At 38.2% G+C, this 487,587-nt stretch overlaps 1 protein-coding gene and 1 pseudogene across 1 annotated transcript; one reads left to right on the plus strand and one right to left on the minus strand.

Annotated features, from left to right (window-relative positions):
• The first annotated feature begins 54,534 nt into the window (after positions 1–54,534).
• LOC138440675 (PR domain zinc finger protein 14 pseudogene) lies at positions 54,535–55,701 on the plus strand (annotated as a pseudogene).
• A 127,878-nt stretch (positions 55,702–183,579) lies between these two features.
• Positions 183,580–482,154, minus strand: CHSY3 (chondroitin sulfate synthase 3). Its single transcript, XM_069591623.1, has 3 exons — positions 480,769–482,154; positions 477,957–478,240; positions 183,580–185,884 (listed from the first exon to the last, which is right to left on the minus strand). Exons 1-3 carry the CDS (start codon positions 481,568–481,570, stop codon positions 184,322–184,324), a joined length of 2,649 nt encoding a protein of 882 aa, XP_069447724.1. The 5' UTR covers positions 481,571–482,154; the 3' UTR covers positions 183,580–184,321.
• Between the last annotated feature and the right edge of the window lie 5,433 nt (positions 482,155–487,587).

Raw genomic sequence — 487,587 nt, forward strand, 5'->3', positions numbered from 1 at the left:
TTTGATAAGCAGATTCTTTACCAAGAGTACCACCTGGACAGAATAGCTTAAAAAAATCCTGGAAGAGCCATCATGAAACATGTTTTGGGAAAAAACCAAAAACTCAACTGCAACAAATATGATGATGATATTTTCACTATTTACTCTTACTTCATATATCACAACTGTTTTGATCACAATGTTTCAAGATAAAAGTTGCATATCAGTTAAATTTTATGGCCCATTTTTTCCCTTAAATGTTAAACAGTTTAAAGAAAATATCTTTACTCATATGGAAGTTATTCCCTGAAAAAAATAAATATAGCTGTACTTTGAAATATCTTACAAGGCTTACTTGAGAATTATATTATTAAAAGGTAGTTGTTGTTTAGTCACTAAGTCATGTCCGACTCTGTGAACTCATGAACTGTAGCCCACCAGGCTCCTCTGTCCATGGAATTTCCCAGTCAAGAATATTGGAGTGGGTTTCCATTCCCTCTTCCAGGGGATCTTCCTGACCCAGGGATTGAAACCATGTCTCCTGCATTGGAAGGTAGATTCTTTACCACTGAGACACCAGGAAAGCCCATTATTAAAAGGATAACACTTTTAATACGAATTTGGAGATATATAATAAATCTCTACTATGTCCAATATATTGTCAGGTTTCTGGAACATAGCTGGTAAAGAACAAACCATAATCAAGTAAAAAGTTAAATACTCTAAAAGAAATAGCTATATGGTCACTAAAAATAAAAGAAACATTTCCCTAGATTGTAACTTAATAGGCTTCCTTCAAGCATATGAATCCAATCTCCTGACTTTTTTCTTTTTCTTTAGGTAAAGTTGATGCTGTGCAATGGTTTAAACCTTTTGGAATTATACTTTAAAACTGGGTACAGGGAGCATTTCTCTGAGCAGTGGATTATTTTTGTAGACTCTTTTATATTATGATTATTGACCACACCTGCTGAAGAAACCATATGCTTACTGGGCAAGTTGGGGAGGGTCCAGAAAATTAACCAGTAGTATTGAGACAAGATAAATTATTTTATGCAAGTGATTAGAATTTGCATTATTTTCCTATTCACAAGAAGTATTTCAGATTATTTAATTTTAAAATAAAGATTATATGTTGGGGGAATAGGTAAAAATAGGTAGAATCCGGCTGCCATCAGGAGACCCGGGTTTGATTCCTGGGTCAGAAAGATTTGCTGGAAAAGGGATAGCTACCCACTCCAGTATTCTTGGGCTTCCCTTGTAGATCAACTGGTAAAGAATCCACCTGCAATGTGGGAGACCTGGGTTCAGTCCCTGGGTTGGGAAGATTCCCTGGAGAAAGGAAAGGCTACCCACTCCAGTATGCTGGCCTGGAGAACTTCATGGAGTGTATAATCCATGGAGTCACAAAGAGTTGGATGCAACCGAGCGACTTTCTGCTTCCATCATAAGAAGTTATACCAGAACCTGCAGTTAAAATAAAATCTATAGAAATTTCCAGTATGTCAATGTTCTTACATCTGTTACCAGTTGTCTATCCCTAGGCACACTTATAACTAGAAGATTTCCACCCATCTTCAGTGCAAAACACTATCTCATCACATCCTTTACTTAAAATTTAAAAATCATCTTGTTTGTACACAGTACACTGGGCTATGCTCAGGAGAATGACATGAGCAACTATAAGAGAGCTTACTATATGAGAACAAATTTAGTTTTCAATAGGTTTCCTACAGTGAATTTTCTTCAAAGAGAATAAAAGCAAAAAGTCCGCTCCTTCTGTATAAAAGAAAGGAGGGCATACTAAAAGGCCAAGACTTTGCTCTAATTAAAACACTAACAATAATGGCACCTAAACCCTCATTTTCTTACAAAGTATGTGAAGAATACATGCACATGGTTTTCCAAGCACTGGTCTTGTCACCACTGTCAGTAAACGGTTCATCTCTTTCACAACTCAATGCTTTGAGCTTCCACATGATCTGTTGCTATTAAGTGGAGATGTAACATTGAGAAATAGTCTGTATGTTCTATTTATATAAATTTCAGTATATGATGAGTAGCAGAGTCCTGATTTGGGGGACAGATTAAGAAGTATCACAATAAATCCAGGCTTAAAAATGAGAGAAACACAAAGCCATATGCACTGCATTATTTTTTTTAATCTTGCTTGCATCAGGCTTTAAAGAAGCCAAAACGGGGCTTCCCTGGTGGTCCAGTGGTTAAGACTCTGCCTTGCAATGCAGGGGACACAGCTTTGACCCCTGGTCTGGAAAGATCCCACACGCCACAGGGCAACTAAGCCAGCGTGCTGCAACTACGGAGCCCACACTCTACAGCCTGAAAGCCACAGCTACTGAAGCCCATACGCCCTGGAGCCTGTGCTCCACTACGAGAGAAGCCGTGCACTGCAACCAGAGAAGCCCCCACTCAGCACAACCAGAGAAAGCCCGCACACAGCACCGAAGATCCAGCACCGCCAAAAGTACATCAAAAAAATTAAAAAGAAAAAACCCCAGGTGGCACTAGTGTTTTATGCCACTGTGATAAATTAACAGGGGAAAAAAGGAGCAATAAATACTGATAAGATTACAGTTTTCAATATGGTTGTCCGAGTCAAATTCTAGGAAGCTTACTACGTTGTTAGTTTAGAAATTCTATGAACACACGTATTTTCTAAAGAACACATATCATTCATCATATAGAGGTTCCCTCATTTCATCCCCATATGATAGAGTTTCTTTTTTTCACTGGTATAAACATTTAGGTTAGATGAAATAATGACAAAAATCAGTAATGAGTAACAAACAGTGGCTAGCACTATTTATGGTGCACATAAAAAACTAAGAGATAGTGTGAGCAAAATTATGTCCTAAAACACATAGCAATCTAATATAAACCCCCCTTGGAAAATCCCATAGCTCTACTGGTCATACAAGAATCAATGCCATTTGGTGAGTGCACTGTTTGACTCAGGACAAACTGGAGCCAGGATTGACCTCCTTTCACATAAAATCAGGATACCTGAGGAAATCTGTCCTGTTTAGCTTTGCTTAGATACTTATTTTTCATATTTTTATTCAGAATACTGTTCAAATGCAAGCAATCTGCATTCTATTTTGTCCATATATCCTCAATCCAATGTCTACTCATCACAAATCCAAGACTTTGTCTGCTGTAGCTCCTCAGGTAACAGACTGAGGATTTATTATTTTTTTTAATGAGGAATTTCTCTCAAAATCTTTTCTTTTCAATACTCTGTTATCCAAATTATTGAATGCAAAATGGCAGATCTTAATTCTCTGTCTTCCTTCCTCATCCGATACACTGACAGAATAAGAGATGACTCTTGTTATTGAAAAACTTGGGGTACTTTGCTTTGAAGGTTAGTGACTTTTTTTTCTCCTAAGAATCTCTGGGCTCAGACATGTGCAGACTGAATGAATTCACAGATTCCTCCTTCCCCCTCCACCTTTCAGATCACAGGCATCAATAATGACCAAGTGAGATGGTATGGCCCTTAACCTTATCAAATAATCATTTAATTTCTAGAAATTTGAGTGAGGCTTATAATGGGAGCCAATAAATAGTTTGGTATCTAAGGTCTAGCTTATGCTTTAGAATAATGCTTTTCTCACTGTTATAAATTAAGACAAAAGTATCAGAACTAAAGTGTGAATTATAATACATCATTAGAATCAAATTGTAGGAAGCGTTTGGCATTGAGGGCATGGGAAAAACTCTGATACCCATCTTTATTTTTAAAACACTGATACACTAAGGAGTTTATAGAGATCACTGATGTCTACAATTCTAAGTACATTCCACACCAAAAAATACGATTTAGCCAGACACACATTTTTCTTATTTTTCAGGATGTTTACTATATTAATACTACTCTAAGAAAAGTGGAAATTGCTTAGTCGTGTCCGACTCTTTCCAACTCCATGGACTGTACCTGCCAGGCTCCTCCGTCCATGGAATTCTCCAGACAAGAATACTGGAGGGAGTAGCTGATCCCTTCTCCATGGGATCTTCCCAACCCAGGGATTGAACCTAGGTCTTCCACATTGCAGAGGGATTCTTTACTGTCTGAGCCACAAGGGAAGCCCACTGTAAATAAGCAAACAAATCATAAAACATTTGAATCAGAGCTAGATCCTACTCAAAAATATAAAATTAATTAGATATGGTGTTAAATTAGATAAGGTTTGTATGTCAGTAAAGTTTTGCTAAATAACTTCATCATGCAGACTGAAAAAGAAACAAAGAGCAGTTGTCTATTTACAGTATAACGTTTTAAAAAGTATATAACATCTAGTAAAATTCATGTAAAAATTAGAATTTTCTGTTAAAAATGTGAAGTCCTATAATAGAGTCAGTGTTAAAAAAAATGATGAAACTAATTCATTCAAAGAGTTAATTTTCTCAGACTTAAAGGTAGTCTCTTGACTGTGCACTCTCTCTTATCTCATTTGAGGCCCTTAGTTATTCTATATTTGTGGCTTATCACTCCACTTAAATATCTTTAAAAAGTCACTCAAATTTCCAAATTCATAAACAAAGAGGAAAATCTTCCATCCCTCTTCTTGAACCAGTCAATGGCATTTCACACCAGTCACCACGCCTTCCTTCACATAAACCTCTCCTCCCTCAGTCTTGGTGCCCTCTTAGAGCTTTCTTTTCAGCGTGTCCTTTACATGGTGTTAATCCTTGGGTTTTCTGTCTTCTGTTTCTCTTTGCCTTCTCTGAGAAATGTTAAACGTTCCTTCTGCTTTAGCTTTCACAATCATGCCAAATGTGATGCAGAAGCTTAGAATTTATTGCCACTTTATCCCCCGCTACATGCCCATGATTTAAAACAGAATCTGTTTATAAATCCTTCCAGATTTGTTCATTCTCCAAATCCATCACACTGTGAACTGAAAATAGAGTTCATTTCCCCAGATAAAGTTTGATAATCATGGGCAGATCTCCATCAAGGATATGGGAACAACTCCAAAGAAATATAAACTAGGTGTTCCTCACAGTGTGTTTTGCCAGGATACAGCTCATAGATGGTTCAACAACTTTATATTAAATAACAGCCAACTACTCAGAGAATATTATTACCAGCAGCTCTGGGCCTTTCACATGAATAGCTGAAATCAAAAGAATGCAACAAAATATTCTTAAGAATCAATCAAATCCAGGTTACTTTCTGGTTTGGACAGCCTGTCCTCTGCATGTTTGGGGTTCATGTGTGTCTCTTTCCTGTGCTTGCTGTTTATATTAAAAGGTATCAGCACAGTTTTTCAAGATATGTATATAATTTCCATCATACTATAAGCGGTCAAAGGTAAAAATCAGTGGGTGTATCTAAAAATTCTATTTCACACAGAAATAAATTTTATAAATAACGATTTGGACAGTAAACATTAGTTAATATCAATTAATTGCTATTTTTAGTTAACTATCAATGTGTAACAATGCTCAGAGACTTAAAACCAATAATAAAAGATGCCATTATCTGAAAACTAAATGTTAGCTCAAGGGTGACTTCCCTGGTGGCTCAGACAGTAAATTGTCTGCCTGCAATGCAGGAGACTCATGTTTGATCCCTGGGTCGGGAAGATCCGTGGAGAAGGAAATGGCAACCCACTCCAGTATCCTTGCCTGGAGAATCCCATGGACAGAGGAGCCTGGTAGGCTACAGTCCATAGGGGTCGCAAAGAGTCAGACATGACTGAGCTATTTCACTTTCACGAAATATGCTGAGCCTCTCCAGTAATTCATATTAAAGCAAAGATAAAATATTTTATTACACAGCTACGGAACTTAATTATTGGGGACATGCTAGAATTTTCATGAAGCAAATTGTAAAAAATTATCATTTATAGAGAAGGCTATTGTGTATAGGGAATGTCTCTCCCATAAGCTTTCATTTTTCTCAGTAAAATCTCTTATTAACATGTTTATCCACCAAAGTTATACAAGAATTACATTTCTACAATAGGTAACAAAGTTACAGGAGCAAGAGTATTTTAATTGGATTATTCCTATCTCTGTTAAGCTTTCCTCAAAATAATTTAAAAATAAAGCATTCACCCAAAGGATAAAATGTTCAAGCAGGAATGGCAAGATAAATATATGAGAGGAAAGAGGACGAACTTCTGTTTGGTTCAATAAATTGTCTGGTGTATTTATTTGTTTTCCATTATGTGTAAAGTGTTACAAAGAATTATGAAAATGGGATGGAATCAAGATGAGTACTATCTTTTCATAGCAAATGACTTTTTAATACAGCAGTTAATTGAATTGTTTTCCTGCAATGAAGGTCACAGACAGTGTGATTAACTATCAGAACTTTTAGAGAAAAGTGTCACACTCTCACTATTTGGAAATCTGGGAAAGCATCTTATTATATTTAGTCCTATTAAGTTACAAGAGAAAACTAAACATAATCTACAAAATGAAGATAAACTACTGGCAGGGCTACATTTTCTTCACTTACTTCAAGTAACTTTATTCATTATTCACTGTCTCACTAAGATATCCATTACTGACCATACTGTTATGGAGAATACAATAATACCAATGACAGAACCTGGGAAAATGTCTTCAGGAGTGATGATTTGCCTTCACACAGACACTTCCCATAAGCAGAGAATACATAGTTGATTGCGGCCAGTACAATCCTTGAACCAGTGCAAGAGGGGTCCCAGGCCTGGGTACAGTACTTGAGAAGGCCCTTCCCTTGTCTTCCTTTCATTTTGCCATAAGGGCAAAGAGTGAGGAGGCCAAGGGACAAGTTCACTGCGAAACTGTATTTCCCCCCACTTCTTCACCACGTTTTTGGTGCCTGAGATGCTGGAATTCCCTGTCCAAATGGTGCCAAGCCTATATCCAAGGCCTGCCAACCGTTCCCCAGGCCCACCTTCCAGAATGTAGACCACATCTCCAGGGTGATCATCCCTAGGTTATAGGAATGACTAAGGAAGAGACACTGTATGAAAGAATGGAGCTGGATAAGGTTGTATAGGTGCGGGAGGGAAAAGAAGGAAAGTGGGCCCAGGAACAGCTTTTCTTATGTGGGCATATCTACATGTTTGTTCATGTTGCTCCCCATCTGCAGTTCTCCTTACTCTCCTGGTGAATTCTGACTTACTGTTCAAGGCTATCTTCCTGGGCATACTACTTATTTCTTAAACAATTTATACATGTTTCTATTATTACACTTATATGACACTACAGTTGTTTGCTTATCTGTTTTCCCTTTGAGCTCTTGAGTGCTGATAAAATATTTTATTCCATTTTTGCATCTCTAGCGCCTTTCCCTGTGCATATACTAAATTATCATGTGACAGATGTTAAAGATTTCTTTTGATCTAAATAATGATCATATATTATCTATTTAAACAAAATTTAAGACTCTTATTTCAGCTGATCAGTGAGTGACCCAAATAAGTTTATTGTGTAGTATCCTTGTTATAGAAAGCTGCTATTCTAAATATGCCTTACAGAATAATTGAGAGTTTTGTTGGTATGATACTCTATTTGTTCAACTGGCATATGAGTACAAGGGAAAAGAAAAATATGGCTAGATTAAGATAAAATTAATAATTCTAAAAACTCTGATTAATTATTGAACTCAACAAGTCATCAGAATCAAGAGGATATTTGATAACAGAAACAAAAGCAATGGTGTAATGGAAGTTTATCTTTTAGGCTATTCTATTGGAGAAGGCAGTGGCACCCCACTCCAGTACTCTTGCCTAGAAAATCCCACGGACGGAGGAGCCTGGTGGACTACAGTCCATGGGGTCGCTAAGAGTCAGATACAACTGAGCGACTTCACTTTCACTTTTCACTTTCATGCACTGGAGAAGGAAATGGCAACCCACGCCAGTGTTCTTGCCTGGAGAATCCCAGGGACGGGGGAGCCTGGTGGGCTGCCGTCTATGGGGTCGCACAGAGTCGGACACGACTGAAGCGACTTAGCAGCAGCAGCATAGAGACTTTATTTGGAGAAGCCAATGGCACTTCACTTCAGTACTCTTGCCTGGAAAATCCCATGGATGAAGGAGCCTGGTGGGCTGCCATCTATGGGGTCGCACAGAGTCAGACATGACTGAAGCGACTTAGCAGCAGCAGCATAGAGACTTTATACTGGGTAACATAATTTCATTATCTACCATTTAAAAAAAAAAAAAGGAAAAACTCCATTTTTGCGTGTCTTGTACTGTTTTGTGTCAAACAGTGCCTTGCATTATTCTGTATAATTCTGTGTAAAACTGTCCTTGTGAAAATGCTAAGTAACCACAAACAGTTTTAATGAAAAAGTGTCAAGAAGCCTATCAACTGCTAAATATTTATTTCTACCAACTACAATAATGTGAAATTTCTGCCTAAATATCACGCCATTTAATATTTGTAATAAGCATCTGTTAAAGTTCTGTTCAGTTACTCTTTGTTGAACATCTTTCTAAACTCAGTACTGTGCTTGTTATGTAGGTTCCAAGAGAAATAGTGAGTTGGAAGTCATTATCCAAATCAAAAAGATTTCCTAGAAAATTAAATCAAACACATTTAGGAAATCAAAAAGGAGCAATAATTAAATAAGTACTCAGCAAGGGCCTTGGAAAATTTAGGAAGAAGGACATCAGTACAATTTGGTTTCAATTTAGTTTCAGGAAGGGTAAATGCTTGTGTGGGCTTTGAAAGTTGGATTTAAATAAGTAAAAGGTGGAGAGGAATTTGGAGGACTCAGGGCTTGAGGCGGATCAAGGTTGCTTATAAGAGGTAACACAACTGGAGACATACAGATCAGAACAAGCAAACACCTGCTTTCTGATGACGTTTTAATTCATGAGAACCAAATATTAGCCAAGTATCAGATTAAATCAGTCGACAGTGGGACACAGGAGATAATAATATTGTTTGGAAATAAAAAGGTAATTCTGAATAAACACTAATTCTTACTATTATACTAAACAATGTTTTTGTAGCCCAAATCATTCCTGAGTTCAAAACTGTCATTTCTACATGAATTCTTAGCATTTATAATTTAATGCCTCAAATTCGTCAACTCAGTATGTATAAGAGAACCCTTCATTTTCATTCAAATATCCACGTATCAATAACTGTTCCTCCATATACCTACTTCTTTAAGGCAAAAGTCTACTTCTGCCCAGTTGGTTGCCAACCCCTGCTTACTGTTACATCCAATTTGCCATCAAGTTTTAATCTACCTTGAAAATATGAGTACCTCTACCTTCCTATGTCCATATCTATGGCATCTATCAATCATATCTGTAATCTGAATTTTTGCAGCCACCCCTCAAGTGTTCCCTTTGTGACCAGTAATCTTTCCCTATATATTATCTTAAAATGTAAAGACGATCCTGTTCATCTGTTACTCGGAACCCCTCAAAGGCTTCCGTCACACTTGGAATAAAGATTCCAATGACCTCCTGCACCTCCTGATCCTTCCTGCACTCACCCTGACTTACTTCTCTATCCTTATCATTTAATACGCTTCACTGATCACTATGCTCCTGCTACACTTTTCTTTCCTGAGTTCTTCTGTTGTCATCCACTCCAGTTTTCACACGGCTATCACCTTCCAATTATTCAATTCTCAACTTAAACATCCACCTCTCAAATACGTTTTTGTCTCATATAAGTAACCGTTTCACCCCATACCCATTTTTTCATTGTTTTCATAGTATTTACCACAATTTATAGTCTCTTTCATTTGCTAGCTATTATGCTTTTTTTTTTTTTCATTCTGTGAGAACAGAGAGCAGACACACTGAAACCATACTCACAGAAAACTAGTCAGTCTAATCACACTAGGACCACAGCCTTGTCTAACTCAATGAAACCAAGCCATGCCTGCGGGGCAACCCAAGACGGGCGGGTCATGGTGGAGAGGTCTGACAGAATGTGGTCCACTGGAGAAGGGAATGGCAAACCACTTCAGTATTCTTGCCTTGAGAACCCCATGAACAGTATGAAAAGGCAAAATGATAGGATACGGAAAGAGGAACTCCCCAGGTCGGTAGGTGCTCAATATGCTACTGGAGATCAGTGGAGAAAAAACTCCAGAAAGAATGAAGGGATGGAGCCAAAGCAAAAACAATACCCAGTTGTGGATGTGACTGGTGATAGAAGCAAGATCCGATGCTATAAAGAGCAATAGTGCATAGGAACCTGGAATGTCAGGTCCATGAATCAAGGCAAATTGGAAGTGGTCAAAAAAGAGATGGCAAGGGTGAATGTCGACATTCCAGGAATCAGCGAACTAAAATGGACTGGAATGGGTGAATTTACCTCTGATGACCATTATATCTACTACTGTGGGCAGGAATCCCTCAGAAGAAATGGAGTATCCATCATGGTCAACAAAAGAGTCTGAAATGCAGTACTTGGATGCAATCTCAAAAACGACAGAAGGATCTCTGTTCATCTCCAAGGCAAACCATTCAATATCACAGTTATCCAAGTTTATGCCCCAAACAGTAACGCTGAAGAAACTCAAGTTGAACGGTTTTATGAAGACCTACAAGACCTTGTAGAATTAACGCCTCAAAACGATGTCCTTTTCATTATAGGAGACTGGAATGCAAAAGTAAGAAGTCAAGAAACACCTGGAGTAACAGGCAAATTTGGCTTGGAATGTGGAATGAAGCAGGGCAAAGACTGATAGAGAGTTTTGCCAAGAAAACGCACTGGTCATAGCAAACACCCTCTTCCAACAACACAAGAGAAGACTCTACACATGGATATCACCAGATGGTCAACACTGAAATCAGATTGATTATATTGTTTGCAGCCAAAGATGGAGGAGCTCTATACAGTCAACAAAAACAAGACCAGGAGCTGACTGTGGCTCAGATCATGAACTCCTTATTACCAAATTCAGACTCAAATTGAAGAAAATGGGGAAAACTGCTAGACCATTCAGGTATGACCTAAATCAAATCCCTTATGATTATACAGTGGAAGTGAGAAATAGATTTAAGGGCCTAGATCTGATAGATAAGAGTGTGTGATGAACTATGGAATGAGGTTCGTGACATTGTACAGGAGACAGGGATCAAGACCATCCCCATGGAAAAGAAATGCAAAAAAGCAAAATGGCTGTCTGGGGAGGCCTTACAGATAGCTGTGAAACAAGAGAGGTGAAAAGCAAAGGAGAAAAGGAAAGATATAAGCATCTGAACGCAAAGAAATAGAGGAAAAGAACAGAATGGGAAAGACTAGAGATCTCTTCAAGAAAATTAGAGATACCAAGGGAACATTTCATGCAAAGATGGGCTTGATAAAGGACAGAAATGGTATGGACCTAACAGAAGCAGAAGATATTAAGAAGAGGTGGCAAGAATACACAAAAGAACTGTACAAAAAAGATCTTCACGACCCAGATAAGCATGATGATGTGATCACTAATCTAGAGCCAGACATCTTGGAATGTGAAGTCAAGTGGGCCTTAGAAAGCATCACTACAAACAAAGCTAGTGGAGGTGATGGAATTCCAGTTGAGCTGTTTCAAATCCTGAAAGATGATGCTGTGAAAGTGCTGCACTCAATATACCAGCAAATTTGGAAAACTCAGCAGTGGCCACAGGACTGGAAGTGGCAGTTTTCATTCCAATCCCAAAGAAAGGCAATGCCAAAGAATGCTCAAACTACTGCACAACTGCACTCAGCTCACATGCTAGTAAAGTAATGCTCAAAATTCTCCAAGCCAGGCTTCAGCAATACGTGAACCGTGAACTCCCTGATGTTCAAGCTGGTTTTAGAAAAGGCAGAGGAACCAGAGATCAAATTGACAACATCCACTGGATCATTAAAAAACATGAGAGTTCCAGAAAAACATCTATTTCTGCTTTATTGACTATGCCAAAGCCTTTGACTGTGTGGATCACAATAAACAGTGGAAAATTCTGAAAGAGATGGGAATACCAGACCACCTAACCTGCCTCTTGAGAAATCTGTATGCAGGTCAGGAAGCAACAGTTAGAACTGGACATGGAACAACAGACTGGTTCCAAATAGGAAAAGGAGTACATCAAGGCTGTATATTGTCACCCTGCTTATTTAACTTATATGCAGAGTACATCACGAGAAACGCTGGACTGGAAGAAACACAAGCTGGAATCAAGATTGCCAGGAGAAATATCAATAACCTGAGATATGCAGATGACACCACCCTTATGACAGAAAGTGAAGAGGAACTAAAAAGCCTCTTGATGAAAGTGAAAGAGGAGAGTGAAAAAGTTGGCTTAAAGCTCAACATTCAGAAAACGAAGATCATGGCAGCTGGTCCCATCACTTCATGGCAAATAGACGGGGAAACAGTAGAAACAGTGTCAGACTTTATTTTTTTGGGCTCCAAAATCACTGCAGATGATGACTGCAGCCATGAAATTAAAAGACGCTTCCTCCTTGGAAGAAAAGTTATGAACAACCTAGATAGCATATTCAAAAGCAGAGACATTACTTTGCCAACAAAGGTCCATCTAGTCAAGGCTATGGTTTTTCCTGTGGTCATGTATGGATGTAAGAGTTGGACTGTGAAGAAGGCTGAGTGCTGAAGAATTGATGCTTTTGAACTGCGGTGTTGGAGAAGCCTCTTGAGAGTCCCTTGGACTGCAAGGAGATCCAACCAGTCCATTCTGAAGGAGATCAGCCCTGGGATTTCTTTGGAAGGAATGATGCTGAAGCTGAAACTCCAGTACTTTGGCCACCTCATGCGAAGAGTTGACTCATTGGAAAAGACTCTGATGCTGGGAGGGATTGGGGGCAGGAGGAGAAGGGGACGACAGAGGATGAGATGGCTAGATGGCATCACTGACTCAATGGACGTGAGTCTGAGTGAACTCCGGGAGTTGGTGATGGACAGGGAGGCCTGGTGTGCTGCGATTCATGGGGTCGCAAAGAGTCAGACACGACTGAGCGACTGAACTGAACTGAACTGAACTGAGAACAGGAACCACACCTTCTGGATTCACTACTACATTTACTTCAACTAGCATGGTTCCTGGCACATAACAGTTACTCAAGTAATATTTGCTATCAAATAAGCATATTTGGGGTACATTTACCAATATATAGCCCTCTGAAGTACTTTGAAAAAATACTTTAATATAAATTAAATCATACTGATATTAATGTTTCCTCTTAAAATTTTATTGAGAGAATTTGGAATATAAGCATTAGTATTTAAACAAAGAAACAATCAATACAGTTTTAAGTTCAATGGTGATGGTAAATTGGAACGACCATAACAAAAAACAGTATGAGTATTTCTCAAAAACTTGAAAACAAAACCACCATATGATCTAGCAATCCTACTTCTGGGTATGTAATCAAAGAAAATGAAATGAGTATCTCAAAAAATATTTACACAACCATGTTCAGTTCAACATCATTTGCAATAGCCAAGGTGTGCAAACATCAGTGTCCCTGGAAAGATGAATGAAAAATAGGGACAGGAAAATCCGGCACATGCCTGCACATGTGTGTGCGTGAGCACACGCGTGTGCATGCACACACACACACACGGGAATATTATTCAGACAGAGAAATATCTTGCCATTTGTGACAACACAGATGACCCTGGCAGACATTATGTTAAGTGAAATAGGACAACCATAGAAAGACAAACATTGTATCATCTCATTTATATGTGGAATCTTAAAAAGTTGAATTTACAGGATCAAAGAATAGAATTGTGATTGTCAGGGGTTGCAGGGTACTGGGAAATGGGGAGATACTGGTCAAAAGCTACAAACTTTTAGATATAAGATGAGCAAATTCTGGGGAGCTAAGATGAGCAAATTCTGTAGCATGGTGACTACAGTGAATATTAATAATACTGTATTGTATACTTGAAATTTGCTAAGAAAATCTGTGCTGTGCTAAGTCATTTCAGTCGTGTCTGACTCTTTGCCATCCTATGGACTGTAGCTTGCCAGGTTCCTCTGTCCACAGGATTCTCCAGGCAAGAACACTTGAGTGGGTTGCCATTTCCTTCTCCAGAGGATCTTCCTGACCCAGGGACTGAACCTGCATCTCTTATGTCTCCTGCACTGGCAGGCAGGTTCTTTACCACTAGCACCACCTGCTAAGAAAATTAATTGTAAGTATTCTCACCACCAAAAATAGTAACTATTTGATGTGATGGATATACTAATTAACTTGATTATAGGAATTATTTCACAATGTTTACATATACCAAAACATCAAGTTGTATAATTCAAATATATATTTTTACTTGTCAATTATATCTCAATAATGCTGGAAAATGGTGACTGTAATATATAATTCAATATAACACTACTCTGCAGAACTTAGTAATCACTGATATACCAGATAAGAACAAAGGTTTCCAAAATGTCAGTCCTTAGGACGGTAAAACACATTTGCTACTTTCAAATTAGGTAGATCTTTACAATTTCAGAAAAATGAACTTCTTAAAATTTCAAATTTCATCTATGAATTTCACATTTAACCTCATAATTTAAAAGTGACTTCTATTTGCCAGTGGATTATTGATCAAAAATATGTTTGTAAATAGCATTTGCTCATTTTTGAAACGAGATGTGAAAGAGTATTTCAAATTTTTCCAATCTCATGAAAGAATAGTCAAGATTTCTAAGAAAAGTAAAAGCTACTCTAGACATGCTTATTTTTCATAGTTCGGTTTTTTGTTAAATTAAACAACACAATAGATAAAATATAACTCAGGTCTCAATAAGATTTTTCTTCTGGCTAAACATTTCAGGTGATAGAAACAGAAAAAAATTTAAGTCTAAATCCATTTTTTTCCTTTATTTTTGGTGTAGACTCAGTGCATACTGGGCAGTTATTAATTATAAGATCGAGGAATCTGTCCTTAAGTTAAAATGGAAATTCATTCCAATCAGTGTTACCTCTACAATTCAATCTCCTGGGGAAAGAGTGCCAGCAAAAACACTATGTTAGTAATTTGAGAACAAATCATTCTAGACAAGGTATGAAATGGGATAAATCTTAACATTTACACATTTATTTTTTTCTCTTCTATAGAACCTAGCAAACAATTGTATTATTATGAAGCAAAGTAGTGTTTATAACAAAAAATTACATTCAGTTCAGTTGCTCAGTCATGTCCAACTCTTTGCGACCCCATGGACCGCAGCACTCCAGGCCTCCCTGTCCATCACCAACTCCCAGAGCTTGCTCAAACTCATGTCCATTGAGTTGGTGATGCCATCCAACCATCTCATCCTCTGTTGTCCCCTTCTCCTCCAGCCTTCAATCTTTCCTAGCATCAGGATCTTATCAAATGAGTCAGCTCTTCGCATTAGGTGGCCAAAGTATTGGAGTTTCAACTTCAACATCACTCCTTCCAATGAACATTCAGGACTGATTTCCTTTAGGATGGACTGGTTGGATCTCCTTGCAGTCCAGGGGACTTTCAAGAGTCTTCTCTTGAGAAGACTGGCAAAGTAATGTCTCTGCTTTTTAATATACTAAGTTGGTCATAACTTTTCTTCCAAGGAAAAAGCATCTTTTAATTTCATGGCTACAGTCACTATCTGCAGTGATTTTAGAGCCCCAAAAGATAAAAGTCTGCCACTGTTTCCACTGTTTCTCCATCTACTTGCCATGAAGCGATGGGACCGGATGTCATGATGTTTGTTTTTGAATGCTGAGCTTTAAGCCAACTTTTTCACTCTCCTCTTTCCCTTTCATCAAGAGGCTCTTTAGTTCTTCGCTTTCTGCCATAAGGGTGGTGTCATCTGCATATCTGAGGTTATTGATATTTCTCCCAGCAATTTTGACTCCAGCCTGTGCTTCCTCCAGCCCAGCGTTTCTCATGATGAACTCTGCATATAAGTTAAATAAGCAGGGTGACAATATACAGCCTTGATGTACTCCTTTTCCTGTTTGGAACCAGTCTGTTGTTCCATGTACAGTTCTCACTGTTGCTTCCCAACCTGTGCGCCACTGGAGCGGCGAGTGGCTGAGAGGAGATACCCCATGTCCAAGATCAGGAGCAGCGGCCATCAGGAGATACCCCACATCCAAGGTTAGGAGCAGTGCCTGCGCTTCACTGGAGCAGCCGTGAATAGATATCCCTCGCCTAAGGTCAGGAGCGGGCAGCTGCACTTTGCTGAACCAGCCTTGTGGAGATACCCCATGTCCAAGGTTAGAGAAACTCCAGTAAGATGGTAGGTGCTGGAGTGGCTGTGAGGAGATACTCCAAGTCCAAGGGCAATGGAGAAGCGCCAACAAGATGGCAGGAGGGGCAAATTCGCATTTAGAATCAAACCCCTTTCTTGCCAGAGATGCTCAGAGGGCTCAAACAAATCTTGTGTGCACCAGGACCCAGGGACCCCACAGAGACTGACACAGAACTGTGTTTGATCATCTCCTGTGGAGGTACGGGTCGGCAGTGGTCTGCCTCAGGGACAGGGGCTCTGGGTGTGGGTGTGGCATAAGTCCTCTTGGAGGAGGTCACCATTTACCCCACCACAGAGCTGCCAGAACTTACACAGGACTGGGAATAGACTCATGGAGAGCACAAAAGAACCTTGTGCACTAGGACCCAGGAGAAAGGAACAACAACCCCACAGGAGACTGTCCTAGACTTGCGTGTGGGTGTCCGGGAGTCTCTGGCAGAGGCGTGCGTCTGTGGTGGCCTGCTGCAGGGCTGGGGGCATGGACTCTAGCAGTTCATGCATGGGATCTTTTGAGGGTGGTCACCATTATCTTCATTACCTCCACCATAGTTTGGTCCCAGGTAAACAGCAGGGAGGGAACACAGCTCCACCCATCAACAGAAAATTGGATTAAAGATTTACTGAGCATGGCCCTACCCATCAGAACAAGACCCAGTATCCCCCTCAGTCAGTCTATCCCATCAGGAAGCTTTCATGAGCCTCTTATCCTTCTCCATCAGAGCAGACAGACTGAAAACCACTATCACAGAAAACCAGCCAATCAAATCACATGGACCACAGCCTTGTCTAATGAAACTATGAGCCATTCCATGTAGGGTCACCCAAGACGGATGGGTCATGGTGGAGAGTTCTGACAAAATGTAGTCCACTGAAGAAGGGAATGGCAAATCACTTCAGTATTCCTGCCTTGAGAACCCCATGAACAGTATGAAAAGGCAAAAAGATAGGACAATGAAAGATAAACTCCCCAATTCAGTAGGCGCCCAATATGCTACTGGAGAACAGTGGAGAAATAACTCCAGAAAGAATGAAGGTGGTGGTGATGGTTTAGTTGCTAAGTCGTGTCTGACTCTTGTGACCCCATGGACTGTAGCCCGCCAGGCTCCTCTGTCCATGGGATTTTCCAGGCAAGAATACTGGAATGAGTTGCCATTTCCTTCTGCAGGGGCTCTTCCCAACCCAGGAATTGAACCCAGGTCTCCTGTGTTGCAGGCAGATCCTTTACCGACTTAAGCCATGAAGGAAGCCCTAGAAAGAATGAAGAGATGGAGCCAAAGCAAAAACATCCAGTTGTGGATGTGACTGGTGATGGAAGCAAGGTTTGATGCTATAAAGAGCAATATTGCATAGGAACCTGGAATGTTAGGTCCATGAATCAAGGGAAATTAGAAGTGGTCAAACAGGAGATGGCAAGAGTAAACGTAGATATTTTAGGAATCAGAGAACTAAAATGGACTGCAATGGGTAAATTTAACTGAGATGACCATTATATCTACTACTGTGGGCAAGAATCCCTTAGAAGACATGGAGTAGCCATCACAATAAACAAAAGTGTCCAAAATACAGTACTTGGATGCAGTCTCAAAAATGACAGAATGATCTCTGTTCATTTCCATTCAATATCACAGTAATCCAAGTCTATGCCCCGACCAGTAATGCTGAAGAAGCTGAAGTTGAATGGTTCTATGAAGACTTTCAAGAACTTCTAGAACTAACACCCCAAAAAGATGTCCTTTTCATTACAGGGGACTGGAATGCAAAAGTAGGAAGTCAAGAAACACCTGGAGTAACAGGCAAATTTGGCTTTGGAGTACAGAATGAAGAAGGGCAAAGGCTAACAGATTTCTGCCACAAGAATGCACTGGTCATAGCAAACACCTTCTTCCAACAACACAAGAGAAGACTCTACACATGGAAATCACCAGATGGTCAACACCAAAATCAGATTGATTATATCCTTTGTAGCCAAAGATGGAGAAGCTCTATACAGTCAGCAAAAAGAAGACTGGGAGCTGACTGTGGCTCAGATCATGAACTTCTTATTGCCAAATTCAGACTGAAATTGAAGAAAGTAGGGAAAACTACTAGACCATTCAGGTATGACCTAAATCAAATCCCTTATGAGTACACAGTGGAAGTGAGAAATAGATTTAAGGGACCAGATCTGATAGACAGAGTGCCTGATGAACTATGGTCGCAGGTTTGTGTTACTGTACAAGAGACAGGGATCAAGACCATCTCCAAGAAAAAGAAATGCAAAAAAGCAAAATGGCTGTCTGCAGAGGTGTTACTAATAGCTGTGAAAAGAAGAGAAGAGAAAAGCAAAGGAGGAAAGGAAAGCTTTGCCCACTTGAATCCAGAGTTCCAAAGAATAGCAAGGAGAGATAAGAAAGCCTTCCTCAGTGATCAGTGCAAAGAAATAGAGGAAAACAGTAAAATGGGAAAGACTAGAGATCTTTTCAAGAAAATCAGAGATACCAAGGGAACATTTCATGCAAAGTTGGGCTCAATAAAGGTCAGAAATGGTATGGACTTGAAAGAAGCAGAAGATATTAAGAAGAAGTGGCAAGAATACACAGAAGAACTGTACAAAAAAGATCTTCATGACCCAGATAATCACGATGGTGTGATCACCCACCTAAAGCTAGACATCCCGGAACATGAAGTCAAGTGGGCCTTAGGAAGCATCACTGTGAACAAAGCTATTGGAGGTGATGGAATTCCAGTTGAGCTATTTCAAATCCTAAAAAATGACGCTGTGAAAGAATTACATTATAGAAAGATATTTTGGATTTTAATCTTTCTGTTTCAAAACTGCTCCTCATTCTGGGACAAAACTCATTGTGATTTTTCTACTTGATATGAATCAAAAATTTCAGGACACAAAATAATATATTTCTTATTACTCTATATTAAAAAACATGTAAACCATGCTCAGTTACTATTCATGACACTTCAGAGCATCTCTGCTTAGCAGTAGCAAATTCAATGACCCATGCAGTGTTGGCCACCAAGCTCTTGGGGTGTGTGTGTGTACGTATGCTCAGTCATTTAGTAATATCTGACTCTTTGAGACCCCATGGACTGTAGCCTGCCAGGCTCCTCTGTCCACGGGATTCTCTAGGCAAGAATATTAAAGTGGCTTGCCATTTCCTCCTCCAGGGACTCCTCCCTGAATCAGGGACTGAACCTGCATCTTCTTTATCTCCTACGCTGGCAGGCAGATTCTTTACTACTGCACCACCTGGTCACTATTTCAACATGGTAGGGGCAGACAAAATGAGGAGAGATGGATCATAACTTGTATCTGCCTAAACAATGAGCTCACTGTTCCAGTGTACATTTACAACTATGATCTAAGAGAACAGAAGTAAGGTAAGTGGTAAAGTTACTATACTGCCATAATGTCATTTAGTGTAAAGTCCTAAGTAATTTCTTAAATGGAGATTTCAGTATTTTTCCCAAATGGGTTTAGATAGAGTAATCATGGGATTCTGGAACTGAAAATCTTAAAGCCAGGAGATACATATGTAATAACCAACATTCCGTGTGAAAACTAACATATATTTTATAGAAAAAAGAGAAACTCCTTCTTAGGGCAATGTTTGTAATACAAAATAATATATTTTGTCACAATAAGGGAAACATTATATGGCAGAATAAGAAAGTAAAGTTTTTTCTGTCTCCCTTAAAAGTCCCAAACTATAAAATTAAAACTCAGACATGGTATCTATTAACCCTGCAATGAATTTTATCATATTTTATAATCAAATATAAAAATCACACGGAAGCTATCATATAGAAACCATCATAATGGTTAAAATCATACAGAAGTTTCTAACTTATTTTGTAGATTGTGAGATACTGTAGACAGAGACATAAGAAGTACTGCTCAAGACCAAACATTTTTAATGATTTATCAAGATTCAAGTGGATTTATAGTTCACAGGTTTCGTAACAGAAAATACAGTTCACAAAAAAGTTAATTTACAAAACTAGATGCAGTTTACCAAATGGAATTAGCAATAGCATATAGTAATCCAAAGTAAGAAAAGGAGAATGAGGTTTAAATGAATTGGAGAACACTTTGAATTAAATCAGCTCACCTCTCTTGTGAACCAAATGAGCTTACATTGTAAGTATTCTTTGATTCACTTCATCAATCCAAAATTGCCTAAGTATTCAGCTAAGCAGTAACTTTATTTGAAATTACTTAGACATAATAAGTGCTGAATGGTCATGGCGTGTGTTTTTATTTGTTGTGAATTAACAAAGATGACCTTCCAAGATATACTAGAGTCATTTGTCCCATCACTAGAATATATTGATTTGGCACTACAAAAAAGAGAAGTAAAACAAATGGGCCATATGTGTAACTCTTTTTAAGAAACATTTATATAATTTGACCTAGGGAAAAATGGTGACATTTCAGAGGATTCTTTTGGGGAAAAGATGAGAAGGACACTGAGATCTCTCTTCGCGGAAGACTTTTAAAGTAAAATATACCTCAAATCTACAGAAAATTATAATGGCATTCATAATGAAAAATTCACTCATCTCTCTCTGAGAAAGATATCTTATTCTGCACTTCCTCAACAAATTGCCAAACTGGATGCATTTGAATTTCTACAAGACAAAATTCTCTTTAATAGTGAAGGAAATTGTAGAGTATCTTTCACTTTTAAGTCACTAGATATTGGCGAAGATTCCCTTGAACTTCCAGTGTCCTCAGTATAACACTCATTGAGAGGTATATTATAGCATATGGATTATAGTAAAAGTTTGGAGCCATGCAGATCTGGGTTCAAATTCTGGCTCCAATACTGGAATAAGTGACAGAAAATACAGTTTAAACTAGTCTAAGCAATTTTTAAAAATCTCTTTGTGCAAATAATTTTAAAAGATTTAGCATAGCTGAAACTTTATTCCCGTTGGTCAACATTTATTTCACCCCGACCCCCTCCCCTAGGTCCTGGCATGCACGTTCTACTTTCCGCTTCTATGAATTTGATATTTTTAAGGTTCTACATATAAATGAAGTCATACAGTATTTGTCTTCCTCAGTCTTACCTTAATGTCCTTAAGGCATAATGTCCTTTAGGTTCACCGATATCTTTACAAATGGTAGGATTTCCTTCCTTTTTAAAGTTGAATAATATTCCACTGCATATTTGCCATATTTTCAGTTTTGGTTGCAAAATGAATAAATTTAGGAGATCTAATGTACAGCATGGTGACCATAGTTAACTGTACTGTATTATATACTTGAAATTTCCTAAGACATTTTAAATGCTCAAACGCAAACAACAAAAAAGGTACCTATATGAGGTAATGGATATGTATATCAAAACATCATGTTTACACATGTTAAATATAAACAATTTTCATTTGTCAATTATATTCAAAAAGCTAAAAACAAGTCCAGGCAGGGAGTTAGGCTCAGCTGAATTCAGGGATCAAATAGGGTTAACAGGACTGAATTTTTTTCACCATTTGGCATGTTTCTCTCTCTTTCCCACTATGACTTTATTTGGTGGAAAATGGTTAAAAGCTCCATATTCTCTCAAGAGTAAAATCCAGCCATGAAGATGGGCAGGCTTACAGAGCTTAAAAATTACATGATCTAAAAATTAAATTCGATTACTAGAGAGAGGTAAATGGATTTTCGGTGACAAAAATGCCATTTCCCTTAAAATCTTCTATTAACTGTGTGATCTCAGCAACTCACTTAACTCATCCAAGTATAAAATGGAGATCACAACACAGACTATGTTCTATGGTGTCCTGGGAGTTAAATAAATTTTTGAAAATAGTTTCTAAAAATCTTGGCAGAATGCAGACAAATAATAAGTGAGGAATAAAACTGCTGAAAATGCTCCAGAAAGAGCTGGAATAGAAAAATGGGGTCCCGACCTCAGCTCCTGATCACTAGGATGGATGGTCTCTCTAAAGCGAAACCACACTTCTGTGACAAAAATACATCTGAAAGTGTGCGATTAAGTGCAAACAAGAGCTTAAACTTGCCAAAGAAAATTACACTAGCATATAGGAAAGATGTTAATGTTTGGCAAATAGAAAGAAAAAGGAAACAAACAAACAAAACTTGTACCCTTTTTATATGAAAAATATATCATTTGTTTTAATCCTTCTAGTTATAGACGAAGAGGAGAGAATAAAGGACAAAGCCATAGCTTCATGCATGTACAATAGCTGGATATGGGGGGAAAAAAAAACTGGTGAGATTTCCCTGTGTCTGGCAGGGATCTTCAGACTGGTAGCTCACTGTACTAGAATGATGCGACACAGAGAAGAAAGAGCGAGCGAGAGAGAGCAGAGAGAGAAAAGGAAAGAAGGCAAAGAAGGGGTAAAGAGGGGAGACATGGAGGAAGGAAGCAAGGATAAAGCAGAGATATGTGCATTACTCCACAATGGCAAATGGAGAAGGGGCACTTGATCTCCTTCAATTCAGTTCAGTCGCTCAGTCGTGTCCAACTCTTTGCGACCCCATGAATCGCAGCACGCCAGGCCTCCCTGTCCATCACCAACTCCTGGAGTTCACTCAAACTCACATCCATCGAGTCGGTGGTACCATCCAGCCATCTCATCCTCTGTCGTCCCCTTTTCCTCCTGCCCCCAATCCCTCCCAGCATGAGTCTTTTCCAATGAGTCAACTCTTCGCGTGAGCTGGCCAAAGTACTGGAGTTTCAGCTTTAGCATCATTCTTTCCAAAGAACGCCCAGGGCTGATCTAGAAACATGCTAATGATTTTATTCCAAGTTCCTTGTGTAAGAAATATGATTTTCCAGATAAGAACAACAGATAACTGCCTTAACTGGGAAAATGCCTAAAAGTGGAATACTGATTCCAAAAACTCTCTAACAGTCCTGTATTGTCAGAACTCAAGGCACCTTTTGGAGACAGGAAGTAGACTACAGGGATGAATCATAGTGGTTCCTGTTAACTCAGTTGTAGTCACATAATAAAGACTACAAAAGAAGTACAACAGGGCAAGTAGGTAGATATACTATGGCAGGTTTGACAATTATCTTTCTTTTCCATTTCTATCTCAGAGTCCCTCCAAACATAATATGGATTTTTATTAATTGGTGTTCAATATATGTGTATGTTTTGGTCACCAGGTTATTTGACTTTATCAGTATGTTATCATAATCAAGTATGCAACAATTTGCAATTGATAATTATCCAAAACAATTCAACACACTATACTGAAGATGTCTTAATAAAAAAATTTTCAGGAGAAGAAGTGCTACAAAGAGTAGTTAAGCCTGTAATTATTCATATGACAAATAAAGATTCGTTGATAAACCTACCCACTACTATATATAAAACAGGTAACTGATAAGAACTGATAGAGCACAGGAAACTGTACCTGACACTCTGTAATGAGTTTTATGGGAACAGAATCAAAAGAGTGGATATAAGTATATGTGTAACTGACTCACTTGCTGTACACCTGAAACTAACGCAACACTGTAAATCAACTGAAATCCAATAAAAATTTAAAAATTCAAGGCCTCACTTAGGATTTGAAATCTGGGGCAATTACATGGGATAGAGGAACCAGCAAACATATTAATAATCTTGCTACTAAACAAAACACCCATTCACTGGTATTACATAACCCTCACATACATTGTTCTCTTTAAACCTTTAAATTGTCCATTATCTTTCAGAGTAATCAGAAGAAAAATGTCTTATATTTACCTTGATTTTATCTTTCCCAGTGCTTTGTTGATGAATCTGCTAAAGTTTCATCTGTTTTGTTTATCTTTTCAATGAACTAGATTTATTTTCATTTGATCTTTTTCTACTGTTTTGTCTCTTATTTCATTTATTTCTGCTTGCTCTGATCTTTATGATTTCTTTCCTTCTGTTAACTGTGTATTTTGTTTGGTCTTTCTTCTGCAGTTGCTTTAGGTGTAAAGTTAGTTTGTTTATTCGGAATTTTTTCTTATTTCCTGAGGGCTTCCCTGGTGGCTCAGAGGTTAAAGCGTCTGCCCGCAATGCAGGGGACCTGGGTTCGATCCCTGGGTTGGGAAGATCCCCTGGAGAAGGAAATGGCAACCCATTCCAGTACTCTTGCCTGGAGAATCCCATGGACAGAGGAGCTTGGTGGGCTACAGTTCACAGGGTTGCAAAGAGTCGGACACGACTGAGCGACTTCACTCACTCACTTAAGATCACATTGTTATAAACTCCCTTCTTAGGGCTGCTTTTGCTGCAGCCCATAGATCTTGAACATCATATTTTCATTTTCATTTGTCTCTAGGTTATTTTTTTATTTCTTCAGTGATCCATTTGTTGTTTTAGTAGCATACTGTTTAGCCTCCAAATGTTTCTGTTTTTTGTTTTTACAGCACAGTTGTAATTTCTGATCTCATAGCATTGTGGTCAGTAAAGATACTTGATGTGACTTCAGTTTTCTTAAATTTACCTAGGCTTGCTTTATGGCTGAGCATGTGATCTATCTTAGAGAATCTTTCACATGCACTTGATAAGAATATGTATTCTGCTGCTTTTGGATGGAATGTTCTGTAAATGTCAATTAAACTCATCTGCTCTAATGAGTCATTAAGGCCTGTGTTTCAACAGTTCTATATAGAGTTCTGCCAAGAGGATGCACTGGTCATAGCAAACACCCTCTTCCAATAACACAAGAGAAGACTCTACACATGGACATCACCAGATGGTCGACACTGAAATCAGATTGATTGTATTCTTTGCAGCCAAAGATGGAGAAGCTCTATACAGTCAGCAAAAACAAGACTGGGAGCTGACTGTGGCTCGGATCATGTACTCCTTATTGCCAAATTCAGACTGAAATTGAAGAAAGCGGAGAAAACCACTAGACCATTCAGGTATGACCTAAATCAAATCCCTTATGATTAAACAGTGGAAGTGAGAAATAGATTTAAGGGACTAGATCTGATAGACAGAGTGCCTGCCTGATGGACTATGGATGGAGGTTCACGACATTGCACAGGAGACAGGAATCAAGATCATCCCCAAGAAAAAGAAATGCAAAAAAGTAAAATGGCTGTCTGTGGAGGTGTTACAAATAGCTGTGAAAAGAAGGGAAGCAAAAAGCAAAGGAGAAAAGGAAAGATATGCCCATTTGAATGCAGAGTTCCAAAGAATAGCAAGGAGAGATAAGAAAGTCTTCCTCAGCGATCAATGCAAAGAAATAGAGGAAAACAACAGAATGGGAAAGACTAGAGATCTCTTCAAGAAAACTAGAGATACCAAGGGAACATTTCATGCAAAGATGGGCACAATAAAGAACAGAAATGGTAGGGACCTAACAGAAGCAAAAGACGTTAAGAAGAGGTGGCAAGAATACACAGAAGAACTGTGCAAAAAAGATCTTCATGACCAAGATAATCACGATGCTGTGATCACTCACCTAGAGCCAGACATGTGAAGCCAGAATGTGAAGTCAAGTGGGCCTTAGAGAGCATCACTATGAACAAAGCTATTGGAGGTGATGGCATTCCAGTTGAGCTGTTTCAAATCCTGAAAGATGATGCTGTGAAAGTGCTGCGCTCAATATGCCAGCAAATTTGGAAAACTCAGCAGTGGCCACAGGACTGGAAAAGGTCAATTTTCATTCCAATTCCAAAGAAAGGCAATTCAAAGAATGCTCAAACTACCGCACAATTGCACTCATCTCAAATGCTAGTGAAGTAATGCTCAAAATTCTCCAAGCCAGGCTTCAACAGCATGTGAACCATGAACTTCCAGATATTCAAGCTGGTTTTAGAAAAGGCAGAGGAACCAGAGATCAAACTGTCAACCTCCGCTGGATCATAGAAAAAGCAAGAGAGTTCCAGAAAAACATCTATTTCTGCTTTATTGACTATGCCAAGGCCTTTGACTGTGTGGATCACAATAAACTGTGGAAAATTCTGAAAGAGCTGGAAATACCAGACCACTTGACCTGCCTCTTGAGAAACATGTACACAGGTCAAGAAGCAACAGTTAGAACTGGAGATGGAACAACAGACTGGTTCCAAATAGGAAAAGGAGTACGTCAAGGCTGTATATTGTCACCCTGCTTATTTAACTTATATACAGAGTACATCATGAAAAAAGCTGGGCTGGAGGAAGCACAAGCTGGAATCAAGATTGCCAGAAGTATCAATAACCTCAGATATGCAGATGACACCACACTTACGGCAGAAAGTGAAGAAGTAAAGGTCCTCTTGATGAAAGTGAAAGAGGAGAATGAAATAGTTGGCTTAATGCTCATCATTCAGAAAACTAAGATCATGGCATCCGGTCCCATCCCTTCATGGCAAATAGACGGGGAAACAGTGGAAACAGTGGCTGACTTTATTTTGGGGGGCTCCAAAATCACTGCAGATGGTGATTGCAGCCATGAAATTAAAAGACGCTTACCCCTGGAAGGGAAGTTATGACCCACCTAGACAGTATATTAAAAAGCAGAGACATTACTTTGCCAACAAAGGTCCATCTAGCCAAGGCTATGGTTTTTCCAGTGGTCATGTATGGATGTGAGAGTTGGACTATAAAGAAAGCTGAGCACTGAGGAATTGATGCCTTTGAACCATGGTGTTGGAGAAGACTCTTGAGAGTCCCTTGGACTCAAGGAGATCCAAATAGTCCATCCTAAAGGAGATCAGTCCTGGGTGTTCATTGGAAGGACTGATGTTGAAGCTGAAACTCCAATACTTTGGCCACCTGATGTGAAGAGCTGACTCATTTGAAAAGACCCTGATGCTGGGAAAGATTGAGGGCAGGAGAAGGGGATGACAGAGGCATCACTGGATGCCATCATTGGATGGCATCACTGACTTGACAGACGTGGGTTTGGGTGAACTCTGGGAGTTGACAGTGGACAGGGAGGCCTGGCGTGCTGTGGTTCATGGAGTTGCAAAGAGTCAGATATGACTGAGAACTGCACTGAACTGAACTTCCTTACTGAGTTTCTGTCTCAATGATCTGACCATTGACATAAGTGGTGTGTTAAGATCCTTCACTATTACTGTTTTTCTGTCCATAAATTTTCAGTCCCTAGCAGCATAAATCCTATTTTAGAAAATAATGTTGAGTGGGATCCCAAAAATCAAGAGAAAAAAGCACAATTTTATTAACATTATTTAACAATGTAGGATATATTGATAATATTTACTTATTTAGAAAGTAAATGAAATGACAAGGTGAGTTTTTGATGATCATAGGCATTTAAAATTTGGACTTACTCACATGGGCAAATGGGTGGTTATGGTAGAATGTCTTTAATTATCTATCTTGAAATCTCAGGATATTCTTCAGTTAAGAAGAATTGGCAAGAAAAGATTTTTCTCCTTGAAAATTGCATAAATATGAATAAATCCAACATAAAATTAGCATACTGATCATCTTTAATATTCTAAACCATGCTACATAGCACATTTATGTTTTAAATTATATTTTAATATATAAATGTATTTATAAAATTCAAATTGATTTGGTGACATCCTGAACCCCCTCTAGAGACCTGCCATCCATCTGAATCATAAATTAATAAGAAAGTTACCCATAAAAATACTGAAATAAATAAAATATAGTTTCTAATTAGTCTGGTGAGGGTAAATATACTAAAGTTCCCATTCTCCGCTAGCTATTTTGAATGTGGCTCAACACCTGGTTTGCTCTATTTCCCCCTAAACAAATGTATTAGCTACTATGTTAGGATAGTCAAAGAGACTTTCTAAGAAATTTAGCTTCATAATACCAACTAAAATAGTTATCTCTTGAGAGAATGAGCCATAAAATCACTTGCATAAAAGCATACAAGTTATTTTTTGTACAATAAAATTTATCTAGAACCTACAGGGCAGGGGTAACTCAATTTTTTTTTTTTTAATTTTTTTTTGGCATCAAAACCAACACAAGAGGTGACAAGTCAAGGCCTTAAAATAATCACGTTGATATTTCAATGACAGCCTTATCCCTTATCCATAGGAGAATATTTTATTTTCCAAATCCACTAATGTAAATTCAGCCTTTACCAAATTAAGAACATTTTAATCTCTTCACAATACACTGTGACTGAAGATTTAGGCACCTTCCAAATATAAGTGATTAGTATTCAAACATTCTTGCCTTTCAGAAAAAGCTTTTGAACAAATTGATGTGTAAATTGAACAAACTATCAGCTCCATCTCATTATTAAAGAACAGCATTTTGGCACTTCCTCTGCCAGGTCCTTTGTTTTAGTAAAAAATGTCTTACAATTTGTGATAGACTCCACTAGTCCACCCGTTTGTTTACAAGGCTTTCATCAAGCCCCCTGTGTCTCTTGAAAACCAGCTGAATCTCATTTCCCTTCCATTTTGGACTACACTTTTGGAGCACCATGTAATGGTTTTGGCTATATAAGCAGTAGCAGAATGATTCCAGAACCATCCCAACCATTGCTTTCAGCTTTAATTCACTTTTATTAGTCTTTGATTGTGTTGACAAGACCCAGCTGTGAGTCTAATTATCAATACTTCTATAAAGTCTTGGTGCTTATGACACCATCAGAGCAGCAGAAATCAGGACTAGTATCTTAACTAAAGAGATTATAATTTAATGTGATTTTAAATTATCTGATAATAATGTGATGACACTTTTAGATAAGTCAAAAGATGGCTCTTCTACCACAGCAAATAAAAAGCAGAAAAATTGTGTATGCTAACAACCTGGTCTTGCTCAAGGTTTTGAACCAATAGAAGCTGTATGATTCAAAAGTTACTGATACAAAAAAGGATTCAACAAAAAAGATTCCCATTGATGAATATTTCAAAAGCCAGAATTAAACAAATCCATACAAAATTTTGGCATTAACTATTCTGCTAGACATGTGGAGAAATCATATTAATGGCCTTTTGCTAAGTTCTTAGTTCTTTTTTCTACCTGTGGTGGATAAAATTTCAGGATAAATTATTTATCATTTGGGGGAAACTTTGATGGCTATGTAATGGGTCACTTGGCTAAGCTGAAAACTATATTACTCAGAATTCCCCTTTTTTTAAGTTTCCAATTAGGGCAAACCAGGAGAAGCCTCTTTCAAGATTGGAAAGAACTAGGAACATAGGGCAGCTATTTTGTCACTGACTCATATATCTGATTGGCTGATTCAGCAGGAATTTAACCTGCAATTCTCTACTTTTTCTGGATTCACCTTCAGTTTTTTCTGGTTTTTGGCCAGGTGTGTATTTAGCTCTATAATCCCTTCTGCAGGATACAATTTTCACCAACATCAGAGACAACAAGAATGGACATGAGTTTCAGTTCATCTTCCAGGGGTTTCAGCACTTTCTCTCCGGGTTCCACCTCACACTTGCAATTTTCCCTTCTTAACTGCCTAACTATGAACTTCAAGCTCCAGTAACAGACATGGAGACAGATACAGTTTTAAAAACACTACTTAACCAGTCTGATTATGTAAGCCAATTACCTGTGATAAATATGTATATGTGTATATAGGTATGTACGTGTATATAAATGTATCTAATTTACATTGTCTCTCTTCTCCAGCAGCTCTGAGGGAAAAGAATTTTGTATCTAGAATTGTCTCTCTTCTCCAGCAGCTCTGAGGGAAAAGAATTTTGTATCTAGAATTTTATAAAAAGACAAATTTTTAATCAAGTTAAAGGGAAAAATGAAATGATTTCAAGACATATTAAGAATTCACAAAGTTTCCCTCCCATGCACTCTTTGAGGAAATTTATTGAGTGCATTCTATAAAAACAGATATCCAAGATAGAAGGTATATAAAAATCAAAAAAACAGGACAGGACAGAAAGAAACAGGACAGAAATAGGACCACAAGAGCAAATTGAAGAAATGTTAGGAAAGATAGCTGGGCAATAAGCCTGAAAAATAATTGGTCCAAAATGGATGGTCTTAAAATTTTAAGAATACTTTAAAAAAATAGTAGACTTACTGCAACAAATAATAAGATGTATATGGTGAACAATCTTAGGGATAAATTCTTATCCTCTTCTTCTCATCAAGGGAAAAAAGAGGATAACTCTCATCTTCCTCTTCTCATCATCTACAAACTACAGGGGTGCAGAATGTGGAGAGCTGTACAAGAAAGTCATGATGAAGAATAATACTCTGAGTACTTAATTTTATGTTTGAAAACGGTACATACAGGAGACATATATTATGCTTTTCAACTGCTTTCAACCTTTTGTACATCCCTTTTACGCTTGGAGAGTTTTTTGTTTCTGAATCTGTATCCCCAAAGCAGAAATCCCCAACTCATTCCCTTTCAGCCATGTATGTGATGCAGGCTCTGCCATACAGATACAGCCTAGTAATACCTGAAAATAGATAACGTGCAGAAGCAGTCAAAACCTTCTAATAGGTTGGCAGAGATGACCTCCTCACCAGTCTTCAGTGAGAGAAAAGGCAGAAGTTTAAACATCAAGAGCTGAGAATACAAAGACACACTCTGGTGACTATTCTTATGTGATAGCAGGAAGGCTTCAACTGATATCACATTGTGTTCAATGGAATAGCAGGATTTCCTCCATGAAATAATTTGTCCATGCTGCTCCTTACAATGCCTCCAAATCTGACTGTTCAGTCCTGACATAGTCTGATCTGAAAATGTCATTATTTTCTGTTTGAACTACCTAGAACAGGTTGTGCCATTTAAAATTAAGAAAATTCACCAATGTAGTAATTGGTACCAACAGTTTCAGAAGAAGGCAGAACTTGAAGGAAATGAGAATTAACACTTGGTCATGCAACTCCGAAAACCCACAGTAAGACTTTTAGACTTTGTAATTGCTACCTATGAACAGTAAAAAAGGAACAAGGCTCTTCCTCTCTATACTGGAGAGATTAAAGAAACACACTGACAAATAGACCGATAAGATACAAACTTCCAAATTTCTTTCTTTCACAGTGCTTAAGTAAATAAAAACAAAAACAAAAACCATATTTTTTGGTAAACTGCTAAATTATATCAATTTAATTTGAAATATCACCTGGGATCTTATGGGAGAATCAGAACAATGGTTGGAAGAGTGCATCCTCGGTATTAAAATGGAGACATGCGGATGTATTGGGATTACTCAGAGAACCCCAAACTTCACACTCTTTCTGCCATTCTGAAAACTAGCAATGCCTTTCCTGCTTGACACAATTGTTCATTGCTTCTTGGCTTCTTTCTCCTTTTTTTTTCTGGAACCTTGCTACTGCTAAGTCGCTTCAGTCATGTCTGACTCTGTGCAACTCCATAGATGGCAGCCCACCAGGCTCCCCTGTCCCCGGGATTCTCCAGGCAAGAACACTGGAGTGGGTTGCCAGTTCCTTCTCCAATGCATGAAAGTGGAAAGTGAAAGTGAAGTTGCTTGGTCGTGTCTGACTCTTCGCAATCCCATGGACTGCAGCCTACCAGGCTCCTCCATCCGTGGGATTTTCCAGGCAAAAGTACTGGAGTGGGGTGCCATTGAACCTTAGGCTGTGGTTAACAAAACCACCTTATCAGGAATTCACTCTATTAATCAAGTCTTTACAAAAAGTCCCCAAATCTGAGGATTTCAAATATGATACAGGCTCTGATTTCTCATGTAATGAGTTTGGAAGTTGCCACTCCATTAAAAGAAGTAAAAAGTGAACACTGAAAATTCAAAAATTCTTCTTAGAGCCATAAGAGAAGTAAGTCACCAGGCAAACTGCTGCTCTCTGCCTGGAGCCAGCGTGAGGAACTCCGCCCATGGCAAAGGTCATGAAGAAGAAGGCTTCAGCATACGCAAAGGCGGGATCGAGCCTCAGGAAACCCCCTGTTCCCGAGCATCCACCCCCAAATCCAGAGTCTGCATACTTTACTGCTTTATGCTCTCACCTACACCTCTGACTTTACGGGGGGCTGTCCCCCACCTCTCTCGGAGAAGGAGTTAACCTACAGTTCCAGTTAATAAAAATTCCTGGGCGTGACAAGGGTGTCTCAGGTCAAACCTCTCTTCTGGCAGACTAGCTTGTGTGACAGGATTATCCATACCCTTGCTACTATTGTTTACAACCTCTCAACCATAAACAGCACAGAGAGTTTAGAGTATTTTTAAAGTCTTAGTTAGCATTGGGTTTTTCTAAAGATAAAAATCATGTTGGTGAAGGGTTTTTCATTTATTGGGCCAATGTTTGCTGCTAAATCCCCTGCTCTTATACATGTTAATGAATATATAACTAGCATATAGGAGAAATAAATATTAACCTTTAAGATTAATCATGTTAACCTTAGGCTAAATAAATTCCTTTCTTAATTGTAACCCACCCTCACCCGGTGGTGCCTGGTTTAAGAAAAATCACCCCTGGAAAATAAGTTTCTGGTTGACTGACTGTTATCAGAAAAGAAAGGATCATAAAATGTCAGCAGGCCTCATGGACAGAAGATGATGTAAAACCCCTAAGATCTTTTTGTATACATTTATATGAAGCACCTGATTTTGATAAAGGTCAGGACTGCTGACCCCCACATGACTTTAAAATTTCCATTTTGTCTCTATGTGTAACAAAAGGTATATAAGCAAACCTGAAAATAAAGAAAACGGATCAGTTTCTGGAAAGACTGATTCCCCCGTGTCTTTCTTTCTTGTTCTCCGTTTTTCTGGCTGAATTCTCATCTGGAGCGTGGGTACTAGCCAAGCCTGCTAATTTTGCCCTGGCTTTTAAGATCCACGTAAGAGGGAGCCCAAGGAGGGGCACTCTCCGCTATTCAAGTGGGCGCCGGTGGCCTACGTAGGTGGTGCAAGCTTCTTGACTCGAAGCTTTATTGGTATCCCATGTAAACCAAGTTATTCAGCCTCTTTTTCTCCACTAATTTTCCTACTACACTATTTCTTTCTAATCTCCCTCTATATCTTTAATTAAGCAATTAATTCCTAGGACGCTGACTCTGTCCCCGCTTTGAATTACCCTGGATCCATCAGGGCTGGACCCTGGCAGCTCTCAAAACTGGAGAGACTAACAAGAACATAGAGAATCACAACTCACGTGAGTAGAACTCATGAGCTAAAACCTCTCTGGGAATCAGTTTCTGATAGGAAAATAACTGTAGCTGACAAACTGCAAGAAGCTCAGAGTGGACAAGTCTTATAGTTTAGAAGTCCAGGAGGGCTCAGTACTGGGGGGTTGGAGGGGGGTCCACATTTTTGTAAGTTTTACAGGTCCTTAATCAAAATCTCATAACATGTATCAGAGAAAACTCTCCTCATGCTGTTCATGGGAATATAAATTGGTATAGCCACTGTGGAGAACAGTATGGAGGTTCCTTAAAAACTAAACTTAGAGCTACCCTGTGATCCTTCATGCATGAATCTGGAGGAAACTGTAATTTGAAAAGATACATGCACCTTAATGTTCACTACAGCACTATTTACAATAGCTAAGATGTGGAAATAACCTAAATGACCATCAGGAGGTAAATAAAGGAGATGTGGTACATTTCAGTTCAGTCCAGTCCAGTTGCTCAGTCGTGTCCACTCTTTGTGACCCCATGAATCACAGCACACAAGGCCTCCCTGTCCATCACCAACTCCCGGAGTTCACTCAGACTCACGTCCATCGAGTCCGTGATGCCATCCAGCCATCTCATCCTCTGTTTTCCCCTTCTCCTCCTGCCCCCAATCCCTCCCAGCATCAGAGTTTTTTCCAATGAATCAACTCTTCTCATGAGGTGGCCAAAGTACTGGAGTTTCAGCTTTAGCATCATTCCTTCCAAAGAAATCCCAGGGTTGATCTCCTTCACAATGGACTGGTTGGATCTCCTTGCAGTCCAAGGGACTCTCAAGAGTCTTCTCCAACACCACAGTTCAAAAGCATCAATTCTTCAGCGCTCAGCCTTCTTCACAGTCCAACTCTCACATCCATACCTGGCCACAGGAAAAACCATAGCCTTGACTAGACGGACCTTAGTCGGCAAAGTAATGTCTCTGCTTTTGAATGTGCTGTCTAGGTTGCTCATAACAATGGAATATTACTCAGCCATTAAACTGAGTGAAAGAATGCCATTTGCAGCATGGATGAACCTAGAGATGATCATATTAAGTGAAGTAAACCAAAGACAAACACCATGATATCTTTTGCATGTGGAATATTAAAAAACATGATGAAAATGAACTTATATACAAACAGAAATAGACCCACAAATAGAGAAAACAAACTTATGATTACAAAAGAAAAACGAGAGGATGCATAAACTAGGAGTTTGGGATTAATATATACATACTACTATATAAAAAATAGATAACAAACAAGGGCCTACTACACAGCATAGGGAACCATACTTTATATTCCAAAATAAACAATAAGGGAAAATAACATGAAAACTGAATCACTTTGCTATACACCTGAAACTAACACAACACTTTAAATCAACTAAATCAACTATACTTCAATTTAAAAATTGATTTAAAAAAACCCAAAAAGTAAAAAAAAAAAAAAAAGATAATAATGAATACAGTGAACTCTTTATGTTCTCTGCTTTTCTGATTCACGTTAAAAAAGGTAGGTTAATCAAATGTTTCACAGGTCATAAGTGGTATAAAAATCAAGCTAGTAGTCATATCATTTTAGTTAGTACTTTTTAAAAATTGTTTTAGGATTTAATAACATTTTTCCCTTTGAGAAACATCTGACATCCTAAAACTGATATTTGACTGTTATTTTTTGCTTTGAAAAGTATGTTAATAGAAACTTTAGTATGCAACATAAATGATAACCTCACCAATCTTACCAACATTTGTACATGAATGAGAAGACAGGATTAAAAAAAATAGAAGAAGACAGGATAACTGGTTGTTGTTGAGTAGTTAAGTCATGTGTGACTGTGACTCCAGGAACTGCAGCATGCCAGGCTTCCCTGTCCTTCACCATCTCCTGCAGTTTGTTCAAACTCATGTCCACTGAGTAAGTGATGCCATCCAACCATCTCATCCTCTGCCATCCCCTTCTCTTGCACTCAATCTTTCCTAGCATTAGGATCTTTTCCAATGAGTCAGCTCTTCATATCAGGTAGCCACAGTATTGGAGCTTCAGCTTCAACATCAGTCCTTCCAATGAATACTCAGGGTTGATCTCCTTTAGGATTGACTGGTTTGATCTTGCAGTCCAAGGGACTCTCAAGAGTCTTCTCCAACACCACAGTTCAAAAGGATCAATTCTTTGGTGCTCAGCCTTCTTTATGGTCTAACTCTCACATCCATGCATGGCTACTGGAAAAACCATAGCTTTGACTGTATGGACCTTTGTTGGCAAAGTAATGTCTCTGCTTTTTGATACACTGTCTAGGTTTGTCATAGCTGTTCTTCCAAGGAGCAAGCATCATTTAATTTTGTGGCTACAGTCACCATCCGCATTGATTTCGCATCCCAAGAAAATGAAATCTGACAGTTTTCACATTTTAAGGATAAACATATGTGTAAGTGATAGTCGCTCAGTCATGTCTGATTCTTTGGGACCCCGTGGACTGTAGCCTGTCAGGCTTCTCTGTCCATGGAATTCTCTAGGCAAGAATCGTGACGTGTACGTTGCCATTCCCTTCTCCAGGCGATCTTCCTGACCTAGAGATTGAACTCGGTTATCCTGCATTGCAGGCAGGTTCTTTACTATCTGAGCTACAAGGGAAGCCTGTATTAAATCTACTAGATATCTTATAAAAACTCCTGAATCATGGTAGGGAAAGCTCCTGAGCACAATGTGATCCAACTTTATAGCTTTAAATTATCTGGTCTGTAAAGTGTTTTAACTAAATAAAATACAGCTTGGGATTTCTAACCTTTCATTCTATATTTTTCTCTTAGTATAAAGTGAAAGATTTGAAATTATCCTATATAGCCAAACAGCTGTTTCATCTTCAAGTAAGTTCAGCTTTCCTAAGCTTATTTATACGATCAAGTGTCTTCAATTTACAGCACCCAGTCTTTTCCTAAACATCAAAGAGTATAAACATTCCTTGTATTCACAGGACATATGAGAACAGTTGCCACACGATTAAATTCTTCCAACGTAGGTCCATTTAAAAACATTTAAATGAATTTTACCACTGGTTTGATATGATATAATACTGTCTGCATCTTGAAATAAGTTTCTTCACGTCACATGTTCCAGGCAATACTTAACATATATGCATGAAATTTCCCATTGTCTTAAGTGACATAATCCAAATTCCTACAAGTCAACATCTTCTCAATATTACAGATTAATCTAATATCACTCATGAATTACAACACAACAGTGCCATCATTTATCATTTAGAATTCACTGCAGGGACTAGATATCACTCAAGCTATTTAAAAAGGAAGGGGTTTAATGAAAATAATCAAACTAACATTCAAAGAACTGAATGAGTTGGGTCTAAGACCACCAAGAATGACTCCCAGAATAATAAAAATAACAATTAAGGAAATGATTCTGTTTACAACAGCATCAGAAATAATAAAAGACATAGGAATAAATTTAACAGAAGAAGGACAGAATTTAAATTTGGCCAAGAAATCTTTGAAATGAACTGAATTTCCTGAAAACATCTAGAAGGAGTTGCCTGCAGTAAGGCAATCTAGAGCTTTATTATAAAACATGTTAAAACTCCATTTTTAGACACGATCTTATAGGCCAATGGGACTGTATCTTTACATTAGTCTATATATTTTGAATTTCTGCAGACACAAAAATGTGTGCCTTCATACTCAGAATGTGCGCCTTCATACTCAGAATGGGATTCCCTGGTGGCTCAGATGGTAGAGTCTGCCTCCAATGCTGGAGACCTGGGTTTGATCCCTTGATTGGGAAGATCCCCTGAAGAAGGAAATGGCAACCCATTCCAGTATTCTTGCCTGGAAAATCCCATGGACGGAGGAGCCTGCAAGGCTACAGTCCATGGGGTCTCAAAGAGTTGGACATGACTGAGTAACTTCACTTTCATTTTCTTTCTTTTTTCATACTCAGAACATACTAACTTAACTGAATTCAAACTATTAACTTTAAAAAAAAAAGTACTATTAAAAAAACATAGACAGTGAATAGTCAACTTGACTCAGGATTTTACTTCCAAATGAGTGGGGTATTTTTCCTGCAGCATATAGGGCAGATACTCTTAACAAAATATAGATGTTGGCAAGTTTCTATTTTAAAAGATAGGTCTTACCCATTGTTTCTAGCTCATTTACTTCTGTCCTTGTTTAATTGCTTATAAGCCCTTAGGGTATTATAAGATAGATAATAGTCCCACAAAAATGTTTTTGTTGTGTAAATTATAGTATACATGCAATAAAAAGTTTTATATTAGATTCTAGCACCAAATTCCTCTAACTTCATGAGTCAACTACACTGGCTTTTGGCATCTAAAAAGATTTGTACCACATTCAAATCTCTCTCTCACATTATTCAGAAAATAAATTATAGGAAAAGCCACTAAAATGGTATCCTTTTAACCTAATTATGAAAAGTGACTTACTATGGTACACTTAGTACACTTAGTTGTATGTTAAAATGAGCACAGAAAAGAAGTGAACAAGAAGGAGAGAATAGCTGTAATAGCTGGTATTACAACGTATCAAGGGAAATCACTTGAAAATGATTCATAAAGCTTTCAAAGCAGACAAATGGTCCCATATATGCCATTACGCATAAGAGCAACTATTTCCACTTCTGACGGCTCGGAGGTACAGGAAGCTGCTCATTGAGGACATCGGCAATTTATTTGATTCTGTTGTACCTGCATCACTAAACCAATCAAAGAGAAACCCAAGGTAGTTGCAGTTAGAAATCAATTATTTTGCTGCTTCATTTTAAATGTGTTATTGGCTGAGGTGTTGGTACTGAATTACGCTGTAGCTAGACGTTTCACTGCATTCAGATTCTTGAATTAAAATTCTGCTTCTAAGTCACTACAATTTTATACCTCAGTTTACTTGCATATTCTGAAATGTTATGACTTGTTAGGAATCTGTCCCCCTATCCTGGGGATTTCCTCAGACCTCACATTTTGTAATTGGGAAAGTGACTTCTCTGATAATTTAACGAATTGGTAGTAATGAAAGCTAAACAGAGAAGTGGAGTTTATAGGTGATTTACATCCAGGACATAATTAATTGTCCATGAGAGAATTATTTTCTATAATGTTTACTTAACATGTACCATACTCTCCTGTCTGTTTAAATATTCTTTTTGTGATTGTATTATATCTTTCCAGTCTGTGCTTAGGGACCATTGGTACTATTTTCCAGTGTTCCACCATAGCAACTAACATTACATGGAGTCATAAACTACTGGGGCTGACAGCATCCTCTCATCACACCTTCACATCAAAGATGAAGAAACAGATCTACAAGTCTGAATGACTTTCTAGAGGTCACAGTTGATTTCAAACTTAGAGTGAAACACAGATTTCCAGTATTCTCTCTACTATGCTGTACAGTCTCTGAAGCCAGGATGTCATTCTCGTGTATTCAGTGACAATGGTCCTTGTATGGAGGAGATTCTCCCTGACGGAGGACAAGTGATCATGATGATTCCGACATTGTGCTGCTGGCTTCTTTTGTGAAGACACTGCTAATAACTCCCTGCAAGAAGAGCTTTCAACTCTGCCACATTTTTGGTAGGGGCAATTGATTATCAATAAGCCAAACATATTCTTAACTGACTCCTTGGGTTTATGGTCAAGGACTAAAGTAGAAGAAACTTGCCTACTTTAGCATTATTTTTCTCAATAAAACACTTGGCAGAATCAACCACAAAAATCTAGGAAGAGAAGTCAATTTCAGCAAGAATTTTAGAACAAGGAAGGAAAGATCTGTTTTGGCTGCAATTTGCAAACCTCTTAGCAGCCAATATACCAAGACTGAAAGAAAGCACATACGTGTCAGTTCCATTAAGGTAATGAGGCAGAAATTCAAATATGAACCACCCCAGACTTATGCTAAGTGACTGAAAACAAATTCAATCTGAGGGCCAAGCAACATTTGTTCAGACAACTCCTATAGAATTATAGCCATAAACATTGAACACCATAGTTAAAGGGCTTAAAACTTTGGAGATTATTGGACATTGACTGTCTACATGTCAACTAAGAAGCTCTGCTGACCCGTTCCCCATTGAATATAGTGAAAACTATATTGAACAAAAACATTTTTTAAAAAAACGAAACTATGGAAATAGACCTAAAGACAAACAGTAAATGAAGAAACATCAGCTAAAGAAAAATTTGAAATTTTCGTTTAAATAAAAGGACAAGAGTTTGTGGTATTCAAAGAAGAGTATTCACTCACTACACCTCCCAAATGAGCAAGGTGGGGACTCCATTCCAAACTGCTGCAGCTTCGAACACAGGGCTCCTTGTCCCCAACTCCCTGTCACAAAGCAATTTCCCCTCAGGGTAGAGTAAGACGTTTCACCCCGCCCCCTAGCTACCTGTTGTTGAGGCTATATCCTGGATGAATGTCATTGAGGGGCTGCTGACCAGCCCTCACTCATGGTACAGAGACTTTACTACATGATACTATCAGCCTGAGAGTGGAGGCTCTTTTTGTCTTTGCCCTGGTCCATGAAGCAGTAGTCCCATATTAGGTGAGGTAAGCACCTGAGGACTGCTGGCTCCTCTACCCTGACTTCTTAGGATTCCAATCCTAGAGGGAGAAGGGTCACTCAAAGAGAAGCACACCACTGTCCCAGTTTAACTCTTGAGCCCCAGGTTAGGGATTTTGCCTCAGGTGGACAAACTGTAAAACAGCTCCGAATCACTTCCTGAACTGATTTCGCTGGAGAAAGTCAATCTTAAGGGCATTCTCAAAAACAGTGGAAGTTGCAGTGAAAGGCAACTGGGAGGAAATTTAAACTCAGTTGGTAAAGAATCCGGCTGGAATGCAGAAGACCTGGGTGTGATTTCTGGGTCAGGAAGATCCACTGGAGAAAGTATAAGCTACCCACTCCAGTATCCTTGGGCTTCCTTTGCAGCTCAGTTGGTGAAGAATCTGTCTGCAATGCGGGAGACTTGGGTTTGATCCCTGGGTTGGAAAGATCCATTGGAGAAGGGAAAGGCTACCCACTCCAGTATTCTGGCCTGGAGAATTCCATGGACTGAATATTCCATAGCGTCTCAAAGAGTGGGACACGACTAAGCCACTTTCACTTTCACTTTCAAACCAGTAGACTGGGTGATTTATGAGAGAGAATAACTACACACAACTAGACCAAAACAACTAGACAGAAGAGCCCACAAGAAAATAAAAGACTTCAGCAACTCTAAGCCAGCTAGATCTAACAGATATCTACTGAGCACTCCACACAACAGCAAGAGGATATATGCAGATTTAATATTCTCCAAGATAATCTACATGCTAGGCCATAAACCAAGACTCAATAAACTTAAAAGGCTAGAAACAACACAAAGTGTGTTCTCCTACCACAATGGAATGGAATTAGAAATCAGTAGTAAGAGGAAATTTGGAAAACTCATTAATATGTTTAAACAACACACTCCTAAATAACCAATGGGTTAAAAAAGAACTCAGAAGGGAAATCAGAAAAATACACTGAGATAAAACAAGACACAACAAATACACAAATACATTGTGTACACAACAAATACTGCTACTGCTAAGTCACTTCAGTTGTGTTCAACTCTGTGTGACCCCATAGACGGCAGCCCACCAGGCTCCCCTGTACCTGGGATTCTCCAGGCAAGAACACTGGAGTGGGTTGCCATTTCCTTCTCCAATGCATGAAAGTGAAAAGTCAAAGTGAAGTTGCTCAGTTGTGTCCGACCCTCAGTGACCCCATGGACTACAGCCTACCAGGCTCCTCTGTTCATGGGATTTTCCAGGCAGGAGTACTGGAGTGGGGTGCCATTGCCTTCTCCTACAATAAATACAATGCTTAGAAAGAAATATAGAGCTATATGCCTATGTTAAGGAAGATCCAAATCAATAACCTAAACTTTTACATAAGACACTAAGAAACCAGAGAGACTAAAGTAAGCAGAAGTAAAGAAATAATAAAGGGTGTGTGTGTGTGTGTGTGTGTGTGTGTATGTGTGTGTGCATGCTCTGCCGTGTCTGACTTTGCGATCCCACGGACTGTAGCCCACCTCTGTCCATGGAATTTTCAGGCAAGAATACTGGAGAGGGTTGCCACTTCCTCCTCTGGGTATCTTCCCAACCCATGGATCAAACCCGCGTTTCTTGTGTCTTCTGCATTGGAAGGTGGATTCTGTGCCACTTGAGAAGCCCCAACAAAGGTTAGAGGAGAAATTAATTAATAGAAACGGTAAGTTAACATCTCCAAAGGAACAGTAGCCTTCTTTCTCCAGGAATGACACAAGCACTATAGGAGGGTGGCAACTGATGAATTCAGTAGCTTATAATACTTTGCTTTTGTTACTTAGTGTCACATTGGACTAGGTTTCCCCAGTGGCTCAGAGGGTAAAGAATCTCCCTGCAATGCAGGAGAACAGAGTTTGATCCCTGGGTCAGGAAGATCCCCTGCAGAAGGGAATGGCAACCCACTCCAGTATTCTTGCCTGGAGAATTTCATGGACAGAGGAGCCTGGTGGGCTCCAGTCCACGGGGTCACTAAGAGGCATACATGACTGAGCCATTGACACTTTCACCCCACTGGACCACAAGTTGTCATTCAGTTATACTTTAGACAGAATTTCATTTCTGAATAAATGGAACCACTATGTGTGCAAATGAGAGAATATTCCCAACCCTCATCAAAATTGCATGTACACATGGATATTTAATAGGTATCTTAAAAAAACAAACAAAATTTTGGATGATCAAAAATTCTTTTCTCTCCCTTCTATCCTTGGAAAATCTATTCCTCCCCAGGTCTATTCCTTTCATCTAAGAACATGACCTACGCAGTTGTTCAACCAAAAACAGAGAGGGATCTCTTTCTTGATAATCAATATATAATCCAACAGTAAATCCCTCCTTGTTTACCTCAAAAACAACCTGAAAAGTATATTTGTTTTCTCCATCCTCATCAGTGACATACTAGTCACCACCATCATCTTCCATCTGCAAATGGAATCTAATCACCGTGCTTTTCAAAACAATTTTATGCCTTTTCCTAGGCACTGTATAAAATGTAAGCTGTTGAACTTGGTACACCAGGTCTGACACAATTTAGCCATGCCTGCCTCTCCAAATTCATTTCTTCTATTACTCTTTTGTTCACCAGTTTCCAGACAAAGCGGCCTTTATTTACTTGATGATATTAGGTTTTTTCTTTTTTTTTTGTCAATTAGAGCATCTTCACTGGCTTTTTTATTGTGATCTGGAATACTCCAACTCTGTGACTGGGTCATTTTTGTAATTAATATTTCACCTTAACTCTTACCTACTCCCTAGACATTTCTAAGTGAAAATATTTCTTCAGCCACTATTATCATTACATTTTATTTTCCTCAAAATAAATATCATTTTCATATATTTTATTCATTTCTTGTTTATCTATTTGTCTCTTCCATTGGACTGTAAGCTTCACAAGAGCAGAGACCTTGTCAATCCTGTTCACTGGTATATCCTCAGCTACTGAAGAATGCCCAGCAAATGGTAATGACTCCATAAATAAATGACATATTCTTGAAATTTCCTACTATTCCAATCCTGTATTCAACCTTTTACTGTTGAATACTGTTGTTTACTGTCTAAATGTTGAATAATCCTGTTGGCATTAATTTATAAATATCTTTTGAATATATCTACTTCTTTCCATGTCCTCTATTACTTTACCAGATAACATTAATCTCTTAATTGAGATTAAGAGTCTTTGATTCTGAGACAGCCTCCTACCTGAATTTCTGGTATCATCTTTTGTCCCTCTCTCATTTTCTTACCACCCTGAAGATATGAATAATCCATTCAAAACTATAATAGAATCATGTCGCTCTGCTATTTGGTACTGTTCAGTGGCTTCCCACTGTTCTTAGAAAAATAACAAAATTATTAAGGGCTGCAAGGCCATAGGTGGTCTTACTCCTATATACCTCTTCAGTCTCATCTCACTATTTTCTCCTTCGTGCTCCCATTTCTGGTCACCCTGGCTTTCACTGAATTACTTATCCTATTCTGCTCTTTGCATCACAAAGCTTTAGTGCCTGCTACTCCAGCAGCCTGGAACAGTCATCTTACTCCTCTTTCATACTTTTGTTTCAGATCTCAATCAAGAGTGTTAGGTGCTTAGGAAAGTCCTGTTTGATCCATAATAAATGACCATATTCTTGAAATAGTCAAGATCAAATACTCAAGCCTGGGTTATCAGCAGGAACACTGTTGAAAAAAGAAGAAAAGTGAGAAAATAAAAAAAAAGAAAATCCAGATGAGATGCCTGGGTTCCAGGAGAGGGTTCTAGCTATTCATATTTTCTCAACAACCTCCCCTTCTGTTTGTTATCTCTGATTATGAAACTGACTCTACAGGATCTCAAGCTATTGCTGAAAATTCTCCAAAGATTGAGGCTAAGCTATTTCTCCAGGCTGAGCATCCCCCTTTGGTTAGCTCCAACTGATTGTTTGAAAGATCAATTTTAGTGACTGAGCAAAAATTGGTTTTCCCTCAACCTCTTTCAACTGATGCTCATTCTGTACCTCTAACATATATAACAAATTCGAATTTGGTGAAACACAGGGCTGCTTTGTTTTACTGACAATTCATCTGGCACTTTGACTCATAAGCTTTCTTTTCATCTAGTATCTAAGCCTCTAACACTGATGCTAACTAATGCTTCCCCACCTAATGCACATGGACAGTGTTCTGTGTGTCTTTTTCACTTGAGCACACTGTTCTTCAATCTACCTATTGTATTTGATTTCATTCTATTTAGCCTATTCTAGAATAACAAAATCTTTGGGATCCTGATTTGCTACCTTTCTCTTTTACGTCATCTAGTAGTGAACAGATGTGCCTTCAGAAAATCATTAATGAAAATGTTTAATAAAAAAAATCTAGATCACAGACATTTTCTATGTCACTGAAAACATTTCTTTACACTAAATTCTTCTGATATCAACTCAGTTACAAGTTCACCATTTAATCAGTTTAGACAATATTGAGAACTTTCCAAAATGTTATAGTTTGGGCAACTATAACAAAATACCATAAACTGTGTAATTTACAAACAACTTATAAACAATAAGAAATTTATTTCTTACAGTTGCGGAGGTTGGAAAGTCCAAGATCAGGGAGCTGGCACGTTCTGTACCTGGTGAAAGCCCCCTTCCAGTTTGCAGACTATCAACTTTTCCCTCTGTCTTCACTTGGCAGAAGAGGCAAGGGAACTCATTTTTTAAGTGCATTAATTTCATTCATGAGAGATCTGCCCCCATGATTTAATCACCTCTCAAAGGCGCCGACCCCTAATACTAACTATAACATTGGGCATTAGGATTTCAATGTTTGAACTTCAGGGGCACAAAAATATTTAGCCTATAGCATCCTGTGTATATGTGCTCAGTTGCTCAGTCATGTCCGACTCTTTGCAATCCCATGTACTGTAGCCACCCAAGCTCCTCTGCTCGTGCAATTTTTCCAGGCAAGAATACTGGAGCGGGTTGTCATTTTCCACTCCAGGGGATCTTCCCGGCCTAGGAATCAAATCCGAGTCTCTTACATCTCCTACAATGGCAGATGGATTCTTTTGCCACTGTGCCACCTGGGAAACACCCAGTATATTTTATCTAAAGCTTCTTTTAAAACAATGCAACAGTCCTAAAATAGCTTATTTTATTCCAGGTGTTATTATGTATTAGGCAGCATTTTTCCCAAGCTTAAATCTATTAATTTATGCGATAAGAATGCAAAGAAAAGTGAACATTGCAATTTTTGTTGTTTTCCTTTCAATTATTATTGTCTTTGTGTGTGTGTGTATATGTGTGTGTGTTAGTTGCTCAGTCGTGCCCGACTCTTTGTGACCCCATGGACTGCAATCCACCAGGTTCCTCTGTCCATGAGATTTTCCAGGCAAGGATACTGGAGTGGGTTGCCATTTCCTTCTCCAGGGGATCTTCCCAACCCAGGGATCAAACCCAGGTCTCCTGCATTGCAGGCAAATTCTTTACCAACTGAGCTACAAGGGAAGCCAAGCAGTTCTATAACCAATTGTAACCTTGTCAGGAAAAAAAAAGAAAAAACTGTAGTTACTCTGACATAACTTGTTTTAATGAGGCCATGCTGGCTTTAATGATCCTGTTTCCTTTCCCAATTGCTCACATATCAACCTTATAATAATATATTTTAAATTTTAGCCTGGAAAAAAGGCCAAGTTTTCTGGTTTGCAGAGTGTATATATCAGAACTGCTTTTGTTGTTGTTGTTTCTGCATAGTTCCTTAGAGTTACTCAGTATTAACTGTAGGAGAAATGCACATTTTAGGAAGTTTGGGATCAGATCATTAAATAAAGTCTATTTGAAAGGCAGAAATGATAAATACTTCAATGCTTATACAGACCACCAAACTGCTGATTAATGCATCTCAATAGTTCATTTTTTATATTCTAAGGATGATTACATTACTTTCTATATAGGCACAAGCGCTTATCACAGATTTTTGGCCACTAAGTTAAAACTATCTTGATTATAGCATACAGCAACAGTTAGATATGTACTTGGTCTCTACAGAGGTTTCCTGTAATGACTAATATGGTTAGGAAGGAACCTTCATTCCTCTGGTTTTGTTTTCCCATAAAGAATCACAATAACTCTATAATACCCAATCTTCTTTCTTCATCCCTGTAATACCCAATCCTCTTTGCTCATCCCTTCTTTATTTCACCTCATATAGAAGAAGTGTTTGTGGTTGACTGGGCCAGGGTATGACAAGCATTGATTCATGTATTTTAATTAGCAGAGCTCATCTATTAAACATCTATGGGCTCTGGGGATTAATTTTCTTTTTTTTCCCACTCAGGACAGTTATCCCAGGTCAGTATATCTGGTTAACTCAAAGTTTCCCTTGGTAAGTTTTAGCAAATCTTTTAGTCAGCAAATGAAAGTCACAGTCTCTAATTAGCTTTATTAATACTAAAGCCAGTATTTGATCTCTGTCACTCTCTTTTCCATGTCTTATTTCTCAATTGCTTCTAAATTCAAGATGGAGCAAAAAAAAAAAAAAAAAAAAAAAGGTGTGATTTGTTGGTTTTCCCACACCACACAATGAGAACTCTCCAGCTCATTCTTTGAGATCTCATAGGATCTAGATGTTTTTCTTGAGGACTGTGAGACTTTCTTTAACATAGCTGGAGGTATTTACCCAGATTAATGCGTCTCAATAGTTAATTTTTTATATTCTAAGGATGATTACATCACTTTCTATATAGGCATAAGTGATTATCACAGATTTTTGGCCAACACATCTCATTCAAGATGGCTCAAGTCTCTCCTTGTTTAGGAATCAGGAGATCTATCTCTTATTTTAGAGGACGACCCCCTGCCAAGTTGCGTTGGCTCTTTAGAGCTATCCTGAGAAATCCTATCCCCAGAAACTTAATTTTGGGGGTGTTCATTAGAATGGCACTCATTTTCGGTTCTGAAGAGGTATCTGAGATCTCCCAGGGGCTCACAGGTGTAGAGGGTCCTCTTCTCTTTTCTTCCATGGCTTGACTCATGAGTAGTGAATCCAGGAGTTGTGTCCTGGTACCCTGACTGCTGTGGGGGTAGAAAGTATTGCAGGGTAGGGGCCCTTCCACATGAGCTGGAGTTGAGCCTTTGGGGACCCATCTTTCCAGACTTTAATTAGGACTTGAGTCCCTGGAGCATATAGTGATGGCTCTTTAGAATCTTTTGAGTCCTGATTGACATTCCACAAGCATATATCCTGTTGGAACTGCCCAATGGTCATGGTTTAAGACCAGAGGGTCTAAGCCTTTGGATCTGGGAAGAGGTCATTGACATAAACCAAAGGTCTCCCATATGGCGTCTCATGAGGACTAAGACCAGCCTGCTCCTTAGGGGCAATACGGGTGCGGAAGAGAGCTGTTGGTGGTTCAGTTCAGTTCAGTCACTCAGTCGTGTCCGACTCTTTGCGACCCCATGAATCGCAGAGCCTCCTTCTATCCCAGGGAGGTCTCCTGGGTTATCTGTTTTAGCGCTGATTTTAAGAATTGGTTGGCTCTTTCTACTTCTCCTGAAGACTGAGGCCTCCAGCCAGTTGGAGATAGTAAGTAACGCCCAATGCTTTAGAGACCCCTTGGGTAACCTTAGAAGTAAATGATGTCTCATTGTCAATATGTAATGATCTGGGCAGACCAAATCTTGGAAAGATTTTATGGAGCAGTTTTTTTTACCACTTTCTCAGCCTTTTCAGTCTGAGTGGGAAAGCCTTCAGTCCATCCTGTGAATGTATCTATCATGACTGGTATGCATCTATACCCTTGAGAAACTGGCATCTGGGTGAAGTCCATCTGCCAGTCCTTTCCTGGGTAGGTCCCACGCCATTGGATGGGCTGGGCTAGCTGGGGTCTTCGAGCTCTTTGGAGGTTGTTTAACTGGCAAGTGGAATAAGAGGAGACCATTTGCATTATAGTCATTTGGAGGCCTGTTCCTCTGAAGGAACTTCCTAGTAATTTTTGGAGTGGCAGCATGTAAGGAGTTAACCAACTTCCATTGGAGGTTCCCAGGCAGAAAAGGGAGTCCTCCTGTTGGAACACCCCATATGATCTTGAAAGCCCTCACTCATAGCTTTAAGAGTCTCACCTTCAGGATATGAAGCAGTTTCTGGCAAATTAGTCTGTGGAACTAAGGTGGCAAATCCTATTAGGTCATGGTTCTGTAATGCTGCTCTCCTAGCTGCCTGATCAGCTGCTTGGTTCCCTCGTGCCACTTCTGTGCTCCCTTTTTGGTGTCCTTTACAGTGGGAGACTGAAACCTCGGCTGGCGGATGGGCTGCCTCCAAGAGCCTAAGGCTTTGATCACCATATTTGATTGGGGACCCTCACATGGTCAAGTGGCCTCTTTCTTTCCAAATAGCAGCATGTGCCTGTAGCACCAGAAAGGCATACTTGGAGTCAGTGTAAATGGCTACTCTTTTTCCTTTTCCCAGCTCTAGAGCTCAAGTTAGGGCTATGAGCTCAGCCAACTGGGCTGAAGTACCTGGTGGCAAAGGTTTAGCTTCTATGGTCTCAAAGTTGGAGACTACTGCATACCCAGCTCTTCTTTTTCCATCCAAAACAAAGCTGCTTCTATCAGTGTACCAGATTTCCTCAGGATTGGTCAGAGGATCTTCTGACAATCCCTCTCGGGGTTTTTCACAGTGGCCCAAAGTTTCTGGGCAAGAGTAAAAGGGGAGAGAGCCCTCAGGGGTAGGCAGGAACATAGCTGGGTTAAGAACCTCACAAGGGTACAGCGGATTCATGTTGATGTATGGCAAAACCAATACAATATTGTAAAGTAATTAATCTCCAATTAAAATAAATAAATTTATATTAAAAAAAAAAGAACCTCACAAGGGGATACAGTCAGGCCTGGATTTTCCATCAGCACTACTTGATATCTGAGGATCCTTTTATCAGACATCCATAAATGGCCTCTCTGATTCAGGAGCTGTTTTACTTGGTGGCTGGCAAAAATAGTTTGCCCCCGAGAGAGTTTTAAAGCATCTTCTATCAGGACTGCAGTAGCTTCAAGATTTCAAAGGCAGGAAAGATCTCTTTCCAATAAAGGAGTAGGACACTCAGGGACCACCAGAAGCTGGTGGGAAAATATTTGTCCATCCCAACAACAAAGTGCTTTGGTGCATCTTTTTGTAACTGTCTTTCCTGTAGCACCCAAAACGGTACAGGTTTGGGAGGAGAAGGCTCTGGAGAAGGAGGTCAGGACACAGTAGGTAGCCCCTGTGTCAAACAAGAAATTCTCGGATCGACCTGCCACATGAAGTTGTACCCTTGGCTCCCGCCCTGTGATGGTTATCTGTGACAGGCGGGCTGGCTGGAGTGGGCCACTTCAGTCCTGTTGAACCACTGTGAGGGAAGGCTTGGCGCTTGACCTTGAGGCTTTGGGGTCCCAAGGGCAGAGTGCCGCCCAATGTGCCAGTTGATGGCATTTGTAGCAAGCCGTTTAAGGAGACTTGCCATGGTTTGGACACTCTTTGGCCTGTATACAGATTAGGCATTTGCCTTGTGCCTGTCCTTCAAGGACTTGAGGTTTGCCATAGGACTTCCCTGGAAGGCGGCCAGCATCTGGGTAGGCCTTGTCTCTCTCCTTCTCTCCCTTTCCTGGGCCTTGGCCTCCCTCTCCTGTTCTCTGTTATAAAAGGTATTGGTGGCTGTCATCTAAAGAGGCAGCAAGGCCCTGCTGCTGTTGCTGCTGTAACTTTATCCTGATGTTTGATGCACACTGGGACAGGAATTTGTCCTTTAAAATCAGCTTTCCCTCGTAAGAGTCTAAGTCCAGATTGGTAAACTTTTGAAGGGCCTTTTTTAGACATTCCAGAAAGGCAATGGGATTCTTGTTGGGCTTCTGAGTTACTGCTGAGACCAGGCACAGTCCCACAACTAATAGGCATCCTTCTATTTCCATGGGTGGACCTCCTTAGGGGTGAGTCTTTCTGAAGCTTATCCTATCCAGTACTGTTGCAACCTGAGAGCTGAGCGTCCCTGAGTCAGGGTGCAGATCCCCAGACAGGTTGAGGCATGACAATTTCCTGGAGATCAAATCCCTAGGCAGGTTGAGGCATGTCAGCCTCCCAAGAATTGGGTCCCTAGGCAGATCAAGGCATGTCGACCTCCTGGGACCTCTGGACAGGTGGATCCCCAAACAGGTTGAGGCACGACAACCTCCTGAGGACCAGATCCCTAGACAGGTCAAGGCAGGTCAACCTCCTGGGACCCCCACACCAGAGCTGGGCATCCCCAAGGTCTCCAGTGTGACTAGTGCTGGACAGAATTAAGGGGTTGTAATCTTACTCGTTGCTAGTTTGTCCACCATGGATGGAAATAGATACCATGATGTAAAGCAATCCAAGCCTGTGTCCTGAGACTGGGAACCTGGTGCAACAGCCATAAGCCTTATCCTCTTATTGCTCTGAAGTAATGTAGGTAACTGACTTCTCTAGTCCTCCGCAAGAGCAGGTTAGCGTGTTTCCAAAGGTAAACATTTTATTGTCATAGACCCACTTTAGGTAATAACAGAAGTAATGACAAAGGGGTGGGTTATCTGGTCCTGTTAGGGGCATTATCCCTGGAAGCCCAATTGCCCTTGAAGGGATACCACCAACAGGTGGACTTCTAGCAGGCACTGTGTGCCTGGCACCTGCGCTAGAGGGTTCACCGAGAGATGCTGTTGTTGCACATGTAGGAAATATGGAAGATGAAGGCCTGAATATCTAGAGGGGTTGGATATTATATAGTATGTCCCTCCCGAGGGCCAGCTATTTTACAGTTGTCCCCCCAGAAGACTGCAGAGGAAACACTGTGGGCCTGGAAGGGGCTCAGGAAAACAGGATGAAATAGGAGGGAAGAGGGCAGGGCACAACTTTTAAAAGAATGACATGGCCCAAGGGCATAACAGAAACCGATTAAAATCAAATGGGTCCAAGATGACCAGGCAAATTCAACTAAACCTTGATCCTCAATCTGCAAGCTAAACGACACAACCAGAGGTGCCAGGACAGTTCCAAGACATGGTCAAAAGGAGTTGGAATGAACCTTCCACACATTAGCATATGAAATCACCCAGCCCATAAAAAACTAACCACACCACATTCCATGGCCATCGCACTCTCCCTCTGTGATGGCCCACACTCTTGGAGTGTGCTTCTCTCTGAATCCGAACAAATCCACCTCTTACCTATCGCTGTGTTTCTGAATTTTTTTGCAACGAGACATCAGGAACTTGAGCTTCATTAGGTCCTAAAATCAGGCACCGAGGGTTCTGGCTGGGCTCAAGACCCAGTAGAATACGACTAAGTGACTAAGCATAGCATAGTGTCCCTGCCACATGGGTTTGGGTCCTAATCGTAGGTAAACAGTTTCAAACACAACTTTTCCCCTTCAGGAAAGATGATGACCTGCCCAATATTTTGTAAGCAGTGGCACAGAGAGAGAGAGGAGCTGAAGGACGGGAGGAAAAAGCAGTGAGAAAAACATGCCGAGGAATCGCCTTCATAATCTGCCAGAAAATCTGCTAAGTACCTGACCTGTGCTCACAATTTTCATTGGCCTGATCCTTGGCACAAAGAAGATTAAGGAAAGAGGAACCCTCACCTGCTTGGGCAACAGCTACTAAGGAGCAGCAGATAGTAGAGTCTTTGGGACACATTGGGGAGTAACCCCTGCCAGAGTCCCTCACTGCACCCACTGCCACCTACCTGTTTGCAGGGGGTTTGAGAAACAAGAATCAAGAGATTGTAAAGGAATTAGGATTTTGCTAGCCGTATGTCCTTCCAGCCATATGAGCAAGGACCTCCTACCTTAACCAGAGGTCTACTGGAATCTGAGACTGAGCTGTGTGAGCTTGATGCCAAATTTGTTATTGCAGTCCTGGTTTCCGGCATGCTGGGCTTCTTGTCACTTTCTCTACACTGGGTTTTCTTTGTGTTCAGCTTCCACCGCGGGAGCCTTCACAAAGTTGGGCTTCTGCTGTGCTTGGCCTCTGCCTTGTGGGGGGCCAAACTGAGGTTGTTTCAGCCAGGTTAAATCTGAGTCATGGCACCAGATATGTTGGGGGAGTGTGTAATTTCCTTGGTTCAGTCTCACTGCAGCAAAAGCTTGAAGCAGCAGACCAGTGTTACAGCTCGGTTTTATTTGGCAAGCAAAGGAAAATACAACCTCAGGCATGAGGGCGGACTGACCCAAAAGAGGCCTCGACCCATCCTGGCTTCCTTCTTTTTCTGTGTTTATCTCCTCCCCACCACCCCTTGAGCCTGCCCTATGCAAATTGGGCTGGCCACGAAGGGGGTGTGTTTGTTTCACCTGAAGTTCTCACTCTGGTCCTCGGACCTTCCTTTGTTTCATTTTTGCAGGCTTCTCCCTTCTTTGTCTTTTAGTCACCACCATTTTGGACTCCTTTTTCCTATTCTAACTACCTAACACCTTTAAATTTATTGGTATATCATTTTAATTCCATATAGCTCAGATCTGTAGCCTCACCCACATAATATAGAAACAAAATCTTCTTATTTAATCATGAATACATTTCTAAAAGCAAATTTCCCAAGCACTATTCCTTTCCCAATCTATCCTCTAATTCCATGATATTAAAATTATGCCCCATACATGGTTAGTGACTCATTTCTTGAAGAGAAGCAGGAGTTTATACAGTAACATGCTGTTTTTATGTACTTTTTAAAACAAAATGAACAACAGAACAAAAAAATGCCCTTGTGAGAAAATTAAGAATTTGTTCAGTTGCAAGTGATACAAACTCAATTTCAACTAGTTTAAGCAAAACAAAACAAAATAAAACAAAAAAGGAACTAAAAGACTCTATAAACTGGAAAAAGAAGAAGGGATACTGTGCTACAGGAACAGCAGGTACCCACTGCATTCCACTGACCGGCCCCCTTGCATGCACACACAAACTGCTATATACACACTTCCTTCCAAATATACAGTTCATTTAAGCGTTTGTTCAGCATTATTTACACAATTATTACAAGGAATGAAGAATGCACTCTCAGTGTTAGGAGGTGAAACAGATCCAAGTAAAAACCTACCTCAACTACCACAAGCAATCCCTGCTTGATTCCAGTGTATCAGATTATATCTACAGGCTTTTTTTTTTTTCTTTAAATACACATACACACTTAAGTTTTTAGAGAAACATACAATGTTGATGTACACATGCATATCTTTGTGTTTTTCACAGAAAAGTCACACTTCATGTGCTATAAAAATTGCTTCCATCCCTCTCCCTCTCACCCACCACAATAAGTCCCTTGGAGAGTTTGCCATGTCATTTTCAAACCTGATATATAGTATGTCAGGGCTGTATATACCATAATCTATTTGCAGTTTATTTTCCCACTAATGGAAATATAGGCTGCTTCCAATTTTACAGTAATAATACTGCAAAGAAAATACTCGTTTATTCCTTCTTCTGAAGCATAATATTAAAACTGGGTATATAACAAGAAATTGTATAAACTGTGTTTATATTTTCTTCCCTGTTTTCCATTAGCCTGTGATTTTCATTATTTGGCTATCTATGTACATGTTTTACTATTAATCTAGTGTTCGCTGTTTGTATATTCTTTTTCGTCTGTCACTTGCTCTCTAACACTGCTTATAGTGAAGTGTATTGGTTGTAGAGACTTAAAAAATGTTATACAGTCAAATTTACCAATTTAGCTTTATGGCTTCTAATGTTGGTTTACAGAGAGCTTCCATAACTCAGAGTCCCCAGATTATTTTGATTTATTTTCTTTAAAAGTAATAATTTTATGTTTCAGAACTTTAATCCAACTAGAATTTATTTTTATGACTCAAGTGAAGAAGATCTTTAACTGTGGTTTTGCCAAATATTTATCAGAATTTCCAGCACTACCTTTAGGTAGCTTAAAGGTTCTCTTTCAATTCAAAAGAGTTAAAATTATTTTTATAATTAACTTTCCATATAGATGGGTCACTTTCTGTCAAAGTGATCAGTTTTTTACATCTGTACCAAATAGCCAGTGCTTTAATTATTTTATATTAGAGCAAATTCTCTCAAACATTTTGCTCTAAAACACGTCAGTTGCTTTCTACTTTAAACTGAGCTAGAACAGGGACGGGGGAGCCTGGTGGGCTGCCGTCTATGGGGTCGTACAGAGTCGAACATGACTGAAGCGACTTAGCAGCAGCAGCAGAACAGAGACTGGATTTACTCTCCCAGAAGAAACACTGGACAAAATACACAAACAATAGTCTTCAAGACATTGAAAAAGGAAAATGATCACCGAGAGAAAGGAAATGAATTTAGGCTTACAACTGTCACAGCTTTATGACCTTGAATGTTCCAGGCAACAGAACAGGGAGGGAAAACCCAGGCAGAGCCTGGACGATTTCCTGACCTGAGATGATGGAAATGGGAACTGAGTGGCTATAGTTAGCCCAAACGCTACTCTGCTACTAACAAGTCTCAAAAGTAGGAACTATTCCAAATAACTTAATTTCGTCTCAGAACAAAGGTCAATCATACACGTTATCAATGCAAAAATGTCCAGCATTTAAGGCAAAATTCACAATGTTTGACATTGGGAAAATCCAGGAAAAGACAACCCCAAATTAGGGGGGGAAATAATACCAATCAAAAGCAAACAAGAAGGTCTGAAAAGCCCAGCACACCTGAGGTGGCGAGCCTTCCAGGTGGGGACTCGCCATGCTGGGGTGGCTTGGGATGGCCCTGTGGCCACCAGGGGAGGCTGGACCCTAGGACAAGGGGTGCTTCCTGCCTGACTGGCTCCAGAGCAGCTCCCAACACCTACCTGCCTACTATGCACCTTTACCCTCCACCCCCAACTATGGCCACTACAGGAACACCCTGACCCCCAAAGAGGAGGGTTTCCAACCCTTCCAGCAGTTGCAGGCCCTGTCCACATAGGCGTCTGGACAGCACCTCCCTTGCTGTGTGCACTGGCCCAGCCTTGCCAAGGGAACCACTCTATGACATGCCCTGGTACAGCAAGTTGCCAACTTGGTACCCAATTCCCCGCCTCCCCAAGCAGGTGGCATACTTCCAGAATGGCAGTCACCACCAGCGAAGACTTGGGACACACCTGAGTCCCCCAGTGAGCTCTGGAAAGTCAAAGTGTTAGCTGCTCAGTCCTTGTGTCTAGCTTCGTGATTGCATGGACTGTAGCCCACCAGGCTCCTCTGTTCATGGAATTCTCCAGCCCCAAACTCGTGAACCAAGGGGAAAGCATCTCACCGCTACCACCTCACCCAGGAAGACCTGCACTTAGTTCTATAATGGATCATCCCCAGCCTGCAGCTTTCGGCCCACTTGCACCATGCAATTTCCAGCCTCCTGATCCCCACCGACAGCTCCGGGTCTGATTTTCTTCCTCAGAATAATGACTCCCTTCAGCTACCAGAAGGTCTTCACCTCCAGCAGATGGAAGTTAGGTGAAGTCACAGATTTGGGGGTATTCTATAGTAGCTTTGGGGCCAAAGGAATCAGGTTTGGAACCTTTCAGCATAAAGTGGTCAACAACAGCGAAGTCAAGATGCACAATTCCTTAATACATGGGAGATCTTTGAAGACCGTCATTTGAGCCACTTTACTTATGGAAAAGGAGGTACAGGGAACTGGACATCCTATGTCAGCTGTGCCCATTTCCCGCTGGAGCAGAACCTTGTGGCCACACTATGTCAAGGGCAGATCTTTTATGAAAGCTGTAAGGAGACCTTCCAGAACCAAGAGCTCCTCCTGTGGTATGGAGATTGCTAGGAGAAGTCTTTGGATATTCCGGCGAGCCTACAGGTTGTAAAGCAGGGAAAGCAGGCATCCGGGTCCTCTAAGGGTGATGACATATCTTTGCCGTACCCAGTGAGGCCCTCTTAGTGGAAGGACTGGGCTCTTTCCCCAACACAGCACCTTCCTGCTGCTTCTCCACTTGCCTATGGAACTTCTCCCTCCCAACTCTAACGCAGAACACAAAACTGAGGGCGTGTCTAACCAGATGGCCATTGCCCAGATGGAGGAAGATGTCCTCATCTTCCCAAAGCTGCTGAACCTACTTCTGTTCACCAGGATACTTTTTCTTGTATCCCTTCACCCGCTCACAGAGAACAAAAGTGAAACACATGGATGCAACCTCTGCCTTAAAAAAAAAAAAAAAGCAAATAAAAACACAGATATTAAAATTAACAGTGATATTACGTTGGTTGTCAATAACTATATTCCACATGGTTAATAAGTTAAATAAAAACCTGAGCATGTTGAATAGAGACATGGAAAATATAAAAAAAGATCCAAAAAACTTCAAACCAAAATCCTAGAGCTTAAAATTATTATGTCAGAAATGAAAAATCCTCTGGATGGGATTGATGGCTGACTGGATATTTCAGCACAAATAATTGATGAACTTCAAGACACAGCAACAGAGATTACAGAATATGAAAAAGAGAGCAGAAAAGTCTAAAATAATGATGAGAATTAGCAAGCTATGTGACAACTTCCAGCAACCTAATATATGTGTGATTAAAATCCCAGAAGTAGAGAAGAAACAGGGGGTACAGAAAAAACATATGAAGAATAATGGCTCAATTTTTTACTAATTTGGTGAAAAGTACAGTGCACAGCGTGAAGTTTTACAAAGGCAAAAGAAACATTTTAAAAACTGCACCAAAGCATATCATGATCAAACTGCTCAAAACCAGTGATAAAGGCAAAAATATTAAAAGCAGCCAAAGGAAAAAGACACATTACATACAAACGAATAGAGATAAGGATGACAAAATATTTCTTAACAGAAGCAATATGAACCTGGTCATAGTGGAGCAACATCTTTAAAGTACTAAAAAATAATCAACTTATTAATAGAAATCTATACTTACCAAGGGGTACGGAGGTTTGGGAGGGAGACAAAACCTTAGAAAGGAAGAAACCTTTGTGGATGATGAATATGTTCATCGTCTTGATGGTGGTTAATTCACAGGTATGTACCTATGTCAGAATGTATCAAAATATGCACTTAAAATTTGCAATTTCTCATATGTCAATATTTAAATAAAGCTATTAACTATTTTAATGGAGAAAAATTTGGCATTCTTACACAGTTTACTATTTTCTTTTTTAAAATCAGTTGGATGAAACTGGAGCCGATTATACAGAGTGAAGTAAGCCAGAAAGAAAAACACCAATACAGTATACTAACACATATATATGGAATTTAGAAAGATGGTAACAATAACCCTGTATGCGAGACAGCAAAAGAGACACAGATGTATAGAAGAGTCTTTTGGACTCTGTGGGAAAGGGAGAGGGTGGGATGATTTGGGAGAATGGCATTGAAACATGTATACTATCATGTAAGAAATGAATCACCAGTCTAGGTTTGATACAGGATACAGGATGCTTGGGGCTGGTGCACTGGGATGACCCAGAGAGATGATATGGGGAGAGAGGTGGGAGGGGGGGTTCAAGATTGGGAACTCATGTACACCCGTGGCAGATTCATGTCAATGTACGGCTAAATCAATACAGTATTGTAAAGTAAAATAAAAATAAATAAATTTTAAAAATGAAAAAAAAAGAACCTAAAAAAATAATAAAATAAAATCAGTTGGTCAAGTTTCATTGTAATCCCTAATGGAACTTAAATTTGAATTCCACTGATGTATGATATGAGAAAGAACTGATATACTTATGATTTTGATTATATTTTCTTAATTTGTGTGTGGGTTCTGATTGTTTCTGAAAATGTTGAACTGTGTAAATTGTGTCTTTTCAATTTCTCTTTCCTCCTTGAACCTTACAGGCACACCTGTAATTTAAAGAATGTCCCAACTAACTTCAATGTTTAAATGAAAGTACAGTTATTCCCTCATCAAAGGGTAACAACCAGTTTCTCTATCCAGTAGTATCTAGTTAGCATCCAACAACATATGTTCCTCTGCTAAGTCACTTCAGTCGTGTCCGACTCTGTGTGACCCCAGAGATGGCAGCCCACCAGGCTCCCCTGTCCCTGGGATTCTCCAGGCAAGAACACTGGAGTGGGTTGCCATTTCCTTCTCCAGTGCATGAAAGTGAAAGGTGAAAGTGAAGTCGCTCAGTCGTGTCCGACTCCTAGCGACCCCATGGACTGCAGCCTACCAGGCTCCTCCGTCCATGGGATTTTCCAGGCAAGAGTACTGGAGTGAGGTGCCATTGCCTTCTCCTCCACATGTTCCTCTACCCAGTTCAAAATTCAGGATCTCTAATTGAACACATTCAGAAACGGTTTCTTGGGATCCCATTAATTCAAACCACAATGGGAGGAAAGACTGAGAATTTTCACTTAGAAATGGAGGAATAGGTCCTGGTAGTAGTGATTTGGATCCAGGATCTACATCATATCCAGATGGGACCGAGAAGCAGCGGTTTCCTACTCTGGATGTAGTGCAAGTTACTTATTCTGCCTAACTGGCTGTCTCTCGCTCTGCTTACTGTAAATATCTCTTTCTGACACTAGAGAGGTATACTATAAAGACTACCACTGCTGCTGACCATGCCAGTTCAGCAGTCCAGATGTTGTTGCGGCCAGGTTTATGGCCTAAAAAACAGCAGAGGTATTGAGCAATCAGAGGGCCTTGGATGCCTGCCTCAGATTTCTCTGACAATTCAACTCCTGAAACTCTATTGGTTCTCTATTAATTTTGCTCTTACAAACTCTGCTACCTAACAACCAAGACAAGAATTTTTATTAGTCAGAACTTTGAATCCAGGCATCATCTGAGTATGTTTTGTTCCTTAGAAATTGGCATACAGATTTTATCCTTGTCTCCAATTACCAACCTAAAAGGTCGTGTTGGCTTCTGTGTAATGGCAATATAAAATTACAAACTGTGATGGTGAAAGCGAGCTAATCTGCACCAAACTTCATCCCAGTGAAAAGCATAGTTAATATAGAAAATTATTCCTTGTGTAACACAGCACAGAGGACTGTAGAGCATCAGGTGGTTGTGAATAAGAATACCGCAATGAGTATGGAGTGCAGGTATTTGCTTGATATCCTGTTTTCAAATCTTTTGACATATACCCACAAGGGGAACTGCCATTTAGTTATTTAGTTCTATTTTTAGTTTTTGAGGATATTCTATATTACTATCCATAGTCTGCACCAATCTGCATTCCCACCAAGAGGACACAAGAGTTAGTCCATTTTCATCCACATACTCCGAGCACTTATTTCTTGCCTTTGTGATAATAAATGTGCCAGTCTAACAAGTGGGAGGTGATAGCTCACTGTGGATTTGATTTGCATTTCCTTGATGATTAGTAATGTTGAGAACCTTTTAATGTATCTGTTGGCCTACTGTATTTCTTCTTTAGAGAAAAGTCTATTCACTTCTGCCCTTTTAAAAATCAGATTGGGGGTTTTTGTGTTCTTGCGTTAGTTTGTTGTTGAACTATAGGCCATACTGCAGACAGCCTCAGGTTTACCTGATGCCAGCTTCTGATCTCAGAGTAAAATACACCTTTATCATTCATTATTTATATATTAACTCCCACATAAAAGATCACTTCAGTTCAGGTCAGTCGCTCAGTCGTGTTTGACTCTATGTGACCCCATGAATCGCAGCACGCCAGGCCTCCCTGTCCATCACCAACTCCCGGAGTCTACCCAAACTCATGTCCATCAAGTCGGTGATGCCATCCAGCCATCTCATCCTCTGTCATCCCCTTCTCCTCCTGCCCCAATCCCTCCCAGCATCAGGGTCTCTTCCAATGAGTCAACTCTTCACATGAGGTGGCCAAAGTATTGGAGTTTCAGCTTTAGCATCAGTCCTTCCAATGAACACCCAGGACTGATCTCCTTTAGAATGGACTGGTTGGATCTCTTTGCAGTCCAAGGGACTCTCAAGAGTCTTCTCCAACACCACAATTCAAAAGCATCAATTCTTTGGTGCTCAGCTTTCTTCGCAGTCCAACTCTCACATCCGTACATGACCACTGGAAAAACCATAGCCTTGACTAGACGGACCTTTGTTGGCAAAGTAATGTCTCTGCTCTTTAACATGCTATCACTTAGCCTTTATTAATTTATTTTTTTAACATTCAGCTAATACACTGGCTGCCTCGCCAGTCATAGGTCACATTACCCTTGTCAAGTTTGGTGGACGATGATTGGTCACTTTGTCAGGGAGGGATGGTTTCAAAGGATCTAACTTACAAGAAGGTAGAAATTATCTTTGTCAGATAAAGCAGTAAATTTTCTTGATGGGACAAAAAACAAACAAAAAAAAGCCTTGAAACTGATGGCATCAAGGATTGACATCACCTGATAAAAACCAGTTATTTTCTGTAAGCCGAAATTTTGTAAGTTAAAAAGCAGAAGATTTACCTAATCTCTCAATTCCTGAATCTCTTACATTTGAAGGAAATTCCAGTGGATAAACTCAAGTATGTACCTGCTTACAAATCAAAGACTCTTTGCTTTGCTCTTACATTCTTGAATTGTGGAAAATTTGTGAATAACAAAATACTAATAATAGTTAACATTTATTCAGTGCTTGTCACATGCCAGATTCTAAGTACTTTCCATACACTGATTTATGAACCCTCATAACAACCATTATGAGGCAACTATTATTAGCATTTCTATTTAAGAGGTTAGTAAATGGAAGGCCTGGAGTTTAGACTCAGGGCTATCTGCTGCTGAGTGGGCATAGTCACCTCTCTACAAACTGCCTTTCTTTTAGTACATAGAAGGTTCTCAATATGACTTTTCAGAATGAAAAGAATGAAAAGTACACCAAGGACTGCAGGAATGATAAAAGAAGGACCTTGTATATTTTCTTAATCTTGAAATACTAGAAGGTTGGGCTTCTCTGGTGGCTCAGCTAGTAAAGAATCTGCCTGCAATGCAGGAGACCTGGGTTTGATCCCTGAGTTGGAAAGATCTCCTGGAGAATGCAAAGGCTACCCTTTCCAGTATGCTAGCCTGAAGAATTCCATGGACTGTATTGTCCATGGAGTTGCAAAGAGTCTGACATGACTGAGAAACTTTCACTTTCATATCTTTTGGAGGGTAAATTTGAAGAAAATTTTAATACTCTTAAAAAAATGTTTCCAGTAGCACATTTGGTTTCATAAAAGCTGTGCTTCTTATCTTCTAGGTATTCTTAGAATATTGCTTGTAACCCTTTTTAAATTCTACAGGCTATAAGCTACTCTGACATAATGGATCTTTTCAAAGTACATAAATTGCCACTTAAGAAGTGCCTAAACACCAGAAGAATCTAAGTTCTGTATCCATTCACTCGAGATGACTTTTTGTGGAGGTAAACTTCCTTGCTGCTGTTTTATAGGAATGAGAGTTTGGCTGCCTATTCTGCGTCAGGTGCTGAGGTAAATACTTTCTGACCTCTCAACTCCTTCAGTCAAATTCAGTTCTTCATAAGCAACAACTGCTCTGTGTGTCCAGCTAGTCATCAAAGGGATTCTCAGGTCTTCCTTCACCAACATCACAAGTTTAATTCTTTTAATTGTGCTCAAGTCATCTACATGGGTCTCTGAAACAGGCAGAACAATTTTCTGCTGAATTAAGCAAGGTTGTAAATTCAAAGAGTATAGCTTAACTACAAAGGCTTATTGGATTGCAAATCAATGTAAACAATTTACTTCAAAGGTCTCTGCCTGGATCAACACTTAAGGTTGAAATGTGCTTCAGTAGTGCCTGAAAGCTTAAACAAAACTGTCATTTAGCTATTCCACATTTTCATGTTATAGTTTGACAGATTTTTCCTCATTCTGTTTTCTTACTAAAAAAGATTAGTCATTTGTATTTTAGAATCTTCTAAGAGTTATTCTATTGATCTACTATGACTTTTGATTACACTGAGAAGAATGTTCACACTCCAAGTTTCATGAAATTTTACTCTCAAGTAGACTGGAATAACAGACAAATTCTCAATATGTTTCTGAAACTTCTTTTAAAAATTGTTCATACAATTTTAATAACATATTTTCTTTAAACATTGGACTTCTGTACACAAGGTTGTATCTTAAGCAAAATGTAAGAAAACTTCTATTTTAATTGTTTAATTGTTTTCCCCTGTACGTCATTCCAACCAAAGCCACCCAACCAAGCAAGCATTCTATACCATGAGTGTTGTGTTTTTCTTGTTCAGTTCAGTCACTCAGTCGTGTCCAACTTTTTGCAACCCCATGAATCCCAACATGCCAGGCCTCCCTGTCCATTGCCAACTCCTAGAATTTACTCAAACTCATGTCCATTGAATTGGTGATGCCATCCAACCATCTCATCCTCTGTCATACCCTTCTTCTCCTGCCCTTTGTCATTCCCAGCATCAAGGTCTTTTTCAATGAGTCAGTTCTTCGCATCAGGTGGCCTAAGTATTGGAGTTTCAGCTTTAACATCACTCCTTCCAATGAACACTCAGGACTGATCTCCTTTAGGATGGACTGGTTGGCTCTCCTTGCAGACCAAGGGACTCTCAAGAGTCTTCTCCAGCACCACCATTCAAAAGCATCAATTATTTGGCACTCAGCTTTCTTTATAGTCCAGCTCTCACATCCATACATGACTACTGGAAAATCCATAGCCTTGACTAGACGGATCTTTACTGGCAAAGTAATGTCCCTTCTTTTGAGTATGCTATCTGGGTTGGTCATAGCTTTTCTTCCAAGGAGCAAGCATCTTTTAATTTCATGGCTGCAGTCACCATCTGCAGTGATTTTGGTGCCCAAAAAACTAAAGTCTGACACTGTTTCCACTGTTTCCCCATCTATTTGCCATGAAGTGATGGGACCAGATGCCATGATCTTAGTTTCTCAATGTTGATCTTTAAGCCAACATTTTCACTCTCCTCTTTCACTTTCATCAAGAGGCTCTTTAGTTCTTCACTTTCTGCCATAAGGGTGGTGTCATCTGCATATCTGAGGTTACTGATATTTCTCCCAGCAATCTTGATTCCAGCTTGTGCTTCCTCCAGCCCAGCATTTCTCATGATGTACTCTGCATATAAGTTAAATAAGCAGGATGACAATATACAGCCTCGACATACTCCTTTTCCTATTTGGAATCAGTCTGTTGTTCCATGTCCAGTATGTGTTTATAAAACATGTATTCTTATTTTAAGGTGATGTATTTTTAATCTCTACAAGATATATTCAGTTCAGTTGCTCAGTCGTGTCTGACTCTTTGCGACCCCATGAATTGCAGCACGCCAGGCCTCCCTGTCCATCACCAACTCCCGGAGTTCACTCAGATTCACGTCCATTGAGTCAGTGATGCCGTCCAGCCATCTCATCCTCTGTCGTCCCCTTCTCCTCCTGCCCCCAATCCCTCCCAGCATCAGAGTCTTTTCCAATGAGTCAACTCTTCGTATGAGGTGGCCAAAGTACTGGAGTTTCAGCTTCAGCATCATTCCTTCCAAAGAAATCCCAGGGCTCATCTCTTTCAGATATATTAAGCTATATAAATTATTCTTGTGTTTTCTAAACTTTTCTCATATGAGCATAGTTTGGAGTGGTTTTGGTTGAATTTTTTATCATGGTAAAATTTATATGTAGAAAAATACACAGATCTTAAGTGTCCACTGATGAGTTTTGATAAAAGGATTCATTTCTATAATGATTATTCCAATGAGATACAAACTACAGAAAATTTTCTGTTCACTCCTTTACTTAACACTCAGCCATTATTTTGATTCCTATCAACACTTATTGACAAATTTGCACATCAGAAAATAAAAATTATTTATACAGGAATAAGTGAGGAAGTGAAAAGACTGATGAAAGATCATGTAGTTTATAAGATTTAATTCTGAAATTCTTATAGCTGTGTTTTGTGTGATATCTTGACTTGTTGGAAAAGTCTTTTAACAGAATTTCTATTTTTAATTGGAAAAATTTACATGAAAAGGCCTATGATTTACATATGCATTAGGTAAAATTTCAGAAGGATTATAAATAGAATTTATGAGAGTAGTCTTGAAAAACATTTTTTTATTGAAAAACGATATTCTAAAGGAAGCAAAAATGCAGTACTGTGAGAAATTCATGGGTTAAAATATATGTAAATTTTAATATGGAAATAATAAAAATTGAGAATATCAGCCGTTTAGAAACAAATATTGCTTGGATGTTAAACAAAAAACCATATACAGAGAGAATAATTTGTCCATTAAAAGTAGTATGGTATTCAAAGAAGAGCTCATTAAAAATGTCAAATATCTTCAAAACTGCTAACAATAAAATTAAACTTTTAAAGTATTTGAATTATCTGGAAAAATAAGACCTGCTGAATAACAGTGACATACTACTGGAGACTAATAATTTTTCAAACTAATTAAAGTCGATGAATATGTGTCAAGAATAAGAATATGTGTCAAGAATAAGTATTTAAATTATGCTGTTTTTAATGTTGGATAATTACTGATTTAAAAAAATGGTTTCATGGACATAAATGCATGTTAGTTTCATTTTAAGAAAATTATATTTAAAAATAATTGTTGAAAAAAAGTATCTTATAGATCCACACATATAATAAAACTAATTTTGTAGTCAATAAATAAATATTTAAAAATTAAATTTTTCCTTTTCTCAAGCAATTCCAAAAAACTGAAGAGGATGGAACACCCACAAATTTATTTTATGAAGCCAACATTACCCTGATACTAAAACCAGACAATGAAATTACAAAAAAGGAAAATTACTTGCCAATATTTCTATTAAATATTGATGTCAAAATCCTCATCAAAATGTCAGCAAGCCAATTGACAATATACAAAAAGGGTCATATACCATGATCTAGTGAGCTGTATTCCAGGTATGCAAGGATGGTTCAATCCCTACAGATCAACCAGTGTGATACATGACACCAACAAAAGAAAGGATAAGATCACAGGATTATCTCAACAGATGCAGAAAAGGCATCCAATAAATTCAACATCCATTCATGATTAAAACTCTTATCAAATTTGAAAGAAAGCAAACATATCTCAATATAATAAAGGTATTTTATGGCCACAGATAATATAGTCAATGGAGAAAGTTGAAGTTTCTTCTTCTCAAATCATGAAGAAGGATGCACACTGTCACCACTTCTATCTTACATAACATTGGAAGTCTCAGTCACAGCAATCAGACATGAGAAAGAAAAGGTATTCAAACTAGAAAAAAAAAAGTAGTAAAACTGTCATTGCTGACATGATACTAGAAAGAGAAAACCATAAAATATCCACCAAAAAATTATTAGAATAAATTGAGTTCAGTAAAGGTGGAGGATACAAGTCTAATATTCAGAAATATGTTATGTTGCTTTTCATAGCACTAACAATGAAAGAGAAAGCAAGAAAACCACCCCGTTTAAAATCACATAAAAAATTATAAAATACTTAATAAACTTAAACAATAAGAGAAAGACCTATACTCCAAAGACTTTATAACACTGATGAAGGAAGCTGAAGATGATACAAAAAAGTGGAAAGCTAACTCATATTCATGAATTGGAAGTATTAATACTGCTAAAATTGCCATACTACCAAAATAAATCTATAGATTTAATGTAATCTGTATCAAAATACTCATGACAGTTTTCACAGAACTAAAACAAATATTCTTACAGTTTATATGGAACCACAAAAGACCCATAATAACCAAAGAATAAAGCTGGAAGTATCATGCTACCTGACTTTAGACCATGCTACAAATCTACAGTAAACAGAACAATATTGTGCTGGCACAAAAACAGGCATATAGATCAATGGAAAAATCCATAAGTAAACCCACACACTTAGGTAAATTATAATAAAAAGGTAAGGATACACAGTAGAGGAAAAATAGTCTCTTCAATGAATGTTGCTCTGAAAACTGAACAACTACATGTAAAAGGATGAATAAGACCATTTTCTCACATTATATTAAAAAATTAACTCAGAATGGATTAAAGACTTAAATATAAGACCAGAAACAATAAAACTCCTAGAAGAAAACTTAGGCAGAGCACTCTTTGACATAAATTGCAGCAATAATTTCTAGATCTACCTTCCAAGGCAAAGGAAACATAAGCAAAAGCTAACTAATGAGAACTAATTAAACTTATAAGCATTTGCACAGCAAAGAAAGCCACTCCGCATACCAAAAAAATATACTGAAGGAAAAATATTTGCGAATGACATGACCAATAAGGGGTTAATATCCAAAATATAGAAATCAAGTCAAAATTTAAAAAAAAATCCAGTTAAAGAATGGGCAGAAGACCTGAATAAATGTTTTTCCAAAGACATGCAGATGGCCAACAGGCACATGAAAACATGCTCAACATCGCTAATCATCAGAGAAATGCAAATCAAAAGAAAAATGAGGCAACACCTCATACCTGTCAGAACGGCTATCATCAAAATGTCTGCAAATAACAAATACTGGCAAGGATGTGGAGAAAAGGGAAACCAAGTACACTGTTGCCGCTGCTGCTGCTAAGTCGCTTCAGTCGTGTCCGACTCTGTACGACCCCATAGATGGCAGCCCACCAGGCTCCCCTGTCCCTGGGATTCTCCAGGCAAGAACACTGGAGTGGGTTGCCATTTCCTTCTTCAATGCATGAAAGTGAAAAGTGAAAGTGAAGTTGTTCAGTCGTGTCCAACTCCTGGCGACCCCATGGACTGCAGCCTACCAGGCTCCTCTGTCCATGGGATTTTCCAGGCAAGAGTACTGGAGTGGGGTGCCATTGCCTTCTCCAAGTACACTGTTGGTGGGGTGTAAATTGGTGCAGCCAATATAGAAAACTTTATGGAGATTCCTCAAAAAAACTAAAAGTAGAACTCCCATATAATCCAACAATTCCACTCCTTAGTATTTATCTGAAGAAAATGAAAACATTTTGAAAAGTTACATGCACTCTATGGTTCACAGTAGCATTATTTACTATAGTCAAGATATGGAAGCCACCAATGTGCCATGAACAGATGAATGGATAAAGATGTGGTATAAATATATACACACACTGTAGAATATTGGCCATAAAGAGAATGAAATTTTTCCATTTGAAACAACACAAATGGACTCAGTGGGTATTATGCTTAGAGAAATAAGTCAGACAGATAAAGACAAATACTGTATGTTATCACTTATATGTGGAATCAAAAAAAATAAAATGAATGAATAAAACAAATCAGAAATAGGCTCACAGATATAAAGAACAAACTAGTGGCTACCAGTGAGGAGAGGAACTGGGGAGGGCAAGATAGGGGTAAGGAATTAAGATGTATAAACCACTAAGAATAAAATAAATAAGCTATCAGGCTATAGTTTACAGCATAGGGGATATAGCAAATGTTTTACAGTAATTAAATGGAGCAAAATCTATAAAACTGTTGAATCACCATGTTGTACACCAGAAACAATATCATAAATCAGCTATATTTCATTAAATTTTAATTACATAAATTATTTTAGCATTTTTTAAATTCTCTAAAGTGCCCTGGTTTAGAAAATAAATTACATAATCACTATTATAAACAATGTCCTTGAAATTTTTTATATGTGACATCACTCTCTAAGAAAGTAATAGTACAATCCCTAACAATGAGTTATCTTTTTTTGTTTCTTTTTTGGATACTTCTTTTTCCCTGTAATGTGAGCTCTCTATGAAAGCACATTCTCTTTCCTGCTCACTGCTTTATGCTGAGCAGTTAGAATAGGGCCAAAATATAGTAGAGGCTGACTAATAAAATCTTACAAAACACTCTTTTGTTATGGGACAGATGTGTTTCAACATACCTAATGGCAATTTATATTCCCAACACATTTATATGAAATTATTTACATGAAATTTATTTGAAATTATTAATGAAATGTGTTTGGCCATGGCAGTAAAATGATTTTCACCATATATTGTTATAACATTTTAGAAAGCTATTTCATACATATATATATATATCATAAAAGAAATATTCAAACTCAATAATGTATCAAAAAATTATATTTAAATACTCTATAGACAGAATCTCCCTTGAACAAAAGTAGTACAATTTTATGTTTTCAGAATTTGTTATGGGTAGGTACATTTTCATCATGACTAATGGGAACTAGAGAGGTGATGGAATTCCAGTTGAGCTACTTCAACTCCTAAAAGATGATGCTCTGAAAGTGCTGCACTCAATAGGCCAGCAAATCTGGAAAACTCAGCAGTGGCCACAGGACTGGAAAAGGTCAGTTTTCGTTCCAATCCCAAAGAAAGGCAATGCCAAAGAATGCTCAAACTACCACAGAATTGCACTCATCTCACACGCTAGCAAAGTAATGCTCAAAATTCTCCAAGCCAGGCTTCAATAGTACGTGAACCGTGAATGTCAGACGTTCAAGCTGATTTTAGAAAACGCAGTGGAACCAGAGATCAAATTGCCAACCTCCGCTGGATCACTGAAAAAGCAAGAGAGTTCCAGAAAAACATCTATTCCTGCTTTATTGACTATGCCAAAGCCTTTGACTGTGTGGATCACTATTAACTGTGGAAAATTCTGAAAGAGATGGGAATACCAGACCACCTGACCTGCCTCTTGAGAAATCTGTATGCAGGTCAGGAAGCAACAGTTAGAACTGGACATGGAACAACAGACTGGTTCCAAATAGGAAAAGGAGTATGTCAAGGCTGTACATTGTCATCCTGCTTATTTAACTTATATGCAGAGTACATCATGAGAAATGCTGGGCTGGATGAAACACAAGCTAGAATCAAGATTGCTGGGAGAAATATCAATAACCTCAGATATGCAGATGACACCACCCTTATGGCATTAAGTGAAGAAGAACTAAAGAGCCTCTTGATAAAAGTGAAAGAGGAGAGTGAAAAAGCTGGCTTAAAGCTCAACATTCAGAAAACTAAGATCATGGCATCTAGTCCCATCACTTCAGGACATTAGATGGAGAAACAGTGGAAACAGTGTCAGACTTTAGTTTTTTGGGCTCCAAAATCACTGCAGATGGTGATTGCAGCCATGAAATTAAAAGACGCTTGCTCCTTGGAAGAAAAGCTATGACCAACCTAGACAGCATACTAAAAAGCAGAGACATTACTTTGACAAAAAAGGTCCGTCTAGTCAAGGCTATGGATTTTCCAGTAGTCATGTATGGATGTGAGAGTTGGACTATAAAGAAAGCTGAGTGCCAAATAATTGATGGTTTTGAACTGTGGTGTTGGAGAAGACTCTTGAGAGTCCCTAGGTCTGCAAGGAGATTCAACCAGTCCATCCTAAACGAGATCAGTCCTGAGTGTTCATTGGAAAGAGAGATGTTAAAGCCAATACTTAGGCCACCTGATGTAAAGAATGACTTATTGGAAAAGACCCTGGTGCTGGGAAAGATTGAGGGCCAGAGAAGAAGGGTATGACAGAGGATGAGATGGTTGGATGGCATCACCAATTCAATGAACATGAGTCTGGATAAACTCCAGGAGTTGGTGATGGACAGGGAGCCTGACATGCTGCAGTCCATGGGGTCGCAAAGAGTTGGACATGACTGAGCGACTGAGCTGAGCTGAAATGAATGGGAACTTGCTTTCCTACTAAACCGATAATATTTTCTTCTTGTCTCTACCTTGAACTAGAACTTACCGTGGTTTTCTATTTCTGGGTCAAGTAAAATTTACTTATTTCTGAAAGTATTTAACTATAAATTTATTTTTATGAAACGGTCACATGTACTTATAAAAGGTAGAATGACAATGGAACTTTCTTTTCCAACAATTACAAGCAAGGCAGATTAGGCATTCAGTTAGATCTTGATTCCCCAAGGTGTGAAGACACAGCTGTTGAGTCCAGGGAATCCTAGACAACTGCATATATAGGGCAGTATCCCAGAAACAAGAAGATGGCACTAACAAGAGACTCTGAAGACCTGCAGAGGTTCCCCTCAAGTCTTTTTTTTTTTTTTCAACTTTACAATATTGTATTGGTTTTGCCATACTTCAACATGAATCTGCCACGGATGTACACGTGTTCCCAATCCTGAAGCCCCCTCTCACCTCCTTCCCCATACCATCCCTCTGGGTCATCCCAGTGCACCAGCCCCAAGCATCCTGTATCCTGCATCGAACCTAGACTGGCGATTCGTTTCTTATATGATATTATACATGTTTCAATGCCATTCTCCCAAATCATCCCACCCTCGCCTTCTCCCACAGAGTCCAAAAGACTGTTCTATACATCTGTGTCTCTTTTGCTGTCTCACATACAGGGTTATCATTACCATCTTTCTAAATTCCATATATACACGTTAGTATACTATATTGGTGTTTTTCTTTCTGGCTTACTTCACTCTGTATAATAGACTCCAGTTTCATCTACCTCATCAGAACTGATTCAAATGTATTCTTTTTAATGGCTGAGTAATACTCCATTGTGTATAGGTACCACAGCTTTCTTATCCATTCATCTGCTGATGGACATCTAGGTTGCTTCCATGTCCTGGCTATTATAAACAGTGCTGCAGTGAACACTGGGGTACACGTGTCTCCTTCATTCTGGTTTCCTCCATGTGTATGCCCTGCAGTGGGATTGCTTGGTCATAAGGCAGTTCTATTTGCAGTTTTTTAAGGAATCTCCACACTGTTCTCCATAGTGGCTATACTAGTTTGCATTCCCACCAACAGTGTAAGAGGGTTCCCTTTTCTCCACACCCTCTCCAGCATTTATTGCTTGTAGACTTTTGGATTACAGCCATTCTGACTGGAGTGAAATGGTACCTCATTGTGGTCTTGATTTGCATTTCTCTGATAATGAGTGATATTGAGCATCTTTTCATGTGTTTGTTAGCCATCTGTATGTCTTCTTTGGAGAAATGTCTATTTTACTTCTTTGGCCCATTTAGCTGAGGACTGATCAGCATATTTGTGCAAAGAAACTGTCTGAAGACAGAGAAAAGAATCACCAGAAAAAAAGTAGGAGTAGTAAGTACTGAGCTTATTCCAGACAAAGTGATAAACTTAACAAATAAGCAAAATACAAAAATATGCAGCACTAAATAAGATAAAATTTATATCTTGCATCCAGTAAGAAGGGGCTTCCCTTGTGGCTCAGCTGGTAAAGAATCTGCCTGCAATGTGGGAGACCTGGGTTTGATTCCTGGGTTGGGAAGATCCCCTGGAGAAGGGAAAGGCTACCCACTCCAGTATTCTGGTCTGGAGAATTCCAGGGACTGTATAGTCCATAGGGTTGCAAAGAGTCAGACAGGACTGAGTGACTTTCACTTTCACTTTCCAGTAAGAAATTACCAGAGAGGCAAAGAAGAAAGAAAATGAGGCCCACAATAAGGAGAAAAATCAATCAAAAGAAAATGACAGAATAATAAAGATGACAGAACTAGTAAACAAGGACATTAAAATAGTTTTATAACTGTAATTCACATTTTAAAAAAAACTAGGGGAAAAAAGGATATAGAAAAATAGACCCAAACAGTTCTTTTAGAATGAAAATAATGTCAAAAATAAACACACTGTGATTAAAGGCAGATCAGATATTGAAGCCAAATAAGATTCCTGAACTTGAAAACCAAGAGAAACGACAAAATGAAACACATGAAGAAAATGACCTAAAAAAATTTTAACAGTGCATGAGTGAGTTGATAAACAACTTCAAGTTGCTTAATATACATGGTTCATGGAGAAAAGATGAGAAATAACATGTAGTTGAAGAGGAGAAAAGACCTATAGTTGAAGAAAGAATGGCTGAAAAATTTTCCAATTTGATGAAAATTACAACCCCCACAGACCCATAGAGCTCAAATAACTGCAATCACAAAAGACAAAACTACATCAAGGCACATATTAATCAAATTACTTAAAACTAGTGGTATAGAAATAACCTTAAAATCAACCAGAGAAAAAACATACAAAATGTACACATGAAAATAAATACAGATGACAGCGTATTTCTCACTGGACACAATGCAAATAAGAGCAACATCTTCAAGTACTGGGGTGGTTGAGGTGAAGGGTTGGGAGGAAGATTTCAATCTAGACTTTTATTTCTAGCAAATATTTTTTAAAACTAAGGAAGACTAAAGCTTTTTCATTATACAAAATCTGAAAGAAATATTACCAACAGAGCTGCGCTTCAAGAAATGTTTAAAGATGCTCTTCAGACAGAAAGAAAATGGTATCAGATGGAAATACAAATCTATACAAAGTAAGGATGACACTGAAATGGTACCTTCAAGATTTAAGTAAAATTTATTTTTATTTAAATATTTTTGAAAGATAATTGAGAATTTAAAGGAAAAGGAATAACAATGCACTAATACATGAAGAAATAAAATATATAGCAATGACAGTGCAAAATCAGGCAAGGAGAAATGAACGTATCTAACTGTAAGGCCCTTATATTATCTGTGAAGTGGCATAATACCAATTAAAGGTTGATTGTGATACATTAACTATGCGTATCATATAACCTCAAAAGAACCACTAGCATAATCTCAAAAAGTTGCAGTAAGATAAGAGATAAATAGAATAAAAAGTAAGTAATTCAAAGAAGAAAATGAAGAACAAAAAGGAACAAGAACAGAAGGAATAGGAAATTTATAGCATGATGATAGATTTAAATCGAAACATACCAGTAATCATATTAAATGGGAATAGTCTAATCACTCCAATAACCATGGACTGTAGCCCACCAGGCTCCTCTGTCCATGAGATTTCCGAGGCAAGAATACTGGAGTAGGTTGCCATTTCCTCCTCCACGGGATCTTCCTGACCCAGGGATCAAACCTGCATCTCCTGGGTCTTCAGCATTGCAGGTGGATTCTTTACCGCTTGAACCATCAGGGAAGCCCTTTGTAATTATAAAGCAAGGACAGTCAGTTTGGATAGAAAGGTGACACAACTACATGCTGCCCAACAAACACTCTTTAATTAAAAAGCTACAAAGAAGTTAACTGAAAATTGATGGGAAAATACATGTAATGGTCACGTATGGATGTGCAAGTTGGACTGTGAAGAAAGCTGAGCACTGAAGAATTGATGCTTTTGAACTGTGGTGTTGGAGAAGACTTGAGAGTCCCTTGGACTGCAAGGAGACCCAACCAGTCCATTCTAAAGGAGATCAGTCCTGGGTGTTCACTGGAAGGACTGATGCTAAAGCTGAAGCTCCAATACTTTGGCCACCTCTGGCGAAGAGGTGACTCATTAGAAAAGACCCTGATGCTGGGAGGGATTGGGGGCAGGAGGAGAAGGGGACAGCAGAGAATGAGATGGCTGGATAGCATCACCGACTTGATGGACGTGAGTTTGGGTGAACTCTGGGAGTTGGTGATGGACAGGGAGGCCTGGCGTGCTGTGATTCATCGGGTCACAAAGAGTCGGACATGACTGAGTGACTGAACTGAACTGAACTGAAAGGAAAGAGTCTTTTAAAGTATGGTACCAAGTTTCCAAACTTAGACTAAGTGAGACTGATATTTCCCTACATTTATACTGACTCTTAAAGAACAGAAGCCATAACTTATTTGTTTCTCTAGTCCTAATGCATGCACAGTGCCAAGATCTTTCTACATATTCAGAGAATATTTGTAGAATGACTGAAAATAAAGCTTAACATTTCTAACATTTGCAATGAATTTTTAAGCAGCTCTAACACAACTGTGTTTACTTTTTTGCATTGATTCCATATTTCTATCAGTTTGGCGTTCCTACCAATTAATGTGTATTTTCAAAATGTCCAAGTATAGTTCTACAGAACTTACCATTTTTTAAGTCACATTCATTTACCTTGTACTTCCTTGATAATTATAAATGTCTGTTAAAATGCGAATGAGCATGGACACCAGGAAATTACTCTTCCTGCTTTAAGTACAAGTCTATCATCATGTACCAATTTTTAAAAATAAAAGCATGATTTTATTGGGTAAATATATAAGGATCCAAAAAAATCTGAAAAACATTGCTATGCTGACTAATGGTCAGAATGTTTTTGTAGAAATTTCCAAAACAAGTTTGTGAGAAAGCATTACCCTTCTGTCCCCTTTTTTGGCTTGTCTTTGATTTTTGTTATTTTAATCAGTGTTTTCTCCAAGCTGAATGATGTTGTTTGCTAATCTCCCTATGTTACATGAAATGAATCTGAAAACCCTCCGAGATGTCTAAATAGCAAATGCAGTGAATATTCATCATGTGGAATTCGTATAGTATCTTGAGATGTTCATTTTTTTTTTTTAATGGCCTCTCTTTACCACAAAGAACCATCACCCAATGTGGTACTAAAAACAAAGGATGGCCATTGTTGGATTTTATATTATACTGACAGTAGAAAAGGAACAACTGTGAGATCACCCAAGTGACAAGCTCTGAATAACCCACTTTCAAGGTTTAATGTCTTATCAAGTATTTTGGGAAAAATTAGTAAAATTTGTTTACCCAGATAATATTTCTAACAAGAAATGAACTAAATAATTATGAACTGGTTGAATAAACTAATATCCATTCACTGCTAATTTCTGATACAATAAACTTGTAAACAATAGTTTTTTATTGATTGCAAGAAATTATCAGACTTGTAAAAATTAGAACTTTCCAGTGAGATGTTGGACTTCCCTGGTGGCTCAGCTGGTAAAGAATCTGCCCTCAATGCAAGAGACCTGGGTTTGATCCCTGGGTTGGGAAGATCCCCTGGACAAGGGAATGGATACCCACTCCAAAATTCTTGCCTGCAAACTTTTATAGACAGAGGAGCCTGATGGGTTACAGTCCACGGGGCCGCAGAGTTGGACATGACTGAGCAACTAACACACACAAGGAGATGTTAATTATATAGAGCCAGTGAAGGAGCTCTGCAGAATGTAATGTGATTTCTGATTTATAGAAAAACTATCTTGAGTCACATTCGATTTGTGTATCTTAGTTATTTGTATTATCAACTGTAATAGAAAAAGGAGCAAAGTCTAACAAAATCAAGTAACAGAAGACTTGAGGTCACTGTGATTTTTTTCAAACATGCTTCATTAGTTGGGTGGTACTTATTTGAACTATATTTTTGCCTTTCCTATTTAAAATAAACTTTAAAAGCTAGAAAAATAACTAGATCTGCCAATTGTTGCAGTTACTTTTATTCCTGCCACTCTTCTCATTAACATTTACTTGGAAAAAGAAAAAGACTCCAAGAGTTGGTGACAGTAATTTTAATTTCATGTGTTAAATTTATTTTATTGAACTGTTTCAAAATTTCAAAATTTAAGGCTAGCTTGATACCAAAATTAGTATATTTAAATTTTGTCTTCAGTAACTACTAGGAGATTTTTTGAAATGTATAATTTCCAAGTTACTAAAGAGAAAAGAACAAAGAAGACTCGATGAGTTAGACAATGGAGGAAAAATAAATAAAACAAACCAAAAAAAACCCCAAAGTTCAAAGAAAACCCATAAATAGATCTTGACAAATCCAGAGTATCTGTTAGAGTAACGTTACAAACTATTTGGGACACAATTCATGTATTATATCCCTTATAGCCTTTTCTTAAAACCTCTGTTAGATATGGAGATTAGAAGGACCATTAGTCATTTTCTTGGCAAATAGAAGAGTTTCCATTCTGTCAAATATCCGGAAATCAAATGTTGGTATTTTTCATACAATTATTGTCAAGAAACATTTCCCTAGGGATATGAAACTAGCTGCCAGTAGAAGGAACTAAAAAACACATTGGTCCATTTGTTCTGCCTCCAGAGATGATTTCCCTTTGCCACCTGTGTACCAATTGGTAATGAAAACACATTTGAATATATTCAAACTAACAATCTGTGCAACAGACACTCACTGCCCTTCAGAACAGGCCAAGAAATGTCACGGGTGCCACTGATACAATTTAAATTTAGATGCAATTAGACTTTGACCCCTGCTTTATCTCCCCAAATTTGAGCTGTTTGCTGCCATTTGCTGAAGATCCTTCTATGTCACAAGAATGTACATTTCAAAAGCACCATAAACACTATCCTTGCAAAAACGTATGACTTTTCAGAGACTCTTCACAAGCAGAGAGATACTGCTTTTCCTCCTTGTTTCCCAATGATGTGTATGAATTAATAGTTTCCAAAGTTGACTATGAAAAAATTAAAATTTTAAAAAGAAATTTAAGCAGAGTATTTTTTTTTAACTAGTAATTGTAGGTGGATGTTTTCCAAAGAGGGCTCAATGAAACAGCACAAACCTAAAGTGAGATGATTATCAAAACAGATAGTTTCCCTTTTTTTTCTGTCTTAATGCAAGAAAATAGGAAAATCTGACTACATACATCAGAACGTATAGAAGTTCTGGTTCATGTCAATTAAGAATTATCTAGATGGATTTTCTAAGCCTCTGGCAGAACTGGAAGCTCAGTAAGCACCAAGTATTGTTATAATCCTGAAAAGACACTTCAAATCAAAACTCGTCAAATTTGATAAATTCAAGTTTTCCAAAGAAAAGTTTCAGAATACAAGCGAGTGGGAAATATAAAGGTGCAAGTAAAGCGTGCTTCTCCGTAGATGGATAGAGAAAACACAAAACAGACTAATAGATAAATAATAAAATAGAGCAAGATAAGAAATATATAAGGGCAGAAAATGCCCCCGGCAATCTAATGATGAAATTAATCACTGTACAAATGAGCAAGAATAAAAGTCATACTATTAAATGGTATATCACTAAAAGTACTTTCACTTACTAGTGATTATAGTGCACAGCTTATAATAGTGTCAAGAACAAGAATATGAAGAAAATTTTCACTATTTCCCCCAATAGATTCAACTGGTATATCTGTATATCCTTATTTATCTTTGTGAAAAGAGAAAAAAAATCTAAATAATAAGGGAATTACTAAATTACCTTTGTGGATATCCTCAAAGAAATATGGTATAGGAATTCAAGATGCTTATTAAACTTAGAGTAATTTGAAAATCTTAAACTATTCTAATGATAAACCAAGAAAAATTAGCTCAAAAAATTTTACACGTAAAGTTTGATCACAACTATGTAAACCATAATCTAGGCACAGAAACACATCAAAACAGTTACTAAAGTCTTCTTTAGGAGCTGACACCAATGATATAGTTCTTTTCTTTATATTTTCTTATATATTAAAAATTATTTATAATTTATCTTACAGCATACTTTTTTGTGTAAAATGTAAGGTTTCCTTTAGGCTCACGTAGGCTACATAAAAGTGTCCCTTTAATTTCCTTTCCAGATACTATGTAACATTCCTGCATTTACTTATATCTTCTGGAGACAGATTATTTTATAGTCTCCTTAGCTTTTATCTCACTTGCTTCCTCTTTAGCCTGGATTTAAATGAACTGAATACATTCAGTTGATCAATAATGAATAACAAATAATCATTTTGCTATTTTTCCAAGTCACAGATCAGATCTTTTTCTTTAATTATTTGACATTTCATTGCTTCCCCCAATAGTTGTACTCCGCATTCTTTGTACACTCGTAAATCAAGATAAAGTTAAGTATACTGCCATCAAATACAAGAGAGGCAAAAGAGTGTTGCACATGTGTCAGCTTACAAAAAGCTCCACAACACTCAAATGCAGGTTTTTAGGCTACCAACAACTGAAGCAATACCAAAACAAGCTATCCCTGGAAATGAGCTTGCTCCCTTCTTCACAAACTTTGTCAGATATCACCATCTCACTTGGAAGGTTTGGTTAGCTCTCCTCGGTTTTTACATAATTATTTTAATTTAGAGTCTTTCCTTATGTAAGTAACAAAATAAAGGTAATCACAATATAATAATATTATCTATACCTACTATTTTTTATGCATACAAATCGTAAGGAGTCTAGTATAGTTAACACAGCTGGAGTGTACAGATCTACTGAATTCCTTACATTTTGTACTAAGAGTCATGAATTTTATTTTTCTTACTTATGCAAATTAAGATTATGAGGCTCACAGTTTTAATGCATACCTAAATATTAATGATTTTAAAGTTTGTCTAAATTTTCTTAGTCCTTCTATACTTAGATTCAATAAAACTTCAGAAAACAATGTTTGCCTCTTCTTGGTCTGTACTTAAGCTGAGGTGAAAACATTTCAAAGCTCATTAAAATTTATTTTAAAAATGAGGAAATTTTCTTTTCATACAAGTTCTATTTACATATCATTAAATACCAAAGCTAAAATAGTCCAACAGGAGAATGAAAAAAATGTGACTGATTGACATACCTGTTCTTAGTTGCTTAATGACAATCCTAGTCTTGCTTATATATAATCAATATTTCAACATTTAAAAGTCTGCAGTCATCGTGGAAGTCAAAAATTATAAAGTCAAAGGGAAACCAGAAGTTCAAAAAATAAAGCGTAATTTGTTTCATATGCCATCATACATTTTCTCGTGATTAGGATGTTGCACTGATGGCCTCTGATCTCTAGATCAGCCATCTATAGTTTTTGAGCAAATTATGAGATGAGAAGGGAAGAGGAAAGGTACTGCCCTCATTAAAAAGCCTATGAACAGAACCAAAGGACGTATCTGTTCTGTATACACTGTGAAGGTAGTGTGGCTCACAGTTTTAATGATTACAATTTTATACAAAAAATCACCCTTTCCCTGTTTTTCATTGTTTTCTCTGTTTCTTTCTATTACTTTCTTGTTGTAGTTGTCTTCCAAGAATGAAGAAACACACAATGGGGCTAAGAAGCCCTGGACATGGAGCCAACTGGTCAGCTCTGCTTAGTTCTTAAATAACACAGACCAGTTGTTATTTTTCTGAACCTCAGAGGCTTAATCTAAAAGAGGGGTAATATTATCTGTATACTTCTTCTAATTTTGAGTCTCCATAAAATTAGGTTTAGTACAATTATACTGAAAAAGTATAGCAATATTATCATATCTTCTTTGCTTACAGTTTCAGCATGAAGAAGCTTATTAATAATTACTCCAGTATTTCAACAGTGCCTATATATATAGTGGCTATATAAATTTTTGCCCAAAATATATAATAATTACTCCAGACAGCAGGCATATGATTAACCAACTTAATACTACTGAGCTGGACAAGTTTTCAGCACATCATTAGACACAAGTGAATTCCAACAAGTAATTTAACACTTTGAAATTGCCTACTTGCTGAATGCCATGCTGTGTAAAAGCACTGAAATGGAAGAGTACTATCATTATTTGAACGACTGAAACCAAAACACTACTTTTGTCTCTTTCATAAGCAAATGGCTTTTGAACTCAATTTCACCTTTATAAAAAAGAAGACTTGGTCTGTCTTTCACTAATTTTATTTCCTAAAAACTCTGCTTATTGCTGTGCATTAATTCCCTATCAAAGACAGTAGGTGTTTATCATCTCCGTTTTTCAGATAAAGAAACTGAGTTACAAAGGATTACACAGGCTTCACCTGAAACATGAATATGCTACACTCTTAAAACTATGTTCTGTGATAAAGACTTGCTTCTTAAAGCTGCTATGAAAAACAGCATTTTTATGACTTAAAACCAATATACTTAAATGCTGCTCCGTATCAATTACTAAACATAGTATCTATCACATAGCAATTCCTCAAAAATGGTCACTATCATTGTCACTAATAACATTCAAAAAAATTACAGACAAATCATAAGAAATACTGATGGTAAGAGTCAAGAAAGATTTTTTCATTTTAAAATATTATCAGGAATGTTCAAATGAATTTTTGGACAGAATAATAAAAAGCCAATCAAACTGGCAAATTAGAGTGTTTTTCTTTTTATAATTTTACAGGTCACTTACACAAGCACTGTAAATTAATCAAATTTCCTGGGTTCTAGGAGCATATCAGAATAAAACTGCCTAAAGTGTTCTTTCTAGAGAGACCATTACATTGCAGCACCATTAGATTAACAACTTCATTGTGAGAGAGGAAAGGGGAAAGTCACTTAATTTATAAAAGTGATAAATTACTTCAATTCAAAACTGAATTACTCAGTAAGTACACATTTCAGAAAGAATGAAGTTCAAATCCTCAATAGACTTACAGCCCTTTTTAAAGGCAAGAATATCCATTATTTTCAATTTAGTGGAACATCAAATATTACCAAAAGCAGAATATTTCTGTTAAAATCATATTCATTTTTAAAGTATAGTGCAGGAGACACCCTGGTTGGAAAGATCCCCTGGAGGAGGGCATGGCAATCCACTCCAGTACTCTTGCCTGGAGAATCCCATGGACAGAGAAGCCTAGCAGGCTATAGTCCATAGGGTCGCAAAGAGTTGAACACGACTGAAGCAACTGAGCAAGCAGGCATGCATTTAAAAAGCCATTAGATATTTAAACATTTAGTACACTACTAATAATAACTGCAGCAAAAGACTGATCTGTTTGACTCTATACAGACAATTTGGACAGGTAAACATAACGATCAGAAATTTCCAAAAACACATCAGACAAAAAAGTTTTCCTCTTTAACAAAGTAAAAGATAGAACACTTTAATTGGAACTATGCCAACATTCCATAAATGTTTACTACTTCAAGTTGATACTAAGAGTTTCTGGTTGGTTATCCCAAACACAAATTTTGTCATACTTGGATTTGGAGCAGTTACTGAGGAACCTGGTCCTCAGCTGCACTCCATGGTCTCTCCCACAACTTGTCCAGTGACACTGAGACAACAAGCTGATGTGAACAGCTGCACTGCAGAACTCAAGATTTAGAGACTAGAAAGGGAGACAAGGCATCAGCAAATCTTTCTGGAGGCACCATCAAGTTCTTGAACTTGCACAGCTTGTTGCTTGGACCATAGACCCAGTCAGAAACAATTAACACCCATCTTTTGGCGGGTTTTTTCATAGTGCCGCTAGTGGCTCCTGAGATGAAGTGACTACATATAACAAGAACCTCATGAGAGGCCCTTCCTCAATAGCAGGAATCAGGAAAGGAAGAACGTTTCCCAAATGAGCCATCTTTTTTTTAATGCCACAGCCCTGGGCCAAATCTTGTTACGGCATCTTCCCAGGTGCCCAACTTGCTAGCACTCCTCCCTTGTCTATGAGTGTCGTACTTCCTCAGACTCCCCCTCCTCACCTACTTAGTTGGCTGCCTCTGCCTATTATTACTTTGTGCTGACTATCAATAAATTTTTCCTAAGGTGTTTATTACAGTGGACACAGTGAGGCAATAACCTGTACAGGAAGTCATCTGATTTTTTCCATCCACTAAAAAAAGCCTTTTGTTCAGGGTTGCCTGGTAGACTTCCACTACCTCTCCTACCGGGTTAGCTCAGGCCACTTGTCTTTTTGAGAAGTGATTTTATTATAATTGCTACCTTTCCCTTGATCACAAAAGATAAATTCTCCTTTCTCCTGCTTACATGGAACAAAATAAATGAAGAATTGTATTACCAATGAGTTTGTATGATCCCACTAACAGCCTCAGTCTTGTGTAAGGGTAAAATGTGCCACCTACTTTGGCAATCTACTGCACTAAACCACAGCATTCCTGAGAATGCTAGTCACTTCTCTCAACAATCACTAAAGCTAAATTTGGAAATTCATTCATTTGCCTGGTTCTCCTTGGACTGTTTTAACAACTCTGGAGCAGTAAAGATAGTGAATTGGGACTTCAACATAATTGTCCTCTAGGGAATGACATGGGTGACCTGGACTATGTCAGACTTACAGGTTTGGCTCCCACTGGGATACAAAAAGTCTGCACACATACACACACACACACACATATGTGCATACCTCCCAGTTATGGAGTTATGAAATTCAGTTGTCTCAAGAAACCAGCACATTTTAAAATTTTAAACTTTTAAGATGTTTTTCAAGATCAAGCTCTGTTTAAGAGAAAACATTTTAGCTCACATCTTGCTCTATGGATATTAAGAGTATAAATTATAAAACATCAATTCAAGGTAAGAAAAAGAATTAGATAAGATATAAGGAACTGGAAGTTGTAAATATTTTTAGTCGTTGAGGCAATTATGATAACTAAATGTTATGTAGTTTTTAAACAGGCCAGGTACTATGCTAAGTACCACAGATAAAATATTTCATTTGTTGCTTTCAGCAACATTGTAAGTTAGATTCTAATATTGTCTCTATTTGTAAAATAAAGAAACAAGTTCAGAGGATTTAAGTACCTAGCCCAAAGCACACAGCCAAAAAATGACAAAATGGAACCAGAACACAGGTCTGCCTTTGGGACAGCAAAGAAGGCTTAGAGGATCTAAAAATCTTCTCTCTCTAGCAATACTGTGTATCATTTGTCCCCTAGTTCTTCATGTTCCAATCATGCTGGCCTTTAATTTTTCATATTCTTTATGTTTCTACAGTTCCTACTCCTGGACTTATCCCATTATAATATTTCATAATAATATATTTACTGTGATTGTTTGATTAATTTCTTTCTCCATCACTAGTGAAGGCCAAGTACCATGTCCACTTTGCTTACTGTTACTTGAGAAGAACAGGATGGAGTGGTACTCAAAAGCATGGGTTTTGGGGCCAAACTACCTGACTTCCCTACTTTATGTTACTATGCAAAAGTTATTTAACTTCTGTCTCAATGTTTTCATCTATAAAATGGGGACAGCAATAACATTTACTTCATGAGAAGTATTAAGGAGTAAATGGATTTTTAAAACACAAACACTCGAACCATATGTACTAGCAGGGTTAAATAAGAATCAGTTTATTATTATTCCTGTTTATTTCTAACAACTGTCCAGTGCTTCTTAGATAGCAATGGAAAGCACTTCATATATATTTTAAAAATAAATGCATGTTGTACATGCGCAAATGAATGACTAAATCTTCTAGAGTTATCCCAATATCATCTTTGGTTTCATCACATCACAGATAATTCAAGGTTTGACACTGCCTGCCAAAAATTTAGCCAAGTATCAGTGCTGCTTAATCCTGCATCAAGGTATAGACATCATGTCTGTATCCTCTTGAAGAGTTCTGACTTTGGAGTTTTGAGGTCATAGATATGATCCTTCCGCTCTTAAATGAATAACTTAATGTCATGGCTTGGTACTGGCAGCTTCAAAATATTTCTTTTCTCTTCTAAGAAAGTAAGAAAGAATACAGAAAATTTATTGACAAGATCTGAGCTCAGAAAACCTTTGAGTATATTCAAAATTGCCTTACAGTTGTAAAACAATAGCATGCCCTTCTGATAACCAAACTGCACATGAACATTTCATATCAATAATGATACATTTTTGGACACTTACCATGTTTCAAGAATTTAACATACACAATCCCCAAACATCATAACAACCCTACATAGGAACTGCCATTATTTCCATTTTATCAGGGAGAAACTTAATAGAAGTTAAGGAACTTGAGCAAAGTCGTACAACACGAAAAGGAAGGCATGTGATTGGAATAATATAGTGCCTCATTTTATTCTTGTATAGGTTACTCTGAATTCAGTAATTAGCACAAATACCTTCTAAAGGAAAGATAATTGCTAACAGTCAGATTTTTAGCACACTGAAGGCAATTAGTAAAGATGTTAAAACATCAGTAAATGTGGTTTGCTTTCAAATGTCAAAGATAAAAATAACACTGAAATATTTTTGGCATCTTTACTAGACTTCCCATCTTTGGGAATGAGCTAAAGGCAATGGTTTTATTCATGTTTCCTAGGAACACAGCTAGGATTTAGTGGGTAGGTTAAATTTAGTGTGGAGCTACTGTTTGCAGCTGTCTGTTATAAAGCAGATGTTAGATTCTGTCAATATCATATTTGCAGAAAAATACAGTTCCTTTGGCTTTAATTTGTGAAAAAGTAAGATTTTCCTAATAGAAGAACCCTAGAGGCCATCTGTCCAAGGGAAAGAGCCTATTCCCAAGCTGACAAAAACAGCATGAAAAGTATTTATTTATGCTGCATCTTAAAGTCTTATGCGCGTGCTCAGTCACATCTGATTCTTTGTGACCCCATGGACTATAGCCCACCAGGCTTCTCTGCCCATGGAAATTTCAAGGCAAGAATACTGGAGCAGGCTGCCATTTTCTCCTCCAGAGGATCTCCCAACCCAGGGATCAAAGAGCATCTGTCTCCTGCACTGGCAGCCAGATTCTTTACCACTATGCCACAAAGTCCTATGACTAGGCTTTAAAGGGCCAAACAGGATTTTAACCTGGCAGACAAGAATAAACTGCTCCAGCTAAGAAAACCAATGAAGAGAGAACCCAGATGAGTGAGTTTTCCTTATGTTTAAGTTGCAGTCAGTTATACAGTGATGCTTACAGATCCACTGAATGGGAGACTTAATATTCCCCTCGAACCAAACTTTAAGTTTCTTCCTGCCTATATAAGACCCTGAACTCCCTTTTCCTACAGAATTTACTGTAGATAATTTATAATTCTAAATTCTTTCTCTGTTCCTTGAGATGGAAATCTTCTCCCACCTTCCTGTTTCACAACCCAGGGAAGTCTTTCTAAAAGTCCCAGGGAGCCAATTCTCCCACTGAAATGTAATCATCAAAGTCAGAGCCCCAGCCTCTAACTCTCAGGCTCTGTGGGAAGATAGGAGCCAAATTCTCATAAAAGCCAGGTAGCAAACAAAAGTTGTCTAATCACACTGATCAATCTCCCATTCTCCAACATCCTCTAGTACTTTTCGACCAGTTTACCTCTGTCAACTATACACTGGAACTTGCCATCTACTTCTATAGGGATTTAAATCATATGCTACTGAAGCTGCTGATTTTCAGTTCAGTTCAGTTGCTCAGTCATGTCTGACTCTTTGCGACCCCATGGACTGCTGGACGCCAGGCTTCCCTGTCCATCACCAACTCCTGGAACTTGCTTAAACTCACGTCCATCGAATCAGTGATGCCATCCAACCATCTCATCCTTCGTCGTCTCCTTATCCTCCTGTCTTCAATCTTTCCCAGCATCAGGGTCTTTTCAAATGAGTCAGTTCTTCACATCATGTGGCCAAAGCATTGGAGATTCAGCTTCAGCATCTGTCCTTCCAATGAATATTCAGGACTGATTTCCCTTAAGATTGACTGGTTTGATCTTCTGCTGTCCAAGGGACTCTCAAGAGTCTTCTCCAACACCACAGTTCAAAAGCATCAATTGTTCCATGCTTGGCTTTGTTTATAGTCCAACTCTCACATCCATACATGACTACTGGAAAAACCATAACTTCAACTAGATGGACCTTTGTTGGCAAGGTGATTTTCAACACCTCCTAAAAAGAGTTCAGGATGCAAAGCAGAAATGAGGCACTCTGTCCTACTGGAAAAAGTGGCAGAACAGGTCTTCAGATAGATATTTCCAGAAGCCAATTTTATTAGCCCAATTCTTGTATCTCCTCATATCTAGACAAGCTCTAAAACCCTTCGTGGTGATGTCTGCTCTTTGTGACTAGTGGTAATCGTCACAAGACTAGCAGAAACCTTCTGCAAAAATATGTGCTTGGATGAGAACAAGATGGCGGAGGAGTAGGTGGATGTGAAGTACATCTCCCTCCATGGAAACATCAGGAATATACCTACAGAATAGGACCCCAGACTGTGGGGGGCCCTCTATGTGCCTGAGACCCTGAACAACAGAGAAGGACCCCAGGCAAGGAAGCCCTCTAAGTGCCTGAACAGGAGAAGCTGCGGAGAAAGACTGGCCAAAGAGGCCTTCTGATCTCCACCTATAAGAGGCTCGTAAAAAAGACACTGATAGGGCCATAACTCCTGTGGCAGAGGCAGTCTGTGTCTCTGCACATTGGTGCTGCTAGGGTTCCCACAAGCCAAGCAGCAGCACCACCTTCAAGTTCAGCTCTCACTGGGGCAGAGCTGCCACAGGCAAAAAAGTCTCGTGTCTATACACACAGGGTTGCTTTGGTAGTGTCCAACTCTTTGAAACCCTGTAGACTCTGGCCTGCCAGGGGTCTCTATCAGGGAGGGGGTTCTCCAGGCAAGAATACTGGAGTGCATTGGCCAACACTGGTTGCCATACTTCTAGAGCACTGTCTTTTCTGCTGCCCTAGCCACCAACCCCCCTGAGTACCTAGTGTTTCCAGAAGCCCTGCGACCCAAGCAGCTGCACCACCTCTACACCTGGCCCTCACAGGGGCAAACCCAAGCCCTCCAAGGGCAGCCTCAGGAGCTAAACCCCACATGTAGAGGGATGACCCACATGTAGAGGTGGAAACAAAACCACAATTGAAACCCAGGGGCAGCGTCTCTAAGGAAGAAGACCCAAAATCTTCCTACCAGCTACACAAGCTGAAGATTAAATCCACATGGTCAACCAGGTAGACTCTGTGTCTATGGAATATATGAAAGGCTACTGAGAGCTCCCACAAAAGAAAACGCACTAGTTCTGATTGCTGTGGACATTGGAGGCAAGAACACAGAGAAGTAGGACCAGATGAGAATCTGAGCTGCCCCCACAGCAGCTCCAGAGATCAGCACAGTGTTGAAGGGCATCCTAGGGAGGTGAGGTGGACTGTGACTCCCAGCGAGGGAAAGGACTCTGACAGCAGGGACTCAAGAAAAAACATTTATTCTTCTTATTTTTTGACTTGTTCTGTAGTTTCTTTTGGATTTCTTTTTTCTTTTTCTTTTCCTCCCCCCGCTCCATCCCCCCGTCCCCCTCCCCTGCCCCACTCTGTTGTAGTTGTTGATTTTATTGGCACTAAGAAATCCAATTAAGTTTTGAGTTTGTTTTTTTTTTTTTTCCTCAGTCACATTTTTTATTGTTGTCATAAACCTCTGCCTCTACACTGGGCTTTTGCAGTTCTGTGGAGTTTTCCTCTTTTTCTTTTTTCTTTTTTTACTTTTCTTTTTTAATTTTTAAACCTATTATTTTTTCTACATTTATTCCTTTGTTTGCTTTTTACTGTTCTTTTCCCATTGCAGTTAATTTTTAATGTATATAAATCTTCTTTATCTACCTCTATTTAACACTGCATATCTAGTTTTCCTTTCTTTTATCTCCTTTCCTCTCAACATATTTTTTAGCTTTATTTTCATTGCTTTATTTCCCAATTGGCACCTTGCTTTAGTTTTGTTTTCCAGTTTGTACTTTAATTAGTTTTGTTCTGGTAGATATAATTTTTGGTTTTCTTTGTTCGTCAGATCAATCTGTTGTACTCTATTTTCATTGGACTGTTTTGATTTTGCTTATGGGTGATATGTATATGTGCATAATCAGTCACAATTCCTATTGTTTTATAAACCTCTGGCTCTACGTTGGGCTTTTGCAGTTCTGTAGAGTTTTCCTTTTTTCCCCCTTTTTTTCTTTCTTCTCCTGTTTTTTTCTCTTTTTTATAATATTAATTTTTAAAATCTATTATATTTTCTCTACATTTATTCCTTTGTTTGCCTTTTCTACTGTTCTTCTCCCATTGCAGTTAATCCTTAATGTATATAACTCTTCTTCATCCACCTCTATTTAACTTTGTATATCTATTCTTTGTTTCCTTTCTTTCCTTTCCTCTCAGCATATTTGTTACTTTTGATTTCATTGCTTTATTCTCCACTTGGCACCTTGCTTTAGTTTTGTTTTCCAGTTTGTGCTTAAGTTAGTTTTGCCCTTAACTGGGAAATACAATTCTTGATTTCCTTTGTTCACCAGGTCAGTCTACTGTACTTTATTTTTGTTGGACTGTTTGCACTTTGCTCATGGGTTTATACATATAGCTATGTATTCCATTATTTTAATTATTATTTGCCTGATTTTGTAACTGCCATCTGTCTGGGGTTCATCTTTGCTTTCTTGTTTTTGGATATTTGTTTTAATCTCACTTAATGCCATAACAAACCACTTTGTGACCTGACTCCAACACCCTAGATTACCAGAGAACTAACCGTAGGGAGTATCAAATAGTGAGAACTCACACAAATGAAACCACTTGAATATAAGACCTGGCATCACCCAACCACCAGTAGCACCCTTTTCAGGACACCTCATCTAAACAACAAACAAAACAAAAATACAAACCCAATTATCAGCAGACAGGATTACCACCTCACTCAGCTTTGCCCATCAAAGGAAAAACAAACAAACAAAAACTCAGCATAAATTTCACCCTATAGAAGCTCACACAAACCACTAGACCAACCTTAAGTGAAAGTGAAAGTGAAGTCACTCAGTTGTGTTCGACTCTTTGGACCCATGGACTGTAGCCCACCAAGCTCCTAGGTCCATGGGATTCTCCAGGCAAGAATACTGGAGTGGGTTGCCATTTCCTTCTCCAGGGGATCTTCCCGACCCAGGGATTGAACCCAGCTCTCCCACATTGCAGGCAAATGCTTTAACCTCTGCACCACCAGGGAAGACCTTAAACACAAGAATACAGTCTCTCAGAAAACCTCCTATAGAGACACAGAACTTCAGATAAAGGAAGCCAGGTTGAAAGAAGAAGGGGGAGGAGGCAGGAGAGTGGGGGTAAAAGGGGTGGCCTTACAGACGTCTTCTGCCACCTACAGATGCCCAGGCATTATGGGACTTTCCCCTGGGCCTCCAGAGAAGGGAGGACTGGAACTCGGCCCTAGCAGAAATCAGACCAGACCAGAACCAGAATTCAAGTTCTCTGCCAAGAGGAGGTGATCAGTCTCCAATCCTCAGCTCAGGCTGAGGGCCCTTCGACCAGATTCCTGCATCCAGGACCGGGGGACTAGAAAAACAGGGAAGAATAGGAAGGATTAAGGAGAGGAAAGAGAGAGGGAAGGGGGGAGGGCAGAAACTAAAAGGAAGAGAATATTCAACATTCTTCAAGCAAAGAATTCAACTCTCCCTGAAGCCTGGGAAAAGGAAACCTCAAACACAATAACTTAAAAAAAAAATAACAAACAGAGAAATACTGCACAAATGAAGGAACAAACTAGAAACACAGAAGTCCAAATAAATGAGGAGGAAATAGGCAAACTACCTAAAAAGGAATTCAGAATAATGACAGCAAAGATGATCAAAAACCTTGAAAACAAAATGGAGAAAACGTAAGAATCAATTAACAAAGACCTAGAAGAATTAAAAAATAAACATGGAGAGACAAACATCATAATTACTGAAATTAAAAATACTCCAGAAGGAGGACTCAACCTGCCTGACTTCAGGTTATACTACAAAGCTACAGTCATCAAGACAGTATGGTACTGGCACAAAGACAGAAATAAAGATCAATGGAACAAAATAGAAAGCCCAGAAATACATTCACACACCTATGGACACCTTATCTTAGACAAAGGAGGCAAGAATATACAATGGAGAAAAGATAATCTCTTTAACAAGTGGTGCGGGGAAAACTGGTCAACCACCTGTAAAAGAATGAAACTAGAACACTTTCTAACACCATACACGAAAATAAACTCAAAATGGATTAAAGATCTAAATGTAAGACCAGAAACTATAAAACTCCTAGAGGAAAACATAGGCAAAACACTCTCTGACATAAATCACAGCAGGATCCTCTATGACCCACCTCCCAGAGTAATGGAAATAAAAGCAAAAAATAAACAAATGGGACCTAATTGAACGTAAAAGTTTTGCACAATGAAGGAAACTATAAGCAAGGTGAAAAGACAGCCTTCAGAATGGGAGAAAATAAAGCAAATGAAGCAACTGACAAAAAATTAATCTCAAAAATATACAAGCTAAGAGTCTGACACGAGCGAGCGACTTCACTTTCACTTTTCACTTTCATGCACTGGAGAAGGAAATGGCAACCCACTCCAGCGTTCTTGCCTGGAGAATCCCAGGGACGGGGAAGCCTGATGGGCTCTGACCTATGGGGTCGCACAGAGTCGGACACGACTGAAGTGACTTAGCAGCAGCAGCAGCATGCATCTCAATACTAGAAAAATAAACGATCCAATCAAAAAATGGGCCAAAGGACTAAATAGACATTTCTCCAAAGAAGACATATAGATGGGTAACAAACATATGAAAAGATGCTCAACATCACTCATTATGAGAGAAATGCAAATCAAAACCACCAAAAGGTATCATCTCACGCTGGTCTGAATGGCTGCTATCCAAAAGTCTACAAACAGTAAATGCTGGAGAGGTGTAGAGAAAAGGGAACACTCTTGCACTGTTGGTGGGAATGCAAGCTAGCACAGCCACTATGGAGAACAGTGTGGAGATTCCTTAAAAAACTGCAAATAAAACTGCCTTATGACCCAGCAATCCCACTGCTAGGCATACACATCAAGGAGACCAGAATTGAAAGAGACACATGTACCCCAATATTCATCGCAGCACTGTTTACAGTAGCTAGGACATGGAAGCAACCTAGATGTCCATCAGCAGACGAATGGATAAGAAATCTGTGGTACATATACACAATAGAATATTACTCAGCTATTAAAAAAAAGAATGCATTTGAATCAGTTCTAATAAGGTGGATGAAACTGGAGCCTATTATACAGAGTGAAGTAAGTCAGAAAGAAAAACACCAATACAGTATATTAATGCATATATATGGAATTTAGAGAGATGGTAATGATGACCCTATATGCAAGATAGCAAAAGAGACACAGATATAAAGAACAGACTTTTGGACTCTGTGGGAGAAGGCGAGGGTGAAATGATTTGAGAGAATAGCATTGAAACATGTATATTACCATATGTGAAACAAATTGTCAGTCCAAGTTCAATGCATGAAACTTGGCACTCAAAGCCAGTGCACTCAGACGACCCTGAAGGATGGGATGGGGAGGGAGGTGGGAGGTGGGTTCAGGATGGGGGACTCATGTACACCCATGGCTGTTTCATGTCAATGTATGGCAAAAACCACTACAATACTGTATAGTAATTAGCCTCCAATTAAAATAAATAAATTAATTAAAATACTCTAGAAGGAATTAATAGCAGAATATCTGAAGCAGAAGAATGAATTAGGGAGCTGGAAGAAAAAATAGTTAAAATAACTCTTGAAGAGCAGAATGCAGTAAAAAGAATGGAAAGAGCTAACGACAGTCTCAGAGACCTCTGGGACCATAACAAATGTACCAACATTCGAATTGTATGGGTCCCAGAAGAAGAGAAAAAGAAAGGGTAGGAGAAAAATTTTGAAGAGATTATAGTTGAACATTTCCCCAACATGGTAAAGGAAACAGTCAATCAAGTCCTAGAAGCACAAAGAGTCCCATACAGGATAAACCCAAGGAGAAACACGCCAAGACACATACTAATCAAACTAACAAAGACTATTAAACACTAAGAAAGACTATTAAAAGCAGCAAGAGGGAAGCAGCAAGTAACATACAAGGGAAACCCCATATGCTTAACAGTTGATCTTTCAGCAGAAACTTTGAAGGCCAGAAGGGAATGACAGGATATATTTAAAGTACTGAAAGGGAAAAATCTACAACCAAGATTACTATACCTGGTAAGGATCTCATTCAAAATTGATGGAGAAAAAAATGCTTTTCAGACAAAGAAAAGGTAAGATAACTCAGTACCACCAAAGCTTTACAACATATGTTAAAGGGACTTATATAGTCAAGAAATATAACAGAAGAAAAAAGATCTACAAAATCAACCCCAAACAATTAAGAAAATGGCAATAGTAATGTATATATCAATAATTACTTTAAATGTAAATGGATTAAATGCTCTAACCAAAAGACACAGACTGGCTGAATGGATACAAAAACAGGACCCATATATATGCTGTCCCCAAGAAACCCACATCAGACCTAAAGACACACATAGACTGAAAGTGAGATGATGGAAAAATATATCCCATGCAAATAGGAAGCAAAAGAAAGCTGGAGTAACATCCTCCCTCAGAATGGGAGAAAATAATAGCAAATGCAATAACTGACAAAGGATTAATTTCCAAAATATATAAGCAGCTCATACAACTCAATGACAGAAAGACAAACAACCCAATAAAAAAAGTGGGAAAAAGACTTAGACATTTCTCCAAAGACGATATACATGGCTAACAAACACATGAAAAGATGCTCAATTATTAGAGAAATGCAAATCAAAACTATAATGAGACATCACCTCACACCAGTCAGAATAGCCACCACCAAAAAGTCTACAAAGAATAAATGGTGGAAAAGGTATGGAGAAAAGGGAAGGTTCTTGCAGTGTTGGTTGGAATGTAAATTGATACAGCCATGATGGAAGATGGTATGGGGATTCCTTAAAAAACGAGGAATAAAACCACCATATGACTCAGCAATCCCATTCCTGGGCATATACCCTGAGGAAACCAAAATTGAAAGAGACATGTATCCCATTGTTCATTGCAGCACTATTTACAATAGTTAGAACGTGGAAGCAATCTAGATGTCCATCAACAGATGAAGATAAAGAAGTTGTGGTACACATACACAATGGAATATTACTCAGCCATAAAAAGGACCATATTTGAGTCAGTTCTGATGAGGTCGATGAACCTAGAACTTGTTATACAGAGTGAAGTGAGTCAGAAGCAGAAAGATAAATATTGCATTCGAATGCACATATATGGAATCGAGAAAAAAGGTACTGAAGAATTTATTTACAGGGCAGCAATGGAGAAACAGACAGAGAATAGACTTACGAACATGGGGAGAGGGGAGGAGAGGGGGAGATGTATGAAAGAGTAACATGGAAACTTACACTACCATATGCAAAATACATAGCCAACAGGAATTTGCTGTATGTCTCAGGAAACTCATATAGGGGCACTGTATCAACCTAGATGGGTGGGATGGGGAGGTAGGTGGAAGGAAGTTTCAAAGGGGAGAGGATATATGTATACCTATGGCTGATTAATGCTGAAGTTTGGCAGAAAACAGCAAAATTCTGTAAAGCAATTATCCTTCAATAAAAAAATTAATTTTTAAAAAATCTCAAAAAAAAAAAGTGCTTGATCACATATACTCCTCCTTCACCAAAATCACATATACACTGATGGTCCCCCCTACCTCTTTGGAACAGTTTCTCAGAGCTATCTGAGATACTGTCTCCTGAGCTATAGTCCTCATTTTGCCCCAAATAAAACTCAACTCACAACTCTCACAGTGTGCATTTTTTTTAAAGTCAGCACCTCAGTGTTTAAAAACATTCCCATCTTTTTTTTAACAGGAGTTGAATTCAAGCTCTCTCCCCTCTTGCAATACTCTTAATAAGTTTACCTTGCCTATTTAACTCCATCAGGTGCAATTTTCTTTGACATCTCAGAGGAACTTCTTTTAGAAATACACTGCTGTAAGGTCAAGTTTCTAGCAGCTCTACCTTCTACTCTACAATCAAATTGTCAAAAACCCCTGTAATACCCACTCCAGCCATTATACCCCCGATTCTGTCTCATCAGCTCCAAAATAAAACCAGTTACCACTAACTTATGATTTTTTTGTGTGTGTTTCACTGGAGTGTGAGCTCCTGGAAGGAAGGGAAAATTTTTATTCACTTTTCTATTCCCAGTGGCTACGCCAATACCAGCAGGACACATTTGTATCACTCTGGGGGAACACTCAGGCAAACTTCTTGTATCTTATATATGGGGTGACTATATAGTTCTCATTTACATCAGGACAGTTTTTAGAGTGAAAACAATTTTATATAATTTCTGAAATATTTTGTTGCCACATGAATTAGTCTTTTTAAAATAATGATTAAGGGAAAAAAACTCCCTAAAATTTATTTAACAAGTTTAGATGCTGAGGAATCATAGGCTTTCTGAATTTCAACCCATTCCAGAACAGAATATCAAGTTATACAGCTATAAACAGAAATTCAACCAAATGTTCTTCTCACAAGATATTCCAAAACACAGTTATAGAATTTCAAAATTTATCCTATACCTCAGCTGAATTCCCATCATCTAATTTCTTTAGTTCCTCCCTTGCTGTCGCAGGGATGTATTTCAATCACTCTGTTTGCAAGCTTTGTCTTCAAAAATTCAACTTGATAAATTTAAATTTTTGGTGCTCCATCTTTTGAGTACTTTTATTGAAGACCTTTAACTTGTTTTTAAAACGTAACCAAAATTTATTTTGTAGTAATGGTCTACACTATTGTAGAACATTTAGATTGAAATTTTAATATTTTCCAAAGATTCAGTATTTCTAAAATTTGCCTGATGATGGATAACAGAGAGAAACAAAGTCATGCTGAAGTATTTTTATACAATATGGCTTTCTTAGGAAACAATTTGAAGTCCAGTTACTGTATATAACATGACTTGCAGATTTTAACATTTTGCTTATATGAAGATTGGTAGTGCATTTCCACTTACTTGGATGCATTACACACCTCAAACAATTTCAAGCTGATTTCTATTCCATAAACACTTTAACTTATTAATAACCCTTTTTTCACTATAATGTTCTGAGCTACTAAAATCTCTATTCATAATATCAACACACAAGAAACTCTTTTAACACCATTTTAACTACTAAATAAAGTCACATCTCTTTTTAATAATGTCACTTTTGACAGATTTAACTTCTGAAAGCTTCACTTTCTTCCATGAATTGGATTTTTAAAAATGGAACTATTGTTAGAATCTACTGGTTTCTATTTCAAGCAAACTGATGACACTGACATAAAATCTATATAACTGAGCAATTCCCCTTTTGGTAATGCATTAATAGCCATTGACTCAGTCTATGTATACACACAAGAAAATCTAAAGTCATAATGAGCAAAATTAATACTGATGAAAAACAATTATATAACTGAAATGAAAAGTCATATTTCTGGAGTGATAAGCAAATTGAACTTTGTAGCTATATGTATTAAATCATTGTCTTTGATCACAGTCCTAAAATAACTATTAAGTTTTAAGATGGGGAGTCTTCTTAAGCAGACATGTTCTCTAGTTTTGAGAGTCAACGTGATCACTATAATGACCCTGGTGGATAGTAAATGTTCACAAACATTTTAAGTCAAACCTACAATATTAAAATTGACTAACAAACATGATGCATTCATTTTTTTCATTAAATATATGCTTTTGTTTTTTAAACCATATTGCTATAAAATGATTTAAACTTGAAAACATTATAAAACAATAAAATAGAAAGCTGTAGAATTACAGCATGGAATAAGCCAAAGCACTGACGATGCAGCAGAACCATTAAAAATTTCACATACTCCTGCCTCTAATTCCCGTTTACCCCGACCACCCTGAGGCTTCCTACCTCTAGTAGGTTGAGACAACAAGTGGGGAGCAGGAAAAGCAATGTCAGGTACTTTTCTCACCAATTCTTGGGGACTTCTTTGGGGAAAAAAAATACATATATACATATCAAAAATTATGCACAATTCCTTGAAGGAAGCCGGTGCACGTGTGGAGCCCTAGGTCTCAGGCATTAGCTTCACGGTCCATGGGCCTCTGGGAGCTGGTCCAGGAGAGGAAAGGGCTGCCAGTCCCCAGCACAGGACACAGGAAGTACAGGCCAGGCGCTGAGATGCCCGACAAGGGGAGGAAGGGACAAGGCAGAAGGTTGCTGAGGAGAGCTGTAACCAGACCATGTAAAAATTTATAATCCATAGCAAGGAATCTGAAGAGTATAAACAAATAAGTGAATAAAGTACTGAATTACTAGGAAACTTTTTTTTTTCCTTTTGGAGAGGATGGGCTGAGAGGAACGGAGCCTCAGAACTGGCTCATAGAACCGTGGAACCAAGCCGGAAAGGCCCAGCAGCTGAAACCCAATCTCGCGGAATCTCGGGAGATCTTGGCGGGGAGTGGGGGTGGGGCTAAGCTTCAGGCGCGGAATTCTGGGGTACCAATCTGATACCTGCATCTTCCAAAGCCAGGGCGCCCCTAACGTGCTGTTCCATACGCACACCCTTGGCGCAGTTCCTGCCTGCTGCTGAAATGATGTAAAGTTTGTCCCAGGAGACCATCTCTGCCCGTTCCTAAGCAAATGACTTGAAGAGCAGTCTAAGGGCATTGCTGTCTGCTTCTGAACTTGTCAGCGCATGGGTGCTGGATGGATGTGCTGGCTTCTCCGCCTACCATAAGGAATACCATGGTCCAGGGCCTGGTCAGATGGGTGGAGTGTGGGGTTTCCCAAAAAGGACTCGGGTGTAAGCAAAAGGAGAAAGATTTCTTCCGTCATCCAAAGGCAGTCATCTAATGGCGCCCATATACAGAAATTTAAGCTCTTGGATGGATGAGGCTCCTGCACTGACATGACTCTCCACTTCCCATCTGCAGAGTGTGAAAATTAGACTAAGATTGCTTGTGCCTTAAAAATTTAGTTCCAAAATTCTTTGAGAATATTCTCCTTTTTTTACATTGACTTTGAGATTCCTCGGAAAAAAAGTTTTCTATAGATTCCTAATACAAGGTGAATTTGAGCTTGTTTTACTGTGATTATCTTTTCTAGTACTAGGATGCGGTATTATTCAATCATTTGTTCTTGTGACGAATTTTGTGACATTTTTATCTTGACTTCCTCCTTCAACTATGACATCCATAAGGGTAGTGAAAAGGTAGTGACAAGTACTTGTCTCTAAACCCCTCAAAGTGACAAGCAAAGTGTCTAGCTGTGTCCGAAAGCCTTTGCTGCATGACACACCATCCCAAAACTTATTGACTAAAACAACAAACGTATTATTTCTCACAATTCAGTGAGTTGACATAGTATGTTTGCTAATATTGACCACAACCAGTCACATGACCATGTCAGATTCAGAGGGTGGTGAAAGACTCTGCCTCCTGTTGAGTTGAGATTCTTTAAATCTATCCTATCCACCCAGCAACTGGTGATTTCTGAATTCATGTCACCCTGTAGGTGCCCCTGAAACAGGAATGCAAGGGTTTTCCACTCTATCTCTCTGTCCCTGACATGGTTGGAACTACAGGTGTAGGGGGAAATGTGTAGGGGGAAATGGAAGTGAAAAAACAGAATGCGATTCTGTTTGAAGGTTAACTAGAGAATAGGAAAGAAATATTTCCTCCTTGTGAATATCTCCATTATTATAAAAGTACTAGAATGAAATAGAAGCTGAGCAAGAAACCCTGTGATATTTTACCTAATTGATGTTTAATAAACACTAATTTTAAAATGTTACATTTTATACAGCCAAGGTTTGTTCATATGGAATGGTGAAAAGAATAGATACATTTTGGCATTTTTCAGATCATGATTTGCATTCTATCTAGGCCAGTGACTAGCATGAGACCTTGAAACAATAAATTTTTTCCCTCAGTTTTCTAATTTGATAAATGAGATAATCATATTTCAGAATACTACTCTAAAAGTTAAACTATGTAACATAACATATATGCTTCACACATGTTATGCACTCAAAAGTTGGTTTCTTTCCTTCCTTATGTTTACACTTACTTTCTTTCATTTATACATTATTACATGTTTTTTGAAAAGATCTGAGTTCTTAAATCATAAACCTTAAAAGCATTTTCTATGTTAATAGCTCACATACACAAATATGTATATATATAGCATATACAGTAACCCTGTTATAGCTCTTTGCTAGGTTCTAAGTGTTGTTATAAACATTCTTTTAAAAGTAATTTATTTAAACCTCACAATATCTATGCAGTTGGTAATACTACCATGATTTAGTACAGAAGAAAACCATATATAGGGATGTTTCTTACACCTGGCAAGAAATGAACCTGAAATTATAACCCACACAAGTGTGTCTCCTGATATATTCTCCTAATCACTGTACTAAGCTGCCACTCTAAGGCAAAGATTCACTGCAACTATAGTTAGTAAAATGACTTTTAAAAATTAATTATATCCCAGGCAATGAGACCCTGGCATCACAGCAAGACTCCACTGCAGATCACATGGACTCCATGCTGCTGTTACAAACTTTGCAAGATGAACTGAAGCTTTTTAACGAAACAGCCAAAAAGCAGATGGAGGAGTTACAGGCCTTAAAGGTAAAGTTGAAGATGAAAGAAGAAGAGAGAGCCCAGTTCCTTGAACAACAGACCTTATGTAGCAGTCAAGTAAATGATTTCACAACAGCCCTTGAGGAAATGGAGCAGCTATTAGAAATATGATAAAAAGCAGGTGGCCACATGGCTCTCTCTTGGGGATAGACTCTCAGAGGCAGCTACTTAGGACATCTGCTTCTTGGCCGTGATCTTCTAGGACTCACCATCCCCAGAATGAAAACAGTTTCTGCAGTAGGATTAAAGACAGTTGATGTTGGAATGGCAATTCCTCCCTTAAGCAAGCATTCGTTCCCAGCCTTCAGATTGTCCAGCTCTCCTGAACCTCACAGTTCATAATTAGGGCCTACAGGAGAGGAGGCCTGAAAGGTTGGATCAGCCTCCTAGGATCAAAAAGCAGCACATCATTAGCATCAGGAGACTCTAAACCAGCCACAACCAGAGACGCCAAAAGACGTGCAGGAAGAAACAGTGAAGCATACATGCTCCATGGGAGACATCACTGAAGAGTCATGTGGTCCTTTCCTAACTTGGAACACATTCTGTCCCATCCTGGCTGGGCTCTGTGACCTCACTGTAATGGCTTAATAATGGGGTGAAGGTATAGATTGCAATAACAGGTATGAAACAATACACCTTGGAGCTTTTAATCTAAAAAAAATAAATAATTATATCAATTAAACTGAAATGCGATTCTGTTTAAATTAAAATTGGCAGATGCTTTCCCCATTCACTTGTCCCCCCAGCTGTGTTTTAAAACAAAAAAGTCTAGAAAAGGAAACACCACCCACATTGCACTTCTTGTTTTTCTGAAAGTGTTTGGGGAGATGGCCTAAATCTGGGAAAAAATTTCACAGTATTATAATTTTAACTGGCTACTATAGTGCCTTGAACTTTAGAACATAACCTTAACAAGAATGGGTTGGATATATAAGAATATAGCTTAACCCTAGCAAACTTTTGGAACTAAAAATGCGTAGTCATTTTGAAAAGGACAAGGACTAGGTATAATATTCAAAAGGTCAAAGGCAACTTTGTTATATCTAAAATAGTCATGCCTCATCATGCAGTTCCAAATATCACCTAGTACACAGAATTGTACAATTGCTTTAATTGTATTTGCATTTGGGAGATGCTAAGAATATATTGGACAGGCATTTTGATAGAAATGCACAGCACATTTTCTTATTCAGCAGTAACTAAAAAACAAAAAACACTGAGTCAACTAGATGCAGTCATATAGTTCAATACTGAAAATATACGACAGTTGAAATCCAGCACCTCTTACTTTATAGAAGATAGAACACATTGCTTTTCTCTTCTGCTGCCTTTTACCTTCCTAAGATTTCCTTTTCTGCCATCTTTATTCACATCACTGAATGTTTTGTGCCCTTTGCTGGCTTAAATGAATATTACTTACTCTGCGTTTTCTGCTGAAATGGCCCCTCAGCCTTCTATACTCTATTTACATTGAGGGTCAGGTTGGGACAAGACGGGTAGTCTTCTCATGTAACACTGTCGTTTCTTGCCAGATCACTGCCCATGCCTCATGGTAAAATACTATCTGCACTTCTGAGCCTCTATTACAGGTCCAAATGGCATAAAGCCCTCCTATGTTTCTGTCCTGGACATACCCTGTATTTTGAGCCGCTCCCCCTCTTAATTCTGTTATTGCTCTATGCATGAGATGATTCATGCAACATCGACCTCAAATTTATTCACTTCTTCAGCTCCAGAAATCTTCAGCTCCACTCTACTGTAGCCTCATACACATGCCCTTACTTTGAACCTAGTTATTATCCAGAACACCGTCCAGAGCAAGCTGCTTAAGGACAGGGGCAGTTATTCTAGGGTTGATAACAGCATCATCGTCCGTTAGCACAGCATCTAGTACATATTAGGTACTTAACTAAATAGTTATTCATAAATGAATACATTAATCACATCCCATCAGGAAATGTTAAACGCCAATTCATTCTTTCATCTCTTCCTAACTTTCCTTGGGTCCTAGTTTTCTTAGGACCTAAATTCCAATATTTATTTTTTATCACAATGACTCATTATCCCCATCCTTTGCCTATTTCCTCCTCATCTCTCAGCCATCCTCTATGTTTCACAAGTTTTACTGATCAATACCAAGACAACAAACTTCTGACCAAACACTCCTCTGTATTACTTGCCCATTCCAACACCATTCATAGTCATACTGCAGTACTCTGAACCATCTTTGTGTTTAACGACATTGCCTTTTCCACTACTGCTGTATAAGAACAAGAACATTTTAAGACATTGCCCAGGAGTTAGAGAGTTGTGACAAAATGTTAAAGTCCACAGAAATGTGCACTTTTGATCATGTTCATCCATGAGATGAAATGGCAGTAGTAATGATTCACTGTCTATTTATTCATAACACCCTTAACGAGAACCTATTTGGGGTTAGAAACAAGGTCAGGTTCCGAGGAGATAAAAAAGAAAACGTGTCCTACTTTCAAGAGTTTGCTCATAATCTATTAAGGTGATAGATATTCAGATGTGGTTCTCTCACTCATACTGTCTATAAACCAACATAAGTGAAGATGGAAATTCTGACAGGAGTATAAATATGGTATAAATTATAGGATATCAAATCAAGATAATGAAATTAATTTTATGTAAATAAACATGTGTTAAGAAGACTGAGAATAGATGACACTAAATTGGCAATATGATTTCTGTTATGAAGAAGAGATAACTATAAATATTTAAAAATAAATAACATAAAGCATTCATATAAATCTTTAAAGTTAATCAAATATATTCACTATCAAATCCTGTTTCTTCACTTTCAGATCCTAAGAACTGGAGCCTAACAAAGGTCATCCTAAAATTCTGTGCCTAGAACTAAATAAATACTTGCTCCTGTCACATTTCCTGTTTGTTACCCAGTGCTGTTACAAGGTGCCTAAAGCAATGAAATTTAGGTAAGAAAGAAAAACAAGTATCAGAGTTTGAAATTCACAAAAATTTTGAATAGTGAAAAGTTCAAAAGTTCAAATTATGAGTTGGGAGCTCACCAGGATCCGAGGAGTTCTTGGGTTAATAGGTGATTATTTATAAGAGGCATTATACTACTTTCATTCCCCCTTCTCACCAGGAGAATTAGGTGATTATATTATTTAAATGAAACCTGATATCAGTATGCAGCATGCTCATAGCAATGCCCTATTATTCTGTGGCTTTCTGATTAAGGAAGTCACTGATACTCTCTAATCCTTTCGTAGTACCCCAATTTTTTTTCAGAAAATTGAATTCTTCTACTGATATATATATATAAAGATTATTGATATATAAGTAGAGATTTATATATATATATATATCAGTAGAGATTATTAACCTAGTCACATCACATCTGTCACAGCTTAGTGTAAATATCCCTGAAAGTAAAGTTGTATAACATTTCATCAGAAAGTTGGAGGAAATAGGGTTAATACCATTAGCAAGGAACTTAACCAAAATAGTGACCCTGCTTCAACAGAATGTAATCCAAGACTGGTTCTCAGTTGCCTGAGGACAAAAGTCAGCATGTCCAAAGGAAATACTCTTGGAAATGCCTTCTTTATTGTAATTAAGCTCTTCCTATACCCCACTGGCTTAAAATTTTGATTTAACACAAAACTTTTTTTCATAGTTTTCTGAAGTTTTTTATACCAGACAGAACCAAAGTCCCACAAGGATACTCTTTACATGACTAGGCCTACTCTTGGAAATCACAGATAGTATCTAACAGATAGGTAAGGTCCAGCCAATGCAGACAGCTATCTGTGATATTATAATTTACAATAAGAAATTGTAAAAAAAAAAAAATTAATGAACAGAAGCCTCTAACAGACTCAGGAGACCTGAGGAGGGAACTCTCATGCCCTGCAACATTAGCCAAGACTAACAGGAAGAAGAAAGACTCCCCTTCTTTCCCAGCAAATGACTCAGCCAATGAAGAGCCATGGACTCTCTGTTTACTCTAGCCTTCCCAGCTTCCTCTCCCCCTCTGTAAAATGTTCTGGTTTCCCTGCTGTGTGGAGAACTTGCGTATGGAGTTCTTACATATGACTCACGGTGGTTGCAGACCCTAAACCGTGATTCTCTGCTGATCCCAAATAAATCTTTGCTGGAATGAAATAATAAACAAAATGAAAGGCAATCCACAGTTTGGGAGAAAATATTTGCAAATGATGTGACCGAAAAGGGATCAATTTCCCAAATTTATAAACAGCTTGAGATACTTCACAGCAGTAAAACAAACAACCCCAAAGAAAAATGGGCAGAAGACCTAAATAGGCATTTCTCCAAAGAAGACATACAGATGGCCAAGAGGCACATGAAAAGATGTTCAATATCACTAATTATTAGAGAAATGCAAACCAAAACTACAATGAGATATTACCTCACACCAGCCAGAATGGCTAGCATCAAAAAATCCACACAAAACAATACATTGTTGGTGGGAATGTATTTGGTATAGCCACTATGGAGAATAGCATGAAGGTTCTTTAAAAAACTGAAAACAGAGCTAACCATCTGACCCTACAATCCCATTCCTGGGCATATATCTGGAGAAAATTATAGCATGAAAGGATACATGCACCCCAATGTTCACTGCAGCACTGTTTACAACAGCTGAGTTGTGGAAGTAACCTTAATGTCCATGGACAGAGGAATGGATAAAGGTGATGTGGTCCATACATACAATAGACTATTACTCGGCTGTTAAAAAGAATGAAATAATGCCATTTGCAGCAACGCGGATGGACCCAAAATGGTAATACTGAGTCAAGTAAGTCAGACAGAGAGGGAGAAATATTATATGACATCCCTTATGTGGAATCTAAAGAAAATGATTCAAATGAACTTACTTACGAAACAGAAAGAGACTCACAGATTTAGAGAACGAACTTATGGTTGCCAGGACTGAGGAAAAAACGAGAGGAAAGGATAATTAGGGAGTTTGGGATGGACATGTACACACTGTTACATTTAAAATGGATCATCAACAAGGACCTACTGAATAGCACAGGGAACTCTGTTGAATGTTATGTGGCAGCCTAGATGGGAGGGGAGTTTGGGGAATACATGTATATATATGGCTGAGTCCCTTTGGTGTTCACCTGAAACTATCACAACATTTTTGTTAACTGGCTCTACCCCAATACAAAATAAAAAGTTAGAAAAAACACAAATATTCACTGGAGAAACATCTGGCAGTCTATCTATGTGCTTTAGGTTAATATAATATATATTTGGCTTTTGTCTTCATTTCTGATTCAGAGCTGCTTAAACCATCAGAATTTCTGAAAGGAAGAGAGTCATAAACGTGTCTTCTGTTTTGTTAATGAGGTGATTTGGGGAAAGCACGTAGGTAACCTAAGGATGGCGGTCAGTTGCATGCCCCATCTCCCTCTCCCACCTCTAGAGAGGGGAGGGAGTAGAACTTAAATTGTTTGCCAATGGTTTAATCAATATTGACTGCAATGAAGTACTCCACAAACCTGAAAAGGATGGGGCTTGGAGCGCTCAGGTTGATGAACACATGGGCATATTGGGAGAGTGACGCACTTTGAGAGAGCATGGAATCTTCATACCCTCTTCCTATGTATCACTTCCATCTGCTGTTCCTTTAGTAATAAACCAGTAACTAGTAAGTCAAATGTTTCTCTAAGTTTTGTGAGCTGTTCTTCCAAATAAATCAAACACAAGGCGCTATCTTTGGAACCTTCAATCTATAGCTGGTTGGCAGGAAGCACAGGTGATAACCTGGATTTGCAACTTGTGTTTGCAGGGGAGAGCAGGCAGTTTTGTAGGATGAAACCCTTAATACTGGATCTGAAACTGTCTACAGGTAGATAGTGTCAGAATTGAGTTGAATTGTAGAACATCCAGCTGGTGTTGGAGAATTGCCTGATGGTATGGGAACCCACTACCCTTGTGTGCACGCGTGTATGCGGGCACATGCGCACACACACAGGCACAAAAAGAAACTGGTGATCAATCATTAGTATTTAAAACAAAATTTAAAACAATGACGGATTGATTTAGGACTGTGTGAAGGCTTAATTGTTGCTAGACAGACTAACCCCATTTTATGTAAGAAGAGTTACATACATTTTATCAGTACATACTAATGAATTCAAGTTACAAACAATACCCACTAACAACATCTAGGCATTCAGCACCCAGGCATCAGTGACAATGCTTAATTGAAATGGCTAGGTGAAGAGTCTCTGGATTCTTAACTGGGGAGGTATGGGGGGTTCCACAATGCCCTTGATTTATACAGATCCTGGACTTTACTGAATAGATACTTCACTCTTATTATTTTTATTACTACATCACCTAATTCTTAGGATTTGTTTGGTAACAGGTTTATAGAACTGAAGTTCACTCTGGAAATGATGACACTTCAGATCTGGCTCCCTGAGCTTGGTGTTTGATAATGAGCAACCTTTGCTGCAATGGATATATTTTCTCTGTACAGTTACAATGGAAGGTATGCTTTTAAAAGGAGGGAAAGATCTCTTCTTACTTGTAAGAAAATAGATTCCTTATTTTTAGAGTATCATGACATTTCATATGCAACATCATTAAGCATCCCCCAATAATGGCCAATGCAGCCTGGTGTGCTGTGATCCATGGGGCAGCAAAGAGTCAGACACAACTGAGTGACTGAACTGAACTGAACTGAATAATGGCCAAAACAGAGTAATCATTTCATTAACACTTAACATCACAGCACACATGGAAGGTACTTCTCACTCAATACAAAACATTCCAGGATGGATATATGAGGTCCCTTCTGGAAGAGCCCTGATGAGGAAAATTTTGGAGAGCATAAGGAAGCCTTTCTCATTTTTTAATTAGTAAATTTTTCAAAAAATCTTTTGTTTATTTTTATATCATATTAAGTCTGAGTTCTTCTCTTTCTCTAATTGGACTTCTATCCTTTGTTATTTATTTTTTTGAAAATGTGGGCCTTTTAACCATTTGAGAACAGTTATCACACTCTCTTCCCTCTTCCTGAACTGTGATTTATTCACTTTCCATTGTTTGGGGAATAAATGCATTGGTCTATATTTCTGTAGGCAGTGATTTCTTTAGTAGCACAGATTAGGACAAAATCTATTTAGTTTAAACAAAAAAAATGACACTTTTAAAGAGAGTTACAGGGATATATCAGAGACTTCAAGGGAAGGGCAAATAAGTTCCTCAACAGATTGTAACAGGGAGTGAAAGTCACTAGGAATACAGGCATCTGTGCTCTGTGTGTGTGTGCGGTTGTCACTACTGGGAGTTTTTTCACCTGTTTCTCCGAGTGGATTGGCTTCAGCTTCCTTTCTAAAGAGTTCATTTCTCTGGCCCAGCACGGTTAACTCAGATGCCATTTTATGTGACTTTCTTGTTGAACTGATAAATAAACTAGCCTTTGTGTCTTAATACCAAATTCCCAGAGAACACATATAATTAGCTTGGACTGTAGAATGGCATGTATTGACTCAGGCAGTTTGGCTTGATAGCAGGAGTTCATCTACGGTTTGAAGGGGAGAGTGAGTTTTTTCAGAAAAAGAATAGTTGCAAAGTGAACAGAAGTTTTCTTCTTCTCATAATCATCTAAAGATGTTATATCTTTAGATGGTATTTTAGATGTGATCTGAATAAAGCAGAGTGTCTTGACAGGCTATGACTTCTTTCCAGCATATATTATAGTTCATTAATGAAGCACTAGATTGAGTTACAGTGATATTTAAAGTAATATCTTAATTATCAAAGAGACTAGTGATCACAAAGCTTCTGGAAGCTTTTTCTTTAATATTTCTTTTATCACTTAATTAAGGAATGATATTGATATATAGATTTGAAAAGTAGCAATTTAATGCTATGAACAAGTGTTATTTGTAGAACTATAGAAACTATGGGCTTCCCTGGTGGCTCAGTGGTAAAGAATCTGCCTGCCAACGCTGAAAACCTCAATTTGATCCCTGGATTGGGAAGATCCCCTGGAGAAGGAAATGGCAACCCATTCCAGTATCCTTGCCTGGAAATCCTGTGGACAGAGGAGCCTGGTAGGCTACAGTCCATCTGGTCACAAAAGAGCTGGACATGACCAAGCAACTAAACAACAAGAGAGAAACTATAGAATAAGATCTATTATTGGTCACATGTATTCTTATTGAGACCATTTGAGTCTTAGCATTTCTTTTCTGATGTTACTAGAATACTAAGTCAAGAAATCTTATAGATCATTAATACATCTTACCTAATTCTATTAACCAATTATTTTCACCACAGATTTAATGTAAATTGGCAAAGTTTTCATAAAAAGATAATGAACATGGGATATGATATCAAACAAACTAATGAATTATCATTAGCTCATGCCATCTAATAAATCATTAGATGATTTATGACTGAAATATATATATATGATAATTTCTATGAAGTTTTAGTAATTTTTACCATATTTTCAGAAATTGGCTAAAATACTGAGGAAGCATACTTAACCATAAGAGCTATGCATAGGACATTCAAATTTATCAGTGGAATACTTTTTATTTTTGAGACATCTGGTCTAATAAAAAATATATGTATCCTTTTATAGTACAGAATGCCCTTCTGGTTTTTTTTCTATTTCCTCCCCAGACAGATTAATTTACTGCACTATTTACTTCAAAGGCCTAGTAGTGCCCAGAGAGAAACAGTGAATGATAAAATTACTCATTTTTTAGTTTACTCTGTGACAGACACTCTGTCATATGGGGATCCTGAGTGTCCAGTCCTAAAACTCTTATTAGAGTTTCTGGCAAACTCATTAGAAGTATGGCTAAAACCTGGGGAGGGAGGTGGGAGGAGGGTTCAGGATGGGGAACACATGTACACCCGTGGCGGATTCATGTTGATCTATAGCAAAACCAATACAATATTGTAAAGTAATTAGCCTCCAATTAAAATAAATAAATTTATATTTAAAAAAGTAACCGTGACAAAGAGAAGTCATACAATAAAATTCTAGTCCTTCCTTGCTTTTGTAAAATACCATGACTTTCAAGGATCAGGAGCCTGTCTTTGCTTTCCTTTTCCATTTGAAGATGGCAGTGAATATACTGGAGCTGTTCAACATTAGTGAAGTTTTTAAAATATTCAAGATGCTCATATTTAAAATATGTTTCATAGGTTAGAATTAGTGACTTGCTTCCAAAAACCAGAGTATGAAAAGGGAAAATAGTAACTTCATAGTAAACTAGCAGACACTACCTTGATCAAGTGGCCAAGTATAAGATCACCAGTGACGTCATCTAATATGATGTAGGAAGAATATTTCCTTTATGTGGTATTCTTCCCCAAGACTCATAGGCCCAGTTAAATGGTAGGAAGACACCACATTGAAAGGCACAGTCTGCGAACTTGACTTTTCAGTCTGTCAACCTCATAAAAACAAGGAAGCTTGCTTGATGCTTTAAAGCAGTTAAGGGCATGAAAAACAAGACAGTCTGAGAAACTCACTCATCAGAGGATACAAGGGAGACATGACAGCTGAGTGCAGTGTGGTACCCTGGACTGGATCCTGGAACAGAGAAGGGACGTTGGTGGAAAAACTGTTGAAATCCAAATAATGTCCTCAGCTTAGGTATTCATTTCTTCATCTAAACAAATGCATCATGGTTGTATAAGACAGTAACATGAAGAGAAACTACCTGAAGGACCTCTCTGTGAAACTCTTCTGTAAATCTAAAATTATTCTAAAATAGTTTACTTTAAAATATATGTTTTGAATAATGATCTTGCATGTGAGCTACTACTAAACTCTCCATTTTTCAATTTTGCCATTTTACACTTCTTTCTCATTTCTCCATTTTGTTTTACTCGAGATAAATAAATGCATAGATGTTTGATAAAGCATAAAAATCTTTTCAGCCCTCAATTTGTTTATGGATAGCAGGATAAAAGAACACATAGCTATGTAAGGGTTTGCTTTGCAATCCTTTACAAGCTTGCAGCAATAACTAATTGCTAATGATATTTTAGGTTAGTTTTACGTGTATTTGATAATATACATTATAAAAAAGCTTGTAATTGTTCAGTGTTTTCAAAACCTTTTAGACACATATTATAAAGCCTTTCTGGACACCCAGTCATTATTTTTCCTTACTAAATTTATTTCCAATGTCACACTTGAGATGTCACTGAAGGCAGAATACTGACAGTTCCCATTCTTGGAGGGCTTGCCCCTGCCAGTGCACTGACAGTCTGTTTCCCCCACAGAATGCATTTCAATGTTATTTCAAATATAAACATTTTGGAGGTAATATTCCAATTGTTTTCTTTGTATAAAAGGTTAAGTGGCTAAATCTTCCTGCACTGAACTATGAGAGAAGGGTACATTTGGCATACAAATGTTTTCCTGAGCACAGAGTCAATCAGTGGTTTTCTTTAGGCCCTCCAAGAGTTCCATTACTAAAGAAGATAAATACATAGTTAAAAAGGATTTTGTATAAAATGTATTTTGAAATCACTTCCTAATGCTAAATAATGGTTTGAAAATAATTTTTCTGATCCCAAATAATGTATGTTTATATATCAATTTTTCATATTTCTAAAAACTGTAAGAGATTCTTAACATAGCTTATAGTAAAATTGTAAGCAATTCCAATTAAGTATTTTACCATTTTCACTAAAATACTCACTATTAATAAGTATATACTATATTAAAGAAATTACTCTTCCATGTACAAATTTTCATTCAGAATTTCACAGGAATGTTTTTACTCAAAATCTTAGTTCATATTCTGCTACTAAATTTACAGTGTAAAGTAAAATTTGGTAGCAGATAGTCAGATACTTGGAAACCTGAACTCATTTTAAAAGATATTCGTATTATCTAAAGTAATTGTTTTAAACATTGCTGCTAACTCGCTTCAGTCGTGTCTGACTCTTTGCGACCCCATAGACGGCAGCCCACCAGGCTCCGCTGTCCCTGGGATTCTCCAGGCAAGAACACTGGAGTGGGTTGCCATTTCCTTCTCCAGTGCATAAAAGTGAAAAGTGAAAGTGAAGTCACTCAGTTATGTCTGACTCCTAGTGACACCATGGACTGCAGCCTACCAGGCTCCTCCGTCCATGGGATTTGCCAGGCAAAAGTACGTTTTTTTTTGTTTTTTTTTTTTTTAAAGATATTGTCACAGTTTTCCAATTAGCATGTATAAATGAAATCAAAGACTTAAAAAAACTCTATAAAAATTTAGTTTAATAGTAAAAATATACTGTTTGAAGCCATTCCAAGAGACAACATATAATATTTTTGCCTTATGTCACTATTTAACATTTATTATGACAACTTAGTATATATAAAAATTTTCAACTTATTTTTGTCCAATGTGGAGAGAATTCCATATAAGAGCAATTTCACCTTTTTTCTCTTCTTATATTTTAATTATGAATTTACAAATACCGTGATCTGTAGCTCTTGGTTTGTAGTGGGAACAAGCTTTTGCACCTTTGCCTAAGGCCTCATTAAAGAAGATAGTTAGATTAACAATTTATAAGACATTATAATACAGCAGTAGGAGGGAGATCCACCAGAAAACATAAAGTATCAATAAATGGAATAGGTGGGTGATGACAGAGCATGGGAAATAATAACCTGGAATATGTGAGGAGAGGGTAGCAGGTGAAGAGGCTGTCTGGAAAAATTCACAGCAATACTCTAGTCAGACAGCAGGTATGACTGTGGCTCACAGTGAGTCACGAGCTGCAAGCAGAACGAACATTTGCAAGCCTCTACATGAAACAGTGCACAGTTCTTTCCCTACACCATGCACAGCGTGTAACAGCCATTCACACAGAATCCAAGCAAAAGGAAAAATGTCATATTCTTTTAAGGAGATATAATTTATTATCTAGCAAAATCTGGGGCAGAGAGAGTAATGTTGGAGCTCAAAAGCGAAATTCTCCATACCCTGGTGCAGAAGAGTTCCATGTAAAATGGCCAGTTCTGCCTACCCACACTGAGCACCTTGTCAGAGTTCCTCTTGGTAGTCTCATATATGAAGGAACAATAAAGAATAAAGGAAAGTTAGTTGAATAAATGAAAAAGCCCAAGACAAACTGAAAAAAGCCGCCAAAGAAAACATAAATTAAAAAGAGAATATAAAGAAAAAAGTCATTAAAAATTTCCTAAAGATTAAATATAGGATTGTTAAAGTAAAAATGTGGAAAGTGTAGAATATAAATACTGAAAAAATATATAAATATTAAAGTGAAACAAAAAGAAAACAATAAAAGGTGGGATATAAGTGAAAAATAAAGAAATTTAAAGAATCATGCCAAGGAGACTAACATCTGGATTTAACAGATAATACAAAAAAAGTCCAGAAGTAAAATGGAAGAAACTATGAAAGAAATCATACAGGATTGGGATGCTAAAGGTACTCCAAGTTAGATTATAACAAAATGTTCTGATAATTTCTTGCTATATATTGACATTTCAGTACTAACCTTGTACCCTGCCCATGCTCATCATGCCTATTCAACATTTTATTGGAGAGCCTAGTCAATGCAAGGAGGCACAAAGAAAGAAATAAAAGGAGAAATATGACCGCCTCTTTTGACAGACAATATGATTGCCTATGTAAATAATTCCAACAAAACTACAAAAAAGTTTTTAGAATTAACAGTTTTAAAGAGGTAATAAAATACAGTCAATATACAAAATTGACTGTATTTTTATATGCCAGCAATGAACTGGAAATTAAAAATTGAAAAAATTATTTTTATAAAACATAGAAAAAAAAGAAATACTTAGGTGTTAATATAACAAATCCTTTATAAAATATATATGCTGTTCACTGCAATACACTGATGTAAGAAAACAAAGGAGATCTAAACATGTGACATACTGCGTTCATGAATAGAAGACTCAATATTGTAATTTGTCCCCAAAGTGATCTACAGAAGCAATGTAATCCCAACAAAAAATTCCAGTAATTTTCCAGGGTTTTTTTTCCCATAAACTGAGAAGTGGCTACTACGATTTATACGAAAATAAAAAACAAATTATCCAGAAAACCAAAAATAAATTTGAAGAAGAACAGGGCAGAGAATGACATCAACAGCTATTATTACTTACTCTAAAGCAAGAGTAATCAAGAGTGCAATACTGGCAAAGGGATGAACATACAGATAAATGTAACAGAATAAAGAATCCAAAATAAGCCTCACATGATTGAATTTTGAGAAAGGCTAATTTTTGACATGGGCAATTCAATGGACAGAAATAATTTTTAACAGATAGTGCTGGACACTGAACATTTCATATGCAAAATAAACCTCTATCCACAGATCAAAGACCTAAATTTAACATGAACTATATAACCTCTAGAGAAAATGAAGAAAAAGTTTGTTTCTTAGTTATGACACCAAAAGAACAATCCATAAAAGAAAAAACATGATAAATTTATAAAATAGACTACATGGAAACTAGAAAACCTCTCCTCTTTGAAAGACAGCATTCAAAGAATGAATAAACAAGTCACAGAATTTGAGAAAATACTTACAAAACACATATTTGAAAAAACAAATATGTATCCAGAATATAAATGGATGAGATGCGGAAAGATACACGAATGGAAAATAAACACTAGAAAAGATTCTACTCAGAGTTAAATCCCAAGAAAATATAAATTAAAATCAGTGAGATACCACTATCCACAATTTAAAATGACTATAATAAAGTTAGTAAAATAAAAACCTGATGATATAAAATGCTAATGAGGTTGCTATGTAGCTAGAATCTTCCAATTGAACAAGGAAAATTCTTAAGCATTGCTGATGAGAAAACAGAATGGAAAACTGCTCAGCATTTCTTGTAAAATTAAATATGCACTTACATAACCCATTATTCCTACTACTAGGAATGTACTCGTGAAAAAAAAAAAAACTTATGTTACAAAAACAGCTATGTGTGGATATTTATAACAACTTGATTCATAATTACCAAAAATTAGAAATCATTCAAATTTTTTTGCTGGTAAATTAATAAACTAACCATTGTATAGTGATACAACAAAAAGCTTTTCAACAATAGAAAGATACAGGCTGATACAGGAAACAAGATGGATGAATTTCAAATCTACTCAGCTAAAAAAGAAGCTAGACTCAAAAGCCAAATTCTATTTAATTCCAACTATGCACCATTCTGGAATAAGTAAAACTACAAGAAGAGAAAACTGATCAGTAATTACCAGAGCTTGTGGATGAGAGGAGGGTTTGGTTCTAAAAATGCACCTACATTTTAATTTAAAGGCCATCATAACAGGCATGGATAATAAAGTTAAGATGTGTTAGTATTTTAAGCAGTAAGTAACATTAGTTTAGTATCTGTCATTTGGCCATATAACAGAATGACTAAACCAAAATTATGGAGACTGTGTAGCCACCATGCTAATTTAGGCTGATGACTTCATATCTAAAATAATATTTTCAATCCCTCTGTCATATTTCAAAAAGAGTATGTGAAAAAGGACACAATAGCAATTGTCCAGAATTGTTTGATAAACATGACATAGTTAGAATATGTGAAATAAGTAAGGAAGATTGAACTTAACTGTGTTTTGAAAAGGGTAAAAGAAAAGACAAATCCCATGAAAAAGCACTGGTCTGTATCCTTTATTTCTACAGATAGCAGAACTCAGACATATTGTTAAAGTTAGACTGATACACACCTGAATCCTAAATAATGACAGTACCAACTGAAAGAAGTAGTAACAGTAACAGTATCTATAGTATCTATCGTTGGGCAAAAATTGGATACTATATGTGAGAATGCTTTGAAAGAGATTATTTTTATTGATGAGCAATTAACATTACTCTAGAGGCTATGCTAGAAGCCACAACCACTCAGGCCACCAATATTAAGTACTGAATATCAATATTAAGATAGGCATGGTACAAAATGTTGGGCCTAGGAACATGTGTTATTCAGTCTTTCTCAGAAAATTTCTGAATCAAATGGAGGAGAGAGATCGTGGTTTGTGATTTCTAGTAAGAAACAGATGTATTTGGTCTTCCTCCACAGTTCCTGGCTCAGAGCTCCCAAACCATTGGCATCTAAGTGACGGGAGCCATAAAGATGTCTTTTGTTACATTTGGATAGGGCTGGCTGCTTCAGGAGCCAGTGCTGTGATTAGAGGTTTGTCACTTTCACTCCCATCCCCCAACCTTGGGGAGGCCAGAGGGGCAGGAGGATTAATCTACTGCCAATGGCAAATGATTTAGTAATGTCTATATAATGAAGCTTAAAAAAATTAAAGAAAAAAAAAAAACCCTAAAAGGACTAGGTTCAGAGCTTCTGGACTGGTGAACACATGGAAATATCAAGTTTGGTGAGCTTAGAGAGGGCATGAAAGTTCTGTACCCTCTCCACATATCTTGCCCTACACATGTCTTCTATCTGGATGTTCCTGGTTTATTCTCTTTAGTAATAAACCAGTAATCTAGTGAGTAGGCTCTAGGAGTTGATGATGGACAGGGAAGCCTGGCATGCTGCAGTCCATGGGGTCACAAAGAATCAGACACGACTGAGCAACTGAACTGACAAGTAAATTTTTTCTCTGAATTCTGTAACCTCTTCTAGCAAATTAATCAGACCCAAGGAGGGAGTCTTTGGAAATTCAAATATATAGCCAGTTAATCAGAAGCACAGGTGATAATCGGACTTGCAGTTGGCTTCTGAAGTGGGAGTGACCCATCAGCCTGTGGAATCTGATGCTATCTCCAAGTAGACACTGTTAGAATTGAGATGAATTATAGGACACCCAGCTACCATCCAGAGAATTGCTTGGTGGTATATGGGGGAACCACTTCCTTCCACTGCAACTCAGTCTAGAACCGAATTTAGAGTCATACACACAAAATGATTATTAGCATAGTAATGATACTATTGGGACCCAGGGCAAGTTGCCGCTAAGTATGCCTCAATGGCATATTGATTATTCTGAACTAAAGTTACTCAAGAAATAGCTGATTCCAGAGAAGCACTTAGACCTTCCTCTCTGTCTCCCTAACAGCAGGAAATAAAACTCCCATTGAAAGGTGCCCTCCCTGTACCAGCAGATAGAAAGATGTCCTCATCATCAGAGATGGGAATTTAGGGCCAAGAAGCCTGTATAAACAAATCATGTTACTTCTTTAGAAATTTACCATCCAAGCCCAAACTTTGCTTGAATTCTTTATTAATTAAGCACTCCCATCTAATTTCTTTGTTCTTTTGATTCCTTTCAACTTTATTGTATCTTTATCTAAAAAGCGTAAAAGCTGTCTACTTTGCGCACCTCTTAGTTTCTACTTCCATGAGACCACCATACACACATGAATCTCTTTCTTTTTCTCCCGTTAATCTGTCTTGTGTCAATTTTATTATTAGTCCAGCCATAAGAACTCAAGAGGGATAGAGGAAGAAATCCCCCCAACAGTAAACACATAAAAATTTATGTGCAAAGAACATTGAGAACAGTGAATAAGATGAAATTAACCAACACCCCTGCTCCTCTTGCTCCAGGGTTGGGTTTCCACACAAAGAAGAAATGTGAGCTGAAAGGGTGAAGAGATTGTTTTTAAAAGCAAAGAACAGCTTGTGCTTTTATATAACCAGCCATGGGAAAGAGATGGCCATGTTCATAAACCACAAGTAGTGTGCTATAGCTAGAACTGTGGTCTGCAAACCTGATGTGGGTATCACTGGCTGAGTATTTAGACTTTGAAAGCATATGAACACATGGTAAATATTAAGGGATTTAATATCCTCAATCCTCTAAAGATGTTTTCAGAAAACAGATGTGCCTGAGAAAGCACCATTTTTTTAAGGCCCCATAACGGATGGAGACTTGGGGACATTATGGCCTGTACTGGGATCCTCTAAAGTTCAAGGTTTTGTAATAGTGGGGCAGAGGGAATAATGACAATTTTCATACAAAGATCTTGCTGCTTTTCTTATTAGACTTTCTAAAAATATGTCATTACTGAGGGAGAGAATTAGTAAGAAATATGGAATGGAGCAGGACTTTAACGTCTCCTTATGACACATCCATGGCAAGGTTCTGTGCCTTGTCCATCTGTCTCAGAATGAGATTTTCCTAGTCTCCTATAAAATGAGGAGTAAATAATCTCAATACTGAACTCTCACAATTATTAATTTTTAAGTCAGATACTTACTATCAAACTGTCCATATATATTGTTTTGTTTGACTGCTTACTACTAGTAGCTATGTTGCTAGTTTAGTTCAGAATAAATATTTTCACTCTTAAAATCTTTGGTCACAGGAAACTGAAAAATCAACTTCAATGTTTAAACATATTTTTTTGTTGGAGAGCCACAAAAATGGATAAAGCCATCTAGCCATGTAGAAAAGGAGAGAAAAAGAAAGTTTTAAGAATATCAGTACTGAGAGAAGGCCAGGAAGGAAAAAAGCCATGGCAGATTCATGTCAATGTATGGCAAAACCAATACAGTATTGCAAAGCAAAATAAAAATAAATAAAATAAATAATTAAAAAAACCTTAATGGTGACAGAAGATAGAGAGGTAGTAGGCAAATTAAATATGAGAACTCAGGTTTTGAGTATCTTAAGAAGGAAAAATATATAATCAAATACTGCTGTGAGCAAAGTAAGGCAAGAACTGACCTGTATCAATTAGATTTAGTTACAAGGAGGTCATGGGCTTTTTTTTTTTTCAGGACTTTGTAAGGCTATCTTAAACTACTAAGAAATTTTAAAGATATTATCTTGAGATGCTCCCAAACACAAAGAATCTTATCCAATGCAAGCATTAAAAAAGGATTTATTTTTTCACAAGACTTGTATCATTATTTCTATGTATCCCCTGAAGCTCCTATAATAGGAAATACTGTTTTATCACAAAGGAATCTAGCCAATGAATTTTCTTTTTTGGAATATTTTGGTAGTATTAAGCCATGGTTGGGAATCTTAATTCACTAGCCTTTTATAATATCGATTTATATTTAGCTTGTATATTCTCCCTAACTGATTTTAGTAACTGCACTTGTATTAGAGAAAAATAATTGCTGCATATTAGGCATTAATTCATCATTTTAGGAATTTATTATTTTTAAGACTTTCTGGTAAAAGACCGTCAGTGTATTATTTGAGGAAATAGGCCCAAGGGAGCACTAAACTAAGAAACAAAATTATTAAAAAAGCAAAACAAAACAGAAAAGCCACTGACTTTCCAATAATATGAAGCTCAAAATATGCTAAATTTTGCTAATGAATTTTTAAGAATATATGCCTTAGAGACAGACTTTAACAAAGATAGGGCAAAGTGGCTTTTTTTCCAGTTGGTATAAAAATGCATATTATTTATCAACACACTGAACAAACTATATTTAAAATGGAGAAATTCACCAGTATGTAGTAAAATTTCTCAGGATCTACATTTTCATATGGACTATGAACAAAATAAATCATAATTTCACTCAAGGCTGTTAAAGGAATTCCTTTGGAATTTAACTGACAATTTAAAGCAGAGGTTCCTATAAATAACAAATGTTGGTGAGGCTATGGAGAAAGGGGAATCCTTGTATACTATTGGTGGGAATGTTAAATTGGTACAGCCATTATGGAAACTAGTATGGAGGCTTCTCAAAAAACAAACAAACAGAAAACAAAAATAGAGCTATCATATGACCCAGCAATTCTACTCTTGAGTGTATATATATATCTATATATCTATATATCTATATATATATATATCTAGAACAAAACAAAAATAGTAATTCAAAAAAATACATGCACCCAATGTTCAGAGCAACATTATTTACAATTGTCAGTATGGAAGAAACTTGTAATTTACATATTAAATTAAATTAAACTTTTAATTTACAAGTATGGAAGAAAGCTAAGAAGTGTTCGTCAACAAATGAAAGGATAAAGAAGCTGTGATACACATGCACACACACGCACACACACACACATATACACACAATGGAATACTACTCATCCATAAAAATAAAATTTTGCCATTTGCAACAACATGAAAAACTTGGAAAGCATTATACTAAGTGAAATAAGTCAGACAAATACTGTATGACATCACTTATATGGAGAATCTAAAACAATAAAACTAGTGAATAAAACAGAAAGGAGACTCAAGGGATACAGAGAAAAAACTAATGTCTACCAACAGGCAGAGGGAAGAGGGGAGGAACAATATGGAGGTAGAGGGGTAAAAAAGGGTTATTAAATGAAATCATGTGTGAGAAATTTTTCAAAATCATAAAGCATTTAAGAATCTTTAAAATCTTTCATTTAATTAAAACAACAGCAACAACAGAGGCTCCTGCCAAAATAGAGACAAATTGTGCTCACTCTAAAAGGCATGTATACATCTGACTTGAACAGTCAGAGTTGAGATATGCTCTCTAGTGCGATGGACAGCTCTACCAGGCCCTGTTGTCTTTCACCCTGGTGAAAGTGAACGTGAAAGTGAAGGTCGCTCAGTCGTGTCTGACTCTTTGCGACCGCACGGACTATACAGTCCATTGAATTCTCCAGGCCAGAATACTGGAGTGGGTAGCCTTTCCCTTCTCCAGGGGAATCTTCCCGACCCAGGGATCGAACCCAGGTCTCCCGTATTGTAGGCAGATTCTTTACCAGCTGAGCCACAAGAGAAGCCTTTCACGCTGGTAATCAACCCTTTTACCAGCCTAACCCTGAAGGTTCGGCATCTGTACCCCAACTTTAGAAGCTTAATCTGGCTACAGTGAGTAAAATACAGGTCAAAGGCAGGGAATTTTAACCTATACGTTCACATACATGTATTAAAATTAATCTATTTCTGTTTGCCATCCTGGGTTTCTCTATTCCAGACCAATAGTGATTTGACAAGAATTAAATTATGTGGTGTGGATGTGTAATTTGTTTGATGGAAATAATTAACAATTAGTGCCTGATTTACAAAGTTTACTTTCTGTCCTCTCAGCGTGACATACTTGAGGGATAAGCCAGGGGTCTATTAGCAAAATGGTTTGATGTCTGTCCAGAGTTATTGAGCTCTGGGCATCACATAAAACTTCAGTAGGTGATACCTAGGACAGAACCTTGAATAATAACCTAGATAGATCACTTATATGAGTAAATGTTTCTATTTTTAAATGAACAACTTAGAATAGTTTTCAGTTTACAGAAAAATTGTGAAGATAACACAAAGTTCTTATAGACTCCATACTCAATTTTTCCTACTAATAGCCATCTTACATCAGTATGGTATGTGTGTTGGAATGAATGAATAAATACTGATACATTATTATTAACTAAAATTCACACTTCACCTGAATCTTCTTAGTTTTTACCTAATGTGCTTGTCCTGCTCCAAGATCTTTTCCAGGACACTATTTCATCTTTAGTCACTGTGTCTCATAAGCTTCCTCTCCGTTGTGACAATTTCTCAGACTTTCCTTGTTTTGATGACCTTGAAGGTTAGGAGGAATACTGGTCAGCTTTTTTGTGAAATGTCCTTCAACTGAGATTTGTCTGATGTTTTCTCATGATCAGGGAGGGGTTATTGGATTTGAGAAGAAGACCAAAAGAGGTATAGGACCATTTTCACCACCTCAATAAAGGACACACACTGTCAACATGACTTATCATTGTTGATGTTGACCTTGATCACCTGGCTGAAGTAGTGTGTCAGTTTTGTCTAAAGTTACTGTTTTTTTCCCCCTTTTAAAATTGTACTCTTTGGAAGAAAATCAGCATGTATAGCCCACAGTTAAGTAGCAGGAAACTCTCTTGCATCTCCTTGAGATTGGAGTATCTATATAAGTTATTTGGAATTCTTTTGCAGGTAAGATTTGTCTATTCTCTCCCTGTGATTTATTTATTCAATCACCTGTTTATATCAGGTGATTACATCAGTATGGACTCATGAATATTTATTTTATACTTGGTGTTATAACACAATACTACTTAATTTTGTTGCTCAATTTGTTCCAGCTTTGGCTGCTGAGAGCTCTTTCAGTTGGGGTCTGTGTCACTCTGATATACCTCCATCACTGTGGGATGGATGGATGGGTAGAATTTGGAACTATAAGATGTTCCAGGAGTATTCATTATATTTCCTGCCCCAGGTAAAAATTTTAAATGGCTCTCTAGTGGTGCAAAAAGCCTCAATTTGTGGCATTTGCTGTTTGCTGTTGTTGCTTAGTCAGTAAGTCATGTCCAACTCATTTGAGACCCCATGAACTGTAATTCGCCAGACTCCTCTATCCATGGGATTTCCCAGGCAAGGATACTGGAGTGCGTTGCCATTTCCTGTGCTATAAATACTTCACTATTGCCAGTTTCAAGCTACCAAAATGCAGTCACTGTACGGAGAGTTGGGTAAGGACAGGTAGGAGCACAGTTATAGTATATTTCTACCACATAGTTGCAATGGACCTCAGTAACCTCAAGAGCACAAATAATATAAAATGTAATAAAAATAACTAGAAAGAGAAATATTTTTATTACTTAATACATTTGTATAATTTAGTCGTAAGTTTTAATACATTTGTATAATTGTAAGTTTACAAAGTTTAACTTTTAATAATGGCTATTTTAATAGCAGGTTCACAAAATCCCTGCAAATTTGATCTTGCAAGTCAGCTATGGTGGTACACCATAGTACACCATTGAAATGGGTGTTAAGCAGAATTCATTATAATTATGATGACAACTATGAAGAAAAAGCAGACAAGGGGGAGAAGAAAGAAGAGAAATCAGCTTTAGACATGCTTATATTATCAGTAATGTGTAAGAACTTCATATGCATTGCGTTGTTTAATTTCACAAATCAGCCCATGGGACAGATCAGAATTAAGGAAAATTTGAGGAATTTCGCAGCCAGAGAATGACCGTCATAAAATATAATCTTCATAAATTAGATGCATGTTTCTTTTCTAAAAAATATGTTTTCATATTCTCTCCTTACAGCATATATTTAGCATACACGAAAAGCAAAATGTCACTTTAACATTTGGACAGTTCATTAGCTCCACTTACATATTTTTCTTTTACTGATGTCAGAAAGGGACAAATAACTGATTGCTGACTTTTACAGATTAAGGGGACAGTGAGGGATATAGAAAACATACAAGCTGTTACAGAAAATAAACACGATGTCGTAATTATATTCAGTATAACTCAGTTTTCATTAATAACAGTCAAAAATAGCACATAATAATAAAAGCCATTTTGGACATTTTATAAATTAAGGTGATCTTTAATTATTTAAAAATATTAAATTTCATGCAGCATTTCACTAAAAGCTTTGGTGAAGCTTACTGGAGCTTGCACATTGGATGCAGTTAAGAAGTGCCACAAAAAAGGATAAACTAAAGATGGTGAAGTCATCTGAAGTTTCTTTACTTTAAAACTGCATGAGATACTGCTGCAATAACTAGCAAATGAATTATCAGACTACTGCTCTCCGTACAAATTATCTGAAAATAAACTCTCTCCTATTAACACTTTTATTGCACCAATAACTGCTAAAAGCAAAAAAGGTCATTTCTGAAGATAATCAAACAAGAAACCCTTAAGTTGTAAATGCTGAAACGCCTGCAGTGTCCTGAGTATAACCCCCAAAGACAATGATACCCCATATCATTATTTGGGCTCCCAGGAAAGGTAACCTGAAGATGCTTCAGAACATGGTGAGCTTTCATAGTTCTTCCCTCCAAAATGCTGTCCTGATTTTCAGCCTCTGTGATCAGCATCTATTTCTTGGATGATAGATGATTTTCTATCTTCATTAATGGATTTTATAATAAAATGCTCATTGAAAGATTTTTACAAAGAATAACAATCTGTTACTAAATAGACCTGTGATTTTTATTTTTTATTTTTTTTTTGCTTCAAGTTAACTTTATTTATTTATTTTTTTAGTTTTTTAGTTTTTTATTTTTTAAATTTTAAAATCTTTAATTCTTACATGCATGTGATTTTTAAATGTGATCATTTCAACTCCTTAATCTGCAATAAGGCAATTTATATTACACCAACAGTTCCTTGGATAGTCTAATTTGAAGAAGACTACCTTCCAAGATGGTTACCCACCACAGGGGCTACTGGATAGATGAAATATAGCTAGTGACACATGCTGAAATAATAATATTTTGAATATATTAGGTAAGTTAAAATATAATAATAAAATTTATTTTGTGTGTTTCTTTTAATATGGCTATTTATATTTCTACCATAAAGCAAGCCATGCCCATTCAAATCAAAAGCCAGAAAGAATAGAAGCTTTTGGTATTTAGAGCAAACAGGTAGCAAATCTTACCACTTGGATGTGGGCATCCTGAGAGAAGAATGCTTTCTCCACAGAGGAAACTATTTTGGGTGATGGTTTAAAGAAGGGAATGTAGGCTTCCCTGATGGCTTAGTGGTAAGAATCTGCCTGCCAATGCAGGAGACACAGGTTTGATCTCTGATCCGGGAAGATTCCACATGCTGCAGAGCAACTAAGCCCATGCCCCGCAACTACTGAACCTGCGCTCTGGAGCCCAGGAGCCACACCTACGGAGTCCATGTGCCTAGAGCTCGGCAACAGAGAAACCACTGCAATGAGAAGCCCGTGCGCTACAACTAGAGTGTAGTCCCACCTCGCTGCAGCTAGAGAAGAGCCCACACAGCAACAGAGACCCAGCACAGCCATGAATAAATAAGTAAATAAACAACTTAAAAAAAATTAGGGAATGCAGTGTTAAGGGCTTGGGTGAAGTGAAGTGAAGTCGCTCAGTTGTGTCTGACTCTTGGCGACCCCATGGACTGTAACCTATCAGGCTCCTCCGTCCATGGGATTTTCCAGGCAGGAGTGCTGGAGTGGATTGCCATTTCCTTCGCCAGGGGATCTTCCTGACCCAGGAATCGAACCCGGGTCTCCCACATTGCAGGCAGACACTTTACCATCTGAGCTGAATGTCAATTTCCACTTATGAATTATGTGACCCTGGACAAGTTATTTAATCTAATTCCTCACCCTTCTGTTTTGGAAAAAGATTACGGTATTTTTATCCTAGGAATGTTCTGAGGAATAAATGAAGTAGCAGCTATGCAAAACACTTCAGCTGTTGCCTTGGTACACAGTGAGCACAAAATAAATGCTGGCTATGTTGCATGTATCCTATTATGATGATTGCTGATATATAAGAACTAGACTTCTACAGGGTTTAGATGAATGATGGTAACACTTAAGATGAAAAATATAAAATGTATAGCAAAAGAATTCTATTCTGATATAGAATATAGCAAACATATTCTTTGAACACCAGCCATGTTCCAGGCACTGTGATGGGAATTACAAATTTTGGAGCTTTGAAAAATTACAGATTTTGAAGTTTTAAAAAATGAACAAACAAACAAAAAACAGCAAATATGATCCCAGAGATAATTTCGGTATAGAAAAAAGTATAAGAACGTTTACTTATTAAGATATGAGAAAGACATTTGTCTTCTTTAAAAGTATGTAGTCTATAAAACTTTAAATCACATAGACTACAACCAATAAGAAAGTAAAGATTCCTTCACTAAACTTTGTTATAAGTTTCCTTTTACTTTAATCAACTATTTGAAGTTAGTAAACATTTAAGAAGTCAAATGTTACGCATTTTTCTAATTTCAATGAGTAAAATGACTAGATAGACAGCTTTTAATAACAAGTATAAATAATTTATTAAAGGAATCTCTATATAATTTAATCAATTAGGAAGAAATATAGCTTTCTACTTATTCAGTGGGAGCTCCTGTAAAATTAGTACTTTAAAACTCCTGTAAAATTAGTACATTAGTAATTATTTATACTAACAACTATTTCTAACAAACTAAAATTATAATTAAAAGCTAATAGGACAGGTGGAAGTCTGCTGATTACTTTGCTAACAGAATAAAGAGTAAAATCTTATCACTATTTTGATTAACTAAAAAATATCAAACCCCCTTCAACAGTCAAGGAGGTTTGTCCTTTGAGAAAGGAATATACTTATTTTTTTAATTAATTTATTTTTTTAAATTTTAAAATCTTTAATTCTTACATGTGTTCCCAAACATGAATCAGAGCAATCAAGAATATACTTATTAATAGAGAAATGTCATTTCAGATTTTCTTGCAGACCACTATCCTTACATTATTGGACAATTCTGCTTCCAGTGTGGCTAAAAAGTGAAAAGAGAAAAACAGATCTTGGAAATACCAAGAGGATCATTCTAGTTTCTAAAGTTGCAAGCATGTAGTATAATCAGTTCTCTCAAGATGGAATGGACATTAAAGGCTTTTAATAAAACTATTTTGTTGTTGTTGTTGTTATAACAGTATCAACACAGTTAAAGACATCAAGAAGATACAAGTGTTCCAAAATTTAAAGACAATTTATTTAAATCAAGATGAACTACAATGGAGGGAGATGATTTTCTCTTGGCTCCCCTGATCAGTGAGTCTTAAGATTAAACATTACTGGAGCATGTGTTAGTGTTTCTTTAAAGGATGCAACTGTCACAATCTTTTCAAATAAATCAATTTAAGATTTTAAACATCTATAGCCCCTTCTCTTTCAAAGAACTTTTAAAATTCATGCATCTTGAAGATTAACATAAGCCCTTACAATGAGGCAGACACTGCTAGGTCAGTACGACCGTAGGAAGTTGGTGCTACTGTTCCATGCAATTTTACAGTGAGGAAGTTGGGACCTAAGAAAGTGCAGTAACAAATCTGAATCCAGGGACTTGGGCTGGCAGATATAGTCTGTAACCGAAACAGACTAACTCCAGAGCCCAGCCTGAACAATAAGAAATCTTACTGTAAATTAGCTTATGAGTCACAGAGTCCTGCCTTAGAAAGTCAATTCAGGAGGTCTGGAGAGGGGCTCAGTAACAAGTTTTTTTTAAAAACAACAACAACAACAAGTATACTACAGTGTTGCTCTGTTTCATTTCTCATTGCTATACTGACCCAGTTTTGAGGTTCTGATTACAGGCCTGTCAATTCCTTTTTCTGAGCAACTGATTAAGTCTACATTCCAATTACTCTCCTTATTAAAGCTCACACTCTGGGCAACTAAACACCACCCCAATCATTTCAGGACCAGGTTACAGACAACTATGCAGAGCACCAAAACCCTGGAACCCTCCAAGTTCTTCAAGTCGGCCAATCCCCGGGGTCCTCGCAAACCTAAGCTTGTCCCACCTGCCGTAGGAGAGCCGGCCTCAAGTGCTGCTGCTTGCTGCTACGCGGTCCCAGCCTGGAACCCACTGTGGGTCCTTCTGGGCCGTTCTCTCTCCCCTGGAGCTGTAAGTGGCAAGAGTTCTTTCATCTATCCAACTGGCAATGTGCTACATCTCAACATCAAAATAATCTGTAAGTAATATGAGAGGATCAACACTGTGAGCAGGATGGCTTGGCCAAGACCGCTCACCCTTTAATAACTTTCTGGGGTTCTGCTCTTGGTTCACTCATTGGTTCTCAAGCACCCTGAGAGTACTAGCTTGGACTTGAAGTCAAGCTTTCACTTGGATAGCCTTGCTTTCTACTGCTGTGTCTGCCAGAGAAGACTGCCGGTGTCTCTGTGGGATATTCAAAATGAGCTGTGCTAACCAGTTAGCACACCAACTCCAGGGACTAAGACCAGTCCAAGCGGGGGCACATCTCGGGGCAATAGAAGGATACGCCTCTCGAGCCTCACTTTCCTGGGTTAGGACATTTAAATAGGACCTAATTAACTAGCAGGTCCTTAATCCCACTCCTTGTGCATTTGAAAGCTGATTTTACTTGCTCTAAAATGTGAAAAAATAAATGGTGCCTCTTGGTGGATCACTGCCACCTTAATGCTGTGGTCCCACCTGTTACGGCCCCAAACCCAACACCCAGTATTATTAAAATTATTAATCTCATCTAATTAATAACTGAAAAATACATTGGTATTACAGATTTGGCTCAGATGTTCTTCTTCAATGCCTGTTTCAACAATTTGTTAGTCAACATTCACCCTCAGGTCTGAAGGCACCTTTGTGCCTTCACAGAGGTGCCTTCAGGTACAAGGCAAAATGTACCTCTACTAGGCCGTCATGGAGGACCTCAGCAGCTTTGTCCCCACACAGACTTCATAGACAAGATCTTAAACTGCATGTGTCTTTCAGAGCACGGGTCTAACATTATACTGATCAACCTTTTCTCCAAGGGGTTTTTATACACACACTCATCAAGCACATGAAACGGCAACAACTTTTAGTTCCTTTTGGGTTATAGAGACAATCAATTCCTCATTTGCAGATTTTACTGAATCTCACAGATACAGCTACTAATGAATCAGCTGCTCTAAAAGGGAGCCCACTTTAGCAAAAGGCTCTAGAATTCACCTAGGTTAAAATGAACAGGCTCTTCCATTAGTGTCCTCAAAGACTCCTTCACCACAGAGGCTTTAGCAACCCCTTCTCATGCCTGCTGGATTCTCTGAAACTAAGATCAAATGTTTGATTAGCCATGGACTCTAGGACCCTTAGAGACAGAAATGCAACAGATCACTGGCCCATGTTTATACAGATGAGATCAAAGGAAAGTCTTAAGGAACCATCTGAAGCTTGAAGTATGGGGTGAAAGATAGAGAACAGTCCGATTTACTCTGTTAATAATACAATACAGGTGATAACATTAGACTCCAACTTTCATTTATTTATTTCTTTTTTCAAGTTTTATTTTTAAAGTATAACTGTGTGTGAAGAAAGAATAAAGGTCAGAGAAAATAGGTACAATTATATTATTGTAAGGACTTTGAACCAACGGAAATTGGGAAAGGAATACATCAAGGCTGTATGTTGTATATTTATACAAGCAGTTGTATAAATACTGCTTATTTAATTTATATGCAGAATACATCATACAAAATGCCAGGCTGGAATCAAGATTTCTGGGAGAAATATCAATAACCTCAGATATGCAGATGACACCACCCTTATGGCAGAAAGTGAAGAGGGACTAAAGAGCTTCTTGATGAAAGTGAAAGAGGAGAGTGAAAAAGTTGGCTTAAAATCAAACATTCAAAAAAATGAAATGACATCTGGTCCCATCACTTCATGGCAAATAGATGGGGAAGCAATGGAAACAATGACAGACTTTACTTTCTTGGGCTCCAAAATTGCTGCAGATGGTGACTGCAGCCATGAAATTAAAAGACACTTGCTCATTGGAACAAAAGCTATGACCAACCTAGGCAGCTTATTAAAAAGCAGAGACATTACTTTGCCAACAAAGTTCCATCTATTCAAAGCTATGGTTTTTCCAGCAGTCATGTATGGATATAAGAATTGAACCATAAAGAAGGCTGAGCATCAAAGAATTGATGCTTTTGAACTGTGGTGTTGGAGAAGACTCTTGGGAGTCCCTTGGACTGCAAGGAGATCCAACCAGTCCATCCTAAAGGAAATCAGTCCTGAATATTCATTGGATGGACTGAAGCTGAAATTCCAATACTTTGGCCACCTGATGTGAAGAACTGACTCACTAGAAAAGACCCTGATGCTGGGTAAGATTGAAGGCAGGAGGAGAAGGGGACAACAGAGGATGAGATGGTTGGATGGCATCACCGACTCAATGGACATGAGTTTGAGCAAGCTCAGGGGCATGGTGGAGGACAGGGAGGGCTGGTGTGTTGCAGTCCATGGGATTGCAAAGAGTTGGACACGACTGGGAGACTGACAACAACCAACAACAAGGACTTTGAAATGGTAAGAATTGCTAAGAGCCTAAATTAAGAAAATGACAGTGTGGCTAGAAAGTCAACAGTTTCAAGACAGACTCTAATCAACTGAATACGAGAACTGAAGAAGAAATATCTGTGAAACGCTAGATATCTAGCATGAGAAATGGGTAGATTGTGACAAGTTTCAATCACAGTGAAAGAGCCAAGGCCCTTTGTAAGTTTTTTGAATAATTCAGGCTCCAGGATTCTGTCCTGCCCAAAAACAGGGGGATAGTTCCTTAAATAATTCTTAAGATGGGCTATTCTGTTAAATGTGACCATCTAGGGCCAAATATTTAATACATTTATAAAAGAAAAAAAGGTGATGATTCACATAACTCATTTTATTACTTATCTGAGAGGAACTTATGTTAAGCCAGTAGATTTATAAAATATGAGGTCTCTGCTAATACAGTAAAGTTAGTTTCAACATAATGAACTTCTTTGGTGGCAAGTTGAGGGGGGGAGGTTCATGCTAGGCATTTATAATGAGTAGACTGCCTTCTAATAAAAGTGGACAGTGCAGCGAAATTGAGGGTAAAGTTTGCAATAACAAAAATGTCATTTCTGCTTGCTTGCTTAGGACTTATTCTAAAATGGAGAAGAAGAAGCCATAGAGAGGTAAGCATATTAAACACAGAGAAAAATCGGTATAAACCAGGAGAAGCATCTGCTGCAGATGATTCTGAATTCATTTATCGAATTTTAACCTTCAGCACAGAATCCTATTGTAACCACATGAAGTAATTTTAGAGAAACGGCCAGATAGTTTTGTCATGCTCATAAGTTTTAAAAAATTATAGCTCAGATAGTATCATACATAAAAGCAGACAGAAATATTCTGATGAATAATCATTTTGATTGCTCTGAGGTAATTCAGATTACCAATAAACGACTGCTCTGATGTATATAAGAATCACTAGTAAAAAAAAATCACTGAGTACTTTTTAAAAAGCAAGCTTATTGGTAGACACTAAGTCATTGGCCTGAATTATTAACTAAAGAAACAGATTTACTGAAGTTGGTGAAGCAAAATGAATTTTTAAATATATTAATTCATTGCTGATGGTGAAAGAACCTCATACATAAAGTAAGGGCCATAACATTTTTATGAAATCAGGGCTACTATTTAATCAGAAGAAAAGAAAACTTTCCAAGATGGGACAGGAACCATCTGAACCAACTTTGCAATGAACATAGTCTATTAATAGAAATGCAAAGAGACTAACCAGTGAGAAATTGAGTTAACAAATAGGACAGGGTTAGGTCAGTGGCTCTCAACAAGGAATGATTTTGCCTCTCCTCCCCTCTCAACCCCGCACCCCTGCCATACTGCCAGGGACATCTGGCAATATTTGGAGACATTCTGGGAGTTCAGTGGGTAGAGGCCAGGTTTGCTGCTAAACATCTTGCAATACACAAGAGAGCCTTCCACAAACAAGAATTTCCAGACCAAAATGTCATAATGCCAAGGTTGAGAAGCCCCAGCCTAGTTAAATCGGAGGAATTCAGTTTATTTTAGATGGAAGCAAGGAGCTGTTGCTGCTGCTGCTGCTAAGTAGATTCAGTCATGTTTGACTCAGTGCGGCCCCACAGACAGCAGCCTACGAGGCTCCCCCATCCCTAGGATTCTCCGGGCAAGAACACTGGAGTAGGTTCTCCAATGCATGACAGTGAAAAGTGAAAGTGAAGATGCTCAGTAGTGTCTGACTCTTAGCGACCCCATGGACTGCAGCCCACCAAGCTCCTCCGTCCATGGGATTTTCCAGGCAAGAGTATTGGAGTGCGGTGCTACTGCCTTCTCCGAAAGAACTGTTAGAGATGTTAAATCAGCTGGTGACACCATGAAATCATCCTGACAATGACTGGACTAGATGTGAGATGTAGCTAATAGATGAGGACATGGAAGAAGAAACTAGGGAATACAGGTATGACGAAGCAGGTGATCAGTGAAGTGGTCCTCTGGGAGATAGAGAGGAAGAGCTCAAAGAGCGCGATCCTATGAAGAAAAAGCCACCTCATAGGCACTGAACTATTCTGAAACTGAATCCATAAATGGTTGATTTACCTCTGATGTTATCCTTTATCAACTGTTAAGACTCTAAACTTCCTCAATAGTCTTAATCTAGGTCCTTTATTGTTAAGTCATTTAAGAGCTTGGACAACAAAAGTATTTTTGTAAGCTTTTAAATTACTTGGCTTTTTTTCTTTTTAATTTTTAAATATGTAACATTTTCACATGGTTCTTAATATAAAAATACACAGAAAAGTATATGGCAAAAAAAAAAAGTTTCTCTCAGCCTTGTTCTCCATGTGATAGTTCCCACCTACTTACCTGCATACCTTCTCTTAATTTTCTTATATATCCTTGAAGCATTTTTATGTCATTACTGACTCAACTGAGAGACTCTTGTGTTTTAAAATCAGTAATAGTATATCAATTGTGAGATTGTGTTTATAAAAATAAATAAGGTATTTATAAGAGAAAGAGCACGATTCAACTGTTTCAGTGTGAGTAAAGAAAACAGAACTATGAAATGAGGAGGCTTACTTAAACATTATTCTCACCCCTGTTCCTAAGTGCAAAGAAATGGAGGTAAAGGGGAACTCAGTGCTGGATCTGCAGAGTGAAATTGTAGCTTCTTTTGATAAGAATTCTAAATCAACAAAAATACTTGCAGTACAACTGAACTGCTGAACAACTGGCTTTAAAAAGTTGTTAGAAAAGATGTGACAAGACAAGCAGCCAAAATAAATATTTGAGCTAGAAGTCAAACTGACAATCCTCAGAGAATTTTGACCAAGACTCCACAGAGCAGGGTCTGAGGCCGGACTGAAGCTAACTGAGGAAAATCTATGACATGTTCAGCAATCAAATAGGTGTTATTAAGAATTCATTTGGGGGTTACTAATATCTTTTAGGGTTATTTACTATAATTAATAAAGTCAAAATATGGTCTTAAATAAGAAAAGTTTCACATGGAAGGATTATGTATGGAACTTACGAGAAACAGCAGTACAAGGTTTCAAGATTTCTCAGGAAATTTTATTGTAAAATTTCTCTAATACAATAAAAATTTCTAAAGCATAACCAAAATGCTACTAAAAGAGTTTCATTCCTTCACTATTCTTTGAGCTTCTACTGGTGTCTGGATTGACGCAGGTGCTCAAGCTGCAGCAAGGGATGAAGAAAAGTTCCTGTACACACGATGCTTATACTGAGAGGAGAATGGAGGGAGGAGGTGAGCAAAGGAGACTATAAACAAGAGGTGGGAAAGACCATTTGCTACATTAGAACAGGGAGTACTACTCTGTTCCTATTTCGTTTCCTTCTTTTGCCAACAAAGAGTCATATTCAAATTGGAAAGCATAGAGAACACATTATAAAGAGCCAATTATAGGTCAGAAGACATGAAATTGGAGATTAGAAGTCACCTTCCCCACAAAATCATATTTAAGAAAAATGGAGCGATTTGCAGATGTAATTATAAGTCATTAGCTACTATAAATGAAGTTTGGGAAACTGGTCAAAAGTTTCTAAATTGGGGTGAAAAGTGGTTTCCTGAAGCTTTACACCAATGTATTAATTGTTGATCCTGATTAGCACTCTAAAAATGAATATCAAATAGAACGGCTCTATCAAGGACTCAATGGACATGAAGTTGAGCAAACTCCAAGAAATAGTAAAAGACAGGGAAGCCTGGTGTGCTGCAGTCCATGGGGCTGCAAAGGGTTGGACACAACTTAGCAACAATAACAACAGCTCAGTTCGTCGCTCAGTCGTGTCCGACTCTTTGCGACCCCGTGAACCACAATACGCCAGGCTTCCCTGTCCATCACCAACTCCTGAAGTTCACCCAAACCCATGTCCATCAGGTCAGTGGTGCCATCCAACCATCTCATCCTCTGTCGTCTCCTTCTCCTCCTGCCCTCAATCTTTCCCAGCATCAGGGTCTTTTCCAATGAGTCAGCTCTTCACATCAGGTGGCCAACTGATACTCCAAAGTATCGGAGTTTCAGCTTCAACATCAGTCCTTCCAATGAACACCCAGGACTGATCTCCTTTAGGATGGATTGGCTGGATCTCCTTTCAGTCCAAGACTGAAGACTCTTAAGAGTCTTCTCCAACACCACAGTTCAAAAGCATCAATTCTTCAGCACTCAGCTTTCTTTATAGTCCAACTCTCACATCCATACATGACCACTGGAAAAACCATCGCCTTGACTGGACGGACCTTTGTTGGCAAAGTAATGTCTCTGCTTTTAAATATGCTGTCTAGGTTGGTCATATCTTTCCTTCCAAGGAGTAAGCATCCTTTTTTTTTTAATTTTTATTTTTACTTTATTTTACTTTACAATACTGTATTGGTTTTGCCATTCATTGACATGAATCCACCACGGGTGTACATGCGATCCCAAACATGAACCCCCCTCCCACCTCCCTCCCCACAACATCCCTCTGGGTCATCCCCATGCACCAGCCCCAAGCATGCTGTATCCTGCATTGGACATAGACTGGTGATTCGATTCTTACATGATAGTATACATGTTTCAATGCCATTCTCCCAAATCATCCCACCCTCTCCCTCTCCCTCTGAGTCCAAAAGTCCGCTATACACATCTGTGTCTTTTAACTATGAAAAGGATGCACTGATTACTGAACAACAGCAGAGATTAACTGGCTAGAATATCTAAAGCAGAGGAATTTTTTTTTTAAATACTCCATCTTGATTTACCAAAGCATTTTCTCCAGAGTCTTCTGGATAAAAGAGAGCAATGTGACTTACTGATGTATACAAAGTTTCAATGAACTATAGTGACAAACCACAACCAAAAAATGTAGTCTGCATCCACTGAAAATTTGACATGGCATTAAGATAACATGATACTCTACACAGAAAATCCTTAAGAGGTCACCAAAAAACCAGAGTTCATCAATTAATTTGGTAAATTTGCAGGATACAAAACGAATATACATAAATCTCTTGCAGTTCTATATACTAACAATGAACTATCAGAAAGAGAAATTAAGGGAACAATTCCATTTACAATTGCATCAAAAAGAATAATATAACCAGAAATAAACCCAGCTAAGGAGGTAAAAGACCTGTGCTCAAAAAGCTTCAACACACTTATGAAAGAAATTGAAGACAACACTAACAGATGGAAAGATATTCCATGTTCCCTGATTATAAGAATGAATATTGTTAAAATGACCATACTACCCAAGGCAATCTACAAATTCAATGTAATCCCTATCAAACCAGCATGAACATTTTTCACAGAACTAGAATAACTGATTTTCTAATTTGTATGGAAATACAAAAGCCCCCAAATAGCCAAAAAATATCTTGAGAAAGAATAGAGCTGGAGGTATCACACTCTCTGACTTTAGAACTACAGTAATCAAACCAATATGGTACTGGCACATAAATAGACACATAGATCAATAAAATAGAATAGAGAGTTGAAATAAACCCTTGCGTTTATGGTCAATTAATCTATGACAAAGGATGCAAGAATATACAGTGGAAAAAAGACAGTCTGTTCAATAAGTGTGTTGGGAAAACTGAACAGCTACATGTAAAAGAATGAAATTGGAATATCCTTTAATACAATACACAAATTCAAAATGGATTAAAGAGTTAAATGTGAGATCTGAAACTCCTAGAAGAAAATATAGGCAGAACACAATTTGATATAAATCAGAGCAATATTTTTTTGATCTGTCTCCTAAAACAAAGGAAATAAAAGCAAAAATAAAACAAATGGGACCTAATTAAACTTAAAATCTTTTGCACAGCAAAGGAAACCAATGGTGAAATGAAAAGACAGCCTTCTAAAGGGGAGAAAGTATTTGCAAATTATATGACAATTAAGGGGTTAATATCCAAAAATATGTAATCAGCTCACAAAATTCAACAAAGAAGAAAAGACTTCATTAAAGAAATGAGCAGAAGATATTTTTCTAAAGACATACAGATGGCCAAGAGGTACATAAAAAGATGCTCAATATCACTAGTAATCAGATAAATGCAAGTCAAAACAACAATGAGGTGTCACCTCACACCTTTAAGAATGGGTATAATAAAAAATCCCCACAGTAACAAATGTTGGCAAGCATATGGAGAAAGGGGAACCCTCATACACTGTTGGTAGGAACGCAAATTGGTGCAGCTACTGTGGAAAACAGGATGAAGGTTTCTCAAAAAGTAAAAACAGAACTACCATGTGACCCAGCAATTTCACTCCGGGGTATAAATTCTGAAAAAAAAAAAAAAAAGACACTAATTAAAATAGGATGGGCTTCCTTGGTGGCTCAGTGGTAAAGAACCCACCAGCCAATGCAGGAGACCTGGGTTCAATCTGTGGGTCGGGAAGATCCCCTAGAGGAGGAAATGGCAGCCCACTTCAGTATTCTTGCCCAGGAAATCTCATGAACAGAGAAGTCTAGCAGGCTACCGTCCATGGGTTGCGAAAGAGTCGGCCATGACTCAGCGACTAAATAACAGCAACTATTCAAAAAGATACATGCACCCCAATGTTCACAGCAGCATTACTTATAATTGCCAATATATGGAAGCAATCTAAGTGTCCATCAACTGATGAATGGATAATGAAGCTGTGGTGTGTGTGTATTCACACAAAGGAACACTACTCAACCATAAATAAAAAAGAATGAAATTTTGCCTGAAGCAACAACATGGATGGACTTGAAGGGTATTATACTGAGTGAAAAAAAAATATTGTATGATATTGCACTTATATGTATAATCTAAAAAATACGACAAACTAATGAATATAACAAAACATAAGCAGACTCAAAGATATGGAGAATAAACTAGTGGTACTAGTCTGGAGAGGGAAAGGAAGAGAAGCAGAGGAGGGGTACAGGATTAAGAGATACAAACTAGTATAGAAAATAAATAACCTACAAGGATTTATAATACAACACACAGAATATGGCCAATATCTTATAATAAGTATAAGTGGAATATAACCTTTTAAAAGCGTGAATTACTGTGTTGTACACCTGAAACTTACAAAATATTGTACATCAACTACACCTCAATTTTAAAAATTGTAAAATAAAGTTAGGCATTAAAATAAAACTACTGGATACCTCCAAATCATGGAAATAAAATATGACAACTCAAAAATAACAGTTTGCTGCTGCAACATTAGGAAGAAAGAAATAACCAAATAATATATACCTCCTGAAGAAAGTGTAATTCACAACACTACCTATGAAGTAATCGTGGCAAAGAAGGGGGGCGGAATCTGAAATGAACCTAATTTTCTGGTTTTTATGAAAATTTATATAAGGTATCTTTGGAACATGTTGTGTCTCATCTAGTTTTTATGAAAACTAATATTTATAACTAGTCAGCAGAGAACAGATAAGGCGGCTGAGCAGACAACCATTTAGGAAATTGCTCCTGGGTACATGCCCATCAGCCATCTGGAAAGCTTCAAGAACAGCTGGTAGACAATCTGAAAGGAGTTAACTTGTGGAAATGAAACTCATGGGTATGTGTTTCGACAATAATTTGGATTGCAGTTGTGATTGTAATAATGGTTGTCTTCATTCACAATTTTACCTCAGCTCACACTTCCTCTTCAAATAATTCCATAGAGACTGTTCATGCCACCTCACCAATGACCTCCAACGGTCATTTCTTTGTCCTTATGCTACCTGACCTAACAGGAGCACGTATCCAGTTGAAAACATCCTCCTTTTGAATACATCCTCCTTATTTGCCTTTTGCTATTTGCCTCACTCTTAGACTCATTTTGCTTCATAGGCCACTTCTTCTCAATATCCTCCAAAGAGGCCTCTTTTTCTTTGAAACCTCTAAGTACTAGAGGGCTATTTAATAGTCATCTTTAGCCTCATTTTGGAGAAGGAAATGGCAACCCACTCCAGTACTCTTGCGTGGAAAATCCCATGGACGGAGGAGCCTTGTATACTACAGTTCATGGAGTCGCAAAGAGTCGGACACGACTGACCGACTTCACTCTCCTTTCCTTTCACTTTCTTTTTTCCCTCAATTATGCTTGAATCCATCAGCAAAGCCTGAAGGCCTATGTCTTCAAACCACATCCCAGATCTGACCTCTTTATCACCACTATGGCTATCACATTAGTCCATGTGACCGTTATCTCTCAACTGCACTGTTGTAAATGGCTTCAAAATAGATGTGTCTGCTTTCTCTTCAGAGTTCTACAAGAGCCTATTCTAATACAGCAGCTGGAATCATCTTTTAAAATGTTGTACCATGTGACTCAGATGCTTTAAACCCTTTAACTAAATTCACGTCTAGGACAAAAGTCCACAATCCTGCTGTGATGAGCTCTCCTTCCTTCTTTCCTGGCATTCCTTTGTGGACTCCAGCCAGCCTGGCCTCCCTGCTGTACCTTCAATTCCCCATATACACCACACTCCCACCTGAGAGTCTCTTTGCTTGCTTTCTCAAAGACATTCTCAAATAACCCTCCCATCACTGCTTTTCAATTACCCTGCTCACAGCACTTGGAGATAATTGGAATTCTAGCATAAGTCTGGGTGCTGACTGTCCACCATCCCTAATTAGAATGTACACTCCACGAAGACAGGAGCTCTATCTCTTTTCCACTCTAGAGCATCCTCAACACAAGCAAAACATGAAATGTGGAATAGAAGCTCAATGAATATTCATTGCATAAGTGAAATAATGAAGGGAATATGAGAATAGAATAATAATTCCACTATTTTCTGCTCTGATCAAAACTTACTTAGCACCACATTTTAAGGATGCTGCAAGACAGGGCCAAGGAGGCTGACAATGATGCTATTAGGTACCTAATAGGAAGAAATGGTTAGAAGGTAGGTACGTACACACACACACAGTCAGCCATGTGAGGATGAACTTGAGAGATTGGAGCTTTAAGCCAAAGAACACCAATGACTGCTGGCAAGCCACCAGGAGTACCAAGAGGCAAGGAAGGATTCCTTTGGTTTCAGAGGAAGGGTGGGCCTGCCAACACCTTGATTTTGGACTTGTTGCCTCCAGAACTATGAGACAATTTCTCTTGTTTTAAGCCACCCTGTTTTGCAGCACTTTGTTATGCAACCCAAGGAAGTTAATACAGATGGTAAGTCTAGAAAATCATATTTTTTTTTTGAGGAACAGATCTTCCACCTACAAAAGAAATATGCCGGTGAGAAGTACGATTACAGACAAATATTAAAAACCAACTTTCAACCCCTTGGTAGGGCAATACATAGGAGAGAGTATCTACTTATCTGAGTAGTTTTAAAGGACATATCTTAGGTTATTTATTAATTGGGGTTGCATTTCAAAGAGTTGTGAAATATTAGGTAGTCAGCTTGACAAAAAGAAAGCCAGATATGCCTGGTCACATCTGTTGAACAGTCAGAAAGAATCTGCCAGATGCTTATGTAAATGAGAGCTAAAAATTCTGCTGGCAAAGAACTCAAGCAATATAAGCTGCCGAAGTTCAAAGACGTCAGTACATATCTGGCAAGCTATCAGGGTGGAACCAAAAAATTCAGTGTTCAGGAAGTACAGAGGAATGTTTAAAGGAAAAATAAAGAAAAATCACCAGGCACTCTGAGGGTGCATTAGTTAGGCCTGAAGCAGAGAAGCAGGGCTGTTATGAGCAATACGGAATAAAGGGTTTAGTACAGAGGTTAGATCTTACACAACTGCAGGATCTGGTGAAGAAATCTACGAAAAGCTGTTACTTCTATGTCTGGTGGTGGGCCTGAATTTACTGTCAGTCAGCAGGACCAGAATTTGGCTTGAAAAGCACAACATGAAGCAGGGGAGAATGCGGAGAAATAGAATCTGAAACACCAACAAACTGAAATCACATGGTCAAAATTTAACGATTGTCTCTCTCTCTCACCACCTCCAATCTCAACCATGCAGGAGAGCTCCAGAAGAAATTGGGAGTTTATTACAGAATTGCACATGTGTTTGGCCCAGAAGCAGAAAAGCTGGAAGAGATCTGGAAAGAGCCAGATACAAGGCTGGGAACTGACTGAGACACTAGTTCTTGGTACAAAACTTCATGGAGAGCCAAGAAATTTCCCAGGTGGCGCAGTTGGTAAAGGATCCGCCTGCCAATGCAGGAGATGCAAGAGACCCAGGTTCAATTCCCTGAGCCAGGAAGATTCCCTGGAGTAGGAAATGGCAACCCACTCCAGTATTTGTGCCTGGAAAGTTCCATGGACAGAGGAGCCTTGCAGGCTATAGTCCATGGTGTCACAGAGTCAGACATGACTCTGCCATAGAGCATGCGCGCACACGCACACACACACACAGACACAGACACACAAATGCTTAGTCATCAAGATAAACATTTTAATAAACTACTTTAAAAATCAAATTACTGCAAAACTCTGATGAATAAAATACCAAAATTTTATATAAAGATAGCATACAACAGTACTCTTGCCTGGAAAATCCCATGGACGGAGGAGCCTTGTAGGCTACAGTCCATGGGGTCGCTAAGAGTCAGACATGACTAAGTGACTTCACTTTCACTTTTTACTGTCATGCATTGGAGAAGGAAATGGCAACCCACTCGTGTTCTTGCCTGGAGAATCCCAGGGACGGGGGAACCTGGTGGGCTGTCGTCTATGGGGTCGCAGAGAGTCGTACACGACTGAAGCGCCTTAGCAGCAGCAGCAGCAGACAACAGGGATTAATGTCGAGCCTGAGTAGTACAAGGGCAAAGTAAGATCCTGTCTTTATCAGTATAATTGTTAATGGTGCAGGGTAATATAACAGGGTCCTCTCTTCCATTCAATGGTCAGATATAGTTGAATTGGCCTAAGGTTGGGGATGGCTGAAGGAATTAAATTCAGGCTTGTTTACCGAACTAGAAAGTGTCTGGTTGTTCAAATCAGATAACACTTTATAGATTTCTTCACATAGTTCAGATCTGGAACAGCTGAATCAATTAGCCAATACCAGCAATCTCTAAGGATTAAACCACTATACTTACTCACTCTCTGCTGCCTGTGACTACATCCAACTTCTTTCTGGCAACTTTGTGCTACCACTTGACCTCAAGCACTGTGGGGTCCTATTATCTCCACTGAAATTGAGCCTAGAGTTTGACTGACAGCAGTTTCTAATGTCATGTATCACCTACCAACAACAGCTGCAACAGAGACCTTCAAGGATGTTGATGCTTATTTCTCACAACCTTGATGAAGGGATGGTTCTTCAGACCATTCTGGAAGAAAAGGTTAGGAGCTAGGTATGGGAGTTATTAACATATGATAAATCCACTTTAGAGTTCTGATAGCCTTACACCTTTAGATACTGATCTCTATCTTTCACCAAAAGTTTGGCAACTCAACTTTTTCTTTAATGTGGGTCAACTTCGGGTCCAAGTTTCAGACAACCAACAGAAGACACTGAGAGTTACTCCGAGTGGTCCAGGTTAACACAATGAACCCACAACTTCTTTGACTTCCCTGGTGGCTCAGATGGTAAAGCGTCTGTCTACAACGCAAAAGACCTCGGTTTGATCCCTGGGTCGGGAAGATCCCCTGGAGAAGGAAACGGCAATCCACTCCAGTACTATTGCCTGGAAAATCCCATGGACAGAGCCTGTTTAGGCTACAGGCCATGGGGTCGCAAAGAGCCGGACACGACTGAGCGACTTCACTAGCACTCACTTCACTACTAGCAAATTCAGCCGAGTCCAGCTTTATATTCCTTCTGTTCTGCTGCAATGTTCCTTGGTGACCACCCTCATATATGTCCCTTAGACATGTTATCAATATAAATTAGCAAAATCTTGGAATTTTTGGTGTTTGAGACTCCTCACAAATTACACCTTATCTTTTGGGATACCTGAGTTATAGCTCTAAAATAATGAGAAGTCCTTGGAAACATCCACAGTCCCTTCTAAGGAAACCACCACCAGGGAAGGAGGTAAAGGAAGACCAAACTCCTCTCACAGGAGGGAAAGAAGGTGTCTATTGGCAAAGGAAGTGGGGTCAAATACAGTGGTCAAGGTTAGCAGCTTCACTGGTGGCTGCCTCATCCCAAAGAGATGGGCTAAAGACCAACAGCAGCATGGGCTAGGTACATGCAGTACCCTACACCAACCACAGGAGCTAAGGGCAGCTGATCCATTTCTGCCCTCTAAATCTCACCATATCTCCTGTGGCCAACCCTCATTCAAAACTACAGGTAAAAAGGAATTCCTGAAAAAGTGGCTTTAGCTTGTCTAACTGATGTTTTGTTTCTCTCTGTAATTTTGTACATCAACTCAGTATACTACATCCATATTTATGTTCATTGCTTTCTTGTGACATAGAAACATGTTTTTACAAATATGTTCATGTGAGGGGTGTATGTGGTTAAAATGAAATAAAATATTTACGATATTTATTTTTATATTAAGACTCAAAATGTTGGGTCATTTTCACATTAACCTAAACCTTGGAGATACTTTAATTTTGACTCTGTATAACTGACTCACTTTAAATTTCGTTAATCATTGAATAGTAGAAATTGGTAGTGTTTCTATCCTTACCATTTCCTGGAAACCACATAATAAAGGAATAAGAAAAGAAAATTACAGAGGCAATTCAATTTCACATGCGCCACTCTAGGCTATTGTTAAAGCCATTTCCTAATATATCAATCACTGTTTCCTGAGACAAGACAATACCTGCCAAGAACAGCTGGATGCCGTGTGAAAACTGAGGAGAGGACTATCACTTGCTTTTAGAAAAATGTATCAATTCAACCTGTTTAAATAAAATAGTTAGCATTTCCCCAAAACTACACAGTTCTTCAGGCTGCAAAGTCTAAATGAAACTCATTCTTAGAACTGCCACAGGACAAGGCATGTAACTAAATACTTAAGCTTAAATTAAGAAAGAAGCTCTTGGTAAATCATTATGGATTAGAAAGGACAAGATAAGACATCTGGCAAAGTTATGGGGGACAGTCACCATCAATATTTACAAGCGTGTTTTTCCTGTGAGAAGCCAGGAAGATCCGCCAGCTCTTTCTGATGGAAGATCTGCACTGATTGTCCCCACTTTCCAATATGTTTCCTTTGACACAGGAAGTCATATCAAATTTTGGGTCAAAGGCGTTACTGTTATTCAGCAAACATATACCAGTAGAAGATACCTGCTCTTATTTGTTCTGATTTGTTAGATCTGTTTTCTGATGGTCAGAGTTGATTCTGATTGTTTAGTATCTGCATCACATGATTCATTAAACTATGTCATATGTCATCCCAGCCTGAACCAACAGATATCTTATTATAATCTGTATTGTGATAACAATACAAATACTTTTCCATAGGGAAAGTTGTCACATAATCTTCTTTCTTCAGGAGGTCTTTGCCAATCTTTGACTATGTCCATATAAACTGCAGAAGAGATTTTTAAGTTCCATATACAATCTGCTGTAATTCTGATAGAATTGCTTTGAATTTAAACATTTTGGAGGAGAATTTATTTATGATTTTGTGTTTTTTCCATAAATACAGATAGGATATATATCTATTTACAGTTTCTTCGATATTTTTCAAAAATATTTGTTTCTTATTTATCTGGACACTAATGGTTTTATTATCATGATTACTGGTCAACATAAAGAAAACTGCCCAACATTAGAGTTGTGAGTTTAACTTGTATTCAGGGCCTTGCTGAGGATTATAGCCTAGGTGAGAAACTGTTCCAAAGAGGTAGAGGAAAGCCAGTTTATAAATGATTTTTAGCTAGGAAATACGTGCAGTCAAGGGCTTCCCTGGTGGCTGCGACAGTAAAGAATCTGCCTGCAATGCAGAAAACCCTGGTTCTGTTCCTGGGTCAGGAAGATCCCCTGGAGAAGGGAATGGCTACTTGGCTACCCACTCCAGTATTCTTGCCTGAACAATTCCATGGACAAAGGAGCCTGGTGGGTTACAGTCTGTAGGATTGCAAAGAGTCAGACACAACTGAGTGACTTTCACTTTTTTCACTTTTCATGCATACATCTTGGTAAAAGATTACTGCTATTCACAAAGAACAGCTATCTCAAGATCTCATGCTTTTGTATGTACTGGAAGATGCGAGAAACTGGGTTTATTAAAATTCTTCCTGAGAAACACATATAACCAAAGGCCTGCTTGTCCAAAGCACCTGTTCCTGTCTTAGTATCTTCTCTGAGTGTACTGTCAGTCAGCGATGGCCGTGGGATACAACTTAACCATCACAGAACTGTGGGGTGAGCAACACTCTATGTTATTCATTGTTCACAGGCCTACTGGTGCTCTTCCAAATTATATATCTAAACTCTAATTTCTACTCTTCCCTTTTGCAGATTTCTGTATAATTAATTCATTTTTACTGAGGTTGTTATCTATTCAAACATACTTGTGATCTTAACTTTTTCTGTTTGTCCTATTTTTCTACACTATTGCTTTTGTCTTTTCTTCTTACTGTTTTAGAAACATGTATCCTTCATTTCTTTTACCTTTTATCTTTGAACTTTACACCCAAATTCTAATATTGGACAATTTATTAATTCTTCTTCAGAATAAGACACAACTCATAAACCACTATAAATATAATCATCTCTACCTAATGTACAAGCTGTTGCTATTCTATATTTTCATTCTCTTGTCTATATATTATACACAATATTTGTTAAGGTTTACATATATTTTCCATTTCATTTCTCACTAGTTCCTTCACATTTCAGGTTTTCCTCTTCCTTAAAATGTATTGTTCTGTTGCAAGAATTTCCTCGACAAACAAGTCTGCTATTCTGGAAAAGTATCATGTGATTAATTTATAAAATATCTTGGTAGAATAAAGATAATTTATTTTTTTCTACCCTGCATGAACACTAAATTCAAATAGTAGAGTTTTTCTCAAGTTAGAAGTATTCATTTTTTAAGCAAATTTCAAAGTTGGCAGAAATATTCTCCCAGGTAGAATACATGGCAGAACCATCAGCATGTCTAATTTCATATACTTTATAGAAGTTCATGTCTCTACTTCAGAGCTTTTCCCATAAGTTCTGATTTGTCCCTAAAAATAGTGCTCCATTCTATAATCAGGTAATAGATACTTGTCTATCTCACTGCATTACACCATTTATTTTTGTTTAATCTCAGAGACCTCTTGTGGACTGTATTCAGTCTGAAATATTCAGTTCAGTTCAGTTGCTCAGTCGTATTCGACTCTTTGCGACCCCATGAATCGCAGCACACCAGGCCTCCCTGTCCATCACCAACTCCCGGAGTTCACTCAAACTCATGTCCATCGAGTCAGTGATGCCATCCAGCTATCTCATCCTCTGTCGTCCCCTTCTCCTCCTGCCCCCAATCCCTCCCAGCATCAGAGTCTTTTCCAATGAGTCAACTCTTCACATGAGTTGGCCAAAGTACTGGAGTTTCAACTTTATCATCAGTCCTTCCAAAGAACACCCAGGGCTGATCTCCTTTAGAATGGACTGGTTGGATCTCCTTGCAGTCCAAGGGACTCTCAAGAGTATTCTCTAACACCACAAATAATTTTATATGTAGAGTAATTTATAAAAATAATTTTATATGTAGTTCTAAAGCATCAATTCTTCAGTCAGCTTTCTTCACAGTCCAACTCTCACATCCATACATGACCACAGGAAAAACCATAGCCTTGACTAGATGGACCTTTGTTGGCAAAGTAATGTCTCTGCTTTTCAACATGCTATCTAGGTTGGTCATAACTTTCCTTCCAAGGAGTAAGCATCTTTTAATTTCATGGCTGCAGTCACCATCTGCAGTGATTTTGGAGCCCCCCAAAATAAAGTCTGACACTGTTTCCACTGTTTCCCCAACTATTTCCCATGAAGTGATCTGAAATATGACAGAAGCACAATAAAAATCTAACACTGAAATCTTAGCTTTCTGCTGAAATCACAAACAAATGTGCTTGTAAAATTGTGAGACCAGCTCATTAAGAACTCATGGAGTATACAAAAATTATACTCAGAGGTCTTAGAGATATTAAAATGGCATAGGCTTAAAACATATTAAATGCATTATCAACTTGGTCCTTTCTGTCACTCAGTTTGGTCGTTTAGTCATCAAAGGAAACCTCAAAGTCAGCATCTGCACTCCTCACTCCCTACACCGAGGTGCAAAACTTTTACAAAGTATTTACCCAGAAAATAACTAGTTCCATTTCTAAAAGAACTTTCAGCATTCTTTAAGTATTTAAAATTATTTTCATTTGCCATATAATGCTAACCAAAAGAGCATTTTCATGCTTGTCTGCAGACACACAATTTATGTAAAATTATCCCAGAAATCTTATAGATAACACTATCAAAGAATTTTGGCAATAGAAATATTTCTCAACAGATGGATAAAAAATGACATTATGATTATTAAAAAGCCTGAGTTTAACTAAAACTCCAGATATGTTACTAAACTGCTATACACATTACTGTGTGAAACAGTCTGTAATACCTGGATATCCTGAGGTGGAGTTCTCAGTAGGTTTCTAGCAACTGTCTCTTTCTTTCTCTGTCTTGGTCAGTGTCCCACCTGTACCAGGTATTCCTGCTACATATTTTCAAACTTGGATTAAACACCACTGTAGATTACAGAACCGCATTATTTGAGTGGCTGCTGAAAGGCCGGATGATGCAATCCAGGAATCTTAGTCCCCATGGAACTAATAGTGACCACTAGGAAAGGGGAAACAGGAAGGAGCTAAATTAGTTCCTTCTGAACGGAATTAGTTTTTCACCTCTTTTTTCTCTCTCCTATAGATTATTCCAAGTTCAGTTCCTTTTGTAGTCATTCCTCAGAAGTACTGTACTTGCCCAAGTAAACAAGTCTGCCTAGTGACTTGCTGTATATATTACATTATATTCCTTGCTTCATTTTCATTTTTCTTCACTCTCAATGCCTAAGGCTTGTACTTTCCTCCCAAATTACTGCCAACCCAATTCTTGCCTCCAGCTCTACTTTAGAAGACCCAGGCAAAGGCAGCAGTGCATTGTCATAGCACAATTTTTTACACACACACACACACTCTCTGGTAGCAGAGGGAGAAAACACACTATATCATTGCAAAAATGTGTCTATTTCCTTAATTTCTTTTCCTCAAGAATTAAAATCTTTCTTTATATTATTAAACTTCAAGAGAGATTACCACTGAGTTAAATAATATCAATTAAGCTAAGGAGTAATATTGAAATAGATTTTATGGTTTGACTCAGGGCACCATGATAAGCCAGGTTTCTTCAGAATTTATAGGCAAATAATGAAAATTATGAAATGTTATAATTACAATCAGATTAAGAGAGAATAGGAGTTTCAGAACAAATCATAAATAGCAAAAATCTCTGGTAAAAAAAAATCTCTGGAAGAACCTTACTTCTTCCTCTATGTTCCCTTCATATGGAAATAGATAGATGGTTACAGTTGAGTATTATTTGAGGGGGGTGAAATAATAAAAGAATTAAAAGAATTTATCTGTAGTGAAAAAAATCAGCCTTAAGACTCTTTCTCCAAGTCAGATTTGGTCTTAGACACTCTCTTGCTTCCTTGAATTTGACAATACCAAATGAATAAATGAAAACATCCAAAGTTTTCTACAATCTATGGCTTCTGCTATGCAGCCCTTATATTTTTAGTAAGGGTTCCAAATAAAATAGGAGTTACGTGGAGTATGTTTCACTTGACAGATAGTAAGTTGGAATCCACAGAAGTTAGTTCCTAAGCCACGTCTAACTCTGCAGCCTCTGTTTATTTCATTACTCCACAGATGGGGAATGATGAGTGTAAAGTGAGAGAAACAAAAGAAATATTTCAAAGATCTCATTTAATTCTATTGGAGAAGTCACAAAGTTTCTGGAAACTTTGTGGAAAATCAATTTTGATAATTTCCTCTAAAGATATTTATCTTTCTATAAAGATACAGTTATTCTAGATGTATGGTATGACTTTCTAACAAGACTTCACCCTCACTGTTTTTCTAAGCTGTCATTAGGTGGCAACAGATGGTTCTAAAAAACATGGTCTCATTTAAGGTACTTCTGTGTTGAAACGCCAAGATGCAAATCTGTAGACAAAGGCTACAAATAAAGTGAGCCTTAATATATGGCCAAAGTTTAGGGGTAGCAAATGTTTGTAAAAATACAATCCTCAAACACCTTATTATTCAAACAATGGATGGCATCTCACTCCAGTACTCTTGCCTGGAAAAATCCCATGGACAGAGGAGCCTGGTAGGCTGCGGTCCATGGGGTTGCGAAGAGTTGGACACGACTGAGCAACTTCCCTTTCACTTTTCACTTTTATGCATTGGAGAAGGAAATGGCAACCCACTCCAGTGTTCTTGCCTGGAGAATCCCAGGGACGGGGGAGCCTGGTGGGCTGCCGTCTATGGGGTCACACACATGACTGAAGTGACTTAGCAGCAGCAGCAGCCTGGGGTCAGCAGCACTGGTATCAGCTGAAAGCTTCCTAGAGATGCAGAAACGAATGCCTTACTCCAGACTTACAATATCAGAACTGCATCTTAACAAGATCCCCAACTTTGAAAAGTAATACTCTGATAGACTACACAGATGTTAGATCTAGTGAAAGTTAGAGAAGAAGCACAAAATCAATCCTTACCTAAGGTAATTTTGGCTGGAAGCAAGAGGACAAGAAAAAAAAAATGACTTCCAATGTATCAGCCAGGGTTCTCTAGAGAAACAGAACTGATAGACCTATCTATCTGTCTATCTTCAAACTGAAACACTGGCTTTTCCTGGGTCTTGAACCTGCTGGCTTTCAGGCTGGACTATGACACTGGCTCTCTCTCATTGTCAGCCTCCTTAACTGCCTAAGCCAAGACCTCCTAATAAATGTCTGTCTCTCTCAAAATATATGTTTTAACAGACAGATATCCTTAAAGAATTGGCTCATGCAGTCACAGAGGTTACAAGTCTCAAAATCTGCATTTGGCAAGCTGGGGACCCAAGGAAGTCAATAAGCTCAGTTTATGTCCAAGTATGAAGGTCTGAGAACCAGGGAAACCAAAGGTATAGTCCAGTCTGAAAGCCAGCAGGATCAAGACCTAGGAAGAACTGATGTTTCGATTCAGGCTTGAAGGCAGGGAAAAAACTCAAAGTTCCTGCTCAAGGCAGTTAGGTAGGAGAAATACCCTCTTACTCAGCCTTTCTGTTCCATTAAAGGTCTTCAACAGATTGAATGAGGCACACTCATTTTACGGAGAACAATTAGTTTTACTCAGTCTAGCAATTCAACGTTAATTTCACCGAGAAACATCTTCACAGGCACACCCAGAATAATGTTTGAAGCTCAACATTCAGAAAACTAAGATCATGGCATCTAGTCCCATCACTTCATGGGAAATAGATGGGGAAACAGTGGAAACAGTGGCTGACTTTATTTTGGGGGGCTCCAAAATCACTGCAGATGGTGATTGCAGCCATGAAATTAAAAGACGCTTACTCCTTGGAAGGAAAGTTATGATCAACCTAGATAGCATATTCAAAAGCAGAGATATTACTTTGCCAACAAAGGTCTGTCTAGTCAAGGCTATGGTTTTTCCAGTGGTCATGTATGGATGTGAGAGTTGGACTGTGAAGAAGGCTGAGCGCCGAAGAATTGATGCTTTTGAACTATGGTGTTGGAGAAGACTCTTGAGAGTCCCTTGGACTGCAAGGAGATCCAACCAGTCCATTCTAAAAGAGATCAGTCCTGGGTGTTCTTTGGAAGGAATGATGCTAAAGCTGAAACTCCAGTACTTTGGCCACCTCACGTGAAGAGTTGACTCATCGGAAAAGACTGATGCTGGGAGGTATTGGGGGCAGGAGAAGGGAACAACAGAGGACGAGATGGCTGGATGGCATCACGGACTCGATGGACATGAGTTTGAGTGAACTCCGGGAGTTGGTGATGGACCGGGAGGCCTGGCGTGCTGCGATTCATGGGGTCGCAAAGAGTCGGACACAACTGAATGACTGAACTGAGCTGAACTGAAGTTCCTGGGAACTCATGGCCAGACAAAACTGCCACATCAAAGTCTCCATTATACCAATAAGATCTAGAATTAAATCAAGGTAGCATCATCAGAAAATATAACTAAATCACTAAAGAGACAGTCTCACTACCACCCTGAGAGTAAGAAAGAAATCTTCATAGGGTCAAGGCAGAACTTTTACCCAGTCCTACATAAAACATTCAGCATATATTTTTTAAAGTCCTCATTCAGACCCAAAATAGATAGCAAATTAAATGTCCACAAGTAGTAATTGAAACACAAAAAGCAGAACATGTGCTAAAAAAAAAACAAACACCAACTACTAGAGAAATATCTCAGTGTAAGCAATCAGCAAAATAAAACCTGAATAATACCCAATATTAAAATTTTAATTATAAAAATATTAAACTCTTAAAACTTTTATTTAATGTGTTACTATTTTGATTTCCAATCTGAAACCTCACATATTTCTGTGGTGCATGCATGCTTACTTACATAGTCATGTTTGACTCTTTGCGACCCCATGGACTGTAGACCGCCAGGTTCCTCTGTCCATGGAATTTTCCAGGCAAGCATACTGAAGTGGGTTGCCATTTCCAAGGATCTTCCCAACCCAGGGGTTGATCCCTTGTTTCCTGAGTCTCCTGCATTGGCAGGTGGATTATTTACCACTGTGCCACCTGAGAAGCCCTATTTCTGTGGCACCATAATATAAAAATCAAGTATCATTTTAGTTTTGATCATTTGGAGTAGTTCTTATTTCTAAGCAATTTCTTGATTGAAAAGAATGGTACACAAATGTGGCTACCCATGAACATGGATAAAATCTTGCAACATGATTTATATTTAGGGAATCAATTCCTAGGATATTTATAGAATTTTGGTTTCTAATATTATTCTACTTAGTTTTAGTACTATGTGATGCTATAATTCAGTAACATCCATTAGTACTTTTCATTCACATTTTCAAACTTAGGAAAGTGAATTGGAAAATAATAGCTTATTTTCATAAAGTTTGAAATTAAAGAATTTTATTTTTGAAAATTGTTTTCTAACTTCCAAATATTTAGACGGCAACTCAAGCCATTACTTCCTTTTGAAAACCAGTCTCTGCTTAGGAAAGCAGACCAATGGGGCCCTGCCTAATGAAGTTCCCAAAGTCATAATTTCCCTAGAAAAGAGCAAATTAAAACATACACTGGTGTAATGATATAAATTCTTTTGAAGACCTTGCTGAGAACAGTCAAAGGAATTTCAGTAGGTTAAAATGTTCATCAGAAAATGTTTGATCTAGTCTTCACCGGTTAGCTGATTTTCACTGCTTTAAAATTTCCATAAAATGATTCAGTACCACTTCATAAGAAAACCACCTAACCTCAGTTTAACAGAGCCAGCCACCACATTGTACTTGCAGTTCATCAATCAAGACAGAACTGTCTTCAGTTCAAGCCAGGAGAACACAACTAGGATAATAGTATTTGTTCTTACCAAATATCTCTATCCCTTTTCTTTAATCCCAATAGAATCCCATTTTTTTCCCCCTAGAAAATCAACCTCTTCTAACTGTTCATGTATTTCAGGGAAAGTGACTCAACTTCCAGCTTCCAGGGCAAGCTTTACTGGTATTAATATAATTCCTTTTACCAGTGAGTGGTTTCAGGAAAGATTTCACATATTCCACTGGATAGTAAAGTTTTTGAAAAATGTGTCCAGCATCTCATCAGCCTGAATGTAAAACTGACGTGGAGGAAGCATATGGTCTTTAATGACACATCAAAGATACTGAATCCATCAACCTTAAACCTTCCCTTGGTCTGAACTTTCTACATATAAAATTATTAATTTTCATATTCTAAGCCAACTTGAGTTGGAATTTTCGATTTTGTGCAGTTGATAGGATGCTATATGATATGGGTGAAGTTTCACTTTGAACTTGTGAACACAATTCTGTTCTGTTGAATGATACAATGACTTTATGTTCATTCAGCACTGCAAAATGTTTTTTCCTCAAATTTATGTCCTATAAGAGATCCAATGTTTGAAGAACCATTCCTTACCTGAACCATATGTAGGCACTCTTAACAATTTTGACCAGTCTATACTAAAATTCATAAGGTGTTTTGTTAAACAAAGTTTAAATTGGTTCCTAATGCTGTGTTTGTCATGGGTACTATGTTCAAAATTTTTTGATCATATAATAATCTGTCATAATAAATACTGTTGTTTAGGTGAAATTATTTATATCTACATTCTCAAAACCTGCAGTAGAAACATGCCACTAACAATTTGACTTTTTCATGCAATTGTTCAGGAAATTCTCAGCTAACTCTTCAACATGCTGATGAGTACTAATTCTGTAAGAATCAAATTAGAAATTATTTGTGGTCTCAATTCACTATCACTGTTTCATTCAATAGACATACTCATCTGCCAGAGGCTTTGAATACATGGAGAACAATTTTACTTAAGATAACTCTATTCCACAGTAGTACTATTCTTTTTCACACAGAAAAAGAATGTTTTAAATAAGTCTTTGCTATCTTGGCCATTAAGATTTTTTATTCATAAAGTTTCAAATATGTATCATAATTCTGTCCAAAATAATTGTGTTTCATAATAATGACTTACTCTGCAGTTTTCTGACACAGCCACATTTGGTTTGCACACTGAACAAGCAGCATCCTCTTCAATCAGAATAAGAAATACGTGTTCTCCTATTTTTCTTTAAAAAATATATTGCCCTCTTACTTTTATATTTCAATTTTGAGAGAGAAATATTTTGCTGAACTCCACTGTAAGAAAGTAAGAGCAAAAGTAAGTAAATAAATGGCAAATGACACTTTGTTTCACTGTCAAACAAACAGCAAGAACGGGGGCGGGGGGGGGGGGGCGTGCAGACTGGAGCACTGCGCAAGAGTCCCGGCCCAGGCACAGTGGGCGTGGTTCTTCACTTTCAGCTCACATCCGCCCCCATAGAGGGTGTTGCCAGCCTGAATTTTCAGCAGAAACTGGAAGGCATATTTTTCTGTGAAACTCCCAATTTTACATTCTCACAACCAATTAAAATGTTTAAAACCAACACTATACAAATCATAAAAAACGAGTACGCATTCCTATCCCTTGGGAATGCACTTTGTTTCTAGAGTGGAAGCTTCTGTAGTTTCATGTCTTCCTTGTCCTCCAATTACATCCTTATTTTGTTGAGCACCTCTTTTAGCAGCTTGTTAAGGAGTCAGAGATTGGGATCTTATATCAAAATGTCTTAAGAATATCCTTCCCCTGGCTGATAACGTGTCTGAGCATGGAAACTTTTGAATAAAGTTAATTTTTCCTCAGGGAGGATATTGCTTCATTTCGTTATCTTTTAGGATTCAGAATTCTGAAGTCATTTGATTTCTTTGCCCTTTGTAACATTTGTTTTTCTTCTGTCTGGAAGCTTATAGAATCATCTCATTTCCTTTATTTTCCCCCCTTTATCATTATTTTCCAGCCCTTCTATTGAGTTATTTTAGCTCTATGATGTTTTAAATTTCGAAGAGCTTGTTTTAATTTCCAAATGTTCCTTTTCATGGTAACTTGTACTTCATTCATTCTGGGGATTTTGGTCTTGTTGGTACAGCTTTCTTCTTGTATTTTCTGTTTCCTCCAAGTCTCTTCTTCCCTGGTTATTTTTTCTGCCTTTTTCTCTCTTTCAGGTTAGAAACTTTCCTTGGATGTTTGGTAGCCCTTGTTTACCCGCTTGTATGTATGTGCACTAGTACAAAATTAGATTGGAAGCTCTGAGGACATGAATGCAGCTGAACAAAGTGATCTGACCGAACTGGTTAATTTTAGAAAACCTTAGCTGCATTTTAAAAAATTTCTTCTGGATTTCCCAGAGGAAATTCTTCTAAACTGCCTAAAAGGTAAAGCCCTGCATTCCAGCTGAAGAAGGTAAGAGGTTTTATGGTCTTTGTATGTGGAACGAACACATCAAGTTAATCCCCCTGTTTGCAGCACAGCAACCTCAACCTCAAAGGTGCCTGGTGGCATCTCTCAAGTAAATTATCCCCACAAGTAAAAAATCTCCAACATCTTGTGGTGAGGAGTGGGGAGAGGTGAAGGAGCTGGGGCAGAGAATTTATAAATCTGGCTTCTTAACTTCTTTTAACCAAGTTTCTTTACCTCAATCCCATACTCCATACATACCCTCTTCTGGAAGTTCCTAGCCCAACGATTCCCAAATCACTGGGGAATTTTCTATTCTGCTTAATTGTCTGACTTATTCAAGTAATTTCCAGCTTCCAAAGTTTTGACACTGTCTCCTCTCCTATTCTCCATGTCCTTGTGAATTTACACCTATTAAAGTTGGGTAGGTTTAATCTCCACCTTTAACTCGATGCAGATTAACTCTCTTAAATACATTAGAAATTACCATGGTTTTGGTTGGGTCTTTAAACTTGCAACCTCAGGGAATAAATGGTGATGATGATGATATAGGAATTAAGTATTTCTTCTTTGTAAATGCTTTACAGGGAAAAATATCAAGTATATTTAAAAACAGTGTAAAGTTGATATTAATATCCATATTTTCATATTTTGCCTTTGGGGGAAATGTGGCATAGATATTAAAACCCCTTCAGCAGTGAAATATTTTCTTACCAATATTTTTACCTCATCATTTTCTCTCCCCACAGTGGCTACAGTGAAGTAGCATGTTATACAGTAGAAATCATTGCTTATACCTAGCTTTGAGAGGAATGTTTCTAATGTTTTACCTTTAATTTCCTCTAATTACAAAATCTGTTGTATATTTCTGATTAGAACACAGTTTGGAAAGGGTCTTTCCCTCTACTTTTAGATTGCTAAGTGTTTTGTTTACTTATTCTCCAGGCAAGAATACTGGAGTGGGTTGCCATTCCCTTCTCCAGGGGATCTTCCCAACCGAGGGATTGAACTCAGGTCTCCCTCACTGCAAGCAGACTCTTTACCATCTGAGCCACCAGGGAAGCCCTTATCAAATTTGGATTTATTGTATTTATCAGCTTTTATTAACCTATCCGTATAATCAAATTGGATATTGATAATGTACAATGTAAAAATGTAATTTTACATTGAAAATACAGTCAATTACAGTAGCAAATTTCAGAATGCTGAGCCATCTTAGGCTTCTGTTAAAAAAACTTTTTCTAACATGTAATGATTTTAATTTGCTTGAATTTAGGATATTTATACTTGAAATTTAAGGACAGTTTTTAGTTTGTGCTGTATCCTTGCCTGATTTTGGTTAGTCTCATAAAATAAGTCGGAAATATTTCAGTTTTGTTTATCAGAAATGTTGAATCAAGGATTATCTATTACTTAGAGACTAAGTAAAACTCACTCCTCTGACTCTAATTAAAAGCTGGGAAGTAGATCTTTCCCTAGTTTTCCAAATTCTCATACCATATTTATCCAAAAATGGATATATTAATGTTGATTTTCATAGAAAATAATCTACTTCTATATTTCCAAATTTACTGACACACAAAGTTGAAAATAGTGTTAAGTGATTTAAGTAATAAAAAGTACATAAAGAACTTAGAATAATTCTGTTATAAAGTACTCAATAAAAATTATTATTAATTTGATGTGTTACAGGTATATTTTTATAATTGTCATCTATGCTATATAATTACACACACATGTGTGTGTATTCAGGCAGGTTCTTTTAAAATTATACAGACCTAGAATGCCTTTTTGGCCCTTTAAAGTAATTTTATTTTTTTCCTCATTTGAAAGCTTAACTCTTAGTGCAAAAACTTAAGTTGTCTCATTCAAAATTTTTAGGGAAAGAAATCCTACAAACCCTCTATAATGATGGCAGTGTAGACATTTTAACCAATTAAGGGTGGATAACTAGTTTTAGGGGCTTCCTCAGAAGCTCAGAAGTAAAGAATCTGCCTGCCAGTACAGGAGATGCAATAGACATTGGTTTGATCCCTAGCTCTGGAAGATTCCCTAAAGAAAGATTCAATGGCAGCCCATTACAGTATTCTTGCCTGAGAAATCCCATGAACAGAAAAGCCTGGTGGGCTATAGTCCATGGTATCACAAAAGAGTCAGACATGACTTAGCGACTAAAAAACAAGGTGTTTTTTTGTTTTTTTGTTTTTTTAAGTAGAGCCTGCAGGAAAAAGTTACATTTATTTGTTTCTTTGTTCCTAGAAATACATAACTATTTATTTAGTAGTAAATCCTACATGCCATAAGCTGCACTAGTGAGATACAAAGATAGTAAGGCATAGTTTTGAGTATCTAACTTGCTCAAATTTTAGTGCAGAAGACTGACATATCAATAAATATCTGTAGTGCAACATGTCAACATACACAGAATACCCTAAAAGAGATATGTTGAAATGCTGTCAAGCTCCAAGAATGGAACAAAATCATTTCACAAGTTTTGTATGGTGTGAGGATCTTGGAGAAAGTTACAGAGAAGAAATGTCCCCAGCCTGTCATTGGCTGCCAATTTCAAGAGGATGACTCATTTATTTTCCTGGATCTCATCAGCCACAGGTAACCATCTCACCATATCTGGCCCCAAGTCCTACCCAGTTTTGTTTCTGAAACAGTCTTCCATCTGCTCAGGCATGTTGGTGAGTGACTTTCTCTTTCTTGGAAGAGTTAGGAAAGAGAACCACCTGATTACCCACTCAGGATTGAATGCTGAAGCTGCCTATAATACAACAGTCACCACATGCTCCGAATCCACAGGTCTAATTTTTAGCCTTACAACCAGGACTTTGGGTGCTGCCCAATCTTTCATTCTTTCTCACTGGTTCCATTCAAAAGTTACTGACCTCACAGTATTTCCACTAAAGCCAATACTTCATTTGTCCATTGTAGATGCCATTATACAGTGTGACAGCATTCAGGCAAATTTGATAAATCTGTCCATCCTCTCACATATTTGAGCTTTCCTGAAGTCTTTTGCAAGCTAAGTCAGATCATATCACTTCTCTCCTTACACTCTCCAAAAGGCTTCCCATCTCTCTGAGTTAAAGCCAAAGTCATTACATCTTGCAATGCCCTCTATGACCTGGCCTTAACTACCACTGAAGTCTCATTTCTCATACACTCCATCCCAACTACTGTTTTGTAACCATATGCGTCTCTTTGCTGTTCCTCCAACCTCAAGTACAGTCCCGCCTCAAGACGGCACGTGCTTTCCCGTTGCCAAGGAAATCCTTATCTCACATATCAGTCTATTCTTAATTCAAATCTCTGCTCTACAGTCACCTTCTTAGAGAGGCCTTCTCAGGCTAGCATGTATAGAATAGCAAGCTCCTCTCTCTCTGGCACTATCCTCCCTAGCTTGTTTCACAGAATAAACTCTGACCTTTGTGCCTGCTTTGTTTTCTGTTTCCTCTAGTGGAATGTGGGCACAGTACTGTTGTGGCCACTGTTTTATCTCCAGTACCTGGAATAATGCATGGCACTTACTAGGTCTTCATTAAATATTGTTGAAAGATTGAATTCCTAAGGCATTTGATACTTTCCTGTGCTGCTCATTACACTCAGATTTGCAGAGCAATTCACATTCACACCTCGTTTGTTTTGTATATTACATTGCCACATTTGAGTAATGAGATTATGCAGAATCCCAATATGAGAATGAAAAATTAAATGGATAAACAAATACGCATTGTTACATAAAAATATAGTGCATTCTCAGGTAACAGAATACTGAGAGGAATAAAGAATATACATTTTTGTGCAAAACCAGACATATACAGTGCTATCTTCTGTCCACTTAATTCATCCAGAATGTTGAGAGTGGTCAATAACTTTCTAAGTCTATTGAAATTTGGGGGACCCAAGCAGACTCTTCTTTATTTGATTCATCTTAGTAGCTGGGATGCTCCGTATTTATAATTGAAGCCTGTTTAATTTAGTCTAGGATATTATGAGACTTGGTTTATAATGAATAAAATAATTAAGAGCAAAATAGGATTAAGTTAATAATTTTTCCAAATATTTTCCCCCAGGGAAAGTTCTGCTTTTTAATACTAGCCTGAATTGATTTGAAGTCTTATTAAAAGAAAATGAAAGATTTGTAAAAAGTTCTGTTTGTTTTAAGTAAGAGGAGGAATGCATTATTTTTATTCCCTAGGGGGAAAATATGCAACTAGTTGATTCTGCTCTTTCCACTGCAGAAACCAGAAGCAGTTTCCTCATAAGCATTTCCACTATTTTTCTCCAAGTCCTCTATTAAGTATTTTAACAGCAAAATGTTTGCTAAAAGGAACAGAGGAATTAGATGAATATGAAACAAAAGAGAATATTTAGATTATTTGTTATCAGTATGATCTACATGATTTCTATCTTTCTGAATTTACTGAAGTTTCCTTGGTGGTCTAATATGTAATTAGTTGTTTTAAGAGTTCCATGGGAATACACAAAGAAACAGTATTCTGTATTGTTAGGGTATTGTGTTTGGGATACACTGATTAGGTCAACCATATGATTTATTATATTACAAGAACTCTTACATATTTTGGTCTGCTTCATCAATCATGATCTGGCAGTTTATTTAAATTCACCTACAACTACTGTGAATTTCTACAAGCACTTTTGCTTTATGTATATTTATGGTGTGACAGTTGGTATATAAAGATGTTTTAAAGTTATATCCTTCTTCTAGACTGCATGCACTTCATCACTTTTAAAAGGGTACTCTTTTTCTTATTTATCATTATGCCTTGAATAAAACTTATCCACCAAGTCCACAACTTTGTTAAATCTCCAAATATTTCCTTCATTCCATTATTAACCATTTCCATGTCTGGGTATTTTTTTATTCTTCTTCCATACTGTATTATAGTGCTACTCTATTATACTGTATGGAAGAAGAATTTAAAAAAAAAAAAACCACCAGACTGGTTCCAAATAGGAAAAGGAGTACGTCAAGGCTGTATATTGTCACCCTGCTTATTTAACTTCTATGCAGAGTACATCATGAGAAACGCTGGACTGGAAGAAACACAAGCTGAATCAAGATTGCTGGGAGAAATATCAATAACCTCAGATATGCAGATGACACCACCCTTATGGCAGAAAGTGAAGAGGAACTAAAAAGCCTCTTGATGAAAGTGAAAGAGGAGAGTGAAAAAGTTGGCTTAAAGCTCAACATTCAGAAAACGAAGATCATGGCATCTGGTCCCATCACTTCATGGGAAATAGATGGGGAAACAGTGGAAACAGTGTCAGACTTTATTTTGGGGGGCTCAAAAATCACTGCAGATGGTGACTGCAGCCATGAAATTAAAAGACACTTACTCCTTGGAAGAAAAGTTATGACCAACCTAGACAGTATATTCAAAAGCAGAGACATTACTTTGCTGACTAAGGTCCGTCTAGTCAAGGCTATGGTTTTCCCTGTGGTCATGTATGGATGTGAGAGTTGGCCTGTGAAGCCTGAGAGCTGAAGAATTGATGCTTTTGAACTGTGGTGTTGGAGAAGACTCTTGAGAGTCCCTTGGACTGCAAGGAGATCCAACCAGTCCATTCTGAAGGAGATCAGCCCTGGGATTTCTTTGGAAGGAATGATGCTGAAGCTGAAGCTCCAGTACTTTGGCCACCTCATGCGAAGAGTTAACTCATTGGAAAAGACTGTGATGGGAGGGATTGGGGGCAGAAGGAGAAGGGGACGACCCAGGATGAGATGGCTGGATGGCATCACTGACTCAATGTATGTGAGTCTGAGTGAACTCCGGGAGATGGTGATGAACAGGCAGGCCTGGCATGCTGCAATTCATGAGGTTGCAAAGAGTTGGACATGACTGATTGACTGAATTAAGAACTAAGAACTATGATACTGAAAACTCAGGTTAAGTTCTAATTTTAACCATTACCAATATATTTTGGATGAAATAGTAAGAGAAAGGAAGCAAAAGTGGGAAATTTATTAAATACATAAATAGAGAATTAGCAACATCAAAAACAAAGAGGCAAACAAAAATACCATTGGTGGTTGTTATAAGTTTCTTCAACTAGTCTTGAAGTGATAGCTGGTATTTATAACTTCTGTGTTCTTCAGCTGGTAGGGTTGAGTGATACAGTGATACAAACCTTTCTCACTGTGGGGGATGAGACTTAGTAGTTTTCATTATTATTGCTTATTTTTAAACTCCATGAATCTTTTCAAGTGAAGCAGAAGTGCTAACAAGCATCCTAGAGAAAACTGTGGGCTTCATATATACTTCCCCCTTCTATTGTGTAATATCAATCATATTCACTCTCTCGTTGGTCACTACAGGGAATCTATCCACTCCATTCTTTCCTCATTGCTTCAAGGGCAGAAAGAGCCCCAACAGTCAGCTGGCAACCTCTGCATCAAGGTCAAGTGAATCCTTATTCTATGCCCTTGTGAATGATTTCCTGCCTTGGAAACCAAAAATCTAAAACTGCCAAAAGTATAGCTAGAGAGAATAAAACCCAATCTTGACAAAAGGTTCATTAAGAGAAATAATGAGAAGTACCATGCCCTTGGTGGCTATATTCTGGCTATGGAAAGCCAGAAAAATTAGATACTGATTATTGGTTTAGAGAGCATCCCATAGGATAGCACCTCAGATTTACAAGTCGTTGTCACCAGCTGGTATCATACTGAATAATTTACTGACCACTGAACCATTTTATAATAAATCCCTTAAGTATCAAGCTGTCTTGTCATTTTCACCATAAAAGAATTTCTTTGTTAAAAACAATGTATAAGGGATACAATTGTGGGAAATATGGGATTCAGGATGTCTAACAAAGACAATCTATATTCAGGAAAAGAAATGTTTATTCTGGCAGGGGTAGTGGAATTCTGCCCCATCCATGCTGATATGGCTGACTATTCAATCCTCCAATCCCTAACTGGAGGGAAAAGGGTCTGTTTTGGTCTGCGCTGTTAGTATATGAGGCACTTAGCAGTGGGGTTAGCCAGATGAACTTCTGTGAGGGAAAGCCAAGGTTGTTTACAATGCATATAACCTGCTATCTTTGCCACTGTGGCCACTTTGCTCAACCCATTGAGCAAACAAGCATTGAGGTAAGATTAAAGAGTCACAAAGACATCCCTAGAATGCATCTTACAGTCTATCTGATAACTGAAAGCCTGGTCTGCAATATGTCTTTCATGAATATTCATACAAGACACATATATTCTATACTCCAGGCACATTTTGAGGAAACCATATTTCAAATTGGCTTAAATATTGTTGCTGGTCCTTCTAATCATCTGACCATTCCATCCAAAATTGAGCCACTATTTATCAATCAGTATACCGTCATACTTCTTGCCAACCCTTTTCCACACCCTCCAGATATATCACCTGAAGACGCAGCTAACAGGACATTATTGCTTCTTCACTGTAGTCCAAGGATAGGAGGCTGCAACAGTTCTTTTCCGGTTACTACCATCAAACTGTGCGTACTTACCTGCAAACCAGGCTCAGCTATGTTTGAGCCTGGTCAAACTTCCTCGGTCAACTGTGTCCTGGTAATCTTGACATGCGGCCATAGACCAATGTTGAGGAAGGGGTGGTATTGCCAGCATCTCCGAGTAAATGATTAAGACCAGACGCATTAACGACCTAACAGCAGGCACATGAGCAGTGAGCTACAGTTCAGCTAGCCCTGGACTGTCAGGCCCTCAAGATCAGTGTGGTCATGGCCTTTCCAAAACCATCTGGATACTGTCATGGGGGAGAAGGGTCCCCGTTTGCAATACTGGGGTTGAAAATGTGACGCCAGTTAGTCCCCATTAGACCGTGCTGCTGATGGGGTCCTTGGGCCTCACCATCCAAGATTCCCAGATGATTCTCATTCTACGATGGCTCCATCTCCCCTATCAACAAGGCCTCGGTGCTCCTGAAAACGTGCAGCTTCAGAGTGAATGAGAGGCTCAGTACAAGTGTGAGCTTGGACAGTGGCAGATGCTTGGTTTTTTTCCCATAAGAGTCCCGGAGAGTAACCCGCCCTCCTCCGAATTGCTTCCGGCCAGGACTGACTCCTCTGAGTGTTTCCCTTCGCTCGGGAGAATTGCCCAAGCCACGCAGGCGCATTTGCTCTCTCCCTGGCCTCCCTGAGCCAAGATGATCTCAGCAACGTGTCTCTTATTTCCCAGGTGATGTCTCTTATTCAAAGATCCCTCAGCCAGCCGCTCCCCTCACCCTCATCCCCCGCCCCAGCAAGACTTCTGAGTTCCCCCAGCACCTCCTCCACTCCCCTTCATGGGGAATAGGCAATGTTCGGTGGGATTGGGATTGGAATTAGGTAGCCATACTGGGTCCCCCATGAACCAGCTCCAGTTATCCGGGCCCTCACGACCCTTGAGTTCTTTAAGACCTCTGGTTTCTCTGAACCTCAAGGACTCACACGCGCAGTACACATCCTTTTAGTAAGTCTTGGTTGGATCCGAACTCCCCCGACAGTGCCGTCCATGTGGAAGGATTCCCTCCGCCTCCGTACACGATACGTTAGAATTTAGAACATTCCAACAGAGTTTGTAATATCTTAAGACTCCATTCACCTCGAGGTGAGGACTGAGGAAGGCGCATTCTCAAGCACATTAAACTTAGAGAACTTGAGGATCTTGAAATAAAACCCTTAGTATTTGCCATGATCTCTTAGAGTCTTTTGAGGTCTGAATATGATGCCAACAGTTCTCAAATCCAGTTTAAGACTGATCTTTAGCTATAGTAAACTCCTTGCAGTTTACAAACATGCTCATTTCTTGACTGCAACTGTATGAAAGAGCACAGCGGCTCTCTCTTAAAAAACCACTGGCTTCACTGAGAGGTGATAATTTCTCCTTTCATCATCTCAGGTGGGAGTCCCTCAACCATGCTCATACATAGGGAATACATCCTCTTTTAAACTTAATTAATTTTTGCATTTTGAGCATTCCATCTCTTTCCTGACAGAAACCTGACCAATAGAGGTAATATATTGAATTTTTATAAACTGTTTTCGTGTTTCTTTGCACCATTAACTAACCTACTCCACTGCTCCGTTAGCAGAGTAGCTTTGTATTAATCATTAATGTGAATGGCAAATATAGGTAGACAAAAGTTAAGCTCTTAACAGAAATAATAATATTAAAAACAACTGAATTTCCAAAGCTAGAGAAAAGAGTTTCTTGAATTCCAACAGGTTGACTCCTCATATCAAGAGCTAGAGCAAATTAAATATGGATTAGTAACATAAACCATAAAACAGGAAAATATTCCAGATTATAATTTGAGAACAGATTTTCTGGAAGGGGGAAGATGAGGTGGTATTTGGAGAGAAAGATATATAAGTAGAAAAGAGCATAGATGCGAATAGAAATCATGTCTTCCACTCCTTTGGGTTGAGATCCCCAGGGTCAAGTTGAAAGAAATTCCACATAGGCTTGGGTGAACAGACAGACTTGTTCTTCACTTTATGTAGTCTAAAAAGGTCCTTGTGCCTTAGAGGAATGTGCGTCTAAACAGTACTCAGGAGTGACTGACTAAATACTGTAGACAGACAGTCCAGAGAACAGATTCCTATAGCAGTGAAGAAAGCAATAGCTTAGAGCTCCAAGAGGGAATGCGAGATGAGTGAGAGAGAATACGCAGGGTAAGATACAGATTACAAGGATCTGACACCTGTAAATCATTAGCATTATCTTGTAGCTTAGAATGACAGGGATCAGATAAGATGCTTCTCCATAACAGAAGCCAGAACCAAGACCAGAGTGATGTGATGATATACTTATCTCTCAGTGCCAGAATGATAACCAGCACATTAGATACTGGCTTCGTAACCAATGAGATGAAAATGAGAAAGAGGGGGTGGGACCTGAATTGACTTGGGTATTTACCCAATGTGACTGAATTCTAAAGCAGGCATGACCAAGTCACTTGAATTGACATATCTAAGTTTTCTATCATTAGCAGACATAGTATTGCACTCAATTCCAGACTAAAGCAAGCTTTCTATAGGTAAGCAGAGCTGTATCAGCATTCATACTTCAAGAAAGGTGACTGCTATGGATACAGGTGGGAATGCAAAGGACTTTGGAGAAATCTGCATGCAGAAAGTGAAATCATCTGGGCTTTCGACAACACTGGCTGGGAAGATAGATTGCACTTGGAAGAGAGTCAAACATAAGGACAAACAAGCGGTCATTAATTCTCCTCCATCATCCTTTAGTTTTGCTCAGAATACAATGTTAGGGAAGGGGCTGATGAGCAGAAAAAGGTTATTGGATTCTGTAACACATCTAGAGTTGAATCTAAAGGTGAGCTAAAAATAACCAAAATTTCTGCCAATCCTGTCCCTACACAAATATCGAATATATCAAAGAGGTGGCACCTCAGGAAATTGGGGCTTGAGTTAATCACAAGTGAAAATCAATTTACATATTCAGCCTATTGGACATATCCTCCTGGAAGGAATATGAATGATCAGCCCTCAAACAAGCTGGGAGACACAAAGCCTTGCACTCTCTGAGAAATTAAAAAATAAACATTCACTCTCCAATATTCCTTTATACACAATTCTCAGAATATAATAAAATACATTACAAACATGAAGGAGGAAAATGTGATTCAGAACCAAGAGAAACAATTGATAGAAGCAGACTTGCAGATAGGCAAGTTACTGAAATTAGCAGGCAAGAGCCTTAAGACAATTATTAACAATGTTAAATAGTTTAAGGGAAAATATGGATATAATCTGTGAAGAGATGGGACACTTCAAGAAAAATATAGAAACTCTAAAAAAGAACTAAGAAGAAATTTTAGATCTTAAAAATGCAATAACTGAAATTAAAATTCCAGTGGATTGGTTTTTTTTCTTGTAATACCCAATCTGCTCTTTTATCATGATTCAGTGATGGCCTGGTGAAATGAAAAGTTAAAACCAAAATGAAATATCAGAAAAGCTAAAATTAGAAAGCTATGTACTGGAGACATTGTAAAGAAAAATAACTTGCATACATTGCTGGTAGGTGTGTAAATAAAATAAATCACTCTGAACAACACTTTGCACAAGATTAAACATACATCTCTTCTACAATCTAGCAGTTCTGCTCCTTAGCAAAGGACAAGAACATGTACACACACACACACACACACACACAATGTGAAGATTTATTACCATGGTTCCAAACTGAAAACATTTCAAACATCTACCCATAGTATAATTTACTTTAAAATTTTGATACGATACTATATAGCAGAGAATAGCACATGTCATAGCAGAGAAAAAGAAAAAAATGCTGGTACATATAACTACACGGAAATCATAAAAAAACATTATGCTGAAAGAAATAGGATTAAAAATGTACCTACTGCATGATTCTGTTTGTATGAAATTCAGGAATAGAACGAAACTAATTTATGGTAATAGAGTTTAGGATGATGGTTACCTCTGGGTACATAGATAAATATTTACTAGAAGGCTTCAGAGGGAAACCACTGGGGAAAAGGAATATGTCTTGATCTGTACATACACAAAAATTCATCAGGCAGTACACTAAAGTTTGTGTACTTTACTGAATTCAAATTATATTGCCATAAATAAAATGATATATTTAACATAGGCTACTACAGCAAGATAAGATGTTTTAGACTTTTCAGGATAATACAGCTAAATAAAAATAAGAAAATAGTAAATATGATTTGTTTAGCAGTTACCAGAATATAGGATAACATCTATTAAGTGGCTCTTGAAATGGTCATGAGAAACACTGTACTGGAAGAGACACAAGCTGGAATCAAGATTGCCAGGAGAAATATCAATCACCTCAGATATGCAGATGACACCACCCTTATGGCAGAAAGTGAAGAGGAACTAAAAAGCCTCTTGATGAAAGTGAAAGAGGAGAGTGAAAAAGTTGGCTTAAAGCTCAACATTCAGAAAACGAAGATCATGGCATCTGGTCCCATCACTTCATGGGAAATAGATGGGGAAACAGTGTCAGACTTTATTTTGGGGGGCTCCAAGATCACTGCAGATGGTGACTGCAGCCATGAAATTAAAAGACACTTACTCCTTGGAAGAAAAGTTATGACCAACCTAGATAGCATATTCAAAAGCAGAGACATTACTTTGCTGACTAAAGTCTGTCTAGTCAAGGCTATGGTTTTTCCTGTGGTCATGTATGGATGTGAGAGTTGGACTGTGAAGAAGGCTGAGTGCCGAAGAATTGATGCTTTTGAACTGTGGTGTTGGAGAAGACTGTTGAGAGTCCCTTGGACTGCAAGGAGATCCAACCAGTCCGTTCTGAAGGAGATCAACCCTAGGATTTCTTTGGAAGGAATGATGCTGAAGCTGAAGCTCCAGTACTTTGGCCACCTCATGCGAAGAATTGACTCATTGGAAAAGACTCTGATGCTGGGAGGGGTTGGGGGCAGGAGGAGAAGGGGACAACTGAGGATGAGATGGCTGGATGGCATCACTGACTCGATGGATGTGAGTCTGAGTGAACTCTGGGAGATGGTGATGGACAGGGAGGCCTGGCGTGCTGTGATTCATGGGGTCGCAAAGAGTCAGACATGACTGAGCGACTGAACTAAACTGAACTGAAATGGTTTATACATTCTAGAATCATGTCTATGTTATAATCATTGATGCTCCACCACCTAGCTGTGGGATCTGGGCACAATAACTTAATCTTTGTGTTTCTGTGTTCTCATGTGTAAAAGAGAGATGGCAATAGTATTTACCTGATAGTATTATTGTAGGACAAATGAGAAAATATCTATAATTATTAGAGTGCCTGGAAAATGAGTAGATATCAACAAATGTTTATTATCATTATTATTTGTAGCATTATCCAAACCTGTATCTTTTTCAGATATAAATATTTGTTAAAAATAGCCCATGTGTCTGTTGTAAGGAAGGCCATAAATAACAAATAGTGATTTCTTAGTAAAATATTTCTGAAGGTTTATTCTAAAAATTAAGAAAAGATATTTAGGGAGCAAACTCATTTAGATTTGTCATCTGGAAAGATGTAAGGAAGGGAGAGCACTTTATACACATATATACCTGCGTGGAGACAATTTTATAAACAATATGCTGAAATTATCACAAAATTGAAGATAAAGGTCATGGACTTTAACATTTGATTATGAAAGAATCTTAAATGCATATTTGTCTTTGTCATTCGCCATTTAGCCTTCATTTACAGAATAAATTCCAAAGTCCTTAGTATGACAGGAAAAGTCTTTATTAGGGCTTTTTTTTTTTTTTTAAAGAAGATGAAACCTACCTGCTCTCTGGTCCACAAAAAATTTACCCTGACTCCTCTGAACTTCTAATATATTCCAGTGGAATGGACCATGGCATTTCATGTGTTTTTCAGTAGTTTTTTGCTCTTCTTCCTTTTTTCATAGAGTATGTGTTCCTTAAGAGCACCAGCCTTATCTGCTTTGACCAGAAATCAGTACCATGATGAGAGGAATACAATAGGTACATAAAAACCATTTACTGAATGAATAACTACTTAGAAGCCTAAAATTAACAGAAGCAGGGGGCAGGGGAAAGTCAGAGAACATACACAGCTGTCTAAAATTATCAGAAACAGTCAGTCTATAAATTAATGTATAATAAGAGCAGGAGAGTGAGCATCTGCTTAAGGATACTGAGAAATAAAGATACAGCAACAGCTTTCCAATTATCATTTTCAGAGCAACAAGCAGCTATTTAGAGCTACTCATCAAAGACTACTTAAGAAAAAGAAAGATGATGATAATGAAGTGTGATGAGCTTAAGGTTTAAAAAAGATTGTTGCCATTATTATTATTATGTACTACAACGCAAGAAGAAAAATAATTTTAAAATTGCATCCTTGAAAATTAAAACTGTGGGAAACCAGGAATATTGAAATGCATATAAATCAGAACTGTTCTAAATTATTAAAAAAAAAAACCAACCCCAAAACAGGGAAGAGAAGATGGTGACACAAGTAGGGAAACAATGACAAGGAGAAAAATTGCTAGATTTTCTTAAGTGTATATTTTCCATTGGAGTACCAATAATCTTGTTTGGTTGTAGGAAAATTTAAAATACATATTATATCCATCATTCTCTTACATAAAAAGATTTTTAAAAAATTTTTTAGGGTATTTAATGAACCAATGGTCAACAAAAATGCTGGGTTTGCCTCTGTGAACGTGCTAAGCTCTTCACAGCATTTGAAAATCACTGGAGAGGTAAAGGAACCAATTAAACATACTCTTTCGAGATTTCAGTTTCCTGTGTCAACTTAACACTTCGGTCTAATCAAAATTCTTGATTGACACGTCCTCCTATTGTGGCATTTCCAACCCACTAGAAATTCTTTGTCTCTGAGAGATTGACAGTGTTCTGTGAAGTGCCTTTTAAACCCACTTTCCACGCATACACCTGTCTTCTGCTTGAGAAAAATAACAGCAGTTAACTCTTGACCCTTTCATAAGTGCATCACTTTGGTTGTTTCAGCTTCTCTTGTATTGAGATTAGAACTTGCAAGCTTTGAAGAGAGTCAGTATTTCTTTCCCTAGTTTTAATTCCCAGTTTTCAGGAGAGAAAGAGTTCAGCAATTTTCTAAGTATCTTGAATATGTGATAGGTTTAAAAGGGTCACAAATTCTTTGTAATTATTCCCATTGGGAGGTAAAGTGGAATTCCCTCTCCTTCATGACTTGATTAATGAATAGAAAGTGGCACACTTCCGAAGCTAGCTTGTAATAAGCCTTCCATACTCTGCCTTGGGAAGTTAGAATTTTGCTGGAGCTCTCAGCTGTCTTGCAAGAAGCTCAACTACCCTGGAGCAATCGTGCTTTGAGAATCCCTAGCCACATGAAGCGGAGAAGGCAATGGCACCCCACTCCAGTACTCTTGCCTGGAGAGTCCCAGGGACAGAGGAGCCTGGTGGGCTGCAGTCCATGGGGTCGCTGAGAGTCGGACACGACTGAGCACCTTCACTTTTCACTTTCATGCATTGGAGAAGGAAATGGCAACCCACTCCATTGTTCTTGCCTGGAGAATCCCAGGGACGGGGGAGCCTGGTGGGCTGCCGTTTATGGGGTTGCACAGAGTCGGACACGACTGAAGTGACTTAGCAGCAGCAGCAGCAGCCACACGAAGAGGGTTCTGGAGGATGATACGTCATGTACTGAAGAGAGGGAAAGCAGGGAGAGGGAGACATACAACCAAGAGCACCACAGCTCCAGACATGTGAGTGAAGGCACCGTCTTGGAAACATATCCTCCGTCCAGCCATCCCAGTAGATGCCATGGGAATCAGCTGAGCGTTTCCTGTATTTCTGGCCCACACAATCATGAAGAATAAAAAATGTCTGCTTTAAGCCACAAAATTTGGGGAATAGTTGGTTATGTAGCAATAGTTAACCAGAACAATTGGGAATCTACCAAAAGTTTCTTAAGATGTTTTTGTAAAATTAATCTTGCTTTCTACTTCCGCTTCAGTAGACCATCTGGATAAATAACAAAACAGTTATTAAATTAAGAGTTATCTAATTTGCATATAATAGGTCATTCAGAGAGTGTTCAACTAAAATATGACTTTTAATTATGGAAATAATAGCAATAACAAAAATTGATATTCTTCAGACCCTTCCTTAATTTTTCCCCAAGGAATGATAAAGTGTTAGCAGTTCTAACTATCTGAAATTTTTTGTAGAACAGTTTGTGCTTTTTTGACATGGTTGGAAATTGATGAGTGAAGAGGATGTCAAGTTCATAAAAATGACAAATGCTTCTGTCATTAACAGATGCATTAATCTCTGTCAGGAGAAAATCTTTCATTTGAGGAATAAGTTAAATAAAATTCTCATGCTGAAATTCCATTCCCATTGAAAATAAGCCTTTAATGCTAAACTTTCATTTGGGATAAAGTTTTTTTTTTTTTTTTTAAGTGAGGACATTTAACACACAAAAAAACATGTCACATTTCTGCCTGATCAATAAATTCCAATGAATGGTAGAGGACTGTAAAATGAAACAAGAAAGAATACCCACTGGATACCAGTGAGCACTATTTCTTTCAGGAGGAAGTTCTTAGGAATTTTTGAGGCAAAAGTATTGAGTCAGCCTTGATTTTTACCCCCCTTTAAAAAAAGGCATTATGTTGCTTTCTTTTAGTTTTCTTAATCAATATAAAAGTGGGACTTCAAAAACCCTATTTCTTGAGTCATTGGCAGGTAAGATAATTAAGAGAAAAAGAGAAGCCCAGATACACTGATAACCAGAAATTAAAATAAAACATTTTGAAACAGGGACTAAGAGAAAGTATGGTTAATTCCCAACCTTGATAGAAAACCAGTTTCATGCTCCAGACACTGCCAAGCATGTCATATATGATCAAATCACTCAGTGATTTTTAAGAGAGAGTACATTGGCGTTCAGGAGTCAATGTTCCATGAATATTTTTTTATATCTCTTCATGGTCAGAGCTTACTGAGCCAACAGTGCTAGTAACCTGGGTTAAAAGTGCATGAATGGTAAGCACACTTTGGAAATTCAAGTCAGATACCTCAGAGAATGCTTTACATTTTATCTCCCCTGGCCTCGTTTATTTAATAGATTACAAGGATAATGGTTCTAGAGTCCCTCTGTCCTTATTTGCTCAGACAGAGATGATTATTTCAGAGAAAGATAAGGTTTCTCCTTGTCCTGAGGATGGGCAGGATGGGTAGCTCTACCAGGCATCCTATGAAAGCTCTGAGATTCATAATTTTGGAATTCTTGTCCTGTGATACTGAGCCCCACTCTGCATCTGTCAGGTTTTTCTGCTTGTAGAATCTGAGTGAACTCCGGGAGTTGGTGATGGACAGGGAGACCTGGCGTACTGCGATTCATGGGGTTGCAAAGAGTCGGACACGACTTAGGGACTGAACTGAACTGAACTGCCTCAATTTGTAGGAGGTTGGGGTATGGGAAATCAGTGAAGAGGCTGTGTAAATAAATAATCTGTTATTTAAGTGAGAAAACTCATGTCTTTTGTCAGGACAAAGCAAAATAGCTATAAAAACATAACAGAACTGGGGTCTATAGGATAAAATCTCCCATATTTGTGGTGAAAACTATGTTTAGGGTTTGGAAATCCCTGAGTTCTCTTAATCAAATTTCTATCCTATTTTTTCTCTATGTGTGTGTGTGTGTTCAGTTGCTTCAGTTGTGTCTGACTCTTTGCAACCCTATGGACTGTAGTCTGCCAGACTCCCCTGTCCATGGAATTCTCCAGGCAAGAATACTGGAGTAGGTTGCCATGCCTTTCTTCAGGGGATCTTCCTGACCCAGCGATCAAACCTGCATCTCCTGCATTGCAGGCTGATTCTTTACCCACTGAGCCACCTGGGAAGTCCAGTTTTTCCTCTATAATCCTGGAAAAATAAAATATTTTAATAAAGGCTAATTATGTATTAGGAATATTACTAAAGTGAAATTAATAATTTATTTTAATAGAACTTTAGCTAGACCCCAAATTCTTTGCATCACTAAAATTTGAGTACAAATGCAGAAATGTGGTCACTAGTAAAGCAGAAAATTATTTCTCTTACCCCAAATTGGTGGGATTATTGGGAGTGGGGTGCAGGTTTTGCCAAGTTTTCAGTCTTGGCACAGTGCCTTGTATTAGCTGGTAATTAGTACACATTAATGGAGGTAAATCAAACAGGTAATTTGTCCTGTGATAGTTTATATGTGACTAGAGACCCATCCCAAATCACAAAGATTCAATGTAATGATGAAAATATTATGAAATAACATAAAATAACTTGTAATCTAGCCAATAAAGCAGAAGTAGATGTTTTTCTGGAACTTTCTTGCTTTTTCGATGATCCAGTGTATGTTGGCAATTTGATCTCTGGTTCCTCTGCCTTTTCTAAATCCAGCTTGAACATCTAGAAGTTCACGGTTCACGTATTGTTGAACCCTGGCTTGGAGAAACTGTGGAAAATTCTGAAAGAGATGGGAATACCAGACCACCTGACCTGCCTCCTGAGAAATCTGTATGCAGGTCAAGAAGCAACAGTTAGAACCAGACATGAAACTATAGACTGGTTCCAAATTGGGAAAGGAGTAGTCAAGGCTGTATATTGTCACTCTGCTTATTTAACTTAGATGTAGAGTACATCATGATAAACGCTGGGCTGGAAGAAGCATAAGCTGGAATCAAGATTGCTGGGAGAAATTTCAGTAACCTCAGATATGCAGATGACACCACACTTAAGGCAGAAAGCAAAGAACTAAAGAGCCTCTTGATGAAAGTGAAAGAGGAGAGTGAAAAAGTTGGCTTAAAACTCAACATTCAGAAAACTAAGATCATGGTATCTTGGTCCCATCACTTCATGGCAGGTAGATAGGGAAACAGTGGAAACAGTGACAGACTTTATTTTTGGGGGGGCTCCAAAAATCACTGCAGATAGTGACTGCAGCAATGAAGTTAAAAGATGCTTGCTCCTTGGAAGAAAAGCTATGACCAACCTAGACAGCATATTAAAAAGCAGAGACATAACAAAGGTCTGTATAGTCAAAGCAATGCTTTTTCTAGTAGTCATATGAGAGTTGGACTATAAAGAAAGCTGAGTGCCCAAGAACTGATGCTTTTGAATTGTGGTGTTGAAGACTCTTGAGAGTCCCTTGGACTGCAAGGAGATCCAACCAGTCCATCCTAAAGGAAATCAGTCCTGAATATTCATTGGAAGGACTGATGCTGAAGCTGAAACTCCAATAATTTGGCCACCTGATGTGAAGAACTGACTCATTGGTAAAGACCCTGATGCTGGGAAAGATTGAGGGTGAGAGGAGAAGGGGATGATAGAGGATGAGATGCTTGGATGGTATCACTGAATCAATGGACATGGGTTTGAGTAAACTCCAGGAGTTGGTGATAGACAGGGAGGCGTAGCATCCTGCAGCCCATGAGATTGCAGGGAGTCGGACACGACTGAGTGACTGGATTGAACTGAACTGAACTGAACTGAATCAAGCCATGGGTTTCCCAGGTGGTGCTAGTGGTAAAGAATCTGCCTGCCAATGCAGGATGTACGAGTCACAGGTTTGATCCCTGGGTGGAGAAGATCCTCTGGAGGAGGGCATGGCAACCCACTCCAGTATTCTTGCCTGGAGAATCCCCATGGACAGAGGAGCCTGGTGGATTATAGTCCATGGGGTCACAAAGAGTCAGACATGACTGAAGTGACTTAGCATGCACACATATATGCACACATGCAATCTATCCATATTTAATATGTCCATTCTGAAAATATGATGTCATGAAAGAATAAGAATGGTCTGCATGGAGGCTTAAAAGAGTAAGAAGAAGAATTTCTTCCAGTACCTCCATCACTTTTGGGAGACTGGCAGACTAGAATTTTCTGGGCTGCTTGGTAATTAAAATGCTCACAGTGAAGAAAATAGAGCTGGAGTTAGGAAATGCTAAGTGGAAAGACATATATCAAACAATTAGTTTTTTTTTCATAATTCAATTTTCTTTCATTTATTCATACTTGTGTGATGGATATAACATATCAATTAACTGTTAGTCATAAGCTGTGGCTAGACACTTTTTCAACTGACTACCCAAAAGTTACAACCTTCATGTACTACTTTTTGCAAAGTATATATATAATTGTAAAGTTTGAACAATTAACTTAAAATAACTATCTCAAATATCGTATGATATCACTTAAATGTGGAATCTAAAAAATGATATAAATGAACTTATTTACAAAACAGAAATAGACTCATAGACAAAGAAGACAAATTTATGGTACCAAAAGAAGGGGGTGGGTGAGGGATAAATTAGGAGTTTGGGATTAACAAACACACACTACTATATACAAAATAGATAAGCAAGAAGGACCAATCGTATAACACGAGGAACTGTATTCAGCATCTTGTAATAACCTATAATGGAAAAGAATCTGAAAAGGAATAGATATATAATTGAATCACTTTGCTCTATACTTGAAACTAACACAACATTGTAAATTAACTATACTTCAATTAAAAAAAAGAAAAAAGAATAACTGCCTACATAACAGGAGATCAAGACATTGCAGATTTCTGATTATGTTTATTCTCTTTCTTTTCCCCCCAGCCTGACCATTAGTCACTGATGTTCATTCATAAAAATGTAGTTTTTTAATAATTTCTTATGCATATAAGGCAAGTTTTCAACTTGCCCAAGTTGATAGTTCACAAAATATAGTTTAATAAATTCCAAAAGTGAAATAGGCTAAAACATTTCATCCTCTAAATAAAACGGTGGATACATACACACTAAGACTAGACGGTTCATCTCAATAGCATTTATGAATGAAGCAGAAATATATTAACCTGTATTGAGTGAAGAGCCTGAAACTTACTGCAGCCATGTAAGGGTGAATACTGTTACCTAGGATAAAGGCTCATGGTCTAGGGAGATCTGTGCCTTGGGAAATAGTGCCTTGGGAAATAGCATTTTCCTGCTAGGTAAAGGCTCCTTGGACTTTCAGGCTCTCAAAATCTGATGGCAGCGTGGCTTAAAACCATTATCTATTCCCATTATCTCCAAACTTGTGCTTACCAGACAAACTTTCACCCTGAATTTTGCTTCTAAGAAGGTTTTGAATATTGGAAAGATAACAATACAAGGCCAACTAATATGCCCTTGTGAATTAATTGGCAGCTGTTATCTCTAAATTGGCAAGCCAGTTGGAATAATGTGCCCTGTAAAATTTGCTAATACAGATCAATCCTCTCAAAATCTGCTCAAAACCCCTTAATAAGATGAAGCTCTGAACCCACAATGGTCTCTTGATGTAAACCCAGTGCTATTCAGATTCCATAAAAGTGTAGACCCTCTTAAGTCACAATCTTTGATCTGAAGCTTCAAACCTAGGAGAGATTTGAGAGAGCATGGATCGGGAGATCGTACAACGACAGCCAGAGACAAGGATTATTTTCACATTCTAGAAGCCAAAAAGGAACCCCTACCACAGCCATGCAGAGCAGAAGATCGAAATGAGCCATAATATCCCTGCTGATATCCTGAAGGACGCTTTTAATACTCAGGATATTCTAAAAGATGGACAACCTGCTGATGAATGGGTGGAGGGGTAAAAAGTAAAGAAGTAAAATGTTGCATGACAGTAAATCATGCTGAAGCTACAAATCCACAAAGTTAAAAAAAGTGAAAAGGGTGAATTAAAAAAGAGAAAAGAGTAAAGATGCCGGGGGATAAAGAAGACAAAAAAGGGAAAAAAGGAGAACAGAGCTGAGCCTGAGCAGGAGACAGCAGTGATCTATGAACTAGTGATCTACTGAACCCTAGATTAGGTTCAGGCTTCTGGTACTGAGATCCCTGAGCCAGTGCATGAATTCAGTTCCATGCTTTTCCAGAGCTTAAGCGCCCGGCACTGAGCAAGGCAGTTACTGTCCTTGTTTTCATGGAGTGGATTATCTCAGAGAAGACAAGATTGGTATATGAAAAAGTAAACAATGAGAATACCAGGTTCACTGTGAAGGAATATGCTAGATAAAGGTATATGAGCTGCTCTATCAGGGGGATGAAAATTATCTACTGGTGATAAGCAGGTCAAGAAACATAACTTGGAGGGGGAGGGTCAGAGGAAGAGATTTAAGACTATGTGGATACGAAAGCCTCACTCACCAAGCGATCTTGTAGTGAGACCTGAGTTACAAAAAGGAATCAGCTAGGAGAAGATCTCTAGGACCCTCTTTCCAAGTTCAGGGAACAAGAACAGCAGAGGCCTAAAGGTGGGAGCGAGCTTGGCATGCTTCAAAGTTCAAGTAGAGGCCCCAGTAATGGGAACAGAATGAAGCTGGGTGTAAGGGAGGGGACCAGGGAGTGGGGCAGGGGAGGATAACACCAGGCAGGTGCCTGGTGACAGCGTAAGGAGTTTAGGTTTTTTTCTAAGTATATTTGGAAAACTTTAGAAACCTTTGAAAAGAGAAGCAACAATCAAACTATACATAATCAAAATTCTGCTTATTTTTGGAGTTGTAACATGCTAATTCAAACAACAACTTGGGTCTTCTAAAGTCAGTGAAGATTCTTATGGAAATACAGACTGTCCTTAGGCATTATTTTAAAACAAAAAATGAATCTAGAATATCACTTATATGTGAAAACAAATGATACAAATGAACTTATTTACAAACAGAAACAGATGAACAGATTTTGAAAACAAAAGGGAAAGTGGTGGGGGACGGATAAATCAGGAGTTTGGGATTAACAGGTATATACTACTTTATATAGAATAGATAAAAAATAAGTTCCTACTATATAGCACAGGAAACTATATATTCAATATTTTGTAATACTCTATAATGAAAAATAATCTGAAATATATATATATATATTCTTTCTCTATTCACACAAATATAACTGAATCACTATGCTGTACACCAGAAACTTATACCAACATTGTAAATCAACTGTACTTCAATAAAAACAAAAACAAACAAACAAAAACACCAAAGATGAATTTTGTAATTTCTAAAGTCAGGTGTTCAAACTACTTTTAAAAAAACTACATTTGGCTTCAGTGGAAAGGAAAAAGGTTAGTACTATGCATCTTTGATCAATTTTGAGATTAAAATATATTTTTTCAAAAAGTACCCTAGTGTTTAATAAAACATTTTATTAAATATCCATTGCAGGAATTTTACAATGTGTAATACAATATTCAAGCTTCTGAATATACCAAAGAAATCAATTAGAATGAGAAATGAATTCAGCGGTTCTGCCCGTGTGACAGAGAGACTGCTATGAAGAACAGCAGAAATAATGAGCCGCAGGTTAGAGTTCCTGGTTCAGGAACAAGTTCCCATCTAAAGAGAAAAGTGCTAGAAACAAAAAGGTCAAAGAAGAAAGGAAATACAAAAGTACATACAAATGCATGGGAGAAAGAGACTCATTACCATGCAAATTTCTTTAAATGGCCTTCCATTTCCTTGCAGCTAATTTTTGAAAAGAATTTCCTAAACTCATATTTCTTTTCTGAGAATGCCCAGCAAAATTATACCTGCAACTGACTCATAACAGGATTTTTTTAACCAAAAATGTTATGAATTCTCCCAGAATATCTATTGTTTCATAAGTGACTTTGACATTTTCCCATATGATTCAGAGACTAAAAGTTATTTCATGAAATAATACCAATAAAATTAAAAGAATATCCAGGAGCTATGAGAAGGAAACAACGAAGCATGTCTTAGAAGCAAAAACTAGTATGTTTGATATATTCATTTATTTAAGGAGTAAGAACAGTTAATTATGCAGTTTAAAAGCATATATAAAAGTTTTTTTCATTCCAAAAAACTATTCATTCTGTGCAGCTTTAAAGTCTTTCTTTTAGATATTTGTCCCACTATTTGTGAGTCTCGTTTTCATATTAACTCTCTCCTTTAAGATGTTTTGAAAACATGAATTTTAGTATTATGGACAACCCAGTCATTTGGTGGAGACTGATGCTATCAAGGCAGTGGTTTGAAGATAATGAGATGTTATCTTGATATATTGTCTCCAATATGTCACTAGTGTATGTTTGTTAAGTGAGGAACTATCAAAGGAAAGAGCAAGGGAAATTCACTTTGCTCACCTGTAAGATGAGGATATGGTACCTACTTAAGAACTGATGAAGCTCAAAGGAGATGCTGTTTCCCCAAACAACACTGCAGAGTAAGTAAGCATTTAATGAATGGTAGCTGTTTTGCTGTTATAATGGTAAGTCAAATAACATAAACAAATCATGTTGCCTTTTCCTCTTCTTTATTAAAATGGCTTCCTGTATGAAGCGACAAATGGGAGAAATGTTTGGGGACAGAGGGAACTTTCCCTAAATAAACTGCACGTTGTCTAAGGGGCAAGTGTAAGAGAAAAGGTGAATGAGAACAATAATGTGTCCTTTTCCTTCTGAGCGCTTTCTGAACTCTGAGCCTTTTAAAAAGAATTCTGTTTGTCTTAGGTAGAATATGAAAACATAAACATTACTGATATTAGGAAAGCATAGTGGTAACTGTATAAATCATACAATTCTTTGATATTCTTAATCTTCATATAATAATCTTACCAGAAAAATAATATAAAATATATGCTAAAGCAAAATGATTTCTAAAAATACACAGTAAGGTTTATTCATAAAGCTTCCTTTCCTGTAAATGACTGAAAATTAATTCAATAAATATTTTGATGCAATGCTTTTCCTATTAAAGTACAAACCTGAATTTAATGTCAAACAGACTAATTGAGCACTTGGAAGCACTCCTAAGGGATAGTAGAATTTCAGACTTCTCTGCCTCCAGTCTAAATACTCAAGAGGAAGCATAAGATCCATACCCTTGGGATTCTGGCTGGCTAACAAGGAGGATAAATAATTCCAGCATACTTTAAGTAGACCAGGGTTGCTAATAAAAGGGTTGAAAAACATGTTCACTTCAGCCTTCAAACTCATGATTTATACGGTAGTAATTTCTGAAAACCAACCCTAGAAACTTGTAGTCTAAACATTACATCGCTTGTATCGAGCAGTTCCTAAGTGTGGGAGACAGGGAAGAATCTACCAGCAGTAAAAAGGAAGGAAGCTATTAAAAAGAAAAGCGGGGCATCAGTATGTTGGAATGGCAGGAACCCCAGAAGGCGAGTGACAAAGAATGATGCAAACGTATACAGTGCACCATCTCCCCTCACCTCCCTTCCTGTTTTCTTAGTATTATGCACTGTTTTTATTGGCTGTGCTGGGTTTTCATCGCTGCATGTGGGCTTTCTCTAATTGCGGCAAGCAGGGTCTACTCTGTGGATGAAGTGCACCGGCTTCTCATTGAGGTGGTTTCTCTCACAGAGTACAGACTGTAGAGTTTGGGCTCAACAGTTGTGGCACATGGGTTTAGCTGCTCTCTGGTGTATGGAATATTCCTGGATGAAGGATCAAACCTATGACCTGCACTGCAGGGTGACTTCTTAACCACTTGACCAACAGGGAAGTCCAAGTATTATGATTTTAGTTAAAATGTTATTTATCACCTATAAAAGATTTTCCTTTTATAAGTATAAAAGAAGGAAATGGCAAACCACTTCAGCATTCTTGCCTTGAGAACCCGTGAACAGTAAGAAAAGGCAAAACGATACGACACTGAAAGATGAACTCCCCAGGTCGGTAGGTGCCCAATATCACTACTGGAGAACAGAGGAGAAATAACTCCAGAAAGAACGAAGAGACGGAGCCAAAGCCAAAACAGTACCTAGTTGTGGATGTGACTGGTGATGGAAGTAAAATATGATGCTGTAAAGAACAATATTGCATAGGAACCTGGACTGTTAGGTCCTGAATAAATGTAAATTGGAAGTGGTCAAACAGGAGATGGCAAGAGTGAGCATCAACATTTTAGGAATCAGTGAACTAAAATGGACTAGAATGGGTGAATTTAACTCAGATGACCATTATATCTACTACTGTGGGCAAGAATCCCTTAGAAGAAATGGAGTAGCCCTCACAGTCAACAAGAGTCCAAAATGCAGTACTTGGATGCAATTTCAAAAACGACAGAATGATCTCTATTCATTTCCAAGGCAAAACATTCAATATCCCAGTAATCCAAGTCTATGCCCCAACCAGTAATGCTGAAGAAGGTGAAGTTGAATGGTTCTATGAAGACATACAAGACCTTCTAGAATGAACACCCAAGAGATGTCCTTTTCATTACAGGGGACTGGAATGAAAAAGTAGGAAGTCAAGAGCTATCTAGAGTAATAGGCAAATTTGGCCGTAGAGTACAAAACAAAGCAGGTCAAAGGCTAACAGAGTTTTACCAAGAGAAAGCACTGGTCATAGCAAACCCCCTGTTCCAACAACACAAGATAAGACTCTACACATGGACTTCACCAGAAGTCCAAATACCAAAATCAGATTATCTTCTTTGCAGCCAAAGATGGATAAGCTCTATACAGTCAGCGAAGACAAGACCAGGAGCTGACTGTGTCTCAGATTATAAACTCCTTATTGCCATTTTCAGACTGAAATTGAAGAAAGTAGGGAAAACCACAAGACAATTCAGGTATGACCTAAATCAAATCCCTTATGATTATACAAAGGAAGTGACAAATAGATTCAAGGGATTAGATCTGATAGAGAGAGTACCTGAAGAACTATGGATGGAAATTCGTGACATTGTACAGGAGGCAGTGATCAAGAACATCCCCAAGAAAAAGAAATGCAAAAAGGCAAAATGGTTGTCTGAGGAGGCCTTACAAATAGCTGAGAAAAGAAGAGAAGCTAAAGGCAAAGGAGAAAAGGAAAGATATGCCCATTTGAATGCAGAGTTCCAAAGAATAGCAAGGAGAGATAAGAAAGTGTTCCTCAGTGATCAGTCCAAAGAAATAGAGGAAAACAATAGAATAGGAAGGACTAGAGATCTATTCAAGGAAATTAGAGATACCAAGGGAACATTTCATGCACAGATGGGCACAATAAAGGACAGAAATGGTATGGACCTAACAGAAGCAGAAGGTATTAAGAAGAGGTGGAAAGAATACACAGAAGAACTATACAAAAAAGATCTTCATGACCCAGATAACCATGATGGTGTGATCACTCACCTAGAGCCAGACATCCTGGAATGCAAAGTCAAGTGGTCCTTAGGAAAGACCACTACAAACAAAGCTAGTGGAGGTGATGGAATTCCGGCTGAGCTATTTCACATTCTAAAAGATGATGCTGTGAAAGTGCTACACTCAATATGCCAGCAAATTTGGAAAACTCAGCAGTGGCCACAGGACTGGAAAAGGTCAGTTTTTATTCCAATCCCAAAGAAAGGCAATGCCAAAGAATGCTCAAACTACCACACAATTGTACTCAACTCTCACACTGGTAAAGTAATGCTCAAAATTTTCTAAGCAAACCAAGAACTTCCAGATTCAAGCTGGATTTAGAAAAGGCAGAGGAACCAGAGGTCAAATTGCCAACATCCGCTGGATCATGGAAAAAGCAAGAGAGTTCCAGAAGAACATCTACTTCTGTGTTATTGACTATGCCAAAGCCTTTGATTGTGTGGATCACAACAAACTGTGGACAATTCTTCAAGAGATGGGAATATCAAACTACCTTACCTCCCTCCTGAAAACTCTGTATGCAGGTCAAGAAGAAACAGTTAGAGTCGGACCTGGAAAAATGGACTGGTTCCAAATTGGGAAAGGAATACATCAGGACTGTACATTGTCACTGTGCTTATTTAACTTATATGCAGAGAATATCATGCGAAATGCTGGGCTGGATGAAGCACAAGCTGGAATCAAGATTGCTCGGAGAAATATCAATAACCTCAGATATGCAGATGACACCACCCTTATGGCTGAAAGCGAAGAACTAAAGAGCCTCTTGATGAAGTGAAAGAGGAGAGTGAAAAAGTTGGCTTAAAACTCAACACTCAGAAAACTAAGATCGTGGCATCTGGTTCCATTACTTCAAGACAAATAGATGGGGAAACAAAAGAAACAGTGAGAGACTTTATATTTTGGGGGCTCCAAAATCACTGCAGACAGTGACTGCCACTATGATATTAAAACGCTTGCTCCTTGGAAGAAAACCTATGACCAACCCAGAGAGCATATTAAATAGCAGAGACATTACTTTGCTGACAAAGGTCTGTCTAGACAAAGCTATGGTTTTTCCAGTGGTCATGTATGGATATGAGAGTTGGACTATAAAGAAGGCTGAGTGCCGAAGAATTGATGCTTTTGAACTGTGGTGTTGGAGAAGACTCGTGAGAGTCCTCGGACTGCAAGGACATTCAACCAGTCAATCCTGAAGGAAATTAGAACTGAATATTCACTGGAAGGACTGATGCTGAAGCTCGAATACATTGGCCACTTGATGGGCGGTACTGACTCATTGGAAAAGACCCTAATGCTGGGAAAGATTGAAGGCAGGAGGAGAAGGGGACAACAGAGGATGAGATAATTGGATTGCATTACTGTCTTGATGGACATGAGTTTGAACAACTCCAGGGGTTGGTGATGGACAGGGAAGCCTGGTGTGCTGCAGTCCATGGGGTCACAAAGAGTTCGACACAACAGAGCAACTGAAGTGATAACTGATTAATCCTTAAGTTGTTGTATTTGTTTTCATTTTCATATGAACTTTTGGACTGAATTAATTTTGACTCTCATCAAGTTGAACACTTGATGCCAAGATCCAGTAACAAGAATCAAGGCAGCTTTGTATGTCTGTACTTGAAATTCACCTAGGCATACTCCTACTTCTACCCATTAAGAGAGACTGAGAAAATGTGATGCTTGTGGGAGTTTAGGAGATAGAATTTGAGGAAGAACTGAGAATGAGATGGAGACCAGCCCCACAGAAGCAACCTTAATACTAGGGAGAAGTTTGCTTTCAGGCAATGCATATTTTCACAGTCTTAAATTTTTTATTGGAGAACATTATTCCTAAGCAAGGTCTCAATAAATGTTTGCTAATCAATTAACATACAGATAAGAGCAATTATTCTAGGAGTTAAAAAAAAACCCTTTCCTGTTGAAGTCTTTACATATATATATATAGTAGATCCAACTTAAGTAAAAAATTATCCTTCTAATCTTGGACATACTGATTCCTTCAGAACTGATTCTATAAATAAAGACTGAGGTTGGGTGCTCATAGAATAGCAAGAACACTTACCAATGCATGATGGATAATCAAAACTTGGCACTCTCAGCTTTGATACCAACCTATGGACTAATAAACAGTGGTTGAATTTGACTGAAAGAAAATCCTGCGTGGGGGAGAATTCCAAATATGGCACAGAGGTTGGCAGCTTCTGGCGAGAGAAAGGAAAAGGGAGACTGACAACTCGCTGTCAAGCTGCAGGCAATACTGGCATATCCTGGCTTCCCTGCGCCAGCACCAGGCGGTTTGCTGCCTGCTGCAGATGTGGCTGTGCCATCACTTGGGGGCATGAATTACTGCTGAGGACTCATTATCCCGCCATCTGCTGGGTCAGCCCCTGCAGCACGTCTGGTGCCTGAGTGAGGCTGCGGGCTACAGAGGCAGAGCCCGCCGGTATATTCTGGGGCTCCATCCGGCTTCTACTGTTGTTGCTGCTCTAAATAGAAGGCCTAGGAGGCTTCTGGCTACAGCACAAACTGTCGGTACTACATGCCTGAAAATGATCAGGATGCTAATAAAAGTACAGATGGGGAAGGTAGGCAAGTCAGCAGCACTAAAAACTGAGAACAGGTCCATTTATTATCCTTCAGGACACTACTTTGCCCCGTAATATCCATAATTACAGACTACTGCTGAAGAGATATGCCATCAATATTTAAGAACAAATGGGAGTTTAAGTGGCCAATTCCTCGGATTACCTATAATCCCCTCTTAGATATTCACACTACGTTCCTATGGGGTGCAGAACCACGGATGCAGATACTCAGAAAGCACGAGGAGTTAGGGAAGGAAAGGCAGATGGCCACATAATGAAAAGCATGGTGATACCTTCATTCCCCCATGCACATCACATCACTGTGGCCCAGATGAAGCTACAAATACTTTATTGGTTATTTGAGACTCATCTTGATGTATTTCACCTGACTAAACATTTTTGTTTTTACCTGATTAAACATGCGTTCTTTTGGGTAAAAAGAGGAGATGAAGGAAGATACTAAATCTCTTTCTAGGTCCAAGTCTGCCTTAGGCTACTCCCTCCAAGACAAGGCAGTCTTAGGTGAGGGCTCAATAGGCCTGGCAGCACTACCACCTCTCTCTGAGCAATATTAACATTTATGTATGCAATCTAGAAAAATGGTGCTGATGAGCCTATTTGCAGGGAGGAATAGAGGCACAGACGCAGAGAACAGACTTGTGCATGCAGTGGGGGAAGGAGAAGATGGGACAAATTGAGAGAGTAGCACCGACATATATATACTGCCATGTGTAAAATAGACAGCTAGTAGGAAGCTGCTGTATAACACAGGGAGCTTGGCTCAGGGCTCGGTGATAACCTAGAGGGGTGGGAGGGAGGCTCAAGAGGAAGGGGATACATGTACGCTAATAGCTGATTCATGTTGTACAGCAGGAACTAACACAATATTGTACAGTAATTATACTCCAATTAAAAAATAAATTAAAAACCAGGAAAAAAGAAAAGAAAAGGGGCCTCATCTTCTGAGTCCTCCTCCCAGAAGAAGAAACTGCCCAGGGATAATCTGAAAATGCAACCATGAAAAGTCAGAGTGGCCCAGTTATGGGGCTGCTGACTAGAGGTGAACTTCAGCTTTCTCATATGAAAAACAAGGGGACGCTGTTAACTTACCTTTCCAGTGTGAGCATTTAGTCTCTTGGTTGGACTATCAGTTCACACACTTGGATCTTTCATTCCAGTAGTTCCCATTTATTAACTACGCACAAAAGGCTCAACTCTTAGATTCAGAAATATATCAGCTGCATCACGCTAAGTCTGTAAGGGCAAAGTGACATACGCAGTCAAGCAATCATGCAGTGGCATTCATTATGGACAGCTTCTGTTCTTAGCTGACTGAACCACGTAAAAGGGCTGCTGCTGGTATTGGGAATTCTGAAAATATTTTTTCCTGCTGGCTGAGGTCCAATGACTTGCAAGCAAGTAGATAGAAGAAATCCTGCTCCAACACAGTGCTACTCAGAGAGAGCTGGCAAAGAGGGCAAAGACTAGGATCAAAGCCTGCTGCTGCTGCCGCTGCTGCTGCTAAGTCGCTTCCGTCGTGTCCGACTCTGTGTGACCCCATAGTCGGCAGCCCACCAGGCTCCCCCATCCCTGGGATTCTCCAGGCAAAGCCTAAAGAGGCTCTAACTGAGCAAAAGATCAGCAAACTTCTCTCTGTCGAGAACAAGCAAAGAGCAAATCAAGCTGAATAACAGAGCAAATGTGGCTATGGCGTCGGCTGGATCTTTGCTCCCCCGTTGTCCCCTGCATTCTCCCCACCAACTGAAAAGCCATGGGTTACAGTAGAAAGACAGGTGCTTTCGATTCAGACAGTAATGAGCATAAATTTCTTAATTCTAAAACAAGCCAACTGTGTGAATTCAGGATAGGTTACTTCATGACTCATGGCCTCAGTTTCCATATCTGTTGAATGAAGAAAGAGAATCAATATTCTGAGAGCTATCGAGAGGATTACATATAAAAGGATAATGTAAGTAAAATGTACAGTGTTATATTGAGCGAACAGAAGGTGGTCAATAAGATGCTGCTGAAGGTTAATGAAATGGGTGTTGAGTTGATATTTGAATAGAACATCCAAAGCTGTCCAAATAAAGTAATGCCAATAACACACACATACTGTGCTTTAGGCTGCGTTCACATTGTGTTACCCTTCAACCATGGGGTTTTAACTAGTAGATAGCCCATGGACAGAAAAACACTCTTAGTTTTGCTAGTATCATTTTAATAAATTTTCAGTCATATTGCAGTACCTGAAAAAAACCATAGGAAAGCTAATGCAGAATTATAAAATAGAATTTAAGTACATTTATTTTAGCTTCAGTACAGCACGCACGTGTGTAATTAAGTCCCAATGAGATCTCTGCATTCCCTTGTGTCATCAGAAGCATTTCATCAGAGAAATGACGAAAGTGGAGAATGCCACCTCATCCCTGGGCAGGTGCCTCACGACTTCCTAACACTTGGAGGGGTTTTAAATGCGGCCCTGTGCATTTATTCCTCAGTAAAACTCTGCTATTTCAGTTGCTCTAATTAAAGAGGAGATCCTGATTTCTTTTCTCCATTAATAACATCGTTAATAATTATATTTCAGTAATAAATCTTCCCAAGTAACTATCTTTACTGAATATAAGTATGCTTATTACAAGGAAAATAAAATCCGCAAAAGAGCTAAGAGCACAATGCAGGAAAAGAGCTATTAGAAGAGGTTTGTGAAGGGCAGAGACAAACAAGAGAGCAGAGATCAACTCTGAAAAGTCAGCCTTGTCAAGACTTTTAACATCCAAAAGTGCCATTAATTCCTCTCTAATGAATCTTACATTATGAAGATTATATGTTTTAGTCAAGGAAAGTGCCATATTTGTCACAATATTAAGCAATGTTATTTTTTTGAAACCCCTAAAAGGTCTTTGCTAAAAGAGACGGTTGGCACATAAGAAAGTCATTACTAAGGCGAATGCTACATGACCTCAGGACAATCAGTTCCAAATAACGGCAATAACTTACAATGCTTTCAAATCAATTTTGATGCAAATTTTAGTGTTCTAGTTTGAAAAAAGAAAATCAAAGTATAAAACAGCATGTATAATATGCTACATTTTGTGTATCAAGGGAGAAGAAAATACACATATGTCTTTTCTGCTTATGAAACTGTAGAAAAACATGCCCACAAACATACATACACCTAAAATGGGGGTTATGTGCAGTAAAGGGCAGATTTGGGTGAATAGAGAGTGAGACTGACAGCGGTAGATATTGGAAATTTTTGTTTGATTTTGGAACTATGCAAATATATTACTTATTTACAAGATGAAATTTAAAAAATATGCTTTCACAAGAGCTTCTTATACAGATTTTCATTTTTTCTTACATTTATTGAATAAGATTATATTTTTCTACAAACTGGGCACTACTGATTCAGATTTGAGAAAGAATGGTATAGAAATAAAACATTTTCCTATGTGTTTTATAAATAGCAATATAATTATAAAATTAATTTTATATTTATAATTTCTGCATTTATTTTCATATCTTTGTGCCATCAGCCAACCTGTATTAAAATCTTTTTGACCTATTCTTGGTTCAGTTTGATCACAAAGCTAATGAGATCGAAGAGGAATAATACTTCCTCCGGATTGTAAATTATTGACTAAACAATTGCTCATTTTAATCGCTTATGAAAGCCAGAACTCAAAGCATATTGATATAAATATCATGCCCATAATCCCTTATTAATGTTTCCAGCCTTTGTAGCAAGCATGCTTTGGTGACTACAACCATTATGAAATACATCAAATTTGACCAAAAGGAAACAACACAAATTTTTCAGTGTTTTTGAAAAAGAATACTGTCATACCTGTTTTATTATAAATAACCAGGTTCTGTCATATTTTATCTTCTTGCCAGCAAATGAAGGACATTGTTTCATAAAGCTTCTAAAATGTACATGAATATTTAATTAAATCATATTTCCTTGAGAAAATAAAGTTCATTCGCATTTATAGCAGACAATTGTGAGGAGTAAGATAATTGTCGTAAGACCAGGGTAGCCAGTACCGGTTGCTTGTGGAACAAAACTCCTCAAATTTTTAAAACTTTTTTTAAAAAATAAACTTACAATCATAAGTGTTCATTTACTTTAAAAATCCTAAAGATGAAGAAAATTATTGTCTATATATTTAAGTCCTTGTATAAATTACAAAACTCAAGTTTATGTTACAGAGTCCCTTCCCCATAGGAAGCATAAAGCACTTTTGTGGTACCTTTCACCAGTAAATATTTGTATCACATTGAATTTGACAAACAAAAGAAAAGTCGATATTGCATCTTAAAGCCCCAAGAGAACATTCTTCTAAGCTGTCTCTCATGTTGAATGAGCTTCAAAAGTCATTTGACTGCCACGATTTAACTCAATCTCAAATAAAGATATATAAAAGTAATATGCCTATTGACTTCAGTAGAAATCTGAAATATCAGTGAACTGCAGACTCTTCTTGTTTGAGGTCAACAAACACTCTTTGGAAGACAACCAAGAGTAGTTTAAGACCTGGACAACAAAATAAAATTATAACAAAAATAATTATAATAATAAAAATAACAATAATAAAATTAAACAACAACAACCAACAATGAGGTAAACTCCCCTTTAAAAAGGCAATATGTGTTGCCTGGATTGTCAGGAGAGAGTTCGATTGTACCTGACACCCAAATGTTTTTCCAACCATAGTTCAGCCAGTTGCACGGTTGAGGCAAAAGTACTTGCCTTGGATCCTAAGCACATCTTATACTGCTTAGGGTCCAAGTTAGGGTCACAATGAACTGGATGGAAAATGTGGACCACTCCTACTTCTTGACTTCTGAAGGGCCTCAAGCCAGATAGAATGACTTTATTGTAGAGATCTACATCTTCCAGTCCCCAGCCTTGTATTGAGGTATCAAATCCACCTGCACCCAGAAGATCACTTTTATAAATACAGGTAATTCCATATCCATAATCTCTCCAGAATCCGGTCTTCTTTGAGAAGACGAAGTCGTCATCGGTTGGAGGGTTTCCCCCATTGGTTACCTTTGGGTCATACTGGCTAAAGATGATGGGGTAGTACACCTGTTGTCCCTGAATTGTATTGTCTCTACATCGTTGGAGAAAATCTCCTCTGAAGATCAAGTCAACATCACAAAATAGCAGCAAAGTATCATTGTCAAACTGGGAAGATCCCATTTCAAGACCAAGACCTCTGGAAAACTCCCCCTTCATGGGGATCAGGGTGATTTCTGCTTTGGGGTACTTGTTCTGATATTCTTGTATAAGCGCAATATGCTTGTTGGAATCTTGGCCAGAATCCTTACTGAAAAGGATGATGATCAGTTTTACATTCTGCTTTGGGATAAGACAAGTGTTTTCAAAGTTCTCCATGAATCTCAAGAAAGTCTCATACCTTCCAATGAGAGGAACAAGAATGTGTATTTTCTTTTCACTGTGCCCTCCCACTTCTTTGGCACCTTGAAAAGAAGATAGTATCTTTAAAGAATTAGATATGAAGGAGAATGACTGAGTGTCACTATTAATACTCTCTACAAGGCTGTTGACATCTAGCTCTTCAGTTTCTCTGAAGAAAGGCTTGCTGAACAACTGCTGAAGATAGGCATGGCGTCTTACTGGCACAGTCAGTTTCCTCCCCTTGTGTCTTTTGTATAAGAGAAGTAAATCCAAGATGTACTCCACTCCGCGCATGGGATCAACCCTGCGGTAGCCATACTGGATTTCTTTGAAGTCAATGAGCCGTCCTCTAGTCTTGGCATTCTCATTGATCATCTCCATCACCTGCAGGACGGTATCATCCAGCGCTGTTTTCAGGATGCTATTGATGCTCTGTCGAGGAGGCTGGTTCTCAGATGCTGAGTAAAGGAGTTTCCCTGTCAGGAACTCCCATTCTATCACTTCATCTCTCTCCCGAGGCTGGAAGTGGTTGAAAGAAGGCATTACTCCCAGCTGCTGGTCCTCTTTGCTCACTTCGCTATTACTAAGCTTGCTCATCAGCGCACTCTCCCGGTGGAGCTGGATGGTGCGGTAGCGCAGTTCAGAAATTTTGCGGCTGAGCATGTAATTATGAAGCCTGTACTGGTAGGCGGGCCTTTTGTTTGGATGAAGTGTTATGGCTGCATGGATTTTGCTGTTGTGAAGGTCTTGGATATAACCCTTGCGATTGTGTTCATAATTTTCATGGAACAGTTGTTGCATCTGAAAAGTAGAAGGAAATCAAGATGTTAAAATAAATTTTAAAAGAAACTAAGCAATAAAACAGTTAAACTAAAATACTTAATAAGAATTACTTATACCATATTTCATAACAAAAATGACGTAACTTATGAAAAATGGGAAAAAATCTTTAATGGGCTCTTCACAAAAGAGAATATGTAAATGCCTGATAAACATACAAAACATTTATCTTGCTCATTCATCACCAGTGTAATGCAATTTAAAGTCACAATGTGATATTTAACCTACAAAAATGGCTAATGATACATAATGCACTGTCAAAGTATTAATAGCAGATTTGGAACTCTCATACACGGCTTGGTTCAACCACTGTGGAAAACCGTATTGACTAAAGTGATCAGATGCATTCCCTGTTACTCAGTAATTCTACTCTTAGAAATATGCCCGATACAAATACATGCATACATTTACCTAAAATATATGTATATATATATTTTCAAAGCAGTATTATTCATAATACACCCAAACTGAAAGCAACGTGAATGTACATCAAGAATTGATAAATAAATCTAATAGAAAATAATACATCAATTAAAATAAATGAAATACTACTACTCAACAACACAAACTCACAAACAAGTAAAAGAAGCCATGTACAAATGAATACATTTTATATGATTCTATTCATATGAAATCAAGAAACAGGTATAGCTAACCGATGCAGTTAGCTGTAAGAATACTGATCAAAAATCCAGAAAGGGGGCAGGAAGCTCTGCAGTGTTAACAGTATTGTATTTGCTGATTTAAGTCATGGTGACACATATGTATTTAGTTTGTGAACATTCACTCAACTATTACTTAAGATGTATCTGCTATCCCCCAATTAATAAATAACTTTCTTTTAAAAATAGGCATATACATGCATGTAAAAGCAGGTAGGCTTTTTGATATGTATGTACATAAATGTGTGTGGATATGCGAGAAGAGAGAGAAAGAATATGAATATCAGAATTTTCCTAGCAAAGGTGACCTAAAAAATGTAAGACCAATACCATGGCAGATTCATTATCTCCAGTATTTCTCCTGGTTCTTATTCTATACTCTAAGATTTTCAAATCAGCATCATCTGACCTTGAAGAATGTAACAGCAGATATTCTGATATGGACTTTAATGGCAACCCACTCCAGTGTTCTTGCCTAGAGAATCCCAAGGACGGAGGAGCCTGGTGGGCTTCCGTCTACCGGGTCGCGCAGAGTCGGACACGACTGAAGTGACTTAGCAGCAGCAGCAGCAGCAGCAGCAAGAGAGTTTAGTTACATCCAATATTTTTTCCTAAAAACATATACCAATTTTTATTTAAAACTTTGATGTTCAGTCAAATTAAATCCATACAAATGGGCTATTATATCTCTAATTTTGTATTATTATCCTTCACCTGAAATTGCCTCAACATCTTACTTTAGGTAGGTTTCCATGGGGTTTTTTGGTACGCAACAAGGTAAAAAATTCTAATGGCATACAGAATACTAGTGTTACCACCTCTACAAAGTATTGGCTCTCTGAAACTATTCTTTCTTAAGGCCTGCTTTACATTACTAACAAAACAGGAACATGCTAAATTAAATAGGAGACATTGCTCAGAGGTGGACTGTTAAATTGCAGACTTATCTAGCTCCTTTAGTGATACTGAAGTGATTAATACTGCACAACTTGATAAAGGTGACATTTGTTATAGAACAAAAATTATCAGTATTAAAATGGTTAAGTAAATTGCATCACTCAGATCATCACAAGTTCCCTATATAGTGCTTATTTTTCTAGTGTATTCCTTTGCAGAAATATTATAAGCAAAGTCAGTGAGGGGGGCAATTTTTAAAAAGAGCACACTCATACATACTCTAGGTAGTTAAGATCATCTTGAATTCATGTTATATTTTCCATTAAGAAACATAGAGTATATCCAAATTTTCTGCTTATATGTAGGGAGGATCAAGCTCTGTAGCATAGACAGGAGAATGTTTAAGAGCCTGGCTGTGAAATTAGCCAGATCTAGACTTGAGTACTGGCTCCACCATTTCTAAGCCATTTCCTAGCCAATCTATCTAAATCTCAGTCTCCTAATCTATAATAGAGAAAATGCCAACCATCTTAATGTATATTAAAATGTTGCTCAATAAGAAAAAAATATATATATATACATTGCTTAGTACTATATCTGGTATCAATCAAGACAATCAAGACAAGGATTTGCCAGCCTCCTCCTGAGATTCCTCTTTTTAACTAGGAATTTTCAGAGAATGAAAGCAGCTGTCTTTAGGCTTGCCTCGTCTTTGTTCATTTCTGGAAATGCTTGGGAACAGTTATAATTTGGCCATATACACTCAGTGCTTCAATGTATCAAACATATCATTGAGGAACCTTCTGCTAATAAAAATCCTCAACATTTTACTACAAGAGAGAGAAAGTATTGTGGGGATTTTTGGGAAACCAAGGTTCAAGAAGGTTAAGTGATTTAACCAAGGGTCTACTGAGAGTAATGAGATTATGACCAAAACTAGAATAAGCAGTCACTTTTGCTACTTGTCACACAAAATTTTGAATACAGCAAAATTGTTTTAAGAAAAAAGCATAAAATACACATTTAAAATTATATTAGCTTGTTTGAAATAATTCAGAATTTCCTTTCCCTTATAGAATTTTCAGTTGATTTCATGGTATCTCCACAACCTCATACTGAAAGTAAAAATCATTTCACACTAACAAAATCACAGAAGCAACTGACATCAATGGGTCCTGACTGATTTCAGTGTTTCTGCGTTTCAAAGTCTCTGCAAGAGAAAAAGACTAGATGAAAAATAGCCTCACTCCACCAAGAAAAGAATTCATGAACCTGAGGAAAATATTAAGGGACAGTTCTAAAAGTCATAAGAAGAATTTTCCTCTCTCTTGGAAAACAACAAATTAGAAATATAAGATCTAGGGATGTCATGGTAGAGATGAAATGTCAGTTCACAGAACTAAGAAATAAAGATAAACTGTCTTTATTATATATCTTTTTTATATATATAATATCTTTGTATATTATACGAAATAAACTCAGATGTGAAAATTAAATCATAAGAAAAATAAAGAATAAACACTGCTGGAAGGCTCAGTAAAGGGGAAAAAGAAATTAAGAAAGCTAAAAAATAAAATATAAATAAAGTTATGATGGTTTAAGAGAAATAATTCAGGACTTAGAAAAGTACTTTGTTTAGAGTAACTGCTATTAATAAGAGTTATAATAAGTGCAAGCTATTATTATTACTATAGTTGTTACTTCTCTTTTTATTTTTTATTTTTTATTTTTTTTTTATTTATTTTTTTTTTAATTTATTTATTTTTTTTTAATTTTAAAATCTTTAATTCTTACATGCGTTCCCAAACATGACCCCCCCTCCCACCTCCCTCCCCACAACATCTCTCTGGGTCATCCCCATGTACCAGCCCCAAGCATGCTGCACCCTACGTCAGACATGGACTGGCGATTCAATTCTTACATGATAGTATACATGTTAGAATTCCCATTCTCCCAAATCATCCCACCCTCTCCCTCTCCCTCTGAGACCAAAAGTCCGTTATACCCATCTGTGTCTTTTTTCCTGACTTGCATACAGGGTCGTCATTGCCATCTTCCTAAATTCCATATATATGTGTTAGTATACTGTATTGGTGTTTTTCTTTCTGGCTTACTTCACTCTGTATAATTGGCTCCAGTTTCATCCATCTCATCAGAACTGATTCAAATGAATTCTTTTTAACGGCTGAGTAATACTCCATTGTGTATATGTACCACAGCTTTCTTATCCATTCATCTGCTGATGGACATCTAGGTTGTTTCCATGTCCTGGCTATTATAAACAGTGCTGCGATGAACATTGGGGTACATGTGTCTCTTTCAATTCTGGTTTCCTCGGTGTGTATGCCCAGAAGTGGGATTGCTGGGTCATAAGGGAGTTCTATTTGCAATTTTTTAAGGAATCTCCACACTGTTCTCCATAGTGGCTGTACTAGTTTGCATTCCCACCAACAGTGTAGGAGGGTTCCCTTTTCTCCACACCCTCTCCAGCATTTATTGCTTGCAGATTTTTGGATCGCAGCCATTCTGACTGGTGTGAAGTGGTACCTCATTGTGGTTTTGATTTGCATTTCTCTAATAATGAGTGATGTTGAGCATCTTTTCATGTGTTTGTTAGCCATCCGTATGTCTTCTTTGGAGAAATGTCTATTTAGTTCTTTGGCCCATTTTTTGATTGGGTCGTTTATTTTTCTGGAGTTGAGCTGCATAAGTTGCTTGTATATTTTTGAGATTAGTTGTTTGTCAGTTGCTTCATTTGCTATTATTTTCTCCCATTCCGAAGGCTGTCTTTTCACCTTGCTTATATTTTCCTTTGTTGTGCAGAAGCTTTTAATTTTAATTAGATCCCATTTGTTTATTTTTGCTTTTATTTCCAGGATTCTGGGAGGTGGATCATAGAGGATCCTGCTGTGATTTATTTCTGAGAGTGTTTTGCCTATATTCTCCTCTAGGAGTTTTATAGTTTCTGATCTTACATTTAGATCTTTAATCCATTTTGAGTTTATTTTTGTGTACGGTGTTAGAAAGTGATCTAGTTTCATTCTTTTACAAGTGGTTGACCAGTTTTCCCAGCACCACTTGTTAAAGAGATTGTCTTTACTCCATTGTATATTCTTGCCTCCTTTGTCAAAGATAAGGTGTCCATATGTGTGTGGATTTATCTCTGGGCTTTCTATTTTGTTCCATTGATCTATATGTCTGTCTTTGTGCCAGTACCATACTGTCTTGATGACTGTGGCTTTGTAGTAGAGCCTGAAGTCAGGCAAGTTGATTCCTCCCGTTCCATTCTTCTTTCTCAAGATTGCTTTGGCTATTCGAGGCTTTTTGTATTTCCATACAAATCTTGAAATGATTTGTTCTAGTTCTGTGAAAAATGTGGCTGGTAGCTTGACAGGGATTGCATTGAATTTGTAAATTGCTTTGGGTAGTATACTCATTTTCACTATATTGATTCTTCCGATCCATGAACATGGTATATTTCTCCATCTATTAGTGTCCTCTTTGATTTCTTTCATCAGTGTTTTATAGTTTTCTATATATAGGTCTTTAGTTTCTTTAGGTAGATATATTCCTAAGTATTTTATTCTTTTCGTTGCAATGGTAAATGGAATTGTTTCCTTAATTTCTTTTTCTACTTTCTCATTATTCGTGTATAGGAATGCAAGGGATTTCTGTGTGTTGATTTTATATCCTGCAACTTTACTATATTCATTGATGATCTCTAGTAATTTTCTGGTGGAGTCTTTAGGGTTTTCCATGTAGAGGATCATGTCATCTGCAAACAGTGATAGTTTTACTTCTTCTTTTCCAATTTGGATTCCTTTTATTTCTTTTTCTGCTCTGATTGCTGTGGCCAAAACTTCCAGAACTATGTTGAATAGTAGCGGTGAAAGTGGACACCCTTGTCTTGTTCCTGACTTTAAGGGAAATGCTTTCAATTTTTCACCATTGAGGATAATGTTTGCTGTGGGTTTGTCATATATAGCTTTTATTATGTTGAGGTATGTTCCTTCTATTCCTGCTTTCTGGAGAGTTTTTATCATAAATGGATGTTGAATTTTGTCAAAGGCCTTCTCTGCATCTATTGAGATAATCATATGGTTTTTATTTTTCAATTTGTTAATGTGGTGAATTACATTGATTGATTTGCGGATATTGAAGAATCCTTGCATCCCTGGGATAAAGCCCACTTGGTCATGGTGTATGATCTTTTTAATGTGTTGTTGGATTCTGATTGCTAGAATTTTGTTGAGGATTTTTGCATCTATGTTCATCAGTGATATTGGCCTGTAGTTTTCTTTTTTTGTGACATCTTTGTCAGGTTTTGGTATTAGGGTGATGGTGGCCTCATAGAATGAGTTTGGAAGTTTACCTTCCTCTGCAATTTTCTGGAAGAGTTTGAGGAGGATAGGTGTTAGCTCTTCTCGAAATTTTTGGTAGAATTCAGCTGTGAAGCCGTCTGGACCTGGGCTTTTGTTTGCTGGAAGATTTCTGATTACAGTTTCAATTTCCGTGCTTGTGATGGGTCTGTTAAGGTTTTCTATTTCTTCCTGGTTCAGTTTTGGAAAATTGTACTTTTCTAAGAATTGGTCCATTTCTTCCACGTTGTCCATTTTATTGGCATACAACTGCTGATAGTAGTCTCTTATGATCCTTTGTATTTCTGTGTTGTCAGTTGTGATCTCTCCATTTTCATTTCTAATTTTATTGATTTGATTTTTCTCTCTTTGCTTCTTGATGAGTCTGGCTAATGGTTTGTCAATTTTATTTATCCTTTCAAAGAACCAGCTTTTGGCTTTGTTAATTTTTGCTATGGTCTCTTTTGTTTCTTTTGCATTTATTTCTGCCCTAATTTGTAAGATTTCTTTCCTTCTACTCACTCTGGGGTTCTCCAACTCTTCCTTTTCTAGTTGCTTTAGTTGTAGAGTTAGGTTGTTTATTTGACTTTTTTCTTGTTTCTTGAGGTATGCCTGTATTGCTATGAACTTTCCTCTTAGCACTGCTTTTATAGTGTCCCACAGGTTTTGGGTTGTTGTGTTTTCATTTTCATTAGTTTCTATGCATATTTTGATTTCTTTTTTGATTTCTTCTGTGATTTGTTGGTTATTCAGAAGTGTGTTGTTCAACCTCCATATGTTGGAATTTTTAATAGTTTTTCTCCTGTAATTGAGATCTAACCTTAATGCATTATGGTCAGAAAAGATGCTTGGAATGATTTCGATTTTTTTGAATTTATCAAGTTTAGATTTATGGCCCAGGATGTGATCTATCCTGGAGAAGGTTCCATGAGCACTTGAAAAAAAGGTGAAATTCATTGTTTTGGGGTGAAATGTCCTGTAGATATCAATTAGATCTAACTGATCTAATGTATCATTTAAAGTTTGCGTTTCTTTGTTAATTTTCTGTTTAGTTGATCTGTCCATAGGTGTGAGTGGGGTATTAAAGTCTCCCACTATTATTGTGTTATTGTTGATTTCCCCTTTCATACTTGTTAGCATTTGTCTTACATATTGCGGTGCTCCTATATTAGGTGCATATATATTTATAATTGTTATATCTTCTTCTTGGATTGTTCCTTTGATTATTATGTAGTGGCCTTCTTTGTCTCTTTTCACAGCCTTTGTTTTAAAGTCTATTTTATCGGATATGAGTATTGCCACTCCTGCTTTCTTTTGGTCTCTATTTGCGTGGTATATCTTTTTCCAGCCCTTCACTTTCAGTCTGTATGTGTCCCTTGTTTTGAGGTGGGTCTCTTGTAAGCAGCAAATAGAGGGGTCTTGTTTTTGTATCCATTCGGTCAGTCTTTGTCTTTTGGTTGGGACGTTCAACCCATTTACGTTTAAGGTGATTATTGATAAGTATGATCCCGTTACCATTTACTTTGTTGTTTTGGGTTCGGGTTTATACACCCTTTTTGTGTTTCCTTTCTAGAGAATATCCTTTAGAATTTGTTGGAGAGCTGGTTTGGTGGTGCTGAATTCTCTCAGCTTTTGCTTGTCTGTAAAGCTTTTGATTTCTCCTTCGTATTTGAATGAGATCCTTGCTGGGTACAGTAATCTGGGCTGTAGGTTATTGTCTTTCATCACTTTAAGTATGTCTTGCCATTCTCTCCTGGCCTGAAGAGTTTCTATTGAAAGATCAGCTGTTATCCTTATGGGAATCCCCTTGTGTGTTATTTGTTGTTTTTCCCTTGCTGCTTTTAATATTTGTTCTTTGTGTTTGATCTTTGTTAATTTGATTAATATGTGTCTTGGGGTGTTTCGCCTTGGGTTAATCCTATTTGGAACTCTCTGTGTTTCTTGGACTTGAGTGATTATTTCCTTCCCCATTTTAGGGAAGTTTTCAACTATTATCTCCTCAAGGATTTTCTCATGATCTTTCTTTCTGTCTTCTTCTTCTGGGACTCCTATAATTCGAATGTTGGAGCGTTTCATATTGTCCAGGAGGTCTCTGAGATTGTCCTCATTTCTTTTAATTCGTTTTTCTTGTTTCCTCTCTGATTCATTTATTTCTACCATTCTATCTTCTATTTCACTAATCCTATCTTCTGCCTCCGTTATTCTACTATTTGTTGCCTCCAGAGTGTTTCTGATCTCATTTATTGCGTTATTCATTATATTTTGACTCTTTTTTATTTCTTCTAGGTCCTTGTTAAACCTTTCTTGCATCTTCTCAATCTTTGTCTCTAGCCTATTTATCTGTGATTCCATTTTGATTTCAAGATTTTGGATCATTTTCACTATCAATATTCGGAATTCCTTCTCCGGTAGATTCCCTACTTCTTCCTCTTTTGTTTGGTTTGGTGGGCAGCTCTCCTGTTCCTTTACCTGCTGAGTATTCCTCTGTCTCTTCATCTTGGTTATATTGCTGCGTTTGGGGTGGCCTTTTTATATTCTGGTAATTTGTGGAGTTCTCTTTATTATGGAGCTTCCTCACTTTGGGTGGGGTTCTATCAGTGGCTTGTCAAGGTTTCCTGGTTAGGGAGGCTTGTGTTGGAGTTTTGGCGGGTGGAGCTGGGTTTCTTCTCTCTCGAGTGCAGTGGAGTAACCCGTAATGGGTTACAAGACATCAAAGGTTTGGGGATAATATTGAGCTGCCTGTATATTGAGGCTCAGGGGATTGTTTCTGTGTTGCTGGAGAATTTGCGTGGTATGTCTTGTTTTGGAACTTGTTGGCCCTTGGGTGGAGCTTGGTTTTGGTGTAGGTATGAAGGCATTAGATGGGCTCCTATTGCTTAATGTTCCCTGAATTCATGAGTTCTCTAATGTTTTCAGGCTTTGGATTTAAGCCTCCTGCTTCTGGCTTTCAGTTTTATTTTTACAGTAGCCTCTAGACTTCTCCATCTATACAGCACCGATGATAAAACATCTAGGTTAAAGATGAAAAGTTTCTCCACATTGAGGGACACTCAGAGAGGTTCACTGGGTTATAAGGAGAAGAGAAGATGGAGGAGGTAGTTAGAGGTAACTGGAATGAGATGCGGTGAGATCAAAAGAGAAGAGAGCAAACTAGCCAGTAGTCACTTCCTTATGTGCGCTCTATAGTTTGGCCCGCTCAGGGGTATTTACAGAGTTATACGGGGAAGAGGAGAGGGAGGAAGTGGTCAGAGGTGACCAGGAGGATCAGAGAGAGGAATGAGTGGGAGAGAGACAAATCCTGCCAGTAACCTGTTCCTTAGGTGTTCCCCACCGTCTGGAACACACAGAGATTCACAGAGTTGGATAGAGGAGAGATGGGGGGGAAAAGAGACAGAGGCCACCTGGTGGAGAAAAAGGAGAGTCCAGAGGAGGAGAGAGTGGTCAAGCCAGTAATCTCGCTCTCAGGTAAACTGGGGTAGTGAAGTTTGGGTTTTTAAATGTACAAAATTGGCAATAAACACCTAAGAGCAAAGATTAAAAATCTAGAGTAGAGTTTGGATTTTCAAAGATACAATATTAAAGAGAAGCAGAAGGAAAAAGGAAGAAAGAAAAAAAAGAATTATTAAAAAACAAACAAACAGACAATCAAAAAAAAAAAAAACCATCAACAACCATCCAAAGACTATATATGGTGTTTGCCTTAAAAAAAAAAAAAAAAAAAGGTCTTTAAAAAAAATTAGTAATAATAGGTTATAGAAATAAAAATTTGAGGAGAAATAGAAGACAACAATTAAAAAAAAAGTTAGAAAAAAAAGCAAAAAAAAAAAAAGGAGTGCTTTTAAAAATATTAAAAAATATATATATATATCTTGCCCTTTCTGGTGTTATGGGCCGTGTGGGATCACTTCCAAGGTGGTTCCCTCTGATTAACTTCTTCTGTTTGCTGGTTTTTTAGGATCACTAGTTCAGTCGCGCTGTGGGGAGGGGGGATGCTGCAAACAAATAGCACTGTCGTGTGCACACAGTATCTCTGCTCCGCTTGACCTGTCCTTTCTCGCGGCGCACAAACCGCTCCGGTTCTACGATGCTCAGCTGGGAACCGTCTGGGGCCGGCCCTAGGCTGCGTGCACTTCCCCGGTCCAAGCCGCTCAGGTTCGGCGCTCAGGCAGCCCTCAGAGGCACAGATTCGGCTGGAACTGCGCTTTGTGCCCTTCCCAGGTCCGAGTAGCTCAGGAGTTTGGCGAGCGCGGTCGCCGCGGCTTGTCACCTTTTCTGCCGCTGCTGCTCAGCTTTCTGGGCGGACTGCTGGCGCACCCCGTGAGGCAAATTGTGACTGTCCAGCTCCCCCAGAAGTCTTAGCAAAGGAGCCTGCTTGCAGTTAGGTAAGCAAAGTCTCTCCGGGTCTGCAGTTGCCCCTTTCCAGACCTTAGGGCTCTGGCTGCCTGTCCCCGGCGGGGGATGGTCTGCAGCCGGCTTTTTCCGTTCCGTCCTTTGTTCTGTGCTCGGTCCTGGCGGGGTCTTATGTTCGAGCTTTTCGCGTGGTAGCTATCCCACAGTCTGATTTGCTAGCCCAGGTTAGGTCGTTCTGGTTGCGCGTGGGGCGTTCCTGCCCGATTCTTACAAAGCTCTGCAGCCCGCGCCTCCCGCGCGTCCCTGCCCTGCCCCCACTTCCCAATGGCGGATGCAGGCGTCTGTGCTGCTTTTCCGCTGGGGGAGTTACTGTTGGGCTTGTAATCTGTTGGTTTTAATTATTTATCTATTTTTCCTTCCTGTTATGTTGCCCTCTGTGTTTCCAAGGCTCGCCACAGACTCGGCAGGGAGAGTGTTTCCTGGTGTTTGGAAACCTCTCTTCTTAAAATTCCCTTCCCAGGACGGGCTTCCCTTCCCGGGACGGAGCTCCCTCCCCACCTCCTTTGTCTCCTTTTTCGTCTTTTATATTTTATCCTACCTGTTTTTGAAGACAAAGGTCTGCTTTTCTGGTTGCCTGATGTCCTCTGCCAGCCTACATAATTTGTTTTGTGAAATTTGCTCAGCGTTGAAATGTTCTTTTGAGGAATTTGTGAAGGAGAAAGTGATCTTCCCGTCCTATTCCTCCGCCATCTTTCCCTCCCCTCTTCTCTTTTTTTTTAAAACTACTATTATCATCAGTGTAAGCATTGAATAAATGAGTAAAGGAGAATGGCCTCATTTTCCTTAGAAAAGAACTCAAATATGCTCAGTACAGCCATCATTTAATTTCAGATCATCATCTAAAAACTAAAAGACTGAATTGTCTTTAAGAGATCTTTGTTGAAGTGGAAATAAAAGGCCATGCCATTATCAGAAAGCTTTGTGTTCTTTATTAAGAAAATAATTTAATTATTTTTTCTCTATGAAAGAGAAAATGTCTTTATTTATATAAAGAACCTATTTCAATTTATTATAAGTTCTTTTGTCCCCATTAGGCTACTTCTTTTTTCATGAAAAGGATTCTCTAATTTAGAAAATTCTCTTTAAATCTCGTCCTACATATCAGACTAAGGAAAACTTGGGAAAAGAAGGTATTCTTGTCCGAGGAAGTACAGACTCAGAATAATTCATGAAGGTGAACAAGGAAATAATAAATCATTAAAGATGTGTAAAGTATAATGGTGACTAGGTACCTAAGGGCTGGGCAATTTGCCTTGCAAATATTTTAATTTATTTTACTATGATTTAGTTATGCAGTTGCACATAACTAAAGGGAGAGTCTTAGTGCCCTTGATGCAAATACCTAGTGATTTTTCTTCTATTGCATAAGACCAGTAGATATAAAGGTTTAGAGCAAAATAGTGAATTTTTTTAAAATTTTTATTTTTACTTTATTTTACTTTAGAGTACTGTATTGGTTTTGCCATACATTGACATGAATCCACCACGGGTGTACATGCGTTCCCAAACATGAACCCTCCTCCCACCTCCCTCCCTATAACATCTCTCTGCGTCATCCCCATGCACCAGCCCCAAGCATCCTGTATCCTGCATCGGACATAGACTGGCGATTCGTTTCTTACGGATGGCTAACAAACACATGAAAAGATGCTCAACATCACTCATTATCAGAGAAATGCAAATCAAAACCACAATGAGGTACCACTTCACACCAGTCAAAATAGTGAATTTTTGAATTAACACTATTACTTTTCCTCAGTTATTATCTTCACATATTAACAGTAAAGTTCTTAAACTATGTCTTGCCTTTCTGGTAATAATGACACAATGAAACAGTACCTAATTCTAAATATTAAGGAGAAGAAATAAGTTTGGGAAAAATGAACACCCATATATCATTCTATAATTATAAATAAAATGAAGAAATGTTAAAGGTATACAGTTTGAAAAAGTTTTGGATTTGACAGCAAAGAACTAAATATGATAAGATATACCCGTCTTCATGCTTGTCACATAAAATTGAGCGCATTACATATTTTGCCACTGAAGATTTATAAAATAATAGTACCTTGGCAATAGCCACATCTAATCCACAAATTCTAGTTAAAAAAATTCAATGTACACAAGTAATTAAATTGTGTGAAACTGCATGCGTAAACATAAGTAAAACTTGGGAAATCTAAATAAGATCAGTGGAATATATTAATGCCAATATCCTGGCTGGGATATGTCACTATAGTTTTGCAAGATTTTGCCACTGGGAGAAACTGCTTTAACGAATCCATGGGATTTCCTTGCATTATTTTTTAGCTGCTATCAATAATTATCTGAAAATAAAAGATTTAAGAAATATATGTGCAAAAATTAAAAATCATATCATTTAAAAAAGTCATCCCAAAGTCTACTTAGAAGGTGCTAAAACTTGTAGTTCAAAGGTTGTGGATCCAAAACTGTGACTTTGCCTTTGTTTACTTGGTAAACCCAGTGTTTTGAATACACTTGAAAAATGTTATGTGAGCAGTGCATTTTCCAGTAATTTTCAGTTCCATAAAGTTTCTTTATGTTTGTTTTATGAATTTAAAGTTGCCTGAGGGCATTTGTGTTCTTGACTATCTTTTTAAAGTACCAAAAAAATATCATAAAATGTCTTCTCCTTTTGAAATTTTGTGACGTGCCACAACACAGACGAACCTTGAAGACATTACACTAAGTGAAATCAGCTAGTTACAAAAAGACAAATACTATGATTCTACTTTTATGAGATCTATAAAGTAGTCACACTCATAGAGAGAGAAACTAGAATGGTAGCTTCCAGTGGCTGGGGGAGAGGGAAATGAATTGTTCTGTGGGTACTGAGTTTCAGTTTTGAAAGATGAAAAAGTTCTGTTGTTGCACAACAATGTGAATATAGCTGACATCACTAAACTGTACCCTTGAAAATGATAAAGACGGTAAAAAAATCTTTTCCTTTTATTCCACATGAGCCCCACCTTTCCTAAACAGGAAATGTGGTCAATTACAAATCACAGTCTGGCCAATTAGCATGTAGTAAGAGAAAAGTGTGAACGGCTCAGTCATGTCTGACTCTTTGAGACACCATGGGGATTGTAGCCTGCCAGGCTCCTCTGTCCATGGAGTTCTCCAGGCAAGAATACTGGAGCGCACTGGCATTCATTCCCTTCTCCAGGGGATCTTCCTGACCCAGGGATGAAACCTGGGTCTCCTGCATTTCAGGCAGACTCTTTACTTTGCAGGCAGATTAGTTTCATTCCTGGGTATGAGCAAAAAAAATCTTTCCCTTTGGCTATAGGCTCAGACCTTGCACCCAGACAAGGGCAGAGAAGCAATACAAGAAAAACAGCACTGTAGAGAGCACTGAACACATGCTGAGCTGTACCTAAGATTACCCCCAGACTTCCTAGTGTCCTAGGACAGTAGTTTCATCTCTCATTCAGGTAGTTTAGCTGTGGTTCTGTCACTTGCAACCAAAGGAATCCTGTCAACAACAATCTGGTAAGTGGATGTGTTTTGATTTTAGCTCTGTATTAATGCTCTGTATGATTTGCCTGTTTAATTAGCTAGTTTAATTTTGGCTGAAATCCTAAACAATCTCATATGGGCAATCTGTACCATTAAAACTGGTACTATTTTTTCTGTTACATTTAATTTTGTTAGCTATTTTAGTTTAAGAAAAAACAACCTGTCAGACAACACAGAAAATAGCTTCCAGATACTCCTAGTTGTGATGAAGTTTTCTCAGCAGTATATATTTGCAACAGTTTAAAAATACTTTCAGACAACATAGAACATCCTCAAGTGACAGATTTCCCAGCAGGGTATATTCTAGACACATGCCATTATAGGCAAACTTCAAAGGGATTAAAAAAAAAAACCAAAAAAAACAATCACCAAGTTCATAAGATTTCAGTTTATAATATTATGGCACATAATCAATTGTTAGTTTAAATAAATCCATATACCTTAATTAAAATTAACCTGTTAGAAATAAAGTAATACTATGATTAAATATGGGCTTCCCTGGTGGCTCAGAGGGTAAGCGTCTGCCTACAATGTGGGAGACCTGGGTTTGATCCCTGGGTGGGGAAGATCCCCTGGAGAAGGAAATAAAACTAATGATAACTGAACTTGATTGCATATCAGTTTGCTAGATTTAGCCTGACATACACACATTCAGGCAGTGATCATACAAATGCTTCCTGATATTATAGTTAAGATAATAGCAGATGATTGTTGAAATCTATACACTTTACTTCCCCTGTAGATATTTTTAAATCTGGTAAATAGTCAAGTAAATTGTTTGCATTCAATATTACCTTAAAGCTTTTATTCTATTCACAATTTATTACAGTGACGAGCAAAGAATTTTGAAGAAATTTTCAAGCTACCTCTTTGCAAACCTACACACATTCTTTCTTGATCTCATACCAATATAACTTAACTATGCCCTTCACTGGTGATTTAATTACCACACAATAACTTATATGAGACAATGGGAAAGAAGGAGGTTATCACTTCCAAACTAGACGTTCAAGACCTCTGAAAAACAAATGGAAAGATAGTCGTTGCATGCAATTTTGAAAGACATGAACACAATTAATGAATCTTATCCTCTGAAGGAAATATATTAACTATATGCTGGAACTGATCATGCATAAAATTATACCTTGCTTTCCAAATAAAAAAAAGAAAGTAGTCTATTTTCTAGCTCATGAATTTTATTCCAGTTATGAAAGCTGTGAAAGCCCAAGTTGTTTCCTCTTTAACTATAAAGATGCTAAAGCTTCAGTTAAAGACTTTTGTTGTTGCTGTTGATTTGTTATCTCCATTCTCCTACAATTCAAGCTACCGGTCATTTACCCTCATGAAAGACTGAATATGAAAGTGTTAGTTGCTCAGTCCTATCTGACTGTGACACCATGGACTGCAGCCCTCCAGGTAGGAGTGATTGCCTCTGTCCATGGGATTTTCCAGGCAAGACTACTGGAGTGGGTTGCCATTTCCTTCTCTAGCGGATCTTCCCAACCCAGGGATCAAACCCGGGTCTCCTGCATTGGACGCGGATTTTTTTTACCATCTGAACCACGAGGGAAGCCCAAAAGACTGATCATAAGCTTATTAATTTGAATGAACATCATATTATCCAATAAGGTAAAAGGTACAAGAATGGAGCAGACATGATATTTTACTTAGAGAATGACATGCACTTCTATAATTATGAACTTAGGCTACAAGACCATTTTTAGTGATCATTATTAATATTCCTCAAATAAAGAAAGTGAAAGTGAAGTCGCTCAGTCATGCCTGACTCTTTGCGACCCCATGGACTGTAGCCTACCATGCTCCCCTGTCCATGGGATTTTCCAGGCAAGAGTACTGGCCTGGGTTGCTATTTCCTTCTCCAGAGGATCTTCCCAACCCAGGGATCGAACCTGGGTCCCCTGCATTGTAGGAAGATGCTTTACCATCTGAGCTCCAGGAAAGTAACTTCAGGGTAATTTGGAGCACCATTTGTAAGAAGCTATAAGTTGATGAAAATGAAAGTGAAAGTGAAAGTGAAGTCGCTCAGTCGTGTCCAACTCTTTGCGACCCATGGGCTGTAGCCCACCAGGCTCCTCTGTCCATGGGATTCTCCAGGCAAGAATACTGGAGTGGGGTGCCATTTCCTTCTCCAGGATCTTCCAACAAATAAAAGGAAGGCATCATGCAATTTAACATTAACTGGTTTCTGTGAGTAGGTCTATGTTTAATGTCAGTGGGTCTATGTTTAAATATACTCTGAAATGAAAATACGATATTATTTCTCGAGATTAAAGAATGAATATTTAATATTCATTATGTAGAAAGCTGACTTAGGCTGTCCGTACATTATAGAGAACAGTCTTCTTGGATAAATCAGGTAGAAGAATATAGGACAATGTCATGTGCAGAGCAGATGTTCGGGAAACCTAGTGGAATCCAATTAATAAAACTTTTGAAAACACGAGAAAGATAACAGATTTATGAAAGTACGACAATTTCAGTAACTTTCCCTGACCAAACCATTCCTGATGTAATCCCTTCCGTCATTTTGTCTGCCTCTCATAATTGTAGGATGAGTGACACATTCATTCATTTAAAAATATTCATTGTGTTTCTACAACATGTCAGTTGCTATGGTAGAGCAACAAAGAAGCCTAGTCCCGGCCCTCATGGAGCTGACTGCCTACTGGGGGAGACAAGCACTAAATATATAAACTCATAAACAGCTGTCTAAGTTTGACCAGTTATTAATTATGCCATTTGGTACCTGTTATTTTACTTGACTTTATATGCTTTTCTAGATAACCTGCTCCCAGGGGTCTCCTGGGTAGAGTACTTCATAAAATATTTATAATTAATTTTTAATAAATTCACATATTCACTCCTAAACTAGTTGGTAACCAAAACAGGAATCAAAACATTTACTCTAAGAACTCTGATTCTCTAAAGGAAAATTTTCAGCATTCTGCATTATTTCTCAGGCTTTTGAATGTTTTTTTAAGTTTAAAAATGCAATGTAACAGAAGTCTTCACACATCTTTGTTGTACAAGATTTGGGATGACAGAGGATGAGATGGCTGGATGGCATCACCGACTAGATGGATGTGAGTTTGAGTGAACTCCGGGAGATGGTGATGGACAGGGAGGCCTGGCGTGCTGCGATTCATGGGGCCACAAAGAGTCAGACACGATTGAGCGACTGAACTGAACTGAGCTGAACTTAAAGCTTTTATATCTCACTTTGCCGACTAAGGTCCATCTAGTCAAGGTTATGGTTTTTCCAGTAGTCATGTATGGATGTGAGAGATGGACTGTGAAGAAAGCTGAGCGCCGAAGAATTGATGCTTTTGAACTGTGGTATTGGAGAAGGCTCTTGAGAGTCCCTTGGACTGCAAGGAGATCCAACCAGTCCATTCTGAAGGAGATCAGCCCTGGGATTTCTTTGGAAGGACTGATGCTAAAGCTGAAGCTCCAGTACTTTGGCCACCTGATGCGAAGAGTTGACTCATTGGAAAAGACTCTGATGCTGGGAGGGATTGGGGGCAGGAGGAGAAGGGGACGACCGAGGATGAGATGGCTGGATGGCATCACCGACTCGATGGACATGAGTCTGAGTGAACTCCGGGAGTTGGTGATGGACAGGGAGGCCTGGCGCGCTGCGATTCATGGGGTCGCAAAGAGTCAGACACGACTGAGCGACTGAACTGAACTGGACTAACTACTCACTTGCACTCCAATATTTAGACCATAACTGATGGTGGTCATACATCTTTTTACTATTTTTATAATTGATGTAGTCATCCAAGCAGGGTGAAAGGTGGAGGATACCCATCATCTTTCCTGCTTTGTGCCACTGGAATGTGAAATGATCGTAAGAGTCCAAACCGAGTCTAAGTCACGCTGGCCTCTGTCACATTAATAATTCCTGCACAAGTAAATGAAGTGCTGCTGAGAGACCACGGAAAATGGGAATGAAAGCAGAGCTGGAAGAAGGTCTTTGACACCTGCATGGAGACACAGCAGTCTTCCTTTCAAGAAACAGGACACAACTAAGGTTAAAGTGGGTGGCGTTAGAACTGGATTGGGGGTACATTTCAGTTACTTACAGGAAAGAGAAATGAAACTCTCCTGCTCATTTCTCTTTCATTCTTTCAGCTTGTGCTCACGCATGTCTATTTTGAGCCCAGATCCTGTCTCTGGAGTCATGGCCCTGGCTTTGAGATCTGCTCCTCCATTCCCCATCTGACCCCGGACAAATGACAACTTCTGGGAAAAGAAGAGCTCCTGGACTGTTGTGTACATTATATAAAACGTGCTTAAAATAGTGTCTGGCATCAATGGGTATCTTTATTATTATTATTCTGTAAACTCTAGACACTGAAATTTCTGGCACTTTAAAGCAGACTCAAAGATTTTCCTGCTATACGCTAACATTTAATTTGATAGGTTACTCATGAGTAGCCTTTCATATACATAAAGTGTAAAGGTTTTAAAATTGTATATACTTTGCCTATAAGAAAAGACCTGTACGTTTAGATCAGTTTCCAGATCATCAGCTACAATCTAGTAGATCATCAGTGGGTGACCAAACTCTGGACATGTTTCTACCTGGTTTAAAGGTCCCTTACCTCTCTTCTCTTGGAACATTCACTTTAGAAAACTTGTGATTGTAAATGCTGCCTCTGCTCCTTTGAGTAATAAATCTTTCAGCCTCTTGGCAGTTTTATAACCCAGGACTCTTTATCAAGTAGCTGATATCCCTTTGAAATCAAGTAGCCCTTTGAAAGCAATGGCACCCCACTCCAGCACTCTAGCCTGGAAAGTCTCATGGAGGGAGGAGCCTGGTAGGCTGCAGTCCATGGGGTCTCGAAGACTCAGACACGACTGAGCGACTTCACTTTCACTTTTCACTTTCATGCATTGGAGAAGGAAACGGCAACCCACTCCAGTGTTCTTGCCTGGAGAATCCCAGGGACAGGGGAGCCTGGTGGGCTGCCATCTATGGGGTCATACAGAGTCGGACACAACTGAAGCGACTTAGCAGCAGCCCTTTGAAATATAATCATCCAGAAAGACAAATCCTATGTCCCTATCTTAAGGGGAAGGTAGGAAGCTTACTTCCATAAGCACCAATTAGCAAACACAGATGTTCTGATATCACTGACCAGTGTCCATGCTAAAGTCCTCCAGAACTTTTTCATGACCTCATCCCAGCACTTACAAACTCTCCTGCCTTGTGTTTCAGAGATAGTTTAATTCAGTCTCTCTCCTCTATTGCAACAGTTTTGAATAAGGTCTTCCTGCCCTGCTTAACTCTGTCATGTGTAATTTTTCTTTCACATGGGTCATAAGCAGTACTTGGTGATGCATTATGTTGATTCACTTAAAACTCTTTGCTTTCATTAGCTTAAAAAAGAAAAGAAAAGAAAAGAAAGGCTCAAATTAAGATTCTACTCCTTATGGTGTAATCAAGGAGATAAGTAGTGCTTCCTTCCAGCTGATTTTATTAACATTAAAGTTTTATGAAAAATTATGAAGATCCCTAGAGCTAAACATCCAATTAAAATAAAATAAGCATGGCAGGATGTCTATTATAATGTTTTTCTTGGAAGAAAATTCCTAATTATAGTGCTGTAGACTTCTGCATGGGCTCAGCACTGTTGCCGAATGGAAGGGAATCACAGCTCTAATTAACAGGTAGGTGTTTCCAAGATGGTGCTAAACTAAAAATAAGTAAAGCATCATCTTTTAAAAGTCAAGTTTTCTGGAAATGAAAAGACAATGATTCAAGTCATTTTGGCCTTTTTAATTACACTGATATTTCCTTACTGGAGACTGGGTATATGGCTTTTTTGTATCACAAATGTCAAATTGACACAACAGAAAAATGTAATTTGCTTTAGGGATTGATAAAATTATTTCATGAGATCCAGTTAGTGTCATAGTACACTCATTAGCTTTAGTAAAACAGAAAGGATAATTTGGGTTTCAAGTTGCAGAGTTATCTTTCAAGCTAGGTTAAAAGGAGTTTTTTTAAAAAGTCATCTTGTCTGAACAGATAAATGACTTTTTAGTCCTGAGAAGCAAAGGTAGAATTCCAAGAAGAAAACAGATGAGAGCTGAGCAATACAACTATGCTTAGTACAAGCAATGCCTTAAAAAGATGTATTTTATAAATAAGCAAAATTATACACTCCAAATCCCACTAGCTTTGAGGTTTGTTTTCACGACTATTCAATGCTATTCCTCCCAATACTGAAGGGCATTTAAAATATTTTCTACATAATTTTTATAGGGTTATTTAAGAAGATGGATCACTTATGTAATGAATATTATGTCTATTTTTTTTAGTATTTTGTAGGGCTAATCTCAGTGGCACATTCATTATAAAAAAAAAACTTCATAAAAAGGTAAATGACTTGGAATCACAATTTAATATATGAGTTATAGAACAATTAGCTATTTACAAGGAAAAATAAATTTAGATCCTCACGTACCTCGCGTCTTATACTGAATACATTATATACATGTATATGTGTACATATGTCTGTATTTCAGATGTATTAAAGATCTAAATCCTACTAGTGTTATCCCTTAAAACAAGAAAAAATACTGTAAGAGAATCAGAAAAATGTAGGTAAGCGTTTACATTTTCTAAGCACATGGATAAATCCTTAAGCAAAAACAAAACCATAAGCAAAAACACAAATAAAAATTATATGCAGTATTATATTAACTGTAAAACATCACCATATCAAAACTCCATAAATAAAACTTAAAACCAAATATTAAATTGTATAAGTGATTCTTGCAATAATGATGCCACGTCAAGAGTTATTATCCTTACTATATCATTAATCTATCATTGCTCTCCTTTAACCCTCATCACCAGTTTCAGTCTCTTCCATCTCCCAACTATCACCTGAATCTTTATTTTCTTCTTTCTATCTTCAGGATGGCCACTCTGGTCCAAGATACCAAGAACTTTCTCTGTATTTCTGTACTAATCACCTTTCTGACTCTGTATTTCTGACTAATCACCTTTCTCTCCTCTGCCCACTCTCCAAATGGTTCTCTATGATGCAACATGAGTCGGCTTTCCAAGATGCATATATGATCATGCGACCCTCCTTTTCCCCATCGATGACAGCCAGTGCTCTTGGAATGATCATGCATTCCTCTCCAGCCTTCTCTCTTACCTCCTACCCTCTATGCTCTAGTCCTGTTGGCTTCCTCTCTCTCTTTATTGCCTTTGCACATGCTTTCCCGCTATCAGTTTAAATATCACTGCCTCATGGATACCTTCTCTGAAAAGATTAGGCCTGGTATATATTCCCCTGGTACCAGGCACCATTCTTCCCCACGATTTGACTCAGTTTTAATTTTACATTAGTTTATTCATCTAAATATATGTCTCTATCACAAATTTGGGAGTTTTCCTTTTTAAAAATTTTTTTATTTTTACTTTATTTTACTTTACAATACTGTATTGGTTTTGCCACACATTGACATGAATCCACCACGGGTGTATACAAGCTCCCAATCCTGAATCCCTCTCCCACCTCACACCCCATATCATCTCTCTGGATCATCCACATGCACCAGCCCCAAGCATCCTGTATCCTGTATCGAACATAGACTGGCACTTCGTTTCTCACATGATAGCATACATGTTTCAATGCCATTCTCCCAAATCATCCCACCCTCTCCCTCTCCCTCAGAGTCCAAAAGTCCGTTCTATACATCTGTGTCTCTTTTGCTGTCTTGCATACAGGGTCATCATTACCATCTTTCTAAATTCCGTATATATGCGTCTTTGGTGTTTTTCTTTCTGGCTTACTTCTTTCTCTATAATCGGCTCCAGTTTCATCCATCTCATTAGAACTGATTCAAATGTATTCTTTTTAATGGCTGAGTAATACTCCATTGTGTATATGTGTACCACAGCTTTCTTATCCATTCATCTGCTGATGGACATCTAGGTTGTTTCCATGTCCTGGCTATTATAAACAGTGCTGCGATGAACATTGGGGTACATGTGTCTCTTTCAATTCTGGTTTCCTCGGTGTGTATGCCCAGCAGTGGGATTGCTGGGTCATAAGGCATATCACTGATGAACATAGGTGCAAAATTTGGGAGTTTTCTGAAGTCTAAGAGTATGTCATAGTTTTACTCTATCTTCAGTCCCTGGTACGGTGTAAATGGCTTCCCTGGTGGCACAGATGGTAAAGAATCTGCCAGCAATGCAGGGGACCCAGTTTCGATCTCTAGGTCTGGAAGATCCCCTGGAGAAGGTCCCCACTCCAGTACTGTTGCCTGGAGAATTCCATGGATAGAGGAGTCTGGCGGGGTTCGTGGGTTGCAAAGAGTCAGACACGCCTGAGCGACTAACACTTTCACACTATGCTGTAAGAAATGCAGGACCAGGGCTGTCTGTAATCACACGCCTCTGAGTAGATTCCAGATTTTCAGAAAAGACAGAGACTTAAAGATCCTACTAGAATAAATCTGGTCTTTAAGTCTCTGCTTTAAAGCCTATCTCAGCACAGTGATAAAGTGAAAGGGAAAAAATGAATAAAACATACATACTAAAAGAAACATAGTTTCTTCTCCTGACTTTCTAGTTCTCTGCCTCGTACCACTGATTTTCTTCTTGATATATACACTCATTACTTCAGCAATGTTGCAGATTCCTCTCTTTCTCTTCCCAGCAATCCCTTTCAACATGTTGTATTTATTTCTTTTACAACCACTTCCTAATTATCCTTCTGTTTCCTCCCTTTTACTGCTTGGACCCTGGTTCAAGTTTGGATTACTGCAAACATCTCCATTATGGACACAGGCAGTAATACTCAAAGATGCCACAGAATATACAGAAAAGATGAAATATAAGTGTATAATTTTGAACACGCCTAAATCAGAACTCCAGGAGAAACCAAGAGGACAAATTTCACAGGACTCTGGAGCCAATTTCTCTCCTTACTTCAATCAGAGCAGCTCTGCTTTGTATTATTATATATTCAGTTTTAAAGGAACAGCTTATTTGAAAAAAATTTCTGCAAACAGGAAAAACACCAATTTGAAAAATCACTATTCTCTATCACCTGAAGTTGCCCTTTCTGCACACCCTTGCCAATTCAAACACTATACATCCTTTTAAATCTAGCTAAATGTCTACCACACAAATGTATCTTCTGTTAATTCCAGGACAGCCTGACTCTTTTTGCAAGGTATGACAGAGCTCACTGTATCACACAGTTTGGTGTTTACTATAATACTTGGTTTTCTAATTTATTCTTTTGTCAATTAGAGAGTCATTCATTTAGCTAATTAGCTATTTACTTATTTTCACTTCCTTTCCTATCCAAAGTTAGACTGTAAATTTATTTTGGCAAAGAAACTACCTAGCAGATTTTGAATTTAACTCACTATGACTAGTGTTGGGTAATTAAGGATGACAAAATCTGATTAAATGATAATGTTTTTAATGAAGAAAAAAATAAATATTTTATATTAGAAAAAATAAATAGATTTTTTTCCTACCACAGAATTTAGAATAAATGGGAGTAGCTCTTTGGTACCATAAGTTGAGGAAGTTTCATAAATTGAAGAGAAAATTGCTTTGACAAGTTTGGAGTGAGTCCCATGGGACTGACTCTGTCCTTTGTGTAAGGACATGAAATGTGAGGCATGCTGTTTTGCTTAAATATCTTCTTTGTCAAACAAATAGTTTCTATGAATGTTTATGTAAGTTATCTGAAAGAAAAAAAAAACCAAGCATAAAATATACTTTATGTGCATTTTGACAAATCCTTTCTCTATATAACAATATCATGTATGACACTAAAAGATTTATTCTACTCTTCTCAAATTTAACCTTTTTTTTTTGAGAATGAGAACCACTGTGATATTATGTGATATTATGTGATAAAATGTGATATTAAGTTTTTCCTCCAAATGTTTGCTTTCCATGTAATCCTTCCTCAAACTTCTTGATCCTTTTATTTTTTTGGAAGGGTGGGGCTAAGCATTAAGTAGTGCCTGATAAATGAATTCAATAATTCATATACCAGACTGCTGATCTGCAGAAGCTGCACTGATTGAAAAATTGCTTGTTTGATGACAAAATAAACTTGAAAGTAATTGCAATTACATAGAGAAGGTACAATATTGCTATATTCACAGCACCTGAATTTAGATCTAACTTGATTGCAGCTTTGTAATTTATTCCTTCTGTATTATTGTGAGATCCACACTATAATTGCTATGTGGCTTTTCTATCACCCCTCAAGATTCCCTTCTTACAGTGTCCTCACAGCTCTGCTCCAAAACTGGCACTTGTAGAAAATGTAATGAGAAATAACATACAAACTAAAAACAAACAAAACAAAGACAGGAATCTTGAGAGGTAGTTTCATGGCTTTTTAAAAAGGAATATTGGGAAGGAGTTGATTTTACAAGAAAGACCATCGGATTGGTAATCTTTTAGTAAGCAATGTGATAGTGAGAAGCAATTTTATTTGCGTCAATCTTGTTACCCATTAAATGGTGAGAATAAACCATTGCCTTTCAAATATACAATATTGGTGTGAAGGTCAAAGAAGAACAATTGTGTCAAAACATTAAATATATTCTTATACATGATATATTGTTTAAATAAGCAGCTTGAAAGAAAAGATATAGAAAAATTTATCTCTGATTAAATGTTAATTTTTAATAAAAGTCTCAGCAAGGCAAGGAATGATATAAAGACAGAACTATCAACAGATAAGAGAGGAGGAACTAAAGAGCCTCTTGATGAAAGTGAAAGAGCAGAGTAAAAGAGTTGGCTTAAAACTCAACATTCAGAAAACGAAGATCATAGCATACAGTCCCATCACTTCATGGAAAACAGACGGGGAAACAATGGAAACAGTGACAGACTATTTTTTGGGGCTTCAAAATCACTGCAGATGGTGATTGCAGCCATGAAATTAAAAGACGCCTACTCCTTGGAAGAAAAGTTATGACCAACCTAGACAGCATATTCAAAAGCAGAGACATTACTTTGCCGACTAAGGTCCATCTAGTCAAGGCTATGGTTTTTCCCGTGGTCATGTATGGATGTGAGAGTTGGACTGTGAAGAAGGCTGAGCACCGAAGAATTGATGCTTTGGAACTGTGGTGGTGGAGAAGACCCCTGAGAGTCCCTTGGACTGCAAGGAGATCCAACCAGTCCATTCTGAAGGAGATCAACCCTGGGATTTCTTTGGAAGGAATGATGCTGAAGCTGAAACTCCAGTACTTTGGCCACCTCATGCGAAGAGCTGACTCATTGGAAAAGACTCTGATGCTGGGAGGGATTGGAGGCAGGAGGAGAAGGGGACGACCGAGGATGAGATGGCTGGATGGCATCACGATGGACGTGAGTCTGAGTGAACTCCGGGAATTGGTGATGGACAGGGTGGCCTGGCATGCTGCGATTCATGGGGTCGCAAAGAGTTGCACACGACTGAGTGACTGAACTGAACTGAGACAGCATATTAAAAAGCAGAGATTACTTTGCCGAAAAAGATCCGTCTGTCAAAGCTATGGTCTTTCCAGCAGCCATGTATAGATGTGAGAGTTGGATCATAAAGAAAGCGGAGCACTGAAGAATTGATGCTTTTGAACTGCAGTGTTGGAGAAGACTCTTGAGAGTCCCTTGGACTGCAAGCAGATCAAACTAGTCAATCCTAAAGGAAATCAGTCCTGAATATTCATTGGAAGGACTGATGCTGAAGCTGAAACTCCAATACTTTGGCCACCTGATGTGAAGAACTGACTCATTGGAAAAGACCCTGAAGCTGGGAAAGATTGACGGCAGGAGGAGAAGGGAACAACAGAGGACGAGTTAGTTGGATGGCATCACCAACTCAATGGACAAGAGTTTGAGCAAGCTCTGGGAGTTGTTGACAGACAGGGACGCCTGACATGCAGCAGTCCATGGGGTCGCGAAGAGCTAGACACAACTGAGCAACTGAACTGAACAGATCTGTAGATAAAAGATCTATCGGGGAGTAAAACAAGTCCTTTTTGGTATAAATCTTAAATATTATTCAAGGATACTTTTACATTTTCAGCTAGTATTTTTCAAGTAAAATAAAATTGAATGTTCAATTGAAATCAGTAATCCTCAATGGAATAACGGTATACTAGAATTTGGGGTAAAGTATACAGATACTATGGTTTGAATGAAACATAATCTAAAAGTATCACTCCTTTCATTATTTTTACCACATTTTTTCCATCTAAAGTTTTTAATAACAGCAAAGAAGGACATCAGATTAGTAAATTAGTTTAAAAAGAAAAACAGGAAACTTGGATTTCAGTAATTTGCTTTAGAACTCTGGGTTTCTGAAAACTCCATCAGGAAAAGTAAGAGTGGTTTAAAATTAGGTGTTTTGTTCTTTCTGAATCCCTGAAATAATTTGTTTGCCTTTTTTTGTAAGGCAAAATAATCAAACTACATTTTAGGGAAATAAAATCACTCAGTCCAAAGTGGTGAGAAAATGCAATAAGCCTTCTTTTACTGCAATGAGTTTGTAATAACTGTATAATTGACTGATATCCTTTCCAAAATAACCATGCCAACTTTGTGATAAATATTATGATGTACCTTTAAAATCCTAACAAAAATCTATACAACTATTAAAGAGAATTTAAGAACGTAAGAGCAAACTCTGAATAAATTGCCCAACCTATCATAATCCTGAATAAGCAATTCTTTAAAAAATAATTTCTAAGTTAGTTAAAAACTGATTAATTAATTAAACTTATTATAATTTATTTTAAAATACAATGCAATTTCAGAAAACTTATCAGTCTAAAAACAATGGAACTTGATAGGCTTACCCTAAAATATCTATGGTGGTTGAATAAAACTAGCTAACAAAAGCTTGAAAAGGAAGACATCAAATTTCCTTGAGTAACTTAAATCGTGTGGTAAAAGTATAAGAAGAGACAAATAGATTAACAGTAGAATAAACAATCCACAGAGTCCTATATATATTCAGAATTTGGGTAAACTAAAGGTAGTAATTTAGTAATTTTAATAGGTAGGTAAAGGATACACCATTCAACAACTGTTATTAGGACAAGTGTCCATCATTTAGGAAAAATTAATTTGATTCCTAATATAGACCACACCCAGAAATATACGTTTTAGATGATTAATAATCTATATGCAGAAATACAAAACTATAGATGTATTAGAATAAATTACTTTTTCCCTCCCTATCTTTAAAAAAAAATTAAACTTCAGAGCCTACTTTGAATAAAGAGAGAAAAGATTTTCAAAGAGGAAAAGACTACATATGTTAAGGGTATATACAGGAAAAAGCTCCAAATAGAATGCAAGAATTCTTTGTTTCTGCCACTTTGGGACTTTATTTTCATAAGACTCAGATGAATAAATTTCACTCTTTGTTCTGTTAAGTAAGTTGTATCAAAGTCATTGAATATACTTGCCTGAGGGAAGGCAGGAAACTATTTGTTCAGACTGTTTGGTATTGTCTTCCTAAATGGATTATGGAGAATCTTGCCACAGGGGTGAGAGGGCTGGCTATGGGATCTGGTGACTCCTGTTTAGCTGTTAAGTTGTGTTGGACTCTTTGTGACCTCATGAACTGCAGCACGCCAAGTTCCTCTGTCCTTCACTCTCTGGGTTTGAATCCTGCTCTACCTATTGTGATCTAGCATAAATCATTCAGTATTCCTTTATCCCAATTTTCCTACCAGTAAAAGGTAGAAAATATTGTAGTGGTCATGAAAATTAATTAGCATACACAACACATCTGGGAGCATGTCTGGCACACAGTAATCACTCAATAAATATTTCACCATGAATACTAGGATTGATTGAATATCACAGACAGCCCATAGACTATGCTCCCTGGAAAGTAATAATAAAAACAAGCTGGACTTCATTCCACTTTCTGGAGGTGCTCCTGGTATTCCCTCCAAAGGTTGCACTGTAGCTGTTGTGAGTTCTGCTGGCGACGCCTCTCATCCTCTACTCCTACCTTCATTTGCCAAGTGAGCAACACAATCTAGATGACAACCTTCCTTTAGGAACTGAGGATTCCTTTTTTGGAAGCACAGAACTGAAACCAGTGTAGTTTTTTTTTCTGCTACTAAGGGAAGCGTTTAATGCCAGAAACAGAAAGGAGATTTCCATGATTCCTCCCCTCTGTGAGAATAAAAGAATTAAAACTCTCTAGCTCAAAGAAGCATCTCCAAATGCAGAAGACACCAGGACAGCACATAGCAGGTGCTCCCCAAACTGCTTAATGGATTTTGAGAGAAAGAAGCAAGAGGCAAAGGGAGGAAATTAGAAGGGGAAGGAGACAGTCATCTGAGAAGAAATGAGGCCCAAAACACCAGCGATGGATGGGCCTTTACTAGGATAAAAGGCATTTCCTGTGTTACAGTAAGGGAATGAGGAGAAAAGGGTGCAGAATCAGGCAGGACTGAGGGTCAGGTGGTGGGAAAGGGAAGGCCCATGGCATGTTTTACAAGTAACTACTTCTAAGTAGCAGAGTACTGGGAATAAGATGGTCAGAGAACTTGCTTGTTCACAATTTAACTCTTCTTGGTTGAAATGAGTAAAGCTGTAGTTCTGACTTTCATAATCTTCCCTTGAACAAAAATAGGATGCAAAAATTCAATCTGTTCCAGATTTAGATCCAAAATGGTATGAAAGACTTGACAGAAATCATCTTCTAAGATGAAGTTGTCTTTAAATGGTGCTAATGAATCTCAAAATAGAGTATATATCCAAAACATATGCCTCTCTTTTTTTTTTTTTCCTGAAAGCAGGGTGACACCTTCAAACTCTTTTCAAACCACTGTGCTGCCTATGATTTAGAGGGAAAAAAACCCAAGCCTACTAATATGGAGTTTTAGTTGGAAATGTCCCATGTCACATTAGATGGGCACTTCTACCAAGAAGTTGTCCCATGGCAATGTCCCCAGGAAAAGATTATGTTGGATGCATTTCTTGGCTGCCTCACAGCAATTAATGGTGCCCATCCCTGTTCTTACTTGGCCTTTCAATCACTACCAATATCCTAAGTCTCACCACTCACAAATCTAGTCATGTGTGCAAAACTGCTATAATAAGTATAACTGACATATGCTAATTCAGTTGTGTAAAGTTATTAGATTTAATTTGCCATCTCACAGAGAAAATTCATAATTAAGATACTGCATTCAAGCATTTATTTCATTTACTTATTATGCCTCAACTGAAAGGGTTGATAAAGGAGGGGAAATATACGTAAAACAAAAGTGCTTATAATGTAGTCATCTTTTTTTACGATTCTTTTTTTTTCAATTAACTGATTTATTTTAATTGGAGGATAATTACTTGACAATATTGTGATGGGTTTTGCCATACATCAACATGAATCGGCCACAGGTATACATGTGTCCCCCGCATTCTGAACCTGCCTCCCACCTCCCTCCCCACCCCATCTCTCTGGGTTGTCCCAGAGCACCGGCTTCGGGTGCTCTGCTTTATGCATTGAACTTGCACTGGCCATCTGTTTTACATATGGTAATGTACATGTTTCAATGCTATTCTTTCAAATCATCCCACCCTCGCCTTCTCCCACTCAGTCCAAAAGTCTAGTATTTACATCTGTCTTCTTTGTTGCCCTGCATGTAGGATCGTCAGTACCATCTTTCTAAATCCCATATATATGCACTAATATACAGTACTTGTCTTTCTCTTTCTGTCTTACTTCACTCTATATAATAGGCTCCAGGTACATCCACCTCATTAAAACTGACTCAAATGTGTTTCTTTTTATGGCTGAATAATATTCTCCATGTGTATATCATCATAATATATAAATACGTATAAAGTCATCTTAATAACTTTTGTGTGAAACCTTCTTTAGAACATCTTAATACAGGATTAAGGAATAAATGCTTTTTAATACACTGAAAATCTCTGACTTCAATTTTCTCTTTCTTCCTTTACACTTCAGTAATACTTTCCAGGTTACGTTGCAAAAGCTTCGGAACAAACTTTCAACTCATTTGTACTTTCCTTTATGAAATATCACTATTTACAAAATTCATTCCCCTGATTAATGGCTGCCCCGATTTAGAAATCAAGGTCATCTAGCTCTTTAGAACATACCTCCTCTAAGTCTCAATCCATGTAAACTGAGATACTGACATTAAATGTTTTCTAGGTGCTCTTGTTGGCCATGAAGAACTCCAGTAAATTTAACATAGAATAGACCCTATTGTTATTTGATTCTTTAGGAACAAGACAGCATCAGAGAAGATGGTAGAGTTGAGATTCAAACTCTGGCAAGTCAGACTCTAAAGGCATGCTCCTCCCACTCAACCAGTCTAATGAAACTTTAATGATTAGGATTAGGTAGCTTCCTGGCTAACTGATTTATTTCTTGAACAGATCTGAGTCAGAAAAATTTTCTCTGCTAGTCTTTGGCCCTTTAACTCTTAACTGCTGGTGTTTTGTTCTAATATCTTGTGTTCTAGTGCCAAATACAGATGAGATTCCTTATTCCAGACAACATCCTTTCACATGAATGATGACTATGACTAAGTCTGCTGCAGTGCAGCCTAAATAGATCCTACTGGCACACCAGTTCTTCACCTCTAAACATTATTCTGCTGGATTTTAGTCCTCTTCAAATATAACAACCAACTGCACTCCAAGCATGGTCTGATCAGAACAGCATTCCATTTGGCTCCTTATCTTGGCCTTTTGAAAATGTACTGAATACTTATTCTCTTAGCTAACATTTACGCTCTTAATCTTCACAAGGTTCCTAAACATGATGTGCTTCCTGTCTATACCTCCACCTGAGCCTCTCATAAGAACAAGAGAGAGAGAAGTCAACACTGGGGAGCATGCCTACAAAGCTCGCTCTCTCCATCAACAATGTCATCATCGGCATGTCTGGGTACCACAAGTAAGCAACCACTCACAAATTCAGGTTTGAATCTAAGCCTCACTTGCAATCAGACAAGTGATCTGGACAAAGAAATTTAACCCATTAAGCCTAGTTTTTTAAATTCTCAAGTTGGGAATGATAGTACCTTCTCATAGACATCTTAGCAATGATATTTGTAGATTCTAAGATCATCTACACACAGAGTAGAAGCTTAAGAAAAAGTACTTGCTGTTTAAAAAAAAAAAAGCTTGCCAGGATATTGTCACAAGAGATGAGTGTCAAAAAGTCCATGGTTCCACTTTCAGTCAGGAGTTCCCCCTGCAATGCAGCATGCTTGCATGTGGCACACCCAGCTCACGTAGTAATCAACTAAACTCTCTAATAATTTGTCTCTTCACTACTTAAACAAAACTATCCTTGCATTTGATAACATCATGTGTCCTCTGAGCACTGGGTGCAGGGGCACTGATACTCAGAGTGCGATATGTGGTGTGATCTCCCAGGCTGGTGCTAGGAATCCATTCCTGGTTGACTTTGACATGTTATATTCCCTCATTCAAATCACTCAGCTTCTGCCATCCGACTTTTCTGATTTTTAAATGAGTGATAATAATATTGACCCGTCTCACAGGCAGGCTGTGAAGAAATGCTAATTAATGTTCATGAAACCCTTTGAAAACACAAATTGTTATTGAAAGGCTAAATATGTGTAGTCAACAGAGGACAAGTGTAACTCGGGAGTAAGATGTCCTAGATGCTGAAACGGCCTTGTCTTGCTCAAACCGGAAAACCTTATAAACAATCTGACACCCACTCAAAATCCATACCCTCACTCTATTTTTAAGCAACACAATTTTTAAGGATTTTGTGACTGAAAGCTAGAAATAAGCAGTAACTTGAATGTCTCTCTTTCTAAAAGGTGCAGGATGCACTTTCAAGGATTGTCAGAAAGAGAAGTTACTAAATTGCACAGGCGAAAATAAAATGACTCTGGGTAGAATATGATATGCTAAGAAATTTAGCAGTTCAAGACTCTTTTCTGTAAAAACTCAGTATTACCAATACAGGTTTAACAGTACTCTACTCATGCAATAAGGTCTATTGATTTGGATCAACAGATACAACTTGCTCTCAAATTCTAAACTGTCAGGGTAAGAAAACATTTTGGGGATTGCCAAATAGATTAGGAGTGTAAAATGGCTTAAAAACCAGAGATAACTTGAGTTATCCCAGCCTTCTGCTAAGGCAGATCTTACCGGAGCTGAACAGCTGTTTAGCAGAATCTCACTGATGCACTGGTACCCTAGGAACTAGGCGGAGGGTTGCAGAGGCTTCAGAAAAGGAAGCTGCTAAATATGCCTCCAAATGACTTTTCACCAACTCATCCAGTGTAGGATCCCCCACCCCTTGCTCCCAGGACATATAGAACATAATGCCTAAACCATCTGGAAACGTTTTGAGTTGTCTTTTTACCCCACCAGGGGACTATGGCAGGATTTGTATTTTCCAAGCTTTTCAATTTTAAACAGTTAATCATCTTAGAGAATAGGGATATGCAAAGCTGGCAGTGTTTCTTAGGAGACTTGATACAAACTCAGTAGAGGAAAAGCAATGTTTTTAGTTTGAAGTGGAAGGTTGCATTAAACATGAAGTAAATATGCCTTCCTGAGCTGCCAGAATCTAAAAATAGGCCCTTGAACAGATTTTAAAGTGCCATTCTATGCTTTCTCCAATGAAGCCACTGGCACTATTAGCCTGATTACTATGTAAGAACAGGGCCAGATGGCTTGCCCTTGAACTGAAATCAAAGGGCCTTCTTTTATGTGAGCATTTTTTCACAGTGATGGCTTCCTAAATATGTAAAGGTTCTGTGTTTAGTACACAAAGGGAAACCGTTGCTCCATCACGAACTTCCTCTTCGGAGTTCAGTACTAGGTTTTCTCAGCACACTGAATAATTACAAGCGAAATAAACTCGTGGAAACGCCTCCTACAGCTTTTAATTCAGATAGCAATGTGTCCTGGAGAGGGAGTCTCCCACTTATTCAACATTTAAATTCTGTATTAAAGGATCAAATGTGTCAGACTTGCACTCAAGGTTTTGCCTAGGAGATTGCTAGAAATACAGACTTTTGGGTCCCAGGCTGGACCTACAGAATCAGAAGCCACAGTTTCTCAAGATTCCCAAGTGGCTTGGATGCAAGTCCAAGTTTTAGGTGCACAGAGTTAGTCACTTTCAGTCCAACTCTCTGTCTCCCTAGTAAGACCTCTAATTCCCTTAGTAGTTCAACTGTATTATGTCGCAGTCCTAACAGCAGTTTTATTTTATTTTTTTTTCATTTTTTTTGAGGTCCTTAATAACACTTTTTTTTTTACTGGTTTTTTTTTTTTAATTTTTTAAATTTTACAATCTTTAATTCTTACGTGTGTTCCCAAACATGAACCCCCCCTTCCACCTCCCTCCCCACAACATCTCTCTGGGTCATCCCCATGCACCAGCCCCAAGCATGCTGCACCCTGTGTCAGACATAGACTGGCGATTCAATTCTTACATGATAGTATACATGTTAGAATGCCATTCTCCCAAATCATCCCACCCTCTCCCTCTCCCTCTGAGTCCAAAAGTCCGTTATACACATCTTAAATTCTCCTGCTACAAAACAGGGCTTCCCCGGTGGCTCAGCTGGTAAAGAATCCGCCTGCAATGCGGGAGACCTGGGTTCAGTCCCTGGATTTGGAAGATACCCTGGAGAAGGGAACGGCTCCAATATACTATTAAATAAGAAAGAATTTAAGCTGAGAGTTACAAAGCCATACCACACTGACACCTCATGTCAAAGTTAATAAACCTGTTGCTATTTATTGAACAGCTTACTATGCGCATTTCATTAAAAAATGAAACAGATATGCTCTCAATCCAAAGAACTCACAATAAGAAAAGGCAGATGTAGGGAAAGCTTTGAAAACCAAGTAAGAAGTTACTCTTTTGTAAGAGACATTAACATTTATAAGGGAAAGCTCCATTTGCTAGAGTGTCTCCCTCTCTTGACCTCTGAAGAGGAGGATGACTAATTCTCTGGAAACCTGTATCAATGGAAAAAGCATAACTTTTTTGTATGCCAATCTGCCCTTGTTTTCTGCACTTTTCCTGATATCCTCCTATAACTGACCACCGCCCCCACCACTACCCCTGGTGATGGTATTTAAGGTGGTGGCTTGGGCCGACTGTGTCTTCCTTGGTAGCTCAGTGGTAAAGAATCTGCCTGCAATGCAGGAGACTCGGGAGCTGTGGGTTTGACCCCTGGGTCGGGAAGATCACCTGGAGGGCATAGCAACCCACTCCAGTATTTTTCCCTGGAGAATCCCATGGACAGAGAAGCCTGGTGGGCTACACAGTCCATAGAGTCGCAAAGAGTCAGAGTGAACTGAGCACACTCACTTGGGTCAGTTAGCTTTCTTGGGTCTCTTCTATGTATACAGGAGGTGGCGTGTTATTAAACTTCTACTTAATTTTCTCCTGTTAATCTGTCTTTTGTCATGAGGGGTGAGGGTGAGTATGGGAGCAGGTCTCAGCCAAGAACATAGCAGAGTTGAAGGAAATTATTTTGCCTCCCCCACATTATCAAAAAATGAAAGAAAGGCTTTTAACAGATGTTCAAGGGACATGAAATATTATCAATCAAGTTGATTTCATATTTCTTCTTAAACAGCTTTTAAAAACAGCTGTGATTCTTTTATTTGCTGCTTTTTAAGAGAAACTTTTATGTCTTGCTGTATCTGTAATTTTAATTGTAAGTATTCCATCTGTGATTTTAAATTATTTATTTAACCTCCAATATTAGCGAGAAAGCACTGATTAGGAACTTAAATAGCTTTCTCCCTCTTACTTACTATCATAGAAAAAAAAATTAAATGCCCTTTGGTGAAGAAAAAAGCTCAACATAAAAATATCTACAAAAATTTCAGAAAGAAGAGAAATGATGAAGTTTATTAGAGTATTAAAACATCTTGTTAAGCATATTTTATTTAATATTTCAGTGTGTGCTCTGGAAATCATTAATGTAGTCAGTCTGCAGCTGCTTCTTTTTGAATACAGAGGGTAAGAATCGGAAGACCACAGCTTTCATGGCTAGTCGACGATTTCGGTTACGGTCACAAGGTTCGCAAATTTCTCTGGCCTTCAAATATTTTGCTATTATTTCTTCATAGTAAATATTAGAAATAAATGCCTAGAACAAAGGCTTTTAATTTGAGTTTTCAAATTTAAAAGGTTTTAAAATTTTGAATCACTCAACTGAGGTGTGATTAACATGTAAGAAGCTGCACGTATTTGATGTATACTATTTGTGAGTTTGTGGACTGGTGTGCACCCATGGATTCTTTACCAGTTGAGCTACCAGGGAAGCCCAGGACAGGGAAGCCTGGCATGCTGCAGCCCATGGGGTCGTAAAGAGTCGGACACGACTGAGTGACTGAACTGACGGATGCATCCATGGAACCAACGCCACCATCAAGGCCACAGACAGGGTCATCATCTGCTAAAGGTTCCCCCCATCCCTGTTGTTGCTGTTATATTATTATAGTCTGTGTGTGCACAGTGTGTAATGTATATTAAGGGCACTTAAGAACTATCCTCTAGGAAGTTGCTGTTTAACACAAGGAGTTCAACCTGCTGCTCTGTGACAACCTAGATGATGGGATGGAATGGGAGGTGGGAGGGAGGCTGAAGAAGGAATATATGTGTACTTATGGCTGATTCATGTTGATGTATGGCAGAAACCAATACAACATTGTAGCACAATCATCCTCCAATTAAAAATTAAGAGAAAAAAACAAAGAACTACCCTCTTGATCAGTAGTTTTAAACTTCAGTGTGAAGATGCTGCTGGGGGGACAGGCACTTGTTTAAAAAAATGCAGATTTCCAGGTCTTATCTAAATACAATAGAATTCTGATTTTTCAAAAGAGCCCTAAGTGATTTTGATGCAAATGGCCCCAGAATTACATTTTTAATGATGCTGGGCTGATGATGCACTGAGAGTCTGGAATCTTCAAGGAAATTAAAAACTTCTGAGATATATCCGCAGTGATCATGCCAGTGAATGCGAGTTCCATGAGGGAACAGACTTGTCTGACCTGTTCACAATCACGTACCCAGTGCTGAGGTCAGCACCTGGCACAGAGTGGGGACTCCATAGCCATTTGTTGAGTGAATTCATGAAACAATGAATTGACCATGTCAGCAGCTGCTTCTAGATTCCACACCCTTTACTTGGTCCTCTGTCTCAAATTAAACATCAGTCGGGTAATGGAGTCATGTCACAACTGCTCATCCAAAGGCACACTGGCAGGCTCAGAATGGTGACATTCTGCAAAGTCATCAGCAGTCTTGACATTTACACTGATTAGTTTTCTTCTCTGACCACTCACAAAATGAGAATATATCTGACAAACTTGCAGCACCTGGGTGGATTATGATGCATCAGCATTCGTTTTTCAAACACTTTCTCTAACACATCATACAAGGTATGGCACCCATAGTCCTAGTTCAATGCTGTGTACATCTGAATGATATTGAACCACAGAGGTTCTTTTTTTCCAGATCTTGTGAGCTTGTGAAATGTTTCTGCATTAGTTCAGTCATGCTCTGAAACCAATTTGGTGTGATGTTGCAACTGCAACTAGAGGTGAAGGGGGTAGGCCCACATAAACACATGATTTCTTTTACAAAATCTTTTATTATTTCTCTAGGGCACATGGAAATATTTTTATGAAACCTTCAAGTTACATAAAACACAGAGGAAGAAACCAATACAGTTGCAAGTTTTATTTCTCCTTGGAGATTCAGAAGAGATGGAAAACCCATGCCATTAACCACTGGAGCTGACCCAGTGCTACTTCAAATGTGCTTTTCATTTGTAAGGACATAAGCACTAATACAGTTTAGACTTCTGAGGTCCTACTCTACCCTGCAAGTTAGCACACTTAGCATGAAAGTTCACAGTGCTCTTAACACCAGGCTAAAAAAATCCTGAGACTGCTTTAGCCTAAATATTGTGTAATCATTAGAATTCTATTGATAGTATATATTCAAGCATTGTTATTTATCAATACTGGTTCACTGCATACTTTTCTGTTTATTGACAGTATTTTCAATGGTTTCTCTAGCACATTACTTCCAGTTTTCGTTTTGACATAATGAATGTTTGTTTTACAAAATGTGGGAAATAAAAAAGTAGTCAAAATATCTATTTTTCCAAAATCACATGAGCATCACCATTAATATTTTTATATACATACTTCCAATCTTTTTTTATTTATTTGCATACAGTTGTATACAAGGCATATGCAATTTCACAATCTACTTTTAAAGATAGCTAGTTCAAATAGTTCATAAACATCTTAATGGTTACATTAAAATTTCAATCATAATTTATATTTAAAAATTACTGTAACTTGCCACTTCCTTAAAGAAACTTAGGCACAGATACTGATGTATTTAGCAATAAATGCAAAGCAGCAACTCTGTGTAACTCCAATCCTGGGAAACAGATCTGACCCTTATATACCAGGCTGTTTGTCCATGATGCAGTCCTCATTCTCCAAATAAATCAGTTCTATTTAACATGATAATCTATCATAATGAGAAGCCATTACACATGCAGCTAAAATGTTGGGTGTTGTAGAAGTTAAAGACATTTTAACTGAAACTTCAAAAATAGAACATCACCTACTAGTAACATTAAGCAAAGCACTTCATCTTTCTATGACTTGATTTATTCTCTTTAAATAAAATGTCAAAAATATTTTCATTTAATTCTATTGCTTCAAAACATATGAAATTTAAAACTGAAAGAATTACAAGACCCATTTAGCAATCGACACTTATGGTAGGAGAGTTTAATGCAGATTTTTCAGTAAATGGTAGATCAGTAACTGTAAGGAGTGAATGTTTGGGTGCACTCAGTCATGTCTGACTCTCTGTAGTGCCATGGACTGTAGCCCACCAGGCTCCTCTGCCCACGGGATTTTCTAGGCAAGAATACTGGAGCGGGTTGCCATTTCCTTCTCCATATGACTTGATTTCTAATTTCTTTTAAAAAGGGAAAATGATGTATAAATGAAGATAAAGCTGTCATGCAAGTGAGCAGTGGTACTGACTGCCTGAAATAAAGTTCAACTAAAACAATCACAATTCACATATACTTCTAAGACTGGCTCACAGAACTATGTCTGTATCTGAGAAAAACAGGATCTCAGGCTATACTACAAAAATCTCAATCATCGGCCCAGATTTGATGTGATGATACTCTGCAAACAAAGATTTTCACCTTTTCACTTCTCTGGATCTCAGCTGCATTATGTGAAAATGGGGCCAAGAGTATTATCATTAGATAGCAATATGTGAAAAACTTTGGAGGTTTTGGGAAGATTTTTCTGTGTTCTGAAGTACTATTACTTATATAAAAAGTCATTAAAACTGCCATTAGCAAATATGAAAGTGCTTCTGAATATTTTTCAGCTTGGAAAAAATATCTTTATAGAAGAAACACTTTTAGAATCTTTTAAGCAATAGTGACCTATGGTCACCTACAAGTCATTTTCACTAGTATCTAGTTATGCTTAGATTGACTTGAACAAAAGAAGATAGAGCAATGTAAAAGTGCCATTCTGATGTTTACTTTGTGATATTATTTTTCCCTGAATATAAAGGTCATACTTAATTTCCTACACTACTGGTAGGACTGCAAAACTGGCTCAGTCTCTTTGGATAACTGTTTGGTAGCATACAGTACTGCTAAGTATATGCATATCCCATGACCACTGATCCTACTCCTTAATCTATATAAAAAATATGTATATCTTTTCACCAAAAGCCAGGTATAAAATGTTCATAAGAGCAATAGTACATAATAGCTGCCAAGAGTAGCAATAGCCCCCAATTGAAAATAGTCCAAGTATCTACTGACCATTAGAATGAGTGACTGTATCATCCAAATGAATAAACTATACCTCTATGCAACAATACAGGTGACTGTCACAAATGCAATGCTGAATGACAGAAGCCAGATGCAAAAAAGCATAACTACATGAATTCATAGATTTAAAGTTCAAATAGCTGAGATTAATTTGGCCTGCTTAGAACTCTGGTACCTTAGAGGGTCTTTTAAGGTGTTTTTTTTTTTTTTTTCTGTTTGGCTTATTTTCATTAGTAAATTCAGTATTATTTTATATCTTGCTACTACAACCATTCTCACACTTAACTAACTCTGGAGGAGTAGTCCCTTTCTGTTTCAGCTGATGAATTCAAGCCAGTGTCATCAGACCAGTTCTGACAATGATCAAAGGAAAGAAACAGTCTGAAGAAGACCTAGCTATTTTTTATGCTTAGCTATCACTGTACTTCTATCTACAAAAACATTCTCTCTTGTCATTATAGATTTTTTTTTAGTACACACAGAATTCATAGCAATGCGTATTAGTAAGAAAACAGTATTAGCAAGTGATAGATTGTGTGTTGAGGTGTCACACATTTCCAAACATTTACAGAAGACAGAATGCAGGGTCAGTTTCACATACACTATTCCTGTTTCTTTCACAGTCGCTGCCTTTCCTCTTTCTGTCTACTCCACTTCCTGCTATCTCCTGTTTTCTGGCTGATAAGAAGCTCCACCCACACAGGATCACTTGATTCTGCCCTGTTTCCTGGGGCATGGCCTCTCTGAAAACTTACCAAAGCAGCTATTTCCACCCTTGGAAAGTAGAGATTTGAGACTTTCAACCAGATGGTCTAAAAGATCCCTACACATTTAATAGCAGCAGCAACTGCCAGGATAATTTCCCCTCAGAAACAGCTTTAAAAGTAAGAGTTTGATGATCTTGAGTTTATGCTTTCATTGTCTCTTGACATTATGTAATTGATTCCCACAAAAACAACCAAAGCCTTTAAAACAAGATGGATTATGATACCTTACTTCGAAATATTTTCTTCAAATTTAATCACATTGAAATATTTTATTTCTTATTTAGCTAAGAGTAACATTTCAGAAAAGAAAGGTTTCAACTTTCCAATTGGAAAATAAAAAATATAAGCAAAAAGCCAAGATTCTCACATCAGAGAATACATTTTTGAGAGCCAGCAAATAAAATCATTGCTACCAAATGAAGTCATGATTTACTTTAAATAAATGAAATCATTATGTATGTGTGTGTGTGTGTGTGTGTGTGTGTGTGTGTTGCAAAGTACACTAAGATTCCTATTTCCTCAGTTTGTGGCTTGGCCATATAAGCCAGTAGAAAGTGAACAGGAACTAAAAAACCCCTTGATGAAAGTGAAAGCAGAGAGTGAAAAAGTTGGCTTAAAGCTCAACATTCAGAAAACGAAGATCATGGCATCCGGTCCCATCACTTCATGGGAAATAGATGGGGAAACAGTGGAAACAGTATCAGACTTTATTTTTTGGGGCTCCAAAATCACTGCAGATGGTGACTGCAGCCATGAAATTAAAAGCTGCTTACTCCTTGGAAGGAAAGCTATGATCAACCTAGATAGCATATTCAAAAGCAGAGACACAACGTTGCTGACTAAGGTCCGTCTAGTCAAGGCTATGGTTTTTCCTGTGGTCATGTATGGATGTGAGAGTTGGACTGTGAAGAAGGCTGAGCACCGAAGAATTGATGCTTTTGAACTGTGGTATTGGAGAAGACTCTTGAGAGTCCCTTGGACTGCAAGGAGATCCAACCAGTCCATTCTGAAGGAGATCAGCCCTGGGATTTCTTTGGAAGGAATGATGCTAAAGCTGAAGCTCCAGTACTTTGGCCACCTCATGCGAAGAGTTGACTCATTGGAAAAGACTCTGATGCTGGGAGGGATTGGGGGCAGGAGGAGAAGGGGACGACAGAGGATGAGATGGCTGGATGGCATCACGGACTCGATGGACATGAGTCTGAGTGAACTCCGGGAGTTGGTGATGGACAGGGAGGCCTGGCGTGCTGCGATTCATGGGGTCGCAAAGAGTCGGACACGACTGAGTGAATGAACTAAACTGAAATAAGATTCAGGAAATATTGATTGGGAGTCTAGTGATGTGAAAACCATATTACTTTGGAATGTTTTTAAAAAAGGTTTCAACCCTGTCACTGCACCTGACTTCACAACTAAATTTTGTGAGATGCAGTTACATTTTTGAGGTGAGGTCTATTATAAACACAATCATTGGCTAAAAATTGTTTTAAAATCATACTTAAAATGTATCCAAGACCTAAACGTAAGGCTGGACACTACAAAATTCTTAGAGGAAAACATAGGCTGAACACTCTTTGGCATAAATCGTAGCAAGATCTTTTTTGATCTACCTCCTAGAATAATGAAAATAAAACAAAAAAAAAATGAATGGGATCTAATTAAACTTAAAAGACTTTGCACAGCAAAGGAAACCATAAACAAAATGAAAAGACAACCCACAGAATGGGAGAAACTATTTGCAAATGAAGTGACTCACAAGGGATTAATCTCCAAAATACACAAATATCTCATGCAACTCTATGTCAAAAAAACAACCTAGTCATAAAATGGGCAAAAGATCTAAACAGACATTTCTCCAAAGGAGACATTCAGGTGGCCAAAAAGCACATGAAAAACTGATCAAAATCATTATCAGAGAAATGTAAATCAAAACTACAATGAGGTATCACCTCACAGCGATCAGAATGGCTACAAACAATAAATAAATGCTGAAGATGGTGTGGAGAAAAGGGAACCCTTCTACATTGTTGGTGGGAATGTAAATTGGTATAACCACTATAGAAAACAGCATGGATTTCCTTAAAAAACCAAAAATACAACCACCACATGATCTAGCAGTCCCACTCCTAGGCATGTATCTGGAGAAAACCATAATTCGAAAAGACACATGTACCCCAGCGCTCACTGCAGCACTACTTACGACAGCCACGGCATGGAAGCAACCTGAACGTCCACCAGCAGAGTAACTGATAAAGAAGGCGCGGCACACGTATAAGATGCAATATCACTCAGCCGTAAAAAAGAACAAGATAATGCCATTTGCAGCAACGTGAATAGACTTAGAGATTATCATACTAAGTAAAGTACGTCAGAGAAAGACAAATGTCATGTATCACTCATATGTGGAATCTAACTTTTAAAATGATATTAATACAAATGAATTTATTTACAAAATAGACTCACAGGCTTTGAAAACAAACCTATTGTTACCAAAGGGGAAACGTGGGAGAGGGGGAGCAATAAATGAGGAATTTGGGGTTAAAAAACACACACTACTATATGTAAATTAGATAACCACCAGAACCTACTACATAACACAGGGAAGTCTATCCAATATTCTCTAATAGCCTATATGAGTAAAGAATCTGAAAAAGAATGGATGTATGTATATGTATAACTGAATCACTTTGCTATACACCTGAAACTAACACAGCATTGCACATCAACTATATTCCAATAAATTAAAAAATAGTCATACTATTAAGCATTCCAGTAATACAGTACCTTCAAAATACTGCATTCTGCTTCCAGTTGCTTCACAATAGTCAGCATCTATTCTAATGACACTTCTTATGATAACTGTATTCTTTGCCACATTTCAAATATATAATACTCAAGTAGAACTGCATGGTTTTGATATTCTATTGTGAAAACTCAGAAGTCAGCCACATGTCCCAAAGCCAGGAGAGAAGAAAACCTCAAAGTCAAAATGAAGAGGATCCTATTCCAAAAAGTTGTTTTTGTGCAGAGTTTCTAACAAAGCGTTGCTTCAATTATTATGGTTGACAGCTTTTTGCCTGACTAGTGTCAAGATGTAACTTTATCACATTCATTCGGACCTGTAGCTCACACGAAGACTTCAGTGTCCTGCCAAAGTATGACGGAGCCCACACAGCTTGCTCTCAGCTTCTGAACTTACAAAGTAGGAAAAATCATCACCTGCTGTTATCACTACTTCTGTCTTCAAGGTTGGTTTCCATGTGTCTTGCCTGAGGGATCTCCTTGAGCCAACTGATGACTAGCCTTGGCTGACTTACTGTTTGGATAGATTTCTTTGAGAATCTCATCACTGCTCTATTTTAACAAAAGTGATTTGGTTCCAACAGGAACTGTATGTGCTCTTGAGTTAATATATCCTTATCTCATAATTCAGGACTATTCTAGCAATATCTTGCTGATTGTTAAAGCAGATTGAGGGTTTATTCTTTATGTGGCCTCTATTATCTCTATTACATTATTTTTGCCAATGATTATGAAATGGAGTCAAATTGGAACATATCTGTTACATATGATTACTCCCCAATAGATCATTTTTCAAAAGGGTGCTGATTTAGGACTATGATTTTATAGTTTACATTTTAATATGGATTAGCCTAACCACTTTGGATCTGCAAGGAAAAATAACATAAATGCTAACCTTGGAAAGTCTTTTGCCATAAAACAAAATCATCTCAACCTGTTATTTATCATCATTCTCAACAATAAAAATATATCTTTCACAAGCACAAATTAAGAGGAAGCTTTCTTTTATCTTTCCCTTAGAAGACCATAAACCACTTGTCACACTGTGAAAATTCATTCATTTGACAAATATTAATTAAGCACCAATATACACCATGTACCATACCAGACTAGGTACATAGAAGCAAACTCAGTGACATGATACTGCCCTTCAGACTTTTCACTAGGCTATTTCCCTTTTCATATAGTTGGATTCAGAATCTTAGTGGGATTATCAATGTTGAAATTATAAAATCAGTTACTTCTTTCAGTTACCTATATTCACTTTCTGCCATGTAAATGGGTTCCCATTTCAGATTCTCTGCCTGGCTGACTGCCTCTGAATCCCCTACCTCTAAGCTATACACACTACCAGTACCCTGTATGCACAGGGTCCTCCCTTGCTTGCTCTACCAGCTTTAGAGGGAACGTTTGCCTACCCTTAGGTGGGTATGAGATTTCCTGGCTGTTGCTGATAGCCTGTGTCTATCTCTGGCTGCAGCCTGCCTCTAGACTCCTAAGGAGATGCTGCCCTTGGCTCATCTACATGTGCCCTGGCACCTGGGGCTGGCTCGGCCCTCACACAGCCTCCTCAGCCCAGCTGTGCCTCTTTGGCTCCACAATTCGGCCAAATGAGCCTCAATTCTGAAAAACAACATCTGCAGCAGAGATTGGTAAGCAGGAGTAACGAACCTGCCATGTCTGGCATACAGATGTATTTATGTATTTTGTTTGGCCAGCACAGTGTTGATACAGAGATTTTTCTCCCTTAAAAAAAAAACAAAAAAACAAAAAAAAAACACCTCACTACTAACATCTGAGAATTAGAAATTTTCACGTAAAAACCCCAAACAAACAAAAATCAAAAACTGGGCTTCCAGGCTGGTTAGAAGGTGGAGGGTGGAAGCTATAACATATGCTGGGTCCACAGTGGCACATAACAATCTTCTACCAGAAATGAGCAGTCTTTGATTCTTCAGGTTGTGTTATTTCTCTCTCCAGATGTTACCACTGATGTGCAGTCCACGGTCTCTCTCAACTGCAGTCAAATGTCAATGTCTGTGGTCATGTTTGTACTGCTGCTTTTTTTCATATGGAAGATTTGAGTAGAAACTTCATATATTCTTCTACCTCTGTCTCTTCTACAAGCGGGAAGACAAATGATTGATTTAAAAAGGGCTTCCCAGGTGGTGCTAGTGGTAAAGAACCAGCCTGCCAATGCAGGAGATGTTAGAGACTTCGGTTCCATCCCTGGGCTGGGAAGACCCCTTGGAGAAGGAAATGGCAACCCACTCCAGTATTCTTGCCGAGAGAATCCCATGGAAAGAGGAGCCTGGCAGGCTACAGTCCATGGGATCACAAAGAGTTGGATATGACTGAAGTGACTTAGCACACAGCACAAAGGTGAGAAGAAAGGGAGAGAGACAGACAGAGAGAGAGGATACATACCTATCAAGGGAAGAGAAGACTGTTCCATTCCTAAATGTTTAATGTGCAACATTTCTGATAGACTTCCAGTCAAATTCACACATTCACCTTAACTGCCTGATTCCTTTCACATTCAAGTTTTTAACCCTTATAACAGAGTGCTCTAAGGAAAAGGCTCAGAGTGTGAAAGGATTCAAAATCAAGCTGAAGTACTGAGAATACCTGGTAGGATATTTAGCTGGAAAAGAGAAAACTTAGAAAGTAGAAACTTAGAATCTTTTCATGTCTGAATAGCTATTAGAAGAACCACTAACTTTGTCTTTGTGGTTCCAGAGGGCCAATAATGAGGAAGGGTTTGTAGGGAGATGTATTGGGGGTGTTTTAAATAGCATGAAAAACAGCAGGATACAACAAGATTCTACATCCCTGGATGTGTGCCACCAGGGTCTGTAGGGACATCTAGACTCCAGTTTTCTTTCAGCCCCAAATGGCTATGATTTTTAAATGGCAGGAGACACTGTATTAAGAACAATGATGCTTCCCTCAATTTTCTCTGAAGAGTGGAGGCTGGATAAAAGATGTGTATAAGGAAAACTGAAGAAAGAATGAGAGGTAACAGTTTTAAATACAGAGTATTGTTGGGAGCCAGTGAAATATTAAAAATCCCAAGAATTGTGAAGGCATACTCAGCCTCCTGAGGCTTATAAGGCTTTGGTCACTGAAATAAAGTCTTTAATTCAGAGACAATACACTTTTACCTTCCTATTATAAGGTACAAGTTCTGTAGGAGGAAAAAAATTACTGGAACAAACTCTAAGGTGATTAATCATAAAGATACCTACCACTTATGTACTTGTTAAGTGTCAAAGCAAGGCTATTTCACACTTCCTTTAGGCATATGCTAGGATCATCAAAAATAATATATCTCTTTTTAATTATAGTCATTTAAAATACAAACATATTCTTGTCTTTGAAAATAATCCCTATGAAAATACTCTGCACATATCAATTAAATCTTTTACTTTGGAATACTTTTTGTTCAGTGAAAGAAATGGAAAATTCAAAATGTAATAATTTCCATTTTATTTTTTCTCTTTATATGTAAGTTAAGTTTTATGGGCTAAGGTGTACGTCTCCTCTGGGTCTGTAGCAGACACCCCAAAGTCATGTAGAAAGGGTAGTTTAATAAGCATTGCTGAAAGATCAACCAGATTTATTAAAGAAATTTATATAACTACCCTGATAACATTTTCACATGTGGCTCCAGGTAATTCCGGAGAAGGCAATGGCACCCCACTCCAGTACTCTTGCCTGGAAAATCCCATGGACGGAGGAGCCTGGTAGGCTGCAGTCCATGGGGTCTCTAGGAGTTGGACACGACTGAGCGACTTCACTTTCATTTTTCACTTTTCACTTTCAAGCACTGGAAAAGGAAATGGCAACCCACTCCAGTGTTCTTGCCTGGAGAATCCCAGGGACGGGGGAGCCTGGTGGGCTGCCGTCTCTGAGGTCGCACAGAGTAGGACACGACTGAAGCGACTTAGCAGGAGCAGCCAGGTAATTTCAGTTGTTCGGCTTTGTTTTGCCTCAAAATCCCCATATACTTATGGGTTACTTTAACATCTCAAAGCTTATTTCTCTCACGCAGAATATTATATATTACATAGATCATCAGTTATTAGGATGAAACTTGATTGTAAGCATTTAATATATTTTCTAAATCGGAAAAAGAATCGTAAGAAAAACAAATTTACCTTCACAAAATATATAGCTATACAAATCGAATTCCCTCCAACATGATATGAAAATGCTTTACTGAGTCTGGAATGCATCTGATCTTCAAGGTTGGTGCTTTGTCACAGCCTATAACATGGGGCCCCTCTCCCAGGAGAAGGTCAGCCTATGCCCAGGGTGATGAGTGAGACTCTTCAAAAGGATATACACAGTAACAGAGTTTCTAATAGACAATTTTAATAACATTCTATTCTTGCTATCTTTCAGAGACCATTCACATTATACACAGTTTTATTGTTTGTTTTTCTGTTCTAACTTCTTGTCTCTGAAGGAAGGAATGTCAGGAAAATATAGAAATAGAAAAAACAAATATTGTCAAAGACAAAAGGGAAAAACTCATTTTATTACCTTCACTCTCATATCTAAGTCTTGAGGACTGATGTCTCCATGGGAATTCCAAGACTTTGTTTTCAGGTTATACAATGTATTAGCTTGCCCTTTTCTGCAGTGTATCTGTACACTGTACCTGAGAGAGTGGGATTATCCATTTACCTATCTATCTATCTCAAGAACCAGTTGAGCTCTATCTTCTTTCTGTCTCTGAGCCCACACTTCCTCATTTGTTAAAAAGAAAAAAATACTATTTTATCTGAATATTTTAAAAAATATGTGTAAAATGTCCATCTGTTGGGCACCATACATATAGCTATAATATTGATATGCTTTCTCACAGAAAGGGAGAATTTACTGGAAGTATGAGAATAAATATCTTTTGACGCAATAAAACTTGCCCTCTGGGCTTCCCTGGTGGCTCAGTGGTAAAGAATCCGTCTGCCCATGCGGGAGACATAGGTTCAATCCTTGGTCCAGGAAGATACCACTTGCAGCAGTTCAACTAAGCCCATGCGTCACAACTACGAAGCCTGTTCTCCAGACCCCAGGAGCTGCAACTACTGAGCACATGCACTGCAGCTACCAAAGCGTGCATGTCCTAGAGCTCATACTCTGCAACAAGAGAAGCCACCACAACGAGAAGTTCTCGCACCACCACGCAGAGAACCCCCAACTCGCCACAGCTAGAGAAGACCCTACGCAGCAATGAAGACCCAGCACAGCCAAAAATAAATAAACAATCTTAAAATTTTTGCCTTTTACAGTGAAAAGGCAAGTCACAAACTGGGAGAAGATATCTGCAATGCATATAGTGACACATTTATCATACATGTAGACACAAAAAGTATAAGCCAAACAGAGTAATAAACAAAAGACTGTTTACAATAGCCAAGACGGAAGCAACCCAAATGTCCATCAACAGGAGAGTGAATAAAGATGTACATACATACCAATGGAATAAAATGAAAAAGAGTGAAATAACGCCACTTGCAGCAACACGGATGGACCTAGAGATTGCCATAATGAGTTAGGTAAGTCAGAGAAAGAGAGATATCATATGATATTGTTCATATGCAGTATCTTAAAAAATGTGAACTTGCAAAACAGAACCAGATTCAGAGAATGAACTTATGGTTACCAAGGTGGGGCAGGGGAAAGACAGAGAGGGAGCTTGGTATTGACATGTTTTAATAACAAGTTGACAGAGTAAATTTACTTGTGATAAACCTAATTAAAATTCAGGCTTAGGGATTTTCCTGGTGGTCTATTGATTAGGATTTTGCCTTCCAATGCAAGAGGAGTGGATTTAACCCCTGGTCAGGGAGTTAAGATCCCATATGCCTTATGATCAAGACAGCAAAAACAAAAAACAGAAGAAATATTGCAACAAGTTCAATAAAGACTTTAAAAAAACAGGGCGGATTTAATATCTTTTTCATTGTCTTAAAAATTAATTTTATCTCTTTTACAAAAGAATATTTTTAATCTTTGCAGTACTAAAAATAAAACAACCAAAGAAAAATGAAACTGATCGTTCAACAAAGATACTTTGACCGTAGACAGCTTTTGCACTAGGGAGGCTATCAAGAACAACCATGTCAATATTGCTGTGATAGCAAGACAGTAACAGTAAAAACCTTAAAACTGAAACCAACAAACTAAAAAAAAAAACCATTAGCAGAAGTCTAGGTAAGTAAATTATGGTATACTAACACAATGGAATATTAAACAATAGTAAAAATTAATGGACTATAATAATGCAAAATAATATGAGGGAATCTTAGAAAAGCAATGTTGAGCAATAAAACCATGCTGCAGAGAGTTCTATACAGTGTGGCATCATTTTTAAAAAGCTCAATACATATAATTGACTCATTCATTAACAAGTTAATGAATGAATGAATTAAAATAGTTTTAAGGCATACATACTAACATGAAAGAATTTTGTGTTTAAAGCTGGAAAATGATGTGCTCTAACCCAATATAACATAATAGATACTATGCTGAGGCAATGGTTGTAGGTTAGGGGAGAAATACAAAGAACCATTTATTGATGATGATCTGGTTTAAGTTGGATGATAAGTCCAAAAATGTTTGTTATTATTATACCTATTTTAAATAAGTGCTTTTTTAAAATTTTTGATGCACAAAATAATTCAAAAATAGAAAGCATACGCCAAGTAAAATTTAATCAATTTTGGAAAAGAACTGTCAAAAGTTTTGTGGTTCATGTGTGGCAAATAATGAGATTCTGACTCAAGTCTGAAGATAATCAACATCTCCATTAGATGATAAAATCTAACTATAAAACATTTGAAGTCAGGTACTGTAGTAAAATATGTTGTTAAGACAAAAAATCATATATAAGATGCAAGAACTTAAAACAATTGTCATGGTCTCTCTGTAAGTGGCCATATAGTCAAAATAGGAATAAAGTCAACAGTTACATATCTTGCTGCTGCTGCTGCTAAGTCGCTTCAGTCGTGTCCGACTCTGTGCGACCCCATAGACGGCAGCCCATGAGGCTCCCCTGTCCCTGGGATTCTCCAGGCAAGAACACTGGAGTGGGTTGCCATTTCCTTCTCCAATGCATGAAAGTGAAAAGTGAAAGTGAAGTCGCTCAGTTGTGTCCGACTCTTAGCTCACATATATAAAAATAAAGCCACATCTGGTGTAAGGAATCTGGCATTCTAACATAGTTCAAATATTTCTCAAGCTGTCATCTCAGGAAAAAATCTGTGGCTGGAAGTACATGGCAAAATCGACAGGCAGGATCCTATTTCAGGGTGATTTAAGATGGAGAGAATTAGGAGAGGCAATAGGATACTAAGTAAGTGATAAATCAAAATCATGAAGATAATACATTAGGGGAAGGTGACAGAAGATAATAAACTAGGGGGAAGATGACAGGGATGTGAAAGGGGCAAGTGATACATGGAGGTCAGAGATGCCGTCTCTGAGGAAGTAGCCATTAAGCATAACATTTTCTGGAGGGAAAAAAATCTGTTAGTTCAGTGGCCCTGAATGGGACCAAGGCTGGCGTATCTGAAAAACTGAACCAGATCTATCTGGCTGAAGCCATGAAGTTGAAGGCGTGTTTAGGCGGAGGTCACGTGGCCTTGCCCACCATGGGGAAGTTTCTCAGAAGTTTATTGAGCAACTTCTTTTGGCCTTACTCTACAGTCTACACATTTTCCTTGCACACTGTGATAACACCTCCATAGATACAACTGCCAACTACACACCATAATTCTCATATCTTTTTGTATCTTTCACCAGATGACACTGCTGACAGTCACCTAAATTCAGCCTGCCAGCTTTTCCAGTTGGTGTTCGCACAGGTTCCTAAAATTCAACAGAACCAAAACCTCACACATTCCCCAGTAGCACGGCCCCTTCTGTGGGGTCCCTGCCCCTGCTCACCCAGTTGATCACTGCAGAATTTGGGAGTCAGCCTCAGTTGTGTTGTTCCACTCACTCCTTGAGTTCACGACTGAGTATTACTGGTGCTAAATCATAACATGTCTTATCTGTGTCCTGACCTCCATTCCTGCCATTTCTTTAGTAATTGTCACCCCACCTATAATTATTAAACTGCTCTATTTTGCTGTTCTTCCTGCCTCAGGTCTTGCCCACCTCTAATTTGTCTTGCACTAGATTCTTACGGGAAACTTTTTAAAGGGCATGTCTGCCTTAAAACTCGTCAATTGCTTGCCTTGCCTAGAGGATAAAGTCCAAACTCTTAATGAGGCATGTAAAGCCTCTGGGCTCTGTTCCCTGACTCCTTTCCATGCTGTTCACATGCAAGGCTCCAGCCGAGCTGAGACTGGCAGTTCCCCAGAGAGAATCATTACTCTCTCTGTCCTCATTGCACTAGTATAAACTTCCAATGCAGCATGGAAAATAGTTGCTCTTATTTGATAATTTGCCTCTTTTCTTCATACCTTCCATCGATCCTCCATATTTAGGACAGAATCTACTAGCCCGTAGGTCGTGGCTACCTTCTTACTGAATGACTCAGAAGTGCATTAAAATCTGTCTGTTTAATTTCTAGATAAATCTCAAGCTTTCTTTCCCTTCATCATCCCTGCCAAAGCTCAGATGTGTGTCTCATCAGATCTGGCCTGGACTATTTCAGTAGCTTCTGAAATGGCCCACTCTCATCGTTCTCAAGTCCATCTGCCATACAGCTGCCGGAGTTAAAATCTGCTCTCATTGCTCCCAGCCTTAAAACGTAAGCTGCTCAAAGCTCCTTGGCATGAAGATCCATGACCCTCCCTGGATTTCTTTGTAGCCATCACACACGTAGTATGCTTCAGTTATACAAACTTGGAGTTTCCCAAATTTATTTCTTGCTTTGGACTGAACTAATTCCTCTGCTTCAATCTTTCGTTTCTTCTCTACCTCTTATATCACTCCTTCCCCAATCCTTTCTCTGTCTGACTTAAAGGACTCAGCCATTAAGATTCAAATCAAGCATTACCTAATTAGTAAGCCTTCCTCTGACCCCTACATGGCTACACACCTCTTCAGATTCCCACAGTATTCAGTGCGTACCTGGATTATACAAAACCATGTGCTATTATTTTTCACTGACTTGCTTGTCTCCTTCATGGAAGGCGGGAGTCGGGAATTTTTCTTAAAATGAATCCTTGCCACATGGCATTATGCCTAGGAAATGGAGGGCCTTCCATAAACATTTCTAAGAACAGGAGAAAAATTAATGTTCTTAATTTTAATCTATTGATAACATATGGCCTCTAAACAATTATATAAGCAAAATAACAATGGCTGTTTCTGATTTTTTTTTTTTTGAGTCTGAAGATTGATGAGGGCGGCAACATAATCTTCTGTCTTTTTACTTTTGCTAGGAAATATATAATCAAGACATAGTCACTTGCATGAAACACTATTTCCAGAGAAATGAGTAATGAGTTTAACACTACTTGCAAATCCTGAGAGCTTTCTAAACAGCATTTAAGTGACAGTTTTGACATTTAGGGAAACCAATTCATTGTGATATGAGGAGATGGAGAAAAATGATGGTAACAAACAACAAATAAAATCAAATTTTGGAGTGTGGAGAGTCATGAAAGAACATGACTGGCATGAGCTACAAACTGAAACAAATGAAAATATATGTAAAAGGAATTAAAAGTTGATTCTAAACAGCTACAGTGCTTCTTGGTCTGGTTTTCCAAAGAAAAATCTCAATGTCTATTCAGCAATTCATCCTGCAGTCCTCAAAAGGAATGAGATAACTCTGTATCTGTCAGTACGCAGTGTTTTAAGAGATGTTACCAAGTGAAAGAAACTAAAGTACAAGAGTGTTTATATAATATACTCACATTCATAGCCAAAAAGAAGAGAACATACATACACCAATATGTGTATATGTGTACATATATTTGTAAAGGTGTGTATATCTATGACTATATCTATGCCCATCTATATACAAAAAATATTTCTGGAAAGATTAGATTCACAAATGGGTAACTCCAGGGACTGTTCTTTAGGGTCTGGTTATGGAGAGAAACACACTTTTCAGTTTACCCTTTTGCAGTAGCTTGTGAATATTTAGGCACATGTCACAAAATCATCAGAGGGGAAAAAAAACACAAAATGTGGAAGAACATTTAAGTAAATAAACTGTGCAATTTAATTGTTCACTTTGTTTTAACGAAACTCTATACTACAGTTGTCCTTACCATTAAAATGCTGAACTATGACATTTCAAGTGTGTGCACACTAATGGTGCAAGCAATATATAAAATTATATATATGTATTTAAGGTAAAACCTTCAATCATAAGATCTTAAATAAATTAGTATAGGAGTAGTAATAGTAGTTAGTAATTTCAAGAGGATTCGTAAGTTTGTCCTCCAAGGAGGTAAAGGTTCTTTTCAAGAGTAAATGTCTTCAACACATGTATGTAACTGGGGTGTCACATGCACACATAATTGAAGATTATAATTAGTGACTGTCAACAGGATTCAGGAAAATGTTACATGTTCTTGATGGCTATCTGCCGATGTTAAATTAATGATCCTAGTCCTTATTGTGCCTTTACCAAAATACGTAACTGGAATATAATATTTTGATTTCTAAGCCTCCCCTTCTAAAGCACAAAACTTATGACCTGCCTGATAGAAACAAAAAATAATAAAACATAAAGACTGTTGGAATGTTCAAATAAATCACCACGAACTCTAGTATAGTAATCACTTAGAGATAAGGACCACTGCCTATGTACAGAATCAGACAAACCTAAGCTTGAATGAAAATGTGACACTTACAAGCTCTGTAACCCTGTAAAGCGAAACAGCTTACAAAAGCTTCACTGTCCCCTTCAGGGGCTTCCCTGGTGGCTCATATGGTAAAAAGTCTGCCTGCAATGCAGGAGACCCAGATTCAATCCCTGGGTCACGAAGATCCCCTGGAGAAGGAAGTGGCAACCCACTCCAGTATTCTTGCCTGGGGAATCTCACGGGCAGAGGAGGCTGGCTGGTTATAGTCCATGGGGTCACAAAGAGTCAGGCATGACTGAGCATGCACACATCAGCACTGTCTCCTTCAATAACAAAGGGAACATGTCTCTCTGGGTTGTTTAAAACATTTCTCTTTGGGAAAATATAAATAAAACATTAAATGGCCTTCAGTAGATGCTCAAATGTTATTAAATGGTAACACCAATACTTATAATAGTTATTAATCCTAATACTATATCAATAGTATTGTTCATGTGGTCTTCCCAGGTGGTATAGTGGTAAAGAATCTGCCTGCCAATGCAGGAGATGAAGAGATGTGTGTTCGATCCATGCATTGGTAAGATCCCCTGGAATAGGAAAAGGCAACTCACTCCAATATTCTTGCTTAGAAAATGCCATGGACAGAGGAGCCTGGTGAGCTACAGTCTATGGGGTTGCAAAGAGTCAGACACAACTGAGCAACTGAGTACATCCCCCCACCCCCCACACACACAGCACTGTTCATATGAAACAACTGGAAATCAAGAACTAGAATCAAGCACTGGAGGAGAGTAAGTAATCTAAGTAAAGGGAGCATGGTCTGGGAACAATTTAAACAAGTTATCTCTACCGCTGCTCTCCATCAGGGTGGCAGCTCATTAGGAGACCCTTCCACTCTTTCTATACCTTACAGTTTTATCTCTATGCTTAACCTCTTCTGAAACTTACTTTCTGAGATATGGTAGAAGGCATAACATTCCATTAATTCCAAGTTCCTGACAGCTAAAAGTATAAATTATGTGTCCCAGATGGCACCCAAAGCTACCCAATAATCATGCATGTCTATACACAGCAAGGGGTCAATTTCAAGAATGACTGGATGAGAAAAAATATATTGCAAGTAATCTGCACAATTATCTCACCGATGACTGAGAATTTAATGGGAGCAAAATTATTAAAACCTTCTGACTCTGGCCCTTGTCACAGCGTTGAGACTGAGTCCTTCTTGTGTCTACCAAGAGGAACTTTTGGTAAATGGGTAAGTGGTTATATAATCTTTTACAAAAAAATCCCAGGACTCAGCACTAACAACATCTCTCCAACATGTCCAATTATATTGCAGAAGAAGTCGAGAAGGGACATATCTTACACGCCCATAAGAATTTCTAATAAAGGTTTTCTGAATGAATTATGCCCTGTAAGGGGGCTTAGAAAATATTAACTGTAATTTTTATGATGCCTTTAGGGAAAGACTACAGAGTCAGATTCTGAGGACTGTATTGGGCTCTCTCGGGTTTCCCAACCTCGGTGTTATTGACATTTGGGGCTGGAAAATTATTTGGTGTGTGTGTGTGTGTCCGTGTGTGTGTTTCTGTAGATATGTGAAGGGGGTCAACTTACACACGTAGGATGTTTGGTTGCATGTTGGCTTTTACTAATTAGATGTAACTGCTATGTGTGACAATCATGAATGTTTTCAGACATTGCCGAATGCCTCCTGGAGTGGAAGGTAAAAATATCCCAGCTGAGAAATGCTGCACTACCTGTATTAATCAAATCAATTCTTGCTTCTGTAAGCCTATTCACTTTCTAAAGGAGTGCATATATAACACGTCTAATTCCTTCAAGGGAGTGAGGAAAGGTCTGATCTTTTAAAACTGTTTGGTAACTAACATCATTACTCCTTCCCTGATAGCTCAGTTGGTAAAGAATCTGCCTGCAATGCAGGAGACCTGGGTTCGATCCCTGGGTTGGGAAGATCCCCTGGAGAAGGGAAAGGCTACCCACTCCAGTATTCTGGCCTGGAGAATTCCATGGACTGTATAGTCCATGGGGTTGTAAACAGTTGGACACACTTTAACTTTATCCATTTATTCATTCTTTCTCTAAAGAAATGATCAGCAGCTAGAAATATATTTTGGAAGTACTTTATTCATGAGCCCGCACTGCCACCTGTTATGCTAGGAGGATGAAAACTTTGAATAACAAAGTTTTTGTTTGCTTATTTGATTTTGTTTTGCTTTAATTTCTTGATTGGCATAAATAACTAGAACAATGCTTTCATCACCATTGTAATAATTATTCTCTTTCTTGTTTATTTTCTCACTGTTAACTTCAGTCCACTCTAAGTCTTACCTACTGTATTGGCTATTTTGATATTTTCGTAGGGAGATACACCTGTGGTCTATATACCCCCTCCACACATACACACACCTGTATGAAAGCCTGTGGTGCAGAGTGGAGGGAGATTGGACATGGCATCAGTCCCTGTGAAGGATCTTGTATGACTGACATCTGCTGTGATCCCTCAACAGATATTTGGTGCTTAATTTTTAAAATCAATTATTGATCACCCAAAGACAATAAAGATAAGAAAAGTTAGTTATAGTGGAAGCATGATATCCTGAAGAGGGTGAAACCAGACCTTTGTAGAACTAGGGGCCAATGCTATATGAACAAAATAAAATTAAACACAGAGATACAAGAAATCATGACGCAAGAGTTACAAGACACATTGGGAACAGGCTGGAGAACAGCATAAATGGGAGAAAGGGTGCCTTCTTGAAAAGTTCAACTGTGAGGTTATTTTTGCTGAGGCAGAAGCCAGCATTTGAGGAAAAGCCCCCAACAGGAAGAATCACTAAGCAATACAGTGAGCCAAGCAAGTTGCTACTTATTCTATGAGGAAGGTCAAAATCAAGCCAAAGGACATCTTCCTATTGAAAGACATAGGGAAGACTACAATTTAACCCCAACAAAGTCAGTTAACAGAACATGTGCCTTATATATCCATATATCCCACTGGAAAATAGCCTACTTATATCAACTTGAATTTTGGTACTGTAGCTTAAATCCTATGCATAGTGGGTTTTTCTACAATAACATCATGTCATGTTACATTATAATTATGTATTATTATACATAATACATTGGAGCAGGAAATGGCAACTCACTCCAATATTCTTGCCTGGGAAATTCCATGGACAGAGGAGCCTGCTGGGCTACAGTCCATGAGGTCACAGAGTCAGACACGACTGAGTGACAAACACACACACACATTTACATAATACACAAGCACTCACAACCAGTAAGACGCAGGGAGAGCTCCAGAGTTAGAGCTTCTAACAGACCATACATGCTCTTTCTACTGCAATACACTTTCAGGACAAAATTTAAAACTAACTTAAATACTCACTTTTCTAAACTTCTATGTATATTTACTTCATTGCATCTCTAAAGAAGGTAAAGGCCTAAGCATTTTATTAGTGTTGTAAACAGTACCTGTATAACCATGGAAGGGAAGGTTATCATTCTCTTTTGAAACTTAGATAAACAGAGCAATGAAATTCTTGTATATTGCAAATTAATTTGGGCCATGTAAACAAGGCAGTATTCCTAACAAAGACAGCAATTCGACTGCTCACCTAAAAGCTCTGGACCCTTAACTATGTGCAGCTAGCAGCACATGGTGTATACAGAGCCTGGAAGCCCTGTTTAACCAACTCTTCAGAGCAAGTCCACCTTTCAGGGTGGTCAAACCTTGATTTAACCACCTTACACGGCCATTTAGTCAAGGGAAGATTCAAAACGATGGCATCTTTTATAGGTGTTATATTTTAGATATTCATTAGCGGAGAGCAGATTCTGCGAAGAGAACACACTGGTCAAGGCAAACATCCTCTTCCAATAACACAAGTGAAGACTCTATGCATGGATAGCACAGACAGTAAATACCGAAATCAGACTGATTATATTCTTTGCAGCCAAAGATGGAGAAGCTCTACAGAGTCAGCAAAAAAAAAAAAAAAAAAAAGACCATGAGCTGACTGTGGCTCAGATAATGAACTCTCTATTGCCGAGAAAAGGAAAGGAAAGTCGCTCAGTCATGTCCAACTCTTTGCAACTCCATGGACTGTAGCCCACAGGTTCTTCTGTCTACGGGAATCCCCAGGCAAGAATACTGGAATGGGTTGGCATTTTCTTCTCTAGGGAATCTTCCTGACCCAGGGATTGAATCTGGGTCTCCTGCATTGCAGGCAGACTATTGTCTGAACCATTAAATTCAGACTTACATTGAAGAAAGTAGGGAAAACCACTAGACCATTCAGGTATGACCTAAATCAAATCCCTTATGATTACACAGTGGAAGTGACAAATAGATTCAAGGGATTAGATCTGATAGTCAGAGTGCCTTAAGATCTAAGGACAGAGGTTCATAACTTTGTATAGGAGGCAGTGATCAAAACCATCCCCAAGAAAAATAAATGCAAAATGGCAAAATGGCTGTCTGAGGAGGCCTTACAAATAGCTGAGAAAAGAAGAGAAGCTAAAGGCAAAGGAGAAAGGGAATGATATATCCATTAGAATGCAGAGTTCCAAAGAATAGCAAGGAGGGATAAGAAAGTCTTTCTCAGTGATCAGTGCAAGGAAATAGAGGAAAATATTAAAATGGGAAAGACTAGACATCTTTTCAAGAAAATCAGAGATACCAAGGGAACATCTCATGCAAAGATGGACACAATAAAGGACAGAAATGGTATGAACCTAACAGAAGCAGAAGATATTAAGAAGAGGTGACAAGAATACACAGAAGAACTGTAAAAAAAACAATCTTAATGACATGGATGAACCACAATGCTGTGATCACTTATCAAGAGCCAGACATCTTGGAATGTGAAGTCAAGTGGGCCTTTTAGGAAGCATCACTATGAACAAAGCTACAGCTATTTCAAATCCTAAAAGATGATGCTATGAAAGTGCTGCACTCAATATGCCAGCAAATTTGGAAAACCCAGCAGTGGCCACAGGACTGGAAAAGATCAGTTTTCATTCCAATCCCAAAGAAAGGCAATGCCAAAGAATGTTCAAACTACCACAGAATCACACTCATCTCACACACTAGTAAAGTAATGTGCAAAATTCTCCATGCTAGGCTCCAACAGTAAATGAACTGAGAACTTCCAAATGTTCAAGCTGGATTTAGAAAAGGCAGAGGAACAAGAGATCAAATGGCCAACATCCATTGGATCATAGGAAAAGCAAGAGAGTTCCAGAAAAACATCTATTTCTGCTTCATTGACTAGGGAAAGTCTTTGACTGTGTGGATCACAACAAACTGCAAAATTCTTAAGGGATGGGAATACCAGTCCACTTTGCCTGCCTCCTGAAAAATCCGTATGCAGATCAAGAAGCAACAGTTAGAAATGGACATTGAACTGGTTCCAAATTGGGAAAGGAGTATGTCAAGGCTGTATATTGTCACCCTGCTTATTTAACTCATATGCAGAGTGCATCACATGAGATGCTGGGCTGGATGAAGCACAAGTTTGAGTCAAGATTGCTGGGAGAAATATCAATAACCTCAGATATGCAGATGACACCACCCTTATGGCAGAAAGTGAAGAACTAAAGAGCCTCTTGATGAAAGTGAAAGAGGAGAGTGAAAAAGTTGGCTTAAAACTGAACATTCAAAAAACTAAGATCACAGCATCTGGTCCCACCACTTAATGGCACATAGGTGGGGAAACAATGGAGACACCGACAGACTTTATTTTCTTGGGCTCCAAAATCACTGCAGATGATGACTGCAGCCATAAAATTAAAAGAAGCTTGCTCCTTGGGAAAAGAGGTATGACAAGCTTAGGCAGCATATTAAAAAGCAGACACATTACTTTGCCAACAAAGGTCCGTCTAGTCAAGGCTATGGTTTTTCTAGTCAAAGCTGTGATTTTTTCAGTAGTTATGTACGGATGTGAGAGTTGGACCATAGAGAGCTGAGCACTGAAGAACTGATGCTTTTGAACTGTGGTGTTGGAGAAGATTCTTGACAGTCTTTTGGACTGCAAGGAGATCAAACCGGTCAATCCTAAAGTAAATTGGTCCTGAATATTCATTAGAAGGACTGATGCTGAAGCTTCAATACTTTGGCCACCTGATGTGGTGAGCTGACTCATTGGAAAAGACCTTGATGCTGGGAAAGATTGAAGGCAGGAGGAGAAGGGGATGACAGAGGATGAGATGGTTGGATGGCATCACCAACTCTATGGACATGAGTTTGAGCAAGCTCCGGGAGTTGGTGATGGACAGGGAAGCTTGGCAGGCTCAGTCCATGGGGTCTCAAAGAGTCAGACACGATTGAGCAACTGAACTGAACTGAGTGGAGAGCAATACAACAAAGAATTGAGGACCCTCAACATAATTGGCCCTGATAAACTTTAAGATTTTTTTTTAATGTGGACCATTTTTAAAGTCTTTATCGAATTTGTTACAACATTGCTTCTTTTTACGTGTTGGTTTTTTGGCCCTGAGGGATGTGGGATCTTCTCTCTCCAGCCAGGGATCGAACCCAGACCACCTGCACTGGAGGCAAAGTCTTAACCCCTGGACCACCAGAAAAGTCCTGGCCTTGATTATCTTAAGGAAACTTAATAGAGAGGACTTTCCAGTGTCCACTGCAGTTGAGATGTGTATCACTAGTATCGAGTGGATGAGTGTTTGCCTGTATGCATTTCCCTAGAGAACTGACCAACTGGAATAGTCATAACTTTGCTTGAGCATTCTCATCAGAGGTGTTGAAAAAGGTTTTGGCGGGGAGACCTCATCGTTTCTTTAATATACACGTGCGTGTGCCCCTCCTTTAATAAGAAATAAAGGCTGTTGGGGAAATATATTTTAATCCTGCTCACTTCTGAGAGCAGAAATGTTGAAAGAGACTTGTATTTTTTTCTTTTTTTTCACTCTGGGATTTTGCTATTTTCATTCTTCAGTATGTGTTCAGTATTAGAAATGGAAACATTTTCTTGCAATAAGATAAAAACATTACTTTTCATATTAAATTTTCCATAAAGTAGGGATCAACTTATTTCAAACTTTTTGAATAATTTAAAGTTGCAAATTGTCAGTGTGGTGATGGTAATTTAGGTACATACTTCCTTTCTTTGTTGATAAGGTGCTGAAAGTCTACCTCACGGCTATATTTCAAAGCATATATTTATAGAATTGAGAACACTAATAGTGTATGATCATAATAAAGCATCCTACGCTCTGAAATAATCTTTTTTAGAAGAGAACAAAACCTTGTTAGTTCATCTTCATGGAGAAAAAGCACGGGAAACAGGTTAACCCTTATGTAGCTGCTGCTGCGTTGACAATTTCAGGATCAATGATTTTTCAATTATCTACCCAAACTTGAGAACTTACTAATTTTGTGACTGTTGGGTTTTCCTAATTTATGACTTGGTAATGGTCATAAGTTATGTGAAAATAAACAAAACAGCTTATTCATGAAAGTGAAAGTGTTAGTCATGCTTAACTGTGTGATCCCATGGACCATAGCCCAACAGGCTCCTCTGTCCATGGGATTCTCCAGGTAAGAATACTGGAATGAGTTGCCATTCTCTTCTCCAGAGGATCTTCCCAACCCAAGGATTGAACCCAGGTCTCCTGCATTGCAGGTAGATTTTTACCGTTTGATCCACCATGGTTTATTCATTGATTTACAGAATATGACTTCTCTGAGGTAACAACTAAAAGTGAGACATTACTATATTATTATTACAAGCTGTTGGTACTTGTTAATTAAAGAGATATCAGGGTTTAGCAGAAAGAATATGGATTTAGAGGCTGACGGCTCTATAATAATATGGAAACCAGAACCTACATTTTACTGATGAGGCAATTTTCATAATCTCTCTGCTCTTCTTTTACTTCAGATTTCACGTGCGGAAATGACACTCAGCTTACAGATTTTAGAAAAATTATTAAATATAATGTAAGAAAGCAGCAGAATGTATGGCATAAAATAGGGGCTGACTTTGGAAATATTAGTATAGTTACCCACAAGTTGAGATTTTTTTAGAAAGTCTAAGTCTATGAGGACTGGCTTGAGAGAAGCACGTGGCATGAAGTCACACCGACTGATGCCACAGCATTTGTATCATCACAGTATGGTGACAACTTAAACTTGGAGAACAAAGTTGCTGCTTGACTCAGATTAGCTTCCATGAGAGTGTCTGCATACATATCACAGAAAAACAGATAGAGCCTTTGCTGGGAGATGACAGCATCGTTCTTGTCTCTTGGAGCGATGCTCCACTGATACAAAGCCAGAAAACATTCAGCAGAGCCACACAGGCCACGAGCAACAGAACCACGGCAAAGCCCTTATTGCCTCTGTTGGAAGTCAGACAGGGTGGCTCACAAGCGAAGTAAGAAGTTAAAGAGGAAAAGACAGTAATGACAAGGTGACCCTACAGCTTCCAATGGTAATTTTCATTTCTAGATAATTACAGATGTGCCCCTTTTATGCTCAAAACATCTTGGTTCATATGCTCTATCATAAGGTCATGCTACTATTAAATCATATGACAAAAAAAAAAAAGCTAATAAATGAAATGTGAACAATCTGACCATTCAAGTTCTGGCTAACCGGAACAAAGGACAAAGACATAAGATCATAATTTCATAAGATCAACAGGCACTCAGTTTACAGACAGAGTTTCTCTCTCTCTCCCTGGCTCCCTCATTCTCCGACTCTCTCCTTCATGATAAAATTACAGGCCAATCTTATTACTACAGGAAAAAATTTAAAAGGTGGGCACCATTCTTACTAGGAAATTCTACTTAATACCACAAGCACAGTTATGTCTTCACTGATTCAGAGTTGGTAACTTAAGGACTATAAACACAAGCCCAACATGTCACAACAGGATTTGGAAGCAGAGCAGTGGACTCTCTAATGTTACAGCGTAAGACTTGGCATTTGTTACTAAACCTATATAACCAGTAACCATTGGTCTTTCTTCCTCAGGCAAGGTTAAAGAACCCAGCAGAGACCACTCAGCAGGAAGTCAATACTAGCATATTTATCAACTAACTGTAATGTATTAGAGACTCTGTATTGTGAAGAAAACTATACGGGGAGAAGACATGAAATCAGTTCTCGAGCCACCTCAAAATGTGAGTATTAATTAGAATAGCGTTTGCCAAAGAACAATGAAAAAACAAGAATATAAACAGGCATTTGCAAGAGATAAATCCAAGGTATTATCATGATAATCAGTATGAAGTAAATCAGAAAATTCTGTAAGGAAGACACCTTGAGAGCTGGGAAGATACAGTCAGCTTAAATGTTCCAATTAACTGTACTCACTTTATCGGCTATAGAGTAAGAGGGATGACATTTCTGGGGCCAGTCTCCACAATCAGGAGAAAGAGAGTCATAAAATGTAAAATTCATGCTGGTTACCCAAGAAAACCTAAGACAGCACCATCCTTACAAGAGCAATTCTTAGGATCACTTCTCTCTTCTACTTTTTGTTTTGCCACCATCGATTCGACAGATTCAAAGGCAAACAAACCTGTTCTCCAGTGACCTTCACAGCAGTGCATAGATTTGTGATCAAAATGGGAATCAAGAGGCTAAATTTTGATTCCATTACTCTTTTCTTATATTAGATATTTGTTGGAGTTCATCACTGTCTCTATGCTGAAATTTTGTTATTTACAGCTCAGCATTTCATTGCTAACCTTTTTCCCCTTTGTGCTCTAGGGATGAAGTGAAAAAGAAGAAAAATGCACCATGGCTAATACTCAGTCCATTTATTTTATTTTAACAATCATTTTCTCTGCCAGGATTTTTACTGATGTTGAGAGGAAGATGTGAGAGGTGACTTAAGAACTATGCTATGCCAGAGATGCTGAAGGGTACTTCAGCTTATTTCTGGACTGCCTCTTTATTATCTCTCCCCAACTTGTGTCTTCAGCCATACCTCACGCTATGCTCCCTCTCATTCTCAGCACTGCAGCCACAAGAGAGTTTTTCCAGTGTTTCTAATGGACCGTGGTTCTTTGCACTGCACGACATTGGTACATGCCATACCCTCTGCCTTATGTGGATAGGAACAGCTTTGAGTAATTATCTCCTACTGATCATAATTCATACATCTTATCAGTAGCCATTTTCCTGTAGGATGTGTTCTGTAAGTTAGGTCTTTATAAATGTACATTCATTCATCTTTTTATCAGTTTTAAGCTCCAGGGGGTAATGAATCACAGAAGAAATGGAGGAGCCATCAGAGTCAGCAAGAGTCCAGAATGCGGTACTTGGATGTGAGCTCAAAAATGACAGAATGATCTCTGTTTGTTTCCAAGGCAATCCATTCAATATCATGGTAAACCAAGTCTATGCCTTGACCAGTAACGCTGAGGAAGCTGAAGCTGAACAGTTCTATGAAGACCTACAAGATCTTTTAGAACTAGCACCCAAAAAAGATGTCCTTTCATTATAGGGGACTAGAATTCTTGCCTGGAGAATCCCAGGGATCGGGGAGCCTGCTAGGCTGCCGTCTATGGGGTGGCACAGAGTCGGACACGACTGAAGCAACTTAGTAGTAGGAATGCAAAATTAGGAAGTCAAGAACCACCTGGAGTAACAGGCAAATTTGGCCTTGGAATGTGGAATGAAGCAGGGCAAAGACTAATAGAGTTTTGCCAAGAAAATGCACTGGTCATAGCAAACACTCTCTTCCAACAACACAAGAGAAGACTCTACACATGGACATCACCATAAGGCCAACACCAAAATCAGATTGATTATATTCTTTGATGCCAAAGACGGAGAAGCTCTATACAGTCAGCAAAAACAAGACCAGAAGCAGACTGTGGCTCAGATCATGAACTCCTTATTGCCAAATTCAGACTCAAATTGAAGAAAGTAGGGAAAACCACTTAACCATTCAGGTATGACCTAAATCAAATCCCTTATGATTATAAGTGGAAGTGAGAAATAGATTTAAGGGACTAGATCTGATAGACAGAGTGCCTGATGTACTATGGACAGAGGTTCATGACACTGTATAGGAGACAGGGATCAAGACCATCCCAAGAAAAAGAAATGTGAAAAAGCAAAATGGATGTCTGAGGAGGCCTTACAAATAGCTGAGAAAAAGAAGAGAAGCAAAAAGCAAAGGAGAAAAGGAAACATATACCCATTTGAATGCAGAGTTCCAAAGAATAGCAAGGAGAGATAAGAAAGCCTTCCTCAGTAATCAGTACAAAGAAATAGAGGAAAACAATAGAATGGGAAAGACTAGAGATCTCTTCAAGAAAATTACAGATAACAAGGGAACATTTCATGCAAAGATGGGCTCGATAAAGGACAGAAATGGTATGGACCTGATAGAAGCAGAAGATATTAAGAAGAGGTGGCAAGAATACACAGAAGAACTATACAAAAAAGATCTTCATGACCCAGATAATCACGATGGTGTGATCACTCAACTAGAGCCAGACATCCTGGAATGTGAAGTCAAGTGGGCCTTAGAAAGCATCACAACGAACAAACCTAGTGGAGGTGATGGAATTCCAGTTGAGCTATTTCAAATCCTGAAAGATGATGCTGTGAAAGTGCTGCACTCAAGATGCCAGCAAATTTGGAAACTCAGCAGTGGCCACAGGACTGGAAAAGGTCAGTTTTCATTCCAATCCCAAAGAAAGGCAATGCCAAAGAATGCTCAAACCACCACACAATTGCACTCATCTCACACACTAGTGAAGTAATGCTCAAAATTCTCCAAGCCAGGCTTCAGCAATACATGAACCATGAACTTCCACATGTTCAAGTTGGTTTTAGAAAAGGCAGAGGAACCAGAGATCAAATTGCCAACATCTGCTGGATCACTGAAAAAGCAAGAGAGTTCCAGGAAAACATCTATTTCTGCTTCATTGACTATGCCACAGCCTTTGATTGTGTGGATCACCATAGACTGTGGAAAATTCTGAAAGAGAATATCAGATCACTTGACCTGCCTCTTGAGAAACCTGTATGCAGGTCAGGAAGCAACAATTAGAACTGGACATGGAACAACAGACTGGTTCCACATAGGGAAAGGAGTACGTCAAGGCTGTATATTGTCATCCTGCTTATTTAACCTCTATGCAGAGTACCTCATGAGAAACGCTGGGCTGAAGGAAGCACAAGCTGGAATCAAGATTGCTGGGAGAAATATCAATAACCTCAGATATGCAGATGACACCACCCTTATGGCAGAAAGTGAAGAAGAACTAAAGAGCCTCTTTAGTTGAAAGTGAAATAGGAGAGTGGAAAAGTTGGCTTAAAGCTCAACATTCAGAAAACGAAGATCATGGCATCCGGTCCCATCACTTCATGACAAATAGATGGAGAAACAGTGGAAACAGTGTCAGACTTTATTTTTTGGGGCTCCAAAATCACTGCAGATAGTGACTGCAGCCATGAAATTAAAAGACGCTTACTCCTTGGGAGGAAAGTTATGACCAACCTAGATAGCATATTGAAAAGCAGAGATATTACTTTGCCAACAAAGGTCCATCTAGTCAAGGCTATGGTTTTTCCAGTGGTCATGTATGGATGTGAGAGTTGGACTGTGAAGAAGGCTGAGTGCCGAAGAATTGATGCTTTTGAACTGTGGTGTTGGAGAAGACTCTTGAGAGTCCCTTGGACTTCAAGGAGATCTAACCAGTCCATTGTAAAGGAGATCAGTCCTGGGTGTTCATTGGAAGGGCTGATGTTGAAGCTGAAACTCCAATACTTTGGCCCCTGAAGCGAAGAGCTGACTCATTTGAAAAGACCCTGATGCTGGGAAGGATTGAGGGCAGGAGAAGAGGATGACAGAGGATGAGATGGCTGGATGCATCACCGACTCAATGGACATGAGTTTGGGTAGGCTCTGGGAGTTGGTGATGGACAGGGAAGCATGGCGTGCTAAAGTTCAGGGGGTCGCAGAGTCAGACACAACTGAGCAATTGAACTGAAGTTCAACATGCATTTTTAAAAAATATATTTTCACAGAAATAACTTTCTAGCTAATTGAAGCATTTACATGCTTGCAAGACCCATTTTTATAGACACGATTACAAAGATGACTACTGCTTATTCAGTCTTGGTAGGATATTCCCAGGTAGAGGTTTCAGGGGCCAGGAATATGTAAGAAAGATATGAAATGTAAGTTGATGCAGGATGAGTTTGGCTTAGAGCAGCTATTTCTGCCCTTTGACATACTCTTTTGCCACCAGGGCACACATCCTGTTGACATCACTTATAAGCTATCAGGAAATTCTGTCATATTTCATCTTGTGACTTTGTTGTCGAGTCGTTAAGTCATGCCTGACTCTTTTATAACCCCATAGACTTTAGCCTGCCAGGCTCCTTTGTCTATGGTTTTTTTTTCCAGGCAAGAATACTGGAACGGGTTTCCATTCCCTTCTTCAGGGGACCTTCCTGACCCAGTGATCGAACTGGGGTCTCCTTGAACGCAGACAGATTTTTTTTTTACCACTGAGCCACCTAGGAAGCCCAGCAAATTACTTTACTGAATCTTTATTGCTTAATTCGTTCTATGATTTTCTTCCAGTGCTCTTAGAACTGTTTATTTCTTTATATTAACTTTTGTCATCACTGTAACACACTGTTTTTGAGCACTGATTATGTCTGTGTACAAATTTGTGTGTATGGATATGTGTGTATCGGCACTTAAAAACTTGATAAAAATCAATAAAGAGCAGTAAAGTTACATGCCCTAAAACATTTATTTGAAAAACAAATCAGCACATTCATCAGACTGAAAATGGTGAATTTAAAACCTACACTTTTTCTGAAATGCTCTCCCCCTTTGGGCTCAACAGAAATACTTTCAAATCATTGTAATTTTATTTTTAACACAGTAGCCACTCTATAAAATTAATCTTTTATTTGTATAAGTATCTGATGGAAATGTTTTTAGTTACTGGCTCTCTTTGCTACTGAGCCTTTAACAAATCTTTTCATTCTGCATGTTATGGGGGTGAAGGGGGGTCACACCTATCAATTCAAGAGAAGGTCAGTAGGCTGGATCCAGAATATTTATTTGCTCCAGGTATCTGAAATCTAAAGGTAGGATAGCATCAAATACCACAGAAATACTGCCATGGGGTGAGTCAACATCACTTTTCCTGACCAGTGACCTGAGAGCAGACAGACATCAGAAATGACTCCCTATGTGGTAATTTGCCCATGTTCTCTGCTGCTTCTAATACGTGTTGGTATGAAAGCACATTTGTAAAGACATAAAGGAAAAGCACAGAGCAGTTTGAAAACTTACAGCTGGCTGGCTGATAATCTCTTTCCCTTGTATTTTTAAATCTGTAGGTAAGCCTACATATTTAGGCTGAGTTTCCTGAGAAAATACTCAAAACTTCAGAAGCAGCATAAACAGCACCACCTTCAACCCACCAGCAAACACCAGCTGTCACGTATTCACGATCACGCAACTGTCTGCACGCCTCCCTTTGAAAACTGCCACAAACACATCTTTCAAGACAATGCTGTCAGAAAGCTGAGTGCTGCCTTTGTGCTCCTGCCCACTGGCTGCTAAGAGAACAAAAATGTGTTCTCCTATTTCTTCTGCTTTTCCTTTGGCAGAAAGGCTTCAAGAAAAAGTCCAAGTATGGAACAACATTCACCATTAAGACCTGAACAGCAATACAAAGCAAGAATTCTCCTCAGATTAAACAAAGATCCTCCATCTTTTGTTTTGTACAAATCTTATCTTAAAATCTGAAAAAAAAAAGTCTATTTCAACTTCAAGAAAAAATATGGTCTACTAATTATAGAGAAAGGGGGGAAAAACAAAAATAGCGACAAACTGAAGGAGCTTGGGGTCACCGAATTCAACACACATCCTCCTGTGCAGAGAGTCTTAAGACACGGTAAGCACACAGCAAACGCACAGTGGATCTATGGAACGTGCAGCCAAGAGCACTGAGGCCTGGACAGACTTATCCAGGGTCACGTAGCCATGAAGCACCCGTCAGTCTCTCAGCCCATTGCTGGCTCCATTATGTAAGCCAAGACTCTTCCTTCTCGGCAGCCTGACTTTCCCCAGTTCTGAAATGTGATAAGCAATTTGAAGATTTATATGGCCCAACAAAACACAGTGGGTTTACTCTTACTGCTTGCCTCTCACCAATGACGAAGACTATACTTGTTATTTCTTAGAAGAAAACAAATAAATATTGGAATGAATGACTTCAAGCCTAGTTAACAAGATCACTACCCTAAATTCCGCATAAATCACGTATAGATCACAGCAGACAAACATTCTACTGCAGTTATCTAACATGGGCTGCACCCCCTTTATCTATATATGTCTATGTGCAAGCTTTATGACTGGAGCTACAGTGAAGCTTGCAGAGAAATTACAGAGAACCCCTCTAATAAATTCATAGCCTGGCCTTCAATTGTGAAAAACTACCGAAGGAAAAGAAATTCACCAGTCTCCTCTATCAATTTACCTTGACTTGACATCTTCTCTCTAAATACATTAGAAAAATGGATCTTTCAGCTTCCCCGTGAAATATGGTTTCACCCCTCCATCCTTCCTTCTCTCCTCGTTCCTTCCATTTACCTATCTACTCAGTGTTTAGTTACAGAGCCCCTACTCCATGCCATGAACACTATTAGATTTTAGGACCCTGTATGGAAAATCCCATGGACACAGGAACCTGGCTGGCTACAGTCCTTAAGGTTGCAAAGAGTAGGACATGACTGAAGCAGTTCAGCATAGCATTCAAAGTGTGGATTAGCAGCAGCAGCATCAGAACCAAATAGAACTTGCCTTTTAACAAGACCCCCAGTGATCCATGCTCAAATTAAAGTTGAGGAAGTACCAGGAAGACATGGTCTCCATCCTCGAGATTTACAAAACCTGTCAGGAAACAGACAGGGCCACAGCCTGCCTGAACAGAGCAGCTGGACACAATTGTTTTTATATGAAGCTGATAGCTCAATACACTGTTTAAAAAAATTATTGAATTAGTTACTATATTGTTTCTGTTTTATCATTTGGATTTTTGGTGGTGAGGCATATGGGACCATGGATTGAACCTGCATGCCCTTAACTTGAAGGTGAAGTCCTGACCACTGGCCTGCCAGGCAAGGCCCTAGACACTTTTTAAAGGTACTGATCCCCATATGGCTGAAGAGTGGTGGGCACGTGATGTCGCAAATAGAGGCATTTTCATGCAAACTAGAAAAAGGAGCCTCTTCCTCCAGGCAGTCTCATCCACATGCCTGGACTCAGGGCTGCAGGAAGCAGCATGCAGGCCAGATTCAACTAACTGAGTGACTTGTGCAACTAGAAGTATTATACAGTGTGTCCCTGAGGTAGTCATTTTTTTTTTGTCTTTCTTCCTCCCTCCCTCTCTTCTCTTTCTCTCCTGTCTTATTCTCTTTCTGTCTTTCAAGAGAGACTGACAGCCCCCATTCCCAGCACACCCAAAGGAAAAGATTGTATATTATTCTGGGAAGAATGAACATTAACTATAGACAAAAGAAGACACTATAGGAACTGCCCAACTTACACAATGATCAGGTTTTCAGGTTTGTTTACCGGAAGATGATATAAGAAGCAATGGAAGAAATGTAAGAAGTTAAAAAAAAAAAAAACAAAACAGAGCAGAGATATTTAAGGGAAACCCCTCAGAGTGTCTAAGCAAGAGGTAATGAAGCCCTGGAAGACTGTGAAGGTCACCAAAGAGCAAGACGGGAAGGCTCTCTGGACAAATGAGTGGGGGTGGGAAGTGGAAGAGTGAATATTTCTAATCCAGGAAACCACATGGACAATGAGTCAAGAATACAAGCCATGAACTTCCACCAGGGCAGATAATCCCTTCTGCTGGGAGTATCAGGTTGAATGTATCAAGCAGAAGCCTGCAATAAAGATGGAAATTCAGGAGCCTGTGCTGCTCTGCGTGGGAGAGAGCATATGAGTGTCTAAGAGGGAGCCCCTCCCTGAGGTCGGAGGTCTTGCAGAGGCATTCCAACACACTGAACACCCACACAATGAATCAGGGGCACAAAGCAATAGCTAGAGCTCCATTTTCCTCATACATTCAACCCTTATTCCTGCAATCATGGCCACAAAATGGCCTGTTTCTGTAAATAATCTGGGAACTGCTGAATGGCAGGAAAAGAGAGCGGAGAGCAAACAGCAAATGGCCAGTCAGTCTGGGTTTGGAATTCTGGATGTTCCACTTCCTAAATATGACCTTGGGCAAAGTGTTTTTCTCTAAAACTGTCTTCCTAGCTGTGCAATGGAGGTAGGGGTCTGATATTCCTGTCTGGTTGTCAAAAATAGCATGACCACATTTCCCCGTGTTTCCAGGACAGTCTTTTTTTTTTTTTAACAGCTCTTGCTCCTGATCAATTAGTAAGTGTTCCCTTTCATTCTCAGATGTGTGAGTCTGAAAGAAAACGGTATGCTATCTCCTAATCATGGGGACATGAAATGAAAAGATGCGTGGAAAGCCAGACCCAGACTTCTAGCCAGCACTTTCCCCTGTCCTATCTGTGCATGAAAGGAAATTGGCCAGCTCTTCATTAATGGGGCCCCACCTAACGACACACCTGAACACAGAAGCATCACAGCACCCCTACTTCATGGACACTTAACTAAAGAATCACTTTAGCAAAGTGCTTTGCCCGTGGTAATCTAGGGAATAAAATTTCACTTCCATGAAAAGAAAAGGCACAATTCTCCATTTTAAGGTTACATGTGGAGAAAGGAAAGTGATGGTAATTTGCAAAAATACTGCTGGAAAGTATCATACTTTGCAGCATATGCTCACCTGCTCCAGTCCACCCTCCCCATATACACAGCAAGAGCTGAAAGTCAATGTCAATCATCGCTATTAACACAGGTGGTAATCCTGGGTGAGCTAGCAACTGTCTACTCAGAACAACCTGGTTTAATGATAAGACATCTTGGCAAATTCTGATTGTTTTGGTAAGTATATTTACATTTAAAACACTGTAAATGTCCTAAGTCATATATTTTGAAAACAGAGCTGAAGTATCAGTTATTAATGCCTGAGAATTTCAAGGAAACACAACAGTGTTTCGCTGAGCACCAAGGAAAGGGATCTGGAAACATCAGGATTCCACAGATGTACGGGGTATGTGACACTAGATGAGCTGTTTACTCCCAGCTCTGCCACTCTCTGGCCATGAGATCTCTAGGGGATTTCTTTGGGCTTCAGTTTTATTGGCTATAGACTAAATAGTTTGGAAGCCTCTGTTTCCAACATTCTTTCCAGCACCCAAGTTCCATGACCGCATGCTTCCTTAGTGTAGAGATTACCGACATAGGACACATCTCCCAGGCTCCTCTGCATTCTGGAGGCACAGCAACACCATCACTCTTCCATTCCCACCAAGTCCTTATGTTCCACCAAGAAGGTTCCCATACTGGCATCTCTTTGCTTCTTTATCACACCCCTGTGGAGGGTTTCTGCATTCTCCTTGACCTGCTCCCCTCTAGTTTCGCTTGAGAGACAAGGAGCTGCTAGGAAGGGGAGGGACACACTCTAAGAATTAGAATGCTCTCTTTTCTCATCTCAACCCTCTCCTCCATCCTCCAAAAGGTAGTCCATTTCCCCAGGACAAATGATCCATAGAAACTGTAAAAATATAACACCAGTCAGTCAACACTTTTGTTTATAGCACAATGAATTAACTCTTCAGTCAAACCATTCAAATTAGAGCTGAAAGATGATTTCCCCTTAGGGTAGGTTAGTCAATTCCCTCATGATACTCCTGAGCGAGTTTTCAGGAGAACCAATTTTGAATAAGTTTGGCTTCAACAGTCACAGTGGATCATCTGACCTTTACCTGCTACTGCTGCCTTCAGGCTGACATTCCTCCAAGTGGCACACAGGTGGGCTTTGTGCAACCCTAGGCAACCCATGGAGGTAGCAAATGCTCCATTTCAGGAAGAGTGATGGACTAATGAAATCAGGATGCACCATTCCATTTGGCACCAGCCAACTGCCCACGGAGGTGGGATAATTCATCACAGCCAATTACAGTGATTGTTCCATTAGGATAAAGAAAAGCAGGTGCCAATGAAGTTTCTAACAGGATTAATACTGCCCGGGAATCTTCCTTCTCTTTAATTCATATGAACTCCTGTTTAGTCCATAGGAACAAACATTCCAGAAGAATTAAACACTGGATATAAAAAGTGACAAACTTATTTCAAGAACATATTTAAAAGCACAGTGCTTACTCTGATTTAGAAGACAGTATTTATAGCTGGATTGTATCAGAAAGTGAACGTTACAATTACCATTCTGTCCTTGTCACATTTTGAGAGCTCCTCTAAGATAATTAGTATGATTGCTTAAGGTTGTGGGAGTATAACCCTCCTTTTTAACATTTTTTTTTAAGTGCTGGAAATGTTGTTGTTGCTATTTGGGTCAAATTTCTTAAAACTTCCCAGAAAGATTTTTCAAAAATAACTCCAGGAGGCAAACGAAGGCATCACCAGGGAGATTCTTGAGAAGGAAGGGGTACCAAGGTATGCTGGCTGAGTCACTTTGGGATCGATAATGAGCTGAGGGTTTGAAGTCCCCCTAGGCAAGAAATGACAACCTCTGGTGTGATTAGTGAGAAGACACTGGGAAGAAGAGGAGAGGAGTCTTTGATGTGGTGCTAGGTGCTTGACATGGGACATGGACAGATCGCATGGTGGGCTATCCTGGGCCTCCCTAGGCTGCAAGTCTAGAAGAAAAATCCAGGATGCTGCCATTCCAAAGAGTAGTGCTGCCTTATAAACTGCCCCTGTATCAGCACGTAATCTGACTGAGCTCAGATCAAATGTTATTTAGGACTAAAGGCTGCATGCACTCTGTTCTTAGTTGCTGGAAATTCACTAACACAATCTGGGCCCAGACAGGAAGTCAGCAAAGACCATGCTACAATCATCCCACATGAAAAATCGACAACTGGACCCTAAATAAGGTATTGACAGTGATGTAATAAAGATCAAGACAGACAATCATGCAGAAGTGAAAGATAATGTAGGAATACAGAAAACCTTGAATCATTAAGAAATATGAGGGGAAAAGGACAGAAAAGTGTCAAATTCTGGCTTAGGCAGAATAATCAGGGCTTTCACTTTCAAGGAACATCAGAAGCAGAAAAGAATTTGATGTGCTAAGCTGTGGGAACATGAAGATATAAAACATAAGCAAAAATATTAGAAAATGTCAACATGGAAAAACACTTTATGGAAACTGGGAAATTGTGAAATTCATGCATTGCCCTGACGTGATTTTTTTCAGATCTCATATTGCAATTTAGGAATATAAACATTAACATCAAAACATTAAAGTTGATTATTTGCTTACAAAATGATTCTGTTCTCTGTATTTATGGACGTAAAGACATGGAAGGGAAAAAATTTTAAACTTTTCTTTGAGGGGGTGTGAGATGAGACTTGAAAACAAAAAAATAATCTCTGCAGTCATTTATACTATAATCTTTCAATTTCACTGTAGAAGATATATAAAAAGTTGAGAAAAGAAATAAAATGATCTAAATTTTAATAAACTTTATTTAATATTTGCTTATTTTTTTCTGCATATATATATGTGTGTGTGTGTATATATATATATATATATATATATATATATGTTGTTATTTAGTTGCTACGTCATGTCCGACTCTTTTGCAACCACAAGGACTATATCCCTCCAGGCTCCTTCTGTCCATGGGGTTTCCCAGGCAAGAATACTGGAGTGGGTTGCCATTTCCTTCTCTATGGGATCTTCCCAATTTAGGGATTGAACTCTCAGCTCCTGTGTTGGCAACTGGGTTCTTTACCACTAAGCCACCAGGGAAACCCTATACATAAAAACATACATATATATACATAGCACACAATGTTTCATAGTTGTGATCATATTTTACACACAATATTTTGGCTGTATTTGAAGTTTGACATGTCAGTTGTATACTGCAAAGTGATAGCTAGAGATGCCATTGTTAGTTGAAAGATCTAGGACTTATTGGAGAACTGTTCCATACAAGTGTAGCATCTTCAGGAGTCAGCTAAAGACAGATGCTCCTGGAGGCAATAAGGCAGGAAGAGAAACAGGTACTGGGAAAGGGAGCAGCATCACTTGTACCACTCAGCCTGGGACTGCTGGATGACATCCTAAAGCACAGCTAGAAAGGGACATCATCTGAAGAGTCCTTGCAACTATTTTGAAAATGGAAAAGGCAGTAAAAGGATAAAGCTTTTTGCTTTAGGAACATAACATGAAAAAGCTTTCAAGGAGTCTGCTGCTGGCTAATTTATTATTGTATTTATCAAACACTTCCATGGCACTACTAGGTATTCATGATACCTCCATGAAGTATCATGCTATTATTCTTCTCAGTATGGAAATTAAAAAGTGCTACATGTTTTCACATTTCTAATTTCATGCAGGGGCTTTGGGATCTTAGGAAGCCAGAAGAACAGCAGTGTCCAACAGGACTTTACTATACGATGCATGTTAGACATACTTTCCCAAGCTTTCTCTTCTATATCAACCACCATCACATTAAAAACTTTAATCACAATTCTCTAGTTGGAAAACTCTCCAGTCTTCTAGCTGTTTTGCTGTCCTTATAAGCCAATATTAAGAACCACAATTAAAACAACAATCATATTTGGGATAAACCATCATCTGGGATTTTCAAACCTACAGTGACATTTTCTTAGGCTATTTCATACAAGTGATTTATGGTAACAAGAAAGAAAGAGATTATTAACAAAAATTGAGTCTCATAAAATGATACAAATGACAAAAAACAGCAGCGGTAGCAATGAAGCTCTCATATTAGCAGTGAAAAAAGGAGAGTATAATTATAAGAATTGTATATTTAATTCTTATTGACTCCATTGAGAGAGACAACTTTTAGCACTTTTATGCTTCCTAGGAGAAGGCAATGGCACCCCACTCCAGTACTCTTACCTGGAAAATCCCATGGACGGAGGAGCCTGGTAGGCTGCAGTCCATGGGGTCGCAAAGAGTCGGACATGACTGAGCGACTTCACTTTCACTTTTCACTTTCATGCATTGGAGAAGGAAATGGCAACCCGCTCCAGTGATCTTGCCTGGAGAATCCCAGGGACAGGGGAGCCTGGTGGGCTGCCATCTGTGGGGTCACACACACAGAGTCGGCCACGACTGAACCAACTTAGCAGCAGCAGCAGCAGCAGTGGTATTTTCAGGTGAAATATGTTTTAATAAAAATTATTTGAGTTTTATGTAACTGTGAAAAAAGAGCACTATAAAAATGACTCTGGGTGGTGACAGAGATGGTGGGTGAAACAGCTCTGGATGGTACAGTGTCGTGTGTGTGTGTGCTCTCTGCTGCAGATCTACCTTTCCTGCAATTCCTGGGCTGCATCAGACTGAAGAGGAGAGACAGAAAAGGAGATACTGAGCTGTATGCCACACAAAGGAACCATGCAGTGGGAGCAGAACTCATCAGATGTTGACGTCCACTCTCTGCCAAGCCATTGAATAAAGTGTGTCCATGTTTCTGAACCGCTAGTTCTGGTTATTCTTCTTTTAATTCTGGATTACTATTTTTATAGAAAACAGGATTCTTTTGAATGGATAAAAATGTTCTTTTAATAGCTCTATCTTGCTTCTGAGATTAAATATATATTGTGACATTTATTGACTGAGAGATAATTGAAGTGCATAAAATCGCCCAGAAAATACATTCTTACAGAAGTCAAAACTCACACTTGTGTTGGACAAGGGCATACTAAAGATCTAAGCCCTGACAAAAAAATTTATGGGGACATTATGCTTGATTTACACAAACACTAATGTTTTGGGGCTGAAATATTACCAGAAAGATAATCTATAAATTCATCATTTGTCATTTTCCCTGCTATGAATGTTAGCTGATATTCTACCTCATACTCTTAACAGAAATTCTCTCTCCCCATATATGTATATACATATATTTTATTGTGTCATTTACAAGATCACTCATAATCACAGAATTCTAATATACCTCTCACCCCAAGAAAAGAGTAATACAACTAGCTTAAAAGTGACTTGTAGTAGTCTCTCAAAGCAGCTACAAATGAGTCTGTAACAGAAATTTTCTGCATCAAATTACTAACCACTGAATTATCGAGCCAAAGGAAAACGGAGTAAGGATGCTATGGAACACAGTGCCTAAAAGGGGAAATAGTTGAACTGTGGTGAAAAAAAAAAGAGTGGAATGAGGATACTCTCTATTTACAGTCTTTCCCTTTTATTGTCTTTTCGTTTGTTCAATCTCTAATCAACAACCCAATGGCAGCTTTTGCAATTAGCACCTTGATTTATCACCGCCAAACGATGCCAGCCCATGCCTCTACAAACTAAACAAAGGTGACTCTGAGTAAAAAATATGTTACGTTTATAATGAGACTCAAACTTTTAAGTTTATATTATTCTTAATTAAAAAGACTATTCTAGAGTGGAACATCACGGGGCAATTTGGAGAGGTAGTGTAGGAGAGTATAGTGATTCTCGGTGGTTCTCCAGGTGATTACCAGATGCGTAGCAGCATCACCTTGAAACTTAGAAATGTAAATTCTCAGGCTCCACCCCACGTTCATTGAGTATGAAATTCCAAGGAGGTCTGAGGATGGATTTCTAACAAGCTTCTAGCCGAGACTGATGTACCTGATTCAGGAATCACACTTAGGAGCTGATGGATTAGAACACAGACTCTGAAGCTAGGCCCAGTCCTTCACCAGCTGTGAGTAAGCCTGAAGAACTTGAATTTAATTTTCTCATCGGTAAATGGGACTGAGGTAGTGAGTATGTCACAGAATTGCATCAAGGGTTAAATGAATCAACCACTAAAAACTCTGCCTGACATTTATTAAGTCCTATATATGTGGTTTTTCAAAAAATAAAGTGTGTGAAATCTAATGCATCTGTTATATTTCACTCACACACTCAGCTCAGTTTACCTGCTCAAATTCTGCCAGCATTTATTTCCAGATGGCAGAAGGAAGTCAGCTGAATCCAGTAGTTTCCAGTAACTATCAGCTACTAGAATCACCTGGGGATCTTTTTGAAATTTACTGATTTCATGATTTTGGTTTATTTCATCTAAACTGAAGCTCAGGTATTAGAATATTTTAAATGCTCTGCAGGAAATTCCAATGTTCAACCAGGATTAGAAACTACTACCTTAGCTCATAAATAAGTGGTACATCTCTAGAATACATGGGTCATATTTAGGATCCTTTGTGAATCAACATAAAGACTTTGATACCAAATAGAGCAAAGCTCTAGTGCCACATAGAGAGCTGTTTGAAAACTTAGGTTGATTGTGTAATATGGCTGCAAACCCCAAAACGCCTGGATCTTGACATATCTCAGGCCTTAGGATAAAATAAACCATGTATATTCAGGGTGATAAAATGTATACTTTCAGGCAATTCACTGTGATGTGTACAGAATTTTAAACACCTGGTTATTGATTGAAGGAGTGATTCTTCAATCCCGGCAATACTAGTGAAAACACAAATATAGCAAATTCTCGGCATTTAAGGGTTTAAAGTTATCAGTTTTTCATCCTGAAAGTCCATAGCTAGAGGGCTTTGTACTTTACAGAAACACAGATTCAAAGGAGTCATGCCATGGAGCTGGAAAAAAGGATTCAAACTGCTTTAGCGAGTGAGCATAGCTGATGGGGTAGCATCCTTTGCCAGCATCCCACATCATGTTTTCAACGACGAAAACATGGAGGTTTCTGTATAGATAAGGGCAAAGCAAAGCAAAGGGCAAAGGAGAAAGGGAAAGATATACCCAACTGAATGGAGACTTCCAAACAATAGCAAGGAGAGATAAAGTGTTAAGTGAATAATGCAAAGAAATAGAAGAAAACAATAGAATAGGAAAAACTAGAGATCTCTTCAAGAAAATTAGAGACATAAGGGAACATTCCATGCAAAGATGGGTACAATAAAGGACAGAAATGGTATGGACCTAACAGAAGCAGAAGAGATTAAGAAGAGGTGGCAAGAATACACAGAAGACCTGTATAGAAACAATCTTAATGACCTGGATAAGCACAGTGGTGTGATCACTCATCTAGAGCCAGACATCTTGGAGTGCTAAGTCAAGTGGGCCTTAGGAAGCATCACTCCTAACAAAGCTAGTGGAGACGATGGAATTCCAGCTAAGCTACTTCAAATCCTAAAAGATGATGCCGTTAAAGTTTTGTACTCAACATGGCAGCTAATTTGGAAAACTCAGCAGTGGCCACAGGACTGCAAGACGTCAGTTTTCATTTCAATCCCAAAGAAGGGCAGCTCCAAAAAATGTTCAAACTACCGCACAACTGCACTCATTTCACACGTCAGCAAGGTGCTCAAATGTTCAGGCCAGGCTTCAACACTTCATGAACCAGGAACTACCAGATGTACAAGCTAGATTTAGAAAAGACAGAGGAACCAGAGATCAAATTGCCAACATCTGCTGGATCAAAGAAAAAGCAAGAGAATTCCAGAAAAACATTTACCTCTGCTTCCTTGACTATGCTAAACCTTTGACTTTTGTGGATCACAACAAACTATGGAAAATTCTTCAAGAGATGGGAAATACCAGATCATCTTACCTGCCTCTTGAGAAATCTGTATGCAGATCAAGAAGCAACAGTTAGAACTGCACATGCACAACAGACTGGTTCCAAACTGGGAAAGGAGTATGTCAAGGCTGTATATTGTCACCCTGCTTATTTAACTTATATGCATTGTACACCCATGTGAAATGCCAGGATGGATGATGCACAAGCTAGAATCAAGATTGCTGGGAGAAATATCAATAACCTCAGATATGCAGCTGACACCACCCTTATGGCAGAAAGTGAAGATGAACTAAAGAGCCTCTTGATGAAAGTGAAAGAGGAGAGTGAAAAAGTTGGCTTAAAACTCAACATTCAAAAAACTAAGATCATGGCATCTGGTCCCATCACTTCATGGGAAATAGATGGGAAAAAATGAAACAGTGACAGACTTTATTTTCTTGGTCTCCAAAATCACTGCAGATGCTGACTGCAGCCGTAAAATTAAAAGATGCTTGCTCCTTGGACAAAAAGCTATGAAAAACCTAGACAGCATATTAAAAAGCAAAGACATCATTTTGCTGACAAAGGTCTATATAGTCAATGCTATGGTTTTTCCAGTAGTCATGTATGGATGTGAGAGTTGGACCTTAAAAAAGGTTGAGTGCCAAAGAACTGATGTTTTCGAGCTGTGGTGCTGAAGAAGACTCTTGAAAGTCCCTTGGACTGCAGGGAGATCAAACCAGTCAATCCAAAAGGAAATAAATCCTGAATATTCATTGGAAGGGCTGATGCTGAAGCTGAAGCTCCAATACTTTGGCCACCTGATGCGAAGAGCTGACTCATTGAAAAAGACATACTGGTACAGACTGAAGGAAAGAGGAGAAGGGGATGACAGAGGTTGGATGGCATCAAGTACTCAATGGGCATGACTTTGAGCAAACTCCAGGAGATGGTGAAAGACAGTGAAGCCTGGCGTCCATGGTGTCGCAGAGCCAGACACAACTGCGTAACTTAACAACAACAATGGGCAACATACAAAAAAAAGAAAAAAAAGTCTGGCTTCCCTGGTGGCTCAGTGGTAAGGAATTCGCCTGCCAATGTATAAGGTAACAGTTCAATCCCTGGTCTGGGGAGACTCCAACATGCTCAGGAACAGCTAAGCCCGTGTGCCACAGCTACTGAGACTATGCTTTAGAGTCTGGGAGCCGCAACTACTGATCCTGTGTGCTCCAGAGCCTGTGTTTAGCAACAAGAGAAGAAACTGCAATGAGAATCGCCTGCATTGCGACCTAAGAGTCACCCCCTCCTGCCACAACTACAGAAAAGCCCATGTAGCAACCAAGGCCCCGCACAGAGAATAAATCAATAAAATTTATTTTTTTAAGTGAAAAATAAAATTCTTGGCTTAAAAAAAAAGTCAAATTTCAATGAAAGTAGAAACGATAGCTATAAAAAGCTACTCACAGCAAAAATCAGTATTTCACAAGAGCAGTTGCCTGTCCAAACGTTTTCATGTTCCCAGTTCTAGACATTTCTAAAAATCTTACAAGTATTCCTTTTGAAGGCATCAAGGATACAATGTACACAGGGTTTAAAGATCTCTTATAATACCACATATTTCACTTAGACTTAATAAATCCTCTAAGTTAATGAAATGGAAAGAAACCACACTTCTTACATAAAATAGGAGTTAGATGCATTTATGTAAGTTAGGAAAAAAATTGCATGTAAGTGTCCATCTACTATGAAGATTGTATCTCCCTAAACCTCAAGACAGCTCTTATGAAATCTGAGCTTCACAACTGCCAGCATAAACTCCCCTGGGCAGAAGAAAAGCCACAGATTAGATTGTGGTTTACTTGGGTTTTCCCTTGAGAAATTTTAGAACGTATTTCCAATGAATTATCAAAGCTAAAGAAGCAACAGTTTTACATAGCTGCTCCCTCTCTGTGTTAATGTGAGCATGCTGGCAGGATAAAGAAAATCAGATGAAGATATATATTTTTTAATTCTAAACTGAGGTATCTATTTTATTGAAAACACAACTCTTTGATGGTGGTGGAAGTTTAACTAATGGCAAAAATTTATTCAACCTTTTCTCAAGAAATTAAATGAGAAACACTAGTGACTCATTCAAACCCATGTTCACTTGAAGCCAAGGCAAAATTTCAAAATCAGTACAAAAATAAGGTTCTGAAGCATTTCTTGTAGACAAATCCCAGCAAAAAAATTCAGAAGCCACTAGGTTTGCTATTGATAATCATGTTCTCTCATTGTTTCTCTTTATCGAAGAAGTTACAGACTGTATGGTATCTCCAACCCCAATAGTTAAAAGCCTTTTTCTGTGGGAAATTATAAGCAATGGCTTCCCAAGAAATTTTAAACTTCCCATTCTCTGCCCTACCTCTATATCCAAGCTCTAGGCCATCTCCTCTTTTGAGGCTCTGCAGCTTCCAAACCACTTACAAGTCAAACAAGAAGACTGTGAAGACTAAATGAGATGATGGATGAAACCTGCCTACCACAGTGTACAGCTCTGATTAGATTCTAGATAATTATCAAAGTTCAATCCCTTATCAAGTTCCCACCCAGTATTTTCGTTTCCACATTGCTTTATAAAGTATTACATATGCAAAGTTTTGTTTTTGAAAATTACTTCCTCCACAACAGGAAACTTTGTTCTTTAAAGAAGCAAAGATAAAAGTATTTGATGGGCATGCTCTTTATACTCAATACTGCTGAGGGGGAAATAAAAAAACAAAACTTGAACTGAAATTTGGAAATTGAGAAAAAATTGCTTGACCAACATATTTACATTTAAGTTTCAAAACTGTATGCTTTGTTTATGCTTAATAAAGATTTTAGCTTTCTTCTTGCTGGACCCAACTTCAAACATATTAATTTGTCTCTTACTTTTACTAAAAACATTTTATCGGCGAGTTTTCTACCAAGAGTTTCCATTTTGCAATGGTAGGGCCACAGTGTGTTTTCAAATTTTCTCTTCTTATTACTTTCAATAGCAGATCACCCCCTAGTGGAAATGCAGTATATATTTCTGTAAATTTAAAGAAAATCCATGTCACTTATAATGATGTTTATACTCCTAAGCGAAGACTGAAGGGGGACTATGTAATCAACAAAGATTTCAAAATTATAGTAAGTCTGCATTTGCATAACAATAGACAAATAGTTTTAAAATTCCTTAGTTTGTTAGTCGTTCAGTTGTGTCCATCTCTTTGCGACCCCATGGACTGTAGCTTGCTAGACTCCTCTGTCCATGGGATTCTCCAGGGAAGAATACTAGAGTGGGTTGCCATTCTCTTTTCCAAAGGATCTTTCCAACCCAGGCGTTGAACCTGGCTTTCCTGCATTGCAGGCAGATTCTTTACCATCTGAACCACCAATGTGCATCCTAATTCACAAGTTAACGTCCATTTTCATTAGAACTTTTTTTCATTTTCAAAGAATGGTTACTTATAGACTGTAACTGTAGTGGATTGTTATCATCTTTCTGCCCAGGAAACTTGAGGTTAAGACATAGGCAAATGAGTAATACTCATTCTTCAGATTATTTGGACCTGTTTGTAGAAGAAAGTGTTCACAACGTATGAAATAAACATTTACCTTTTTACTGAATAGATGCTATATATATCAGGACTACTCTGGGTGCTGGACAGATGCTATTTCATTTACAAACCTTTAAAAATACTTCTAGATAAAAATGCAAAATTATTATCTCTAAGTGTGAATCCACTTCTGAGTTCATAATATAGCATGTGAATGTTATAATGAAAAGTCTAAGTACCAATGCAGTTATTCTTTTAAATGTCATGAAACCTTACCACATTTACAAAGCAAGTCCCAACAAATCGGCCAAACTTCACATTAACCTCACAACCTCATGTACATATGACTCTGTTTTTAGGATAATATAATGACAATGCATTACAACTTAGATTAAGTGTTAATTTTATATTTTTCTATCATTCTATGGAATATTGAGGACAAGTATTACTCCTGAAAGAATAAAAACCCAATCTCATATAACTGGAAATTACCACTTACAATAAATTGGCCAAAGGGAAAATTATTTGTATTAAGATACTTTACATAGACTCTGGATTGCCCTATAAAATATAAAATGTAGACACAAATATAAAAGTATAATATAAAACATTAATGCAGGAGGATAATTTCTTTAAACTTTTCTCTAGAATTAATCATAGAAATTCTAACAGGAGCATGATGCTTACAGATAACTTCAAATATATCACTAACACATTTAAATATACAAGCATCTATATGACTTTTCATTACATTAAAAGTGTTTGCAAGCATTTTAAAATTAAATGTGCAATAACTACAGTGTATAAGCTAGAAATAAGCATGGGATATTAATTCTTGCCTGATATAGCATTCAAGACTTTTGGGAGTACCAAAATTAAAAAAAAATAATGTATCAAACAAAGTCTTTTAAAAAGAATTATAAAATTTTCAGGAATTGTTATGCTTGTATCAGATTGTTTTCTGAAAATAAAATTGTTTTCTGTTTTCTGATAATGAAACTGTTTCTGATAATAAAAAAAATTCTTGTTTTCTTAATAAAAAACATTTCTCATTCTGTAAGTGCTAAAGGAATCTACCAGCTTCAGGAAAGAGTGTGTTAAACAGTAAAACAAACATAACCTCTTGCTCTTCTGCTTCTGGTGAAAGGAAGTCAGAGAGATGAGAAAATCAACTAGTTAACTGATTAATTGTGGATAGAGATGGAGAGGCTAGAGGTTGCTTCAAACACAGGATATCAATGATTAGATCTACTTACTAAACTGAACTGACTGGACTGGTCAAATATCACAAAGTTTTACATTGTATCTATTCCAGTCTAATTTTTAACTTCTGAGTCCTACCAGAGTTTGTTGTATAAATCGCCGAAACATATTTTCACAACAGATTATGTAATTCTATGAGTGGAGTTAGGGCTACCAAACAACACATTTGCAAAAGTGGTATATGTATGTATAAAGCAGAAGAAAAGCAACTTATTTTCAAATTTATTTTAATATCAGCATCTTTCTCTTTAGGTAGATATATAATAGCCCTCTCAGTTCAGTTCAGTCTCTCAGTCGTGTCCGACTCTTTGTGACCCCATGAATCGCAGCACGCCAGGCCTCCCTGTCCATCACCAACTCCCGGATTTCACTCAGACTCACGTCCATCGAGTCCGTGATGCCAACCAGCCATCTCATCCTCGGTCATCCCCTTCTCCTCCTGCCCCCAATCCCTCCCAGCATCAGAGTCTTTTCCAATGAGTCAACTCTTCACATGAGGTGGCCAAAGTACTGGAGTTTCAGCTTTAGCATTATTCCTTCCAAAGAAATCTCAGGGTTGATCTCCTTCAGAATGGACTGGTTGGATTTCCTTGCAGTCCAAGGGACTCTCAAGAGTCTTCTCCAATGCCAGAGTTCAAAAGCATCAATTCTTCGGTGCCCAGCCTTCTTCACAGTCCAACTCTCACATCCATACATGACCACTGGAAAAACCATAGCCTTGACTAGGTGGACCTTAGTCGGCAAAGTAATGTCTCTGCTTTTGAATATGCTATCTAGGTTGGTCATACCTTTCCTTCCAAGGAGTAAGTGTCTTTTAGGAATGCTTAATTATTAATATCCATTAAAAGGGACTCAGAGCAAGTCACCTTTATTTAAAAATACATACGACCCAGCAATCCCACTTCTGGGCATACACACCGAGGAAATTGGAATTGAAAGAGACATGTGTACACCAATGTTCATCACAGCACTGTTTACAATATCTAGGACATGGAAGCAACCTAGATGACCACTGGCAGAGGAATGGATAAGAACACTGTGATACATATACACAATGGAATATTACTCAGCTAATAAAACGAACACATTTAAATCAGTTCTAATGAGGTGGATGAAACTGGAGCCTATTATACAGAGTGAAGTAAGCCAAAAAGAAAAACACCAGTACAGTATGCTGCTGCTGCTAAGTCACATCAGTCATGTCCAACTCTGTGCAACCTCATAGACGGCAGCCCACCAGGCTCCCCCGTCCCTGGGATTCTCCAGGCAAGAACACTGGAGTGGGTTGCCATTTCCTTCTCCAATGCATGAAAGTGAAAAGGGAAAGTGAAGTCACTCAGTCATGTCTGACTCTTTGCGACCCCATGGACTGCAGCCTACCAGGCTCCTCCATCCATGGGATTTTCCAGGCAAGGGTACTGGAGTGGGGTGCCATTGTCTTCTCCCAGTACAGTATACTAATGCATATATATGGAATTTAGAAAGTTGGTAACAATGACCCTATATGCAAGACAGCAAAAGAGACACAGATATAAAGAACAGACTTTTGGACTCTGTGGGAGAAGGCAAAGCTGGGATGATATGAAAGAAAAGCACTGAAACATGTATATTACCATATGTGAAAGAGATCACCTGTCCAAGTTCGATGCATGAAACAGGGCACTCAGGGCTGGTGCACTGGGGCAACCCTGAGGGACGGGATGGGGAGGGAGGTGGAAGGGGGGTGAGGATGGGGGACATGTGTAAACCCGTGGCTGATTCATGCCAATGTATAGCAGAAACCACTACAATATTATAAAGTAATTAGCCTCCAATTAAAATAAATATAAATTAAATAAATATATAAAATAAAATAAATAAAATATATAAAATAAAATAAAATAAATATATATTTAAAAAATATATATATATATATACTATTCATTTTGCTAAGTTAGTGGAACTCTACATTACTAACATTAGCTATTGTAACATTATGAAGAAGCCAGGAAAATGTACCTATTATATAATGCTCAGATGGTAAAACTGCAATTCAGATCAGTTTTACCTCTGTTTTTACAGATGAAGAGTAAAGAATTGAGGCTCTGATCCAAATAATACAAGCTACACAAGTATAAATCATTTGTCTTTGAAAAAACACAACATTAAATGAAGAACCATTATCAATGTTATGCTGTATTAAGCATATTAGCAATCTCAGTTACTCATATTTTAGTAAAAGATCTAAGATCCTTCAATGGCACAGCCAGAAATGGACTGTTACAGGGACAAAATGGCAGCAACTAATTGTCACTCAATCTCAGCTCTTCAAAGCATAATCAAAGCACAGATAGAAGAGGTCACTGAGATTCTGGAGCATATGCCACATAAAAGCTGCTTTGATGAAAATCATCAACCTTCTCGAGTATTCATCCAAAGATGGATTGATTCTTATTGTAATTTTTCTAATCAGGTTCATTTCCAGGCTTTCTTGTCCATGCAGCTAATAAATATAGTAAGTGACGCATTTTGAGGAAGGTTTCATGACCCCCAGAGCAGTGACAGTTGAGATTAGAAAACCATCTTTGAGACAGACAAACATAACCATACCAGTGTGTCATATAATCAGGAATATTTATAGCAGATGATGCCAAGGACAGGTTAAACTGTGTTCAGTACCTTCCTGCCAACAATCCCTTCTTAGGCCGATTCCGCCACATTTATTTATTTGTTAATAGGTTTACTGTCTGTATCCCTGAACTCAATTAACCTGAACATATTAGTCGCTCCAGACTAACGAACACAGTTGTGCCGACTCTGCAATCCCATTGCCTGCAGCCCTCCAGGCTCGTCTGTCCATGGGATTCTCCAGGCAGGAATACTGGAGTGGGTTGCCATGTCCTCCTCCAGAGGATATTCCCCACCCAGGGATCAAACCCAGGTCTCCTGCGTTGCAGGCAGATTCTTTTACCCTCTGAGCCACCGGTCTGTACATCTACAGTAGAATAAAAGCTGCCTGGAGGCAAGGACTTGATCTACTTTATTTCCTAAAGTCTCCCCAGTGCTCTCCATATATAAGGATTCTAAGTAATTGATGGACCTGTAGGGTGTGGTTTGTCTTCCTGTACTGCTAGGGACAACAGGCCCTAGACACAAAGTATTTTGTGATAAGGATGTTCTTTCACAGCATTCAAAATCAGTAAAACTGTGTGAATTAATGAAAAAGCGTAAGTGCATGACAGTGTGATATACTCACTTAGGTTATTGAAAAGCTAAGCAATGTTTTTTCATACCATTAATAAAATAAAATTCCCTTTCGATTATTGTGGTTGATTAAATCCATCGTGCGGTGCAATAAAATAACACGCTTGGTAGCTATTTCTCTAAAAGAAACCCGAGACACTTACTCTCAAATCTAAATCCATGTGGGCTTGTTTGTTTTGAGAGACTGAGTAAGAGTCTCAGAGTGAAACACTTTCACATATTCACAACAACAAAAAAGCTGAAACCAAAAATAAAACCCTAAAGCTCTGTTCAATAGAAAGAAAAGACCAACACGTTAGTTCTCAGGGAAATGCTAGGAAGACATTTTGACAGAATTATAATGGGACGTATGTGATAAAAGGTGGGGGCGGGGGATACGCATAGGGCTGTATTGCTATAAAGATCTGAACTTTGTTTTCCTTAATCTCAAACTCATTTTCCACTTCAACTGATTGCCACATTGTTGTCACATCAATTATCCCTAAAAACTACTAAGGCCACCTGCTCCAATAGTAAGTATGGTTGCTTTGACTTGATGCATCAAATTTAAACTTCCCTATCAACTGAGGCCTTTGATAGCCTGGACTTATCATATTAGTCTCACATTAGCATCTATAACAGCATATTAAAAAAGAGGTCCTAGAAAATCCACCCCACCCCATGCCTTTGTTCAGGGTACTGCTATTTCACTGTTCTTCCTTCTCTGTGGTTACCTGACATCTCAAGCTATGAGACCAGGAGCCCTGGACCTCTGCTGGGGTTTTTGGTGCGAAGTCTCTCCTGAAACGAAGGTAATCTCTTCCTCCAGTTCCCAGGTCCCAAGTTTTTCTTTCTGAGTCTCATTACGCTTCACCAACAAAGCACATCATCATGATGTAAGGTGGTATTTGCAAACACGTTTCGTTAATTTGATCAAGAGTGCTAATTCATTCCGGAAGCCACATAAGTATGCGTGAGAGTATTCTTTGGTGAGAAAGGATTCCCATAAGAAAACATCACAGCTGAGATGCACTGAAATATGTGTTTAATCAACAGCTTCAATTTTAATCTGCTGGCAAGAATGCAGAAGTATTTCTTTTATTAATGTGAATAAGCAAGCTATCTATGCCTCTGCTGAGTTTTATGGACTGGTGATATAAACTGTAAAAGGTAAGCTCTTAAAGTAAAAATCAACTTAAAAAAACCCCTAAAGTTAATATAAAAATGTGCTTTCAAGTTTAACCACCAAAACAGCAGATGCATTTGGCCACTTATGAAAAAGGAATGCTTAAATTGAAAGTCCATTTATTCTCTGCCTAGAACAAGCTGCTGCTTTTAAAATATAAGACATTTTGAGGATATAGGAGACTCCTGGCAACACTATCAGTAATGAATTATCTCAGAGTAAACAGTATTTCTTCACCAGCTCAAGAAATGTGCTTCTTGGCAGGTACAATGGACAGTCAGAATTAGGAAGGTATTTTATAAACAGAGTGAAGTACAAATACAAAAAGCAAAATTTGCCTATATATTAGAAGCTAATGCCCTCAGGTAAACTTATGCATAACATTAAAAATTCCCTATTTGTAGTAGTAAATGTTTATGCACTATAAAATTGTTCACAGAGAAAGATATTTCATTTTCAGTACTTTTATATATCCATATACATATATCTATTTTTCTTCCACCAGTCAGATTTTCCTCTCTTATCTGATAACACAATGCTACCATTTTCTAAGTCTCAAGTATGCTCTGCAAAAAGATGGAACGTGAATGGACCAAAACATAAAAGGAAGATAATTATAATAATGAAACTGCAGCATATAAAGGGAAATTTAAGAATGCCTTATAAGACACAGTTGGCTTTCATACATTTACCTTACTTTCTCCTCTCACTGTGGTACAATATCACAGAAGCACAAGACTCAATGGAATCACTTTAATATCATCTTCCTAATACATTAATCTCAGAAATCCACAGATCCCTTCACTTTCAGATTGCATACAACCCGTCTCCTGCATAAGGAGGTTTGCCTCACAACTTTCAAATATGGCCAGAAGGCTAAACAAGACCATAGAGTATGCTGTTGCTAGAAATCTTCTACACTCTAGAAATGGTTCTGCTAGTGCATGGCTGGTTCCCAACAGGAGTCTCTTAATTAGCCTCTGCCATATGTTCATCTGGCTATATCCATAGTTGCATCTAGGCATAAGGAGTCTGAGCAGTCCTATTTTCCTAGGCGGGCATGTGATTCATTTTTTGTTAGGCAAATAAATAACTGTGCTGTTGCCCTTTGAGTTCCTTGGTAAATACTTTCCTCTTCAAGTGGAACACTCTACTAGAGCCATTTTAATAACTTTTCTCAGAGAACAAGCTGCTAGGAAAACATGAAGGCAAGACAGTCCATAGAGAAGGGAGAACAAAGTTCTGAAATAACATCAGCCGGAAGATATCTGGCCCCCGTTCCCATCTTCCTTCTCCATAATTGGGCCAATATGCAGAAGCTTACATTCTAATTAAACTATGTTTATAACTCATGCACTGGCTTTAGATTCAAGAATTATTTGTGGCCACCAACATTATCTCATCCTATGAATCATGTTCTTAAATCTCGTAGGTAAAATATCAGGCACGGGCTTAAACATCAGCAAGGTAAGTGGCCCCAGCTCAGAGTGAAATCACCTTGCTCCTGCCACAGTCACTGATCAAATGACTTAACGATATTACTGCTTGCTGGGTTGGACTTCTGTTTGTAGGAGGAGAGCAGTTAAAAAACACAGAGTGTCTTCCTTGATAGTTAACGCCCAGTAACTTCTTTGAATTATATTAAAAGATTTTAAATTACACTGATTTATTAATAGTAATGGGCTTCCCAGGTGGCAGTAGTGGTAAAAAACAAACAAACAAAAAAACTGCCTGCCACTGCAGGAGACATAAGTGATGCAGGTTCCATCCTTGGGTCAGGAAGATCCCCCGGAGGAGGAAAGGGTAACCCACTCCAGTATTCTTGCCCGGAGAATCCCACAGAGTGAGAAGGCTGGCAGGCTACAGACCATAGGGTCACCAGAAGTCAGACACGACTGAAGCGACTTAGCATGCATGCCCATTAATAGTAAACATTTTACTGTTGTTTACTTATAACAGTATTCAAGATTGATAATGTAATTTGTGAAATATTTTAAAATTGATATATTGATAGGATATAACAAAAATATATTAGAATTCACACGTGTGATAGATTTTGAGCTCAATTCTTTGTGTTCATGTGTGTGTACATGTGTTTTCGTTTCTGGCTTTATTGAGATAAAATTGACAAGTAACACAGTACAAGTTTAAAGTATACAACACGATGGTTTCTACATACTACGAAAAGATTATTATAAATAGGGTTAGTTAATATTTCTACCACCTTACACAATTACTTCTGTGTTGGGGGGAGGACATTTAAGATCTACAATCTTAGTAAATTTTAAGTATATGATACAGTGTTGTTAACTATAGTCACTAGGCTCTACAGTAGATCCGCGGGACTTATTCATATTATAACTGGAAGTTTGTACCTTTTGACTGACATCCTGGTGGGGAAAAAATGACACTTAAATGTAATAATGAGGCACTTCAATATAATAATACCATAAACAATGCTATTTTTCTTAGTACAGTCTTGTTTTCAACATTCATTACAAGCTGTGAATTGTAAAAATAAAATGGAGCTTGGAAATAGTCTGATCCTTTAAAATAAACTCAAAGGGAGCAACTGAATTTTGAAAAGCCTCATTAAAAATTAAAGAATGATACAGAGTTAATATGGCTTAATTTTCAACCAGTAGCAGATTTTAAATGCTTCCTAAATCAAAATACTTAAAGTAATTGCAATTAGGTGATTTCCCAACATTCTATTATGGTACAATGACAGTACCTATGAGTTTCTAAATATATGGATTATTTGAGCTATTTACCCAGTATTCTCCTTTAAGAATGAAATACTATGAAAAATATTGGCTTGACTGACAAGGCCATGTGTTTTTGGTGATTTTTTTCCCCCAGGAGAAACGTTTGGGCTATACAGTGTTTCTCACAGGCTTATAATAATTGCTGAATAATAATGAGAAATATATGTATATTATTCTATAGGGGAAGTGATAAAGTAAAAAATGACATTTATTTGGTCATTAATCTGGCTGAAATTATGCTTTGACAATGTTAAATTGACAAAGCAAATCAAAATCATGAGGTGTATTTCAAGATTTTGCAGCAGTGTGATCACTAGTGAGAAAATGGGAGTATAAAGACATAGTCCACTGAATACCAGCTCGTCTGAGATTCTCCAGCTGTCAGATAATTGCTAGTAGTCTTAGTTTTCAATTAAAGAGCACTTTAGGGACTATTTATTATATTTAGATTCAAAAAGATTGTTCACACCTCTGGGGCAACTCAACGAGAGAAATTTATACCAGATAAGTGAAAATTTTATACTTCAAGGCAAAACTGAGATGAGCTTTTTCATTACTGGTACAGTTAATGTTTGATTAAATCAAAAGTTAGTCAATTGTTTTTTTCCTAAAGTCTATTTAAGAGTATTGATGGTAATTACAAATTTACAAGGGGGAAAGGAGTGAAGAGGGATGGATGGGGAGTTTGGGATCAGCAGATGTAAACTATGTAAAATGCATAAACAACAAGGTCTTACTGTACAGCACAGGGAACTATATTCAATATCCCATGATAAATCATAACAGAAAAGAATATGAAAATGAATGCCTACACACATGTAGAACTGAATCACTTTTCTGTCCAACAGAAATTAACACAACACCGTAAATCCATTATACTGCAACAACATGTGTTTATAAGAAACACCACCTTTATAAGGTTAGTTTGAGGATTAAATCACACAATTCTTGCAAAGCACTAACCCAGTGCTTGGAGAATAATAATAAACACTTAACAACAGCTAAATTATTTATCTACTATCACTAAGGGGCTTAAATTTAACTCTTCTATTCAAGCTTTAGGTGGAATCTAGAGAAAAAGTAACTACTAGATACTTTGATAAATAAGAACATAAAAATATATAAATGAATTATATGTCTAAATCTTCAAATTATGTTGAAAGAGTACACTAAAAGCCTTCTTTTTCTCTCTGTCCTTCTGTGAAATATTTTCATCCCTTCTCCCTGTGCTCATAAAACCATTCTCCTATCAACGCTTGGGGTTTTCCGAAATATAGTATGTATTTTCCAAGTTTCTCCTGCAATACTTTCTCTATTTCTTGTGATCATTTTTAAATAAAATGAACAATAACTGGCAGATGACTAATGAGTCCAGGCACTCTTTAGCGATCTGAGCAGAGTCTATGACTGAGTCTGATTTAGCCTGTACCAAAGTTTCTGCTACAATTGCCAGTCAGCTCTGAAAGCTTGGCAGCTCTGGCTTCAAGAGATTGACATAGCTCTTATGTGCCATGGATTAACTCATGATTTTAACCTGAGAATATGTGCAAGGATGATCCTCTGGGAGTGTTTAGTCATTCGACTCTGACCTAACTTTAGATCACAAATCCAGTTGATAATAACAGACATCTCCTCATGTGGGTATAAAAGAAATGAAAAGATGGAATGCTTAACACTACATTTATAGGTAATTACTTGCATATAAAGAGAATAAATTATGTTCAAAATAGAATTATTCTCACACATTTCATGTGTGAGCCAACATGAAATGTTCCCCTTTACTTATAAAGGCAGGGAAGATTCCTAGTTCATTGTCATTGTTAAATTATGTAATTTTTGAGAACTATATAAGACTTTATATAGCCATACATCCCTGGCCTCTGTGGCAAAATATGGTCCAATTTTAGTTAAAATATTACTAACAATGGACATATCCACTTGCCTCCATATCATTAACCAGCATGCCAAAGGAGGTGTGGAGAAATGGAGAGCACTGCCTTTCAAATGTTTTCTCAAAGAGACTTGTTTGGAAAGAAGCATTGGAAATGCCAGTAAGAAAGACAAATTCAATACAATTATTCCATTTTTATCAACTACCAAATAAACATTTTCAGACAGTCTCCAAGCCAGTCTATGGGAGGTAGAGTCAAGGTTTATTTTAGATGTATACAGTTGTATGACTCACTGGGGGGAAAATGAATGTGTTGATTTACCAATATGTTGTATCAATTACAGGCACTGCTCTGCCTAACTGCTCCTGAGCTCTGCATGCTTAGTAGAGAATGAATTTAGATCTGTCCCGGCGCACATTTAGGGTTGTGCTGCAGAGTCAAGTCAAGCCCATATGATAAAATAAAGGCATGTTTTAAGGGAGCATTCTAAAACATTTAAAAATTTTCAGAGACACTAATGGATAGGCTTTGATTATAAATGATGAAAAGCAAATATCACTGTTATCCAAAGTTAAAATACTGATCAAGAGTTCTAATTTTAATTCCACTTTCATATTTTTTAAATACCCTGATGGCTCCTTTGAGGAAATAAACTCATATAAACTTGATAATTTTTCTCCTGGGCCTGAGAAAACAGGAAGTAGGGTTTTCAGATGTCACTTGCCTTTCCCTCACTTTCTGAACTCTGTCAGAGCCTCCTCCATCAGGTAAGAGTTCCAGACGGATCTGAAGGATGAGTATGTTCCAGTTGCCACGTTGAATAATTTACTTAAATCACCTCCTATAGTTCTGTCCCCAATACCTTAAGGTAAGTATCATTATTCTTCTCTGATCCACCCTGCTTCAGAGAAGTCTCCAGTTTGTCCAAGGTCACAGAGCCAGTAAGAGGCAGAGATATAATTTAATCCTTGGTAGTAGGTTGCTGATCCCTGTGAATTTACCACCAACTCATCCGTGCACAGCTCTCATAGGTACCCAACCTTACAGGTCAAGGTCTATAAACATGGTAGTATCGACCCTGTCAGGTTATGGGAGAAAGATTGCCTTTTACTGGGAAGCAGGCAAATCAATTAGTCTTTATTAATTATTTTTTTAAGTGCTTACAGAAATACAGAACGGAAGAATGGCTGTCAGGGATTAAGAAGGAGGTGGGGCAGAAAGGGAGGCAAGGTGAAAGGACAATAAGAGGGATCCTTCAGGGGATAGACATGTTCTGTATCTTGAGTGTGCCAATACCTGTGCAATAGATTAAAAGTTTGTCCCCCGAACCCCCTAAATTCATATGCTGAAACTTAATCCCCATAATATCTGGAGGTGGGTCTTTTGGAAGGGGATTAGGTCATGACAGTGGAGCCTTCATGAATGGGATTCGTGCCCTTATAAGAGACCCCAGAGAGCTCCCCTGCCTATTCCTTCATGTGAGGGCACAGCAAGAAAGCCTGCCATGAACCAGGAAATAGATCCTCGCCAAACACCAAATCTGCCAGTGCCTTGATCTTGGTCTCCCTGGCACCCAGAACAGCTTGTTATTTAAGCCGCCCAGTCTATGGTACTTTTCGTCAGAGCAGTCTGAATGGACTGAGACACTTTCACTGTGACATTGCCTTCTAGTTTTATAAGATATTCCCACTGGGTGAAAGCTGAGTAATGGACATGCAGGATCTCTCTCTGGTATTTCCTAGAACTACACATGAAACGGCAATTATCTCAAAATAAAACATTTAATTAAACATGGTGCAGGCATTTTCCCACATAGTTACACAACACTAATGTAAAATACCAACTAAATAAAACTACAAAGCCAGGTCCGTGTTTGAAAATCCAAACCCGGGAAAGACGCTCATATGGCCGCCAGGGGTAGGGAGTGAAATCCTGCAGAAGCACTTTCTCAATTCAGTCATCCTCACAGGGAGCAAGAGATGCCCAGTCCCTGCTGGAGGCTCCTCTATGACAGTCCAAGAGGAGAAAATGAGCGATGGCAGCCAGTCTTTGTAGGGTTCCTTCCTAGGTCTGCTCACAGAGGGAGACAAGCAGAGAGGTGGGAGACTTTCTCCAAGGCTTGTCTGGCCCTCTGGGCTGACTGGCTTCTCTGGGAAGCCTGCTAGTAGATGTACCCAATAGCTGGTGTCAGGGTCATAAAAGGAACCACTCAGAAAATGACAGAATGGTTGGTAACCTAGGGACTCTGCAGAGGCCACTCTGCAAGCAGAAGAAAATGGACTACTCTACATCTGACATACTATCTAGCAGCTTAGGGCTCCGTGGGCAATCAGTAATTCCAAATTTCTTAGCAAATTTATAGTTAAGTCACAACGTTATCAAAGAAAACTTCTGTGTGTGTGTGTGTGCACACGTATGCACCCCAAAGTGGGGCAAAGACCCAGATCTGGCCTTTGAAAGCAGCATACTGAAATATTGTATTTAAATATCAAAATATTGTCGACTACACATCATAATAGAAGAAAGAGAGAGAAAGAAAGCAGTAAAAATGTTAGTACTTTAAGGAGAAAAGATGACTTGCAGATAACCCAAGGTCTCCATTAAGGTAATTCTTCCAGGTACTTTCCATTAAACGCATTTGGAAGTTACCGGCTCTATACGTGGGACGAAGAAGCTGAACTTTACAACAAATGAAAGATGGCACAATTGCTTCTCACTGCAGGTGGTGGTCACTCATTTTAAAAAGGTACTAAAAAATGTTTGGCAAAGGTTTTATACTATATTATGGATAGAAGGATTAAAAAATTCTTTTTATTATGAGATAACTTTAGATCCACAGAAGAGTTGCAAAAATAGTACAGAGAATTACCATATACCCTTTGCCCAGCTTCTCCTCTCTTGATGTCTTACATAACCATAGAAGAGACATTAAAAACTAAGAGCTCTGATACAATCCTAATAACTAAAGAACAGAAGAGAACTTATTTAGATTTCTCCAGTTTTTCCAGGAAAGTAATTTTTCTGTTTCTGGATCCAATTCAGGATCCTATATTGCATTTAATTGTCATATCTCCTTAAGTCATTTCAAGACTAGAGCAGTTCCTCAACCTCCTTCACCTTTCATAACCTTGATGCTTTTTGAGGACTGTTTGGGTTATTTTATAGATTGCTCCCCCATTTCACTTTGTTGATGCTTTCTCGTGATAACAGTGAGACTATGCATTACCTGGAGGGATACCACACAGGCGTGTCCTCTGTGCATCATATCAGAGGTTTCATTATGACCATTTATTATTGATGGTGATGTTAACCTTGGCTAAGATCATGCTACCAGGATCAGTTCAGTTCAGTTGCTCAGTCATTTCCAACTCTTTGCAACCCCATGGACTGCAGCACGCCAGTCCTCCCTGTCAATTGCCAATTCCCGGAGTTTACCCAAACTCATGTCCATTGAGACAGTGATGCCATCCAACCATCGCATTCTCTGTCATTCCCTTCTCCTCCTGCCCCCAGTCCCTCCCAGCATCAGGGTCTTTTCAAATGAGTCAACTCTTCACATGAGGTGGCCAAAGTATTGGAGTTTCAGCTTCAACATAAGTCCTTCCAATGAATATTCAGGACTGAAATCCTTTAGGATGGACTGGTTGAATCACCTTGAAGTCCAAGGGACTCTCAAAAGTCTTCTCCAACACCACAGTTCAAAAGCATCAATTCTTCAGTGCTCAGCTTTCTTTATGGTCCAACTCTCACATCCATATATGACTACTGGAAAAACCATAGCCTTGACTAGACGGACCTTTGTTGGCAAAGTAATGGCTCTGCTTTTTAATATGCTACTAGGATAGTCCATGGTAGAAATACTATTTTTCTATTTGTTATTGCCAACTATCTGGGGGGAGATCCTTTGTGCTGTGCTCAGTCACTTCAATCATGTCTGACTCTTTGTGACCCCATGGGCTGTAGCCTGCCAGGCTCCCTTGTCCACAAGATTCTGCAGGCAAAAACACTGGAGTGGGTTGCCATTTCCTCTTCCATGGGATCTTCCCAACCCAGGAATTGAACACATATCTCTGGGGTCTCCTGCACTGCAGGCAGGTTCTTTACCCACTGAGCCACCTGGCTTAAACTAATTTTAGCATCCATTTATGGATCTTGCCTGCACCAGTCATCACTGTGATAGCCTATTAGTGATTTTCTATTTATGCTTTTGTATTTCTAATGAAGTCCTTCCTTCTACATTTATAACCGCAGGAAAGAGTTGCTGTGTAATCCCCCTTATTTATTCAATTATTTATTCATATCAGTATAGGATCATGAATATTTATTCATTCCTTAAATTATAATCCAGTACTATCATTGTTGCTCAAGTTCTTTCTGGTTGGCTCCTATGCCACTTTCAATATGCCTCACCTCCTCTTACTTTAAGCACATTTCCCTATCTGCATCACAGAAGTCACAAGATGCTTGATACTCATCTTGTATTTTCCCTGCTCCAATCCTAGAATCAATCAGGTCTCCAAGGATCCCTCAGTTTTTCATTGCAGAACATATTAATATTTAGAGAGGACTCGATGAGCACTCAGTGTGGCCCTTGCCACTGAGGAAATGACTGATTCTAGCCCCTTCACTGAAGAGAACTAAGGAGTATGTGTATGTACATTAACTCATGTATGTGCAAGCCTCTGTATTTCTGTATCTAGTTTTGTGTGTATGTAATAAAAGGCAGAGGAACAAGAGAGCAACTTGACAACATTCCCTGGATCATAGAGAAAGCAAGGGGATTCCAGAAAAACATCTACCTCAGTTTCATAGCTAAAGCCTTTAACTGTGTTGATCATAATGAGCTGTGGAAAGCTCTTAAAGAGACGATCATCTTACCCGTCTCCTGAGAAACCTGTATATGCGGGTCAAGAAGCAACAGTTAGAACCCTGTATGGAACAACTGATTCATTAAGGATTGAAAAGGGAGTAATGACAGGGCTGTCTGCTGTCATCCTGCTTATTTAACCTATACACTGAGCATATCCTGGGAAATGCTAGGCCAGATAGATGAAAATTAAGACAAGGTGAAATTAAGCAGGAAAAACATCAACAACCTCAGATAGGCAGATGATATCACTCTAATGGCAGAAAGCGAAGAACTGAAGAGCCTCTTGATGAGGATGGCTTAAAACTAAATATTTAAAAAACTAAGATCATGGCATCCAGCCCCATTACTTCATGGCAAATAGAAGGGGAAAAGGTGGAAATAGGGACAGAATTCCTCTTCTTGGGCTCTCCAATCACAGCGAATGGTAACTGCAGCCATGAAATCAGAAGATGATTGCTTCTTAGCCGGAAAGCTATGACAAACCTAGGTAGTGTGTTGAAAAGCAGAGACATTACTCCGACAAAGGTCCGCATTGTCAAGGATATGGTCTTCCCAGAGGCCATGTACGGCTGCGAAAGCTGGACCATAAAGAAGGCAGAGCGCCAAAGGACTGCGGTGCCTTCGAACTGTGGTGCTAGAGAAGACCCCTGACAGGCCCTTAGGCAGCAAGGTCAAACCAGTCAGTCTTAGGGGAAATCAACCCTGAATACTCATTGGAAGGACTGAGGCTGAAACATCCAGTATTTTGGTCACCGAACAGCCGACTCATTGCAAAAGTCCCCGATGCTGGGAAAGATTGAGGGCAGAAGAAGAAAACGACGTCAGAGGATGAGATGGCTCGATGACATCACCAATGCAATGGACATGAATTTGGGCAAAATTCCACAGATGGTGAGGGACAGGGAGGCCTGGCGAGCTGCAGTCCATGGGGTCGCAAAGAATCAAACATGACTGGGCAACTGAACAACAAATATATGTATGTACTCATGACGTGTATATATATTTTATGCATCCATATAGGTACTTCTGCCTCTAACCTTGTACCACTGGATTCACTTTCCCTTTTTCTCTTCCTTTTTCTAACTCCCTATTCTGATAGGGGGAAACCTGGCCTTCATCATCTGTATTTCTTCAACTCTAGTTTACAGAATTCCTTACTAATTTGCCTATGAGAAACAAATTTATGAGATGACAGTGCTTGTATACAGTTTGGTTGGTTGTTTACAAACAGCATCCCAGTCGGAGCACTACTTTCCAAAGTCACGCAGATCGGGTCCTTTATTCCCCATCCTCCTCAGTGTAGGTATGTGGTTCACATGTAATACAGGTAGGCTCATTTGTGTGCATTCTATTTTTCCTGCATCTCCTTTTTCCTTTTTAATTACCAAGCAATATCTGCTTTTTGTGGTGTACAGTTCTTTGGATTTTAACAAAAGCGTGAACCGTATATCTACCTCCACAGTTTCATATAGAACAGTTTCATCAACCCTCCAGATTTCTCTGTGCTAATTCTGTATAGAAAACTCTGCTCCAAATCTTTATCAAAGCAAGCTTATGCTTCAATTTTCCTGGTATATGGCTTGGAATTAATTAGAATTAAATACAGCAGTTTAGGCATGTAATAATAATAATGCACCTAATGTCAGTATAGCGAAAAAGCCTAATCTGTAAAGCTGCTGCTTACATCAGTGCTTAGAGTCTACCTTTAACTGGATCTAAACAGCTCAAAAAATCACACCATGGATTTTTTGTTGTTGTTAATTTTTCCTTCCTTGGTTGTTTACACTTGGAATCTCCCAAGGCACCCAGGGTCCAGAATCACTATTTATAGAAAAGCAATAAAAAACCCTGCCTGCTCTTTTACTCCTTCACATGGTGAAAGACTGCAGTTTAGGAAGGCAGTCGGTACTCACTGAAGATCCCTAGAAGGACTAACATTCGTGTCACCACCGAGCCCCTTCGGAGACTGTGCCAAATGGCACCAAATGGCCCATGTGGAGAGGACCAGCATTTTGTTTTGTTTTGTTTTTTTCCAATGTATCCCATTACTTTGTTATTATTGCAGGCAATTGTGGATCATGGTGAAATGGGATGGAAGACCATGATTAGCAGGATGTTACGAGAAGGCAGTAAAGGAGATATGTAGTCATATCTTTTAGTCAGCAGAAAAAACAAACAACAACAACAAAAAACACTTTAAATTATGATGTGGACTTTTCTATGCTTAAATAGAAATTTTTTGAAGTGCGTTTCTTGGTGGTTACTATCTGTGGTTACAAATAAATACAGGGAGGAAAAGAAACCCACCCTTCGAGAGGATACTGTCTCCTTATGGCCCAATCAAGCAGAGTGCAGACGGTACAGCTGCCCTGGACCAGCAGCTGTGTGATCTGTGGAACCTAATACATCTCTCTTGCATTTCCTTCTAATACCCCACATAATATACAACTATTAAGGTTGTTGTGATAATTAAGTTAAAGCATATGAAGCACCTAGAACAAAGAAGTATACAGTAATAATAATAGCTAGTAGTGGTAGTGGTATTTGTGCATGGACTTTCCGAGTGGTGCTCATGTGCTCAGCCCCCTCAGCCTTAGAAGAATACCGGAGTGGTTAGCCATTCCCTCCTCCAGTGGATCTTTCCCACCCAGGGATCGAACCTGGCTCTCCTGCATTGCGGGCAGTTTCTTTACTGTCTGAGTAGTTTCTTTACTGTCTGAGTCACCAGGGAAGATGCTCAAACCTAAACATCATCATAGTAGAGGTCCCGGGTCAAGACTGTGCCAAATTCACAGTGGGTTTTGGCTAATTTATGCAAATCTGGCTTCCTAGTAGGGGAGGTCTGCCAGTACTTCCTATATTATGGCGTTTGTAACTCCGATTTCTCCCTAAACTAACCTCTTCTCTGCAGTGTGATAGAATGAAGCAGGATGGGGGAAAAAAAGCATCTTCTCATGTTATATGCCAGAGAAGGCAATGGCACCCTACTCCAGTGTTCTTGCCTGGAGAATCCCAGGGACGGGGGAGCCTGGCAGGCTGCTGTTGATGGGATTGCACAGAGTCGGGCACGACTGAAGCTACTTAGCAGCAGCAGCATGTTATATGAAGAAGACAAGGTGGGCTCAGGGTTCTTAGGTTTTCAAAGATGACAAGTCCCCTCTACCTTCCTGATGGTGTGCGACAGTGGAGTCCCAGGGAAGGGTCGGAAACACTGTGGGGCCTTCACATACAGGGCTCAGCAACAGACCTCACTCAAAGCCACAGGCACAGAGAGGAAGACGAGGAGAGACTCCAGTCACTGACTGGCTTTGTTGCTGCAGATGAATGAGAGCATATCCCCTCTGGGGATTCCCAAATCTAACTGCTGGGGACCTGACATGGGCAGTGTCAGCAAAACAGGCATCTTCACCGTGAATGGAATTCCTTTTATCCTTCAGGCTAATTAACCTTACGCAGCATGGAGGACCTGGAAATATCAATTAACTGTGCAAAAAACCAAAACAATGCCCACGGGCAACAAAACCAGTAAAACTGGAATTTTGTGAAAATTTCCTCAGGAGGGAAGCTTCCTCCCCAAAAGAAAAAAGCCTTTCTTCAAGAACACTTTTAAAAGTCTATTTAAAAAAAAATATCTAAATGTTATATGTTATTAGAGAAAACAGTATTTATTTCATGTTGTTTTAGGCATTGTTAACATCATACAATGTTCCTATGAATTTTATGAAGTATAATTACCTTAATCCTCCAGATAAAGAGCATGAAAACTGAAAAGGTGAAAAAAAAAAAAAAACTTTTTAGCATCTTCAGGAAGATCTTCAAACGAGCATTTATTTAGCTTAGTCCTGCCATCCAACATTTAAGTTATTCACAGATGTTTTGCAGTTAACACAATGGATGCTTCAGATTTTCCTTTTTTGGGGGGGTTAATTTATTTCAAGATTAATTCTCTCTACCAAGTAGGAATTCAAATTCATGTGTTTACATTCAGGATCACAAAGGCACACCTGAAAACAAAATGCTGTAAAAGATTTCCAAAGCAGAGCAACCCTTGGTTTTCTGACAAAAATAGAGATTCTCACTTTAGCAGATCAAGGACACTTGGGATAATTACACACTAGAAGGACTGAATCATGGTCCTGATAACAGGAGAGCAAAAGCCTACATAATTAAACAGAACAAAAGCAAAGAAGTTTTTTCTTTAAAGTTCAGAAACACCAGACCTGGTGCTTCTGGCAACGTTCCAGGTTCATCTCTGGTAAACAGGAATTATAACTACTTCATAAACAGAACATCCCAAATGAAAAGAAAAAAGATCTGAAAGAGAAGAAAGCATCCACGTGGCGGACAGATAGTTTCTAGCAGGCTCTACTAACATTCTTCACATAGAATATTCATTCACTTGTTTCATAGGCAAAAGCCAAGTAAGGCCCCCTTTATTTTCAAAGATGTATAAAGGCCACATGTTGGGAAGTAACAGTCTGAGAGGGAGCACTTGCTTCCTTCTGAACTATCTGTGATATTTTTAATATCACAAGCATAACAGTCTTAAATGGGAACAACTCCATGTTTTCTATATGTATCCTGAGTAAATATATTATGTGCATTAAGATTCATGAGCGCTGAACGTAATCACTGCAGAGAGGAATGGGTGGGCCCTGCCACGTGATACATGTTCCCCAGACTTTGGAGGATGCAGGGATAGGTACAAGCTCACAGCTGAAAAGTTTACATGCTCAATAGACCTTCTAGAGCCCAAAATGAGGAGAGAGTACCAGTGGGGAGAGGAGAGAGAGAACAGAGGTGGACTCTCGAGGAAGAGAGCCAACACTGCATTTTTCCTGAAGTGATTCCACCCAGGTGGACACATGTTAAGAGAAGTGAGCAGCAAGGAAGCATGGACAGCCAGAGGGCTAACCAGAGGGACTTCAGCATTCCAGGGAATCAGGAGATTCCAGTGAAGGGCTCCTGGCGGAACACACAAAAGCGCTTCACAAGAAAAAGGATGTGCAATTGGATGCCACCATCCCAGGCTTTTCTGCCTCCTTCTCTCACCTTTTCTCCTCCTCATCCAGCTCTCCGAAGCACAGGCAGCGGGTGAGTCTAAGAGGAGAGCAAAGGGTGAAGAGGCTAAGGCAGGCCTGAGAGGGGAAGACAGTAAATTTCAAGCTAGTAAAAAATGTGATAGCAGGCTGCAGTGAACATTTTATTGCCTGAAAAACAAAACCACTTGGTACCTGGAGCAAGGGTGAAAGCCATGGCAATTGTAAGGGGCTTTAGCCAGGAGCATGAAGGAAAGACAATGGCATGCAAGAATGAAGACGTGCGCCCCCTACTGTGTTCAACTAGTTCAATATACCGGCTACAACTGCATTTTCACATTGAAGTATAAATATTGGATGAAGAACCTTATTAGCCCACAGTTGTTATCTGGACACACGCTGACAATAATACGCTTCTATTTCCCTTGTCATCAAAACTACATGGATGCCAATTTACAGAGCTCTGCATTTCCTTACCCATCTGCCTACATATACCCACACAGGGAGAAATATATAATTAGGCACACACAAATAAGTAACAGGAGTCCAGCATTCTAAACAGATGAGAAGAAATCAAACAATCATACTCAAGTCAGGCAATGTTGACTCCTCTAAAATCACTTTAGCAAATATTTTTCAACCAATACTTGTATCTTCACTATTACAAACTAATTGGATACTGGAAAGTCAAGTCAAGTTTATACAATAAACACATCTTGTACCATCTGCAGATTGAAATTACTGATAAGCAAAAGTTTAATACCCATTTGAAGGTAGCATTTTTTTTTCTTCTCTTATATGATGCTTAATTAACTAAATGAGCTTTCTAGTGTTGAATAAAATAACTCTATATCATCCAAGATAGAAAATGCTCTGATTTAAAACGCATCATAATTATAGACAGAATTTCTAACACTGAGGTGATTCATTAATCTTGTCTGTGATGTTTTCGAGACTCCATTACATATCAACATTTCCTGTTCACTATGTGCTTCATAATATGTATTACACTTTCCTGTTTAAAAATCTGATATAAAATGTTCCCACTGTTGAAGAGAATGAATTTTTAGTAATTCCAGATATCTGTAACATAATCTCCAATGCAGAAGAAAGTAGAGAAAGGGCCTTTTTAAGGTTATCATATAGAACTAACGTAAATCATGTTAAGGCAACTCTAAAAAATACTCAGTTTGTAGTAAACTTCAATTCTGACTAAATCACATCAATGGTTAAAGAGAAGAAAGATAAACATGAGTGCTGGGTAGTACGGTTATTTAATAAAATTCACATTTCATATTTAGAGAGAGGAAAACAATGAAATATAATCTCCAACTTAAAAAGTAAAATAAAAATAAAACAGAAAGATCAGCACAAATCTTTTTATAAAAATGCCCCCAAAAAGTATACTCCTTAAAAGCGTCTGAGGAATTTCAATACAGATAGAAACAAGCAAAAAGAACAATAACATTTTAATGATAATGATCTTGAATCATCGTAAAAATGTTTGCTGGCAATTAGAAAAAGGTATTTTAAGAACTCATACTAATATAAATTCATATTAGAAAGATACACTGGAGAAAGCCTGCTAAAATGGAAAAGCACAGAATAAAATAACCCTTTATTATATAAAATATTCATCTATATTTATTATCTAGCTCCTTAATAACGCCACATAAATCAGATGTTACCACATGTGATGATTCAAATTGATTGTAATACTTTTCTTGTCATATTTATGGCTAAGTAATAATACTTATACCTCCTGATAACATAGAATTGTTAGCCTTAGGGCAGTGGAAATGAGTTTTGAGAAAAGAGAAAGATAGGATGTATTTTCCTATGCACACATTTCCATAAAATGCTAACATTAGCAGAGACAGTTTTAAAATAATAGAACAGGAGCCAGTGAAAAAAAGATGCCTTGCCAGCTCAATACTTTCTCTGTTCTAACATAAGTACGTACGTAGGAAGATGAAGAATTGAGAAATGAATTAGCTTTACTGATGATCAAATGGACAACCCCCAAATACAAAATAAAATAATTGAAATGAGACCAAACAGTGCTTCTGAGCGCAGTAATCACTGGTAACAGGGAGAGACAAGGATTCAGGTCTTGGGCAAGTTGTCTCGACACTGTAGTCAATGGGAACTTGCAATACTGAAAGTAACTGACGCTCCTATTTCTGTCACCTCTGTTTCTATGACTAACAGAATTCCTACTCTCATGAAAACGGTTCTCAAGATCACTGGTTGCCAGGGTGTCATGGGGGAATGCGGTGGGGCAGGGGGCGGGTATGAATAGGTAGAGCATAGAGAATATTTAGGGCAGTGAATATACTCTGTGATATGATAATCATGGATAACTGTCATTAGACATTTCTCCTAACTCATGGCATATACAAGACCAAGAGTAACCTGAACTGTAAACTACAGACTTTGAGTATTATGATGTGTCAATGTAGGTTCATCAATGGTAACAAGTGTATTACTCTGATGGAGGATGTTAATAATAGAAGCCAAGCATGTGCGGAGCAGAATGCATACAGAAAGTCTCTGTGGATCCCTCTTAATATTGCAGTGACCCCAAAATGTCTCTAAAAAATATAGTCTTAAAAAAAATGTTCTCCAGCCTCTTGGGAGAGCTCCTTTCAGCCAAGCATGTGCAAGTAATTAAATATACTTCATTTCTGTAATTGGGAAACTTGGGTTTATCATGTGTTTGTTGAAGACTTTTTGTAAGCAAGGCCAAAAACATGTAAATGTGTCTTCTCACCCCTGTTCCACCCCAAATCAACCATTTGTGATACCTGGGGATAAGATGCAATATGCTCAATAGGGAAATGTTGCTGTTCAGTCACTCAGTTGTATCTGACTTTCTGCAACCCCATGGATGGCAACACACCAGGCTTCTCTGTACTTCACCATTTCCCAGAGTTTGCTAAAACTCATGACCATTGAGTCGGTGATGCCATCCAATCATCTCATCCTCTGTCATCCCTTACTCCTCCTGCCCTAAAACTTACCCAGCATCAGAGTCTTCTTCCACTGAGTCAGCTTTTTGCATCAGGTGGCCAAAGTGTTGGCACTTCATCTTTAGCATCAGTCCTCCAGTGAATATTCAGGACTGATTTCCTTTAGGATTGACTGGTTTGATCTTGCTTTCCAAGGGACTCTCAAGAGTCTTCTCAAATAGCACAGTTAGAGGGCATCAATTCTTCATCGCTCAGCGTTTCTTACTCTCACATGTGTACATGACTACTGGAAAAATGATAGCTTTTTCCAGACAGACTTTCGTCAGCAAAGTAATGTCTCTGCTTTTTAATACACTGTCTAGATTTGTCACTGCTTTTCTTCCAAGGAGCAAACATCTTTTAATTTCATGGCTGCAGTCACCATCTGCAGTGATTTTGGAGTCCAAGAAAATAAAGTCTCTCACTGTTTCCATTGTTTCCCCATCTATTTGCCATGAAGTGATGGGACAGATGCCATGATCTTTGTTTTTTGAATACTGAGTTTTAAGCCAACTTTTTCACTTTCCTCTTTCACCTTCATCAAGAGGCTCTATAGTTCCTCTGACTTTCTGCCATTAGGGTGGTGTCATCTGCATATCTGAGGTTATTGATATTTCTCCTAACAATCTTGACTCCAGCTTGTGCTTCATCCAACCTCAACATTTCACATGATGTACTCTGAACAGAAGTTAAATAAGCAGGGTGACAATATACAGCACTGATGCACCCCTTTCCTAATTTGGAACCAGTCCATTGTTCCAAGTCATTTTAACTGTTGCTTCTTGAGCTGCATCCAGATTTCTCAGGAGGCAGGTAAGGTGGTCTGGTATTCCCATCTCTTTAAGAATTTTCCACAGTTTGTTGTGACAGTCATTTAAAACAAGTCAGGCAGGGAATTTGATCAGATTCTTTAATTAGGGATCAGCATTAGTGAGATTTAGTTAGTTAATCTCTCTTAACAATAGAAAAGGAAAGATTCCCTTGACAGCATTGAATACCAAGGATAAATTATTGTGGGGAAATGTCTTATTAGATCAAACACATGATTTGAAAATAAACTGTTTTGTGATTTAATTTCTTATCTCTGAATAAAATAATAATAACTGCTTCTCAAATCTGTCATATCCAGAATCTCATGTATTAATTTTTCCAGAGAATTCATATTTTTAAAAATGTAATGAATCACTTGATAATTGTCAATAATTGTTACTTTTTAAAATCAAAGCTCTTCACCATGTAACACATACGCAAAAATTCAGCAATTTACTCTAAATGTCATTTCTGTTAGATTTTTGAAATAAGGCCATTATCATAAAAATTCCATGAACCTCCAATGGAGATGACTAATGCTAACAGTTAGGATTGCATTATCCTGGACTGAGGTAAGAAATACAATTTTCCATTGTATTCATATAATGTGCACACCAGTCTGTGGGTATTCCTTAGAGAAGGATTATGTTCAGTGCAGAGTATCTTTTCAGATGTACTTCTGATTAAAGGCATATAAATAGAGATAATCTCTAGTTTAAGCAATAACTTGGGGGTGTTTTCCTTAATTCTCCTATTAAATCTTTGTGGCAAATATTTTAAAAGGGAGGAAAAGAATATATATTGGATATAAAGTGCTCTTTTGAGACATTACACAACATACCTAATTTAATCCTCACACCATGCCCATGGGATACATAGTCTTCAGTTTGGAAAAAGGGGCTTAGAGACTCTGACTGATCAAGATTCACAGTAAAAGGAAGCATCTTAGAGCCATTCCACTCTTTTCTGCTTGGGTGCTGCCCACAACTTTCAGGCAATAATGGAATGAAACAATATAGGAGGCCATTTTTAAAGAGAAGCCAAACTGTTTAGCTCAGCACACACTGACTTCTGGTTTTGACTCTTTTCCAAGGATTACATTAAGTAATTGTTGAAATTTTGTTTACATTCCCATTCAGTTCAGTTCATTTCAGTCTCTCACTCACGTCCGACTCTTTGCGACCCCATGGACCATAGCATGCCAGGCCTCCCTGTCCATCACCAACTCCCAGAGCCTACTCAAACTCATCTTCACTGAGTCAGTGATGCCATCCAACTATCTCATCCTCGTCGTCCACTTCTCCTCCTGCCTTCAATTTTTCCCAGCATCAGGGTCTTTTCAAATGAGTCAGTTCTCCACATCAGGTGGCCAGAGTATTGGAGTTTCAGCTTCAGCATCAGTCCTTCCAATGAACACTTAGGACTGATCTCCTTCAGGATGGACTGGTTGGATCTCCTTGCAGTCCAAGGGACTCTCAAGAGTCTTCTCCAACACCACAGTTCAAAAGCATCAATTCTTTGGTGCTCAGCTTTCTTTACAGTCCAACTCTATATCCATACATGACTACTGGAAAAGCCATAGCCTTGACTAGATGGACATTTGTTGGCAAAATAGTGTCTCTGCTTTTCAATATGCTATCTAGGTTGGTCATAACTTTTCTTCCATGGAGCAAGCGTCTTTTAATTTCATGGCTGCAGTCACCATCTACAGTGATTTTGTTGCTGCTAAGTCACCTCAGTCGTGTCCGACTCTGTGCGACCCCATTGACAGCAGCCCACCAGGCTCCCCCATCCCCAGGATTCTCCAGGCAAGAATACTGGAGTGGGTTGCCATTTTCTTCTCCAATGCATGACAAGATAAAGTCAGCCACTGTTTTCACTGTTTCCCCATCTATTTGCCATGAAGTGATGGGACCGGATACCATGATCTTAGTTTTTTGAGTGTTGAGCTTACATTTCCATATTTTACCTAATATCCTAAAAACAAGGACAATATATTGTAAACAAAATAATAAGCTCATTACAAAGTGCCCTGCTTGCAGAAATACATTGTGAGAAGAAACAAATTCTCCTGGGCTTCAACTTGCAACTCATAGAAATCAGCCCAGTTATAAAGCAGTCCTATAATCAATATGGACAGAGTGCCTACTATGTTCAGGCCCTGCTGATGATGGGCAGAATAAATATGACAAAAATCAAAGACTTCCCATAAAAACCTCAAATTGTCAAAAGCAATCCTGAAAAAAAATGACAAAGCTCGAGACATTGTGCTCCTAGATTTTAGTCTCTACCTCAAAGCTACAGTGACGAAAACAGCAAGATACTGACACACAAGAAAGACACATAGATGAATAAAACAGAAATAAACACACACACCTACTGTCAATTAGACATATGACAAAGGAGGCAAGAAAATTCAATAGAGAAAAGACAGTCCCTTCAATAAGTGCTGTTGAGATGGCTGGACAGCTACATGCAAATCAGTGAAGAACACCCCCTCACACTGTACACAAAACTAAGCTCAAAATGTATTAAAAACCTAAATGTAAGACCAGAAACCATAATGTTTCTAGAAGAGAATATAGGTAGGACACTCTTTGACATAAACTGAAGCAATACTTTTTGGGATCATCTTCAAAGGCAAGATAAATAAAAGCAAAAATAAACAATAAGCCCTAGTTAAATTTAAAAGCTTTTGCACAGCAAAGGAAACCATTGTCTTTTCATTTTGTCAACGAATGGGACAGAACGGGAGAATGTTAGGATGTACAGAATGTATAGAATGGGAGAAAATATTTTTAAATGATACAACAACAGGGGTCGTCCCCACTAGGGGTTAATATGAAAAGTAAATATATAGCTCAACAACTTGATATCAAACAAAGAACTCTATTTAAAAATGGTCAGGACTTCCCTGGTGGCACAGTGGATAAGAATCCGCCTGCCAATGCAGGAGACACTGGTTCTACACCTGGTCCGGAAAGATTCCACATGCCATGGAGCAACTAAGCCCATAAGCACAAGTACTGAGCCCCCAATCTATAGAGCCTGTAACCACACCACTGAGCCCACATTCTGCAACTGCGGAAGCCTGTGTGCGTTAGGACCCACAAGTCAGAACTAATGCGCTCCTGTGCCATAGTTACTGAAGCCCACGCGTTCTGGAGCTAGCAAGTCACAACTCTGAGCCCACATTCTGCAACTTTGGAGGCCCGTGTGCCTAGAGTCTGTGCTCCGCAACAAGAGAAGCCACTGCAAAGACAAGCCTGTGCACTGCAACCAGAGTAGCTCCTGCTCTCTGCAACTTCAGAAAACCCGTGTGCAGTGACGAGGACACCGTGCAGCACAGAAATTAAAAATAAATAAACTAGAAAAAATCCAGTGATAAAAACATAGGCAGAAGATCTGAACAGACATTTTCCAATGTCTATTCAGACATAAAAGTGGCTAACAGGCACATGAAAAGATTTTCAACATTGCTGATTATTAGAGAAATGCAAACCAAAACCACAATATCACCTTGTCAGAATGGCTATCATCAAAAAGTCCACAAATAACAAATGTTGGCTACAATGTGGAGAAAAGAGAACCTTTATATACTGTTGGTTGGAACAAAAATTGGTGCTGCCACTATGGGAAATGGGGCTTCCCAGGTGGCTCAGTGGTAGAGAATCTGTCTGCGATATAGGAGATGCGAGTTCATTCCCTGGGTGGGGAAGACCCCCTGAAGGAGGAAATGGCAACCCACTCCAGTATTCTTGCCTGGAAAATCCCATGGACAGAGAAGTCTGGTGGGCTACAGTCCGTGGGGTCGCAAAGAGTCAGACAAAAGTGAGCACACAGCATTGACAGACAGACAGACTATGGACAACAGTATTGAGGTTCCTCAAAATCTACAAACAGAACTACCACATACTCCAACAATTCTACTCGAGTGTATATCTGGAGAAAATAAGCACTAATTTGAGAAGATACATGAACCCCAATGTTTACAGCAGCAATATTTACAATAGCCAAGATACAGAAGCAACCCAAATGTCCATCAATAGATGAGTGGGTAAAGAAGATGTGGTATATATAACACAATGGAATAGTACCCAGACACAAAAAGAAGGAAATTTTGCCACTTGCAACAACATGGATAGATGTAGAGTATATTATGCTTAGTAAATGGGTCAGTCAGAGAAAGATAAATACCCTATGCTATCCCTTTTATGTGGAACGTAAAAGAAAAAAAAAAGAATGTATAACACAACGGAAATAGGCTCACAGATATAGAAAACAAACTAATGGATACCAGTGGGGAGAGGGAAGGGAAATAAATAATATGAGCAATAAGGATAGATTGTACAGAACAGGGTTAATATAAATCAACCACATTTCAAGAAAACATTTTTTAAATAAGAGAAACTATTTTAAAAGTAGTAATAAATATGCGATGCTCTGACCAAAAGAAAATAAAAATTATAGACTTTGGACACAAAGAGGGATGGGTACACAGTGCAATGGAAGTGTATAATGGAGGTCTGACCTAGTTAGAAGGTGAAAAAACACTTCCTTGGTGAAGTGACTTATAAAACCATACTATTGGGAATTCCCTGGTGGTCCAGTGGCTAAGACTCTGAGCTCCCAGTGCAGGGGGCCCAGGTTCGATCCCTGGTCAGGGAGCTAGATCCCGCACGCTACAACTAAGACCCAGAGCAGCCAAAGAAATAAATAAAAAATTTTTTTAAAAAGTTAAAAAAAAATAAAATAAAACTATACTATTTTACTAGATTTGGATATAAAAAAAGGATAAGTTTGAAATTTGTAAAGATTTAAAGTAAGGAGTTAATCTACTTAAATCTTTCCATTTACAGATGAATAAACTGGGGGCCAATTGACTAATTTTGGCCATAGAACCATTAAATAGATTGGATTCTTTTTGGCTTGTAGAACCAGATTCATGATTGATTCAGAGACAGATATACATACATACAGAACTTTTATGTATATGCTTAACACATTATTGGCCAGGGGATTTTTGCAGAAACTAATGTATGTGAGTGGCCATTTGTGTGTAAGTGAATATTGCAATGTCTCCAGTCATAATATTCAGGTAACAAAAGATGTATTAATATGTTTCTGGTCAATAGGTTGTTAAGTACATGCATATGTATAAAAATATGCAAGCATATTTCTTTAGGGCCAAAAATATTTCCCTGAGTGAGGCCAACTATGAGCTTGTCCGAAAACAACAGAAAAATTTCATGGCTTCACAATACCACTTGGATCATTAGAAGGAAGCTAGAGAGAGAAATGCTAGGCTTCCAGTTCTCACACTGATGTACTCACTTATACCAAGGATTTCATGTGAATATCAGGTTTCTGCATAGCATCTCTGTGCAACAAAAATGGTTATAATTCTACTTTCATAGAAAAAAGAAAGATATAAAAAGGTAGAAATGTTTGCCTGAAGTCAGGGCATTAGTGTCAGATTCATCTAGTGTTTGGACTAAGTCTGTAACATTTGTATCTGTGTTCTTAACTGTGTTATCCTTTTCTGCTTCTCTCAAAACCATTTTCTTTAAGCCTAGTGGAGTACTTCATTCTACTCAGGACGACTATCATTGAAACCATACATAAGTAGCAAAAATATTTGTGTTTAAACCTAACAAGACAACATTCTGTTTTCTATATACATACAGCCTTAAATCTATCCCAATGTCCAAAAACAAAATGACCATATGTGGAAAAAGTCTTCCTTGTAAGATATGGTTTCAAGTCTTTCAAAGAAGAAATTTCCATTTATTTATAGGGGCATAAAATATATTTAAAGAAAATGGTCTTCTTAGAAGACACGACAGCAGTACAAGTCAGACTACCAAATGTCTACAGAAAGTAGCTCTGGCCTCAGCTTGGCACTTTTGTCCTCCTTACGACCTATATCCAGGCTAGGAAAATGGCTGGATGAATATGTCCTGGGTCTCAGAGGCAGACAAGATAAAAAAAAAAGTGGAGAAGAACATTGTTTTGCTTCAAATTCAGCAGCTCCTGATATGTAGGCAGCGCTTTTCATTTGATGTTTGCTGGAATCTTTCACAAATGTAATCTCATCAATCCTCAGAATAACTTTCGGAGGAAAAGAAATCTCAGGACTTAATGTCCTGCTTTGATGACTACAGCACATTGCAGAAGTGAGCCCTGAGGGGCACGTTATCAGAAAGAGGCTGAGGAGAGACAGGGCTGAGGTCAGGTACCACTAGATCCATCTTACCCTCTACTGTTCTGCACAGCCTCCCCAGGGCCTCCCAGAGAGGTACCTAACCTGTTTTCCTCCTTCCCTTTTGGATCCCAGCAGGGCCCCAGCAAAGGTTTAAGCACTGAACAAAAACAATCAGGCTACTTTGACGAAGGGAACAGGAATTTACTTTGGGGTTTTGTATTTTGTGCTTTTTAGAACCAGCTATGCATCCTATATCCAAGTCATTTTTTAACATCATGCCTGTAATAGTGACTAGGAGAGCAATCTGTCTTAGCAATGATTGGTTAGGCCAATAAGTCCAAATAATATCTATGGTTTTTGAACATCAGATAAAAAGTTGAAGTGTCAGCGCCCACTGGTGACAAAACTGACTTGTGAACTAAATTTGAAAAATCTCAAACAAGGATCTCAGAAATTAATACCTTTTATAATCCCAAAGGGATCACATTATTTAGGTGGGGCAGCTTTGCAGGACCCACAGCATGTGTTTCTCTATGTGTCAGCTCTATAGGCAAGTGCTCACTGTCATCTTCCAAAACACTGTCCAGACCAATGGAGTCAGAACATCACAGCATGAGGAGCCTGTGAAATATCTGGTGTTTCTGAAGCTGGAAGGAAGGATTTATGTTTCAGGCAACACATATATACATGGGTGGTAACATTCTGTGGATGGTCTGACAATGTGGTATCTTTGGGATCTGGAGTCAACCTGATTTACAATCCTATTGCAACCTCTTATAAGCTGTTTCACCTTTGATGAGTTCTAAATTCTTTAAACTCAGCCTCCTCAACTCTACAATGGAACTAATACTTCACAGTGTGGTAAAATTAAACAGAAAATTTACATACAGTACTCAGCAAGGTCATCAAGGTCTGACAGAATGTGGTCCACTGGAGAAGGGAATGGCAAACCACTTCAGTATTCTTGCCTTGAGAACTCTATGAACAGTATGAAAAGGCAAAATGATAGGATATTGAAAGAGGAACTCCCCAGGTCAGTAGGTGCCTAATATGCTACTGGAGATCAGTGGAGAAATAATACCAGAAAGAATGAAGGGATGGAGCCAAAGCAAAAACAATACCCTGCGGCGGATGTGACTGGTGATAGAAGCAAGGTCCGATGCTATAAAGAGCAATATTGCATAGGAACCTGGAATGTCAGGTCCATGAATCAAGGCAAATTGGAAGTGGTCAAACAAGAGATGGCAAGAGTGAACGTTGACATTTTAGGAATCAGCGAACTAAAATGGACTGGAATGGGTGAATTTAACTCAGATGACCATTATATCTACTACTGTGGGCAGGAATCCCACAGAAGAAATAGAGTAGCCATCATGGTCAACAAAAGAGTCCGAAATGCAGTACTTGGATGCAATCTCAAAAACGACAGAATGATCTCTGTTCATTTCCAAGGAAAACAATTCAATATCACAGTAATCCAAGTCTATGCCCCAACCAGTAACGCTGAAGGAGCTGAAGTTGAACAGTTTGATAAAGACCTACAAGACCTGCTAGAACTAACACCCCCAAAAGATGTCCTTTTCATTATATGGGACTGGAATGCAAAAGTAGGAAGTCAAGAAATACCTGGAGTAACAGGCAAATTTGGCCTTGGAATGTGGAATGAAGCAGGGCAAAGACTAATAGAGTTTTGCCAAGAAAATGCATTGGTCATAGCAAACACCCTCTTCCAACACCACAAGAGAAGACTCTACACATGGACATCACCAGATGGTCAACACCGAAATCAGATTGGTTATATTCTTTGCAGCCAAAGATGGAGGAGCTCTATACAGTCAACAAAAACAAGACCAGGATCTGACTGTGGCTCAGATCATGAACTTCTTATTGCCAAATTCAGACTCAAATAGAAGAAAGTAGGGAAAACCACTAGACCATTCAGGCATGACCTAAATCAAATCCCTTATGATTATACAGTGGAAGTGAGAAATAAGGGACTAGATCTGATAGATAGAGTGCCTGATGAACTATGGACTGAGGTTCGTGACATTGTACAGGAGACAGGGATCAAGACCATCCCCATGGAAAAGAAACGCAAAAAAGCAAAATGGCTGTCTGGGGAAGCCTTACAAATAGGTGTGAAAAGAAGGGAGGTGAAAAGCAAAGGAAAAAAGGAAAGATATAAGCATCTGAATGCAGAGTTCCAAAGAATAGCAAGAAGAGATAAGAAAGCCTTCCTCAGCGATCAATGCAAAGAAATAGAGGCAAACAACAGAATGGTAAAGACTAGAGATCTCTTCAAGAAAATTAGAGATCCCAAGGGAATATTTCATGCAAAGATGGGCTCGATACAGGACAGAAATGGTATGGACCTAACAGAAGCAGAAGATATTAAGAAGAGGTGGCAAGAATATACAGAAGAACTGTACAGAAAAGATCTTCACAACCCAGATAATCACGATGGTGTGATCACTCATCCAGAGCCAGACATCCTGGAATGTGAAGTCAAGTGGGCTTTAGAAAGCATCACTATGAACAAAGCTAGTGGAGGTGATGGAATTCCAGTGGAGCTATTTCAAATCCTGAAAGATGATGCTGTGAAAGTGCTGTTCTCAATATGCCAGCAAGTCTGGAAAACTCAGCAGTGGCCACAGGACTGGAAGTTTTCAGTTTTCATTCCAATTCCAAAGAAAGGCAATGCCAAAGAATGCTCAAACTACTGCAAAATTGCACTCATCTCACATGCTAGTAAAGTAATGCTCAATATTCTCCAAGCCAGGCTTCAGCAATACGTGAACCGTGAACTTCCTGATGTTCAAGCTGGTTTTAGATAAGGCAGAGGAACCAGAGATCAAATTGCCAACATCCACTGGATCATGGAAAAAGCAAGAGACTTCCAGAAAAACATCTATTTCTGCTTTATTGACTCTGCCGAAGCCTTTGACTGTGTGGATCACAATACACTGTGGAAAATTCTGAAAGAGATGGGAATACCAGACCACCTGACCTGCCTCTTGAGAAATTTGTATGCAGGTCAGGGAGCAACAGTTAGAACTGGACATGGAACAACAGACTGGTTCTAAATAGGAAAAGGAGTACATCAAGGCTGTATATTGTCACCCTGCTTATTTAATTTATATGCAGAGCACATCGTGAGAAATGCTGGGCTGGATGAAGCACAAGCTGGAATCAAGATTGCCGGGAGAAATATCAATAACCTCAGATATGCAGATGACACTACCCTTTTGGCAGAAAGTAAAGGGAAACTAAAAAGCCTCTTGATGAAAATGAAAGTGGAGAGTGAAAAAGTTGGCTCAACATTCTGAAAACGAAGATCATGGCATCTGGTCCCATCACTTCATGGGAAATAGATGGGGAAATAGCATCAGACTTTATTTTGGGGGTCTCCAGAATCACTGCAGATGCCGACTACAGCCATGAAATTAAAAGATGCTTATTCCTTGGAAGAAAAGTTATGGCCAACCTAGATAGCATGCTGAAGAGCAGAGACATTACTTTGCCAACAAAGGTCCATCTAGTCAAGGCGTTGGTTTTTCTAGTGGTCATGTATGGATGTGAGAGTTGGACTGTGAAGAAAGCTGAGAGCTGAAGAATTGATACTTTTGAACTGTGGTGTTGGAGAAGACTCTTGAGAGTCCCTTGGACTGCAAGGAGATTCAGCAAGTCCATTCTGAAGGAGATTGGTCCTGGGTGTTCCCTGGAAGGAATGATGCTAAAGCTGAAACTCCAGTACTTTGGCCACTTCATGAGAAGAGTTGACTCATTGGAAAAGACTCTGATGCTGGGAGGGATTGGGGACAGGAGGAGAAGGGGACAACAGAGGATGAGATGGCTGGATGACATCACTGACTCGTTTGATGTGAGTCTGAGTGAACTCTGGGAGTTGGTGATGGACAGGGAGGCCTGGCGTGCTGCGATTCATGGGGTTGCAAAGAGTCGGACACGACTGAGTGACTGAACTGAACTGGACTCAGCAAGGTGACTGGCAAATACTGAGTGTTCAAGTGATGCTAGCTGTTATGATTACACATTCATTTTCAACATTACCTAGAAACAGTCTAACTAGGCAGTCTCTATTTGGTATATGTAATAAAACACGATTTTTCTTCAGTATAAATCTAGGTAAAAGAGATCTATACATAGACACATATGTATTATGTATGTTAAAATACTAAAAGGTTAATTAAAAGTAAGACAATAATCAGGCATCATGTTTTTAAGGGTTAAAGGATCTGCTAACAGGTAATAGAGATACTTCTGAATTATCGCTCCTGATATTTGGATTTCCCTGATAATCTCAAATTTCCATTTACCAGTACAGAATTTTTGCTTGTTTGCAAGGTATAATATACAATAAGATTTTTTTCAACTCTTCTTGCTTACCTCTCTGAACTAAACATACCGTCCTGAATACTGGAGATTATTAATTCTGTTTCATATATCTTTTGAATATGGCATATCTAGGTATTGCTGGACCAACAGCTCCACAATGAGAATGGAGCTAATCTTTTAAAAAATTCCCACCTTGGCTGTGTCACACTGACCATATGATGGCTAGCAGGAGTTGCCAGTATACTTTTCTACTGTATATTTGGCTGAAATTAAATTCCAAAATCAGTAGGGATGTAGCAGTGGCATTGTGAATATTCTGTGAAGCAGGTTGTTCATTTCTTCCAGTCACATGTGGGCACTATTTGTGTATCTCTTCCAACTATTTTTAAAATTTTTATTTGTTTTAATTGGAGGATAATTATTCACAATGTTATGATGGCTTTTGCCATACATCAGCATAAATTGGCAATAGGTATACATTTGTCTCCCCCATCTTCCAACTATTTTTGTCACTATTTTCTTAGTCTAAAGTCTTTAACTCCAAGGAACAACCACTGACTTCTCAACCTCAAATGTTACATTTAAATCCTAGTAGGAGTAACATCAGAGAAGGCACTGGCGCCCCACTCCAGTACTCTTCCTTGGAAAATCCCATGGACAGAAGAGCCTGGTGGGCTGCAGTTCATGGGGTCGCTAAGAGTTGGACACGACTGAGCGACTTCCCTTTCACTTTTCACTTTCATCCATTGGAGAAAGAAATGGCAACCCACTCCAGTGTTCTTGCCTGGAGAATCCCAGGGACGAGGGAGCCTGGTGGGCTGCCGTCTATGGGGTCGCAGAGTCGGACAGGACTGACGCGACTTAGTAGCAGCAGTAGCAGGAGTAACATAGCCTCCTTAGGAAGAAGATGTGCTTATTTTCATACTGAGTAAATTTCAAGAAAAGTAAAACTCTATTATGTATGTGTATCTAAATATGTATTTTTCTTTCAGAGAACTTGGAAAGTGTGTATGTAGGAATATTTTCAATAGCATTTAAGTCTGAAATTACTGAGTTATGCATTCATATATTCATTCATTTTTCATGCACAAATATTTATTACTAGCCTATTCCTCAAGACTCAGGACCCCAATGTGAAGAGGAACAGTCCTTTTCCTTAAGGTCCTTTTAAACTAGTTATGGGGTAAAGAATACTCTCAAATAATTATAATGTGCCATAGCATGGGATGGAGCCACAAAAGAGGCGGAGATAAGTTCCCACCTAAGGGTCCATCAGCTTTGGAGAAACGAGATTCGCTCTTAGTTGTGACGGCAGGAGGTCCTGAAACCAGATGCAAAACACAGGGTGAGAAAAGACAAGCAAAGTTCATGGACAAGGTTGCACCTGAGTCAGCTGTTTATGAAAGTGAAAGTGAAGTCGCTCAGTCGTGTCTGACTCTTTGCAATCCCATGGACTGTAGCCTACCAGGCTCCTCTGTCCTTGGGATTTTCCAGGCAATAGTACTGGAGTGGATTGCCATTTCCTTCTCCAACGGATCTTCCGGACCCAGGGAGCGAACCCAGCTCTCCCGCATTGTAGACAGACGCTTTATCATTTGAGCCACCTTTATAGCCTCTTGTAATTACTTGTAGAGAAAGGGCATTCCAGGTGGAAGAAAATAGATATGCAAGGCTGCAGAAGACCAGTGGCATAGGGTGTGTTCACAAAGTGGGGATAGTTAGTTCAAAGCAAGGCTGGAACCAGGAAGGCAACAGACACACAAAGCTCAGTTTCAAGGCATACAGATCCTGGCCTTACAGAAACTGGATGTGGGGAAAGGGTTAAAGACTACAAAGACTTTAAGCCTCCATAGCTGAGATGAGGGTGGCATCCTTGAAAGAAATGGGAAAATCAGGTTAAACAAAAATAGTATTTTTGGAAACGATGATAAATTCAGGTTGTATAGCATTGAATTTGAGGTACTGGGAGAGCAACAGAAACAATCACAGGTAGTATGAATAAGCTATGCTGGTCTAGATGAAAAGGACCTAGGGTGGTACATGCCTTGTTTAATCTTATGCTCCTGACACTGCCCTCTGCTCCCAGAGACGGCACAGTGAGCACCGTCCCATTTTCGCCAAGGCATTACTGTCTTCTTTTCATTTTGTACTTTCATATGCATAGTCAATTGATTACCTTTACCCTACTAGATGCTAAGCAATTGGAGGTCAAGATTTATATGTTTTGTCACATTATTCTTCATGGTGCTTAGCAAAGGTCTTCTCTCTGTATCAACCACTTGAAAAATAGAAGCTTGAATGAATGAGGAAGGAAGCAAGTCTGTCCTGAGAATCTAGGGAGGAGGGAGGGGGGTTCAGGACGGGGAACACGTGTATACCTGTGGTGGATTCATGTTGAGGTATGGCAAAACCAATACAATATTGTAAAGTAATTAGCCTCCAATTAAAATAAATAAATGTATATTAAAAATAAAATAAATAGTAAATTAAAAAAAATAAATAAAATAAAATCAAGAAAGAAAGAACAAAGAGGCACTTTGGTATATTCAAAAAGGAATGTTTTTTCCTAGAGGAAAGTTCAGTGCAGTCACAGTCATGTCCGACTCTGCGACCCCATGGACTTCAGCATGCCAGGCTTCCCTGTCCATCACCAATTAGCATAGCCTGCTCAAACTCATGTCCATCAAGTCAGTAATGCCATCCAACCATCTCATCCTCTGTTGTCCCCTTTTCCTCCTGGCTTCAATCTTTCACAGCATCAGGGTCTTTTCTAAGGAGTCAGTTCTTCAAATCAGGTGGTCCAAGTATTGATGTTTCAGCACCAGTTCTTCCAATGAGTATTCAGGACTGATTTCCTTTAGGATTAACTGGTTTGATCTTCTTGCAGTCCATGGGACTCTCAATGATCTTCTTCAATACCACAGTTCAAAAGCATCAATTCTTCAGCGCTCAGCATTCTTTATAGTCCAACTCTCACATCCATACATGACTACTGGAAAAAACCAAAGCATTGGTTAGATGGACCTTTGTTGGCAAAATAATGTCTCTACTTTTTAATATTACTGTCTAGGTTGGTCATAGTTTTTCTTCCCAGGAGCAAGCGTCTTTTAATTTCATGGCCACAGTCCCCATCTGCAGTGATTTTGGAGCCCAGAAAAATAGGCTGTCACAGTTTCCATTGTTTCCCCATCTATTAGCCATGAAGTAATGGAACCATATGCCATGATCTTAGTTTTCTGAATGTAGAGTTTCAAGCCAGCTTTTTCACTCTCCTCTCACTTTCATCAAGAGGCTCTTTAGTTCCTCTCACTTTCTGCCATAAGGGTGGTGTCATCTGCATATCTGAGGTTGTTGATATTTCTCCCAGAAATCTTGATACCAGCTTGTGCTTCTTCCAGCCCAGCGTTTGTCATGATGTACTCTGCATATAAATTAAATAAGCGGGGTGACAATATACAGCCTTGATGTACTCCTTCCCCAATTTGGAACCAGTCTGCTGTTCCCTGTCTGGTTGTAATGGTTGCTTGTTGACCTGCATACAGATTTCTCAGAAGGCAAGCAAGGTGGTCTGGTATTTCCATCTCTAAGACTTTTCCACATTTTGCTGTGATCCACACAGTCAAAGGCTTTGGTATAGTCAATAAAGCAGAAGTAGATGTTTTTCTGGAGCTTTCTTGCTTTTTCAATGATCCAACGGATATTGGCCATTTGATCTCTTGTTCTTCTGTGTTTTCTAAATCCAGCTTGAACATCTGGAAGTTCTTGGTTCATGTACTGTTGAAGCCTCACTTTGGAAATTTATCTGTTCGTTTTTAAGCCAAGCCAGTCAATATCACAGTAATCCAAGTCTATGCCCCAACCACTAATGCTGAAGAAGGTGAAGTTGAATTATTGTATGAAGACCTACAAGATCTTCTAGAACTAACAACAAAAAAAGATTTCCTTTTCATTATAGGGGACTGGAATGCAAAAGTAGGAAGTCAAGAGATACCTGGAGTAACAGGCAAGTTTGGCCTTGGAGTACAATATGAAGCAGGCCAAAGGCTAACAAGAGTTTTGCCAAGAGAAGACAATGCTCCTAGCAAACACATTGTTCCACCAACACAAGAGATGACTCTATACAATGACATCACCAGATGGTCAATACCGAAATCGGATTGATTATATTCTTTGCAGCCGAAGATGGAGAAGCTCTATACAGTTAGCAAAAACAAGACCATGGCTCAGATTAAATTCAGACTTAAAGAAAGTAGGGAAAACTACTAGACCATTCAGGTATCACCTAAATCAAATCCCTTATGATTATACAGTAGAAGTGACAAATAGATTCAGGGGATCAGATTGACAGACAGACAAGGCTGGAACTGGGAAAATTACTGCATAATTTTAATTTTAGGTTTTTATTTGTTTTACAGAAAATTTTGTAATTTTTTGGTAATTTTAATTGTATGAAAAGGAAAGTGTTTTAATTTTTTCTGCAAAGAAAGGAGAGAATAATAAGCTGGATATATCACTGGGCCTGAAATATTTTAAGCCCTTTTAAAGTGTGCTTACCACAATACCCTTTTGCTGTTGTTGAAAACAGTGGAAATTGTTTTAAAATAAATGTTATAGCATCTCAATGTGAGACTTAACGGTCTCAAAGCCCTGTATTCTATTTCATACTGACAACATTCCAATAATAAAGGAATTCTTTTCTCATTTACAAATGATGAAACTGAAGTTCAGGGTAACTTGTCTGAAGTTATGTGGCTATTAAGCCAACAAGTTTGATAAAGGATTCCCACATTCTGACTTCTTTATTATTATTATTTGTTTCTTTAACTCCAACTGGTTCCTTTCAGAAATTCAGCTTTTTAAAAAAATATTTAAAAATCAAAGTATAAAATCAAAGCTTCCAATGCATTAAAAAAATATTGAATTCTAAGTGTAGTAATGATATTTTTATATGGCAGTACTCACATTTATGGGCACTACTAAGTTAATGTAAAAAACAGAATGAAGTCTTATAGTCTTTAATAAACCATTTCTTTTCCCAAGACATTTACTAGGGCAAACTGTTTCCTATTTTCACAACCAATAAATAGGAGTATTCCAAATATTTTCCATGCATACATAGTTGGATCTTATATATACATAATAATATATATATGTATATTATTGGGGTTTGTTTTTCAGTCACTAAGTCATGTCCAACTCTTTGTGACCCCATGGGTTGGGATTATACAGCAATTTCACATTCTATCAATATGTTATTTTCAGCAGTTTCTAGATTTTAAGAGCGTTAATTTATATCCACATGGATTACACCCAAATCTATCCTCTTATTTCCCTCTTGTTGTTTACAGCTTTATTCAACTGTGTTGCCGTGTCTTTTAGAAACGTGTACCATAACTTCCAATAGGCAGAACACTTTTTGGACTCAGAGGGAGAGGGAGAGGGTGGGATGATTTGGGAGAATGGGAATTCTAACATGTATACTATCATGTAAGAATTGAATCGCCAGTCCATGTCTGACGTAGGGTGCAGCATGCTTGGGGCTGGTGCATGGGGATGACCCAGAGAGATGTTGTGGGGAGGGAGGTGGGAGGGGGGGTCATGTTTGGGAACACATGTAAAAATTAAAGATTTTAAAATAAAAAAAAAAAAAAACACTCATTAAAAAAAAAAAAAAGAAAAGAGCTGAAAACTTACACAGTGGATAGCTGCATAGTAGCCATAACTGAGCTGTTAGATTGTCCAATGTGATATCATTTTAGTGGAACAAAGACGAGGAAACAAAAAGTCAGATGAACTAAATAAGTCTAATCCCCATGCGGATAGGTCTTTATGTACTAGTTCTGCAAACTTGAGTTTGTCACTTCAATCTCTGTATCTCATTTCTCCTATTTGTGAAGTCTGCTATGAGATGAGAAATAAATGTGAATGTGCTTTGGAAACTATATACAATATATTCTCTAACATGAAAATTGTGGGGGAAACTATTATATTTTATTTCAATACAATTTTGCCAATGGTGATATTTTTCTACTCTGCTATACTTTGTTCCATGCTACGAGGTGAAATAAAACTGCTTCATTTTCTCACACAGACATGATGGATGTTTTCACTCATTTATTTATATTGTTCGAACTGCTCAAAGGATGGGCCCGAATTCCTCTTCTAACAATACGTAAACAACAGGTTGGGAAATTAATTTTGAATGGAAACCTTAACTCATTTCCATGCAGACATCTAAATTTAAAAGACTATGCCACAAAGAATTAGTTAATATTTCCTTCACAAATGCTACTTATGGTATAGTAATAAAAATGGGTCTTTACTGATTTTCCAATTAGTTAAAAAACAATACTGTGCTATGGGGCTCTCTATATCTCAGTAGTGCTATTACTGAGAGAACGTTGAATTAATTTATTGTCAGTGTTGGGCGTAAGATTGGGTTCCACATGGTTATGCTGGTATCATCCTGAAAATAAATATATAGGATAGTTAAAAGGCACAGACAAATAGATAGACAAACGCATTAACATTTAACACCTGTCTATGAAACCTCCAAACTCTTTCCACTGCAAATAAAAAGAGATCATACAAAAGTGACTTCCAATCTTTACCAAAGCACCAATAAAACAGATCTGAGCTTGAAAGGAGTCAAATCTGAACTATTTTTATTCCTACTCAGTTTTATTTTGGCTGCTGAAGACAGTTTTAATACTACTGAGATTTATCTTGCTTTTATTAACACTTTGAGAATATTGAAGATCTATATTTTACCAAAGTAGTAAAAGTTGAATTTATTTTTATAAAATTGTAATAAATAAGCTAGGAGTGCAGCCTTTAGCCAAATAATTGAATACTGACCTTAAAATTATTATCCAGTCTCAACTTTCAATAAAATCAGCTGCATTTAAAAATTTCAAAACTGCACTATGACTTCTATAATTAACTGCACATTTGTACTTGGAAGATTTTTTTTTTTAATTTGATGATTTTAAGACAGCAAAATCAATGGAAAATTTAACGTTATCAACCAGGGAAATCTGGACTTGGAGGATTCACTCATCCAACTGTGCTTTTCAATCACTGTGCCCTAATCTTGACTTATTTTTGGTTGAAAATCAGACATTCCACCCTTCACTAGCAAGAACCTTGATGATCCAATCAAACAGTATCAATCCTAGGGGCAACTCTAACTGCTTGATTAGTTTAACAGTTGGTTTAACAGTTGTCCTATTTTAACATTAAATGACAAGTAATAATCCAAATGAAATAATAAAAGCAATTATATACACATATATATATGCTCTTCATATATATATATGTGATTTTAATGAATAGAAACATCTGCATAAAGAGTATACTCAGGTAGAAATAGAAAGGGAAGATGTTTATCAAGGTTTGACAATTACCTTTTTAAGAACCTGGCTGTTCAGAAAATACAAAAAAATGTTCACAGGAATGAGAGCACCAATAGGAAAAAGAAGCAAGATACCAACTGTCTTTGCTTTTTTAAAAATTTTTCAAAAAATAAAGTGTGGTGTCCCAAAGACAAAAGTATAGGGAAACAACAACAACAACAACAAACAAACAAACAAACAAAAAACGGAGGGTCTTGGAATGCAGGAATAGAAAAAATAAAAAAACAAGACAGATCATTATCGTCCTTCCCTCCCCCACATTGTAATGATTAACTGATTTCTGGTTCTCCTGAGCAGTATAACCTGTCTCCCCTCCTATGCCACAGGGAGAAAGTATTTGGCTTACTCTTCCCCACACCCAGTATACATGCCTCATCCAATCAGCAAATGACCCACAAGACCCCTATCCCACTCCTTGTATCCTGGTTATAAAGATGGACTAAGGACCTCGTTCAAGGTCAGTCCTCCCTTGAGCTGGCCTGCTGTTCTAATAGTGGTCCCACTCTAATAAACTTTATTTCCCTCTCATTCTGTCTGTCTGGAAATTATTTTCCAACCCTGGCAGAGACCACAACATAAAGAAATTCTTAGTCTACTTTATAATCTTAAGGTTAAAAAAGTCACTTGAGTTTTTTCTTTATAGACAAAATTTAGATTAGGCTATCAAATAACCATCTAACATTCCTACACAAAATCTTTGTATAAATTTGACTTAAATACTCTTTAAGTATTTAAAAAGAATCTTTCTCTTAAATTTAAGCCATACTTTGAGTCTTTACACAACTGTGGAGAAACAATACTGTGGAGATGGTTAAGAGAGAGGTTTGGGAAGAAAAAAGGAAGATACCTCTTTATGAATGAGGGAATAACTTCCAAGGTTTTACATAGTCAAATCTTTCAAACAACTTCTATCCACCACCAACATTTGTGGATAAAGAGAGTAAAATCAGGTTGGTTGAAAAGGCTAACTTGGACAGTTTGTCATGCTATAGGGACTATGCAAGGAATCAAACCAGTCAATCCTAAAGGAAACCAACTCTGAATATTCATTGAAAGCACTGATGCTGAAGCAGAAACTCCAGTCATTTGGCCACCGGATAGGAAGAGCTGACTCACTGGAAAAGACCCTGAGGCTGGTAAAGATTGAGGGCAGGAGGAGAAGGGGTCAATAGAGGATGAGATGGTTGGATGGCATCACTGACTCAATGGACATGAGTTTGAGCAAACTCCAGGAGACAGTAAAGGACAGGGAAGCCTGGTGTGCTGCAGTCCAGGGGGTTGAAAGAGTTGGACACCACTGAGCAACTGAACAACAAAAACAGGGACTATATGTGTGAGAAAAAATAGGTGTCTAAAAGACCTGCAGAGAGATGAGGAGCCTTGGAATCTTTGATACTGAATAACAAGTAAATTTAGAACAAATCACAAAAGGAAATTTTAGATCCATGGTGAAATTTATAGTGAAAGTGAAAGTCACTCAGTCGTGTCTGACTCTTTGCAACCCCATGGACTATACAGAATTCTCCAGGCCAGAATACTTGAGTGGGTAGTCTTTCCCTACTTCAGGGGATCTTCCCAAACCAGGGATAGAACCCAGCCCCTCAAATTAAGAAACTCAACATTGTTCAGATATGTATCAAACTCTACCTTACTTTTTAAAAGCATGCTCTAAAATAAGTATGCATTTGCTCTTCTGCTCAGTGTTTATAGAAATTTAGATGCTTTGAGGAATATGTACATTTTTTATTGAAGTATGGTTGATTTACACTGTGTCAGTTTTTGGAGTATAGAAAAATGATTCAGTTATATATACACATATATTCTTTTCCATAAGAATATGTGCATACTTATACGTACCATTCTTTTTCATGTATACAGACAATTCAAGAAGCCACTTCTTCAAAGTGCATCCACTCTAACCTTTGTTAGAACCTACGGATAAATCTATCAAAGAAATGGAGTATAGAAGAAATGGAGTAGCCATCATAGTGAACAAAAGAGTCCAAAATGCAGGACCTGCAGGCAATCTCAAAAACGACAGAATGATCTCTGTTCATTTCCAAGGCAAACTATTCAATATCACAGTAATCCAATTCTATGCCCTGATCAGTAATGCTGAAGAAGCTGAAGTTGAATGGTTCTATGAAGACCTACAAGACCTGCTAGAACTAACACCCCCAAAAGATGTCCTATTCATTATAGAGACTGGAATGCAAAAGTAGGAAGTCAAGAAATACCTGGAGTAACAGGCAAATTTGGCCTTGGAGTACAGAATGAAGAAGGGCAAAGGAAAATAGAGTTTTGCCAAGAGAACGCACTGGTTATAGCAAATACCCTCTTCCAACAACACAAGAAAAGACTCTACACATGGACATCACCAGATGGACAACACCGAAATCAGATTGATTATATTCTCTGCAGCTAAAGATGGAGAAGTTCTATACAGTCACCAAAAACAAGACCGGGAGCTGGCTGTGGTTCAGATCATGAACCCCTTATTGGCAAATTCAGACTCAAATTGAAGAAAGCAGGGAAAACCACTAGAACATTCAGGGATGACCTAAATCAAACCCCATACGATTCATACAGTGGAAGTGACAAATAGAGTCAAGGAATTAGATCTGATAGAGAGAATGAATGAAGAACTATGGATGGAGGTTCCTGACGTTGTACAGGAGGCAGGGATCAAGACCATCCCCAAGGGGAAAAAAATGCAAGGAGGCAAAATGGTTGTCTGAGGAGGCCTTACAAATGGCTGTGAATAGAAGAGAATCTAAAGGCAAAGGAGAAAAGGAAAGATAAGGAAAGAAAAGGAAAGATTCAAACTCTCCATTTGAATGCAGAGTTCCAAAGAATAGCAAGGAGAGGTAAGAAAACCATCCTCAGATATCAATGCAAAGAAATAGAGGGCAAAAATAGAATGGTAAAGACTAGAGATCTCCTCAAGAAAATTAGAGAAACCAAGGGAACATTTCATTCAAAGACAGGCTCAATAAAGGACGGAAATGGTATGGATCTAACAGAAGCAGAAGATATTAAGAAGAGGTGGCAAGAACATAAAGAACTATACAAAAAAAGATCTTCATGACTAGAAAATCATGATGCTGTGATCACTCACCTAGAGCTAGACATCTTGGAATGTGAAGTCAAGTGGGCCTTAGGAAGCTTCACTATGAACAAAGAAAGTGGAGGTGATGGAATTCCAGTCGAGCTACTTCAAGTCCTAAAGGATGATGCTGTGAAAGTGCTGCACTCAATATGCCAGCAAATTTGGAAAACTCAGCAGTGGCCACAGGACTGGAAAAGGTCAGTTTTCATTCCAAACCCAAAGAAAGGCGATGCCAAAAAATGCTCAAACTACCACATAATTGTACTCATCTCACACACGTAAAGTAATGCTCAAAATTCTCCAAGCCAGCCTTCAACAGTATGTGAACCGTGAACTTCCTCATGTTCAAGTTGGATTTAGAAAAGGTAGAGGACCCAGAGATCAACTTGCCAACATCTATTGGATCATTGAAAAAACAAGAGAGTTCCAGAAAAATATCTACTTCTGCTTTATTGAGTATGCCAAAGCCTTTGACTGTGTGGACCACAACAAACTGTGGAAAATTCTTAAAGAGATAGGAATACCAGACCACCTTACCTGCCTCCTGAGAAATCTGTATGCAGGTCAGGAAGCAAGTTAGAACTGGACATGGAACAACAGACTGGTTCCAAATAGGGAAAGGAGTACGTCAAGTCTGTATATTGTCATCCTGCTTATTTAACTTCTATGCAGAGTACACCATGAGAAATGCTGGACTGGAAAAAGCACAAGCTGGAATTAAGACTGCCAAGAGAAATATCAATAACCTCAGATATGCAGATGACACCATCCTTATGGCAGAAAATGAAGAACTTGCAGACCCTCTTAACAAAAGTGAAAGAAGAAAGTAAAAGGTTGGCTTAAAACTCAACATTCAGAAAACTAAGATCATGGCATCTGGTCCCATCACTTCATGACAAATAGATGGGGAAACAGTGGAAACAGTGACAGATTTTATTTGTTTGGGCTGTAAAATCACTGCAGATGGTGACTGCAGCCACGAAATTAAAAGACGCTTGCTCCTTGGAAGGAAAGTTATAACCAACCTAGAAAGAATATTGAAAAGCAGAGACATTACTTTGCCAACAAAGGTCCATCTAGTCAAAGTTATTGTTTTTCCAGTAGCCATATACGGATGTGAGAGTTGGACTATAAAGAAAGCTGAGCACTGAAGAATTGATGCTTTCGAACTGTGGTGTTGGAGAAGACTCTTGAGAGTCCTTTGGACTGCAAGGAGATCTAACCAGTCCATCCTAAATGAAATCAGTCCTGAATATTCATTGGAAGGAGTGATGTTAAAGCTGAAACTCCAATACTCTGGCCACCTGATGTGAAGAACTGACTCATTTGAAAAGACCCTGATGCTCAGAAAGATTGAACGCAGGAGGAGAAGTGGACGACAGAGGATGAGATGGTTGGATGGCATCACCGACTCAGTGGAGATGAATCTGAGTAAACTCCTGGTGTGCTGCAGTCTATGGTGTCACAAACAGTCAAACATGACTGAGCGACTGAACTGAAGTGAACTGAACTGATAAATCTATGTAAAAAAATATATACCCACTTTTCTGTTGCAAGACTGGAAGTAGAGGATTCACTTAACATCCCCAAGTATGTATGAGAAATGCTGCAGGGCAAGAGGGTGTAAAGAGAATTGGGCTACTTGATTTCCAAGGCCATTTCTGATACTGATATAATAAGCAGTTAAAAGTGGACTTGGAAAAACAGACTAGTTCAAAACTGGGAAATGAATACATCAAGGCTGTATATTGTCACCCTGCTTGTTTAACTTATATGCAGAATACATCATGCGATATGTTGGACTGTATGAAGCACAAGTTGGAATCAAGATTGCTGGGAGAAATATCAACAACTTCAGATACCAGTTGATACCACTCTTATGGCAGAAAGCCAAAAGGAACTAAAGAGCCTCTTGATGAAAGTGAAAGAGGAGAGTGAAAAAGGTGGCTTAAAACTCAACATTCAGAAAACTAAGATTATGGCATCTGGTCCCATTACTTCATGGCAAATAGATGGGGAAACAATGGAAACAGTGACAGACTTAATTTTCTTGGGGTGCAAAATCACTGCAGATCGTGACTGCAGCCATGGAATTAGAAGACGCTTGCTCCTGGGAAGAAAAGTTAAGATCAACCTAGACAGCACATTAAAAAGCAGAGACATTCCTTTGAGGACAAAGGCCCATCTATGGACCGTAGAAGGACTATGGTCAGATCTATGGTTTTTCCAGCAGTAATGTATGGATGTGACAGTTGGACCATAAAGAAGTTTGAGCACCAAAGAACTGATGCTTTCGAATTGTGGTATTGGAGAAGACTCTTGAGAGAACTGTGTGCTGCAAGATCAAACCAGTCCATCCTAAAGGAAATCAGTCCTGACTATTCATTGGAAGGATTGCTGAGGCGGAAGCTCAGATACTTTGGTCACCGATCAAAGAGCTGATTCATTGGGAAAGACCCTGATAGTGGGAAAGACTGAAGGCAGGAGGAGAGGGGGACAATAGAGGACAAGATGGTTTGGTGGCATTGCTAACTCAATGGACATGCATTTCAGCAGGCTCTGGGAAATGGTGAAGGACAGGGAGGCCTGGCATGCTGCAGTTCAAGGAGTCCCAAAGAGTCGGACCTGATTGAGAGACTGAACCATGAAACAAAGCAAGGAAAGAATATATGTAAGACTATTTGAAAGAGCTTTAGCAAATCATTATGCTAATGTAGGCCTTAGGACACTGGATTCTGATTTCTTTCACTGGAAATTATATTTAACAACAATACCCACCTCACAGTGTTACTGTGAAGATTCAATGAAATAATACATAGAATGTGCTTAGTATAGTATTTGGCATTTAGAGACTGGCCGGTCAATAGTGTTCATTAATTTTAATACACTATCAGCTCACCTAAAATGAAAGATCAGCTCTTTGAACTAGACCTTGACTGCGGCAAACTATAAATTAATTGACAACCCTGATGCTGGGAAAGACTGAAGGCAGAGGAGAAAAGAGCGACAGAGGATGAGACGGTTGGATGGCGGCATCGATTCATTGGACATGAACTTGGATCTGGCATGCTGCAGTCTGTGGAGTTGCAAACAGTCGGACATGCCTGAGTGATTGAACAACAAAACATCACATACCACCGTAATTGATGAAATCTTTTAGAAAACATTTTTATAGAATTACACTCTTCAAGACTGTGTTTCATACAAAAACAGTATGGTGGGAGCTTATTTCCTATTTTCTATCCAGACTTTTGTGCTTGAAATCCTTTTTGCCCTGCCATGAACCTCCAAATATATACCCAAGGATGTTAAGTGAATTTCCCACAGTCAGACATTTTTATATTAGGAAAGGGAGTAGAAATTTTGTTCCACAGTCTTTCCTGCTTCAGAGGAGTGCTATTTTCCTTCCAGTGTTTTCCTGGTCACTACTAACAAACAGGAAATTGGCACAACTGAAAACAGCCCATCCTGTGAGCACCTGGACCATAATTTACAGTCAGAGGCATCAATTCAAAGCAGCAGAGAGCCTCTTCAGTAATTATAAAATCTTCTGAAAGTGAAATAGGCAATTAGTGAATTTCCATCTTATTTTTTAATTTTCATGGGAAACTCAAGTGTATTCAATTCTTTCACTTGCAATTATAGGGCTAATTAACAGGAATTGGTGGTACTCTGTGTATGATAATGACACTTAGCTGTTGGCTGGAAAACCAGTCAAGAATTACAAATGAAATTAAGTTCAATATGAAAACAGGCTACATAGCAGAAGGAGTGGAAAGAGGTGTTGGCAACTTAAATATTAAATAATTACACATAATAAATGCCTGGATATTTATGAGAGGGGAGTCCAGTTATTCACTGGGACAGTTATTTACAGACTGACAAACATTAAACTTTCACAAACCTAAACTATGACTGAGATTTATTTTCTAAAGAGTTCTAGATTATTTTGGGGAACCTATACAACATCAAATCATTCAACCATGCTTTACTGTGATAGATTCTTGGAACCCAAAGATGAATAAAACACAGTCTACATCTCTGCGATCACAATTGAGTTAGAAAAGCTGACATGCCAGCATTCATAATTCATATTCTTAACTTCTACCCTGAACATTCCTTTCATCTGTTTGTTCTAAAATCTCTCGCACAAGGGCATCACTTTCCCTGGAATCTTTACAAGGAGCTACTCTTCTAAAGCTTAGTCCATCAAGCATAAAAGTTTGGTAGATCCCTTACCTGCCACTATACATAGTCCCCGTCTTTCCTCTACCAAAACAGCCAATTTTGCATTTCCTGTCATCAAATTATGCCTGCCATCCTCTATCACAGCTACAGCAAATCTGGACCACTGTCCCCAAATCCTTGAAAATTTAAGCTCTTGAGTTTCTGAAAATATCTTTAATCCTGTCATAATTCTTTGTCATATCAACATCCACTAAAACCAACTTCATAATACTCTGGCCTCTCAAATCTTTATCCTCTTCACCTCAAATAGTATAATAATCTTATCATCCCTTTATGTTAGCCCTTCACTTCCAAGTCATCTTATTACAAATAAATGTAACCCACCCATAATTTCATTTTCCATTATCCCATCTTATGACTAGCATCTTCTATCATTCCAACATACTCTTTTAGTAACACCACAATTATTTAACACCTATAGGACCAATGATTGATCCTGTTAGTATTTTACTTATGTCCTTACTTCCTGCCTTCCTTAAATGATCCATGGTCCATTAATATAATCCTCATAATAAAACATACTCTCAACTATTGCCACTCTCTTGATTCACTTACTCCTTTTTTAAAAACACATCCGTGAATACATCCAGTCTGCACTTACTCTGTACTTACTCTGTGCTTGCACGACTGCACAAGTTGGGAGAGAAAAAAAAATTGATTTCCACATCATCCTCATTGCAGTGGCAACCTCTAAATATCTGGTTCATTTTTGACTCCTATCGTTCTTCCACATAGCACATTCAGTCCATCAGCAAATCCTGTTGACTCTCTTCAGAGCAAAACCACCATTTAACTACTACTTCTTACCACCTGTACTGGTGCTGCTCCAATCCAAGCCATCATCATTTCTTCTATGGATTAATAGATTCCCAGCTTCCTGTATTGCCATCCTGTGGTATTTTTAACATATTATCTCCTAATATTCTCCCTCTTACTCAGTGCCCCAAAGCCATACTAACCTTTTCCTTATTCTCAGAATAATCCGGGTATAAGCCAGGACCTTTGTTCCAAATTGTTCCTGTGCCTGGAAGGCCTTCTCCCCATCTAGTCACATGGCTCACAACCTCAGGATGGATGACGTATAAATTTTTAAAATACTTCGTATTGAAGTATACTTGATTTACAATGTGTGTGTTAGTTTTAGGTGAAGAGCAAAGTGAATCAATTATGCATACGTATGTGTGTATATATATTCTTTTCCCGTAGAGGTCATTACACATTATTGAGTAAGTCATTACAGAGATTTAAGTGCAGTAGGTCTTTATCAGTTATCTCTTTTATATGTAGTAATGTGTATATCTCAATCCCAGTGTGGCATTTAAATTATCATAACAAAGAAAGTGGGACCTTTTGAACTGCTTAAAGAAAAGATGGCAAAAACATGAGGATGGTCAATTTAGCTAGGAGGAGTGAAAAGTAAAGCCACAAGAGCAAAACTTGGCATGAGAAGCTATGGCAAAAAAATCCAGAAAACAGAACATTCTATCATATCCCTGCAAGGATCTGTCTAATTGGCAGGTATAGACAAAAATATAGGTGGATCCAGGAGAGTTTCACAGTCTGATTCTGATGGTTTTAAATATTTGAATCATACAACTTACCACCTTTACATTTCATGCTCTCTATAAAAATATTTAGTCGTTTATAGTTTCATGCAAATTTCTACTTGGTACATAATTGACTAGTAACTTTAAAGCGAAGAGCTGACTGATTAGAAAAGACCCTACAGCTGGGAAAGACAGAGGGTAGGAGGTGACGGGGGCAACAAGGGGATGAGATGGTTGGACGGCATCACTGATTCAATGGACATGAGTTTGAGCGAGCTCTGGGAGATGGTGAAGGACAGGGCAGCCTGGTGTGCTGCAGTCCACGGGGTCACAAAGAGTTGGACACAACTGAGTGACTGAACAACAAATAACTTCAACGTCAACACCCTTTTATTAAGTTTTTTAATTTACTGCTTCAACAAGCAACTGTTATTACAATTGAGCATCCCAGATACTCGCTTACAGGCAAAGAATGTAGAGATCACTGATGTAAATATGTTGCACTTGACATTGTACATATTATTTGTAATTAGTAAGCTGCATTTTGCCTTGGAGATGAATTGAGATCATTCTGTCATTTTTGAGATTGGATCCAAGTACTGCATTTAGGCCTCTTTTGTTGACCATGATGGCTACTCCATTTCTTCTGAGGGACTCCTGCCCACAGTAGTAGATATAATGGTCATCTGAGTTAAATTCACCCATTCCAGTCCATTTTAGTTCGCTGATTCCTAGAATGTTGACATTCACCCTTGCCATCTCTCCAAGCCAGGCTTCAGCAATATGTGAACCGTGAACTCCCTGATGTTCAAGCTGGTTTTAGAAAAGGCAGAGGAACCAGAGATCAAATTGCCAACATCTGCTGGATCATGGAAAAAGCAAGAGAGTTCCAGAAAAACATCTACTTCTGCTTTATTGACTATGCCAAAGCCTTTGACTGTGTGGATCATAATAAACTGTAGAAAATTCTGAAAGAGATGGAAATACCAGACCACCTAACCTGCCTCTTGAGAAATCTGTACGCAGGTCAGGAAGCAACAGTTAGAACTGGACATGGAACAACAGACTGATTCCAAATAGGAAAAGGAGTCTGTCAAGGATGCATATTGTCACCCTGCTTATTTAACTTCTATGCAGAGTACATCATGAGAAACGCTGGGCTGGAAGAAACACAAGCTGGAATCAAGATTGTGGGAGAAATATCAATGATCTCAGATATGCAGATGACACCACCCTTATGGCAGAAAGTGAAGAGGAGCTAAAAAGCCTCTTGATGAAAGTGAAAGAGGAGAGCGAAAAGTTGGCTTAAAGCTCAACATTCAGAAAACGAAGATCATGGCATCCGGTCCCATCACTTCATGGGAAATAGATGGGGAAACAGTGGAAACAGTGTCAGACTTTATTTTTGGGCTCCAAAATCACTGCAGATGGTGACTGCAGCCATGAAATTAAAAGACGCTTACTCCTTGGAAGAAAAGTTATGATAGTATATTCAAAAGCAGAGACATTGCTTTGCTGACTAAGGTCCGTCTAGTCAAGGCTATGGTTTTTCCTGTGGTCATGTATGGATGTGAGAGTTGGACTGTGAAGAAGGCTGAGCACCAAAGAATTGATGCTTTTGAACTGTGGTGTTGGAGAAGACTCTTGAGAGTCCCTTGGACTGCAAGGAGATCCAACCAGTCCATTCTGAAAGAGATCAACCCTGGGATTTCTCTGGAAGGAATGATGCTAAAGCTGAAGCTCCAGTACTTTGGCCACCTCATGCGAAGAGTTGACTCATTGGAAAAGACTCTGATGCTGGGAGGGATTGGGGGCAGGAGCAGAAGGGGACGACCGAGGATGAGATGGCTGGATGGCATCATGGACTCGACGGACGTGAGTCTGAGTGAACTCCGGGAGTTGGTGATGAACAGGGAGGCCTGGCGTGCTGCGATTCATGGGGTTGCAAAGAGTTGGACACGACTGAGCAACTGAACTGAACTGAAGCTGTATTTTGGCATCAGTGTTAGTGAATTTATTTTGATCCAAGAAGATTCTTCATCAATGTACTGACTTAACATTGACATTAATGGATATAATGCGATTCAGTTATGGTAACTCCCAAAGTAAAAGCCCCTTTGTAGGGTTCTTTGTGAATTGGCACCCATCAGTGTCCTCTGCCTCACCCCACACCATGACTTATTTCCATTTCCAAATGTGAAGAAAATCTAAAGAAAGGGTTTGAGCTATCAGGCTGGCAATACTCTGTTGAATTTGTAGGTTGTTCCAGCAGAAAATAATCATATAGCAAAATGACACTTAGAAATAATCTCTTTGGCCATGCTTAGACTAGCACAGTGTTTTTGCATGTAAGTTAAAGATGGAAGGGGAACACAAATAATTCCAAATTTCCACCTAACAATAGCCATTATTTTATCTATTTACTCAAAGACTAGTTCCCTTCTGATTTCCCTCCTGGTTATACACTAGAAACAGTTTTAAATCTTTTAAATGAATATTTTTGCCATTAAAAACATCTGTTTTAATATAAATACTCTTCTCAAGTTTTTATTAGACAGCTAATTGAGAAGTTGGGAGAGGGAACAAAATTTCATTATCTCAAAGAGTCATTCAGTTAGAAGATATTTGAGTGTCCACTGCATGTAAACCATTCTGCTAAGTTTATAAAGGATATGCCAATATTAGAAATGGCCTCTGCACACAAAACATATTACAAAACAGAATTATAGAGACATATTTAATAAAAAGGTAGAAAGTATCAAAGTCATACAGAAACTTACATATTCAATGATTATAATGCTGAAGAGGAAGAGAACTATTTGACCAGTGGAATTAAAGAAGACTTTAGAACTTCCCTTGTGGCTCAAATGGTAAAGAATCTGCCTGAAGCGTGGGAGACTCCAGATTGGAGAAGGAAAGGGCAGCCCACACCAGTATTCTAGCCTAGGAAATCCCATGGACAGAGGAGCCTGGCGAGCTACAGTTCAGGGGGTTGCAAGAGAGCTGAACTTGATTTAGTGACTAAACACCAACAAAAAGGAATATGGCCCCCTAACCTAGCTGACAGTTATCCAGCAGAGGATAAAACATCACTCTCACTGAAGGAGCCACCATGAGTCTATGATGACCTAGACCTTGAATAAGGCTAAGAAGCGTCTGTGAGGATGTTCCCGGGCTCACTGCCTTGTCTGCACTTTAGGTGTTTACCAGAACACCCAGAACAGATGAGTCTTCATTTTCTTCATAGAAATGTTAGATTTTATCAAGAAAATCACCTGGAAAAAAAAGTCAAAGTGCTTCTGCAAGTTAAGTAGAAATTTAAAAAAAAAAGTGTAAGCTAAATAAAGCTTTATCTGCCTGAGGACTGGGTGAAATCTTTGGAGATGCAAGGGAAGCTATGTTTGGGGTTTTCCTCACATTGCTTTTGGGGTAGTCAAACCTCACTGTACCAAACATCCACGTTTCATTTTGTTTTGAGAGTGGAACAGTATAGAAATAATACTGGACTTAGAGCAAGGAGTCTTAAGTTTAAAGTCTTAAGTTTTATCTCTGTTACTAATTAGTTGTAGATATTTGGCCAAGGCTCTTTGATTCTCCTTAGTCTTCTTATTTTTCAAAAGAAAGGAAGTTGACCAAGTAGCTTCTATGTGCTTAAATGCTCTATCATTTTGGTGGTGGTGGTGGGAGGGTGGTTATGGGGGTACAAAAGATCATACTCAAATGTTTCAGAATAACACCTTACATCATTGTCTGTGAAATCAAAAGGGATAGAAGATTTTGGTAGAAACTCAATTAATCACCTATGTATCTTCTAGATAAAAGAAAGAAATATGTAGAGAGATATTAAAACAGAAGTAATGATTAGCAGAAACCTCTCACAGAAGTGACAGAAAAGGCTGACTTGGGGAAATATGTAGAAATGAGGGCAAAGATCCATGATTCTGTGTTGGTGCAGCCTCAGGACACTGTGTGTCCAATTTTGGGTTTATTTTCCATGGAAGGAGCCAGTATGTGTTTGGGAACAATGAGTTAATGCAATTCAACTAAAAGCACATTGGGGAGAATTTAATATAATATAAAGCAGAATGAATAAGGGAATTGTTTAGAATTAGGAAAATTGTGGGCCCTGAACCAATGTGACAAGGGAGGGTACTCTGTGTGAAGCAGATCTTTCAGTTTAGGAATCTGGAATCTCACCAAAATGGAAAAGTCGATGAATAACTGTGATTAAACAATGAAGTTAGACAATAAATTTAGGAATATATTAACAAATTGGGTCCAATGTAAGAGTTAAAAGTACATCCTTCTCTGATCCCTTTACACTATAGTGAAACAGTAGTGAGAGCTTAGACACCTTATACATGCAGGCTCAGTTGTGTCCGACTCTCTGAGACCCCATGGGCAGTAGCCCACCAGGCTCCTCTGTCCATGGGACCTCCCAGGCAAGAATACTGGAGTGTGTTGCCATTTCCTTCTCCAGGGGATCAAACTCACGTCTCCTGCGTCTCCTACACTGCAGGCAGGTTCTTTACCACTATGCCATCTGGAAAGCCAAGACACCTTATACTTAACCAGCTTTTCTTGACCTACTATAAAGTTAATGAGTAAGGTTCCCAGGGAGAGTCTTTGGTAGTCCTGTGATCTCCACCAATTTGTCAGATGCCTCCAAGGACAAGAAGTTGCTCCAAGGAAGAGCAAAGAGTCATATAATGGATGGAGTCTAGTGAACTCCACACAACCACTAAAAAGCAATCTCATTTTACATGAATACCTTAAAATTGTCCCATAATCAGAATTTTCTATGGAAAGGAAGAGATGAAGGGCCATCGACCTACATGGCTTGTTTTTTTCTGTTTGTTTTTTATTAGCATTAGATGCAGGCTAAGAGCTACTACCAATTCTTCTATAAATATACAAACATTGTTAAGAGAGAACTTTACAAACTGGTTCTAAATGTCAAAGTTGTTATTAGTCAGCAACAGTGTTCTTCCTGCAAAGTGAATTTATTCTTTCACAGCCATGAACATGAAGTTCATATTTAAAGGCAAACCCAAACAACCATCACAAAAAAAACAACAGATTTTTAAATAAATTCAATTGTTCTGAGGCATTTGCATCTGTTGACTCAGTAGTAGCAAAATAATGGACTTCTTCCAGATGAATGAGCTACAGAAAACAAGTTCTGTTCACAGCATATGCAGGAAATCATTGTGCACAGAGTAAAGAAAAGAAGAAAAGAGAAACTGTTCTTGCAAACTAATGCATGCAAAGGAGAAACTATACCTGGATCCCTGATATTCCAAAATAAAGATATTCCTCCTAGGCAGCTACCCAGAGAAGCATACTTCCTTAAACTTAACACAAAGGCAGCATCAAAAGAAGGGAAAAGAAAACTGTGTTTTCATACAGGCCGAGGAAACCAGCATTGAAAGAGACACTTGTACCCCGATGTTCATCGCAGCACTGTTTATAATAGCCAGGACATGGAAGCAGCCTAGATGTCCATCAGCAGACGAATGGATAAGAGAGCTGTGGTACACATATACACAATGGAGTATTACTCAGCCATTAAAAAGAATACATTTGAATCAGTTCTAATGAGATGGATGAAACTGGAGCCGATTATAGAGAGAGAAGTAAGCCAGAAAGAAAAACATCAATAGAGAATAATAATGCATATATATGGAATTTAGAGAGATGGTAACAATAACCTTGTATGTAAGACCACAAAAGAGACACAGATGTATAGAACAGTCTTTTGGACTCTGTGGGAGAGGGCGAGGGTGGGATGGTTTGGGAGAATGGAAGTGAAACATGTATATTATTGTATGTGAAACATATCGCCAATCCAAGTTCGATGCATGATACAGGGTGCTCGGGGCTGGTGCGCTGGGATGACCCAGAGGGATTGGATAGGGAGGGAGGCTGGGGGGGGGGTTCAGGATGGGGAACACATGTACACCCATGCTGGATTCATGTCAATGTATGGCAAAACCAATACAATATTGTAAAGTAATTAGCCTCCAATTAAAATAAATAAATTTATATTTAAAAAAATAAAGCATGCTTATTTGGTAATCTACCCAGTTTTTCCCTCTCTTCTCACAGTAAATGACTTTGGACTTAACTTTCTAGCTCCCACAAATTATTTGGGAGAGTTCTAGAAAAAGCCCTTGCCGTGGAAACTTTCTCAGAGTTGATTCTAGATGAAGACTCAGGCATAAGCAGCATTAAACATCATATATGCATAATGTGAAATATGAAGTCACTGAATAGCAGACAAGACTTTCATCTGTTTTCCAAATTAAGTAAAATCTTTGAACTGTGTTCTAAATTCTTAACACGTGTCACAGAAGTAGGTTTGCTCCTAAAACATGCCTAGAGCAAGTAAAGATCATTTCAAAACCACTACCTTTATTCCCAAACACAAAATAGATGGCCAATGAAGAACTGGAGCAATAAACAAACTTCACCTCCAGGCCTGGCTCAGCCACTGTATAATTGGGTGCAAGTTTCATACCCTCTGTGGTCGTTAATCTCTCTATGTAAAATATATCTTATCCCTACTTGAGGACAGGAAAGAATATATGCAAAATTCCTGGCACATTTCTGTCAGAGCCTATGTACCTACTAAAGATAATTGTTAGCAATACTAATAGGTAAGACTACCTAGCAGCTTATCGGCTAATGATGGAAATATTTTTAAATGTAAAGATGTCTCCATCTCAAGTGCCAAGTCAGTTGTTTTCTAAATCTTCCTTAACACATCACTGTGTTAATTTGGCAAGCCTCTTAGAACTTCTCTTTCTCTGAAGTCTGAAAAGAGGCAAAGAGATTGCTCCTAGAGTCATCCTGTACTGTTAGAAACCCTCCTGGTCAGTACTCACTTCCCTAATTAACCAGGAAAATGAAAATGCTAATTTTATAGAGAGACTGTGTTAGGGGAAGCACAGGACTGAAACCGCCCACCCTGGCCAGGCACCATAGTAATTATTTGCATGAGTTGTGTTTCATGACAGGAGGTCCTGGTAAAGAACACAGAACTAACAAGCCACTACCAACTGCAAGAGTTCTGGAAAGATCAAAAGGAAACACCAGGTGTCCAACCACCTCCCAGAATCCTTCTCCCTGGCATCCATCTTGGCTGAACAAGGCGTGCACCACCAGACGGACTCTGAGTAGAATGATTGGCTAAAGACAACCCAGAAACTAATCCCATCACCATAAAATCCAAGACTGTGAGCCACATGGCAGAGTAGTTCTCCTGGGTTCCATCACCCTACTGCTCTTCGCCAGGTACCCTTTCCCAATAAAATCTCTTGTTTTGTCAGCACATATGTCTCCTCAGACAATTCAATCTGAGTGTTATCCGAGTGTTAGACAAGAGCCCAGTTTTGGCCCCTAGAAAGAGTCCCCCTTCCTGCAACAATTGGACACTTGCATCAGATATTTAATAACAATAAGAAAAATGACAGGTTCTCAAGAGGAATAAAGATGGAAATTTAGGAAAAGAAGAGAGGAGATACGAAAGTACTACACAAACGTACGCCTGAGATGTCCCAACAATAATAAATCAGAAAAAGAATATTTTAGTACAGTGGAAATTGTGCTACTGAATCGCGTCCAAGTTTGTGGATGAAAGTTGAGCTCCAAAGGCTATTTTAAAATCATACGGCTTATTCCTTTATGCTTAGAATCATTTTTTTCCTTCATTTTCAGCTGCTCTCCATACCACCCCGAAATCAAATACCTGATGAAATTCAGGCCAGTGGACATATATTCACAAAACTATTGCTCTAATTATTTCAACATAACAAGAGAATCTCTAAAATTTATGTTGTTTCCACAAGGTGAGAAAATTAAAAACCAGATGCAGCTATTTCATATAGAAGACAAAGTTCTATTTTGAATCTCAAAAGAAGAGATTTTGAATAAGAAAGAAGACAATACCAAAAGAAGCCACATTCAACAAAATCCAAAAGCTATTTATTATCTGACTGAATGCAAAATTATTTTTAAATGAAAATCTGTTTTTTATTTGGTCACTGACTCCTATCTGAAAAGAAATCTGCATTTTTTCAACATGCTTAAAAAAAAATTGGACAGGCAGAGGGGAATTAATACATACCTTAAAAGCATGGTCATATTTCAATCTGATACATAAGAGACAGAGTAACTTATTCACTGGAAAAAATTCTTCATCACCTCTGGCAAATATGCAGATTAATAAAACAAAAATAACATGTGCTAACCTCTAGGCCTAATATTTAGAAATGAGTGTCTGATTTGTAGAAATATGGATTTCCTTGTAAATTACTTTCTTTTTTTTAGTGTGGCTTAGACTCTAGATTTAATTAACAAGTATAGCTATATGCATGAACTTTAAAGTTATAATTCACTAAACCATTAATCCATCTTAAGACATTCTTCTCTCTTGTAAATTCCACCTGGCATACACACTCACTCACTGATGCAAATAAAATTGTTTTGCGTTGATACTTGTTTTAAGAATTGTTTCACTTCCTAAAAACTTAACATTCTGTGGTATTCCTTAGGTAGAATCAGGAATTCCTAATTTACAGAGTAGTTGTGGTAGGAAGGAAAATGCCCCTCCAAAGATATCCACATCAAGTTCCTGAAACTTGTGAATGTTACCTTATTTGGATAAAAGGCCTTTGCAAAGGAACTAAGTTAAGAATTTGGAGATGAGGTCAACCTGGATTATCTGGCTGAGTCCTGTATTAGTCAGAATTCTCTAGTGAAACAGAACCAATAGGAAACAGAGACAGAGAGAGACAGAGATAGACATTGACTGATGAATTTTAAAGAATTAGCTCATGCAATTGTTGATGTTGTTCAGTTGCCCAGTCATGTCCAACTCTTTGCAACCCCATGGACTGCAGCACACCAGGCCTCTCCGTCCCTCATCACCTGAAGCATGCCCAAGTTCATGCCCACTGCATCGGGGATGCTGTCCAGACATCCCATCCTCTGACACCCTCTTCTCATCTGCCATCAATCTTTCCCAGCATCAGGGACTTTTCCAATGAGTCTCCTGTTTGTATCAGATGACCAAAATACTGGAGCTTCACTGATAAGTCTAAAATCCATACGGTAGGTCTAGAAATTTAACTAAGAGGTCCTGTAGTCTTGAGTCTCATACTTGTAGTGCAGGCCAGTAGACTGGATATGCTGGCAATTTTTTTATGTTAGTCTTAAAGTAGAATTTCTTCTTTTCCTAGAAACCTCCAGTTTATCTCAGGTTTTCAACTAATGGCATGAGGTCCACCCACATTATCAAGGATAATGTTCTTAAGTTAACTGATTATAAATAAATGTTAATTACATCTACAAAATATTTGTGCAGAAATACCTAAACTAGCATTTGTCCAAACACTGAACATCAGAGCCTAGCCAGGTTGACACTTAAAATGAAACCTTGCAGGCTCTCAGTCCAAAGACAAGTATCCTTGTTAGAGACACAGAAAAGAACAGATACAGAGGAGAAGGCCAGATGAACATAAAGCAGAGAAATGTGGCCTCAAGCCAAAGAGGCTGGCAACAACCAGAAACTAGAAAAGACAACAAACAGATTCTTTCCTAGAGCCCCACGGGGAGAACAGCCATAATGACACCTTGATTTTGGGAGTCAGGCCTCCAGAACTGAAGAGAAAAGTTTCTGTTTTAAGGCACTAGCACAAGAATCTAATGCATTAGCTATAAACAGAAAATTAATATCTATCTCAATCAGCCAATTAAACTAAATTTCTTCTAATATTATTTTATGATATAGGGGGCTTCCCAGGTGGCAGTGGGTAAAGAACCTGCCTGCAGTGCAGGAGACACAAGAGATATGGGTTCAATTCCTGGGTTGGGAAGATCCCCTGGAGGAGGGCATGGCAACCCACTCCAGTATTCTTGCCTGGAGAATCCTGTGGACAGAAGAGCTTGGTGGGCTACAGTCCATGGACGGCAAAGAGTCAGACATGACTAAAGCAACTGAGCACAGCTGAGAACAATCTAAATTTCTTCAAATATTATTTTGTGATATGATTTTTTATCATCCCATGTCCATTTTTCATCTACCCATACACAAAATATAATTAACCAATGCAACATTTTTAAGACAATGAGCATCTTGATATCTGGATTCACTAATAAAATATAATTTGATCAACAAAAACAGGTTGCTGAATATAGTGTTAATATAGGAAGAAGACAATCAGAAATGGAGGGTTCTGTGTTAAGTCATGAAAGGTGATGGAGAAGAAGGGATAGTAACAAGGGTCCTTCCATGTTACCGAATAGAATATAAACAAGGGCTATTTTAAAGGAACATTCACTAAGAGTTAGTTGCCTGCTGAATGAATGTAATATAGAAAAATTATAAATCAAATAAATTAAATTATGAATCAAGCTATTCTTTGTGGGACTTCCCACAAAGATTACCAGCTGTAGCTCAGCTGTAGTTCAGCTCATAAAGAATCCGCCTGCAATGCAGGAGACCTGGGTTCAGTCCCTGGGTTGGGAAGATTTCCTGGAGGAGGGCATGGCAATCCACTTCAGTATTCTTGCCTGGAGAATGCTCATGGACAGAGGACCCTGGCAGGCTACAGTCCAAGGGGTCACAACAGAATGAGTAAGCACAATCTTTGGGACTGGGAATTAGGAAAACAAAGGTACATCTGAAAAGGAAGTTGAGCAGAGATGCGTGTGTATACATGTGCAGATGGAGGCAGCAGAGGGGCAAAGCTGGAGGAGTAGAAAAAGAGGGAAACAGACATAAATGATTAAGACTGGCGTTTCAAATATGTTGAATTTGAGGGGTTAGATAGACACTTGTTTTTTTGGTTTTTTTTGCATATCATTTCAAGACATTGTTTATTGCATAAATTTGTGAACTCCTTTTCTTTTCTTTTTTAAAAAATTTTTTTTAATTTTTTTTTAAATTTTAAAATCTTTAATTCTTACATGCGTTCCCAAACATGAACCCCCCTCCCACCTCCCTCCCCACAACATCTCTCTGGGTCATCCCCATGCACCAGCCCCAAGCATGCTGTATCCTGCATCTGACATAGACTGGCGATTCAATTCTTACATGATAGTATACATGTTAGAATGCCATTCTCCCAAATCATCCCACCCTCTCCCTCTCCCTCTGAGTCCAAAAGTCTGTTATACACAGCTGTGTCTTTTTTCCTGTCTTGCATACAGGGTCGTCATTGCCATCTTTCTAAATTCCATATATATGTGTTAGTATACTGTATTGGTGTTTTTCTTTCTGGCTTACTTCACTTTGTATAATCGGCTCCAGTTTCATCCATCTCATTAGAACTGATTCAAATGAATTCTTTTTAATGGCTGAGTAATACTCCATTGTGTATATGTACCACAGCTTTCTTATCCATTCATCTGCTGATGGACATTTAGGTTGTTTCCATGTCCTGGCTATTATAAACAGTGCTGTGATGAACATTGGGGTACATGTGTCTCTTTCAATTCTGGTTTCCTTGGTGTGTATGCCAAGAAGTGGGATTGCTGGGTCATAAGGTAGTTCTATTTGCAATTTTTAAAGGAATCTCCACACTGTTCTCCATAGTGGCTGTACTAGTTTGCATTCCCACCAACAGTGTAGGAGGGTTCCCTTTTCTCCACACCCTCTCCAGCATTTATTGCTTGCAGATTTTTGGATCGCAGACATTCTGACTGGTGTGAAGCGGTACCTCATTGTGGTTCTGATTTGCATTTCTCTAATAATGAGTGATGTTGAGCATCTTTTCATGTGTTTGTTAGCCATCCGTATGTCTTCTTTGGAGAAATGTCTATTTAGTTCTTTGGCCCATTTTTTGATTGGGTCGTTTATTTTTCTGGAATTGAGCTGCATAAGTTGCTTGTATATTTTTGAGATTAGTTGTTTGTCAGTTGCTTCATTTGCTATTATTTTCTCCCATTCAGAAGGCTGTCTTTCCACCTTGCTTATATTTTCCTTTGTTGTGCAGAAGCTTTTAATTTTAATTAGATCCCATTTGTTTATTTTTGCTTTTATTTCCAGAATTCTGGGAGGTGGATCATAGAGGATCCTGCTGTGATTTATGTCTGAGAGTGTTTTGCCTATGTTCTCCTCTAGGAGTTTTATAGTTTCTGATCTTACATTTAGATCTTTAATCCATTTTGAGTTTATTTTTGTGTGCGGTGTTAGAAAGTGATCTAGTTTCATTCTTTTACAAGTGGTTGACCAGTTTTCCCAGCACCACTTGTTAAAGAGATTATCTTTACTCCATTGTATATTCTTGCCTCCTTTGTCAAAGATAAGGTGTCCATATGTGTGTGGATTTATCTCTGGGCTTTCTATTTTGTTTCATTGATCTATATGTCTGTCTTTGTGCCAGTACCATACTGTCTTGATGACTGTGGCTTTGTAGTAGAGCCTGAAGTCAGGCAAGTTGATTCCTCCAGTTCCATTCTTCTTTCTCAAGATTGCTTTGGCTATTCGAGGTTTTTTGTATTTCCATACAAATCTTGAAATTATTTGTTCTAGTTCTGTGAAAAATGTGGCTGGTAGCTTGATAGGGATTGCATTGAATTTGTAAATTGCTTTGGGTAGTACACTCATTTTCACTATATTGATTCTTCCGATCCATGAACATGGTATATTTCTCCATCTATTAGTGTCCTCTTTGATTTCTTTCATCAGTGTTTTATAGTTTTCTATATATAGGTCTTTAGTTTCTTTAGGTAGATATATTCCTAAGTATTTTATTCTTTTCGTTGCAATGGTGAATGGAATCGTTTCCTTAATTTCTTTTTCTACTTTCTCATTATTCGTGTATAGGAATGCAAGGGATTTCTCTGTGTCGATTTTATATCCTGCAACTTTACTATAATCATTGATGAGCTCTAGTAATTTTCTGGTGGAGTCTTTAGGGTTTTCCATGTAGAGGATCATGTCATCTGCAAACAGTGAGAGTTTTACTTCTTCTTTTCCAATTTGGATTCCTTTTATTTCTTTTTCTGCTCTGATTGCTGCGGCAAATGCTAACAAGTATGAAAGGGGAAATCAACAATAACACAATAATAGTGGGAGACTTTAATACCCCACTCACACCTATGGACAGATCAACTAAACAGAAAATTAACAAAGAAACGCAAACTTTAAATGATACATTAGATCAGTTAGACCTAATTGATATCTATAGGACATTTCACCCCAAAACAATGAATTTCACCTTTTTTTCAAGTGCTCATGGAACCTTCTCCAGGATAGATCACATCCTGGGCCATAAATCTAAACTTGATGAATTCAAAAAAATCGAAATCATTCCAAGCATCTTTTTCTGACCATAATGCATTAAGATTAGATCTCAATTATAGGAGAAAAACTATTAAAAATTCCAACATATGGAGGTTGAACAACACACTTCTGAATAACCAACAAATCACAGAAGAAATCAAAAAAGAAATCAAAATATGCATAGAAACTAATGAAATGAAAACACAACAACCCAAAACCTGTGGGACACTATAAAAGCAGTGCTAAGAGGAAAGTTCATAGCAATACAGGCATACCTCAAGAAACAAGAAAAAAGTCAAATAAATAACCTAACTCTACAACTAAAGCAACTAGAAAAGGAAGAATTAGAGAACCCCAGAGTTAGCAGAAGGAAAGAAATCTTACAAATTAGGGCAGAAATAAATGCAAAAGAAACAAAAGAGACCATAGCAAAAATCAACAAAGCCAAAAGCTGGTTCTTTGAAAGGATAAATAAAATTGACAAACCATTAGCCAGACTCATCAAGAAGCAAAGAGAGAAAAATCAAATCAATAAAATTAGAAATGAAAATGGAGAGATCACAACAGACAACACAGAAATACAAAGGATCATAAGAGACTACTATGAGCAGTTGTATGCCAATAAAATGGACAACGTGGAAGAAATGGACAAATTCTTAGAAAAGTACAATTTTCCAAAACTGAACCAGGAAGAAATAGAAAATTTTAACAGACCCATCACAAGCACGGAAATTGAAACTGTAATCAGAAATCTTCCAGCAAACAAAAGCCCAGGTCCAGACGGCTTCACAGCTGAATTCTACCAAAAATTTCGAGAAGAGCTAACACCTATCCTCCTCAAACTCTTCCAGAAAATTGCAGAGGAAGGTAAACTTCCAAACTCATTCTATGAGGCCACCATCACCCTAATACCAAAACCTGACAAAGATGTCACAAAAAAAGAAAACTACAGGCCAATATCACTGATGAACATAGATGCAAAAATCCTCAACAAAATTCTAGCAATCAGGATCCAACAAGACACTTGGTTTTCATTGACAGTTAATAAGACAGATACAAAGAGAAAACTGCCTAAGAATCATAGGTGATTCTGCCACTAGTCTATTTATATTTACCTTAAAAGTCATCATCATTTAACAAATGCAAAAGCTTAATGTTATTTCTTTTGTTATCAGCTCTGAAAATGAATCAACAGCATATTGACCAGAGATATATTAATACACCTTTTGTTAACCAAATGTTATTGACCAGAGTGTTTCAATATTCACATACATAACAAATTGCCAGCCACAGGCATTAGTTGCTGCAAAAATCTCCCAGTCAATAATGACCTATAATATTAATGACAAATATCAGTATTATTGGCTTACTGATAAATATTTTCCTTTCAAAGGTAACACATTATGTTTTCTGTACTTTTATACTGAGTCATCCAAAGGAAAGAAAAACATTTTAATTTCAGAAAACAATGATACCAATAAGAACAATTACTGTGTAATCAGCATGCATCCTATTTGTAGTTTGGAAGCTACTTGGTAATAATTTACTACACATAAACTATTTTCACAAACAGCTTCAGAAATAATTTTATTTTAGATAGTTTAAGAACTTAAGCTTCCCCATAATTTCAGGTGGTTTCCTTTAAAAGAAATACCAATATCAAACACATACATGGTGCTTCCATGCAACAAGCATTGTTCTATGTGCTTGGTGTATACTGGCTTATGTGGTCCTCTGAACAATACTGTATGTAAAGCAGAAAGGGTAAGTGTCTTTCTTGCTCATGCCACCTAGAGATAGGATGGGAATGAGCCAGGACTTTATTTGTGATCCAAATCATTAAACTCTACTAGTTTATGCATTCTATTTCACTTAGGAGAATGTGATAGGTTTGGAATGACTTAGTTTCCTTTTTGGAGAAGGCAATGGCAACCCACTCCAGTACTCTTGCCTGGAAAATCCCATGGACGGAGGAGCCTGGTAGGCTGCAGTCCATGACATCACTAAGAGTCAGGCACAATTGAGCGACTTCACTTTCACTTTTCACTTTCATGCATTGGAGAAGGAAATGGCAACCCACTCCAGTGTTCTTGCCTGGAGAATCCCAGGGATGGGGGAGCATGGTGGGCTGCCGTCTATGGGGTCGCACAGAGTCAGACACGACTGAAGTGACTTAGCAGCAGCAGCAGCAGTTTCCTTCTTAATTGATGTGGAAACAAGTTGCAAAACAAAAAGATTAATTATGAAAGTCAAGTTTCCCTTTATCATTTGCACGAGTAATAAGGAAAATGTCATCTCTTGATTCCTTTTGAAATTCCTCTTCTTTCTTTAACCAAAACAAACAAACAAACAAAAAAAACAAAAACCCAAAACTGAAGATGGGAACTATCATAGATGAAAATGCTATCATTTTAACATAAAGGCGGCCCATTTTAAACCCAACTGAATACTGAAGTGTCAAATTTACTGCTCTGTTTTTAATTTTTTGTTTAATCCTAAACTTTTATTTTTGATGAACCAGAAGTTTCTTTAACCAGCTGAGTCAGAGAGTTTTAGTGCCAAATTGATGCCATCAGATAGTTTTTGGGTCAATGACTTAGATCCAACTCAGAGAAGTTAGATGCGCCAGAGAAAAGAAATTACAGTATGAGGTTTCAAAGCATGTCACACAAACCTCACTCCTTAGATAGGGCATTACAGGCATTCCCCTCTCTACCAAGGAGAGGTTTAATGAGCAGCAAATTCCAGGCAATGAGAACACTTATGAGCTCAAAAGGGAAAGAGAATCAACATCAATTCTCATCTTCCTTCCAAGTCTTTCCACCAGCATCATTTTGATCAGTTGCTAAAATGACAGCTCTGCAGGGAAGGGATGAAAGCACCACCGCCATCACCCTGCATGAGCTCAGACACTGACTACATCATCTCTTCAAAACACCCGAGAGCCTCACTGGCACCCTGCTTGGAAAATTGAGTCCACTCCCAACCCAGTGCTTCTGGCGGCGGCTGCTGCTGCTGTGCAGCTAATCCCCTATTCAGAATATTCTTCGGGATGTGGAGGAAACACACTGATGCTCTCAGGGTACTTTTGTCTTCACATCTTCTCATTCTCTGCCCTGATGATGCTATTTGATTCCATGAAAATAATTGAGAAAGCTCATCTAAGGAACAGGTGAAGGAACTCTTATGTCTCTTCTAGTAGTTCAAAAAAGCCAAGGACTTAAGATGCTTTCCAGTTTTTCCCAAGCCTTCTTTCTAAATCAATTAATGAAAACCTCAGCTCACAAGGAAAAATCCATACTCTGTGGTATTAACGGATCTGTTTAGACATTACAGCCACATATCCTAAACTATAGAATGGAAACAGTGACCTTATCCTTATAACACTTTTGTAGACTGCCACATGTCCATAGCTAAAAATGACCATTTTGACAGGGGGCAAATACTAAGACTGAGTGGAAGAGAAAAGGTTATGTCAAAATTACACAACTGTTTGTCAAACAGGATTATGCAATTCACATTAGAAGCAGCCACCGAGGATCTGCTCAAGAAACAGGTCACAGCACAGGGTTCACTTCACTTTCTCATAATAAATCCTTACAAATGACAGAAGAGAGAGACCCACAGGCTGACACACTCCAGTACAGTGAAGAGCAGTCATGTCAAACTGGAGTGGCTGGTAGCCCTCCACCTCAACACACACTTGGAGTGAGAAAGAGCCACCATGCTTGCCCACTAGCATCTTCAGACTTCGGCCATCCCTTTGGAGCTGTAAATGCCCCAGGTGAATGCCTACATTCACTAGGAACAGAAAGTCCCCAGACTCAGAAGACAAACTACTGGTATACTGCCCCCAAGAGCACATCCTAGCTTCTCACACAATCACAGGGGTCTGGCTGCAGTAAAACACTTTGGCAGTCACATAATACCAACAGCTAATATTTATTAATAATAAGCACTTCATTATTCTCATAACATTAAAAGCCAATACTTTTTGAGTGCTGCTGTCATTGTTCAGTCGCCTAATCATGTCTGACTCTTTGCAACCCCATGGACTGCAGCATGCCAGGCCTCCCTGTCCCTTACCATTTCCTAAAGTTTGCCCAACTTCATGTCCATTGCATCCGTGATGCCAACCAGCCATCTCATCCTCTAATGCCTCTTTCTCCTTCTGTCATCAATCTTTCCCAGCATAAGGGACTTTTCCAATGAGTTGTCTGTTCACATCAGATGACCAAAAAATACTTCAGCTTCAGCACCCGCCCTGCCAATGAATATTCAGGGTTGATTTCCTTTAAGATTGACTGGTTGAGTGTTAAGGATGGGGTATGTGGTGGGCTGTCTTCCAAAACTTTTAAACATTTAATTCTCACAAGCCACTTAATTGTGGCTCAATTAAAGTCACTTAAAAAAAATAAAAAGCCACTTTTTTAGCCACTTAATTAGAGCCACTCACAAAACCTTATAGCTAAGGGCTATAATGGCCTTCATTTTAACGATGAGGAAACTGAGGTGCAGAAATGTGAAGTCATTAGTCACATCCTCAGCTCTGGGGCTCTGGACTGTGTACCCTTAATCACTTCACTAGACTTTTTCATGAGCTAACAAGGAATCTCAGTTACAAAGGTGAGTGCACAGACAGCTGAGCAAAGCCAATGCCACGGAAAACAGGTAATGCATATTAATATATCTGGAAACACAGTTCACAGAAGAAATTGCTTAAAAATTTAGATGAAATATAATTAATGTCATCAGGGATATAAAAGCCTATAACATCCACAAAGAGTCAATTAATTTTCCAAGAAATGACAAAAATGATCATTGACATTTAAATTGTAATGGATAAGGGAACTCCCTGCTGTCCAGTGCTTAGGATTTGGTGCCTCCACTGCAGGGGGAATGGTTTGATCCCTGGTTGGGGAACTAAGATCCTGAAAACCACACAGAGCAACAAACAAACAAAAAACAGCAATGGATAAGCTGAATCAGAGTAACTTACAGCTGAAGAACAAACTACCACAGCTAAGGAATTCTCAGTTAAAAATACAGAGACACAGAAAGAATGAAAGAAAAGCCAAACTATATGGAAGACTGATTCTAATATTTGGCAATAAGCTTTCCAAAAACAGAGAATAAGCAAATAAAGCAATGTAAAGCAATAACAGGACAAAATGTCCTAAAACTGAGGAAAGTTTCAGGTTTAAGTTTTCAGATGTAGAAGTCCCAATAAATGCTTAGTCAAATAAATTAAACATATCTTAACACATCATGCATAAGCTTTTCAGAGTTTTAAACATTAGTATTTCACTGCTTTTGATCACCCTGAAGTTATCATAACTAAAACATACCTAAAATTGGGCTCACCTAATCTAAATAGGAGATCCAACCAGTCCATTCTAAAGGAGATCAGCCCTGGGTGTTCTTTGGAAGGAATGATGCTAAAGCTGAAACTCCAGTACTTTTGGCCACCTGATGCAAAGAGTTGATTCATTGGAAAAGACTCTGATGCTGGGAGGGATTGGGGGCAGGAGGAAAAGGGGACGACAGAGGATGAGATGGCTGGATTGCATCACCGACTTGATGGATGTGAGTCTGAATGAACTCCGGGAGTTGGTGATGGACAGGGAGGCCTGGTGTGCTGCAATTCACGGGGTTGCAAAGAGTTGGACACGACTGAGCGACTGAACTGAACTGAGCTGAATCTAAATATTCATCTCATCTTAATTTCACCATATCTATCACCAGTATGGATATTCTTCCAATCACCAGGCTTTCAATGAATGCCTTCCTTACTTTTTCTCTTTCCCGACTGCTATACACTGACGCATGTCCTTTGCAAATTTATATGGTGAAGCTCTCACTCCAAAGTGTGATGGTATGTGGAAATGGGGCATTTGGGTGGTAATTAGGCCTAGACCAAGTCATGAAGGTTAGGCCTTCATGATGAGTTAATGCCCTTACTAGAAGAAATAGCAAGAGTTGGCTCCTTTCCACCACATAAGGACACAGTGAGAAGGTATAATCCAGGAAAAGAGTTCTCACCAAAACCTCACCATGCTGGTACCCTAGTCTCAGACTTCCAGCCTCCAGCACTGTGAAAAAAAAAAAAAAAAGTTTCTGTTGTTTACATCAAGTCTATGGGTATTTTGCTGTGGTAGCCCAAGCTAAGAAATTGACCATACTTATTTTTCATCCTACTTGGGCCTTTCAGTTATAAAGAACGGAGACTCACTCAGGCCAGGACTCATTATAAAGACACATGTGGCATTATAAAAGTGAGGGGATCATATGGAAGTTCACAATCATGAGGTATCACCAGCCTGGTCTCACCATTACGAACTGGAAGACAGCTCTGGAGCCAAGTGAGTAACGAGGGCTCTGAGAATCATGAAAACAAGGAATGATCTTCATTTTTACCATATTCAGTTCCACATTATGATTTCCTTCTATAAATCTGCCTACTTGGGCTTCCTACCACAGATTCACTAATTTTTCCCTCTCATTCTATGCAGCTTTGTTAGGGGAAGCACACTGACTGACTGAAACAGCCCACCCTGGCCAGGCACCATAGTAACTATTTGCATGAGTTGTGTTTTACAACAGGAGGTCCTGGTAAGGAACACGGAACTAATAAGCCACCACCAACCAGAAGAGTTCGGGAAAGATCGAAAGGAGACACCACATATCCAACCACCTCCCAGAATCCTCACTGGCATCCATCTCGGTTGAACAAGGCATGCACCACCAGGAAGGACTCTGAGTCAGAAGGATTGGTTAACGACAACCCAGAAACTAATCTCACCACCATAAAGCCTGAGACTGCAAGCCGCATGGCAGAGCAGTTCTCCCGGGTTCCCTTACCGTACTGCTCTCCACCCGGGCACTCTTCTCCAACAAAATCTCTTGCTGTGTCAGCACACATGTCTCCTCAGATAATTCATTGCTGAGTGTTAGACAAGAGCCCAGTTTCGGGCCATGGAAGGTGTTCCCCTTCCTGCAACAGCTTCTGCTTAATTACAGTTCTTGCTTTCCTTGGATTTCTGTGATTTTGGTCTTTACCCTGTCTTTGCCCTCGTCATCTATACCATTCATGTGTTACTGAAAATCAATTACATCTCCTAGGTTTTATTTTATTTACTTCTCAGATGGTAAACAATCTGCCTGCAATAGAGGAGACCCAGGTTTGATCCCTGGGTCAGGAAGATCTCCTGGAGAAGAGAATGGCAGCCCACTCCAGTATTCTTGCCTGGAGAATCCCAAGGAGAGAGGAACCTGCCAGGCTACAGTCCATGGGGTAGCAAAGAGTTGGGACATGACTGAGTGAGTAACACTTTCACTTTCTGTAATTCCAGTCCCCTTCATGTTACTATGTCTTATAAATAGCAGCTATTTTCCTTTTTACAACAAATTCTGTTTTAATTGCTCAATTTAAGGAGAATGTCTCTACCCGGGAATGCATAAATTGCTAAACACCTCCAACCATGCTAAATATCACTTTCCTCTGAACTTATAACATTTAACACCATACAAGTGACTACTAGTTAATTGTGCAATGCTGGGGAGTTCACCAATTCACTAGATGTCTTTCACAATTATTAACTTTTTACATTGTTTACTTGTCATGGTTTATACTTTTTTGTCTCTCCCAGGCATTCTTTCTAGCATCAGAGCCTTTTCCATTACTTAAAGTGATGGGTTTGTTGATTCGAGTCCATTCTTCTCAGTCTCATGTAGCTTTGAGACAATTTAAGTGCTTCTGTTTTCCACTTGTGAAATAGGGGCAGCAAAGAATAATCAGAGCCTGTAGATATTAGCTGATTACATTCAAATAGATTTAAGATGTAGTAGGCTCCATTTGAAAACTGGAAAAAAAAATTCCATGATTGGTTTCAATCTTTCTTGATTGGACAGAAGTCTGTTTTCCTTTTGACTAAAATCCCTGTTTCTTTTCTCTCAGATCAGAAAAGTTCTAAAATAAAAACAGTTATTCTTGGTGGTGAACTGGTGTGAGCAGAGGCATGGGAGCAATGCTTCATCTCGAAATATTTCTTAGAACTATTTTTATTAATCACCATTCCAAAAGGGAAATATCTACAATGGCTATTATATGGTGATGAGCTATAGAGTTAATGGAGGGAAAAAGTGTCTGGTTGACAACTCGACTTCCCCCTTTCTCTGAGAATTGCACTCCCACATTGGGGTTAATGTGCAGGAGTCATGATTGTACAAGCAGCAGCTCACAACTCTCACTGGAGGGTGACTGCATGGGTTCTGGAAGCAAGCTTGGCTAATCAGACTCCTCTCTCTTTGTGATGAGAGATTTGGGTGAGAGGGGATCCCAGTACTTCTGTGTATGGGAGTACACCATGCAGAGAGGGAGCTGGGGAAGTGACCGTCTGTGGCAGCGTGAACTGAGAGTCCCTGTAAACTTATCTGCCAATAAAGAAGAAAAGGGTAACACAGATATACCTAGAAAAGCGAAGAGGAGGCAGATTATAGTTCTTGGTTGGCCCAGCTCTAATCCTTTCAGTATATTACACTTTTGTTTCAAAAACCAAATGCACACAGTTGTCATTCTCAATTCTACTCCAAATTTGCTCTGTTATTTCAATGGATGGCATCTATTTTTATGCCACTTGTCACCTCCTCTGGCAGCTCTAATTCTACAATTGATTTACAAGCCTATTCACAATTCACTTCAACTTGTTTTTCCCCGTTAGATTCTTCAAAATGCTTCATCAGTTTTGCATTTCATCTGTCTTGATCTCTGCTCCTTGTGTGTGTGCACTCAATTGCGTCAGATTCTTTGCAACTCCATGGATTAAAGCCCACCAGGAGTAAGGAATTTTCCAGGCAAGAATACCGGAGTGGGTTGTCATTTCCTTCTCCATGAATACGCCTTAAATGCTACCTCTCTCTTTGCCCATAAGAATGTCTCTTTCTTCAACTGCCTGATTGTGACTTCTCATTCTAAGTAGTTAAGATTTCCTTCACCTCAGAAAATATCCTTCCCCACACCCACCCAGGTATTTATGACTCCATATGATAATTTTCTAAATCATTCTTTGGGGTCCTATTATATATATCCGCATGGTATGAGTTTCTGGTATTTAATGATTGCACTGTGAATACTTCAGGCTCACTATGGGCTCCCAATCAGTGTATTGAGTAAGAACACGTATACACCTGTGGTGGATTCATGTTGATGTATGGCAAAACCAATACAATATTGTAAAGTAATCATAAAAAGAAATAAAAAAATAAAAAAATAAATCTTCCCTTTCTTCTCAAAAATATGTCTTTCTGAGATTAGGAAAGTAAAATAGGCTAGAAAGAATAACAACTTTGTAGGATCTTAAAGACAGATGTACAAATATCTCAAGAAGTTTAGTTTCTCTAAAAAGAAATTCTACAGTGATTTAATAACTAAATTTATTGGTTTTGGTGATTTTCAATTATATTCCTTATATTTTACTTACAGAAAACAACATAAATATATCTTTATCTTAAAAACAAATTCAACATATTAATACTACTATATGTAACATAGATAACCACTAAGAACCCACTGTATAGATAGCACAGGGAACTCTATTCAGTACTCTGTAATAACTTATATGGGAACAGAATCTAAAAGAGTGTATATATATATATGTATAACTGACTCACTTTGCTGTACAGCAGAAACAAATGCAACACTGCAAACCAACTATACACCAATAAAAAAATAATTACAGGAGAATGAACACCAGCACGCCCACGCCCTCTTACCTAGGTGTATATTAAGAATCCCTGTTTCTTGACACTAAAGTACAACATGGGAGGTATCAACTTTGATTTCTATTTTGCTTCTTGTATTGCAACGAAAATAAAGCTTGCGTAAAGTAAAAAAAAAAATTCGAATAACACAGACTTGTACAGAATATAACATGAGGCTTCCCTTCATGCAGTAAACTGTCACTTTTCCCTTCCCCTTCCACCTCAGAGGAGATAGATGTAAGAGTTTCATGTACATTGTTCCAGATTTTTTATTGAAGATTTACCTGTAAATATGAATAATTTTTATATCAATATTTTGTTAGCAAAAAATGATAATGCTTTATGGAACTCTAAAATTGACTGTCTTCTGTTTAAGAATATTTTATATTTATTTTTCTATAATAAATAATACATGCAAATATACCATATTTTTAGCTATAACTATATTAATAGTCCAAAGACAGATGTATAACAATTAACACAGCTATGTTGCTATTGCAACAATCCTACAGTGAAAAAAGATAAATTGTGATTTCATTTGCCAGCTGAGTTTGGTGACCATCTTACCAGTTGGTTTTCCTCAAACCTTGATGTGTCTCACTGCCTATTTGTTTCTACAGATGAACGTCAGTATTGGAAATGAGTCTATTTACATAAGCTAAGTTACAATACTTATTCCCTTGTCAGTGAAGACAGGTCCTTATCTAGAGTTTGAATCCAAATATGTATGATATTTGGATTCATTTGTCCATATTTCTTTCATTTTTATCAGGTTTCCAATTTTTACACACATTTTTTATTTGTTTTTGTTCCTAATTATCAGTGCTTATAAAATCTTCTGTAATGGGTCAAGTAGTATCTGTAACTAGTTATGGCATACTATTCATTTAAATTATTATTTCTTTATAAGTTTCTGGTAGTTAAAAAAAGCGGTCAGTTAAATCAAGATTATACAACATAACAAAAAATTGGTATTCTTTGTGTAGACAGAGCGCTACGCTTTCCGTTAGCTGGCAGATGGTATCATTTACAAATTCCCCTTTTAACAATAATATATTGTTTGGAAAGACCACAAATGAAATGTAAATTATTTTTAAACAAGAAAATACAACAAATGGAAGCTAATTTTAATTATTCTTATGAAAGCTTTTAAAAAGAAATAATAGAAGGTAACTGATATGCAACTGGCAGCACTTGAACAACACTGGAAAGGGATACACAGGCCAAAAGAGCCACACCCAAACACAACCCAACTACAACTGTGTTTTCAGTCCTCTCCCTGGAATATCCACACAAGGACTAGACCCCAGGTGGCTTAGCAGTGAAGTCTGGGTTCTTAGTGCTCAAACATTAAGGGGATATAGCTCACACATCATACTCACAAAAGATTCTCTAATGTGCCTTTGAGGGTTGAAAAAAAACTCTTAAGATACTAATACAAGGCTCTACTTTAAACTCCCCTGGCAAGGCATTCACAAATATACAAACCATAGAGGAATTTTACTACCCAACCAAGAGGGCAAAGGGATAACAAGTTTATTCCTTCATTGAACCAACTTTATGGTGCAGAAGAACTTTATTTCCTCCTATTTGTGAATTGACATGGGAAGGACACAGTTACTCTCATTCTCAATTAAGGACATGGGAAGATGTGCAGGAAATGTTCTATCAGTCACTGATTGTTGGTCATCAAAGAAATCACCCAAGTAGGCATTAATTAATGAGTGCATCAAACAGTATTTAATCAAGACATTTACAAAGCAAATTCTAGTGGAGTTTATCCGTCTACTTTATTAAGCAAACTTCTCCTGCTATTCCTTTGATAGCACCTTTTAAAATTAAAATATGTATGTATGTACATATATATGTATGTGTATACATATATATATTCAGTGTGTATGTATGTATACACATAGATAAATATATATATATATTCAGTGTCAGAACACCTTGAAAGGTTTTTCCCAGAAGTCTACTTAGACTTCTTGATTTAGAGGAGCTGCTACATTTGGACACCATGTAAGGGAACATCTGAGAATGATTTCTTGTTCCTTTTCATGGCAAGTGCCAGCTATCTGTCGGCAAAGTGTAAGGGGACACAGCTTTAATGAATTATTTTATTTCATAAGAGCAGGTTTGTACTACGCAAGCATGTTCCCAGCTGACATAAAGAGGAGCTCTAGTTTCCGTCAATAAAATCATTAAAAAAAAAAAAAAAAGTCTTCTTGAAGTGAAAATTTCTTGCCAATCGTGAAAACCAAAACTCTCAACTCTGGCCAAATAAATGTCATACCTTATCTTTTATTTAGAAACTTCACATCAAGTTCTAAAGTGACAGTTTAGAAATGTATTAATATATCTCATGACTTAGGGCCAAATTATACATATCAGTTACGTAACCACTATCCCATCTTTCCTCCTGTAACTCTGGTAAAGGAGAAAATAAGAGGGCTGAAAACTGGGTTTTGCTCACAATCCAAATCCTGGTATCTGTGCTCATCATCTCACATATTAGAAGGGGACTTAGAAAGAGAAGAACCTAGAGAAAGTTTACATAACAAGATCAAAGAAGAAGAAAAATAGAGGAGGAAAAAGGGTGGGATCCAGTCTGGACATCGGGTGGTTTGTTTCCTGACTGAAGATGAGAGTTCACCTAGAGACAAGTAGAGACATAAATCTGTGCCCCCAATTGTGCCTCTACCCCAATCTGTGCTCCATAATTTTAAAGGGATACAAGAACTGCTTCTGCTGAAATAATTATATATAGAGTGCTCAATTTCCAGAGGCGCATACTGAAAATCATAAACTGAAAAAATAAAATAGGGACAAGGAATTACAAAGTACACAGAAAGAGTCTCCAAGGAGTAGGAATACAGGAAGTACTTGTGTGTGAGCTTAGTAGCTCAGTCGTGTCTGACTCTTTGCAACCCCCTGGACTGTAGTCCACCAGGCTCCTCTGTCGGTCAGATTCTCCAGGCAAGAATACTGTGCTACATATTTCACTTCATATTTTAAAAGATACTTGACTTTTTCACTTTTTCCTCCTCTTTCTTTGCTTTTTTTCCCTTGCTTCCTCCGTTTTTAAAGCCAGATGCATGCAAAGCAGATGAGGTTATACTTACTTTTTACTTAAAAAAGAAAGAAAAAGGATGCACACTCCTAGAGTTGCAAGTTAAACAAAACCCTGAAAATATACTCTACTCAATAATTACAAAAAGGGAAACATTATATTAAAAACTGAATTTACAAAAGTAGTTAAAATATGTACATATATAATACAATGATAGGTTATAGGCAAACATGACATCATTTTAAGGGACTTGAGTATCCATGGACTTTGCTATCCTGGAGTGGGAAGGGGTGTCCTGGGACCAATATCCTTCAAGGGTACTGAGAGATGACTGTATTTAACTTGTAATTAGATTGTATTTGTAAGATGCTACGGCTAGAGGTTCCTCTCTAGTTTATCTTCATATCATAGTAAGAACTCACATGGTACTTTACATACAGTAGGGGAAAAATAAATATTTGTTGGATGAATGAGTCATTACTATTCCTAAGAGTAATTAAATCTTAAAGAAGAAATATCAAATAAAAGGTGAGTTGAGTTAAAGGTATATGAATATATTCTTGAACATGTAAACATTTTACAATGGTCAATAACAAAATTAAAAATACTTTCTCTTTTATTTTTATTATCCTGAGGTTTTTGCAGAATCAGATCTCATAGCTTCTCAAATATACTTTTAAGTTTGACTTATTTATGCTTCTTATATTTACAGAAGATACAGGAAAACATGTACCCACCAAAACAAGAGAGGAGAAACAGTACTATTTTTAAATTTTTTTATTTTAGCAAATTTTATAATTAATGTATTAATTTAATAATTACATAATTAAAATCTAATCTCTTCTATATAGATAACAACTGAATACACTGAACTTATTTATAACTAACTTGCTACCAATTAAGATGTCACTGAAAGTCTGATTTTTCTAGATAACCATGTTAATAGTAAATTTAAAAATTGATTCTAATTTCATGCAGAGGTCACAGAGAAAATTATTTATTGATGTTTAGAGCTCCATTCATCTGAGAAGTCTGTCCTGACAAGTTTAGCTTCCCTGCTCTTCCAATGAGGATGGTAAGGTGCCATCTGATTGCATCTTTTACTAGAAGGCAAGTTTATTCAAGTCAGGAAATACATCATATTTAATACTGTGTGTCCAGGTACAGCTTCCCTCAAAATTAGTTGGTCAGAAGTTATTTGGGACAATCCCAAGACGAAATCTATTAGTCTACAAGTTTAAGGTAGAAATGAAAACATCAAGTTTTGAAGTACCTTAATAACTAAACAATTTTTCATTTTGTTTTCTCATGATGACATCCCTCCCATCTCCTCAAACTGCAACCATTCATTTTAGCATATACTAAAAGAACAGCACAGCACACATGGCATTTAATTATTAGTTTAATTTTTGTCATGGATAATATAGTTCCCCTTCACTATAAGCCCCATTACTTCCTAACCTTCAAAAAGATTAGGACAGAGAGATTCAAGTTCTAAACGCAGGATCATTTCTACTTAGATATAATTTGATAATAATAAAGTGGCCTCCCTGGGCAGGACTTTTTCCCCTGTAATGAGGTAATCTTAAAGATGTTAGTATAATGACAGGAGTTATCATAGTTGTTTCCCATTCTCTAGCCTTACTGATCATAGTAGAATTGGGACTGCTGCTCACAAAATGTGCAGGAAAGTAGACTGAAGTCAAAGTAAATGAGACAAGGTTGTCAAGAACTGGCACAGAAAGACACTCTATGAAAGTTAATTTGCTTCACTCCTTGCCCTGCCACTGAGAACAGAGCATTTTCCACGGCAAGAAGTCTGAAGCATACTTAGCTCAGATGGTAAAGCGTCCGCCTACAACACGAGGGACCCGGGTTCAATCCCTGGGTCGGGAGGATCCCCTGGGGAAGGCAATGGCAACCCACTCCAGTACTCTTGCCTGGAAAATCCCATGGACAGAGGAGCCTGGTAGGGTACAGTCCATGGGGTTGCAAAGAGCCAGACACGACTGAGGAACTTCACTTTCACTTCACGTGGCAGGGTTGAGAACTATGACCCACTTTGAGCATGCACATGCATAGGAGTGACATTTTCTGTCTCAGAAGACTCGCCTGACTGAGCAGGACCCAGGCTGAGGCAAGCCAAAGAACATCCCCATATCCTTAGCTGGTAATGGTACTCACAGAGCCCCCGCATTACCATCTCCTCCCATGGAGAGTACCGCCTTCATTACACCAGGGAAATCTTCAGGCACCCAGGCAGAACTGAAGGGGCCTCCTTTCACGTGGATACGTTCAGGACCAATTTCATCCTGCACTTCCCTGGCAACCAGCAGGAAGCAAACTTCCTGGATCAAATCACTCATTCTGACTTGGACTTTCATCTCCAGTTGACTCTCTGCAAATTTTCTAATTTTCCTCGCCTCTAAACATTTTTATGTGTCCTCTAAAATGCCATATTTATGAACACCAAACTTTCCTCAACTCTGAATTTCTCTTTATTTCTTTTACCTTGCTATACCCAAATTTGAGCACAGTTTTGTTTTTTTTTTTTTCTTTAAACCAGCCTCTCCTAGTATACGCCTTTCCATTTTCTTTTATACTCTGTGTGCCTTGGGGCCGGGAAGTGGGGATGTGTGTTCTTGACCCGTTTTCATATTTGTAATACAATTAATCCCATTAAAAACTCTAACTGCTTATGCCAACCAACTATGTCATACATCAAACTTTCTCACTTGGGTCATTCATCAAACTCAGGTGATTCACTGACAACATGGGTACTTCCTCTGTTATCCTTCTGGGTGATCAACATCCTGTAAATGACCCATCTAATACTCTGATGTCTTAATTCCTCGACTTCATCACTTCTAACAACCTTTCCCTATTCTCCTTCTTAGGCTCCCCCAGTATCCTAGTCCTAGTTTTCAACTGAGAATTCTCTACCAGCTTTCATCTTGTATACAAGTATCAGTACTGACTACATCCTCCCACCCTTTTCGTTTACTCACACACATAACTCAAAAATTCTACTACCTCATAATCACTGTCACTGACCCATCTACTTTTTTCACTGCTCATCACCATACTCTCAACTTCTAATTATTTCCTTTGCTGTTGTTGTCCATTCGCTTAGTCATGTTCTGACTCTTTGTGACCCTATGGACTGTGCCCTCCAGGCTCCTCTGTTCATGGGATTCTCCAGGCAAGAATACTGGAGTAGGTTGCCATTTCCATCTCCAGGAGATCTTTCCAACCCAGGGATCAACCCAGGTCTCTTGCATCTCTTACATTAGCAGGCAGATTCTTTACCACTGTGTCACCAGAGAAGCCCACTTATTTCCTCATCTGACTTTTATTCCATCATCTATCATTATAGTTGCTGCCTTATAAATAATTCCAATTTCTTGGCCACCCTAGAAAAACTTTGACCCAATTTTCTGCCATTATCTATATCTATATCTGAGCATCTAATATTGCTGGAAGAAATCACACAATGGGCTGACTGTTTCCAAATCAGATTCACAGCAGCCAATATCGGGTGGCTCTCAAAAGTACCAGGAAGTCCTTTTGTTTTCTAATAACGACCATTTCCTACTCTTCAGAAAGATTATTTGACACATTTTCTTCTGCCTTAAACTGTCCCATTCCTTCCCTTACTCATTCTTGGCTCATGATTATACTTTTTACTTTATTGAGAAAATGGAAGCTATTAGGTGAGGATTCCCCACCTTCCTATCACTGAATCTACAAACCTGCCTGCATCTGTACCCATCCTCTCTGCTGTCCATCCTGTCACAATGGAGGAGGAGTTTCTTTTCTTACTAAAGGCCAACTTCTCCTCTTCCGACTCTTTTTCAACTTCTAACTCTGCATCGCACCCTGCCTTGTCTCCTCTGGGACTTTGCAAGATACTATCTTTGTCTTGTAACTTGAATTTCTCCTTTCTATTAGGTCAGTCTCATCAGTATGCACAAACATGGTTAACAGTTTTTTATCTTTAAAAAATATACATTTCCTTTGACCTCATCTTCTCTCCAGCAACCATTTTTCTTGTCCCTATTTCAAAGCAAAAGCCCTTAAAAGACTTGGCTTAACCTTTCTGTCCTCTTTTTCTCCTACCAATCATGCTTCAGTACACTTCAATCTGACGTCTGTCTACTACACTTCTGAAATTCCTCATCAAGGTCACCTACAAACTCTGTGTTTTAAAATTCAATGACAATGTCTCTAGATTCATTTTTTAGCCACAGATGACCTCCTGTCTCCTTCTCAAAATATCCAATTATGTTGTTCTCCATGTTACCATATTCTGCTGATTTTTATCCTTCTTTCTCAGCAACTCCTTGGGCTTATTTCCTTGTTCTTTCTTCTCTACTTGACTTCTAAACAATGAATTCCTTGACATCAGTCAGGTTTAGATTTTCTTGATCTATATTTTCTGCTTGAAGCAAACTTATCTGGTTCTAGGCCTTTAACTGCCACTGAAAATGTATACCTTCTAGCATATGTACAACATTTTAAACTCTGGTCTATATGCTATCGACTCAATTCAGCTGTATACCTGCTGTCTCCATATCAGATGTCTAACGAATTTTAACCTCAGTGTGGCCAAATCTAAGTCTTGATTCCCCACCTTGATACTGCCTCCCCAGGCTGGCATCTGTCATCTCAATTAACCATTCACCTAGGTTGCTCAAATTAATTATTGTTTTTCTTCTCTGTTTTAAAATCAACAGGTTCTGGTGGTTTTATCTCCAAATATTGCTATCATTTATTACTTATTTGCACTGTTCTCACGCACATGAGCATGCATCTCAGCAGCCTAACTGATTTCCCAGCTTCCAACCTTGTGCCTCTATTCTATTTCTCCAGAGAAATCTCTTAAAAACATTGCCATTCCCTTCCCCAGGGGATCTTCCCCACCCAGGGATCGAACCCAGGTTTCCCACATTGCAGGCAGATCTTTTACCAGCTGAGCAACCAGAGAAGCCCAAGAATACTGGAGTGGGTAGCCTATCTCTTCTCCAGCAGATCTTCCCAGCCCAGGAATCGAACTGGGGTCTCCTGCATTGCAGGCAGATTCTTTACCAGCTGAGCTTCTAGGGAAGCCCAATTAGATCACATTGCTTCTCTGTTAGAAAACTACGAATGGTTTTCCACTTTCCTTACAATAAAACCCTCCCATTCGTCTATAAGACCTTAAGAGATGGGGTCCTTGCCTACCTTTCCATCCTTGTGCTACAGCTTGGCCTGCAATACCATTCAGTGTGCACCAGGAAGCCTGGCCTTTGCACCTCCCCTTAGATACACCAACCGTCACCCATGGCAGGATCATTACTAAACAACTTCCATAAAGTTACCTCTCCCCATCCTTTCTTTCACATCACCTCCTTAGCTCCCTTCACTGCATTTTCAAGATTTATACTTATCTCATTTATTTTCCTGTTTATGTCTCCTCTAAAAGACCTTGAGTTTTATTAGGGCAGGTATCTGCTCTCCTTTTCACCTCAGCATTCCCAGAATTGAGCACAGTGAAGAGCGCTGGGTAGGCACTTAATAAATACTTGCTTAATGAATAAAATGAATGAAGGGATGTATGAGATCATCAAATTCCTGTTCCAAATTCTCATGTATAGCACACAGATTTGTTACACAACCACAAAGCTGATAAAAGAAGCCCTGCATGGTGAAATGGTTTTCACTGTAAAAATACACCGATCCTGAATCTAGAGCTAAACTGTAATTAAATTCAGAAGCCAATACTTGTCTTGAAAGACGTTTTAAAGGCTGCTCTTGTCCCATGATCTTTAGCACAGTCATAAACATTGTAAAAACGTGTGCATACTTCAGTTATTTTCCAATGATTTCTTAAACTGATTCTGCTATATTATATCAAACGCAACAAATGGGTAATCTGTGTTATATGTGACTTATTTTCAAATTAGAAGGCCAAACACTCTGCAGTAGTACTGCAAAAGATAACCGTAGAGTCAGCACCCTTCATTTAGGATTATAGATGGCTAACGCTCTAACACTTTGACTCAGGGAAAGCATATGCATTATTCCTGTCTGCCAAACAGACAATGCAAACAGACCTATGTAGGGAAGACTGTGAAATGAGAAATATCTCAAATAACTTTGCTACCTATCTCCAATTTCTGGGGTTTCCCCATCCCAGACATCCAAATCCGTGCAAAATCTCCTTCTGATGCCTTGAAAAGTGAAGGTGTTAGTCTCTCAGTTGTGTGCCACTCTTTGCAACCCTCTGGAGGGTAGCCCGTCAGGCTTCTTTGTCCATGGGATTCTCCAGCCAAGAATACTGGAGTGGGTTGCCATGCCCTCCTCCAGGGGATCTCCCTGACCCAGGAACCAAACCCACGTCTCCTGTGTCTCCTGCATTGCAGGGAGATTCTTCACCAGCTGGGCCCTCAGTGAAGCCTTTTGATCTCTTATCTCTTTATTAAAATCTATCCTCAGGAAAAGATTTGGTGAATCATTCACCTGGTATTACAGACTATAAGACAAGAAAATAGATGACTCCCTATTTCAACAATTAACATTATCTAGACATTTAACAATAAATAAAGTTAGAGTTTAGTAAAGCAAACAAAACAAAAGCCAAACTAACTTAAAAAATAAATAAATAAAAGCTAATTTCTAACACGGAAGATTTTAGCCTTTCTGATCTAGTTAGGAAAGGTACTCTTGAAAACAAGAGGACTGCTTGTTAACCTAAAATTTATATCAAGATTAAGGGAAACATTTCAGCTTGCTTGCCAGGTCAGTTATAGCTCTAGATGGGTTTCAGGTTTTAGGATAACTACCTGAGGTCTGTTACTTAACTCTCTATATTCAAATTTGGTGCTGTCAGTTACTGAGGGTAGAAATTTGTAAGTTATTCTCACGAGCTTGCTGAGGAACCAGAAATTTAAACTCCTTTTCTAAACACATTCCTGTGTCTCTACTAATGAGAGTTAGATAATATGTGCCATTAAAACAAGCACAAACTGCTCGAGGGCTTTTCACACAAGAAACAAAATAAGGAATTAATGTTTATTTGCTACATGAGGAGCGAGGAAGATTAAAAACATCAGGGTACCACTTTACCCCATAATAACAGTCCTGCGAACTGTAACCACTATAAACATGTCCTTACATGAGAAGAAAGTGATTGATTTCACCTCAAAAGATTGATTTCACTGTTATTTAGAAAAATTAAAAACAGTTTTATTGAGCATTTTTATCAAACTTAGAACATAAACACAATATATCAATAAAAAACAAATAAATATTGAAACCCTGTCATATATACAAGATGCTGATGGAACAAAATGATGAGCTTGGCTTGTTAAAGTCAGTAGACAGAAAGGAATTGATAGCATGATAAGCATTTATCATTTAAAAATTGTAATAGAAGGTGCAAATAATTCAAAGTTAGGGTATATGAATATTTATTTTCCCTTGATCTAATTACAGATTTGCCTGAATAATTACTGTCTGGGGGGAAATGCATATTAGTTAAATGCTATGCTTCAATAAATTCATATGCAAATGAAAATCTAGAAGGTAGTAATGATATCTGGTAACAGGATATTCATGAATCTTAATGCCAGCTTTCCTTAAAATTTCTTAGAAAGATTTTATCACTTCTATCAGGGTCCCCTTTTTGCACTCTTTCTAATTTATAATTTAGAAAGACACAGGCATGGATAAAAGATGTAAGAAATACTTTTACGTTCTCTGAATTTTGGAATGCAATGGTTATCCATTTAATCTCTGTCTCTGTACTGCTTACCTATAACTATGTTAAAATACAGCTTTATGACCATCAAAATAAGCAAATCTTTTAAAATGTCAAAAATGGAAATTTAATGACCCATACACCAGTATCTTAAAGTCACTATCTGTGCCCTTCTCTTTCTCTGAGCCTCATCTTTATAAAATTAGAACATACTTCTCAGAAAACACTCTTTATTTTTATCATTGTTAGTTTAGTATGATGACTGGAGCTAGGCAACTGATAGCTTGTGCATCACTCCTGGTGTCTCTTACATTTGATACCAACAATTAAGAGTAGAGGTGATGAAACGCAGCATTCACCTTTGTCTTGGATTGGGTTGCCCAGAGGCAGGCTCAGGTACACAGGTCTACTGAGGGAGCGCCCTTGGATGAATAGGAGTGAGGGAAGCTGTTAGAGCAGAAGAGGTTAAGCTTGATGTGGTCTCAAGTAGAGTCCAGCTGCACTGTGACTGCTTGGAGAAGAATGGAGGCCACCTACACATCAGAGTGTATTCCACCTGGAAGTGAGGCGGCCTCCTTCTATACCCTTTTATCAGTCCATCATTGGGTGAAAACAGATGCCTCCTTCAAGGGTAAGATAATTCTTGTTGTGCCAACAGCAATTCCCAGAGAAGCAGACGGTTTGAGCAGTTAGCAGTCAGCCCTTGCAGCAGTTCCTGATGACAGGATAGGTGAAGATGTGAGCTGTAGCCCAATAGTGGAGACAAATAGGTCTTCCTTAGCCATCATATCTACTCAACAATATGAATATGCTTCTGTTAAAGAAATACCCAAACTTTTTTTTCTGCTTGATCTTACTAAATATTATTTTTTCTTCTGAAAACAAACAGACTTAGTATATTTAATCATAAGTTGGCCTCCCAAAATGATCTGTATGGTATATACACTGAGGAACTTTAAAAGGAGCCTTGAAAGAACCACTTTTTCTCTTTCCTCAAGAAATACTGTGTCAACTTAGGTTGAAAACTGTTCATTTAGGTGTTTGATGTGAAGAATCCATTTTTCTGAAACCTAATCATTTCCTCATTTTGAGTGCCCATGAAGTCTCAAATTATTTGCCTTTCTAATTTTCAACATCATAGCTGCATGTTATAATTTACAGCATTTCATAATACTGAAAATGTAAGACCCATAGAGAATTCATCATAGACTACTGAGAAAATTCCCCGCTAGTATGAGACCTCCCCACTGCCTCAAAATCAAATATGGGCAAAGAAAAGCAGTTTGGATAGTTGGAACCTTTTCACAGTCTCAAATACATATCATTACATGTCTGAATAATTTGAGGGAGCAAATTTTAGAATGACTATCTTGTCACAAGATATGGAAATTGGTACTCTGGACATCTGATGACAATCTAAGGCTGACATCTGGACAAAGACAGCTTCCCCTGAGACTTGATTGCTCACAGTACACTCTAAATGCAAGACAATTACTCCATGTTTCCATGAAAATGGTCACTGATTAGTGGTTGAAAATTCAATTTATTTTGAAAGCAACTTTATCTCAAATTTAATGGGAAGACATCCAATGGCCTCAATTAGTGCTCATGCACCTAAGCTTCCAAGTATCTAGATTCTCAGCAATCAGTGATGTGTTCAACAGATCACAAAACTCTGGACTGAGGTTCAAAATGTTTACAGCCACACTCTTCACTTTCCTCATGGAAGAAATAGATTAATTTCACCTAAGTCAACCTCCCTAAATCCATAGTGTCAGTGTTAAAATTTGAATTACTTAGACTAATATCCAGACTATTTCAAAATGGAGTGCTGGAAAATCAAATATCACAAGGAGAAAAGTGCAGCAGTAAAGTTCTTACAGGACAAATCCCTTTGCCACAATTTGTGTGTAGGTTGGACTGCAAGGAGATCCAACCAGTCCATCCTAAAGGAGATCAGTCCTGGGTGTTCTTTGGAAGGACTGATGCTAAAGCTGAAACTCCAGTATTTTGGCCACCTCATGCGAAGAGTTGACTCATTGGAAAAGACTCTGATGCTGGGAGGGAACGGGGGCAGGAGGAGACGGGGGCAGGAGGAGAAGGGGACGACAGAGGATGAGATGGCTGGATGGCATCACCGACTCGATGGACATGAGTTTGGGTGAACTCCGGGAGTTGGTGATGGACAGGGAGGCCTGGCGTGCTGCAGTTCATGGGGTTGCAAAGAGTCGGACACGACTGAGCGACTGAACTGAACTGAAAGAAAACTGTTTGTGCCACGGAGAGGAACTCTAAATCCTAGACAATGACTGCAACAAAATTCTGATATATTAAACAGTCTAATAAAATGCTTTAGCATTCAGTCAAGTAACTTTAGGAATACAATGAAATAATCACAAAGTTTTCTTTCCTGCTCCACCACTTCCTGCCTAATGTAGGCTCTCACGAGCATGTTGCGTGCGCGCGCGCGCGCGCACACACACACACACACACACACACACACACACTTTCTCTCTATCTCATCATCTATTTTCATTCTACGAACTATCCTGTTGCTGGAATTCTATCCTGGTAGATACTTTTCTTTTAAATCACTCTGATGTCCTTAGAAAGGAAATCTACCACACAATTGCCACCTTGCTCTTGGTGTATCTTTAATTAGAGATAAATCAAAATCAGAAAAATGTCATGAAGATATTATAAGAAATTATAGTTATAACATCTTCATGACATTTTTCTCATTTTGAAAATCTGGAAAATATTTCAGTCTTTTTCTTCCATCTCTAATAAATTCTAAGGAACCATTCCACTATAGAAACCTCCTAATTTTGGCATTAATGTTATGCTGTTTCTTGTTTTTCAAGTAAAATTTAATTTCAAGTAAATTTAATTACCATAGGTGGAAAAGGAAAAGAGCCTGGGAAGTAAAGATAATCTTGTAACTAAGTTTGCTTCTTCTTTCCTAATGACTTCTGTTATAACTTTACTTAAAACCAGTCATTCATTCTTAACCACAATAATGGTTCACATATTGTATCGTGAGGTGCAGATCAACATTTTCTATCCAGGCCACAGAACATTCACTGTCTTCTGTTGCAGATGTAGAAGGAAATAACCATTTGGCAAAAGGACAAAAATAGTCAAACGATGCACTGTGCAGACGAAGGTAGAGAATCCCTCAACAGAATTAGCTGCCTCACAGTATCACTAAGGCTTTGATGTACTTCATTCTTTCCCAATCTCTGCATGCAGGGTATGAATCTATGCATGTAAAATCTCTACATTACTTACTCTTTACACAAATTTATGGTCATATTTCAGAGAAAGTTTATAAAGCCTTTTCTATAAAGTTATAATTACGACCAAAAACAGCAGTCACTTTGTAAGTTAAGAAGTGTATTTTCAAGTTTAATAACAATCAGCTGTAATATGAGAAGGCAACAGAACAATATTGATTTATAACTTCTCAAGGAGATAAAGGCGGAGAAGGCAACGGCAACCCACTCCAGTACTCTTGCCTGGAAAATCCCATGGACAGAGGAGCCTGGTGAGCTGCAGTCCATGGGGTCACAAAGAGTCGGACAGAACTGAGCAACTTCACTTTCACTTATCACTTTCATGCACTGGAGAAGGAAGTGGCAACCCACTCCAGTGTTCTTGCCTGGAGAATCTCAGGGATGGAGGAGCCTGGTGGGCTGTGACACGACTTAAGCGACTTAGCAGCAGCAGCAGCAAGGAGATAAACATAAAGAAGGGTCCTTTTCACTCTAACTGAATCCTTTTCGGGGACAAATGATCTGGGGACAGAAAGGAAAGGATAATTACAGCATATGAAAATTCTGCCATTTTGCTAGGCAGAGTATTTAAAGTCATTTCTTACAGAGAGTAAATACAAAAGAAATGTAAATTTCAGGAACTCCCTCTGCTGTAGAAATTAACCTACCAAAACAGGTATCTTTTGAATTCAGTAGCACTGCATATCACAGGGGCTAATGAAAGATCAAGTTCAGGTTAATAATATTTATCTCCCTTACTATCCTCTCACAGTCATTCCTTAAAAGTCAAATAGCACCAGAAATTAAGGGTCAATAGGCTAAGTGATTCTAAAAATAAGTATCTCATTGCCGATACTAATGACCCTGGGATTAAAAACCAATCTACATTCTTTTCTCTATACTTGAACAGATGACTACTTTTACGTGAAGGGAGGATTCAAATAGCTGAGTAGCTAACATCCCAAGGAGATGGTTATTTCTTCCAAGAGATCAGACTCTGAGACACACTTTTCTTCCCCGTGTGAATGAAGCCAGTACTGTGCTGGCCACTTTGAGGAATATCTACTTCTAGTGGGCATTACGCTAAGTGAAATAAGTTACACAAAGACAAATGCTTCATGATCTCATTTACACATGGAATCCTAAAAACACCAATCAAAAAACACCTCATAGAATGAGAGAACAGATTGGTTGCCAGTGGCACAGGGTAGGTGGTGGGAGAAGGGGTTGAAGGGAGTCAAAAGGTACAAACTTATAGTGATAAGTCCTGTGGATATAAATATAACATTGTGACTACAGTTAATACTGTATTGTATATATGAAAGTAGCTAAGAGAGTATGTCTTGAAAAATTTTCATCACAAGAAAAAACTGTATATCTATGTAAGGTTATGAATAACCTCAGGATAATCATGGTTCCATCACTTCATGGGAAATAGATGGGGAAACAGTGGAAACAGTGGCTGACTTTATTTTGGGGGGCTCCAAAATCACTGCAGATAGTGATTGCAGCCATGAAATTAAAAGATGCTTACTCCTTGGAAGGAAAGTTATGACCAACCTAGATAGCATATTCAAAAGCAGAGACATTACTTTGCCAACAAAGGCCCATCTAGTCAAGGCTATGGTTTTTCCAGTGGTCATGTATGGATGTGAGAGTTGGACTGTGAAGAAAGCTGAGCGCAGAAGAATTGATGCTTTTGAAGTGTGGTGTTGGAGAAGACTCTTGAGAGTCCCTTGGCCTGCAAGGAGATCCAACCAGTCCATTCTGAAGGAGATCAGTCCTGGGTGTTCTTTGGAAGGACTGATGCTAAAGCTGAAACTCCAGTACTTTGGCCACCTCATGCAAAGAGTTGATTCATTGGAAAAGACTCTGATGCTGGGAGGGATTGGGGGCAGGAGAAGAAGGGGACGACAGAGGATGAGATGGCTGGATGGCATCACCGACTCGATGGACATGAGTTTGTGTGAACTCCGGGAGTTGGTGATGGACAGGGAGGCCTGGCGTGCTGCAATTCATGCGGCATGAATGCAATTCATGCAAAGAGTTGGACATGACTGAGCAACTGAACTCAACTGATGGGAAGGCGACTGCTACAGTTTTGCTGAGTACAGTCCTTAAGGAGTGCAAACTTCTTGAGCATTGTCTAATTAATTCTTCACAGTGTCCTGGAAACAGTGTAAGAGAAGTGAGTATGAATTATTGTCAGGGTACAGCAGAGTGCAGGATACTATTCAGAAGCTACATCTACCTTCCACCTTTTTGTTAAGACCAGCAGTGCATCTGGAACCAAGCCAATGATCTTCACTCAGGGTCGAGCAAAGCGACTTAGAACATTTTAAGCGTCAACAGCTTTTAAATTCAAGGCCACCATGCCTGACACCAGGGTGTGAATGAAGTACTTGTAAAGCAGTACTGAATGAATGATCAGACGGGCAAGGTGCTCTAGAATTATGCTGCACAGGCCACTGTTCTGATCAACTGCATACCTTGTTCTTAATTTCACTGTGATTTCAAACAGCTGCCAAGATTTCAAGACGCCATTTTAATTTTAAAAGAAAGTAATTTAGCAAGAAGCCAGTGTTTTCAAAGTGAAGATCAGCTGTCAGACTTTGCATGAACAGAACCAATCCCCGACTTCACACAGTGTTCTGTACTCATTGCTACTGACCTCAGTTCATTTTCTGCTTCCTGTATCTTGTGGACTATGTGACGTATCACTCATTTCTCTTCACCGAGCGTTTTCTCAGGGTTGTGTACAGCCTGAGATCATCTATAAGCCTCACATTGTTTTACGTACTATAGCCAGTTTAGTTTGTTTTTCTCTCCTCTGTCTAGCAATACCTAATACCAAGGAGTGTCCAACATCAAATGTAGACATGATTATGACTGGATCACAGATATTCACATATTGTGATAACTCATCTTTTTTATTTTCAAAATCTTTTATCTTTTAAAAAATCTCTTGGCTGCACCAAGTGGCATATAGGAGCTTAGTTTCCTGACCACTAGAAATGGGATGGAGCCCACGTCCCTTGCATTGGAAGCGTGGAGTCTTAGCCACTGGACCACCGGGGAAGTCCCCATTTGGAAGATCCTGAAGGCAGGCCGACCGCTCTTTTTGTTTTGCTGTCAGTCCATTAGGAAATCCCACTGGCTCAATCTTCAAAACATATCCAGAAAAAATGCCTCTTCTCCCTCTCTCCTCCATGACTATGTTTGGTTCAGGTCACTATCATCTCTCATTTGGATTGCTACCACTGCCTCCTACATCATCTCGCTGCTTCTTCCTTTGTTTTGATATATTTGTAATACATGTTGAAATGGAAGTCAGAACACTATCACTCCTGTGATCAAAATACTTCTATGCATTCCCATCTCACTCATCATAAAAGTCCTAGTTCCTAAGACAACTTAGAAGACCTTCTCCACCATGTCCCTGTTCCTTACCATCTTTTTGGTCCATTCCTCTGTCCGCACCATACTAGCCATACTGACCTCCCTTCTCCTCCTTTGATACACCAAGGAAGGCCTTGGCACTTGCTCTTCTCTCTGCCTGTGATGTTCATCTTCTATGTATTTGTCTGACTTGCTTTTTGACCTCCACTCAGTCTTTATTCAAATGTTATTTTCTTAGTGACCACTTTCTGATTTAATCTTACAACACACGGTCCCATCAGCACTCTCTGCTCTGACTTCTTGCTTTATTTTTTCACCGTAACACTCACTACCATGAGGTATGCTAAATATTTTTCTTTTTTAAAAATTGTTTATCTTGTTTTTATAAATACAAGTTCTATGCAGTGAATAGCTTTGTCTGTTTTGTTCAAAGTTCAGTCATAGCCCCTAAATCTGTGCCTGTGCCATAAATATCTGTGGAATGGATCCTTTGTTGGTTTTGAAAGAAAACCAATTAAATGTCAAAGATGAGAATAGTCACAAAAGCTTATAATGAAATGTTGCTAAAATTGTCAGTGCTCAGATTTCTATTTGGGGAAATGAACCATTCTTTTAAAAAAATATAAAGCTGTACCTCTTATAAATATGGAAGAGATGAATTCTGAATAACTTGAAATTAATAATGCTAGAGTCTCCTATAAGAGAATCATTCAAGATTAAAAGCTAAAACTCATCAGAATACTCATTGTAAAAGAAAGTAAAATGTGCTTCCATTTCATTTATGTTCTTTGTAAACAATAATAGCAACCCCCACAAATCTTGACTTCCATATTATTCTAACATAAGAAAAAGTAGAAATAGCCACAATTAATGTAAATTCTATTTCAAGTGATAAACACCAAAACAATTTGCAAACAAGCATCTGGAGACTTTAGACACATTTAAGCAACAGCCAAAGGCAAGATTTAGTTAAATTTGCTATGTTACTCTCCTCAACAACATCTTCCCTAAAAATTCACTCTTTCTGAAACTTACTAAAATGTATTTTCCTAAGGCCAAAACCCACTTAAACCCATTTAAAGCTATCTTCCAAAGATGCAGAGAACTGCAAGTTGAGCTTCATGAGTCTGTTCTGAGATTGTTGTTGTTCTGTCACTAAGTTATTTCTGACTCTTTGGAAGCCCATGGACTGTGGCCCGCCTGCCAGGCTCCTCTGTCCATGGGGTTTCCTAGGGAAGAATATGGGAATAGGTTGACATTTCCTTGACCAGGGGATCTCCCTGTATCAGGGACTGAACCCGTGTCTCTTGTGTGGGCAGGCAGGTTCTTTACTACTGAGCCAGTGAGGAAGTCTTTCTGTTATGATACAGTTAATTGTATTTACTCACTTGATTTTACTAAGAGTAAGAGCAGTAATTGATAAGTATTATCAAACCCAAGGGTTTTATTGCACTAAAAATAAAAAAGGAAATATAAAGTAAACAAGTCTACCCTAATTTGGGCAGCCTATGAACAAGAACTGTGGGGTCCTCAGATTCCAGCTCCTCCATTTACCAGCTGGCTTTGGTTCTCACGCTGCTGCTGCTGCTAAGTCGCTTCAGTCGTGTCCGACTCTGTGCGACCCCATAGACGGCAGCCCACCAGGCTCCGCCATCACTGGGATTCTCCAGGCAAGAACACTGGAATGGGTTGCCACTTCCTTCTCCATATATAAGGATTAATATAAGGGTTAACATTTAACAGGGTTATAAATAAAGTGGTTAGTAGAGTGTTTGAGTGTCTGCCAAATCAGTGGTAGGTATTATGATTAGTGAAAGCACACCAGAAGTATCTAATACTTTCATCATTCAATAAAGTTCCATTTATCACACAACAGTTTCCTGAGAAGAGTCAGTAATTGCGCATCTATTGGTCAGATAGACCCTCACAGTATCTCGTCTTCCCACTAGTATCTCTCCGTGTTTAAACTGAAAGGGTGAGAAACTACCTCTGGCAAGTGGGAGGAAGATGAGTTAAAAAGCAAAAGAAGGAAACAGTGTGGTCAAATACATGCTGGAGTTGGAAGAAAAAGAGAAACTTGGAAGAAAATTCAGAATTCTGAATTATTACACTAGACTGACAAAATTTAATTACTTAAATGAGACTGTTTCATGACTAAAAGTACATGGAGGACTTTATGACTATAAACGGAAATACTAGGGATTTTTACCAATGGAGATGCCCCATTCAGATTCCTCTCCAAGAAAGCACTGGAAGTCTAAGTATGAGGAGCATGACTGGTGTCCAGCTGTCAGCTTCACCTCGGTCTGCCTCAGCTTTTAAGCCAAGGGCACCATTTCCTCAGGGTGGTACCCAGGGTATGACTGAACAAGGCTTTGATGCAAGGGCCTGGCCATTTCTACCCAACATGAGATGCTTCTCAAGTAGACTCTGCTCAGAGCTCCTCCTACTGGACCGGCTGAGACTTCATCAGGTCCGCATGGCTGACTGATGACTTTCCTGGTTCAATCAATCAATCCTGCCCCTTTCCTTTTCTTTCCATATGTGTTAACTTTGCAATAAATCCTTTTGCACTAACTCCATCCTATTGTCTGCTTCCTGGAGACTCCAACCTTCAGTAAGAATGATTTAAGAGTCACCTTGGGAAACTCCAACAAACTTTAGGAGTACAGGTGTACCCCATGGCACCCACCTCTCTTTCATTTGTATTCAACTTAGATTTCTCAGGCAGGCATCTTTTAGACAGTAGTTTATTCTATCTCTAAGTTTCAGTGACTCATTTTTTGCCCTCAGAGCAGTCTCCTTAAATCTTCCCTTTCCTAACCCAAGGTGAAGGGAGAAGTACCCCTTAGAAGGTGGGGGACCAGAAGACACTGCAGAGCTCTCTCCAGTAAACCTCCCCGAAGACTCTGTCACTCGGCTCAGGTAGGAACTGAAATCCTACACTCTCCTCATTTTGGGTCTAGGAGATGTTGACTCACAGCCAGTTTCTCCCTGAAGGAAGCCTAGGCAAGATCTGCCTTGATAATGAGTTTCAGTCAAGGCTTCCATTTTAACCCTCTGTCACACAAATAAGCACTAACAAAATATTATTGCATTATTAGAAATGGAATACATACAGTGTAGGTGCCAGGAATACTATTTTTCATAAATAACTATTTTAGGAGGGAAACACTGTCTTACTGTTTAAAATTGTCACACATCTCTGAAACACGGGGAAAAATGATTTGCAAATAGCTCGCATAAGAGACCATAACTATAGAGAAAGGAACATGCTACAGAGAAGCAACAGACACATTCCAAACCCATGCATACACAGTGACATAACTGAACTTATAGACAATAAGCAGTAGAGGAACAGGGGTCAGTCACAGGTGAAACGAAAGTGTGCTTTCAACTTGGAATTTACTAAGTGTTTCATTGAATGCCTAAATTCTCTTATTTTTTAAATTGCAAATTTATTAAGGTACATTTGAGTCAAAGATCATTTTCTTCCTCCTAAAAGTTCCTAGCCTGTTTTTGTGACATATCAGAATGTCTGCTTGGGCATACTTCTGTTCAAATAAATTTCTCTCAATAGAGAAAATTTATTTTTAAAGCTGAAAACAACAGATTGTTACATATTTACTTAAATGTCACTTTGTGACATCAATTTGCCTGCTTCATGAAGGAAAATATTGCACTTATTTGGTTCACTTTTGTGTACCAGCATCTTACATAGTTTGGGTACATTGCTGAATGAATACGTTAACTGTTTGCAAACCATGTATGCTATTAAAAATATTCTATAAAACAATATATATGGTATTGACATTTTATGCATGATTATGTACCCTTGGAAATCTCAACCAATTCAAAACTTTCATAATGCACATGAATCCTGATGACCAATGACAGCTGTATTTGTTTACTAGTCTAAGCAATGATGTCACATGGAATATCATAAATGAAGTATACATATTACTTAATCAGCCATCTTTGGAATTTTGGAATTCTTTAACAGGTAAAGAGTTAATTTGGTCTGTCTGTACATACAGTGAGACAAAATTATTGTATATAATACTATTCCAAGTTTATATTATGCAAAATTGCATAAAATCTATTAAAGGATGACAGAGCAGTAAAAAAGTACATCCTAGACAAACCAAAACAATTAGAGTCTCATAATATCAGTCCTTGAACAGACCTTCAGTTACCTCATGTCAATAAAGATGCAGAAGTTAAGGACCCATCCGGACACACACAGGGAGAAGCGGCATCCAAATCTTCATATATTATATCCTCTTTTATCTTTAATAATTAATATTCTTTTTTCTCAAAGAAAACATTAAGAACTAAGACGTCATACTCTCAGAGCATGCCTATACATAAGCTACTCTCAGTTCAGTCGCTCAGTTGCGTCTGACTCTTTGCAACCCCATGGACTGCAACACGCTGGGCTCCCCTGTCCAGCACCAACTACCAAAGTCTACTCAAATTGATATCCATTGCGTCAGTGATGCCATCCAACCATCTCATCCTCTGTCAATCCCTTCTCCTCCCGCCTTCAATCTTTCCCAGCATCAGGGTTTTCTCCAATGAATCAGTTCTGTGCATCACGTAGCCAAAGTATTGGAGTTTCAGCTTCAGCATCAGTTCTTCCAATGAATATTCAGAACTGATTTACTTTAGGATGGACTGGTTGGATCTCCTTGCAGTCCAAGGGACTCTCGAGAGTCTTCCCCAACACCACAGTACAAAAGCATCAATTTTTTGGCACTCAGGCTTTCTTATCATCCAAATCTCACATCCATTCCTGACTACTGGAAAAACCATAGCTTTGACTAGGTGGAACTTTGTTGGTAAAGTAATATCTCTGCTTTTCAATATGCTGTCTACGTTGGTCTGAGTTTTTCTTCCAAGGAGCAAGAGTCTTAATTTCATGGCTGCAGTCACCATATGCAGTGATTATGGAGCTCAAAAAAATAAAGTCTGCCACTGTTGCCACTATTCCCCATCTATTTGCCATGAAGTGATGGGACCAGATGCCATGATCTTAGTTTTCTGAATGTTGAGTTTTAAGCCAACTTTATTACTCTGCACTTTCACTTTCATCAAGAGGCTCTTTAGTTAGTTCATCTTCGCCTTCTGCCATAAGAGTGGTATCATCTGCATATCTGAGGTGATTGATATTTCTACCAGCAATTCTGATTTCAGCTTGTGCTTCATCCAGCCTGGTATTTTGCATGATGAACTCTGCATATAAGTAAGCAGGGTGACAATATACAGCCTCGATGGACTCCTTTTCCTATTTGGAACAAGTCTGTTGTTCCATGTCCAGTTCTAACTTGCTTCCTGACCTGCATATAGGTTTCTCAAGAGGCAGGTCAGGTGGTCTGGTATTCCTATCTCTTTCAGAATTTTCCAGTTTATGGTAATCCACACAGTCAAAGGCTTTGGCATAGTCAACAAACCAAAAGTTGATATTTTTCTGGAACTTTCTTGCTTTTTCAATGACCCAGCAGGTATTGGCAATTTGATCTCTGGTTCCTCTGCCTTTTCTAAAACCAGCTTGAACATCTGGAAGTTCACAGTTCATGTACTGCTGCAGCCTGGTTTGGAGAATTTTGAGCACTATTTTGCTAGAGTGTGAGATGAGTGCAATTGTGTGGTAGTCTGAACATTCTTTAGCATTGCCTTTCTTTGGGATTGGCATGAAAACTGACCTTTTCTAGTCCTGTGGCCACTGCCGAGTTTTCCAGATTTGCTGGCATATTGAGTGCAGCACTTTCACAGCATCATCTTTTAGGATTTGAAATACCTCAACTGGAATTCCATCACCTCCACTAGCTTTGTTCATAGTGATGCTTCCTAAGGCCCACTTAACTTCACATTCCAGGATGTCTGGCTCTAGGTGAGTGATCACACCATCATGGTTATCCGGGCCATGAAGATCTTTTTTGTATAGTTCTTTGTATTCTTGCCACCTCTTCTTAATATCTTCTGCTTCTGTTAGGTCCATACCATTTCTGTCCTTTATTGAGTCCATCTTTGCATGAAATGTTCCCTTGGGATCTCTAATTATCTTGAAGAGATCTCTAGTCTTTCCCATTCTATTGTTTTCCTTTATTTCTTTGCATTGATCACTGAGGAAGGCTTTCTTATCTCTCCTTACTATTCTTTGGAACTCTACATTCAAATGGGTATATCTTTCCTTTTCTCCTTTGCTTTTCGCTTCTCTTCTTTTCTTAGCTATTTGTAAGGCCTTGTCACACAACCATTTTGCCTTTTTACATTTCTTTTTCTTGGGGATATTCTGAATCACAGACTCCTGTACAATGTCATGAACCTCCATCCATAGTTCTTCAGGCATTATCAGATCTAATCCCTTGAATCTACTTGTCACTTTCACTGTATATTCATAAGCGATTTGATTTAGCTATTAAAATTAAGGAAATCAAAACTATTTCTAAGCAATTAGGCAAAATTTTTCATTTTCTGCGTAGTAAAATGTTTTATAAGAAACTAATATGCTAATGAGCCTTAACTACCATCCTCAGACCATCTTTGAATCTTCAAAGGCAAATTCAAAGAGCCTGGGCTCACAGGCACTCTTCAATAGCAACTCCAGGGAGTAAGATAGAATCCCCAAGAGCCACAGAGAACTACTCTGTCTGAGTAAAGAGCCCACCCATAGGGCACTGTAGGATATAAGCTTAACAGTATTTCAAAGGTGGGTTTTGGAATTTTAAAATGTCTAATTATTACTAATAGAACACTTTTCAACAACTATTTAAAGACCACAATTGAATTAACATTTTGAGAAAACAAAATAATAATAAAGAGTAACATTGACATTTTTCTTTTGAAATTATGACAAAAGCAGGAGTATTTGAATCAGAGTTGTGACACGGGCTCCTCTGGGAGGAATTAACCCTGAAATGCAGTTTTAATAATAAAAATAACTTTATTGGACTTCCTGATAAGGGAAATTTAAACAAAGCTGCATCCATTGCTAGAAAAAAATAAAAAAAACATACACATTTAAAAAACTCTTCTGAAAACTATGTAGAGAGTAAAAAGATCAGCTGGAGAGGATGGTGAGGGACATATAGGTGGAGAACAGAGGGTCTGGGGGGCGACAAAGCACTATGTACGATACTGTAACCGTTGTTGTTCAGTCACTTAGTCATGTCTGACTGTGTGGGACCCCGTGGACTGTAGCACGCCAGGCTTCCCTGTCCTTCACTACCTCCTGGAGCTTGCTCAAACTCAAGTCCATTGAGTCAGTGATGCCACCCAACCATCTCATCCTCTGTTGCCCCCTTCTCCTCCTATAACAGTAGATACATGTCATTATACAGTTATCCAAACCCACAGAATGTGCAACACCAAAAGTAAACCCTAATGGAAATTATGGACTTTTGGGTGATTGCAGTATATGATTACAATGTGTCAATGTAGGTTCATCAACTGTAGCAAATATACCACTCAGTCTGGGATGCACAGGGCATGAAGAGGCAGTGATAATATGGGAAATCTCTGCTACCTTCCCCTTAATTTTGCTAAGCACCATAAACTGTTCTAAAAAAAGTAAAATAAAGCCTTAAAAAAATTGCTCTTCTAAACCTGCAATGCACAAAAAGCTAAATGTCACAGAAATGGAAAACTATGACATTTAAAGTTTCCCTTTTCAGTTGGCTAGAACAAAAGATCAGCAATGATAAAGATATTTTAAGAGAGAAAATCCAAATATTGTTAAAGTATCCAAAATAATAAAAAAGATCAAACTAGAGAGTAAATTAGAGGATCTCTGGAAAGTAAATAGAAAAATGAGACAGAAAAATCAGAAAAGTAATTTAGGAAAAACATTATGCCCAGGCCAGATGCAAACGTTTATGCCTATAATAGCTTTCATTTATAATATTTGCAGGAAAGAGGACTAATATACTACTTATGTTTTTCAGCTGTCCAACAAAGATATGATTTGGCATGTTGTTGAGAAGGGGAAGTGGGGCTTCAAGTCTCCATTCCTGAAGGAAATATAGAAATGGGGCATAATTTCTCTGTGTGCAAAATGGCAATGGATGCAAATGTGCTCTCTGACAGCAAGAAGAGATCCTATTACTGGGGAGTCTGGATGATCTAAAACAATGCGTTAAAAAAAAAAACAGGCATTGTTATTTAAAAAAGAAAAGAAAGGGAAGTAAGAGCTACTGGGGAGAAGCAAACATGATTAAATACATTTACAATATACTTCAGATCAACTGCAACATTAGCATTATAAGCACTAAATAGTAGAAATATCTAAATCAAACATCTTGTCTTATAGATGAAGAAAGGAAGACCCAGAGAATTTAAATGCCTTGTGAGGCTTTGACATGGGTAGAATTCAGAGCACAAGAACGTAGGCTAGATTGTCTATTTTCTAATGCCAGCTCAGTTGCTTGTTTAATATATCCTGGTCAAAATACTTCAGTTCAGTTCAGTAGAGTTGCTCAGTCCTGTCCAACTCATCGCGATCCCAGGGACTACAGAACGTCAGGCTTCCTGGTCCATCATCAGCTCCGGGAGTTTACTCAAACTCACGTCCATTGAGTCGGTGATGCCATCCAACCATCTCATCCTCTGTTGTCCCCTTCTCTTGCCTTCAATCTTTCCCAGCATCAGGGACTTTCCAAATGAGTCAGTTCTTCTCATCAGGTGGCCAAAGTATTGGAGTTTCAGCTTCCGAAACTCCAGTCCTTCCAATGAATTCAGTGCTTCCAATGAATATTCAGAACTTATTTCCTTTAGGATGGACTGGTTGGATCTCCTTGCAGTCCAAAGGACTCTCAAGAGTCTTCTCCAACACCACAGTTCAAAAGCATCAATTCTTCAATGCTCAGCTTTCTTTATAGTCCAATGCTAACATCCATACATGACGACTGGAAAAAACATAGCATTTACTAGATGTACCTCTGTTGGCCAAGTAATGTCTCTGCTTTTTAATATACTGTCTAGGTTTGTCATACCTTTTCTTCTAAGGAACAAGGATCTTTTTTAATTTCATGGCTGCAGTCACCATCTGCAGTGATTTTGGAGTCCAAATAAAGTCTGTAACTGTTTCCATTGTCTCCCCACCTATTTATCATGAAGTGATGGGACAAGATGCCATGATCTTCGTTTTCTGAATGTTGAGTTTTAAGCCAACTTTTTCACCTTCCGCTTTCACTTTCATCAAGAGGCTCTTCAAGTTCATCTTCGCTTTCTGCCATAAGGGTGGTGTCATCTGCATATCTGAGGTTATTGATATTTCTCCGGGAAATCTTGATTCCAGTTTGTGCTTCCTCCAGCCCAGCATTTCTCGTGATGTACTCTGCATGAAAGTTAAATAAGCAGGGTGACAATATACAGCCTTGACGTACTCCTTTTCCTATTTGGAATCAGTCTGTTGTTCCATGTCCAGTTCTAACTGTTGCTTCCTGACCTGCATACAGATTTCTCAAGAGGCAGGTCAGGTGGTCTGGTATTCCCATCTCTTTCAGAATTTTCCACTGTTTATTGTGATCCATAGAGTCAAAGGCTTTGGCATAGTCAATAAAGCAGAAATACATGTTTTTCTGGAATTCTCTTGCTTTTCTGATGATCCAGCAGATGTTGGCAATTTGATCTCTGGTTCCTCTGCCTTTTCTAAATCCAACTTGAATATCTGGAGGTTCAAGGTTCACGTATTGCTGAAGCCTGGCTTGGAGAATTTTTAGCATTACTTTGCTAGAGTGTGAGATGAGTGAAATTGTGTGGTAGTTTGAGCGTTCTTGGCATTGCCTTTCTTTGGGATTGGAATGAAAACAGCTTTTCCAGTCCTGTGGCCACTGCTGTGTTTTCAAGATTTGCTGGCATATTGAGTGCAGCACTTTATCACAGCATCATCTTTTAGGATTTGAAACAGCTCAACTGGAATTCCATCACCTTCACTAGCTTTGTTCGTAGTGATGCTTGCTAAGGTCCACTTGACTTCACATTCCAGGATGTCTGGCTCTAGGTGAGTGATCACACCATTGTGATTATCTGGGCCCTGAAGATCTTTTTTTGCATGGTTCTTCTGTGTATTCTTGCCACCTCTTCTTATATCTTCTGCTTCTGTTAGGTCCATACCATTTCTATCCTTTATCAAGCCCATCTTTGCATGAAATGTTCCCTTGGGATCTCTAATTTTCCTGAAGAGATCTCTAGTCTTTCCTATTCTATTGTTTTCCTTCATTTCTTTGCATTGATCACTGAGGAAGGCTTTCTTATCTCTTCTTGCTATTCTTTGGAACTCTGGATTCAAGTGGGTATACCTTTCCTTTTCTCCTTTGCCTTTTGCTTCTCTTCTTTTCACAGCTATTTGTAAGGCCTCGTCACACAACCATTTTGCAATTTCGCATTTCTTTTTCTTGGGGATGGTCTTGATCACCGCCTCCTGTACAATGTCCCAAACCTCTGTCCATAGTTCTTCAGGCACTCTATCAGATCTAATCCCTTGAATCTATTTGTCACTTCCACTGTACAATCATAGGGGATTTGACTTAGGTCATACCTGAATGGTCTAGTGGTTTTCCCTACTTTCTTCAATTTCAGTCTGAATTTAGCAATAAGGAGTTCATGATCTGAGCCACAGTCAGCTCCCAGTCTTGTTTTTGCTGACTGTATAGAGCTTCTCCATCTTTGGCTGCCAAGAATATAATCAATCTGATTTTGGTGTTGACCATTTGGTGATAGAGTCTTCTCTTGTGTTGTGTGGTTGAGGGTGCTTGCTATGACCAGTGTGTTCTCTTGGCAAAACTCTATTAGCCTTTGCCCTGCTTCATTCTGTACTCCAAGGCCAGACTTGGAGTTTCTTGACTTCCTACTTTTGCATTCCAGTCCCCTATAATGAAAAGGACATCTTTTTGGGGTGTTAGTTCTACAAGGTCTTGTAAGTCTTCATAGCACCATTCAACTTCAGCTTCTTGAGCATTACTGGTTGGGGCATAGACTTGGATTACCGTGGTATTGAACGGTTTGCCTTGGAAATGAACAGAGATCATTCTCTTGTTTTTGAGATTGCAATACTTACTTTTTCTCTAAACCACAATCTCCTCATTTATTGAAGGGGTGCAGTATGGTTCTAAACATTCAAAGATGTGTTGAGGATACAAGATTATAATAAATATGCAGCACAGGGTCTGCTACACAGTAAATCCCTAAAATTATAGTGTTTATTATTGTCACACAGAACCCATTTTGAGTCTAACACATCTGGGTGAAACAAAGCTCCTGGATACAGATATGGGCAAAACAGAATTTTACTTACTCCTGGGGGACTGGGGTAAATGCGTTTTTGCTGGAGATATGGAAGAAGTGGTATTCTTGTTTCTGTGGGATCACCAGCACTGGTTTTCATACAAACTGTCAGAGGCCATCCTGACACCAGAGGCTGCCAAGAATTATAACCAACAAACAGGAAAGTAGGTGGGAGGGAGACAGAATAGAGGAGGTGACAAAGAGACGCACCTGGAGGGACAGAGAGAAGGAGGGAAAGAGAGGAGACATGAGGGAGAGTAGAGGTGGGGAAAAGAGGGCGAGGGGAGAGAGAGAGAAAAGAGAGAGGCGTGTAGAGATAGAGGCAGGAAGAGTCAGTGGGAGAAATGATAAAGGAGACAGTTTTAAGGCGAAAGAAAAGGCAAACAGAGAGCAACAAAGAGGCAGAGAGAAAAGCAGAGACAGAAACACAGAAACAGCAAGAGAGAATCACAGAAAGTGACATGAGAGAGAGAAAATGGGTTGATTTTTGGCAGCACCTTTTCTGAGTGAATCGGCAACTAGTACTACCCCTGGATGTTTCAGTAATGTGAGACAATATATTATAATTTTTATTACAGAGACTTAAATTGGGTTTCACTTCAAATAAAATTATTAAACGGCTACTATGTACCAGGCAACATGTTGGATGCTCAAATACATAGCAAATCATCACCGCTACCACCATCCCCATCATCATCTTTAACTATTGAAAACTGCTACCCATCTAGAATTTTGCTGCATGCCATATTTAATTTAGTCCTTACATTAATCCTATGATCACATTCATTTTACAGATAAAATAAATGTTCAGAGAGATTTAGGGCCTCTGCTAGTATCAAATTCATTTTAGTGACCAGCTGGGTGTTCTTTGGAAGAAATGATGCTAAAGCTGAAAGTCCAGTACTTTGGCCACCTCATGCGAAGAGTTGACTCATTGGAAAAGACTCTGATGCTGGGAGGGATTGGGGGCAGGAGGAGAAGGGGACGACCGAGGATGAGATGGCTGGATGGCATCACCGACTCGATGGATGTGAGTCTGAGTGAACTCTGGGAGTTGGTGATGGACAGGGAGGCCTGGTGTGCTGCGATTCATAGGGTTGCAAAGAGTCGGACACGACTGAGCAACTGAACTGAATAACCAGCAGAGTCATGGCTATTCTTCTCACTAACTATATTCTCCTCTCCAAACTGGTCTAGGGTTTAGACTTTTCTAGACACCAAGTGAAAGACTAGGTCCGTATCTGCTCTATGTTCATTAGACTCATGTTACAAAAATTATTCAGTCTGATGCAGAGTGTCAGTGCCAGTGTGAAATCCCTTCCCCATTTATCCAGAAGCACCAGGTGCAAGAGAATCCCACAGGCTGAATTTACCATGGTGCTTTCGGCACATATTTCCTTAAAGGGCTGCAAGGGTAAGTCATCTGAGGTAGGGATTCTGCAGTGATTAACACCATAAATGCAGGAAAAGAGAACACAAACCATCCCACTGTCCATTACTTTAAGTTAGATTGGTATACATAAAGCCCTTGGGAAGAATAACATTTTCTTTTCACAAACTAAAAAAAAAACAAACAAGTGAACTAGGTAGTATTTTTTTTAAGTGTGATAACAGAATAAAATGTTATAAGCATTTTGGTTCATTCACATGCTTTAATACAAATTTAGATAGATTAATCGGCCAACTTGCAGAAGGGAGGTAATTTTTAAATTATAATTTCTTTATAATAACATAATTGTAAAAACACAACCTAGTATAAAATGCCTAAAAAGTTACATACAATTTTAAGGGCAGCAAAATTCCATTTTCTAAGAATTAGTTCTGGACTATGGTTATTAAACATGATTTTCCTGTAAGAATGCAAATTAGCAAATTAGGCCCAGAAATTAGAAGGCATAAATCCATTTACACAATACCACTAAAATATATCACTTCTATTTATAGATTCCACCTGATAAATCCATATTTTTTATAGATACCACCTGATAAATCCATAATTTTTTTTTTGTTGTTGATACAATGCAATGAATTCTATTGAAGGAAATCCTGCTCACCAGTGTTTTCAGCAGGCAGTTTATTTAAAAAATGATTATCCTCCTTTACTACAGTATTTAATTATAGTGAAAGCAGTTGATATTTTAATCACTTCATTACTCATATTTTAATGCTTATCCAATAAATGTGATGTTTTTCAAAATGGTAATTAAGAGGAAATACTACAGATACACAGTAATTCCTATTTATAGATGCTACAGGAAACTGCTAGGGAATTCAGAGTAATATGGAAAGTTCAAGGAAAGGAGGGCTGGAATGCAGGGGTTACAGGGAAAAAAATTAAGGCAAAAATTTTGAACAGCAACCTTCAAAAAAAAAAAATGAACAGTAACCTTCCTTGGTTTGAGACAACATGGTCCCGTGAGCAGATTCCCTGCATATCCGTTCATTTCTTCCTCACCACCCTGGTCCCGAGAGGCACCTCCATCTCTCACCTAGCTGCCGCATGGTGCTAGGAGTGACCGTGAAACTGATCTCCCCTTGCTTCCTTTTCAGTCCATTCTCAGCCTGGCAGCCCAGATGATGTTTAATCAGAACATACCACTTTTCTGCTTTAATAACTCCTCAGCCTCTTTTGTTAAAAGACAACGCTTTTTGGTGATCCAAAAGGGCCCATGCAATCTGGCTCCTCTGGGCTCTGCAGCTTGTCTGAGGCCCCATCTCCCTTGCTCCTTTCACTACAGCCTTTCTCGGGTAGCTTCTCTTTGGCACGTGGCTTCTTTTGACTGGAGCACACTTCTGTGCACTTTTTACATGGCTTGCTTCACCAGCTTTCAACCTAAAGGTTACTTCTTTAGAGAGACTTCACCGATCACTCCACCAAACCCAACTTAGGATCCTTCTGTTATCTTCTCTCATGGAAAGCCAAATCAAGGGGCCGGCCAGCCAGGAAGGCTATTGAGGGGACCAATCCATAACGGTCCCTAATATGAGACAGGAATGAGCATTACAGCCTGAAGAAAATATGTATTTATCAAAGTTTTTCCCAAGTGATAAAGTCTCAGTTTTCCTTTTCACTGTGAAACTCGCTTCAGATCATAAATTAATGACTTGGACATCTGCTGAACCAATTAATGACTGCAGAATCACAAAATAGAATTCAGTCACAGCGCTCCCACTCTCAGCTTCGATCCTGGGCTGATCTGAACTTCTGAGAGCTTATTTTTCAAACGGGAATTAAAATAATAGCTGTCCAGCCTACTTCATGGTGTTTACCGAAGATTAAATCGGGTGGTGAATATGTAAGGTATCTTACCTCTGTAAAATACTTTTTACTATTTGTCCACATTGTTAACTTGCCCAGTGAATTCCTACCGAGGTCTCACATATTTCCTTTTGCAGGGAGGACAGGAGCGGTGGTTGGAAGGTTATTTCTGTTACTAAATAATATCAGTTACCTTTTGAATTCCCCTGTCAATCAAGTTTATATATAGTAGTTGACAGAGCAATGGTAGGGACCAGTCAGAATCTGCCAATCTCAAACTGCAGATTCTTCAATGGAAACGGACTGCCTCAATGTTATATCTAATTTTCTTTCATGCTATCCATGGTAAGAAAAACCATCTAATCTCTCACCACTTTTCTAGGCATGCAGAAAAAAATTAACTCTCCGTATGGTCTATAAGAAATCAGCAAAAATACACTTTGTAAAATATGGTGTGATTAAGACTGTCTCATGACTGAAGTTAAAATGGAGACTCGGTGCATCTATGGGACCACCGCATGGTGCACCAGGCAGGGAATCTGCTTCGGGGTCCACACGCAGCCTTCTCTCTTAGAGTACACCCTCCCCAAAATAATTGCTTGCACGTTCAAAGCACTCAAGACATTTCCCTTATACTAACCAAGTAAAGGCTTAATAAATTAGAGACCCACTGGGTTTTCGTACTAAAAATATTTAGGTGAACTGCTGTCATTTTGAAATTTTATCTAACTCATTTAAACTGGATTCTATTTCTGCTGGAAAAGCGAGGAAAAAAAACCTTGATGATATGTTATGCCTAATGGGGAAAGAACTAACATCTCCCTGGAGGTTGGGGTTATACAATTACATAATAACCAGACAGGCAGTGAGAGAGCCCTCCATGGAGCAAGGGCAGTTTTCAGTATCTTATGGCTCTCTTATTACAGGGAAGGATGGGGGTGGCACTGGATTAGTACAGAGGAGGTATAAGTGGGGCCCAGGAAAAGCATCTATACTGCTTACTTATTTTATGTGGAATAAACTGTTCAAAAATTTTGAGAGGTGCTTATAATACCTGATATCAGGAAAATGTGATATTATGAGGCATCATAGTCATTCATGCCATAAAGTTTCATTTCCCTTTAAAAAGCTATTTTGTGTAAAAAAAATTTTTTTTTAACTTTTGCTACGTTGGATTTAAATAGTGTGTACTTTAATGCTGCATATTTAGAGAACAAGAGTATCTGCCTATGTTAAGTTAAATTGCCTGACTCATTTTCCCTCTCTGCACATTTTAATAACACAGGAGAGATAAAAAACAGAGTGTCAGGGAGTGGAGGGTGTTACATTACAACCTGGGTGTTAATTTCCACAACACTGTTCTCAGGATGGTCTTTAATATCCTGTGAAGATAGTTTTAGACTTCAACATCCTGTATTCACTGCTTATATATGTTTTATTGAACACTTGCAAATTGGAGGCATAAGACACAATGATTAGCTCTCATTTAAGTTTGGTTGGGCCCTTCCCGTTTGTATGTTAAACACAATGGTTTTAAACAGCTGATGAAATTCTCATAAACACTCTTAATTTCCCAAATTAAATTTCCATAATATTTTGCACTTATTACTATTATTATACTATATTTAGCTTCATGATAGCTATTGTGAGACACAGTGGGAAACAGACTTACAGAGAAATTAAGCCGCAGCACAGTCAGAATCAAAGGCCTGACTGGGGTCCCTTGTGCTCTGTACAATTTCTGGAGAAGTAATGTATACACCCAAAACCTCTTGGTATTTACTGAATTCCCTATAACTGGGTGCACCAGCATTGGTAACAACTACAACCTTTTTTTTTTTTTCTGCAGAGTGGGTAAAATTTAAAAATTGAAACAGAAACCAAAAAACTCAGAGACTATGCAGTTCATATGTTGAGGTTTATCCATTTCTGAAGGGGGAGTTGAGGCTCCCATTATCTAAGAGTTTGCCCTGGAGAAAATCATTCTAGCCTGGAACATCCTAGGAGGTATTATGAAGTCTTTCAAGGATTTTGGTTAAGTATTCTCCAGGAATATTCAGGGATATTCTAGTCACTGTTTATGGCTTCCAGTATCTCAAGTTTATGAGTCTACCTCAAGTCAAGTTTACAGTATCTCAAGTTTAAGTCCATCATTATTTGACTTCAAAACACTGTTACTGGGAATGTAAACAGGTATATCCACTATATATACATTGGAGGTTTGTCAAAATACTAAATACAGAGCTGCCATACAACTCATCAATTCCACTCTTGGGTAAATATCTGGAAAAAAAAATGAAAACACAAATTTGAGAAGACACACGCAGCACAAGGTTCATAGCAGCATTATTTACAATTATCAAGATATGGAAGCAACCTGTCTATCACCAGATGAATGGGTCAACAAGACGGGACTGATATATACACACCTATATCTATATGTATATGCGCATAGATGCACACACAAACAGCGTGGAATACTACTCAGCCATAAAAAATGAAAATTTGCCATTAGCAATAACATGAATGGACTTGGAGGGTATTATGCTAAGTAAGTCAGAGAACAACAAGTATAATATGATATCGCTTATATGGGGAATCTAAAAAATACAACAAACTAGTGATTGTAACAAAAAGAAAGAAACAGACTCATAGATACAGATAACAAACTAGTGGTTACTTTTTTGTCTTTCCAAAGAAAACCAAAATAATAGAACAGAATAATTCTGAATTTACTGTTTAAGAAAAATTACTAGGAGAAACTGAAAGAACACATCATCCTCCAAGAGGAAATGGCTCGGAATGGTCACAACAGAGCTATTCTAGCAAACTTACTGGTCTTCCAAGTTAAAGACCCTTTGAGTAGTCAACAAAAAAAAAAAAAAAGGAAGAAGAAGAAGGCAGTACAGATCTTTAGTAGCCATAATAAATTCAAATCATTGACAAAAATAAGCTGGTATAGGTAGAAATAGATATTCACTAATTTTACAGGTACAGAGTTAAAATTGTTTTCTACATTAATACTATAAATTAAATTACCATATCTATCCAGGTTCCATAATAGGGGGAGGTATTTCCAAAAGCAAATTTTATCTTTTAGAGGACAGAAGAAATTTAATCTACTTCCCCATCAAATGAGCTAATTCATTCAAACCTATAAAGAATAACGTGTTAATTACCACCATACTCCATGTGTCTCTTCTGAGAAATGGAACACAATTACACAAAATGCATATTGGTAAGATAATGAACAAACAAAACGCATACTGGCAAAACAATAAGTGAACAAAAGCAATAAAAACTCTACTTTCAAATTTCATTAAAACCCCCAATAATTAGAGAAGTAAAAGTCTTCATAACTTTTATGAAGTTGTAGTATATTTTGAAAATATGACACATTTGCTCCTTTCTTACTTTCTAAATATTTATTATAACATGAATTTAGATACTGTTTATCCTTTTCTGAAAAGGGAAACAGCATTGGTAAGGCAAATTAACTGAAGCAAAAAGAAGTATTAACATTGATTCTAGTTTTGACAAATTTTGACAGAATAACTTTTTACAGTGTATGTATATATGTGATTATGTATGTGTGTGTGCATGTGTATATACATATATATATAGTGTGTGTGTGTGTGAGAGAGAGAGAGAAAGAGAGAGAAAACAGGTTGTGATAGCATTCTTTGCTGGTTAAACACATAGAAGGCTCCATTACCATGGAAACCATCAAGAGAAGCAATTTATTTATTTATTTATTCTCTTCTCTTATTTAGCAAGATGAAGAAAAAAAAATCAGGTTGCACTGTTGTAGTTAGAACAGGATTTCAGTTATGACTCAAAATAACAGTAATGAAAAGCTCCAATATTGTTTGGTAAGTACTATTACTATTGGGGGCACATTACCGGTGGTGGTAGAAAAGATAGCATTACAACATCTATAGGCATTGAAACCAAGAATTTCTTAGTACAGCACTTAGTCATCCGTGTGTGTGTTCAGTTGCTCAGTGTGTCTGACTCTCTGCAACCTCATGGACTGTTAGAGCCTACCAGGCTCTTCTGTCCATGGAATTTTCCAGGAGTGGGTTGCCATTTTCTTCCCCAGGGGATTTCTCCAACCTAGGGATCAAACCCAAGTCTTCTGCGTCTTTTGTAGTGAAGGCAGAATTTTTTTACCAATGGGCTACTGGGGAAGCCCATACTTAGCCATGATCCCTCAGCTATTAATAAGATTATGTAGATGGTAATACATACTTATTGGAGTGTGAATCGGGACAAGATTCTTGTGATTAAACCCATCATCTTAAGCAAGTAATATTAGAGTAATAAAGAAAACATAAGCACAATACACAAATATAAATATAGCAACAAATAAATATCCTGCCTCCAAGGATTATGACCTTATAAATACAATTATACAATTTCGTGTATCTATTAATATTTGACAGTCACTTCTATACGGATATTTGCTGCACAGCAAATTCTGGGGACACTGAATGAAACACAGCTCCTTCTCCTTTTCTTGCGAGCCTACAAGAAAGCTGAGAAGGAAAAACCTGTAAATAACTGAAAATGTCATGGTGTGGAGGAAAGTCGATAAAAGTCTCTACAAGGACAGATCGGAATGCAGACATGTAGCATCTCCGGGCAGGGATCAGGGGAAGAGGCAAGGGGATTCCCAGGGGGACAACACAAGCACTTCATCAGCCAAAGTTATTTACTCCTTGGATGAAAGTCAGTGATTTCATGTTTATGAACTTGGGGTGGAGCCCAGATTCCTACGTCTCACTCCCAGAGTCTCTGATTCTGCAGATCTGGGAAACAGTCTGGCAATTAATAATTTTAATACGCATCTCAGGTGACTCAGAGACATGTGGTTGTGGGTGGAAAAAGACCACCATCAAGGCAATGTGAAAAGTCTCAAGGAGGCTCAGAAGGCTTTCTTCAAGGGAGCAGATTATGAACTGTAATCAGTAAGATGTGCGGGAACTGGAAAAAAAAATTAATAGGGGGGATCAAATTCGTGTTTTAGTAAGAGCTCTAAGACAACAGTGTGGGGAAAGTATATGTGTCTCATTCTTAACATCAATAACCCATGAAAATGAGATGTTCTGATATTCTTTAGTGAAGCATTCATTGGAGCTTACTTTCCATTATTTCAAGTGGAAAGAATTATAATGCATAATAAATAAATCAACCCAAATCCTTAACATTTTACTGAAGCATATTTTAAATAACTACAGAGTTTCTAAAGCATATTTTAAATAACTACAGACTATTATTATATTTCCAGATAGAACAATATGATTGTGAAACCACAAAGGTTTGTGAAGAGTACCATAGCTTCTCATTTTAGTGATATCAAAGATGTACAAACTTTTAGCTGGTACTCAACCTAAGGCATCTTTACTAAATTAAAATTGTGTAAACTTTTCCAATCCAAAGATCAAGTGAAATTATTCTATGATGCTTTAGTTTCAAAAACCAAAACGAGTTCTACCGGGAAAACACGAACCAGGTTGTCATCTGTGGGATAAATCTGTAGAAAGACTGGCCAGTCTGGAAATAGATTAATTAGACAGAAATTGCAATAATCTAAGTGAGAAGATATAGGAATTTGAACTAAGGAAAAGGGGATCCAAGTGGGAATAAAGAATTGGGTGGAGAAGTGACGGAAATAAGAGATATTTGAGAGATAAGATCAATCAGGTAGTAACTGAGGGAGATGAATGCATTCTGGAAGGCAAAGGATGCCGTTTTCTTGGCTTAGTGATGGAGTAGCTGATGTTGCCATTCATGGAAATAAAGATCACATGAGGAGAAAAGGGAAAAGACAAACAAGGGCAAAATCAATTGTTCTAGAATGTATGTTACAGTCTAATAATATTGCCATGTTGATGGTAGCTGTAAGAACTCCTCAAATAAGCAGATGTTAAGTTCTGTTCAGTTCAGTAGCTCAGTCATGCCTGACTCTTTGAGACCCCATGGACTGCAGCATGCCAGGCTTCCCTGTCCATCACCAACTCCTGGAGCTTACTCAAACTCATGTCCATTGAGTCAGTGATGCCATCCAGCCATCTCATCCTCTGTCGCCCCCTTCTACCCCTGCCTTCAATCTTTCCTAGCATCATGGTTTTTTCAAATGAGTCAGTTCTTAGCATCAGGTGGCCAAAGTATTGGAGTTTCAGCTTCAACATCAGTCCTTCCAATGAATATTCAGGACTGATTTCCTTTAGGATGGACTGGTTGGATCTCCTTGCAGTCCAAGTGACTCTTAAGAGTCTTCTCCAACACCACAGTTCAAAAGCATCAATTCTTCAGCACTCAGCTTTCTTTATAGTCCAACTCTCACATCCATAATGACTACTGGAAAAACCAAAGCTTTAACTAGACAGACTTTTGTTGGCAAAGTAATGTCTGCTTTTTAATAAGCAGATGTAGAGACTGTTATTTAAATGACAACATGACACATTTTAGAAAAAAATATATTTTCTAGGTGAAATATTAGGCTAGAGCCACGAAAATTCAAGGCTGGCTGGTAGTTAGGATGTCAAATCATTTTTATAAATAACCAGACTCCAAGAAATCTGTTTGACCTAAAAGAATCACCACGAAGTCTTTCATAACAAGAATATGTTCACTTCAAGAGACAGTTACAGCATCCTATGAAAAGTACAGGCTGAACCAGAAGCAGAGTACTACAGAAGTGTTTATTATCTCAATTACATTTCGTTATTTATTAAGTATGTTAAATAGCCGGAAATAGATGGATGCTTTCAGTGTAAACAGTAACATTTCTGGATGATCGTTAAAACACCAGGAGATGTCTATCTAGGTAAGAAACAGAGATTCATCCAGCGAATAAGGGCCTGCTATCTTTCTACTGAGTTAGTATGACTTATTTAAACAAATATCAAATCATACTCTCTCTTTAAGGAGGAGAACAAAATAGTTGAGGTAGGAGAAGTTCGCTATTTAAAAAATTAAAAATAAGAGAACCTAAAACGAGCATCTCTGCAGTCTTCAGTGGCAATTCCCACATGAGATGACCAGGCAGCGGGCACCCAGCTGTAGCCCCCAGGCCCCTTCCCAGGAGACAAAGGAGTTGCGTGTCCTTGAGTTCCATTCTCCCAAGAGTAAGCTTGCTTGTTCAAGAGGCTTGAAGAGAGTTAGGGTTGATTTTTACTGGAAGTGGAAACAAAGCTGTTTTTGTTACTTTTGTTACTTTCTGAATTTCCGGCGTTCAATCCACTTAATGTCCCTGTTTAATTTTGTATTTAAATGGGTTCCAAAGCTCTGTTTTAGTAAGCTTTATATTTTGCAACAAAAGATTGCTTAGAGACATTTTAAAAATTTGTTTCAGAATCTTAGCTTTCAAGATGTCTGAAGGAAACAATAAGTAAGCGTAAACACTGATCAACAGAAAGGAATATGGGGTGAGATTTCCTTGAAAAGAGACTTTGTGAGAGCCTGTCAAACTTTCTTATTGGAGAAAATAAAGATAATAAGGACTTCTCAGGAGATCAGAGCAGCCAAGCAAAATGTTCACTTTCATTGCTTTCCCCTTTCATCAGGATGACCCTCCACGCTCACCAGCACCCCCATCGGTGCCTGCAGACACTAAAAGACGAGCTGGAGAGGCAGTGGGGGACCTTAATGACTCGAGAAAGCCTGAGGCAACCGAGAGACTAGCTTGTTAGGGAGTCTCCCTTTCTGACTGGGGAAAAACAAGCAGCAGGAATCTGAATGTGGTGCAGCCACTAAACTCCAGAATATCTGGAGGCAGGCAGCATCCTAAATACAGACCTTTCACACTCAAACCTCTGTATCCGCATCACCACAAACAGAGATACCGCCAACACTATGCGTTCCCTCAAAGGACTTCAAATACCATAAAGTAACTAGTTAAAAAAAAAAAAAGTAAATCCTAGGTAAATCTGGGTTATCTCAGTGTCTTTCAATTTTCAGGGCTCTTGCCCTCATCCTGGTCCTCCTTATCAGGATCAGATGGTTACAGTAGTCTCCTAAGACCCAACTCTCTTCCCGTCCTTGCCAACATCACTACACCACACCCCATTGTGATGTATCTCTTGATCATATTTCCCATACCAGCCCTCCTTCCCAATCTCCTCTACAACCTCAAGAGCCTTTACTGAATGGTGTCCATTGCCTACTAAATAAATTGCAAGGAGAAATCCTAGGTCAAACACACCATTTTGGCCTCACGTCTAAGCAATACTGTGTGATCTCTATGCTTCAGGCATTCTAGGGCTCTTCCTCTCTTGAATGCTATTACCATTTATGAAATGGTAACACAAAAACATCAGCTATGCCACTCAGCTTTGTCTACTCACTCCACACACAGGATCTATCATACAATATATGCACAGCCTAATTTCCTGATTGTGTGTCTTTATCTCCCCTTTTAAATGGAAATTTCTTAAGGGTGATGATAACATCTTTTACAACTTTTTGCCCTTCACAATAGATTAGTAACTAAACAAACAAACAACATAAAGGAAAAACATAAGAGAGTGCTGAATTTTTCACAGTATCTAAAGGTGCCTGGATAGAATCTTAGGACAGTATTTTCTATACAAATTAACACCAGCAACAAGCTGTACATTGTTGTCCATGCACTGCACATTAAGAAACTTGTTCAGTTGCTTGGTCGTGTCCAACTCTTTGCAACCCCATGGACTGCAGCACAAAACACTTCCCAATTCTTTGCATCTCTCAAAGTTTGGTCAAGCTAATGTCTACTGAGTCGATGATGTCATCCAACCATCTTATCCTCTATCGCCCCCTTCTCCTCCTGCCTTCAATCTTTCCCAGCATTAGGGTCCCTTCCAATGAGTCAGTTCTTTACATCAGGTGATCAAAGTACTGGAGTTTCAGCTTCAGCATCAGTCCTTCCAATGAGTACTGAGGGTTGATTTCCTTTAAGATTGACTGGCTTGATCTCTGTAGCCCAAGGGACTCTCAAGAGCCTTCTCCAACACCACAGTTCAAAACCATAAATTCTTCAGTGCTCAGCCTTCTTTTTGGTCCAACTCTCACGTCCTTACATGACTACATTAAGAAACTAACTTATTGAAAATTCCATTTTATTACTCAAAGTGTAATCTAAGGACATACATCATTGGTATCACCTGTGAGCTTGTTAGAAAGGCAGACTGGCTCCACTCCAGACCTACTGAGTCAGATCCTTTTTCTTTAAAGGGGATCATTTTAAAAATATTTATTTTCTATTATTTATTTGGCTGTACCAGGTTTTAGTTGTAGCATATGGGATCAATTTTCCTGACCAGGGATCAAACCCAGGCCCCCTACATTGGGAGCGCAGAGTTTTGGTCATGGGAACACCAAAGAAGTCCTCAGGATTTGTACTTTTAACAAGATTCCTGGTTGGTTAGTATAACACTAACATTTAAGTGAAAGTGAAACACTCAGCCATGTCTGACTCTTTGCAACCCTATGGACTATACAGTCCATGGAATTCTCCAGGGCAGAATACTAGAGTAGGTAGCCTTTTCCTTCTCCAGGGGATCTTCCCCACTCAGGAATCAAACCAGGGTCTCCTGCACTGCAGGTGGATTCTTTACCAGCTGAGTCACATGGGTCATCCAACACTATAGGTTAGGGACCCCTCCTTACTGATTATATCTACACAGGATTAGATAAATTCTTAGAGGCCTCAAACAATAAAAATATAAACCCTTCCTACATGCAATTTAAATGACAATAATAAAATTTTAAAGTTTAAAGCTCTAATTTATTTTTTCCACTAATGAATACTGCAATGCTTTTCTTAAAGATATCAAAGCCTTTCACAAGATTTTTTGAGGATATTTTGCTGATATGCCACACCTGTGCTTCATTTATCTTTTGGGTAATTCAACACAGTATTTTAGAAAATACAAAACTTTATTAACAGTTTAAATATTGTCAGAATCTGTAGCATAAACTGTTGACCTCATAAAACATTTTCAAACACATGACCCCAGCCCAGAGCCTCAGGAAGCTTGCCACCTTCTGATCCAGGATAGAGCTGGTTCTTTAGCACTTGTTGCCCTCAACCCAGAGACTTTCAGAAGCCAGAGAACAAACTGCAGCCTAACACTGTTCTGTCTCTGTCGCCTTGTGTCACACTGCATGAGCTCGTCCTCTTCCAGACAAACATTTTATGCACAGTCCTAACTCGACAACGTAACCCAAATTTCCACTGTTTGGAAAATGTTCCTCCTTGTTTTCTGCCTTTTTGAGCTCAGTCCTGAAGGTGATAACCAAGTATAAAATCCAAGAGCATGAGTTCCCGGACCACTCTAAAACCCCCAGTATCCCAAATACCCACCTACTTTCTGCAATACTTAGATTATTTTTGGCACACATTTTCCACACACACTACTGTGTGTAATCATGTGTTTTTTATTTTATCTTTTTAAGTACAATTTTCCCAGCAGACCAAGTTCCACGCCTGATCCTCTGGGATTTCTGTTACCTTCAGGAATACTCTATAAAGAGGGAAGGGAGGACATGAGTATATGCTATTGATAGTACAATGAAGATAAATGAAAAGGAAAAAAGGCATGACTTAATATACTCTGTAGCCAAAAATAAATTATTTGGGGATTATATGTGCAATACCTCCCTCTTTCAATAGAAAGCTTTAAAGCTGACCACATTTCCAATCTGCAGTTGAGAGTGCCAAAGTGCTTAGGGAAGAAGTTATTCATTATTATCCGACTGTAAATCTGAACAGATAAAATAAAGATTGTTAGGCTCTTTTCTAGCACTTTAATTTGAAATCTTACCAGAAATATCTACAGATTAAAAAATGCAATTAGAAAGCAATAATTAATTTTAAAACATCATAGGTTTTTAAAATTCCATATCTCCAGAATGTTAGTATAAATTGAAATTCAGTACTGTGTTGAGTCATATATAGAAATATTTACTACAGAAGTGACCTTTTAAAAATTAACTTTTCTCAATAATAATAGCTTGTTTTAAACTATAACTTTTAAAAATCTTGGCTAATTTATTAATCTAAATAATGGTGATTTTTGCAAAACTGGACTCTATAATTATCTTTTAATAGTTTTATATAGAGTTTTAACATGTGCTGTTGAAACAGAATTCTAAATTACTAATGTTACATATATACACAAGCCATCATCTTTAGATAACATTCAAATAATATTCACCTAACCCAATACTTGATATAAGGGCAAATGGCATAAAGTCACTCATATATCATAAAAAAAATGCTACTTACAGAATAATATTGAGATTGTAAGGATATTAGGTAACAAAGAAAATAAATTAAAACATGCAGAAATATAACTTTAAAGTGACAAGTATACTCAAGTCCTATGTTATTATCTTCTAGTTTCATAAATTTTATTTCCCCATCTCCTAAACAGTACTCAAATCACTTTAAATAAAATATTCATATTGAAAATTATTCATTTTTAGAGATATGCAAATAAGTAATTCAGAACTGCCTCAATCCACAAAAACCAATTTAAAAAAACTGAAATATATTTAGGTCTTCACATTCTTATCCTAATCAAATATCATATGTTTTCCTCATCCTATCTCTTCCCTGTTCAAGTAGATGTTGTTAACAAATAAAACAATAGGAAAAACAGAAATAGCTGGGTAACTGTAGCTTCTATGTTTTAGTCTCTTTTTTACTGTATCATTTAGTCATTAATAAATATCAAGTTCCTATTTGCTTATCTACTCTAGAGGATTTAAATTTTTCAAAGTAAATAGAACTATATCACTGACATTCAAAGATATAAAAATTTTAAATACTGTAAAATATATTTACTTAATAAAAGATGTTGCATTATTCACTATCCCCACGATCAATCTCATACTATGGATCAGATAAAAAAAAAGGATAGTTTAATTTAAGAAAAGTGGTTGAACGGTCACTATATGGAGAATACAAAAAGAAACAAGAGGCCAATTCCTTCCTACATTTTAGCATTTCAAAGTTTACAGTATAAAGCAAGTTTAAGGATCGCATATATTCAGAAAATGTTTAACTTCTCAATAGCTTTACATGTTTTGAAATATTCCAGGTACAGATCTCAAATGAAAGCATTCTCAAAGGAAAAACAAAAAGAAAACAAAACGGCTATCCCATCAAACTAGTCTTTAAATGAATAAATATCCATATTATGAGAGAGATTTGAGCCAATTCTAAAATTTTAATAAAAAGTGTTCTGAAAACTGGACAGCCCCATGCAAAACAATGAAACTACACCTCTCTCTTACATTACCCACAAAAATCAACTCCAAATGGATTAAAACCTTAAATTTAAAACCTATCACTGTAAAACTCCTAGAAGAAAAGTTAAGATCCTTGACATCAGTCTTGGCAATGAATTTTTTGGATTTGATGTTAAAAGTAAAGACAACAAAGGAAAAAATAAGTAAGTGGCACTATATCAAACTAGAAAGCTGCACAGCAAAGGAACCCAGGAACACAATGACAAGGCAGCCTACGGAACGGGAGGAACTGCAAAGCATGATAACTTACTTGCCCTCCTCCAGGGGATCTTCCCGACCTAGGGACTGAACCTGTAATAGCTGCATTACAGGCGTTAAAATCAAAATATATGAAGAATTCACACAAGAGCAAAGAACTAAGCAATCTAATTTCAAAATGGGCAGATTATCAAATAGACATTTTCCCAAAGAAACCATAAACATAGTCAACAGGTACATAAAATTGTGCTCCACATCACTAATCATCAGGAATGTGTAAGTCAAAACTATTTGAGGTGTGACCTTATACCCCTAAGAATGACTATTCTTTACAACACAAGAGGTAGCAAGTGTTGGTGAGGATGTGGAGAAAAAGGAACTTTTAGGCACTGTTGATGAGAATGTAAACTGGTGCAGCCTCTACAGAAAGCAGTATGGAGATTCCTCAACAAATTAGAAATAAAACTATCACATGATACACAATCTCAGTTCTGGCAATGTATCTAACAGAAATGAAGACAGTATCTCAAAGAGATATCTGCACTCGCATGTTCATTAAAAAGCATTATTCACTACAGCCAAGACTTAGAAACAATATAAGTGGACAAAAAAATGTGGAATGTATAAAATGGAACACATTCAGTCATGAATATTTCTGAGTATTATTCAGAAAGAACATCCTGCTATCTGTGACAACATGGATGGAACCTGAGGACATTATGCAGAGTGAGATAAGTCAGAGAGAGGAAGAAAAATACTGCATAGTATCACTTATACGTGGAATCTTTTTTTTTTAAAAAAAAGCTAAATTCTTAAAAACAGAGTAGAAAAAGGATTGTTGGAGGTGGGGGACAGGGGAGATAAGGAAAGGTTGGTAAAAGGGTACAAACTTCTAGCTATATGATGAACAAGTTCTGAGGATTTAATGTATTGTATGGTGACTATAGTTAATGATATGAATTTTATAATTGGAATTTGCTAAGAGAGTAAAACTTAAATGTTCTCCTACACACACAGATAAATATGTGAGGTGATAGAGGAGGAAATCCTTTTACAATGTGTGTGTATATATATATGTATTCTTTAAAAGTCTTAAAATTTCATTCATCATTTATACCTCAACCAGAGATCAAATTGCCAACATCCGCTGGATCATGGATAAAGGAAGAGAGTTCCAGAAAAACATCTACTTTTGCTTTATTGACTATGCCAAAGCCTTTGACTGTGTGGATCACAATAAACTGTGGAAAATTCTGAAAGAGATGGGAATACCAGACCACCTAACCTGCCTTTTGAGAAATCTGTATGCGGGTCAGGAAGCAACAGTTAGAACTGGACATGGAACTAGTTCCAAATAGGAAAAGGAGTCCGTCAAGGCTGCATATTGTCACCCTGCTTATTTAACTTCTATGCAGAGTACATCATGAGAAACGCTGGACTGGAAGAAACACAAGCTGGAATCAAGATTGCCAGGAGAAATATCAATAACCTCAGATATGCAGAAAATGAAAAGGAGCTAAAAAAGCCTCTTGATGAAAGTGAAAGAGGAGAGCGAAAAAGTTGGCTTAAAGCTCAACATTCAGAAAACGAAGATCATGGCATCCGGTCCCAGCACTTCATGGGAAATAGATGGGGAAACAGTGGAAACAGTGTCAGACTTTATTTTGGGGGGCTCCAAAATCACTGCAGATGGTGACTGCAGCCATGAAATTAAAAGATGCTTACTCCTTGGAAGAAAAGTTATGACCCAAAGCAGAGGCATTACTTTGCCGACTAAGGTCCGTCTAGTCAAGGCTGTGGTTTTTCCTGTGGTTGTGTATGGGTGTGAGAGTTGGACTGTAAAGAAGGCTGAGCGCCGAAGAATTGATGCTTTTGAACTGTGGTGTTGGAGAAGACTCTTGAGAGTCCCTTGGACTGCAAGGAGATCCAACCAGTCCATTCTGAAGGAGATCAGCCCTGGGATTTCTTTGGAAGGAAGGATGCTAAAGCTGAAACTCCAGTCCTTTGGCCACCTCATGTGAAGAGTTAACTCATTGGAAAAGACTCTGATGCTGGGAGGGGTTGGGGGCAGGAGGAGAAGGGGACGGCCGAGGATGAGATGGCTGGACGGCATCACTGACTCAATGGACGTGAGTCTGAGCGAACTCCGGGAGATGGTGATGAACAGGGCGGCCTGGTGTGCTGCGATTCATGGGTTAGCAAAGAGTCGGACATGACTGAGTGACTGAACTGAACTGAACTGAAAGGCTGAAGGAAAAAAAAAGTGAACATCTCTCAGTTGCACAGTAACTTTTCTATGCAGTGTGGACCAAGAATAAGATGTTTATAAAATGTACTCTAGCTTATTAAAAATTTACGGAATCTCCTATATATCAATTTTAATAAAGGAAATAAGTTTTTTGAATCTCAAATCTCAGCACTAAAATGACTGTAGTAATTGTCACCATAACTCTGAAGTAACTACTTTTCAACGGTGAGCATCCTAGCTATACTGACTACTAGTAAAACTCTAGCATCAATGCTTTTCTGATTTAAACATGAGGTAAATATGAAATTTTATACTGTTATCAAAAATACTAATTCGTTAACATCTATTTTCCGATAAGTAAAGGAATAAATCATCCTAAAAAAAAGATACAAAAATTGATTCATGACATCTTAAAGGATGGTATTTCAAAAAAATCTGTATAGGTCAGAAGCAACTTTTGGGTGCTTTAAGGTGCATATGGATTTCCCTGGTGATTTAGCAGTAAAGAATCTGCCTGTAACACAGGAGTTGCAGGTTCGATCCCTGGGTCAGGAAGATCCCCTGGAGGAGGTCATGGCAACCCACTCCAGTATTTTTGCCTGGAGGATCCCATGGACAGAGAAGCCTGGTGGGCCAAAGCCCATAGGAACAGAAATAATTGGACATGACTGAAGCAACTTGGCATGCATGCGTGCAAGGCTCATAAACCAGCCCTACCATGGGACATTTAATTTTCCTCCTTATACAAAGTTCAGGAACACTGGACCATAACATCTCAAGTTGCCCACAGAAGAACTTTAAAATTCTTCTCCTTTTATTCTTTGGGATTATTTTTTAATAAAATATTGTTTAATCCTGTCTGACTCACCTTTCTCTGTTTTGCCTCCTGAGCACATGAGCCAAGGACAGAAGGGAATGGGATCTTTTCCCCCTCCTTTGCCCAGGAGCAAGACGGCCACCCACAAGGCCCAGCGTCACCCTGCCCTTGGCCAAATCTAACCTGAGCCTCCCCACTACAAGGTCCCTGAGATAAGGCTTCCTGCAAATTTTTCCTTTATAACCAGTTCACCATTTAGAGTAATCATCTACCGGATGCAAGGGTGAAAGGTCACTCTAACCACACTAACCCCCACAAGGAACCATAGTGTATGGCTCTTTTAAAGCCATGTGCCCATCCAAGGGGCTTCCCAGGAGGTTCCAGTGGTAAAGAACCCAGCTGCCAATGCATAAGACATAAGACTCGGGTTTGATCCCTGGGTTTGGAAGATCCCCTGGAGGAGGGCATGGCAACCCACTCCAGTATTCTTACCTGGAGAGAATCCCATGGACAGAGGAGCCTGGTGAGCAACATTTCATAGGGTTGCAAAGAGTCGGACATGACTGCAATGACTTAGCATGCATGTAGGCCCATCCAAAGGAAACAAAGACATCACCATCCCCTTTACATACCAGCAAAGTTGATTATCACATGGCATGCTCCTTATGAAAAACTCGTGACCCGAGTAATCATGCTGCTAACCATGTTACAGTTTTGAAAGCAAGAACCTGGACTGTCACGGACCTCCCATCTGGAGTCCTAATAATTCAATGGGCAACGATCCCATCACAACATCAGAAAGCAGGGCACGGCTTCTCACAATACACACAGCTGAGTTCAGTTGTTACAGGACAGCTTAGAACAAATCAGTGTGAGTAGGAAGTTATCTGAGACATCCAGATAACATTCCTGTGCAAAGGGACAAGAGGAAACTGAGACGGAACACAGGAAATTTAAACAAAGAGAAATCAGAAACAGTAATTCAAAAACAAAGAAATGAAAGCATTTATAAAACAATTTGGGAGCACATCAGTTATACTGGAAAGGTGGGTATGTATTAATAAAACAAAAACCCACTAATAAAGAAATAAAGAAGGAAGAAGGGAGGAAGGGAGGGAAGGGGGAAAGAAAGAGCTAGAGAAAGAAAGAAAACACAATGTATGTCAAGGTTCCAACTATTAAAACTTGTCTCTTTAGACTCTAATCTGCTCTCAGCGGCCCCTTCATTACAGTATGAGGCTCAGGATTATCTGAAAATGACTCTGAGAATACCCTGGCTACTTAGACACTGAGTTGGCTGTTATGGGAGTTCCCCTGTCTCCTGACAGGAGGGACCAGGCGGCTCAGCTTCCCATGACTTATCTCTATCTACAGAGAGAACTGGAATACCTTAGAGGATAAAACATGTGGAACACATGGCAGCTGGCATTTCCATATTTTTAAATGGCTAGTATCCTGAATTCAGGCTCTCTGGCACCCATCAGCCTGTGTATCCCCCTCTAAACAACGTCCCCAGAAGCACCCAGCCTTGACACATTTCTCTATGGAAAGAAAAAGCAGAGACATCACTTTGCCAACAAAGGTCCATCTGGTCAAAGCTATGGTCTTTCCAGTAATCAGATACAAATGTGAGAGGTGGACCATAAAGAAGGCTGAGCACTGAAGAATTGATGCTTTAGAACTGTGGTGCTGGAAAAGACTCTTGAGAGTCTTATGGACTGTAAGGAGATCAAACCCATCAATCCGAAAGGAAAGCAACCCTGAATATTCATTGGAAGGCCTGATGCTAAAGCTCCAAACACTTTGGCCACTGATGCAAAAAGCCAACTCACTGGAAAAGACCCTGATGCTGGGAAAGACTGATGGCAGGAGGAGAAGAGGGTGACGGAGGATGAGATGGTTGGATGGCATCAATGGACATGAGTTTGAGCAAACTTCAGGACATAGTGAAGGACAGGGAAGCTGGGTGTGTTGCAGTCCATGAGGTCTTAAAGAGTCAGACACGACTGAGTGACTGAACAACAGGAGGAAGAGAGGGCCCCACACTCTCTCTTCTCTTGTTGATCCCTGGCTAGGTATACTGTCCCCACAAAGTCTATTCCTTAACTATGAAGGCTTTGTAGAATTTGTCCTGAACCCTGGGCTATGAAAGGCAGAGACCCATAATGGTTCTCATAAGAGACAACAGTTAAGAGACATAGAAGGAAACCACCTTGCCCTACCTTCATATATAGGCAATAAAATGTCATCTTTCATTGTTATTAAGTCATGGGTTAAAAAGAATAGAACAGGAGTATAGAGAGTAATTCAAATATAAATATAAGGATTCGCTTACACATCAATAACCTAAAGGCAACAAGGCAGAATTTTAACTAACTGTGTGAGCTACCTTTTTTTGTTGTTGGGGTAGGGGGGCGCCTTTTTGGTTTACACAGGATTATGGTTGTGTGGGTGAAATCTCTGAATGTCAGTTGCAGGCATATAGATGTTTGTATCCCCCTAACCTAAAAATCTTCCCTGGTGGCTCAGAGGTTAAAGTGTCTGCCTCCAATGTGGGAGACCTGGGTTTGATCCCTGGGTCGGGAAGATCCCTTGGAGAAGGAAATGGTAAGCCATTCCAGTATTCTTGCCTGGAGAATCCCATGGACGGAGAAGCCTGTTAGGCTACTGTCCACGGGGTCGCAAAGAGTTGGACACAACTGAGCGACTTCACTTACTTACTTACTTAACCTAAAAACACAGAAAGCTATTGGTCAGTGCATATTCAGGGTAAGAGATGACAATTTTTATGAGAATAAGGATCTTTTAAAAATAACATGCTATCAATTTTTATGAAATCACTATGGGAAACAGCTAATAAACAAGCTTTTAAATTATTCTATACCTATTACCCTACCCTCTTACTAGAAGCAACAACACATCAGTTCTCACAGAATGCTCACTTAGTACTCTTCTTGCGGAATAAAGGAAGGAGGGAAAGACATACTCAGTGAGGTCCCGTTTCTCTTGGTTCCCATCCCAGGCCCTTCACTGAACCCATGTACCAATCTCTGCCACAGGCACAATAGGACATTGTATAATGTGTTACTGTCAACATCTCCATTATTTGGCAATTTCTTCAGTGGCCCACTTACTGAATGTCTTCAAAGGAAAAGAAAAGGATAATTAAAAAAAAAGAATTCCAATGAAACTCTAATTCTAAAATTTTTTGAATCAAGACTATTTCTCAGATAACCTTTTCTTTCCTATAAAAATGAATTCAACCTCCAAGGAAACTGAGGGTTGAGAGGTGGAGCCCTTTGCCTAAATTTTAAGCACACACATCAAAAAGAACCCCAGATGTGTACATGGCTTTTACTACAGTCTGTAAAATAACTGTCAGGCTGTAGGTCACTTAGTTTGGGGAGGAAGAGCAGGAGGGAGGAAGGGTGATAAAGAATATGAAAACATAATTAATACAATGAATATATAATTAAAAGGTAGTAGGCATAATACCAGAGAAGGCAATGGCACCCCACTCCAGTACTCTTGCCTGGAAAATCCCATGGATGGAGGAGCCTGGTAGGCTGCAGTCCATGGGGTCACTAAGAGTCAGGCACAACTGAGCAATTTCACTTTCGCTTTTCACTTTCATGCATTGGAGAAGGAAATGGCAACCCACTCCAATATTCTTGCCTGGAGAATCCCAGGGATGGGGGAGCCTGGTGGGCTGCCATCTATGGGGTCGCACAGAGTTGGACACGACTGAAGCGACTTAGCAGTAGCAGCAGCAGGCATAATACATCTGAACATAAATCCATGTTAGAAAGATCTTTTAAACTGACAGAAATAATGTGAAGTTTTAAAATGAATTTTTAAAATTTTGGTTGACTTGAAATTTAACATCAGCGATAATTCTAGTCATTAACTCTTAAATTACAGACAGGCAAATAAAGATTACGCACCCTCATTCTATTTACCTAGTTATTTGGACCTGTTAGTAAAAGTGTTATTTTATAGTGCAACCTTTCACAAGTTTACACCAAAATCCTAAGATGCTTTTAAACCTTACTGTCCATCTCTTAAGATGGAAAAAGACTTTTTTCCCTCATCTCTTCTAAAAAGCAACAGAAGGTGAAATATTTATTCTTCTTCTTCATTATTTTGGAAAACTAAGTGTCTCTTCTTTTAAAAAGTCATGAGTTCTTTGAATACAGTGATCATCTTTATGAAAAATATTTTTCACCACTGTTCCAAGTTAGCTGCTAGTGAGACATAATGCTGAAATTCATCACAAGTTTCTTGGCAGGCGAAAGGTCTTAGGTTTCTGAACGAACAAAGTGATGCTGTGTAAGAGGGAAACGACAACCAAATAAGCCACAGCCTTACAAAAACCAGTAGCTCTTACAGCAAATATGAAATGATTTCAAATTTAGTCTTCAAAGATTTGTACTGACATACACTGGATTGAGGATTTTTTTTTCTTTTTAAGATACATTTATATGCCAATGGGACTTGAGCCTGTGATAAATACACACTCTGAACATACTCACATACTTGAGGTTAATGAATTATGTCATTACTTATTACTTCCGTCCTTTATTCCCTCAACAAACATTGCCATAGAGACTCTTAAATAGTAGGCAGGCACTATTTTATGTGATAGGCATGACAGGGAGTCGCAAAAAGACAGTGCCTGACCTTGTAGGGTTTATAGTCCAACGAGCAAGACAGAAATTAAATGAATAATCACACAAAGATGGAATATACTGTGCTAAGTGCTATTATTAATGGATGCCTTGAGAGATCACTGAGAAGGGGATATCAGAGCAGATGCCTCAGAAAAAATTAATACCTATGCATTTTTAAAAACCGTTCATGAAGAGTATTATAGAAACTTTTTCTAAAAGGCCAACAACAAACTGAAAAAATAATTTTGCCACATATGCCAAAGGACCAATTTTCTTACTGAATGAAGGGTTCCTACAAATGAGTAAGAAAAGCCTCTTATATAATTTAAAAATGCAAGTTAAAACAGCTGAAGAGGGACCTGCCATTTCTCACTAATCAGACTAACAAAATTCAAAAAGACTGATCATAAACAATATTGGTGAGTAGCTGGCATGAAAGGTGCTTTCAGAAACTCATGGAAGGAACATAAATTGTGGCAACTGGCTTGCAATAAAATTTGGCAAGGTCTATTATCACTGAGAAAGCACAAATCCTTTGACCCAACATTTTGCTTCAAAAATTCACCCAATAGATACATTTAAATGTGTATATACAAGCATTTTAGTAATATACACTGCAGCATTGTTTTTAAAACAAAGGCTAAAACTATCTTAATGTTCGTTTATAGACTGAATCAATAAATGAAATTATGTCCACACAATGAAACACCTCACAGTTGGTTTTTAAAAAGAAGCAAATCTTATGTAGTAGTATAGTAACACCTTAAAGATGCATACTTTTAAGTGGGGAAAAAGAACCAACGGTTATAACAGTGAATGTAGTATTCATTCATTCATACACCTTGATGCTGGCAGAAGAGTTAAAAATGTTTCCAAATATTTTACTGTTAAGTTACTGCAAATCAAATACTTGATCATTTCTGGGCATGAAGCCAAAGGGTCTGAGGTGGCAAAGAGACTTTCATGTCATTTTACAGTTACTGTTTGGCTTTTTAAATCCATGCATGGATGTGAATTTTTTATGGAAAAAAAAAGCTAGCTTAAGAAAAATCAATTTAAACAAGGAGGAGTGCTGCCCTTAGAACTTTATTGTCTGAGAGAAGATGAGATGGGTGTTATATATTAGTCATATATATGGCATCTGTTTTCAAATAACTGATTTCACAAAGTAAGTGCAAACAGTGGTCTGGTTTTCTTTAACTTGTTCTGTTTTTTTTTTTTTAAGTCATCCTCAAGAATGAAACAAAAGAGCTATAAATTCTTAAATATACTTTGAGTCATCTGAGAAATGCATCCATTGGTGGACTTCAAACATCAGAAGTTCATGCAAAGACGATTCAAGACACAGAAACTAACATTTACAGACGCATAGTTATGAGCCAAACACTGGCACTTCACATAGTTTCATTCATTAGTTCAAAAAATTCATAAACTCAGCAGCTGTGCTTTGCACTAGGGATATTGAAAACAAGTCATTGAAGAGCTCTACTTTTATTAGTCTTAGAGTATGGTGGGGGAAACATCGTAAACAAGAAAATAAGACTGTTACAGACAGGATAAATGCTATAAAGAAAAGAAAAGAAAAGCTAATGATATAAGAATATGCGTGTGTGTGTATATCGGGGATGGCAGACCTTAGGACTGCTATGTGTTTGTCATTAAGATAAGAAATTCTTTGAAACATCCAATCTGGTTCAGAAGTCTTTTTCTTCAGAAACTTGACCACATGAAATTTATCTATAATGTTCATCGAGACAGAACCTGGCTGTGTACTTTTAAGACAAGTTCTAACCATGAACTAGGAAATCAAATTTAAAAATCCAGTATACTGGTTGGGAGGCAGAAACGGTTGCTGGCATTTATTTCTACAACATTTTAAAATGTAGGACGATGTAACAGTAAACACATCCCACATATCCAAACAACTCCAGGGTTCTAAGAGGCAAAACCACCATCCGGTCCCCCTGGCTTCTTGTACAGTTTGTTAAGACATTCACAGATGGTGTCTGAAATAACACAGCTTCTCAAAAGATCTTCGGAGCAAACTGTCCAATCAGCTCTAGAGAGGTGACAAAGAAACTGGGCTATACTGAGTGTATCAATGACATCAGCTTTGAGAGTTACCCTCCAATATGACCTAAAAGAAGAATACGGATAATAATAACAACATTTAATCATAACAACTACAGTTACCACAGTTAAGAACTTCCCAGACACAAAATCATTTAAATGGAAATTACTCTGACGAGGGTTATTACTTTCTTTGTAAGACGGGAAAACTGAGTCTTGAGGAAGTTCAGCATCTTTCTCAGAACAAAGTGGTGAACAAAAGATGGACCAGGTCTTGAAATGAGGTCTGTTTGGTTCCAAGCCCCATGTTCTTTATCTACAAGCTGAGAGAGGGATGGGAGGTGAAAGGAAGCAAGCAGAGAGAAAGAAGAAAAAAGAAGAAAAAAAAAGTAAAGCAAAAAGAAATAAAATGCCCAAACACGTAACTCCAGGGTTTTCCAACAAGTGAATTGAGAGGGGGTTATTGAATGCAGTGGAAATCTCTTCATGTATATTCACTTTCTAAAAAGAATAAAGGCAACCTCTATGAACATGTACTACATTTTTTAACGTACACAAATGCTATGGAACCAGATCATTCTTACAAGACAAAGTATAGTGAATATCAGGTGCTACGGTCATAATGAATGGCTAAAACTAGAATCCCGATTCCAATACACATTAGTTGGAATATAAACTTCAGCAAGTCAGTTCAAGTTTCTGAGCTCAATTTTCTCATCTGAAGCACCATATACTAGTATCCACTTCTTATACTTGGGGTGAAAATTAAGTGGTAATATTTACAAGGCATTTAGGACAGTGTTCTGAGTGTCAGAACACTGAAGAAAAGTTTGCTTTACAAAACACTGAACTCCGAACATTCAAAAATACTGAACAAACCTTTGTTGTTAACTTATCTCTAATAATAGTAATAAAGAATATGTGTGAGAATTAAATATAGAACTATAGATTTAGGGCACAATTTGACATAACATGGCACGGCTGGGGATTTGCTAGGAAATCGCTACAAATAGACCAGCATGCTGCAATTAGAAATGGCTTGGTTCTTTTGAACAAAACCTTTAGTTGGATCAGAGATTGAAAAGTCAAAGCCACAAAAGGTAAAAGTGACTACAAACAGTCACTCCAGCTACGAAACACAGGAGTGACTGACGGGACAGGACTCCTGATCGCAATCTATCTACCTTGCTTTCAATACTGCCAATAACAAACATCAAGATTGCTTTCCTGCACTTCTGGCTGGATGATATAAAAATACATTTCCTCTGAAAATCTAAAGACTATGAAATGTATTCAACAACTCAAGATAATCTTTATGTTCCAAAGGTGCCAATTATTTCCATTCTGTATCTTATCTTGTACTTGTCATTTACTTCATCTTCTTTTCATAATTAAAAATACCAGTAACTCAGTGATTTCCTGTTTCTGAAGTTTACATAAAATCAAATGTTATTAAAAAAGAAATCTGAGTGGGAGAGATATTCTTATTCCTTCTAAAAACCACATTGGCTTAATCAAGGAAATCATTTAGGTGTGAGGCCAAGGTAATGTACTATTGAACTCTAGTCAGATTTTAATCTGCTTTTATTGTTGTTGCGCCTGAAAGATTAAAAAAAAAAAAGTGTGTGCCTTAGCAAAAGCATATAACATCTTGGAAGAGAATGCTCACAGGTCTTCAGTTTCAGCAAGCTGACTTATACCATCACGTGGCTGGTTTGAAGTGCTAAAGGAGCACCCAGAAGAGAAGACTTCGGAGGAAAACTACAAAACAATTAATTACACAAAAGACTCTCTTCATCCACAATTGTCTGTATCCAGTGCTTCTCAGGCAGAATTAAATGGAGAACAAAGAGTAGCTTGTACTCTAAGATGGGTCTATCCATACACTCTCTAATAGAGAGAGGGTGCTTACCACAATGCAGTTACCTAGCGAACTGCAAGAAGCAGCTTTATCTCTGCTAAAAATCCCAGGGATAACACTGTTCCTTGGATTCTTTTTTTAATCTAAGGGCTAAGGGTTACCTACCTTCCTGATTTCCAGTCCAGAACAAGAACTCCTCCTCTTCCCCTCTCCCCTCCCTTCTCTTCTTTCCACTCCTTCCAGTGACAGACTACCCATTGCCCATGGGTAATGTTTTTGCATTACCCACGGCTGCTTCAAAGTTACATTACTTATAGAATCTGAACTTCATGGCTGTTAACAATGGCAACACAATCAATTTCATTAGGGCAGAAACTGGTTAAGACTTGACTTTTTAAAAAAACTTGGAAGATTGTTGATTGGCTCTCAATGCTTCATCTATTGTCACCTTTATTACTGTTACAATATCCAAGGACCAAAATGTCAAACACATCAGCACTATCATTATTTTGTAATTAGAACACAAAGGGTAATTAATGAATGTTAAAATTTCATACTTGAGATGCCAAGCATACACTGGTATAAAAGCCAGAAATCTCAAGGTCATCCTGATTCCATCTACACTCTTCTTTCCCACTTTGAATCTGTCTTCAAATCTTTTATCTCTACCTTGTAAATTTTCTTCAGATGTCCAAGCTGACATCATCACTCACCTGGATTACCACTACAAAACTCTTAATTTGTCTCAAGCTCCAGACAGTTCTTTCTTCCAATTAACTCCTCTCCTGCCACTAGATGTTTTCCTAAGGACAAATACAATGATGCTATTCCTCAACTTAGTCACCATCGCTGTAATTATAGGGATGTGGAACCTCGCAATCCTTTCTCACATGACTCACCCCCAATGAGTTCACTTGGTGTCCCTCTGTGATCTTTAAGCTTGGTGTTCCACCTGTTTGAAATGCCTTTCCTGGCATCCTTAAACCTGATAACAATAACCTCTCCATTAGGTCTTATTTAGGTGTCATCTCCTTGGGAAGGCCATATTATACATCATGGGCCATTTCTCTGCATAATCACAGCCCTCTGATGTCTGGCTATGGTGCCTTTGTCAATCAAAATATACTCACGCTATTGTTAGTGTTTCTCTACTGTTCTATTCTACTGTTAACATCTTAATTGCTGGGACTATGGGCTTTTTGTTATTCATTCTGTTGTTCTCATATCCTAACTGAGAAAAGGTGCTCAGTAAGTTATTACTAAATGAATTTATGAAGGAAAAACTGAGTCCGGATATAAATGAATATAAGTGAAAACCACTACTGCATAAGCAATGGAGTTTGATTAGATTAATCCAACCTCAATGGAAAAGAGACTAGGATAATATTTCTAATACTAAGTCAGTTACAACCAGAGAGTAAAGATTAAGGTCTCTAAAATCAAAAGTCTGAGTTGAAAACATATTACCTACCCATCTTCAAACATACACATTGCTTCATATTAAATTTCTATTTGGCCAAGAGGTAAATATTCTGAATCCAATCATACTTTCAGTTCAGTTCAGTTCAGTTGCTCAGTCGTGTCCGACTTTTTGCAACCCCATGAATCACAGCACGCCAGGCCTCCCTGTCCATCACCATCTCCCAGAGTACACTCAGACTCATGTCCATCGAGTCGGTGATGCCATCCAGCCATCTCATCCTCTGTCGTCCCCTTCTCCTCCTGCCCCCAATCCCTCCCAGCATCACAGTCTTTTCCAATGAGTCAACTCTTCGCATGAGGTGGCCAAAGTACTGGAGTTTCAGCTTCAGCATCATTCCTTCCAAAGAAATCCCAGGGTTGATCTCCTTCAGAATGGACTGGTTGGATCTCCTTGCAGTCCAAGGGACTCTCAAGAGTCTTCTCCAACACCACAGTTCAAAAGCATCAATTCTTCAGCGCTCAGCTTTCTTCACAGCCCAACTCTCACATCCATACATGACCACAGGAAAAACCACAGCCTTGACTAGACGGACCTTAGTCGGCAAAGTAATGTCTCTACTTTTGAATATACTATCCAGGTTGGTCATAACTTTTCTTCCAAGGAGTAAGCGTCTTTTAATTTCATGGCTGCAATCACCATCTGCAGTGATTTTGGAGCCCCAAAAAATAAAGCCTGACACTGTTTCCACTGTTTCCCCGTCTATTTCCCATGAAGTGATGGGACCGGACGCCATGATCTTCGTTTTCTCAATGTTGAGCTTTAACCCAACTTTTTCGCTCTCCTCTTTCACTTTCATCAAGAGGCTTTTTAGTTCTTCTTCACTTTCTGCCATAAGGGTGGTGTCATCTGCATATCTGAGGTTGTTGACATTTCTCCCGGCAATCTTGATTCCAGCTTGTGTTTCTTCCAGTCCAGCATTTCTCATGATGTACTCTGCATAGAAGTTAAATAAGCAGGGTGACAATATACAGCCTTGATGTACTCCTTTTCCTACTTGGAACCAGTCTGTTGTTCCATGTCCAGTTCTAACTGTTGCTTCCTGACCTGCATACAGATTTCTCAAAAGGCAGGTTAGGTGGTCTGGTATTCCCATCTCTTTCAGAATATTCCACAGCTTATTGTGATCCACACAGTCAAAGGCTTTGGCACAGTCAATAAAGCAGAAATAGATGTTTTTCTGGAACTCTCTTGCTTTTTCCATGATCCAGCAGATGTTGGCAATTTGATCTCTGGTTCCTCTGCCTTTTCTAAAACCAGCTTGAACATCAGGGATTTCACAGTTCACGTATTGCTGAAGCCTGGCTTGGAGAATTTTGAGCATTACTTTACTAGCATGTGAGGACAGTGCAATTGTGCAGTAGTTTGAGCATTCTTTGGCATTGCCTTTCTTTGGAATTGGAATGAAAACTGACCTTTTCCAGTCCTGTGGCCACTGCTGAGTTTTCCAAATTTGCTGGCATATTGAGTGCAGCACTTTCACAGCATCATCTTTCAGGATTTGAAACAGCTCAACATTAGACTAGCTGATAGAAAGGCCACAGAATGAGAAAGCAGTGGGTGAGTGCAGGTGTGTACACATATACATACAAATGTACACACACACACAAGTGTACACACACCAACTCAGCCCCTATTCCTGCTGTTTCCCAGCTTCTTGATCGTAGAAAGTCACTAAGTGTCCCTAAGACAATTTCATTTACATTAAAAAAAATATTTTCTAACCATATCTTTCAACTAATTTGAGGTTTCCTGCCAGAAATCTTCAGACATTCTTTCACACAATAATAATTTTGCATGTTTGTTTTTAAAAATTAGATCTTCAAGTACACTCTCTTTTCTTTATATATTGGGCAACCTTAAGTACACTCTCTTTTTTTTATACATTGGGCAACTCTTTGTGTCCACAATAGGTTAACTGATGAAAAGTCTCAAAAAGGTGGAAGATAGTAATTCTGAAAGTTGATTATATACTAAGCACAATTTTAGACAAGGAGTCAGTAGACTATGACTTCTGGACTGCCCGTTTTGGTAAATACATTTTCACTGCAACATACTCACATGCATTTATGGATAATCTATGATGCTTGCACATCAGAACAGTGGAGGTGAGGAGGTGCGCGAGCCTGAAATGTTTACCATCTCTTCTTTTGCAGGAAAGGTTGCTGAATCTTGCTCGAGGTACTTTACATGTATTGAGTCACTGAATCATAAAAACAACACTATGAAGTTGGCACCATGGTTATTCTCATTTTATGGATGATAAACTGAGGCACCAAAAAATTAAGTAATCTGTTCTAAGTGACAAAGTTAGCAAGTGGCAGAGCTGAGAAAATGGCACTTTTTAAACCACGGCCTGTCAAGTTAATACAGTATAAAGAATCTAAAAAAGAACAATACTCGAAATCACTTTTTTTGACTGTTGCTTACTCTGTATGTTATTTTCCACTACAACACATCAATTTTACAAAACCTGACGTAAGAGAGAAAAGTTTGTATCTGCAAACTGGGAAACCTAGTTGTCACAGTGTTTGAATCCAAGTTAATTTGATGCACTTTAATGGTTTGCTAGGTTTAAAATTAATAACTGCTTTCTAAATAATGAATAGTTCAGTACATATCTCATAAACAGTAATTATTTATATAAAGCATATAGCAGTTTTCTTCAGAGTCATGCTGTGAAATCCAGTAAAATCTCTGAGGAAGTAATTGGGAACCTTGATGCTTTCTTCTTTCAATGATATACTTTTTGGGAGTGGCTTCTAAAGTGTGAAGCTTTGGGGCCAAATTGTTAGAAAGTATCAGGATTACCAATGATTTCAAGCAGATTTTACTGGACTTCAAAATCTCTTAATGTGCACTTCCTTCCATTTGGAGGCTTTCCTCACTGGAATGCAGCTTCATAAAGTAGTACAGCCAGTAATGAAACATTTCAGGCAGAAATGTTCCAAATTGCCCTTCCAGGAGGTATGCCCCTTGGATGACACTGGTACAGAAGAACAGTTTGTAAAGTCCTCCCAGCTTTAAATTCTATAGCAGCATTTACATATACTTCCACATTTTCTAAAATCTTAATGAGTAATTAAAATAATGTAATTATTGCAAAGATCAGAATTCTCTCTTGAGAAGTAAGTAGCTCCAAATGGCTAAATCTTCAACTTTAGCCAAATGATCTCATAAAAGTTAAATGATACACAAGTGACACTTCTAGTAGAAAATATATAATGTATTCATTCATTCAGTAACACTGAGTGTTTACAATATGATAGGTTCTGTTCTAGATGCTGGAGATGTAGCAGTGAACAAAACTAATAAAAATTTCTGCTGAGTCATCCTGAAAGTTTATCATAATTATACTCTAAACTAGCTGTAAATAAAAATGTTGCTATGGATTTTAAAGGAAAATGAAACAAATATAGCAAATATGCACTTTTCTCTTTCAAAATCAAAATACAAAGAGGAGTAAAATAGTGTTATTATTTGTACAGTTGGTGTGAGATGGTAACTGCTAATAGATACTGCTTTTCATTCTGGCTTTATATGCCTTATTTGCTAGACTCTTCCTTTGAAACTTTTATATATATTCTTAAAATGCTAATATTTAACTTTTTTCCTCTTGTCAAAAAAGGACTCTTTCAAGTCAAAGTTATAGCTTTGGAGAGTAAATGGAAAGATGATCATTTCTGCCCAACACCATGAAAGGAGAGTCAGCAGCCAGATCATTACTTATATGCTGAGATTATAGACACACTCTGAGGATAGAGTAGGCAAAGCATGACACCTGGTGATACAGGAAATGCAGAGCCCATTGCTGTCCGTCCTCTTTCTAAAACATAGTCAACCCTCCAGACCTCTGTATCTGCAGGGTCCACATCCATAGATTCAACCAAACATGGATCGAAAGTATTGGGGGAAAAAAATACAGAAAGCTCCAAAAACCAAAACTTGAATTTGCTGGCAACTAGTCACATAACATTTACATTGTATTAGGTATCATAAGTAATCTAGAGGCGGTTTAGAGAGGATCTATGTAGGTTACACACAAATACTACACATGCCAGTTTATACAGGGACTTGAACATCCACTCATTTTGGTATCTGCGAGGGTCCTGGAACCAACGCCCTGCAAGGACACTGAGGGATAATGGTATATGAATTCATGTACTCTGAAACAGCAGAGGCCAACAATGCCTAACATCAACACAGAAAAAGAATATTTCTAGACAATGCTATGAAAGTGAATGGATTTCTCTGGTGGCTCAAATGGTAAAGAATCTGCCTGGACTGCAGGAGACCAGGATTGGATCCATGGGTCAGGAAGATACCCTGGAGAAAGGAATGGCAACCCAGTATTCCTGCCTGGAGAATTCCATGGACAGAGGAGCCTGGAGGGCTACAGTCCATGAAAAGGAATGGGGCCTCATGGCTACCCTTACCACTGCCTGATTCTCAAACAGTATTTAAAAATAGGTCTGCTTCTGAAAGCCATGTTGTAAGGAAGGTAATGGAAAATAATGATAATCTTTTAGATGAATATTACAGTAAGCCTTCCATCAGTAATGTTTGCATCCCCTGTACTCCTCTCCTGAATGAGGGAAAAGGATTAAAAGAATCAAACAGATTTAGACTCACTTACACGTAAAACGGCTGTGGTGTTATTACTCATCCAAATTCAGGGAACAATATGCCATTATTAGTAGAGTACATGTCCCTGGACAAGAACAGTAACCTGTTTTTAGCCCTGATCCAAATGTCACTTTGAAGCAAATGTCATCCCGTGTCTCTAAATGTTTTATAAAATTTTATTGCACTTCTTGGTTCACTAAAACACACACAGAGATTTTTTTTTTTAATCAAGCTGCTAATTATAAACTATAGCACAAGTATAAAGGGGAGATATTTGAGAATGATCTGAAACAGGAAGTTATGATATCTTTCAGTTCAGTTCAGTTGCTCAGTCATGTCCGACTATTTGTGACCCCATGAACCACAGCATGCCAGGCCTCCCTGTCCATCACCAACTCCTGGAGTTTACCCAAACTCATGTCCATTGAGTCAGTGATGCCATCCAGCCATCTCATCCTCTGTCATCCCCTTCTCCTCCTGACCTCAATCTTTCCCAGCATCAGAGTCTTTTCAAATGAGTCAGCTCTTCGTATCAGGTGGCCAAAGTATTGGAGTTTTAACTTCAACATCAGTCCTTCCAATGAACACCCAGGACTGATCTTCTTTAGGATGGACTGGTGGGATCTCCTTACAGTCCAAGGGACTCTCAAGAGTCTTCTCCAACAACACAGTTCAAAAGCATCAATTCTTTGGTGCTCAGCTTTCTTTATAGTCCAACTCTCACATCCATACATGACCACAGGAAAAACCATAGCCTTGACGAGACAGACCTTTGCTGACAAGGTAATGTCTCTGCTTTTTAACATGCTGTCTAGGTTGGTCATAACTTTCCTTCCAAGGAGTAAGCGTCTTTTAATTTCATGGCTGCAGTCACCATCTGCAGTGATTTTGGAGCCCAAACAAATAAAGTCTGACACTGTTTCCACTGTTTCCCCATCTATCTGCCATGAAGTGATGGGACTGGATGCCATGATCTTCGTTTTCTGAATATTGAGCTTTCACTCTCCTCTTTCACTTTCATCAAGAGGCGTTTTAGTTCCTCTTCACTTTCTGCCATAAGGGTGGTGTCATCTGCATATCTGAGGTGATTGATATTTCTCCCAGCAATCTTGATTCCAGCTTGTGCTTCTTCCAGCCCAGCGTTTCTCATGATGTACTCTGCATAGAAGTTAAGTAAGCAGGGTGACAATATACAGCCTTGATGTACTCCTTTCCCAATTTGGAACCAGTCTGTTGTTCCATGTCCAGTTCTAACTGTTGCTTCCTGACCGGCATATAGGTTTCTCAAGAGACAGGTCAGGTGGTCTGGTATTCCCATCTCTCTCAGAATTTCCCACAGTTTATTGTGATCCACACAGTCAAAGGCTTTGGCATAGTCAATAAAGCAGAAATAGATGTTTTTCTGGAACTCTCTTGCTTTTTCCATGATCCAGAGGATGTTGGCAATTTGATCTCTGGTTCCTCTGCCTTTTCTAAAACCAGCTTGAACATCTGGAAGTTCACGGTTCACGTACTGCTGAAGCCCGGCTTGGAGAATTTTGAGCATTAATTTACTAGTGTGTGAGATGAGTGCAATTGTGTGGTAGTTTGAGCATTCTTTGGCATTGTCTTTCTTTGGGATTGTAATCTTTAGTTGACATTAAATGACTTCAGAGCCACAGATGCAGCTACTAGTGTTAGCAACTCTTTCCACATCTTTAACAACAACTGAAAGAAATGGCCCCCAAATAAAATCATGCTTCCCAAAATATTTATTTTTTTCTCTGGCCAGCTGTCATTCAGGTATAATTTACGGCCAAGTCATATATAACAGAAATATGCTAGCTTACACATATGACCAAGACAGGGGGAGGAAAGGAGGTTAACATGGTAATCTTCTTTGCAGAGGAATTAAAACCAAGCCAGGGAATACCATTGAATCTCTAATATCTATGAATGAGATTATTACTTTCCTTGAGAAGTCATTCCTTTAAACATAAGTAATGCATATCTTTGTTAGTAACTCAGTATATTTCACGGAGGAGGCACTGGCACCCCACTCCAGTACTCTTGCCTGGACAATCCCACAGGTGGAGGAGCCTGGTAGGCTGCAGTCCATGGGGTTGGTAAGAGTCGGACACGTCTGAGCAACTTCACTTTCACTTTTCACTTTCGTGCATTGGAGAACGAAATGGCAACCCACTCCAGGGTTCTTGCCTGGAGAATCCCAGAGACAGGGGAGCCTGGTGGAGTCTATCGGGTGGCACAGAGTTGGACACGACTGAAGTGACTTAGCAGCAGCAGCAGCAGTATATTTCAATGAAGATATTACCCTCCTCCAATACTATAAAAGAACTGATATTAAGAAACATCTCCTATCACTAATTACACAGAATCCATATTAACGTTCAATTAGTTTAAAAAAAAGCTTATTACAATAAAAGTATTTTATACCCACTTCACATAACAGGGACAGAATTTTACATTCTCAACATCATTTATTGGGATGCTGTTGATATTAGTCTTATATTAAAGAGATCCTTCTATTTTTCAAATAGCTCTACAGATAACATAAAGTTGAGTCCCTTGAATATGACCCAGAGAACTTTATGAACAGATACATGAACCAAATCCCTTCCACCACAAACTGAATTCTAGAGCAGTGGGTAAATCTTTATGTTTTCTGCCTTTATTTTAATATTTTTATTTTGTTAAACATCAAGTTCTAATACAACCAGCAAACTTTGAAAAACATATACTTTTAATAACACCAAATTTTTAGAAATTTAAATAATTATAAGTGAAAAATTTTGCTTCAGTTTTATATCTATTTTCCAATTTCCTTTAATCAAAGAAAATTCATTAATAAGAATATTTTTATAATTCATAAGTGGCAATAAACCAATCAAGCTGGTATTTAAAAACTCAGTAATATATTAAAAACTAAAAGATAGTCTCAATCAAATGAAGTGTGAATGCTTTATTACGAAGAATTATTTAAAAATGAGGTTTCCAATGCACTTTCTTATTAATCGTCAGGCAGACAACCCTTCCTTCTTACCATAATTAAATTTTTTTAACTAGAGTGCATTAGGATGTTTTGCTTAATATTCAGGAAATTATCATGATCATAAGTGAATCTTTACTGATGACTGAGGGTTTAGTGATAATTCAGAAGGATAATTATGAATATAATTATCATTCTACTTTCTGAAGAGTTGTTCGGGCTGGATTCACTTCCTGGAAGCTAGATTAGATGTTTTTCCGACACTTTTATTTTCCTAGCATTTTATGCATGAATCGGTCTTAACATTTCATAAAGTGCACTGAAATGAGTCTGTATGTACCTAAGAATCCTAAGGCAATTTTCACGGTTTAGGTATACAGTTGATGCTCAATAAATATGTGTTGAACAATTTATAGTCCACATCAGAGAAAACTGAAAAGACTTCATCTTCCTCAGAAGTCAAAAGAATAATTAAGCTTAATCTAAGCGTATACAGTAGAATGTTGATATGCTTCTAAAAATGGAGCAAATAATAAACTGATTTCTTTCATAATAATTAATATATTGCATTGCTTACATTTATAATACTGACAAATATGGTTCTCTAGGAGGATAAGGAATGCTAGGCAAAATATAGATTTAATTACAGTCTCAGTGAGTATAAGTTTAAAATAATTAAAATATAGCACAGCACTAAAGGTCTCTTTAGGACTGAATGAGACCTTGAAAACATAGAGATTTCATCTTTCCATTCAGGAAACAGAGAAGAGAAGTAAGGCAAAAACACAGCTTAAAATACACAAAGGATACCCACTAAATTTTACTTTTTAACTCAGTGGATGTATAACAATCTTTTTCAAAGTAAACCTTAAAAGTTAAATTTTTATTTTTAAAAAGCATATGCTTCCATATAGTATGGAAAGTTACAAACTGGTTAATGATAAAAAATAAAATTCAAATCCCAACCAGAAAATTATAATGAACATTAGCTATTGATAAATGCCACCGTTTATTAAGCATTTATTGTATGCCAGGTACTGTGCCAATCCCTTTATCTACATTGGTTAATTTAATTCTTAAAAGTGCTTTGTGAAGCAGGTACCATTTTAGCTTCTATCAGATAAGGAATCGTTAAGAAATGAATTAAACTTCACATTTAAATCAAAAGCAAAAAGTATATACACTTCCAATCAAATTTAACTCTATTAATGTTTATAGAATTTGCTGAGTGCTGCCTCTGACACTTTGCTTTAGTTAGACTAATATAAATTTTCTAAAGCCTAGATGTGAAATGTTTAATTTACATTTGAATTTGATGAAACTTCTAAAATAAATTGGAAAGAGTGAATGAAAGGCACTCTATTTTATATAGTAACTGTTTCTCTCACATTTTTTTTTTAACCATAAATCTGAATTGTTCAAAAGAAAATTACACACTGGGCTAATAATCCCAGATACTAATTTTGATCAAATTATATAACTGCTTTTAAGACATTATTCCATTCTCCAAAGGAGAAAAGATGCTTAAAGAAATATGCTCACATCTACATGTAATAAATAGATGAAAGAGATAAACTATGTCTTTGTCCTATGTTTTAAAATATTTGTGTTTATAAAGAAAACCAAGCCAACCATTCCAGTGTAGAGGTCATCATGGCGGGGCGGGGGTGGTGGTGTGGGACTGTGCTTTTATATCAGAAGAATATAGTCAAATATAGACATACATAAAAAGAAGAATCATTAAAAAATAACTTCCTATCATATAAATGAATTAAGTATATAATGTATTATAAAGAACCTAAAAGAAGACTTACAAAGCAAATTAAATTATAGACGATTACTAAATGATAGTACTTACATCAGTAAAATTTAAAATATACATGATACTCAAATTCTATTAAAAGTCAAGCAAGACTCTCATTCTAATTGAACCATTTTTTATGAACTGAACCATTGAAATACTACATATCATCATCCAGTGAAGAGTATATAAGAAACACAGATCTAAACCTCAAGTCCATTTTAATTCTCATTCATGATTTTAACTTTTCTTTAAGACTTTTTTGATGTGCAACCGTTTTTAAAGTCTGTATTGAATTCGTTACAATATTGCTTCTGTTTCATGTTTTGGTTTTTTGGCCACAACGCATGTGGGATCTTAGTTTGCTGACCAGGGATCGAATCTGCAACTCCTGCACGGGAAGGTAAAGTCCTAACCACTGGACTGCATGGAAGTAATTAACTGTCTAAAGCCACCTCACGCAAAGAGTGACTCATTGGAAAAGACTCTGATGCTGGGAGGGATTGGGGGCAGCAGGAGAAGGGGACGACAGAGGATGAGATGGCTGGATGGCATCACCGACTCGATGGACGTGAGTCTGAGCGAACTCCGGGAGATGGTGATGGACAGGGAGGCCTGGCGTGCTGCGATTCATGGGGTCGCAAAGAGTCGGACACGACTGAGCGACTGAACTGAACTGAATTGAATGTAATATTTTCCAGATTACTTTCTGGTTTATACTGCTTACTACTAAACTAGCAATAATTTTGCTAGTGACAGTGGGATACAAATGGACAATTCTCTGACCTCTTAGGTCAGTAAATATAGAAATAAATAAATACAGTTGTAGTTGGGAAGTTAACCATAATTTCAAGCTTAAAAAATAAATTATCAAACGTAGTGTTTTTTCTTCTGCCAGATAGACTTTCACATATTTAGATAAACTAAGAATTCATAAAAGCATTCAAAAAGACAAAATACTCAGTGCTCATAGGAAAATCCCATCAATATTATGAGCTTATCTTTAGGATGACCTGTCTATATACATACATATGTTCTGTAAGTAAAACAATTCCAAACATATTGTTTCACCACGTGCTTTTTTTTCTATTGCATTATCAGAAAGACCTTTCTAGGATAATGAATATAAATAACAGACTATACTTTTCACTGCCTGTACCATGTTACATTTTCTCAACATAGCATGATTTTCTTTTTACTTACATCCCAGTAATCGACATATAGACCGTTTCCAGTTTTTTCATTATTACAAACAGTGCTTCAAGAAATACTTTCATTCACATTACCCTCCAATGTGTTTTCTCCTGAAAATAAATATCAAGAAGCCAAATTGCTGGGTTAAAGATTGTCCTTAAATATACTGACATTGCACCCAAGAATCTCTTACTATTTTTAAACTACTACTTAGCACCCAGAGACAGTACTTATCATAATTCGTAATAATTTGTAACTTCCCTTCAACTTTCCATATCCTCATTTCTTCTGTATATGAACAAGCCTCTTTTCCTCAGTTTAATTCAAAATAATGTGGTCTAATGGTAAAGTGGCACTAATGGTAAAGAACCTGTCTGCCAGTGCAGAAGACATGGAGACGTGGGTTCAATCCCTGGGTCAGGAAGTACCCCTGGAAGAGGGCATGGCAAGCCACTCCAGCATTCTTGCCTGGAGAATCTCAAGGACAGAGGAGTCTGGCAGGCTACAGTCCATAGGGTCTCACAGACCCAACTGAACTGACTTAGCATGAACGCAACCAATGGTCGCAACCGGGGCTTCCGAGGTCTGGTAAAGAATCCACCTGCCAATGCGGGAGACACAGGAAATGCAGGAGACATGGGATTGATCCCTGAGTTGGGAAGATCCTCTGGAGTAGGAAATGGCAACCTGCTCCAGTATTCTTGCCAAGATAATTCCATGGACAGAGGAGCCTGGTGGGCTATGGTCCATGGGGTCACAAAGAATCAGACCTGACTGAGTGACTGAGCACGCACATACACACAGTGGCTACAAGTGACACAGATGCAGTTCCATATGATTTCTTCATATGTACATGAGTCTCCCATTCAAGTCTATCATATTAAAGTCAAGAAGCCACATCAAAACAGCAAAGAAACTAAAACATGTAATCCAGGCTTTTCACATATCGCAAAACTACTACTTAAAAAACACACACACACACACCTCTAAATTTGGTCCAGTGGAGAATGCACTCAGATGAGGAAGACATGAAGCTTAATTCCCCCTGGTTTTGAAAGTTGTAAAAGACAAGGATTATAGTACTGAAAGCAGGCACATTAGAATTCACAAGAGAATTCACAAAGAATTTTCACATATATATATATATATATATATATGTACATTTTCAGATATAAATATATAACTGCTTTGAAAACTCTTACAATTAATGTTCAATATAACAGACACTTGAAAGCCTGCAGCATTTTAGAAACGGTACTAATTTCTGTGGAGATATAAAGATGAATTAACTCTTAAAACTCAAGGAGCTTTCAATATATCTATCTTAAGAGAAGAATATGAATAAAGGTATTAAAAAACTCACATTAGTTCGATCTCCATTGGTAAGACATATTTTAAATAACTTAGATATGACTAAAATAAATATGTTATATTAGATATTATTATGTTTGGGGATAAAAGACACAGCATAAATATTAAACTATTTCATCAGAAGCATAATTTTGATAATCTTCTTTTCAAAAGCAAAAAACAACAATGAAAGTCAACAATATAATCAGAACCCCAAGCTTGGAACTTTAGGAATATCCAAAAATAAATGATGTTAATATTCAATTTACAGCACTGTAAACTCCTATAAGTACTTAACACATTTACTTTCTGGAAAGACAGAAAATTGTGTTTAAACTAGGAACAAATACAACAAAAACTGCAAAAGAGAAGGGACTAGGGAAATCTGATGAAAGAAAGTTTTGATGGATTTCTTTCAGGACTGCCTTCATATAAACCCCACTTAGAAATCTACCTCTCCTTCATTTTTTTTCTCCTGAAGTAAATTGTTTTGTTTTTACTCATACATACAATGGTAATACTAAGCACATCAAAATCAAGGAAATGGTGTGATATTTCCACATATGTTGTTAAAATGTTTCTTTTAAATTAAAACTGTAATACAGATTATCTCATCATTATTAATCTTTGACAGCTTTATGGTCATAAAAAAAGGTATTTTTCAATCTTTTATTTCTCCACAAAGTAAAAGAATATTTACTTAAGGGGGATTATTACCATAGAAATGCAGATACCAGCTTCAAAGGTATGTTCACTGCATTCTTTTTCGAGATTTTGACGCACCATCAGCATAATGTATTTATTCTCAGCCTACATTGTTAAAACTCTCACAGATAAATTAAAGCAGCTTTGGGTGACATTAGAGAAATATGCATTTAACTTATTTAATAAAGACACATTATGTATGTACACATGGAGAAGAAAATGGCAGCCCACTCCAGTGTTCTTGCTTGGAGAATCCCACGGACAGAGGCGCCTGGCAGGCTACAGTCCACGGGCTCGCAAGAGTCGGACATGAGTTAGCAACTACACCACCACCACCATGTAGCTGCCACAGGAGTGAGCGGGAAGGGCTCACTGGGGCAGTTATTCCCAAGAAATCTGTGTCCAAATAAAAGCACTGTCCTTAAAAGCCTGCTTAGACTTTATCATTTGTTTGTTAATCAGTAGGTCAAAATACAACCTACTGTTGAAAATGCTTTTTTTTTTTTTTGATTCATATTGTCCTGGTGTGATACCAGGAAAATGGTGTGACCTCTGGGGTGAAGGGACTTGGGGTTTGGATTGCAACAGTGTCATTTCCTGCATGACCTCTGGAACATATTACTTCACTTAAAAGTATCTCAACTTTGGCTTTTTTGTAAGTAAATCAGGGTTAATAAATTCTACCCTTTGCAGATTATAAAGGTGATATACATATACAAATATATATAGAAAATCACCAGAGACTTTCATAGTAGCTACTCAGTTAAATGATATAGATTAAAATATTAGACTAATGAGAAACAAAAAGCAAAACTAAAATAAATAAGAAAATCTTACTTATATACTTACATAAAATATCTTATACCTAACTTACCTACGTCTAATACACAAGAAAATTGCTTTCTCAACAAATCAAAGAAGAAATTCATATATATATATATATATATATATATATTTTTTTTTTTTTTTTTTTAAATGGACTGCTCAATGGAACTATCCCTGGAGACTATCATAAGAAAAAGTGATTCACTTTGCTCTTCTTTTTAACAAATCCTTTTCATGTTATGATAGAGATTCCTTCCTCATGAGGTTAAACACCCCTAAAGCAGCCAGTTTCTAAAAATCTGCTATAGTCTTCCATCTACAAAGTATTACAAACATAGCCTGAAATCCCACCATTAAAATCAAAGACCTATGTGTGAAGACTTTTATGTACATGTAAATCTTTAAATCAGAAAAAATCTATATTAAATATTGTTAAAGGAATATAATTTCCAAAAATGGTAAGGTCCTCAGATACTCTTCATTGAACCTCTCTTTCATAACATTTGATTCTAATGTTCCAAGAAAATTCTCTGTGATTTTAAGCAGACATGTGTCACAGCAAATATTTGAGTACAATCACAGGGGTGTTATATATGAAAACAACAAGAATTATTACAGACCTCAAATCACTATATATTTCCTTATTTTACTTTTATAATTTACAGGCTTTTGGTGTACAGTTGCTTAGTTGTGTCAAACTTTTTGTGACCCCATGGACTGCAGCACACCAGGCTTCCCTGCCCTTCACTATATTGCTGAGTTTGCTCAAACTCATGTCCATTGAATTGGTGATGCCATTCAAACATCCCATCCTTTGTCACCCCCTTCTCCTCCTGCCCTCAATATTTCCCAGCATCAGGGTCTTTTCCAGTGAGTCAGCTCTTCACATCAGGTGGCCACAGTACTGGAGTTTCAACTTTAGCATCAGTCCTTCCAAAGAATATTCAGGGTTGATCACAGATTACCTTTTTTTTTTTTAATGCTGTCCTTAATGTTCCCCAAATAATTCAGAGGGAAACACTATGCTCCATATTACAGAAACTGGAGCATGTCACTCTAAACATTTAGAATTTGTTTATTTTTGCATTATACTCTTATTTACTAAAAGATGATTATGTTTTAGAATGAGTAAGAAAATCCATAAAGACTTTTTAATATCTTTAACCCTAGCTACCTAATATCTCAGCAATATACTCATATAAATACATATGGAAATACATGAGTCATCCCATGGAAAGTTCTGACAAGTGATGACTAAACTCCTAAAGTAAGTGTAAATTCTTGAATCTCACCCTTCCTGGCAGGTAAGTGGAAGTGAAAGTGGGAAGTTGCTCAGCTCTGTCTGACTCTTTGCGATCCCATGGACTATACAGTCCATGGAATTCTCCACGCCAGAATACGAGACGGTATAGCCTTTCCCTTCTCCAGGGGATCTTCCCAACCCAGGGATCGAACCCTGGTTTCCCGCATTGCAGGCAGATTCTTTACCAGCTGAGTCACAAGTGAAGCCCAAGAATGTTTCCCTCATAGCTCAGTTGGTAAAGAATCCACCTTCATTGCAGGAGACCCCGGTTCGATTTCTGGGTCAGGAAGATCTGCTGGAGAAGGGATAGGCTACCCATTCCAGTATTCTTGGGCTTCCCTTGTGGCTCAGTTGGCAGGTAAGCAGGGTGGCTTTTTTGTGTGTGAAATAGGTTTTTATCTAGGTTCAACTTTAGGAATCCCTGGTTTCCAAGGATGTGAGGCAATCAGCTAAAATTTGACCTGCTTAGGCTCTGAAAGCTTCACAGGTATTTGCTCACTGGATGGTCACCTCAGCTTGTTTTGTTTTGTTTTAATTCCATTGGAGTACAGTTGATTTACAATGGTGTGTTAGTTTCAGGTATACAGCTTTAATAGCAGAAATACCTGAATTGGTAACAGAACACTGGAAAGATCAACCAATATGCTGGCATTCAAATACAATGTGTAAGAATCTGAAGTGTTCATTAAAGATGAGATGGTAACTGAATGAAGTTGACTGTGAGAACACGTTCTGAGTCCAAGCGGAGGGGATAAGTTTAAAAGACACCACATCTGTTGATAGTGAAGGAAAAGGGTTCATTTGGCAGGAGAATTAGGATTAGGAGGATTTGTGCACTGATTTCCACTATTCTCAGGCTACACCCTCAACACCACATGAGCCAAAATCCCTTCATACTGCTGAAGGTAGCGCTCTGGGGGCCAAGTTTCAGACTTCTTCCTTGGGAATGTTCTGCCTATCTTTACAGTTTCCAGTTTATAAAAGACGGATTCTAGTTCCAAACTGACTGATCACATCTTCCTTGTTTGTGAGACTCGTTTCTCACAAATTCAGGGCTCATTTCTGACAACTGTGGGGATTCTAACAGAGAGGTGTTTTCAAACCAACGATTGTATCAAAAAGAGAGCAAATAAAACAGCAGACACTCTTGAAAAAGAAGAAACTGCAGCCAACTGTTTCAGTCCTGACACACGTCTCTCGGGGACCTCCTTGCGTAAACCGAGGAGAGGAGGGCTACTGTAACGGCTTCAGGCATCTGAGCCAGCGAATTCAGTCTCTGCCTTTAACTACTGATCAGCCTTATTAAGTGTCTAAGTCAACTTTCAGGAAGAAAGAGATGACTCCAGTGCACTTTAGGTAAATGGACAAATATTTGCTAGATGTTGAATTAATAAATGCCTTATGCATCACATAACAAGTTGCAATAAAGTAAAATGAAATCTTAGAACAAATCATATAGCAGAAACAAAGCTTAATTTGCGGTCAGGAGATCCTACTCCTAACTGACTACTGGTATATGACCCAGTGAAAGCATATGACAGTCACTAGGTCTATCTGAAGAGATAATTAGGTAGTGTCTTAACTTCCAAAACAAAGAGCTTAGACAAGTCTATTGATTCAAACTACTGAATTGAACCTACAGATGCAGGATAGATGTTATGCAACTGGATCTAGGTTGTGCCCCTAATTTCAATCAGAGAAGCTTTCATTTTATCTTTTTTTTTTTTTAATACACAGAATGGTAAATTGGGTCAGACAAGTTGGAATACAGCTCTTAACTACAGCCACTTACTAACCTGGGTAGGTCACTTCAATCCCCCATGCTTCAGTCTCCTTACTGGCCAAAGAAGAAAATGATGGCAATCAGCTCAGAAATGATCTCATTCAATTACTTAGTAGCCCTACACAAAATATGGGGAACACTGATATGCATAAAATATGAGCTCAAATTTCACACAATAACTATCACCTTGTCATCATCATCACTATTATCAACACTGTCACCAAAGAGAAATATCATAAGGAAGGTGGTTCAAAAGTAATTTCTTCATTACACAGATGCCTTGCTATGCAGAACATATGGAAAGTTTCAAAGGAAAATTCTATTTAAATATGCATAGAATGGCATATAGTCTATGCCAAAATCAAACACAATCATCAAATTAGCAGATTAGAGAAAGTGCTTTCTATTTAAAATTTAATTTTGACCATCAGAGACACATTTGAAAAGAAATAACTTTGTTACATATGAAATAATTAATAATTCATTATTGTATTAAAATACTGTCCTCACATTAAAAAGCTTGACAATCAACATAATCAATGATTTGCTAACATTTTTCAGCTTCGTGCTTCCTTTAGAAATCTAGGGTCAAGGAGAAGTCATTTTGTCATATAAATTATAAAGTAACCATTTTAAAGTGATAATTATATATAGATTGAAAGCTAAAGTTCTGCGTGCACTAAGTTGCTCACTCATGTCGGACTCTTTATGACCCTATGGACTGTAGCCCACCAGGCTCCTCTGTCCATGGGGATTCTCCAGGCAAGAACACTGGAGTGGGTTGTCATACCATCCTCCAGGGGGTCTTCCTGACCCAGGGATCACATTCTTCTGCCTCTTGCAATTGCAGGCAGGTTCTTTACCAGTAGCGCCACCTGGGAAGCCCCTAAAGTTCTGAGTAGATGCTAATATATCAGAAACAATGAAAGCAACAGTTTTACTAGATTTTAAATATCATCATGCCTGACATTACTTCTGTACACTCTTATTTTATGCCAGAAACCTATTTTTCAGTATAAATTATAAATTTAGATCTTTTCTACAAAAAGAACATGGGCCACTCTGCAGTGGCACGAAATCTGTAAGAGCAGCTGTGACTCCTTCACCATCTGCTGCGCTGTTCAGCTGGACTCCCAGTGAAGGAAACCTGCTCAGCTTTCTGTTCCCAGGGGCACCTGGCAGTTTCTCTGAAATCATGAGGTGCACCAACTAACCCAGCTCAACAGCCCTGAAGAACCACAAGTACACAGGGGCTTTTGCTTTTTATTCTCAACCATGGTATTTTGATCTCACCAGAGATAATTTAAAAGATTCTGGTGCTTCAGAATCCCAGTTCAAAGATGAGCAAAATAATGATATCAAGAGCACTGAAGGGTAAGAGAGAGCATAAACACATTCTAAACATTTCAACTGGAATTACTGTTCCTCTGACCATTCAATCCTTATTAAGAGTAACAGTATTTCCAAGCCAGAGTCAGTCCACATAAGGGCTAGTTAGTTTCTCCGTCCTGTGGTAACCATCTGCACACCCGGACTGGCACATTCCATCCCTTGTACGTGAATCAGAAGGAGGTCCAGGCAGGAGTGAAACCAGATCAGTATAAAAGGCACCAAGAATTCAAAAGGCACCCCTTCCCATGAAAGATTACTAGAAAGAAGTTATGTGCCCAAGAAATCCCATTTCCTTCCAAATACATTTGATGAAATGTATTTCTAACATGGCATATCTAGGTACGTGTACTAATGAGTTATTTTTACAATGACAGAAAGTTCCAGGGGTGGTCAATCTATGAAGAATGCAGGGCAGATAGGAATTTGCCAAATAGACAAAATAAAAGCATTCCAGACTGAAGAACCAGCATGGAAAAAGTCATAGTGTTGTGTAATAGCATATCATTCTAAGAGAAAATACAAGTGGTTTGGGTTTTACAGCAAGTAGGGTAAATTTTATTGAGAAGGCAAGCGGGGGTAGATCTTGCTGGAGAGCTGGGTTTTTGTCAATAGGGAGACATTGAAGAGCCCTCAGCATAAAAACACCTTACTCAGAGTGACACATTTTAGAGAGATTACTGTACAAGCAATTGTGTGGAAAGGGGAAGGACTGTGAGGATGCAGCTCATCAATCCTCTGGGAGAGGTAATGAAGCCTTTAATCAAAGCGCTGGCTCCAAAAACGGAAGAGAGATTTCACAAAACGACAATACAGACTGCTGAAAATTTCTAACAGAAATCATACCAAACAGCCATGGGCATTAGAGAGACAGAGAGAAAAAAGAGTAATAAAAATTTTGAAATCCTGAAGAAACTAAGCTACACTTTAACCTCAAAAATTTAGCAAACATTGAGAAAGAAACACTTTATATTCATTTGAATAGGAACAAGAGTTTTATCTTTCAGAAAACAGCTAGTCATACAGGAATATAATTCAGAGGTATATAAAAATTGGCAAAATTCGCTCAGTTCACTTGAATCTGCAGTTAGAGGTCATTAAGCTAGGGGTATGATAGGATTCTAGATTCTCTTTTAAATTCCTCATAAAAGGTGTCATAAAATTTGAAGAAATAAAATAGAAATGAGCTCTTTTCGGAAAGCTGACAATCTCGCCCTGAGTAACATATGAATCAACAATTACGGCTTAACAGGACTAAAGTCCTAATAAGAGTCGCTCAGTCGTGTCCAACTCTTTGTGACCCCAATGGACTGTAGCCTGCTAGGCTCCTCCGTCCCTGGAATCCTCCAGGCAAGAATATTGGAGTGGGTTGCCATTTCCTTCTCCAAAGATTGGTACAGGCGGGACCACAAACACTAGAATGGAAAAAGAACTCACAAGAGAGGCATGTAGTGAGAGCCCTCACAGGGGACGGAGGGGCAGGAAGCATCATGTGAGAGAGTTAGAACAACAGCGTGAGAGGAACAGAAGGCATGAGACTCCTCATGAGATGCGAAGGGATGGGTGAGCCCTCGCAAGATCCAGTCAATGTGCTAAAAGTCACATAAGAAGGAACAAGGTGGTACATGGGAGAAAAGGGCAGAGCAGGCGAGACAGGACTACAGGACAGAGATGATGGGCATGAGAAGGCACCCCGCACATGACTAAGATGGGTGGCTAGAGGACACAGGTATCCAAGGCCAAACCTAAGAACTGCGCTGGGAGAAGAACAAAGAGGAGAGATGCCCTACTTACCTCTTGCCTGTCACAGGCCAGGTTTCGAGTGGGGGAGAAATTTCCTTTAAGAGTTCAATCGAGCGGCGTTTTCCCATATTCATCTAAGATAAACAGATATACACACACACGACACAACTGCAGAAATAGGCTAGAGGGTGCTTTCATGGTGCAGATTTCCCAGAACAGAGCTCTTGAAACAGACATGAAGAGTTTTAATGAGCTAATAGGGTCATGAACTTTAGTTTATGAAAAAAAAATCAAGATACCTCCTTCTATATATACACAGGCTGAGAGGACTAAACTGGGTTTGTTTCACCACATCCTGGAATACTAGAAATAGAAAGTGGGAAGGGAAAAACATTCCAGGGACAGGGGTTAAGTGTCCTCAAGTCATCTCCTCTCTCGTGCATGATTTTTCATCCTTTCATCTTTCTAGAACTCTGATGTCTCTTTAGACGCTGGGATTTTCTTAGGATGCTTTTCTTAGGTACTGCTAGAGCTCTTAACAAATTCTGAATTTAAATGAAAAAAATACTTTTATGTTGTTATTTGAAAGGTGAACATGGACTAAAATACTAAACACAAAACAACAAATATGCATAGGATTATTTCTCACTTTTAGGAAGAGGCGATGAATGTGTGGTTAGAGGTCACTCCAATTGAAAGAGAGATCACAGGCACATATTTTTAGGATACTGTTCACCCTAAACACCGAGGAACTCTTCTCCCCATCTCCTATGCAACACATACCTTTAATGGTAATTCCTAAAGCTGAATATTGGAAGTATTACGCTTTGGTGTATATACACTGTGTATTGATTTTGTTACTCAGATCACAACAGGATTGGAAAAATATGAAAATATACAAGTTTACAGATGGTACCCTGACAGTTGGTTATTACAGGAAATTAGACACATTTAAGTTTTATTATCTAGTTAAAAGCAAAAACAAGCACAAATGCATATAAGCCACGAAGACACTGTTGGAGAGACAATTTGACTGAATGGAACAATATGACAGTCCTCACGCTAGCAATGATGATGTTATAAACACATCCTATGTTCAGTTAAGCCTTTAATGGTTTTCAACATGAGATTTCTCATTTTTCAATGGAAACAACTTTGCTTTTGTGAATCTTCAAAATTAAAGAATCAAACCAAGTATACATACAAATTTTTTCCTTGCAGATTCCTCCCAGCTAAAAAAGTTTGCGCCCTGATCCCTTTCTCATAGGCAATTGACAATGGTAGCAAGTAAGTACTTCTGCTTAGAATTTCTCCCTTATTCTCGAAAGTAAAATCTTTCCCAACTGAAATACTCAGTGCTGATGAATTAGTCCTAGTCTAATAAAGTTTCACCTTGAAAGGAATTAAACAATTACAGCTGGTCATCACTAGAAATTACAAGCCTTTGCCTAGTAACTGGATTTATTAATTGATCCCACATGCATTAAATAAAAGTCAGTTGTGTCCAAAGTCCCAGCTTGGTGTTACAGAAACAAAAATATATGATACGATCCCTGATCATCAGATGTTTACAATCTATTTGAAAATATAGTCACACACTGAGTATAGAGATGAATGAGGACGCAAAAGGTTAGGGAACAAAGAACTGTGAAACAATATGGGCTAAAAGAGTTCTGGGAAAGGATGATTAATAGGGATGGGAATAGTTGAGAATGCCTTTGCCAAGGAAGTTGACTTGAGCCAGACATGAAATACAGTAAGGTCTGCCAAAGCAGCAAAAACACTCCACGCACAGAGAACCCTACAGGAAAGGATTAGTGTCAATAACCACCAGGGCAAATTTAGGGAATAAGGAGGAAGATAATTGGCCTTTCGGATTTGAGGGCTCAGAGGGGTATTCTAGAGACAATCTGGAATGTTTTTACATTTAGAAACTGATGATGTATTTTGAAGTCAATCTAACTGAGATTTACTCCATAGGTAGCAGGCAATATTGAATTTATTTTTGTAAATTACCTACTTTAATACAGTCAAAATTCCAATCTGATTCATAAGGGAAAATCTGTCTCTTGCCAGAATGATTTAGTCATTGTTGGTTAACAAGGCACATTGAGAATTGTGCTAGGGGAGGCAGTCCTTTCGCAGTTTGAATTAGCTAGAGATGAAGAAACAGTGCGGCTAAATTCCCAGTAGGACCCAAGCATGTACAGAAATTTATAGCCACTAGTGACAATCTCTTCTTACCAAAATAAAGTCCTTGGGGACAGGTTTCATGCACAATTTTAGACTGTTCCTAATTCTCATTCAGTACCTGGTCACTTCTTCTAAATGACTGACTAATGGAAAATATAAACTACATTAATAATATCTCTGAATATCATTTTAAGTTGCTGAAGCTATTTTCTAGAAGCAATGCAATACATTATAAAGAATTGGGGGTTTGAAAGCAGATAAACTTGACTCAGCAATTTTTTAGTGATCTGGCTTTAGACCAATAAATAACCTCTAAGCCACAGTTTTCTCATCTGTAAAGCAGAAGTAATAATACTAACTTGCAGAGCTGCTGGGAAGTTAGATACATTAAAAAGCTTATCTAGCTCAGAGCCTGATAATGTAATAAACAATTACATTTACAGTGTATAGTATTCTCATGCTAGTCTTTATTAATCAATGGTTGAAGATGTATAAAGCTGAAAGACTAGCATGTGAAAATAAAATTAAAAACCAACCTCATAAATTATTATTATCTTTGGATATCTTTAAAACAGCCTATCTTAATACAATTTATATATTGTCTAATTAAATAACATTATCTACTATCTTTCTCAGCAAAATGATGCCAAATCTAAAATGCACGGTTTCTTACCTTATTGTTAAAATTAAAATACACGCAGAGCTCTTTTCATCTTAGAATACATTAGAGGAAAGAGTAATTTTGAAAACTTCTCTTTTACAGTCTCTGGAATCTGTTCATTACATTATCTTTCAATTTAAAAAGCAGATGAATGGATAAGAAAGCTGTGGTACATATACACAATGGAGTATTACTCAGCCATTAAAAAGCATACATTTGAATCAGTTCTAATGAGATGGATGAAACTGGAGCCTATTATACAGAGTAAAGTAAGCCAGAAAGAAAAACACCAATACAGTATACTAACACATATATATGGAATTTAGAAAGATGGTAACAATAACCCTGTATGTGAGACAGCAAAAGAGACACAGATGTATAGAACAGTCTTTTGGACTCTGTGGGAGAGGGTGAGGGTGATATGATTTGGGAGAATGGCATTGAAACATGTATAATATCATATGTGAAATGAATCACCAGTCCAGGTTTGATGCATGATACAGGATGCTTGGGGCTGGTGCATTGGGACAACCCAGAGGGATGGTATGGGGGGGGGTTCAGGATGGGGAACACGTGTATACCTGTGGCGGATTCATGTTGATGTATAGCAAACCCAATACAATATTGTAAAGTAATTAGCCTCCAATTAAAATAAATAAATTTATATTTTTTTAAAAAGTCTATTTTCCTCTAAATGTTTTCATGTATTTTTAAAAAGAACACTAAGCAAAAAGTCTATTTTCCTCTAAATGTTTTCATGTATTTTTAAAAAGAACACTAAGGAATGTGCTAAGTATACATTTTATAGGTACATACTGCAATAACGTTTCTTTTTCTTCCTTCATGGAAAAGAACTGCCAAATTCATATATTTATCTGGCATTCAGTTCAGTTCAGTCACTCAGTTGTGTCTGACTTTTTGAGACCCCATGAACTACAGCTTGCCAGGCCTCCCTGTCCATCACCAACTCCCAGAGTCCACCCAAACCCATGTCCATTGAGTCGGTGATGCCATCCAACCATCACATCCTCTGTTGTCCCATTCTCCGCCTGCCCTCAATCTTTCCCAGCATCAGGGTCTTTTCTAATGAGTCAGCTCTTCACATCATGTGACCAAAGTATTGGAGTTTCAGCTTCAACATCAGTCCTACCAATGAACACCCAGGACTGATCTATCTGTCATAGTAGAGGCATTTACACTGATAAATGCCAATAATAATTTAGAGTTGATACATCAATTCTCTTTTTTCTCCAATACCATCCTACGTATCATCAAGTTTAGATATTTATCAAATTTAAATCACAGCATAACTTTTGACAACATGGCTTTACAGCCTAGGGTAGCTGGTGGCATTATTAATCATATTATACCCATAAGTCATGTCTCTTTTACAAAACAGAGAAAAAGTATGTCCACCATCATAAAAAGAAAATTTCATCTGCAGTATCAACCAAGTCACAGTAATAAAGCACAGGATCTCAGGAAAAATGACACAAGCCACAAAATGCTACAGCTCGATTAGCTCAATTCCACTTAAAAAGATTAGATAAATATAAAATTACTCTAAAGCTTTCTCCATTCCTCAACACTAATCAAATGTAAGTAGTATTTCATGTTAGCATGCCATTTAAGATCTCTCTCCGTAAACATTTTCAACCCAAGAGCACTTATCATTCAGCTACTCATCCGTGTATCCATCCAATCCTGAAGTCAAATATATATATTGGGTATATCTTATGCGCCAGTCCTTCTGCTAGGCTCAGGCGATACAAATGTTTAAAAGAGAAATAATTTCTCTAATCTCAAGTTGCTTACAGCCCAGTGGAAAAGACAATCAATGAGCCTACAGACAAATAAAACAATTACAAATGTAACAAGTCTTAAGAAAGAAGCAAAGGGTTGTAACTGAAGATCTACTTTAAATACAGTAGTCAAATGAGGCCAGACTGAGACAATGACTTTTAAGTGGGAATCTAAAGGATGAGATCAAGGGAGCTTTGCAAATGTGGGTGCCTTTGCATAGGCAGAGGGACAAGAACCGAGGACAAAAAACAGCTCTGAGTATTGGAGAAACTGAAAGAAATGCAGTATTCATTTTATTTATTAAACAAATAAATATATACATAATGCTTCACTAATCGTTGGTTTGTTGTAAGTTCTTTTTTTCCCCTTGAGTCAACAGAAAATGTCTTAATGAATTAATTAAAATAGAACATTTTGTTCAAGCTTATAATGCTGGCTGACCATTAGCTATTGTAGACACAGCACTAAGAATACCTTACCAAGATTCCACTCCTGAATAGAATAATTTAAAATTGGGGAGGAAGGAGGATACATTTTCTACTCCAAAGAATCTTGCAAATCCACTTACATCATGCTTTGAAACTGCACATTGTCTGTGTAAAGAGAAATGAATTAAATGTTTTAGGATAAAGTTTCTGCTAGGCCTGAGTTCAGTCATAGGTAAAAAAAAAACAAAACTGATAGTTGTTCTTATAGTATTTCAAATTAAATGTCTATAAAGAGCAAGAAAATGTGGTTAGCATGCAATCAGCATACTTAATGATTTAACTACAATTATCTAATGCTTAGTTGAAGAAAATATGCATCATAAAACATGATCCATTTAATTACATTAAGTAATGTTTAAGCATTAAACATTAATGAGTAAATCATTACCTTGATAACAGAAGTAGTATCAATTACTTTAAATATAGTGGTATTTATACCGACTCCAGAAATCTGGTCCCAAATTTGTACCAACTTATTTAACCCTGGCTATGCCTGAACTGAACTGAACTGAACTGATGCCACTTGTTAACATCACATGTGTGTTACACGTATACAAACAAAGTAAATTTTTTTGATGTATCATTTTATAAGAAATAGGCAAACATCTGTCACAACAGCATCAATTTACTTTCACTGACCCACTCTCCTCCCATCTTTTGAAAGATACAGTAATTCTGTAAAATGTATACCAATACATAACAACAATGATTAAACTATAATGTGATATCCACTAAGTATAAATATTATTCAGAGAAATAAATTCTTCACCCCAAATGCTAAAAAGATAACTTAAATCAGTGGTTAAATATTACCCAAGAAGTGGTTTTCAGATTTCCCAGCTCCACTTCGTAGATATTCTGACTCAGTTAAGTCTGGAGTGGGGTCAAGAAATCTTCATTAACATATATTTCAGATGCAGATAGACTATCAGCAGCCTGAATTATATAGCCTGGGAAATCTCCAGAAGAATGTTTAAATACACTCTGGCCTATTTGCTCCAAGATCTTATTGTCAGAATGCTTATCATTTAATAAAAATGTACAATCAAAATTACTGATTCCCTTTTGCATTTGCTCAAGTGTGAGAAATATCTGCCATTTACATACATAGTTACATCTCAACTCATAAAGAACCAATGAGAAACCAAGTGGTCAGATAAGATTACTAAACATTCCATCCACACCATGAGCAGTGTGGGAAAATCCTCTCTTCCCTACCCTGCCTTTCCAAGGTAAATGCTAACTGTCCCAAATTTCAACCACCCATCAGAATGATTTAATATGCATACATACACACACACACACATATGAATGATTTAATATAGCACAAAGCATTTTACACATAATATTCAATATAAGTTTGCCACATGACATTAAGGCATATCATTTTAATATTGGAAATGATATGGATTTTGCATACAAAAATCAAATACAAGCATTTAACTTCAAAAAGAGGCCAAACTTGAGAACACATGACCACATTTTGAAAACATCAGCTGCACAATCAAAACTGAAAATAGAGAATCCACAGGGCTTACTGCACAATCATTTTACTCGATACTTATGATGGGTTTATAGGGTTTCCCAGGTGGCGCTAGTGGTAAAGGACCTGTCTGACAATACAGGAGACAAAAGAGACATGGGTTCGATCCCTGGGGTTGAGAAGATCCCCTGGAGGAGGGCATGGCAACCATCTCCAGTATTCTTGCTGGAGAATCCCCATGGACAGAGGAGCCCGGCGGGCTACAGTCCATAGTGTCGCAAAGAGCCAGACATGACTGAAGCACCTTAGCACGCATACATGATGGGTTTATAAAAATATATTATGAGAAGACGCTACTCTAAGAGAAAGGAAAGCAGAATGCAGATTTCCAGTACAGTTTATAATTAATATGACACAATCAACTGGCTGACATCTTAACAATAGGTGTGAAGATTGCCTCTTCTTTTATCCTTATACTAAGGAAACATTTTATTTTAACCTGTGATAGATTTTAGAAGAGTACACTATTCTACTTTATGATGAAGGAAGAAGAATTTAGTTCATAAAAACTAATCGGCAGCTTCTCAGGATTGACTCCTATTATATCATATATGCACTTTTCTTGCTACTTTAAGCATTCATGCAAACTCAAGAAAAATGACTTAGCAGTAAATTTAATTAAATGAAAAAAACTTGACATTAATGCTGCTTCTAGATGTGTCCTTTAAAAACCCTTACTCTGGCTGATTCCAAATACTTAGGCAAATTAATGCCTGTCAGATGAAGTGAATAACGCTTGAAGACACAGTCAGGTTTAAGCATGGTTTGCCTTTGAATGATCCTTTCTATTCACTCATCGTCTTCTGTATAATTAATAGCCACTCTCCCAAATCACATGCCAGTTAATGAGATGCAGATAAAGGCCTAAAGGTCTGTACTGCAATTCAGTCTTAATGAAAGTCAATATCCTTTTGCCAAGAAAGCCCAGATCACATTTGGCTTTCTCAGATAATTAGGAAGGTTTTATGGAACCAAATAGTAGCAGACAGTGGTAAATATTGGACCTTTTAAATAAATGCCATATTTAGTCAGAAAAAGAACAAAGTTATTTTTAATTTCTACAGAAATAAATTTGTTTTATTAGCTTCAAAAGATATTTAAAGGAAAACAAGGTACACGTACACATGCACATCTATAATTTAAATGTCATATAAATACTTTTTATCAAGCAGGATCATTTGAAAATAGTTTTCCTTCATATTACTTGATTTCTCTTGGATCAAATGTTAACTCTTCAGACTGGGGAAAAAAATGCCATTTACTGATTTCATCTCCCTTCAGACTCTTTTTCTCACCCTACATAAATGTGGCCTGAGAAGTTATACATTATCCTGTATAATCAGCCTCATTCTCATCCTTCCTAAACTCATATTTTCTGAACTGTACCTCATGTCCTAAAGCGTTCTTCTCTTCCCATCCACCCATATGCATTAAGAGATATCTGAGCCAGATATCTCCACACTTGAGTTCAGGTGCCCAGGAACCACTTTCTAGTTCTACTATAAAACCAAACATTATCCTACTGATTATGTTAAAGACAGGAGCTCAACATCTCTCTGTCCTCCCGAGATCACTGGTACCCGAGTCAGGTAGCTTCAGCCAGTCTTATTTAGATAAATACAATTATCTGAAGAAAGAGGTAATTTTCCATTTCCCTTTCCTTTTTAATGAAAAATGAAATGAAGGGAATTCTAACGAAGATACAGTTCAGTTCAGTTCAGTTCAGTCACTCAGTCGTGTCTGATTCTTTGTGACCCCATGAATCACAGCACGCCAGGCCCCCCTGTCCATCACCAACTCCCGGAGTTCACTCAAACTCATCTCCATCAAGTCAGTGAGGCCATCCAGCCATCTCATCCTCTGTCATCCCCTTCTCCCACCCCCAATCTCTCCCAGCATCAGGGTCTTTTCCAGTGAGTCAACTCTTCACATGAGGTGGCCAAAGTATTGGAGTTTCAGCTTCAACATCAGTCCTTCCAATGAACACCCAGGACTGATCTCTTTTAGGATGGACTGGTTGGATCTCCTTGCAGTCCAAGGGACTCTCAAGAGTCTTCTCCAACAACACAGTTCAAAAGCATCAATTCTTTGACACTCAGCTTTCTTCACAGTCCAACTCTCACATCCATACATGGCCACTGGAAAAACCACAGCCTTGATTAGACGGACCTTTGTTGGCAGAGTAATGTCTCTACTTTTCAATATGCTATCTAGGTTGGTCATAACCTTCCTTCCAAGGAGTAAGCGTCTTTTAATTTCATGGCTGCAGTCACCATCTGCAGTGATTTTGGAGCCTCCCAAAATAAAGTCTGACACTGTTTCCACTGTTTCCCCATCTATCTGCCATGAAGTGATGGGACCAGATGCCATGATCTTAGTTTTCTGAATGTTGAGCTTTAAGCCAACTTTTTTGCTCTCCTCTTTCACTTTTATCAAGAGGCTTTTTAGTTCCTCTTCAGTTTCTGCCATAAGGGTGGTGTCATCTGCATATCTGAGGTTATTGATATTTCTCCCAGCAATCTTGATTCCAGCTTGTGCTTCTTCCAGCCCAGCATTTCTCATGATGTACTCTGCATGTAAGTTAAGTAAGCAGGATGACAATATACAGCCTTGACGTACCTTTCCTATTTGGAACCAGTCTGTTGTTCCATGTCCAGTTCTAACTGTTGCTTCCTGACCTGCATACAGGTTTCTCAAGAGGCAGGTCAGGTAGTCTGGTATTCCTATCTCTTTCAGAATTTTCCAGTTTATTGTGGTCCACACAGTCAAAGGCTTTGGCATAGTCAATAAAGCAGAAATAGATGTTTTTCTGGAACTCTCTTGCTTTTTCGATGATCCAGCGGATGTTGGCAATTTGATCTCTGGTTCCTCTGCCTTTTCTAAAACCAGTTGAACATCTGGAAGTTCACGGTTCACGTACTGCTGAAGCCTGGCTTGGAGAATTTTGAGCATTACTTTACTAGCATGTGAGATGAGTGCAGTTGTGTGGTAGTAAGGCAATGTCACCCCACTCCAGTACTCTTGCCGGGAAAATCCTATGGACGGAGGAGCCTGGAAGGCTGCAGTCCATGGGGTCGCTAAGAGTTGGATACAACTGAGTGACTTCACTTTCACTTTTCACTTTCATGCATTGGAGAAGGAAATGGCAACCCACTCCGGTGTTCTTGCCTGGAGAATCCCAGGGATGGGGGAGCCTGGTGGGCTGCCGTCTATGGGGTTGCACAGAGATGCACACGACTGCAGTGACTTAGCAGCAGCATGAGCATTCTTTGGCATTGCCTTTCTTTGGGATTGGAATGAAAATGGACCTTTTCCAGTCCTGTGGCCACTGCTGAGTTTTCCAAATTTGCTGGCATATTGAGTGCAGCACTTTCACAGCATCATCTTTCAGGATTTGAAATAGCTCAACTGGAATTCCATTACTTCCACTAGCTTTGTCCGTAGTGATGCTTTCTAAGGCCCTTTTGACTTCACATTGCAGGATGTCTGGCTCTAGGTCAGTGATCACAGCATTGTGATTATCTGGGTCGTGAAGCTCTATTTTGTACAGTTCTCCCGTGTATTCTTGCCACCTCTTCTTAATATCTTCTGCTTCTGTTAGGTCCATACCATTTCTGTCCTTTATTGAGCCCATCTTTGCATGAAATGTTCCCTTGGCATCTCTAATTTTCTTGAAGAGATTTCTAGTCTTTCCCATTCTGTTGTTTTCTTCTATTTCTTTGCATTGATCGCTGAGGAAGGCTTTCTTATCTCTTCTTGCTATTCTTTGGAACTCTGCATTTAGATGCCTTATAGCTATAGAAAAAATTCTGCTTTTATGGCTTATTCATTTATCTTTTATTAATTTTTCAGCACCTAAAATCCAATTCCCAATTTTGAGAATTTTTATAAATTGCATTTTAAAGTATTGTAATGTGAAAGACTCTATGATGTTAAATATTTACATTTTGAACAATTTTAACAAAAGATAATTAATTTTCAGTTCTGAAAAATAAAGAAAATTGAAATAAGTAAGTCCTGCTATTTTAAGCTAGATTTAAGCCATTTCCTCTTCCTATATATAGAAGAACCACTTTGTTACAGAAATGGTGACACACCATGGGTCACAGCAACACCCCAATGACCACAACTTGAAAGAAGTTCAAGTTAGATTTTTGATATTTCTGCAAACCAACGTTTGAATCAAGCCAACCTCAAATAACTGGATTAAGTTTCATATTGACATATAGGGGGTACTTATTATATGTGAAGTACATTATATTAGAGAATCAGTAAGAGAAATATAACATTTTTATTCTACAGATTAAAACACAGAGGGCAGTAGAGGAATGAAGTCTGATTTTAAACATAGGTCCTTTGATTATAAGATGAGTGTTTTTTCCATTACAACCTTGTCACTCTAAATTGGTCATATAAATAGAAGATGGTCAGAATCATTCATTTACTGCCTTCTTAAATTGCTTTCGACTCAAGTAACACTAGACACGTTGAGATCCTACACAAGGAGTCCTTTGACTTTAAGTATAAAATTACTCACAGCATGCCCAGTGTGAGACAGGCAACTGGGCACCAAGAGAGAAAATAAAGTCAGACACAGCTCCCTTCTTATTGTTACATCTTATTGCCTTTTTTCTTTCCCTTTTTAAGGCCAGAGCTAAACACATTTCAAGAAAAGTGATCCTCAATAGCAAGTTCCAGGCTCTCCTTCAAGAAGCCACTGAATAAAACTGGACATTTTTACAGAACTGAAAAGCTCCCATTTAGTAAAGAATTTCTGCTGAATTTGCAGGCTTCATAAACTCCAAACTGATTTGATGGGTATATCCTGGGAGTTCTTCTGTTTTGATTTCTTTAAAATGTGCTAAGTCCCCAATACAAATATCTATTATTAAAATTATATTACTTTGTTTATATCTTATTATCCAATTTAATGCTTCTAGCAGCCCCAAGGCATGGGTTTTACGATTGCCCTATTTCCCGATGAACACACAGAAGTTCAAGAAAGATAAGGGCTATTAGACAAATAGATTGGAGAGTCAGGAGGCAAGCCACTCCAGGGCAGCAAATTGAACAGATGACCTGTCTACCTGTTGACTGTGCACTAAGAAATGAGGCCTTGATTACTCTTATTCACCATATATATCCTTCAGATAAAAGGCACTGGATAATTTCCAAAGATAAATTTACTTGGATGAACAGATTAAGCAGAAGAAAAATATTCCACAACAGCTTGTACCATTAATTTTCACATGTGTGTAGAGAGATCTCCCCCTATCAAAACATGTTTCTGATTAATAGAATCCACAATGCATGGAACATAACAAGACTTCCTCAGCCAACTACTGTTCACTGAATAGTTTTAGACAGGAAATTAAGACTCTGATCTCACTAAATGATATGTATTTCTACCAGCAGGTTTTACAAGTGACAATGGGTGATGAACAAGTGTTTTATAAAACAAAGCCTCTGGTGACCCCAGAAGGGACATCCCTACACTTCCTTTCTTACTGCTGGAACAAATAACTACTGTAGAAGAAAATGTCTGGCAAATGTGGAAAATTACCCCTTATCAATTATATGTTGGAATTAGTAACCTCCCAACAATTCCAGGTTTCTTTTCGAAAACTGTCAATTATCTCGCTTCAGTGAAAAAAAGTAGAGAGAAAACTTGTCTTCAACTACTCTCAGAAGCAATGTATTGATTTACAATGTGTTTAAATGGAACAACAGCAAGGCCCACTTTAGCACCAAAATAGCATATGATAACTAAAATCAAGACTTCCACAAAACAAGTACACACAGTATTTATGTAACTGTCAGTACTGACAGTTAAAACAAACTTCAGATGAGCTGCAGGAAACATGGAAATTCTTGACTACAATGAAAGAACATGTGATGGTGTCACAGATTTTAAAACTAGCTATTTTAAAGGACTGACTATTGCGTCCCTCAAATCATATGTTGAAGCCTCAATTGATTGGTATTGGGAAGGTAATTAGGTCATGAGGGTGGAGCCCGCATGATGGAATTAGTGCCCTTCCAGGAACAGACATGGATAGGAATTCTCAGTTGGGACCAAAGTAGCCTAGACCTTCATTTTGGACTCCGAGCCTCCAGAATCATGAAAGATAAACATCAACTGTTTAATCTGGGCCTCCCTCGTGGCTCAGGGGTAAAGAATCCACCAGCCAGTGCAGGAGACACAGGTTCAATCCCTGGTCTGGAAGGTCCCCTGGAGAAGGAAATGGCAACCCACTCCAGTATTCTTCCCTGGAAAACGCTATAGACAGAGGAACCCAGTAGGCTGCAGTCCATGGCGTTGTGAAGACTAGGACACAACTTAGCAGCTGAACAACAACAAATCTTTAAGTTACCCAGCCTAAGTTTATTTTGTTTAAGAAACCCAAGCTAAGTCTCCGGCCTATCAAAATCCCTGAAATAGATCTAGCCAAATTCTGCTTATTTTAAGATGATCAATATTTTTTAAAGATTTGTTTTTTGATGTGGAACAATTTTAAAGTCTTTACTTAATTTGCTACTATATTGCTTCTGTTTTATGTTTTGATAATTTTTGGCCTCAAAGTATGTGAGACCTTAGCTCTCTCACCAGGGATCAAACCTGTAGCCCCTGGATTAGACCAAGTTTTAACCACTGGGCCACCAGGGAAGTCCCTAAGATGATGAATTTAAGTGTTATAGCAGTAACACCATTTGCCCAAAGTTAAATGTCAGTGTTTATCAGAAATTGACCTGAAAACCAGACTTCTGATACTCATTACATGGGTAACAGATATAACATGCATCCTCACCACTGCCCAATCTCTTGCCTCTTACTCCTAAAACGGAAACTCCTCTTAAACCTAAATTTTAGCTAATACTCATACCCAGAGAGTTCAAGGCATGTTGAAGCTTGGAATTTTAAAAAATTTAAGGAAAAACATTTTAAATAAACGTGTGCTGAGAGCTTGTAGTTATCAGGAGTGTCACCTGCCTTACCTATAGATATCACATGGCCTATTTCTAAGTATATTGTCCTGGGCAAATACAGAATACTGCAGACACTAAAGGGATACAAGAACGGGGTGGCCTCATTAGCCAATCACCCACAGAGGTGACAGAGAAGGTCTTACTGTCTCTTCTTGATGATTCCAGTCACTAAGTCATTCAGCAAGCCTTCACTGGCTTCCCTGTTCACTCAAAGGAAAAGCAACATCCTTACAAGGGATTCTAAGCCTGCAATGGTCTGCTTCCATCCCAAGATTTTACTGATTCCATACTACTATTCTTAGCTTTGCTCACATCTCTCTTGTCTTAATGGCCTGCTTGTTAAGCCTCTGAGTACACCAAGCCCATGGCTGCCACAAAGCCTCTGCACTTTCTCTGCCTAGAACTGTCTTTCTTTAGATATTCACAGGGATCGCTACCACACTTGCTTTAGCCTCTGCTTACATGTTATGTCAGAGAGAGCTTTTTTTGATTTTTCTTTGTAGCACTCAGCAACACTTAACACAGAATAATTTATTTGTTGGTTCGTTGCCTGTCTTTCTGAACTAAAATGCAAATTCCAAGAGGGCTGGGATTTGGTTTTCTTCATCTTGAAATCTTTAGCACCTAAAACTCTTCTTGGCATATAATAGGCACTGAAATTTTGGACAAGTAAGTTTAACATGCAAAGCTTATTTTAATGCTTGTTTTGTTGTTGTTCAGTCATTAACCTGTATGACTCTTTGTGACCCCGTGGATTGCAGCACATCAGGCTTCCTTCAGTGCTTATATTTATAAAGATTATTACATTAATGGTTGGATGGCATCACCAACTCAATGGACATGAGTCTGAGCAAGCTCTGGGAGTTGGTGATGGAAAGGAAGCCTGGAGTGCTATAGTACATGGGGTCACAAAGAGTTGGACATGACTGAGCAAATGAACTGAACTGATTACATTAATAAAAATAGGCATGCTAATGCATATATTTATAAAAATATCACATCAAAATTAAATTTTAGAAGACAATGACCTAAATCAATTAGCACACTGAATGCAAAGGGATTAGTTCCAGAGTATTTAACTTTTCCCTTGAAGACCAGCTCATTCTTTCATTCACTCATTGAAAAGTTATTTACTGAGTGCTTACTATGAACCAACACAGATATGGATACAGGTGCCAGAGATAAGGGCCAGTGAACAAAGCACATTTTAAAAAATCTATTATGAACTTAACATTATGAATTGCCAAAGGAATACTCACAATCCCAGTCACCTAAATCTTCAATAAGAGAGAACTATTAATTTTAACTAAAATGATATAGCTGCAACAGAAGTAGATACCAGCAGAGATGGCTCCTAATGTGTGTGGCCAAACAGCCTGACAATTTCTAGCACCTAGCACTCTTCATCCCCTCACCATCCACCCACACACACGCCCCTCCTGGCACCGCACAGCCACCAGCACTGACATCTATCTTTCAAACTACAGTCAAGGAAACACTCAAAGATTAGAGTTCTGATGGCAAAACATAAGCCTAGGTACAGCCCCCGATGCTGATGAGATGGACAATCACAGCTCATTGTGTTTAGACTGGTAATAAGGCAGATGCCAACACAGCATTCTCATGAGACACGTAACTACATTTTTGCAGTTACAGAAATCAAAAGTTTAAATTGGTAGAAATGAAACCCTCTAAATGGTTCAACTTGTATTTTTGATAGCAGACTAAACATACTTCAAAAACATATCCACGTTTGAATGCCAGAAAAAATATCTCGGGGGGGGGGGGTGTGTGGAAAGAAAGATTAAGGTAAGAATATTTTGTGTTCTCGATCACATCTCTAAAAGTAAAAAAAAAAAAAATAAGAAAGAAAAGTAAAGAAATGTTTATAGTGTGAGCAGCTTTATAGCTCAAGCTAGTTAGTTTGTACAGGGAGGAATAAAGACTGTTCAAAGTCATTTGAATTTTAAATATATCAGAATTACAGAATTACTAATAACCTATCTTATGTTAGCCATTAAGATTATTTCTAAAGTGATTAAGATTCTGTACCTACTATTTGCTATACACCGGGGAGAAAAAATCATACCAAATAACTCATTCCTAGACTGTTAAATAGTGGCTGTTAAAATAAGGAGTATTGGAGACTATGCACAGTTTCCAGGTAGAATCCGAAACAGAGAAGAGACAACTGATATTGTCAGGGATGGATTAGGAGCTATGGGACTTGCCCAAGCCGTGTATGGATGCACACTGGGGTTACACTAGCCCCGAGCTTCTAGGAAGGTTATATTTATTCTCTTTCCTGGATCACTAGCACCTTCACCGACCTCCTCCCCAAGATAGGCAAGAACCTGATTGTTGGGACCAGGGAGGTTATGGTGGCAGTGAAATGAAGTGAAAATTGCTCAGTCGTGTCCAGCTCTTTGCGACACCATGGACTATACAGTATATCGTATATACCATATACAGTCCATGGAGTTCTCCAGGCCAGAATACTGGAGTGGTTAGCTTTTCCCTTCCCCAGGGGATCTTCCCAACTCAGGGGTCGAACCCAGGTCTCCTGCGTTGCAGGTGGATTCTTTACCAGCCGAGCCACAAGGGAAGCCCATGGGGGCAGTACTTACTGGGAATTTCACCTTAGAAAAGGACCCACCCCCGCTTCTACACAAATATGCACAGAGTCAGATCAGACCTGCAGCCAGTCACTCTAGAATCACATGCCAAAAGGCACATCAGATTCTCTTCTCTTGAAGCATCTTCCAGCCCACGTAGAAAGTCTGGCTCCTGAGGGAGAAACTGAATGATTTCTTCATTTCTACCCAGCCTAGACTTTTCTGTTGTCCATGAGGTGGGCCTGAAGGGGAGATAACCCATTTTATCTACTGCTGACTGGCACTCACATTCTGAGAGGTGAGGATAGAAAAATGAAGCTCCACCGTGACTCAGAAGTTCATCACAAGCGAATTATAGGACACACGCACACATATGCAGAATTTCTTATTAGTTTTTTCTTTTTTTAATTCTCAAAGAAAATTTAGAAAATCCTGACATTCTATAGGACTCAAGATCAGCTGAGCCCATTCTGTAGAAGAAAATGAAAATGTGTATTTTCTGGGTCAGAAAACATCAGAGACTTTCAATTAGTGACTAAGGGCAAGTAACACCAACCAGAAGGTTGTAGACACTGCTCAGTGCTGCTCTGGGCTCCGTCCCAAACCCAACTAAAAATAGGTCAACTTAACTGCTGAATAGAGGGCTGCATTGTGAACAGCAGCTGAAAATTGACTCCTCAATGTCATCTGCTGGTTATTTTCCCACTGCATTACACTTCACTAATATGTTAATAGTACACACTGTGATCGGAATAGTGTTGAATTTTCTACAAACCCCACTATGTGCAGCACAGGAATGAAATGTGGTTGCTCATTCTGGCTTTGAAACTTATGAGTTATGTTGAATCTACAACCTTTCTTTTAGCTTCCTTCTCTATACCGAAAGAATCTGGAAAATGGTGCTTGTGCCCACTTTAAGCGCTGAGATATAAACCAAGTTAGCAGCTAAACATAGCTTTATAAACACTAAACATGCTATAGAAATGGAAATTATTTGCAGTAGCTACAATCCACTTCCCTAGTTTGAGAAATAAAATAAGATCATATTTTCCTTTAATAACCAATAATGTTCTAACCACTTAGCACAGAGATCATCTCTCTCTACCACACCATAGTTTCACTGGGAGGATTATAAGCAGTGGACAGCTCTGGTCATCCTGGCCTCACCAATGAAGCTGGAACTCCACGACAACCACTTGAGTTTCCTAGAAACCACCTTGAGGCTGGCAGAACTCCAGCAGCACATGTACTGTAAATCTCACCTGATCCAGCTGCTCCAGGATGGCTACTACCACCTGACGTGGCTATCATCTAGTTCATAATCCATGAGCTCTAACCTCTCAGAGTCAATTTGTCCTTCTAGAATATTTAGAGGATTCTAGAGAACTCTCTTACTTCTGGCGTCTTATTTCAAACGCAATCCTTGAGGCCAGAATTCTACCACTGAGTTAACATCTACAGAAAGCCTGAGTTCAGACACCTGATGTCGCCATTGAAGATGAGGAAACAGGAATCCCTTTGGTGGGCCAAGGAGAGAAAGCAGGTGTGACTGGAATTTGGGAAGCAGGCAGAAAAAGGCAGGGCTGCAAATGCAGGCAGGGACCAGTCCAGGTGGGATCTTACAGCCACAGTAAGGACTTTGCTTTTTATTTTGCTCGTTATTCAAAGTAACTAAAGAGTGTTAAGCAGAAGAGTAATGGGTCATAGTCACAATCAGAAAAGATAAACACAGCTTCCTATTGGAGAACAGTCTTGAAGAATTAGGAGAGCTTTTGATACTCTCTGGTAGGAGGTGATGCTAGCCTGGATGAGGGTGTTTAGGGAGGTGACATGGGAAGAAGTAGATATTCTGGAGACCTTTAGGAAGCAATAGCAATAAGACTTGGCGACAGACTGAATTCAGGAAGTGTGAGATGAAAGCTCACGAATGACCCATGTTTCTACGTGCAATTGGCTTGGAACTGCACTATTCACTGAGACCAGGGGATCAAAGGCAGAGGATGGTGTTGAGCGTCAGGCTTTCAATCCTGGAGGTTTGAGTCTGAGGCTTGATTACAGTGATTCTTTTTGTGATCCCTAGTGAGATGAAACAGCTAGCCTGGGAAAGAGAAGAGAGTTTAACTGACAAGGGAAATTTCCTGAGAGAGCCGGTGATATAGGAAATAAATCCCAGATGAAGGCACTGGCATGACATGGCCAGAACCTCTCTTCTGTAACTGAGGGGAAAATTGAAAGGATGACTGCAGATGCAGGTAGCTTCCTGATTTGGTTAACGGAAGCTGTGTTATCCTATGACGCCTTTCATTTTCTTTTGCATAGAAGAAACAGGGTCTTCTGTAGAAAATGACATGAGAAATAAGAGGAGGTTTGAATGGCTATTGAAAGTTTCTTTGTTAAAGTACGTTGATTACGGAAAGTACAGTCATTGTATAAGTTGACATCAGGTTGTATTTTTGTAAGAAAGTTTGGGCTTAAGGGGAGTTATGATAAAGCAAAGAGTTAGTGAAACTGTAGAATATGCTATGGGGATAACACATACACTCTCTGCCTGTCTATGTGTACATATATATATATATAACACCTTTCATACTTAAGAAAGTATTAGTTGCTCTGACATGTCCGACTTTATGTGACCCCATGGACTCAGAGCCCACCAGGCTCCTCTGTCCATGGAATTTTCCAGGCAAAAATACTGGAGAAGGTAGTCATTCCCTTCTGTAGGGGATCTTCCCGACCCAGGGACTGAATCCAGGTCTTCTGCATTGCAGAATCTGCCTGATATATATAAAATATATATTATATATATAATATATAACATTATATATATATAATCACAGGTGATGTGAAAGGATGGAAGGCAATAAAATGGCTAGTGGAAGGAAAAGCAGGGAAGAGTTGAATGATTATTCTGAAAGAAAATGTTATCATCAGAGAAAGGGCTCTCTGAGGTGGTGTTTAAAATTAGGGACACAGAAAGATGAGAAAGCCTAGAGCAGTTTAGGGCTTTGGTGTGTCAGAGAAGAGCTTCCCTGGCATCAGAGTAACATCCCAGGGCTAAGTGCATATTGTGTAGAGTTTGCTCAGATATTAGATGAGGAGGTGATGACAACTGACTACTGTTCCTTAAAAGGGGTAAGTAATCTAAAATTTTATTATCGAGTGAAAGGGTTCAACTTGGGAACTGCAGACAATTCTGAGGAGAAATTTCCCCTATATTGCTATGGTTTCACATGAAGGTACTGTAAGAGCTTATGGGCCAGTGTGAACACATTTGTTATTCTCTCTCAGTTCAAACCCTTTTATCACTATTACATACCTCTCCTGCTTTTACTGACTTTATATGTTACAATTAGGAAAGGAAGCATTTTGAGCAACTTTAGTAATGTCAGAAGTACTAAATTTAAAGAGGGAAGGAAGCAAGCAATTACCCCTTTTGGTGTATTCCATGCATTAGCTGTAATTTCCATTGCCCATTTTCTGAAAACTCACGTCTGTACCATTTATGGTGAAAAGCCAGTCAGACTTGCCGCAATCAACCAACATTCCAATTCAAGTCACTCTGGGAAGAATTTCAGCTCACAACATGCTGCAGAAATTTTCTACTGGTTTGAGTATATCCACTGGTAGACACAGTATTTAGAATACCTTAGAAGATAAATCACAATTTGATAACTCGGAACACTAGACCCAAAGTACAGTTACTACAAGGGCAGTCCTTTCTTACTCTTCCTTAATCATGCTAACACTGGAAGTAGAGTACATGTAAAATGTTTCATAAAATCTACCAAATAGACTTCAGGAAAAATAAAAATTGGTTTATTTTTTAAATGATGAAACAAGTTCATTGTTTAAAAATAAATGACATTATATAAAACAATGGAATTACTAAAACAAGTCTGATGCAATTACACACTTATCTAAATTATCACAGATTTTATATCAAGAGTTTTAAAACATTCAAACAAATAAATCTAAAACCAGAGCTGGAGGTAAAATTACCCTTTTTATAATTTCCATTTTCTCATGTATTCAAGTAAAGTGTCCAAATCCTTGCTCATCTCACTATAGCCATCTTTGAAAATTAAAAATAAATTAGCTTGAGCCATTCCATGAAAAAATAAACCTTTGCATTTTTTATTTATTAAAAAATGTATTCAGTAATAAAATAACAAGATCAACGGCATTTTAAAAGGCAAATAAATTTTTGAAAATAAATATTTTGGAGACACATTTTTACCATGTTACTTTTGGTTAATAACCTTCAAAGTCCTCCAATGTTCATGAAATCAAGTTTTGTTCATTTATTCACTTTCTCTCCGCTATATGCCAAGCCCTAACTATCCTCCTGTGGACAAAGCCAAGTAGATAAAGAGGCCTATAAAACCAACCAAGGCTGTATAATGACCTTGTTGGAAAGATGTGCTCAGAGCTTTGGGAACAGAAAAAAGTTAGGCATTAATGGGATCCCAGAAAAGCCATTTTAATTTCATCAAATGGTGGCCTACTGTCATAAAACCAATTCTATTCAGAGTTTTCAGGATTAAGGATTTTCTAAGGTTTGTTTAAACAATATTACCAGCACAAGAAATGCTTAAATATTCAACAAGAATCAATTATGTAGCAATGTAGAAAAAAAAAGATAACAGAAGTTTTAAGATGCTGTCAAGAAGTAAAAAAAAAAAAAAAAAGATTTACATCAAGTATAATAAAAGGAAAAACAATACCTTAAATTGTAACAAAAAGTACATGAAAGTACAACCATGAGTAAAGACAATTTTCAAATTTAGTATAGCTCTCAGCATCTCTCTCACGCTGGTGACATAAAAATCTTAATGCAAATAAACCTAAAAATGCTATCTATGGAAACCACTTATATTTAAAATCTTGCCTCTTTAAGCTGTACATTCAGGCTGAATAACAATGAGCTCAGCTATTACAGATCATAAATATATGTTTATTGTTATTTTTCTCTGTTTATCCATATTGAACATGACACAGCTCACATCCTTTTACATGCAAATTAGTAGCCTCTTTGCTTTACTGAGTTATAATAAATATGAATGTGAAAAAATAGAGAAAAGAGTAATTTTGTTCAAATCTTTATTCGTAACATCCATATTTTAAAATGTAAACCATAATCAAAATACAAATTATAATTCCATAGAAAACTTAGGAAATATGAGAGAGCACACCAAAAGGCAGAAATATTCTGCATATATGAACAATGATTTTGCTTAGAAAAAAGTAAGAAATTATCATTGGAAAATGGTAAGATTGGAATAGTTCCAATCACTTAATATTATTTACATGTCTATGAGGCAAAAATATCTTGGAAATACACAAATACAATAAAAAAACATTTTTCACAAACAAGATTGACAGCTAACACTAACTATAATATTAGCACACAAATCTGCATATGAAGCAAAATATCATAAGTCTCATGAGAGAGGGAAACAATGATGTGATTATGTAAACTGATTAAAGAACATATTTAGCTGGGGTTTGTCCAGGAAGACTTCATTAAAAAGGGCAAGATTCAAGCTGATCTTTGAATGATAAATTGGACTTTGCTATGTTTGGCTAACAAACTAGGGTAACAATTCACTTGTTTAGGCTAGTAGGGAAATATCAAATTCTGTCTCTCATTCTTTCAGGGATTAATCTTTGTATGTTTCTTTGTCCATTCAAAAATAATCTCTCTCTAGAAGAAATTACTTTTCTATTTTCTTTAGAAAGAAGGCATTGAAAACAGTTTAACTTGGAGATTATATAACTTATTCAAATTCTATAGCTTCATCCTCTATTTACTTCCAGTCTCCAGGAGAGCACCTACTTCTAACCATACCTCTTTTCATTATTTTATCCTTTTTTTAAATCTATGGGTAAAGAAACAAGAAAGCAATCTGGTTAGAAAAATAGGGAAACACACAAATCAATGAAGTCCTTTATGAAGGATAAGAAATAAAGTTCTTAATTTTTCTCTAAGGTTTCTGTGACAAATTTTGAAATCACAGTACCTTTCGTTGTTTACTTTCAATCCTGCTTTGCAGGTTAAAAATAATTGACTGAACTTGTTAATAAGCAGGATTTCCATGAACATAGAACCTACAATAAAGTGAAACTTAATGGATAACAAAAATGATTCAACAAAAGGATTTAAGTTCCAAAAATCAAGTAATCCAGAGGATAGCTTTCTCCTGTAGGCTTGGAGGTCATCCACTTGCCTGCCCACTCACTCTGAGTAAGACTCATCAGTTAGCTCATCTCTCTCATACACACATGTGGGTCCCAGGGAGATGGTCTACTCCAGAGAAAGGCCCAGTAGAAGAGAGGTCAGTGAGACATTAGAAAGAAATCCACACAGCCTAATTAGAATAACCCACCAAAATTTTCACTCAAATATGGCAGACAACCAAAAATTCACCTGATTTCCAAGGAAAATCAACAACATGAGCAAGAAAGAATGGGAATAAAAGGGCTATTTCAAGCTATAAAAGAAAAACACATAAACTAATAACACCCAAGTGCTCAAGAAGGACATGATACCCATAAAAATAACTGGATGCTCTTCAAAGAAACCACTTGAGAACATTAAAAACTCAGAAGGTTACACAACTGTCAATTTAAGATCAATAGTAGGTCTGGAAGATAAATTTGAATATATTGCCCAAGATGTAAACGTAAGAAAGAGGAAAATATGAAATAAAGATAAAACAGAGGATCTTTTCAGCAGGTAGAAGATCTGAATAATGAGCATTAACTTCAGGGGAAAATGGGAAAAAACGTAGTGAAGGAATGCATCAGTCACAATAGTGGAAAAATATCCCAAATTGAAAGGACACAAGTATTTATGTTAAGACGAATAGGAACCTAGACACCTCGGCATGTTGTAACTGTGTCCTACCAGGCAGTATGAGCCTATTTACAACCATGTTAACCTAGACAGCATATTCAAAAGAAGAGACATTACTTTGCCAACAAAGGTCTGCCTAGTCAAGGCTATGGTTTTTCCAGTGGTCATGTATGGATGTGAGAGTTGGATTGTGAAGAAAGCTGAGTGCCGAAGAATTCATGCTTTTGAACTGCGGTGTTGGAGAAGACTCTTGAGAGGTCCCTTGGACTGCAAGGAGATCCAACCAGTCCATTCTGAAGGAGATCAGCCCTGGGATTTCTTTGGAAGGAATGATGCTAAAGCTGAAACTCCAATACTTCGGCTACCTCATGTGAAGAGTTGACTCATTGGAAAAGACTCTGATGCTGGGAGGCAGGAGGAGAAGGGGACGACAGAGGATGAGATGGTTGGATGGCATCACTGACTCGATTGACATGGGTTTGGTTGAACTCCAGGAGTTGGTGATGGACAGGGAGGCCTGGCGTGCTGCGATTCATGGGGTCACAAAAAGTTGGACACGACTGAGCGACTGAACTGAACTTACTCCTTCACTAGAGCCAAATAGGGTTCTCCTCATTGTCATGAGCTAAAGATAGCAGAAAAGAGTCAGATTCAATATGGACATAATATATTAGCAGCAAGATGAAGATTAAAATAACATCAATGAACACTAGGAGAAAGGTTTTGTAGCAGTTCAGAAGGAAGAATGACACTCTTGAGCTATTAGCTGCTGAAGATTACACAAAATTACTAGATTTGGTAAAAGAAAATTGATAGGATTAAAAATATCTTCAGAACACGTGTGTATGTGTATTAATTTAACTATTCTTGAATGAAGCCATGTTCTAAACATTATTCTCAAAATATCCATGTTATTCTAAAATATCTATTAATTAAAGCAATATAGATTTTACTTTTATTTATTCCCTTCCAATTGTTTTTCAAAAATGCTAGTCTCATTGAAAACCTTATATGTCAGTTTTTGCACTAACATAACACATTTGAATTTACAGATTAGAAAAAAACCTGAGAAATAATATTAACTCTCAAAGTGCTGAAATGAAATTACAAAAAAATATTTTATTATCATAATAACTTTTCTACCCAATCACATTTATTTATATAGACATGTATCACTTAAATATACTCATATTGATACCAATGATTAAATAATAAAAAGCAACTTAAACCAAGACAGGATGATATTTAATGTAACTCACAATTTTATCAAATCAAAAAATGCATGTATTTAACTTAAATACATCTTTTTAAGTTAAAAGTGGAGAAGGTACACATTAATGCAAATTCTAGCATAAAAAGTTCACATAAATTTATAATCATGTTTAGATTATTAGGTTAAAAATTTGTTTTAACCCTATAACCTAATATTTTATCTTGACCTAATCTTGAATAATAATTGCCTCAATCTAGAGAAATCTCTTCTAGAAATATGCTTACCAAAATCCCCTAACCTGTCCCCAAAACCATTCTCTAGGATGCAGATATGAAAGGAGAAATAAAAATGTCTAAAAACATTGTTTTTTCTCAAAGAAATGATTCCTTTCAATCATTTTACTTAAAATCAGCCAACATACATAAACACAGACATGGTTAAAAGCAAAAGAAATAGCTGGTGAATAATCTAGGAATATTCATCAAGGTGAAGTACTCTCATTGTGTTATACTTCACCAAGTCAAGCTGGGCTTCTCTGTTGCTATTCAAGTCACTGCTAAGTGTGGGAAGACTGTTAAAAATAAGTTTTGTGGCTCCAATAATATTTTTATAGTTTCACTTCTCTCAAAGTCTTGTTCTTTTTTTCTCAGAGAAAGTCAGAGCCTCTCAAATCCACAGGATTAAAAAAAAAAAAAAGAAGAAGAAGAAGAAAAAGTACCAGCCAGTTGAAGAGTTTTAAAGAAAAAATAACTGGCAAAGTTTGGGAGCTAGTGCTCAATACCAGCATCATTGCTCCTTAATAAGAAGAGAAACTAAATTTAAAAGCCCACAAGTATTTTTACATGCCCTACCATGTGCAAGGTACTTTATTACATACTGTGAGAAATCCTCAATTTTTATCTACCCATCTCTTCTCCCATATTACCCCAAATAAAAAATCCATGAATCTCCTCTCTTTCTCCTCATCCTCATCACATAGCAGAGTTACTCAAATTTTCCCAGACAGGACACATAACCTCAGAGAGATGTAAGCTCAATGCTTAAAAAGAATTTGTCCTATCTTATTGCTAAAATTTTAAAATTCCTACAAATTAGGCATTTAATTTTATTCCTTAACACCTCATTTATTTTATTATAACTTTCTACTCTCAAAACTTGAAGCAGAGTTGATACTTCAGGAAACTGTGCCATATTTCTCCTGTGGCTTTTCTTAGGGTGCTCAAGCCATCTGAAAAGAACAGGCCAGTGATTTTGGTTTTTGTTTTCTCCCAGTAGGTGAATGCACCACGTTCCACATTCCTCCGGCCCCTCAGAGTGTCTGAATGCCCATCTTTACCTACTAAACCCAAGGCAGTAGCTCAAAGAAGGCTTCAGAATGATTCAGGGACTTTGAAAAGTAGAGTAATGAGGTATTAAACAGACATCTGTTGTTACTGAAGCATAACGGGTCCAACCTGTGGGCTCCTTTCATGTTAGTTTCCAATCCAGTTAATTTGGGAAGACAAATTAAAAGAAACTTTAAAAATCTAATAGACATCTTACCAGGAAATATTAGTGTACAAAAATTATCATTTGACATCAGCATTTTATAAGAAAATGACAAAATCATCCTTGCTGTGCCATTCGTTTTTCAATTAAAAATCCATTGTTTAAAATATGAACACATATTATGAACAATACAGAGAAAGGGGACTGACTTTGTTCCACTTACCTGTTAGTAATTTTACTTAATAAGAAGCATGCATTACTTTCGTAATGTAAAAAAGGAGAAAAACTATAGAACTTGGAATTCTCATCTATAAGCAGGATAACTTTTTTTTAATGTAACACTTTTGCAAGTGTATTGATCTTTAGTTACAAATATATATATAGATATATACATATAATATAGATAAATTATATAGACAAATATATATAGATCACAGTTACAAATATATGTTCTGGTCAACAGTTCAAAATACGAAACCAATTTCATTGTCCCAAATGAGTGACCTTTAGACCCTCTAACACAGGTGATTTATTAGGCCAACTGCACACAGTTTATTACTCTATTTAAGGAAATTAAAATGGATCTCTTCCTTGTTATCTTACATCACCAGCCTAGAATGACTATAGAATGACTAGTCTTCTCTCTCCTCCTCACCACCACCAGCTAATTATAACACCATAGGTATCCAGTCGGGCTACCTATTCCAAGAAAGGAGACCTCTAGGTTAAAGGTGCTGACTCTTCCTCAGATTAATTTCAACTAACCCCTTTCCAAGCACCATAGGAAGGGATGCTATAGACTTAGTGTTGAAGCACAGGGGAAAAGGGGTAATTTCCTGACTATTGCTTTCTAACTGGAAACTCTAAACTTAATAAGAATTGCTGAAGAGCTATCACTATAAAAGAGAGGTAGCACTGAATAGAAGAAAGATATTCATAGAAAGCAACTTTAAAATAACTCATACTTGTGCGCTCCCTAGCTCTGTGCAATTCATGTTAGCATTCATCTAATTCATGAGATTTCTAGTTGATGTCATTATTATAGAGTTCTATGTTCTATGTGTATGATGACCAGTGTCTCTTTAATAGTACATTTCATATTATTTATATTTTTACTATATATCAGTTCAGTCACTCAGTCTTATGCAACTCTTTGTGACCCTAAGGATTGCAGCATACCAAGCTTCTCTGTCCATCATGAATTTCTGGAGTTTACTCAAAGTCATATCCATAGAGTAGGTGATGCCATCCAACCATCTCGTCCTCTGTTGTCCCCTTCTCCTCCTGCATTCAATCTTTCCCAGCATCAGGGTCTTCTTCAATGAATCAGTTCTTCGCATCTGGTGGCCAAAGTATTGGAGCTTCAGCATCAGTTCTTCCAATGAATATTCTGGACTGATTTCTTTTAGGATAGACTGGTTGGATCTCCTTGTAGTCCAAGGGACTCTCAAGAGTCTTCTCCAACACCACAGTTCAAAAGCATCAATTCTTTGGTGCTCAGCTTTCTTTACAGCCCAACTCTTACATCCATACATGACTACAGGAAAAACCATAGCTTTGACTAGACAGATCTTTGTTGGCAGAGTAATGTCTCTGCTTTTTAATAAGCTGTCTAGGTTGGTCATAGCTTCTCTTCAAAGGAGGCTGAAGTCACCATCTGCAGTAATTTTGGAGTCCAAAAAAAATTAAGTCTATTACTATTTCCATTTTTTTCCGCATCTATTTGCCATGAAGTGATGGGACCAGATGCCATGATCTTAGTTTTCTGAATGTTGAGCTTTAAGCCAACTTTTTCAGTCTCTTCTTTCACTTTCATCAAGAGGTTCTTTAGTTCTTCTTCACTTTCTGCCATAAGGGTGGTGTCATCTGCATAACTGAGGTTATTGATATTTCTCCTGCAATCTTGATTCCAGCTTGTGCTTCATCCAGCCTGGCATTTCGCATGATACACTCTGATATATAAGCTAAGTAAGCAGGGTGACAATATACAGTCTTGATGTACTCCTTTCCCAATTTGGAACCAGTCTGTTATTCCATGTACAGTTTAACTGTCACTTCTTGACCTGAATACAGACTTCTCAGGAGGCAGGTCAGGTGGTCTGGTATTTCCCATCTCTTGAAGAATTTTCCACAGTTTGCTGTGATCCACATAGTCAAAGGCCTTGGCATAGTAAATAAAGCAGAAATAGGTGTTTTTCTGGAACTCTCTTGCTTTTTCCATGATACAGGGGATGTTGGCAATTTGATCTCTGGTTCCTCTGCTTTTTCTAAATCCAGTTTGAACATCTGGAGGTTCACAGTTCATGTACTGTTGAAGACTGGCTTGAAGGATTTTGAGCATTACTTTGCTAGCATGTGAGAAGAGTACACTTGTGCAGCAGTTTGAACATTTTTTGGCATTGCCTTTCTTTGGGATTGGAATGAAAACTGACCTTTTCCAGTCCTGTGGCCACTGCTGAGTTTTCCAAATTTGCTGGCATATTCAGTGGAGCACTTTCACAGCATCATCTTTTGGATTTGAAATAGCTCAACTGCAATACCATCACCTCCACTAACTTCATTCATATTGAAGCTTCCTAAGGCCCACCTGACTTCACATTTCAGGATGTCTGGCTCTAGGTGAGTGATCACACTATCGTGATTATCTGGGTCATGAAGATCTTCTCTGTACAGTTCTTCTGTGTATTCTTGCCACCTCTCCTTAATATCTTCTGCTTCTGTTAGGTCCATACCATTTCTTTCCTTTATTGTGCCCATCTTTGCATGAAATGTTCCCTTGATATCTCTAATTCTCTTGAAGAGATCTCTAGTCTTTCCCATTCTATTGTTTTCCTCTGTTTTTCTGCACTGACCACTGAGGAATGCTTTCTTATTTCTCCTCAGTATACTTAGGGACTCTGCATTCAAATAGCTATATCCTTCCTTTTCTCCTTTGCCTTTAGCTTCTCTTCTTTTCTTAGCTATTTGTAAGACCTCCTCAGACAACCATTTTGCCTTTTGCATTTCTTTCTCTTGGGGATGGTCTTAATCACTGTCTCCTGTACAATGTCACGAACCTCCATTTATAGTTCTTCAGGCACTCTGACTATCAGATCGAATCCCTTAAATCTATTTGTCACTTCCACTGTATAATCATTAGGGATTTGATTTCGGTCATGCCTGAATGGTCTAGTGGTTTGCCCTACTTTCTTCAATTTAAGAATGAATTTGGCAATAAGGAGTTCATGATCTGAGCCACAGTCAGCTCCTGGTCTTGTTTTTGCTGACTATATAGAGCTTCTCCATCTTTGGCTACAAAGAATATAATCAGTCTGATTTTGGTATTGACCATCTGGTGATGTCCATGTGTAGAGTCTTCTCTTGTGTTGTTGGAAGAGGGTATTTGCTATGACCAGTGCATTCTCTTGGCAAAACTCTGTTAGCCTTTGCCCTACTTCATTCTATACTCCAAGACCAATCTTACCTGTTACTCCAGGTAGCTCTTGACTTCCTACCTTTGCATTCCAGTCCTCCATAAAGAAAAGGACATCTTTCTGCGGTGTTAATTCTAGAATGTCTTGTAGGTCTTCATAGAACCATTCAACTTCAGCTTCTCAGCATTACTGGTTGGGGCATAGACTTGTATTACTGTGATATTGAATGGTTTCCCTCGTAAACAAACAGAGATCATTCTGTCATTGTTGAGATTGCACCCAAGTACTGCATTTCAGACTCTTCTGTTGACTGTAAGGGCTATTCCATTTCTTCTAAGGGATTCTTGCCCACAGTAGTAGATATAATGGTTATCTGAGTTAAATTCACCCATTCCAGTCCATTTTAGTTCACTGGTTCCTAAAATGTCGATGTTCACTCTTGCCATCTCCTGTTTGATCACTTCCAATTTACCTTGATTCACTGACCTAACATTCCAGGTTCCTTTGCAATATTGTCCTTTATAGCATCGAACTTTACTTCCATTACCTGTCACATCTACAACAGGGTGTTGTTTTTCTTTGGCTCCATCTCTTCATTCTTTCTGGAGTCATTGCTCCACTGCTTTCCAGTAACATATTGGGCACCTACCGACCTGGGGAGGTCATCTATCAGTGTCCTATCTTTTTGCCTTTTCATACTTTCATGGGGTTCTCAAGGCAAGAATACTGAAGTGGTTTGACATGCCCTTCTCCAGTGGACAATGTTTTGTCAGAACTCTCCATCATGACCCGTCCATCTTGGGTGGCCCTACATGGCATGACTCATGGTTTCATTGAATTAGACAAGGCTGTGGTCCATGTGATCAGTTTCATTAGTTTTCTGTGATTGTGGTTTTCATTCTGCCTACCCTCTGATGGATAAGGATAAGAGGCTTATGGAAGCTTCCTGATGGGAGAGACTGACTGAAGGGGAAACTGGGTCTCATGCTCAGTAAATCTTTAATCCAATTTTCTGTTGATGGGCAGGGCTGTGTTCCCTCCCTGTTGTTTGACCTGAGGCCAAACTAAGGTGAAGGTAATGAAGATAATGGCAAAGCAAAGCAAAGTGAAGTTGTTCAGTCATGTCTGACTCTTTGTGACCCCGTGGACTGTAGCCCACCAGGCTCCTCAAGCCATGGAAGTCTCCAGGCAAGAATACTGGAGTGAGTTGCTATTGAAGATAATGGTGACCTCCTTCAAAAGGTCCCTTGCATGCACTGCCAGTCAGTGCCCCAAATCTACACCAGGCCACACCTGGTGGACAGTCACCAGGTCATGGTGGATGACCCACGCCTCCACTGGAGACTCCTGGACACTAATGGGCAAGTCTGGGTCAGTCTCTTGTGGGGTCACTGCTTCTTTCTCCTCACAATTCACAAATTTATTGAAAGCATCTATTCTCTAGAGGTCTGAATAAGACCTAGTCCCTGTCTTCAAGCCATTTGGAGTATCCAAATCAACTCTTCATCAAAGTTTATGTATAAAACACTGTGAAAGGAAAAAAGTTCTTAAGGATCATGATTGTTGACTTGAAGTGTTTATTTCTATTGTACCTAAATATGTACAAACATATCGCTATGTATAAAGTCCACAGACTCACCCTGCATAATAACATCCTTTAAGATTCTAATTGGAGAAGGAAATGGCAACCCACTCCAGTATTCTTGCCTGGAAAATCCCATGGACAGAGGAGCCTGGTAGGCTCCAGTCCATGCGGTTGCAAGAGTCAGACACAACTTAGCGACTAAACCGCCACCACCAAGATTCTATTATAACACATCATTCAAACCTTCCAGAATCCATTCATGTTCTGTTATATAATTTTAATTATAATCAAAACAAAAACACAGAATAACTTCCAAACTTTCAGACTCATAAAAAAAGCAACTCTTAATTCCATAAAGTCAAAAAAAAAAAAAAAAAAAAAAACCTCTATGGAACTTTTCCATTGGAAGCAAGATAAAGATAAAGGAAGCGAATCTCATAAACTATTATCAACACTATTTGCATCATGCCATAAGTGAAGGAAGTCTTACACACAAGTTCTTCCTCCAAAATCCATCATTACATAAAAGACATTTTTAAAACTTCAAAACAAAATGTGTATTTTCACTCCAGTCTGGGAAGGTGGAATGTTAAGAGTACAGGCCTTGAAGTCAGATTTTAGTAAGATTATTTAACCAATCTAAGCATCAATTTTCATTATTTGTAAAATGGAGATAAAAACACATACACTAAGGGTTACAAAGAAACTAAACAAAATAATATGGAACATGCTAGGCACTGTGCCTAGCTAAATAAATGTGAATTTTTTCCATTATTCCAGTTAATTAGGATAATCTCTGTTGGGGAAATTTTTAAGTAATTATTATTTGATTTTATTTTTGTACCAGAATAAAATTTATGCTCAAGAATATGGAGTAAACTTATTTTAGAAAAGTGATAGAAAACTACAAATATAATTTACAAATAATAATAGAAATTTTGACATTTTTAAGAGAATAATATACTCATTTAAATAAACTAACTGCTCTTATGGTTTCAATAAGTGTTAATCTCTGGTAATATTCACAGATTAGATGGGTTATATCAGCTAGAATTCACCTTATTAGAATTTAAGCGGGCCTTACTTGCTTTGATGAAAACATCAAAAGTGATGTTTTCAAAAGTGTATAGTAAAGTTTCACTAAGAAACATGGTATAAAAATCACAATGAAGACACTGGTATAAATCAGTCTACTACTAAAGCTCTGTGTGTGTGTGTGTGTGTGTGTGTGTGTCTGTGAACATATGTACAATTACAGACATAAATATATGTATATAGATAGATAGATGGATATGTTTGTGCTCTGTTGCTTCAGTTGTGTCCGACTCTTTGTGAACCCATGGACTGCAGCCTGCCAGGCTCCTCTGTCCACGTGATTCTCCATGCAAGAATACTGGAGTGGGTTGCCAGGCCCTCCTCCAGGGGAGTCTTCCCACATCTTCCCAGGGATCGAATTCGCATCTCTTGCAATGCAGGCAGATTCTTCACCATTGAGCCACCAGAGAAAGCAGTATATAGACATATTTATCTGTAATTACTATTTACGTAAATAAATATATATGCAATATACATAACATATAATATACATACATATTCATCCATATGCATATACTTTCACATTAATCTGTATAGTGTATATAATGAATACATATATAGTATACATGTACAGATAAATCCTACCTCATTTTTTAAAAAACAAAAGTGAAAAATTTTTTATAGTTTTGCAATATGATTTAATATAATACTTTCTGTTAATTATAAATTGGAAGCAAATTTTTAACACACTTACTATTTACACTCTGTTTTGGTAGAGAATAAAAATATACAATGCTATGTCTCTTACTTCATTCTTTTTGTTAAAACACCTAATGCAGGGTTTAATGAATACTTAATGATTGATAGATATTTCATATTATTAAATCTATAAAAGTGAAATTTTTTAAGCATAATTTATAAAATGATGAACAAAGTCAGCTTCAGATAATTCCAGTCTCCCAAGCATATTTTTCCATTTGTAAGCATCTACATGGAATTACTTATGTGTAGATTTGTTCTCAATGTATTTTGATAAAAGTTAACATAATGGCTAAAGAATATATGCATAAAATTTTTTTTGCAAAAGCCTAATGATGTATTTTTGACAACTACGTTCTCTAAAAAAGTTTACTTTCTGATTCACATGTAAGTTATCACTAAAAGTGAAAAGAATGAGTGAGAAGAATCAAAAGATTCCTCACATCTTAAATAATTCAATGATCAGAAGCTCATCTTATATTGGCAATAAATACAGATATCATTTTCTTTTTTAAAAAGCAAGCAATATGCCACTCCCACATTCTTTTAGATCTAGACAATGGTCTTAAGTGGGGGCTTGCCTAAAGAATCTGCCTGCAATGAAGGAGACCCAGGTTCAATCCCTGGGTTGGGAAGAGCCCCTGGGGAAGGAAATGGCAACCTACTCCAGTATTCTTGCCTCAAGACAGAAGAGCCTGGTGGGCTACAGTCCAGGGGGTCACAAAGAGTCAGACACAACTGAGCAACTAACCCATACCTTGTCCAGAGACTATGTGTGATGCTGCAGGCAGTGAGAATATATTCCCTATGTCTCCAAAGACTAAAGTCACCCAAACTAGCAAAAGGAATTTAGAACACTTCTATTTGATGTTGAGCCTTTAAAGAATCCTTTCAATGGTATCCTAATTTGATTAGCATAAACTACTTAGAATCTAAGATAATATAGCAAGATCTTTCTTTAATACTTCTATAAATCAGATAACAGAAAAAGGTCCCTAGTGAATAGGAATAATATCAGCCCCTATGATAGGAAACAGAATAATCAGAACTTCAGATATGCTTGATCTTTACATCTTCATATCCTCAGGCTTTATCATCTCATTGTGAGGCAGTACTTATAAAAAGATTTCTCATGTTAATTGATATTATGGGCTCAGCATTAAAACAGTATGAGCACCTTGTTTTCAGTGTATCATTTTCAATACCACTGAAGATTATTCATGTCTCAAATGGAAATCCACAGTCATTTTAACAAAGTCTACTACATGGCATAAATTCAAAGCATCATTTTATAAATTAAGACTATTCATATTGCAAGCCTTCATCTAGCAATATTCCCAGTTTGTGTTTGTCTTTTATTTTTAATCTGAAAAATTCCTTACATGATAGCCTACCAATATCACTGAACTTACATTTAAACAAGCAGGCAGGCAGACTTGGTTTTAATCCAAAGCAATTTATAACATTACACACTAGTATTTGGGGAGAAAAATTCAAAACATGTTAATTTCTGGGTTTGTTCTACTTTTTATTTTTCAAATTCCATGTAGAGAAAATACCTGAAGCTGTATGCAAAACAGTGCTTGGAGGAAATAAAGTAAAATTGTAAATTCTTATTCAACTATTACAAAATAAGAGTCTTAAAGAGTCCCATTAAAAACTCTTTTGACTAGGGTCAAAAGAATGTACCAGTGAGTACCGCCTAATAATCAATATGACTTGAAGCTCCACCATCTGGAGGAGCTTTCCACTCAAGGGAATAAGACAGAAACCAAAAAGAGAATAGGAGTGAAAGCAAGAGAGTGAACTCAAAGTGACTGATAGTATTTCTTTCTAGGGAAAAAAGGAAGATTTTGCGTATGACGTGGTTACTGGCAGCCCTTGAAGGACAATCTACATAAAAAGGAAAATCTTAGGCTCAGGAAACAATGTAGCAAAACCACAGTGTCAGAAAATTCTAAGGCTTGCTGAAGAGTTGATGGCCAGAATGCACAGTGTATGGGTCAATGCAAGGGTGGAAGAGAGTAAGCTATGGGGCTGAAAGTTGAAGACCTTGGAGGCCATATATATTTCATATATGGACTCTGATCACCTATATTGCTTTATAGTGTTTGAGGAATCCTCCATCTTAGACTATCCAAGAAGCAAGGAATGAAACATAGCCACATTCACAACCTTCCTTAGAGCTAGGGTCTGAAATCTGCCAGGGATTTTCCCATCGCCCCACATGATGCAGTAAGCTAGTGACATGAAGAGGCATAAGCAGTGCAGGTCGTTTCCCTGCAAGGGAAGATTGGTGTGCATCCAAGGGCAGGGTCTGGTAAGTGAGGTCTGGTGTACGCTTAGCCACAGAAGCAAACAACATCACACCAGACAGCAACGGGAGCATAACTCTGGGCCTGTCCCTGGCACCCTGGCCTCAACCTGCTTCTCAGAGTCTGCCAGAATTTTGTAAAATGCCCGAGATACTTTAATAAGTCCCCTTCTGTCTATCCAGAGGAGGTACTTTCTCTTTCAACCAAGAATCCTGACTGATATGCCATTCAGAAGTTCTTTTTTTTTTTTTCACACTTAAGATGACTTTATTGTTTATTTGAAATTCTAATATACCTGGTGTCCTCTATTTCTATTTCTTTCTTTTTTTGGGTCATTTTTAAAATAGAAATTTATTTATTTTAATTGGAGGCTAATTACTTTACAATATTGTATTGGTTTTGCCATGCATCAACATGAATCCGCCACGGGTGTACACGTGTTCCCCATTCTGAACCCCCCTCCCACCTCCCTCCCAATACCATCCCTCTGGGTCATCCCAGTGCACCAGCCCCAAGCATTCAGAAGTTCTTGACCCTTTTGTAGAGAGTATAGAAGCAAAAGGGACTTCCCTGGTGGCTCAGGGGTAAAGAAGCTACCTGCGATAGAGGACACCAGGGTTCGATCTCTGGGTTGGGAAGATCCCCTGGAGAAGGAAATGGTTACCCACTCCAGTATTCTTGCCTGGACAGAAGAGCCTGACGGGCTATACTCCATGGGGTCGCAAACAGTTAGACATGACTAAGCAACTAACAATTTCATTTTTTTTCATAGAACCAAAAGTCTATCAGAGGCAAGTTAATTTTCTCCAAATGCGGGTTTAATTTAGAAGTGTTCTATCTCTTATGCTTTAAAGAATTTTATAAAGTTGATCAAATTTTCCCAAAATTTTACATAAGAACATATGTATTATTAATTGATAGTTAAAAAGAAAATGGATATAGATCATCTTTTTTGAATACAGATTATCTTTTAATTGTTAGTATTTTACTGAAGCTTTGAAATCCCAATTTTTTTTAACCTTTATCTTTTTTTCCAAAATTGTCCTCTAAATCAACAATAAGAAATTGTTTCCTACTCCCAGATCTGTGTAGTCAGAAACTTCTCTGCAGCAATTTGCTTTTAAAAAGCATTCAAGAGGATACTTTCCTGCACCAACTTTGCAGATGAGTACTGTCTAAACAGTGGTCAGTAATTTATAAGCTATATAAGTTAGTACCTGAATGTGGCCACATCAGATTAGAATTTGAGAACTGAAAATGCTATGTTTTTACACTTAACTTTAAAAATGCAGTATTTCCATGTGATCAACTCAGAATTCAGTAAAAAATCAATCAATCAATCAAAAGAACATTCCCATCTCATTTCTAAGCCCAACAATTTTAGGTTTTCTTTTTCATGCATTCTACCTTTTCATTCAGGCAATTCTGCTTATAGAAAATTTCCCTTTGTTATCTTTGTTGTGCATGAATGAACTATGAAAATACACACTCTGCCAAATTAATATTTATCCAAGTGATAGATTGTTAAGACCCACCTTTTAATTGGATGAATGACAAAGTGGCCTCAAGAGTAATGTCTGTCCTTATTTATTCGGCAAGCAATACGAGTGTGCTGAGGTACGGCTGTGCAGTGAGTCTAATTTAGGGACAGGGAATGGATATAGATTGCCAAAACTAAAAACAATCTTATTTCCTATAGCTCATAGGACTATATGTGACTCCTAGGAGGAAAAGTGATACATAATAAGACAACCTCTTTCATGGCTATGATCAGAAAGAGATTATTTAAACATTAAAGGGACTGTTAAAAGTATTTTAGAAAGTCCACCACAGAAAAAGGAATTTGAATATTCACATTAAAATTTTCTTAAAATAAAAAGAGAAGGAACTGCATAAGAAAAAAACATATTGCAACCAAGGAAAATTCTATCTTTACTAGAAATGTACTTCTTGGCACAGTAATTAAAATAGCTCTTTTTAGGAGTCTGTCTTCTTTTTATAGCCCAACCCAGTATGATTCATGTAATGTGAGGGTCTAATTCTTATTATGAGTAAGAATTTCTTTCTGTATTTCTAAGCACCACCTTTAAACTACGTGCTCCCACGTTTGTACCATGATGTTCCCAAGTAGGTTGTTAACAGTGAAACTCTTTCCAGTTGTCAAAGCTAAACCTCTTAAAGCAACCTGTTTTCCCATCACTTCTCTTCTCATTTAGATCAGATCTTTATTGGAAATAAAAAGATGTATTATTTTTTGAAAACAAAGTAAAATACCTAATTAATTTTATGTTTTCCAAGAACGAAACCTTTTTTCACAGTCAAGTACAATGAACAACCCATTCTAGATAAATAACAAAAGCTTCCTATCTACCTTTTCAAATCCAGTTACTCCTCTAGAATTTTCCACATACTGTGCTTCAGCTATCTTCCTCAAAGACTATTGTAATCATGGAACTTAATTACTGAAGAATATATGATAGTGTATATCGCATTAAATTCTTCTATATTGACTATATGCCCATTACCTAGCAATAAATGTATCATATTTGTTTATTCATTTCCCCACATGAAAAATCACTCTACATTTCAGTAAGCAGAACACTCACAGTATTTTACATATTAATATATTCTTATGAAGAATAAAAGCATGCAATGTACTGTCCCTGAAGTCCTAATTATACTGCAATATATAATTTATATATTGAATTGAGGTAATGACTTATACTCCATTGTTAGCCTATTTTTTCACATAGCATTATGTCATAAGTATTTTTCAGTTTCATATAGTGAACGTAGGAAACAATTTTTAATGATTGTAATTCTGTCATAGTGTGTGCAGTAGTTTCATCATTACCTCTATATGTTTCCTCACTTACTAAGTATCACTCACAAATGTAAAGTCATCTCTGCTTTCTTTAGGATAAAAGGATGAAAGTGAAATCACCAGGACAAAGGCTACATTAAAAATAACCAACACTGAAAACTTGAAATCAACTTTGATACTTTAAGTGTTCCTTTCATATGAACCTCAAGAAAAAGTGTTAAAAGCTAGTGTTTAATAAGTTCAAAATCAATACTTTTAAAGGAATCAAATTGTTAGGCGCACCTTATAAATCTTATAAATAAGTTCATATCACATATAAAATACTTTCAAAAATCATTCTCCCAAAGACATTTAAAATTATATGACAGAAGTCAGAGGTTAATGATAAATTTAGTTAGGGTTACATAAATCCCATTCCAGAGAGAGATTTATTATCACCTATTTTTGAAGTTTACTTGATTTGGATATGCTTGAAATGATGGCCCACTGAATTAAGAAATTGTCAATGACTTTTACTTGTGCCTAACTATTCTACTCTAACTCAAGTTGCAGAGTCTGACACGACTGAGTGACTGAACTGAACTGAACTGAACTATTCTACATATAAGAAAAATTAAGTAACAACACTCAAGACTATTTAAAGGCTGCTCTTCATTAATACAACATTAGATAAACTCTTCTGTTATTCCCTCCTCTATTTAGTTTTTCAAATTAATATTTAGCTATAGAATTTTGTTCTTAAAATGAAATATTTCTTGAATTATATTTATCCAGCATTAGTTGAATAATTGTGTATTTCCAAAGGAGAGAGCAGGAGAAGCATGGATTGAAACAGCTATCATGTTACCAAATCTAACAGCCTGATGTTAATTTTGAAACATTCCTCATTCTGCCAGGGAATGGCCTCCTATGGCTTTCCAACGAATCACAATCTCATGGAATGAATGTCCCTTTGAGGGCCTCTAGGCTAAAGTTTATCCCATCAGTTTGGACCAGACCATTTCTGAGTCTGCATTCAGCTCCAACTTTCATTTGACAGCTCAACAGCCATGCCACCCTCCAATCACAGAGGAGGTTGTTATGAGACATTTATCTTTATATCTGAGTGTCTCAATATATTTTTATTACTCTGTGGTTCATAAAGCATTTTTAGATCCATTATCTCATGTAACTGTCACAATCCAATAGAAAAGGTATGAAATCTATTATTAGTCCTCTTTTATAGGTGATTCAGGAAGACAAGGTGATAAAGTAACTGATGTTAGAGATATTATAAATACCTAGGTCTCTTCATGTCCAAGACAGTCAATGTTGACTGTCTGGTCATTTAGGCAAAAATAATCTTATCGCTTAAAATGATCTGTCATTTACCACCTTAAAATACATAAGAGCCTAAGAAATCTCAGTAGATCTTTTTTTTAAATTAAGATTTCTCTAATTTAAATAGATAGTACTCTTTAAAATCCATTTCAGAATTAGCATAGGTAATTTTCTGCAATACATAGAAAATTATTGTATTTGATATACATGAACTACAACATGAAAAATGTCAGTCCACTGAGGGTAAGGCAGGATTTGAGGATGCAAATGTTCTAAACCACTGGATATTATCAAACCTTAGTAAGTAATGCAGGTATGATGGCTAATTTTATGTGTCAGCTTGGCAAGGCTATGATGCCCAGCTGTTTGGTCAAACAACAGTCTATGACATTGTTATGAAGGTATTTTTAGATGTAATTAACATTTAAATCAGAACTCTGAGTAAAGCAAATTACCTCCACAGTATGGGTGGGCCTCATCCAATCAGTTGAAGGCTATCAGAGACAAGAATAAGAGTCCCCCAAAAAGCAAGGCATCTTGCCTCCAGACTGTTTTCAGATATGAGCTGCAACATCAACCCCTGCCAGAATTCCCAGCCTATCAGACTTCCCTATAGATTTTGGACTTACCAGCTCCCACATTGTGTGAACCAGTTCCTAAAATCTCTCTGTCTCTCTACAGAGAGATGGATAGACAGGTAGTTAGACAGACATATATACTATTGGTTCTGTTTCCCTGAAGAACCCTAATGCACTAGGTTAGATTTATTAACACCTATTCCTAAGCTCCTTCTGCTTTTCATTCTTTGGGCTATGGAAGGTAGAAGTACTCAATTTACCCACCTCTCCTGCAGTCACAGATAATTCTAACCAGGTATATGAAGGCAGAGGTCTATGGAGACTTCAATCCCTGAGAAAAAGGACTAAGCTCAAGCCAGTAGAAAGTATTCCCTCTTCCAACCTGGTACTAGGGTTAGTTTCTTTTAGATGCATGAAATCCATACGCATGGGAACAAAGTCAACACTCTTAGCAAAAGCAGACCAGAAAGACAGTAAAAGCATGGGACCATGATGGATCATTTAGTATCTCCTTAGTCATGGCCTACTCACCTACATATCTGGAAAACTGACAAACAAAAGCCACTGTGGCCAAGTTTTTATTTTTTAGTTAAACATATTCTTATCTGATACAATAACTTGGAAAATGGCTTTTGCAGATCTACCCCAATATTTACAGCATTAAACTGGTATTTGTTTCCTTATGAACAGGTTAGTAAAAAAGAATTTTAAAAAGCAAAAAATTAGAAGCCTGAGTACAATTAAGCACTTAATGATTTCTTTAATGAAAATCTGAGACAATTAATGAGTATCTTTTTTTAAAAGGCCTCATTTACAGCTATGCTGGAAGAAATCAGCCATGCTAATCAGTTGATACCCACAAAGCAAGACTAAGAAGTCAGTTCACCCATAGGTACAAATAGCTCTAGAACAGCATTAATAAATAAGAATGTAGCCACATTTTTAGGCTAGATATATTTTTCACAAATAACACATTTTATTTACGAAGCTGCACAAATCAGAAGCTGTTTTCAGTGAATTAATAAAAATGAAAAAAAAATTATTTAGCATGAAATATGACCCTAAATGGCAACCCACTCCAGTGTTCTTGCCTGGAGAATGCCAGGGATGGGGGAGCTTGGTGGGCTGCCGTCTATGAGGTCACACAGAGTCAGACATGACTGAAGTGACTTAGCAGCAGCAGCATGACCCTAAAAAATAGGGTTACAGGCAGGTTTTAATAAGATTTTGGAGGCTGAAATAGAGGCATTTCAAAATGAACTGGATTGGAAAGATTAAGACACATTGCACAGGAATTTGAATAAAGCAGTTTTCAGGGTACATTAAATTAACCTAGTGGCTTAAGGTTTCCCAGAATTCTAAGACTAACTGAGAAACCAGAAGAGATCCTCAGTTCCCAGTGGGAAAAGAGGATTGTCATTCATACTTGTCAGGGTCCATCTGTCAGCTCTTGTCTGTAGTCTTATGTACTGCTTTTTGGCAACAGTTCAGCTCTCAGTTGCACACTGACACAATCAGCCTTATGTGGGTTCAGTTCAGTTCAGTTCAGTTCAGTCTCTATTTTCTTCTTTCATGCTGTGACCTCCTCTCCTACAGCTTTGACCTCAGGGGGTCCAGACTGCCCACACAGTACCCAGAGAGCATCAGGCACAGCCCACCTTGGCTCACCTATGCTGAGGAAACTGACCTACTTACTCTTTAAAGTTAAGATAAACTTTTCCATGAAGCCTTCCTGCCAAAATGGCACAGCCCCCATTGATGCGCCTTGTAAACGTTTACAGTGCTCATCTATATACAACTCATAGATTTCATGCTCATTTCCCCACTATTAATATTCTCAATCTCACTATCCTTTTTCCCAGATACACTCTAAATTCTTCAAGGGAAGAACAATTCATGGACTCTTATATACGGTTAAGTGGTTTAACCGCACTTATTCAGATATGGTCTCAGTTCAGTTCAGTTGCTCAGTCATGTCTGATTCTTTGTGACCCCACGGACTGCAGCACGCCAGGCCTCCCTGTCCATCACCAACTCCCAGAGTTTACTCAAACTCAGGTCCATTGAGTCGGTGATGCCATCCAGCCATCTCATCCTCTGTCATCCCCTTCTCCTCTCGCATTCAATCTTTCCCAGCATCAGGGTCTTTCCCAATGAGTCAGCTCTTTGCATCAGGTGGCCAAAGTATTGGAGTTTCAGCTTCAGCATCAGTCCTTCCAATGAATATTCAGGACTGATCTCCTTTAGGATGAACCAGTTGGATCTCCTTGCAGCCCAAGGAACTCTCAAGAGTCTTCTCCAACACCAAAGTTCAAAAGCATCAATTCTTCAGCACTCAGCTTTCTTCACAGTCCAACTCTCCCATCCATATATGACTACTCAAAAAACCATAGCCTTGACTAGATGGACCTTTGTTGGCAAAGTAATGCCTTTGCTTTTTAATATGTTGTCTAGGATACAGTCTAATATCATGATATTTCTACTGTATAACATCATTTTATTTAAACTCAAGAAGTAGCTGTATCTTTCTAAAGAAAACCGTTTATCTTTCAGATAAAACCATTATCTGAAGCACCATCTTTATTTTCGTATTATGTCTACAGCTAAGTGCACGGCTGGCACTCAACACAAATCAGCTCACTCTGATATTTCTAATAAGTATGTTAATAACTCCATTTACACATAGGGCTTTTCATGAGAATTTATTCAATGTAAGTCCATGTAAAAGTCACTCTTAGAAACTATGAAACATTCATATTAAAAATCTCAGAAACAATAAGGGTTTTTACAAAGTCTTCACTCTTTTTGAAAAAAAAAAAAACCAAACAAACCATATTTCACCATTTCTGAGACACTACCTCTTATGTGTGTGCTTTTTTGAGAATTAAGGAGAAATATTCATTCTAATATAAACTAATTATCAGAACAAGAAATATTCTTAAGATAAAATGAGCTCTCGGAATACATCCCAATAATTGAAATTCTAGTGTGATATATATGCTTGTGTGCACTTCATTTCTAAACAGTACAGCTGGGAAAACAATTTAGATAAAACTGACAGCCTACATTTTTACTCTTGCCCTGAGGTAGAGTAAAATATACAATTTTCTGTTTCTATTGAGAATGAAAACTTAAATGTTAGATATTTTTCTTGTAAACATAAATGCTAAGGACTGGAAGAACTCAAACAATTTTGGTCCCTTTCATTCACTCTTCACAGATCTCTTCCAGAAAGATTAGAAGACTCTTTATCTCTAACAGGTAAGCATGTCTAGTGGAGAGGGCAGTACCTCTCCATTCAGGGTCTTTACTGTCTGACCTTTGTAGCCTTCCTCTTTTCTTTCCAATTTCCTCATACTGAATTACTTGAACTTGTCAATTCCTATCTGACATCATAGATTCAAAATAAAAATGAAATGCCATTTTTTGAATCCTTAGGCAGAAGGTGAATGTAACATTTCAAGAAAAATATGGTCTTGGGAATCAAATAAAACAGAGTTTGAAGCTAAACTCTGACAGCTCTCTAGTTGTGTGACCTTGGGCAAGTTACTGAATTGCTCTGAGCCTGTTGTCCACTTCTAGCATAAGACAAGGCAAACTTCATCTCACTTAATCCCCCTTACAGCCAGTATAATGCTTGCTACATAACTAGTGATAATTTATTTTCATGGCTCATATAACTATAAATCAATTTGGTGGTTAATTTGATTACATTATAGACCTAGAAAAGTTAAAAAGCTCAGATTATTACTTATCATAAACATCATAAAATACTGAACATTTCAGACATTTCTTAGCATATATTCATGAGATGGAGTAGAAATTAATAAAACCACACCAAGCTTCAGGCCAGCATTTGATCACACTGTCTACACTGCTTTTTATACCACAATAAGTCCTTGTTTTGACTTCCATTTTCTCCACAAGCAATAAAGCTTAACTATTAAAGATCCAGCGATGCATCCAAATTTACTTCAAGAGTAAGGATAGCATTAAAAAAACATCTGACAAACAGCACTATAACATGATGCCAGCACTACTGATCAATTTTTAAAATAAAAGAAAATCTATTTTACCCAGATCTAGATTAATTTGGCCAAGCCACACTGGTTCTACTCTACAGAGAAAAAAATATGGCAAATCTGCCAACCCAAAAATATGTTCACAATTTTCTAATATTCCAAAATCTGTGACTAACAAATGTATATAAAATGGTGATAAGAATAATATGCCATTAACATCATTCTTTATTCAGCTTACACAGCAACTGTGGAGGCTGTCTGTGTTTATATCACATCTTTACATACATTTAAACTGAAATTTACAACTAGGATAGTGAAACAGAAACCCAAAAAAGAAATTCATTACTCAAATCCCCCCCAAATATTTTTTCACATAGTGTTTTCAATCACAAATTTCCCTTTGGACAAAGAATAAGATGAAAGTGGGAGCTCTTTAAAAAATAAAAGCACAAATGTTTTACATAAGCAAGAACTGTCAGTATTATTACTTACACACTTTACATAAAACTGATAATTGCTAAACAGTGACACCTGGAAAGCAATGGAACAGATAGATCTTCTGCTATTTTCACATATATTTTACAACTGTCTGTCAAATTTGGTAAAAATCAACTACACCCATTATCAACTGTTTCAAGTGATTCTTCAAAATGATGTATTTGACAAAACAGAACTTTGGTCCAATTCAACTGAGATTTAAGTTTTACAAGGCTTGAGTATTTTGAAAGTGCTTGCTAGGATTCTATTTGCATCTATGAACACAAAACCCACTCCATGTGACCCTTTGTTAAAAACGTCAAACAGAAATGCCATATTTTCTCTCTTAATCTGGCAATTAAGTTTTATAAGAAAACTATAATCAAATTTCATAATGTGTCCAGATTATTAGGTCAAGCTTACTTTGTAAGCTTAGAAATCATTCTAAATATGAACTGAGGGAGAATAAAATCTGATAAAACACTCTGAACACTATGAACTCTAGAAAATAGAAATATTAGGTAAATAAAGGACAGAAGTTAAATTTTAGTTAAGATTAAGAAAATTAGAAGTTAGGTAAGAAAAAGGATAGAAAATAAACTTTATTTAAATAGGGGACTTATAGGACCTCATGATAAATGTCAAAACTTATAGGGTTTGCTTCATGACTTTTTTATTGCATAACTCATAATTATAATAAATATATATTTCAATTAATACAATGTCATTTATTATATTGCTTAGGTTTCAAAACACTAATTTATGGTACAGTGTTAAATGTTCTTTAAATGAAAAGACATCAGTTAAAATGGACTTGAAATTATTTTTACAACTGACTAAGTGTTAAACAGTCCATATGTAGAATTTACTCAACTGAATATATATTACAGTAATGTATGTGTAACAAATGTATAGCAAAAGTAATCATCAGTTACACACTTATAACCAATGAAAATAAATACTCACAAACACTATTATAAAATATATTGTCAGAGCAACTATTGATTAACAAAGGTTATTTGACTGTGGTGGGTCTCTCTACAGACTTTCCAAAGTTAGGAGATATTCTTTCTATAATGTGATTGACTACACCTTTGTAAATCTTTAAAAATATTTAATTTAAAACAAGGAAAGCAAGAAAGCTACACATTAAATATGAGAAGTGCACAATTTTAAAGAACCTTGGGGTAAAGACATGAATCTTAATGTAAGCAATTATATGGGTATGATGGATTTATATGCTATGTAATAATCTAAAATTATCCTGCTCCAAATCTACCTGCAACAGAAGCACCTACAGTGCAATTAATTAAGACACTAACAGAATTATATGTTCATAAATCTGAAACTCCAGTTTGACAAAGGAAGACATGTATCTAAGACATATGGAACACTGACCTAAAGCCATTTCAAACAGAAACCCTATAAAATGATTTTATAAGAATAACTCTAAAAAATATTCTTTATTGAAAAAGCAGCATTCAGAATAATATTTCTATAGGCTACCTCTTGTGACAGAGAAAAATTAGTGACTAGGAGGAATACAGTATATACACAGTTGTCTGATACCCAAGACAAACCCTGGAAGAAAAGAGTGGATACTTAATAGGTGGAGGGTTTCTCCAGGCAGATAGAAGACAGAATTTGAAAGATTTTTCACTGTATGTATTTTTATGCTTTTAGGGGTTTTTTTTTTTTTGAGCCATTTTATAATATTACTTGTTCAGAGCACTAACTACAATTTACATTTTAAAGAATTTTAAGATAAGTCACTAACTTTAACAATTAAATTTTAAACAAACTAAACTATTTCATCCTACGACTATGATTTGATTCTTTTTTATTTTTAAACAGTAACTGCTTAATCTATGAGTCAAGCTTGCTTTTAAAAAAGGCATTTATGTAGTCTGATAATACAGCAGAGCAATACTCCTGCCTGTATAATCTGGGAAAGTTGTTCAAGTTACGTGGGCCTTACTTTTTAAGTATTTGCTAAATAAATGAATGATGAGTGAGACTCAATATACCCAAAATAGAACTCATTTCTCCTTTGCCCATGCCTCAGAGAAAGCAATCACTGAAAACTACCTTCTTCCATTACTCCCTCCCTCTAGAGATATTACTCTCACCTGAGACTAAAACCTAGGTATCACCTTAAATCCCATTCCCCCCTACCCTCTACTACATCTAACCAATCGCCTACTCTGGTAATTCTCTGCCCTCACTATCTCTCAATTCCATCTCTTCACCTTGACTTCCACTTTGATTCTTTGATTAAGACTTGTGTCTAACTTGGGTATGGGCAACAGCCTCCTAACTGTCTTATTTCACTGCCCTTCGATACAAGAGCCTCCAATCCATCTTTCTGTGCTCTGGTCACTAAGGGGTAAACTGATCATGGCTGCGTATGAAGAATTCTTCAAAGCTCCCCATTATGGAACCGATTTTTCACACTGACTGCTCATTAGAATCACCCAGAAAGAGTTTTAACATACTATTCATGGTCTCCTCATCAACTGAGTCTAAATCAATTATATCAACCCCACTAACTCTAAGAAACACTCATCTACAAGGTATACCCTGAACTTTTGAGGATGCATTACAGGGCCTTTCACAATCAAGTTCTACCAACAGCTTTGGAGCCTCATGTCTCCTGCCACTAGATATGATGGAATCAAACACACTATTCACTACCATGCTATTCTTTTGCCCTTGACTTCTCATATATCCACACTTACTTGGCAATGTCCCTACACATGACTTCATTTGGAGGCTGCACGGCATCTTTCTGTTCTCTTTGGGGACTTCTTCTCTTACGTTCCTGTGCTCCCTAGACTGCTGGTAAGGAGCAGTCGAGTGCTCGGTCGACTCTGACTCTTTGTGACCACATGGGCTGTAGCCTACCAGGCTCCTCTGTCCATGGAATTTTCCAAGCAAGAACAGTGGAGCATGTTGCCATTTTCTACTGCAGGGGATCATCCCAACCCAGGAATCAAACTTGAGTCTCCAATGCAAGTGTCTCTTACATTGGCAGGCAGATTTTTTATCACTGCACCACCTGAGAAGCCCCCTGTGTAGCCTATACTTTCCTCCATGATAGCAGTCAGCTATAGCAGTGGACAAGGAAATACTTTAGAATGACAGGCTGAAATTAAAGTCATCCCTTTGAGCTATGGTTTCTGTACTCAATGAAATAGATCACTAATGGCTTTTTTCCTGCCAAGCTCTAATTCAAAAAGTCACTGTTAAGGCAAATAATTCAATGGAAACCTTTCACCTATATTTTAAGAACTCTATTACTATATAGTATTCAAATAAAAACAGAAACACCTTAAGCCTTGCATGGGTAAACTGTGTTTTTTTAAAATGTTTTAAATCTTGTGTTTTTCTAAAACAAGAAATATATGAACCATAAAAATCAGACCATGAGAAAACATGCAATTGTTTTCATTTTATATATTAATATATTCACTTGGAACAGACAAGAAACAGACATAGAAATAAATGCAGAAGTGCTGATTCTTCTCCTGTGATTTTTCCCAAAAGGGAAATATAACAAAAGGAAAAAAAATATAACTTTCAAGGAATAGTTAAAGATGGACTGTATATTTGAAAGCAGAAAATTAATAAGCCACATGAGAATCACAAGTTTTTAACACTATCCATGCTATTGGACTCACTTGTCAAAGATTCTGATGTAATGAGTCAGGGATGTGTTCCAGCATCAAAATTTTTTCAAAGACCCCACAGAGCTCACATCGTGCAGTCAGGTTAAAGTACCACTGAACCAGCACCCTCCCTACCACAGCAAGGGCCATCTTTCAAAAGGCAATTGCAATAAAACTTTCCAATCAACATGACTTCCTTCCCATGAGGGGAAAAAGGCATATTAACATTGTAAATTGGAAAATACTAATGATAGTTGTTATGCAGGAATTAGCATATGTCACGCATTATTCTAACAGCTTCCAATACATTGATCTTTTCATTCTTTGCAATGACTCTGTAAAGCTGGCACTATTGCATGCTGATCTATTTCTGCAAAAATAGCTAATAGTTACAGAATGCTGACCACTGTCAGGTATTATTCTGAGTGCTGTCATATACATTAACTCATTTAATCTTCACCTCAGTGTTGCGAGGTAAGTACTGTTATATCGACTTGACAGAGGAGGAAACTAAGGCACTGAGAAGTTAAATAACCTGACTAAGGTCACACAGCTAGTGAATGGCAGAGCTGGGGTGTGAAGCCAGGTACTTAAGCTCCAGACTTAATTAAAAAACAAAATTCTAGTGATCTGTGCTTCAATCAGTCGTGTCTGACTCTTTGCAACCCCATGGTTTATGCAGTTGATGGGATTCTCCAGGCCAGAATACGAGAGGGCAGCCTTTCCCTTCTCCAGGGGATCTTCCCAACCCAGGAATCGAACTGGGGTCTCCTGCATTGCAGGCGGATTTTTTACCAACTGAGCTATGAGGGAAGCCCATATAACAGACCTAAGATATATTAATATGCAATAAAATTGCTAAATATGTCTTTAGCTTTCTCCTCTTCAGGAGACTGTAATACAAACAAGAGAGGATGATGCTCACTTAAGAAAATTAAAATAAGAATCTTTTATTTGATTCTAGTTCCAAGACAAGTACCACGGTTGGACACAACTGGAGCACTCATGATTTAGAAGGAAAAAGACTGAGAAGGATGACAGAGATGGAAACCCAATTCGATATCAGATATGAAATAGATTGGTTAGAAGACTGACTCTCCCTCCCTGGGAGCTCCATAAAGACAAGGAAGGTGTGTGTGCCCACTGCTGATAAAAACTGCTCAATAGATCTATTTGAGCAAGCGAAATGAGCTAGCTTTTAAGACGTAAGATAACTGAATTCTAAGGCAGAACACTTCAATTTATTATAACCTTATATATTTTTCACATTTTAAGATACTCATCATGAATATTAAATACCATTATTTCATTAAAGATTCATTCTTGTATAATAGAGTATTAGATATTATAATATACCATTTCATCATTAAAATGTGAATCTTTAAATCTTAATCTATGCATGTAAAATTTATGTTAAAATTAAAATTTATATAATAAATTTTAAATACATATAATTATATAACTTATATATAATACTTATTAAATTCATGAAAAAAAGACATTTCTAATAATCAGCTCAAAAGCTAGATAACTCTAGGCTGAGTTGTTAGGAATTCTCTTGGGCCTACCCCTGGGCTCCTCAGGTGAGGTCCGCTATCTGTCCATGATCTGGTTTTATTTCTCTATTTGTAGCAGGCATCTCTACCTTCCTCTTCATGAGCAAAGCACAAACACAGAGCTTCCCTTAATCAAGGACACAGTGGCTGTACTCTGGGTTCCCACCGAACAAGGTGCATGAATCAACCTTCCTGTTAGTCAACCTAATATAGATCATTCAAGCAAGAAGAAATACCCATGGAGGGCTCTCTGAAGGCTATTCTGTATTTTAAAATATAGTCAAGCAAATTATCAAAGAATGGTGTACTTGCATTGTCTCCAAGTAGAATTCCTCCTGAAGAATTGCCCTTGTGTGCTACAGTCCAGGTTTATATCGAGGGAATTCAAAAGAAACATCCAAGCCAATCATACTATTCTACTTATCAAAGAAGTGGTGCTGAGTATATATGATCCCTCATAGCCCCTGTCTGCTCCACGGGGAAGACTTCTCTTAGGTATCAATGTAATGTCAAGCTAGTGTTCTCTTTAATGCCACAAAAAAAGGAGTTCAACATGCATTTTTCCTTTATGAAAAAAAAAATTTTTTCTATACATCTTCCTTTCTCCCCTTGTTTTATTATACGTTATGTTTATTAATCTGTATATTTCTTTAAACCATCCACTTTTGAAGGTACTGGTACTCTATAAATAAATAGGTCTACAGTAAAAATTAAAGACACAGAAAGGAATATGAAAGGAAACCGACTGTGAAGAATAAAGGACTTTAAAGAATTAGAACTCAGAGAAACTGCAACCCTTCAACTGTTCAGTTTACATGCTTTCCTATTGTTCAATAATATTAGATAATGACTCTATGACTCAAGACACTGATTTTTTAAATTTTAATAAAGTTTATGTTTAGCTTAAATACTTATTAAAAGTTAATGGCTTTCAAAATAATAAATGGTGAGTGAAGATTTTCAAATCTCAAAAAATTAAGATATCTATTTCATTCATTAGTTCCAAAACAATGCCTGCTGAATTTTAAAAATAAACATATTTCTTTGATTCAGTTCATTTAGAAATGTGTATCAGGCTCCAGCTCAGTTCAGTTCAGTCACTCAGTCGTGTCCGACTCTTTGCAACCCCATGAACTGCAGCGCACCAGGCCTCCCTGTCCATCACCAACTCCCGGAGTTTACCCAAACTCATATCCATTGAGTCGGTGATGCCATCCAGCCATCTCATCATCTGTTGTCCCCTTCTCCTCCTGCCCTAATCCCTCCCAGAATCAGAGTCTTTTCCAATGAGTCAACTCTTTGCATGAAGTGGCCAAAGTACTGGAGTTTCAGCTTTAGCATCATTCCTTCCAAAGAACACCTAGGACCGATCTCCTTTAGAATGGACGGGTTGGATCTCCTTGCAGTCCAAGGGACTCTCAAGAGTCTTCTCCAACACCACAGTTCAAAAGCATCAATTATCCGGCGCTCAGCCTTCTTCACAGTCCAGCTCTCACATCCATACATGACCACAGGAAAAACCATAGCCTTGACTAGACGGACCTTTGTTGGCAAAGTAATGTCTCTGCTTTTGAATATGCTATCTAGGTTGGTCATAACTTTCCTTCCAAGGAGTAAGCGTCTTTTAATTTCATGGCTGCAATCACCATCTGCAGTGATTTTGGAGCCCAAAAAAATAAAGTCTGACACTGTTTCCACTGTTTCCCCATCTATTTGCCATGAAGTGATGGGACCAGATGCCATGATCTTCGTTTTCTGAATGTTGAGCTTTAAGCCAACTTTTTCACTCTCCTCTTTCACTTTCATCAAGAGGCTTTTTAGTTCCTCTTCACTTTCTGCCATAAGGGTGGTGTCATCTGCATATCTGAGGTTATTGATATTTCTTACTGTACTATAAATGTCTAACACCTTTCAAAGACTGGGTAACATTGAATGTCTGTCATGATTCAAACTGATTTATTTGTGGTTAAGCCTAAACTAGGCTAAACTGTTTATTAGGACAGTAAATGAAGAGCTCATTAGAAATCTGAGAAATTGCAACCCTTCAACTTTTCAGTTTACATCATGTTTTCCTATTGTTCAATAATATTAAATAATGACTTTATGATTCAAGACACTGATTTTTTAAATTTTAATAAAGTTTATGTTTAGCTTACACACCTTATTAAAAGTTAGTCTTAAAATATTTAGAGCAAAGGAAGTCACATGCTATTGTCAAAGTAAAGTGCAGTACGGTTATATGACAAATTACACTTATTTGTGTGTTGAACCCTAATTCATCAATTCAGTAGATAGAAAAGAGATTGAAATAAATGTTTCTCACATAGCTTTTTGGAAGCCAACACAAAGGAAGTGCAAGTAGAAAACTGACTTGGATTTTTTTCAGGAAATGAGAAGAATTTTGATTGATTAAGAAGGAAGAGTATTCAAAGGTTTTTAACTAATATGAGAATTTATGTTATCATGGAGCTAATTTCAAATTGCATGGAAGCATCTTCCCAGCTTAGTATATTCCATAACTGTTAAAAAGCACACATTTTTCATAATTCAGGTGGTAAGGCACCAGTTAACAATGAAAACGAACTACCTAAGGCTACAAAACATGGAAAATCTGTACCAAGTTTCTCCTTCAACTCACAATGGAATTTTATTTTATACAATGAAGAAAACAGTGGGGTAGAGAGAGATTTCATAAAATCAACGTGTGATGATTTCATCTGACAAGTGGAATGGGGGTGGGAAGAGTAGGTGTGAGAAGCTTACTGCTTTTAGTGAAGTTGAAAACGAAATATGACTGAAATTGAACCAAGAAATGATTTCTGAAAGACTGAATTTAAGATAAAAATCCCAGACTTATACTTTTCCATAGATATTAATATACTTTGGGGGCATAAACTGTGTTCATGATACAGTAAAATTAGCATTATAGAAAAAGGAAGCTCATAAGTAAGAGAAAGAAGCTAAGCAGGATGTGTAACAGCCCTATAAGAATGGGGCACATATTTTAACCTTAATGGTTATGCTACAAAGAACTTATATATACACTTATATTTTTTATAGTTTAGCTCTCTAGTATTAGAAGCCCAGGGAAACTCTGCCAAAATGTATTCTTTTGTGAAATAATGGAATTTTCTAGGGTGTTTATAGCCTTTAGGGGGCCAAGCTAAGACATAAGACACTTTGGTATGAAATTAACTCTTTAAGAAATCTAATAAAGATCTCTTTAGTCATAAGAAATGGTTTTTTAAAACCACAGAGAAATATTACTATCAATATTGAGCTCTGCCTTGTTTGAAACAACATTTAATTAGACAATAAAGATATATATTCTTTGGCTCCATTTAACTGCAAACATTAAAAAGATAAATACACACTATTCTGAAAATGACTCTTAGATAGATGAAATGCAAAACTCCCTCACAGGGAAAAGAATTATGGAAATTAAGTTGTTTTAATGCTTTAATATAAATGATCTTACTAAAACCAGAACCAAAGAAAAGGAACTTCCAATTCTACTAAGACACAGAATGAATATGAATTGTATAAAGAAATTTTCAACAGTGAGAACTTTCTAGTTATTTACACAAAAATTCCTATAACAAAGAAAGTATAACTATCTTATATGATGTACAAGTCTAAATGGCCAAGTTTGAAAAAATTAATTCTTCTGTACACTATTTAAAATAAGCATCTCATTTTCACTAGAAAATTTCTTCATATCCTGGAGAATACTTTAATGAAATTTTCAACATGTGGATTATTGATTCAAAGTGTAACACTCTTATACCTATCTGGGCCAGGCAGTTAAATAAGCGTGCAAGGGGAAGCTGGTATACAACAATAATAAGATGTGAAGGGACACAAGACTGCCTGCCTCTGCTAATGGCATCAAAAAACAAAATTTTTAAAAAAACGTTAAAACAACTTACATGCCAAACAACGTTCAAGAGCCATATGCAGCCTCCTAAACTGCCAGATTGCAGCCCAGATAACTAGAAAAACTGTAGCCAAGATAGAGCTCAACCAAAAATGTGAACTTAGCTGAGAGTAGATGCCAATAAATTCTAACACTCACAGAGTGTAAAGCATAGAATAATTTTTCACGATCATGCTTCAGTTAGTCATCTATACTTACACAATTTGAGGTATAAGTAAGTATAACGGCAACTCATGAAATCTGTTGATTATGAACATCTGCCTCATGTTCTTGAGAACTAGATGTTTCTAACTCCAGGTGGGAAAGTAAGACTCTCAATTCTGACTCTCCAGTGGTCTCAAGTATAGAGAGAACCAGTCTAAGATCTGTCAGCAACCAAATGCCTCTCTATTCAGAAGAAGGCTAGCTGTTCCTGGGCCCTGCGAGTGATGTCTTGGAATATCAAGGTTGGCCTGTCATGAGCACTTTCATTTACTGAAAACCTGATGAGGAGAGTGCGTATCAAAATGCAATTATAATTTATTTTATTTATCGTTAACGACAGAAGAAAGAAAAAGTAGGTAGAGATGACAAAGGAAGAAACAGATCAAAGGACCAACAAGCAAGACATTTTTCCAGACCACCAGGACCAGATGGTAAGGAAGAACTGAAGCTATACATCAGTTCCTGAAATACCTGGGAAACCCCGGGATGGGGTTCTGGTTTCCTTGAGACATAAGTTGCTGGGTGGGTCCTGTGAACTGACTGCAGGATGAGATACTGACTTCCTTTCCTACTGAAAATTCCAATGAAATTCAGAAAAGGAGGTTAACCTAGAAAGATACACAGTCATTTTTTTATAATGTAGATAGAGTCTAATCTGCAAGGGATTCCTTAAATACATATATTAAATATCGCTTGTTAAACAATATTTTCCACCGTCTCCTTAAGATTAGTTATTTAATATGATGTTCAAAGACTGAAGCAAATATTTGTAGTGTGTGTCTTAAAGTCTTCCATGTTTTATGTTTTACTAATATTGGATTCTTTATAATTCTAAAATATTATAGAAACATACTGAATTCTTGTTCTTTGACCAAAAAACCCCTCAAACTTGAATTCTGTAATGAACAAAATTTCATTTATTTCCAGTCTGACTTTTCTGATATAACTGAATCACTTATGACTAACAATTATTAAATGAATAAAACTGATGAATTGTGTTATATGTAATATACTATATGATCTATGCAGCATTATGACAATAATAACTAACATCTATTGACAATTTACTACATGCCAGATACATACTGTCAAAACTGTATAGAACTATACACGGATCATGTCATCAATTCACTTAATCTTCTAGAAAATCTATGAGGCAGACACCATTACAATATCTACTTTCAACCGAATTAAACAAGACTTGTAATTTAAAAAGACAATGAAACTAATGAGCGGTACACTAGTGACTCAAATCCAAATTCAAGTTTATACCTCCATCTCTCCCCGCCCCCCCGACTTCCTTTCTCTCCTCTCCCTTGCTGATATTATGCTTAATTATATATATAATACAGAGAAAGTAGACTTCAATCTAGCAGTAAAGAATACTAGAAGATTCCTAGAATTTCAAAAAATGTAATTTATAGTCAAGAATAGCTACATGCTATACTGCTGCTGCTGCTGCTAAGTTACTTCAGTCGTGTCCAACTCTGTGCAACCCCAGAGACGGCAGCCCACCAGGCTCCCCCGTTTCTGGGATTCTCCAGGCAAGAACTGGAGTGGGTTGCCATTTCCTTCTCCAATGCATGAAAGTGAAAAGTGAAAGTGAAGTCGCTCAGTCGTGTCCAACTCTTTGCAACCCCATGGACTGCAGCCCACCAGGCTCCTCTGTCCATGGGATTCTCCAGGCAAGAGTACTGGAGTGGGGTGCCACTGTCTTCTCCACATGCTATACAATCTATAATTTTAATATTTTGTCTCAATTCTCTTCCTACAAGATCTGCAAGCCTGTTTATCATTTTTAAAATATTCAGGCTTCCCTAGTGGCTCAGTGGTGAGGAGTCCACCTGCCAATGCAGGAGACATGGGTTCGATCCCTAATCAGAGATGATCCCACAAGCCACAGAGCAACTAAGCCTGAGCGCCACAACTATTGAACCTGCGCTCTGGAGCCCCAGACCCTCAACTACTGAATCTAAGCACCCGACAGCCCGTGCTTTGCACCGATAAAAGCTACCACAATGAGAAGCCTGTGTACTGCAGCTAGAGTAGCCCCCATGCTCCAAAACTAGAGGAAAGCCCACACAGCAAAAAGGCCCAGCATAGCCAAAAATAAATAAACATTATAAAAAAGATAACATTCCATCATGTTTAATTTATTCAGACTCAGAAAGTGCGAACATGTTTCTGTAACAGTCCTCTAAACTTTGCAAGAACTTTCATAAGGAGGAAAGGTCAAACAAATTTCTGAAATCCATCAAAAGTTCAGCAAAGAAAATTCAAAATTTTAAGAAAAATCTTTTTGCAGATGGTTCTTTTAAAAGAAATATGGAAACAAAATTACAGAGCAATTTCATAGTTTATTCTGTGACTGGATATGAAATCTCACCTTTACGTGAATGCCAACCCAGAATGGAACAAATTAATTTTTTAATATAATGTGAATAGTAGCATAGTTGGACATTTCAAGTAATCTAAAATCCAAACTGGAAAGCCCTAATTTGGCCGTGTCCCAGTCCACTTACTCAGGCATCTATTAAATGTAGAATATACCCTAATGTTAAAACACTTAGATATAACTTAATTGTATACTTATCATTATTAACTTTATTAACAGATACTGTTTAATATATTCCTTGGTAATGAAAGTTTCCATCATTCCTTTAAATAAGACAGAGTTGCAGTTCAGTCTCCTTTAAAGACTGAAATCCGAAAATAAATTCTATATAATTGCTTAGCAAAACATCAAGTCAACATTCTAAAACAATATTTCTTTAGAAAATAATGCTTTGTAAAGCTAGGAAAAAATGTAGAAATTATTTTTTAAAATAGATTCTGAACTTAGTGATGGACAATTGTCAGTCTAAAATTCAAATGTATTACCAAACGTTAATGTAAATATGGTTGTCATGAAGTTATATCCTACAAAGCTTGGCATCCCCTCTGTCTCTTCACTTATGTCAATTAATGAAAATACCTAAGATCCACTTATTCCAATAGAGAGGGTACAGATCTATGATAATTCCCTTTTAAGCGAACAAATACCTATATTATAAATAAAATAATAAGTAAATTCTTAAGCATGTATGTCACCTGAGCATATTTTACTGTCTTGGACCATGAATGGGTAGACTGCTTTGTGAGGATTGCACCTTCATAGCAGAATGAAAACTTAAATGGAAGGACATGAAACAAAAGGTTTTTTAAAACTGTCTATGTGATTTTAAGGCAATACAGTATCAGATAAAACACAATAATTTTCCATCTTTTATTTAAAATATGGATGATTTTTTACTCATCCATACAGAGCCAACATCTACAAAATGATATTTTTATGTAAACAAAAATCCCCTGAGATTTTCATGTTAAATATTCATTCTTACCTTCCAGCTAGTTTTATATAAAATGGAGACAAATCTTTTTCATTAAATTTATTCCAAATTACCTATTTTTCAACTATAATGTACTTACCTATGTCTTTATTATAAAAGTAGTCATTAGCCAGTTTTATAAAAGAAAATTACTACTTCTATCAATAAAAGTAATGAGGTATATACTCATTTTAAATTTGCATAGTGCATATTCCAAGTAACTAGTTGTTATTAATATTTACTCTCTGTAATAAATATAAGAAATACTTTCTATAGTGTAGATATCCTGAATCACTAAAAAAAAATAAAAGCTAAATTAAGGAAAGTAGTATTACACTTCTAAAAGAAAAGTGAATGGAACTGTGTAATCTTGAGGTATAATGACTTCACAGAGAACATGTTTTCATAAAATGTTTCTTCTACACTAAGAAAGTGTGAAAAATTTGAAAAGATACCTCCATGAATTAAGTTATAATTCACAGAGGTGTGCACTAGGTAGCTAAAATATATTTAACTCCAACTACTTGAAAACCAAAGTATACTGAAAATTGCAATATGTTATTTAAGTGTTAAGTAATTTTTACTCAGATTAACTTTCAGGAAAACTGTTTTAAATACAACTGCTTTTCATATCAAAATCAATTTCTGAAGGGAAAAAAAAGCTCAGATTACTTTGTAAAACTAATTACTACAATGAAACAGCAGTTCATAAACTCAGATTATTTAAATAATGCCTGCTACTGAGAAAAACGGAATAAAGGTAGACAAAAAAATTTAAAGAACCAGCCATAATATTAAGCAGTTACTTATTACCTTCAGAACTGTTTTACCAGATAATCATGCCTCTTAAAATGTTGTGAATAAATCTATTAAAAGTGATATAACATTATAAGTTAACTTTTTCTATGCTTTAAAAACACTGCATGTTAAATTTCCATATAAGCATCTTCCAAGAAACTTCAGAGTTGAATTATTTGCAAACAAAGAGACACAATCACATACCTAACCAAAATGACAACAAAGGACAAAATGCTAAAAGCTATGGCCCAAGAGCATAAAATTAGTCCTCTTGTTAGAGACAGGAAATGTATTTAAACACCAATAAAGCAAATAAACAGGAAATAGCCTCTTCAAGAGATATGACTGTACATGTAAGATGCTGCTTAAAGTTATGGGTCACACTAATAAGAAAACCTCAGACACACCTTAGCTCTAAGACAGCCTCTCACACAATAGCCCTTGTGTCCATCACTGACTGTTGCTATCAATTTCAAGCAGATACAAAGATACGGAGAGAATAAATAAACAGAATCACTGACCCAGACTGTAAACTGTTACCTACCTGTAAAACGGGAACATTTTCATCACAGCTCAAGTCTTACCTCATAAGACCAGACACACTGAGTCCCGCCAAAACGTCGAACACATCTGCCCACTTCCACATCCTCATGAGTCGTGTACATTTCTCTGAGGCATTCACCGATATGTGGCACCATCCTCCTGAGAACCTCACGACTGAAGATCATGCCAGGTCCTCCCATGCAGAAGTTCTCCCCAGGCTCCAGCCCCAGCTTTCCAAGTTCTTCAATATTCCCCAGGCCAGTCTGGCCCAGGTAGAGGGGCTTGCTGCTATTCAGTGATCTAAGAAACTCTTCTAACTTATCACCTACAAAGAAAAAAAGCAACAATCACTCCTTTTCCTAATTTCATAATCATCTATAACACACCAAGTAAGGGAAAGAGTTCCCAATATTGTGCATAAACTCTTGACAAGTCTCATACAATTGAAAAGAAGAAAAACCTCTTTGAATATTTCACTATTTAAAAAATACTAATTCATAAGTATTAAATTAAAATGAGATTTTATCAACCTTCTAGTCAATGAAAAACCTTAGTAAGTCTAACAGTCATTAGATTTTTTTAAAGCTTAAATAATGCTGAGAATAAAGACAGGCTTTTTAACATGTGTGAAGTAGTGATAAAATTCTCAGAAACATAATATTAAATATCAATATTTAGCACTGATAGGAAGATCATTGACACCCAGTAGATTTTTTTCCTGATAATTTAGTTTACTGCTTCATCCTTAATTAAACTCAAGCCATAAACAACCCAAAAGACATAGACGTTTGTATGAACATATGTACATACATATATATATATATAGAGAGAGAGAGAAAGGGAGTCTGGGTGAGAGTGAGAATATCAAACTTGTCTTGAAATATAACACTTTGGAATTTTGGAGAGCACCCTTTTGGAAAAAAATTAACATTTGTTAAAATTTATACAATATAATTGGTTTATAAGTTTGTAAGCTCATCAAGAAAAACAATCTTAAAATAAGGTTCTGTAGCTAAAACAGTTCCAAAGCATTAGGTACTCTACACAGTGATACACTGGAATAAGTAGTTGCCATCTTTATTTTCCCAATCAGCATTTCTACTATGATTTTTGATGAGCACAGAATCTGCAGTCATTATCTTGATCCTATGCTACGCCCCCTTGGAGCTCAATGAGTTTTAGCTATTATTGGGTTCTTGATACAAAATGCATTTCATTCTTAATAGAAATGGAAAGAATATGGCATTTCAGTGTTCTGAAGGACAGTCTTTCATTAAAAGATATGATACGGATGGTGTTAATGTATTTTGGAAATTGCAGAGTGTGCAAACTTCTGCCAGGAAACCTTTGTGATTTTAATGAGGCACAAAAGACATGGGGACTGTAAGATAGTGGATCTATCAATTATAGATAAAGATATCTACATGCATCTTATCTACCTATGAGACAGTGGGTTCACCAGGAATGCAATTTCTTTAAAATTTTTGTATCAAATTATTCAGTTCTTTATTTTCATATCTAATTATCAATATTTCCTCTGCCAATCAGCCCTAAGGATTTCATTCCTCTCAACCCAAACCCAGGAAATTTCTAGTTATTAAGTCTACATTCAGTCCTTGTGCCAAAATGTGTCTGTTTGTTATTTGTTTGCTAAAAGAGTTATGTAAATGATGCTACCTGAATCAGGAGAAAGCAATGAGGCTGCAAGTAGAGTGGGGGAAACTGAGTAAGGGCCGCCCCCCTTTGACCAAGAAGCTAGGAAATGTGGAAAGAAACACGTCCTTCAGTACAAGCCTGCTACTTCCCTTGTGTACCTCTCTGCAAAGAACAGGGCTGGAAAGATTTCCTCCTGCTCTAAGGAACATTCTTTCGCTGAGTTTAGCAATCTCTGGCCAGAGCCACTCACACTCAGGGTGAAGGACGGCGCCTCTTTTAAAACTGACAAAGTTTTTTCGTGCTGGGGCTGCGCGTGGTTTGGGGAAGGACTTCCAGCCTCTGCTTAACGCCGCAACCACCGAAAGAGACTGCAAGGGATCCACACTAGTGAGTGCTGGTACAGGCTGGAGCTCCTAGGGTCTGGATAATTCGCGTGCAACGTCCCCTTTCCCTCCACCACTAATTCCTGTCAATACAGTCATCCCCTCTGGGGTTTACTGAGCTGTTGCCAAAGGGTAGGGAAGGGCTTGCTACTCCACTGTGGAGGCTGGAAGGAGCTGCCCGCTGGAGTGGTTGGGGTGCCCAAGGACTCCCATTGCGCGGCGGGTGGTGCGAAAGGGAAGGAAACGCACAGGAAAGGGTTTGGGACAACGAGGACGGTTCCTCGCTCTCACCAGTCCCGAAACTAAGCTAGATTTAGTTAAAACAAAAGGGTAGGGGAATAGCGAAGATCACCGACTGCCCGTCTGGCTCTCACGGAATGCTCCACCCTCCTTTTCTCCACGGAGGACACGCCCCTCTGGGCCAACGTGGGAAACTACCACCACCTGGCAGGGTAGAATGGGAATAGCCTCAGGTTTAACCCCGAGGCCCCTTTCCTCACCTTCCTACACGGTAAGGAGGAGCAGCAAGCGATGGGCGGAAACCAGAGCTGCAAGAGTGAGGAAGGCGGGAAAAAAAAAAAAGCCAGGCAGGTCTGAGGAGGGTCCAGACCCGCAGCAGAGGAGGAGGAGCAGAGTTGGAATGGTGGGCGGAGGCGAGAGGTGGGGGCGACCGGCTAGGGGCTGCAGGAGCCCGAAGCACGTGCAGGCAGAGAAGCAAGACAGGGGCTGGGCAGGGATCGGGGCTGGGCAGGGATTGGGGCTGGCTGCAGAGAAAGGAGGCGGGGAGGCGGGACAGCTGGCGCTGGGAGGTCACCTTTAATGTAGACATCGTCGTCCGCGCGCATGAACCACTCATACTTGTCCAGGTAGTGGTCGTGCATGTACTTGATCATCATGAAGGACTTTTTCTGGGGAGGGTAGGAGTCGTCCACCCCAGGCAGCGCGATGACAGGCAGGGGTGGCGGGGGCTGGCCAACTCCAGCGTTGGGGGGCTGCTGGCTGGAAAAGAACTCCACGCGGCCGGGAATGAAGCGCGCCCAAGTCCGCTGCGCTGCCAGCGCGCGGCTGCCCAGGTACTTCTGCGCGGTCATCACCCCCACGTACAGGAAATCGCGGGGTCGAGAGCTAGAGGCAGCGGCGCCCCCGTCCCCGCTGCCGTTGTGGCTACTCCCCGGCTGGCCTCTTCTCCGGTGCCCAGCCGCGCCCCCATCCTCCTCCTCTGGTTCCCCTTCAGCCACCGGGGCTCCGGGGAGCCCCGTCGCGCCTTCGGGCTCGCGTCCTCGCCGCCGCTGCTGCAGCGGAGGTGGTTGCTGCCAAGGGCTGCTCCGAAAACTGGTTACCCCGGGCGCTGCTTCAGGCAGCTGCGGCCCCCGGAGCTCCTGGCGCGCTGGGGGCGGCGACTGCCCTGGCCACTGCCGAGCATGAGGCTCGGGGAGCGGCTGCTGTGCGCCGGGGCCAGCGGCCGAGCGGCCGTAGTAGGAGCAAAGGCTGGAACCGCGTCTCTTCCTCTCGCTCAGCTCTGCCACTCTGGGGGCGATGAGCCAGGACGCGGCGGTGAAGCCCAGCACCAGCCCCAGTGCCACGCTCATCCACGGGCGGCGGGAGCGCACGGCCATCGCGGCTGCCCGGGGCGCGGACGCTGGCTGAGTGGCCGCGGCGCTGGGCGCGGGTATCTCGGTTCACACCCACCCCTCCTCCGCCTCCACGCCCCCAGCCCGGGCCGCTGCCGGTTGCCCAGGCTCCGACTCCTGATCGAGGTCGGAGCGCTCCCGGCGCCTAGCCGGCAGCGCGTTGCAGCTGCCCGCCGAGCTCCCCGCTCCGCTCCGGGTCCGGGTTCCGAGCGAGGGTCGGGAGTGAAACTTCTCCCGACGGATTCGGCGGCGGCGGCAGCGAGAGGAGCTGCAGGAGGACGAGGAGGTGGAGCAGCGGCGGCGGCGGCGGCGGCGGCGGCGGCAACGCGTCCGCTCCTAGGCTGCCACCCTGTCACTGGCGCGGCTGGTCCCTCCCTCCTCTCTCCTTCCCGAACCCCCACCCTCGCTCCCCACCCCCCCGCCGCCAAGCTCCGGACTGGCCCGGAGGAGGAGCCACGAGCACCACCACTGCCAGCCGCGGGGAAGCGCGGGCCGCGGTATTTTCCCGTTACCCGCCCGTGGACGCCCCCCGCCCGCGCCTCGGTCCAGAGCCGGCCTCCTCTCCGGAAGGAAACGATCTCGGTCGGGCCGCCTCCAGCTTTCAGCGCCAACGCCCCCTCGTGCCTCCTCCCCGGGTCCTAGTTCGCCGTCCCATTTCCCGTCCCGTCCCGCCCCTCCGCCGGCCTCGCAACACACCCGCGTCCGGGGGCTCCGTCGCCCCCCTCCCACCACGTCGGCTCCACTGACCTCATCGGCTGAGCTCGGGTCCCAGATCCCCGGGCGAGCGCCCGCATCTCCCTCCCCACTCTTCTCCCCCGGCCCGCAGCCGAGTAAGTCCCGGCGTGACCCTTCCCCATTCTGCCCCGCCCAGGTCCGCCCCGGCTCCGGTCTTCGCGTTTCTCGGTCCTTTTCGCTTTAGTCTCGCGGCTGCCACTTCGTGTCTACTCTCTGCTTATCCCGCTCACTGTTCAGGAAACCATCTGTCCCACCCTAGCACCTCTCCACCCAGCCTTACCAACTCGCCAGTCCCTACCTGCATCCTTCACCACTTTCAAAGCTACTCCCCAGCCGTGCACAGAAGCACCATTGTCCCTCCTAAAAAAATCTTGGAGGGACTAGAAATACCTACCCTGAAAGGCTACAGGAGGTCACAGTGAGTTGGGGCTTAATCCCCAAAGACAATAAACATTCCATCTTCCCCACCTGTATAGTTGGGGCATGTGAGGCTCCTAGTGGTCCACTCCTCAGCTCTCCTTTGGTTTCATGGCTAGAACTTATTTGCATTCTTGGTAGAGACTAGCTTAGAAGGATTGGTAAATGATGGAGAAATGTGAACAAATAACAGAAGATTGAAACTAAGAAAAGTCCTATCACCCCACCCCAGAACTTAAAGTGAAAGTGAAGCCGCTCAGTCGTGTCCGACTCTTTGGGACCCCATGGACTGTAGCCTACCAGGTTCCCTCGTCCATGGGATTCTCTAGGCAAGAATACTGGAGTGGGTTGCCATTTCCTTCTCCAGATCTTCCCAACCCAGGGACTGAACCCAGGTCTCCCGCATTGTAGTCAGACGCTTTACCGTCTGAACCACAGAAAATAGAATGTTTATTCGTGTCTATAAAGCATTTTCTTTACTAAGGCAACGGCAGAAAATGTTTTACCTCTCCAATTAGGGGGGTGAAATCTCCAGCAACAGAATCTCAAAAAAGGTTAACTTGTATTGGCCAAAATGGCTTAAAAGTTATATTATGAAGAAATCACCTGAAGATAACTGACATTTGGAAGAAGGGAACATTTAAAAGCTTTCTCTCTAGAAATTGTGAATCTAACTACAGTCTGAGGTATATTTGGCATCCCAAGCACTTTCCTCTTCTCCAAATGTCAGTCTTCTGTTTAGTACATCAAATGCAAAGGGATGGTATTGAATGGCATTAGACATAGGGCTGGATCCAGCAAGGTGCTGGCAGCGTCCTTGGAACAGTAGGCCTGCCTGGAGCCTTTGGAGGGGTGGTTCTTTCCACACCAGTCACTGGCTGTGCAGGAGCACGTCTGACTAAATGTTTCATCTGCTGGACAATGAAGCTCCTTTTCCATGTCTAGGTCTTGCCCAGAAACACTTGGGAATACAGATTACCTAACTCTTTCTCAAAGTTTAATGCTAGAATACAAAACTAACAAACAAACAGGCCCCTTCTGATTTAAAACTACATCTTCCCAAGGACATTTTAAGCTTTCTAAAGCAGTGCTATTCAATAGAACTCTCCTACAATGGAATTTTCTTTGTCTGTGCTATCCAATAAGGCAGCCAAATGCCAATGAGCAGTTCGCTAAATGGTTGGGCAAGGAATTTTCAATTTTATTTATTATTAATATTGATTTAAGTAGCTCCATGTGACTAGGGGGTTGCCATGTTGGATAGCACATTTCAAGAGGAAATTCATAATATTTAGTGTCCCCCTACCTGTGGTCTGTTGTAAAGAACAAAGAGTCCACCAACACACCAGGATATCCAACTGCTCATCCTTCCACTGGATGCGGTTCATGTAGTTGATCTGAAAATCATTAATTCTCATCAGGCACAGATAAATTACTTGTCAACTTTTACACTATTTTGGGATAAAGTGAACTTCATTTATTCATTTATTTAATATCTATGTGTACAAAACTAAACGTTAGACAAGGTGGGAGGCTCTAGACACGGAAATATCACAAGATACTCACTGCCACCTATCTGAAGTTTACAGTACCATGAAGAAGACAGACATTAAATACCACAATACAAAATGAATTACCATGATGACAATTGATATGAAGGGAAAGTGTAGAGTACTCAAAGGGTATTGACAAGATCATCTAATTCAGTCTGGGAGCCAGAGAATTCATTTTTAGACACTGAAATAAAATGAAAAGAATGGAAAATGATGTTCCATACTGGCTAAGTGACCTTGGGAAAATTATTTAAATTATCTGAGCTTCAGATTTCTCATCTGAATATAAGTACATTTCTGTGGGGATTTATTAAGATATTATATGTAAATACTTAGCACAGTGTCTAGTTCGTTTAGGCGCTCAGGAAATGTTTGTTCTCATTTTCTAACCCTTCATAATAAAATCTCTTTGATATCACCTTGCTTATTTTTGATGATATTCCACTTTTTATTTAACAAATATTTATTTAGTGTCTATAATAAGCTAGATACTATTCTAAAGAAACAGCAAACAAAACAGTCAAAGCCCTTGAATTCGTGGGGATTATATTCTACTTTGGCCACCTCATGCGAAGAGTTGACTCATTGGAAAAGACTCTGATTCTGGGAGGGGTTGGGGGCAGCAGGAGAAGGGGATGACAGAGGATGAGATGGCTGGATGGCATCACTGACTCGATGGACGTGAGTCTGAGTGAACTCCGGGAGTTGGTGATGGACAGGGAGGCCTGGCGTGCTGCGATTCATGGGGTCGCAAAGAGTCAGACACAACTGAGCAACTGAACTGAACTGAACTGAAGGAGCGATTACACACACACCCACCCCTCTATGTATAATATGCCAGGTGATAATTATTTTGAAAAAAATATAGTGGATGTGCGCTTGTGTCAGATGAGGCCTTTTTTTTAAATTTTTACTTTATTTTACAATACTGTATTGGTTTTGCCATACATTGACATGAATCTGCCACGGGTGTACATGAATTCCCAATCCTGAACCCCCCTCCCACCTCCCACCCCATATCATCTCTCTGGATCATCTCCGTGCACCAGCCCCAAGCATCCTGTATCCTATATCGAACATAGACTGGAGATTTGTTTCTGACATGATAGTATACATGTTTCAGTGCCATTCTCCCAAATCATCCCACCCTCTCCCTCTCCCTCAGAGTCCAAAAGTCCGTTCTATACATCTGTGTCTCTTTTGCTGTCTCACATACAGGGTTATCATTACCATCTTTCTAAATTCCATATATATGTGTTAGTATACTGTATTGGTGTTTTTCTTTCTGGCTTACTTCACTCTATAATCGGCTCCAGTTTCATCCATCTCATTAGAACTGATTCAAATGTATTCTTTTTAATGGCTAATACTCCATTGTGTATATGTACCACAGCTTTCTTATCCATTCATCTGCTGATGGACATCTAGGTTGTTTCCATGTCCTGGCTATTATAAACAGTGCTGCAATGAACATTGGGGTATATGTGTCTCTTTCAATTTTGGTTTCCTTGGTGTGTATGCCCAGCAGTGGGATTGATGGGGCCTTTTTAAATGTATTGGTCAGAGAAGTTCTTTCTGAGAAGTTTAGCAGAGAACAAAAGAAAAGTGAGGAAACTAACTCTAAGTATATCCAAGAGAAGACTGTCCAGGAAGACAGAATAGTCAACACAAAGGCCTGAGATGGTAAATCTTAGAACAGCAAAGAGACCAATATAAGTTGAAAAGGGAAGGGAGTTGGTGACTTGCTAATTATTTAAGCTAGTGTGGTTCAGTAGAATTATAATGTGAGCTATAACCTCAATTAAATTTTTCGTGTAGCTGCAATTTTTAAAAGTGAAATTAATTCTAATAACACATTTCATTCAACTCAATATATACAATATATTATCATGGCAACAAGTAATCAGTATTAAATTTTTGCTGTGAAAATTTACATTATTTTTTAACCAGTTCTGCTTTCCAAATCTGTTGTCTTTTTCACACTTAGAGCACATCTCAGTGCAAGCCAACCACATTCCCAGTGTTCAGTAGATGCATGTAGCTAGTCCTGCTATATTGGACAGTGCATATTCTGAGCCTGGAAGACATTTGAAAAGAATTTCTTTTATTCTGAGTGACAATGAAGGTGTTAAGTGGTGATTTGGTTTTTATTTATGTTTTTCAAGACCACTGTAGCTCTCACGGGGAAAAAAAAAACAGAGGGTAAACAAAAGTAGACTCAGGGAAAGCATTTAAAACATTGTTGAAATCACCCCATGACTTTGAAGCAGAAGAAAAAGAGTGTTCTTTCCTTCTTTCCATAGTGTCTGCACCTCTTCCTCACTTGTAATAAGTAGAAGCACTGGGTAAGTTTGTTATATGAGTTTAATTTCATATTTATTGAGATTGCTCTAGCTATTTATTTGTTATTTCCCAAAGTCAGTGAAGTAATTTTCTCATACGCACTTTAATTTTGAAGATACATGATTTTTAGGGTAGATAATTTCCTGGGAAATATCTACCAAGGACTAAGTTTTTAATTAAAAAATAAAGTAATACGTTCTAGGAATAATTTAAGAAAAAATTTATTTGGATAAGCAGGGTGAAAAGTGACAACTTTGTATGGAAACTTGTTATCACTGAAGACAAATAAACATAATACATGCATATTAAAATATAGCCAGATCGGAAGAAAGAATACAGAAATGTAGGTCAATGTACAATATTTCTGGCTAAAAATGTCTGATAGGATTACTATTCTGATTTAAAGAATAGTAATATATATACACTTGTGAATCAATATATACACTTGTGAATCACCTGATTAGAAATCCCTATGAAGCACCCCAATAGATTTTGAAAAAATAATAGAAATTTCATAAATTATAATAGTTTACAGGTGAAAGGTACAAAACTGATTCTCTGTCTTCTCCAAATCCTTTAACAGTTTCAAGCATGTCCATATTTGACTATTGTAACACACGAATCATTTGCCTCCTTCTCAAAGCTGAAGCTGTTAGGACCTAAGGGACCATCTGGATTCACAGTGAAGCAGAATTCTTACAGGGGTGTGTCCCTGGCTTTGGAACAACACTATGTTAACCACCCTGAAACCAAGTCTGGTACACTTAGAGCCCTTCAGCAGACTGTTCTGAAGGTTTTAATTGATTGGAAAGAATTGGTGAGAACTTTAAAATCACAGACAAAGGTCCAAGTGAATTTAAAAGGAGGTTGCCATCCAGCCATCTCATCCTCTGACACCCTCTTCTCCTTCTGTCTTTTTTGAAGTGGGCGTCAGACCATGGACTGTATAGTCCA

This window comes from Ovis canadensis, chromosome 5 (genome assembly GCF_042477335.2).
Source record: "Ovis canadensis isolate MfBH-ARS-UI-01 breed Bighorn chromosome 5, ARS-UI_OviCan_v2, whole genome shotgun sequence".
In the NCBI taxonomy this organism is placed as follows: domain Eukaryota; kingdom Metazoa; phylum Chordata; class Mammalia; order Artiodactyla; family Bovidae; genus Ovis; species Ovis canadensis.

Bases quoted from the DNA above. Each gene is read 5' to 3' on its own strand.
- CHSY3 (XM_069591623.1), bottom strand. From the start codon at position 481,570: ATGGCCGTGCGCTCCCGCCGCCCGTGGATGAGCGTGGCACTGGGGCTG. The intron at 478,241-480,768 runs GTGACCTCCCAG...TTTTCTTTGTAG, and splicing joins CGACGATGTCTACATTAAAG to GTGATAAGTTAGAAGAGTTT. The intron at 185,885-477,956 runs GTAAGACTTGAG...TCTACTTTTCAG, and splicing joins AGTGTGTCTGGTCTTATGAG to ATGCAACAACTGTTCCATGA.